Raw genomic sequence first — 527,072 nt, forward strand, 5'->3', positions numbered from 1 at the left:
AAAGATTTTACGGTGAGTACCCAAAATCTATTTTTATTTATCGCTTCATTGGGGGACACAGAAGACATGGGACGTCCTAAAGCAGTCCCATGGGTGGGTATATTATCACTCTCAGGGCTGACCTCGGGCCACTGCAGCCTGCAGAACCCATCCACCGAGGGCTTGCATCTGAGTAAGCATAGGTGTGAACCCTGTAGAACTTAGTGAAGGTGTGAAGTGAAGACCAGGTTGCTGCCTTGCAAAGCTGCAACGCTGAGGCCTGGTGGCAGACCGCCCAGGAGGCCCCCACCACCCTGGTGGAATGGGCCGTAATCCTGAGTGGGCGTGCTCTGCCCGTTACCCGGTAGACTTCCAAGACGGCAGAGCGGATCCATCAAGCAATGGAGGACTTGGAAGCGGGAAGACTTTCTCCGTGGACCAGATGGAAGCTCGAACAGAGAATCTGAGTTTCTGAAGCGAGACGTCCTTGAAATTTACAGGCGGAGGGCCCTAACAAAGTCCAGCTTGTGGAGAAGAATCTCACGAGGGTAAGAAGGGTTCGGGCAGAAAGAGGGAAGGACAATGTCTTCATTGAGGTGGAAAGAGGAGACCATCTTAGGAAGAAAGGATGGGACTGGCCGAAGAACTACCTTATCCTGGTGGAAGACGAGATAGGGAGAATGGCAGGAAAGTGCCGCAAGTTCAGAAACACGATTGACGTGATGGCTACTAAGAAGGCGACCTTCCAGGAGAGGAAAGATAGAGACACCTCTTGTAGGGGTTCAAAGGGGGAATGCTGGAGAACAGACAGGACCAAGGTAAGGTCCCAAGGCTTTACTGGAGGCTGGTAAATACGCATGCGTTTTCAGCGCTAAAGTTCAGAAAAAGGCAACTTTGGTCAAATCAATTAAGCCCAAAACGTGCGTTTAGAACTGCAAGTAGGGGAACGCAAAGTGCGGTCTCACCCTAAATCAAAAAAGTCGCACTAGATATATTACAGCAGGGTTGAAAAACAATAATCCTCCTTTTTTGCCAAGGAAGAGTATGTGGCTGTTTTGCTTCACACAGAATTAATGATTTGAATGAAACAGTGAAGTTGTACTAGAAAGGTCTGTAATAAAAATCAGAATGATGACAGCAAATCCGCAATCCCCGTACATTCGGCTGATAGCTCAGGTCCAGACAGACTCCTGCAACTCCCCCATAAGAACAGTAACGGCAGCCCACCCTTACATCCCCCATACTTTCTATAACAAAGACAGTTGCAGACTCCTGAAAACACCAGCTGCCCAATATGTTCATAATAGCAGTGAAAATTGTTCCCTGTATAAAGGCAGCAAAGGAAAGTTTTCCTCTTGCTGAAATAGACGCTAGATGGAATAACTCCCATTTCAAATTCCAGTCTGGCCGCTGTTTTGCAGGTTGGGTGGTAACCCACACCCCAGTTAGTTGCAGACGTCTTGTGTATAGTAATACACATGTGGTTTTACTTTTTTTTAAAAGGGGTTGTCCGATACATATGTCCTTTATAAACATCCATTTTAAGCCCTAACACTTTCATAATTTGCTGTATTATAAAATTCTCTTCTGTTCTCTCTATCCGTTTTTTTTTTTTTCTTTACTTCCTGTGATGTTCCATTTAAGGAGAATCTCAAAAGGACATCTCCTCCGAGGTCTCTGCTACCATTCCCACAAGATGCAGAAGTGAAGGAGGCAAAGTCTGAAGGTGGTGATGGGATATCAGGATTTTGAACACTAAACTGAAGATTCTTGGGAAATGTAGCCTTTTTAAGAGAAGATCCGAAATACATCCAAAACAATAGTGTAGAATAAGGAAAAAAAAAAAAGTTTCTAATTGTATGATTATGAGTGTTTTAGAATTACCCCTTTAGTCCTTGGAGAAGAGGTTTGCATACAGGCGAGACGGCTGGAATGCCTTTCTGCTCACTTTGTCTGACTTCTCTCTCCACTGTTTGAGCCCCTTTTTTCTTTGCAGGACTTAAAAATTATTAAGTATTAGGCTGGGTTCACATGTCCTGTAATCATCCGTTATCATGGATCCATTCGCAAAAAAGTTCTGCAAACACAACTTTTTTGTCTGTTAAATAACGGATGTGGCCGGATCAGTTTTTAACATGTGGAGTCTATGGGGGATGAATGCGTTAATAGATTACTATTTATCGTCCATTTGTAATGGATCCGTTAAGAAAACAAGAGACCCATTACAAATGCAAGTGCAACGGATGTCTAAATAGCAATCCATTATTGGATATTTTTTCCATAGACTCCAATGACAAAAAAAAACAAAAAACAGATCCGGCAGAAATCAGTTTACCAGCCGGATGACTACAGGATGCATGAACTTAGCCTTACAGAGATTAAGAGCCCAGGCACATCATGGCTCTGACAACACTAGAACTGCAATATGTCACCCATACCTCTGTATATCAATCATGTCTGCTCCATTCCACGCCATTTGATTGAGATTCTTCAATAAAAGTGTTGTTTCTCTTGCATACTAACTTAATAATGTGATTCTATACAGTGGCGCCACATGGCGGTACATCCATAGCCGGCTTTACCTATGTGCGAGTGGTGCGGTCGCACAGGGCGCCAGCAGGCTGACAGCAGAGAGGGTGCCCACGGAGCAGAGCTGTTTACTTTCACTTTGCTGCTCCTAATGCACAGGCTCCAGCAGGGAGGGCCCCCCACCTCCTTTCCGCTCTGCATACTGTAGGCTCCCTGCACAGGGTCCAGAAGGGAGCGCCACCCCTCTCCCTTCCGCTCTGCGTACCGTCAGCTCCCTCCACAGCATCCAGCAGGGGGCGCCCTCACCTGCTCTCGGCTCTGTGTCCTCTCTCCTCCCGTCTTTACCAGTTTGCTGGAAACTGGGTACAAAATCAGTAGAGGGGGCACCAAAGGGCAGTTTTGCACAGGGCACCGTTCAGGCTAAGGCCGGCCCTGGGTACATCTAACGCATAAATTAGGTGATTTAAACACTCACTAGTTTTTTTCTGTTGCCAAAACGCAACAGAATTTTTGTATAGTTTTTTTTACTGCTTTCTTGGCCGCAGCTGCAGAGTTCTGTAAAGACATAGACAACATCCCAAATGTGATTTTTTTCAAGCAAGTGAAAACTTCAAGTTTTTCATGCAGATACCACTTCTGGAATAAACAGATTTTTTTTGGTATTTAAATCCTGAAGAATTTGGTTTCCATTTTGTTAATGTTTCCTGAAGCAACTTTTTACATTTCTTGTTGCTACTTTATATAAATGTTTTTGCAAAAAAAAATGGTAAAAAAAAAAAACATCTCCAGGCATTTTCCAAACATTTTTAAAGGGAACCGGTCACCAGTTTTTCAGCCTATAAGCTGCGACCACCACCACCAGATGCCCATCTGACCCAAATCCACCATAGCGTGTCTGTTGGGTGAGTATTATAAAGTGTTTTTTTATGTTCTACACAGCGGCCTGGGCTCTTATATACAGCATGTTAGAATGCTGTATATAAGAGCCCGGTGTTGGTGGCCACAGTTTATAGGCCGAAAAACTGGTGACAAGTTCCCTTTAAGCCTTCTTATTGACTTTTATTGTAACGTTTGGAGCGTCTTCCTAGCGGAAAAAGCCAGAAGAGTGGTCTGCTCACTTCTTCTACCCTCTTGACAATTTTTTTGAAAAAGTTAAAAGACTCTCAAAAGCCTGAACTTATGAAAAGCAAGTCACTTTTACATCAAAAATAATAGGAAGATTGGAGTTTTTTTTAAAGGCAATTTTCTGAGATAATGCAATCAAAACACGGTTAAAAAAAAAAAAATCCATGCTAACATACCCTTATGTATACAGATTTACAAATACATATGTTTTACCTGCCTAAGAGGACTAAACCACCAAGGTTTGGTTAGTAAGTGTACTAATAGGGCCCAATTCATCAAAGTTTTAAAAAGTTGTCATGTTTTGGCAAAACATTTTGCAGCTTTTGGTGTTCTCATCTCACACCATTTTTCTTCAGCTAGAAACAAAGTGAATAGAGCCGGGGCATGACAACAAGCCGTGGAGTATGCTACACCACAAAACTAACGCTAGTAGGGACTGGGGTAGGATTTAGTGCAAGGTGTACATAAAGGTTCGCGCCACTTCTCTGACTGTCCTGATCCAGGAAGAGGCATGCCCCTCAACAAGACCAGGGTGAACAACGCTGGTCTAGTGGTCTTGAATCAGGCCTATAGTTCCTAATCAAAATACAATGCTGCAAGAATGAGTCTAGGAAAGCTGCAGAGCAAACAATAGGGTCTTATCTAAGGAGACAGGAAAGAATAAACAGGATTCGCTCTCCTTGTGAGGTTGTGAACACTCAACATTGAAGAGATCTGGATGATGTGGCAGCTGTTGGAAGGACCACTTGGTTACATGGTGAAATCCTGATGAAGAAGTTGGATTACTTTCAAAAGCGTCGAATAAACGGCCCATAATCTGCATCTGTGTACTTGGATCCCTTCCTGCAGGAGCGCAGCTTAAACTACTTTTTTTCCTCAATATCCCTTAATCACAGGTATGAATCTGTAGAATTTAAATGAATAAAACAGGGGCACGATACTCATCACTAACGCTTGGAAGATGGGAGATATGTATAGACGTGATGTCACCAACCTCACTCAGATCCCAATACAAAACCAAATTACCTCTTTAACCAATGACCCTGCAATCAATGGTATAAGCATATTATTATTTTTTTTTTTTACTCACATGGTTATTAAATTGGATAGATGCCATTTTTTGCTTTATCCTGCAGTTTATACGCAGAATCTTCCCATATTTTTTAAAGAAATCCTCCATGATGTTTTTTTTATTAAATTTATTAGGCAAATTCCTAATAAAAAAAGTGGTCATCTCACTGGGGGAGACTGGAACAGTGTGTTGAGCACCAGCAGAACGTTCTCCTTTGCTAGCCACAGAGCTTGAGGGGATAGCTGTTTAAAAAAAAAAAAAAGCAAAACTTTACAAAAGAAGGAGACAGATATATAAGGACACAGACAAATAAGTGTTTTCCCAATCTAAAATGGTGTGTGTATAGGTTTACTCTAGGAGAAAAATAAGATCAAAGTTAGTAACCCTCCGTAAGTGCAGCTTTCTGACGCTTTCCCCACTCTGCGGTAGTGACATCCCAGGGCTCAGTGGTGATGCTCATGAAGACACAAGACACTGAGCCGAAGGATTGACTGCAGCCATCAGGTCTGTTGTAATTGTGACGTCACCACTGCACCCCATCAACAAAGACTGGCTGGAAAAGTGGAGGGTCAGTAACAGATTTTTATCTGAGCACTGTGTAGCCTCCAAGACAATATCAGACAACGCTACAGTTCAGGATTTATTTATTTTATAATATAATTGGTTACGGACATAATATAACAGAAAATGTACTTTTGGAAAAAAAAATGCTCTCACCTTGAATTTCAGGCAGCAGCTCACCTTCTTCCAGTAAGGGTCGAATTCTTCCAGGTATCAACTCACTAGGCCCAGGTGAAGAATAGTCTCTGGGAGATCCTTGCTGGTTTGGCCCCAAAAAGGAAACCATTCTGGTAGATGTTGTATGACCTGTACCTTGCAAACGGGACTTATTAAAAGTCACTTGACTTGATAAACTCGCTGGGCTAGTTTTAACAGATTCAGTTTGATTGGGAGCAGAAATTGGTCTTACAATTGGTTGAGTTTTTGATGGAGAATCGGCATCGGTCACCTTGGCCTGAGGAGTAACGTGATCTGATTTTTTAATTTCTTTTCCCCGATGAGTTTTCATTTGACTTTTTACAACATCAAACAAGCTCTGAGTCCTGACATAGATGTTTGCTCCTCCTTTTAAATCCCGGTTCAATCGACCAGCCCTCTTAACAGGTGGATGTTCGCTATGGGGCTCTGAAGAAGCTTCACCTGAGATGGCGACATCATTTCTACGTGGTGAACGACCATACTCCGGTTTTCTTTTTACTCCTTTTTGTCCCTCCTCTCTTCTTGGCTCTTCAACAAAACTAGTAAAACTACTATTGGCACTTGCAAATGAAGGTCTGGGTGTTCCTGCTTCACCTTTGTTTTTCTTCTCTGAAGACATAGAGAAGAAGTTGACGTTCCCAGATGTTGATGACGTTGTAGGAGCTCCAAATAGGGGTGGATCTTTTGACTCGTTTTTACTTGGCATGCTAAAAGATGATGCCGATGTTTCATCTGATTTATTTGCTCCCGGTAGGATTGGTTTGAAAGTTGTATGAGCGGGAGGTTTGAAACTGTGCTCTGAATTGGAGGCTACCTGTGTAAAAGTGGAGTCCGCAGCACTAGAACTGGTACTTATTTGTGTCGTGGTACCAAATACACTTCCAGTCTGCACAGTGGAAATATTTGAGGACTGACCAAAAATTGACATTTTCTCAGTGGCTGCTGTCTTGCTAACTTGTGCAGATTGTGCAATTCCAAATGCAGAAGATGGTTGTGCACTGATAGAACCAGATTCTTGCTTACTAAATGGAGGTTGGAAGCCAGGAGACTGACCAAAAATATTACTTTGTCCACTGTTTACCTGTCCAAATGCAGACACTTGGCTACTACTATTTGGCCCAGATTGCGTAGAACCTGCCTGACTAAAACTTTGTCCAGTCACATTCTGCGCAAACATAGGTGTCTGGGTCGGGTTGGAGGGTGTCTGGCCAAACAAAAATCTATTACTAGGGGATTGTTGTCCAAATTGTGGACCTTGATTTGAGCCATCCTCAGACTGTCTAGATGCTGCTGATGACTCAGATGTTGCCTGGGAAAATATAGAAGTATTGCTTCCAAAGGGGGAGGCTGACTGGCTAGTTGTAGGCTGTGTAAAGAAAGATGCAGATTGGTTAGTAGTCGCTTGGGCAAAGAGAGATGTAGATTGACTAGATGGTACTTGGGCAAAAGGAGATGCAGATTTACTGGGAGTAATTTGTCCAAATATAGATGATTGATTGTTACTGCTTTGTCCAAACGATGGCGCAGGTGGCCCCGTAGAAGTCTGCCCAAATGCAGGTAGCGTTTGAGTATTGGTTGTATGTCCAAAGAGGGAAGAGGACTGTCCGGTAGTTGCCAGCCCAAACGCAGGACCAGTTTGTCCCAAAGACTGTTGTGCAAAAGTAGTAGAAGCCTGATTATTAGCAGTCTGTCCAAAGGTAAAGCCAGACTGTCCTGTTGTAACCTGTCCAAAGGCTGGAGCAGATGGAGCAGAAGAAACCTGGCCAAATGCAGGAGCAGTTAGACCAGATGTCTGTCCAAACACTGGTGGTGACTGACTAGGGGTGCTCTGCCCAAATATTGGCGTAAACTGTGCAGACGTGCCCTGCCCAAATGCAGGTGCCGACTGATTAGTGGACTGTCCAAATGAAGGAGCAGACTGCCCTGAGCTGGACTGTCCAAACAGCGGAGCTGTCTGTCCAGATGTTGCTAGTCCAAACACTGATGTATTAGCTGTGTGCCCAAAGGTAGGAGCAGACTGCCCAGCAGTGGCCTGCCCAAATATAGAATTAGACTGGCCAGAAGGAGCCTGACCAAACAGTGTCCCTGATGAAGAACCCTGGCCAAATGTAGGGGCCGACAGTCCACCACTTGCCTGGCCAAATGCTGGAGTAGTTTGGACAGAATTAGTCTGTCCAAAGATAGAAGAAGATTGGCTTAAAGTATTCTGACCAAAAACAGACTGGTTGTTACCGAGCTGTCCAAACATAGGGGCTGACTGGCCAGTAGATGGCTGTCCAAATGCAGGGGCAGGCTGTACAGTTGCATTTTGGCCAAATAATGTTGTCTGCCCAAACATAGCTGCATTCTGATTTTGTGTATTGGGGTTTGTGGTTTGTTGTCCACCGAACACATTGCTATTGTTCATGGTTTGTGAGGAAAGAAAACTTGCGCCTTGTACACCTAAGAAACATATAGAAATGTAAGATTAAAATCTCAAGAAAGGTTGATCCTATCTAGACAGTATTGTACTGTGACAGTTCCCAATTCAGCACCATTAAAGGGAACTTATTTCTTACAAAAATACAATTTACACCAGTGCATAGAGTGGTAATCAGCAGGTAAATAGCATTGAAATCCTATCTGCCAGGTTTAGTGGGAGTGATGAACTTCAAATGCTTTTTAGCTAAACATTCATGCATGTAAAATCATAAATTCCCATCTTCAAGATCCTATCCCAGTATGTAGATGTAATAAAAATAATAATAATAATATTAGCAGATACCTTCAATTAGAAATGTAATATAGTTCGCCTTCTATAGCCATGTCTCTTACCTCATGTGTGGGGGTGTGGGCGTCACGTTAAACTTAGGAAACAGTACTCCACTAACTACCTGGTAAATATTTCACTACCATGTGTATCTCTCTGTCGATTCTGACACTTTGACTGTTTTGTCGTTATAAAGAACTGGTTCTCTCTATGAATTTCACTTGTAATCTGACGTCTGGGTAAACTACTCTGGTTATAATGGCTGCTTTGGTGGCAACAGGCGCTGGACTTTTTGTGGCATGACCTCTGGCCACACTTCCTCTAGTGCTTGAAGTTCTTACATACAATTACATTTAAACAACCTTCCTTAACCGTTGCACTTTACCCATATCTTTGTATGTTTAAACATACATTTATCTTCGTGACGCCCTTTTCTTCCAGCTAATGGTTGTGTTTTTTAAAAAGTATATGCATAAAATGTTTAATTGTTTTTAAATGAATATTAATAAAGAAAATGTGTTTTTATGTTTTTATGACCATTTGTTCAGTTTCCTTTTTTGGGGATTTTATATATATATATATATATATATATATATATATATATATATTTAAATCCGAATGGTCCTATTGGTCCAATATACCCCCACACTGGTAATTATAATCTTATGATTGCTATACAATATTATTAGTGGTTTTCATATATTTATTGGTGTGGTATGGGTATTGTTCTCCAACAAGTGGTGTTTCTCTTACCTCATGTGCAGGGCATTGCAGCTTCGGCATTCATGGTTACATCTACTCATGTAGCGACAATTAGTAAGTTGCCATGAATACCTAAGTTGCAATGCCCTGCACATGAGGTAAGAAACATGGCTATATATCAGGAGAACTATACTACATTTGTAATTGTATGAAAAACAGGAGGAAAGGGAGTACAATGTGCAAATATTTTTATTATCAAAATAAGGGGGGGGGGGGAGAAGGGGCTCTGGTGAATACACATAAAAATTGGGTGCTTAATAACATAACAGAGAGAGGGAATTGAAATGGGCATACAATACATGATATACACATGATCAAACTCATAAATCTTTAAGGGGTACAGTCACATCAGAATTGCATATATACAGACAAGATCTTACATTAAAGTGACTAGTGCATATAAATCAACATGTCTCCAAAAAGAAGATTTCTGGGTACTAATCGTAAAATCTCTTTCTCAGAGTCTTCATTTGAGGACACAGGAAACCATAGGGTATATGCTGCTGCCACTAGGAGGTGACACTAGGCAAAAAAGTAGATTTTGGCTACTCACCTTAAAATCTCTTTCTTGGAGCCTTCATTGGGGGACACAAGACCATGGGTTGTATGCTGCTGCCACTAGGAGGCGACACTATGCAAAAAAGGTTAACTCCTCCTATGCGGTATACACCCACCAACTGGCAATTGTACCTCAGTTAGTGAGAAAGCAGAAGGAGAAAATAATAGGAAATAAACAATTTTACAGAAAGTCAACAGTAGAATCAACCGTTAACAGTAACAGGTAACCAACACAAGGGCGGGTGCTGTATCCCCCCAATGAAGGCTCCAAGAAAGATTTTACGGTGAGTACCCAAAATCTATTTTTATTTATCGCTTCATTGGGGGACACAGAAGACATGGGACGTCCTAAAGCAGTCCCATGGGTGGGTATATTATCACTCTCAGGGCTGACCTCGGGCCACTGCAGCCTGCAGAACCCATCCACCGAGGGCTTGCATCTGAGTAAGCATAGGTGTGAACCCTGTAGAACTTAGTGAAGGTGTGAAGTGAAGACCAGGTTGCTGCCTTGCAAAGCTGCAACGCTGAGGCCTGGTGGCAGACCGCCCAGGAGGCCCCCACCACCCTGGTGGAATGGGCCGTAATCCTGAGTGGGCGTGCTCTGCCCGTTACCCGGTAGACTTCCAAGACGGCAGAGCGGATCCATCAAGCAATGGAGGACTTGGAAGCGGGAAGACTTCTCCGTGGACCAGATGGAAGCTCGAACAGAGAATCTGAGTTTCTGAAGCGAGACGTCCTTGAAATTTACAGGCGGAGGGCCCTAACAAAGTCCAGCTTGTGGAGAAGAATCTCACGAGGGTAAGAAGGGTTCGGGCAGAAAGAGGGAAGGACAATGTCTTCATTGAGGTGGAAAGAGGAGACCATCTTAGGAAGAAAGGATGGGACTGGCCGAAGAACTACCTTATCCTGGTGGAAGACGAGATAGGGAGAATGGCAGGAAAGTGCCGCAAGTTCAGAAACACGATTGACGTGATGGCTACTAAGAAGGCGACCTTCCAGGAGAGGAAAGATAGAGACACCTCTTGTAGGGGTTCAAAGGGGGAATGCTGGAGAACAGACAGGACCAAGGTAAGGTCCCAAGGCTTTAATGGAGGCTGGTAAATACGCATGCGTTTTCAGCGCTAAAGTTCAGAAAAAGGCAACTTTGGTCAAATCAATTAAGCCCAAAACGTGCGTTTAGAACTGCAAGTAGGGGAACGCAAAGTGCGGTCTCACCCTAAATCAAAAAAGTCGCACTAGATATATTACAGCAGGGTTGAAAAACAATAATCCTCCTTTTTTGCCAAGGAAGAGTATGTGGCTGTTTTGCTTCACACAGAATTAATGATTTGAATGAAACAGTGAAGTTGTACTAGAAAGGTCTGTAATAAAAATCAGAATGATGACAGCAAATCCGCAATCCCCGTACATTCGGCTGATAGCTCAGGTCCAGACAGACTCCTGCAACTCCCCCATAAGAACAGTAACGGCAGCCCACCCTTACATCCCCCATACTTTCTATAACAAAGACAGTTGCAGACTCCTGAAAACACCAGCTGCCCAATATGTTCATAATAGCAGTGAAAATTGTTCCCTGTATAAAGGCAGCAAAGGAAAGTTTTCCTCTTGCTGAAATAGACGCTAGATGGAATAACTCCCATTTCAAATTCCAGTCCGGCCGCTGTTTTGCAGGTTGGGTGGTAACCCACACCCCAGTTAGTTGCAGACGTCTTGTGTATAGTAATACACATGTGGTTTTACTTTTTTTTAAAAGGGGTTGTCCGATACATATGTCCTTTATAAACATCCATTTTAAGCCCTAACACTTTCATAATTTGCTGTATTATAAAATTCTCTTCTGTTCTCTCTATCCGTTTTTTTTTTTTCTTTACTTCCTGTGATGTTCCATTTAAGGAGAATCTCAAAAGGACATCTCCTCCGAGGTCTCTGCTACCATTCCCACAAGATGCAGAAGTGAAGGAGGCAAAGTCTGAAGGTGGTGATGGGATATCAGGATTTTGAACACTAAACTGAAGATTCTTGGGAAATGTAGCCTTTTTAAGAGAAGATCCGAAATACATCCAAAACAATAGTGTAGAATAAGGAAAAAAAAAAAGTTTCTAATTGTATGATTATGAGTGTTTTAGAATTACCCCTTTAGTCCTTGGAGAAGAGGTTTGCATACAGGCGAGACGGCTGGAATGCCTTTCTGCTCACTTTGTCTGACTTCTCTCTCCACTGTTTGAGCCCCTTTTTTCTTTGCAGGACTTAAAAATTATTAAGTATTAGGCTGGGTTCACATGTCCTGTAATCATCCGTTATCATGGATCCATTCGCAAAAAAGTTCTGCAAACACAACTTTTTTGTCTGTTAAATAACGGATGTGGCCGGATCAGTTTTTAACATGTGGAGTCTATGGGGGATGAATGCGTTAATAGATTACTATTTATCGTCCATTTGTAATGGATCCGTTAAGAAAACAAGAGACCCATTACAAATGCAAGTGCAACGGATGTCTAAATAGCAATCCATTATTGGATATTTTTTCCATAGACTCCAATGACAAAAAAAAACAAAAAACAGATCCGGCAGAAATCAGTTTACCAGCCGGATGACTACAGGATGCATGAACTTAGCCTTACAGAGATTAAGAGCCCAGGCACATCATGGCTCTGACAACACTAGAACTGCAATATGTCACCCATACCTCTGTATATCAATCATGTCTGCTCCATTCCACGCCATTTGATTGAGATTCTTCAATAAAAGTGTTGTTTCTCTTGCATACTAACTTAATAATGTGATTCTATACAGTGGCGCCACATGGCGGTACATCCATAGCCGGCTTTACCTATGTGCGAGTGGTGCGGTCGCACAGGGCGCCAGCAGGCTGACAGCAGAGAGGGTGCCCACGGAGCAGAGCTGTTTACTTTCACTTTGCTGCTCCTAATGCACAGGCTCCAGCAGGGAGGGCAGCCCACCTCCTTTCCGCTCTGCATACTGTAGGCTCCCTGCACAGGGTCCAGAAGGGAGCGCCACCCCTCTCCCTTCCGCTCTGCGTACTGTCGGCTCCCTCCACAGCATCCAGCAGGGGGCGCCCTCACCTGCTCTCGGCTCTGTGTCCTCTCTCCTCCCGTCTTTACCAGTTTCCTGGAAACTGGGTACAAAATCTGTAGAGGGGGCACCAAAGGGCAGTTTTGCACAGGGCACCGTTCAGGCTAAGGCCGGCCCTGGGTACATCTAACGCATAAATTAGGTGATTTAAACACTCACTAGTTTTTTTCTGTTGCCAAAACGCAACAGAATTTTTGTATAGTTTTTTTCCTGCTTTCTTGGCCGCAGCTGCAGAGTTCTGTAAAGACATAGACAACATCCCAAATGTGATTTTTTTTCAAGCAAGTGAAAACTTCAAGTTTTTCATGCAGATACCACTTCTGGAATAAACAGATTTTTTTTGGTATTTAAATCCTGAAGAATTTGGTTTCCATTTTGTTAATGTTTCCTGAAGCAACTTTTTACATTTCTTGTTGCTACTTTATATAAATGTTTTTGCAAAAAAAAATGGTAAAAAAAAAAACATCTCCAGGCATTTTCCAAGCATTTTTAAAGGGAACCGGTCACCAGTTTTTCAGCCTATAAGCTGCGACCACCACCACCAGATGCCCATCTGACCCAAATCCACCATAGCGTGTCTGTTGGGTGAGTATTATAAAGTGTTTTTTTATGTTCTACACAGCGGCCTGGGCTCTTATATACAGCATGTTAGAATGCTGTATATAAGAGCCCGGTGTTGGTGGCCACAGTTTATAGGCCGAAAAACTGGTGACAAGTTCCCTTTAAGCCTTCTTATTGACTTTTATTGTAACGTTTGGAGCGTCTTCCTAGCGGAAAAAGCCCGAAGAGTGGTCTGCTCACTTCTTCTACCCTCTTGACAATTTTTTTGAAAAAGTTAAAAGACTCTCAAAAGCCTGAACTTATGAAAAGCAAGTCACTTTTACATCAAAAATAATAGGAAGATTGGAGTTTTTTTTAAAGGCAATTTTCTGAGATAATGCAATCAAAACACGGTTAAAAAAAAAAAAATCCATGCTAACATACCCTTATGTATACAGATTTACAAATACATATGTTTTACCTGCCTAAGAGGACTAAACCACCAAGGTTTGGTTAGTAAGTGTACTAATAGGGCCCAATTCATCAAAGTTTTAAAAAGTTGTCATGTTTTGGCAAAACATTTTGCAGCTTTTGGTGTTCTCATCTCACACCATTTTTCTTCAGCTAGAAACAAAGTGAATAGAGCCGGGGCATGACAACAAGCCGTGGAGTATGCTACACCACAAAACTAACGCTAGTAGGGACTGGGGTAGGATTTAGTGCAAGGTGTACATAAAGGTTCGCGCCACTTCTCTGACTGTCCTGATCCAGGAAGAGGCATGCCCCTCAACAAGACCAGGGTGAACAACGCTGGTCTAGTGGTCTTGAATCAGGCCTATAGTTCCTAATCAAAATACAATGCTGCAAGAATGAGTCTAGAGGTCCAGTCACACATAACGAGATCGTGAACGAGATCGCTACTACGTCACACTTTCTGGATCGTTTATGAGTCGTTGTTGAAATCGCATGTTGGGTGTCACACATAACGAGTTTATGAACGAGCATGCGTCCCGTATAACGATCTTTCAAATCGCTGGGACCCTGTCACACAGCAACTATGTTAACGATTCTAATCCCATTAGGGGCGTAGTAAAATGCAGTGAGTCACGTAGGCGTGCATTTGCGTCGCCTTTTCCATACCCCCCCTCCGCTTTCATTGGCGGCCAATACTGCGTTCTGATTGGGGGCGTATCTAGCGGTTAAATTTTGGATCGCGTCACCCTTTGTCACTTCTTTTGCGCTTTGCTTTGAGATAGAACCTGCGTCTCCACCCTGATTCCTTCGTCCATTGTACCCGGTCGCTTTGTTGGTGTGTTTTTCGGATCGAAGCCGCACCTGCACCTGGAGCTAACCAATCGGTGCAGAGAGGGGCGCGGAAACGGGGACGCAACAACACGCCTTCGTGCATCTCATCTAGGTCGTCAACGAAATCGTTAATAGGGTGTCAAACATACAGATTCATGCAGCCCAGCAGGACTCCAACGAGCCAGAAATGGCCCAAGCTGTTCGGCATCGATCAGCGATTTCGCAGCAGGGGGTGAATCGTTGGTACGTGTCAAACGTGACGAGATCGCAATTGAAGTCGTTCTTGCGTCACAGAAACTGTGACGTAGTAACGATCTCGTTTACGATCTCGTTATGTGTGAAGTGGCCTTAGGAAAGCTGCAGAGCAAACAATAGGGTCTTATCTAAGGAGACAGGAAAGAATAAACAGGATTCGCTCTCCTTGTGAGGTTGTGAACACTCAACATTGAAGAGATCTGGATGATGTGGCAGCTGTTGGAAGGACCACTTGGTTACATGGTGATATCCTGATGAAGAAGTTGGATTACTTTCAAAAGCGTCGAATAAACGGCCCATAATCTGCATCTGTGTACTTGGATCCCTTCCTGCAGGAGCGCAGCTTAAACTACTTTTTTTCCTCAATATCCCTTAATCACAGGTATGAATCTGTAGAATTTAAATGAATAAAACAGGGGCACGATACTCATCACTAACGCTTGGAAGATGGGAGATATGTATAGACGTGATGTCACCAACCTCACTCAGATCCCAATACAAAACCAAATTACCTCTTTAACCAATGACCCTGCAATCAATGGTATAAGCATATTATTATTTTTTTTTTTTACTCACATGGTTATTAAATTGGATAGATGCCATTTTTTGCTTTATCCTGCAGTTTATACGCAGAATCTTCCCATATTTTTTAAAGAAATCCTCCATGATGTTTTTTTTATTAAATTTATTAGGCAAATTCCTAATAAAAAAAGTGGTCATCTCACTGGGGGAGACTGGAACAGTGTGTTGAGCACCAGCAGAACGTTCTCCTTTGCTAGCCACAGAGCTTGAGGGGATAGCTGTTTAAAAAAAAAAAAAAGCAAAACTTTACAAAAGAAGGAGACAGATATATAAGGACACAGACAAATAAGTGTTTTCCCAATCTAAAATGGTGTGTGTATAGGTTTACTCTAGGAGAAAAATAAGATCAAAGTTAGTAACCCTCCGTAAGTGCAGCTTTCTGACGCTTTCCCCACTCTGCGGTAGTGACATCCCAGGGCTCAGTGGTGATGCTCATGAAGACACAAGACACTGAGCCGAAGGATTGACTGCAGCCATCAGGTCTGTTGTAATTGTGACGTCACCACTGCACCCCATCAACAAAGACTGGCTGGAAAAGTGGAGGGTCAGTAACAGATTTTTATCTGAGCACTGTGTAGCCTCCAAGACAATATCAGACAACGCTACAGTTCAGGATTTATTTATTTTATAATATAATTGGTTACGGACATAATATAACAGAAAATGTACTTTTGGAAAAAAAATGCTCTCACCTTGAATTTCAGGCAGCAGCTCACCTTCTTCCAGTAAGGGTCGAATTCTTCCAGGTATCAACTCACTAGGCCCAGGTGAAGAATAGTCTCTGGGAGATCCTTGCTGGTTTGGCCCCAAAAAGGAAACCATTCTGGTAGATGTTGTATGACCTGTACCTTGCAAACGGGACTTATTAAAAGTCACTTGACTTGATAAACTCGCTGGGCTAGTTTTAACAGATTCAGTTTGATTGGGAGCAGAAATTGGTCTTACAATTGGTTGAGTTTTTGATGGAGAATCGGCATCGGTCACCTTGGCCTGAGGAGTAACGTTATCTGATTTTTTAATTTCTTTTCCCCGATGAGTTTTCATTTGACTTTTTACAACATCAAACAAGCTCTGAGTCCTGACATAGATGTTTGCTCCTCCTTTTAAATCCCGGTTCAATCGACCAGCCCTCTTAACAGGTGGATGTTCGCTATGGGGATCTGAAGAAGCTTCACCTGAGATGGCGACATCATTTCTACGTGGTGAACGACCATACTCCGGTTTTCTTTTTACTCCTTTTTGTCCCTCCTCTCTTCTTGGCTCTTCAACAAAACTAGTAAAACTACTATTGGCACTTGCAAATGAAGGTCTGGGTGTTCCTGCTTCACCTTTGTTTTTCTTCTCTGAAGACATAGAGAAGAAGTTGACGTTCCCAGATGTTGATGACGTTGTAGGAGCTCCAAATAGGGGTGGATCTTTTGACTCGTTTTTACTTGGCATGCTAAAAGATGATGCCGATGTTTCATCTGATTTATTTGCTCCCGGTAGGATTGGTTTGAAAGTTGTATGAGCGGGAGGTTTGAAACTGTGCTCTGAATTGGAGGCTACCTGTGTAAAAGTGGAGTCCGCAGCACTAGAACTGGTACTTATTTGTGTCGTGGTACCAAATACACTTCCAGTCTGCACAGTGGAAATATTTGAGGACTGACCAAAAATTGACATTTTCTCAGTGGCTGCTGTCTTGCTAACTTGTGCAGATTGTGCAATTCCAAATGCAGAAGATGGTTGTGCACTGATAGAACCAGATTCTTGCTTACTAAATGGAGGTTGGAAGCCAGGAGACTGACCAAAAATATTACTTTGTCCACTGTTTACCTGTCCAAATGCAGACACTTGGCTACTACTATTTGGCCCAGATTGCGTAGAACCTGCCTGACTAAAACTTTGTCCAGTCACATTCTGCGCAAACATAGGTGTCTGGGTCGGGTTGGAGGGTGTCTGGCCAAACAAAAATCTATTACTAGGGGATTGTTGTCCAAATTGTGGACCTTGATTTGAGCCATCCTCAGACTGTCTAGATGCTGCTGATGACTCAGATGTTGCCTGGGAAAATATAGAAGTATTGCTTCCAAAGGGGGAGGCTGACTGGCTAGTTGTAGGCTGTGTAAAGAAAGATGCAGATTGGTTAGTAGTCGCTTGGGCAAAGAGAGATGTAGATTGACTAGATGGTACTTGGGCAAAAGGAGATGCAGATTTACTGGGAGTAATTTGTCCAAATATAGATGATTGATTGTTACTGCTTTGTCCAAACGATGGCGCAGGTGGCCCCGTAGAAGTCTGCCCAAATGCAGGTAGCGTTTGAGTATTGGTTGTATGTCCAAAGAGGGAAGAGGACTGTCCGGTAGTTGCCAGCCCAAACGCAGGACCAGTTTGTCCCAAAGACTGTTGTGCAAAAGTAGTAGAAGCCTGATTATTAGCAGTCTGTCCAAAGGTAAAGCCAGACTGTCCTGTTGTAACCTGTCCAAAGGCTGGAGCAGATGGAGCAGAAGAAACCTGGCCAAATGCAGGAGCAGTTAGACCAGATGTCTGTCCAAACACTGGTGGTGACTGACTAGGGGTGCTCTGCCCAAATATTGGCGTAAACTGTGCAGACGTGCCCTGCCCAAATGCAGGTGCCGACTGATTAGTGGACTGTCCAAATGAAGGAGCAGACTGCCCTGAGCTGGACTGTCCAAACAGCGGAGCTGTCTGTCCAGATGTTGCTAGTCCAAACACTGATGTATTAGCTGTGTGCCCAAAGGTAGGAGCAGACTGCCCAGCAGTGGCCTGCCCAAATATAGAATTAGACTGGCCAGAAGGAGCCTGACCAAACAGTGTCCCTGATGAAGAACCCTGGCCAAATGTAGGGGCCGACAGTCCACCACTTGCCTGGCCAAATGCTGGAGTAGTTTGGACAGAATTAGTCTGTCCAAAGATAGAAGAAGATTGGCTTAAAGTATTCTGACCAAAAACAGACTGGTTGTTACCGAGCTGTCCAAACATAGGGGCTGACTGGCCAGTAGATGGCTGTCCAAATGCAGGGGCAGGCTGTACAGTTGCATTTTGGCCAAATAATGTTGTCTGCCCAAACATAGCTGCATTCTGATTTTGTGTATTGGGGTTTGTGGTTTGTTGTCCACCGAACACATTGCTATTGTTCATGGTTTGTGAGGAAAGAAAACTTGCGCCTTGTACACCTAAGAAACATATAGAAAAGTAAGATTAAAATCTCAAGAAAGGTTGATCCTATCTAGACAGTATTGTACTGTGACAGTTCTCAATTCAGCACCATTAAAGGGAACTTATTTCTTACAAAAATACAATTTACACCAGTGCATAGAGTGGTAATCAGCAGGTAAATAGCATTGAAATCCTATCTGCCAGGTTTAGTGGGAGTGATGAACTTCAAATGGTTTTTAGCTAAAAATTCATGCATGTAAAATCATAAATTCCCATCTTCAAGATCCTATCCCAATATGTAGATGTAATAAAAATAATAATAATAATAATATTAGCAGATACCTTCAATTAGAAATGTAATATAGTTCGCCTACTATAGCCATGTCTCTTACCTCATGTGTGGGGGTGTGGGCGTCACGTTAAACTTAGGAAACAGTACTCCACTAACTACCTGGTAAATATTTCACTACCATGTGTATCTCTCTGTCGATTCTGACACTTTGACTGTTTTGTCGTTATAAAGAACTGGTTCTCTCTATGAATTTCACTTGTAATCTGACGTCTGGGTAAACTACTCTGGTTATAATGGCTGCTTTGGTGGCAACAGGCGCTGGACTTTTTGTGGCATGACCTCTGGCCACACTTCCTCTAGTGCTTGAAGTTCTTACATACAATTACATTTAAACAACCTTCCTTAACCCTTGCACTTTACCCATATCTTTGTATGTTTAAACATACATTTATCTTCGTGACGCCCTTTTCTTCCAGCTAATGGTTGTGTTTTTTAAAAAGTATATGCATAAAATGTTTAATTGTTTTTAAATGAATATTAATAAAGAAAATGTGTTTTTATGTTTTTATGACCATTTGTTCAGTTTCCTTTTTTGGGGATTTTATATATATATACATATATATATATATATATATATATATATATATATATATATATATATATTTAAATCCGAATGGTCCTATTGGTCCAATATACCCCCACACTGGTAATTATAATCTTATGATTGCTATACAATATTATTAGTGGTTTTCATATATTTATTGGTGTGGTATGGGTATTGTTCTCCAACAAGTGGTGTTTCTCTTACCTCATGTGCAGGGCATTGCAGCTTCGGCATTCATGGTTACATCTACTCATGTAGCGACAATTAGTAAGTTGCCATGAATACCTAAGTTGCAATGCCCTGCACATGAGGTAAGAAACATGGCTATATATCAGGAGAACTATACTACATTTGTAATTGTATGAAAAACAGGAGGAAAGGGAGTACAATGTGCAAATATTTTTATTATCAAAATAAGGGGGGGGGGGGAGAAGGGGCTCTGGTGAATACACATAAAAATTGGGTGCTTAATAACATAACAGAGGGAGGGACTTGAAATGGGCATACAATACATGATATACACATGATCAAACTCATAAATCTTTAAGGGGTACAGTCACATCAGAATTGCATATATACAGACAAGATCTTACATTAAAGTGACTAGTGCATATAAATCAACATGTCTCCAAAAAGAAGATTTCTGGGTACTAATCGTAAAATCTCTTTCTCAGAGTCTTCATTTGAGGACACAGGAAACCATAGGGTATATGCTGCTGCCACTAGGAGGTGACACTAGGCAAAAAAGTAGATTTTGGCTACTCACCTTAAAATCTCTTTCTTGGAGCCTTCATTGGGGGACACAAGACCATGGGTTGTATGCTGCTGCCACTAGGAGGCGACACTATGCAAAAAAGGTTAACTCCTCCTATGCAGTATACACCCACCAACTGGCAATTGTACCTCATTTAGTGAGAAAGCAGAAGGAGAAAATAATAGGAAATAAACAATTTTACAGAAAGTCAACAGTAGAATCAACCGTTAACAGTAACAGGTAACCAACACAAGTGCGGGTGCTGTATCCCCCCAATGAAGGCTCCAAGAAAGATTTTACGGTGAGTACCCAAAATCTATTTTTATTTATCGCTTCATTGGGGGACACAGAAGACATGGGACGTCCTAAAGCAGTCCCATGGGTGGGTATATTATCACTCTCAGGGCTGACCTCGGGCCACTGCAGCCTGCAGAACCCATCCACCGAGGGCTTGCATCTGAGTAAGCATAGGTATGAACCCTGTAGAACTTAGTGAAGGTGTGAAGTGAAGACCAGGTTGCTGCCTTGCAAAGCTGCAACGCTGAGGCCTGGTGGCAGACCGCCCAGGAGGCCCCCACCACCCTGGTGGAATGGGCCGTAATCCTGAGTGGGCGTGCTCTGCCCGTTACCCGGTAGACTTCCAAGACGGCAGAGCGGATCCATCAAGCAATGGAGGACTTGGAAGCGGGAAGACTTCTCCGTGGACCAGATGGAAGCTCGAACAGAGAATCTGAGTTTCTGAAGCGAGACGTCCTTGAAATTTACAGGCGGAGGGCCCTAACAAAGTCCAGCTTGTGGAGAAGAATCTCACGAGGGTAAGAAGGGTTCGGGCAGAAAGAGGGAAGGACAATGTCTTCATTGAGGTGGAAAGAGGAGACCATCTTAGGAAGAAAGGATGGGACTGGCCGAAGAACTACCTTATCCTGGTGGAAGACGAGATAGGGAGAATGGCAGGAAAGTGCCGCAAGTTCAGAAACACGATTGACGTGATGGCTACTAAGAAGGCGACCTTCCAGGAGAGGAAAGATAGAGACACCTCTTGTAGGGGTTCAAAGGGGGAATGCTGGAGAACAGACAGGACCAAGGTAAGGTCCCAAGGCTTTACTGGAGGCTGGTAAATACGCATGCGTTTTCAGCGCTAAAGTTCAGAAAAAGGCAACTTTGGTCAAATCAATTAAGCCCAAAACGTGCGTTTAGAACTGCAAGTAGGGGAACGCAAAGTGCGGTCTCACCCTAAATCAAAAAAGTCGCACTAGATATATTACAGCAGGGTTGAAAAACAATAATCCTCCTTTTTTGCCAAGGAAGAGTATGTGGCTGTTTTGCTTCACACAGAATTAATGATTTGAATGAAACAGTGAAGTTGTACTAGAAAGGTCTGTAATAAAAATCAGAATGATGACAGCAAATCCGCAATCCCCGTACATTCGGCTGATAGCTCAGGTCCAGACAGACTCCTGCAACTCCCCCATAAGAACAGTAACGGCAGCCCACCCTTACATCCCCCATACTTTCTATAACAAAGACAGTTGCAGACTCCTGAAAACACCAGCTGCCCAATATGTTCATAATAGCAGTGAAAATTGTTCCCTGTATAAAGGCAGCAAAGGAAAGTTTTCCTCTTGCTGAAATAGACGCTAGATGGAATAACTCCCATTTCAAATTCCAGTCCGGCCGCTGTTTTGCAGGTTGGGTGGTAACCCACACCCCAGTTAGTTGCAGACGTCTTGTGTATAGTAATACACATGTGGTTTTACTTTTTTTTAAAAGGGGTTGTCCGATACATATGTCCTTTATAAACATCCATTTTAAGCCCTAACACTTTCATAATTTGCTGTATTATAAAATTCTCTTCTGTTCTCTCTATCCGTTTTTTTTTTTTCTTTACTTCCTGTGATGTTCCATTTAAGGAGAATCTCAAAAGGACATCTCCTCCGAGGTCTCTGCTACCATTCCCACAAGATGCAGAAGTGAAGGAGGCAAAGTCTGAAGGTGGTGATGGGATATCAGGATTTTGAACACTAAACTGAAGATTCTTGGGAAATGTAGCCTTTTTAAGAGAAGATCCGAAATACATCCAAAACAATAGTGTAGAATAAGGAAAAAAAAAAAAGTTTCTAATTGTATGATTATGAGTGTTTTAGAATTACCCCTTTAGTCCTTGGAGAAGAGGTTTGCATACAGGCGAGACGGCTGGAATGCCTTTCTGCTCACTTTGTCTGACTTCTCTCTCCACTGTTTGAGCCCCTTTTTTCTTTGCAGGACTTAAAAATTATTAAGTATTAGGCTGGGTTCACATGTCCTGTAATCATCCGTTATCATGGATCCATTCGCAAAAAAGTTCTGCAAACACAACTTTTTTGTCTGTTAAATAACGGATGTGGCCGGATCAGTTTTTAACATGTGGAGTCTATGGGGGATGAATGCGTTAATAGATTACTATTTATCGTCCATTTGTAATGGATCCGTTAAGAAAACAAGAGACCCATTACAAATGCAAGTGCAACGGATGTCTAAATAGCAATCCATTATTGGATATTTTTTCCATAGACTCCAATGACAAAAAAAACCAAAAAACAGATCCGGCAGAAATCAGTTTACCAGCCGGATGACTACAGGATGCATGAACTTAGCCTTACAGAGATTAAGAGCCCAGGCACATCATGGCTCTGACAACACTAGAACTGCAATATGTCACCCATACCTCTGTATATCAATCATGTCTGCTCCATTCCACGCCATTTGATTGAGATTCTTCAATAAAAGTGTTGTTTCTCTTGCATACTAACTTAATAATGTGATTCTATACAGTGGCGCCACATGGCGGTACATCCATAGCCGGCTTTACCTATGTGCGAGTGGTGCGGTCGCACAGGGCGCCAGCAGGCTGACAGCAGAGAGGGTGCCCACGGAGCAGAGCTGTTTACTTTCACTTTGCTGCTCCTAATGCACAGGCTCCAGCAGGGAGGGCCCCCCACCTCCTTTCCGCTCTGCATACTGTAGGCTCCCTGCACAGGGTCCAGAAGGGAGCGCCACCCCTCTCCCTTCCGCTCTGCGTACCGTCGGCTCCCTCCACAGCATCCAGCAGGGGGCGCCCTCACCTGCTCTCGGCTCTGTGTCCTCTCTCCTCCCGTCTTTACCAGTTTGCTGGAAACTGGGTACAAAATCAGTAGAGGGGGCACCAAAGGGCAGTTTTGCACAGGGCACCGTTCAGGCTAAGGCCGGCCCTGGGTACATCTAACGCATAAATTAGGTGATTTAAACACTCACTAGTTTTTTTCTGTTGCCAAAACGCAACAGAATTTTTGTATAGTTTTTTTTACTGCTTTCTTGGCCGCAGCTGCAGAGTTCTGTAAAGACATAGACAACATCCCAAATGTGATTTTTTTCAAGCAAGTGAAAACTTCAAGTTTTTCATGCAGATACCACTTCTGGAATAAACAGATTTTTTTTGGTATTTAAATCCTGAAGAATTTGGTTTCCATTTTGTTAATGTTTCCTGAAGCAACTTTTTACATTTCTTGTTGCTACTTTATATAAATGTTTTTGCAAAAAAAAATGGTAAAAAAAAAAAACATCTCCAGGCATTTTCCAAACATTTTTAAAGGGAACCGGTCACCAGTTTTTCAGCCTATAAGCTGCGACCACCACCACCAGATGCCCATCTGACCCAAATCCACCATAGCGTGTCTGTTGGGTGAGTATTATAAAGTGTTTTTTTATGTTCTACACAGCGGCCTGGGCTCTTATATACAGCATGTTAGAATGCTCTATATAAGAGCCCGGTGTTGGTGGCCACAGTTTATAGGCCGAAAAACTGGTGACAAGTTCCCTTTAAGCCTTCTTATTGACTTTTATTGTAACGTTTGGAGCGTCTTCCTAGCGGAAAAAGCCCGAAGAGTGGTCTGCTCACTTCTTCTACCCTCTTGACAATTTTTTTGAAAAAGTTAAAAGACTCTCAAAAGCCTGAACTTATGAAAAGCAAGTCACTTTTACATCAAAAATAATAGGAAGATTGGAGTTTTTTTTAAAGGCAATTTTCTGAGATAATGCAATCAAAACACGGTTAAAAAAAAAAAAAATCCATGCTAACATACCCTTATGTATACAGATTTACAAATACATATGTTTTACCTGCCTAAGAGGACTAAACCACCAAGGTTTGGTTAGTAAGTGTACTAATAGGGCCCAATTCATCAAAGTTTTAAAAAGTTGTCATGTTTTGGCAAAACATTTTGCAGCTTTTGGTGTTCTCATCTCACACCATTTTTCTTCAGCTAGAAACAAAGTGAATAGAGCCGGGGCATGACAACAAGCCGTGGAGTATGCTACACCACAAAACTAACGCTAGTAGGGACTGGGGTAGGATTTAGTGCAAGGTGTACATAAAGGTTCGCGCCACTTCTCTGACTGTCCTGATCCAGGAAGAGGCATGCCCCTCAACAAGACCGGGGTGAACAACGCTGGTCTAGTGGTCTAGAATCAGGCCTATAGTTCCTAATCAAAATACAATGCTGCAAGAATGAGTCTAGGAAAGCTGCAGAGCAAACAATAGGGTCTTATCTAAGGAGACAGGAAAGAATAAACAGGATTCGCTCTCCTTGTGAGGTTGTGAACACTCAACATTGAAGAGATCTGGATGATGTGGCAGCTGTTGGAAGGACCACTTGGTTACATGGTGATATCCTGATGAAGAAGTTGGATTACTTTCAAAAGCGTCGAATAAACGGCCCATAATCTGCATCTGTGTACTTGGATCCCTTCCTGCAGGAGCGCAGCTTAAACTACTTTTTTTCCTCAATATCCCTTAATCACAGGTATGAATCTGTAGAATTTAAATGAATAAAACAGGGGCACGATACCCATCACTAACGCTTGGAAGATGGGAGATATGTATAGACGTGATGTCACCAACCTCACTCAGATCCCAATACAAAACCAAATTACCTCTTTAACCAATGACCCTGCAATCAATGGTATAAGCATATTATTATTTTTTTTTTTTTACTCACATGGTTATTAAATTGGATAGATGCCATTTTTTGCTTTATCCTGCAGTTTATACGCAGAATCTTCCCATATTTTTTAAAGAAATCCTCCATGATGTTTTTTTTATTAAATTTATTAGGCAAATTCCTAATAAAAAAAGTGGTCATCTCACTGGGGGAGACTGGAACAGTGTGTTGAGCACCAGCAGAACGTTCTCCTTTGCTAGCCACAGAGCTTGAGGGGATAGCTGTTTAAAAAAAAAAAAAAGCAAAACTTTACAAAAGAAGGAGACAGATATATAAGGACACAGACAAATAAGTGTTTTCCCAATCTAAAATGGTGTGTGTATAGGTTTACTCTAGGAGAAAAATAAGATCAAAGTTAGTAACCCTCCGTAAGTGCAGCTTTCTGACGCTTTCCCCACTCTGCGGTAGTGACATCCCAGGGCTCAGTGGTGATGCTCATGAAGACACAAGACACTGAGCCGAAGGATTGACTGCAGCCATCAGGTCTGTTGTAATTGTGACGTCACCACTGCACCCCATCAACAAAGACTGGCTGGAAAAGTGGAGGGTCAGTAACAGATTTTTATCTGAGCACTGTGTAGCCTCCAAGACAATATCAGACAACGCTACAGTTCAGGATTTATTTATTTTATAATATAATTGGTTACGGACATAATATAACAGAAAATGTACTTTTGGAAAAAAAATGCTCTCACCTTGAATTTCAGGCAGCAGCTCACCTTCTTCCAGTAAGGGTCGAATTCTTCCAGGTATCAACTCACTAGGCCCAGGTGAAGAATAGTCTCTGGGAGATCCTTGCTGGTTTGGCCCCAAAAAGGAAACCATTCTGGTAGATGTTGTATGACCTGTACCTTGCAAACGGGACTTATTAAAAGTCACTTGACTTGATAAACTCGCTGGGCTAGTTTTAACAGATTCAGTTTGATTGGGAGCAGAAATTGGTCTTACAATTGGTTGAGTTTTTGATGGAGAATCGGCATCGGTCACCTTGGCCTGAGGAGTAACGTTATCTGATTTTTTAATTTCTTTTCCCCGATGAGTTTTCATTTGACTTTTTACAACATCAAACAAGCTCCTGACATAGATGTTTGCTCCTCCTTTTAAATCCCGGTTCAATCGACCAGCCCTCTTAACAGGTGGATGTTCGCTATGGGGATCTGAAGAAGCTTCACCTGAGATGGCGACATCATTTCTACGTGGTGAACGACCATACTCCGGTTTTCTTTTTACTCCTTTTTGTCCCTCCTCTCTTCTTGGCTCTTCAACAAAACTAGTAAAACTACTATTGGCACTTGCAAATGAAGGTCTGGGTGTTCCTGCTTCACCTTTGTTTTTCTTCTCTGAAGACATAGAGAAGAAGTTGACGTTCCCAGATGTTGATGACGTTGTAGGAGCTCCAAATAGGGGTGGATCTTTTGACTCGTTTTTACTTGGCATGCTAAAAGATGATGCCGATGTTTCATCTGATTTATTTGCTCCCGGTAGGATTGGTTTGAAAGTTGTATGAGCGGGAGGTTTGAAACTGTGCTCTGAATTGGAGGCTACCTGTGTAAAAGTGGAGTCCGCAGCACTAGAACTGGTACTTATTTGTGTCGTGGTACCAAATACACTTCCAGTCTGCACAGTGGAAATATTTGAGGACTGACCAAAAATTGACATTTTCTCAGTGGCTGCTGTCTTGCTAACTTGTGCAGATTGTGCAATTCCAAATGCAGAAGATGGTTGTGCACTGATAGAACCAGATTCTTGCTTACTAAATGGAGGTTGGAAGCCAGGAGACTGACCAAAAATATTACTTTGTCCACTGTTTACCTGTCCAAATGCAGACACTTGGCTACTACTATTTGGCCCAGATTGCGTAGAACCTGCCTGACTAAAACTTTGTCCAGTCACATTCTGCGCAAACATAGGTGTCTGGGTCGGGTTGGAGGGTGTCTGGCCAAACAAAAATCTATTACTAGGGGATTGTTGTCCAAATTGTGGACCTTGATTTGAGCCATCCTCAGACTGTCTAGATGCTGCTGATGACTCAGATGTTGCCTGGGAAAATATAGAAGTATTGCTTCCAAAGGGGGATGCTGACTGGCTAGTTGTAGGCTGTGTAAAGAAAGATGCAGATTGGTTAGTAGTCGCTTGGGCAAAGAGAGATGTAGATTGACTAGATGGTACTTGGGCAAAAGGAGATGCAGATTTACTGGGAGTAATTTGTCCAAATATAGATGATTGATTGTTACTGCTTTGTCCAAACGATGGCGCAGGTGGCCCCGTAGAAGTCTGCCCAAATGCAGGTAGCGTTTGAGTATTGGTTGTATGTCCAAAGAGGGAAGAGGACTGTCCGGTAGTTGCCAGCCCAAACGCAGGACCAGTTTGTCCCAAAGACTGTTGTGCAAAAGTAGTAGAAGCCTGATTATTAGCAGTCTGTCCAAAGGTAAAGCCAGACTGTCCTGTTGTAACCTGTCCAAAGGCTGGAGCAGATGGAGCAGAAGAAACCTGGCCAAATGCAGGAGCAGTTAGACCAGATGTCTGTCCAAACACTGGTGGTGACTGACTAGGGGTGCTCTGCCCAAATATTGGCGTAAACTGTGCAGACGTGCCCTGCCCAAATGCAGGTGCTGACTGATTAGTGGACTGTCCAAATGAAAGAGCAGACTGCCCTGAGCTGGACTGTCCAAACAGCGGAGCTGTCTGTCCAGATGTTGCTAGTCCAAACACTGATGTATTAGCTGTGTGCCCAAAGGTAGGAGCAGACTGCCCAGCAGTGGCCTGCCCAAATATAGAATTAGACTGGCCAGAAGGAGCCTGACCAAACAGTGTCCCTGATGAAGAACCCTGGCCAAATGTAGGGGCCGACAGTCCACCACTTGCCTGGCCAAATGCTGGAGTAGTTTGGACAGAATTAGTCTGTCCAAAGATAGAAGAAGATTGGCTTAAAGTATTCTGACCAAAAACAGACTGGTTGTTACCGAGCTGTCCAAACATAGGGACTGACTGGCCAGTAGATGGCTGTCCAAATGCAGGGGCAGGCTGTACAGTTGCATTTTGGCCAAATAATGTTGTCTGCCCAAACATAGCTGCATTCTGATTTTGTGTATTGGGGTTTGTGGTTTGTTGTCCACCGAACACATTGCTATTGTTCATGGTTTGTGAGGAAAGAAAACTTGCGCCTTGTACACCTAAGAAACATATAGAAATGTAAGATTAAAATCTCAAGAAAGGTTGATCCTATCTAGACAGTATTGTACTGTGACAGTTCCCAATTCAGCACCATTAAAGGGAACTTATTTCTTACAAAAATACAATTTACACCAGTGCATAGAGTGGTAATCAGCAGGTAAATAGCATTGAAATCCTATCTGCCAGGTTTAGTGGGAGTGATGAACTTCAAATGCTTTTTAGCTAAAAATTCATGCATTTAAAATCATAAATTCCCATCTTCAAGATCCTATCCCAATATGTAGATGTAATAAAAATAATAATAATAATATTAGCAGATACCTTCAATTAGAAATGTAATATAGTTCGCCTACTATAGCCATGTCTCTTACCTCATGTGTGGGGGTGTGGGCGTCACGTTAAACTTAGGAAACAGTACTCCACTAACTACCTGGTAAATATATGTCACTACCATGTGTATCTCTCTGTCGATTCTGACACTTTGACTGTTTTGTCGTTATAAAGAACTGGTTCTCTCTATGAATTTCACTTGTAATCTGACGTCTGGGTAAACTACTCTGGTTATAATGGCTGCTTTGGTGGCAACAGACGCTGGACTTTTTGTGGCATGACCTCTGGCCACACTTTCTCTAGTGCTTGAAGTTCTTACATACAATTACATTTAAACAACCTTCCTTAACCCTTGCACTTTACCCATATCTTTGTATGTTTAAACATACATTTATCTTCGTGACGCCCTTTTCTTCCAGCTAATGGTTGTGTTTTTTAAAAAGTATATGCATAAAATGTTTAATTGTTTTTAAATGAATATTAATAAAGAAAATGTGTTTTTATGTTTTTATGACCATTTGTTCAGTTTCCTTTTTTGGGGATTTTATATATATATATTTATATATATATATATATATATATATATATATATATATATTTAAATCCGAATGGTCCTATTGGTCCAATATACCCCCACACTGGTAATTATAATCTTATGATTGCTATACAATATTATTAGTGGTTTTCATATATTTATTGGTGTGGTATGGGTATTGTTCTCCAACAAGTGGTGTTTCTCTTACCTCATGTGCAGGGCATTGCAGCTTCGGCATTCATGGTTACATCTACTCATGTAGCGACAATTAGTAAGTTGCCATGAATACCTAAGTTGCAATGCCCTGCACATGAGGTAAGAAACATGGCTATATATCAGGAGAACTATACTACATTTGTAATTGTATGAAAAACAGGAGGAAAGGGAGTACAATGTGCAAATATTTTTATTATCAAAATAAGGGGGGGGGGGAGAAGGGGCTCTGGTGAATACACATAAAAATTGGGTGCTTAATAACATAACAGAGGGAGGGAATTGAAATGGGCATACAATACATGATATACACATGATCAAACTCATAAATCTTTAAGGGGTACAGTCACATCAGAATTGCATATATACAGACAAGATCTTACATTAAAGTGACTAGTGCATATAAATCAACATGTCTCCAAAAAGAAGATTTCTGGGTACTAATCGTAAAATCTCTTTCTCAGAGTCTTCATTTGAGGACACAGGAAACCATAGGGTATATGCTGCTGCCACTAGGAGGTGACACTAGGCAAAAAAGTAGATTTTGGCTACTCACCTTAAAATCTCTTTCTTGGAGCCTTCATTGGGGGACACAAGACCATGGGTTGTATGCTGCTGCCACTAGGAGGCGACACTATGCAAAAAAGGTTAACTCCTCCTATGCAGTATACACCCACCAACTGGCAATTGTACCTCAGTTAGTGAGAAAGCAGAAGGAGAAAATAATAGGAAATAAACAATTTTACAGAAAGTCAACAGTAGAATCAACCGTTAACAGTAACAGGTAACCAACACAAGGGCGGGTGCTGTATCCCCCCAATGAAGGCTCCAAGAAAGATTTTACGGTGAGTACCCAAAATCTATTTTTATTTATCGCTTCATTGGGGGACACAGAAGACATGGGACGTCCTAAAGCAGTCCCATGGGTGGGTATATTATCACTCTCAGGGCTGACCTCGGGCCACTGCAGCCTGCAGAACCCATCCACCGAGGGCTTGCATCTGAGTAAGCATAGGTGTGAACCCTGTAGAACTTAGTGAAGGTGTGAAGTGAAGACCAGGTTGCTGCCTTGCAAAGCTGCAACGCTGAGGCCTGGTGGCAGACCGCCCAGGAGGCCCCCACCACCCTGGTGGAATGGGCCATAATCCTGAGTGGGCGTGCTCTGCCCGTTACCCGGTAGACTTCCAAGACGGCAGAGCGGATCCATCAAGCAATGGAGGACTTGGAAGCGGGAAGACTTCTCCGTGGACCAGATGGAAGCTCGAACAGAGAATCTGAGTTTCTGAAGCGAGACGTCCTTGAAATTTACAGGCGGAGGGCCCTAACAAAGTCCAGCTTGTGGAGAAGAATCTCACGAGGGTAAGAAGGGTTCGGGCAGAAAGAGGGAAGGACAATGTCTTCATTGAGGTGGAAAGAGGAGACCATCTTAGGAAGAAAGGATGGGACTGGCCGAAGAACTACCTTATCCTGGTGGAAGACGAGATAGGGAGAATGGCAGGAAAGTGCCGCAAGTTCAGAAACACGATTGACGTGATGGCTACTAAGAAGGCGACCTTCCAGGAGAGGAAAGATAGAGACACCTCTTGTAGGGGTTCAAAGGGGGAATGCTGGAGAACAGACAGGACCAAGGTAAGGTCCCAAGGCTTTACTGGAGGCTGGTAAATACGCATGCGTTTTCAGCGCTAAAGTTCAGAAAAAGGCAACTTTGGTCAAATCAATTAAGCCCAAAACGTGCGTTTAGAACTGCAAGTAGGGGAACGCAAAGTGCGGTCTCACCCTAAATCAAAAAAGTCGCACTAGATATATTACAGCAGGGTTGAAAAACAATAATCCTCCTTTTTTGCCAAGGAAGAGTATGTGGCTGTTTTGCTTCACACAGAATTAATGATTTGAATGAAACAGTGAAGTTGTACTAGAAAGGTCTGTAATAAAAATCAGAATGATGACAGCAAATCCGCAATCCCCGTACATTCGGCTGATAGCTCAGGTCCAGACAGACTCCTGCAACTCCCCCATAAGAACAGTAACGGCAGCCCACCCTTACATCCCCCATACTTTCTATAACAAAGACAGTTGCAGACTCCTGAAAACACCAGCTGCCCAATATGTTCATAATAGCAGTGAAAATTGTTCCCTGTATAAAGGCAGCAAAGGAAAGTTTTCCTCTTGCTGAAATAGACGCTAGATGGAATAACTCCCATTTCAAATTCCAGTCCGGCCGCTGTTTTGCAGGTTGGGTGGTAACCCACACCCCAGTTAGTTGCAGACGTCTTGTGTATAGTAATACACATGTGGTTTTACTTTTTTTTAAAAGGGGTTGTCCGATACATATGTCCTTTATAAACATCCATTTTAAGCCCTAACACTTTCATAATTTGCTGTATTATAAAATTCTCTTCTGTTCTCTCTATCCGTTTTTTTTTTTTTCTTTACTTCCTGTGATGTTCCATTTAAGGAGAATCTCAAAAGGACATCTCCTCCGAGGTCTCTGCTACCATTCCCACAAGATGCAGAAGTGAAGGAGGCAAAGTCTGAAGGTGGTGATGGGATATCAGGATTTTGAACACTAAACTGAAGATTCTTGGGAAATGTAGCCTTTTTAAGAGAAGATCCGAAATACATCCAAAACAATAGTGTAGAATAAGGAAAAAAAAAAAAGTTTCCAATTGTATGATTATGAGTGTTTTAGAATTACCCCTTTAGTCCTTGGAGAAGAGGTTTGCATACAGGCGAGACGGCTGGAATGCCTTTCTGCTCACTTTGTCTGACTTCTCTCTCCACTGTTTGAGCCCCTTTTTTCTTTGCAGGACTTAAAAATTATTAAGTATTAGGCTGGGTTCACATGTCCTGTAATCATCCGTTATCATGGATCCATTCGCAAAAAAGTTCTGCAAACACAACTTTTTTGTCTGTTAAATAACGGATGTGGCCGGATCAGTTTTTAACATGTGGAGTCTATGGGGGATGAATGCGTTAATAGATTACTGTTTATCGTCCATTTGTAATGGATCCGTTAAGAAAACAAGAGACCCATTACAAATGCAAGTGCAACGGATGTCTAAATAGCAATCCATTATTGGATATTTTTTCCATAGACTCCAATGACAAAAAAAAACAAAAAACAGATCCGGCAGAAATCAGTTTACCAGCCGGATGACTACAGGATGCATGAACTTAGCCTTACAGAGATTAAGAGCCCAGGCACATCATGGCTCTGACAACACTAGAACTGCAATATGTCACCCATACCTCTGTATATCAATCATGTCTGCTCCATTCCACGCCATTTGATTGAGATTCTTCAATAAAAGTGTTGTTTCTCTTGCATACTAACTTAATAATGTGATTCTATACAGTGGCGCCACATGGCGGTACATCCATAGCCGGCTTTACCTATGTGCGAGTGGTGCGGTCGCACAGGGCGCCAGCAGGCTGACAGCAGAGAGGGTGCCCACGGAGCAGAGCTGTTTACTTTCACTTTGCTGCTCCTAATGCACAGGCTCCAGCAGGGAGGGCCCCCCACCTCCTTTCCGCTCTGCATACTGTAGGCTCCCTGCACAGGGTCCAGAAGGGAGCGCCACCCCTCTCCCTTCCGCTCTGCGTACTGTCGGCTCCCTCCACAGCATCCAGCAGGGGGCGCCCTCACCTGCTCTCGGCTCTGTGTCCTCTCTCCTCCCGTCTTTACCAGTTTCCTGGAAACTGGGTACAAAATCAGTAGAGGGGGCACCAAAGGGCAGTTTTGCACAGGGCACCGTTCAGGCTAAGGCCGGCCCTGGGTACATCTAACGCATAAATTAGGTGATTTAAACACTCACTAGTTTTTTTCTGTTGCCAAAACGCAACAGAATTTTTGTATAGTTTTTTTCCTGCTTTCTTGGCCGCAGCTGCAGAGTTCTGTAAAGACATAGACAACATCCCAAATGTGATTTTTTTCAAGCAAGTGAAAACTTCAAGTTTTTCATGCAGATACCACTTCTGGAATAAACAGATTTTTTTTGGTATTTAAATCCTGAAGAATTTGGTTTCCATTTTGTTAATGTTTCCTGAAGCAACTTTTTACATTTCTTGTTGCTACTTTATATAAATGTTTTTGCAAAAAAAATGGTAAAAAAACCAAACATCTCCAGGCATTTTCCAAGCATTTTTAAAGGGAACCGGTCACCAGTTTTTCAGCCTATAAGCTGCGACCACCACCACCAGATGCCCATCTGACCCAAATCCACCATAGCGTGTCTGTTGGGTGAGTATTATAAAGTGTTTTTTTATGTTCTACACAGCGGCCTGGGCTCTTATATACAGCATGTTAGAATGCTGTATATAAGAGCCCGGTGTTGGTGGCCACAGTTTATAGGCCGAAAAACTGGTGACAAGTTCCCTTTAAGCCTTCTTATTGACTTTTATTGTAACGTTTGGAGCGTCTTCCTAGCGGAAAAAGCCCGAAGAGTGGTCTGCTCACTTCTTCTACCCTCTTGACAATTTTTTTGAAAAAGTTAAAAGACTCTCAAAAGCCTGAACTTATGAAAAGCAAGTCACTTTTACATCAAAAATAATAGGAAGATTGGAGTTTTTTTTAAAGGCAATTTTCTGAGATAATGCAATCAAAACACGGTTAAAAAAAAAAAAAATCCATGCTAACATACCCTTATGTATACAGATTTACAAATACATATGTTTTACCTGCCTAAGAGGACTAAACCACCAAGGTTTGGTTAGTAAGTGTACTAATAGGGCCCAATTCATCAAAGTTTTAAAAAGTTGTCATGTTTTGGCAAAACATTTTGCAGCTTTTGGTGTTCTCATCTCACACCATTTTTCTTCAGCTAGAAACAAAGTGAATAGAGCCGGGGCATGACAGCAAGCCGTGGAGTATGCTACACCACAAAACTAACGCTAGTAGGGACTGGGGTAGGATTTAGTGCAAGGTGTACATAAAGGTTCGCGCCACTTCTCTGACTGTCCTGATCCAGGAAGAGGCATGCCCCTCAACAAGACCAGGGTGAACAACGCTGGTCTAGTGGTCTAGAATCAGGCCTATAGTTCCTAATCAAAATACAATGCTGCAAGAATGAGTCTAGGAAAGCTGCAGAGCAAACAATAGGGTCTTATCTAAGGAGACAGGAAAGAATAAACAGGATTCGCTCTCCTTGTGAGGTTGTGAACACTCAACATTGAAGAGATCTGGATGATGTGGCAGCTGTTGGAAGGACCACTTGGTTACATGGTGATATCCTGATGAAGAAGTTGGATTACTTTCAAAAGCGTCGAATAAACGGCCCATAATCTGCATCTGTGTACTTGGATCCCTTCCTGCAGGAGCGCAGCTTAAACTACTTTTTTTCCTCAATATCCCTTAATCACAGGTATGAATCTGTAGAATTTAAATGAATAAAACAGGGGCACGATACTCATCACTAACGCTTGGAAGATGGGAGATATGTATAGACGTGATGTCACCAACCTCACTCAGATCCCAATACAAAACCAAATTACCTCTTTAACCAATGACCCTGCAATCAATGGTATAAGCATATTATTATTTTTTTTTTTTACTCACATGGTTATTAAATTGGATAGATGCCATTTTTTGCTTTATCCTGCAGTTTATACGCAGAATCTTCCCATATTTTTTAAAGAAATCCTCCATGATGTTTTTTTTATTAAATTTATTAGGCAAATTCCTAATAAAAAAAGTGGTCATCTCACTGGGGGAGACTGGAACAGTGTGTTGAGCACCAGCAGAACGTTCTCCTTTGCTAGCCACAGAGCTTGAGGGGATAGCTGTTTAAAAAAAAAAAAAAGCAAAACTTTACAAAAGAAGGAGACAGATATATAAGGACACAGACAAATAAGTGTTTTCCCAATCTAAAATGGTGTGTGTATAGGTTTACTCTAGGAGAAAAATAAGATCAAAGTTAGTAACCCTCCGTAAGTGCAGCTTTCTGACGCTTTCCCCACTCTGCGGTAGTGACATCCCAGGGCTCAGTGGTGATGCTCATGAAGACACAAGACACTGAGCCGAAGGATTGACTGCAGCCATCAGGTCTGTTGTAATTGTGACGTCACCACTGCACCCCATCAACAAAGACTGGCTGGAAAAGTGGAGGGTCAGTAACAGATTTTTATCTGAGCACTGTGTAGCCTCCAAGACAATATCAGACAACGCTACAGATCAGGATTTATTTATTTTATAATATAATTGGTTACGGACATAATATAACAGAAAATGTACTTTTGGAAAAAAAATGCTCTCACCTTGAATTTCAGGCAGCAGCTCACCTTCTTCCAGTAAGGGTCGAATTCTTCCAGGTATCAACTCACTAGGCCCAGGTGAAGAATAGTCTCTGGGAGATCCTTGCTGGTTTGGCCCCAAAAAGGAAACCATTCTGGTAGATGTTGTATGACCTGTACCTTGCAAACGGGACTTATTAAAAGTCACTTGACTTGATAAACTCGCTGGGCTAGTTTTAACAGATTCAGTTTGATTGGGAGCAGAAATTGGTCTTACAATTGGTTGAGTTTTTGATGGAGAATCGGCATCGGTCACCTTGGCCTGAGGAGTAACGTTATCTGATTTTTTAATTTCTTTTCCCCGATGAGTTTTCATTTGACTTTTTACAACATCAAACAAGCTCTGAGTCCTGACATAGATGTTTGCTCCTCCTTTTAAATCCCGGTTCAATCGACCAGCCCTCTTAACAGGTGGATGTTTGCTATGGGGATCTGAAGAAGCTTCACCTGAGATGGCGACATCATTTCTACGTGGTGAACGACCATACTCCGGTTTTCTTTTTACTCCTTTTTGTCCCTCCTCTCTTCTTGGCTCTTCAACAAAACTAGTAAAACTACTATTGGCACTTGCAAATGAAGGTCTGGGTGTTCCTGCTTCACCTTTGTTTTTCTTCTCTGAAGACATAGAGAAGAAGTTGACGTTCCCAGATGTTGATGACGTTGTAGGAGCTCCAAATAGGGGTGGATCTTTTGACTCGTTTTTACTTGGCATGCTAAAAGATGATGCCGATGTTTCATCTGATTTATTTGCTCCCGGTAGGATTGGTTTGAAAGTTGTATGAGCGGGAGGTTTGAAACTGTGCTCTGAATTGGAGGCTACCTGTGTAAAAGTGGAGTCCGCAGCACTAGAACTGGTACTTATTTGTGTCGTGGTACCAAATACACTTCCAGTCTGCACAGTGGAAATATTTGAGGACTGACCAAAAATTGACATTTTCTCAGTGGCTGCTGTCTTGCTAACTTGTGCAGATTGTGCAATTCCAAATGCAGAAGATGGTTGTGCACTGATAGAACCAGATTCTTGCTTACTAAATGGAGGTTGGAAGCCAGGAGACTGACCAAAAATATTACTTTGTCCACTGTTTACCTGTCCAAATGCAGACACTTGGCTACTACTATTTGGCCCAGATTGCGTAGAACCTGCCTGACTAAAACTTTGTCCAGTCACATTCTGCGCAAACATAGGTGTCTGGGTCGGGTTGGAGGGTGTCTGGCCAAACAAAAATCTATTACTAGGGGATTGTTGTCCAAATTGTGGACCTTGATTTGAGCCATCCTCAGACTGTCTAGATGCTGCTGATGACTCAGATGTTGCCTGGGAAAATATAGAAGTATTGCTTCCAAAGGGGGAGGCTGACTGGCTAGTTGTAGGCTGTGTAAAGAAAGATGCAGATTGGTTAGTAGTCGCTTGGGCAAAGAGAGATGTAGATTGACTAGATGGTACTTGGGCAAAAGGAGATGCAGATTTACTGGGAGTAATTTGTCCAAATATAGATGATTGATTGTTACTGCTTTGTCCAAACGATGGCGCAGGTGGCCCCGTAGAAGTCTGCCCAAATGCAGGTAGCGTTTGAGTATTGGTTGTATGTCCAAAGAGGGAAGAGGACTGTCCGGTAGTTGCCAGCCCAAACGCAGGACCAGTTTGTCCCAAAGACTGTTGTGCAAAAGTAGTAGAAGCCTGATTATTAGCAGTCTGTCCAAAGGTAAAGCCAGACTGTCCTGTTGTAACCTGTCCAAAGGCTGGAGCAGATGGAGCAGAAGAAACCTGGCCAAATGCAGGAGCAGTTAGACCAGATGTCTGTCCAAACACTGGTGGTGACTGACTAGGGGTGCTCTGCCCAAATATTGGCGTAAACTGTGCAGACGTGCCCTGCCCAAATGCAGGTGCCGACTGATTAGTGGACTGTCCAAATGAAGGAGCAGACTGCCCTGAGCTGGACTGTCCAAACAGCGGAGCTGTCTGTCCAGATGTTGCTAGTCCAAACACTGATGTATTAGCTGTGTGCCCAAAGGTAGGAGCAGACTGCCCAGCAGTGGCCTGCCCAAATATAGAATTAGACTGGCCAGAAGGAGCCTGACCAAACAGTGTCCCTGATGAAGAACCCTGGCCAAATGTAGGGGCCGACAGTCCACCACTTGCCTGGCCAAATGCTGGAGTAGTTTGGACAGAATTAGTCTGTCCAAAGATAGAAGAAGATTGGCTTAAAGTATTCTGACCAAAAACAGACTGGTTGTTACCGAGCTGTCCAAACATAGGGGCTGACTGGCCAGTAGATGGCTGTCCAAATGCAGGGGCAGGCTGTACAGTTGCATTTTGGCCAAATAATGTTGTCTGCCCAAACATAGCTGCATTCTGATTTTGTGTATTGGGGTTTGTGGTTTGTTGTCCACCGAACACATTGCTATTGTTCATGGTTTGTGAGGAAAGAAAACTTGCGCCTTGTACACCTAAGAAACATATAGAAAAGTAAGATTAAAATCTCAAGAAAGGTTGATCCTATCTAGACAGTATTGTACTGTGACAGTTCTCAATTCAGCACCATTAAAGGGAACTTATTTCTTACAAAAATACAATTTACACCAGTGCATAGAGTGGTAATCAGCAGGTAAATAGCATTGAAATCCTATCTGCCAGGTTTAGTGGGAGTGATGAACTTCAAATGCTTTTTAGCTAAAAATTCATGCATTTAAAATCATAAATTCCCATCTTCAAGATCCTATCCCAATATGTAGATGTAATAAAAATAATAATAATAATATTAGCAGATACCTTCAATTAGAAATGTAATATAGTTCGCCTACTATAGCCATGTCTCTTACCTCATGTGTGGGGGTGTGGGCGTCACGTTAAACTTAGGAAACAGTACTCCACTAACTACCTGGTAAATATTTCACTACCATGTGTATCTCTCTGTCGATTCTGACACTTTGACTGTTTTGTCGTTATAAAGAACTGGTTCTCTCTATGAATTTCACTTGTAATCTGACGTCTGGGTAAACTACTCTGGTTATAATGGCTGCTTTGGTGGCAACAGGCGCTGGACTTTTTGTGGCATGACCTCTGGCCACACTTCCTCTAGTGCTTGAAGTTCTTACATACAATTACATTTAAACAACCTTCCTTAACCCTTGCACTTTACCCATATCTTTGTATGTTTAAACATACATTTATCTTCGTGACGCCCTTTTCTTCCAGCTAATGGTTGTGTTTTTTAAAAAGTATATGCATAAAATGTTTAATTGTTTTTAAATGAATATTAATAAAGAAAATGTGTTTTTATGTTTTTATGACCATTTGTTCAGTTTCCTTTTTTGGGGATTTTATATATATATATATATATATATATATATATATATATATATATATATATATATATTTAAATCCGAATGGTCCTATTGGTCCAATATACCCCCACACTGGTAATTATAATCTTATGATTGCTATACAATATTATTAGTGGTTTTCATATATTTATTGGTGTGGTATGGGTATTGTTCTCCAACAAGTGGTGTTTCTCTTACCTCATGTGCAGGGCATTGCAGCTTCGGCATTCATGGTTACATCTACTCATGTAGCGACAATTAGTAAGTTGCCATGAATACCTAAGTTGCAATGCCCTGCACATGAGGTAAGAAACATGGCTATATATCAGGAGAACTATACTACATTTGTAATTGTATGAAAAACAGGAGGAAAGGGAGTACAATGTGCAAATATTTTTATTATCAAAATAAGGGGGGGGGGGAGAAGGGGCTCTGGTGAATACACATAAAAATTGGGTGCTTAATAACATAACAGAGGGAGGGACTTGAAATGGGCATACAATACATGATATACACATGATCAAACTCATAAATCTTTAAGGGGTACAGTCACATCAGAATTGCATATATACAGACAAGATCTTACATTAAAGTGACTAGTGCATATAAATCAACATGTCTCCAAAAAGAAGATTTCTGGGTACTAATCGTAAAATCTCTTTCTCAGAGTCTTCATTTGAGGACACAGGAAACCATAGGGTATATGCTGCTGCCACTAGGAGGTGACACTAGGCAAAAAAGTAGATTTTGGCTACTCACCTTAAAATCTCTTTCTTGGAGCCTTCATTGGGGGACACAAGACCATGGGTTGTATGCTGCTGCCACTAGGAGGCGACACTATGCAAAAAAGGTTAACTCCTCCTATGCAGTATACACCCACCAACTGGCAATTGTACCTCAGTTAGTGAGAAAGCAGAAGGAGAAAATAATAGGAAATAAACAATTTTACAGAAAGTCAACAGTAGAATCAACCGTTAACAGTAACAGGTAACCAACACAAGGGCGGGTGCTGTATCCCCCCAATGAAGGCTCCAAGAAAGATTTTACGGTGAGTACCCAAAATCTATTTTTATTTATCGCTTCATTGGGGGACACAGAAGACATGGGACGTCCTAAAGCAGTCCCATGGGTGGGTATATTATCACTCTCAGGGCTGACCTCGGGCCACTGCAGCCTGCAGAACCCATCCACCGAGGGCTTGCATCTGAGTAAGCATAGGTGTGAACCCTGTAGAACTTAGTGAAGGTGTGAAGTGAAGACCAGGTTGCTGCCTTGCAAAGCTGCAACGCTGAGGCCTGGTGGCAGACCGCCCAGGAGGCCCCCACCACCCTGGTGGAATGGGCCGTAATCCTGAGTGGGCGTGCTCTGCCCGTTACCCGGTAGACTTCCAAGACGGCAGAGCGGATCCATCAAGCAATGGAGGACTTGGAAGCGGGAAGACTTCTCCGTGGACCAGATGGAAGCTCGAACAGAGAATCTGAGTTTCTGAAGCGAGACGTCCTTGAAATTTACAGGCGGAGGGCCCTAACAAAGTCCAGCTTGTGGAGAAGAATCTCACGAGGGTAAGAAGGGTTCGGGCAGAAAGAGGGAAGGACAATGTCTTCATTGAGGTGGAAAGAGGAGACCATCTTAGGAAGAAAGGATGGGACTGGCCGAAGAACTACCTTATCCTGGTGGAAGACGAGATAGGGAGAATGGCAGGAAAGTGCCGCAAGTTCAGAAACACGATTGACGTGATGGCTACTAAGAAGGCGACCTTCCAGGAGAGGAAAGATAGAGACACCTCTTGTAGGGGTTCAAAGGGGGAATGCTGGAGAACAGACAGGACCAAGGTAAGGTCCCAAGGCTTTACTGGAGGCTGGTAAATACGCATGCGTTTTCAGCGCTAAAGTTCAGAAAAAGGCAACTTTGGTCAAATCAATTAAGCCCAAAACGTGCGTTTAGAACTGCAAGTAGGGGAACGCAAAGTGCGGTCTCACCCTAAATCAAAAAAGTCGCACTAGATATATTACAGCAGGGTTGAAAAACAATAATCCTCCTTTTTTGCCAAGGAAGAGTATGTGGCTGTTTTGCTTCACACAGAATTAATGATTTGAATGAAACAGTGAAGTTGTACTAGAAAGGTCTGTAATAAAAATCAGAATGATGACAGCAAATCCGCAATCCCCGTACATTCGGCTGATAGCTCAGGTCCAGACAGACTCCTGCAACTCCCCCATAAGAACAGTAACGGCAGCCCACCCTTACATCCCCCATACTTTCTATAACAAAGACAGTTGCAGACTCCTGAAAACACCAGCTGCCCAATATGTTCATAATAGCAGTGAAAATTGTTCCCTGTATAAAGGCAGCAAAGGAAAGTTTTCCTCTTGCTGAAATAGACGCTAGATGGAATAACTCCCATTTCAAATTCCAGTCCGGCCGCTGTTTTGCAGGTTGGGTGGTAACCCACACCCCAGTTAGTTGCAGACGTCTTGTGTATAGTAATACACATGTGGTTTTACTTTTTTTTAAAAGGGGTTGTCCGATACATATGTCCTTTATAAACATCCATTTTAAGCCCTAACACTTTCATAATTTGCTGTATTATAAAATTCTCTTCTGTTCTCTCTATCCGTTTTTTTTTTTTCTTTACTTCCTGTGATGTTCCATTTAAGGAGAATCTCAAAAGGACATCTCCTCCGAGGTCTCTGCTACCATTCCCACAAGATGCAGAAGTGAAGGAGGCAAAGTCTGAAGGTGGTGATGGGATATCAGGATTTTGAACACTAAACTGAAGATTCTTGGGAAATGTAGCCTTTTTAAGAGAAGATCCGAAATACATCCAAAACAATAGTGTAGAATAAGGAAAAAAAAAAAAGTTTCTAATTGTATGATTATGAGTGTTTTAGAATTACCCCTTTAGTCCTTGGAGAAGAGGTTTGCATACAGGCGAGACGGCTGGAATGCCTTTCTGCTCACTTTGTCTGACTTCTCTCTCCACTGTTTGAGCCCCTTTTTTCTTTGCAGGACTTAAAAATTATTAAGTATTAGGCTGGGTTCACATGTCCTGTAATCATCCGTTATCATGGATCCATTCGCAAAAAAGTTCTGCAAACACAACTTTTTTGTCTGTTAAATAACGGATGTGGCCGGATCAGTTTTTAACATGTGGAGTCTATGGGGGATGAATGCGTTAATAGATTACTGTTTATCGTCCATTTGTAATGGATCCGTTAAGAAAACAAGAGACCCATTACAAATGCAAGTGCAACGGATGTCTAAATAGCAATCCATTATTGGATATTTTTTCCATAGACTCCAATGACAAAAAAAACCAAAAAACAGATCCAGCAGAAATCAGTTTACCAGCCGGATGACTACAGGATGCATGAACTTAGCCTTACAGAGATTAAGAGCCCAGGCACATCATGGCTCTGACAACACTAGAACTGCAATATGTCACCCATACCTCTGTATATCAATCATGTCTGCTCCATTCCACGCCATTTGATTGAGATTCTTCAATAAAAGTGTTGTTTCTCTTGCATACTAACTTAATAATGTGATTCTATACAGTGGCGCCACATGGCGGTACATCCATAGCCGGCTTTACCTATGTGCGAGTGGTGCGGTCGCACAGGGCGCCAGCAGGCTGACAGCAGAGAGGGTGCCCACGGAGCAGAGCTGTTTACTTTCACTTTGCTGCTCCTAATGCACAGGCTCCAGCAGGGAGGGCCCCCCACCTCCTTTCCGCTCTGCATACTGTAGGCTCCCTGCACAGGGTCCAGAAGGGAGCGCCACCCCTCTCCCTTCCGCTCTGCGTACTGTCAGCTCCCTCCACAGCATCCAGCAGGGGGCGCCCTCACCTGCTCTCGGCTCTGTGTCCTCTCTCCTCCCGTCTTTACCAGTTTCCTGGAAACTGGGTACAAAATCAGTAGAGGGGGCACCAAAGGGCAGTTTTGCACAGGGCACCGTTCAGGCTAAGGCCGGCCCTGGGTACATCTAACGCATAAATTAGGTGATTTAAACACTCACTAGTTTTTTTCTGTTGCCAAAACGCAACAGAATTTTTGTATAGTTTTTTTTACTGCTTTCTTGGCCGCAGCTGCAGAGTTCTGTAAAGACATAGACAACATCCCAAATGTGATTTTTTTCAAGCAAGTAAAAACTTCAAGTTTTTCATGCAGATACCACTTCTGGAATAAACAGATTTTTTTTGGTATTTAAATCCTGAAGAATTTGGTTTCCATTTTGTTAATGTTTCCTGAAGCAACTTTTTACATTTCTTGTTGCTACTTTATATAAATGTTTTTGCAAAAAAAAATGGTAAAAAAAAAAAACATCTCCAGGCATTTTCCAAACATTTTTAAAGGGAACCGGTCACCAGTTTTTCAGCCTATAAGCTGCGACCACCACCACCAGATGCCCATCTGACCCAAATCCACCATAGCGTGTCTGTTGGGTGAGTATTATAAAGTGTTTTTTTATGTTCTACACAGCGGCCTGGGCTCTTATATACAGCATGTTAGAATGCTGTATATAAGAGCCCGGTGTTGGTGGCCACAGTTTATAGGCCGAAAAACTGGTGACAAGTTCCCTTTAAGCCTTCTTATTGACTTTTATTGTAACGTTTGGAGCGTCTTCCTAGCGGAAAAAGCCCGAAGAGTGGTCTGCTCACTTCTTCTACCCTCTTGACAATTTTTTTGAAAAAGTTAAAAGACTCTCAAAAGCCTGAACTTATGAAAAGCAAGTCACTTTTACATCAAAAATAATAGGAAGATTGGAGTTTTTTTTAAAGGCAATTTTCTGAGATAATGCAATCAAAACACGGTTAAAAAAAAAAAAAATCCATGCTAACATACCCTTATGTATACAGATTTACAAATACATATGTTTTACCTGCCTAAGAGGACTAAACCACCAAGGTTTGGTTAGTAAGTGTACTAATAGGGCCCAATTCATCAAAGTTTTAAAAAGTTGTCATGTTTTGGCAAAACATTTTGCAGCTTTTGGTGTTCTCATCTCACACCATTTTTCTTCAGCTAGAAACAAAGTGAATAGAGCCGGGGCATGACAACAAGCCGTGGAGTATGCTACACCACAAAACTAACGCTAGTAGGGACTGGGGTAGGATTTAGTGCAAGGTGTACATAAAGGTTCGCGCCACTTCTCTGACTGTCCTGATCCAGGAAGAGGCATGCCCCTCAACAAGACCAGGGTGAACAACGCTGGTCTAGTGGTCTTGAATCAGGCCTATAGTTCCTAATCAAAATACAATGCTGCAAGAATGAGTCTAGGAAAGCTGCAGAGCAAACAATAGGGTCTTATCTAAGGAGATAGGAAAGAATAAACAGGATTCGCTCTCCTTGTGAGGTTGTGAACACTCAACATTGAAGAGATCTGGATGATGTGGCAGCTGTTGGAAGGACCACTTGGTTACATGGTGATATCCTGATGAAGAAGTTGGATTACTTTCAAAAGCGTCGAATAAACGGCCCATAATCTGCATCTGTGTACTTGGATCCCTTCCTGCAGGAGCGCAGCTTAAACTACTTTTTTTCCTCAATATCCCTTAATCACAGGTATGAATCTGTAGAATTTAAATGAATAAAACAGGGGCACGATACCCATCACTAACGCTTGGAAGATGGGAGATATGTATAGACGTGATGTCACCAACCTCACTCAGATCCCAATACAAAACCAAATTACCTCTTTAACCAATGACCCTGCAATCAATGGTATAAGCATATTATTATTTTTTTTTTTTACTCACATGGTTATTAAATTGGATAGATGCCATTTTTTGCTTTCTCCTGCAGTTTATACGCAGAATCTTCCCATATTTTTTAAAGAAATCCTCCATGATGTTTTTTTTATTAAATTTATTAGGCAAATTCCTAATAAAAAAAGTGGTCATCTCACTGGGGGAGACTGGAACAGTGTGTTGAGCACCAGCAGAACGTTCTCCTTTGCTAGCCACAGAGCTTGAGGGGATAGCTGTTTAAAAAAAAAAAAAGCAAAACTTTACAAAAGAAGGAGACAGATATATAAGGACACAGACAAATAAGTGTTTTCCCAATCTAAAATGGTGTGTGTATAGGTTTACTCTAGGAGAAAAATAAGATCAAAGTTAGTAACCCTCCGTAAGTGCAGCTTTCTGACGCTTTCCCCACTCTGCGGTAGTGACATCCCAGGGCTCAGTGGTGATGCTCATGAAGACACAAGACACTGAGCCGAAGGATTGACTGCAGCCATCAGGTCTGTTGTAATTGTGACGTCACCACTGCACCCCATCAACAAAGACTGGCTGGAAAAGTGGAGGGTCAGTAACAGATTTTTATCTGAGCACTGTGTAGCCTCCAAGACAATATCAGACAACGCTACAGTTCAGGATTTATTTATTTTATAATATAATTGGTTACGGACATAATATAACAGAAAATGTACTTTTGGAAAAAAAATGCTCTCACCTTGAATTTCAGGCAGCAGCTCACCTTCTTCCAGTAAGGGTCGAATTCTTCCAGGTATCAACTCACTAGGCCCAGGTGAAGAATAGTCTCTGGGAGATCCTTGCTGGTTTGGCCCCAAAAAGGAAACCATTCTGGTAGATGTTGTATGACCTGTACCTTGCAAACGGGACTTATTAAAAGTCACTTGACTTGATAAACTCGCTGGGCTAGTTTTAACAGATTCAGTTTGATTGGGAGCAGAAATTGGTCTTACAATTGGTTGAGTTTTTGATGGAGAATCGGCATCGGTCACCTTGGCCTGTGGAGTAACGTTATCTGATTTTTTAATTTCTTTTCCCCGATGAGTTTTCATTTGACTTTTTACAACATCAAACAAGCTCCTGACATAGATGTTTGCTCCTCCTTTTAAATCCCGGTTCAATCGACCAGCCCTCTTAACAGGTGGATGTTCGCTATGGGGATCTGAAGAAGCTTCACCTGAGATGGCGACATCATTTCTACGTGGTGAACGACCATACTCCGGTTTTCTTTTTACTCCTTTTTGTCCCTCCTCTCTTCTTGGCTCTTCAACAAAACTAGTAAAACTACTATTGGCACTTGCAAATGAAGGTCTGGGTGTTCCTGCTTCACCTTTGTTTTTCTTCTCTGAAGACATAGAGAAGAAGTTGACGTTCCCAGATGTTGATGACGTTGTAGGAGCTCCAAATAGGGGTGGATCTTTTGACTCGTTTTTACTTGGCATGCTAAAAGATGATGCCGATGTTTCATCTGATTTATTTGCTCCCGGTAGGATTGGTTTGAAAGTTGTATGAGCGGGAGGTTTGAAACTGTGCTCTGAATTGGAGGCTACCTGTGTAAAAGTGGAGTCCGCAGCACTAGAACTGGTACTTATTTGTGTCGTGGTACCAAATACACTTCCAGTCTGCACAGTGGAAATATTTGAGGACTGACCAAAAATTGACATTTTCTCAGTGGCTGCTGTCTTGCTAACTTGTGCAGATTGTGCAATTCCAAATGCAGAAGATGGTTGTGCACTGATAGAACCAGATTCTTGCTTACTAAATGGAGGTTGGAAGCCAGGAGACTGACCAAAAATATTACTTTGTCCACTGTTTACCTGTCCAAATGCAGACACTTGGCTACTACTATTTGCGTAGAACCTGCCTGACTAAAACTTTGTCCAGTCACATTCTGCGCAAACATAGGTGTCTGGGTCGGGTTGGAGGGTGTCTGGCCAAACAAAAATCTATTACTAGGGGATTGTTGTCCAAATTGTGGACCTTGATTTGAGCCATCCTCAGACTGTCTAGATGCTGCTGATGACTCAGATGTTGCCTGGGAAAATATAGAAGTATTGCTTCCAAAGGGGGAGGCTGACTGGCTAGTTGTAGGCTGTGTAAAGAAAGATGCAGATTGGTTAGTAGTCGCTTGGGCAAAGAGAGATGTAGATTGACTAGATGGTACTTGGGCAAAAGGAGATGCAGATTTACTGGGAGTAATTTGTCCAAATATAGATGATTGATTGTTACTGCTTTGTCCAAACGATGGCGCAGGTGGCCCCGTAGAAGTCTGCCCAAATGCAGGTAGCGTTTGAGTATTGGTTGTATGTCCAAAGAGGGAAGAGGACTGTCCGGTAGTTGCCAGCCCAAACGCAGGACCAGTTTGTCCCAAAGACTGTTGTGCAAAAGTAGTAGAAGCCTGATTATTAGCAGTCTGTCCAAAGGTAAAGCCAGACTGTCCTGTTGTATGAAATCAGACAGAACCGGAGCGTTTATAAGCAAATTACAAAAGTTTATTAAAGTTAATTCCATAGCATTATTAAAAACATGAAACAGACAATTTTAAAGGTTTGTGCTGAAAGGGGGAAAGAACACCCATGAAAAGTGGGACTGCAAGGCGAGCTCATAAGTCTATCACAGGTATAGGGTATTTCGTGGCCAAACACGCTCAATTATAAGCTGGAAGTAAGAGGAAAATGTCCCAGGACCTTAGGCCATACACTCACCCATCGTACTTGAGCCTCGCACCTGCGTCTCACTGTCCAGAAGGACCCAACCGACGCACGTTTCGCATTGTATATCACAGCTTCCTCAGGGCGGGTTAGAAATCTCAAATCCGAAACCGGAACTTATATATATTTAAAAACCGCTCCCATTGGTCATCCCACATGTCCGTCAAAAGGGATCGCAATAGCGGCGCATGCGCATCACAGGCAAGACGTCCACTTCCGCCCTGCCCGGCAATATGAGAAGGCAAGACACCCGGAAATCCAGGTTGTCATGGACGCCATACGTCATTATTACCCTCGTCATAGATGCGCCGGGCAAGGCGGAGGGACGAATTGTACCCGCGACGGGCATGCGCACCACGATCCCCCAGGACATGAAAACCAAGTACTGCAGATCCATATATAATTCTACCGTTAACTCTGCATATACCAATGAGAACTTAATAGATATAATCAAGGACATATTCGTAACCACAGCATGGGACAGTGGAGATATTCAATTCATATAGAGTGTGAATATATATATAAAGATGGGAGAAAAGGGAACATTTATAATAGGAAAAAATACATCAATTTCTTGATCTCCTCAATGGATCGTAGTCAGATTTTTTATCTCTCCCATTCTTCCCTTTATTATTCATATTGTTTTCTCCACATTACATACTCAACACCATTCCATGTCTGAGCCACATCATAGATCCTATAAGTCGGAATTGAAAAAGATGGTTTTAGAAAACATATAGCACAATAATTAAAAAAGAAGACAAACATTTAAAAAAAATTTTTTAAAAAATCTTTTGATTTAACACGGGAAAATATACCAAGTATAAATCATAGGAATTCAAAGGAGGGGGATTATTTAACTAGTATTTTCATAGAAAAGATGCAAAATTAACTGCTTCATTCAGCCCTATGGGGGCGACAGTATCTAACATAATGATCCATCTCATTTCTTTTTGTGCCAGCAATTTTTTAACATTCCCACCCCTTATTCCTAGATGGATCACATCAATCCCTCTTGCCATAAATGTCTTGGGATCACATGAATGAAATTGCCTAAAGTGGCGAGGGATGGTTTTCAATGTTGTAATATCGGTCGCTGTCTTTGCCGCCATAATGTCCCTCACATGCTCTCTGATCCTAATTCTCAGTTCTCTCGATGTAAGACCAATATAGATCTTATTGCAGCCACAAGTGGCATAATATATCACATTGACGGTATCACATGAAATATGTTCCCTAATAGAATAGGTTTTCATACCATCACTGGTCATAAACTCCGAGCAGCGAGACACATTAGGGCAGGAAAGGCAACGGCCACACGGAAAACAGCCATGAACCGGACCAGGCAATCCAAAGATATATTCCTTCTGTGGGGCAACATAATGGCTTTTCACCAGTATGTCTCTCAGATTTCTGCAACGTCTTGCAGTCATCATAGGCACCTCTGGTAGAAATGATTTGATGGAGGGATCTGATTGAAGCACATGCCAATATTTTTTAAAAATTTGTTTCATGTCATTCCACTTCTCATTAAATGTTGAAATGAATCTAATGTTTTGAGATTCATTCTGTAATGCCCTTTTAGTACGTGCACCTCCTTCACGCAATAACTCATCACGGGGGGCCATATTTGCTCGCTGGTATGCCCTCTTAACACACCGATCACTATATCCCCTTGCCTTAAATCTCATCCTTAAATCATCTGCTTGATCATGAAAGGAGTTCTCTTGAGAGCAAATCCGCTTGATCCTAAGGTACTGCCCAACCGGGATAGCCGAAATAGTTGAGTTGGTATGTGCGGAAGTGGCATGGAGCAATGAGTTCACAGACGTCGGCTTCCTAAAAACATCCGTCTGCAAAGCCATCGCCCCATCCACTGAGATTCTAATATCTAAAAAGTCAATTTCCCTTGCACTATGACAAAAAGTCAATTTGATATTATATGTATTGTCATTAAGCCAGTCCCCGAACTCCCCAAGCTGGGATGGTGTACCATGCCATATTATGAAAAGGTCATCAATGTATCTGACCCACAGCTGTGTCATGGGGGCGGCCCATGCGCCTCCGCCTTCAAACAGGCCCCTCTCCCAGTACCCGAGAAAGAGGCCTGCATACGAAGGCGCACAGGCCGCGCCCATGGCAGTCCCCCGCCTCTGCAGATAATACCTGTCTTTAAAGACAAATAGGTTGTGGGTCAGTACATATTCGAGGAGTTCGAGGACCAACTCGCAGACCCGACTATCCCAGTTGCTGACACCCAGAAAGAATCGAACCGCCCTCAAGCCATCATCATGCCGAATACACGTATATAGTGATTCAACATCGGCTACCACCAAGAGGGTCTCAGAGTCCACATGGATCCCGTCAATTCTCTTCAATACCTCAGTAGTATCGCGTACGTAGGATGGAAGGGTCTCGACTAATGGTCTTAAATAGTACTCAATAAACTGGCAGATTGGACTGCATAACCCCTCCATCCCCGACACGATAGGTCTTCCAGGTGGATTAACGGGGTCCTTGTGGACCTTAGGCAACAAATATAATGTTGGGATCTTGGGATATTTGACGATCAATCCATCAAAGACCCTCTTGGTTATAACCCCTTGTTCATAGGCATCATTAAGGATGAGATATAGTTCTGCCGAAAATGAGACCAACGGGGAGGAGTCCAGTTTCGTATAAGTAGCTTTATCCCGTAACTGCCTGTGGGCCTCCCTCTCGTACATCTCAATAGGCCACACCACAACATTCCCGCCCTTATCGGCGGCCTTGAAGACAACATCCTTCATGCTTTGTAATTCAACAAGAGCCTTTCTTTGGACCACCGTAAGATTGTCATGTGTCCGGCACGTGGAGATCCCACGCAGCTCGTCAGTGACAAGCTTAGTGAATACCTCCACCGCCGGGCACAAAGATAAGGGGGGGAAAGTCATGGATTTAGGCATTATCTTAGGAGGGAACCCACCTGGCAGATCGGTAGATTGTTCATCTAATAGATCTTCAAGATCCTGGAGTGCCTGCCGCTCCGTCTCATCTCCGGCCGAAGAGGCAGAGGTTCTGGTATGTAATTTCTTGAGAATGAGCTTGCGTGAAAAAAGGTGGACATCTTTTAACGCTGAAAAAAAGTTAAATGCATTACTGGGAGAAAATGTTAAGCCCTTGTTCAAAACCTGAATCTGGGCAGCAGACAATTGATGTTTAGAAAGGTTGATTACCTGCAGCTCCCCACCAGTTTTATTCTTGGTTGGAGCCTGGTTCTTATTTTTAGGAGGCCGTAATCGATTATTCCAATTGGTTCTCCCTGTTTCATAATTACCCCTCATAGGCATAGATCCATTTCCACTAGTTAAAGTTTCCTCCCCCGAGGTACACGAAGTCATTGATCCGGATCTGGATCGATTAAATCCGGGTCTATTGTAGGGGTGTGGTCTCTCCTTCTTATTACGCCACCTATACATTTTATTACCCTGTTTATCTTCCAGATCTCTTTGTAATTTTTGTATCTTCCTCCCCTGTATTTCTTTGCCCCATGTATCAACCTCAATATCCAGATCCTCATTGCACTTTTTCAAAGCAGCTGGTGTCAGATTTTTTTCCATATCACTATAGAGTTCAGTAATTTCCACCTCCAAGATTTTAAGAGATTCCTTATCAAGGTCTATCAGGAGCTCAAGAAATTGTCTCGAGCACGTGGTAGCAGCATTCTCCCACCTATTTTTAAATGTTTCATTGTCTACCACAAAGGAAGGGAATACTTGAACTCTAAGTCCTCTGGGGATTAACCCCATTTCCACATAACGCTGAAGAAAAGTGCAATTCCACCATGTCTTCGTCTTTTTTCTCAGTAATTCCTTCATTTTATTAAAATATTCCTTGGTCCCCGTGCCAGAAGTATCTAAAACCAAAGTGGAATCCCCCTTCAGCATATCATTAATTTGACATAGCCACGCCTCCTCGCGGGCTTTGAAATTCATAGTATTATGAGAATGTGCTGTGGATAACACAAAAAACAACAGATATGTTAGGTATTTGAACAAAATGCACATCTCCATTTTTATAATCTCATCATATAAGGTTGCCACTCCCAATAGCATTTATGAAATCAGACAGAACCGGAGCGTTTATAAGCAAATTACAAAAGTTTATTAAAGTTAATTCCATAGCATTATTAAAAACATGAAACAGACAATTTTAAAGGTTTGTGCTGAAAGGGGGAAAGAACACCCATGAAAAGTGGGACTGCAAGGCGAGCTCATAAGTCTATCACAGGTATAGGGTATTTCGTGGCCAAACACGCTCAATTATAAGCTGGAAGTAAGAGGAAAATGTCCCAGGACCTTAGGCCATACACTCACCCATCGTACTTGAGCCTCGCACCTGCGTCTCACTGTCCAGAAGGACCCAACCGACGCACGTTTCGCATTGTATATCACAGCTTCCTCAGGGCGGGTTAGAAATCTCAAATCCGAAACCGGAACTTATATATATTTAAAAACCGCTCCCATTGGTCATCCCACATGTCCGTCAAAAGGGATCGCAATAGCGGCGCATGCGCATCACAGGCAAGACGTCCACTTCCGCCCTGCCCGGCAATATGAGAAGGCAAGACACCCGGAAATCCAGGTTGTCATGGACGCCATACGTCATTATTACCCTCGTCATAGATGCGCCGGGCAAGGCGGAGGGACGAATTGTACCCGCGACGGGCATGCGCACCACGATCCCCCAGGACATGAAAACCAAGTACTGCAGATCCATATATAATTCTACCGTTAACTCTGCATATACCAATGAGAACTTAATAGATATAATCAAGGACATATTCGTAACCACAGCATGGGACAGTGGAGATATTCAATTCATATAGAGTGTGAATATATATATAAAGATGGGAGAAAAGGGAACATTTATAATAGGAAAAAATACATCAATTTCTTGATCTCCTCAATGGATCGTAGTCAGATTTTTTATCTCTCCCATTCTTCCCTTTATTATTCATATTGTTTTCTCCACATTACATACTCAACACCATTCCATGTCTGAGCCACATCATAGATCCTATAAGTCGGAATTGAAAAAGATGGTTTTAGAAAACATATAGGGGATTATTTAACTAGTATTTTCATAGAAAAGATGCAAAATTAACTGCTTCATTCAGCCCTATGGGGGCGACAGTATCTAACATAATGATCCATCTCATTTCTTTTTGTGCCAGCAATTTTTTAACATTCCCACCCCTTATTCCTAGATGGATCACATCAATCCCTCTTGCCATAAATGTCTTGGGATCACATGAATGAAATTGCCTAAAGTGGCGAGGGATGGTTTTCAATGTTGTAATATCGGTCGCTGTCTTTGCCGCCATAATGTCCCTCACATGCTCTCTGATCCTAATTCTCAGTTCTCTCGATGTAAGACCAATATAGATCTTATTGCAGCCACAAGTGGCATAATATATCACATTGACGGTATCACATGAAATATGTTCCCTAATAGAATAGGTTTTCATACCATCACTGGTCATAAACTCCGAGCAGCGAGACACATTAGGGCAGGAAAGGCAACGGCCACACGGAAAACAGCCATGAACCGGACCAGGCAATCCAAAGATATATTCCTTCTGTGGGGCAACATAATGGCTTTTCACCAGTATGTCTCTCAGATTTCTGCAACGTCTTGCAGTCATCATAGGCACCTCTGGTAGAAATGATTTGATGGAGGGATCTGATTGAAGCACATGCCAATATTTTTTAAAAATTTGTTTCATGTCATTCCACTTCTCATTAAATGTTGAAATGAATCTAATGTTTTGAGATTCATTCTGTAATGCCCTTTTAGTACGTGCACCTCCTTCACGCAATAACTCATCACGGGGGGCCATATTTGCTCGCTGGTATGCCCTCTTAACACACCGATCACTATATCCCCTTGCCTTAAATCTCATCCTTAAATCATCTGCTTGATCATGAAAGGAGTTCTCTTGAGAGCAAATCCGCTTGATCCTAAGGTACTGCCCAACCGGGATAGCCGAAATAGTTGAGTTGGTATGTGCGGAAGTGGCATGGAGCAATGAGTTCACAGACGTCGGCTTCCTAAAAACATCCGTCTGCAAAGCCATCGCCCCATCCACTGAGATTCTAATATCTAAAAAGTCAATTTCCCTTGCACTATGACAAAAAGTCAATTTGATATTATATGTATTGTCATTAAGCCAGTCCCCGAACTCCCCAAGCTGGGATGGTGTACCATGCCATATTATGAAAAGGTCATCAATGTATCTGACCCACAGCTGTGTCATGGGGGCGGCCCATGCGCCTCCGCCTTCAAACAGGCCCCTCTCCCAGTACCCGAGAAAGAGGCCTGCATACGAAGGCGCACAGGCCGCGCCCATGGCAGTCCCCCGCCTCTGCAGATAATACCTGTCTTTAAAGACAAATAGGTTGTGGGTCAGTACATATTCGAGGAGTTCGAGGACCAACTCGCAGACCCGACTATCCCAGTTGCTGACACCCAGAAAGAATCGAACCGCCCTCAAGCCATCATCATGCCGAATACACGTATATAGTGATTCAACATCGGCTACCACCAAGAGGGTCTCAGAGTCCACATGGATCCCGTCAATTCTCTTCAATACCTCAGTAGTATCGCGTACGTAGGATGGAAGGGTCTCGACTAATGGTCTTAAATAGTACTCAATAAACTGGCAGATTGGACTGCATAACCCCTCCATCCCCGACACGATAGGTCTTCCAGGTGGATTAACGGGGTCCTTGTGGACCTTAGGCAACAAATATAATGTTGGGATCTTGGGATATTTGACGATCAATCCATCAAAGACCCTCTTGGTTATAACCCCTTGTTCATAGGCATCATTAAGGATGAGATATAGTTCTGCCGAAAATGAGACCAACGGGGAGGAGTCCAGTTTCGTATAAGTAGCTTTATCCCGTAACTGCCTGTGGGCCTCCCTCTCGTACATCTCAATAGGCCACACCACAACATTCCCGCCCTTATCGGCGGCCTTGAAGACAACATCCTTCATGCTTTGTAATTCAACAAGAGCCTTTCTTTGGACCACCGTAAGATTGTCATGTGTCCGGCACGTGGAGATCCCACGCAGCTCGTCAGTGACAAGCTTAGTGAATACCTCCACCGCCGGGCACAAAGATAAGGGGGGGAAAGTCATGGATTTAGGCATTATCTTAGGAGGGAACCCACCTGGCAGATCGGTAGATTGTTCATCTAATAGATCTTCAAGATCCTGGAGTGCCTGCCGCTCCGTCTCATCTCCGGCCGAAGAGGCAGAGGTTCTGGTATGTAATTTCTTGAGAATGAGCTTGCGTGAAAAAAGGTGGACATCTTTTAACGCTGAAAAAAAGTTAAATGCATTACTGGGAGAAAATGTTAAGCCCTTGTTCAAAACCTGAATCTGGGCAGCAGACAATTGATGTTTAGAAAGGTTGATTACCTGCAGCTCCCCACCAGTTTTATTCTTGGTTGGAGCCTGGTTCTTATTTTTAGGAGGCCGTAATCGATTATTCCAATTGGTTCTCCCTGTTTCATAATTACCCCTCATAGGCATAGATCCATTTCCACTAGTTAAAGTTTCCTCCCCCGAGGTACACGAAGTCATTGATCCGGATCTGGATCGATTAAATCCGGGTCTATTGTAGGGGTGTGGTCTCTCCTTCTTATTACGCCACCTATACATTTTATTACCCTGTTTATCTTCCAGATCTCTTTGTAATTTTTGTATCTTCCTCCCCTGTATTTCTTTGCCCCATGTATCAACCTCAATATCCAGATCCTCATTGCACTTTTTCAAAGCAGCTGGTGTCAGATTTTTTTCCATATCACTATAGAGTTCAGTAATTTCCACCTCCAAGATTTTAAGAGATTCCTTATCAAGGTCTATCAGGAGCTCAAGAAATTGTCTCGAGCACGTGGTAGCAGCATTCTCCCACCTATTTTTAAATGTTTCATTGTCTACCACAAAGGAAGGGAATACTTGAACTCTAAGTCCTCTGGGGATTAACCCCATTTCCACATAACGCTGAAGAAAAGTGCAATTCCACCATGTCTTCGTCTTTTTTCTCAGTAATTCCTTCATTTTATTAAAATATTCCTTGGTCCCCGTGCCAGAAGTATCTAAAACCAAAGTGGAATCCCCCTTCAGCATATCATTAATTTGACATAGCCACGCCTCCTCGCGGGCTTTGAAATTCATAGTATTATGAGAATGTGCTGTGGATAACACAAAAAACAACAGATATGTTAGGTATTTGAACAAAATGCACATCTCCATTTTTATAATCTCATCATATAAGGTTGCCACTCCCAATAGCATTTATGAAATCAGACAGAACCGGAGCGTTTATAAGCAAATTACAAAAGTTTATTAAAGTTAATTCCATAGCATTATTAAAAACATGAAACAGACAATTTTAAAGGTTTGTGCTGAAAGGGGGAAAGAACACCCATGAAAAGTGGGACTGCAAGGCGAGCTCATAAGTCTATCACAGGTATAGGGTATTTCGTGGCCAAACACACTCAATTATAAGCTGGAAGTAAGAGGAAAATGTCCCAGGACCTTAGGCCATACACTCACCCATCGTACTTGAGCCTCGCACCTGCGTCTCACTGTCCAGAAGGACCCAACCGACGCACGTTTCGCATTGTATATCACAGCTTCCTCAGAGCGGGTTAGAAATCTCAAATCCGAAACCGGAACTTATATATATTTAAAAACCGCTCCCATTGGTCATCCCACATGTCCGTCAAAAGGGATCGCAATAGCGGCGCATGCGCATCACAGGCAAGACGTCCACTTCCGCCCTGCCCGGCAATATGAGAAGGCAAGACACCCGGAAATCCAGGTTGTTATGGACGCCATACGTCATTATTACCCTCGTCATAGATGCGCCGGACAAGGCGGAGGGACGAATTGTACCCGCGACGGGCATGCGCACCACGATCCCCCAGGACATGAAAACCAAGTACTGCAGATCCATATATAATTCTACCGTTAACTCTGCATATACCAATGAGAACTTAATAGATATAATCAAGGACATATTCGTAACCACAGCATGGGACAGTGGAGATATTCAATTCATATAGAGTGTGAATATATATATAAAGATGGGAGAAAAGGGAACATTTATAATAGGAAAAAATACATCAATTTCTTGATCTCCTCAATGGATCGTAGTCAGATTTTTTATCTCTCCCATTCTTCCCTTTATTATTCATATTGTTTTCTCCACATTACATACTCAACACCATTCCATGTCTGAGCCACATCATAGATCCTATAAGTCGGAATTGAAAAAGATGGTTTTAGAAAACATATAGCACAATAATTAAAAAAGAAGACAAACATTTAAAAAAAAATTTTTAAAAAATCTTTTGATTTAACACGGGAAAATATACCAAGTATAAATCATAGGAATTCAAAGGAGGGGGATTATTTAACTAGTATTTTCATAGAAAAGATGCAAAATTAACTGCTTCATTCAGCCCTATGGGGGCGACAGTATCTAACATAATGATCCATCTCATTTCTTTTTGTGCCAGCAATTTTTTAACATTCCCACCCCTTATTCCTAGATGGATCACATCAATCCCTCTTGCCATAAATGTCTTGGGATCACATGAATGAAATTGCCTAAAGTGGCGAGGGATGGTTTTCAATGTTGTAATATCGGTCACTGTCTTTGCCGCCATAATGTCCCTCACATGCTCTCTGATCCTAATTCTCAGTTCTCTCGATGTAAGACCAATATAGATCTTATTGCAGCCACAAGTGGCATAATATATCACATTGACGGTATCACATGAAATATGTTCCCTAATAGAATAGGTTTTCATACCATCACTGGTCATAAACTCCGAGCAGCGAGACACATTAGGGCAGGAAAGGCAACGGCCACACGGAAAACAGCCATGAACCGGACCAGGCAATCCAAAGATATATTCCTTCTGTGGGGCAACATAATGGCTTTTCACCAGTATGTCTCTCAGATTTCTGCAACGTCTTGCAGTCATCATAGGCACCTCTGGTAGAAATGATTTGATGGAGGGATCTGATTGAAGCACATGCCAATATTTTTTAAAAATTTGTTTCATGTCATTCCACTTCTCATTAAATGTTGAAATGAATCTAATGTTTTGAGATTCATTCTGTAATGCCCTTTTAGTACGTGCACCTCCTTCACGCAATAACTCATCACGGGGGGCCATATTTGCTCGCTGGTATGCCCTCTTAACACACCGATCACTATATCCCCTTGCCTTAAATCTCATCCTTAAATCATCTGCTTGATCATGAAAGGAGTTCTCTTGAGAGCAAATCCGCTTGATCCTAAGGTACTGCCCAACCGGGATAGCCGAAATAGTTGAGTTGGTATGTGCGGAAGTGGCATGGAGCAATGAGTTCACAGACGTCGGCTTCCTAAAAACATCCGTCTGCAAAGCCATCGCCCCATCCACTGAGATTCTAATATCTAAAAAGTCAATTTCCCTTGCACTATGACAAAAAGTCAATTTGATATTATATGTATTGTCATTAAGCCAGTCCCCGAACTCCCCAAGCTGGGATGGTGTACCATGCCATATTATGAAAAGGTCATCAATGTATCTGACCCACAGCTGTGTCATGGGGGCGGCCCATGCGCCTCCGCCTTCAAACAGGCCCCTCTCCCAGTACCCGAGAAAGAGGCCTGCATACGAAGGCGCACAGGCCGCGCCCATGGCAGTCCCCCGCCTCTGCAGATAATACCTGTCTTTAAAGACAAATAGGTTGTGGGTCAGTACATATTCGAGGAGTTCGAGGACCAACTCGCAGACCCGACTATCCCAGTTGCTGACACCCAGAAAGAATCGAACCGCCCTCAAGCCATCATCATGCCGAATACACGTATATAGTGATTCAACATCGGCTACCACCAAGAGGGTCTCAGAGTCCACATGGATCCCGTCAATTCTCTTCAATACCTCAGTAGTATCGCGTACGTAGGATGGAAGGGTCTCGACTAATGGTCTTAAATAGTACTCAATAAACTGGCAGATTGGACTGCATAACCCCTCCATCCCCGACACGATAGGTCTTCCAGGTGGATTAACGGGGTCCTTGTGGACCTTAGGCAACAAATATAATGTTGGGATCTTGGGATATTTGACGATCAATCCATCAAAGACCCTCTTGGTTATAACCCCTTGTTCATAGGCATCATTAAGGATGAGATATAGTTCTGCCGAAAATGAGACCAACGGGGAGGAGTCCAGTTTCGTATAAGTAGCTTTATCCCGTAACTGCCTGTGGGCCTCCCTCTCGTACATCTCAATAGGCCACACCACAACATTCCCGCCCTTATCGGCGGCCTTGAAGACAACATCCTTCATGCTTTGTAATTCAACAAGAGCCTTTCTTTGGACCACCGTAAGATTGTCATGTGTCCGGCACGTGGAGATCCCACGCAGCTCGTCAGTGACAAGCTTAGTGAATACCTCCACCGCCGGGCACAAAGATAAGGGGGGGAAAGTCATGGATTTAGGCATTATCTTAGGAGGGAACCCACCTGGCAGATCGGTAGATTGTTCATCTAATAGATCTTCAAGATCCTGGAGTGCCTGCCGCTCCGTCTCATCTCCGGCCGAAGAGGCAGAGGTTCTGGTATGTAATTTCTTGAGAATGAGCTTGCGTGAAAAAAGGTGGACATCTTTTAACGCTGAAAAAAAGTTAAATGCATTACTGGGAGAAAATGTTAAGCCCTTGTTCAAAACCTGAATCTGGGCAGCAGACAATTGATGTTTAGAAAGGTTGATTACCTGCAGCTCCCCACCAGTTTTATTCTTGGTTGGAGCCTGGTTCTTATTTTTAGGAGGCCGTAATCGATTATTCCAATTGGTTCTCCCTGTTTCATAATTACCCCTCATAGGCATAGATCCATTTCCACTAGTTAAAGTTTCCTCCCCCGAGGTACACGAAGTCATTGATCCGGATCTGGATCGATTAAATCCGGGTCTATTGTAGGGGTGTGGTCTCTCCTTCTTATTACGCCACCTATACATTTTATTACCCTGTTTATCTTCCAGATCTCTTTGTAATTTTTGTATCTTCCTCCCCTGTATTTCTTTGCCCCATGTATCAACCTCAATATCCAGATCCTCATTGCACTTTTTCAAAGCAGCTGGTGTCAGATTTTTTTCCATATCACTATAGAGTTCAGTAATTTCCACCTCCAAGATTTTAAGAGATTCCTTATCAAGGTCTATCAGGAGCTCAAGAAATTGTCTCGAGCACGTGGTAGCAGCATTCTCCCACCTATTTTTAAATGTTTCATTGTCTACCACAAAGGAAGGGAATACTTGAACTCTAAGTCCTCTGGGGATTAACCCCATTTCCACATAACGCTGAAGAAAAGTGCAATTCCACCATGTCTTCGTCTTTTTTCTCAGTAATTCCTTCATTTTATTAAAATATTCCTTGGTCCCCGTGCCAGAAGTATCTAAAACCAAAGTGGAATCCCCCTTCAGCATATCATTAATTTGACATAGCCACGCCTCCTCGCGGGCTTTGAAATTCATAGTATTATGAGAATGTGCTGTGGATAACACAAAAAACAACAGATATGTTAGGTATTTGAACAAAATGCACATCTCCATTTTTATAATCTCATCATATAAGGTTGCCACTCCCAATAGCATTTATGAAATCAGACAGAACCGGAGCGTTTATAAGCAAATTACAAAAGTTTATTAAAGTTAATTCCATAGCATTATTAAAAACATGAAACAGACAATTTTAAAGGTTTGTGCTGAAAGGGGGAAAGAACACCCATGAAAAGTGGGACTGCAAGGCGAGCTCATAAGTCTATCACAGGTATAGGGTATTTCGTGGCCAAACACGCTCAATTATAAGCTGGAAGTAAGAGGAAAATGTCCCAGGACCTTAGGCCATACACTCACCCATCGTACTTGAGCCTCGCACCTGCGTCTCACTGTCCAGAAGGACCCAACCGACGCACGTTTCGCATTGTATATCACAGCTTCCTCAGGGCGGGTTAGAAATCTCAAATCCGAAACCGGAACTTATATATATTTAAAAACCGCTCCCATTGGTCATCCCACATGTCCGTCAAAAGGGATCGCAATAGCGGCGCATGCGCATCACAGGCAAGACGTCCACTTCCGCCCTGCCCGGCAATATGAGAAGGCAAGACACCCGGAAATCCAGGTTGTCATGGACGCCATACGTCATTATTACCCTCGTCATAGATGCGCCGGGCAAGGCGGAGGGACGAATTGTACCCGCGACGGGCATGCGCACCACGATCCCCCAGGACATGAAAACCAAGTACTGCAGATCCATATATAATTCTACCGTTAACTCTGCATATACCAATGAGAACTTAATAGATATAATCAAGGACATATTCGTAACCACAGCATGGGACAGTGGAGATATTCAATTCATATAGAGTGTGAATATATATATAAAGATGGGAGAAAAGGGAACATTTATAATAGGAAAAAATACATCAATTTCTTGATCTCCTCAATGGATCGTAGTCAGATTTTTTATCTCTCCCATTCTTCCCTTTATTATTCATATTGTTTTCTCCACATTACATACTCAACACCATTCCATGTCTGAGCCACATCATAGATCCTATAAGTCGGAATTGAAAAAGATGGTTTTAGAAAACATATAGCACAATAATTAAAAAAGAAGACAAACATTTAAAAAAATTTTTTTAAAAAATCTTTTGATTTAACACGGGAAAATATACCAAGTATAAATCATAGGAATTCAAAGGAGGGGGATTATTTAACTAGTATTTTCATAGAAAAGATGCAGGTAGCGTTTGAGTATTGGTTGTATGTCCAAAGAGGGAAGAGGACTGTCCGGTAGTTGCCAGCCCAAACGCAGGACCAGTTTGTCCCAAAGACTGTTGTGCAAAAGTAGTAGAAGCCTGATTATTAGCAGTCTGTCCAAAGGTAAAGCCAGACTGTCCTGTTGTAACCTGTCCAAAGGCTGGAGCAGATGGAGCAGAAGAAACCTGGCCAAATGCAGGAGCAGTTAGACCAGATGTCTGTCCAAACACTGGTGGTGACTGACTAGGGGTGCTCTGCCCAAATATTGGCGTAAACTGTGCAGACGTGCCCTGCCCAAATGCAGGTGCTGACTGATTAGTGGACTGTCCAAATGAAGGAGCAGACTGCCCTGAGCTGGACTGTCCGAACAGCGGAGCTGTCTGTCCAGATGTTGCTAGTCCAAACACTGATGTATTAGCTGTGTGCCCAAAGGTAGGAGCAGACTGCCCAGCAGTGGCCTGCCCAAATATAGAATTAGACTGGCCAGAAGGAGCCTGACCAAACAGTGTCCCTGATGAAGAACCCTGGCCAAATGTAGGGGCCGACAGTCCACCACTTGCCTGGCCAAATGCTGGAGTAGTTTGGACAGAATTAGTCTGTCCAAAGATAGAAGAAGATTGGCTTAAAGTATTCTGACCAAAAACAGACTGGTTGTTACCGAGCTGTCCAAACATAGGGGCTGACTGGCCAGTAGATGGCTGTCCAAATGCAGGGGCAGGCTGTACAGTTGCATTTTGGCCAAATAATGTTGTCTGCCCAAACATAGCTGCATTCTGATTTTGTGTATTGGGGTTTGTGGTTTGTTGTCCACCGAACACATTGCTATTGTTCATGGTTTGTGAGGAAAGAAAACTTGCGCCTTGTACACCTAAGAAACATATAGAAATGTAAGATTAAAATCTCAAGAAAGGTTGATCCTATCTAGACAGTATTGTACTGTGACAGTTCCCAATTCAGCACCCTTAAAGGGAACTTATTTCTTACAAAAATACAATTTACACCAGTGCATAGAGTGGTAATCAGCAGGTAAATAGCATTGAAATCCTATCTGCCAGGTTTAGTGGGAGTGATGAACTTCAAATGCTTTTTAGCTAAAAATTCATGCATTTAAAATCATAAATTCCCATCTTCAAGATCCTATCCCAGTATGTAGATGTAATAAAAATAATAATAATAATATTAGCAGATACCTTCAATTAGAAATGTAATATAGTTCGCCTACTATAGCCATGTCTCTTACCTCATGTGTGGGGGTGTGGGCGTCACGTTAAACTTAGGAAACAGTACTCCACTAACTACCTGGTAAATATTTCACTACCATGTGTATCTCTCTGTCGATTCTGACACTTTGACTGTTTTGTCGTTATAAAGAACTGGTTCTCTCTATGAATTTCACTTGTAATCTGACGTCTGGGTAAACTACTCTGGTTATAATGGCTGCTTTGGTGGCAACAGGCGCTGGACTTTTTGTGGCATGACCTCTGGCCACACTTCCTCTAGTGCTTGAAGTTCTTACATACAATTACATTTAAACAACCTTCCTTAACCCTTGCACTTTACCCATATCTTTGTATGTTTAAACATACATTTATCTTCGTGACGCCCTTTTCTTCCAGCTAATGGTTGTGTTTTTTAAAAAGTATATGCATAAAATGTTTAATTGTTTTTAAATGAATATTAATAAAGAAAATGTGTTTTTATGTTTTTATGACCATTTGTTCAGTTTCCTTTTTTGGGGATTTTATATATATATATATATATATATATATATATATATATATATATATATATATATATTTAAATCCGAATGGTCCTATTGGTCCAATATACCCCCACACTGGTAATTATAATCTTATGATTGCTATACAATATTATTAGTGGTTTTCATATATTTATTGGTGTGGTATGGGTATTGTTCTCCAACAAGTGGTGTTTCTCTTACCTCATGTGCAGGGCATTGCAGCTTCGGCATTCATGGTTACATCTACTCATGTAGCGACAATTAGTAAGTTGCCATGAATACCTAAGTTGCAATGCCCTGCACATGAGGTAAGAAACATGGCTATATATCAGGAGAACTATACTACATTTGTAATTGTATGAAAAACAGGAGGAAAGGGAGTACAATGTGCAAATATTTTTATTATCAAAATAAGGGGGGGGGGGAGAAGGGGCTCTGGTGAATACACATAAAAATTGGGTGCTTAATAACATAACAGAGAGAGGGAATTGAAATGGGCATACAATACATGATATACACATGATCAAACTCATAAATCTTTAAGGGGTACAGTCACATCAGAATTGCATATATACAGACAAGATCTTACATTAAAGTGACTAGTGCATATAAATCAACATGTCTCCAAAAAGAAGATTTCTGGGTACTAATCGTAAAATCTCTTTCTCAGAGTCTTCATTTGAGGACACAGGAAACCATAGGGTATATGCTGCTGCCACTAGGAGGTGACACTAGGCAAAAAAGTAGATTTTGGCTACTCACCTTAAAATCTCTTTCTTGGAGCCTTCATTGGGGGACACAAGACCATGGGTTGTATGCTGCTGCCACTAGGAGGCGACACTATGCAAAAAAGGTTAACTCCTCCTATGCGGTATACACCCACCAACTGGCAATTGTACCTCAGTTAGTGAGAAAGCAGAAGGAGAAAATAATAGGAAATAAACAATTTTACAGAAAGTCAACAGTAGAATCAACCGTTAACAGTAACAGGTAACCAACACAAGGGCGGGTGCTGTATCCCCCCAATGAAGGCTCCAAGAAAGATTTTACGGTGAGTACCCAAAATCTATTTTTATTTATCGCTTCATTGGGGGACACAGAAGACATGGGACGTCCTAAAGCAGTCCCATGGGTGGGTATATTATCACTCTCAGGGCTGACCTCGGGCCACTGCAGCCTGCAGAACCCATCCACCGAGGGCTTGCATCTGAGTAAGCATAGGTGTGAACCCTGTTGAACTTAGTGAAGGTGTGAAGTGAAGACCAGGTTGCTGCCTTGCAAAGCTGCAACGCTGAGGCCTGGTGGCAGACCGCCCAGGAGGCCCCCACCACCCTGGTGGAATGGGCCGTAATCCTGAGTGGGCGTGCTCTGCCCGTTACCCGGTAGACTTCCAAGACGGCAGAGCGGATCCATCAAGCAATGGAGGACTTGGAAGCGGGAAGACTTCTCCGTGGACCAGATGGAAGCTCGAACAGAGAATCTGAGTTTCTGAAGCGAGACGTCCTTGAAATTTACAGGCGGAGGGCCCTAACAAAGTCCAGCTTGTGGAGAAGAATCTCACGAGGGTAAGAAGGGTTCGGGCAGAAAGAGGGAAGGACAATGTCTTCATTGAGGTGGAAAGAGGAGACCATCTTAGGAAGAAAGGATGGGACTGGCCGAAGAACTACCTTATCCTGGTGGAAGACGAGATAGGGAGAATGGCAGGAAAGTGCCGCAAGTTCAGAAACACGATTGACGTGATGGCTACTAAGAAGGCGACCTTCCAGGAGAGGAAAGATAGAGACACCTCTTGTAGGGGTTCAAAGGGGGAATGCTGGAGAACAGACAGGACCAAGGTAAGGTCCCAAGGCTTTAATGGAGGCTGGTAAATACGCATGCGTTTTCAGCGCTAAAGTTCAGAAAAAGGCAACTTTGGTCAAATCAATTAAGCCCAAAACGTGCGTTTAGAACTGCAAGTAGGGGAACGCAAAGTGCGGTCTCACCCTAAATCAAAAAAGTCGCACTAGATATATTACAGCAGGGTTGAAAAACAATAATCCTCCTTTTTTGCCAAGGAAGAGTATGTGGCTGTTTTGCTTCACACAGAATTAATGATTTGAATGAAACAGTGAAGTTGTACTAGAAAGGTCTGTAATAAAAATCAGAATGATGACAGCAAATCCGCAATCCCCGTACATTCGGCTGATAGCTCAGGTCCAGACAGACTCCTGCAACTCCCCCATAAGAACAGTAACGGCAGCCCACCCTTACATCCCCCATACTTTCTATAACAAAGACAGTTGCAGACTCCTGAAAACACCAGCTGCCCAATATGTTCATAATAGCAGTGAAAATTGTTCCCTGTATAAAGGCAGCAAAGGAAAGTTTTCCTCTTGCTGAAATAGACGCTAGATGGAATAACTCCCATTTCAAATTCCAGTCCGGCCGCTGTTTTGCAGGTTGGGTGGTAACCCACACCCCAGTTAGTTGCAGACGTCTTGTGTATAGTAATACACATGTGGTTTTACTTTTTTTTAAAAGGGGTTGTCCGATACATATGTCCTTTATAAACATCCATTTTAAGCCCTAACACTTTCATAATTTGCTGTATTATAAAATTCTCTTCTGTTCTCTCTATCCGTTTTTTTTTTTTCTTTACTTCCTGTGATGTTCCATTTAAGGAGAATCTCAAAAGGACATCTCCTCCGAGGTCTCTGCTACCATTCCCACAAGATGCAGAAGTGAAGGAGGCAAAGTCTGAAGGTGGTGATGGGATATCAGGATTTTGAACACTAAACTGAAGATTCTTGGGAAATGTAGCCTTTTTAAGAGAAGATCCGAAATACATCCAAAACAATAGTGTAGAATAAGGAAAAAAAAAAAAGTTTCTAATTGTATGATTATGAGTGTTTTAGAATTACCCCTTTAGTCCTTGGAGAAGAGGTTTGCATACAGGCGAGACGGCTGGAATGCCTTTCTGCTCACTTTGTCTGACTTCTCTCTCCACTGTTTGAGCCCCTTTTTTCTTTGCAGGACTTAAAAATTATTAAGTATTAGGCTGGGTTCACATGTCCTGTAATCATCCGTTATCATGGATCCATTCGCAAAAAAGTTCTGCAAACACAACTTTTTTGTCTGTTAAATAACGGATGTGGCCGGATCAGTTTTTAACATGTGGAGTCTATGGGGGATGAATGCGTTAATAGATTACTGTTTATCGTCCATTTGTAATGGATCCGTTAAGAAAACAAGAGACCCATTACAAATGCAAGTGCAACGGATGTCTAAATAGCAATCCATTATTGGATATTTTTTCCATAGACTCCAATGACAAAAAAAAACAAAAAACAGATCCGGCAGAAATCAGTTTACCAGCCGGATGACTACAGGATGCATGAACTTAGCCTTACAGAGATTAAGAGCCCAGGCACATCATGGCTCTGACAACACTAGAACTGCAATATGTCACCCATACCTCTGTATATCAATCATGTCTGCTCCATTCCACGCCATTTGATTGAGATTCTTCAATAAAAGTGTTGTTTCTCTTGCATACTAACTTAATAATGTGATTCTATACAGTGGCGCCACATGGCGGTACATCCATAGCCGGCTTTACCTATGTGCGAGTGGTGCGGTCGCACAGGGCGCCAGCAGGCTGACAGCAGAGAGGGTGCCCACGGAGCAGAGCTGTTTACTTTCACTTTGCTGCTCCTAATGCACAGGCTCCAGCAGGGAGGGCCCCCCACCTCCTTTCCGCTCTGCATACTGTAGGCTCCCTGCACAGGGTCCAGAAGGGAGCGCCACCCCTCTCCCTTCCGCTCTGCGTACTGTCGGCTCCCTCCACAGCATCCAGCAGGGGGCGCCCTCACCTGCTCTCGGCTCTGTGTCCTCTCTCCTCCCGTCTTTACCAGTTTCCTGGAAACTGGGTACAAAATCAGTAGAGGGGGCACCAAAGGGCAGTTTTGCACAGGGCACCGTTCAGGCTAAGGCCGGCCCTGGGTACATCTAACGCATAAATTAGGTGATTTAAACACTCACTAGTTTTTTTCTGTTGCCAAAACGCAACAGAATTTTTGTATAGTTTTTTTTACTGCTTTCTTGGCCGCAGCTGCAGAGTTCTGTAAAGACATAGACAACATCCCAAATGTGATTTTTTTCAAGCAAGTGAAAACTTCAAGTTTTTCATGCAGATACCACTTCTGGAATAAACAGATTTTTTTTGGTATTTAAATCCTGAAGAATTTGGTTTCCATTTTGTTAATGTTTCCTGAAGCAACTTTTTACATTTCTTGTTGCTACTTTATATAAATGTTTTTGCAAAAAAAAATGGTAAAAAAAAAAAACATCTCCAGGCATTTTCCAAGCATTTTTAAAGGGAACCGGTCACCAGTTTTTCAGCCTATAAGCTGCGACCACCACCACCAGATGCCCATCTGACCCAAATCCACCATAGCGTGTCTGTTGGGTGAGTATTATAAAGTGTTTTTTTATGTTCTACACAGCGGCCTGGGCTCTTATATACAGCATGTTAGAATGCTGTATATAAGAGCCCGGTGTTGGTGGCCACAGTTTATAGGCCGAAAAACTGGTGACAAGTTCCCTTTAAGCCTTCTTATTGACTTTTATTGTAACGTTTGGAGCGTCTTCCTAGCGGAAAAAGCCCGAAGAGTGGTCTGCTCACTTCTTCTACCCTCTTGACAATTTTTTTGAAAAAGTTAAAAGACTCTCAAAAGCCTGAACTTATGAAAAGCAAGTCACTTTTACATCAAAAATAATAGGAAGATTGGAGTTTTTTTTAAAGGCAATTTTCTGAGATAATGCAATCAAAACACGGTTAAAAAAAAAAAAAATCCATGCTAACATACCCTTATGTATACAGATTTACAAATACATATGTTTTACCTGCCTAAGAGGACTAAACCACCAAGGTTTGGTTAGTAAGTGTACTAATAGGGCCCAATTCATCAAAGTTTTAAAAAGTTGTCATGTTTTGGCAAAACATTTTGCAGCTTTTGGTGTTCTCATCTCACACCATTTTTCTTCAGCTAGAAACAAAGTGAATAGAGCCGGGGCATGACAACAAGCCGTGGAGTATGCTACACCACAAAACTAACGCTAGTAGGGACTGGGGTAGGATTTAGTGCAAGGTGTACATAAAGGTTCGCGCCACTTCTCTGACTGTCCTGATCCAGGAAGAGGCATGCCCCTCAACAACACCAGGGTGAACAACGCTGGTCTAGTGGTCTTGAATCAGGCCTATAGTTCCTAATCAAAATACAATGCTGCAAGAATGAGTCTAGGAAAGCTGCAGAGCAAACAATAGGGTCTTATCTAAGGAGACAGGAAAGAATAAACAGGATTCGCTCTCCTTGTGAGGTTGTGAACACTCAACATTGAAGAGATCTGGATGATGTGGCAGCTGTTGGAAGGACCACTTGGTTACATGGTGATATCCTGATGAAGAAGTTGGATTACTTTCAAAAGCGTCGAATAAACGGCCCATAATCTGCATCTGTGTACTTGGATCCCTTCCTGCAGGAGCGCAGCTTAAACTACTTTTTTTCCTCAATATCCCTTAATCACAGGTATGAATCTGTAGAATTTAAATGAATAAAACAGGGGCACGATACCCATCACTAACGCTTGGAAGATGGGAGATATGTATAGACGTGATGTCACCAACCTCACTCAGATCCCAATACAAAACCAAATTACCTCTTTAACCAATGACCCTGCAATCAATGGTATAAGCATATTATTATTTTTTTTTTTTTACTCACATGGTTATTAAATTGGATAGATGCCATTTTTTGCTTTATCCTGCAGTTTATACGCAGAATCTTCCCATATTTTTTAAAGAAATCCTCCATGATGTTTTTTTTATTAAATTTATCAGGCAAATTCCTAATAAAAAAAGTGGTCATCTCACTGGGGGAGACTGGAACAGTGTGTTGAGCACCAGCAGAACGTTCTCCTTTGCTAGCCACAGAGCTTGAGGGGATAGCTGTTTAAAAAAAAAAAAAAGCAAAACTTTACAAAAGAAGGAGACAGATATATAAGGACACAGACAAATAAGTGTTTTCCCAATCTAAAATGGTGTGTGTATAGGTTTACTCTAGGAGAAAAATAAGATCAAAGTTAGTAACCCTCCGTAAGTGCAGCTTTCTGACGCTTTCCCCACTCTGCGGTAGTGACATCCCAGGGCTCAGTGGTGATGCTCATGAAGACACAAGACACTGAGCCGAAGGATTGACTGCAGCCATCAGGTCTGTTGTAATTGTGACGTCACCACTGCACCCCATCAACAAAGACTGGCTGGAAAAGTGGAGGGTCAGTAACAGATTTTTATCTGAGCACTGTGTAGCCTCCAAGACAATATCAGACAACGCTACAGTTCAGGATTTATTTATTTTATAATATAATTGGTTACGGACATAATATAACAGAAAATGTACTTTTGGAAAAAAAATGCTCTCACCTTGAATTTCAGGCAGCAGCTCACCTTCTTCCAGTAAGGGTCGAATTCTTCCAGGTATCAACTCACTAGGCCCAGGTGAAGAATAGTCTCTGGGAGATCCTTGCTGGTTTGGCCCCAAAAAGGAAACCATTCTGGTAGATGTTGTATGACCTGTACCTTGCAAACGGGACTTATTAAAAGTCACTTGACTTGATAAACTCGCTGGGCTAGTTTTAACAGATTCAGTTTGATTGGGCAAAAAAATCGCCAAATATTCCCAATATAAACATTTATTTATTATATTAAAAATTCCACACCACAGTGTAAGTAAACAAGTGATCTCTAGATCATGTACATATAAAATGTTCCAGAAGACAATAAAATGTAACAAGTTGACAAGGTTCACAGACCACTTAGAGCATAGGACTTAACTTAGGCTGGGAATATATCTTTGTTCAGCACCAGAAATTTATTGGAGCATATCAGTCCATAAGGTCCAGGCATATATATGCTGTTGCTCTTTCTGAAGTCCTTTTAAATGAACCGTCCACTTAGATGTCATACAGATATTCTTTCTCAATTCCTCCGCCTCGACGCGTTTCCCCACACGGCAAGTGTGGTTCATCAGGAGGCTATGAGTTTAAATACATTTGATCAGCATCAAAATATATAGGGATACACAGTTTTAAAGACATTATCACAATAGCATGAAGAAAATAGTAAATAGAGAACCAATAATACATTTAGTACTTGCCAAAAATGAAGGTTAGGTGTGCAGGTCCATGGCATCAGAAAGACAGGATCAGCAATGGTACAGGCAATGCTGTGTAGATGACCACCACTGTCCAAGTGATCGCCATGGAGCTGAACCACCATAAGGGTATATATATACCAAACATTATCCAAAACACCTGAGGGCACAACAGGGCGGACGCTACCGGATGTCCGGTGTACGCCCCCTACATGACGCGCGCTTAATGCACGTGCCGTACGGGGATCAAAACATTTGCCGTCCAGCTATACTGAGACCCGGCCGCGCATGCCCAGTATCGCGAGCACACTGCGCCCGCGCCAGGACGGATGCCTGCTTGGGTCACATTACATGGACGGGGAAACACACGCTACTGCGCATGCGCGCGGCCTCCGTCGATACAGCATAAGCGTCCCAGGAGACCGCGTCACATTATCCAATAAGAAGATCCTCGGCACGCATGCGCCGTGTCATGAAAACAAGACTTAGATAATTTTCACAGCCGCCGTTGAGAATCACTCAGATGGCGGTGTTAGAATTATTTTATTAAACACCGCATCCATCAAAGCTACTGCCCCAGGCCCTAAGGCGTAAACAGGACAATATAAATATTAAATTCAGTTACATTAAGCATGATTGCACAGGTTACACAAATATACATATGGCCAAGACCATATACATAGATAATTGCTATGTATTCCTAAGGCAAACACATACAGAGATAATTATGATGATAACCAATAATATAGAAACCCCTTATATTAAGTGGGCAGACTTCCAGAGTAAAGTAGAATAAGACCTTTAAACAGTATATACCCTGTCAATGCTATGTGGGGAGGAAGCAACTAAATAAAAGCTGCTCATTCAGCCCCCCTGGTGTAAGGGAGCCCAACTTAAAAATCCATACTGACTCCTTCTGTAGAAGGAGCCTATCAAAATCTCCACCTCTGGGGTTAGGTTTAACTAGCTCCAATACAGAAAAACGAATATGAGTTAAATCACCCCTATGAGTCGTATTCATGTGGCGGGAGATTGGTGTATCCCGTTTATTCCGAATATCGGATAAATGCTCCCCCACTCTCCTCCGGAGTTCTCTTCGGGTCTTGCCCACGTAGTCCAAAGGACACGTGCAGCATGCCCTATAGACAACTCCGGAGGTCCTACAATTACCAAAGTCACGCAGATAAAAGGTTTTGCCATTGGCCGAACTCTTTATTCCCTTGCATCGTTCCATTGATCCACAATATTTACAATTACCACAGCGGAACATGCCAACAATCTTTCTGTCCAGCCAAGTTCCTTCTGGTCTAGGTGCCTGGTACATGCTGTGGGTCAGCTTGTCACCCAAAGAACGCCCTCGCCTGTATGTAATAGATGGTAATTTTGAAATATGTTTGGAAAGGTCAGGGTCAGCCCTTAAAATACCCCAGTGTTTTTTTATGACTGAAAACACTCTATCAGATTGAGTGTCAAAGGTACCGATTATACGTGTGATGTTAGAATTGTCTTCACGTATCCTCGGGGTCATAAGTGAATGTCTATTAACACTTTGGGCATAGGCATAAGACTGCTGTAAAATACGCCTAGGGTAGCCCCGCTCCAAAAAGCGATCAAAAAGATCTGCAGCCTGTTTTTTAAAATCATCCTCTCTGGAACAAATCCTGCGTATACGCAGGAATTGCCCCTTTGGAATACCTTTTCTAAGGGCAGGAGGGTGATGACTGTCCCATTGACTTGATAAACTCGCTGGGCTAGTTTTAACAGATTCAGTTTGATTGGGAGCAGAAATTGGTCTTACAATTGGTTGAGTTTTTGATGGAGAATCGGCATCGGTCACCTTGGCCTGAGGAGTAACGTTATCTGATTTTTTAATTTCTTTTCCCCGATGAGTTTTCATTTGACTTTTTACAACATCAAACAAGCTCTGAGTCCTGACATAGATGTTTGCTCCTCCTTTTAAATCCCGGTTCAATCGACCAGCCCTCTTAACAGGTGGATGTTCGCTATGGGGATCTGAAGAAGCTTCACCTGAGATGGCGACATCATTTCTACGTGGTGAACGACCATACTCCGGTTTTCTTTTTACTCCTTTTTGTCCCTCCTCTCTTCTTGGCTCTTCAACAAAACTAGTAAAACTACTATTGGCACTTGCAAATGAAGGTCTGGGTGTTCCTGCTTCACCTTTGTTTTTCTTCTCTGAAGACATAGAGAAGAAGTTGACGTTCCCAGATGTTGATGACGTTGTAGGAGCTCCAAATAGGGGTGGATCTTTTGACTCGTTTTTACTTGGCATGCTAAAAGATGATGCCGATGTTTCATCTGATTTATTTGCTCCCGGTAGGATTGGTTTGAAAGTTGTATGAGCGGGAGGTTTGAAACTGTGCTCTGAATTGGAGGCTACCTGTGTAAAAGTGGAGTCCGCAGCACTAGAACTGGTACTTATTTGTGTCGTGGTACCAAATACACTTCCAGTCTGCACAGTGGAAATATTTGAGGACTGACCAAAAATTGACATTTTCTCAGTGGCTGCTGTCTTGCTAACTTGTGCAGATTGTGCAATTCCAAATGCAGAAGATGGTTGTGCACTGATAGAACCAGATTCTTGCTTACTAAATGGAGGTTGGAAGCCAGGAGACTGACCAAAAATATTACTTTGTCCACTGTTTACCTGTCCAAATGCAGACACTTGGCTACTACTATTTGGCCCAGATTGCGTAGAACCTGCCTGACTAAAACTTTGTCCAGTCACATTCTGCGCAAACATAGGTGTCTGGGTCGGGTTGGAGGGTGTCTGGCCAAACAAAAATCTATTACTAGGGGATTGTTGTCCAAATTGTGGACCTTGATTTGAGCCATCCTCAGACTGTCTAGATGCTGCTGATGACTCAGATGTTGCCTGGGAAAATATAGAAGTATTGCTTCCAAAGGGGGAGGCTGACTGGCTAGTTGTAGGCTGTGTAAAGAAAGATGCAGATTGGTTAGTAGTCGCTTGGGCAAAGAGAGATGTAGATTGACTAGATGGTACTTGGGCAAAAGGAGATGCAGATTTACTGGGAGTAATTTGTCCAAATATAGATGATTGATTGTTACTGCTTTGTCCAAACGATGGCGCAGGTGGCCCCGTAGAAGTCTGCCCAAATGCAGGTAGCGTTTGAGTATTGGTTGTATGTCCAAAGAGGGAAGAGGACTGTCCGGTAGTTGCCAGCCCAAACGCAGGACCAGTTTGTCCCAAAGACTGTTGTGCAAAAGTAGTAGAAGCCTGATTATTAGCAGTCTGTCCAAAGGTAAAGCCAGACTGTCCTGTTGTAACCTGTCCAAAGGCTGGAGCAGATGGAGCAGAAGAAACCTGGCCAAATGCAGGAGCAGTTAGACCAGATGTCTGTCCAAACACTGGTGGTGACTGACTAGGGGTGCTCTGCCCAAATATTGGCGTAAACTGTGCAGACGTGCCCTGCCCAAATGCAGGTGCTGACTGATTAGTGGACTGTCCAAATGAAGGAGCAGACTGCCCTGAGCTGGACTGTCCGAACAGCGGAGCTGTCTGTCCAGATGTTGCTAGTCCAAACACTGATGTATTAGCTGTGTGCCCAAAGGTAGGAGCAGACTGCCCAGCAGTGGCCTGCCCAAATATAGAATTAGACTGGCCAGAAGGAGCCTGACCAAACAGTGTCCCTGATGAAGAACCCTGGCCAAATGTAGGGGCCGACAGTCCACCACTTGCCTGGCCAAATGCTGGAGTAGTTTGGACAGAATTAGTCTGTCCAAAGATAGAAGAAGATTGGCTTAAAGTATTCTGACCAAAAACAGACTGGTTGTTACCGAGCTGTCCAAACATAGGGGCTGACTGGCCAGTAGATGGCTGTCCAAATGCAGGGGCAGGCTGTACAGTTGCATTTTGGCCAAATAATGTTGTCTGCCCAAACATAGCTGCATTCTGATTTTGTGTATTGGGGTTTGTGGTTTGTTGTCCACCGAACACATTGCTATTGTTCATGGTTTGTGAGGAAAGAAAACTTGCGCCTTGTACACCTAAGAAACATATAGAAAAGTAAGATTAAAATCTCAAGAAAGGTTGATCCTATCTAGACAGTATTGTACTGTGACAGTTCCCAATTCAGCACCATTAAAGGGAACTTATTTCTTACAAAAATACAATTTACACCAGTGCATAGAGTGGTAATCAGCAGGTAAATAGCATTGAAATCCTATCTGCCAGGTTTAGTGGGAGTGATGAACTTCAAATGCTTTTTAGCTAAAAATTCATGCATTTAAAAATCATAAATTCCCATCTTCAAGATCCTATCCCAATATGTAGATGTAATAAAAATAATAATATTAGCAGATACCTTCAATTAGAAATGTAATATAGTTCGCCTACTATAGCCATGTCTCTTACCTCATGTGTGGGGGTGTGGGCGTCACGTTAAACTTAGGAAACAGTACTCCACTAACTACCTGGTAAATATTTCACTACCATGTGTATCTCTCTGTCGATTCTGACACTTTGACTGTTTTGTCGTTATAAAGAACTGGTTCTCTCTATGAATTTCACTTGTAATCTGACGTCTGGGTAAACTACTCTGGTTATAATGGCTGCTTTGGTGGCAACAGGCGCTGGACTTTTTGTGGCATGACCTCTGGCCACACTTTCTCTAGTGCTTGAAGTTCTTACATACAATTACATTTAAACAACCTTCCTTAACCCTTGCACTTTACCCATATCTTTGTATGTTTAAACATACATTTATCTTCGTGACGCCCTTTTCTTCCAGCTAATGGTTGTGTTTTTTAAAAAGTATATGCATAAAATGTTTAATTGTTTTTAAATGAATATTAATAAAGAAAATGTGTTTTTATGTTTTTATGACCATTTGTTCAGTTTCCTTTTTTGGGGATTTTATATATATATATATATATATATATATATATATATATATATATATTTAAATCCGAATGGTCCTATTGGTCCAATATACCCCCACACTGGTAATTATAATCTTATGATTGCTATACAATATTATTAGTGGTTTTCATATATTTATTGGTGTGGTATGGGTATTGTTCTCCAACAAGTGGTGTTTCTCTTACCTCATGTGCAGGGCATTGCAGCTTCGGCATTCATGGTTACATCTACTCATGTAGCGACAATTAGTAAGTTGCCATGAATACCTAAGTTGCAATGCCCTGCACATGAGGTAAGAAACATGGCTATATATCAGGAGAACTATACTACATTTGTAATTGTATGAAAAACAGGAGGAAAGGGAGTACAATGTGCAAATATTTTTATTATCAAAATAAGGGGGGGGGGAGAAGGGGCTCTGGTGAATACACATAAAAATTGGGTGCTTAATAACATAACAGAGGGAGGGACTTGAAATGGGCATACAATACATGATATACACATGATCAAACTCATAAATCTTTAAGGGGTACAGTCACATCAGAATTGCATATATACAGACAAGATCTTACATTAAACTGACTAGTGCATATAAATCAACATGTATCCAAAAAGAAGATTTCTGGGTACTAATCGTAAAATCTCTTTCTCAGAGTCTTCATTTGAGGACACAGGAAACCATAGGGTATATGCTGCTGCCACTAGGAGGTGACACTAGGCAAAAAAGTAGATTTTGGCTACTCACCTTAAAATCTCTTTCTTGGAGCCTTCATTGGGGGACACAAGACCATGGGTTGTATGCTGCTGCCACTAGGAGGCGACACTATGCAAAAAAGGTTAACTCCTCCTATGCAGTATACACCCACCAACTGGCAATTGTACCTCAGTTAGTGAGAAAGCAGAAGGAGAAAATAATAGGAAATAAACAATTTTACAGAACGTCAACAGTAGAATCAACCGTTAACAGTAACAGGTAACCAACACAAGGGCGGGTGCTGTATCCCCCAATGAAGGCTCCAAGAAAGATTTTACGGTGAGTACCCAAAATCTATTTTTATTTATCGCTTCATTTGGGGACACAGAAGACATGGGACGTCCTAAAGCAGTCCCATGGGTGGGTATATTATCACTCTCAGGGCTGACCTCGGGCCACTGCAGCCTGCAGAACCCATCCACCGAGGGCTTGCATCTGAGTAAGCATAGGTGTGAACCCTGTAGAACTTAGTGAAGGTGTGAAGTGAAGACCAGGTTGCTGCCTTGCAAAGCTGCAACGCTGAGGCCTGGTGGCAGACCGCCCAGGAGGCCCCCACCACCCTGGTGGAATGGGCCGTAATCCTGAGTGGGCGTGCTCTGCCCGTTACCCGGTAGACTTCCAAGACGGCAGAGCGGATCCATCAAGCAATGGAGGACTTGGAAGCGGGAAGACTTCTCCGTGGACCAGATGGAAGCTCGAACAGAGAATCTGAGTTTCTGAAGCGAGACGTCCTTGAAATTTACAGGCGGAGGGCCCTAACAAAGTCCAGCTTGTGGAGAAGAATCTCACGAGGGTAAGAAGGGTTCGGGCAGAAAGAGGGAAGGACAATGTCTTCATTGAGGTGGAAAGAGGAGACCATCTTAGGAAGAAAGGATGGGACTGGCCGAAGAACTACCTTATCCTGGTGGAAGACGAGATAGGGAGAATGGCAGGAAAGTGCCGCAAGTTCAGAAACACGATTGACGTGATGGCTACTAAGAAGGCGACCTTCCAGGAGAGGAAAGATAGAGACACCTCTTGTAGGGGTTCAAAGGGGGAATGCTGGAGAACAGACAGGACCAAGGTAAGGTCCCAAGGCTTTAATGGAGGCTGGTAAATACGCATGCGTTTTCAGCGCTAAAGTTCAGAAAAAGGCAACTTTGGTCAAATCAATTAAGCCCAAAACGTGCGTTTAGAACTGCAAGTAGGGGAACGCAAAGTGTGGTCTCACCCTAAATCAAAAAAGTCGCACTAGATATATTACAGCAGGGTTGAAAAACAATAATCCTCCTTTTTTGCCAAGGAAGAGTATGTGGCTGTTTTGCTTCACACAGAATTAATGATTTGAATGAAACAGTGAAGTTGTACTAGAAAGGTCTGTAATAAAAATCAGAATGATGACAGCAAATCCGCAATCCCCGTACATTCGGCTGATAGCTCAGGTCCAGACAGACTCCTGCAACTCCCCCATAAGAACAGTAACGGCAGCCCACCCTTACATCCCCCATACTTTCTATAACAAAGACAGTTGCAGACTCCTGAAAACACCAGCTGCCCAATATGTTCATAATAGCAGTGAAAATTGTTCCCTGTATAAAGGCAGCAAAGGAAAGTTTTCCTCTTGCTGAAATAGACGCTAGATGGAATAACTCCCATTTCAAATTCCAGTCCGGCCGCTGTTTTGCAGGTTGGGTGGTAACCCACACCCCAGTTAGTTGCAGACGTCTTGTGTATAGTAATACACATGTGGTTTTACTTTTTTTTAAAAGGGGTTGTCCGATACATATGTCCTTTATAAACATCCATTTTAAGCCCTAACACTTTCATAATTTGCTGTATTATAAAATTCTCTTCTGTTCTCTCTATCCGTTTTTTTTTTTCTTTACTTCCTGTGATGTTCCATTTAAGGAGAATCTCAAAAGGACATCTCCTCCGAGGTCTCTGCTACCATTCCCACAAGATGCAGAAGTGAAGGAGGCAAAGTCTGAAGGTGGTGATGGGATATCAGGATTTTGAACACTAAACTGAAGATTCTTGGGAAATGTAGCCTTTTTAAGAGAAGATCCGAAATACATCCAAAACAATAGTGTAGAATAAGGAAAAAAAAAAAAGTTTCTAATTGTATGATTATGAGTGTTTTAGAATTACCCCTTTAGTCCTTGGAGAAGAGGTTTGCATACAGGCGAGACGGCTGGAATGCCTTTCTGCTCACTTTGTCTGACTTCTCTCTCCACTGTTTGAGCCCCTTTTTTCTTTGCAGGACTTAAAAATTATTAAGTATTAGGCTGGGTTCACATGTCCTGTAATCATCCGTTATCATGGATCCATTCGCAAAAAAGTTCTGCAAACACAACTTTTTTGTCTGTTAAATAACGGATGTGGCCGGATCAGTTTTTAACATGTGGAGTCTATGGGGGATGAATGCGTTAATAGATTACTATTTATCGTCCATTTGTAATGGATCCGTTAAGAAAACAAGAGACCCATTACAAATGCAAGTGCAACGGATGTCTAAATAGCAATCCATTATTGGATATTTTTTCCATAGACTCCAATGACAAAAAAAAACAAAAAACAGATCCGGCAGAAATCAGTTTACCAGCCGGATGACTACAGGATGCATGAACTTAGCCTTACAGAGATTAAGAGCCCAGGCACATCATGGCTCTGACAACACTAGAACTGCAATATGTCACCCATACCTCTGTATATCAATCATGTCTGCTCCATTCCACGCCATTTGATTGAGAATCTTCAATAAAAGTGTTGTTTCTCTTGCATACTAACTTAATAATGTGATTCTATACAGTGGCGCCACATGGCGGTACATCCATAGCCGGCTTTACCTATGTGCGAGTGGTGCGGTCGCACAGGGCGCCAGCAGGCTGACAGCAGAGAGGGTGCCCACGGAGCAGAGCTGTTTACTTTCACTTTGCTGCTCCTAATGCACAGGCTCCAGCAGGGAGGGCCCCCCACCTCCTTTCCGCTCTGCATACTGTAGGCTCCCTGCACAGGGTCCAGAAGGGAGCGCCACCCCTCTCCCTTCCGCTCTGCGTACTGTCGGCTCCCTCCACAGCATCCAGCAGGGGGCGCCCTCACCTGCTCTCCGCTCTGTGTCCTCTCTCCTCCCGTCTTTACCAGTTTCCTGGAAACTGGGTACAAAATCAGTAGAGGGGGCACCAAAGGGCAGTTTTGCACAGGGCACCGTTCAGGCTAAGGCCGGCCCTGGGTACATCTAACACATAAATTAGGTGATTTAAACACTCACTAGTTTTTTTCTGTTGCCAAAACGCAACAGAATTTTTGTATAGTTTTTTTTACTGCTTTCTTGGCCGCAGCTGCAGAGTTCTGTAAAGACATAGACAACATCCCAAATGTGATTTTTTTCAAGCAAGTGAAAACTTCAAGTTTTTCATGCAGATACCACTTCTGGAATAAACAGATTTTTTTTGGTATTTAAATCCTGAAGAATTTGGTTTCCATTTTGTTAATGTTTCCTGAAGCAACTTTTTACATTTCTTGTTGCTACTTTATATAAATGTTTTTGCAAAAAAAAATGGTAAAAAAAAAAACATCTCCAGGCATTTTCCAAGCATTTTTAAAGGGAACCGGTCACCAGTTTTTCAGCTTATAAGCTGCGACCACCACCACCAGATGCCCATCTGACCCAAATCCACCATAGCGTGTCTGTTGGGTGAGTATTATAAAGTGTTTTTTTATGTTCTACACAGCGGCCTGGGCTCTTATATACACATGTTATATACGGTGTTGGTGGCCACAGTTTATAGGCCGAAAAACTGGTGACAAGTTCCCTTTAAGCCTTCTTATTGACTTTTATTGTAACGTTTGGAGCGTCTTCCTAGCGGAAAAAGCCCGAAGAGTGGTCTGCTCACTTCTTCTACCCACTTGACAATTTTTTTGAAAAAGTTAAAAGACTCTCAAAAGCCTGAACTTATGAAAAGCAAGTCACTTTTACATCAAAAATAATAGGAAGATTGGAGTTTTTTTTAAAGGCAATTTTCTGAGATAATGCAATCAAAACACGGTTAAAAAAAAAAAAATCCATGCTAACATACCCTTATGTATACAGATTTACAAATACATATGTTTTACCTGCCTAAGAGGACTAAACCACCAAGGTTTGGTTAGTAAGTGTACTAATAGGGCCCAATTCATCAAAGTTTTAAAAAGTTGTCATGTTTTGGCAAAACATTTTGCAGCTTTTGGTGTTCTCATTTCACACCATTTTTCTTCAGCTAGAAACAAAGTGAATAGAGCCGGGGCATGACAACAAGCCGTGGAGTATGCTACACCACAAAACTAACGCTAGTAGGGACTGGGGTAGGATTTAGTGCAAGGTGTACATAAAGGTTCGCGCCACTTCTCTGACTGTCCTGATCCAGGAAGAGGCATGCCCCTCAACAAGACCAGGGTGAACAACGCTGGTCTAGTGGTCTTGAATCAGGCCTATAGTTCCTAATCAAAATACAATGCTGCAAGAATGAGTCTAGGAAAGCTGCAGAGCAAACAATAGGGTCTTATCTAAGGAGACAGGAAAGAATAAACAGGATTCCCTCTCCTTGTGAGGTTGTGAACACTCAACATTGAAGAGATCTGGATGATGTGGCAGCTGTTGGAAGGACCACTTGGTTACATGGTGATATCCTGATGAAGAAGTTGGATTACTTTCAAAAGCGTCGAATAAATGGCCCATAAACGGCATCTGTGTACTTTGATCCCTTCCTGCAGGAGCGCAGATTAAACTACTTTTTTCCTCAACATCCCTTAATTGCGTAGAACCTGCCTGACTAATGCGGGCATCACATGAGATGATCTATCGTGCAATATGTCGTTGTGGTCACGGTTTTCGTGACGCACATCCGGCATCGCTTGCGACGTCATCCCGTGTGACACCTATGAGCGTCTGTAAACGATCGCAAATCGGTTACGAATCGCGAATCATGTACAGGTCGCTCATTTTTAAAAAAACGTTTATTCTACTTTGCGCCGGTTGTTCATCATACCCGGGGTAGCACACATCGCTCCAACTAATTGCCCATGACGCCCAAACGACGGGGGTGGGAACGATCGCTCATGCAATCGCACGATAGATCGTACCGTGTGACGCCCACATAAAACTTTGTCCAGTCACATGGTAGCACAAGACCCACTCCCATCTATCTAAAAATAAAGGCACAAAGACGCAAAATAACATTGGAAGAAATAGGCCGTAGTGTTTATTAAGGGATTGCTAAAATTCCAATAAATATAAATAGATAAATAAATTAATAAATAGATTCATATAAAAAACAATGTCCATTACCATATACTGAATGTCCAAATCCACTCAGCAACTAGCTGGGCGATTATACCACTAATAAAAAACACGACAAAACCTAACAGTTCAGTCCAAAGGGTGGGAGGGCGGGTGCTTCTTTCTTCTTACTTTTGCGGCGACTAACAGCTGACGCTGCAATCCAGGTATTTAAATAGTGTCTTCTTTCCCGAACGTTTTACTGGCAACCAATGAAAATCACAGAAAAGCCCGCTCAAATACAAACTGTCCAAAACCGCAAAAAAACAGCTCGTGGCAGAAATACCACAGCTAACTAAGAATCATTAACCCTTTCATAACCAAACCAGGCCATTGAATAAAAATTACATATTAAAATAACATAAACCAAAGTAAATGAGGGGGTCTGTGCCACCATGTGACCCCCAAGCTATGTAGTTATGGGGGGCCCTGACATGGTAGCACAAGACCCACTCCCATCTATCTAAAAATAAAGGCACAAAGACACAAAATAACATTGGAAGAAATAGGCTGTGATGTTTATTAAGGGATTACTAAAATTCCCATAAATATAAATAAATAAATAAATTCATATAAAAAACAATGTCCATTACCATACACTGAATGTCCAAATCCACCCAGCAACTAGCTGGGCGATTAACCCACAAGCCATGGCGCAAAGAGTCATGGCCCCCCTCAAAAACACCACAGCCATTTCTCAATAATTGATTGAATCCCCACATTGAATATATCCAACCCAATATCAGATAAGTGGACTAAATCAGTCCTATAAATGCCGGGAACAAAACCCGCCAAATCCTTGTGCCTGAAAGAAAAACCTCCAACTTTTAACATAAATTTACACATTGACCTATTAACTAGAGTTGAGCGGATCGGTCATAATCCGGGTCCAGCGGATCCGGATCGGGTTGCCGCCGAAGTCCGGATCCGATCCGGAATCCGCGGCCATGTAAATCAATGAGGAGCCGGATCCGGGACGAGAGAGAGAGAGAGAGAGAGAGAGATATCAACTAAATATGACATCCTTAGTTATCAGCAGCTGGAACATTCAAGGATTGAATGCCTTAGCTTTTGGGTCCAAGACAAATGACCCAGACTTCAAACAAAGGCTAAAGAACATTGACATCCAGATCCTCCTGGAGACATGGGCCCGGGCAGAGGAGGAATCTCTCTATCACCCATGGGATACAAGGAATTTTCTGTCTCCGTCCAGAAAAACAAGAACACCAAACACGGCCGCTGCTCAGGGGGCATACTAATATGGTACAAGGAGGAGATCCAAGAACATATCAAGGCAATAAAAAGAGGAGAAAGCCATATCTGGATGAGGATAAGTAGCTCCATCCTCACCTCTCAGCAGGACATCTACCTCTGCGCAACCTACATCCCTCCATCAGAATCCCCATACTTTAAGTTGGACATCTACGAGGAACTTCAGAGGGTAACTGCCCAATTCCAGTCCAAAGGTAAGGTGCTCATCTGTGGAGACGCCAGGACAGGTACAGAGAAGGACTACCTGTCACCTGACGGAAACACATACGTCCTGGGAGATGAGCCCTTCTACAGAGACTCAGTACAGACAACAAGAAACAGCTATGACAGAGTGGTGAATAAAAGCGGCAGAAAACTGCTGAACCTGTGCCGGAGCTTGAGGCTGTATATACTGAACGGGCGCACCAGGGGTGACTCATTAGGGAGATTTACACTAAACTCCCACATGGGCAGCAGTGTAGTAGTGGATTATGCCATAACAGACATAGACCTAGCAAACATAAATGCCTTCATAGTCACCCCCGACATCCACATGTCAGACCACAACCAGACACTGCTGTACTTGAGATCCATGGACAAGTCACCCACACAAAAGCCCCACTTGAGCTGTCTCCACAACTTGCCACCATCCTTCAAGTGGCCCAAACAGTTAGCCATTGAATACACCAACATGACCAACAGAACAGAGATTAAAGAGCTGCTTGTAAACTTTCACACAAAATCCTATACATCAAACCAGCAAGGGGTCAACCTGGCAGTAAACGACTTTAAAAACATCCTATATACCATGGCAGAGCTAGCAGACCTCAGAAGGACCAACTCCAAGAGACCTACAAATAAACAAGGCCAAAAATGGTTTGACAAAGAATGCAAGGCACTGCGCAACTCCCTAAGGGTAGCCTCAAATCAAAAACACAGAGACCCCGACAACAAGGAGCTAAGAGTGGTCCATGACACCCTACAGAGGCAATACAAGCGAACCCTCAAGGAGAAAAAACAAAAGCACATCTCCCACAAACTGCAGCAGCTCGAAGACTCCCTCCAGGACAACTCATTCTGGGAGACATGGAGCCATATCGGTACAAATCCCAAGCAAAGCACCCTCCACATTCAAAATGGCAACATCTGGCACAGCTACTTCAAGGGCCTCTACAAGAATATCCCAGAAGACGACCTAACCCCAGAACAAGAGCATATAATGACTAAACTGAGGGACGTGGAGGAGACAATCAAGGACTTTCAAAATCCTCTGGACATACCAATCAGTGTGCTGGAAATAAAAGACAGAATCAAACTGCTAAAATGTAAGAAGGCCGCGGGCAGTGATGGCATCCTGCCAGAGATGATCAAATACAGTTCCCCAGACATTCGTGCAGCACTGGCAAAACTATTCACCCACGTCCTGAGTGCCGGCTACTTCCCTCAAAGCTGGAATCAAGGTCTCATAACGCACATCTACAAGAATGGAGACCGATATGACCCAGCAAACTACAGAGGGATCTGTGTCAACAGCATTCTGGGAAAACTGTTTAACAGCATCATTAATAAAAGGATTATCGCCTTCCTCACCCAGGGTGACATCCTCAGCAGAAGCCAAGCTGGGTTCATGCCAAACCACCGCACCACAGACCACATTTACACCCTGCAAAGCCTCATCAAGACCCACGTCCACGGCAAAAAAGAGGGGAAAATATTTGCATGTTTCGTGGACTTCAAAAAGGCATTTGACTCAGTTTGGCATCCAGGCCTGTTCCTGAAACTTCTGGAGAGCGGAATAGGTGGCAGAACCTACGACGTGATCAAGAGCTCATACACTGAGAACCGGTGCAGCGTGAAGGTGAACGGAAAGAGGACGGCTTTCTTCCGACAGAACCGTGGGGTCAGACAGGGCTGCAGCCTGAACCCAACTCTATTCAACATCTATATAAATGGACTACCAACAGCTCTAGAGTCCTCCCCCACTCCAGGCCTCTCTCTGCATCACCGAGAGGTGAAGTTCCTGCTGTACCCAGACGACCTCCTGCTACTCTCCCCAACCGAGAAAGGCCTCCAAGATAGCCTGGCAGTACTGGAAACATTCAGCACCACATGGGCGCTTCCCATCAACCAAAAGAAGACCAAAGTCATGGTGTTTCAGAAGAGGAACCAGAATAAAATAAACACTTCCTCCTTCACATTAAATGGCTCCACGCTGGAGAAAACCAGCAGCTATACCTACCTCGGTCTAGAGCTAAGCAATAACGGGAGCCTCAAGCAAGCAGCAGAAGCCCTGAAAGGAAAAGCGTGCAGAACCTTCTACGCCATCAGAAGACAACTGTACCACCTCAAACCACCTGTGGGAGTCTGGCTCAAGATATTTGACAGAGTCATCACCACTATACTGCTATATGGCAGCGAGGTATGGGGCCCAGTGACCTACCCAGACCACACAAAGTGGGATTCCAGCCCTACCGAAGTCTTCCACATGGAGTTCTGTAAATATCTCCTCCAAGTCCATCGCAGCACCTCAAACATAGCCTGTCGGGCAGAGCTGGGCCGATTCCCCTTATGGTTCAGCATACACAAGAGGGCGCTATCACACCAGGCGCACATACAGAACAGCAACCCCAGCTCCTACCATCATAAAGCCCTGCTGAGCCAGAGACCAGAGCAAGCCAGGAACCCCGACAGCCAGTCCAGCCAAAGTCAGCAACACACCCTGACAAGAGCCCTAATAAAAGAGATCTTAGAGAGCCGCAAGATGCAATACATAGAGGGCTGGAAGAGTGAATTAGAGAACTCCCAGAAACTCACCATCTACCGGTCACTGCGGAGGGACTACACTCTGGCCCCATATCTGGAAAGGCTACGCCACCCCAAAGACAGGCAGACCCTGAGCCTGTACAGACTGAGTGCCCACAGCCTAGAGGTAGAAACAGGGTGGCACCGACAGACATCCAAGCCGCGGGAGAACAGACTGTGCCAGCACTGCCAGCAGGGGGCTCTGGAGGACGAGGCGCACTTCCTGCTGCACTGTGACAAATACTCAGCAGTGAGGGCCTCCCACTTCCAGAAATTTACCACCCATACCCCGGACTTTCCATCCATGGACGAGGACATGAAACTCCGCTTCCTACTGGGGGAAGAGGAATCAATGGTGGAGATCGCCGCCCAAGATGTCACCACATGTCATAAGCTGAGGGGAACATAAGGCCCTTAAATGGACTTTCAGAGCCCAAATTGTGCCCCCAACTCCCCATAACCCTGATCCCCTCCCACCACACTTACTGTATTTCTCTTGCTTTGGCAACACTAATTGTATTTTGGTCCTGCCAATAAAGCATATTTGAATTTGAATTTGAATTGAATTTGAGAGAGAGAGAGAGAGAGAGAGAGAGTGAGAGAGAAAAAAAAAAACGGATCCGGATCGTGCACCCCGAATCCCGGGTACTGGTCGGACTCGGATCGGGTGCTCAAACCGTGCGGATCCGGGTCCGCTCAACACTACTATTAACCCTAACCCTCTCTAAAAAATTAATTCCTTGCTGGCCCAAGCTAAACGAGGGACGATTTCAGAAAAAATAAAAACCGTTTCCGGAAACCAGCTTTTAAATAAGGAAAAATCAGAGCGCATTTCTGACAAAAGAACAAGTGTCCTGATTTTACCTAGGTCATTACCCCCAGCATGGATAATAATTGCATTGGGGCTAGGCCGCTGAACCACTAAATTCCTTAACATATGTTTTACCTCCCTCCAAGATAACCCTCTGAAACCAAACCACCGAACATTTAGCTGCCGAGAATCAAAACAAAATTTCATAGAGTAGATTCTCTGCGATGCCCTCTTCTGGGCCCAGAAGATAAACGAATGTTCTAAAATCCATATAACTAAAGGACCTAAGAGAACAAAAATCAATTTATAATAAAGAAATTTGGTCTAACATACAATTTGTATCTGTTTGATTCCCATCTTCCCAATTTCATAATTTCTTTAGCCCCAAGACGTAATCTTTCTGCTTCAGAGTCGGCTCCAATCCTAAAGGAGTGTGAAGTAATCTTCATCTCTCCCAAAACCAAAATGAAAAGACATTTTTTCAAAACAGAATTAAATTGAAAAATTGTTGTTGGAGAAAAGTCTTTGTGTAAAAAAATACACCCTTTTGAGATGACCTTACTCCAAGCCAATTCCGAACATTCTGAACTGGTGAAATCCCATTACCAGGTATTTCATTTAATTTTATAAAACATCCTTTACCTACTTGGTCCGTCTTCGATCTCCTAAGAAAAATTAACAATGACGATTTTACAAAGCTTATATCTTCTAAAAGAATACCCGAATGAACCGATTTATTTGGGGAAACAAGTTCCCCAACACGAAAAGCTCCAAAAAAAGGCTAAAACAAAAGCAGTTGTGCCGCCCCCGTGCCAGCAGCCGGCGCTGCTCGGATCCGGGGCCTGCGGTATGGCTCAAGGGGTTCCCCGGACCCGGGAGTCGCGCGGACACTCCGAATGAAAGGGGGGACGTATTGGTACGGGATTGATTGTAGAATGTCTGTGATGCCACCCATGGTATGTGGTGAAGTGGGACACCACTGCTGCTGTTGTGGGATACCTGGGGGAGATGTAATGGAAGCCGGTTGTTAACCCCTCCGTGGGTAGGGATGGTTGCCCCGGGGCCCAGTGTCTCTGTGCAGGGTATGGCGATGGCAGGGGCTTGCACGCCCAGATGGACCAGGGGATGTTTGGTTATTCACAATTGAATGAATCACATGAGTCTTTTGGTAAACCAAGGTGCTGGTGGCCAGCCGCCGCGGCCAGTTGTATTCTGGTCCCCCACCCGGGCTGATGATCGCCGTCTTCTCCTCTGCACTAATTGTGGTTGTTTTTTAGACTTCCCGGAATGGAACACGGGAGTCTGCTCCCGGCTGTCTGTGTGCCTAAGGAGCCGTGCCCGCTGATGTTGACCCGTGGGATCTATGGGCCCTGGCGGTTGCCCTATCCCTCTCTGTGGGTGGTTGTCTGCTTTTGGGACTTTGGTTGGGACAGGACCTGTAATCCTGCCCTTAATCGGTTAATTAGCTAGGCCGCTGGTTTCGGTCCTGGCTTCAGGGTCCGAGTACCCCCTCTGTGCACGGTTTCCGGTCGGGTCTCTGGTGTCGGTACCGGTGGGCTCCAACCCTTCTCCGGTCCTCCTCGGATCTGCCGAGCCTTCTTCCTGTCTCCTGCTGATGGAGACCACTGTCTGCCACCTATCCAAGGTACCAGGGTTCCGACCCTGGCACCGTTCAACTTGAACTTCCTTCTCTGCTGGAGCTACACCTTGCCCCAGCCTCACTCCTCTCAACTTGAACTCCAACTCAATCTGGACTTGAACTCAGACTCAAACTGACTGTTTTCCCACCCCAGGCTGTCTAGGCCCCTAGGTGGGCGTTCCCTAACCGCCTGGTCCCACCCACTGGTGTACCTGTCTTGCTCTAAGGGGAGTGACTAGGGTTTAAGGTCGGCTGTGTGTTACCTAAGTGAGGGAAGGTGTTATGTGGGGGCCTATGTGTGACTACCTGGTTTTGCCAGGGCGTCACACAGTTCTAAATAGACATGTCTCATATTCATCCCTACAGACTGTGCGTAGAATTACCCACAGCTTTTGAAGCAAACTAAAAGAAATCGGATGTCTCTCATCCGGCTTACTCACCTCTTTCCTATAGCTCTTTAAAAACTGCTTAACAGGAAAATAACTAACTAGCGTGGGGTTACCTGCCAATTTCAGAAAAAAGAAAACACCAGCCAAGAGCTTTGAAATAGAGGAAAATGACCACCTCTTACCAACCAAGCTATTTACCAGCAACAACATTGTTAGCAAATTATCAACATAATAACCAATACCCAAAAAAATCACAAAACCCCATCCAAACTTTCCATGCAGCTGAATAATTAGCCCATGTTCTTGGAGCCACCGATCTCCTAATATACAAAGGCATCAACTCCAAATCGGATCCCACAGGTGCGGAGGACAAGCAATCCCTTCCAATTCCGTGTCCGAAATAAGTGCTCGGAAAGCATCTAACTGAAGATGAGAAAGAGCATTAGCTGCCTCATTGTTCACATGGCAAACATGACGAGCTTTCAACCAGATTTCATCATTAAGCAAAACAACACTAAGTACCTCAATAACCTAGCTGCCCAAATACACTTTGAGGACAAAGTATTAATTGCAAAAACAACACCTTGGTATTCCGAAAACAGTAAAATCTGTTTATTCTGCAACTACGATCCCCAAACCACAATAGCGACAACAATAGCAAATAGCTCTAAAACCACCCTATTAACCGTAACTGATCAGACGAAACAAATGCATGCTGAAGATAACTACACCCATTGAAAGACCTCAAAAATTCAAACCAAATAAACAAATCCTCTTTCAAAGCTTTAGTTAATTGAATATGGGCTCTAAGAGAATGCAGACCCTGTGTAGCCTCATATAAACTTCTAGAAAATACCCGACCCATTGGAATCATTCGCAAAGCAAAGTTCAAAAGTCCTAATAAAGACTGTAACTCCTTCAAAGAAGTCTTATTCTTAGCTAACAACAATTGCAAGGCCGACCTCAACTTAACCAACTTCTCCTCTGGTAATCTACACTCCATCCGCTCGGAATCCACAGTAATTCCTAAAAATTCCAAACAGCAGCAAGGACCCACTGTTTTTTCTTCCGCTAAAGGAATACCAAAATTACAACACAAATCCTTAAACCAATTCAAGAAATCCAAACAAACACTATCAGACGCACCACCTACAAACAAAAAATCATCTAAATAATGTAAAACCCATTCCTTAACCAAACCGAAACTCACACACCAATGAATAAAAGCAGAAAGAGCTTCAAAATAATAACAAGATAACGTAAAACCCACCATTAAACACATATCAAAATAATAACCATTCTCAAATTCAAAACCTTAGCAATAAAATCCTTCAGGATTAACCGGCAATAACCTAAAATCAGACTTTATGTCTGCTTTAGCTAATAAAGCATTAACCCCTTGACTCCTAATCAATCCACTGCCTGGTCAAAAGATGCGTACTTGACTGACGATTTCGATTTATCGACCTCATCATTCAAGGAAGCCCCTCTAGGAAATGAAAGTTGATGAATCAACCTGAAGTCTCCCAATTCCTTCTTAGGAACGATGCCCAAAGGGGACAATCTAAAATTTCAAAAGGGGGGAGGACTCAAAAGGGCCTGCTACCCTACCCTGCTTAATTTCTTTAAGAATTTTCTCCCGAACTACTTCTTTGTGATTATCAACTGAAGCTAAATTATTCACCCAAACACATCCTTTACCCAAAAATTCAGGTACTGCAAAACCTTTATCAAAACCCTGATAAATTAATTCAGCCATCTCCCGATCTGGGAACAGGTCGAGCCAAGGCTGCATGTTTGCTAGTATCACTGGCGTCGATGCTCTTGAAAAGCATTTTCTTTGCGCCATTCTGCTGCTGTGATTGAGCAATTTTTGTTAGAACTCTGCTGTACTGATGAGTAGAGTTGAGCGCGGTTCGCGGTTCGAGGTTCTCCAGTTCGCGGCTCGAGTGATTTTGGGGGCTGTTCTAGATCGAACTAGAACTCGAGCTTTTTGCTAAAGCTCGATAGTTCTAGATACGTTCGAGAACGGTTCTAGCAGCAAAAAGACAAGCTAATTACTAGCTGGCTTTCCGCTGTAATAGTGTAAGTCACTCTGTGACTCACACTATTATGAAATTTCAGCGTATAGTGTGCAGGAACAGCGCATTCAGATCACTGCTGTTTGGATAATGGCGATCGCCATTTTTTTTTTTTTTTTTCCTTCTCTTCCTTCCCTAAGCGCGCGCGTGTAGTGGGGCGGGCCAGCATGTCAGCCAATCCCAGACACACACACAGCTAAGTGGACTTTTAGCCAGAGAAGCAACAGCATGTGTGATAGGATGTCCATGTCACATGTCCATGCATTATAAAAACGGACATTTTCCTCCAGCACGCCATTATCTGCCTTCTGCGTCTTGGTGTCAGTCACCGCTGGCGTAGCTCCTGTCTCCGATACTGCTGTGTATGCTCTATACACAGCGCTATACAGAATAGGGATAGAAGTTTCTATTAGTCCTTGTAAGGGCTAATACCGGCAGGGTCAGAGCCATAGGTGACAGTCAGGTCCGTGAAAACAGATTTTAACAGCTACACAAGATGACAGCGTCTGTGTAGCTAAGGTCAGGGATTTCCTCGCTGCATTTCCCCATTAGGAGGGATAGAAAGGGAGGCTTCCTTTCTTCTACCCAAACCCACAACCCTGCCACTGTACCCTCCTGCCCTTTGCACACTCAAACTCATTGTTACTAAGCCATTATACTAGCAAACACTGAGTAAACTTAGTGGCATCCTAAAAGTGGCTGTTGGACTTCCATTAGTGTCCCACTGGTGCAAACCTATGTGCAGCACCTCTGCATTGCACACTCAAACTCATTGTTACTAAGCCATTATACTAGCAAACACTGAGTAAACTTAGTGGCATCCTAAAAGTGGCTGTTGGACTTCCATTAGTGTCCCACTGGTGCACAGCTATTTGCAGCACCTCTGCATTGCACACTCAAGCTCATTGTTACTAAGCCATTATACTAGCAAACTATGCTGCCAGTTTAAGGGCCGTAGTTGCATTGTCATGGATAATTATTGTTGTTTATTCTGCTGTTAATAAAGCTAGACCACCGCTGCAATCTACACCACCTGTCAATTTTTACTACCACATTTTAAGTGCACAATCTTGTCGCAATCAAAATGAGTGGCAAAATGACAGATGCTGGTGGAAAGGGGAAGAGGCGTGTTGGAAAAGGAAAAAAAGGGTTTGTCCGTGGGGAAGGTGGCAAAGCTCCATTAACATCTGCTGAAGATAGACCATCTTCCAGCAAAAGTAAGATGTCTACTACTTACCATGGACAATCCGATGTGCTCCCTTTTTTACGGACACGAACAACTGGAACAAAGGTAGATGATGGCCAAAAAAAGAAAATGCTTGAATGGATCTCAAGTGGTCCAACAAATGCCCTCTCCTCCACCTCAACTACCGCATCCAAAAAACACCAGTCCTCTGAGTTGTCATCCCAATCACACTTGATTTCTCCCAGCTCTGAAGTCTCCATCCGCCCTGCACAGTATGGTGGAACTGAGATGGCTGAGTCTGCAGAGCTGTTCAGTCACACTATAGCCTGGGAATCAGAGGTCTGCTCCCAAGCTACAGTGAGTACAGACCAGGAAATGGTCTGCAGTGATGCCCAGAACCTTTGTGACTCAGATTCAGGCCGTGATGACCAAGTTTCTGAGCATAATGTTGACCCTTATTCACAAACTGAAACACCTGTTGTAATAGACAATGAGGAACATACTGATGACGATGAGACGCAGATACCAGATTGGGATGACAACTTAAATATTCGGTCAGGGCAAGAAGAGGCTCGGTCTGAGGGTGAGGGGAGTGCAAACACAACAATTGATGCGGAAGTTCTAGATCCCACCTACTGTCAACCCACAGTCAGGCCCTCGAGGAGGTCAACAGAGACGGTGGAGGAGGATGCAACTGACGACGAAGTTACCTTGCGCCATCCTGGACAGAGTCGGAGTACTGGTAGCACGTCTACAACTGCATCCTCAGCCACCACTGTGCCTCTGAGCACTAGTCGGGGTGGATCAGCAGGTCGCATGCCCTCTAAGCCTTGCCTAGCCTGGTCCTTTTTTGACATAGCAAAAGATCGCCCAAATTATGTGATCTGTAAAATTTGTCGTGATTCTGTTAGTAGAGGGCAAAACCTCAGCAGTTTGACAACTTCTTCCATGAATCGTCACATGAATAAATATCATATGTCCCAGTGGGAAGCTCACCGTGCTGCAATGCGGCCTAGCGGAGCGAACCATCCACCGCCTGCCCCTTCCAGTGCATCCGCGCGCTCTTCATCTTCTAGGACTGTGGGGACAGCTGTCACACCTGGTTTTCCACGCACAACTTCCACCACTGTAACCGCAACAGGCAGTTTGCTTGGTAGGTCGTCAGTTGGTTTGGAAGGGGAAACAAGTGCGTGTGTACAGCTCTCTCAGACATCGATAGCACCAACGTTGGATGAAGGCAACATCATGTCTCCGCCTGCACTTTCCTCACAAACCTGCATTTTTCCAGGGACACCCTACTCAACACCGTCTACACACAGCAGCCAGATCTCTGTCCCTCAGATGTGGACAAATAAAAGGCCATTTCCTGCGACCCATGACAAAGCTAAGAGGTTGACTTTATCCCTCTGTAAGCTCTTGGCTACCGAAATGCTGCCTTTCCGCCTGGTGGACACACAGGATTTTAGAGACCTTATGTCTGTCGCTGTGCCCCAGTACCAGATGCCCAGTCGCCACTACTTCTCTAAGAAAGGTGTGCCCGCGCTACACCAGCATGTCGCACACAACATCACCGCTTCCTTGAGAAACTCTGTGTGTGAACGGGTGCATTTCACCACCGATACTTGGACCAGTAAGCATGGACAGGGACGTTACATGTCGCTGACTGGGCACTGGGTAACTATGGTGATAGATGGTGAAGGGTCTGCTGCACAAGTCTTGCCGTCCCCACGACTTGTGTGTCAATCCTCTGTCTGTCCAAGTTCCGCCACTGCTTCTGCCTCCTCCACCTCATCTGGGTCCTCCACCTCCGCCCCAAGCCTGCCTGGTCAGGCCACCAGCGTTCTCACTGCGCAGAAGGAATCACGCACCCCTCATTACTATGCTGGCAGCAGAGTGCAACGGCATCAGGCGGTCTTTAGCTTGACATGTCTTGGAAATAGGAGTCACACAGCGGATGAGTTGTGGGCAGCTCTGGAGACTGAGTTTAATAAATGGTTGTCTCCACTCAACCTGCAGCCTGGTAAGGCCGTGTGCGACAATGCTGCAAACCTGGGTGCGGCCCTTCGCCTGGGCAAGGTGACACACGTGCCTTGTATGGCTCACGTGTTGAACCTTGTTTTCCAGCAATTTTTAAACACACTATCCCCGCCTAGATGGCCTTCTGAACAGGGCACGAAAACTGTCTGCTCACTTCCGCCGTTCAACCACCGCTGCTGAGCGACTTGCATCGCTCCAGAAGTCTTTCGGCCTGCCAGTTCATCGCCTGAAATGCGATGTGGCGACACACTGGAATTCGACTCTCCACATGTTACAGCGACTGTGGCAGCACCGCCGAGACCTGGTGCAATACGTCATGACGTATAGCCTGGGCCAACGAGATGCAGAGGTGGGGCAGATCACCCTGATGGAGTGGTCTCAGATCAAGGACCTATGCACCCTTCTGCACAGTTTTGACATGGCGACGAATATGTTTAGCGCTGACAATGCCATTATCAGCATGACAATTCCAGTCATTTACATGCTGGAGCACACGCTAAACACTATTCGGAGTCAGGGGGTGGGACAACAGGAAGGGGAGGAACTACAGGAGGATTCATATGCGCAAGACACAACAACATCACCAAGGTCCAGATGTTCATCATCACCAACGCGGCAGGCATGGGACCATGGGGGACAGGGATCAACAAGGGCGCATGGTAGCAGGCGAAATGTTGAGGAAGGTGCAAGAGAACATGAAGAAATGGAGGACGAACTGTCCATGGACATGGAAGACTCAGCGGATGAGGGAGACCTTGGTCAAATTTCAGTTGAAAGAGGTTGGGGGGAGATGTCAGAGGAAGAAAGAACGGTTAGCACCTCTATGCCACAAACACAGCGTGGACTTGGTCCGCATGGCTGCGCAAGACACATGAGTGCCTTCTTGCTGCACTACCTCCAACATGACCCTCGTATTGTCAAAATTAGAAGTGATGATGACTACTGACTTGCCACACTATTAGATCCCCGGTACAAGTCCAAATTTTGTGACATAATTCCAGCCATAGAAAGGGACGCACGTATGCAGGAGTATCAGCAGAAGCTGTTACTCGATCTTAGCTCGGCTTTTCCACCAAACAACCGTGCAGGTGCAGGGAGTGAATCTCCCAGTTGTAACTTGACAAACATGGGACGGTCTCGTCATCTTCAACAGTCTACCCGTACCAGTAGCACCCTATCTGGTGCTGGTAACAGCAATTTTATTGAATCTTTTCATAATTTTTTTAGACCCTCCTTTGCAAGGCCACCAGAGACAACAAGTCTGACACATAGTCAACGGCTGGAGAGGATGATACAGGAGTATCTCCAAATGAACATCGATGCCATTACTTTGCAAATGGAGCCTTGCTCATTTTGGGCTTCAAATCTTCAAAAATGGCCAGAGCTCTCCACTTACGCCTTGGAGATTTTGTCGTGTCCAGCTGCCAGCGTTGTCTCTGAACGTGTCTTCAGTACTGCTGGGTGTGTGCTGACAGATAAGCGCACGCGTCTGTCCAGTGACAATGTGGACAGACTAACGTTCATCAAAATGAACAAGTCATGGATCCACAAGGAATTTACTACTCCTGTGTCATCCTGGGGAGAGTAAATGCTTGTGTATTTTGAATGTGCTTGATGCAAATCTAGCTGTGAAGTGTACAACTAGGGCACAAGTGCTGCCACTGATGGGGTGTCTGTGTGGCCCAATTTTTGGAAAAAAGGGAGACTCTTCTTGAAGTAACCTTTGCTGTGTTTTTAAAAATGATCCAAAATGCACAGTGCTGGGATCAGGAAAGACTTTGCTACCTACCCCGGTGTCATCCTGGGGACGGTTAAGTATGGCGTATTTTTGAATGTGCTTGATGCAAATCTAGCTGTGAAGTGTACAACTGGGGCACAAGTGCTGCCACTGAAGGGGTGGGTGTGTGTGTGGCCCAATTTTTAGAAAAAAAGGAGACTCCGCTTGGAGTAACCCTTGCTTACATTGTTTTTAAAAATGATCCAAGATGCACAGAGCTGGGATCAGGAAAGACTTTGCTACCTACCCCGGTGTCATTCTGGGGACGGTTAAGTATGGCGTATTTTTGAATGTGCTTGATGCAAATCTAGCTGTGAAGTGTACAACTGGGGCACAAGTGCTGCCACTGAAGGGGTGGGTGTGTGTGTGGCCCAATTTTTGGAAAAAAGGGAGACTCTGCTTGGAGTCACCTTGCGGTGTTTTACATGATTTTAGACGGGCGTGCCATGCCTATATATGTGTCTCCTTCTCTTTTTCCTTGTCCTGCTCTTTTGTTTTCGCATGAGTATATGTCCTTGTCACTTTCCCATGTGTTTGTGTTGTGAGTTGTTTGTCACCTTTTGGACACTTTTGAGGGTGTTTTCTAGGTGTTTTTATGTTTTTGTGATTGCCTGCCATTGTTTCCTATGTGGTTCGAGTTCGGTTCGTCGAACGTTCGCCGAACTGAACTCGAACGAGACGTCCGTTCGGCGAACCGAACTCGAGCCGAACCGCGACCGGTTCGCTCATCTCTACCGATGAGTAAGGTTGCCTTACCCTTTGATTCCTCAATGGAAGCATTACATTTATCCATAAACCAACATCCTGAACACCCCACTTCATTGAAGGATGTACGGATAATTTCTGTCTAAAAGACTCATTGTAGATGAGCCAGGCCATACCACCAAAATTGCGGTATGCCTCCAGAATACTATCAATATGTTGAAAAAAGCCACTACAGTAGCCCATGAACTTCTCACCCAGCACAGCAGAGTAAATGCAAAAAGCTTGCAACCAATTATGGAAGGACTTAGGAAAAGAACGTTTTCTATCGTCCCCATCACCTTTATCATATCTTTTCTCACTCCGAACCGGTTCCTTACCAGCTGGGAGCAAAGAAAAGACATCAACAAATTAATTATTCCAAATGCGCTCTTTCACAGCGCATTTAAATGAAAACCCAAAGGGGGCATTTCAAACATTAATGCTTCCTTTAAACATGATTCAGTAACACCTGCTGATCTGCTTGGAACAGAGGGATAACTGATCATGTTCAAAGCAACCCTATCCTCATTAACTTCCCCTAAAAGCTGTCTAACAATTTTCTTAAACTCACATAACATACTATCACTAAAAGGAAAACAAACAGATGAATTAGATATCTCACCATTCCTGGCGTTCAAATCAGGATTGGCAGCGGTGCAGGGGTCTTCAGTGCTCCCAGCCTCCGTCCGAGGCGAGCCCGGGGACTGCCAGGCCTCAGGGAACCCGCTTCAATCCTTTCTTCATCAGATGAACCCGGCCTCGAGTTCCAAGCTGCCGCTGCGGCCTCTTCTGGACATACACTCCGCTGCTGCGGATAGTCCGAAGCTCTTTTGCTGGCCGCAGCTGCTCCCTGGACCGCCGCCGCTGCACTTTTACGGCAGCGTCGGCTAGATGCATCTGCTGGTCGCCGCCATCTTGTCTTGGCGCACGTCTCCTGCTGATGACATGCCCTCTCGCGAGATCTCGACACACCTCTCACCGGGGGCAGAGACTTTCTCCTCAGCGATGACCGCTTCCATCCGGCTGAAGATGGCGGTGAGTAAACCTCGCAACCTCTCCTCTTCCTCTTTTCTGGAACTCCACTCGCGACACCAGGTGGATCCGGAATCTTCACCAGAGGGACCGCCGCATCAAGCAAGGTGGGATCCCCTCCACGGGTAAGGGAGTTGTAGTCCCGGGGCCAAGGGTAATGTGAGAGGTTGCAGGGAGCAGTCTTTAGGAGGCACGAAGTAGAGCACTTACAGTTGGTAGTCGTGGTGCTGGATGAGGCTGTATTGATGTGGAGGGTCAGTAAACACACAGTCTGTTTTGTCAACCAACTTTCCAAATGGCCGGTCACCTTTGGCGGGTGTTTTCGGGTCCCACACCCAGATGTACTGCCAGGGCCCTTCCTTCCACTCTCTTTGTCTGTCTCCCTCGTGTCTGGACTAGTCCGCTTGAACGGGCTCCGGAACGAGTCACCACTCTTGGCACCGGCGGGCTACAACCCTGTCCCGGTCGCCTCAGGATCCCCGCGACTGGATCTCTGTCGCCTGTGGCCCTCACTGCCATCTAGTCCGGTAGTCCAGGGCTCCAACCCCGACTACCACCTTCTCTCCTGTCAGCGCTTCACTCACTACTGCACAACTGAACTTAACTCCTCTCACCCCCCTCTCTTTTTCCTGGGGAGGGGGTGAGTAGGATCTGATTGGCTGGTGTACATCTGTGTAGGGATTGTGTAGCTGCCAAGGATAATTAACTCTCTCTGTGACTACCTGGTTTTGCCAGGGCGTCACACCTGCAATCAATGGTATAAGTATATTATTTTTTTCTTTTTATTCACATGGTTATTAAATTGGATAGATGCCATATTTTGCTTTATCCTGCAGTTTATACGCAGAATCTTCCGATATGTCTTAAAGAAATCCTCCATGATGTTTTTTTTATTAAATTTACTAGGCAAATTCTTAATAAAAAAAAAGTGGCCATCTCACTGGGGGAGCCTGGGACAGTGTGTTGAGCACCAGCAGAATGTTCTCCTTTGCTAGCCACAGAACTTGAGGGAGTAGCTGTTAAAAAAAAAAAAGCAAAACTTTAGAAAAGAAAGAGACAGACATATAAGAACACAGACAAATAAGGACACAGACAAATAAGGACACAGACATATAAGGACAGACATATAAAGACACAGACATATAAGGACACAGACATATAAGGGTTTTCCCATTTTAAAATGGTGTGTGTATAGATTTACTCTAGGAGAAAAATAAAATCAAAGTTAGTAACCCTCTGTAGGTGCAGCTTTCTGACGCTTTCCCCACCCTATGGCAGTGACATCACAGGGCTCAGCGGTGATGCTCATAAAGACACAAGATACTGAGCCGAAGGATTGACTGCAGCCATCATGTTTGTTGCAATTGTGACATAACCACTGCACCTAATCAACAAAGACTGGCTGGAAAAGTGGAGGGTCAGTAACAGATTTTTAGCTGAGCAGTGTGTAGCCTCCAAGACAATATCAGACAACGCTACAGTTCAGGATTTATTTATTTTTATAAAATATTTTGTTACGGACATAATATAACAGAAAATCTACTTTTGAAAAAAAATGCTCTCACCTTGAATTTCAGTTCTACTATTGGCATTTGCAAATGAAGGTCTGGGTGTTCCTGCTTCACCTTTGTTTTTCTTCTCTGAAGACATACAGAAGACGTTGACGTTCCCAGATGTCGATGACGTTGTAGGAGCTCCAAATAGGGGTGGATCTTTTGACTCGTTTTTACTTGACATGCAAAAAGATAATGCCGAAGTTTCATCTGATTTATTTGCTCCCGGTAGGATTGGCTTGAAAGTTGTATGAGCGGAAGGTTTGAAACTGTGCTCTGTGGCTGCCCCATCGAGAGGAAGAGCCAGTGGATACTGAACACCTCGTTACTTAACGAGCCTGTGACAATGCAGGAAGTGAGGGAGGCTTTGACTGAATACTTTGACTGCAATGGGAGGGAGGAGGTGTCTCCCAACATTGTGTGGGAAGCTCACAAATGTGTTGTGAGGGGACTGTTCATCAAACATGGGGCCCGGCTGAAAAGGGAACGGGAAGCGGCGGCTACATCTCTCCTGGCAGACATAAGAGAGCTGGAAGCGGTACACAAAGGGTCTCTGGGAGGGGAAGTGGGCGCCAACTTGGCTAGGAAGAGGGAGGAATTACGGTCCCTGTTATATCATAAGGCTAAGGGAGCACTAGGTAAGTGTAGGCGACACTTTTATGAATTTGGTAATAAAAGTGGCAGGACCCTGGCTAGAGCCTTGCGGACACAGAGAGCGAGGGGCTACGTCCCTAGAGTACACATTTCTGGGGACAGGTGGGCTACACTACCAAAGGATATAGCCTCCGCCTTTAAAGATTTCTACTCCTCTCTCTACTCAATAGACGTGGGGCGGTCTGAGAGGGCCAGGACGGAACTGCGCCAGCAAATCCGGAAGTAAATTTCGGACTCGGGCTTGAAACACCTCAAATCCGAGGATGCGGCCGCCTTGGAAAGACCCATCTGAGAGGAGGAATATTGGGCAGCGATTAAAAATTCTCCTGATACTTCCGGATCCGGCGCTGTGATGTGAGGACGCGGGAGACAGAGCTCCGCACGTTCCTCAGCCCCACAGACCGACTAAAAGTGCCCCACGGCCGCGGGGGGAGGCGGAGAGCGAGAGGCAGGGAGCTGGAGGTGACCATGCATGGAGCGGTACCTCCTCCGGAGCAGCAGCGGCAGACATCTGAAGCGAGGAGCTGCAGAGGGGGAGCACATGGAGCATAAAATGGCATCGGACGCGGGCCGCAGCGGTGTGCAGGGAGGTGAGCAGGGACAGATGGAGGAGGAGGGGGAGCAGCTGAGAGAGCAGCGGGCAGCCCAGAAGCACAATCAGCTCCCAGGCCTGCAGATAGATTACGATCCGATCGTCTGGTGGGAGCAGTTGCAGTGCACCTGGCAGACAGGATTAAAGACTCCCTGGAGGCCATGGTGGGGGCAGCGCTATCTCCCTTGAAAGAGCAGATAACACAGCAGGGAGCCAGGATGTCAGAGATGGAGCAAAGAATTTCTGACACAAAAGACGAGATGACAGCATTAAAGGGGCAGCTGCAGGAGATGATGGAGGGATCCCAAGCCATGAGAGACAAACTAGAAGATCTGGAAAATCGCTCCAGAAGAAGCAATTTAAGGCTGGTGGGACTGCCAGAATCCATAAGCATGCGGCAATTGGACGGCATATGTGAAGCTGAGCTCCCCAAGGCGTTGGGTCTGACGCATAAATGCAGGGTGGAAAGAGCGCACAGAGTGGGCCCTGTAAGAGAGCATCCAGGTGCAGGAAGAACAAATGGGAAGGAAGACAGCACGGGAGTGACGGGACCAGCCAGGCCGCGCCAAGTAATCATAAAATACTTGGAATACAAAGACAAAGAAGAGCTACTGCGAGCGTTTAGAGGAAGGAGGACTCCACTGTCTTTACAAGGACATAAAGTGCTGATCTTCGGGGACTACTCGGCGGAGGTTACACGCAAAAGGAAAGCCTTTAGTAAGATCTGCACCGCACTGTACCGTAAAGGCATAAAATTCCAACTGCTCTATCCTGCAATACTGAGAGTAACAAGACGTGATGGATCCCTTTTTGCGACGAAAGATTTGAGGGAGGCGGAAAGATGGATGGAGGAGATGGAGAACAGAAACCAGACGGAGGAATCACCGGAGAGGCAACAAGACCGGCAAGGAGGAGAGGAGAAGAGTCGGGCATCGGGCCAGAACGACTGGATGGAGGGGAGGGAGATACATGAAGGAAGCCCAAAGGCAAGGAGGTCGCCGTCACGTAGGCCTGGAAACCAGAAGAAGGGAGCGCCATGAGAGAGGCTACAAGGAGAAGAATTGATATTTTGAACTGAACTGAGGGGCCCAGGAGAGGACTGATGGAATGCAGGGGATGAGTAACATCTACTGTTTATTATTGCATTTTTACTTTCTGCTTCCTCTTCCACTTCCTATTTCCTCTTCCACTTCCTCTCCCACTTCCTACTCCCTCTTCCACTCCCTCTTCCTACTCCCTCTTCCACTCCCTCTTCCTACTCCCTCTTCCTACTTCCTCTTCCATTTCCACTTCCACTCCTACTTCCACTTCCTACTTCCTCTCCCACTTCTTCCACTTCCTCTTCCTACTTCCTCTTCCACTTCTTACTTCATCTTCCACTTCTTACTTCATCTTCCACTTCCTTTCCTACTTCCTCTTCTACTTCCACTTCCTCTTCTACTTCCTCTCCCACTTCCTACTTCCTCTTCCACTTCCTCTTCCACTTCCTACTTCCTCTTCCACTTCCTATTCCACTTCCTCTTCCTACTTCCACTTCCCATTTCCTCTTCCACTTCCTATTTCCTCTTCCACTTCCTCTCCCACTTCCTACTTCCTCTTCCACTCCCTCTTCCTACTCCCTCTTCCTACTTCCATTTCCTCTTCCACTTCCTATTTCCTCTTCCACTTCCTCTTCCACTCCCTCTTCCACTCCCTCTTCCTACTTCCTCTTCCACTTCCTCTTCCACTTCCTACTTCCTCTCCCACTTCCACTTCTTCTTCCACTTCCTCTTCCACTTCTTACTTCTTCTTCCACATCCTCTTCTACTTCCACTTCCTACTTCCTCTTCTACTTCCTCTCCCACTTCCTACTTCCTCTTCCACTTCCTCTTCAACTGCCACTTCCTCTTCCTACTTCCTCTTCCTACTTCCTCTTCCACTTCCTATTCCACTTCCTCTTCCTACTTCCACTTCCCACTTCCTCTCCCACTTCCTTTTATACTTCCCACTTCCTTTTCCATTTTCATTTCCCATCTCCCTTGTGCTTTCTTTTTCTTTTCCTCCTTTCTTCTCTCTTCTTGTAGGCTTTTCCTTTCTTTTCTCTTTCTCTTCAGTTCCCCTCGCCTCTTCAATCTATATGGACCAAGGGGCCCTGCCCCCGCGGGGGTGTAGGGGGTCCTAACATCTATGGGGGACCGGGTTTCTCTCTCTTTTAATATCTACTGATGAATCACTCCTCTGGTAGCCAGGCCACTTGTGCTGAGGGGAGGTGAGGTGAAATTGAGACCAGAGGCAACAAATAATATGTATGGGCAGTGAGGGAGGGGGTATGGTACGCGGGCACAGCTATTGACCAGGAAGGCCTTGCTCTGGTGTGTTAAATAACAGAACAATGGGGGACAGGCTATATGTAAATGTTAATTAGGGGGCTGAGCGGGGATTGCGGAGCCAGGAGCATCACAGAAAAAATGGAAGTGATGAGACGATTGATTGTAAAGGGGGGGACAGTTGAGGGGTTGTTAGTTGACAATGGATCTAGGTTGAATAGTTGGGTTCAGGGAAAGCAACGCTATAAGCACACCGAAAGACAACTGAGGATAGTTGGGGGAGTAGCCAACAGGTTTATAGTTAATGCCAAGATTGGGACACAAGGTTGCGCCCAGGCAATACACGGTTGTAAGCACACAGCGGAGTTAGAGGAAATGCAAAGCCACGCACACGGGGGGACACACAGCGACACAAAAAGCATGGACAACGGGGAATATGGTTAAAATAGTGACATGGAACGTGAAAGGTCTGAAATCACCCCACAAACGCATGATGGTTCTGAGACATCTTAAAAGATTGAAGGTAGATATCGCACTGCTGCAGGAAACGCATTTACCACGGGAAGATTTTTTCCGAATGCAGAAATTATGGGTAGGAAAAGTAGTTGGGTTGGGCTCCCCGGGAAGGAAAGCAGGGGTCATGAGTCTATTAAACAAACATTTCAACCATACAATAACTTCCCAAGATAGCGATGAGGAAGGTAGATATGTCCATATAAAATTAAACAGCCCGCAGGGAGAGTTTAGCATACACAATGTATATGCCCCCAACAATGAACAGAATTCGTTTTTCAAACTTATCACAAGTAAAGTGGGAATGGACACAGAACGGAACAAAATAGTGGGAGGAGATTTTAATGCGGTGGTCTTAGGGGAAGAGGATAGGCGACATAACAGGGGTCAAGGTGGGCAGACAAGAACGACAAAAGGCCTGATGGCTAGGCTGCTGGAAGACACAAATCTGAAAGACAGTTGGAGGCTACAGCACCCATATGATCGTGAATTCACTCACTATTCACATCCGCATGACGCATGGTCAAGAATTGATTATATTCTGGTTGACCAATCATTTTTGAGCAGGGTCAGGGATGTGGATATTGAGAACATGGTGATATCGGATCACAGCCCGGTGACCTTAGAAATAAACGACACAGTTCAGAGGGGATCGGACTATTTGTGGAGGTTCCCGTCCTTTTTACTTAGGGTTACGGACTTTGTTAAGGTACTGAAGGGTTGGTGGGAAGAGTATAGCAGCACTAATAGGGAACATGAGACGGATGTAATGTTATTTTGGGAAGCAGCAAAAGCAGTGCTGAGAGGGAAGCTAATGGGGTATGCTGCAACAATCAAGAAACATACACATGCACAATACCAAGAAGCTAGTGACACGCTTAGAGAAAAATATATGAAATATTTGGGAACTATGTCCCAAAAAGCAAAAGAGGAATGGAGGGGGGCGAAACAAGAGTTCGAGCTTTGGGCAGGAAAAAGGGAAGAGCTAGTACGGTCACAAATGGAGGTTGACCTGCACAGATACGGCAATAAAGCAGGGAAATTACTGGCCAATTTGGCTAAGGGAAGGCGACCAATGACTTCAATAACCAGCATGACTGGGCAGGAGGGGAACAAATCCACAAAACCCCAGGAAATTAACCAGATCTTAGGGGATTACTATGAGAAACTGTATAGTAAGGGGAATGAGGGTGGTGAAGGAGGGGCAGAATGGCTGAAACAAATAAACCTCACCCGACTCAGCACAGAGGAGCTGGCTAGTCTGAATGCAGAAGTCACAATAGAAGAAGTCCAAAAGGTGATAGGAGAGTTAAATGTACATAAAGCTCCGGGACCCGATGGGTTCAATGGGGAATTCTATAAAGTGATGAAGGAGCAGATCTCACCGATATTGACACGTATGTTTAACAAAATATTGGGAGGCACTGAAATATCGAGTCACCTCAACACGGCATATATAAAACTCATACCTAAGGGAGAGAAAACCTAGATAATCCAGCAAATTATAGACCGATCTCTTTGATCAACCAGGACTTAAAATTATTGGCTAAATTGATGGCCAACAGACTGGCGGAGATACTGCCGAGAGTAATCTCTTCGGCCCAATCAGGGTTTGTGAAGGGGAGATCGGCGGTGACCAATATAAGAAAAACCATGCTAGTAATGGATGCTAATAGGCACGGACAACTACAGAAGGGGGCATTTCCAGCCATGATCACACTAGATGCCGAAAAAGCATTTGATAATGTAAGGTGGTCATGGCTGGAAACAGTAATGGATGAGATAGGCATTCAAGGAGCATTTAGAACATTCATTAGAGTATTATATGCGAATCCTAAAGCCAGGGTGGCGACACCAGGATTTCTGTCGAGACCTTTCTCATTGACTAAAGGGACTAGACAGGGGTGCCCACTGTCCCCCCTCCTGTTCAACCTGGCGATCGAGCCCCTATCAAGATTGTTGAATGAGGGAAAGTGCTTTGAAGGTATCAGCATTGGAGGGGAGGTGCTACGGTCAGCCCTGTTCGCGGACGACATTATATTGTTTATGAATAAACCCCAGAAGGAACTCCCAATGACACTACAACGGATAGAGGAATTTGGAAACTTGGCAGGTTTTAAATTAAATAAGGCAAAATGTGAAATACTGTTTTTACACCAACAGAGCACAGCGGTGCTGGCAGCTGAGGGAATGGGAGACAATGTCTATGGGATACCAATAGCGAGAACCCATGTTAAATATCTGGGAATCCAAGTGGGACACCAACCTGCATCGATATACAGTTAGGTCCAGAAATATTTGGACAGTGACACAATTTTCGCGAGTTGGGCTCTGCATGCCACCACATTGGATTTGAAATGAAACCTCTACAACAGAATTCAAGTGCAGATTGTAACGTTTAATTTGAAGGTTTGAACAAAAATATCTGATAGAAATTGTAGGAATTGTACACATTTCTTTACAAACACTCAACATTTTAGGAGGTCAAAAGTAATTGGACAAATAAACCAAACCCAAACAAAATATTTTTATTTTCAATATTTTGTTGCGAATCTTTTGGAGGCAATCACTGCCTTAAGTCTGGAACCCATGGACATCACCAAACGCTGGGTTTCCTCCTTCTTAATGCTTTGCCAGGCCTTTACAGCCGCAGCCTTCAGGTCTTGCTTGTTTGTGGGTCTTTCCGTCTTAAGTCTGGATTTGAGCAAGTGAAATGCATGCTCAATTGGGTTAAGATCTGGTGATTGACTTGGCCATTGCAGAATGTTCCACTTTTTTGCACTCATGAACTCCTGGGTAGCTTTGGCTGTATGCTTGGGGTCATTGTCCATCTGTACTATGAAGCGCCGTCCGATCAACTTTGCGGCATTTGGCTGAATCTGGGCTGAAAGTATATCCCGGTACACTTCAGAATTCATCCGGCTACTCTTGTCTGCTGTTATGTCATCAATAAACACAAGTGACCCAGTGCCATTGAAAGCCATGCATGCCCATGCCATCACGTTGCCTCCACCATGTTTTACAGAGGATGTGGTGTGCCTTGGATCATGTGCCGTTCCCTTTCTTCTCCAAACTTTTTTCTTCCCATCATTCTGGTACAGGTTGATCTTTGTCTCATCTGTCCATAGAATACTTTTCCAGAACTGAGCTGGCTTCATGAGGTGTTTTTCAGCAAATTTAACTCTGGCCTGTCTATTTTTGGAATTGATGAATGGTTTGCATCTAGATGTGAACCCTTTGTATTTACTTTCATGGAGTCTTCTCTTTACTGTTGACTTAGAGACAGATACACCTACTTCACTGAGAGTGTTCTGGACTTCAGTTGATGTTGTGAACGGGTTCTTCTTCACCAAAGAAAGTATGCGGCGATCATCCACCACTGTTGTCATCCGTGGACGCCCAGGCCTTTTTGAGTTCCCAAGCTCACCAGTCAATTCCTTTTTTCTCAGAATGTACCCGACTGTTGATTTTGCTACTCCAAGCATGTCTGCTATCTCTCTGATGGATTTTTTCTTTTTTTTCAGCCTCAGGATGTTCTGCTTCACCTCAATTGAGAGTTCCTTAGACCGCATGTTGTCTGGTCACAGCAACAGCTTCCAAATGCAAAACCACACACCTGTAATCAACCCCAGACCTTTTAACTACTTCATTGATTACAGGTTAACGAGGGAGACGCCTTCAGAGTTAATTGCAGCCCTTAGAGTCCCTTGTCCAATTACTTTTGGTCCCTTGAAAAAGAGGAGGCTATGCATTACAGAGCTATGATTCCTAAACCCTTTCTCCGATTTGGATGTGAAAACTCTCATATTGCAGCTGGGAGTGTGCACTTTCAGCCCATATTATATATATAATTGTATTTCTGAACATGTTTTTGTAAACAGCTAAAATAACGAAACTTGTGTCACTGTCCAAATATTTCTGGCCCTGACTGTATGAGTTAAATTTTAAACCACTGATAACGAAAATAGAACGGGAATTGAAGATGTGAGAGGGGCTTCCATTGTCCCTACTGGGTAGGAACCATCTCCTAAAAATGATGAGTTTCTCAAAATTACTATATCCAATGCAGACTATCCCTATATTATTAAAGCACACTGACGTAAACAGGCTGAACAAGGCATTTTCGACCTTCTTGTGGAGGGGAAAAAGGCCGAGAATAAAGGCTGAGAAATTAATGCAGACGCTGGAGAAGGGGGGTATTAAAATGCCAAACATTAGAGGGTACAATCTGGCGTGCCTCATGAGACATGTAATAGACTGGTTAAGGAAGACAAACGGTTACTCGGACATAAGACTGGAAGGCGAGTTCTGTAAACCCTGGGATTTGGGGGCAATATTGCATACGTCACTTGCTAACATACCACGGCACATTAAAAACTCACTAATATGCAGGGATACAGTGATGGCGTGGAAGGCGGTGAGAAAAAAATTCAACTTACCCTGGAGAATATCAAAATACTTAAACATATGGAGTTTCCCGGAATTCCCAGCGGGTAGGGAAAACAAATTATTTTTAGAATGGAGGAGAAAAGGTATAAAAGGGGTGAAAGATTTGCTTCATGAGACGGAAAATAGATGGTTGTCCTGTCAAGAAATTGTGACAAAATATGGGCTATCTCCATTCCAAGTTATAAAATATAAACATATAGAGAAAGGTATAATGCAGCTACTGAGAGATGTCGGGAAGGAACAAGAGATGAATGATATGGACCAACTTATTATGCAGGAGCAGTGAGAGATTAATATAACTTCACTATACAAAGCTTTATGAGAGGTGTTGGTCCCCTTAAGCACGGATAAGACCCTGGGAACATGGGCGAGACAATTGGGAGATGAGACAGCAGGGGACAGGATACTAAGAGGATGGATGAGAATGAGGAAAGAGGTGGTTAATGAGGGCTGGAGGGACACACATTTTAGACTGATGCACAGGGCGATCTATGGCTTCAACATACCAAGCAAACAGAAGGTTAATAAGATAGCACATTGTCTTAAATGTAGGACGTCAAACACGGATCTGTTACATGGGATTTGGCAATGCCCAGAGAGTCAAAAATTCTGGAAAAAAATGCAGGCGCTAATAATTAGTATATGGGGGGTAGAGGTGGCAATGGACCCATTGATATGGATTTTTCATGATGACCATGTTGAACAAATGGCAAGAGTGAGTGAAAAAAGAGATAGAATACCAAAGCTGTTCCATAGTATAGCCATAATAGGAAAAAGGGCTCGACGAGGTAATGAAGCAGATTAAAATGCTACTTAGGGGGGGCGTGTCCTGGACATGGAGGAGTGAAGACGCTCATAGCCGGAGCTCCCGGGCCCAAAGCTCTACACAATCTTCTCCTCCGGCCGCGTGCAGATACGATGCCCCCAAAAAAACGGCCACCTGCAGTACATGATCCGGCATCTGACAGAGGACCCTCCGGAGGCCTGGCAAGATTCCTCTCCTCCCCGGCAGCGGCACCCCACAGCGCCGGCAGAAGCAAGATGGCGACGGCTGGAACAGAGAGCGTGGTGGAGGGGAAGCCCCCGCAGGCAGCGCGGCTGCAGCGCCAGCTAAGTGAAGGGGAGAGGGGGGAGGAGGCGGCTGGAGGCACTGCCGCTCATAGAGGGAGCCCAGCCAAACCAGCGGGGCCCCCACAGAGAAAAGATGGAGAGCAGACCCCGGGAGGTACCCTCATATGGGAGCCGCAGGCTGCTTCCAGGCCCTCTGGCGCCCCCGGCCTGAGGGACGGTGTCTCTGGGAACCTGGGTGCCCCCCTGGCCTCCCCCTCTGACATGCTGGATATCCAGGCCCTGAGGGAGCTTATCGTCGCCCTCCCCAGCAAAAAGGATCTGGATGAGGTGGCTTCCAGAATAGAACAGGCTCAGCTGTCAGCACTGTCCTCAGTGAGGGAGGAGATGGGGGTTCTGGAGGACAGGATCACGGCCTCTGAGCAGGCCCAGGGATCAATGGAGGGCAGACTGGAGCGCCTGGAGAAAGGCTGGGAAGCTTCCAACATACGTATTAGAGACATGTCTCTGCTTCTGGATGACCAAGAAAACAGAAGCAGGAGAAACAATGTCCGACTGAAAGGCATTCCGGAGGACTGGTCGCCTGAACTCCTGCGCTCCAATGCTCTGGCTATCTTTAATATTGTCACAGGCAGACCCCTGGACGCAACCTACCTCTTCGACAGGATCCACAGGGTGGCCCGCCCTAACACCAGGGCATCCTCCAACACCAGAGACGTCCTATGCCATCTCCATTATTATGGAGATAAGGAGCGGATCTTTCAAGGGGCATGGGCACATGGCCCAATAGAGATGGACGGTGCACTCGTGTCATTGTTCCCAGACGTCTCCAGTCGTACCCTATATATGAGGAGGCTACTTCACCCGCTATTACTCCGAATCAAAGAAGCCGGCGCCACCTACCGCTGGGGACACCCCTTCCATCTTATAGCCCGCAAAGGAACTGCTGTCTATCTGTTGAGGAGACCCTCAGATCCATCGGGACTGTTCACATTCCTGGGGATTGACGAGATGTCGGTTCCGGATTGGCTCGCCTGGGACCCCCCGACCCCTGTGAGGCGGAGGGAGAGGGGTGGGGGTGGTGGTCCTTCCTCCTCGTCGGAGCCCCTTGGTAGCTCTACAGCATTGAATGATGACATGTGCATAATGTTTACCTTCCAGGTGCTTTAGGGTTTAAAGTTTAAGGTCGTTTCTCTCATAAGTAATATTCGTTGTGTCGCGCGCGGCCGGTGGGGGGGGAACTTTTCCTAGTCCCGGCTGGAGCGCCGGGATGTAAAGTCCGGCTTCTTTACTGTTGGGCCCGGACTTTGGCCCCTCCGTGTTTCCATACTCGTACCCGCTTTCCTCTCTTCCCTGTGGACCCACGGCTGGTTCCTAGGTCTGCGAGCTTTGCGTGAGCTTCTATACCCTGTGTGCTCTCTTTCCCCTTTTTTCTCTCTTATTCCCTTGTCTCGGTTGTACCTCTGTTTGTAACTTCCCCCTGATTCCTAGTTAGGTCTCGTTTCTCCCGCTAGCAGGGCGGACACTCTCTCTCTCCTTCTATCCCCTCCCTTAACCCCTGCTCACTCTCCCTTTATCTAAAGCTACTCTTCATTTCCCCCCCTATCTCCCCTCTTTTCCTTTTTCTCTTTTCTTTCTTTCCCTTTCCTCCCTTCCTTCCTATCACCCCCTCTTGCTTCCACCCTCCCTTTTCTCTTTTCTCTCTTTTTTTTTTTTTTTTTTTTCTTTTTTTCTTTCTGTCCTTCCTCCCGGGGGCTAAGGTTGGCCAGTGATGAAGGAGACGTGTTCTGAGTTACGTATTGGTTCATTGAATGTGAGGGGATTGCATGATCCCGGGAAGCGCTCAATTCTCCTGAACCTCCTATGGAGGAGCCGCATACAGGTTGCTTGCTTGCAGGAGACCCATTACAGCCTGGAGAAACCATATAAGCTTTCGGACAAAAGGTACCCGGTTGTGTTTCACTCCCCCTCTCCCGACCCCAGATCCAGGGGAACCAGTATACTAATAGCAGGTTCACTACAATGGGAGACACTGGAGTCAAAGACTGAGGGGGAGGGGAGACTTCTATTGGTGAAGGGGCGTATCGCCTCTCAATTATACACATTTGCGGCCATATACTTGCCAAACACAGGTCAGTGCACAACGTTTTTACGCTTCCTGGACATAATAGACGACTTTTCCGAAGGCACTTTAGTGATAGGAGGGGACTTTAATTTCACCTTAGACCCTAATATTGACAATTCTGGGGGAACCTCTTGTTTACCACAAAGGGCAACACAGCGTATCAAACGGGGACTGCGCGAATTTCAGCTGATAGATACCTGGAGGCTTCTCCATCCTGCAGACAAGGACTATTCATTCTACTCTTCCGTTCATGATAGTTATTCCCGTCTCGACCACTTCTTCGTCCGTCATAGGGACCTCCATGCCCTGCGAGCAGCGACAATTGAAAGCATCTATTTCTCTGACCATGCGTTGATTACGATCTCGCTTGCCCTGGACCATCCCGTCGACAGGCAGTGCCAATGGATCTTGAACAACTCACTACTAAATGACCCGATAGTCATGAATGAGATCCAATCGACTTTGTCGGAATACTTTGGGCAAAATACAGCTGGGGAGGTGTCGCCCAATGTGGTCTGGGAAGCCCACAAATGCGTCGCGCGGGGGCTTTTTATCAAGCATGGCTCGCGTCTGAAAAAAGAACGGGCGGCGCAGGTGGCTGCTCTTCTTTCCAAAATTCATCAAGTAGAGGCCCTCCATAAGGGATCCTGTGACCCAGCGTCCAGATCTCGATTGATCCAAAAAAGGGAAGAGCTGCACACCCTATTGACTCATAAGGCAAAGGGTGCCATGGTTAAATTCAGGAGACATTTTTATGAGTTCGGAAATAGGAGCGGCAGAACCCTGGCCAGAGCGCTACGCTTACAAAGAACGCGGGGTTATGTCCAGCGGGTCCAGAACCCGGGTGGGAGGATGGCGACTCTGCCCAGGGATATCGCCACGGCCTTTGGTAACTTCTACGCCTCCCTTTACTCTATTGATGGTGATAAAACCAATCCAGCCCAAGCAGACTTACGCCTGCGGATCAGGAAATATATTAGCAATTCAGGAATGCAAGGGCTCCGTGCGGAGGATGCAGAAGGTTTGGAGAGACCTATCACAGAACTAGAATTACTCGAGGCTATCAAAAACTCCCCAACGGGAAAGGCCCCGGGCCCCGACGGCTTCCCCCTAGCCTATTACAAAAAGTTGGGATCAATGCTAAATACTTCTTTCCTTCAGGCCTTCAATAATGTTGCAATGAGTGGCTTGTCCCCCATCCCTAGAGACACTTTGTCGGCTACCATAGTCGTCATCCCTAAAGAGGGCAAGGACCCTTCTCAGTGCGCGAGTTACCGACCCATCTCCCTGTTGAACACTGACTTAAAGCTTTTTGCGAAGATCCTGGCGGACAGGCTTTCTCCTCTGATGGGAGGCCTCATTCATTCGGACCAGGTTGGGTTTCTGGGAGGGAGAGAGGCCAGGGACAACACGACCAAAGCGCTAAACCTGATTCACAAAGCCCGCATGGAGAAGTTGCCGTTGATGCTTCTTTCCACAGACGCCGAAAAGGCCTTCGATCGTGTTAATTGGGTTTTCATGACGGAGGCCTTGAGAGCGACTGGGCTAGGCAGGTCTATGTTGAACTGGATTGGCTCTCTCTACAGTGGTCCTACCGCAGCGGTCAGGGTGAATGGCCTTCTCTCCGACAGGTTCCCGATAACTAACGGGACCAGGCAGGGATGCCCCCTGTCTCCTTTGATATTTGTTTTGACCCTGGAGCCCCTACTGTGCCATATTAGAAGAAATCGCCACATCACGGGTCCTCACACTAAGGTTCACGAATTCAAAATTGCAGCCTACGCAGATGACCTCCTATTTTTCCTCACGAATCCCTTGGTCTCCCTGCCCAATCTGCTCCGGGAATTCGAGATTTATTCCTGCCTATCCAATTTAAAAATAAACATGACCAAGTCTGAAGCCCTGAACGTGAACCTGCCTCCGGGCACGGTTACCTCACTTCAATCATCTTTTAGCTTTAAATGGGCATCTAGATCTCTTGGTTACTTGGGGGTTCGGCTGGCGGCGGATACTAACTCGCTTTTCAAACTGAACTTTCTTCCCCTCCTTGGGACTATCAGAGAGGATTGCACGAGATGGGCGAAAGGCTGGTTCACTTGGTTCGGTAGATGTGATATCTTTAAAATGAATGTCCTCCCTCGCATCCTTTACCTTCTCCAGGCTCTTCCAATACGGATTCCCAGCTCCTTTTTTAAGGAACTGGCCGCCCTACAAACCAAGTTCATCTGGGACAATAAGCCAGCTCGAATCTCCCGCTCTTTACTGTGCAGACCTAAGAGGAGGGGGGGGATGGGAATCCCTGACTTGAAGGTATACAGCTGGGCCTCACACATGGTCAGGGTTATCGACTGGTGTCGCCACGCCAAGACGAAACCCTGGGTGGCACTGGAACAAAGTTTCTCTGCGATCAGTCTTACCGCAGCCCCTTGGATACCGAGCCCTCTTCCCGCTAACCTGAGGCATCACCCTACAATCGGTGCCACTCTGGAGTGCTGTTCCCTAGGACAGGTCCGCAGATTACTACTCCCAGTCCCCTCTCCTCTCTCACCCATAATTGGCTCCCCAGACTTCTATCCAAGTCTGACGGATCCCGTCTTTCGCCGCTGGATAGAGGAGGGGCGCTTCCGGGCGTGTCACCTAATAACTGACGGGGTCTGGCCCTCGCTCGGGGCACTCACAGTATGCGAGACACCGAGACAGTTGGGAACCTGAAGGTCCATGCAACTCAGACATTACATCAGCTCTCTCCCCGACCACTCGCTGTACACGGCTCGCCCCACGGAGTTTGAAGCGCTGTGTACCCGGGAGGGAGTGTTACGGCACTCTCTTTCCCTGGTGTACAGGATGTTGACAGACCCTGGCGACCTCCCCCCCCCACACATTTCTCGTACACTGGGAACATGACTTGGGTCTTTCCCTGACAGATACGCAAAGGAATAAAATTTTGGCGCTCACCCACAAGACCTCCATAAGCTCCAGACTTCAGGAATCCAATTATAAACTTCTGTCGAGGTGGTATAGGGTCCCAACCAGAGTACACAAGATGTTTCCAGGCGTAGACCCTTGCTGTTGGAGATGTGGGACGGCTGAGGGGGACTTTGTACACATATTTTGGTCGTGTCCGGCCCTCCGAGGGTTCTGGAGCAGAGTGGGGGAGGTGATTAAACACGTGACTGGAACATCGCAGACCTTGGGTCCGGAGTTGTTCCTTCTCCAATTGACTGAGATGTCTGTCTCTGCATACAAACAGTCGCTTCTGCACTTTCTGGTGATGGCGGCCAGGTCATGCATCCCCTTGAAGTGGAAGTCGGACGCCCCCCCTGCTCTGTCCCTATGGGCCTCCAGGGTCAATGAGCTTCTGCAGATGGAGGAACTGACCTCCTGCTTACATGATCGGTACGAACGCTTCCACGGGATCTGGCTTCCCTGGATGCAATTTAAGCTCTCCAATGAATACGACCTCCTTCTGCGTGATGCGTAGGTGGAGCGCATTCTCCTCTGTCGCTGGCCTTTCCCCCCTGGCAAACCTTCCCCCCACCCCCCCATTTTTTTTTTTTTTTTTGTCTCTCCTCTCTCTCCTCTTCATATTGTCTCCCCTTCTTCTCCTCTTCTCCCATCTTCTTCCCCCTTTCTCTCCCTCCTTTCCCTCTCCCATCCTTCTTTTTCACCTTCCCCCCACTCTGCCCTATCCCTTCCCCTTTCCACTATTCCTCTACATCCCTCCCCCTTTCTTTTCTCTCAGCTGGTGTGAACTCTCCCTTGTTGAGAGATGTCTGAATGATCTTTAGGCACTCTTGCCTCCTTTTTGGTACTTCTCTTTCTTGTCTACGATAAAAATTGAAAAAGAACGGACCTGTTCGACAATTTGTGGGGTTGGCTCAGATGCTAGTGATTTTGTATTGAGATGTATTCTCCCAAACTCTGTTCAACTGTTTTTGTCTATTTTGCCAAATGACTGCTTAATGGTTTGTAAGGGTCTGCTGTATAAATAAAGAATTTAAAAAAAAAAAAAAATGCTACTTAGAATTGAACAAAGGACAGCAGAAAAAAACAAAGACGGTTTGACCGATGCATTCTTTAAAAAATGGAGAAAATTCTGTAAAAAACAATGTGAAGCTACGGAAATACAAACAATAGTCACCCCCTTCACGTACACAGAGTGGTATCTACTAGAGGACATTAAGGGAACATTGGGGAAATTAAAGCAGCCATAATGTGAAGGTGATAAGAAGGCAAAGGATTCATCTAGAGGCATGTGGGGATGATAAACTGACAAAATGTGGCGTTGTTGGGTGTTCTTCGTGTGGGCTAGACAGGAGGAAAAGTGTGCTAAGTTGTTGGGGGGGTTATTTTAAAATAGAAGGGGGGGAAAACAAGGGAAACAGGAGGAATAGTTAATTGCCAAGAACCTGTTAATGGACATAGTGAATTCATACTTGCTATACTGTTTAATAAGATGTAATGTACATGAAAATTTGGAATAAAATTTGGTGTTTAAAAAAAATTCTCCTTCTGGTAAGGCCCCCGGCCCAGATGGGTTCCCCTTGCTTTATTACAAAAAGATGGACTCCTTACTGCTCTCCCCATTTCTCTCAGCCTTTAACAATATCCCACTTTCCGAAAAAGCTCCCCTGCCGAGGGACTCTCTTGCTGCTAATATAGTAGTTATCCCCAAAGAGGGTAAAGACCCTACCTCCTGTTCCAGTTACCGACCCATTTCCCTTCTTAACACAGACTTGAAGCTTTTTACTAAAATTCTATGAGATAGACTCTCTCCTCTGCTGGGGGGGATTGTTCACCCGGACCAGGCTGGGTTCATGATGGGAAGGGAAGCGAGGGACAACACCACTAAGGCGTTGAACTTAATCCACAAGGCTAAATCCGATGGGCTGCCTTTGATGCTCCTGTCGACCGACGCAGAAAAAGCGTTTGACAGAGTTAATTGGTTATTCATGGAAGAGGTTCTGCGGGCAGTGGGACTGGGGAGGATGATGCTCAAGTGGATATGTTCTTTGTACAGTAATCCCTCGGCCGCGGTCAGGGTGAACGGTCTTCTTTCAGATAGATTCCCCATTCTTAATGGTACCAGGCAGGGCTGCCCTCTCTCGCCCTTGATCTTTATTCTGACTCTGGAACCTCTGCTTAGCCAAATTAGAGGTAACATTAACATCTCCGGCCCTAAAGCCGCTGATTCCACTTACAAAATCGCAGCGTATGCTGATGACTTACTTTTCTTTATAACTAACCCTCGGGTCTCCCTCCCCAATCTTCTGAGAGAACTAGAAACATACTCCTTCCTCTCTAACTTCAGAATTAACATGTCAAAATCAGAGGCTCTAAATGTATCTCTCCCCCAGGATCAAGTTACCTCGTTACAATCTGCGTTCGGGTTTAGGTGGGCCAGTCAATCTTTGAGGTACCTAGGGGTTCAGCTGGCCGCGGACAACAGTCAACTATATAAGCTGAACTATCTCCCCATCCTGCAGTCCATTAGAACAGACTGCGCAAACTGGGGTAAGGGCCTCTTCACCTGGTTTGGGAGATGTGCAATATTGAAGATGAATATCTTACCACGTCTCCTATACCTTTTTCAGTCCCTACCGATCAAGATCCCGAGCTCCTTCTTCAAGGAACTGGCTTCACTGCATACCAAATTTATCTGGGCGAATAAGTCGGCGAGACTTTCCCGTTCCCTTTTCTGCAGACCTAAGAGCAGGGGAGGTCTGGGAATGCCAGATATGAAAAACTATTATTGGGCCACACACATGGTCAGGGTTCTGGATTGGTGTCGCCATGCTAGGATAAAGCCGTGGGTCACCCTGGAACAGAGTTTTTCGGACATACCTCTTCCGGCTGCTCACTGGCTCTTGAATTTGCCCCCGACTTCTCTGAGATCTCATCCAACTATTGGCGCTACCCTGGAATGTTGCTCGAGAGGTGAGGTTCGTCGCCTCTTCCTGCCGGTGCCTTCCCCCATGTCACCCATACTAGGCGATCCGGATTTCCGTCCTGGCCTCTCAGACCCTGTGTTCCGGAGCTGGGTTCAGGGGGGCAGATTCAGAGCCTGTCACTTGGGGGGGGAGGGTGATTGGCCATCTCTTTCAGCTATCAGTGGTCTCCTGCCCTCGAACCCGTTGGGGAGATGGAGGGCTATGCAGTTAAGGCACTTCATGTGTTCCCTTCCCTGCTTCACTCGATACGCCGGGCCTCCTACGAGATTCGAAAAGCTGTGTCTGGAAGAGGGTGTCCTGCGGCACTCACTTTCCCTGGCATACAACTTGTTATCGGATCCTGGGAATTTGCCCCCTCTGGCCTACTTACTGCAGTGGGAAAGGGATCTAGGGATCGCGCTATCTGACTCGCAAAGAAATAACATCTAACTGTTGGCACATAAAACTTCAATCAGTTCCAGACAGTTGGAGGCCAATTTCAAACTACTGACTAGATGGTACAGAGTCCCGACTAGACTCCATAGGATGTTCCCCTCAGTCGACCCCATCTGTTGGAGATGTGGCTCGGGGGAGGGTGATTACGTGCACATCTTCTGGTCCTGCCCTTCTCTACAGCGGTTCTAGTCAGAGGTGAGGGATGTCATTGGACTGGTGACCGGTACGAACGTGACACTGGGCCCGGAACTGTTTCTCTTACAGTTATCAGAACTACCGGCCCCTAAGTACAAGCGCTCCTTGCTTAGATTTCTGGTCATGGCTGCCAGGTCCTGCATCCCGCTTGGCTACCCCCCACACACTGACACAGTGGGTCTCAAGGATAAATGACCTCATGCATATGGAGGATCTGACATCCTCTATCAATGACCGACAGGACGAGTTCCATAGGACTTGGTTTCCTTGGTTGGAGTACACCTATTCGGCGGATTACGCTAGATTGTTTTCTGTTCCGCGGCAGTCGTGAGGCTCCGGAGAAACTCACCCCCCCCCCGCCTCTTTTCCCCCCATCTTCCCCTCTCCTCCTTCCCTTCTATCCCCTTTTTTTTTTTTTTTTTCTCTCTTCCCGCTTTAAACTTTTTTTCTGGCTTTGCTCTCTTCTCTCTGCTCTGTATTCTATCTTCTTTTTGTTGGGTTGGTTTATAAAAGGTTTAAACTGGGTCAGACTCGAGCAGTTGCGGGGACGAGAGTTGTGCTAGTGAGCAGATCGATACTATGCATGTCAATGTTAAATGTCAATTTTTTATAATAATTTTTGCTGCCCTGTGTGGAGCAGGAGATATCCTGAACTGATTCGAGTTTGTCTTTAAAATAAAGAATTTAAAAAAAAAGAAACTGTGCTCTGAATTGGAGGCCACCTGTGTAAAAGTGGAGTCCGCAGCACTAGAACTGGTACTTATTTGTGTCGTGGTACCAAAAATTGACTGACCAAAAAATGACATTTTCTCAGTGGCTGCTGACTTGCTAAAGCCTGCTTTACACGCTGCAATGTATCTTACAATGTGTCGGCGGGGTCACGTCGTAAGTGACGCACATCCGGCATTGTAAGTACATTGCAGTGTGTGACAGGTACGTGCGATTGCGATTGAACGGTAAAACGTTCATCGCAAACACATCGTACCTGTCTCTAGAATTGCACGTCAGATTGTTCATCGTACCCGGGGTAGCACACATCGCAGCGTGTGACACCCCGGGTACGATGAACAGATCTCACCTGCCTCCTGTGGCTCCCGGCCAGCTATGCGGAAGGAAGGAGGTGGGCGGGATGTTTACATCCCGCTCAGCTCCGCCCCTCCGCATCTATGGGCCGGCTGCCGCGTGACGTCGATGTGACGCCAAACGTCCCTCCCACTCCAGGAAGTGGACGTTCGCCGCCCACATCGAGGTCGTATGGAAGGTAAGTATGTGTGACGGGGGTTACTCGTATGTGCGGCATGTTCAACAAATTGAACGTGCCTCACATACGATGGGGGCGTTGCAAATCGCATACGAAATCGTATGCGAAATTGCAACGTGTAAAGCAGGCTTAACTTGTGCAGATTGTGCAATTCCAAATGCAGAAGATGGTTGTGCACTGATAGAACCAGATTCTTTCTTACTAAATGGAGGTTGGAAGGCAGGAGACTGACCAAAAATATTACTTTGTCAACTGTTTACCTGTCCAAATGCAGATATTTGGCTACTACTATTGCATAGAACTTGCCTGACTAAAACTTTGTCAGTCACATGATAACACATAACCCACTGATACATTCAAACCTATTGAATAAATAATGACACAAGAGAGAATCAAGTGGACATAAATGGCTGTGTTACTTTACTAGGAGTTAATCAAAAATTTTAATAAACATTTTATTAAAAACCATAAATAGATTTCACCACAAGTTAAAAAACTCCATATCCATAAGTGACCAAATCCACCCAAATACTTGGTCGATTCTTCCACCAGGGACACTAATAAACAATTAGTGCCCCCCCCCCCCCCCAATACAACACAGCCATTTTTCCACTATGTTTTGTAGCCCGAGATTAAAAATATCTCACCCAATATCGGAAAGGTGAACCCCATTGTTCCTATACAAACCTTCCACAAAACCTTCCAGCTCCGTGTGCCTATAAGAGAAATCGCCTAATGACAGTAAAAACTTCTCGATTAGCTTATTTATCCTTTTCCTGATTCTTTCCAGGAAAATCAAACCATTCCGTAACCAAACTATTCTTGGAATGCTTTCAGAGAAAACTATTGTAACACCTGGAAACATATTTTTTATTAACACCAAATCTCTTCTCATAAAATATAATAGATCCAAAGTTTTAATTTTACCCAGATCATTACCAGATAAATGAACAATCAACAGATCGGGAGGCGGAGCTGCTAAAATGTTGTTCTTTACTTCTGAAAGCAATTGTTCCCATTTCATGCCCCTCAAACTAAACCAGAAAACATTAATAAGGTGCAAAGGAAACAATAAATTCTCAGTATCATTATGGACTCCAGCCCTCTTCTGAGCCCAAAATATAAAGGAATGATCCATTATCCATACGATATAAGGATCTGTAAATAGAAAGAATCAGTTAACACAACATACCGAATCGAACATACTTCTTATAACACTCAGATTTCCACCTTCCAATCTTTTTAATCTTCCTGCTACTAAGATAAGAACAAGCAGCAGTAGTAGCTGCCCCTATACGAAATGAGTGAGATGAAACTTCATCTCACCTAAACCCAATTCCTGAAAAGAATGCTTGTGTACTGCTCCAAACTGAAATTTGGTTGCTTGATCCCCATTACTGTGAACAAATAAAGGACCAGAAAACAAAGGGCGAATTTGAAGCCGATACCTCAAGTTGCTAAATGGACAAACCCGAAATCCTTCAATCACTAATAATTTAATGGACCTACCCCTACCCAACTGATCAGTCTTAGACCACGATATAAAAATTACACAATAAGAAAAACCCAAATTCACATCCTGTAATAACAGACCACCTACTTGAGCCTTATTATGCGAGACCAATTCACTAACCCGAAGCGCAGCGAAAAAAGCAAAAACGAAAGCACAGCGAAATAGTGTAGCCTCAACTAAATCTTAGCAAACAACACCAAGGGCTTCCCATAATCTAAGTAAAAGATCGCCAGAAATAGGACGCCTGCTGTCCACCCGACAATTCCCCTTTTCAAAGCCTTTTAACATTTTCCGCACTGAAAAATTGTTTAAAATGGAACTCCCTCCCTGTAACTACAGGAGAAAAGATACTCCTGCTAAACATTTATGAAGTAAAGCATAATTCCAACCTCCCGAAATTGCTGCATTGATGAATCCAAACACAAGCTCTGCATCACAGCAATTGACGCTCTTATTACATGACTCACAAAATTCAATACATTTTGCACATGCGGCAGAATACGCTGCCCATGTTCTAGGAGCCAATGAATGTTTAATAAAACTCAGGAAAACCTTTAAATTATCTCCCATAATGCCTCTGGGTAAGATACCTTTCTCAAGTCTCCATTCATCTGATTGTGCTGCAAAAGAGACAGTGTTACCTTATCACTCGCCTTTGCAACCAGAGAACATTTTAACCAAATATTGTATTTCAAGCACTGTAACACTAAGCGTTTTAAGAGCTTGCTGGCCCAAAAACATTTAAAAGAAAGCGTATTTATACAGAAAACAACCCCAGCGTCAGCAGACCGTAAACTAATACGCCTGTTAACTAAAATCTGTCCCCAAACGGACATAGCAACCAAAACCGCAAATAATTCCAACACCAGGCTACTCTTTACTATACCCACCTCGTGCCATCTCTCAGGCCAGCCATCAGAAGCAAACTCAATCTCCAACAAAACAGAAAATCCCACGCTATCGTCCGAAAAAATAAAAAGTGACAAATAATCTGAAGAATAAAAAACTTGTTGTAAGCATGTCGCACCATTAAAATCCTGTGAAAATTGCTGCCATACTAGTAAATCTTCCTTCATTTCCCTATAGAGCCTGATATGTGCATTAGGAGACTTCAAACCCTTAACCCTAGAACGCGCAAGCATAACAATCTACCATAGAAAACAAATGACCTAGCAGGCCTGCGAGGCCCCAGGTATGCGTTCTAGTTTTAATGCTATCGTAGAGTCATTTGCAGAAAACTCTACCCATAGGAATAATCCTAAGGGAAAAGTTTAATGACTGCATCTCCTTCAATGTACACTTCTTTTTTAGTAAAAATCTGTCGGTAACATTTCTCAAAAACATTATTTTATCCGCCAGAAGGCTACATTCGATTTTGACAGAATCCCAGGTTATTCCTAAGAATTCCAAATGGTTGCAAGGAAAAAACATCTTTTCGTTCGCTATGGGCACCCCGAAATACTCCATCAGCACTAAAAATTCGTCCAATAAATTAGAGCACATATCGGAATCCCCATAGCCAACAAATAAGAAGTCGTCCAAATAATGAAGTACACCTCCTCCCGGAACCTTTCCTTGAATCACCCAGTGCAAAAAAGAAGAGAAGCATTCAAAATAAAAACAGGATAAAGAAAAACCCATTGGCAAGCAATGGTCATAATAAAATTCGTTATTAAAATAAAACCCCAACGAATTGAAACCCCCAGGATGAACCGGTAAAATCCAAAAAGCTGATTTTATGTCTGATTTAGCTAAAAATGCATTAAAGCCAAAACGTCTCAAAAGATCCACTGCCAAATCGAAAGAGGCATACTGCACCGACGCAAAAACTTTATCCACCTCATCATTTAAAGAAAAATCCTTAGGAAAAGAGAGGTGGTGAATAATCCTAAAACTATCCGGATCTTTTTTAGCCACAACACCCAACGGCGAAATCCTAAAATCCTTGAATGGAGGATAAACAAAAGGACCCTCTACTCTACCCAACTTCAGTTCTTTCTTTATATGTTTCGCTACAAACTGCTCATTCGTAGCCACTGACGATAAATTATTCACTATACTACAGCCTGGTCCTTTAAAAGTAGGGACTAAAAAAACAAAACAAAAACCATTAATTACTATATGGAACTTCTGCTTGTCTGGGAACCGCTCTAACCAAGGGAGCATTCTTTCCAGAATCACTGGCGTCTGAGCCCTTGAAAAGCTGGTCCCTTGGATTGACCGGTTGTTGCCCATTAGGAGTTTTGCTCTTAAAGCATCTAAACAAGGCATGTCCTCCTCCATAAAAGGAACACTCGTGCCAAAATTTGCAATTATTGTGCTATTTGCACAAAGATTCATTGAATGAGAAACAATCTCCCCTTTTTACTTGAAGATTATAATTCTGTCTGACAACCGTGCCCCGTTGAGGTACCATTAAATTTAGCCAAAGTCCCACATCCTTCTCTCCCCACTTCATTGACGGATGGACAGCCATTTTTTGACGGAACTACTCATCGTATACCAACCAAGCCGTACCGCCAAAACTCTGGTATGCCTCCAAAATAGCATCTAAATGCTGAAACAAACAGCTGCAATATCCCGAAAACTTTTCCCCCAGCACTGACGCAAAAATAAAAAAGGCATGAAGCCAATTATGAAATTATCTAAATATTCTCTTTTTATCCCCTTCGCCTTCACACTTAGCTTCATGCCCTACCGAACGCGTCTGCTCCTTGCTGGATGGTTATAATGAAAAATGTCAATATACTCCCTCTTTTTCTTTAGTAGTCGTACTTAAATGAAAACCCAAAGGTGATGCTTGGCACGTCAATGCTTCCTTAAACAAAATACCTGGGACCCCTTCTACTGTTGGCCTCTGTACCTGATCCACATTACTTGAAGAGGACAAAAATTCTTTACATTCACTAACCACCAAGTCCCTAATGGACTCAGCAGTATGCACTCTAACCCTGGAGGAGGTATTAAAAAGACTCTCACCATCCTGCAGCTGAAGGCTGGGCTGTCTGTTGGAACCCGATGGATGCTGTCCAGCTGGGGTCGTCAGGAGAGGTACTGCAAATCCAGCTGAGTCTTCCTCACCAGAAGACTCGGATGCCCAGGCCTGCAGAACCGCCGCCACTTCAGGTAAGCTCTTTTGCAAGGAAGCCGGCGGCAGGTTACTGCAGCCTGAGTTGAAGTCCCCACTGGCCGCAGGCACCACGCTGAACTCCTGCCGCCAACCGCTGGGCTCAGCAGGCTGCATTGAGACCAGGCCGGTCACCCTTGATGACACGGATGCCGAGAACTGCTCACATCTCATGATACTATGACCGTACCGCGAGACGCACTCGAGCGGCATCTCGTCCTGGCAGCCGGCCTTGCGATACTTCAGCCGCGTCGCTCCCGCCTCCTCTTGTCTCGCAGGATCTGGACTCCTTCCGACTTCTCACCATCTTCTTCCCAGCGGACGCCGGCGGTGACTAAGCCACTCTTCTTTTCTGTCTCCTAGGTTGCCGCAGCGCTTTTTCTTCTCCCGAGACAGTCGGTTGCATACCAGCGTCGGTCGGCACTTTGGGAACACCAGCTGGTCTCTCCGCAGATCCGTCCAGGCATCTCCGAATCCACGCCGCCCCAACCTTTTCGCCGGCTCTCCTCACGATCTCTTGGAGAAGTTACTCTGTCGCGGGCGGAGGAGGGGACGCTGCGCTCGCCCACTGCTCGGGTCCGGCTCTCCTGCGGCTTGCTTGCTCGCTGCTCTTGGTGGCTCGAGCGGCGGGCCGGATCCGGGGCCTCGAGCGGCGCTCCTCGCCCGTGAGTGAAAAGGGGGGGGGATTGGTTTTGGGGATTTGATATTGTCCGTGATGCCACCCACGGTTGTGGTGAGGTTGTGACACCACCGCTGCTCTGGACGGGGATCCCGGGAGCGATGACAGGGAGCAGCTTGGATGTTGGTTCTCCCCTCCGTGGGTAGGGGGTTGGTTGTCCCGGGGCCCGGAGAGGGTTAGGATGGATGGCAGGCGGGTTACGGGGCCTGGTGAGGTGCAGGGTCGCGGGGGCAGCGCTGTGCCGTACGGCACGGTGGTACTCACTCAGCCAATGATGAACACAAAGTCTCCGGTAAAACAAACGGCTGGATGGACGGGTCCCACAGACGGCTGCGGTGTTTCTCCTCCTGGCAGGTTGATGGTGACTGCCTTTCTCTGCACCTGTGTAGTGTGTACGGTTCCGATGGGTTCCCACCGGTAACCCGCTCCCCAGCTTGGATGGTTGCTGAAGGAGCCCCTTTTGCCCGCAGGCTCTGGCCCTGGGAACTTTAGCCTTGGCGGTGACTGTGTTTCCCTTCACGGTTGAGCTGTCGCCTTCTATCGGGACTTGACTGCTGGGAAACCCAGGAGGTTCCCTTCGCTAGCGGATTTGACAAATTCAGCGGTGACTCCTAGCCTTGTCGGGGTCCGTAAGCCCTGTTGGATGGTGCTGGCTTCTCTTTGCTCACCGGTCCGGTACCGCCAGGCCACCGCCCGTCCACGGTCCTTACGGCTCACTCCAATCGGCCTCTCCTGCAGACGGTCACCACCGTCTGCCAACCTTGCTGTACCGTCCGGGCCACACACCCGGACCGACTTCAGACTGCTCCTCTACCACTTTACTTCCTCCTCCACAGAACTCCAAAACTAGTCTCCTTTTTGTTTTCCCGCCTCCAGGACTGTGTACTCCTCGGTGGGCGGGACCAACCGCCTGGCCCACCCCCTGGTGTGGACATCAGCCCCTGGAGGGAGGCAACAAGGGTTTTGTGTTTGGCTTTGGTGTGCCTAACCGGGGTGTGGGGTGTGTTGGCGTTGTTCTGTGACGACCTGGCTTGCCCAGGGCGCCACATTCCCCCTTAGTAAAACGCAGACCGTCCACGGGCTGCCCGTCCATCACCGGTTTTATTTTAACTGCAAAAGAGTAAAATGGTAAAACATGTAAAAACATAAGCATATTTGTAAGGACACTTGAACGTTGCAACACAATATATATATACATTTTTATCAACGGTAACGGCTTCCGCTCTCTCCCACCCAAGCAACCTGGCCCTGATGCTGCCCCTAAGCAAATGGGCAGCACCCCTTGACCCCAGTCCAGCACCAGATTGCCCGAGTGGGTTCTGTCCCTTTCAGGGGGCCCACGTCCATGGGGACCCCTGAACCCCCCGGAGGATCGCCACCGGTTCCGGTGGTGGCTGGGCCCCAGCCTACTGCACTGCGGGCCCTTCCTCCAATCTGCCTCTCCAGAGGCGGTCACGGTTTCAAGCCAACCAATTTTTATTTACATACCACAAGTTCGTGGTTGCCCTGCTAGTTCTCGGGCTTGTCCGTAGAAGTTTCTACGCATCGGTGTAAGGGATCCCAACGGGGACCAGTTGCCGGCAACGACCGGTTCAATCAAGTTGCGAATCAGGTAACATCTTCATCAATCATTCTTATCATTGGTAACTTTCTTAACGGTACTAACATTGCTGGTGGTCCCAACGGGGACAACTTTTAAGCGGAGGACCGCCGACTTCACTCTTCATCTGCGGTGTCGGCTTGAGGAGGAGGTTGGGTCAAGGCTTGGGCCTCTTCACTGCCCCCCAGCCTTGCATCCAAGGCGAACCAACCCCGCTCCCCACAGTGCCTGGTTTAGCGGACCAGATCCCCCGGCATGAGGTTGCGGCCCGGATGGTCCTCCGGCAGATGGGCGTGGACGTCTCGTCGGGCAATAAAGATCTCGGCCTCCAGGCCCGGTTCATAGATAAATCCATAGCCCCGACGGACGTCAAACCTCCTCACCTGCCCTTCGTAGAACGGGCCCCGGACACGGAAGGTCGCTTGGCGGAGGTTTTCCTTTTCACAGATGGTGCGGGTCACCAGCTCCGCCTTCTTGCGCTCTCTCTCTCCGCGATCTCCTGGCCCAGCGGGGTCTGTTCCCGATCCCAGTAAGGGGCTGCTGCGGGCCCCTGCGCACGGGTCGGGCCCCGCGAGACCTTCACGCTGGCCACCGCCAGTACTCTGGGTGGAAGGCCCCGCGGTGTCACGGCATGGGGTGCTGCTCGGCAGCGGCAACCCGGCGCGGCCTAAGCCGAGGCTTGAGGGATGGGCATCGGGGTCGTCTCCCGCTGAGCCTCCGTCTCCTCCTGCATGAGACGGGCTGACGGAGCCGGCACGGGGTCAGGCATGGTCACCGGTACCTCCGGTACGACTTCGCCAACGGGCTCGGGCTTATGCTTTTTCCACGGCAGCAGTTTCGTGTGGTCATGGACCCCTGCTGCAGACCGGTCCGCCGGGGCGGATGGGCAGGGTACCGCTACCGGTGGTGATGGTAGCGGGCCTAGTGACGGGGCAGCTGCAGCCAATACGGGTGGCGGGGGAGGTAGCAGGGCGAGCGGGTGTAGGCCGGGCCCCACGGCCGCGATGACCGACCCGCTAGGTGTACAGGGGCGTGAGTCACTTACCCGCCTGTCCAAAATGCCCTCCTCCTCGTGTCTCCGTACGGCTTCCACTACCTCCGCCATGTCGGCCTCCCACTCCTCCAAGAGGAGCTGCATCCGGATCTGCAGCCGTAGTTGCAACTGAGCGGTCCGGACCTCCACGCACGCCGCGGTCCCGGGCGCGGGGGCTACGGTGCTGCGGGACGGCTGGTACATCGTGGCGGCCTCTTCCAGGAACAATAAGATGGCCGCAGGGTCCTGGCGTCCCCGCTTTTATAGCCGCGCTCACATGCGGCCAGTCGCCATTCCGTCCCCCTTAGTCTCCTTCCGGCTCCTCCTCTACAGGGGCAGGGTTTAGGCCTTCGCGCCTTCACTGCTCGAGGAGATGCTCGAGCGGGAATTTTTCGCGTCCAAAATGGCGGCTTCTCAAAATTTTCGGCCGGACACCTCCGGCGGTCACAAGGCGCACCTCTACCAGACGGCAGAGCGGTAAGATCCTGTTCATGACGCCAAGTTGTCGCGGGCGGAGGAGGGGACGCTGCGCTCGCCCACTGCTCGGGTCCGGCTCTCCTGCGGCTTGCTTGCTCGCTGCTCTTGGTGGCTCGAGCGGCGGGCCGGATCCGGGGCCTCGAGCGGCGCTCCTCGCCCGTGAGTGAAAAGGGGGGGGATTGGTTTTGGGGATTTGATATTGTCCGTGATGCCACCCACGGTTGTGGTGAGGTTGTGACACCACCGCTGCTCTGGACGGGGATCCCGGGAGCGATGACAGGGAGCAGCTTGGATGTTGGTTCTCCCCTCCGTGGGTAGGGGGTTGGTTGTCCCGGGGCCCGAAGAGGGTTAGGATGGATGGCAAGCGGGTTACGGGGCCTGGTGAGGTGCAGGGTCGCGGGGGCAGCGCTGTGCCGTACGGCACGGTGGTACTCACTCAGCCAATGATGAACACAAAGTCTCCGGTAAAACAAACGGCTGGATGGACGGGTCCCACAGACGGCTGCGGTGTTTCTCCTCCCGGCAGGTTGATGGTGACTGCCTTTCTCTGCACCTGTGTAGTGTGTACGGTTCCGATGGGTTCCCACCGGTAACCCGCTCCCCAGCTTGGATGGTTGCTGAAGGAGCCCCTTTTGCCCGCAGGCTCTGGCCCTGGGAACTTTAGCCTTGGCGGTGACTGTGTTTCCCTTCACGGTTGAGCTGTCGCCTTCTATCGGGACTTGACTGCTGGGAAACCCAGGAGGTTCCCTTCGCTAGCGGATTTGACAAATTCAGCGGTGACTCCTAGCCTTGTCGGGGTCCGTAAGCCCTGTTGGATGGTGCTGGCTTCTCTTTGCTCGCCGGTCCGGTACCGCCGGGCCACCGCCCGTCCACGGTCCTTACGGCTCACTCCAATCGGCCTCTCCTGCAGACGGTCACCACCGTCTGCCAACCTTGCTGTACCGTCCGGGCCACACACCCGGACCGACTTCAGACTGCTCCTCTACCACTTTACTTCCTCCTCCACAGAACTCCAAAACTAGTCTCCTTTTTGTTTTCCCGCCTCCAGGACTGTGTACTCCTTGGTGGGCGGGACCAACCGCCTGGCCCACCCCCTGGTGTGGACATCAGCCTCTGGAGGGAGGCAACAAGGGTTTTGTGTTTGGCTTTGGTGTGCCTAACCGGGGTGTGGGGTGTGTTGGCGTTGTTCTGTGACGACCTGGCTTGCCCAGGGCGCCACATTCCCCCTTAGTAAAACGCAGACCGTCCGCGGGCTGCCCGTCCATCACCGGTTTTATTTTAACTGCAAAAGAGTAAAATGGTAAAACATGTAAAAACATAAGCATATTTGTAAGGACACTTGAACGTTGCAACACAATATATATATACATTTTTATCAACGGTAACGGCTTCCGCTCTCTCCCACCCAAGCAACCTTGCCCTAATGCTGCCCCTAAGCAAATGGGCAGCACCCCTTGACCCCAGTCCAGCACCAGATTGCCCGAGTGGGTTCTGTCCCTTTCAGGGGGCCCACGTCCATGAGGACCCCTGAACCCCCCGGAGGATCGCCACCGGTTCCGGTGGTGGCTGGGCCCCAGCCTACTGCACTGCGGGCCCTTCCTCCAATCTGCCTCTCCGGAGGCGGTCACGGTTTCAAGCCAACAAATTTTTATTTACATACCACAAGTTCGTGGTTGCCCTGCTAGTTCTCGGGCTTGTCCGTAGCAGTTTCTACGCATCGGTGTAAGGGGTCCCAACGGGGACCAGTTGCCGGCAACGACCGGTTCAATCAAGTTGCGAATCAGGTAACATCTTCATCAATCATTCTTATCATTGGTAACTTTCTTAACGGTACTAACATTGCTGGTGGTCCCAACGGGGACAACTTTTAAGCGGAGGACCGCCGACTTCACTCTTCATCTGCGGTGTCGGCCTGAGGAGGAGGTTGGGTCAAGGCTTGGGCCTCTTCACTGCCCCCCAGCCTTGCATCCAAGGCGAACCAACCCCGCTCCCCACAGTGCCTGGTTTAGCGGACCAGATCCCCCGGCATGAGGTTGCGGCCCGGATGGTCCTCCGGCAGATGGGCGTGGACGTCTCGTCGGGCAATAAAGATCTCGGCCTGCAGGCCCGGTTCATAGATAAATCCATAGCCCCGACGGACGTCAAACCTCCTCACCTGCCCTTCGTAGAACGGGCCCCGGACACGGAAGGTCGCTTGGCGGAGGTTTTCCTTTTCACAGATGGTGCGGGTCACCAGCTCCGCCTTCTTGCGCTCTCTCTCCGCGATCTCCTGGCCCAGAGGGGTCTGTTCCCGATCCCAGTAAGGGGCTGCTGCGGGCCCCTGCGCACGGGTCGGGCCCCGCGAGACCTTCACGCTGGCCACTGCCAGTACTCTGGGTGGAAGGCCCCGCGGTGTCACGGCCTGGGGTGCTGCTCGGCAGCGGCAACCCGGCGCGGCCTCAGCCGAGGCTTGAGGGATGGGCATCGGGGTCGTCTCCCGCTGAGCCTCCGTCTCCTCCTGCATGAGACGGGCTGACGGAGCCGGCACGGGGTCAGGCATGGTCACCGGTACCTCCGGTACGACTTCGCCAACGGGCTCAGGCTTATGCTTTTTCCACGGCAGCAGTTTCGTGTGGTCATGGACCTCTGCTGCAGACCGGTCCGCCGGGGCGGATGGGCAGGGTACCGCTACCGGTGGTGATGGCAGCGGGCCTAGTGACGGGGCAGCTGCAGCCAATACGGGTGGCGGGGGAGGTAGCAGGGCGAGCGGGTGTAGGCCGGGCCCCACGGCCGCGATGACCGACCCGCTAGGTGTACAGGGGCGTGAGTCACTTACCCGCCTGTCCAAAACGCCCTCCTCCTCGTGTCTCCGTACGGCTTCCACTACCTCCGCCATGTCGGCCTCCCACTCCTCCAAGAGGAGCTGCATCCGGATCTGCAGCCGTAGTTGCAACTGAGCGGTCCGGACCTCCACGCACGCCGCGGTCCCGGGCGCGGGGGCTACAGTGCTGCGGGACGGCTGGTACATCGTGGCGGCCTCTTCCAGGAACAACAAGATGGCCGCAGGGTCCTGGCGTCCCCGCTTTTATAGCCGCGCTCACATGCGGCCAGTCGCCATTCCGTCCCCCTTAGTCTCCTTCCGGCTCCTCCTCTACAGGGGCGGGGTTTAGGCCTTCGCGCCTTCACTGCTCGAGGAGATGCTCGAGCGGGAATTTTTCGCGCCCAAAATGGCGGCTTCTCAAAATTTTCGGCCGGACACCTCCGGCGGTCACAAGGCGCACCTCTACCAGACGGCAGAGCGGTAAGATCCTGTTCATGACGCCAAGTTGTCGCGGGCGGAGGAGGGGACGCTGTGCTCGCCCACTGCTCGGGTCCGGCTCTTCTGCGGCCTGCTTGCTCGCTGCTCTTGATGGCTCGAGCGGCGGGCCGGATCCGGGGCCTCGAGCGGCGCTCCTCGCCCGTGAGTGAAAAGGGGGGGGGATTGGTTTTGGGGATTTGATATTGTCCGTGATGCCACCCACGGTTGTGGTGAGGTTGTGACACCACCGCTGCTCTGGACGGGGATCCCGGGAGCGATGACAGGGAGCAGCTTGGATGTTGGTTCTCCCCTCCGTGGGTAGGGGGTTGGTTGTCCCGGGGCCCGAAGAGGGTTAGGATGGATGGCAAGCGGGTTACGGGGCCTGGTGAGGTGCAGGGTCGCGGGGGCAGCGCTGTGCCGTACGGCACGGTGGTACTCACTCAGCCAATGATGAACACAAAGTCTCCGGTAAAACAAACGGCTGGATGGACGGGTCCCACAGACGGCTGCGGTGTTTCTCCTCCCGGCAGGTTGATGGTGACTGCCTTTCTCTGCACCTGTGTAGTGTGTACGGTTCCGATGGGTTCCCACCGGTAACCCGCTCCCCAGCTTGGATGGTTGCTGAAGGAGCCCCTTTTGCCCGCAGGCTCTGGCCCTGGGAACTTTAGCCTTGGCGGTGACTGTGTTTCCCTTCACGGTTGAGCTGTCGCCTTCTATCGGGACTTGACTGCTGGGAAACCCAGGAGGTTCCCTTCGCTAGCGGATTTGACAAATTCAGCGGTGACTCCTAGCCTTGTCGGGGTCCGTAAGCCCTGTTGGATGGTGCTGGCTTCTCTTTGCTCGCCGGTCCGGTACCGCCGGGCCACCGCCCGTCCACGGTCCTTACGGCTCACTCCAATCGGCCTCTCCTGCAGACGGTCACCACCGTCTGCCAACCTTGCTGTACCGTCCGGGCCACACACCCGGACCGACTTCAGACTGCTCCTCTACCACTTTACTTCCTCCTCCACAGAACTCCAAAACTAGTCTCCTTTTTGTTTTCCCGCCTCCAGGACTGTGTACTCCTTGGTGGGCGGGACCAACCGCCTGGCCCACCCCCTGGTGTGGACATCAGCCTCTGGAGGGAGGCAACAAGGGTTTTGTGTTTGGCTTTGGTGTGCCTAACCGGGGTGTGGGGTGTGTTGGCGTTGTTCTGTGACGACCTGGCTTGCCCAGGGCGCCACATTCCCCCTTAGTAAAACGCAGACCGTCCGCGGGCTGCCCGTCCATCACCGGTTTTATTTTAACTGCAAAAGAGTAAAATGGTAAAACATGTAAAAACATAAGCATATTTGTAAGGACACTTGAACGTTGCAACACAATATATATATACATTTTTATCAACGGTAACGGCTTCCGCTCTCTCCCACCCAAGCAACCTTGCCCTAATGCTGCCCCTAAGCAAATGGGCAGCACCCCTTGACCCCAGTCCAGCACCAGATTGCCCGAGTGGGTTCTGTCCCTTTCAGGGGGCCCACGTCCATGAGGACCCCTGAACCCCCCGGAGGATCGCCACCGGTTCCGGTGGTGGCTGGGCCCCAGCCTACTGCACTGCGGGCCCTTCCTCCAATCTGCCTCTCCGGAGGCGGTCACGGTTTCAAGCCAACAAATTTTTATTTACATACCACAAGTTCGTGGTTGCCCTGCTAGTTCTCGGGCTTGTCCGTAGCAGTTTCTACGCATCGGTGTAAGGGGTCCCAACGGGGACCAGTTGCCGGCAACGACCGGTTCAATCAAGTTGCGAATCAGGTAACATCTTCATCAATCATTCTTATCATTGGTAACTTTCTTAACGGTACTAACATTGCTGGTGGTCCCAACGGGGACAACTTTTAAGCGGAGGACCGCCGACTTCACTCTTCATCTGCGGTGTCGGCCTGAGGAGGAGGTTGGGTCAAGGCTTGGGCCTCTTCACTGCCCCCCAGCCTTGCATCCAAGGCGAACCAACCCCGCTCCCCACAGTGCCTGGTTTAGCGGACCAGATCCCCCGGCATGAGGTTGCGGCCCGGATGGTCCTCCGGCAGATGGGCGTGGACGTCTCGTCGGGCAATAAAGATCTCGGCCTGCAGGCCCGGTTCATAGATAAATCCATAGCCCCGACGGACGTCAAACCTCCTCACCTGCCCTTCGTAGAACGGGCCCCGGACACGGAAGGTCGCTTGGCGGAGGTTTTCCTTTTCACAGATGGTGCGGGTCACCAGCTCCGCCTTCTTGCGCTCTCTCTCCGCGATCTCCTGGCCCAGAGGGGTCTGTTCCCGATCCCAGTAAGGGGCTGCTGCGGGCCCCTGCGCACGGGTCGGGCCCCGCGAGACCTTCACGCTGGCCACTGCCAGTACTCTGGGTGGAAGGCCCCGCGGTGTCACGGCCTGGGGTGCTGCTCGGCAGCGGCAACCCGGCGCGGCCTCAGCCGAGGCTTGAGGGATGGGCATCGGGGTCGTCTCCCGCTGAGCCTCCGTCTCCTCCTGCATGAGACGGGCTGACGGAGCCGGCACGGGGTCAGGCATGGTCACCGGTACCTCCGGTACGACTTCGCCAACGGGCTCAGGCTTATGCTTTTTCCACGGCAGCAGTTTCGTGTGGTCATGGACCTCTGCTGCAGACCGGTCCGCCGGGGCGGATGGGCAGGGTACCGCTACCGGTGGTGATGGCAGCGGGCCTAGTGACGGGGCAGCTGCAGCCAATACGGGTGGCGGGGGAGGTAGCAGGGCGAGCGGGTGTAGGCCGGGCCCCACGGCCGCGATGACCGACCCGCTAGGTGTACAGGGGCGTGAGTCACTTACCCGCCTGTCCAAAACGCCCTCCTCCTCGTGTCTCCGTACGGCTTCCACTACCTCCGCCATGTCGGCCTCCCACTCCTCCAAGAGGAGCTGCATCCGGATCTGCAGCCGTAGTTGCAACTGAGCGGTCCGGACCTCCACGCACGCCGCGGTCCCGGGCGCGGGGGCTACAGTGCTGCGGGACGGCTGGTACATCGTGGCGGCCTCTTCCAGGAACAACAAGATGGCCGCAGGGTCCTGGCGTCCCCGCTTTTATAGCCGCGCTCACATGCGGCCAGTCGCCATTCCGTCCCCCTTAGTCTCCTTCCGGCTCCTCCTCTACAGGGGCGGGGTTTAGGCCTTCGCGCCTTCACTGCTCGAGGAGATGCTCGAGCGGGAATTTTTCGCGCCCAAAATGGCGGCTTCTCAAAATTTTCGGCCGGACACCTCCGGCGGTCACAAGGCGCACCTCTACCAGACGGCAGAGCGGTAAGATCCTGTTCATGACGCCAAGTTGTCGCGGGCGGAGGAGGGGACGCTGTGCTCGCCCACTGCTCGGGTCCGGCTCTTCTGCGGCCTGCTTGCTCGCTGCTCTTGATGGCTCGAGCGGCGGGCCGGATCCGGGGCCTCGAGCGGCGCTCCTCGCCCGTGAGTGAAAAGGGGGGGGGATTGGTTTTGGGGATTTGATATTGTCCGTGACGCCACCCACGGTTGTGGTGAGGTTGTGACACCACCGCTGCTCTGGACGGGGATCCCGGGAGCGATGACAGGGAGCAGCTTGGATGTTGGTTCTCCCCTCCGTGGGTAGGGGGTTGGTTGTCCCGGGGCCCGGAGAGGGCTAGGATGGATGTCAGGCGGGTTACGGGGCCTGGTGAGGTGCAGGGTCACGGGGGCAGCGCTGTGCCGCACGGCACGGTGGTACTCAGCCAATGATGAACACAAAGTCTCCGGTAAAACAAACGGCTGGATGGACAGGTCCCACAGACGGCTGCGGTGTTTCTCCTCCCGGCAGGCTGATGGTGACTGCCTTTCCCTGCACATGTGTAGTGTGTACGGTTCCGATGGGTTCCCACCGGTAACCCGCTCCCCAGCTTGGATGGTTGCTGAAGGAGCCTCTTTTGCCCGCAGGCTCTGGCCCTGGGAACTTTAGCCTTGGCGGTGACTGTGTTTCCCTTCACGGTTGAAAACTGGGAAACCCAGGAGGTTACCTTCGCTAACGGATTTGACAAATTCAACGGCGACTCCTAGCCTTGTCGTGGTCCGTAAGCCCTGCCGGATGGTGCTGGCTTCTCTTTGCTCGCCGGTCCGGTGCCGACGGACCACCGCCCGTCCACGGTCCTTACGGCTCACTCCAATCGGCCTCTCCTGCAGACGGTCACCACCGTCTGCCAACCTTGCTGTACCGTCCGGGCCACACACCTGGACCGACTTCAGACTGCTCCTCTACCACTTTACTTCCTCCTCCACAGAACTCCAAAACTAGTCTCCTTTTTGTTTTCCCGCCTCCAGGACTGTGCACTCCTCGGTGGGCGGGACCAACCGCCTGGCCCACCCCCTGGTGTGGACATCAGCCCCTGGAGGGAGGCAACAAGGGTTTTGTGTTTGGCTTTGGTGTGCCTAACCGGGGTGTGGGGTGTGTTGGTGTTGTTCTGTGACGACCTGGCTTGCCCAGGGCGCCACACCTCCATGACAAAAATCTGTCTTGTCAGCTGTGACTGGCACACAGCTGACAACCGCGTGTATTTTTATACACAAAAAAAACGCGCAGAAAAAAACAGCACCAATCCTAAGGCTATGTGCGCACTTTACGTTGAGTTACTTGCAGTTCTAAACGCATCCTCTGGCAGAAATTGTCTTTGTCAAATTTGATTTTGACCACAAAAACGCTATAAATACGCTTGATACGCGTTTTAGCCGTGTTTTTACCGCGATTTACATGATTTTTCATTGCTTAAAGTCAGATGCGTTTTGAAAACAAATACACTGCTAAATTAAGTTTAAACATTCAAACACTTTGAAAAAAACAAAAAAAAATGATAACATATCATGAGTAAAATCATACACAAAATAGCTAATTTTATTAAAATTATAACTGTGTTTTAATATTTATACATAAAATAACGTTAAATTGTGGATTTTCATTAATTTAATTGTCGGACTATGTGTGTGTGTAAAGACACAGACATATATATCATATACATATATATCATGCCCTTATTATAAAGACAAAAACACATGTGTGTATTTTGTCAAAAACGCAAGGAAAACGCTGGGATTTTGATTTAGGTTGCGTTTTGAAAGTTCTCATTGACTCTAATGTTAGCAAAACGCTGCCAAAATGGCAAAAGCAATTGACATGTTGCTTCTTTAAATGGTGAGTTTTTGCCAAATTGTCTGCAAATGAAATGCTGCGTTTTTAACGGCATCGTGCGAACAAGAAATCACAATTTCCCATAGACTTTGCTTGAAAATCAAAACGCATGCATTTTGGCATTAAAACGCTGCAGTTCAAAACGCTGCGGAAACGCATGAAAAAACGCAAAGTGCGCACTTAGCCTAACACTCAAAATTGGTGCGCAGCAAGCCCATTTGCCATCATGGGCTTGCTTGCGTTACTAGGCAGAAACACTATTAATCTTTTAATATCTCACCTATGTAAAAACAATTACGAAACATGTAAGAATAAGGGGAGGGGGGGTCAGTGTTATTATGCAGCCCCTGCGCTATGCTTTTACAGGGGCTGTTCATTCTGCGCAAACATAGGTGTCTGGGTCGGGTTGGAGGGTGTCTGGCCAAGCAAAAATCTATTACTAGGGGATTGTTGTCCAAATTGTGGACCCTGATTTGAGCCATCCTCAGACTGTCTAGATGCTGCTGATGACTCAGATGTTGCCTGGGAAAATATAGAAGTATTGCTTCCAAAGGGGGATGCTGACTGGCTAGTTGTAGGCTGTGTAAAGAAAGATGCAGATTGTTTATTAGTCGCTTGGGCAAAGAGAGATGTAGATTGACTAGATGGTACTTGGGCAAAAGGAGATGCAGAATTACTGGGATTAATTTGTCCAAATATAGACCTGAACTTATGAAAAGCAAGTCTCTTTTACATCAAAAAAGAATAGGAATATGGGAGTTTTTTTAAAGGCAATTTTCTGAGATAATCCAATCAAAACACGATTAAAAAAAAAAAAAGCCATGTTAACATACCCTTATGTATACAGATTTAGAAATACATTGTTTTACCTGGCTAAGAGGACTAAACCACCAAGGTTTGGTTAGTAAGTGTACTAATAGGGTCCGATTCATCAAAGTTTTAAAAAGTTATGTTTTGGCAAAAAATTTTGCAGCTTTTGGTGTTCTCATCTCACACCATTTTTCTTCAGCTAGGAACAAAATGAATTAGAGTCGGGGCATGACAAAAAGCCGTGGAGTTTGCTACACCACAAAACTAACGCTAGCAGAGACTGGGGTAGGATTTAGGTCAAGGCGTACACAAAGGTTCGCGCCACTTCTCTGACTGACCTGATCCAGGAAGAGGCATGCCCCTCAACAAGACCGTGGTGAACAACGCTGGTCTAGTGGTCTTGATAAATCAAAAGAGTCTGGGGTTATGTGCGCACGTGTGCGAATTGCATGCAGTTATGCTGCGTTCTGCACCGCAGCGTAACTGCATGCGTCCTGCGTCCCCTGCACAGTCTATGGAGATTGTGCAGGAGCCGTGCGCACGTGGCATATTAGAACGCAGCGATTCGGCTGCTGCCCGAATCGCTGCGTTCTAAGAAGTGACATGTCACTTCTTCCGTGCGGTTTGCATGCTGTCTATAGGGAGAGGCAGCATGCAGAGCGCACGAATCTGCCGGCACCATGCACTTCAGAACGGAGCTTTTCAGCTGCGCTCTGAAGCGCGCCTTTTAGGTGCGGTGCAGAGCGCACACGTGCGCACATAGCCTGACTCCAGCACAGCCCCTCATCAAGACCGGGTTGAAGAATGCTGGTCTATTGCTCTAGAATCAGGCCTATAGTTCCTAATCAAACTACAATTCTGCAAGAATGAGTCTAGGAAAGCTGCAGAGCAAACAATAGGGTCTTATCTGAGGAGACAGGGGAGAATAAACAGGATTCCCTCTCCTTGTGAGGTTGTGAACACTCAACTCTGATGAGATCTGGATGATGTGGCAGCTGTTGCAAGGACCACTTGGTTACATGGTGATATCCTGAGGAAGAAGATGGATTACTTTCAAAAGTGTCGAATAAACGGCCCATAAACTGCATCTGTGTACTTTGATCCCTTCCTGCAGGAGCGCAGCTTAAACTACTTTTTTGAATCTGTAGAATTTAAATGAATAAAACAGGTGCGCGATACCCATCACTAACGCTTGGAAGCTGGGAGATATGTATAGACGTGATGTCACCAACCTCACTCAGCTCCCAATACAAAACCAAATTACCTCTTTAACCAATGTCCCTGCAATCAATGGTATGAGCATATTATTATTTTTTTCTTTTTACTCACATGGTTATTAAATTGGATAGATGACATTTTTTTGCTTTATCCTGCAGTTTATACGCAGAATCTTCCCATATTTCTTAAAGAAATCCTCCATGATGTTTTTTTTAATTAAATTTACTAGGCAAATTCTTAATTAAAAAAAGTGTCCATCTCACTGGGGGAGCCTGGGACAGTGTGTTGAGCACCAGCAGAACGTTCTCCTTTGCTAGCCACAGAGCTTGAGGGGATAGCTGTTAAAAAAAAAAAGAAGCAAATCTTTAGAAAAGAAGGACACAGACAAATAAGGACACAGACAAATAAAGACACAGACATTTAAGGACACAGACATATAAGGACACAGACATATAAGGGTTTTCCCATTTTAAAATGGTGTGTGTATAGGTTTACTCTAGGAGAAAAATAAAATCAAAGTTATTAACCCTTTGTAGGTGCAGCTTTCTGATGCTTTCCCCACCCTATGGCAGTGACATCACAGGGCTCAGTGGTGATGCTCATGAAGACACAAGATACTGAGCCAAAGGATTGACTGCAGCCATCATGTTTGTTGCAATTGTGACGTCACCACTACACTCCATCAACAAAGACTGGCTGGAAAAGTGGAGGGTCAGTAACAGATTTTTAGCTGAGCAGTGTGTAGAGTCCAAGACAATATCAGACAACGCTACAGTTCAGGATTTATTTCTTTTTATAAAATATTTTGTTACGGACATAATATAACAGAAAATCTACTTTTGAAAAAAAATGCTCTCACCTTGATTTTCAGTTCTACTATTGGCACTTGCAAATGAAGGTCTGGGTGTTCCTGCTTCACCTTTGTTTTTCTTCTCTGAAGACAAAGAGAAGAAGTTGACGTTCCCAGATGTCGATGACGTTGTAGGAGCTCCAAATAGGGGTGGATCTTTTGACTCGTTTTTACTTGACATGCTAAAAGATGATGCCGAAGTTTCATCTGATTTATTTGCTCTCGGTAGGATTGGCTTGAAAGTTGTATGAGCGGGAGGTTTGAAACTGTGCTCTGAATTGGAGGCTACCTGTGTAAAAGTGCAGTCCGCAGCACTAGAACTGGTACTTATTTGTGTCGTGGTACCAAAAATTGACTGACCAAAAATTGACTAACCAAAAATTGACTGACCAAAAATTGACATTTTCTCAGTGGCTGCTGTCTTGCTAACTTGTGCAGATTGTGCAATTCCAAATGCAGAAGATGGTTGTGCACTGATACAACCAGATTCTTGCTTACTAAATGGAGGTTGGAAGCCAGGAGACTGACCAAAAATATTACTTTGTCCACTGTTTACCTGTCCAAATGCAGACATTTGGCTACTAAAATTTGGCCCAGATTGCGTAGAACCTGCCTGACTAAAACTTTGTCCAGTCACATGGTAGCACAAGACCCACTCCCATCTAGCTAAAAATAAAGGCACAAAGACACAAAATAACATTGGAAGAAATAAGCCGTGATGTTTATTAAGGGATTGCTAAAATTCCAATAAATATAAATAAATAAATTCATGTAAAAAACAATGTCCATTAGCATACACTGAATGTCCAAATCCACTGGGCGATTATCCCACAAGCCAAGAGTCATAGCCCCCCCCAAAAAACACCACAGCCATTTCTCAATAATTGATTGAATCCCCACATTGAACATATCCAACCCAATATCAGATAAGTGGACTAAATCAATTCTATAATGCCGGGAACAAAACCCTCCAAATCCTTGTGCTTGAAAGAAAAACCTCCAACTTTTAACATAAATTTACACATTGACCTATTAACCATTTTCCTAACCCTCTCTAAAAAAATGAATTCCTTGCTGGCCCAAGCTAAACGAGGGACGATTTCAGAAAAAATAAAAACCGTTCCCGGAAAACAGCTTTTAAATAAGGAAAAATCAGAGCGCATTTCCGACAAAAAAACAAGCGTCCTGATTTTACCTAGGTCATTACCTCCAGCATGGATAATAATTCCCAAGAGCTTTGAAATAGAGGCCGCTGTACCACTAAATTCCTTAACATATGTTTTACCTCCCTCCAAGATAACCCTCTGAAACCAAACCACCGAACATTTAACAAGTTCATAGAGTAGATTATCTGCGATGCCCTCTTCTGGGCCCAGAAGATAAACGAATGTCCTAAAATCCATATAACTAAAGGACCTAACAGAACAAAAATCAATTTATAATAAACAAATTTGGTCTAACATACAATTTGTATCTGTTTGATTCCCATCTTGCCAATTTCATAATTTCTTTAGCCCCAAGACGTAATCTAGCTTCTTCAGAGGCGGCTCCAATCCTAAAGGAGTGTGAAGTAATCTTCATCTCTCCCAAACCCAAAAATTTCTTCACAACAGAATTAAATTGAAAAATTGTTGTTGGAGAAAAGTCTTTGTGTAAAAAAAGTACACCCTTTTGAGATGACCTTACTCCAAGCCAATTCCGAATATTCTGAACTGGGCAAATCCCATTACCAGGTGTTTAATTTAATTTTATAAAACACCCTTTACCTGCTTGGTCCGTCTTCGATCTCCTAAGAAAAATTAACAATGACGATTTTACAAAGCTTATATCTTCTAAAAAATTACCCGAATGAACCGATTTATTTGGGAAAGCAAGTTCCCCAACACGAAAAGCTCCAAAAAATGCTAAAACAAAAGCAGTTCTAAATAGACATGTCTCATATTCATCCCTACAGATTATGCGTAGAATTACCCACAGCTTTTGAAGCAAACTAAAAGAAATCGGATGTCTCTCATCCGGCTTACTCACCTCTTTCCTATAGCCCTTTAAATACTGCTTAACAGGAAAATAACTAACAAGCGTGGGGTTACCTGCCAATTTCAGAAAAAAGGAAACACCAACCAAGAGCTTTGAAATAGAGGAAAATATCCACCTCTTACCAACCAAGCTATTTACCAGGAACAACACTGTACGCAACTTATCAACATAATAACCAATACCCAAAAAATCACAAAATCCCCGTCCAAACTTTCCATGCAGCTGAATAATCAGCCCATGTTCTTGGAGCCACCGATCTCCTAATATACAAAGACATCAACTCCAAATCAGATCCCACAGGTTCGGAGGACAAGCAATCTCTTCCAATTCCGCGTCCGGAATAAGTGCTCGGAAAGCATCTAACTGAAGATGAGAAAGAGCATTAGCTGCCTCATTGTTCACATGGCAAATGCCACATGGCAATTTCCTGCATGAGACGGGCTGACGGAGCCAGCACGGGGTCAGGCATGGTCACCGGTACCTCCGGTACGACTTCGCCAACGGGCTCGGGCTTATGCTTTTTCCACGGCAGCAGTTTCGTGTGGTCATGGACCTCTGCTGCAGACCGGTCCGCCGGGGCGGATGGGCAGGGTACCGCTACCGGTGGTGATGGTAGCGGGCCTAGTGACGGGGCAGCTGCAGCCAATACGGGTGGCGGGGGAGGTAGCAGGGCGAGCGGGTGTAGGCCGGGCCCCACGGCCGCGATGACCGACCCGCTAGGTGTACAGGGGCGTGAGTCACTTACCCGCCTGTCCAAAACGCCCTCCTCCTCGTGTCTCCGTACGGCTTCCACTACCTCCGCCATGTCAGCCTCCCACTCCTCCAAGAGGAGCTGCATCCGGATCTGCAGCCGTAGTTGCAACTGAGCGGTCCGGACCTCCACGCACGCCGCGGTCCCGGGCGCGGGGGCTACGGTGCTGCGGGACAGCTGGTACATCGTGGCGGCCTCTTCCAGGAACAACAAGATGGCCGCAGGGTCCTGGCGTCCCCGCTTTTATAGCCGCGCTCACATGCGGCCAGTCGCCATTCCGTCCCCCTTAGTCTCCTTCCGGCTCCTCCTCTACAGGGGCGGGGTTTAGGCCTTCGCGCCTTCACTGCTCGAGGAGATGCTCGAGCGGGAATTTTTCGCGCCCAAAATGGCGGCTTCTCAAAATTTTCGGCCGGACACCTCCGGCGGTCACAAGGCGCACCTCTACCAGACGGCAGAGCGGTAAGATCCTGTTCATGACGCCAAGTTGTCGCGGGCGGAGGAGGGGACGCTGTGCTCGCCCACTGCTCGGGTCCGGCTCTTCTGCGGCCTGCTTGCTCGCTGCTCTTGGTGGCTCGAGCGGCGGGCCGGATCCGGGGCCTCGAGCGGCGCTCCTCGCCCGTGAGTGAAAAGGGGGGGGGATTGGTTTTGGGGATTTGATATTGTCCGTGACGCCACCCACGGTTGTGGTGAGGTTGTGACACCACTGCTGCTCTGGACGGGGATCCCGGGAGCGATGACAGGGAGCAGCTTGGATGTTGGTTCTCCCCTCCGTGGGTAGGGGGTTGGTTGTCCCGGGGCCCGGAGAGGGCTAGGATGGATGTCAGGCGGGTTACGGGGCCTGGTGAGGTGCAGGGTCGTAGGGGCAGCGCTGTGCCGCACGGCACGGTGGTACTCACTCAGCCAATGATGAACACAAAGTCTCCGGTAAAACAAACGGCTGGATGGACAGGTCCCACAGACGGCTGCGGTGTTTCTCCTCCCGGCAGGCTGATGGTGACTGCCTTTCCCTGCACATTAGTAGTGTGTACGGTTCCGATGGGTTCCCACCGGTAACCCGCTCCCCAGCTTGGATGGTTGCTGAAGGAGCCTCTTTTGCCCGCAGGCTCTGGCCCTGGGAACTTTAGCCTTGGCGGTGACTGTGTTTCCCTTCACGGTTGAGCTGTCGCCTTCTATCGGGACTTGACTGCTGGGAAACCCAGGAGGTTACCTTCGCTAACGGATTTGACAAATTCAACGGCGACTCCTAGCCTTGTCGTGGTCCGTAAGCACTGCCGGATGGTGCTGGCTTCTCTTTGCTCGCCGGTCCGGTACCGACGGGCCACCGCCCGTCCACGGTCCTTACGGCTCACTCCAATCGGCCTCTCCTGCAGACGGTCACCACCGTCTGCCAACCTTGCTGTACCGTCCGGGCCACACACCTGGACCGACTTCAGACTGCTCCTCTACCACTTTACTTCCTCCTCCACAGAACTCCAAAACTAGTCTCCTTTTTGTTTTCCCGCCTCCAGGACTGTGCACTCCTCGGTGGGCGGGACCAACCGCCTGGCCCACCCCCTGGTGTGGACATCAGCCCCTGGAGGGAGGCAACAAGGGTTTTGTGTTTGGCTTTGGTGTGCCTAACCGGGGTGTGGGGTGTGTTGGTGTTGTTCTGTGACGACCTGGCTTGCCCAGGGCGCCACACCTCCATGACAAAAATCTGTCTTGTCAGCTGTGACTGGCACACAGCTGACAACCGCGTGTATTTTTATACACAAAAAAAACGCGCAGAAAAAAACAGCACCAATCCTAAGGCTATGTGCGCACTTTACGTTGAGTTACTTGCAGTTCTAAACGCATCCTCTGGCAGAAATTGTCTTTGTCAAATTTGATTTTGACCACAAAAACGCTATAAATACGCTTGCGTGTTTACCGCGTTTTAGCCGTGTTTTTACCGCGATTTACATGATTTTTCATTGCTTAAAGTCAGATGCGTTTTGAAAACAAATACACTACTAAATTAAGTTTAAACATTCAAACACTTTGAAAAAAACAAAAAAAAATGATAACATATCATGAGTAAAATCATACACAAAATAGCTAATTTTATTAAAATTATAACTGTGTTTTAATATTTATACATAAAATAACGTTAAATTGTGGATTTTCATTAATTTAATTGTCGGACTATGTGTGTGTGTAAAGACACAGACATATATATCATATACATATATATCATGCCCTTATTATAAAGACAAAAACACATGCGTGTATTTTGTCAAAAACGCAAGGAAAACGCTGGGATTTTGATTTAGGTTGCGTTTTGAAAGTTCTCATTGACTCTAATGTTAGCAAAACGCTGCCAAAATGGCAAAAGCAATTGACATGTTGCTTCTTTAAATGGTGAGTTTTTGCCAAATTGTCTGCAAATGAAATGCTGCGTTTTTAACGGCATCGTGCGAACAAGAAATCACAATTTCCCATAGACTTTGCTTGAAAATCAAAACGCATGCATTTTGGCATTAAAACGCTGCAGTTCAAAACGCTGCGGAAACGCATGAAAAAACGCAAAGTGCGCACTTAGCCTAACACTCAAAATTGGTGCGCAGCAAGCCCATTTGCCATCATGGGCTTGCTTGCGTTACTAGGCAGAAACACTATTAATCTTTTAATATCTCACCTATGTAAAAACAATTACGAAACATGTAAGAATAAGGGGAGGGGGGGTCAGTGTTATTATGCAGCCCCTGCGCTATGCTTTTACAGGGGCTGTTCATTCTGCGCAAACATAGGTGTCTGGGTCGGGTTGGAGGGTGTCTGGCCAAGCAAAAATCTATTAGGCTGGTTTCACACTACGTCTTTTTAACATCCGTTGAAAACGTTATTTTAGCGGAAGTACGGATCCAGTGCAAATGCGTTTTCATTTCAATGCATTTGCAATGGACTCGCGTTAACATCCGTTCACCTGCGTTTGCGTGCGTTATAGTGAGGATCCAGTGACTTGCAGTTTTTTAACATGTTTCAAAAACGCTACTTGTAGCGTTTTTGAGCTGCGTCCAAATACTGCAAATTGCTGGATCCTGACTAAACAGCACGCAAACGCAGGTGAACGCTGGCGTGCTGATAGACAGGATCCTGCTTTTGTACTGAGCATGCCCAGAAAGTACTGAGCATGCCCAGAACCAGTCTCGCGTGATCTGTCTGACTCTCCTCCTCCCTCCCTCACCCTCTCTCTCTATCTCTGTCTTTCCCCCTTCCTCCCCCTTCCTCTCTCTCCCACCTGAGAGCTGCGGACACTCGTAACCAAGGTAAATATCGCGTAACCACTTCTCTTAGTTACCCGATGTTTACGTTGGTTACGTGTGCAGGCAGCCCTGCTCCTAGCAGCTGCAGACACTCGTAACCAAGATAAATATCGGGTATCCAAGGCCGATGTTTACCTTGGTTACCAGCGTCTGCAGCTGTCAGAAGCCGGCTCCCAGTCTAGTTCCCCTCACTCCCGATCACATGACTCCAATGCCCGCCCCTAAACATCCAGTGCAGGATCCTGCAGAATAACAGATGCGTTTGCATACGTTATTTGCTGTAAAAGCAGGATCCGTATTTCCGCTAAAATAACGTTTTCAACGGATGTTAAAAAGACGTAGTGTGAAACCAGCCTTACTAGGGGATTGTTGTCCAAATTGTGGACCCTGATTTGAGCCATCCTCAGACTGTCTAGATGCTGCTGATGACTCAGATGTTGCCTGGGAAAATATAGAAGTATTGCTTCCAAAGGGGGAGGCTGACTGGCTAGTTGTAGGCTGTGTAAAGAAAGATGCAGATTGGTTATTAGTCGCTTGGGCAAAGAGAGATGTAGATTGACTAGATGGTACTTGGGCAAAAGTAGATGCAGATTTACTTGGATTAATTTGTCCAAATATAGACCTGAACTTATGAAAAGCAAGTCTCTTTTACATCAAAAAAGAATAGGAATATGGGAGTTTTTTTAAAGGCAATTTTCTGAGATAATCCAATCAAAACACGATTAAAAAAAAAAAAAAAGCCATGTTAACATACCCTTATGTATACAGATTTAGAAATACATTGTTTTACCTGGCTAAGAGGACTAAACCACCAAGGTTTGGTTAGTAAGTGTACTAATAGGGTCCGATTCATCAAAGTTTTAAAAAGTTATGTTTTGTCAAAAAATTTTGCAGCTTTTGGTGTTCTCATCTCACACCATTTTTCTTCAGCTAGGAACAAAATGAATTAGAGTCGGGGCATGACAAAAAGCCGTGGAGTTTGCTACACCACAAAACTAACGCTAGCAGAGACTGGGGTAGGATTTAGGTCAAGGCGTACACAAAGGTTCGCGCCACTTCTCTGACTGACCTGATCCAGGAAGAGGCATGCCCCTCAACAAGACCGTGGTGAACAACGCTGGTCTAGTGGTCTTGATAAATCAAAAGAGTCTGGGGTTATGTGCGCACGTGTGCGTATTGCATGCAGTTATGCTGCGTTCTGCACCGCAGCGTAACTGCATGCGTCCTGCGTCCCCTGCACAGTCTATGGAGATTGTGCAGGAGCCGTGCGCACGTGGCATATTAGAACGCAGCGATTCGGCTGCTGCCCGAATCGCTGCGTTCTAAGAAGTGACATGTCACTTCTTCCGTGCGGTTTGCATGCTGTCTATAGGGAGAGGCAGCATGCAGAGCGCACGAATCTGCCGGCACCATGCACTTCAGAACGGAGCTTTTCAGCTGCGCTCTGAAGCGCACCTTTTAGGTGCGGTGCAGAGCGCACACGTGCGCACATAGCCTGACTCCAGCACAGCCCCTCATCAAGACCGGGTTGAACAATGCTGGTCTATTGCTCTAGAATCAGGCCTATAGTTCCTAATCAAACTACAATTCTGCAAGAATGAGTCTAGGAAAGCTGCAGAGCAAACAATAGGGTCTTATCTGAGGAGACAGGGGAGAATAAACAGGATTCCCTCTCCTTGTGAGGTTGTGAACACTCAACTCTGATGAGATCTGGATGATGTGGCAGCTGTTGCAAGGACCACTTGGTTACATGGTGATATCCTGATGAAGAAGATGGATTACTTTCAAAAGTGTCGAATAAACGGCCCATAAACTGCATCTGTGTACTTTGATCCCTTCCTGCAGGAGCGCAGCTTAAACTACTTTTTTGAATCTGTAGAATTTAAATGGATAAAACAGGTGCGCGATACCCATCACTAACGCTTGGAAGCTGGGAGATATGTATAGACGTGATGTCACCAACCTCACTCAGCTCCCAATACAAAACCAAATTACCTCTTTAACCAATGTCCCTGCAATCAATGGTATAAGCATATTATTTTTTTCTTTTTACTCACATGGTTATTAAATTGGATAGATGACATTTTTTTGCTTTATCCTGCAGTTTATACGCAGAATCTTCCCATATTTCTTAAAGAAATCCTCCATGATGTTTTTTTTAATTAAATTTACTAGGCAAATTCTTAATTAAAAAAAGTGTCCATCTCACTGGGGGAGCCTGGGACAGTGTGTTGAGCACCAGCAGAACGTTCTCCTTTGCTAGCCACAGAGCTTGAGGGGATAGCGGTTAAAAAAAAAAAGAAGCAAATCTTTAGAAAAGAAGGACACAGACAAATAAGGACACAGACAAATAAAGACACAGACATTTAAGGACACAGACATATAAGGACACAGACATATAAGGACACAGACATATAAGGGTTTTCCCATTTTAAAATGGTGAGTGTATAGGTTTACTCTAGGAGAAAAATAAAATCAAAGTGATTAACCCTTTGTAGGTGCAGCTTTCTGATGCTTTCCCCACCCTATGGCAGTGACATCACAGGGCTCAGTGGTGATGCTCATGAAGACACAAGATACTGAGCCGAAGGATTGACTGCAGCCATCATGTTTGTTGCAATTGTGACGTCACCATGACCACTGAGGAAGGATTCTCCGGTCGTGATGGTTTACCATATCCCCCCAACTTAACCTAATAAATAACACACCGACTGCATGCGACTTTGGTTAAACAAATTGGCCACAGCAGCCTTTATTACCTATTATTAACATTCTAACACCAGGGGGCGCCGTCCAACGGGCGACCCCAAACAAATAATAATAGGTAACACATAAATAATACACTGTACAAGTACCCTATGTAGGCCCGGTCCAGAAACCCTTTCCTACACCAAATCCCTGGCCGCAACACTCCGACCCAGAGATGAGGTATTAATCACCCCACGGATTAATACCCCCCAAACTTTGCAGAACCCCGTGCCTGCAATTTACCGGAACCCGGAGACACCATACCAAGACAGTGCCTCTCGGTCCAGCCACCAATCCCTTACAACCGCCTCTGGACCAGACCTACCCCCGCTGCTGCGACAGAACATATGACCCCACCAACTTAGTCTTCCTTTTGTTTTCTGTTTTTCTTTTTTGTATTTTTTTTTTTTTTTTTTAACTTTCTTCAAACAGTTTATCCATTGAATTAATGTTTTATTGTTAAAACGACATAGCCGGAAAACACACACAAGACATAAGGGAGGGTGGGCGGGAATCCTTCGCCGTCCGGAATCACAAGGGAAGGTAAGACCCCTCCCCTATAGCTTATATACTCCCCCCCCTCCCCTATAGGGACCCTTTTCTACCAATCCCCTACGATGTCCCATAATCAGCTTATTTCACTTTATTAACCCCCTCACTCCCTCCCTTCCCTTTGGTCATGTTGCCCCTCCCCCCTATGGGGTCCATGGCTTTCTTGACCACTGAGGAAGGATTCTCCGGTCGTGATGGTTTACCATATCCCCCCAACTTAACCTAATAAATAACACACCGACTGCATGCGACTTTGGTTAAACAAATTGGCCACAGCAGCCTTTATTACCTATTATTAACATTCTAACACCAGGGGGCGCCGTCCAACGGGCGACCCCAAACAAATAATAATAGGTAACACATAAATAATACACTGTACAAGTACCCTATGTAGGCCCGGGCCAGAAACCCTTTCCTACACCAAATCCCTGGCCGCAACACTCCGACCCAGAGATGAGGTATTAATCACCCCACGGATTAATACCCCCCAAACTTTGCAGAACCCCGTGCCTGCAATTTACCGGAACCCGGAGACACCATACCAAGACAGTGCCTCTCGGTCCAGCCACCAATCCCTTACAACCGCCTCTGGACCAGACCTACCCCCGCCACAGGACAGGACACGTGACACCTTACGTGGCCTGGACCCGCCACACACCCAAGGCTTGCTCCACACCCTCACGCAAACCCAAGGCCCATAGATCTGAACCAATGTCATTAAGGTGAACCCCATCACCCCTCCTAAACTGCCACTTCGGCGACTCCAGATCTACATGCCGTACCACAACACCGCCGTTTCTTCTCACAAAACGAGCAATCACCCTGTTCACTTGAGCCCGGGCGCGATTCAGCTTCTCAACTGACCGCGCCCCCCTCCACACCAATCTGGCCACAATATCTGACCACACCACTATCAAACCCGGATACTTAGTCCATAAACGTAATAAATCAATCTTAATGTCCCTGATCAAGTCCCGGGACGCCCGCGCACCCAAGTCATTCCCCCCCATGTGTAAAACCAACACGTTCGGAGGTCTATCTACCCTACAATAATACTCAAACTCCGGCACGACCCGGCTCCATTCCATGCCCCGCACGCCGATCCACTTGACCGACGCCACCGATCTGTCCAGGCCCAGCTGCCGACCATTCGGGCGAGCGTCGGCCCGACGAGCCCCCCAGAACACGAAAGAGCGCCCCTAGAATCCATATCAGGCAACTTCCTACAATAAAGGAAACCATTTTTAATAAACAAAATATCACCACTCTCCAATACACGCAAAGGAACAATCAACCTATGGCAAACCAACCAACTCAAACACATCTCTCAACGAGACAACAACTGTGGGCGCACATAACCCGTAAAACGAGAGGACTCCCAACGACCAATCCGTCTCACCATGTCATCTCCCAGGCCCCAACGCGAAGCCTCCGTAGCCGCCCCGATCCTGAAGGAATGGGACCCAAGATCCTCCGGGCACTCCCCCGCCCAGCGCAAACAACTTCGCAACACTGCCACAAACTGGTAACGAGACAACCACCTACCATCCTCGTGCCGTAACAGCGGGCCCGGAAGACCGCCCCGCAAACTGCAAAACTTGCTCACCACCTACACCGGGCACAACTCCTCGCCCGGCACTGCATACAGCACAACCAACCTGCCTCGACCCATCTGGTCCGTTTTTGACCGCCGAAGCCGACACTCCACTCTCCGTCCCACTACTGCCACGTCCTCAGACAGCAAACCACCCCCTTTTACCCTGGACGGGCTTACCAATTCCCCGATTCTAAAAGCCCCAAAAAAAAAGGCTAACACAAAAGCAGTTCCAAAAAGCACCCTCTCATACCCTGAGACACAGATTACCCTCAAACCATCCACCAACCGCTGTAACAACTCAAATGAAATGGGCCGCCTAGTGTCCCGTTCCTTCACCCCTTTTCGAAAACCTTTCAAGGCCTGCCGCACCCGAAAATCGCGCGACACGTCTCGCTCGCCCCTGACCTTCAACCAAAAGGCAACAGCCGCCACCCTAAGGGCGACCGCCGATGCCGATCTCCCGGCCCTAAAATCCTCACTCACCAACGCCAGTAGTGCCAATAAATAATCCGCTCACCCATTACCAAACATCTCACCTAACACTACCTGCCACTCAACCCACACTTTAGCATAACGGCACCAAGTCACCTCAGTCACCGAATTCCGAATCAAACCCATAATCACTGCCTCACCAGGCTCCACAAGTCCTCTGAACACACCGCTCCGATCTCGTCCGCCGCCGGCATCAACTCCCAAAACCTGCGAAACTGAAAACGAGATAAAGCGTCAGCCACCCCGTTGTCAACCCCCGGTACATGGTTTGCCACCACATGAATGTTCCACAGTAAGCATTTGAGCACCAAATGCCGCAGATATGCCACCACAGGCCCAGACTTTGCTGACAAGCTGTTAATTGCATGCACGACCGCCTGATTGCCGCAGTGAAAACACACTTTCCGTCCAGAAAATTGTGACCCCCCACAACTCCACCGCCACCACGATTGGGAACAACTCCAGCAGAGCCAGATTTTTAACCAGGCCACCCTGCCGCCATTCCTCAGGCCACCTCCCGACACACCAGTGCCCTTGAAAAAATTGCGCCGAAACCCGCCGACCCGGCCGCATCCGTATACAGTTCCAGCGCACCGTTGGGCACCACCTTCTTCAACCACAAAGCTCGGCCGTTAAAACTCCGCAAGAAGACATCCCAAACCACCAAATCTTCCTTGATCTCCCGCGTGACCCGCCCAAAGTGCCCTGGGGAACGTACACCTGCTGTAACAGTAGCCAATCTCCTGGCGAACACACGCCCCATCGGCATAATCTTGCACGCAAAATTCAGCTTCCCAAGCAACGACTGCACCACCTTAAGCCGCACTTTTTCCGCTGCCAGCATTGCTGCTACTGCGCTCCGCAAATCCGCAATTTTCTTCCGGCAACCTACACTCCATCGCCAAAGAGTCAATTTCAATCCCCAGGAATCGCATAACCGGCGCCGGCCCCTCAGTTTTTTCCCGCGCCAAAGGTATCCCAAAACGATCCGCCACCTTCTGCAAGGTAAATAACAAACCAGCGCAAACCATGGAACCTGCCGGCCCAACACAAAGAAAGTCATCCAAGTAATGGATAATAGAGGACAAGCCGGACACGTCCCGCACCACCCACTCGACAAAGGAACTAAACGCCTCAAAATACGAACAAGAAATTGAACAACCCATAGGCAAACAACGATCAACATAAAAACTTCCCACCCCACCAGCAACCCAGAAGATGCTGGCTCTCCGGATCCACCGGCAACAAACGAAACGCCGATTCCACCATCCGCCTTTGCCATGAAACGCACCGCGCCCCGCCGCCCGCACCATGTCTAGCGCCTTGTCAAACGAGACGTAATACACTGCCGACAATGCTGGCTCAATGCCGTCATTCACAGACGACCCTTCCGGAAATGAAAGATGGTGAATGAGCCGAAATTTGTTCGGCTCCTTCTTCGGCACCACCCCCAATGGAGATACCACCAGATTACTGCATGGCGGGCTCACAAATGGGCCCCCCATCCTACCCAGCTCAACCTCTTTCCCCAATTTCTCACCCACCACCTCAGGGTGGTCCCTCGCCGACCGCAAATTACGACACACCGGAGGCAGTGCCTCAACCGCTGACGGAATCTGAAAACCATACAAAAAACCACCACGCAAAAGTGACGCCGCTGCCCCGTCCGGATACCTATTTAAAAACGGCGCCATCGTCTCTATTTTCACTGGCGTCCTCCCTTTTACCAGATCCGTCCCCGGCCTTGCCCCTCCCTTTTTTAAAACACTCGGACAAACCATGTCCCCCCCCACAGCCGGAGCACTCATGCTTAAACCTACACGCTGCACCAAATTTGCACTGGCCTTCACTAAATTGCCAGCACAATCCCTTGTTCTGTGTACCCGAGGGCCCGGTTCCCGTTCCCCGGACAGCTCCACGAAAGGGCTGACTCGGGGCCGCCATTAGACGCATCCACAAGGAAATATCCTTGTGGTCCCACCGCATATTGGGCCGCAACACCTTCCTCTGCCTAAACTGCTCGTCATACCGCAGCCACGCCAAACCCCCGTACGTGCGATATGCCTCCCCAATAGCATCCATATAGCCGAAAAGGGCCGAGCCGTGCTCCGACACCTTTTCCCCTATCACGCTAGCCAAAACTGCAAATGCCTGCAACCAATCAGAAAAGGAACGAGGAATGAGCCTATAACGGCGCTGTTCTTCCTCCTCCTTTTCTTTCTTGGAATCGCTCAGCCTGACCTTGTCCAGGTTAAATTTTTCCAGGGGTAGCAGGGAAAATATCTCCCCATACTCCCCTTTCCAAATTTTGTCCCTCACTTCTTTTTTGAGGTGGGCCCCCAGCGGCCCCTCAAAGCACACATACACCTCGCTCTTAGCCCTGTCATCCAGCCGCACCACCTCATCCTCCTTTTCCTTCTCTACCACTTTCTCACCTACAAACTCAACTACTCCGCTAACAGCCACTGCCCCCACCGGCACCGCCTCGCTGCCGACCGCCGCCGCGCTATCCGCCGCCGACCCCGTCCAGGCCGCCGCAGCCGCCGGTGCTCGCACTAATCCCTGCAGCAGCCCCAACAACTGACTAAGCAAAGCTGACCCCTCCGGCGCTGCCGTGCCCGTAGCCGCCTCCCCAACACCAGCGCCCCGCGCCGCAATCAATGCCGAATCCACGGCCAGCTCACCCGACCGTGACGTAGAGATGAAAACGGTTCCGCGACGTCAGCCGCCAGCTGCTCCTCTGATTCGTCACTCGACCGGATGGCTCCCTCTTCCTCCTCACTGTAGTCGTCCCCTACCGGTCCCGCTCCAGATGACGCAGCCGATGCGTCCCCTCCACCACGGCCACCCTCCTGGGCCGCCGCGTGGGCACTGGTGGTTGACATCCGTCGCTTGCTGTGCGGCGACAGCCCACGAGACCATCCTGTCCCCTGGGCCGCCGCTGACCGAGGCCTCTTCCTGGAGGAGCCGCTCCCTGGACTCAGGGGGCTCCCCACCGTTGCTCCTCGCCCTCCAGGGCCTCCGACCAGAACCTCCCGCTGGGTCCTCCCCCGCCCGGGGGAGACCGCGGCCGCCGGGCGCAGTGCAGCTGATCTGAGGGACCTGACAGTCACCGCCGGGCTCCCGCCGTCCCCCCTACTCTCTCCAGCCTCGCAGGTATCCGGGTGGCGCCTGCCCACACCGGTCCCCCTGCTGGCTGCCTGCGCCCGGCTCCCCCACGGTCCTTGGGGGGTACTGCCGGCCTCATTCCTCTGCCGGGCACACTCCTGTGAGGTTGCTGCCGCCGGGACGTGCCCCACCGCCGGGGGCCTGGCGTCCAGAGCGGGCCCCAGACTGGACACGCCCCCTCCCTGGGCCTCCGTCTCGCGCTGGGCACGCCCCCGATCCCGGGCTGCCGCCGGCCTGGAAAATTAAGCCTGAGGCCTAGGACCGGAAGTAGGCCCCAGGCCGGTCCCGCCTCCATCCAGGCCGCCGCTGGCCTCACATCGTCGCCGGGCTCGCTCCCGGCCGGGAGACGCCGCAGGGGTTCGGACTCCAGCCCGAGGCCGGAGACCGGAAGAAGGCCCCGGGCTGGCCACGCCCCCTTCTCGGCCGCCGCGGCCTCGCCGGAGATTCCTCCCGGCGGCCGGGGCAGAGGCAGGGAGCTGCCGCTGCCCGCCCCGCCGCGGAGGGTCCCGAGGGGGGGGGGCTCTCGCTGTGCCTCCTTGCCCCCCCTGCACCTGGGGAATATCGGATGGGGGGCCTAGAACGCCGCCCGCGTCTAGGGGGGGGAAGAGGGACAGATGCCGACGGGGAAGCCCAGGCAGCCCTGACATGGGACTGCACTGCCTGAGCCCCCGTGCACCGCCATCGCCGCTCTGAGGAGCCCATCGAGCTCCTGGAGGTCCGTCATTCTGGGTGCTGGGTCTGAATCCTTCGCCGTTCGGAATCACAAGGGAAGGTAAGACCCCTCCCCTATAGCTTATATACTCCCCCCCTCCCCTATAGGGACCCTTTTCTACCAATCCCCTACGATGTCCCATAATCAGCTTATTTCACTTTATTAACCCCCTCACTATGGGGTCCATGGCTTTCTCTACACTCCATCAACAAAGACTGGCTGGAAAAGTGGAGGATCAGTAACAGATTTTTAGCTGAGCAGTGTGTAGAGTCCAAGACAATATCAGACAACGCTACAGTTCAGGATTTATTTCTTTTTATAAAATATTTTGTTACGGACATAATATAACAGAAAATCTACTTTTGAAAAAAAATGCTCTCACCTTGAATTTCAGTTCTACTATTGGCACTTGCAAATGAAGGTCTGGGTGTTCCTGCTTCACCTTTGTTTTTCTTCTCTGAAGACAAAGAGAAGAAGTTGACGTTCCCAGATGTCGATGACGTTGTAGGAGCTCCAAATAGGGGTGGATCTTTTGACTCGTTTTTACTTGACATGCTAAAAGATGATGCCGAAGTTTCATCTGATTTATTTGCTCTCGGTAGGATTGGCTTGAAAGTTGTATGAGCGGGAGGTTTGAAACTGTGCTCTGAATTGGAGGCTACCTGTGTAAAAGTGCAGTCCGCAGCACTAGAACTGGTACTTATTTGTGTCGTGGTACCAAAAATTGACTGACCAAAAATTGACTGACCAAAAATTGACTGACCAAAAATTGACATTTTCTCAGTGGCTGCTGTCTTGCTAACTTGTGCAGATTGTGCAATTCCAAATGCAGAAGATGGTTGTGCACTGATAGAACCAGATTCTTGCTTACTAAATGGAGGTTGAAAGCCAGGAGACTGACCAAAAATATTACTTTGTCCACTGTTTACCTGTCCAAATGCAGACATTTGGCTACTAAAATTTGGCCCAGATTGCGTAGAACCTGCCTGACTAAAACTTTGTCCAGTCACATGGTAGCACAAGACCCACTCCCATCTAGCTAAAAATAAAGGCATAAAGACACAAAATAACATTGGAAGAAATAAGCCGTGATGTTTATTAAGGGATTGCTAAAATTCCAATAAATATAAATAAATAAATTCATGTAAAAAACAATGTCCATTAGCATACACTGAATGTCCAAATCCACTGGGCGATTATCCCACAAGCCAAGAGTCATGGCCCCCCCCAAAAAACACCACAGCCATTTCTCAATAATTGATTGAATCCCCACATTGAACATATCCAACCCAATATCAGATAAGTGGACTAAATCAATTCTATAATGCCGGGAACAAAACCCTCCAAATCCTTGTGCTTGAAAGAAAAACCTCCAACTTTTAACAGAAATTTACACATTGACCTATTAACCATTTTCCTAACCCTCTCTAAAAAAATGAATTCCTTGCTGGCCCAAGCTAAACGAGGGACGATTTCAGAAAAAATAAAAACCGTTCCCGGAAACCAGCTTTTAAATAAGGAAAAATCAGAGCGCATTTCCGACAAAAAAACAAGCGTCCTGATTTTACCTAGGTAATTACCTCCAGCATGGATAATAATTTCCAAGAGCTTTGAAATAGAGGCCGCTGTACCACTAAATTCCTTAACATATGTTTTACCTCCCTCCAAGATAACCCTCTGAAACCAAACCACCGAACATTTAACAAGTTCATAGAGTAGATTATCTGCGATGCTGTCACGGCCGGGCGGTCGGGCAGACCCAGGAGGTGGATCCACTGGACCGAACTCTAAGATGAAGGTAGGGAGTCCGGCAGCTGAAGCACTGAAGGGCAGCAGGATAGTCCGTGCAAGTGAAGACAGCGGAGGAGTCCCTGGGACCACGGAGTCACAGAAGGTAGTCTTGGTGACGTAGCTCAGGTTCGGAGGCCGAGATGATATCAGGCGGAGTCCGGAACCTCTGGAGCAAGATGACGGGTCACCGCAGGGATCCGAGATGGCAGGTGCTGTCGGATGGCAGACGGACAGCGTGCGGGGTTCGGGATACGGCAGACTGGATGGCGAGGCAGGTACGGCTCTACAAAGAGAGATAGGTGAGTACAGGCACATAAACACCAGGAGACCTGACTCCTAGCTCAGGGAACACGAAGATCAGGCCCCGCCCCCTTGGACAAGAACCCCCTTTATACCCTGAACCAGACTAACCTCATTTCCTGTTACTGGACGCTGGCCCTTTAAGAAAGGGTCAGTGACCACGCGCGTGCCCTAATGCGCATGCGCGCGGCCCGGGTGCCAGAAGCCAGGGAAGGAGGCTGCGAGGAGGACGCAGGAGAGCCGGCCAGGGCCTGGGAAGATGTCGGACGCCGGGATCGGCGACCAGAGGACCTATGGAGGACGGGCACCGGAGGCTGGGACGAGGGGAGCGTGGCAGGTGAGCCGGGGAGCGGGGCTGAGGACCCGGGGAGGGGAGCCGAGGACCCGGGGAGCGTGACAGTACCCCCCCCCCCCACGCCCCCCTCCCCGCAACCGGGACAAGAAGGCACGGATAAGAGGAGTGCCTACGTTCTCCCTGGGCTCCCAGGACCTATCCTCAGGACCATACCCTTCCCAGTCCACCAGGAAGAACTGCCGACCTCGTACGGTCTTCATGGCCACGATATCCCTTACCGCATAGATGTCATCATCGGCAATAGGTGGAGGAGCTGGACTGGCAGCAGCGGAGAAGGGACCAAGGACCACCGGCTTGAGCAGGGAGACGTGGAACGAGTTGGGCATCCTCATCGTGGCCGGGAGCTGCAGCCTGTAGGAGACCTCATTGATCCTGGTGAGGACTTTAAACGGCCCAATGTAGCGAGGACCCAGCTTGTATGAAGGTATCTTCAGGCGGACGTACTGGGAAGAAAGCCAGACGAGGTCTCCAGGAGAGAAACACGGAGGATCCAGGCGTTTCCTGTCTGCGTGTCTCTTCATCCGCAGGGAAGCACGTCCTAGAGACACCTTGACAGAGTCCCAAATGGTGGCAAAGTCACGGGCTACTGTATCTGCAGCAGGGACATCCGAAGAGGGGGATACAGGCAATGGGATGGAAGGCTGAAGTCCGTAAACAACATGGAAGGGAGAGCTGGAGGACGACTCACTGATGTGGTGGTTGTGGGAGAATTCAGCCCAAGGTAGAAGAGCGGACCAGTCGTCGTGATGGGCGTTAACATAGTGACGTAGAAATGAGGTCAAGATTTGATTGACCCTCTCTACTTGGCCATTAGACTGAGGATGGTATGCAGATGAAAAGTCCAGAGTCACTCCCAGATGGTTACAGAGAGCCCTCCAGAAGCGGGAGGTGAACTGAGTTCCTCTGTCTGATACGATGTGTAATGGAAAGCCATGCAAGCGGAAGATGTGTTGTATAAAAGCGTCCGCGAGCTCCTGAGCAGAGGGCAGTCCAGCCATAGGAACGAAATGGGCCATTTTTGAGAACCGGTCCACCACGACCCATATGACTGTGTGCCCGGATGACAATGGCAAGTCCGTAATAAAGTCCATTGCTATGTGTTGCCACGGAATCGAAGGTATCGGCAGAGGCAGAAGGCGGCCATGTGGGAGGTGTTTGGGCGTCTTGTTTCTGGCACAAGAGGAGCAGGCAGAGACAAAGGCGGCGACGTCCGTGCGAAGAGATGGCCACCAGTAATGGCGTACAATTGCACCCCATGTTCTCTTCTGGCCTGCATGGCCGGCTGTTTTTGAGGCATGACCCCAGTGTAAGACCGTTAGCCTGTCGGTCTCCGAGACATAGGTCTTCCCAGGTGGTATCTGGGCCAGAGTGACAGGAGCCACCGGAACAATCTTGCTAGGAGAGATGATAGGCTGGATAGTCTCTTCCTCCTGTTCCATGGGCATGAGCGACCTAGACAAGGCATCAGCGCGTACATTCTTGTCCGCTGGTCGGAAGTGGAGCTGGAAGTCAAACCTGGCAAAGAATAAGGACCACCTGGCTTGCCGTGGGTTCAGTCGCTGAGCGGACCGCAGGTATTCCAGGTTTTTGTGGTCCGTGTAGATAATCACGGGGTACACTGCTCCTTCCAGGAGGTAGCGCCACTCCTCCAGAGCCAGTTTGACCGCCAGTAGTTCTCGGTCACCGATGGTGTAATTACGTTCGGGTGCTGAGAAGCTCTTAGAGAAGAAACCGCAGGTCACCATCTTCCCGGAGGAGGATTTTTGCATGAGCACTGCTCCGGCTCCTGAGGAGGAGGCATCCACCTCCAAGGTGAACTGGCGGTTTAACTCCGGTCGGTGGAGTACAGGGGCGGAGGCGAATGCTCGCTTCAAAGAACAAAATGCGGCGTCTGCCGCAGGTGACCAGTCCTTAGGATTAGCCTCCTTTTTGGTCAAAGCGGAGAGAGGAGCGGTCAAGGCAGAGAAGTGCGGGATAAACTGGCGGTAGTAGTTGGCGAATCCCAGGAAGCGTTGGATTGCCTTCAGTCCAGAAGGCGGAGGCCAGTTGATGATGGCGGAGACCTTCTTGGGGTCCATCTGCAGTCCAGTATCAGAGATGATGTACCCCAGAAAGGGGAGGGAAGACTGCTCAAAGACACACTTCTCATACTTTGCGTACAGGCGATTCTCTCTCAGTCTTTGTAAGACCAGCTGTACGTTTTCTCTGTGGGTTTGGAGGTCCGGAGAGAAGACAAGGATGTCATCTAGATAAACAACCACACAGATGTAGAGAAGGTCCCGAAACACGTCATTCACCAGTTCTTGGAAGACGGCAGGAGCGTTACACAGACCGAAGGGCATCACGCAGTACTCATAATGTCCATCGCGCGTATTAAACGCGGTTTTCCATTCGTCACCAGAGCGGATGCGTACCAGATTGTAAGCACCCCGAAGATCCAGCTTGGTGAACACACGAGCTCCTCTAAGCCGGTCAAATAATTCGGGAATGAGCGGCAGGGGGTATTTGTTTTTCACGGTGATTTGGTTGAGACCCCGGTAGTCTATGCATGGGCGTAAGTCGCCCTCTTTCTTCTTGACAAAGAAGAAACCTGCTCCAGCAGGAGAGGAGGATCTCCGAATGAACCCTCTTGCTAGGCTCTCTGAGATGTAATCTGACATGGCCCTGGTTTCGGCTGGAGATAAAGGATATATCCGTCCTCTAGGTGGGGTTGTCCCTGGAAGCAGGTCAATGGCACAATCGTATGGACGATGTGGCGGCAGTACCTCGGATTCCTTTTTGTCAAAGACATCGGCAAAGGACCAATAGGCCGAAGGCAGCCCCGTTAGGGTCTCAGGAACCGGAGGTCGTCGGAGGGGTGGTATGGACTTTAGGCACCTCTCATGACACGAAGAGCCCCAACGGGTGACTTCGCCAGTACCCCAGCTAACCGATGGTTCATGTGTCCGCAGCCATGGGAGTCCCAACAGGATCTGGTGGGACATGTGTGGGAGAACATAGAGAGCGATGTTCTCGGTGTGAAGGGCACCGATGCGTAGTTCGACAGGCCTGGTGATCAAGGAGATGGTATCAGAGAGAGGCCTCCCATCCACCGAGGCAATCACTAGGGGTTTGTCGAGTGGCATGACAGGCACCCGGTACTTGTCCACCGTGGCCTGCTGGATGAAATTGCCTGCTGCCCCGGAATCGAGGTAGGCATCAGCCGTGAACCGCGTCTCTCCCGTGGTCACTTGCACTGTCCATGTAACTGGGTCAGAGAGGGTCCCAGCACCTAGGGTGGCCTCTCCTACCAACCCTAGGCTTTGGAGTTTCCCGGCCTCTCTGGACAGGAGCGTAGCAGGTGGGTGTCCTCACCACAGTAAAAGCAGAGGCCCTGGGCGAGCCGCTCTGCTCGACGTCGTTCAGACTGCCGCACTCGGTCGATCTGCATGGGCTCGTGGACGGGAATCCCAGCTGTTGATGACTGAGGAACGGAGGACTTCTGCGGCGGAGGAGAATGCCGTACCGGGCGTCTCTCCCGAGATAGCTCTTTGGAGCGCTCCTGAAAACGTATGTCCACACGAGTTGCTAGGGCGATCAGTGCATCTAGGGTGGAGGGCACGTCCCGACCCGCCAACTCATCCTTGATGCGACTCGAGAGTCCTTCCCAGAAGGCGGCTGTTAGGGCCTCATTATTCCACCCGAGTTCTGAAGCCAAAGTGCGGAAACGGATGGCGTATTGACCCACCGTCAGTGTCCCTTGACGTAGGCGGAGGAGTGATGAAGCAGAGGCAGAGGCGCGTCCTGGCTCGTCAAAGGTACTGCGGAAGGCCTGTAGGAACTGTTGAAGATCCTTGGTCATGGGGTCCTCCTTCTCCCACACGGGGTTCATCCACGCCAGCGCCTCGCCCTCTAGGTGGGACATTATAAAGGCGACCTTGGCTTGGTCGGAGGCGAACAGATGTGGCAGCTGCGTGAAGTGAAGGGAACATTGGTTTATGAAGCCCCTGCAGGTCTTGGGATCTCCAGCATACCGAGGAGGTGACGCCAAACGGAGTCGGGAAGCATCTGAAGAGGCTGCCACTGGTACGGGAGCCATGGCTTGCCTGGCGGGGGACCTGGGTGCCGCAGGCGTCATTGATGCTTGTAATGTGTACAGGCGGGTGTCCACGGAGGTCATGAATTGCAGCATGCGGGTCTGGACTTCACGCTGGCGTTGGAGTTCCTCTTGCAGGGCCATTAGTGCAGCAGCGGGATCCATGGCCTGATCTTACTGTCACGGCCGGGCGGTCGGGCAGACCCAGGAGGTGGATCCACTGGACCGAACTCTAAGATGAAGGTAGGGAGTCCGGCAGCTGAAGCACTGAAGGGCAGCAGGATAGTCCGTGCAAGTGAAGACAGCGGAGGAGTCCCTGGGACCACGGAGTCACAGAAGGTAGTCTTGGTGACGTAGCTCAGGTTCGGAGGCCGAGATGATATCAGGCGGAGTCCGGAACCTCTGGAGCAAGATGACGGGTCACCGCAGGGATCCGAGATGGCAGGTGCTGTCGGATGGCAGACGGACAGCGTGCGGGGTTCGGGATACGGCAGACTGGATGGCGAGGCAGGTACGGCTCTACAAAGAGAGATAGGTGAGTACAGGCACATAAACACCAGGAGACCTGACTCCTAGCTCAGGGAACACGAAGATCAGGCCCCGCCCCCTTGGACAAGAACCCCCTTTATACCCTGAACCAGACTAACCTCATTTCCTGTTACTGGACGCTGGCCCTTTAAGAAAGGGTCAGTGACCGCGCGCGTGCCCTAATGCGCATGCGCGCGGCCCGGGTGCCAGAAGCCAGGGAAGGAGGCTGCGAGGAGGACGCAGGAGAGCCGGCCAGGGCCTGGGAAGATGTCGGACGCCGGGATCGGCGACCAGAGGACCTATGGAGGACGGGCACCGGAGGCTGGGACGAGGGGAGCGTGGCAGGTGAGCCGGGGAGCGGGGCTGAGGACCCGGGGAGGGGAGCCGAGGACCCGGGGAGCGTGACAGATGCCCTCTTCTGGGCCCAGAAGATAAACGAATGTCCTAAAATCCATATAACTAAAGGACCTAACAGAACAAAAATCAATTTATAATAAACAAATTTGGTCTAACATACAATTTGTATCTGTTTGATTCCCATCTTGCCAATTTCATAATTTCTTTAGCCCCAAGACGTAATCTAGCTTCTTCAGAGGCGGCTCCAATCCTAAAGGAGTGTGAAGTAATCTTCATCTCTCCCAAACCCAAAAATTTCTTCACAACAGAATTAAATTGAAAAATTGTTGTTGGAGAAAAGTCTTTGTGTAAAAAAAGTACACCCTTTTGAGATGACCTTACTCCAAGCCAATTCCGAATATTCTGAACTGGGCAAATCCCATTACCAGGTGTTTAATTTAATTTTATAAAACACCCTTTACCTGCTTGGTCCGTCTTCGATCTCCTAAGAAAAATTAACAATGACGATTTTACAAAGCTTATATCTTCTAAAAAAATACCCGAATGAACCGATTTATTTGGGAAAGCAAGTTCCCCAACACGAAAAGCTCCAAAAAATGCTAAAACAAAAGCAGTTCTAAATAGACATGTCTCATATTCATCCCTACAGATTATGCGTAGAATTACCCACAGCTTTTGAAGCAAACTAAAAGAAATCGGATGTCTCTCATCCGGCTTACTCACCTCTTTCCTATAGCCCTTTAAATACTGCTTAACAGGAAAATAACTAACAAGCGTGGGGTTACCTGCCAATTTCAGAAAAAAGGAAACACCAACCAAGAGCTTTGAAATAGAGGAAAATATCCACCTCTTACCAACCAAGCTATTTACCAGGAACAACACTGTACGCAACTTATCAACATAATAACCAATACCCAAAAAATCACAAAATCCCCGTCCAAACTTTCCATGCAGCTGAATAATCAGCCCATGTTCTTGGAGCCACCGATCTCCTAATATACAAAGACATCAACTCCAAATCAGATCCCACAGGTTCGGAGGACAAGCAATCTCTTCCAATTCCGCGTCCGGAATAAGTGCTCGGAAAGCATCTAACTGAAGATGAGAAAGAGCATTAGCTGCCTCATTGTTCACATGGCAAATGCCACATGGCAATTTCCTGCATGAGACGGGCTGACGGAGCCGGCACGGGGTCAGGCATGGTCACCGGTACCTCCGGTACGACTTCGCCAACGGGCTCGGGCTTATGCTTTTTCCACGGCAGCAGTTTCGTGTGGTCATGGACCTCTGCTGCAGACCGGTCCGCCGGGGCGGATGGGCAGGGTACCGCTACCGGTGGTGATGGTAGCGGGCCTAGTGGTGGGGCAGCTGCAGCCAATACGGGTGGCGGGGGAGGTAGCAGGGCGAGCGGGTGTAGGCCGGGCCCCACGGCCGCGATGACCGACCCGCTAGGTGTACAGGGGCGTGAGTCACTTACCCGCCTGTCCAAAACGCCCTCCTCCTCGTGTCTCCGTACGGCTTCCACTACCTCCGCCATGTCGGCCTCCCACTCCTCCAAGAGGAGCTGCATCCGGATCTGCAGCCGTAGTTGCAACTGAGCGGTCCGGACCTCCACGCACGCCGCGGTCCCGGGCGCGGGGGGCTACGGTGCTGCGGGACGGCTGGTACATCGTGGCGGCCTCTTCCAGGAACAACAAGATGGCCGCAGGGTCCTGGCGTCCCCGCTTTTATAGCCGCGCTCACATGCGGCCAGTCGCCATTCCGTCCCCCTTAGTCTCCTTCCGGCTCCTCCTCTACAGGGGCGGGGTTTAGGCCTTCGCGCCTTCACTGCTCGAGGAGATGCTCGAGCGGGAATTTTTCGCGCCCAAAATGGCGGCTTCTCAAAATTTTCGGCCGGACACCTCCGGCGGTCACAAGGCGCACCTCTACCAGACGGCAGAGCGGTAAGATCCTGTTCATGACGCCAAGTTGTCGCGGGCGGAGGAGGGGACGCTGTGCTCGCCCACTGCTCGGGTCCAGCTCTTCTGCGGCCTGCTTGCTCGCTGCTCTTGGTGGCTCAAGCGGCGGGCCGGATCCGGGGCCTCGAGCGGCGCTCCTCGCCCGTGAGTGAAAAGGGGGGGGGGATTGGTTTTGGGGATTTGATATTGTCCGTGACGCCACCCACGGTTGTGGTGAGGTTGTGACACCACCGCTGCTCTGGACGGGGATCCTGGGAGCGATGACAGGGAGCAGCTTGGATGTTGGTTCTCCCCTCCGTGGGTAGGGGGTTGGTTGTCCCGGGGCCCGGAGAGGGCTAGGATGGATGTCAGGCGGGTTACGGGGCCTGGTGAGGTGCAGGGTCGCGGGGCCAGCGCTGTGCCGCACGGCACGGTGGTACTCACTCAGCCAATGATGAACACAAAGTCTCCGGTAAAACAAACGAGTTTTTTTAAAGGCAATTTTCTGAGATAATCCAATCAAAACACGATTAAAAAAAAAAAAAGCCAAGTTAACATACCCTTATGTATACAGATTTAGAAATACATTGTTTTACCTGGCTAAGAGGACTAAACCACCAAGGTTTGGTTAGTAAGTGTACTAATAGGGTCCGATTCATCAAAGTTTTAAAAAGTTATGTTTTGGCAAAAAATTTTGCAGCTTTTGGTGTTCTCATCTCACACCATTTTTCTTCAGCTAGGAACAAAATGAATTAGAGTCGGGGCATGACAAAAAGCCGTGGAGTTTGCTACACCACAAAACTAACGCTAGCAGAGACTGGGGTAGGATTTAGGTCAAGGCGTACACAAAGGTTCGCGCCACTTCTCTGACTGACCTGATCCAGGAAGAGGCATGCCCCTCAACAAGACCGCGGTGAACAACGCTGGTCTAGTGGTCTTGATAAATCAAAAGAGTCTGGGGTTATGTGCGCACGTGTGCGTATTGCATGCAGTTATGCTGCGTTCTGCACCGCAGCATAACTGCATGCGTCCTGCGTCCCCTGCACAGTCTATGGAGATTGTGCAGGAGCCGTGCGCACGTGGCATATTAGAACACAACGATTCGTCTGCTGCCCGAATCGCTGCATTCTAAGAAGTGACATGTCACTTCTTCCGTGCGGTTTGCATGCTGTCTATAGGGAGAGGCAGCATGCAGAGCGCACAAATCTGCCGGCACCATGCACTTCAGAACGGAGCTTTTCAGCTGCGCTCTGAAGCGCACCTTTTAGGTGCGGTGCAGAGCGCACACGTGCGCACATAGCCTGACTCCAGCACAGCCCCTCATCAAGACCGGGTTGAACAATGCTGGTCTATTGCTCTAGAATCAGGCCTATAGTTCCTAATCAAACTACAATTCTGCAAGAATGAGTCTAGGAAAGCTGCAGAGCAAACAATAACAATAGGGTCTTATCTGAGGAGACAGGGGAGAATAAACAGGATTCCCTCTCCTTGTGAGGTTGTGAACACTCAACTCTGATGAGATCTGGATGATGTGGCAGCTGTTGCAAGGACCACTTGGTTACATGGTGATATCCTGATGAAGAAGATGGATTACTTTCAAAAGTGTCGAATAAACGGCCCATAAACTGCATCTGTGTACTTTGATCCCTTCCTGCAGGAGCGCAGCTTAAACTACTTTTTTGAATCTGTAGAATTTAAATGGATAAAACAGGTGCGCGATACCCATCACTAACGCTTGGAAGCTGGGAGATATGTATAGACGTGATGTCACCAACCTCACTCAGCTCCCAATACAAAACCAAATTACCTCTTTAACCAATGTCCCTGCAATCAATGGTATAAGCATATTATTTTTTTCTTTTTACTCACATGGTTATTAAATTGGATAGATGACATTTTTTTGCTTTATCCTGCAGTTTATACGCAGAATCTTCCCATATTTCTTAAAGAAATCCTCCATGATGTTTTTTTTAATTAAATTTACTAGGCAAATTCTTAATTAAAAAAAGTGTCCATCTCACTGGGGGAGCCTGGGACAGTGTGTTGAGCACCAGCAGAACGTTCTCCTTTGCTAGCCACAGAGCTTGAGGGGATAGCTGTTAAAAAAAAAAGAAGCAAATCTTTAGAAAAGAAGGACACAGACAAATAAGGACACAGACAAATAAAGACACAGACATTTAAGGACACAGACATATAAGGACACAGACATATAAGGGTTTTCCCATTTTAAAATGGTGTGTGTATAGGTTTACTCTAGGAGAAAAATAAAATCAAAGTTATTAACCCTTTGTAGGTGCAGCTTTCTGATGCTTTCCCCACCCTATGGCAGTGACATCACAGGGCTCAGTGGTGATGCTCATGAAGACACAAGATACTGAGCCGAAGGATTGACTGCAGCCATCATGTTTGTTGCAATTGTGACGTCACCACTACACTCCATCAACAAAGACTGGCTGGAAAAGTGGAGGATCAGTAACAGATTTTTAGCTGAGCAGTGTGTAGAGTCCAAGACAATATCAGACAACGCTTCAGTTCAGGATTTATTTCTTTTTATAAAATATTTTGTTACGGACATAATATAACAGAAAATCTACTTTTGAAAAAAAATGCTCTCACCTTGAATTTCAGTTCTACTATTGGCACTTGCAAATGAAGGTCTGGGTGTTCCTGCTTCACCTTTGTTTTTCTTCTCTGAAGACAAAGAGAAGAAGTTGACGTTCCCAGATGTCGATGACGTTGTAGGAGCTCCAAATAGGGGTGGATCTTTTGACTCGTTTTTACTTGACATGCTAAAAGATGATGCCGAAGTTTCATCTGATTTATTTGCTCTCGGTAGGATTGGCTTGAAAGTTGTATGAGCGGGAGGTTTGAAACTGTGCTCTGAATTGGAGGCTACCTGTGTAAAAGTGCAGTCCGCAGCACTAGAACTGGTACTTATTTGTGTCGTGGTACCAAAAATTGACTGACCAAAAATTGACTGACCAAAAATTGACTGACCAAAAATTGACATTTTCTCAGTGGCTGCTGTCTTGCTAACTTGTGCAGATTGTGCAATTCCAAATGCAGAAGATGGTTGTGCACTGATACAACCAGATTCTTGCTTACTAAATGGAGGTTGGAAGCCAGGAGACTGACCAAAAATATTACTTTGTCCACTGTTTACCTGTCCAAATGCAGACATTTGGCTACTAAAATTTGGCCCAGATTGCGTAGAACCTGCCTGACTAAAACTTTGTCCAGTCACATGGTAGCACAAGACCCACTCCCATCTAGCTAAAAATAAAGGCACAAAGACACAAAATAACATTGGAAGAAATAAGCCGTGATGTTTATTAAGGGATTGCTAAAATTCCAATAAATATAAATAAATAAATTCATGTAAAAAACAATGTCCATTAGCATACACTGAATGTCCAAATCCACTGGGCGATTATCCCACAAGCCAAGAGTCCTGGCCCCCCCCAAAAAACACCACAGCCATTTCTCAATAATTGATTGAATCCCCACATTGAACATATCCAACCCAATATCAGATAAGTGGACTAAATCAATTCTATAATGCCGGGAACAAAACCCTCCAAATCCTTGTGCTTGAAAGAAAAACCTCCAACTTTTAACATAAATTTACACATTGACCTATTAACCATTTTCCTAACCCTCTCTAAAAAAATGAATTCCTTGCTGGCCCAAGCTAAACGAGGGACGATTTCAGAAAAAATAAAAACCGTTCCCGGAAACCAGCTTTTAAATAAGGAAAAATCAGAGCGCATTTCCGACAAAAAAACAAGCGTCCTGATTTTACCTAGGTCATTACCTCCAGCATGGATAATAATTCCCAAGAGCTTTGAAATAGAGGCCGCTGTACCACTAAATTCCTTAACATATGTTTTACCTCCCTCCAAGATAACCCTCTGAAACCAAACCACCGAACATTTAACAAGTTCATAGAGTAGATTATCTGCGATGCCCTCTTCTGGGCCCAGAAGATAAACGAATGTCCTAAAATCCATATAACTAAAAGACCTAACAGAACAAAAATCAATTTATAATAAACAAATTTGGTCTAACATACAATTTGTATCTGTTTGATTCCCATCTTGCCAATTTCATAATTTCTTTAGCCCCAAGACGTAATCTAGCTTCTTCAGAGGCGGCTCCAATCCTAAAGGAGTGTGAAGTAATCTTCATCTCTCCCAAACCCAAAAATTTCTTCACAACAGAATTAAATTGAAAAATTGTTGTTGGAGAAAAGTCTTTGTGTAAAAAAAGTACACCCTTTTGAGATGACCTTACTCCAAGCCAATTCCGAATATTCTGAACTGGGCAAATCCCATTACCAGGTGTTTAATTTAATTTTATAAAACACCCTTTACCTGCTTGGTCCGTCTTCGATCTCCTAAGAAAAATTAACAATGACGATTTTACAAAGCTTATATCTTCTAAAAAAAATACCCGAATGAACGGATTTATTTGGGAAAGCAAGTTCCCCAACACGAAAAGCTCCAAAAAATGCTAAAACAAAAGCAGTTCTAAATAGACATGTCTCATATTCATCCCTACAGATTATGCGTAGAATTACCCACAGCTTTTGAAGCAAACTAAAAGAAATCGGATGTCTCTCATCCGGCTTACTCACCTCTTTCCTATAGCCCTTTAAATACTGCTTAACAGGAAAATAACTAACAAGCGTGGGGTTACCTGCCAATTTCAGAAAAAAGGAAACACCAACCAAGAGCTTTGAAATAGAGGAAAATATCCACCTCTTACCAACCAAGCTATTTACCAGGAACAACACTGTACGCAACTTATCAACATAATAACCAATACCCAAAAAATCACAAAATCCCCGTCCAAACTTTCCATGCAGCTGAATAATCAGCCCATGTTCTTGGAGCCACCGATCTCCTAATATACAAAGACATCAACTCCAAATCAGATCCCACAGGTTCGGAGGACAAGCAATCTCTTCCAATTCCGCATCCGGAATAAGTGCTCGGAAAGCATCTAACTGAAGATGAGAAAGAGCATTAGCTGCCTCATTGTTCACATGGCAAATGCCACATGGCAATTTCCTGCATGAGACGGGCTGACGGAGCCGGCACGGGGTCAGGCATGGTCACCGGTACCTCCGGTACGACTTCGCCAACGGGCTCGGGCTTATGCTTTTTCCACGGCAGCAGTTTCGTGTGGTCATGGACCTCTGCTGCAGACCGGTCCGCCGGGGCGGATGGGCAGGGTACCGCTACCGGTGGTGATGGTAGCGGGCCTAGTGACGGGGCAGCTGCAGCCAATACGGGTGGCGGGGGAGGTAGCAGGGCGAGCGGGTGTAGGCCGGGCCCCACGGCCGCGATGACCGACCCGCTAGGTGTACAGGGGCGTGAGTCACTTACCCGCCTGTCCAAAACGCCCTCCTCCTCGTGTCTCCGTACGGCTTCCACTACCTCCGCCATGTCGGCCTCCCACTCCTCCAAGAGGAGCTGCATCCGGATCTGCAGCCGTAGTTGCAACTGAGCGGTCCGGACCTCCACGCACGCCGCGGTCCCGGGCGCGGGGGCTACGGTGCTGCGGGACGGCTGGTACATCGTGGCGGCCTCTTCCAGGAACAACAAGATGGCCGCAGGGTCCTGGCGTCCCCGCTTTTATAGCCGCGCTCACATGCGGCCAGTCGCCATTCCGTCCCCCTTAGTCTCCTTCCGGCTCCTCCTCTACAGGGGCGGGGTTTAGGCCTTCGCGCCTTCACTGCTCGAGGAGATGCTCGAGCGGGAATTTTTCGCGCCCAAAATGGCGGCTTCTCAAAATTTTCGGCCGGACACCTCCGGCGGTCACAAGGCGCACCTCTACCAGACGGCAGAGCGGTAAGATCCTGTTCATGACGCCAAGTTGTCGCGGGCGGAGGAGGGGACGCTGTGCTCGCCCACTGCTCGGGTCCGGCTCTTCTGCGGCCTGCTTGCTCGCTGCTCTTGGTGGCTCGAGCGGCGGGCCGGATCCGGGGCCTCGAGCGGCGCTCCTCGCCCGTGAGTGAAAAGGGGGGGGGGGGATTGGTTTTGGGGATTTGATATTGTCCGTGACGCCACCCACGGTTGTGGTGAGGTTGTGACACCACCGCTGCTCTGGACGGGGATCCCGGGAGCGATGACAGGGAGCAGCTTGGATGTTGGTTCTCCCCTCCGTGGGTAGGGGGTTGGTTGTCCCGGGGCCCGGAGAGGGCTAGGATGGATGTCAGGCGGGTTACGGGGCCTGGTGAGGTGCAGGGTCGCGGGGCCAGCGCTGTGCCGCACGGCACGGTGGTACTCACTCAGCCAATGATGAACACAAAGTCTCCGGTAAAACAAACGAGTTTTTTTAAAGGCAATTTTCTGAGATAATCCAATCAAAACACGATTAAAAAAAAAAAAAGCCAAGTTAACATACCCTTATGTATACAGATTTAGAAATACATTGTTTTACCTGGCTAAGAGGACTAAACCACCAAGGTTTGGTTAGTAAGTGTACTAATAGGGTCCGATTCATCAAAGTTTTAAAAAGTTATGTTTTGGCAAAAAATTTTGCAGCTTTTGGTGTTCTCATCTCACACCATTTTTCTTCAGCTAGGAACAAAATGAATTAGAGTCGGGGCATGACAAAAAGCCGTGGAGTTTGCTACACCACAAAACTAACGCTAGCAGAGACTGGGGTAGGATTTAGGTCAAGGCGTACACAAAGGTTCGCGCCACTTCTCTGACTGACCTGATCCAGGAAGAGGCATGCCCCTCAACAAGACCGTGGTGAACAACGCTGGTCTAGTGGTCTTGATAAATCAAAAGAGTCTGGGGTTATGTGCGCACGTGTGCGTATTGCATGCAGTTATGCTGCGTTCTGCACCGCAGCATAACTGCATGCGTCCTGCGTCCCCTGCACAGTCTATGGAGATTGTGCAGGAGCCGTGCGCACGTGGCATATTAGAACGCAACGATTCGTCTGCTGCCCGAATCGCTGCATTCTAAGAAGTGACATGTCACTTCTTCCGTGCGGTTTGCATGCTGTCTATAGGGAGAGGCAGCATGCAGAGCGCACAAATCTGCCGGCACCATGCACTTCAGAACGGAGCTTTTCAGCTGCGCTCTGAAGCGCACCTTTTAGGTGCGGTGCAGAGCGCACACGTGCGCACATAGCCTGACTCCAGCACAGCCCCTCATCAAGACCGGGTTGAACAATGCTGGTCTATTGCTCTAGAATCAGGCCTATAGTTCCTAATCAAACTACAATTCTGCAAGAATGAGTCTAGGAAAGCTGCAGAGCAAACAATAGGGTCTTATCTGAGGAGACAGGGGAGAATAAACAGGATTCCCTCTCCTTGTGAGGTTGTGAACACTCAACTCTGATGAGATCTGGATGATGTGGCAGCTGTTGCAAGGACCACTTGGTTACATGGTGATATCCTGATGAAGAAGATGGATTACTTTCAAAAGTGTTGAATAAACGGCCCATAAACTGCATCTGTGTACTTTGATCCCTTCCTGCAGGAGCGCAGCTTAAACTACTTTTTTGAATCTGTAGAATTTAAATGGATAAAACAGGTGCGCGATACCCATCACTAACGCTTGGAAGCTGGGAGATATGTATAGACGTGATGTCACCAACCTCACTCAGCTCCCAATACAAAACCAAATTACCTCTTTAACCAATGTCCCTGCAATCAATGGTATAAGCATATTATTTTTTTCTTTTTACTCACATGGTTATTAAATTGGATAGATGACATTTTTTTGCTTTATCCTGCAGTTTATACGCAGAATCTTCCCATATTTCTTAAAGAAATCCTCCATGATGTTTTTTTTAATTAAATTTACTAGGCAAATTCTTAATTAAAAAAAGTGTCCATCTCACTGGGGGAGCCTGGGACAGTGTGTTGAGCACCAGCAGAACGTTCTCCTTTGCTAGCCACAGAGCTTGAGGGGATAGCTGTTAAAAAAAAAAGAAGCAAATCTTTAGAAAAGAAGGACACAGACAAATAAGGACACAGACAAATAAAGACACAGACATTTAAGGACACAGACATATAAGGACACAGACATATAAGGGTTTTCCCATTTTAAAATGGTGTGTGTATAGGTTTACTCTAGGAGAAAAATAAAATCAAAGTTATTAACCCTTTGTAGGTGCAGCTTTCTGATGCTTTCCCCACCCTATGGCAGTGACATCACAGGGCTCAGTGGTGATGCTCATGAAGACACAAGATACTGAGCCGAAGGATTGACTGCAGCCATCATGTTTGTTGCAATTGTGACGTCACCACTACACTCCATCAACAAAGACTGGCTGGAAAAGTGGAGGATCAGTAACAGATTTTTAGCTGAGCAGTGTGTAGAGTCCAAGACAATATCAGACAACGCTTCAGTTCAGGATTTATTTCTTTTTATAAAATATTTTGTTACGGACATAATATAACAGAAAATCTACTTTTGAAAAAAAATGCTCTCACCTTGAATTTCAGTTCTACTATTGGCACTTGCAAATGAAGGTCTGGGTGTTCCTGCTTCACCTTTGTTTTTCTTCTCTGAAGACAAAGAGAAGAAGTTGACGTTCCCAGATGTCGATGACGTTGTAGGAGCTCCAAATAGGGGTGGATCTTTTGACTCGTTTTTACTTGACATGCTAAAAGATGATGCCGAAGTTTCATCTGATTTATTTGCTCTCGGTAGGATTGGCTTGAAAGTTGTATGAGCGGGAGGTTTGAAACTGTGCTCTGAATTGGAGGCTACCTGTGTAAAAGTGCAGTCCGCAGCACTAGAACTGGTACTTATTTGTGTCGTGGTACCAAAAATTGACTGACCAAAAATTGACTGACCAAAAATTGACATTTTCTCAGTGGCTGCTGTCTTGCTAACTTGTGCAGATTGTGCAATTCCAAATGCAGAAGATGGTTGTGCACTGATAGAACCAGATTCTTGCTTACTAAATGGAGGTTGGAAGCCAGGAGACTGACCAAAAATATTACTTTGTCCACTGTTTACCTGTCCAAATGCAGACATTTGGCTACTAAAATTTGGCCCAGATTGCGTAGAACCTGCCTGACTAAAACTTTGTCCAGTCACATGGTAGCACAAGACCCACTCCCATCTAGCTAAAAATAAAGGCACAAAGACACAAAATAACATTGGAAGAAATAAGCCGTGATGTTTATTAAGGGATTGCTAAAATTCCAATAAATATAAATAAATAAATAAATTCATGTAAAAAACAATGTCCATTAGCATACACTGAATGTCCAAATCCACTGGGCGATTATCCCACAAGCCAAGAGTCATGGCCCCCCCCAAAAAACACCACAGCCATTTCTCAATAATTGATTGAATCCCCACATTGAACATATCCAACCCAATATCAGATAAGTGGACTAAATCAATTCTATAATGCCGGGAACAAAACCCTCCAAATCCTTGTGCTTGAAAGAAAAACCTCCAACTTTTAACATAAATTTACACATTGACCTATTAACCATTTTCCTAACCCTCTCTAAAAAAATGAATTCCTTGCTGGCCCAAGCTAAACGAGGGACGATTTCAGAAAAAATAAAAACCGTTCCCGGAAACCAGCTTTTAAATAAGGAAAAATCAGAGCGCATTTCCGACAAAAAAACAAGCGTCCTGATTTTACCTAGGTCATTACCTCCAGCATGGATAATAATTCCCAAGAGCTTTGAAATAGAGGCCGCTGTACCACTAAATTCCTTAACATATGTTTTACCTCCCTCCAAGATAACCCTCTGAAACCAAACCACCGAACATTTAACAAGTTCATACAGTAGATTATCTGCGATGCCCTCTTCTGGGCCCAGAAGATAAACGAATGTCCTAAAATCCATATAACTAAAGGACCTAACAGAACAAAAATCAATTTATAATAAACAAATTTGGTCTAACATACAATTTGTATCTGTTTGATTCCCATCTTGCCAATTTCATAATTTCTTTAGCCCCAAGACGTAATCTAGCTTCTTCAGAGGCGGCTCCAATCCTAAAGGAGTGTGAAGTAATCTTCATCTCTCCCAAACCCAAAAATTTCTTCACAACAGAATTAAATTGAAAAACTTGTTGTTGGAGAAAAGTCTTTGTGTAAAAAAAGTACACCCTTTTGAGATGACTTTACTCCAAGCCAATTCCGAATATTCTGAACTGGGCAAATCCCATTACCAGGTGTTTAATTTAATTTTATAAAACACCCTTTACCTGCTTGGTCCGTCTTCGATCTCCTAAGAAAAATTAACAATGACGATTTTACAAAGCTTATATCTTCTAAAAAAATACCCGAATGAACCGATTTATTTGGGAAAGCAAGTTCCCCAACACGAAAAGCTCCAAAAAATGCTAAAACAAAAGCAGTTCTAAATAGACATGTCTCATATTCATCCCTACAGATTATGCGTAGAATTACCCACAGCTTTTGAAGCAAACTAAAAGAAATCGGATGTCTCTCATCCGGCTTACTCACCTCTTTCCTATAGCCCTTTAAATACTGCTTAACAGGAAAATAACTAACAAGCGTGGGGTTACCTGCCAATTTCAGAAAAAAGGAAACACCAACCAAGAGCTTTGAAATAGAGGAAAATATCCACCTCTTACCAACCAAGCTATTTACCAGGAACAACACTGTACGCAACTTATCAACATAATAACCAATACCCAAAAAATCACAAAATCCCCGTCCAAACTTTCCATGCAGCTGAATAATCAGCCCATGTTCTTGGAGCCACCGATCTCCTAATATACAAAGACATCAACTCCAAATCAGATCCCACAGGTTCGGAGGACAAGCAATCTCTTCCAATTCCGCGTCCGGAATAAGTGCTCGGAAAGCATCTAACTGAAGATGAGAAAGAGCATTAGCTGCCTCATTGTTCACATGGCAAATGCCACATGGCAATTTCCTGCATGAGACGGGCTGACGGAGCCGGCACGGGGTCAGGCATGGTCACCGGTACCTCCGGTACGACTTCGCCAACGGGCTCGGGCTTATGCTTTTTCCACGGCAGCAGTTTCGTGTGGTCATGGACCTCTGCTGCAGACCGGTCCGCCGGGGCGGATGGGCAGGGTACCGCTACCGGTGGTGATGGTAGCGGGCCTAGTGACGGGGCAGCTGCAGCCAATACGGGTGGCGGGGGAGGTAGCAGGGCGAGCGGGTGTAGGCTGGGCCCCACGGCCGCGATGACCGACCCGCTAGGTGTACAGGGGCGTGAGTCACTTACCCGCCTGTCCAAAACGCCCTCCTCCTCGTGTCTCCGTACGGCTTCCACTACCTCCGCCATGTCGGCCTCCCACTCCTCCAAGAGGAGCTGCATCCGGATCTGCAGCCGTAGTTGCAACTGAGCGGTCCGGACCTCCACGCACGCCGTGGTCCCGGGCGCGGGGGCTACGGTGCTGCGGGACGGCTGGTACATCGTGGCGGCCTCTTCCAGGAACAACAAGATGGCCGCAGGGTCCTGGCGTCCCCGCTTTTATAGCCGCGCTCACATGCGGCCAGTCGCCATTCCGTCCCCCTTAGTCTCCTTCCGGCTCCTCCTCTACAGGGGCGGGGTTTAGGCCTTTGCGCCTTCACTGCTCGAGGAGATGCTCGAGCGGGAATTTTTCGCGCCCAAAATGGCGGCTTCTCAAAATTTTCGGCCGGACACCTCCGGCGGTCACAAGGCGCACCTCTACCAGATGGCAGAGCGGTAAGATCCTGTTCATGACGCCAAGTTGTCGCGGGCGGAGGAGGGGACGCTGTGCTCGCCCACTGCTCGGGTCCGGCTCTTCTGCGGCCTGCTTGCTCGCTGCTCTTGGTGGCTCGAGCGGCGGGCCGGATCCGGGGCCTCGAGCGGCGCTCCTCGCCCGTGAGTGAAAAGGGGGGGGGGATTGGTTTTGGGGATTTGATATTGTCCGTGACGCCACCCACGGTTGTGGTGAGGTTGTGACACCACCGCTGCTCTGGACGGGGATCCCGGGAGCGATGACAGGGAGCAGCTTGGATGTTGGTTCTCCCCTCCGTGGGTAGGGGGTTGGTTGTCCCGGGGCCCGGAGAGGGCTAGGATGGATGTCAGGCGGGTTACGGGGCCTGGTGAGGTGCAGGGTCGCGGGGGCAGCGCTGTGCCGCACGGCACGGTGGTACTCACTCAGCCAATGATGAACACAAATTCTCCGGTAAAACAAACGAGTTTTTTTAAAGGCAATTTTCTGAGATAATCCAATCAAAACACGATTAAAAAAAAAAAAAAGCCAAGTTAACATACCCTTATGTATACAGATTTAGAAATACATTGTTTTACCTGGCTAAGAGGACTAAACCACCAAGGTTTGGTTAGTAAGTGTACTAATAGGGTCCGATTCATCAAAGTTTTAAAAAGTTATGTTTTGGCAAAAAATTTTGCAGCTTTTGGTGTTCTCATCTCACACCATTTTTCTTCAGCTAGGAACAAAATGAATTAGAGTCGGGGCATGACAAAAAGCCGTGGAGTTTGCTACACCACAAAACTAACGCTAGCAGAGACTGGGGTAGGATTTAGGTCAAGGCGTACACAAAGGTTCGCGCCACTTCTCTGACTGACCTGATCCAGGAAGAGGCATGCCCCTCAACAAGACCGTGGTGAACAACGCTGGTCTAGTGGTCTTGATAAATCAAAAGAGTCTGGGGTTATGTGCGCACGTGTGCGTATTGCATGCAGTTATGCTGCGTTCTGCACCGCAGCGTAACTGCATGCGTCCTGCGTCCCCTGCACAGTCTATGGAGATTGTGCAGGAGCCGTGCGCACGTGGCATATTAGAACGCAGCGATTCGTCTGCTGCCCGAATCGCTGCGTTCTAAGAAGTGACATGTCACTTCTTCCGTGCGGTTTGCATGCTGTCTATAGGGAGAGGCAGCATGCAGAGCGCACGAATCTGCCGGCACCATGCACTTCATGACCATTGAGGAAGGATTCTCCAGTCGTGCTGTATGTGTGTTACCCACCAATACCATCTGTAAATAATACACGAACTGCATGTGACTTGGTTTAAAATTGGCCACAGCAGCCTTTATTACCTATTATTTACATACTAACACAAGGGGGCGCCGTCCAACGGGCGACCCCAACAAATAACAATAGGTAACACAGTAACCAATACAGTAAATATACAACCCTGAGTAGGCCCAGTCCAGGAACCACTTCTCACCCCAGTATCCCTGGCCGCAACACACCGACCCAGAGATGAGGTATTAATCACCTACGGATTAACCCCCCAACTTTGCAGAACCCCGTGCCTGCAACATCCCGGAACCTGGAGCCACCATACCAAGATGGTGTCTCTCTGTCCAGTTACCATTGCCTTCAACCGCCTCTGGACCAGACCTACCCCCCGCCACAGGACAGGGCACGTGACTCCTTACGTGGCCTGGACCCGCCACACACCAAAAGCTTGTACCACACCTCCACGCAATCCCAGCGTCCACAAAACAGCACCAAGCACGCGAAGATGCACCCCCATCGCATCCCCAAAACCACCAGTTCAGCGCCACCAACTTTTGGCGCCGCCCCCCCAATAAGGCTCGATTGATACTGCCTATCGCACGAGCCACACGCCATTCCAACCTGGTCACACTATCAAAACTACCCCACGATTAAGCTCAGGTATGTCTTACACAATGCAACAACCAACTATTTTTTTTTTATTTTTTTTTAAACATTCATAAATAACTTCTCAAGATACCAAATCGCTGCCTCCAATTTACTGGACCAGTACCATCGACCCGTCCAGACCCAACTGGCAACATTCAGGCGAGCCTCAGACCGTCGAGGCCCCGAGAACCAACGAATGCCCAAATATCCAAATGAGGCACACCCTCACCACAAAAACCCAGGGGTTATAAACCCACAGATAACACCAACCTGTTACGCCAACCCATTCCACTCCCAAAAGACTCAAATGCCCCCATTGCCTTAACCCGATAACAACTGAGGCCAAACGTAACACCGAAACAAGAGGACTCCCACCTCCCAATACTTCTCACAACCCCTTTTCTGAGCCCACCGAGGGGCCTCCGTGGCAGCCCAATCCAGAAGGAATACGACCCATAGTATTCCGGGCGCCCACCCCCGCCACCTGCAATCAAGTCTGCAGCACTGCCACAAAATGGTACCTTAACAAACGCGACACAATAATGAGCCTGGGCGCCCTCACAACATAATTCCGCACCCGGGACCGCGTATAACAACACCAACCTTCACCACCCGCCTAATCTAATTCGGTGAGCGACAAAGCCGGCGCTCAACCCACTACACCACCTCGGACACATCCTCCAACATCCAACCTCCGCTCTTGACCGTAGATGGGCTGACCAACCCCACAATCTCAAAGCCCCCCAAAAGGCTAACACAAACCGTTTTGGACAAGGGAAACAAAAACCCGCTCGTGCTCAGATGAACATAGCCTCCACAAACCACTCACCAAACGCTGCCACAAAACAACGGAGACGGACCCTTGTATCCCGCTCCCTCACACCCTTACGACCAAACCCTTCAAGGCCTGCCGCGCCCTAAGATCCTGCGAAAACATCTCTCCACATCTAATCCTTAACAAGACAGCCACAGCCGCCACCCTCTGCTCCACTGCGGACGCCGGCCTAGCAGCCTGAAAACCGTTACTCACCACTGCCAACGCCACCATCAAATACTCCACCGGGCCTTCCTCACACATTGTCCCAAACGTTATCCGCGCCACCCATACTTCTGAATATCAGCCCCAAATAACCTCAGTCACTGGGCACCGAGCCGCTCCCCAACACAGCCACACCAGACTCCACAAGCCCTCCGGACACACCGTGCCCACCTCGTCTGCTACCCGGCCTCAACTCCCGAGACCTGCAGAACTGGAAGGAAACACAGCAGCTGCTATTCCCTTGGCGAACCCCAGTACTGGTTGCGCCACGCATAACATTTTTTTTTTTTTTAAAACACATCCAATTGAGAAACCAACTGTCGCAAGTACGCCACCCTTGGCCCCAGGATTAGCAAACCAACTATTAATCGAATTCTCCACCAACTGATAGCCAGAATGACAGCACACCTTCCTCTTGGAAAAAACTGCCAACCTCCACCACCCTACCACTACCACCGATTGGAAGCGCTACCCCACAATGCCCAACCAGAAAACAACTGGACCCGCTGCCTCCGAGTACCGCAGCTACGTTCCATCAGGTAGCACCTTACCCAGCCACAATCCGCGGCCACTAAATCGCCGTAAGAAAAAACCTCCTACACCATCAGATCATCATTGATCTCCCTCGTGACCACACACAAAGGATCCGATGGCTGCACCCTTGACGCAGCCATCGCCAGCCGTCCAGCAGACACGCACCCCAGCGGCGTAACTCTGCACCCGTGGTTCGACCGCCCCTGCAAAGACTGCACCGCCTGAAACCGCACCGTCTTAGCTGACCTAACTGCCTCTATCGCAGCCCATAGGACCACACCATTACCCACGAATCCTACCCCTCTGACCATAACATCAAACTTTATCCCCACAAACCGTATCACTGGCGTTGGACCCTCAGTCTTCGCCTGCGCCAACAGGCCCAAAAGAGTATCCACCACCATCTGTAATAAAACAATCAACCTCAACGAATCATCAACCCGCCAACCCGATGTAAAGAGAATCAACCTATAATGAATAAGAGGTGTAAGCTGGGACACACCACGCACAAACCACTCCACCAAGAAATAACCGCCTCCAAAGGAACATAAAATGGGACAACAACCCATTAGCACCCACCGATCAACATAATAATAACTCCCCTCCCCACCGCAGCACCAGAACTGCTAGCTAGCAGGGTGGACCAGTAACAACCTAAATGCCGCCTCCAAATTCGCCTTTGCCATCAATGCTCCCCGGCTCACCGCCTTTACCAAATCCCACCCTCTGTCAAACGACACATAATAAACCACCGACAATTCTGGAGCCAAGCAGGCATACACCGATGACTCCTCCAGATAAGATACGTTTTGAACAAGCCGAAATATATACATCTATATACGGCTCATTTCCGGCACTACCCCCCAACAGAGAAACCCAATCGTGACAAGGAGGGCCCCGAATGGCCCACCCATCCTGCCCAACACCACTTCCTGACCCCTCTTTCCACTGACAACCACCAGGTGTCCCCTAGCCCAGCGCAAACTTCCAATAAGGAGGCAAAGATCCACCAATATAAATAGAATGACGCAGAATTACTATGTTCCTTACCACAACCCAACACTTATGCTTAAGACAACCGTCCGCGCCAAATCTGCACCACCCATCCTTCTATTCCCCCCAAAAAACCCTCATCGTCCGTGTCGCCGGGGTTCCAAGCCCCGAACAGCCAACTACCCCCCAAAAAGGGGGGGGGGCTGACTAGGAGCCGCCATCCACTGCAGCCATAAGGATGTGCCCGTATGATCCTACCGCATACTGGCACGCAACACCTTCCCTTGCTGAAATTACTCGGCGTACTGAAGCCAGACTAAACCGCCATATGACCTAACAAGCCACCCCAAATGGATCCATATAACCGAACCATGCCGAACCAATTACCCAATTCCTTCCCCCGATACCCTTGCCAAAAAACGCAAATGCCCGCAGCCACGTTGCAAATGTACGAGGGTGAGCCTCCACCGGCGCTCCCCTCCCTCTACTTATCCTTCCTGGAATCACTTGGCTTAACCTAATCCAGGTGAAACTGTTCCCGGGGGAGCAGCGAAACTATTGCTACACGTTCCCCATTCAAATCTTATCCCTCACATCCTCCAGCAAGTGAGCCCCCCCAGCGGGCCTTTGAAGCACCCATACCTCTCACACTTGGCCACTGTCAGCCAGACGCACCACCTCATCCCCCTCTTCGTTCCTCACCACTCACTCTGTCACAGCCCTTGCCGCCTCTGCCCGAAAATGCTCCCCTGCCGCCTCATGCGCCCTCACTCTGCCTGCCGCACCTGCGCCTACTAACCACCGATCCCGTCCATGCCGCCGGCGGTGCATGCGCACTCTCCACAACCGTATACACCACTTCAGTAAACCCCATACCTGGTCAAAACACCAACCCACTCGGCGCTGCCGTGTCCGCAGCCGCCCCCCCCCAGCCCTGCCAAATCCACGGCCGTCTCACCCGACCGCGACCCGGCATATCCTGGAATAAAAATCACGCCATCCGGACGTCTGATTCATCCGTCGCTGCTTCCTCCTCCTCCTCGCTGGAGCTGACCGCCTCTGGCTCATGTAATGCAGACGCCGCCGAAGCGCTGCCACCACCACGGCCGTCCTCCTGGTACGCCGCGTGGGCACCATCCTCCAAGCTCCATCTTCTGTCCCGCGGCGACAACCCCAGAAACCGTCCCGTCCTACGGGCTGCCACCGCGGGCCTTATCTTCTGGCCTGACCCCCCCTTGCTACCTGCAAGGACAGGGGGTACCTGTGGCCCGACCCGCTGCCAGCAGACTCCCATCCAGAGCCGCCAGCCTCCTGCCCTCCTGGGCCCAGAAGGCATCCGTCCGCCGGGCCCTCCCCCCCTTGGGGGAGACCGCCGCTGCCGGGAGCTGCACGCCTGCTCTGGGTGACCAGGCGGGGACCGCAGGGCCCCCGCCGTCACCCCCACGTACCGACGCCTCCCGGGCATCCGTCGCACCATGCTCGCCTGCCCTGGTGCCGGACCCCTTGCTGGCTGCAGCCCCCCGCCCCCCCCCCCTCTCCACTCGCGGGGGGGGGGGTAACGCTGGCCTCCGTCCTCGCCGGGCGCTCTCCTGGCCAGGAGCCGCCGCATCCAGCCCTCCTGGGCCCCATGAAAGCCTCTGTCCGCTGGGCCCTCCCCCTCCTGGGGGAGACCGCCGCGGCCGGGAGCTGCAACCTGATCTGGGTGACCAAGCAGGAACTGCAGGGCCCCTGCCGTCACCCCCACTCACCGACGCTTCCTGGGCACCCGTCGCCCCAGGCCCGCCTGCCCTGGTGCCGGACCCACCACTGGCTGCAGCTCCGCGGCCCCCCCCCCGCCTTCCGCGAGGGGTAAAGCTGGCCTCTGTCACCGCCGGGCGCTCTCCCCGTCCGGGAGCCGCCGCATCCAGCAATCCAGGCCGCGGCTCGGACCGGAAGTAGGCCGCAGCCAAGCCACGCCCCCCTCCCGGCTGCCGCGGCCCGGACGGAGATTCCTCCCGCGGCCGGAGCAGCAGCTGAGTACTGCCCTGCCCACGTCCTACCGCGGAGGGTCCCCGAAGGGGCTCTCGCATCTCCTCCTCGCTCCCCCCGCACACGGCAAGTACCTGAGATATGAGGGAGGGGGGACGCCGCCCGCAGCTGACAGGGGAGCGAGGGGAAAGTGCCAACGGGTTAACCCCCAGCAGCCAAGACGTGGGACCGCGCTGCCAGGGGCCCGTGCACTGCCATGATGAATCCGCTGCTCCCGGGTAGCAGCCATCCTGTCGCACGTCCGGATCGTTCCATATCCGGAAGTCTGGTGATGTGAGGGGCTGGGGAACCTCCATCATGACGTCCTTGTACAGATCTTTGTGTCCTTCTAAATACTCCCACTCCTCCATGGAGAAATAGAAGGTGACGTCCTGACACCTTATAGGAACCTCTCCAGTCAGATCGTTCCATATCCGGAAGTCAAGAGAGAGGGGGTAAGTCAAAGTCCTTTACTTACACCCCTCAACTGTCCCACCTCTTCCTCTAGGGAACTCCTCCTACCCACCAATCCCTTTACTCTGCCTTATAAACAAACCATTCCTGTTTCCATTAACCCCATCACTCCTTACCTTCCCTCTAGTCATGTCGCCCCTCCACCCTATGGGTTCCATGGCTTTCTGAACGGAGCTTTTCAGCTGCGCTCTGAAGCGCACCTTTTAGGTGCGGTGCAGAGCGCACACGTGCGCACATAGCCTGACTCCAGCACAGCCCCTCATCAAGACCGGGTTGAACAATGCTGGTCTATTGCTCTAGAATCAGGCCTATAGTTCCTCCTAATCAAACTACAATTCTGCAAGAATGAGTCTAGGAAAGCTGCAGAGCAAACAATAGGGTCTTATCTGAGGAGACAGGGAAGAATAAACAGGATTCCCTCTCCTTGTGAGGTTGTGAACACTCAACTCTGATGAGATCTGGATGATGTGGCAGCTGTTGCAAGGACCACTTGGTTACATGGTGATATCCTGATGAAGAAGATGGATTACTTTCAAAAGTGTCGAATAAACGGCCCATAAACTGCATCTGTGTACTTTGATCCCTTCCTGCAGGAGCGCAGCTTAAACTACTTTTTTGAATCTGTAGAATTTAAATGGATAAAACAGGTGCGCGATACCCATCACTAACGCTTGGAAGCTGGGAGATATGTATAGACGTGATGTCACCAACCTCACTCAGCTCCCAATACAAAACCAAATTACCTCTTTAACCAATGTCCCTGCAATCAATGGTATAAGCATATTATTTTTTTCTTTTTACTCACATGGTTATTAAATTGGATAGATGACATTTTTTTGCTTTATCCTGCAGTTTATACGCAGAATCTTCCCATATTTCTTAAAGAAATCCTCCATGATGTTTTTTTTAATTAAATTTACTAGGCAAATTCTTAATTAAAAAAAAGTGTCCATCTCACTGGGGGAGACTGGGACAGTGTGTTGAGCACCAGCAGAATGTTCTCCTTTGCTAGCCACAGAGCTTGAGGGGATAGCTGTTAAAAAAAAAAAGAAGCAAATCTTTAGAAAAGAAGGACACAGACAAATAAGGACACAGACAAATAAAGACACAGACATTTAAGGACACAGACATATAAGGACACAGACATATAAGGGTTTTCCCATTTTAAAATGGTGTGTGTATAGGTTTACTCTAGGAGAAAAATAAAATCAAAGTTATTAACCCTTTGTAGGTGCAGCTTTCTGATGCTTTCCCCACCCTATGGCAGTGACATCACAGGGCTCAGTGGTGATGCTCATGAAGACACAAGATACTGAGCCGAAGGATTGACTGCAGCCATCATGTTTGTTGCAATTGTGACGTCACCACTACACTCCATCAACAAAGACTGACTGGAAAAGTGGAGGATCAGTAACAGATTTTTAGCTGAGCAGTGTGTAGAGTCCAAGACAATATCAGACAACGCTACAGTTCAGGATTTATTTCTTTTTATAAAATATTTTGTTACGGACATAATATAACAGAAAATCTACTTTTGAAAAAAAATGCTCTCACCTTGAATTTCAGTTCTACTATTGGCACTTGCAAATGAAGGTCTGGGTGTTCCTGCTTCACCTTTGTTTTTCTTCTCTGAAGACAAAGAGAAGAAGTTGACGTTCCCAGATGTCGATGACGTTGTAGGAGCTCCAAATAGGGGTGGATCTTTTGACTCGTTTTTACTTGACATGCTAAAAGATGATGCCGAAGTTTCATCTGATTTATTTGCTCTCGGTAGGATTGGCTTGAAAGTTGTATGAGCGGGAGGTTTGAAACTGTGCTCTGAATTGGAGGCTACCTGTGTAAAAGTGCAGTCCGCAGCACTAGAACTGGTACTTATTTGTGTCGTGGTACCAAAAATTGACTGACCAAAAATTGACTGACCAAAAATTGACATTTTCTCAGTGGCTGCTGTCTTGCTAACTTGTGCAGATTGTGCAATTCCAAATGCAGAAGATGGTTGTGCACTGATAGAACCAGATTCTTGCTTACTAAATGGAGGTTGGAAGCCAGGAGACTGACCAAAAATATTACTTTGTCCACTGTTTACCTGTCCAAATGCAGACATTTGGCTACTAAAATTTGGCCCAGATTGCGTAGAACCTGCCTGACTAAAACTTTGTCCAGTCACATGGTAGCACAAGACCCACTCCCATCTAGCTAAAAATAAAGGCACAAAGACACAAAATAACATTGGAAGAAATAAGCCGTGATGTTTATTAAGGGATTGCTAAAATTCCAATAAATATAAATAAATAAATAAATTCATGTAAAAAACAATGTCCATTAGCATACACTGAATGTCCAAATCCACTGGGCGATTATCCCACAAGCCAAGAGTCATGGCCCCCCCCAAAAAACACCACAGCCATTTCTCAATAATTGATTGAATCCCCACATTGAACATATCCAACCCAATATCAGATAAGTGGACTAAATCAATTCTATAATGCCGGGAACAAAACCCTCCAAATCCTTGTGCTTGAAAGAAAAACCTCCAACTTTTAACATAAATTTACACATTGACCTATTAACCATTTTCCTAACCCTCTCTAAAAAAATGAATTCCTTGCTGGCCCAAGCTAAACGAGGGACGATTTCAGAAAAAATAAAAACCGTTCCCGGAAACCAGCTTTTAAATAAGGAAAAATCAGAGCGCATTTCCGACAAAAAAACAAGCGTCCTGATTTTACCTAGGTCATTACCTCCAGCATGGATAATAATTCCCAAGAGCTTTGAAATAGAGGCCGCTGTACCACTAAATTCCTTAACATATGTTTTACCTCCCTCCAAGATAACCCTCTGAAACCAAACCACCGAACATTTAACAAGTTCATAGAGTAGATTATCTGCGATGCCCTCTTCTGGGCCCAGAAGATAAACGAATGTCCTAAAATCCATATAACTAAAGGACCTAACAGAACAAAAATCAATTTATAATAAACAAATTTGGTCTAACATACAATTTGTATCTGTTTGATTCCCATCTTGCCAATTTCATAATTTCTTTAGCCCCAAGACGTAATCTAGCTTCTTCAGAGGCGGCTCCAATCCTAAAGGAGTGTGAAGTAATCTTCATCTCTCCCAAACCCAAAAATTTCTTCACAACAGAATTAAATTGAAAAATTGTTGTTGGAGAAAAGTCTTTGTGTAAAAAAAGTACACCCTTTTGAGATGACCTTACTCCAAGCCAATTCCGAATATTCTGAACTGGGCAAATCCCATTACCAGGTGTTTAATTTAATTTTATAAAACACCCTTTACCTGCTTGGTCCGTCTTCGATCTCCTAAGAAAAATTAACAATGACGATTTTACAAAGCTTATATCTTCTAAAAAAATACCTGAATGAACCGATTTATTTGGGAAAGCAAGTTCCCCAACACGAAAAGCTCCAAAAAATGCTAAAACAAAAGCAGTTCTAAATAGACATGTCTCATATTCATCCCTACAGATTATGCGTAGAATTACCCACAGCTTTTGAAGCAAACTAAAAGAAATCGGATGTCTCTCATCCGGCTTACTCACCTCTTTCCTATAGCCCTTTAAATACTGCTTAACAGGAAAATAACTAACAAGCGTGGGGTTACCTGCCAATTTCAGAAAAAAGGAAACACCAACCAAGAGCTTTGAAATAGAGGAAAATATCCACCTCTTACCAACCAAGCTATTTACCAGGAACAACACTGTACGCAACTTATCAACATAATAACCAATACCCAAAAAAATCACAAAATCCCCGTCCAAACTTTCCATGCAGCTGAATAATCAGCCCATGTTCTTGGAGCCACCGATCTCCTAATATACAAAGACATCAACTCCAAATCAGATCCCACAGGTTCGGAGGACAAGCAATCTCTTCCAATTCCGCGTCCGGAATAAGTGCTCGGAAAGCATCTAACTGAAGATGAGAAAGAGCATTAGCTGCCTCATTGTTCACATGGCAAATGCCACATGGCAATTTCCTGCATGAGACGGGCTGACGGAGCCGGCACGGGGTCAGGCATGGTCACCGGTACCTCCGGTACGACTTCGCCAACGGGCTCGGGCTTATGCTTTTTCCACGGCAGCAGTTTCGTGTGGTCATGGACCTCTGCTGCAGACCGGTCCGCCGGGGCGGATGGGCAGGGTACCGCTACCGGTGGTGATGGTAGCGGGCCTAGTGACGGGGCAGCTGCAGCCAATACGGGTGGCGGGGGAGGTAGCAGGGCGAGCGGGTGTAGGCCGGGCCCCACGGCCGCGATGACCGACCCGCTAGGTGTACAGGGGCGTGAGTCACTTACCCGCCTGTCCAAAACGCCCTCCTCCTCGTGTCTCCGTACGGCTTCCACTACCTCCGCCATGTCGGCCTCCCACTCCTCCAAGAGGAGCTGCATCCGGATCTGCAGCCGTAGTTGCAACTGAGCGGTCCGGACCTCCACGCACGCCGCGGTCCCGGGCGCGGGGGCTACGGTGCTGCGGGACGGCTGGTACATCGTGGCGGCCTCTTCCAGGAACAACAAGATGGCCGCAGGGTCCTGGCGTCCCCGCTTTTATAGCCGCGCTCACATGCGGCCAGTCGCCATTCCGTCCCCCTTAGTCTCCTTCCGGCTCCTCCTCTACAGGGGCGGGGTTTAGGCCTTCGCGCCTTCACTGCTCGAGGAGATGCTCGAGCGGGAATTTTTCGCGCCCAAAATGGCGGCTTCTCAAAATTTTCGGCCGGACACCTCCGGCGGTCACAAGGCGCACCTCTACCAGACGGCAGAGCGGTAAGATCCTGTTCATGACGCCAAGTTGTCGCGGGCGGAGGAGGGGACGCTGTGCTCGCCCACTGCTCGGGTCCGGCTCTTCTGCGGCCTGCTTGCTCGCTGCTCTTGGTGGCTCGAGCGGCGGGCCGGATCCGGGGCCTCGAGCGGCGCTCCTCGCCCGTGAGTGAAAAGGGGGGGGATTGGTTTTGGGGATTTGATATTGTCCGTGACGCCACCCACGGTTGTGGTGAGGTTGTGACACCACCGCTGCTCTGGACGGGGATCCCGGGAGCGATGACAGGGAGCAGCTTGGATGTTGGTTCTCCCCTCCGTGGGTAGGGGGTTGGTTGTCCCGGGGCCCGGAGAGGGCTAGGATGGATGTCTGGCGGGTTACGGGGCCTGGTGAGGTGCAGGGTCGCGGGGGCAGCGCTGTGCCGCACGGCACGGTGGTACTCACTCAGCCAATGATGAACACAAAGTCTCCGGTAAAACAAACGGCTGGATGGACAGGTCCCACAGACAGCTGCGGTGTTTCTCCTCCCGGCAGGCTGATGGTGACTGCCTTTCCCTGCACATGTGTAGTGTGTACGGTTCCGATGGGTTCCCACCGGTAACCCGCTCCCCAGCTTGGATGGTTGCTGAAGGAGCCTCTTTTGCCCGCAGGCTCTGGCCCTGGGAACTTTAGCCTTGGCGGTGACTGTGTTTCCCTTCACGGTTGAGCTGTCGCCTTCTATCGGGACTTGACTGCTGGGAAACCCAGGAGGTTACCTTCGCTAACGGATTTGACAAATTCAACGGCGACTCCTAGCCTTGTCGTGGTCCGTAAGCCCTGCCGGATGGTGCTGGCTTCTCTTTGCTCGCCGGTCCGGTACCGACGGGCCACCGCCCGTCCACGGTCCTTACGGCTCACTCCAATCGGCCTCTCCTGCAGACGGTCACCACCGTCTGCCAACCTTGCTGTACTGTCCGGGCCACACACCTGGACCGACTTCAGACTGCTCCTCTACCACTTTACTTCCTCCTCCACAGAACTCCAAAACTAGTCTCCTTTTTGTTTTCCCGCCTCCAGGACTGTGCACTCCTCGGTGGGCGGGACCAACCGCCTGGCCCACCCCCTGGTGTGGACATCAGCCCCTGGAGGGAGGCAACAAGGGTTTTGTGTTTGGCTTTGGTGTGCCTAACCGGGGTGTGGGGTGTGTTGGTGTTGTTCTGTGACGACCTGGCTTGCCCAGGGCGCCACACCTCCATGACAAAAATCTGTCCTGTCAGCTGTGACTGGCACACAGCTGACAACCGCGTGTATTTTTATACACAAAAAAAACGCGCAGAAAAAAACAGCACCAATCCTAAGGCTATGTGCGCACTTTACGTTGAGTTACTTGCAGTTCTAAACGCATCCTCTGGCAGAAATTGTCTTTGTCAAATTTGATTTTGACCACAAAAACGCTATAAATACGCTTGCGTGTTTACCGCGTTTTAGCCGTGTTTTTACCGCGATTTACATGATTTTTCATTGCTTAAAGTCAGATGCGTTTTGAAAACAAATACACTACTAAATTAAGTTTAAACATTCAAACACTTTGAAAAAAACAAAAAAAAATGATAACATATCATGAGTAAAATCATACACAAAATAGCTAATTTTATTAAAATTATAACTGTGTTTTAATATTTATACATAAAATAACGTTAAATTGTGGATTTTCATTAATTTAATTGTCGGACTATGTGTGTGTGTAAAGACACAGACATATATATCATATACATATATATCATGCCCTTATTATAAAGACAAAAACACATGCGTGTATTTTGTCAAAAACGCAAGGAAAACGCTGGGATTTTGATATAGGTTGCGTTTTGAAAGTTCTCATTGACTCTAATGTTAGCAAAACGCTGCCAAAATGGCAAAAGCAATTGACATGTTGCTTCTTTAACCCTTTAGTGACGGAGCTAATTTTCACCTTAATGACCAGACCAAATTTTGCAATTCTGACCAGTGTCACTTCATGAGGTTATAACTCTAGAACGCTTCAACGGATCCCGGTGATTCTGAGTTTGTTTTTTCGTCACATATTGGACTTCATGTTAGTACCAAATTTAGGACAATATTTTTTGCGTTTATTTATGAAAAAAATTGAATATTGGCAAAAATTTTGAAAATTTAGCAATTTTCAACTTTTGAATTTTTATACCGTTAAACCAGAGATTTCTGTGACACAAAATAGTTAATAAATAACATTTCCCACATGTCTACTTTACATCAGCACAATTTTGGAAACAAAATTTTTTTTCGTTAGGAAGTTAGAGGGGTTCAAAGTTTATCAGCGATTTCTCATTTTTACATCAAAATTTACAGAACCATTTTTTTAGGGACCACATCACATTTGAAGTGACTTTGAGAGGCCTAGATGACAGAAAATACCCAAAAGTGACACCATTATAAAAACTGCACCCCCCAAAGTACTCAAAACCACATTCAAGAAGTTTATTGACCCTTCAGGTGCTTCACATGAACAAAAGCAATGTGGAATGAAAAAAAGCAAAAATTAAATTTTACCTAAAAATGTTGCTCTAACCCAAATTTATTCACTTTTAGAAGAAATAACACAACAAAATGGACCCCAAAACTTGTTCCCCACTTTCTTATGAGCGCGTCGATACCCCACATGTGGTCAGAAACCTCTGTTTGGACAAATGGGAGGGCTCGGAACAGAAGGAGCAATATTTGAATTTTGGAAAGCAAATTTGGCTGAAATAGATTGCGGGCACCATGTTGCATTTACAGGTCCGCTAAGGTACCTAAACAGAAGAAATCCCTCACAAGTGACACCATTTTGGAAACTAGACCCCTCAAGGCTTCTATCTAGGGGTATAGTGAGCATTTTAGATCCACAGGTACTTCACAGATTTTGTTAACGTTACGTTGTCATATTGAAAATTTTAATAATTTTCTCAAAAATGTTGCTTTAGCATCAATTTTCTCACTTTTTCAAGAGGTAATTCCAAAAGTTTGACCTCAAGGTTTGTTAACCACTTTTTTATGAGCGCGGTGATACCTCACATGTGGTCTGAAACCTTTGTTTGGACAAATGGGAGGGCTTGGAACGAAAGGAGCAATATTTGAATTTTGGAAAGGAAATTTGGCTGAAAAAGATTGCGGGCACCATGTCACATTTGGAGGACCCCTAAGGTACCTAAACAGCAGAAACCCCGCACAAGTGACCCCATTTTGGAAACTAGGCCCCTCAAGGAATTTATCTAGATGTTTGGTGAGTACCCTGAACCCCCAGGTGCTTCACAGAATTTTATAACGTTGAGCCATGAAAAAAAAAAATAAAATTTTACCACAAAATTGTTATTTCAACCAGGTAGCTTTTTTTTTAACAAGAGTAAAAGGAAAAAATTCAGCATAACATTTATTGTGCAGTGTCTCCTGAGTTTGTTGATATCTTGTATGTGGTGGAAATCAACTGTTTGGGCGCATGGCAGGGCTCGGAAGGGAAGGAGTGCCATTTGACTGCAAAATTGGCTGGAATCAATAGCGGACGCCAGGTTGCATTTGGAGAGCCCCTGAGGTGCCTAAACAGTGGCGGTCCCCCACAAGTGACCCCATTCTGGAAACAAGACACCTCAAGGCTTTTATCTAGGTGTATAGTGAGCAGTTTGAATCCACGAATACTTCACAGAATTTGATAAGCTTAGGTTGCCATATTGAAAATTTTCATTTTTTTCACAAAAATGTTGCTTCAGCATCAAATTTCTCACTTTTTCAAGAGACAACAACAAACCGTGGACCCAACAGGTTGTTATCCAATGTCTTATGAGCACAGGGATACCCCACATGTGGCCAAAAACCTCTGTTTGGATAAATGGGAGGGCTTGGAATGGAAGGAGTACCATTTGAATTCTGGAAAAGTTGAGATAAATTGCGGGCACCATGTCACATTTGCAGGGCCCCTTGGGTACCTATACAGCAGAAACCCCCCACAAGTGACCCCATTTTGGAAACTGGATTTTATTCAGGAGTATAGTAAGCATTTTGAATCCACAGGTACTTCACAAAAATGTTGCTGTAGCAACAAATGTCTCACTTTTAGGCTATGTGGCCATGATCCAGCGACACGGCGTCTAGTATACAGTGTCAGCCTTCCTGCAGAGATATGAGTGTTGTCCACGGGAGAACGCAGCTGCCCATGCCCACGATTTGGGTTCAGGCCGCTGTGGAGCTCTATGCTACCTGCAGAGAACACTCATCTCCGCAGCATAAATTGACATGCTGAGGCTCTGGAAGCTGCGCCACACGTCAGTGTATGCTGCGGAGAAAAGAAGCACAGTGGGCACGGGATTTCTAAAAATCCTTCCACTGTGCTTCTACTGCACAACGCAGCGCTATGGAAGCAGGGAAAACACTCTGCGCCCAAAACGCTGCAAATCTCGATTGTGGGCGCACAGCCTAAAATGCTACAATGGATGAATGGATAGATGTCAAACAAATATAACGTCCCACCCCCCTTCATATTCTAAGCTGGCGCCCTTTAGTGCCTTTCATGTGGCACTAAAGGGTGCCTAGCCTTGTATTTAGCCCCCCAAAAAATAAATAATTAAAATAAACGACGTGGGGTCCCCCCTATTTTTGATAGCCAGCTAGGGTAAAGCAGACAGCTGTAGCCTGCAAACCACAGCTGACAGCTTCACCTTGGCTGGTGATCAATTTGGAGGGCTCCCCAGGCGTTTTTTTAAAAAAAAAAAAACGTGGGGTCCCCCCCAAATTAGATCACCAGCCAAGGTGAAGCGGACAGCTGGGGTCTGGTATTCTCAGGGTGGGAAGAGCCATGGTTATTGGACTCTTCCCAGCCTAAAAATAGCAGGCCGCAGCCGCCCCAGAAGTGGCGCATCCATTAGATGCGCCAATCCTGGCGCTTCGCTCCAGCTCATCCCGCGCCCTGGTGCGGTGGCAGACGGGGTAATATATGGGGTTGATACCAGCTGTAATGTCACCTGGCATCAAGCCCTAGGGATAGTGATGTCACAGCATCTGAACAGATACCCGACATTACTAACCCAGTCAAGTAATAGAAAAAAATAAAGACAAAAAAAAATTTTATTTGAAAAAAAAACTCCCCGAAACATTCCTCTTTTACCAATTTATTGAAAATAAATAAATTTCGGTCGCTGTAATCCATTTTGGAGGTCCCACGCCGACTCTGGATCTTCTAGAATATGGGGGGCACGTTCAGGGAACGTATCCCCCATTTTCTGGAAGAGCAAGCTCTCCATGAGCAGTGTGGGTGCAGTAATCTGAGAATACTGCACTCACACTGCCCCGGTCCAACCTAGGGCAGAGTGACCTGCAGTAACCTTATTCTAGAATATGAGGGGCACGCTCACAGAACGTACCCCCCATTTTCTAGAACAGCAGTCTCTCCATGTGAGGAGTGTGGCTGCAGATTACCATACTCACCCTCCCCCGGTCCACAGTGCAGCAGCCTGTGTAGCAGCGACGTCAGAGTCCCTGCTTGCAGGGATCCAGCTGACAGCCGCTATCTGCGCATGCGCCACCAGCTTTCAAGAAGCAGGCGGCGTGATCGCAGGGACGGATCACCAGCAGACAAGTAACGTAAGACCGGGGGCTGGGGGGGGCTGGGTGACGGGGGGTGACGGCGGGACAACTTTCTACCGCATGTGACGTGTCACATGCGGCAGAAAGAGCAGGATGGATGCGGCCGCCATCTTCCACGCTCCGGAGGGGGGAGAGGGGAGGCGGCTCTGGAGACCGGAGGGGGCTCCGGGGACCAGAGATCTCCGGTGGCCCGGAGGAGGGGTCAGGGGGAGGACATTTCCCTCCGATCTGAAATGTTTGATCATTTCAGATCGGAGGGAAATGAATGCAGAGCCGGCGGCGGCTGCAGTTTTCAGCCCGCGTCGGCGCCATCTTGGATTTTCCGGATGGGGGGTAGGGGTGGTGGGGGGGACTCTCCGGTACCGGGGGCTTTGGGGGCACTAAGGGCTCATATTTATTTCTCATCTGACATGTTTGATCACGTCAGATGAGAAATAAATCAATTTTACCGGCCATTTTTTTTTTTTTAATGTTGTCGCCGGTATACGGTGTATACCGGCGATCGCATTAACGGGGTCCAAAAAAAACACCCCGATTCATAATCTTGGGGGTCTCAGCTACCTCCGGTAGCTGAAACCCCCGAGATTTTTCGTCACTGGGGGGCGCTACAGGGTTTTTCCGGCCTGACGTCTCAAGACGTCGGAACAGAATAAGTACCCTGTTTTTCCGACGTCTTGAGACGTTAGGCCGTCGCTATGGGGTTAAATGGTGAGTTTTTGCCAAATTGTCTGCAAATGAAATGCTGCGTTTTTAACGGCATCGTGCGAACAAGAAATCACAATTTCCCATAGACTTTGCTTGAAAATCAAAACGCATGCATTTTGGCATTAAAACGCTGCAGTTCAAAACGCTGCGGAAACACATGAAAAAACGCAAAGTGCGCACTTAGCCTAACACTCAAAATTGGTGCGCAGCAAGCCCATTTGCCATCATGGGCTTGCTTGCGTTACTAGGCAGAAACACTATTAATCTTTTAATATCTCACCTATGTAAAAACAATTACGAAACATGTAAGAATAAGGGGAGGGGGGGTCAGTGTTATTATGCAGCCCCTGCGCTATGCTTTTACAGGGGCTGTTCATTCTGCGCAAACATAGGTGTCTGGGTCGGGTTGGAGGGTGTCTGGCCAAGCAAAAATCTATTACTAGGGGATTGTTGTCCAAATTGTGGACCCTGATTTGAGCCATCCTCAGACTGTCTAGATGCTGCTGATGACTCAGATGTTGCCTGGGAAAATATAGAAGTATTGCTTCCAAAGGGGGAGGCTGACTGGCCAGTTGTAGGCTGTGTAAAGAAAGATGCAGATTGGTTATTAGTCGCTTGGGCAAAGAGAGATGTAGATTGACTAGATGGTACTTGGGCAAAAGGAGATGCAGATTTACTGGGATTAATTTGTCCAAATATAGACCTGAACTTATGAAAAGCAAGTCTCTTTTACATCAAAAAAGAATAGGAATATGGGAGTTTTTTTAAAGGCAATTTTCTGAGATAATCCAATCAAAACACGATTAAAAAAAAAAAAGCCATGTTAACATACCCTTATGTATACAGATTTAGAAATACATTGTTTTACCTGGCTAAGAGGACTAAACCACCAAGGTTTGGTTAGTAAGTGTACTAATAGGGTCCGATTCATCAAAGTTTTAAAAAGTTATGTTTTGGCAAAAAATTTTGCAGCTTTTGGTGTTCTCATCTCACACCATTTTTCTTCAGCTAGGAACAAAATGAATTAGAGTCGGGGCATGACAACAAGCCGTGGAGTTTGCTACACCACAAAACTAACGCTAGCAGAGACTGGGGTAGGATTTAGGTCAAGGCGTACACAAAGGTTCGCGCCACTTCTCTGACTGACCTGATCCAGGAAGAGGCATGCCCCTCAACAAGACCGTGGTGAACAACGCTGGTCTAGTGGTCTTGATAAATCAAAAGAGTCTGGGGTTATGTGCGCATGTGTGCGTATTGCATGCAGTTATGCTGCGTTCTGCACCGCAGCGTAACTGCATGCGTCCTGCGTCCCCTGCACAGTCTATGGAGATTGTGCAGGAGCCGTGCGCACGTGGCATATTAGAACGCAGCGATTCGGCTGCTGCCCGAATCGCTGCGTTCTAAGAAGTGACATGTCACTTCTTCCGTGCGGTTTGCATGCTGTCTATAGGGAGAGGCAGCATGCAGAGCGCACGAATCTGCCGGCACCATGCACTTCAGAACGGAGCTTTTCAGCTGCGCTCTGAAGCGCACCTTTTAGGTGCGGTGCAGAGCGCACACGTGCGCACATAGCCTGACTCCAGCACAGCCCCTCATCAAGACCGGGTTGAACAATGCTGGTCTATTGCTCTAGAATCAGGCCTATAGTTCCTAATCAAACTACAATTCTGCAAGAATGAGTCTAGGAAAGCTGCAGAGCAAACAATAGGGTCTTATCTGAGGAGACAGGGGAGAATAAACAGGATTCCCTCTCCTTGTGAGGTTGTGAACACTCAACTCTGATGAGATCTGGATGATGTGGCAGCTGTTGCAAGGACCACTTGGTTACATGGTGATATCCTGATGAAGAAGATGGATTACTTTCAAAAGTGTCGAATAAACGGCCCATAAACTGCATCTGTGTACTTTGATCCCTTCCTGCAGGAGCGCAGCTTAAACTACTTTTTTGAATCTGTAGAATTTAAATGGATAAAACAGGTGCGCGATACCCATCACTAACGCTTGGAAGCTGGGAGATATGTATAGACGTGATGTCACCAACCTCACTCAGCTCCCAATACAAAACCAAATTACCTCTTTAACCAATGTCCCTGCAATCAATGGTATAAGCATATTATTTTCTTCTTTTTACTCACATGGTTATTAAATTGGATAGATGACATTTTTTTGCTTTATCCTGCAGTTTATACGCAGAATCTTCCCATATTTCTTAAAGAAATCCTCCATGATGTTTTTTTTAATTAAATTTACTAGGCAAATTCTTAATTAAAAAAAGTGTCCATCTCACTGGGGGAGCCTGGGACAGTGTGTTGAGCACCAGCAGAACGTTCTCCTTTGCTAGCCACAGAGCTTGAGGGGATAGCTGTTAAAAAAAAAAAAGAAGCAAATCTTTAGAAAAGAAGGACACAGACAAATAAGGACACAGACAAATAAAGACACAGATATTTAAGGACACAGACATATAAGGACACATACATATAAGGGTTTTCCCATTTTAAAATGGTGTGTGTATAGGTTTACTCTAGGAGAAAAATAAAATCAAAGTTATTAACCCTTTGTAGGTGCAGCTTTCTGATGCTTTCCCCACCCTATGGCAGTGACATCACAGGGCTCAGTGGTGATGCTCATGAAGACACAAGATACTGAGCCGAAGGATTGACTGCAGCCATCATGTTTGTTGCAATTGTGACGTCACCACTACACTCCATCAACAAAGACTGGCTGGAAAAGTGGAGGATCAGTAACAGATTTTTAGCTGAGCAGTGTGTAGAGTCCAAGACAATATCAGACAACGCTACAGTTCAGGATTTATTTCTTTTTATAAAATATTTTGTTACGGACATAATATAACAGAAAATCTACTTTTGAAAAAAAATGCTCTCACCTTGATTTTCAGTTCTACTATTGGCACTTGCAAATGAAGGTCTGGGTGTTCCTGCTTCACCTTTGTTTTTCTTCTCTGAAGACAAAGAGAAGAAGTTGACGTTCCCAGATGTCGATGACGTTGTAGGAGCTCCAAATAGGGGTGGATCTTTTGACTCGTTTTTACTTGACATGCTAAAAGATGATGCCGAAGTTTCATCTGATTTATTTGCTCTCGGTAGGATTGGCTTGAAAGTTGTATGAGCGGGAGGTTTGAAACTGTGCTCTGAATTGGAGGCTACCTGTGTAAAAGTGGAGTCCGCAGCACTAGAACTGGTACTTATTTGTGTCGTGGTACCAAAAATTGACTGACCAAAAATTGACTGACCAAAAATTGACATTTTCTCAGTGGCTGCTGTCTTGCTAACTTGTGCAGATTGTGCAATTCCAAATGCAGAAGATGGTTGTGCACTGATAGAACCAGATTCTTGCTTACTAAATGGAGGTTGGAAGCCAGGAGACTGACCAAAAATATTACTTTGTCCACTGTTTACCTGTCCAAATGCAGACATTTGGCTACTAAAATTTGGCCCAGATTGCGTAGAACCTGCCTGACTAAAACTTTGTCCAGTCACATGGTAGCACAAGACCCACTCCCATCTAGCTAAAAATAAAGGCACAAAGACACAAAATAACATTGGAAGAAATAAGCCGTGATGTTTATTAAGGGATTGCTAAAATTCCAATAAATATAAATAAATAAATTCATGTAAAAAACAATGTCCATTAGCATACACTGAATGTCCAAATCCACTGGGCGATTATCCCACAAGCCAAGAGTCATGGCCCCCCCCAAAAAACACCACAGCCATTTCTCAATAATTGATTGAATCCCCACATTGAACATATCCAACCCAATATCAGATAAGTGGACTAAATCAATTCTATAATGCCGGGAACAAAACCCTCCAAATCCTTGTGCTTGAAAGAAAAACCTCCAACTTTTAACATAAATTTACACATTGACCTATTAACCATTTTCCTAACCCTCTCTAAAAAAATGAATTCCTTGCTGGCCCAAGCTAAACGAGGGACGATTTCAGAAAAAATAAAAACCGTTCCCGGAAACCAGCTTTTAAATAAGGAAAAATCAGAGCGCATTTCCGACAAAAAAACAAGCGTCCTGATTTTACCTAGGTCATTACCTCCAGCATGGATAATAATTCCCAAGAGCTTTGAAATAGAGGCCGCTGTACCACTAAATTCCTTAACATATGTTTTACCTCCCTCCAAGATAACCCTCTGAAACCAAACCACCGAACATTTAACAAGTTCATAGAGTAGATTATCTGCGATGCCCTCTTCTGGGCCCAGAAGATAAACGAATGTCCTAAAATCCATATAACTAAAGGACCTAACAGAACAAAAATCAATTTATAATAAACAAATTTGGTCTAACATACAATTTGTATCTGTTTGATTCCCATCTTGCCAATTTCATAATTTCTTTAGCCCCAAGACGTAATCTAGCTTCTTCAGAGGCGGCTCCAATCCTAAAGGAGTGTGAAGTAATCTTCATCTCTCCCAAACCCAAAAATTTCTTCACAACAGAATTAAATTGAAAAATTGTTGTTGGAGAAAAGTCTTTGTGTCAAAAAAGTACACCCTTTTGAGATGACCTTACTCCAAGCCAATTCCGAATATTCTGAACTGGGCAAATCCCATTACCAGGTGTTTAATTTAATTTTATAAAACACCCTTTACCTGCTTGGTCCGTCTTCGATCTCCTAAGAAAAATTAACAATGACGATTTTACAAAGCTTATATCTTCTAAAAAAATACCCGAATGAACCGATTTATTTGGGAAAGCAAGTTCCCCAACACGAAAAGCTCCAAAAAATGCTAAAACAAAAGCAGTTCTAAATAGACATGTCTCATATTCATCCCTACAGATTATGCGTAGAATTACCCACAGCTTTTGAAGCAAACTAAAAGAAATCGGATGTCTCTCATCCGGCTTACTCACCTCTTTCCTATAGCCCTTTAAATACTGCTTAACAGGAAAATAACTAACAAGCATGGGGTTACCTGCCAATTTCAGAAAAAAGGAAACACCAACCAAGAGCTTTGAAATAGAGGAAAATATCCACCTCTTACCAACCAAGCTATTTACCAGGAACAACACTGTACGCAACTTATCAACATAATAACCAATACCCAAAAAATCACAAAATCCCCGTCCAAACTTTCCATGCAGCTGAATAATCAGCCCATGTTCTTGGAGCCACCGATCTCCTAATATACAAAGACATCAACTCCAAATCAGATCCCACAGGTTCGGAGGACAAGCAATCTCTTCCAATTCCGCGTCCGGAATAAGTGCTCGGAAAGCATCTAACTGAAGATGAGAAAGAGCATTAGCTGCCTCATTGTTCACATGGCAAACATGACGAGCTTTCAACCAGATATTCATCCTTAAGCAAAACAACACTAAGTGCCTCAATAACCTAGCTGCCCAAATACACTTTGAGGACAAAGTATTAATTGCAAAAACAACACCTTGGTATTCCAAAAACAGTAAAATCCGTTTATTCCGCAACTCCGATCCCCAAACCACAATAGCGACAACAATAGCAAATAGCTCTTAAATCACCCTATTATCCAGTATACTCCATTAGAAACCTGAAAACTATTCCACTCCTCCGCTGACCATGAACCCTTTAAACAACAACCATACCCATGAACGACAGATACCCCAGTAAATAACCGTAACTGATCTGACGAAACAAATGTATGCTGACTATAACTACACCCATTAAAAGACCTCAAAAATTCAAACCAAATAAACAAATCCTCTTTCAACACTTTACTTAATCGAATATGGGCTCTAGGAGAATGCAGACCCTTTGTAGCCTCATATAAACTTCTAGAAAATACCCGACCCATTGGAATCACTCGCAAGACAAAGTTCAAAAGTCCTAATAAAGACTGTAACTCCTTCAAAGAACTCTAAAGCCTGCTTTACACACTACAAGATATGTTACGATGTGTCGGCGGGGTCACGTCGTAAGTGACGCACATCCGGCATCGTAAGGTATGTTGTAGCGTGTGACAGCGACATGCAATTGCGATTGAACGAAAAACCGTTCATCGCATGCACGACGTTCATTCCTGATGAATTGAATGTCAGGTTGTTCATCGTACCCGGGGTAGCACACATCGCAGTGTGTGACACCCCGGGAACGATGAACACATCTCACCTGCCTCCTGCGGCTCCCGGCCCACAATGTGGAAGGAAGGAGGTGGGCGGGATGTTTACATCCCGCTCAGCTCCGCCCCTCCGCTTCTATTGGCCGGCTGCCGCGTGACGTCGATGTGACACCAAACGTCCCTCCCACTCCAGGAAGTGGACGTTCGCCGCCCACATCGAGGTCGTATGGTAGGTAAGTATGTGTGATGGGGGTTAATCGTATGTGCGGTACGTTCAAGAAATTGAACGTGCCGCACATACGATGGGGGCGTTGCAAATCGCATACGATATCGTATGCGAAATTGCAACGTGTAAAGCAGGCTTTATTCTTAGCTAACAACAACTGCAAGGCTGACCTCAACTTAACCAACTTCTCCTCTGGTAATCTACACTCCATCCGCTCGGAATCCACAGTAATTCCTAAAAATTCCAAACAGCAGCAAGGACCCACTGTTTTTTCTTCTGCTAAAGGAATACCAAAATTACAACACAAATCCTTAAACCGATTCAAGAAATCCAAACAAACACTATCAGACGCACCACCTACAAACAAAAAATCATCTAAATAATGTAAAACCTCTCCTTTAATCAAACCAAAACTCACACACCAATGAATAAAAGTAGAAAAAGCTTCAAAATAATAGCAAGATAATGTAAAAACCATCGTTAAACACATATCAAAATAATAACCATTCTCAAATTCAAAACCTTAGGAATTAAATCCTTCAGGATTAACCGGCAATAACCTAAAAGCAGACATTAGCTAATAAAGCATTAACCCCTTGACTCCTATTCAAATCCACTGCCTGGTCAAAAGATGCGTACTTGACTGATGATTTCGATTTATCGACTTCATCATTCAAGGGAGCCCCTCTAGGAAATGAAAGGTGATGAATCAACCTGAAGTCTCCCAATTCCTTCTTAGGAACAATGCCCAAAGGGGACAATCTAAAATATCAAAAAGGGGGAGACTCAAAAGGGCCTGCTACCCTACCCTGCTTAATTTCTTTAAGAATTTTCTCCCGAACTACCTCTTTGTGATTATCAACTGAAGCTAAATTATTCACCCAAACACATCCTTTACCCAAAAATTCAGGTACTGCAAAACCTTTATTAAAACCCTGATAAATTAATTCAGCCATCTCCCGGTCTGGAAACAGGTCGAGCCAAGGCTGCATGTTTTCTAGTATCACTGGCGTCGATGCTCTTGAAAAGCATTTCCTTTGCGCCATTCTGCTGCTGTGATTGAGCAATTCGCTTGTAACACTTTGACATGGGATGAGTGCCCCCACAGAAGGAGCACTCATGCCGAAATCTACAATTACTAAGCCACTTGCACAATCCTTCATTGAAGGCGAAGCAAATGCCCTTTTTGTTAGAACTCTGCTGTACTGATGAGTAAGGTTGCCTCACCCCTTGATTCCTCAACGGAAGCATTAAATTTATCCATAAACCAACATCCTTAGCACCCCACTTCATCGAAGGATGTACGGATAATTTCTGTCTAAAAGACTCATTGTAGATGAGCCAGGCCATACCACCAAAATTGCGGTATGCCTCCAGAATACTATCAATATGTTGAAAAAAGCCACTACAGTAGCCCATGAACTTCTCACCCAGCACAGCAGAGTAAATGCAAAAAGCTTGCAACCAATTATGGAAGGACTTAGGAAAAGAACGTTTTCTATCGTCCCCATCACCTTTATCATATCTTTTCTCACTCCGAACCGGTTCCTTACCAGCTGGGAGCAAAGAAAAGACATCAACAAATTAATTATTCCAAATGCGCTCTTTCACAGCGCATTTAAATGAAAACCCAAAGGGGACATTTCAAACATTAATGCTTCCTTTAAACATGATTCAGTAACACCTGCTGATCTGCTTGGAACAGAGGGATAACTGATCATGTTCAAAGCAACCCTATCCTCATTAACTTCCCCTAAAAGCTGTCTAACAATTTTCTTAAACTCACATAACATACTATCACTAAAAGGAAAACAAACAGATGAATTAGATATCTCACCATTCCTGGCGTTCAAATCAGGATTGGCAGCGGTGCAGGGGTCTTCAGTGCTCCCAGCCTCCGTCCGAGGCGAGCCCGGGGACTGCCAGGCCTCAGGGAACCCGCTTCAATCCCCTTCTTCATCAGATGAACCCGGCCTCGAGTTCCAAGCTGCCGCTGCGGCCTCTTCTGGACATACACTCCGCTGCTGCGGATAGTCCCAAGCTCTTTTGCTGGCCGCAGCTGCTCCCTGGACCGCCGCCGCTGCACTTTTACGGCAGCGTCGGCTAGATGCATCTGCTGGTCGCCGCCATCTTGTCTTGGCGCACGTCTCCTGCTGATGACATGCCCTCTCGCGAGATCTCGACACACCTCTCACCGGGGGCAGAGACTTTCTCCTCAGCGATGACCGCTTCCATCCGGCTGAAGATGGCGGTGAGTAAACCTCGCAACCTCTCCTCTTCCTCTTTTCTGGAACTCCACTCGCGACACCAGGTGGATCCGGAATCTTCACCAGAGGGACCGCCGCATCAAGCAAGGTGGGATCCCCTCCACGGGTAAGGGAGTTGTAGTCCCGGGGCCAAGGGTAATGTGAGAGGTTGCAGGGAGCAGTCTTTAGGAGGCACGAAGTAGAGCACTTACAGTTGGTAGTCGTGGTGCTGGATGAGGCTGTATTGATGTGGAGGGTCAGTAAACACACAGTCTGTTTTGTCAACCAACTTTCCAAATGGCCGGTCACCTTTGGCGGGTGTTTTCGGGTCCCATGATGTTTTTTTTATTAAATTTACTAGGCAAATTCTTAATAAAAAAAAAGTGGCCATCTCACTGGGGGAGCCTGGGACAGTGTGTTGAGCACCAGCAGAATGTTCTCCTTTGCTAGCCACAGAACTTGAGGGAGTAGCTGTTAAAAAAAAAAAAGCAAAACTTTAGAAAAGAAAGAGACAGACATATAAGAACACAAATAAGGACACAGACAAATAAGGACACAGACATATAAGGACAGACATATAAAGACACAGACATATAAGGACACAGACATATAAGGGTTTTCCCATTTTAAAATGGTGTGTGTATAGATTTACTCTAGGAGAAAAATAAAATCAAAGTTAGTAACCCTCTGTAGGTACAGCTTTCTGACGCTTTCCCCACCCTATGGCAGTGACATCACAGGGATCAGCGGTGATGCTCATGAAGACACAAGATACTGAGCCAAAGGATTGACTGCAGCCATCATGTTTGTTGCAATTGTGACATAACCACTGCACCTAATCAACAAAGACTGGCTGGAAAAGTGGAGGGTCAGTAACAGATTTTTAGCTGAGCAGTGTGTAGCCTCCAAGACAATATCAGACAACGCTACAGTTCAGGATTTATTTATTTTTATAAAATATTTTGTTACGGACATAATATAACAGAAAATCTACTTTTGAAAAAAAATGCTCTCACCTTGAATTTCAGTTCTACTATTGGCATTTGCAAATGAAGGTCTGGGTGTTCCTGCTTCACCTTTGTTTTTCTTCTCTGAAGACATACAGAAGACGTTGACGTTCCCAGATGTCGATGACGTTGTAGGAGCTCCAAATAGGGGTGGATCTTTTGACTCGTTTTTACTTGACATGCAAAAAGATAATGCCGAAGTTTCATCTGATTTATTTGCTCCCGGTAGGATTGGCTTGAAAGTTGTATGAGCGGAAGGTTTGAAACTGTGCTCTGTGGCTGCCCCATCGAGAGGAAGAGCCAGTGGATACTGAACACCTCGTTACTTAACGAGCCTGTGACAATGCAGAAAGTGAGGGAGGCTTTGACTGAATACTTTGACTGCAATGGGAGGGAGGAGGTGTCTCCCAACATTGTGTGGGAAGCTCACAAATGTGTTGTGAGGGGACTGTTCATCAAACATGGGGCCCGGCTGAAAAGGGAACGGGAAGCGGCGGCTACATCTCTCCTGGCAGACATAAGAGAGCTGGAAGCGGTACACAAAGCGTCTCTGGGAGGGGAAGTGGGCGCCAACTTGGCTAGGAAGAGGGAGGAATTACGGTCCCTGTTATATCATAAGGCTAAGGGAGCACTAGGTAAGTGTAGGCGACACTTTTATGAATTTGGTAATAAAAGTGGCAGGACCCTGGCTAGAGCCTTGCGGACACAGAGAGCGAGGGGCTACGTCCCTAGAGTACACATTTCTGGGGACAGGTGGGCTACACTACCAAAGGATATAGCCTCCGCCTTTAAAGATTTCTACTCCTCTCTCTACTCAATAGACGTGGGGCGGTCTGAGAGGGCCAGGACGGAACTGCGCCAGCAAATCCGGAAGTAAATTTCGGACTCGGGCTTGAAACACCTCAAATCCAAGGATGCGGCCGCCTTGGAAAGACCCATCTCAGAGGAGGAATATTGGGCAGCGATTAAAAATTCTCCTGATACTTCCGGATCCGGCGCTGTGATGTGAGGACGCGGGAGACAGAGCTCCGCACGTTCCTCAGCCCCACAGACCGACTAAAAGTGCCCCACGGCCGCGGGGGGAGGCGGAGAGCGAGAGGCAGGGAGCTGGAGGTGACCATGCATGGAGCGGTACCTCCTCCGGAGCAGCAGCGGCAGACATCTGAAGCGAGGAGCTGCAGAGGGGGAGCACATGGAGCATAAAATGGCATCGGACGCGGGCCGCAGCGGTGTGCAGGGAGGTGAGCAGGGACAGATGGAGGAGGAGGGGGAGCAGCTGAGAGAGCAGCGGGCAGCCCAGAAGCACAATCAGCTCCCAGGCCTGCAGATAGATTACGATCGTCTGGCGGGAGCAGTTGCAGTGCACCTGGCAGACAGGATTAAAGACTCCCTGGAGGCCATGGTGGGGGCAGCGCTATCTCCCTTGAAAGAGCAGATAACACAGCAGGGAGCCAGGATGTCAGAGATGGAGCAAAGAATTTCTGACACAAAAGACGAGATGACAGCATTAAAGGGGCAGCTGCAGGAGATGGTGGAGGGATCCCAAGCCATGAGAGACAAACTAGAAGATCTGGAAAATCGCTCCAGAAGAAGCAATTTAAGGCTGGTGGGACTGCCAGAATCCATAAGCATGCGGCAATTGGACGGCATATATGAAGCTGAGCTCCCCAAGGCGTTGGGTCTGACGCATAAATGCAGGGTGGAAAGAGCGCACAGAGTGGGCCCTGTAAGAGAGCATCCAGGCGCAGGAAGAACAAATGGGAAGGAAGACAGCACGGGAGTGACGGGACCAGCCAGGCCGCGCCAAGTAATCATAAAATACTTGGAATACAAAGACAAAGAAGAGCTACTGCGAGCGTTTAGAGGAAGAAGGACTCCACTGTCTTTACAAGGACATAAAGTGCTGATCTTCGGGGACTACTCGGCGGAGGTTACACGCAAAAGGAAAGCCTTTAGTAAGATCTGCACCGCACTGTACCGTAAAGGCATAAAATTCCAACTGCTCTATCCTGCAATACTGAGAGTAACAAGACGTGATGGATCCCTTTTTGCGACGAAAGATTTGAGGGAGGCGGAAAGATGGATGGAGGAGATGGAGAACAGAAACCAGACGGAGGAATCACCGGAGAGGCAACAAGACCGGCAAGGAGGAGAGGAGAAGAGTCGGGCATCGGGCCGGAACGACTGGATGGAGGGGAGGGAGATACATGAAGGAAGCCCAAAGGCAAGGAGGTCGCCGTCACGTAGGCCTGGAAACCAGAAGAAGGGAGCGCCATGAGAGAGGCTACAAGGAGAAGAATTGATATTTTGAACTGAACTGAGGGGCCCAGGAGAGGACTGATGGAATGCAGGGGATGAGTAACATCTACTGTTTATTATTGCATTTTTACTTTCTGCTTCCTCTTCCACTTCCTATTTCCTCTTCCACTTCCTCTCCCACTTCCTACTCCCTCTTCCACTCCCTCTTCCTACTCCCTCTTCCACTCCCTCTTCCTACTCCCTCTTCCTACTTCCTCTTCCATTTCCACTTCCACTCCTACTTCCACTTCCTACTTCCTCTCCCACTTCTTCCACTTCCTCTTCCTACTTCCTCTTCCACTTCTTCATCTTCCACTTCTTACTTCATCTTCCACTTCCTTTCCTACTTCCTCTTCTACTTCCACTTCCTCTCCCACTTCCTACTTCCTCTTCCACTTCCTCTTCCACTTCCTACTTCCTCTTCCACTTCCTATTCCTCTTCCTACTTCCACTTCCCATTTCCTCTTCCACTTCCTATTTCCTCTTCCACTTCCTCTCCCACTTCCTACTTCCTCTTCCTACTCCCTCTTCCTACTTCCATTTCCTCTTCCACTTCCTATTTCCTCTTCCACTTCCTCTTCCACTCCCTCTTCCACTCCCTCTTCCTACTTCCTCTTCCACTTCCTCTTCCACTTCCTACTTCCTCTCCCACTTCCTCTTCCACTTCTTACTTCTTCTTCCACTTCCTCTTCTACTTCCATTTCCTACTTCCTCTTCTACTTCCTCTCCCACTTCCTACTTCCTCTTCCACTGCCTCTTCAACTGCCACTTCCTCTTCCTACTTCCTCTTCCACTTCCTATTCCACTTCCTCTTCCTACTTCCACTTCCCACTTCCTCTCCCACTTCCTTTTATACTTCCCACTTCCTTTTCCATTTTCATTTCCCATCTCCCTTGTGCTTTCTTTTTCTTTTCCTCCTTTCTTCTCTCTTCTTGTAGGCTTTTCCTTTCTTTTCTCTTTCTCTTCAGTTCCCCTCGCCTCTTCAATCTATATGGACCAAGGGGCCCTGCCCCCGCGGGGGTGTAGGGGGTCCTAACATCTATGGGGGACCGGGTTTCTCTCTCTTTTAATATCTACTGATGAATCACTCCTCTGGTAGCCAGGCCACTTGTGCTGAGGGGAGGTGAGGTGAAATTGAGACCAGAGGCAACAAATAATATGTATGGGCAGTGAGGGAGGGGGTATGGTATGCGGGCACAGCTATTGACCAGGAAGGCCTTGCTCTGGTGTGTTAAATAACAGAACAATGGGGGACAGGCTATATGTAAATGTTAATTAGGGGGCTGAGCGGGGATTGCGGAGCCAGGAGCATCACAGAAAAAATGGAAGTGATGAGACGATTGATTGTAAAGGGGGGGACAGTTGAGGGGTTGTTAGTTGACAATGGATCTAGGTTGAATAGTTGGGTTCAGGGAAAGCAACGCTATAAGCACACCGAAAGACAACTGAGGATAGTTGGGGGGGTAGCCAACAGGTTTATAGTTAATGCCAAGATTGGGACACAAGGTTGCGCCCAGGCAATACACGGTTGTAAGCACACAGCGTAGTTAGAGGAAATGCAAAGCCACGCACACGGGGGGACACACAGCGACACAAAAAGCATGGACAACGGGGAATATGGTTAAAATAGTGACCTGGAACGTGAAAGGTCTGAAATCACCCCACAAACGCATGATGGTTCTGAGACATCTTAAAAGATTGAAGGTAGATATCGCACTGCTGCAGGAAACGCATTTACCACGGGAAGATTTTTTCCGAATGCAGAAATTATGGGTAGGAAAAGTAGTTGGGTTGAGCTCCCCGGAAAGGAAAGCAGGGGTCATGATTCTATTAAACAAACATTTCAACCATACAATAACTTCCCAAGATAGCGATGAGGAAGGTAGATATGTCCATATAAAATTAAACAGCCCGCAGGGAGAGTTTAGCATACACAATGTATATGCCCCCAACAATGAACAGAATTCGTTTTTCAAACTTATCACAAGTAAAGTGGGAATGGACACAGAACGGAACAAAATAGTGGGAGGAGATTTTAATGCGGTGGTCTTAGGGGAAGAGGATAGGCGACATAACAGGGGTCAAGGTGGGCAGACAAGAACGACAAAAGGCCTGATGGCTAGGCTGCTGGAAGACACAAATCTGAAAGACAGTTGGAGGCTACAGCACCCATATGACCGTGAATTCACTCACTACTCACATCCGCATGACGCATGGTCAAGAATTGATTATATTCTGGTTGACCAATCATTTTTAAGCAGGGTCAGGGATGTGGATATTGAGAACATGGTGATATCGGATCACAGCCCGGTGACCTTAGAAATAAACGACACAGTTCAGAGGGGATCGGACTATTTGTGGAGGTTCCCGTCCTTTTTACTTAGGGTTACGGACTTTGTTAAGGTACTGAAGGGTTGGTGGGAAGAGTATAGCAGCACTAATAGGGAGCATGAGACGGATGTAATGTTATTTTGGGAAGCAGCAAAAGCAATGCTGAGAGGGAAGCTAATGGGGTATGCTGCAACAATCAAGAAACATACACATGCACAATACCAAGAAGCTAGTGACACGCTTAGAGAAAAATATATGAAATATTTGGGAACTATGTCCCAAAAAGCAAAAGAGGAATGGAGGGGGGCGAAACAAGAGTTCGAGCTTTGGGCAGGAAAAAGGGAAGAGCTAGTACGGTCACAAATGGGAGGTTGACCTGCACAGATACGGCAATAAAGCAGGGAAATTACTGGCCAATTTGGCTAAGGGAAGGCGACCAATGACTTCAATAACCAGCATGACTGGGCAGGAGGGGAACAAATCCACAAAACCCCAGGAAATTAACCAGATCTTAGGGGATTACTATGAGAAACTGTATAGTAAGGGGAATGAGGGTGGTGAAGGAGGGGCAGAATGGCTGAAACAAATAAACCTCACCCGACTCAGCACAGAGGAGCTGGCTAGTCTGAATGCAGAAGTCACAATAGAAGAAGTCCAAAAGGTGATAGGAGAGTTAAATGTACATAAAGCTCCGGGACCCGATGGATTCAATGGGGAATTCTATAAAGTGATGAAGGAGCAGATCTCACCGATATTGACACGTATGTTTAACAAAATATTGGGAGGCACTGAAATGGAGTCACCTCAACACGGCATATATAAAACTCATACCTAAGGGAGAGAAAACCTAGATAATCCAGCAAATTATAGACCGATCTCTTTGATCAACCAGGACTTAAAATTATTGGCTAAATTGATGGCCAAAAGACTGGCGGAGATACTGCCGAGAGTAATCTCTTCGGCCCAATCAGGGTTTGTGAAGGGGAGATCGGCGGTGACCAATATAAGAAAAACCATGCTAGTAATGGATGCTAATAGGCACGGACAACTACAGAAGGGGGCATTTCCAGCCATGATCACACTAGATGCCGAAAAAGCATTTGATAATGTAAGGTGGTCATGGCTGGAAACAGTAATGGATGAGATAGGCATTCAAGGAGCATTTAGAACATTCATTAGAGTATTATATGCGAATCCTAAAGCCAGGGTGGCGACACCAGGATTTCTGTCGAGACCTTTCTCATTGACTAAAGGGACTAGACAGGGGTGCCCACTGTCCCCCCTCCTGTTCAACCTGGCGATCGAGCCCCTATCAAGATTGTTGAATGAGGGAAAGTGCTTTGAAGGTATCAGCATTGGAGGGGAGGTGCTACGGTCAGCCCTGTTCGCGGACGACATTATATTGTTTATAAATAAACCCCAGAAGGAACTCCCAATGACACTACAACAGATAGAGGAATTTGGAAACTTGGCAGGTTTTAAATTAAATAAGGCAAAATGTGAAATACTGTTTTTACACCAACAGAGCACAGCGGTGCTGGCAGCTGAGGGAATGGGAGACAATGTCTATGGGATACCAATAGCGAGAACCCATGTTAAATATCTGGGAATCCAAGTGGGACACCAACCTGCATCGATATACAGTTAGGTCCAGAAATATTTGGACAGTGACACAATTTTCGCGAGTTGGGCTCTGCATGCCACCACATTGGATTTGAAATGAAACCTCTACAACAGAATTCAAGTGCAGATTGTAACGTTTAATTTGAAGGTTTGAACAAAAATATCTGATAGAAATTGTAGGAATTGTACACATTTCTTTACAAACACTCCACATTTTAGGAGGTCAAAAGTAATTGGACAAATAAACCAAACCCAAACAAAATATTTTTATTTCCAATATTTTGTTGCAAATCTTTTGGAGGCAATCACTGCCTTAAGTCTGGAACCCATGGACATCACCAAACGCTGGGTTTCCTCCTTCTTAATGCTTTGCCAGGCCTTTACAGCCGCAGCCTTCAGGTCTTGCTTGTTTGTGGGTCTTTCCGTCTTAAGTCTGGATTTGAGCAAGTGAAATGCATGCTCAATTGGGTTAAGATCTGGTGATTGACTTGGCCATTGCAGAATGTTCCACTTTTTTGCACTCATGAACTCCTGGGTAGCTTTGGCTGTATGCTTGGGGTCATTGTCCATCTGTACTATGAAGCGCCGTCCGATCAACTTTGCGGCATTTGGCTGAATCTGGGCTGAAAGTATATCCCGGTACACTTCAGAATTCATCCGGCTACTCTTGTCTGCTGTTATGTCATCAATAAACACAAGTGACCCAGTGCCATTGAAAGCCATGCATGCCCATGCCATCACGTTGCCTCCACCATGTTTTACAGAGGATGTGGTGTGCCTTGGATCATGTGCCGTTCCCTTTCTTCTCCAAACTTTTTTCTTCCCATCATTCTGGTACAGGTTGATCTTTGTCTCATCTGTCCATAGAATACTTTTCCAGAACTGAGCTGGCTTCATGAGGTGTTTTTCAGCAAATTTAACTCTGGCCTGTCTATTTTTGGAATTGATGAATGGTTTGCATCTAGATGTGAACCCTTTGTATTTACTTTCATGGAGTCTTCTCTTTACTGTTGACTTAGAGACAGATACACCTACTTCACTGAGAGTGTTCTGGACTTCAGTTGATGTTGTGAACAGGTTCTTCTTCACCAAAGAAAGTATGCGGCGATCATCCACCACTGTTGTCATCCGTGGACGCCCAGGCCTTTTTGAGTTCCCAAGCTCACCAGTCAATTCCTTTTTTCTCAGAATGTACCCGACTGTTGATTTTGCTACTCCAAGCATGTCTGCTATCTCTCTGATGGATTTTTTCTTTTTTTTCAGCCTCAGGATGTTCTGCTTCACCTCAATTGAGAGTTCCTTAGACCGCATGTTGTCTGGTCACAGCAACAGCTTCCAAATGCAAAACCACACACCTGTAATCAACCCCAGACCTTTTAACTACTTCATTGATTACAGGTTAACGAGGGAGACGCCTTCAGAGTTAATTGCAGCCCTTAGAGTCCCTTGTCCAATTACTTGTGGTCCCTTGAAAAAGAGGAGGCTATGCATTACAGAGCTATGATTCCTAAACCCTTTCTCCGATTTGGATGTGAAAACTCTCATATTGCAGCTGGGAGTGTGCACTTTCAGCCCATATTATATATATAATTGTATTTCTGAACATGTTTTTGTAAACAGCTAAAATAACGAAACTTGTGTCACTGTCCAAATATTTCTGGCCCGGACTGTATGAGTGTGAAGATGTAATTTACCCTCTCACTGTATATGCTGTGATACTATGTCATGATATGTATATTTCCCTGGTTGTATTAGTTGTAATTCATGTATTTTCTTGGGGGAGCTACTGATCTCAATGTGTCTCTCTCATACAATTGTAGTCTTGGCATCTAATGTGATTATGTAAATAGCCTGTCCTCTTCTTTCCAGAGTTGTGTATCTAATCTGTAATTGCATTGGCCAGTGAAGGAATAGTCATTGTTCTTTACAGCAGGGGATCCCTTCATCTACTGTGGCTGGCAGACATATCGGAGCCCTGTGATGGACCAAACCATTGATGATAGGATGTGTGACCCCCACCCCCTGAACAAACATGGTGGGCTGGTCAAGGAGCACAGACAATGCATTTCCCTTTTTGTAACTTCAGAGTGAGCTGGAACTAAGAGAGGAAGGAGCTCCAGCCTGGGTGGCTGTGGACACGAACGGAGCTAGGCCTGTGTGGCGGCCCGTGGGATTGTGTGGAACTCTTTGGACTACTGTAAGGACGATTGCTTTGTTATCCGGTCCGAGGATTGTCGGGAAGGGCCCCCGAATCTGTTTTACGTGGACTTATCGTGTGCTGTTCCAGTGTTCTTGTGAATAAACCTGTTGGATCGTCCCTCGGCCTCGTCCATCCTTTGCTCTGTTGTACACTCCCGTCACAAACTGGTTGGCAGCGCTGGGATCAGAGCAGAAGGAATGGAGGACAATGGCTCAACATCAGGAACCAGCACTGCAGAGTACAAGACCTGGACTTTGGGGAGCCTGCAATCAAAGGCCCGTGAAGTAGGAGTTCGTTTCAAAGGACTCTCCAAGGAGCAGCTGATTGAGGCGCTAGAAGGAGTCTGCTCGCAAAATGACGTGGAGGAAGGATCCTCACAGCAAACGGAAGAAAGACGGGAGCTGGAGGTAAATACCCAAAAAAGTCAATGGATTGTGTGGTATGAGGAGGAAATGGCACTGCTTGGAGATGAGGCCACCATAGAAGATAAGAGGGAGGCTATTCGCGGAGCTAAGGAGAGGGCATTGCTGGAGAGGAGGCTTGCTGTGGAAGCAGCTAGAGGCTCCAGACAGACTGTAACCCCAGCACCCACCATGAGGGAACTTCCCAGGGTGTCCCGCAAAGACTTTAAGCCGTTTAATGAGGCTGCAGGCGACATTGAGGGCTTCTTCCAGGACTTTGAGCATCAGTGTCGATTAATGGAAGTCCCGGACAGGGAGCGTGTCCGGCATCTGGTTGGGCTCCTAGAGGGGGGAGCTGCTGAAGCCTATAGAGCTATGGACCCTCGGTGGAACTGTGAGTATGCGGATATTAAACAGACTATTCTAGAACATTATGCTGTGACCCCAGACACTTACAGGACTCAGTTCCGTGCTTTAGCCTGTGATGGGGAAGTGTCTTTTAAGATATATGCTCATAGACTCAAACAAATATGTAATCGCTGGCTGGAGGCAGAGGAGGCCTTATCTTGGGGGACCTTCCTGCAGGTCATCCTAAAAGAACAATTCTTTGCCCAGTGCCCCGCTGAGATCCGGGAATGGGTGCGTGAGAGAAAACCAGTGACAGTGGAGGAAGCTGCTGCTCTCGCTGATGAGGTGCTCACTATCAAGCCTCAGTGGAGGGTTCTGTTGGAGGATGGAGAGACGCCTTACAGCTCCACAACACCGGATGCCCCCAGTTATTCTGTCCCCATTGTTCCCCGTTCCTCTAAGCCACCACATGTTGATACCCGTGTTAATGTGCCTCCAGTTGCTTCTACTGCACTTTCTGGAATACGCCGGGGTCCCGGGCATTTGCAGGCCTCATGCCCAGCCAGCCCATGGAGGAATCATCCTCAAACCCCTACAGCACCTTCAGGTGGGAGCCGGCCTCCAAGTTCCCCTACCCCTTACTCAAGAGGACGCCTTAGATGGAGGGAGACCCAGCGCAGATGCTATCAATGTGGACAGCCAGGGCATCGGCAAGTCTCCTGCCCAGCTGTTCAAATGAGGACTGATCCTGCACCCAATCGGATTGTTAATTATTTACAGCCCAGTGCCATGGAGGAAGATGTGGCACCGCTATGTGAGGACTGGGCTAGTGACTCAGCCCCCCATGTTGCACCACCAGGAGTTTACGGGGTGCGACCCGCAGTTATGACGACTTCTGCTCATCGAGGTAAGCACTTGCAGGAGGTTGTGCTGGATGGACAGAGACTTGTTGGATTTTGTGACTCGGGTGCTTTCCTCACACTGGCTGATCCCCGAGTGGTTCGGCCTGAGGCAATCCATAGAGGACCTGGGATTGTTATTGAACTGGCTGGTGGACAATGGAGGACTATTCCCACAGCCACTGTGGATCTGAACTTTGGTTTTGGGGTCAGGCGATGTGTGGTTGGGGTGATGGGTGGTCTGCCTGCAGCTGTTCTCCTGGGCAATGATGTGGGAGAGCTACGATGCCAATTCGTGGCTGCATGAAGCCACATGTAAGTAACGCTCTGCCTGTGTGTACTTAACCAGTGACCTGTAGAGGTCCCTAGTACGTACACAAGTTGGGAGGGGGAGGGATTGTGAAGATGTAATTTACCCTCTCACTGTATATGCTGTGATACTATGTCATGATATGTATATTTCCCTGGTTGTATTAGTTGTAATTCATGTATTTTCTTGGGGGAGCTACTGATCTCAATGTGTCTCTCTCATACAATTGTAGTCTTGGCATCTAATGTGATTATGTAAATAGCCTGTCCTCTTCTTTCCAGAGTTGTGTATCTAATCTGTAATTGCATTGGCCAGTGAAGGAATAGTCATTGTTCTTTACAGCAGGGGATCCCTTCATCTACTGTGGCTGGCAGACATATCGGAGCCCTGTGATGGACCAAACCATTGATGATAGGATGTGTGACCCCCACCCCCTGAACAAACATGGTGGGCTGGTCAAGGAGCACAGACAATGCATTTCCCTTTTTGTAACTTCAGAGTGAGCTGGAACTAAGAGAGGAAGGAGCTCCAGCCTGGGTGGCTGTGGACACGAACGGAGCTAGGCCTGTGTGGCGGCCCGTGGGATTGTGTGGAACTCTTTGGACTACTGTAAGGACGATTGCTTTGTTATCCGGTCCGAGGATTGTCGGGAAGGGCCCCCGAATCTGTTTTACGTGGACTTATCGTGTGCTGTTCCAGTGTTCTTGTGAATAAACCTGTTGGATCGTCCCTCGGCCTCGTCCATCCTTTGCTCTGTTGTACACTCCCGTCACAATGAGTTAAATTTTAAACCACTGATAACGAAAATAGAACGGGAATTGAAGATGTGGGAGGGGCTTCCATTGTCCCTACTGGGTAGGAACCATCTCCTAAAAATGATGAGTTTCTCAAAATTACTATATCCAATGCAGACTATCCCTATATTATTAAAGCACACTGACGTAAACAGGCTGAACAAGGCGTTTTCGACCTTCTTGTGGAGGGGAAAAAGGCCGAGAATAAAGGCTGAGAAATTAATGCAGACGCTGGAGAAGGGGGGTATTAAAATGCCAAACATTAGAGGGTACAATCTGGCGTGCCTCATGAGACATGTAATAGACTGGTTAAGGAAGACAAACGGTTACTCGGACATAAGACTGGAAGGCGAGTTCTGTAAACCCTGGGATTTGGGGGCAATATTGCATACGTCACTTGCTAACATACCACGGCACATTAAAAACTCACTAATATGCAGGGATACAGTGATGGCGTGGAAGGCGGTGAGAAAAAAATTCAACTTACCCTGGAGAATATCAAAATACTTAAACATATGGAGTTTCCCGGAATTCCCAGCGGGTAGGGAAAACAAATTATTTATAGAATGGAGGAGAAAAGGTATAAAAGGGGTGAAAGATCTACTTCATGAGACGGAAAATAGATGGTTGTCCTGTCAAGAAATTGTGACAAAATATGGGCTATCTCCATTCCAAGTTATAAAATATAAACATATAGAGAAAGGTATAATGCAGCTACTGAGAGATGTCGGGAAGGAACAAGAGATAAATGATATGGACCAACTTATTATGCAGGAGCAGTGAGAGATTAATATAACTTCACTATACAAAGCTTTATGAGAGGTGTTGGTCCCCTTAAGCACGGATAAGACCCTGGGAACATGGGCGAGACAATTGGGAGATGAGACAGCAGGGGACAGGATACTAAGAGGATGGATGAGAATGAGGAAAGAGGTGGTTAATGAGGGCTGGAGGGACACACATTTTAGACTGATGCACAGGGTGATCTATGGCTTCAACATACCAAGCAAACCGAAGGTTAATAAGATAGCACATTGTCTTAAATGTAGGACGTCAAACACGGATCTGTTACATGGGATTTGGCAATGCACAGAGAGTCAAAAATTCTGGAAAAAAATGCAGGCGCTAATAATTAGTATATGGGGGGTAGAGGTGGCAATGGACCCATTGATATGGATTTTTCATGATGACCATGTTGAACAAATGGCAAGAGTGAGTGAAAAAAGAGATAGAATACCAAAGCTGTTCCATAGTATAGCCATAATAGGAAAAAGGGCTTTGCTGGGCAAATGGCTCGAAGGGAACGTTCCGTCAGAAGACGAGGTAATGAAGCAGATTAAAATGCTACTTAGGGGGGGCGTGTCCTGGACATGGAGGAGTGAAGACGCTCATAGCCGGAGCTCCCGGGCCCAAAGCTCTACACAATCTTCTCCTCCGGCCGCGCGCAGATACGATGCCCCCAAAGAAACGGCCACCTGCAGTACATGATCCGGCATCTGACAGAGGACCCTCCGGAGGCCTGGCAAGATTCCTCTCCTCCCCGGCAGCGGCACCCCACAGCGCCGGCAGAAGCAAGATGGCGACGGCTGGAACAGAGAGCGTGGTGGAGGGGAAGCCCCCGCAGGCAGCGCGGCTGCAGCGCCAGCTAAGTGAAGGGGAGAGGGGGGAGGAGGCGGCTGGAGGCACTGCCGCTCATAGAGGGAGCCCAGCCACGTCCAAACCAGCGGGGCCCCCACAGAGAAAAGATGGAGAGCAGACCCCGGGAGGTACCCTCATATGGGAGCCGCAGGCTGCTTCCAGGCCCTCTGGCGCCCCCGGCCTGAGGGACGGTGTCTCTGGGAACCTGGGTGCCCCCCTGGCCTCCCCCTCTGACATGCTGGATATCCAGGCCCTGAGGGAGCTTATCGTCGCCCTCCCCAGCAAAAAGGATCTGGATGAGGTGGCTTCCAGAATAGAACAGGCTCAGCTGTCAGCACTGTCCTCAGTGAGGGAGGAGATGGGGGTTCTGGAGGACAGGATCACGGCCTCTGAGCAGGCCCAGGGATCAATGGAGGGCAGACTGGAGCGCCTGGAGAAAGGCTGGGAAGCTTCCAACATACGTATTAGAGACATGTCTCTGCTTCTGGATGACCAAGAAAACAGAAGCAGGAGAAACAATGTCCGACTGAAAGGCATTCCGGAGGACTGGTCGCCTGAACTCCTGCGCTCCAATGCTCTGGCTATCTTTAATATTGTCACAGGCAGACCCCCGGACGCAACCTACCTCTTCGACAGGATCCACAGGGTGGCCCGCCCTAACACCAGGGCATCCTCCAACACCAGAGACGTCCTATGCCATCTCCATTATTATGGAGATAAGGAGCGGATCCTTCAAGGGGCATGGGCACATGGCCCAATAGAGATGGACGGTGCACTCGTGTCATTGTTCCCAGACGTCTCCAGTCGTACCCTATATATGAGGAGGCTACTTCACCCGCTATTACTCCGAATCAAAAAAGCGGGCGCCACCTACCGCTGGGGACACCCCTTCCATCTTATAGCCCGCAAAGGAACTGCTGTCTATCTGTTGAGGAGACCCTCAGATCTATCGGGACTGTTCACATTCCTGGGGATTGACGAGATGTCGGTTCCGGATTGGCTCGCCTGGGACCCCCCGACCCCTGTGAGGCGGAGGGAGAGGGGTGGGGGTGGTGGTCCTTCCTCCTCGTCGGAGCCCCTTGGTAGCTCTACAGCATTGAATGATGACATGTGCATAATGTTTACCTTCCAGGTGCTTTAGGGTTTAAAGTTTAAGGTCGTTTCTCTCATAAGTAATATTCGTTGTGTCGCGCGCGGCCGGTGGGGGGGAACTTTTCCTAGTCCCGGCTGGAGCGCCGGGATGTAAAGTCCGGCTTCTTTACTGTTGGGCCCGGACTTTGGCCCCTCCGTGTTTCCATACTCGTACCCGCTTTCCTCTCTTCCCTGTGGACCCACGGCTGGTTCCTAGGTCTGCGAGCTTTGCGTGAGCTTCTATACCCTGTGTGCTCTCTTTCCCCTTTTTTCTCTCTTATTCCCTTGTCTCGGTTGTACCTCTGTTTGTAACTGCCCCCTGATTTCTAGTTAGGTCTCGTTTCTCCCGCTAGCAGGGCGGACACTCTCTCTCTCCTTCTATCCCCTCCCTTAACCCCTGCTCACTCTCCCTTTATCTAAAGCTACTCTTCATTCCCCCCCCTATCTCCCCTCTTTTCCTTTTTCTCTTTTCTTTCTTTCCCTTTCCTCCCTTCCTTCCTATCACCCCCTCTTGCTTCCACCCTCCCTTTTCTCTTTTCTCTCTTTTTTTTTTTCTTTTTTTCTTTCTGTCCTTCCTCCCGGGGGCTAAGGTTGGCCAGTGATGAAGGAGACGTGTTCTGAGTTACGTATTGGTTCATTGAATGTGAGGGGATTGCATGATCCCGGGAAGCGCTCAATTCTCCTGAACCTCCTATGGAGGAGCCGCATACAGGTTGCTTGCTTGCAGGAGACCCATTACAGCCTGGAGAAACCATATAAGCTTTCGGACAAAAGGTACCCGGTTGTGTTTCACTCCCCCTCTCCCGACCCCAGATCCAGGGGAACCAGTATACTAATAGCAGGTTCACTACAATGGGAGACACTGGAGTCAAAGACTGAGGGGGAGGGGAGACTTCTATTGGTGAAGGGGCGTATCGCCTCTCAATTATACACATTTGCGGCCATATACTTGCCAAACACAGGTCAGTGCACAACGTTTTAACGCTTCCTGGACATAATAGACGACTTTTCCGAAGGCACTTTAGTGATAGGAGGGGACTTTAATTTCACCTTAGACCCTAATATTGACAATTCTGGGGGAACCTCTTGTTTACCACAAAGGGCAACACAGCGTATCAAACGGGGACTGCGCAAATTTCAGCTGATAGATACCTGGAGGCTTCTCCATCCTGCAGACAAGGACTATTCATTATACTCTTCCGTTCATGATAGTTATTCCCGTCTCGACCACTTCTTCGTCCGTCATAGGGACCTCCATGCCCTGCGAGCAGCGACAATTGAAAGCATCTATTTCTCTGACCATGCGTTGATTACGATCTCGCTTGCCCTGGACCATCCCGTCGACAGGCAGTGCCAATGGATCTTGAACAACTCACTACTAAATGACCCGATAGTCATGAATGAGATCCAATCGGCTTTGTCGGAATACTTTGGGCAAAATACAGCTGGGGAGGTGTCGCCCAATGTGGTCTGGGAAGCCCACAAATGCGTCGCGCGGGGGCTTTTTATCAAGCATGGCTCGCGTCTGAAAAAAGAACGGGCGGCGCAGGTGGCTGCTCTTCTTTCCGAAATTCATCAAGTAGAGGCCCTCCATAAGGGATCCTGTGACCCAGCGTCCAGATCTCGATTGATCCAAAAAAGGGAAGAGCTGCGCACCCTATTGACTCATAAGGCAAAGGTTGCCATGGTTAAATGCAGGAGACATTTTTATGAGTTCGGAAATAGGAGCGGCAGAACCCTGGCCAGAGCGCTACGCTTACAAAGAACGCGGGGTTATGTCCAGCGGGTCCAGAACCCGGGTGGGAGGATGGCGACTCTGCCCAGGGATATCGCCACGGCCTTTGGTAACTTCTACGCCTCCCTTTACTCTATTGATGGTGATAAAACCAATCCAGCCCAAGCAGACTTACGCCTGCGGATCAGGAAATATATTAGCAATTCAGGAATGCAAGGGCTCCGTGCGGAGGATGCAGAAGGTTTGGAGAGACCTATCACAGAACTAGAATTACTCGAGGCTATCAAAAACTCCCCAACGGGAAAGGCCCCGGGCCCCGACGGCTTCCCCCTAGCCTATTACAAAAAGTTGGGATCAATGCTAAATACTCCTTTCCTTCAGGCCTTCAATAATGTTGCAATGAGTGGCTTGTCCCCCATCCCTAGAGACACTTTGTCGGCTACCATAGTCGTCATCCCTAAAGAGGGCAAGGACCCTTCTCAGTGCGCGAGTTACCGACCCATCTCCCTGTTGAACACTGACTTAAAGCTTTTTGTGAAGATCCTGGCGGACAGGCTTTCTCCTCTGATGGGAGGCCTCATTCATTCGGACCAGGTTGGGTTTCTGGGAGGGAGAGAGGCCAGGGACAACACGACCAAAGCGCTAAACCTGATTCACAAAGCCCGCATGGAGAAGTTGCCCTTGATGCTTCTTTCCACAGACGCCGAAAAGGCCTTCGATCGTGTTAATTGGGTTTTCATGACGGAGGCCTTGAGAGCGACTGGGCTAGGCAGGTCTATGTTGAACTGGATTGGCTCTCTCTACAGTGGTCCTACCGCAGCGGTCAGGGTGAATGGCCTTCTCTCCGACAGGTTCCCGATAACTAACGGGACCAGGCAGGGATGCCCCCTGTCTCCTTTGATATTTGTTTTGACCCTGGAGCCCCTACTGTGCCATATTAGAAGAAATCGCCACATCACGGGTCCTCGCACTAAGGTTCACGAATTCAAAATTGCAGCCTACGCAGATGACCTCCTATTTTTCCTCACGAATCCCTTGGTCTCCCTGCCCAATCTGCTCCGGGAATTCGAGATTTATTCCTGCCTATCCAATTTCAAAATAAACATGACCAAGTCTGAAGCCCTGAACGTGAACCTGCCTCCGGGCACGGTTACCTCACTTCAATCATCTTTTAGCTTTAAATGGGCATCTAGATCTCTTGGTTACTTGGGGGTTCGGCTGGCGGCGGATACTAACTCGCTTTTCAAACTGAACTTTCTTCCCCTCCTTGGGACTATCAGAGAGGATTGCACGAGATGGGCGAAAGGCTGGTTCACTTGGTTCGGTAGATGTGATATCTTTAAAATGAATGTCCTCCCTCGCATCCTTTACCTTCTCCAGGCTCTTCCAATACGGATTCCCAGCTCCTTTTTTAAGGAACTGGCCGCCCTACAAACCAAGTTCATCTGGGACAATAAGCCAGCTCGAATCTCCCGCTCTTTACTGTGCAGACCTAAGAGGAGGGGGGGGATGGGAATCCCTGACTTGAAGGTATACAGCTGGGCCTCACACATGGTCAGGGTTATCGACTGGTGTCGCCACGCCAAGACGAAACCCTTGGTGGCACTGGAACAAAGTTTCTCTGCGATCAGTCTTACCGCAGCCCCTTGGATTCCGAGCCCTCTTCCCGCTAACCTGAGGCATCACCCTACAATCGGTGCCACTCTGGAGTGCTGTTCCCTAGGACAGGTCCGCAGATTACTACTCCCAGTCCCCTCTCCTCTCTCACCCATAATTGGCTCCCCAGACTTCTATCCAAGTCTGACGGATCCCGTCTTTCGCCGCTGGATAGAGGAGGGGCGCTTCCGGGCGTGTCACCTAATAACTGACGGGGGCTGGCCCTCGCTCGGGGCACTCACAGTATGCGAGACACCGAGACAGTTGGGAACCTGGAGGTCCATGCAACTCAGACATTACATCAGCTCTCTCCCCGACCACTCGCTGTACACGGCTCGCCCCACGGAGTTTGAAGCGCTGTGTACCCGGGAGGGAGTGTTACGGCACTCTCTTTCCCTGGTGTACAGGATGTTGACGGACCCTGGCGACCTCCCCCCCCCCACATTTCTCGTACACTGGGAACATGACTTGGGTCTTTCCCTGACAGATACGCAAAGGAATAAAATTTTGGCGCTCGCCCACAAGACCTCCATAAGCTCCAGACTTCAGGAATCCAATTATAAACTTCTGTCGAGGTGGTATAGGGTCCCAACCAGAGTACACAAGATGTTTCCAGGCGTAGACCCTTGCTGTTGGAGATGTGGGACGGCTGAGGGGGACTTTGTACACATATTTTGGTCGTGTCCGGCCCTCCGAGGGTTCTGGAGCAGAGTGGGGGAGGTGATTAAACACGTGACTGGAACATCGCAGACCTTGGGTCCGGAGTTGTTCCTTCTCCAATTGACTGAGATGTCTGTCTCTGCATACAAACAGTCGCTTCTGCACTTTCTGGTGATGGCGGCCAGGTCATGCATCCCCTTGAAGTGGAAGTCGGACGCCACCCCTGCTCTGTCCCTATGGGCCTCCAGGGTCAATGAGCTTCTGCAGATGGAGGAACTGACCTCCTCCTTACATGATCGGTACGAGCGCTTCCACGGGATCTGGCTTCCCTGGATGCAATTTAAGCTCTCCAATGAATACGACCTCCTTCTGCGTGATGCGTAGGTGGAGCGCATTCTCCTCTGTCGCTGGCCTTTCCCCCCTGGCAAACCTTCCCCCCACCCCCCCCCTTTTTTTTTTGTCTCTCCTCTCTCTCCTCTTCATATTGTCTCCCCTTCTTCTCCTCTTCTCCCATCTTCTTCCCCCTTTCTCTCCCTCCTTTCCCTCTCCCTTCCTTCTTTTTCACCTTCCCCCCGCTCTGCCCTATCCCTTCCCCTTTCCACTATTCCTCTACATCCCTCCCCCTTTCTTTTCTCTCAGCTGGTGTGAACTCTCCCTTGTTGAGAGATGTCTGAATGATCTTTAGGCACTCTTGCCTCCTTTTTGGTACTTCTCTTTCTTGTCTACGATAAAAATTGAAAAAGAATGGACCTGTTCGACAATTAGTGGGGTTGGCTCAGATGCTAGTGATTTTGTATTGAGATGTATTCTCCCAAACTCTGTTCAACTGTTTTTGTCTATTTTGCCAAATGACTGCTTAATGGTTTGTAAGGGTCTGCTGTATAAATAAAGAATTTAAAAAAAAAAAAAAAATGCTACTTAGAATTGAACAAAGGACAGCAGAAAAAAACAAAGACGGTTTGACTGATGCATTCTTTAAAAAATGGAGAAAATTCTGTAAAAAACAATGTGAAGCTACGGAAATACAAACAATAGTCACCCCCTTCACGTACACAGAGTGGTATCTACTAGAGGACATTAAGGGAACATTGGGGAAATTAAAGCAGCCATAATGTGAAGGTGATAAGAAGGCAAAGGATTCATCTAGAGGCATGTGGGGATGATAAACTGACAAAATGTGGCGTTGTTGGGTGTTCTTCGTGTGGGCTAGACAGGAGGAAAAGTGTGCTAAGTTGTTGGGGGGGTTATTTTAAAATAGAAGGGGGGGGAAACAAGGGAAACAGGAGGAATAGTTAATTGCCAAGAACCTGTTAATGGACATAGTGAATTCATACTTGCTATACTGTTTAAAAAGATAAAATGAACATGAAAATTTGGAATAAAATTTGGTGTTTAAAAAAAATTCTCCTTCTGGTAAGGCCCCCGGCCCAGATGGGTTCCCCTTGCTTTATTACAAAAAGATGGACTCCTTACTGCTCTCCCCATTTCTCTCAGCCTTTAACAATATCCCACTTTCCGAAAAAGCTCCCCTGCCGAGGGACTCTCTTGCTGCTAATATAGTAGTTATCCCCAAAGAGGGTAAAGACCCTACCTCCTGTTCCAGTTACCGACCCATTTCCCTTCTTAACACAGACTTGAAGCTTTTTACTAAAATTCTATGAGATAGACTCTCTCCTCTGCTGGGGGGGATTGTTCACCCGGACCAGGCTGGGTTCATGATGGGAAGGGAAGCGAGGGACAACACCACTAAGGCGTTGAACTTAATCCACAAGGCTAAATCCGATGGGCTGCCTTTGATGCTCCTGTCGACCGACGCAGAAAAAGCGTTTGACAGAGTTAATTGGTTATTCATGAAAGAGGTTCTGCGGGCAGTGGGACTGGGGAGGATGATGCTCAAGTGGATATGTTCTTTGTACAGTAATCCCTCGGCCGCGGTCAGGGTGAACGGTCTTCTTTCAGATAGATTCCCCATTCTTAATGGTACCAGGCAGGGCTGCCCTCTCTCGCCCTTGATCTTTATTCTGACTCTGGAACCTCTGCTTAGCCGAATTAGAGGTAACATTAACATCTCCGGCCCTAAAGCCGCTGATTCCACTTACAAAATCGCAGCGTATGCTGATGACTTACTTTTCTTTATAACTAACCCTCGGGTCTCCCTCCCCAATCTTCTGAGAGAACTAGAAACATACTCCTTCCTCTCTAACTTCAGAATTAACATGTCAAAATCAGAGGCTCTAAATGTATCTCTCCCCCAGGATCAAGTTACCTCGTTACAATCTGCGTTCGGGTTTAGGTGGGCCAGTCAATCTTTGAGGTACCTAGGGGTTCAGCTGGCCGCGGACAACAGTCAACTATATAAGCTGAACTATCTCCCCATCCTGCAGTCCATTAGAACAGACTGCGCAAACTGGGGTAAGGGCCTCTTCACCTGGTTTGGGAGATGTGCAATATTGAAGATGAATATCTTACCACGTCTCCTATACCTTTTTCAGTCCCTACCGATCAAGATCCCGAGCTCCTTTGACTCGCCCACCCCAGGGCTATGGGACACCCGGTGCCGGGCCGGACTAGTCCGGTGGTAGTCAGTGGTGGCTGGGCCCGGCTCCGTGGCCCTGGTGGGTGTCAGTTGAATATGTGGCTGATGAGTTAAAGTTAATGTTCGTGACGCCACCTGTGGTATGCGGCTATTAAGCCGCCGCTGTTATGGGAGAACTCCGGGGTGATGTTATGGCAGCTATGATGGTACTGCTCCCCACAGGTGGAGCGATGCCCCGGGATACCGTTGGTGCCCGTGAAAGTCTATGGTGTTGTGTGGCTAACACGGTGCAGGGCCGACAGGCGAGGAAAGAACCAGGCACAAACAACAGTCTCTTTACCTTCTCCTCTTTTACTCTGGGAACAGTCCAGTCCTGGGAGACCGTTACAGGTGGTGATGGGGATCCGGTCGGCCTGGAAGTACTTGGGATGATCTTTCTGGCCAGCTGAGTATGAGGCCTACTCCTGTACTTTGCTTTGTGATGATAGGACCCTGCTTCTCTGAATCCAGCAATGGCCCTCTTTGCTGCTGGGACCGATGGCACGTCCCTTCTTTCTGTAGGTGGCTGCGCAGACCCTCTCTCTGGTGCTTCTCCGCTGGAGTCCACACCGGGCCCTGATGCTGCAGCTGTACCTTGGATGTTTCTGGGCCAGGGGCTTGCAGCTCTCCTGCCCTTCGGACTCGGCTACCAGGGACGGATTTTATACCCTGGCAACCACAGACTCCGATGTCTGAGTCTCTCTGCTGCCTCTCAGCTATTCCTGCTTCTCTGGGCCAAGCTGCTCCAGCTCTAGGCCCCAGATTCACAGGACAGCTCACTCTGCGTCTGTTCACTTCCACTACTCCCCTCAGACTGACTCCACTTCCTCCCTCTGGTCAGGTAGAGGAAGGCTCCCTGGAATTCCAGGTTCAGAGCTCCCCCTGCTGGCCGGAGGGAGAACTGTGTTGGGTGTTAAACCTGCTGGCCAATGGATCTCCCAATTACCTCCAGGCTCAGCATTAACCCTTTGGGAGGGCAATGCTGTTGTGGCGACCAGGTCCTAGGGCGCCACACTCCCCCTTAGTTAAATTCAGTACTCCCGGACTGTGGAAACAAAACATAACATGTCATACATTTCATCCCAATATGGGAGGCACATTCTCTTTAACGTTACAAATTCAAACAGTACTATAAGAGTCCCGTGTGGCTCCCTGCCGGGTGTCCATTACACTGCTCCATGGGGGACCCGCCGCGATAAAACCCCCAACGTAGGCTCTGGGCGTGCGTCAGAGCATTGATGACCCCACTCTATGCACGCCGGACGGGTTTTTCTTCAGGGGTGTCGAGCACACTGGTGCTAACTATGAACAATTTAGGTGTTGGCCACCCATAGTCCAGTGGCCCCATTGTCCATTTTCACAATCAAAGAAAAAGAAAAACATTTTGTACACAACATTACAGACATTTCGCATAACTATTTACATTCCAATAAATACTCTTTCTTTCTCCTTTATACATTTGATTCCCTATACCTTAGAGGGGGTTGTCCCCGAGTGCTGCGTTGGGACCTGCGTAGCTCTGGTGTTTGTCCCTGACTACTTAGTATGTCTCCTATCTCAGCACTACCGGTAGGCCTAACCCCAATAGGTATGCATGATGATCGCCCATGTGGTCTAAGAGTCGCCAAGGGTATGACAGGTTCACCACTGACAGGGGGTTGATCCTCCTGTTCCACTGCTGGCGTGTCACCTCGTGTCGGGGCGGACGGTTCTTTGGGTGGATCCGGAACCTGTTCTGTTTCTGGCTCGACCAACTGTGGGAACGTCAGGACCGGTACCACTACGGCACCATTTATGCGGGTCCAAGTCTTGGGGAATTTGCCGAGGATTGTTTGTATCATCTCTTCCCCCTCTTCTCGAACTTCCTCCACTTCCTTTTGAACTTTGCACCGCTCAGGGCACGTCTTCAGGCGGTCTCGGGAAATTGCTTGGCAGGTCTTGCCTTCATCTTTGCTTATGAGGCATACCTTACTATTGTCAAAGTTGGAGGGGATAATGGTGTAGGGCTCGTTTTCCCACTGATCATCCAACTTATGCGTCTTCCGCTTCTTCTTGAGGACTTGTTCTCCAGGTGCTAAGGGAGTTGCTGGGGCTGTTTGATTGTAATGCTGTTCTTGTCTCGTTCTTGCTTGAGACAGGCTCCTTTCCACGCACTCCTGGACCTTACGGTACCGCTGCTGCCGTTCTGCATCCCAATCCTCTATTTCTTGAACCGCCTCAGGCGACACAGTCCCCATCTCAAAGTCTACAGGCAACTTGCCTGGTCTGGCTCGCATCAGGTAAGCGGGGCTGCAGTTGGTCGAAGTCACTGGGATGTGGTTGTACAGGTCTACCAGATCTGGCAACTTTTCTGGCCATTGGTTCCTCTCTTCCAGCGGTAGGGTCTTCAGCATATCAATAACCACATGGTTCATTTTCTCGCACAGTCCATTGGTCTGGGGGTGGTACGGTGTGGTTCGAATTTTCTTACAACCGTACATGTTACAGAACTCTTGGAACACTTCAGCCTCGAATGCAGGACCCTGATCCGTCAGTACCCTTTCCGGATAGCCGTGCGGTCGACAAAAGGATGCCTGGAACGCTCTAGCTGCCGTCCTGGCTGTCTGGTCCTTCACAGGCACTACTACCAGGAAACGAGAGTAATGGTCCACAATGGTGAGGGCGTACACATAGCCTGACCGACTTGGTGTCAACTTCACGTGGTCCAGGGCCACCAACTCCAGGGGCTGCTTCGTGACAATTGGCTGTAGGGGAGACCTTTGGCTGGCATCATCCTTCCGCCTCAAGTTACACGGGCCACAGTCTCGGCACCATTTCTCGATCATCTTTCTCATGTGCACCCAGTAGAACCGATCACGGAGTAAGGCCTCCAACTTCTTCCACCCGAAGTGTCCTGCGTTATCATGATACGCTGCTAGGACCATTGGAGCATCCCTCTGCGGAACCACTATCTGCCAGACAAGTTCATTTGTTCGATAGTTGACATATCTCTTGCAGAGCTTGCCTTGGTAGGTGAACAGTCGTCCCCTCTCCTTCCACAGCTGCTGGGCTTCCTCTGGAGCGTCTGGGCCAAGATGGGTCTCAGCTTGCGCTAGCTTCTCTTTGACCAATCGCACGGCCGGGTCACCATTCTGTGTTTCTTCCCAATTATGGTGGAGTAATGGGTTAACCGAGACCTCGTGTTGGCTCGAGCGCTTCACTCCCACAGCATGCTCACACTGGGAAACACCCTGATGATGGAAAGCCGGTAACTCTATCTCTTCGAGTTCATCCAGGTCTTCTCCAGATTCGGGTAAGTGAGGCATTCTGGACAGCGCATCAGCATTGTTATTCTTCTTGCCAGCCCGATACTTGATGGTAAAGTCAAAGTTAGACAGCCGGGCCATCCACCGCTGTTCCAACGCACCTAACTTGGCTGTTGCCAGGTGTGTCAACGGATTGTTGTCCGTGAAGATGGTGAACTTGGCCGACGCCAGATAGTGCTTGAAGCGTTCAGTCACTGCCCAAACAATAGCGAGGAACTCCAGCTTGAAGGAACTGTAGTTTTCTGGATTCCTTTCTGTGGGCCGAAGCTTCCTACTGGCGTACGCTATCACCTTCTCTCTGCCTCCCTGCACCTGGGACAACACGGCTCCCAGGCCCACATTGCTGGCGTCTGTATACAGTACAAACGGCTGGCTGTAGTCAGGGTAGGCCAGAATTTCTTCTCCCGTGAGAGCCCCTTTCAGCTGGACAAAGGATGTTTCCAGTTGGCTGCTCCATTCAAAGGGAGGGCTCTGCTTCTTAGCCTGCTTTGGCTGGCCCACCAGGAGATCTTGAAGGGGCGCTGCTATCTTGGTGAAACCATCAATGAACCTTCGGTAGTAGCCCACCAGCCCAAGGAACTGCCGCACCTCCTTTACCGTGGTGGGTCTTGGCCAGTCCTTGATTACGGTGACTTTCTCCGGATCAGGTGCCACACCTTCTGCGCTGACCACATGACCCAGGTACTGTACCTTTGGCTTCAAGAGGTGACATTTGGACGGCTTGATCTTCAGGCCATATTTTGACAAAGACTCAAACACTTCTGCTAAGTGCTTCAGGTGGTCTTCATAAGTCTTGGAGTAGACTATGACGTCATCCAGGTACAACAGCACGGTTTCGAAGTTGTGGTGGCCCAAGCAGCACTCCATCAACCGTTGGAATGTCCCTGGGGCGTTGCAGAGCCCGAATGGCATACAGTTGAACTCGCAGAGGCCCATTGGCGTCGTGAATGCCGTCTTCTCCTTGTCCGCCTCTGCCACGGGAACCTGCCAATACCCACTGGTGAGATCCAAGGTGGAGAAATAGTTAGCTGACTTTAAGGCTGTTAGTGACTCCTCTATTCTGGGTAGTGGATAAGCATCTTTATGTGTAATGCGGTTAATTTGCCTGTAATCTACACACATTCTCATTGTACCATCTTTTTTCTTTACGAGCACTAGTGGAGCTGCCCAGGGGCTACAACTATCTCTGATAACCCCAGCCTCCTTCATTTCCCGTAACATTTCTTTGGCACGCTGATACTGTGCGGGGGGTACAGGGCGGTATCTCTCTTTAACGGGAGGATGATCACCCGTGGGGATTTGATGTTTAACCCCTTTCACCTGCCCAAAATCTAGGGGGTGTTTGCTGAAGACCCGCTCGTACTCCTGTACCACCCGGTAAACCCCATGCTTTTGGTGTGAGGGGGTGGAGTCGGTGCCCACATGTAAGTTTTGGCACCAGTCTTCCAGCTGCCCCTTGGAGCCATTGTCTTCCGCCTGGTCGGACGGGATCAAGGGTTCCACTGCTTTGATGGTGTTGTTGCTGACAGTGTACAGTTTTGCTACAGTGGCGTACCGGGGCAATTTGGCTTCCTCCTCCCCACAATTCAGGACACGGATGGGCACTCTCCCCTTGCGGACGTCTGCTACCCCTCTGGCTATCAGGACTCCAGGCCTGCTGTCTGAATACACCGGTTCTACCAAGGCATGGTAATCCTGACCCTTGAGGCCTATTGCTGCCCGACACCATATCAACATTTCACTCCTTGGGGGTATTGCAATGGGGAGGGGGTCACTTACCCTCACACTGCCAATTTCTCCTCCGGCCAGCTCTACCTGCTGCCTCCTCATCAGGGCTCTGATCTCCCTCTGTAGGGCACGCTGCTGCCCGGAGCTGGCAGTTTCAGACGCCTGTTGCAACAAAATTATCACTTCGGCAACACAATTTTCTATCACATTTGTACCAATGGTTACCAATGGGTCAGATTCTTTGCGATCAATATCTACAATTATCATCCCCTGACACGGCAATTCTACCCGCCCCACTTTAATGGTTACTTCTTTGTACCCAATTTGAGGTAAGGGCTGACCATTACTGGCCACAATTGTTAAATCATCATCTGGGCCATGGTCAATGTCTGAATCAGCCCAATATCTTTTGTACAGTTTGTAGGGGATGGTTGTTACCTGGGACCCCGTATCCAGGAGGGCATTCAAAGGGATCCCATCCAGCACAATAGGAAGGACCGGTCGTCCTCCCACATACTTGCTGCGGCTGGGTGTTGAGCCGGGCTTCCTTACACCTGGGGGTCGGCTCCTGGCCCCAGGCTCGGCCCATTTAAAGGACAGTATCGTGCAATGTGGCCCGCCTGGCTGCAGCGGCGGCAGATCGGTTGTCCCGTTGAATCATACCGGTCTGTGTCTCTGCCTCGGGTCGGCGGAACCCTCCTCTGTCGCATCCATGGGACGTCATCTGGGCTGGAGGCCAACTCGATTCTTGCAGGCGATGGGGTCACTTGTAGAGACTGCACGGTCTTGGCAAGGGCAGCCACAGTCTTGGTCAGCTCCTGGACCTGCTGTCTGAGCTCTGCAGTGGGATCCTTATCCAGGGACTGCGCCTCAGCCCCTGCAGTGGCTCGTGTTGCAGGCACCACCCCGGGGTACGTGATAGCAAGAGGCCGGAGGGGTACTGGGTCATTCGGTGTAGATTCTCTCAGTACCCGGATGGCCTGGTCCTTAAACTTTGTAAAGTCCAGAGCAGGGTTCTGCAGGACCAGGATACGCAGCTGGGTCCTGTGGGCATCTGACAGGAGCCCCTCTATGAACTGCTCAGTTAGGAGTTTGTGTTCCTCACGTACACTCTCTGGGTCCACTTGTTTAACCGCTTTCAGGGCCTCCTGCAGGTTTAAGGCATAGTCCCTTATGCTGTCTGTGGCCCGCTGCTTGCACCCAAAGAATCTCATCTTTATCTCTGCTGCGGTGCGGGTGTCAAAAGTACTCTTTAGCTTGGCCAGTATCTGGGTTACTGTCCCTTTATCTGTATCAGGCCAGGACTTCACTTCACGCTGGGCTGCGCCGGCTAGCTGTCCCATTAATATGCCCACCTTCTGGCTCTCAGTCAGCGGATACACCCGGAACAAGCTGTGCAGGCTTTCTCTGAAGTCGCTCAAGGTATGGGACTCCCCGGAGTACTGCGGCAGCCATTCTGCGCCCGGTATGTACGGCATGGTGATCGGCATTACCGGCGCTACAGCGGGGGATGGGGCGACGGCGACAGGGATCGCTTCGGCTGGTGCTGCGGCGTCTCGGGCTATGGCAGCCACCTGCCCTCCCTCTGCGTCGGACATCTTCCTCCCCCTTAGTGAACCTTACCAGGCTCCGTTCACTTTTCAAATTTCCTTCTGGGTCGCGCGGGGTTAACAGCGCTCTGCTCTGATGGCGCGCTCCCTTCGCGCTCTTTGTCAGGCACGCCCCCCTTCTTCCTGCGCTCAGTGAGGCTAATGGCGGCGGCAGTTTTCAAACAGTGAAACACGCAGTAATACAGTCTTTAAAGCGCAATTCTTCAGGCGCACAGTACCCGGTGTGACCGGGCACGAAATCCTGTTCGTGACGCCACCTGTGGTATGCGGCTATTAAGCCGCCGCTGTTATGGGAGAACTCCGGGGTGATGTTATGGCAGCTATGATGGTACTGCTCCCCACAGGTGGAGCGATGCCCCGGGATACCGTTGGTGCCCGTGAAAGTCTATGGTGTTGTGTGGCTAACACGGTGCAGGGCCGACAGGCGAGGAAAGAACCAGGCACAAACAACAGTCTCTTTACCTTCTCCTCTTTTACTCTGGGAACAGTCCAGTCCTGGGAGACCGTTACAGGTGGTGATGGGGATCCGGTCGGCCTGGAAGTACTTGGGATGATCTTTCTGGCCAGCTGAGTATGAGGCCTACTCCTGTACTTTGCTTTGTGATGATAGGACCCTGCTTCTCTGAATCCAGCAATGGCCCTCTTTGCTGCTGGGACCGATGGCACGTCCCTTCTTTCTGTAGGTGGCTGCGCAGACCCTCTCTCTGGTGCTTCTCCGCTGGAGTCCACACCGGGCCCTGATGCTGCAGCTGTACCTTGGATGTTTCTGGGCCAGGGGCTTGCAGCTCTCCTGCCCTTCGGACTCGGCTACCAGGGACGGATTTTATACCCTGGCAACCACAGACTCCGATGTCTGAGTCTCTCTGCTGCCTCTCAGCTATTCCTGCTTCTCTGGGCCAAGCTGCTCCAGCTCTAGGCCCCAGATTCACAGGACAGCTCACTCTGCGTCTGTTCACTTCCACTACTCCCCTCAGACTGACTCCACTTCCTCCCTCTGGTCAGGTAGAGGAAGGCTCCCTGGAATTCCAGGTTCAGAGCTCCCCCTGCTGGCCGGAGGGAGAACTGTGTTGGGTGTTAAACCTGCTGGCCAATGGATCTCCCAATTACCTCCAGGCTCAGCATTAACCCTTTGGGAGGGCAATGCTGTTGTGGCGACCAGGTCCTAGGGCGCCACACCTTCTTCAAGGAACTGGCTTCACTGCATACCAAATTTATCTGGGCGAATAAGTCGGCGAGACTTTCCCGTTCCCTTTTCTGCAGACCTAAGAGCAGGGGAGGTCTGGGAATGCCAGATATGAAAAACTATTATTGGGCCACACACATGGTCAGGGTTCTGGATTGGTGTCGCCATGCTAGGATAAAGCCGTGGGTCACCCTGGAACAGAGTTTTTCGGACATACCTCTTCCGGCTGCTCACTGGCTCTTGAATTTGCCCCCGACTTCTCTGAGCTCTCATCCAACTATTGGCGCTACCCTGGAATGTTGCTCGAGAGGTGAGGTTCGTCGCCTCCTCCTGCCGGTGCCTTCCCCCATGTCACCCATACTAGGCAATCCGGATTTCCGTCCTGGCCTCTCAGACCCTGTGTTCCGGAGCTGGGTTCAGGGGGGCAGATTCAGAGCCTGTCACTTGGGGGGGGAGGGTGATTGGCCATCTCTTTCAGCTATCAGTGGTCTCCTGCCCTCGAACCTGTTGGGGAGATGGAGGGCTATGCAGTTAAGGCACTTCATGTGTTCCCTTCCCTGCTTCACTCGATACACCGGGCCTCCTACGAGATTCGAAAAGCTGTGTCTGGAAGAGAGTGTCCTGCGGCACTCACTTTCCCTGGCATACAACTTGTTATCGGATCCGGGGAATTTGCCCCCTGCAAAAATGAGTTACATGATCTGAGTAGATTTAGACAACAAGTTCTAAAAGTCTGATCAGAAGAGAAAGAATAGTAAAAAAAGTAAAAAATACTGTCTGGAGAGTAAGAAGCCTGAGGCTGGGGTCACTCGAGGGTATGAATATTTGTCCGATTTTCATCCAGAGAACTTTCACTCATGTTTTCGTCTATGTGTCCATTTTTTATGTCCATGTGCGATCCCTTTTCAGACATCTACATTAAAAAATGTACAGGATCAAATAGAGTTTCCTTGGTTCATATTGGAAATCTAATATATAAAGCTGTATGTATGTATGTGTGTATGTGTTTGTGTATATGTGAATGTATGTGTGTGTGTGTGTGTGTGTGTGTGTGTCTGCTAAAGGAATCCCCACCGTCTCATTTACAAACACAAAAATTTTCACAGCACCTCATGTGACTCAGGGAATGTCATAGACTATGTTTTGAGGGAAAAATTTAACCCCGCGCTTTACAGTTCTTTGGCAGAAAACCTGCCTCCATTGAAGTCAATGGAGCTGGGAGCTACAGGTCATTAATAGGAGCTGTGATTGATTGCTATAGGCAACAAAGGACATTCTTAGTATAAGAAGCTTATGTGTGTGGTAATATGATATCGATGGAGAGATGGATAGAGAGAAAGAGACAGACAGAGACACACAGAGAGAGACAGACAGACAAAGAGAGAGACAGATAGAGACAGAGAGGCAGACAGACAGACAAAAAGAGCCAGACAGAGACAGAAAGAGAAAGACAGATAGAGACAGAGAGAGAGAGAGAGACAAACAGAAAGAGACAGTGAGACACAGACAAAGGCAGACAGAGAGGGAGACAGAAAGAGGCAGGGAGAGAGTGAGAGAAAAACAGAAAGACACTTAGTTACTAACACTGGGTACTACAGCTAGTGTATTCATGAAAATCAGAATAAATCCACATGTGTGTTAAATCAGGGTTTTTTATTTAGATCCATAGACTTCTATGGGAGAGTTTAATTCGGCATTTAGGAAAGCATAGTGCATGCTGCAATTACTGAGCATCCGTGGGAAAAATGTCATCTGAAAAGCCCTATTGAGTCACATTAATTTTACTCAGATGGCACGCATCCACATAATACTCTGGTCTGAACAGGCCTTTAGACTGAGTTCACACAGTACAGACGAGGGACGGCACAAACAGTGTCCATGACCAAATTATTTGTTAAGTTTTCCTCCACCAAAACCCTATTTACACGTAGTGGACTTTTCATGTAATGCATTTTAGGGCTGCACATTTCAAATCAGCAGTTTCCCTATTAGGTTAAGTTCAGTGGCTTAACTAGAGTTTGATGGGCCCTGGTGCAAAATTTGGACCGGGGCCCCCCCTCCACGTACACTGACACTTAGGGTACGGGATAATAACACTGACACTCGGGGTACAGGATAATGATGCTGACACTTGTCTCTTACCCTCAGCACCCAGGTTTCCCATGTTCTGATATCCATCTTGTCCTCGGCACCCAGCTTTCCCATGCTCTGCTATACATCATTCCCTCAGCACCCAGATTTCCCATATCAGAGCATGGGAAAGCTGGGTGCTGAGAGATGTATAGCAGAGCATGGGAAAGCTGTGTGCCGAGGGAAAGAGCCTTTTTCCCTCAGCACAAAACATTCCCATCCCATGCTTGTATCTTTGTCCCCCCCTCGTATATAGTTCTCCAAATACTATAATGGCCCCCACATAGCCTTCCATATAGTATAAAGGGTCCCACATAACCCTTCATATATTAGAATACACTTCCATAGTCCTCCATATATTATAATGCATTTCCAATAGTCCTCCATGTATTATAATTCACCCATAGTTCTCCATATATTATACTGCACCAGTCCTCCATGTTTTATAACGCACCCCCATAGTCCTCCATGTATAAAGTAGCCTCCATAGTCCTCCATATATTATAATGTAGCCCCCATAGTCCTATATGTATTACAATGCAGCCCCATAAACCTTCATATTGTATTATGCAGCCCCATACTCCTCCATGTATAATGCACCCATATAGTCCATGTATAAGGTGTCCTTCATGTTTATTATGCAGCCCCATAGACCTCCATGTATAATGCAGCCCCATAGACCTCCATGTTTCATGCAGCCAGCCCCCCCAGGGCCTCCATGTGTCATGCAGCCAGCCCCCCCCAGAGTCTCCATGTGTCATGCAGCAAGCCCCCCAGGGTCTCTATGTGTCATGCAGCCAGCCCCTTCCCAGGCCTCCATGTGTCCTGCAGCCAGGCCCCCCCTAAGGACTCCATGTGTCCTGCAGCCAGCCCGCCCCCAGGGCCTCCATGTGTCCTGCAGCCAGGGCCCCCCCAAAGGACTCCATGTGTCCTGCAGCCAGGGGCCTCCCAAGGACTCCATCTGTCCTGCAGCCAGCCCCCCCCCAAGGACTCCATGTGTCCTGCAGCCAGCCCCCCCCAGGGCCTCCATGTGTCTTGCAGCCAGGGCCCCCCCAAGGACTCCATGTGTCCTGCAGCCAGCCCCCCCAGGGCCTCCATGTGTCCTGCAGCTAGGCCCCCTCCAAGGACTCCATGTGTCCTGCAGCCAGTGCCCCCCCAAGGACTCCATGTGTTCCGCAGCCAGGGCGCCCCCAAGGACTCCATGTGTCCTGCAGCCAGGGCCCCCCCCAAGGACTCCATGTGTTCTGCAGCCAGGCCCCCCCCAAGGACTCCATGTGTCCTGCAAATAGCCCCCCCCCAAGGCCTCCATGTGTCCTGCAGCCAGGCCCCCCCAAGGACTCCATGTGTGCTGCAGCCAGGCCCCCTCCAAGGACTCCATGTGTCCTGCAGCCAGCCCCCCCCAGGGCCTCCATGTGTCTTGCAGCCAGGGCCCCCCCAAGGACTCCATGTGTCCTGCAGCCAGCCCCCCCAGGGCCTCCATGTGTCCTGCAGCCAGGCCCCCTCCAAGGACTCCATGTGTGCTGCAGCCAGGCCCCCTCCAAGGACTCCATGTGTCCTGCAGCCAGCCCCCCCAGGGCCTCCATGTGTCCTGCAGCTAGGCCCCCTCCAAGGACTCCATGTGTCCTGCAGCCAGTGCCCCCCCAAGGACTCCATGTGTCCTGCAGGAATGGGCCCCCCAAGGACTCCATGTGTCCTGCAGCCACGGCCCACCCAAGGACTCCATGTGTCCTGCAGCCAGGGCCCCCCCCAAGGACTCCATGTGTTCTGCAGTCAGGGTTCCCCCAAGGACTCCATGTGTCCTGCAGCCAGGCCCCCCCAAGGACTCCATGTGTGCTGCAGCCAGACCCCCTCCAAGGACTCCATGTGTCCTGCAGCCAGGTCCCCCCCAAGGACTCCATGTGTGCTGCAGCCAGGCCCCCTCCAAGGACTCCATATATGCTGCAGCCAGGCCCCCTCCAAGGACTCCATGTGTCCTGCAGCCAGCCTCTCCGTGTACTCACTGATTTATAAAAAAAAAAATAAAAAAACAAGTACTCACCTGTCTTCTCCTTCCACCGCAGTTCTGTCCTCACCTCTACTTATTTCACCGCTGCCCGTCCTCACTTCTGTCCTCGTTCCCCCGTGGCTCCGGTCGGCGTCCTCCTGTGCTCTGTGCTCTCTCCACACACAGCAGTCGCACAGGAGTGACGTCACCGCGCAGGCACGGGGGAAGACTGATGATGCATAGAACGGTGCCGGCCGCTCTATGCAATATCAAAGCAGTGCGCGGTGACGGTAGCGCGGTGAGTGACGGGAGCGCGGTGAGTGACAGGAGAGCGGTGACGGGAGCGCGGTGAGTGACGGGAGCGCGGTGATGGGAGCGCGCTGACGGAAGCGCGGTGAGTGACGGGAGCGCTGTGACGGGAGTGCGGTGAGTGACGGGAGCGCGGTGACGGGAGCGTGGTGACGGGAGCGCGGTGAGTGACGGGAGCGCGGTAACGCCACCGCTGACACCAGGCAGGGGGGCCCAGTGTCAGCGGCGGCGACCGGGTCATATAGCGGCAGCCGCGCCACGTGGTCTGCGGCAGAACAGCGCATCTCCTCTCACAGAAAGGAGCTGGCTGCTGATCTGCCGGGCGGCCGCGGGCCCCTAAACTCCCGGGCCCGGTCGCAATCGCGACCTCTGCGACTGCGGTAGTTACGCCCCTGGTTAAGTTGAAGGCATCTGAGCAGTATCTGCACGGCAGCTCCCCCAACCTTCTTGTGACAATGATATTCCTGCTCATATCTTATGTGATACAGAGGTCTGTGACGGCATAAAAGTAGTCTTTGTACCCTCCAGACTTGTTCTCCAAACAATATCTCACTACAGATGTATCCAAGTTTAAATTGATAAATATCGCCTCACCTTAATAACTCATTACAGAAAAAAAAATTTTTAAAGGGGATGTCCACCTCTGGGGACATTTTTTTTTTACTTAACTGCATGTATACAAAGCTAAAAATCACTTTTGTAGTTCAGTTCAATAAAAAAAAAATTAGTTTTGCTTATACAAGACAAATCATTCATCTAGATGTCCCAAAGAGTCAGGAGGGCTTCATCAGAGAAAATAACTTTGCAGGAAGTACAAGTACAGGGACTGGACGGGAGAGATCACAGACAGAAGAAGGCCCTTGTGCAAGAAGAATATATGGGCCCTTTGCAGCCCAAGAGCTCAAAAAAATGCAAAGTTGCACCTGCTTTTGGGGTATAAATGGGCCCCCAGACCTCTTGGGTCCCTGTACGGCCGCACAGGATACACCAATGGTATCTCTGCCCCCGTGTGCAGTGCGCCTTTCTGACGCAGGGACGCGTACACCCGACTTCAGAGGTTAAGTGATGTGAGGGAACAAAGCTGCGCATGTGCAAGATTTGTAGAGAGCTGGCAATGACACCGACTCTTGTAAATCATGTTATCAAGTCCACAGGGGCCTGATTACATGCTAAGTGGGCCGACTAGTCAGGGAAACTAATGCTCCGTCGACTAGTTGAAGGGGTCATGTGCATAAGATAAAGTGACTTTAAAAATATGACCGGAAGTGTCGGTGACTTCGGATCATGCGCACTGAGCCTAAATCCGGCGTCTGAGACGGTGACAACGGACACAGGTATGCGCGTCACCACTGCTGACGCCGGGCATTCAACAGCATGTTAGCATGTCCCTGGGAGCTAAGAGAGCAGAATGAGCGCAGGAGCTACAGCCCTTGCGACTAGTCGCTGACCTCATTAGCATATCATAAAGGATCTTTAGAAATACTTTTTCTAAAGATCTCTTTATCTACTGTATGCTAGTGTATACAGGGAGGGTTAGGCAGGGATTAGCAATATGCACCCAGAACTGCTCATGGTCTTGGATGCATATTGCACCTGGCAGGTTTAGTGAGCAGTAAGTAGAGTTTGAGCTGCAGGTGACATAATGGGGTTTTTATTTATTTGTGTCACAACAAAATGGAACGGGAGGGTCGTGAGAAATATAACATAAAACCAGTTTCCTTTTATTTCCAGTGTAATCAGGAGCTTATTCTCCGCTCCTCCGCCTCCCGGCAGCGCTGACCTCACACTGAAGCGACAGCTGCAGAGACTCGGGGACAGCACTTGACGGAACACGCTATTCTGTATTTGTCACCACCCATTGGCTGATAGCTGATGGTCCCGCCTACATGTATACAGCTATCCGCGCTGTGATTGGCTCCTGCTGTCTCTGCTCATGTCAGGATAGCGTGATGTAGGATCTGGCGGCGCGGTGTTGTCTGGGAAATGTAGTCCTTTACCGTATCTCCGGCTATGGATTGAGAGGTTTTAAGAACTACAACTCCTAGAATCCTTTGGGTCTTAATGCGTTACCACTTTGGGTTTTAAGGGATGGAGCGGTAGACAGTAACCAGGTGCAGACTGCATAACAGAGAAATGAGCGAGGGAACGTGAGTATTAGGGAACTGTCCCTGCAGTCACCGGAGAAGCAGCCTGGTGACGATGCAACATAACCTTGTGCAATGTCAGGTTTAGGTTCTTCATAGCCCTGAGCTGGTTTTATTGTATTCTAGTCTGATGTTAAATCTTCTGAGTATAAAGGGGAATTGCTATTTATGCAGTTGTCCAGTATTTCTGATACTATTATTTGCAGTGATTCTTAAAAGACTATCCCAAACTCCAAGATCTTATACCAATATGTTGTAGGTGTACTAATAATAATATTAGCAAATATCTCCAATTAGAAATGTAGTATAGTTCTCCTGATTAGCCATGTCTCTTACCTCATGTGCAGGGCATTGCAGCTTAGGTATCCATGGTTATGACCACTCATATAGTGCTAGTAAGTTGCAAGTGGTCATAACCATGGATACCTAAGCTGCAATGCCCTGCACATGAGGTAAAAGACATGGAAATATCAGGAGAACTACTACATTTCTAAGTGCTAATATTATTATTACTACATCTACTACATATTGGGACATGATCTTGGAGATGGGAATACCCCTTTAATGGTAATAATTAAAAATAAACTTAGAAAGTAATTTTGCAATTTTTTTCCCCCAGGTGTCTGCGCAGAAGGGGGGGTCCTTACAAGAGCGATCCCGCCACAGACCTCACCCGCTGGCGCCTGTCCTGTACGGAGGGCAGACAGTGCTGGCGCTATGTGGAGGGAGACGACCGTCCACAATCCGCCCTGGAGGCGCACTCGCTGGGGCTGGACACGGTACCTAACACTTATTCACATGCAGCCTGTATTATTTTTCTAAGGAGTTTATAGAAGAAAAGATCCAGTATTGAAAACCTTATAACTAATGATACTTTTCTATAAGAAAGTGAAACACTCCCTTTAACTGCAGGAGAGCAGCACTAGGGATTCTCCACATTTGAGGACACTTTTTTTTGTTTTATTTTTTGTGTACTTACATTTAGGACTAAAAATCATTTTTGCAATTTGAGTGCATAAAACATTTGCATCATTTGGCTTTTTACCCGGAGCTTTATACTTTGTTGTGGTTTATGGTTGTAAAATCCAAAAAGTGGACATATATTAGAAAAAAAATCATACATAAAAAATCACCAGATTTCAACATCAAAGTGAAGTCTTCCTAAGGCCATTAATGCATAATGCAGACACAATGGAGCAAATATAGAAAGGTAAAATTGCAGGAAATTAGGTTTTTCAGTGCTACTCTTAGAAAATCGCAGAAAATTAAAAAATAAATCTCAAGGAAGTTACCTTTCAAATTGTTCAATACATAGTATGATGTAAAACAAAGACTGTGCCCAGCCTTCATCCAATGCACATAACCTTTGCATTGTGGCTTAAAAATGAGTTAACTGAAAGATCCTTCAGTGAGCTCAGTATGACGGTCTGATGGGAGAGTTTGTAAAGCCGGCTTTGCACATTACGACATCGCAAGCCGATGCTGCGATGTCGAGTGCGATAGTCCCCGCCCCCGTCGCAGGTACGATTTCTTGTGATAGCTGGCGTAGCGAACATTATCGCTACGCCAGCTTCACATGCACTCACCTGCCCTGCGACCGTCACTCTGGCCGGCGACCCGCCTCCTTCCTAAGGGGGCGGGTTGTGCGTTGTCATAGCGACGTCACACGGCAGGTGGCCAATAGCGGCAGAGGGGCGGAGATGAGCAGGATGTAAACATCCCGCCCACCTCCTTCCTTCTGATTGCAGCCGGGACGCAAGTAGGAGATGTTCCTCGCTCCTGCGGCTTCATACACAGCGATGTGCGCTGCCGCAGGAACGAGGAACTACATCGTACCTGTCGCTGCACCGGCATTATGGAAATGTCGGAGAATACACCGATGATACGATAACGACTCTTTTGCGCTCGTTCATCGTATCAAAAAGGTTTTACACACTACGACACCGCAAGTGACGCCGGATGTGCGTCACTTTCGATTTGACCCCACCGACATCGCACCTGCGATGTCGTAGTGTGCAAAGCCGCTCTTAGTCTCTTACCTGTTTGTTTCTAAGCTCCTCTCAGCTGAACATCTCAAAGCTGAATGATCAGGAACACGAAAAGGCTGGAAAAGCTTAACAGTGCAACCCCTTATTAAAGGGGTTGTCCACTACTTTTACATTGATGGCCTGTCCGTAGGATAGGTCATCAATGTCTGATCGGCTGGGGTCTGACACCCTGCACCCCCACTGATCAGCTGTTTTTGGTCCCGGTAGCGGCAGCTGCTAGCCTGGAAATGCTCAGTTCCGGCGCTGCTCCCTCTTCTGATAGCGGCGATGGCCGGGTACTGCACATCCGCCTCCTATTGATTAGAATGGGAGATAGATGTACAGCACCCGGCCTTGGCCAATGTCAGAAGACGGAGCTAGGCCAGAACCGAGCATTTCCGGCTGCCTCTGCCGGGACCAAGAACAGCAGATCGGCGGGGGGGTGCGGTGTCGGACCCTGGCCAATCAGACATTGATATAAGCCATCAATGTAAAAGTAGTGGATAACCCCTTTAATGAAACCTGACTTCAAAAATTATTTCTAACCCCAAATAAATGCATTTAAGTAAAAACCAATTGTCCCAAAAAGTGGACAAACCCTTTAAGTAAATACTTTTGACATTACTTATTAGACATATATGCTTTAAGTATCAGACTAAAGGAGGCATTACACTCTACGATTTATCTGACGATATGTCGTCGGGGTCACGGTTTTCGTGATGCTCTTCCGTCATCGTTAGTGACGTTGTTGCTTGTGACACCTACGTGCGACTCAGAACGATCGCAAATAGGTTGAAAATCGTTGATCGTTAACACGTCGTTCAGTTTCAAAATATTGTTCACCGTTTGGAACGCAGCAGACATATTGCTACGTTTGACACCCTGCAAACGACGAACATCATCCACACGACCGCCTTGGTCTAACAATATATCGCTGAACGATGTTGCGTCGTTTGTGAGATGTGTACGTGTGACCGCTAATAAACGACCTATGTGCGATCTCGGCAATTCGTAACTACGATCTGGGCGTGTCACATCGCTAATGAGATCGTCAGATAAATCGTAGCGTGTAACTGGGCATTTTGGCTATATTCACACATCCGTTATCCCTCGGACAGCGCACTGATGCGTTTTATTGATCCATATACATCGGTATAAGCTGATCATCAATAACGCGGCTTTTACTTTCTCATGCAGAGTGAAATTTTAAAAGACTTACCCAAGGCGAATACGGCCCAGGATGGAGCAGAAAATGGATTAACATTTTATTCTGCCTTACAAGCGGAGGATGGCCATTGGGCTGGGGATTATGGCGGCCCACTGTTCTTGATGCCAGGTGAGACTTGTCAGCGATACATGACCACCATCACTACATCCGACTCCCATCTACTTGCTGTAAATCTGTGATACTCTTTAGGTCTGCTGATTGTATGCCACGTGACACAGACGCCCCTCCCTGACGCTACCAAGAAGGAGATGGTGCGGTACCTGCGATCTGTGCAGCTGCCTGATGGCGGATGGGGCCTGTGAGTATATGACTGACTGCACATACATAAGAGTGTGTGGACGTGCTGCGCACATTCAAGTCTTTGTACTCAGATTATGGCTGTGTAGCACCCAGGGATATGGGGTACTCTGTCCCGGGCGATGGCTCTCTTGGAGGATGTCACGGTGGTGGCTGTTGCCCGATTCCATGCCCTGGGCCCTATATGTAATGAGGATATTTTTACAAGGAATTAAATTAGTGTTCACACATGACCCCACTTGCGGTGTTGTGCCTATATGGATGGAGCCGCCGCTGCAAAATGTCACTACTGGTGCTTGTGTTATTTGCAGCTTGGATGGTAGACCCTCCGCAAGCAGGATCGGGCCCCAGAGGATGGGTGATGTGACAGGTGTTAGAAAAAGGGAGTCCACACTAAGGTTTAGTGCAACTGGTTTTTGTCCTTTGACAATACAGACTATCTGTGGTGGCCCTTGACAAAGGACACGAAACGCGCGTCGGGCCTAGACCGTGGACATTTTTTGATTGCGGCATTCTGTGCCTTGTATGTACTGATGCACCCTGCATATTATATTAGTGTTACTTTTACCTTTGATCCTTTGAGATATTGACTTATATATGGGTCTGATAGATCCTCGCAGGAACTCATGGTTGATAGTTTATATATGGTAGCATTGTAATTTTTGAACATAGCCAGAGTGGGGGTATATCCGATATCGTTACCCGTTTGGGATGTATATTGTGTCCCACTCTGACTGTTTTCAATTCATATACTGATGTCCCGATACCCACCCCTGTGGAGTTTTCCATCTCTTCTTGTAATTGTCTCCCATGCCCCACTGTGACCCAAATTTTGTGTCACAGATTTGGTGTATACCATTTTTTTTAATAGTTTGTATTTTGCACATCCTTAATAAAATTGTGTTGGGCAATATTTACTCTTTCGTGTGTTTTGGACACAGTTTTTTGGTTTTACTCACAGCAGGCTAGTAATAACTGGTTGCCCAAGGCCGGCTGGTTTCGCCTCCAGGTCCCCTTCGTTTCAGTGCCAGTCTGGTTCTCTGGTACCTTCTTCCCCTGCACCTGTCTCTGGTAAATGGGTCCCCGTGGCGTACGGGAACTGAGGGTCCCTGTTCGGTGGTTTGTCCACTTCTGTCCGCCTGACGGTAGCGTGAACCCTGTGGGGATGGAGTCTCTGCTCCTGTCCTCGGCTCTCCCTTTGCTACTGAGTCTTCGGATTCGTAGGGTTAGCAAGGTCCTTCATGGTCCCCTCGCTGTGCAAGTGTTAACAGGCCGCCTTGGAGCTATTTCCTGTCCTAGGGTCCTGTACCCCGTCAGTGCATAGTTCTGGGAGTACTCCACCGGCAACCACCTCTCCTGGGTACCAGGTCACCGTTAATCCGCGTCAGACCGTCACTTCACTTCCACCTTCACACACCACTGTGTACTGACTACAGACTCTCTCTGACTGCACTGTCTCACTGCAGTTTCCCTTCTGACTACTGTCTGCTGTGTCCTCAGTCTGCCCCTCCCACCTGGTTAACTAGTGGACTGGTTTGGCTCCACCTCTAGGTCGCCATCCATTGGTCCAACCCTAGCTTAGTACCATTGTATGGGGGATTGTTGGGGAAAACTGGGATTACCTGGGTATTTGGTGTTACCGGCACTGGATCTCCGGGTCCCTAATGAGGGGGTAGGCGCTACTTCCTTGTGGGGATGCAGAACCTTGAAGCACCCTGATGGCTTCAGGGGCCTGTGATACTCTTTAATTCTGCTGATTGTATGCCACGTGACACAGACGCCCCTCCCTGATGCTACCAAGAAGGAGATGGTGCGGTACCTGCGATCTGTGCAGCTGCCTGAAGGCGGATGGGGCCTGTGAGTATATGACTGACTGCACATACATAAGAGTGTGTGGACGTGCTGCGCTGATTCAGGTCTTTGTACTCAGGATATGGCTGTGTTCACACAAGCGTGTTAATTTCTAAAGACAAGAAAAACAGTCCGATTACGCTAATCACACTTTGAGCAGAGTTTGATTACAGTTTGATCAGACTGGGATCCATTTTTCTCATATGTGGAGAGAAAAAAAAAGTGAGTCCATAAAAATCGGACCGCACTCAAATGTCATCCGAGTGCTGTCCAATTTTTTTCATGGTCCCATAGACTTGAATGGAGGAGTACCGTCCAATTCTTGGAGGCAAATTGTGCGTGCCACAAGTATTTTCACTGGACTGCTCGGTGCAAGGAAAATATCGGAAATATGCACTGCCTCATTGAATAACATTGGTCCAAGTGCAATCAGATTTATTTTTTTTTGTTGACAAATCACACTCAGATCGAAAATACGGACTCCTGGATGAAATCTGTGTGTATGATTGCACGTAACATACCCTATAGGTTTATCTAGGTGGAGTATGAGAGCACAAGCTAAAATTCATTTGATAAACATGAAATGTATTTTTTCTGTTTACTTTGTAGTTACAATGAATTTATTAACCCCTGAAAGGGAACCTGTCACCAGATTTGTTCCCTATAAGCTGCGGCCACCACCACTGAGCTCTTATATACAGCATTCCAGAATACTGTATATAGGAGCCCAGGCCGCTCTGTAGACTGTAAAAAAGAGCTTTATTATAATCCCCTGCTGGGAGATTGGGTCCAATGGGAGTCACTGGTCTCGGGTCCATCGCTTCCTCTATCCTGTGCAGTCATCGTCCTTCTTCCTAGCTCCGTGTGGATGACACCGATGGATGTCGCTCGTAGAAAGTAAAAAACACTTTTATAGTACTCACCTGCAGGGCAGTCTGGTCCAATAGGTGTCGCTGCTCTCTGATCCGGCGCCTACTCTCTGCGGTGATCTACATCCTCCTTCTACCCAGCCCAGTATGGATGACGCGTGTAACGCCTGCCTGGATCCACAGACTCAGACGGGCTGTAATGGACAGGCAGAGGGAAGCCACTCACCAAGCAGGACCCCTAGAACCCTGAAACCCTTTAACCCCTATACAGGGATTTGGAATTACACAGAGCCCAAGGTGATCACTACATGTGAGAAGGCTGCAGTCCGAGAAAGTAGTACTCAGGCAGGGTCAAACCAGGAATTGCGGAACAGGGACAGAATCGACAGGCAAGGACGTAATCAGAAACAAGCAGAGGTCAAAACCGGATCGGGCAGCAAGGTACAAAAACAGCAGGAAGAAGGGTAGTCAGGAAACAAGCGGTAATCAGCACAGAAAATCACAGGACAGAACAGGAACCAGAATTTTCAGAACTATCTCTGGCAGTGGTCAGCAGGCAGGAGGGGCATTAAAAAGGGTGTGGTGTCTTCCCATAGGCTGTAGCTGAATGAAGGTACTTCAGCTGAGAGACACCCGCCACCTACAATCAGCCAGTGGCACTGCAGATCCCCAGGAAACCCAGACCAGTGTATGTGCAGAGCCTGCGCCCACCGGCGCCGCTGGCATCGACTCCTCTCCTATCACCAGCACTATCCACGGCAGGAATACGGCGTCGCCTGGCTATCGGAGTAGAAGTCGATGGAGTGGACTCCGGTGGTGACGTAACAACACGTCTTCGTCATCCACACAGGCCAACACTGCAGTCCTGCGCAGGCGCCCTTTATCTGCCCTACTGAGGGCAGATCACAGTACTGGAATGCGCAGGAGCGAGGAAAGGTTACAGACCGCCCATGCATGCGCACTACAATACTTTGATCTGCCTTGAGCAGGGCAGATCAAAGTGCGCATGCGCAGGACCACAATGCGAGGGACGAGTTAATATTTTGACTAACATCATTGACTTAACCATATGACTAAAAAGCGGGAGAAAAAAACCCCTCAATGTAGTGAAATGGCGGGGGGAAAAAAAGCCATTACTATTTGGGCTTTTCTTTTTACTGCATTCAGTGTGCAGTATAAACCTAGCAGCAGGATTCTTCTGAGTTGTTTTTATTGTTTGTTTATCGGATCAAAAATAACAACATAATTTGTTTTAAATATTTATATATTTGCTTTGCGTTGCTATCCTCTAACAACCATAACTTTATTTTTTCATCGGAAAAGCAGTGTGAGGGCTTGTTTTTGTTTTTTGTTTTTTTGTGGTGAGCCACAGTATTTATTGGGGTACATACAAATTTTGATTTCTTTTTATTACATTTTTGTGCTGACCCAAAAATGGAAATTATACAGCTATAGCGACATGTAGATATATCCCGTTGGGTGGCGATATTGGTGTGCAATGGCTACGGAACCGTTTGAATGCCATCAGCGATTGAAAACGATATATAAATTGTTAAACAGCTGCGATTGGAGAAAGTGCTGGCTGTATAACACAGCCGCCATCTTCCCTGTAAGGAGGGAGCTCATACACGTTCATCTATGCTGACGTGCATTCTAGTACTTAGATACTTTTCTGTTGAGAAAAAGGTGATGGACACATTGATAAGTAACATAAAGTGCAGACTCTGGGTGTGCACTGCAACAGATCACCGGTGGTGAAGGGTTTTATATAAATACTTATCAGCTATATCATTATAACTACCCTGCTAATATTGTGTAGATCCCCTGACACCTACTGACCAGGCGACCTTCCTTACACTACTTTTTGTGGTTAGTAAACATTATTCAGGGAACACCCCACGTGTGACCCAGACATATCACATTCACAATTTTGCTCTTATCAAAATTGCTCAGATCCCTACCCCTGGCCATGATTACTACTTCCCAAACATCAGTGTCAGGTCTGTGTCATGCTTTGGGGAGACCTCTGGCTAGTCAGGGACTAGAAGGTCACAACACCTTATGGTCAGGTCTACAACTTTTGATTGAATATACCGTAATTTCTTTTAGTGCTGGAGGGGTTAAGGATTTTTCCCTATCTGGCTGTCCTTTGTAGCCTTAATCTCTGGTGCAGCTCTTTTGTGACCACTTCCATTCGCTATAAAAATTCCACAGTCTTACCCTCTAATGCTGGTTATAGATTCTGATTCTATACTGACCACTTTGGATGGAGCCTGTCTCTGGAAGAAAGAGAGGAGTCATGACTATTGCAGCTGTGGTGTTAGCTGCATTGGAGGAGCTTGGAGTGTTTTCATTTTGTGCCTATTTTCTCTCTGTCTATTCGTTGTGTTGTATTATTGCAGTGATGAGACTAGTGTTCTTGCCGGCCTTCTCACTAGCCAGGGTGAGTTCAGGGCAATCGAGTGACGAGGCATGTAACGGCGACAAGGCGAAGGACCCGTGTAGGGACATTAAGGAGCGTAGGGTACAAACTCAAGTGACTTGCAGTGTGTGGCTTCTATCCCTGTCACCAGGGCCTTCCTTCTATACTATGTTACCTTTGTGTTGCACAGCACACTGTTCATCTGTACACTGTTGTGACATTCAGTTTTAAAAGCTGACTGTCCATGTGCCAGGTAACATCTCCCCCGCTTACCAGGTGCCATGTTATTGAAATATTAAGTGTTATTCACTTTAACTTTAATTTTAAAAGTGATCTGTGTATTGTCTATGCTTTGGAATATAACAATTAAGAAGTGGTTATTCCAAATTGTGAATAGCCCCTTTAAGGAGTCCTTTTACATTTGAATTTGGTCGTTAATTATTTGTTTATTTTTTTTTTACGAAATCAGAAAATAAAATTTGTACTGATTCTATATCTATGTTCCTCATAATAAATAACTATCTTATACATAGGCATATTGAAGATAAGAGCACTGTGTTTGGCACGGCGCTCAGTTACACCTCTTTGCGGCTTCTCGGAGTGTCACAGGATGACCCAGATATGACCCGCGCCCGCAACAATCTTCATAGTAAGGGTAAGTTCACATGAGATTTTAGCATCAATCCAGCGCATCTCACAACTGACAATCGTTTGCAGATAAGATGTCAGTATATTTTTCCCATGCTTGATCCGATGTAACCAACTTTCGTTGCAGGAGGTGCCATTGGTATTCCTTCTTGGGGGAAATTTTGGCTATCTGTGCTGAATGTGTACAGTTGGGAGGGAATGAACACTCTATTCCCAGAGATGTGGTGAGTTTCTTATTGGATTATTCAGACTTGATATGACTTTATTGGTGGCTGTGACCGTGAGATAATTATCTGTATCAATATTAGTAGCATTTACTAAAAATCAATTGTCTGTGGACACAGTCCCCTGACACCGCGCTTAGAAAAATTGGATTTCTACCCTTCAAATGCTCTTTTTACTCTAGATCCTCTCTTCTAAAAATGCTACTAAGTGTGGAAGTCAGGAACATCGCATCCTGCGTGGACAGTGAGCGTCTGAAGCCGGCTACACATACACCCAGCGTCAAAGAAGCTCAATGCTAATGGGTACAAAGCAGTGCGCATGCGCCCACTGGGGTGTGATATCATGCTGAGTCAGCCGACTAGCCAGGGAACTAACGTCCCTGCAACTAGTCACTGACCTTATTAGCATATCATAAACGATCTTAAGAAATACTTTTTCTAAAGATGTGTTTATGTATGCTACAGTGTTTTTCCTAAAATAAGACCTCCCCCAAAAATAAGCCCTAGCAGGGATTTTAAGCATTTTCATAGCAAGGCTTAAATATAAGCCCTCCCCCGAAAATAAGCCTTAGTCGCGGTTCAATAATGAAGTGTCAGTGCAAAAAGATACTACAGGACACTTCATTATAGAAAGCGGACACCCTGCAATTATACTGACCAGACGCTGAGCGGCAGAACCTGTAGTGATCGCACCCCCGCACACATCACACACACAATCACACACCATACACACAATCTCCCTTCAGATCGCTCACACACACTCACCACATCCAGCGATACCGATCCTGAGAAGCCGTACGGTGGAGCGCAAGGACCTGGGACACATGACTTACTCCCATCCCTTAGGCTGGGGTAGAGGCTAGAATGTACGGGCTTCTGACAGGTATAACCTGACGGACGCACTCTGTACCACTGGATGGAGTGTGTGTGTGTGTATGAGTGTTTGGGTTATGAGTATGTGTGTGTGTGTGTGTCCGTCCAGCAGCAGGAGGCAGTGTGCAGCATACTTGCTGGCAGCGGCTGCCGGAGATCACAGGGAAGATTTCGGAATTACTTAGCCATCCAGGGTCTGGTAAGTATGAGTCTCCTGGAAAGTGGGGGGGTCTGTTTTTTTGGAAACCGTGTTTCTCCAAAAATAAGACTGCCCCCAAAAGTAAGCCCTAGCGCTTTTTGGGGGGGCAAAAAAAAGTATAAGACAGTGTCTTATTTTTGGAAAAACAAGGTACTACATGAAGGGACTGTTAGTGAGGGATTCTAGATAAGCACCAGAACTACTAGTGGTTCTGGGGGCACTGGAAATCTGACAGAGCAAGGGAACCACTCAGCAGATTTGTCCCCTAAAAGCTGCGGCCACCACCAATGAGCTCTTATATACAGAATTCTACAATACTGTATATAAAAGCCCAGACCAATCTGAATAACGTAAAAAACAGCTTTTATTGTACTCACCTGCAGGGTGGTCTGGTCGGATGGGCATTGCTGGCCTTGATCCAGTGTCTCCTGTCTTCTTGCGATCGCCGTCTTCCTTCTTGCTTAGTGTGGATGACGTGTCTGACATCATCCACAAAGAGTCCTCAATTGCGTTTCTGTGCACGTGCACTGCTCTCTGAGGGCAGATCAAAGTATAGTGGGTGCATGCGTGGGCGGTCTTAATATTTCCTTGCGCACTACAATACTTTGCTGTGCCTGCAGCAGGGCAGAGAGAATTGCGAAGGAGCACAATGGAGGACTCTTTGTGGATGATGTAGGATGTGTCATCCACACAAAGCAAGAAGGAGGACGGCGATCACAAGAGGAGAGGAGGCATTGGCTCAAGGTCAAAGCAGACTACAATACTTTGCCCTGCCCTCAGCATGGTATAGAGAAGTGCGCCTGTGCAGGAACACAGTGGAGGACTCTGTGTGCATGATTTAGGATGCGTCATCCACATGGAGCAGATAAGGAGGAAGGTGATGGAGAGAGGAGGCGCTAGACTAAGAGCAGCGACGCCCATCGGACCATACCGCCCCCCAGACGAGTGTAATAAAAGCTGTTTTTTTACTTTATGCAGTGCGGCCTGGGGTCTTATATATAGTATTCTGGAATGCTGTATGTAAGGGCTCACTGTTCATTGCTGAAGTTTATAGGGGACAAATCTAGTGACAGGTTCCCTTTAATCAGCACCGCTCTGCGTTACATATAGTCTCCGCATATCTTCAGGTATTTTTCTAATAATCTTGCAGGGAAAGTAATGTGAATTATCCTTTCCCACTCTTCTCTAAAGCGGGCTTTACACGCTACGATATTTCTAGCAATTGCTATCAATATCGTACGCAAAAGCACCCGCCCCCATCACACATGTGATATCGTGTGATCGCTGCCGCAGCGAACATTATCGCTACGGCATCATCACACGCACTTACCTGGTCGGCGGCGGTGCTATGACTGCCGAACAATCCCTCCTTCAAGGGGGAGGTGCTTTCGGCGTCACGGCGACATCACCGCGACGTCACTAAGCGGCCAGCCAATCAAAGTGGAGGGGCGGAGATGAGCGGAACGAACATCCTGCCCACCTCCTTCCTTCCTCATTGCTGGTGGACGCAGGTAAGGAGACGTTCCTCGCTCCTGCGGTGTCACACACAGCGATGTCTGCTGCCGCAGGAACGAGGAACAACATCTACTAACAACCATTAACAATTTTTGGTTTTAGGACGACCCCTCCATGGTGAACGATTTTCACCACTTTGGAGGATGTTTAAGGTCGCTGGTAAGTGTCACACGCTGCGATACTGTTAATGACGCTGGATGTGCGGCACTAACGACGTGACCCTGACGATAAAACATTAACGATATCGTAGCGTGTAAAGCCCCCTTAACATCTAGTGTTGTCTTGTAGGCTTCTTCCCCAGTGGTTCCCTGCTCACCCCAGCACCATATGGTGTCACTGCCGTCAGGTTTACTTACCCATGAGTTACTGCTATGCTACACGTCTGAGTGCCCGTGAGGATAACTTGATCCGCAGCTTGAGACAAGTAAGGGGCAGAAGACGTATTTTATCACTTGTATTTTATCAAGTAGGACATGTATTTACACATTTGCTTCTCATGCAGGAGCTGTACGTGCAGGAATATAGCAGTATAAATTGGCCGGCGCAGAGGAACTGTGTTGCTGCTTGTGACCTGTATACACCGCACAGTATCTTACTGGACTTTGCCTATGGTAGGAGGCATTGATTATCGTCAGTGCAGCATTTGTACCTATACAATTATGCAGATTTTTATGTGTGTTGTTTATCTTAGAATTCAAAATTTAAATAAATTAAATTTAATGAGATTTTCACTTTTTATGATTTTAAAGGGAATCTGTCAGCAGGTTTTTGCTCCCCCATCTGAGAGCAGCATAATGTAAAGACAAAGACCCTGATTCCAGCGATGTGTCACTTACTGAGCTGTTTGCTGTCATTTTGATAAAATCAATGCTTTCTCTGCTGCAGATCTAGCAGTTATACAGAGTTCAGGAATATGCTGGACTACCTGCAGCATGCCAAGTAGTCCTGTAATGATAACCTACTGATGATTAATCAGTGATTTAATCAAAACTACACTGAGCAGCTCAGTAATTGACACATCGCTGGAATCAGGATCTCTGCCCCTACATTAGATTAGGTGGCAAAAACCTGGTGACAGATTCCCTTTAACTTTTCAGTTGAAGTATTTTATTCCCATAAGTCATTTTGTACTTTTCTTCTCAGTCTTGTTGAATGCATACGAGGCGTACCACATTCCTGCTCTTCGCCGGCGTGCTGTGCATGAATTATATGACCATGTAACAGCAGATGACCTCTTTTCCAAGTGTATCAGCATTGGTTCAGTAAGTCTCCTGGAAACATGAATTATTTATTGATTTTTTTCTTTATCGTTCCTATGGGAGACCCAGACCATGGGTGTATAGCTTCTGCCTCCGGAGGACACACAAAGTACTACACTCAAACGTGTAGCTCCTCCCTCCTAGCATATACACCCCCTGCTAGCCAGTTCAATGCTTTGTGTTTCAGGAGGTCACACACACATGCATTCTCTGATTTTTGATTTTTTTTTTGGATCAAAGATTTGGAAGAAAAGCGGGTCCAGTCTGGACTCCTGGCATGTCCCTTCTCACCCCACTGTGTCGGCGGTGCGGTTAAGGTTGATATTACAAGGCTGGAGCCTTCACATGCCGCGCTCCTTCACATCCTCTGAGAGGCTCTGGGTTGAAGTGGGAGCCAACACGGTTCTCACTGCTTTGCAGGAGACCGGTCTCCATCCGCAGCCCTGTTCAGGATTCTGCTGGACGGAGCGATCACCCCCCAGGGACCTGGCAACCTGCGTCTCACAAGCTAAGTACATGAGACGTTATTACCACAAAAGTGGTCTTTCCAGGGGTCCTTTATACTTTATTTTCTGGGGAGAGTGTGTTTTATGTTTGTGTTCACATTTCCGGCCGGTTCTCCAGTTTTCACTGGAGAACCGCGCCGATGGTGCCTGCACGCCGGCCGCATGTTTAAATCTAGGCCCCGGCTTCGCCTGAGGCCTAGTTTCGGTTTCCACTGCCCCTGCATGTCAGTCATGCAGAGGGACAGCGTGGCTCCGCCCAGCGGCTGTGCAGTACAGGGAAGGGACACTCCTCACTGAGGAAGGATTCCCTCCCCTGTCTACCTCATTTGCCGCTCTCAGAGTAGGCCCCGCCCCCTCTCCTCGCTCCGGTCGCCATTTTCTCAGCGTTCTCTGTGCCTGCATAGGCACAGAGATTCCACATTGTGACAAGTGGGGGCCTGGGCTGAGGGACTGGAGGGCACAGAAATGTATGTTAAACAGTTTGGCAGCCACAACCTCCGGTTTGTGCAGCTGCTTATTTGGTCTGTTTATATACTCTGCTGGGGGCCATTCCTATTAGAGCCCCCACCTCTGCAGCATGTCTCACATCAGAGCAAGGCTGCAGGGTTGTTTTTAATTTACACTGTATGAAGACTCGTACGGCCTGTACCGAGCACATATACACAGTGGTCACTCAGCCTGGAGGCTCATCAGTGGTCCCTCCAGCTGCTCCGGCTTCGGCGGCTGAACCCCCGGTTTGGGCAGAATCCGCTCTTTCCATGGGACGTCTGTCCCGAACTCTGCTGAGCAGGCATTAGCCCCCTTCTCAGGGTGTTTCTGCTGCTACTCGCTCAGCAAAGCTCACAGAGGACTCTCCTCTGGTCTCACACCCCGTCCTCCTTAAATGGAGACGCAGGGTCCCCTGTCCTTCCCCGTCCCGCAGCTCTGATTCACGAGCTGACTCACTGGACGAGGAGGATGTCTCTACCAGGGGCTCGGACGCTACTTTATGTACCATGATCTGTCCGAAGGTGACGCAGATGCTAATGATTGGATTGCGTCCATTATACTTGTACTGGACCTCCATCCGCCTGTATCAGGGGAGCATTCCCCGCTGGCAGAAAGGCATCAGTATACCTTAAACAGAACAAGGAGTGTGTTCCTTAACCACTCTAGTTTTCAGCCCACTGTGTCCAGGCCCACAGCCTGTCCTGTCAGACCCCAAAGCGGAGTTCTGATGACTGTTTCTCCCTCCCACCAGAGGTGGTCAAGGAGTGGGCTAATTCGCCAAGGGTGGTCCCTCCGGTGTCTAGCCTTTCAGCCCGGATAGTTGTATCAGTGGCTGACGGCACCTCTATAAGGATCCCACTGTACATTAATTTTGTACTGGACCTTAATCCGCCGGAGTTACCTTGCCTAAGAGAACACGGAGTGCGTTCCTTAACCACTCCAGTTTTCAGGCCTCTGTGACCAAGCCCAGAGTCTGCTCTGACAGACGCTTCCCGTGAAGCGTGGTTCTGATGACTGTTTTCCCTTTCCACCAGTGGTGGTCAAGGAGTGGGCTCATTCACCAAGGGTGGCTCAGCCTGGACCGTTATATCAGTGGCTGATGGCTCCTCACTTATAGTTTTGCTGTCCACCAGGTTGTCCTTCTGGCCAAATCTGTATAAGGGCGGCAGGAGCTTCGTTCTCCTCAGCTTTCCAGCAGTGCGGGCTTTCGTAGCCTTCTCTGCTTCTCTAGAGGAGATGCATTCCCTCACAGGGACTCTATGCCCGAGATGGTTGTCTGAACTTCCAGACTTCAGTCTTTTCATGCTATGCCATGTCTGCCATGCTGGAGACTCTCACCGCACCGCGGTGGCCTCGGCTAATTTCCTCGCTATCCGCAGGCTCCTGTGGCTTCGGAAGTGGAAGGCAGATGCTTCTATAGAAGTTCCTTGCTGGGCTCCCTCTTGGGACCAGTCTTTCGAAAACAACTGGATGAAATTGTTAAGGAAGCTTTTGGCGGGAAGAGTTCTTCCATGCCACAATCCTAAACCAGGAAACCTGTCCAGGGCAGGAATCAGTGGAGGTTTTCGTTCTTGCGTTCCTCCATCTGATCGTTCTCTACGCCCTCGGCCTCGTCCACTAGTTCGGCCAAGGATCGTAAACCCAAATGGCGCTCGAAGCCGCGTCTTCAGAAACCGCAGGAGATGCTGCCACTAAGTCAGCTTTCTCCGGACTATTTGGCCACGCCAGCAACGTCCTTGGTCGGTGGCAGGCTCTCCCACTTTGGCGACGTATCATTTTAACACGTCTCCGATCAGTGGGTGCGGGATTACATCTCCATGGCTACAGGATAGAATTCTATCCACCCGCCAAACAGATTTTTTCTGTCAACTCCCCCCTGTTCCAAGGCCGCCGCCTTCTCTCAGGCCGTAGCATTCCTGTAGGCCAATGGAGTAATTGTACCGGTCCCTAACTGGGAACGGTTCTGAGATTTCTGCTTAAATCTTCTCCTAGTCCCCGTAGAGGGCGGGTACTTCCGACCTGGATCTCAAGCTTTTCAAGCATGTTCAGGTGCGGCGTTTTCACATGGAGTCTCGGTCTTGTTCCGTGTGTTTTTTCACCGGATCAATTGATAACCCAAGGACATTCCCTAGCATCCATCATCGCCATCTGAGATGTCTATCTGCATGTGCCAATCGCAGTTTCTCCAGCGTTGCCTACGTTTTTGCAATCGGAGTGGTCCAATTCGTGGCTCTTCCCTTGGGGTTAGCCACGGCCCCTCGAGTATTCTCAAGGTTGGGGCAGCTGTGATTAGGGTCCTGCACCTCTAGGGGTTGGCAGTGATCTTTTGCCCTGAACGGCCTTCTTGTCGGGGCTTCATCCAGTGCAGACTCTTAGCAGAGTGCCTCGCTCACTCTCGCCACGCTAACCAATTCGGGTGGCTTGTCATTCTGTCCAAGACCACTCTGACTTCGAACCAGAAGTTCACGTACCCAGGGACGCAACTCGAGACTCTGGCGGCACTTGTGAAGCTGCTCTTAGTCAAACAGTAGTCCCTCTGCGGGTGGTCGACGTCGTTCCATCAGGCACCGAATACAGGTACTGGATCATATGGTGGCGTCAATGGAAGCGATTCCCTTGCCCAGTTTCTAATGCGTCTCGGAGGCTGGATATTTTCCGCTGTTGGAACAAGCGAACTTCCTCCTTCCACGGGGTGGTGGCTTCGCCACAGAACAGGGGCTCGTTTCAGTGGTGGCTTCGGCCACTCTGTCTCCGGGACGCTCCTTCCTGGCCCCGTCCCGGGTGATCCTCACCAGGATGCTAGTCTATCCGACTGGGGAGCAGTATTTCTCCACCATGGAGCGCAGGGCGCTTGGACTCTGTCCGAATCAGCCCTCTGGATCAATGTGCTGGAAATCAGAGCTGTGTTTCTAGCTCTCTTATCCTTTCACCATCTGTTGGCGGCTAGGCACATTCGAGTCCAGTCAGACGACGTGACAGCGTTTATCTACATCAACTTCCAGGGCGGCACATTCAGCCGCCTGGCAATGTTGGAGGCTCAACGCATTCTTCAGTGGACGAAGGACTCCTAGTCCACCATATCCGCAGCCCACATCCCAGACGTGAAGACTGCGAGGCAGATTATCTCAGCTGTCCATCCGCGGTCCACGATCCTCAGGTTTTTGCGGCAGACGCACTGGTGCATGTTGGTCCCAGCTTCGTCTGTCTTACGTGTTTCACCCTCTAGCTCTTGCCCAGAATCCTGCGCAAGATCAGTAAGGAGGGCCGTCGGGTCATTCTCATACTCTAGACTGACCCAGGCAAGCTTGGTACCCTGACCTGCTCCATCTGTCCGTAGTGTTGCCATGGCATCTTTCGGACCGTCCAGACCTTCTCTCAAAAGGTCCGTTTTTTCCGCCAGAATTCTGGATTCTCAGATTGACGGCGTGGCTCTTGAGTCCTCGGTCTTGACGACTTCTGGTATCCCTCCTGAAGTCATCCCCACTATGACTCGAGCTCCGAAGTGTCCTTTGGCCGTTTGGCCTTGCCGACCCTCCTGTCCCTTCTACAGTCCGGTCTACAGCTTAGGACTATTCCTCTTTAAGGGACAGGTCTTGGCTCTGTCAGTGTGTGCCAGCGCGTGTCATCCGGCTGGCTCAGGTGCGCTCCTTCAAGGGCGCATCTCACATTATTCCGCCTTACCGGCGGCCTATGGAGCCCTGGGACCTTAATCCGGTCCTCACGGTTTCCGGAAACCCCCCTTTGAACCTCTTAGGGAGGTTTCTTTGTTTCGTTTTTCACAGAAAGTGGTCTTTCTTGTGGCCATAATTTCCCTCAAGAGAGTCTCTGTTTTGGCTGCACTCTCTTCGGAGTCACCCCCTTTTTTGGTTTTTCATCCAGACAAGGTGGTTTCCGTCCGACTCCGGACTTTCTCCCTAAGGTGGTTGCTGCTTCCACCTTAACCGGGGCATTTTACCTGCCTGCCTTTTGTCCGGCTCCTGTTCATCGCTTTGAAAAAGCGTTGCATATCCTGGATCTGGTGCGGGCGCTCCGGATCTATGTGTCTCGCACCGCTGTTATTAGACGGTGCGCCTCTCTCTCTGGTGCTGACCACTAGTCAGCGTAGCGGTCTCTCGGCATCTAAGCCGACCCTGGTTCGTTGGCTTAGGTTGGCCATTTCCGATGCCTACCAGTGTACTCAAGTGCCTTCCCCGCCGGGGATCAGGGCACACTTGACCAGAGCTGTCGGTGTCTCTTGGGCTTTCAGGCACCAGGCTATGGCTCACCAGGTCTGTCAGACTGCCACTTGGATTAGTCTGCATACCTTGTCGAAGCACTACTCAATGCAGGCTCATGCTTCGGCAGACGCGGGCTTGGGCAGACGCATCTTTCAGGCGGCTGTCGCCCATTTGTGAAGTTAGGTTTCGCCTACTTCTCAGTTTGTCTGTTTATTCCCACCCATGGACTGCTTTAGAACGTCCCATGGTCTGGGTCTCCCATAGGAACGATAAAGAAAAAGAGAATTTTGTTACTTACCGTAAATTCTTTTTCTTATAGTTCCGTCATGGGAGACCCAGCACCCTCCCTATTGCCTGTTGGCAGGTTTCTTGTTCCGTGTGTCTCCACCGGCTGTTGTTGTTGCAGACAGAGGTTCCGGTGGTTCCGGGTTTTACTCTGTCTCTACTTGTGGGTGGATGTCCTCCTTCAGCTTTTGCACTAAACTGGCTAGGACTGGCTAGCAGGGGGTGTATATGCTAGGAGGGAGGAGCTACACGTTTGAGTGTAGTACTTTGTGTGTCCTCCGGAGGCAGAAGCTATACACCCATGGTCTGGGTCTCCCATGACGGAACTATAAGAAAAAGAATTTACGGTAAGTAACAAAATTCTCTTTTTTTTTTTTAAAGAAAAGAAGGGAATTTTGTTTACTTACCGTAAATTCCTTTTCTTCTAGCTCCTATTGGGAGACCCAGACAATTGCGTGTATAGCTTCTGCCTCCGGAGGCCACACAAAGTATTACACTTTAAAAAGTGTAACCCCTCCCCTCTGCCTATACACCCTCCCGTGCATCACGGGCCCATCAGTTTTGGTGCCAAAGCAGGAAGGAGGAAACTTATAAATTGGTCTAAGGTAAAATCAATCCGAAGGATGTTCGGAGAACTGAAACCATGAACCAAAAGAACAATTCAACATGAACAACATGTGTACACAAAAGAACAACAGCCCGAAGGGAACAGGGGCGGGTGCTGGGTCTCCCAATAGGAGCTAGAAGAAAAGAAATTTACGGTAAGTACACAAAATTCCCTTCTTTGTCGCTCCATTGGGAGACCCAGACAATTGGGATGTCCAAAAGCAATCCCTGGGTGGGTAACAGAATACCTCGATAAAAAGAGCCGAAAACCGGCTCCCTCTTACAGGTGGGCAATTGCCGCCTGAAGGACTCGCCTACCTAAGCTAGTCTCTGCCGAAGCATAGGCATGTACCTGATAGTGTTTCGTGAAGGTGTGCAGACTCGACCAGGTAGCCGCCTGACACACCTGCTGAGCCGTAGCCTGGTGCCGCAAAGCCCAGGACGCGCCTATGGCCCTGGTAGAATGGGCTTTTAGCCCTGAAGGAATCTGAAGCCCCGATGAACGGTAGGCTTCAAGAATCGGTTCCTTGATCCACCTAGCCAAGGTTGACTTGGAAGCCTGAGACCCCTTACGCTGGCCAGCGACAAGGACAAAGAGCGCATCCGAACGGCGCAGGGGCGCCGTGCGAGAAATGTAGATTCTGAGTGCTCTCACGAGGTCTAACAAGTGCAAATCCTTTTCACATTGGTGAACTGGATGAGGGCAAAAAGAAGGCAAGGAGATATCCTGATTAAGATGAAAAGGGGATACCACCTTGGGGAGAAATTCCGGGACCGGACGCAGGACCACCTTATCCTGGTGAAAGACCAGGAAGGGGGCTTTGCATGACAGCGCTGCTAGCTCAGACACTCTCCTAAGTGAAGTGACTGCCACTAGGAAGGCCACTTTCTGTGAAAGGCGAGATAGAGAGATCTCCCGCATCGGCTCGAAAGGTGGCTTCTGGAGAGCCGTCAGCACCTTGTTAAGATCCCAGGGTTCTAGCGGACGCTTGTAAGGTGGGGCTATGTGGCAAACTCCCTGCAGGAACGTGCGGACCTGCGAGAGTCTGGCTAGACGCTTTTGAAAAAACACTGAAAGCGCCGACACTTGTCCCTTGAGAGAGGCGAGAGACAAACCCTTGTCCAATCCTGATTGAAGAAAGGAAAGAAAAGTGGGTAATGCAAACGGCCAGGGAGCAAAACCCCGATCCGAGCACCAGGCTAAGAAGATCTTCCAAGTCCTGTGGTAGATCTTGGCGGATGTTGATTTCCTGGCCTGTCTCATGGTGGCAATGACATCTTGAGATAACCCTGATGACGCTAGGAGCCAAGACTCAATGGCCACACAGTCAGGTTGAGGGCCGCAGAATTCAGATGGAAAAATGGCCCTTGAGACAGCAAGTCTGGTCTGTCTGGGAGTACCCACGGTTGCCCCACCGTGAGGTGCCACAGATCCGGGTACCACGACCTCCTCGGCCAGTCTGGAGCGACGAGGATGGCGCGGCTGCAGTCGGACCTGATCTTGCGTAACACTCTGGGCAGTAGTGACAGAGGGGGAAATACATAGGGTAGTCGAAACTGCGACCAGTCCTGATCTAACGCATCTGCCGCCAGCGCCCTGTGATCCTGAGACCGTGCCATGAATGCCGGGACTTTGTTGTTGTGCCGGGACGCCATTAGATCGACGTCCGGCGTTCCCCAGCGGCAACAGATCTCTTGAAACACGTCCGGGTGAAGAGACCATTCCCCTGCGTCCATGCCCTGGCGACTGAGAAAGTCTGCTTCCCAGTTTTCTACGCCCGGGATGTGAACTGCGGAGATGGTGGAGGCTGTGGCTTCCGCCCATAGCAGAATCCGCCGAACTTCTTGGAATGCTTGACGACTGCGTGTGCCGCCCTGGTGGTTGATGTATGCGACCGCCGTGGCGTTGTCTGATTGTATTCGGATCTGTCTGCCCTCCAGCCACCGCTGGAACGCCTGTAGGGCTAGATACACTGCCCTTATCTCCAGAACATTGATCTGCAGGGAGGACTCCGTCGGAGTCCAGGTTCCCTGAGCCCTGTGGTGGAGGAAGACCGCTCCCCACCCCGACAGGCTCGCGTCTGTCGTGACCACAGCCCAGGAAGGGGGCAGGAAGGATTTTCCCTTCGACAAAGAAGTGGGAAGAAGCCACCACTGAAGGGAGGTTTTGGCTGCTCTTGACAGGGAAATGTTCCTGTCGAGGGACGTCGACCTCTTGTCCCATTTGCGGAGAATGTCCCACTGAAGTGGACGCAGATGAAACTGCGCAAGGGGAACTGCTTCCATTGCTGCCACCATCTTCCCTAGGAAGTGCATAAGGCGTCTCAAAGAGTGTGACTGACCCCGAAGAAGAGATTGGACCCCTATCTGTAGTGAACGCTGTTTGTCCAGCGGAAGCTTCACTATCGCTGACAGAGTATGAAACTCCATCCCGAGGTAAGTCAGGGATTGGGTCGGTGTCAATTTTGACTTTGGGAAATTGATGATCCACCCGAACCTCTGGAGAGTCTCCAGGGCAATGGTCAGGCTGTGCTGGCAAGCCACCCAGGAGGGTGCCTTGACTAGGAGATCGTCTAAGTAAGGGATCACCGAGTGGCCCTGAGAGTGTAGGACCGCCACCACTGTTGCCATGATCTTGGTGAAGACCCGTGGGGCTGTCGCCAAGCCGAAAGGCAGTGCCACGAACTGAAGGTGTTCGTCCCCAATGGCGAAACGCAAGAAGCGTTGATGTTCGGGTGCGATCGGCACATGGAGATAAGCATCCTTGATGTCTATTGATGCTAGGAAGTCTCCTTGTGACATCGAGGCGATGACCGAGCGGAAAGATTCCATCCGAAACCTTCTGGTGCTGACATGCTTGTTGAGCAGTTTGAGGTCTAGAACGGGACGGAAAGACCCGTCCTTTTTTGGCACCACGAACAAGTTGGAGTAGAAGCCGTGACCATGTTCCTGAGGGGGAACGGGAATCACCACTCCTTCTGCCTTCAGAGCATTCACCGCCTGAAAAAGTGCAGCGGCTCGCTCTGGGGGCGGAGATGTTGTGAAGAAACGAGTTGGAGGACGAGAGCTGAACTCTATCCTGTAACCGTGAGACAGAATGTCTCTCACCCATCGGTCTTGGACATGTGGCCACCAGGCGTCGCAAAAGCGGGAGAGCCTGCCACCGACCGAGGATGCGGTTTGGGGAGGCCGAGAGTCATGAAGAGACCGCCTTGGTGGCGGTGCCTCCGGCGGTCTTTTTAGGCCGTGACTTAGACCGCCATGCAGGAGGGTTCCTCTGGCCCTTCTCCGACCTGTTTGACGTGGAGGAATGTGACTTGGCCGAGGGCCGAAAGGACTGAAACCTCGATTGAAACTTTCGCTGTTGAGGTTTGTTTTGTTTAGACTGGGGTAAGGACGAGTCCTTTCCCTTGGATTGTTTAATAATTTCGTCCAATTGCTCGCCAAACAAACGGTCGCCAGAAAATGGCAAACCGGTTAAGAATTTCTTGGAGGCAGAGTCTGCCTTCCATTCCCGTAGCCACATGGCTCTGCGGACTGCCACCGAATTGGCGGATGCTACCGCTGAACGGCTCACCGAGTCCAGGACGGCGTTCATGGCGTAGGACGAAAAAGCCGACGCCTGAGAAGTCAGAGACACAACCTGCGGAGTAGCGGTGCGTGTGACCTCAGTAATCTCAGACAGACCAGCTGAGATAGCTTGGAGCGCCCACACTGCCGCGAATGCCGGAGCAAAAGATGCTCCTATGGCTTCATAGATGGATTTCATCAGGAGCTCTATCTGCCTGTCAGTGGCATCCTTGAGCGATGAGCCATCTGCCACTGAAACCACAGATCTGGCCGCCAGCCTAGAGACTGGAGGATCCACTTTTGGACACTGAGCCCAACCCTTCACTGCTTCCGGGGGGAAGGGATAACGTGTGTCATTAAGGCGCTTAGTAAAACGCTTGTCCGGGTATGCTCTGTGCTTCTGGACAGCATCCCTGAAATTAGAGTGATCGACAAAGGCACTCCGTTTACGTTTGGGAAACCGAAACTGGTGTTTCTCCTGCTGTGAAGCCGCCTCCTCTACAGTTGGAGTTGGAGGAGAAATGTCTAGCACCTGGTTGATGGATGCTATAAGGTCATTTACTATGGCGTCCCCATCAGGTGTATCTAGATTGAGAGCACCGTCAGGGTCTGAGCCCTGAGCTGCGCCTTCCTCTTCATTCTCTAGAGAGTTCTCATGCTGAGACCCTGAGCAGCGTGATGAAGTGGAGGAAGGTCCCCAGCGAGCCCGCTTCACCGGTCTGGGACTGCGGTCCGAGTCGGAGTCCTCACCGTGGGACCTATGTGTCACCTCAGGAGCAGATTGCTGCGCCAACTGAGGGGGACCTGGGGACGAAGAACGCACAGTGCCCTGCATCTGTGTTCTTGGTCTGGACTGCAAGGCTTCTAGTATCTTAGCAGACCATTTGTCCATAGACTGAGCCATGGACTGTGAAAGCGACTCAGACAGTTTGTCAGCCAAAACTGCAAACTCTGTCCCTGTCACCTGGACAGTGGGAACCGGTGTCTCTACCTGAGCCGGGGGTCCCACCAGTGCCTGAGGCTCCGGCTGAGTGAGTGTCACAGGGGCCGAGCATTGCACACAATGAGGGTAGGTGGAACCTGCAGGTAGCATAGCCGCACATGAGGTACAGGTTGCAAAATAAGCCTGTGCCTTGGTACCCTTGCTCTTTGCGGACGACATGTTGTTGTCCTCCCAGAGATAATTAAGGGATCACCGTGATCACTGAGGGATATATATAGCCCAAAGTTAACAGTACAGCCGAACCAGCAATGTATACACAAAAGATATATATATATATATATATACAGTTCGGCAGTCTGGGGGGTCCAGCACCGGCAGACCGGTGTGGCTTACCAACCGCTCTGTGTGGCCACCAGATTCCCTGCCCCGGGTCTCCCTCAGCTGCAGCCAGAAGTTCTCCCCGCAGAATGTGCTGAAAAAATGGCTGACGGCGTTCTCAGAGGAGGAGGGAGGCGTGGGCGTAGTCACAAAAGTGCGGGAATCTGGTGCCCCAGCGTGAGTAGTGAGGGGGGCGGAGGACAGCTCAGTGTACTCCAGCCCTCACTGTCGGCGTCATACCGACCGTCCCGCCCTTTTCCCTGACTGGCAGGCCTGGGGGGCGGGAGAATACTATACTAGGCCGCAAAAGCCGGGGACTAAAGTTAAAACCGCGGCCGGCCGGCAGTGCACGGTCGGCGCGGTAGTCCCGGACCCATACCCACGCCGCAGTCGCTGCAGCGTCTGGGCCCAAGGTGCTTTATGCGCCGTCCCAACGGGGACACAGAGTACCTGTGGATGCAGGGCCATGTCCCTGACGATACTCCGTCTCCTGTCCGGCAGATTCCCCCAGTGGCTGCGGAGGGAGACCGGTCCCAGTGTCTGGATGACCGGATAGGATCCCACTTCCCCAGAGCCCCTAAGGGATGGGGAAGGAAAGCGGCATGTGGCTCCAGCCTGTGTACCCGCAATGGGTACCTAAACCTTAACAACACCGCCGACCTGAGTGGGGTGAGAAGGGAGCATGCCGGGGGCCCCGTGGGGGCCCTCTTTTCTTCCATCCGATAAAGTCAGCAGCTGCTGCTGACTAAAACGTGGAGCTTGCGTGAATGTGTGCCTCCTTCAACACAAAGCAAAAAACTGAGGAGCCCGTGATGCACGGGAGGGTGTATAGCAGAGGGGAGGGGTTACACTTTTTAAAGTGTAATTACTTTGTGTGGCCTCCAGAGGCAGAAGCTATACACCCAATTGTCTGGGTCTCCCAATGGAGCGACAAAGAAAGGCATGCGTTTTGATTTTCCAGCAATGCCTATGGGAAAAAGGGATTTCATGTGCACACTATACAGTTCAAAACGCTGCGTTTAATTTGCATATTTTTGGGCAAAAACTCAGCGTTTAACGAAGCAGCATGTCAATTGTTTTTTGCCATTTGGGCAGCGTTTCGCTATCACTGGAGGCAATGGGAAATGTCAAAACGCATTCTACATCAAAATTCCAGCGTTTTACATGCTTTTTAGCTGCAGAAAACATGCTTTTTGGACAAAATAAACGCATGCGTTTTTTACTTTATAATATTGGAATAATATGTCCCTTTATGCACACACAGAGTCCGACAATTACATTAATTAAATACCATAATTTAATATTATTTTATGCATATATATGAAAAAAATAGTTATCTATTTAATACAAATATTTATTGTGTATGATTTTAATCAATATATTTATTATCATTTTTTCCCGTTTTTTTCATAATGTTTGAATGTTTAAACTTTATTTAGTAGTGTCTTTGTATTGAAAACGCATTTGACTTTAAGCAATGAAAAAGTATGTAAATCGCACTAAAAACGCGGTAAAAACGCACGCATACTTATCACGTTTTTTCAAAACCAACTTTGGCAAAAACCATTTCTGCCAGAGGATGCGTTTAGAACTGCAACTACCTCGACGCAAAGTGCGCACATAGCCTAAATGTTCCAACATTAAAAAGACGTCATATTTACCTGCATTTTCATCCCATCTAATCCCAGCCTGCAAGAAGGTAATTGTGTAAGAAAAAATGTAGATAGAAAGTAAACTTCAATTACATGCGACAGCATAAAAAAAATAATGCAATTTTATATTAAATTGTACATTAACATGTACCTCTAATGAAAAATTAAACATTTGCAATGGTTTTGTGACCTTGTATAGTACCTGCAAAGACTTTCCCTTCAAAGCTCAGCTTTACGCTAAATGCACACACTGAAGTTTTTGTTACATTTTTGATGCTTTTTTTGGTGCAGTTTTGTTGTCAGAAACTTCTAACTTTTGACTTCCCAGCAGTCTATGAGAATTCAGATTTGCTGTGCGCGCGTTACAGTTTTTTTGTCTGCAGTTTATCTGTCACAAACTTGTGACAAAAAAATTGCAGCATGTTCTATCTTTTTGCGTTTTTTTTGCTTACTTCTACTGAAAAAAACGCATCAAAAATCGCATGGTCAAAAAACATCAAAAATGCACTTAGGCCTTGTGCGCACATTGCGTTTTTTGCTTCGGATTTGCTGCGGGTTTTGCTGCAGAAAAAGAGCGGTTTTTGTTCATAAAGTTCATGCAGTCCTTCCCCAGCAAAATCTATGAGAAATCCAAAATGCTGTGCGCACATTTCCCCGACAGGTTTTGCTGCAGAATTTCTGCAGCAAAAATAAGCAGCATGTCACTTCTTTTCCACAGGTACCTGCGGATTTCCCCTGTGTTTGGACATTGATAATGGTTAAAAACCGCAGGGAGAAAACCATGGCAAAACCGTAACAAACCGCAGAATGGTAAAACCGCATGCAGATTTTGGGTGCGTTTTTTTTGCCGCAGGTGCGGAATTCTGCCAGAGGGAGCATATTTTGCTGAAAAAACACATCTACCCAGTTTGCACAGACCCTAAAAACGCAGCATCATAAGGGCTTGTTCGCACGTACATGCTGAATATTCTGCAGCGATTTGGCAGTGCATGTGAGCTTTAAATCGCTGCAGAAACACTGCGTAATGGATGCAGTGTTTCAGCAGAATAAATGCCGATTTCATGCGCTCGGGATGCTGCCGCCACCATAGACAGAGCGGGAGCTACATCCAAAGCGCACAAAATAATTGACAAGCTGCTTTTTTGAACGCACGGATTTGGGTCAAAATTCTGACACTCAAATTGATGTGTTCTAAAAAGCAACGTGCGCACGGATTATGCATAACCTTCATAGATTGTGCTGGGAACGCAAGACACATGCAGTTACGCTGCAGTTCTATATGCAGCGTAAATGCATGAAATTACGCAATGTGCGCACAAGCCCTTACAAGCATATTTTTTACAAATCTGGGGCAAGGTGCAGTTTTGTTGCGGCAACAAAACTGCAGTGGGCGCATGTAGCCTTAGGGTATGTCTGCACGCTGCAGTGTGCGCATGTAGCCTTAGGGTATGTCTGCACACTGCAGTTTTGTCATAACTACAAAAATGCACCTTGTGGCCAAAAAAAAGCATGCGCTTTGGTGCGTTTTTCACCATGCGTGTTTTAGCACCAATGGGTGAAAAACACAGGTAAAAACGCAAAAAGAACTGACATGCTGCAGTTTTGTGGTCACCACAAAACTGTAGGCAAAAAATAAAAAGCAATGTACGCACAGCAAATCTGAAATCTCAAACTTTAGTGGGGAAGGAAAAGTATGCAGCTTGTGGTGACTTAGGCTGCAGTTGTATTGTAACTGCAGTTGTATTGTAACCACACCACAAACTGCACCAAAAAACACGTCAAAAACTGCAGCATGTGCATGGAGCATTGGATGTTGCACTTTCCCTTCTTCCCAATTCACATCTTAGTAAAGTATGTGATTGTAAAGTTACAATACAGCTGCAGCCTAAGGCTATGTGCCCACGGGGAAAGTGTCCTGCGGTTATATCCGCAGGAGCTCCCAGAAAACCGCACCACAACTTTTGTCTGTTTCCATGCTGCGGAATGTCCTGCAGATATGGTGCGGGCATTCTGCATTGAGGATACAGTACCATGGCTTCGGCACTGCATCCTCTATGAAGAACAAGTGCTGCAGTGATCGGGGTGTTCATACTTGCCTCCATCACACAGCACTTCTCTCCGGCTGTGTCACGCTGTCAGCGTCTGGACTGTGCAGGAGAAGGTGGGCGGCCTGAACTAGCTCTGGCTGTCACATGACCGGAGCTCGTGCAGGCCCCGCCCACCTCCTCCTTCCTGCTCCTAGCTCCACTGCCGTCCTGACTCGGGTGTCTGTTATCAAGGCAGGTAAGTATGGGACCAAGGCAGGTAAGCCTCTACCTCCATAGTGGAGCGCCAGGATTTCCGCAGGTAAATCCACAGGAATAATTGACATGCAGTTACGTGCGGCTGCGGGACATCCGCAGCAAATCCCGCAACCGCACATACCGCAGCGTGGATTTTCCAGATAAATCCGCAGGTTTCAGCATGTACAGACACTCCCCATGTTATCCTATGGGACATGGCGAGTGTCTGTGTCCACGTTGCGGAATGTGCAGTTGCGGAATATACTGCGGATGTCCCGCAGCCGCACATAACTGCATGTCAATTATTCCTGCGGATTTACCTGCGGAAATCTGCCTTGGTCCCATACTTACCTGCCTTGATAGCAGACGCCCGTCACTTTCTTCCGGAGCACAGGAGCGCGGTGGAGCTAGGAACAGGAAGGAGGAGGTGGGCGAGGCCTGCACAATCTCCGGTCATGTGACAGCCAGAGAGCTAGTTCAGGCCCGCCCACCTTCTCCTGCACAGTGCAGACACTGACAGATGCCTGAAAGTGAAGTGCTGCGTGATGGAGGTAAATATAAACTCCCCGATCACTCAGCACTTGTTCTGCATTGAGGATGCAGTGCCAAAGCCATAGTACTGTATCCTCAATGCAGAATGCCCGCAGCATATCCGCAGGACGTTCCGCAGTACATCCACAGCATGTAAACAGACAAAAGTTGTGCTGCGGATTTCTGGGAGCTCCTGCGGATATATCCGCAGTACATTGTCCCCGTGGGCACATAGCCTTACATTACACTTCTCCTTCCTGGCGTCTGACATAATGCAGAGGCTGCTGTAATCACAGGATTCTATTATCTCGCAGGGTTCTTCTAGAGACATAAGGTCCAGTCACACTAAGCAACTTACCAGCGATCCCAACAACGATAGGGATCGCTGGTAAGTTGCTAGGAGGTTGCTGGTGAGATGTCACACTTTGACACTCCAGCGATCCCACCAGCAACCTGACCTGGCAGGGATCGCTGGAGCGTCACTACACGAGTTGCTGGTGAGCTCACCAGCAACCAGTGACCAGCCATACGTGCAGAGAGCAGGGAGCAGGGAGCAGCGCACACTGTGCGCTGCTCCCTGCTCTCCTAGTACAGCACACATCGGGTTAATTACCCGATGTGTGCTGCAGCTACATGTGCACAGAGCAGGGAGCAGCGCACAATGCTTAGCGCTGGCTCCCTGCTCTCCTGGCTACAGCACACATCGGGTTAATTAACCCGATGTGTCCTGCAGCTACACGTGCACAGAGCAGGAGCCGGCACTGACAGTGAGAGCGGCTGAGGCTGGTATCAAAGGTAAATATCGGGTAACCAAGGACAGGGCTTCTTGGTTACCCGATGTTTACATTGGTTACCAGCCTCCGCAGAAGCCGGCTCCTGCTGCCTGCACATTTAGTTGTTGCTGTCTCGCTGTCACACACAGCAATCTGTGCTTCACAGCAGGACAGCAACAACTAAAAAATGGCCCAGGACATTCAGCAACAACCAACGACCTCACAGCAGGGGCCAGGTTGTTGCTGGATGTCACACACAGCAACATCGCTAGCAACTTCACAAAAGTTGTTCATTACCAGCGATGTTGCTAGCGATGTTGCTAGCGATGTTGCTTAGTGTGACGGGGCCTATAGAAAAAGCTTGTAATCCCATGTTTGGGTAAATATTTTCTACTTCATTATATTGGGCAAGTATTTATAATCTACCTATCTCTCATCTTTATCAATTCTTGGAGTATTCTTTTGCAGGGAGAAAGTACAGAGCTCCTTCTACTATGCCCGATATTGGAAAGAATAGAATGGGCATATAGTAAGGGAATGAAGCCAATAAACAGCATTGATCGCCCACTTTCTTTTTAGAACATAAACTTTAATTAACACCTTTGGACGAATATCATCAGATTTTTTAAAGTGGCTCATTAGTGGTACATTTTAAAACTTAAGTTGCAACAAATCAGATAAGAAAACTAATCATACGAACTGTATTTCTGCACAGGATGTGATCACTACTTACCAAAGGTAATCAGGGATGCGATCTACATGTTCCCGGAATGATGGAGATTCTGGTCCATCTACATGCCAACGGACCAGCATATTAATCACTTTAGAGACCTGTTACACAAGAAGATTTATTTCAAAATTAGAATTTCTTTGTCGCTCCATTGGGAGACCCAGACAATTGGGTGTATAGCTTCTGCCTCCGGAGGCCACACAAAGTATTACACTTTAAAAAGTGTAACCCCTCCCCTCTGCCTATACACCCTCCCGTGCATCACGGGCCCATCAGTTTTATGCTTTGTGTTGAAGGAGGCACACATTCACGCAAGCTCCACATTTTAGTCAGCAGCAGCTGCTGATTATATCGGATGGAAGAAAAGAGGGCCCCCCACGGGGCCCCCGGCATGCTCCCTTCTCACCCCACTAAGTCGGCGGTGTGGTTAAGGTTGAGGTACCCATTGCGGGTACAAAGGCTGGAGCCACATGCCGTTTTCCTTCCCCATCCCTTAGAGGCTCTGGGAGAAGTGGGATCCTAACCGGTCACCATTCACCGGGACCGGGCTCCCTCCGCAGCCCCTGGGGGAATCTGACGGACAGGAGACTGGGTATCATCAGGGACAGGGCCCTGCATCAAAAAGGTACTCTGTGTCCCCTTGGGGATGGTGCATGGAGCGCCTGTGTTACAGACGCTGCAGCGGCTGCTGTTTTTTTTGTGACGCCGGGACTACCGCGCCTGTTTGCCGGCCGCGTTATTAAATTTAGTCCCCGGCTTCTGCGGCCTAGTACAATAACTCCCGCCCCCGGGCCTGCCAGTCAGGGGTAAGGGCGGGACGGTCGACTGGACGTCGGCAGTGAGGGCTGGAGCATACTTAGGTGTCCTCCTCCCCCCTCACTGAGCACTGTGGGGCACCAGATTCCCGCACTTTCTAAGTCACCGCCCACGGCTCCCTCCTCCCCTGAGAACTCCGGCAGCCATTGTTACAATCACTTCTGCCAGTGGAGGATTTCAGAACGAGCTCTGCAGCTCTGGGAGGCCCAGGCAGGGAATCTGGTGGACACACAACCGCTTTGGGCGGTCGGTATAGCCAAAAGCAAAATAATGCGGCCGAACAGAGAAAATGTGTATTATATATATATATATATATATATATATATATATATATATATATATATATATATATATATATATATATATATATATATATATATATATATATATATATATATATATATATATATATATATATGTATGTATATATATATATATATTATACATATATATATAGTATACATTTTCTCTGTTCGGCCGCATTATTTTGCTTTTGGCTATATACCCTCACTGATCACTCTCAGAGGAGACAACAGCATGTCGTCCGCAAAGAGCAAGGGTGCCAAGGCACAGGCTTATTTTGCAACCTGTACCTCTTGTGCGGCTATGTTACCTGCAGGTTCCACCTACCCTCACTGTGTGCAATGCTCGGCCCCTGTGGCACTCACTCAGCCGGAGCCTCGGGCACTGGTGGGACCCTCGGCTCAGGTAGAACCGCCGGCTTCCACTGTCCAGGTGGCAGGGACAGAGTTTGCAGTTTTGGCTGAGAAACTCTCTGAGTCGCTTTCACAATCCATGGATCAGTCTATGGACAGATGGTCTGCTAAGATACTAGAAGCCTTGCAGTCCAGATCGGTAACACAGGCCCAGGGCACTGTGAGTTCATCGCCCCCAGGCCCCTCTCGGTCGGCGCAGCAAAGTGCTCCTGGGGTGACACCTAGGTCCCACGGTGAGGACTCCGACACGGACCGCAGTCCCAGACCGGCTAAGCGGGCTCGCTGGGAACCTTCCCCGACTTCATCACGCTGTTCGGGGGTCTCAGCATGAGGACTCTCTGGAGGATGAAGCGGAGGTCGCAGCTCAGGGCTCTGATCCTGACGTTGCTCTCAATCTTGATACACCTGAAGGGGACGCCATAGTAAATGACCTTATAGCGTCCATCAACCAGGTGCTAGATCTTTCTCCCCCAACTCCACCTATAGAGGAGTCGGCTTCGCAGCAGGAGAAGCACCAGTTTAGGTTTCCTAAACGTACACAGAGTGCGTTTTTCGATCACTCTAACTTCAGAGATGCTGTCCAGAAGCACAGAGCATTTCCGGACAAGCGCTTTACTAAGCGCCTTAATGACACACGTTACCCCTTCCCCCCTGACGTAGTTAAGGGTTGGGCTCAGTGTCCCAAGGTGGATCCTCCAGTCTCTAGACTGGCGGCTAGATCCGTAGTATCAGTGGCAGATGGTTCATCGCTCAAGGATGCCACTGACAGGCAAATAGAGCTCCTGATGAAATCCATCTATGAAGCCATAGGCGCGTCCTTTGCTCCGGCCTTTGCAGCCGTGTGGGCACTCCAAGCTATCTCAGCTTGTCTGTCTGAGATTAATGCGGTCACACGTACCTCTGCTCCGCAAGTTGTGTCTTTGACTTCTCAGGCGTCGGCCTTTTCGTCCTACGCCATGAACGCTGTCCTGGACTCTGCGAGCCGTACAGCGGTAGCGTCCGCCAATTCGGTGGCAGTCCGCAGGGCCATGTGGCTACGCGAATGGAAGGCAGACTCTGCTTCCAAGAAGTTCTTAACCGGTTTGCCATTTTCTGGCGACCGTTTGTTTGGTGAGCAATTGGACGAAATTATTAAACAATCCAAGGGAAAGGACTCGTCCTTACCCCAGTCCAAACCAAACAGACCTCAGCAACGAAAAATAAAACCGAGGTTTCGGTCCTTTCGGCCCTCAGCCAGGTCCCATTCCTCCACGTCCAACAGGTCAGAGAAGGGCCAGAGGAACTCTTCTGCATGGCGGTCTAAGTCACGTCCTACAAAGACCGCCGGAGGAACCGCCTCCAAGGCGGCCTCCTCATGACTTTCGGCCTCCCCAAACCGCATCCTCGGTCGAGGCGCTCTATTCCTCTATCCCGCATCACATGGGGCTGAAGGCGGCCCAACACTATCTCTCTATGAGAGGCTGCCAATATCATCTCCATAATGAATTCGTGTTACAAGCTCTAGAATTCTGTCTGAGAAACAATGTCTTTACCTTTAACGGTAGGTTCTTTCACCAGCTCAGGGGCACTGCGATGGGGAGCCCTTGTGCTCCCTCGTACGCAAACTTGCTCCTGGGCTGGTGGGAGGAGACTATTGTCTTCTCCGAGGAGGGTGGTGACGGACATCTGCCTGACCAGATCGACTTATGGGCCTGCTATATTGACGATATATTCGTCATATGGCGGGGCACCAGGGTCGATCTGGACAGGTTTGTTATGGGCCTAAATGACAACGAGATAGGTCTTCGCTTTACCTACGAGGCAGATTCCACCACTTTGCCATTTCTTGATGTTCTCATCAGTAAAACCAAGGAAGGTAATTTGAGTACCTCCACATACAGGAAACCAACCTCCACGAATTCCCTCCTGAGGTGGGACAGCAGTCATCCGGCCCCACTCAGAAAGGGTATCCCTAAGGGGCAATACTATAGAATTCGCCGTAATTGTTCCGATGATTTGTCATTCTTGACACAAGCGGATGACCTGAGACAACGGTTTCTTGATCGCGGCTACCCCCGTAGAGTTCTGAGCCAGGCTTTCAAAGAGGCCAAGTCCACAAGTAGAGCTGACCTCTTAAAACCTTCTAAGAAGGAATCTGATGAATCCATTTCTAGATTCATCACCACCTTCTCTAATGGGGCCAACCTGGTTAAAAACACTCTGAACAAATATTGGTCGATCCTTACAATGGACAATGACTTGAGAACATCGGTGGGAGCCTATCCCCAGGTAACCTTCCGAAGAGGTAAATCCCTGGGGGATAGGTTGGTCCACAGTCATTTCATAGCACCAATACAAGAAACCTGGCTTTGATCTAACCTGAAAGGATGCCACAGATGCGGGGATTGTGTGTCGTGCTCTTCTATCTCTCCCGGCAGGTCCTTTGTGGCAAACGTCACTCAAGAATCTTTTGTCATTCATGATTTCATCAACTGTCGCACAAAAGGCGTTGTTTATAAGGCAACCTGTGTTTGCGGGCTCGAATATGTCGGTAAGACAAGAAGAGAGTTTCGAAGGCGGATTGGGGACCACATGGGGGACATTGACATGACGCGCCAAGGAGGTGTCTCTGTCATGCTCAATGTCTCCCATGGTGGGAGAAAGGATGCCGTTAAATTTATTGGCATCGAGAAAATAGCCAAACCCATCAGAGGGGGAGACTGGGACCGGCTCATCTTGCAGAAAGAGGCAAGGTGGATTTTCCGGTTAAATACGGTCTCCCCCTCCGGCCTTAACGAACAACTGAACTATGGATGTTTTATCTAACAGCAGTCTTCTTGTAAGGTCTCTACCTATTCCCTTCCGCTGGACTGTCGTTTTTGTTTTATAGATAGTTAATCTGGTACATGTCACTTGAACTCATATATCTGGATATTTTGTCCGGATATTTGAATGGGATCTATTTTGATCATGCGTGATATACTATATATATCCATTGTCCTCTCCTCAGGAGGTCTATGATCCCTGATCCTTCCTTCTCCCCCCCCCGCTACCTTTCATTTCCCCTCACCCAATTGGTGATGCATTATTAGCACTTTACTGTACTTCTAATTCCTATTCTCTCAGATATGCACCGCTCCAATGCCTCTATATGATGAACAGGTATTGATGGAGCGACCCAATATACTATTGGTTTGGAGTTGATATAGTATAAATATATGTTACAACTGTGTTTCCTAACTGAAATGCGATTCTACTCTATTAATTGTTCTCATTTGAACCAAAATGGTTTGTTATCAGTATACATGTCTCCTAATAATATGGGATGAACATCCTGATGATCTGTGAACATGCGTGGAACAGGCAATTCTCATGCCCTCTTAATGTCATTATTAGACCATATGTCCAGTTATTATCTCTGCATGACCTTTTTGTATTTCATTGCGACCTATAATTGGTGATTTGCATTATGTTCGTTTTTATTGAACTACTATTCGTCCACATGAGTCTCGTGCCTGATCGTTTATAGGCCACCTGACCGGTCGATCATGCTCTCCACCTGGCCGTTTTTGTTGGAGGGTGTGCACGTCACGTTCTGTGACGTAGCACGCCCCTCCCACTATCATGACACGTCGCGCACCTCGTGATCTGTCATGTGACCCCGGAAGTAGGAGGTATTTCCTCCCTCATCGGGTGGTGTGCGCGTCGCTTTCTATGACGTGGCACATTCAGCTATTCTCATGTGACGCGCCGTGAACCACGTGATGCGTCATGTGATCCCGGAACTGGGAAATGTATGTTTGCATCTGTGGTTTTATGAACTAAATATGCAGTCTGACTATCCGGTAATCACCTTATGTACTAAGCTAAGGGGGCGCACCCTCATACAGTGCCTTTTGAGACATGTATCTTTAAATTGTATAATACTATATGTTATAACTCCGGCTGAAACCCTGAATATCCGGGTTTTCTTTATCACCGCCGTACCATCTGAATAATTGACAGAGGCGGATCACACAACAGGGGGTGGGTTGAAGGCTCCTTTTTATAGCCCCATTAATCTGTACATCCTCAATGATACCAGGCCGCGCAGGTTTGAGCTCTACATTGAGCCATCACCATTATTCTTGAGTGCCATACGTCTCCCCTGATGAGCATATGATGTGAAACGCGTCGGGAGGCACTTGGTCTGGACTTTAGGGCTAGCCACAACAGGGCCAGCTGTGGACTGCCCTTGTCAGGGCGGGAGTTTCATGTGGAAAAAGGGTCAGTTTAATCCCTGACAGGGTCAGTGACCAAGCCACTTCTCCCGTCGTCCTGACATATGGATTTCAGCAACACAGGAGAACCTTGACCCTTATCGGGATACAAGATCTGGGTGAGATTGTTCCAATTATTTATTATCAATATCATTACATAATCCATAGTTTTGGTTGATGAATTGATCTAGTGGTTACTGCATGTTTTATATTCATCATAAGCTACCACTTATTGGATATCGCAACTTTATTGTTATATGTCTATTAAGGTGTCCCCCGGTTTGGGGATTCACAGTGTATGATCTTTAAGCTGTGCAGGTTTTTATACAACCATCTATGATAGACCCTGATTGGGGTGTTCGATATAGATCCCCTACATTGTTACAGGCTATTTGTATTTAATATCCACCCAACTATTAACCTTAGAGGGGATACATACAGTGGACATCTCACTCTCTGTTTCACCTGTGTTATAAGGTATGGGTGAATTTGAACTTCACCCTTTGTGAATGAAGGTGATGGCGCTATAATCCTAGATTGGCCTCATAATTTTCAGGTTTTTTAAATTGGTGTTTGGATCACGATTTTTCACTTTTGTAACTGATATTATTGATCCCTATTAAAAGTTAAGTTTTAATGTCACATGTTGCTATATTTACAGAAACTATACATGTTTGAGTTCTCTTTCATTACCTATTGGTATTGATATCCTTGCTACTAGTCTTACAAATCTTATATTATTTTTAAAGCTTGGCCCTAATTATTCAGATTGTGTACCGCCCCGCGCTCTGTTGCAGCCGAGCCGCTCGGATCCGGGCTTGTTGGTGGGTGGCTCGAGCGCCTACGGACCCAGGGTCCCTTCGCTCTGAAAGGGGTGCTGGCGCTTTTGGATGGGGGTAGGTAGGTGCATTGCCGGAGCCGCGTTTGAGTTTGTGCCACCCACGGGTTGTGGTGAAGTTTGACACCACCGCTGCGATCACTGGGCACCCCGGGGGAGATGGTAGTGCAGCAAGATGTTAACCCCTCCGTGGGTAGGGATGATGGCCCCCAGGACCCGTTGGGGATAGCTGGGCGGTGCGCGGTCGGATGGCACTGTTGTACTGACGGTTATTGACACACACAAGTCTCTAGTAAACCAAGTTGATTGTGGTCTGTGCCCGCAGCCGGCTGCATCTGGTCCCCCAACTGGTTCGGTGGTCTTGGCCTTTCTCCTGCACAGTGTTGTCTACTTGGGCTGCCTGCGCTTCAGCGTCAGGAGTCCGCTCCCAGGCTTGGTAGAGGTCAGGAGAGCCCTTTTGCCCGCAGACGATGGCCCGTGGGATCTCTCTGCCTGTGCGGTGGCTTTCTATCCCCCTCGGTGGGCTGTTGTCTTCAGTCGGGTACTTTTGTGGGAAAGGACCTATAGTCCAGACCACAATCAGTTAATTAACTCAGTCCAGTGTATTCTGGACCTCGTTTCAGGGTCTGAGTACCCCCCTTTGTGCTCCGGTTTCCGAGTCGGTTCCCCGGGTCAGTACCGGCGGGCCACTACCCTGTCCCGGTCCACCACGGTTCCACCGAGCCGTCTTCCCGGCTCCTGCAGACTAAGGCCACCGTTTGCATCCTAGCCAAGGTACCAGGGCTCCAACCCTGGCACTTGTCAGACTGCTGCAGACCTGGGCACAGGCCTGCTTCCACTACTGACCACACACTCTCTGATCTGCAACTGAACTTTCTCCCGCCTCAGGCCCTCTGAACTCCTTGGTGGGCGTGGCCAACCGCCTGGCTTCGCCCCCTGGTGTGTCTATCAAGCACTGAGAGGGGCGATTAGGGTTTAATGGTTGGCTGATGACACCTTATTGGGGGACAGGTGAAGTGCAGGGGTCTGTGACTGCCTGGCTAGTCCAGGGCGTCACACTTGCAAACAATTTACAATCTAGAAGACGTCCATTAGATTTAATTACGCTTTACGGCATCAGAACCATTTCTACTCACCTGACCTTTCCCACGGCCTCCTTCTCTAATGTTAAGCGCTATACGATGAGCAAATTCCTTAGTAGTTAATAGATTTATATTGTAAGCTATGAGAAATTTCCGGGCTCCCGTCACAGTTGCCCCCCAACTTGGAACAAAAACTGGCTCCACATATTCTGGTTTCCATTCTGGGTTTTGCAGCTAGAGGAAAAAGAACAAAATATTAGTTTAAGTAAACTTGAATTCAGATGGATTTATAGAGGAGATATACAGTTCTAGATTTTTAAAACAAAGGGCCTATTCTTAGGAAAGGCGATCAAGACTTGTTGTAGGTGCAGGGAATCCGACTCCCATCAATCTATCAGCTGGTTGAAAGGGTCTGTGATACTTGGATAAGTGCCGCTGTCTATTGAGGAAACTCATCATTTATACCATTACCTACTGCACAATGACAATTTTTTGCAGGAGCACTGCTTACAATTGCATCTTAGTGTCATTCAAGTGGAGGACAAAGTGTTAATACCAGAATCAAACTAAAAAGTTTGCATAAAGGTGATGTTACCAACTCTGTATGCCAAAGTTATGTATAGCTATGAATACTGCACAGCGTTTCCCAGAAAATAAGACACTGTCACATTTTTTGCACAAACACCCCCCTCCCCGAATCTCATACTAACCAGACTCCGGACATCTGCATCGCTCCCAGGTCCTCAGCGGGTAATCCACAGCAGTCCTGACACCCCGATGGGGACCTGAGACACTGAATGTGAAGACCTTTGGTGCAACGCAACGATGTGTTCCATCGCAGGTCCTCAATGCTTCCCAGGTCACCAAAGCAGTACGGTATCGGTGTGCGAGACCCACTACAAATCTATGATTGTGGGCACGTGCAGCTGCAGACAAGTCTCGTGGACACGCTGGAGAATACACACTGTGTCCTGATTGTGTGCACATACCCTTATAAATCAGGCATATCTGGCGCATACATTATATATACACATATATCCTGAGGCTTCAGTCGCCAAAGGGTACTGCATCTCCCTTAAGATATAGTACTCATCCCGGGTAAGGAGATCGCTGGTGATTCTCACATTCACAACCACACACAGGTGCCTTTCCACTGGGAGGGGGAGTGGCCTAGGGTAGGCAGGGGGTTGGCCATCACGAAGCATGGGACTTTCCCAGTCACTAGGACAGCCACCTGGGGGCAGGCGCATCTTCACACAGTCAGTTAGCCCCGGGCACAGCTTGGTGTGAGACGCACCTAGGACCTCGGTCCAATTTCTCCTCATACTTCTGAGAGCGCCAAAAGGACCCGTGGCTTGGAGCATCCAGCTCAGCCCGGGTTCTCTACAGCTACATGGGATTCCAGGGTCTGCGGCAAGTGCAGGAAACACCCGCAACCCGCTCCATATTCCACCTAAACTGGGATAGGAGGGACCCCGACCAGAAAGGGCTCACAGTGGGAACACCGGAGATTACCTCGAATTGCTCGGGATTGGCTGGGACCCATCACAGCGGTGGCCAGTGCTTCGGAAGCAGCAACTGGGTTACATAAAGAACTGTGAGTAAGACACCTGGAACCCGCAGAGACTGTGTCCGCCCGCCATTACTACTCCCCTCATCATCCTCCTCGTAGCCCGCTCAACCTGTGGGGAGCAGAAACACCTTAGCTGCTACTACCACCCACCCCGGAGGACAGCAACAGAAGCGGCGGCTATTCCTTGGCAGCATACTACAGGTGGCATCATGAAAACAACCTCCACCATCATCCCCTCTTTTATTGTACAACTCTGGGTCACGAAACCGGGCAGAAAGGGCCACCCCATGACATCCCCAGACCAGACTTCATCAGGCCCGGCGACGATTATATGTAACCCCTTGTGAACCGCCCTGAGAGGGGCCCGGCCGCTCTCCGCTGCACGGGCCGAGCCGCTCGAGGTCCGGGCTCGGGTTGTCGGTGGCACGAGCGCCTCCGGACCGGGGGCCACGTCGCTCTGTTAAGGGGAGGCAGTGGGGTGGTGGTGTGGGATGAGGTTCGCAGCCGGGGGCCGCGTTGTCGGCGTACGGGTCGTGACGCCACCCACGGGTCGTGGTGAAGTGAAGGGGGGCTCCCGGGATTGGTGTGGCCGCAGCCTAAATGTCAGCCCCTCCGTGGGTAGGGGCAGTGTGTCCCGGGTCCCGGTGGGGACTAGAGACGGTGTCGTTGTCGGGGTGCAGGGTGCCGTGCTGCGGTGCAGTGTCGTGCCCGGATGGCACTGGTGTACTCACGATTAATTCACACTCAGTCACTGGTAAACCAAAGTTCGGGTCTGGTCGGGTCCCGCAGCCGGCTGCTTGTGTCCCTTGTGAGGCTGATGGTGGCCCCTTTCCCTTGCACCTCTTGTTTGACTGTTGGCTCCCCTGCCTGGACAGTGGTAGCCCGCTGTGGAGCTGCCGGAGGAGCCCTCGGTTGCCCGCAAGCGCTGGTCCGTCGGATGTTTGGCCCTTGGCGGTGGCTCTCACCCGGTATCGGTGGGCTTTTGCCTTCTTTTGGGACTTTGGGTGAGAATGAACCCGTGAGGTCCAGACTGCAATCAGTTAATTTGCCTATTCTCAGTGGCTTCTAAGCTAGGACGGGGTCTGAGTACCTGGTTTCTGGTGCTCCGGTAAACGGTTGACTCCCCGGTTCGGGGCCAGCGGGCTCCAACCCTGGCCCGGTCTCTATGGTTCTGCCGGTTGCTGTACCGGTACTCCTGCAGACGGCCACCACCGTCTGCCTGCCTGACGTTACGGGGATCCCAGGCTCCAACCCGGGTCCCTGACAGCTCTGCTCCACTACACCTCCTGTCACTGTCACTCTCTACACAGTTCTTCTGTATTTCCTGCCTCAGGACAGTAGTTTCCTCGGTGGGCATGTCTTTCCACCTGACTCCACCCACCTGGTGTGCCCCACTGGCCCTGAGGAAGGCATCAGGTCTCCCTTTCGGGTGACGGGTGTGTCCTCACAAGGGATGGGGGCTGTGTGTGTAATGTGGTAGAAGTTGTTACCTGTGACCCCTGGGGTCCAGTGCGTCACACTTGCCCCGTGGGTGCTACACATCCAATCAGGGTTCGGACTGCTGGGAACTTTAGCTCTATTCTGACTGTGGAGAACACTCACGTATCCACAGCATGAATTGAAATGCTACAGCTCTGAAAGCCACACTGTAGGTTAGTTTAATCTGTGGGAAAATCAAGAAATCCCATCCACTGTGTTTGTACTGTACAATGCAGCGTTTTGGGCCCAGCGAAAAGAAAAAAAAAAAAAAACAAACAAACAAACAAACAAACTAAACCACTACAAACCTTGACCGTGGGCACGCATCCTAATAGTTTTATTCCATATGTAGAGACATCTGCTTATTTTATAGTTGCCTAAACCAAAAGTTAAAGATTAAGTGGTTCTTAGGGTCCATTTATACCGCTTTGTTAAGCATTCCAATGAACGCTTGTTTCATGATAATCATACAGGCCAGCAGACTGCTGAACACCTGACGACTTAATAAAAAAAACTCAGTGAAGTTATCTTTTGGTTTGCGCAAAATATAGTTGTTCTTGGCAGCCCATCAGTCTATGCTCCAGAAACCGATGGCAGGCCATGCACACAGAATCATCTGAAGTCAGGTTCATCTAAGTGGCTATTATTCCCAACCCAAACATGCTGCTCCTTAGCGGTAGTTTAAAGGGCCACATTAAAATTGACCTACAAATGATTAAAAGCAGCTGGTCATGACTATATTTTCCTACTGAACATGCACAGCTAGATAAATGAATTACAAATATGCTACATTTGATATTACAGGATTATATGGTGAACGTTTAGAAAATTCTCAATAAGATTATACCATAGAATCTAGTTTACCTTGGTGGGAAGAGCTTCATACTCTCACAGCTCTCACAGCGGGGAGAGTCCTGCGATTTTCAGTGCGGGCAGCCTCTGCATAAAGATATACTAGAATAAAGGGAAACATGGTTTGATCATTTAGAATGCAAATACACTGAAATGAACCATTAATACATACCTCCCAACCGTCCCGGATTCAGCGGGACTGTCCCGAGTTGAGGGCTCATTCCCGCTGTTACCAGCCCTTGTCCCAGCTCCTCCCTCAGTGCAGTGAAAAAAGTTAACTCAAGAAGAGAGGTGCATAAATTAAAATTCTCATCTGCTCTGGTTTTCAGGATGGGGCTAGAACTCACGAGTTTGTCACTTCTTTGTGCCATAGGCAGCAGCTCTACCATTGAGTTACTGCCAGTACTGAAAGGCATAGGAGGATTTGGTAACTGTGACTTGCATTGCAAAGAGAGAAGCCAGAAGCAAAATTATTCAGCTACATAGAGCTATAGTTAGGCTGGAGTCACACATGCGTATGAGAAATCGGTCCAATTCTCATGCCGGAGAGTAGGACGATTTTTTCTCACTTGTCATCCGTGTGCTGTCAGCATACAATCCGTTTTTTTTTTTTGTCAGCAGCCATTAGTCATTTACAGGACCATTTACAGTGTTCTCTGTAACATGCTAGAATGGTGTCCATAAAAACGGATGTCACTAGGATGGTCTGTGTGCAAAATTTCTGTATCAAACATTCACATCTGCACCAAAAACGCAATAAAAATTGGGGAAAAGGCATAAAACAAAAAAAGCAGCAAAGATGCAATAATTATAGACTATTGTTATTGTATTTGGTGCGGACGGTGGCAGAAAAACAAAAAAAAAAATAAAAAACAAAAAAAACAGGATTTATGCAACATGTGCACATGGCCTTATAGACACAAAAACGTAATGTATATAAATATGAGAAATTTCTGGCCGCTATGCATGAATGAACATCCCTCACTGCCAAATGGGTGTGGTTGGGGGGTGTGTCCAAAATTTGCCGAATAGAAAGCTATAGATGTACAGTATACAGTTTTTCTTTTCCGATATGTCGTACTACTGTTATCCTGCAGTTAGCGTCACGAGGTATGGATGACTTTCCTGGATTTTGGGTAAATGGCTACACCAAAATGAGATATTCTCCTAGTTTCATTTCAAACTAAATATTTTCCCACCACTTGTACCTTTCAAGTTTATATATAAACAAAGTCTCTGTCCTTATGTAATTAGGCATTACTAAAGCCACTGTAATATGAGTCTGTATCAAATTTCAACAGGCTACAAATTTATATTTCTTACCTGGGACATGAAGCTCATTCGCAAGTCTTTCAGCAAAGTTGTTTGCGCAGGAAACACATTCATCCATGGTCACATTTCGAACAGGAATAAATGGGCACACGTCCAGAGCGCCCATACGAGGATGTTCACCTGAAGAGCAGGGACATAACATATCTGACTGTTAGGAGTAGGACCCATGCATTCTATCTATACAAACACACATAGACAATCAGATTTGTAGGATGTTTATAGAGTCTCCATCTCTAATTCATTATGATATCTGACGTCCTCCAAAAACGACTTAACGATCCTAGAGCAGTTTGGTCATAAATAGAGATGGGTGAACCCACAGATATTCAAATGGTCCGACCAGATTAAACAAAAACAAATACACTACACGCAACCATGCTTGAACCCAAATATCTGCTGATCTCCATATAAATCAATGAGGACCCCTAGATTGCACTTTAAATTGGTCGTAGAAAGGTCTGCAGTCAGACAGAACCTTCCCCGCGTGACAACGTCTGATTGCTTGGAATCACACAGACGCTGTCTGAGTCTCTATAGTGGTGTAACAATAAATTAAAATAGCAAGAATCAAATGTCCAGCATCAAGGAGGATAAAAATAAAGCTTGTATTTATTTGTATGATTATAAAAACATACAGACTGTGCAGTGGACACAGAGGCACAAGTGCAAAAAGTGTATCTAACCGACGCGTTTCGACCAGAGAGTCTTATTCATGGCATGTGTTGTAACCAAACTGGTTCAGATTTAAAAGTTACACATAACACGTAGAAGGGTGGGATTAGTGATCAATTTGAACTAAAAACGTGCAGGTGTGAGATTCCCAAACCACACTATCATCAGTCACGTAAAAAGTAAAAACATGCATGTGGGCATCCACAATATGAAATCCAAAAAATATTTATCCTATCAAAGATGAATAACAAGACACTGGATACAATTTTCACCAAAAAATAGTAAATTAAGTCAATGAGACCAAATATAGGAGAGAATTTTAAAAAAATTCTTTTTATACGTGTAACTTTCTTCCTCTGAACAATCATACAAAAAGCATGAGGAAATACATAAATAGCTATGAAAACTACACATAGCTTACAAGACAAATTTATTCCTTATTTCCTGTGTGATCATTTTGAATTAAAATCAAACCAAAAAGAATACACAAGATTCCCTTAAGTTTTAATAGTATATATAGTTCTGAACAAAATAGAGAACTATTTATCTTGTTTCCCCATGTTTATTTAAACCACAGAAGAAGCAAGCAGGGAACTAATTGTATATACTGAATAATTAAGTCCTGTTGGGTATTGTGACTGTGCGGCATCTAGTGCCGGGTCTTGATATTTATAGAGTAGTGCCGAGACTGAATATCCAAAGTAATTCTGAATAGAATAAAAAACTATTTGTCTTGCTTTCCTATGCTTGTTAGAACCACAGAGGAGAAGCACAAAAGGGACTGTTCGTAAGTACTGAATAATTAAATCCTGTCGGGTATTCAGACTGTGCGGCACCTAGTGCTGAGCCTGTAAAGTCAGAGGGATTCTCTGTTTGAAAGTTTTCCTTTTACTAAACAAGCTAATTCTTTATTTTTTGTAAATGTGTTAAATTTTTATTCAGAATAAACCGAAAAAGATGTAGGGGAATTTTCTAAGTTTATAATGGGAAATTCCCATCTAAATAGAATAAAAACTATTTAATTTAGCTTCTCAATATTAATTTAGATCCCAGAAGGGAAGCTAGAGAGAGGGGCTGTTTTTGTGTACTGAAGAATTAAATGTTGTCAGTTATTCAGACCGTACGGCACTCTGGTGTCGAGCCTAAATAAATGAACCACAGAAAATGCAGAAGTTTTTTCACCATACAATTCTGAATAGAATGGAAAATATTAGTTTTACTACTTTATGTTTATTTGAGCCACAAAAGAGGAGAAAAAAGAAAACTGATTATGTGTATTGAAGAATTAAATCCTGTCTGGTATTCAGACCGTGCGGCACCCTGGTGCCGAGCCTGAATATCCAGAGGGATTCTCTGTTTAAGAGTTTTCTTCTATGATCGCCCCCCCCTGTGAGGCTTGTTAACTCTTTCAATGCCCATGAATGTGAAGCAGTCAGTATCTCTACCGTGTATAGTGGCAAAATGCCGTGAAACCGCAGAGATGTTGAGTGCATTCACATTCAGGGCATCTGACAGGTGGCGTCTAATTCTTTTCTTCAAAGAATTTCCAGTGCAGCCAACATATTGAATCCTGCACGCTGTGCATTCAATCAGATACACAACATATGATGTATTGCAATTAATATAATTTTTTACATCATAAGAAAGACCCGTGTGGGTGGAAATAAACTGCTTGCTGATTTTTGCAAAGTTACATGCTGTGCATTGATTGTGTCCACAGCGGTAAAAGCCTGAACAAGAAAGCCAGTTTTTGTTTGTAACTGGAGCCGAAATCGCACTTGGGGCAAGTATATTAGCTAGATTTAATGCACGTTTAGCTGCAAAATTGATTTGGTATTGATTAAGAACCTTGGAAAGGTTTTTATCTTGATATAATAATGGAATGTGTTTTTTAATGATATTAATGATGCGACCATATTGTGGTGAAAAGGCCGTGCTAAATGTAATTTTCCTTAGATATTGATTCCTTTGCTTGTTTTTATTTTTTAAAAGATCTGCTCTGTTCATGTTATATACAATTTTTTGGGCTCTATGCAAGCTCCAAGTAGGATAACCCCGATCTCTTAATTTCTCAATAACTTTATTGGATTCCTGTGGGAAGAGATCTGATCTGGAGCAATTTCTTTTGGTCCTGATCAGTTCTCCCACAGGAATGTTTTTAATAGTGTGTGTCGGATGACATGAGGTAGCCAATAGAATTGAGTTACAGTCTGTTTCTTTGCTATATGGTATAGCATCTATACGGTTCGCATTCCCCATCAATGTTACATCTAAATAGTTAATTTTATCTGAATTGAAGAAAAATGTAAATTTAAGGTTAAAGGGGTTGTTATTAATGTAATTTATGAATTCTGGAATAATCTGGGGATCCCCCTTCCATATGATCAATAAGTCATCTATATATCTGGTATAAAAAATAAGATGATCTGAAAAAATATTGTAGATGGGATCAAAAATATACATTTCTTCAAAAACTGCGACTACAATGTTTGCTAAAGAAGGTGAAAATTTGCCTCCCATGCTGACTCCACATTTCTGTAAATAAAATTCTTTATTGAATGAAAAATAATTATGTGTGAGAAGGAAATTAACTGCTGTCACAATGTAAGTTCGAATGTCAGATGGATAGGGGCTGTGCTTGAAAAGGAATGATTCCAAACACTCCAAAGCAATGTGATGGGGAATCGAAGGGTACAGACTTACTATATCACAAGTAATCCAAGCATAATCTGGTTGCCAATCAAGAGAATCAAGATTAAATAAGAGAGCCTTGGTGTCTCTCAGGAATCCGGGGAGTTCCTTAACTAATGGTTGTAAAAAGTGGTCGACCCAGGACCCCAATTTTTCTCCCAATGAACCTATCCCCGAAATGATAGGTCTAAAAGGGGGGGGGGGGGAAATCCCCTTATGTATTTTAGGGAGAGCGTGATATATTGGAGTCACTGGGAAGTCCACTTTTAAGAAATCAAGCATTTGTTGTGTTCGTATACCTTGTGTGAAACCATTTTCCAACAATTTATCCATTTTTTTCTTAAAAAGAAAAGTAGGATTTATAATCATACAAATAAATACAAGTTTTATTTTTATCCTCCTTGATGCTGGACATTTGATTCTTGCTGCCTTCATCCCCGCCCAGGCCAGGGTGTTCCGCGCATCGGTGCAGAGTCCAGGAGTGAAGAGGGGTGAGCTGACATATTTCTCCTTTCACAATAAATTAAAATAGGCGTAGGGTCTCCCATATTATGGTACCCAGCACAAATGAAGTATACAGGTGGCGGTCCCCAGCCATGTGCTTATCTTGGCTGTGGTTCAAACCACCACCACCGGTTATTGGGCCCCACAGCCTAAAAATAGCCTGCAGCCACCCAGAATTGTCATATCTATTAGATGCAACAATCTAATGTTTCCTCCCTCTCATAACCTTCCAAAACCCAATATTACCATTTCTGTGTGTGGCTCTACCATTATGCCCCAGCAACACGCCCACTGTCTTGGGGTTATATTTGACGCAGATATCGCCTTCACTCCCCATATTCGTTCAATCGCTTGTTCAGGTCAATCCCACCTCAAAAAACATCTCTAGAATTCGTCCTTTTCTTACAGTTGACGCTGCAAAAACTCTGTTCTCATTCATTCTTGCCTGGATCATTGTAATTCTTTACTAATTGGTCTCCATGTTACTAAACTCTCCCCTCTCCAATCCAATCTGAATGCCACAGCCAGGATCATTTTCCTCTCCAACCGCTTCACTGATGCCTATGCTCTTTGCCAGTCATTGCACTGGTTGCCTATCCGCTACAGAATCCAACATAAACTTATCACTCTCACTCACAAAGCTCTCCATGGTTCCATACCACCCTACATCTCCTCCCTCATCTCTGTCCATCACCCCACCTGTGCCCTTCTCACTGCTAATGACCTAAGACTGACATCCTTAACAATTCAAACCTCCTATTCCCATCTTCAAGATTTCTCACGAGCTGCGCCTATGCTCTGGAACACACTACCAAGAGAAATCCGATTAATTCCCAACATCCACACCTTTAAGTGGGCCCTAAAAATGCATTTCTTTAGACTAGTCTATCACCCAACCACCCTGATCTAATCTAGTCCCTTTCTGCCCTACATAAAATTTACTTCCAATTCTTGTCCCCTGTATCTTCTAAATCCACCCCTCTCCATGTACTTTTTTTTTTTTTTTTTTTTTACACTCTACCTGTATAAATTCTGACTGGCGACCAGTCCACGCAGCTGGTTTTGAATCCCCTATTAAAATCAATGGCTGGACTATATATGACAAGCGTTTCTCCCCCCCATTCACCTTTTGTGCCTCCCCATTTCCTCATAGACTGTAAGCTTACGAGCAGGGCCCTCACTCCACTTGGCATCTGAATTTTGTTATTTTGTAATGTCTCATATTGTCTGTACATGTCCCCTCTGAATTGTAAAGCGCTGCGGAATATGTTGGCACTATAGAAATAAAACATATATTATTAATATCATCATCCCGACACATCCTGATTGCCCTGGTGCGGTGGCAATCAGGGTTATATAAAGGGGTTAATGACAGCTCACAGCTGTCACCAAGCCCTAGATTAATAATGGAAGGCATCCCTATAGAGACGCAGATGTGGCTCCCCTGCGACTTCAGGCGCAACAGGGTACTGCACCTCATCCGAGGTGCAGTATTCATCTTGGATACGGAGGAAGTCGTCACCGGTAATCACCACAAACACACTCATTCAACACATAACACGGGAGCTCTTCCACTGGGACTGGGCTAGGGTGGGTGCTGGGGTGGCTATCATGAGGTATGGGACCTCTTACCCACTAGTTCAGCAACCCGGGAGGCGAGGCACCAACAGGGGAAGTTAGGAACCATCTCACACACAAAAGTCAGTCAGAAGTTAGTTCCGGGCGCAGCAAGCGCCAAGTTGCACTCAGGAGGAGATAAACAAATACACGGACAGTGTACCCATGGCACCAATGACCCGTTCCACGGCCCAGGAGCTGGGGTGGAAGGAAACCGTCGAAAGGTGATGCACAGAAGGAAACACCGGCCTTGATCTTCGAAGTATCCGGGATCGGCTGAAGTCCATCACAGCGCAGCCTGGTACTCCAATGGGGGTGTGCTTCCAGTGAGTAAAGAACTTCAACTGCACCCTCCGTGTTGTCCCATTACTGCCGGCGCTCTCAACATCATGCCCCTGCGCCATAGACGACTACTACTCCCAACATCCTCCCTGGAGCCTAGCTCTACCTGTGGAGAGCTGCAACACCGGAGCTGCATCACCATCCGCCCCAGAAGAGAGACTTTCCGCAGCGGTGGCTGATAACTGGCTGCATTCCACAGGTGGCGTCACAAACAACTACCCCCATCGTCCCCATCCCCAGCTTTGGCACCGCTGGGGTCACGGAACCGGGCAAGGTAACCGCGGCAACCTAGGAGAAAAACCGCGGCCTGGTGATGGGTAACTCCAGACCCTGTGGGCGCATCACACACAGCTTGTGGGGGGGGGGGGAGGGATGATCTGACTAACCAATTACAGACGCAGAGACTGCCAGTGGAAGCAGTGAATATGTACGAAGATTAATGAGCGTGCCTGGAAGTATTGTTCTAACTCGCAAGAGACCCAGTAAGTATTATGGTCCTACTCTAATCCCCCCAGCCCTTTCCAAGACCATTTTAAAGCACATTGTTCGGGTCCACATAGACTTTTATGGGGATCGGCATCCGGGTAGATGTTCATGTTCACGTCCGATTCTGAACCAGGTTTTTGTTTTATTTTGTAACTCGTAACTTGTAATATTTGGGGGGAAACAAATTATACATTTCTTATTTTTTTAAAAGAGAGCATTGTGGGCCCCACTGCGACGTGGGGCCCATTACACAGTGTGGAGGGTCGTGTGGCAGCTATTATAATTATACTCTATGGAGGGCTGTGTGGAGGTCATGGTTAGGCATCATACTGTGTTGGGGGGTGGGGGTTCATTATAATTTGCCAGGTTGGTATTTTCCTGCTGTATGGCAAGCTGCGCATAGATGGATATACTGTTCAAACTTGACAGGTTCCCTTTGTGCTGTAGAAATAAAAGGTTAACAAGAGAAGGAAACATCTACCTTTGTGTTTGCTCATATCAATCATTCCAAAAGCAACTCGTGCCGCGTTCAGAGCCCCTTCAACGACTGCCTCTGGTGAACCCACAAAGGTGAACACTGTTCTGTTGGTGGATAATCCAGGGTCCACATCCAACAGGCGACATCAATCAGTCTGAAAAATAGCTGCTGCCAGCGCATCAATAATCTGGGAAACAGGGATATAATAAGAGCGGATTAGATCACCGCAAACAAATACCAACAAAATTATCATTTTATTAATTTATACATAACCTCTCAGGTTTCTAACAGCAGGAGCATTATTAGTACAAGCTGTGAAATTCTTGCCCGACGGAACGCAAGCAACTCAGACGTGAGCAGTCTTATATTTTAAGGCCGTGTTCACATGCTTTTTTTAATGCAGCAGGTTTGATTATGCAAATTAGGAGCTGCTCTAAAGTAGCAGCAAAAGCTCTGAGATTTCAGCCCACACACAATTATTTTTTCGTCTATGACTGAATTAGCATTCCCCCCACCTCTTTTTTTTTGTTTGTTTCCATCTCAACTTTGTTTTCTGTGGATGGAATAAAAAAAAAACAAAAAACAACACACACCCACCCACCAAGTGTGTAAAAATAGCTTTGGGTCACGTGCACACATTGACTTTTGTTAACTCAGTATTTGTAGCCAAAACCATGAGTGGTAATAAAAGCAGAAGTGGTGCCCGTGTTTCTATTATACTTTTCCCTCTGATTGTTCCACTCCTGGTTTTGGCTACAAATACTGAGGTAAAAAACTCACCAAATATTCATTGTGTGCACGAGGCCTAAGAGGCCGGTGACCGCTGTATACAGGAACATGCGCACATTGAGTATCTGGAGAGTTTTTACCTCAGTATTTGTAGCTAAAAGCTGGGGTGGGTGACGAATTCAGGAGTGGTGCCCGTTTTTTTCTATTATACTTTTCCTCTGATTGTAGCCAAAACCAGGAGTGGAACAAACACTGATGTTAAAATCTCACCAAATACTCAATGTGTGCACATGGCCTTAGGCCTTGTCCGCACCTTTTTTTTTTTTTGGACTGCAGGAGGTCCCTACTGTCTTGGCAGTAAAGAAGCTGCTAACAAAAAGCAGGTTTTCCTGCATATTATGGGACATTTGTCTGCAACATGTTCAATAAAAATTGGGATTTAGTCACCAAAACCGTTGGGGGGGTTGCATTTCACCAATGCTTTCCACAGTGGGAAAAAAAAAAGCTGAATGAAGGGTTATACTGCAAATATATATATATATATATATATATATATATATATATATATATATATATATATATATATATATAAATAAAATATTTCAGTCTCAAGGGGAAGAAGAAAAAAAAAAAAAAGTGTAAAACATTTTTCTGTCTACTTTATAAAAGGGCATGACGTCTGGTGAAACAAGAAAAGAAAGCCCTAATCAGACCGAGAAAACAATCGCAGCGTGCTGCGGGTCCAATGTAATCCTGTTTCACTCGCACCCATTCAAGTCTATGAAACATGGCACTGCACTCACGTTACAGCGGTGTAATGCGAGTGCAGGGCGAGAATGGCAATAGCCGCCAACGGAGGAGATAGAGATATAAATCCCTCCCTACCCTCCACAGCGCCGGTCCTCCCCCCCGCAGCTGTGGTCTGATCGGACGACAGTCGCATGACACTCGGCTCCCGCTGTGCTGCGAGCATGTGCTGAGTGTGATACGAGGACTCACACTAATCCCCGTGTGGCCTCAGCCGAACCGTTCACATATCACAGCACATGCATTCATAAACATTGCTGCAGCGCTAACACAATTACCTCTTTGTTTCTTCCTTCTGAGAAATTCGGGACACATTCCACAAGTTTGGACATCTTCTCACTAGCAGTCACCTGCTCCTTCACTGAAAGCTCGCTGTCCGGCTGTCTGTGAAGCTATTTGGTTTCTTGCTTGTTGTCCTACTTGCAGGAGTTACAAATTAACTAATCAGCTGGAGCCATGTGATGAGAAAGAAAACTTTACACTCAGAGGTCTGTGCCATTTCTTACTAAATACTTTATAATCGATAAAATGGAATACAGATGATTATGCCAATAAATCTATTTTTGCATCATTTAAGTTTTTGCCAAAATTCAACTTTCTTAAGCATGGTAATTTCGTAAGTTAACCCCTTCACCCCAGCCTCTTTTCACATTCCTGACTAGACCAAATGTTACAATTCTGACCAACGTCACTTTATGAGGTTTTAACATTGGAACACTTCAATATTTCTGAGACTGTTTTTTGTGCCACATTGTACTTCATATTAGTGGTAAATTTTGGTCGATATAATTTGCATTTCTATCTCAAAATAACAAAAATCTTACAAAAAAGGGAAATATTTTTCAATTTTTGAACTCTGAATTTTTATGCCCTTAAACCAGATAATTGTATCGCACAAAATCATTAACAATTAACATTTGTCTCATGTCTACTTTACACAAGCACCATTTTTTAAAACTTTTTTTTTTTTTTGTTAAAAAGTTAGAAGGGTTAAAAGTTTATAAGTAATTTTCTAATTTTTCCAACCAAAATGTAAAAAAAAATGTAGGGACCACATCACATTTGTAGTGACTTTGAGGGACCTATGTGACAGAAAATACCCAAAAACTGACACCATTTTAAAAACTTCACCCCTCAAAGTGCTCAAAACCACTTTCAAGAAGATTATTAATGTGACGCCCCTGGACTATCAGGTCATCACAGGGTATTGCACAATCTACCCTCCCGTGCAATATCCACCTCCTTCTTGGTTATGGGTCCTCAACTACATGGTGTTGCCTACATCAGTTAAAATTAAATCATAGGTACACTTTGCACCACACCCACCAAGCAAACCAGTGGACGGCCTGAGTGGAATAGGGTCGCCCATTTGGGGAGTTGGTTAGGGGAGGTCAGGAGTGTCAGGAGTGAGGGAGAAGTGTGTTGGAAATGAAGGAGAGAGGAGTTCAGGAGCAGGGCTCCTAGGAAGCTATCTAGGTGGCAGACGGTGGTCTGGGCCTAGAAGAGCTGGACCCCCAGTCGCAAGGGATCGTGGCAAGTGGCACGAATCTGTCGAGGAGGACAGCCGGCGGCCTTGCACCATCACCGGGCTGGGACCAGGGCATGACGGGGTACGTAGACCCTAGGTCAGGGAGTAGCTTCAGGCAACCTGACAATTTACCCGACGAGAACGGAGCCTTCAAGATCCGTTCTCCACCCACTCCAAAATCAGGGTACTAGCGCAACAAGGGGGATAGGACTTTCCACTCAAACGGTCCAGAAAATCCCAAGTGTGAACCCTGAGAGCAAGCTCCCACACTTAGCCATAGTGGGGAGCGGGATCCAACAAGTTCCATACTACCGGGACCAAAAGAGAAGTAAACGTAGCGCCAGGAGGCAGGTCACGAATCACCAGGCAGCACCATTGGGGACGGGACCCGAACTAGCTCCCCTCAGCGGCAGCGGTATCCAGAACTTTTGGTTTATCCAGTTGTCGGTGTCAGCTTAATGGACTGAGTGAGTACACAAGTGACTCCTTCATTCCCCACGGCACTCCCCAAACACCATCACCGAGTCCCGGGGCATCCCCTCTAACCGTGGAGGGTTCTAACACCTGGCTGCCCCATTCCATCACCCCCGGGTACTCCCAACTGCAGCGGTGGTACTCCAAATTACCACATACCACGGGTGGCGTCACGAACTCTAACACAATCCCCTGCAAATACCCCCTTCATTTGAGTGGCCGCACGACCCCTGGGTCTGGAGACCCCTCGAGCCACCGCGGATCCAGATCCGAGCTGCCCGGCTGCTGACATGGGGGCGGCACATTAACCCTTTAGATGTTTCATAGGTGCTAAAGCAATGTGGAAGGAAAAAGTTAAAATTTCACTTTTTCCAACAAAAAATTGCTTTATGCCCACATTTTTTTGAAACAGTAGGAGAAGATGGACTATGCAATTTGCCCTTAGTTTTCTGATACCTCATATATGGAGAAAAACTACTGTTTTGGCGCACGGCAGGGCTTGCAATGGAAATAGTGTAATTTGGATTTTGGAGGGCAAAATTGGCTGGAATAAATAGCGGATATCATGTTGTGTTTGCACAGCTCCTGGGGTGCTTAAACAGTGGGAAAAAAAACACAAGTCACAATATTTGGAAAACTACACCCCTCAAGGAATTAATCCTAGATGTGTGGTGAGCACCTTGAACCTCCAGGTGCTTCATAGAATTTTGAGCCGTGAAGATGAAAAAATACATTTTTATCTAAAAAATGTTGCATTAACCCCAAATTTTTAATTTTTACAAGGGTAAGACAAGAAAATTGACTATACAATTTGTTGTGCAATTTCTCCTGGGTACACAGATAACCCAAGTTTGGTGGAAAACTACTTTTTGGGCGCACAGGAGGGCTCAGAAGGGAAGGAGTGCCATTTGAATTTTGGAGCGCATTTTGGCTGGAATAGATTGCAGATGCCATGTCACATTTGAAGATCCCCTGATATGCCAAAACAGCAACAACCCCTTACAAGTGAACCCATTCTGAAAACTACACCTTTCAAGGATTTCATGTAAGGGTGTTTTTGAGGTACAGTGCAAACTGAGATGGGATCTAGTGCCATACTGGATTTCAGAATTTGCTGAAATGGTTTGCGGGTGCCATGTCATATTAGCAGAGATCCTGAGGTGCAAGAACAGCGGAAATCCCCCTCAAGTGACCCCATTTTACTAACTGCACCCCTCAATGAATTCATCCAGGGGTGCAGTAAGCATGTTGTCACCACAGGTGTGTCATAAATGTTTACACTATTGGGCGGTGAAGAAAAAATAATTACATTTTTACCACTAAAATGTTGTTTGAGCTCCAGATTTCCAATTTTCACAAGGGAAATATATTTAAAGAGGCACCATAATGTGTTACACAACTTCTTCTGAATGTGGCAATACCCCATATGTGACTGTACAGTACTGTTTGGCTATACCGCAGGGCTCGGGAGGGAAGGAGCACCATTTGACTTTTGAGGAATAGATTTTCCTAGGATAGTTTGCGGAATCCATTTGTACAGTCCCGACCCTAATAATTAGAAAAGCAGCAACCCCCTAAAGTGACCACATTTTGGAAATAACACACCTTTGGGAAGTTATTTACGGGTCTAGTGACAATTTTGTATCTAGAAAACTCCCATTGAATCAAATGCAGTGAATGGTGCAGAATTAAAAATAGCATATAAGCCCATGTAATGCACAGTACATTGTAGTGCCCGTACATTGTGCTCAGCTAGTGCTTCTGGAGACACACAACACGTAAATTAAGCGGGCTCTCCTCACTACAACAATGCCAAACATGTGTATGTCAACTTTAGGCACCCTGTGTTTTTCAGAAGGGGCATTTGAATTTGGGATCGTAGATTTTGCTGGATTTCTCTTTTGGGTGGTTGAGCCATAGCGGATTTCCAGAACCTTTGTGTTACCAGTAACTTGGAAGCCCCCTATATTTCCATTGTCAAATGACGCCCTTGAATGGGGACTTGTGTTTTTGTGAGGTTTTAATGTTATTGATTGCAATTTGAGTTATAACACATTTTTAATCAATTCACATGTAGCCTGTGCTCTATGCTGAGCATTTGCATCAGGGTTCCCATCTACATCTCCAAAATATGTTATTTAGGTGAAACCCCCAATGGATCAATTCACTAATGAGCCAGCAGAGTTACTTCGGACACATCAGGTCCATTTTTTTCACAGGTACACAAAACTGTTGTTGACCGCACTTTTGTCCACACCTAAAAAGACACGTAAGGTTGGACACTGCCGGATTATAGGCCAGACGGGAGTTCACAGTGACTCCATCCGCCTCATTACAGTGAATTTTTCATTAGCAATTTTGTCTGAATCATATTTTTTAAAGATTTACACGTAGTCCCTGGTGTAAGTGCTCAGCATAGAGCACAAGAGAAATGTGAGCTAATCCTTAAGGCTGCTTTAAACACAGCGACATCGCTAGCGATGTCGCTTGTGAAAACACCCGCCCCCGTCGTTTGTGCGTCACGGGAAAATCGCTGCCCGTGGCGCACAATATCGTTAGTCCCCGTCACACATACTTACCTGCCTAGCGACGTCGCTGTGGCTGTCGAACTGCCTCTTTTCTAAGGGGGCAGTTAGTGGGGCGTCACAGCGACGTCACATGGCAGGCGGCCAATAGAAGCAGAGGGGCAGAGAGCATCCGAAGGAAAGACACGCCCACCTCGTTGCCGGAGGATGCAGGTACGGTGTTGTTCGTCATTCCTGGTGTGTCACACGTAGCGATGTGTGCTGCCTCAGGAACGACGAACAACCTGCGTCCTGCACCAGCAACGATATTTGGGATTTGAACGACGTGTCAACGATCAACGAATAGGTGAGTATTTTTGATCATTAGCGGTCATTCGTACGTTTCACACGCAACGACGTCGCTAACGAGGCCAGATGTGCGTCACGAATTCCGTGACCCCAACGGCATCTCGTTAGCGATGTTGTTGCGTGTAAAGCCCCCTTTACTGCAATGATTGGAAAGAAGAATGAACAACTCAACAGCAGTTGAAGAATTGGCTTTATTTATTTATTTTTTATGCCTTTCAACTTGCGGAATAAGTGATAAGACGGCTTTATTCCTCATGTCAGTACGATTACAGTGATACCAGGTTTATGTAGTTTTTTTTTAGTTTTGGCTGCTATCATACTAAAAAATACTTTTTACAAAATAAAGGGGTTTTTTCACTGAATATTGAAAACTGTATGTTTTTTTTCTGCCGAAAGAGTCATGTAAGTGTCATGGCCGGGGAGGACGCCGCCGCTGCTGCGCGCTCGCTAACGCTCGGGTCCGGCGCTGCTGCGGCTGCTGCTGCTCGGTGGCTCGAGCGGTGGGCCGGATCCGGGGACTCGAGCGGCGCTCCTAGCCCGTGAGTGAAAGGGGTGGTTGGTTTGGGGGAGTTAGTCCGTGACGTCACCCACGGGTCGTGGTGAAGATGGGCACCACCGCTGCTGGTGACGGGGATCCCGGGAGCAATGGTAGGGAGCAGCTGGGATGTTGTTTTCCCCCTCCGTGGGTAGGGGTCGGTGGTCCCGGGGCCCGATGATGTGACGGGGAGGCAGGGTTGGTGAGGTGCAGGGTTGCAGGGATAGCGCGGCGCGGTGCCGGATGGCACGGGTGTACTCACTCAGTAAGAGATGCACAAAGTCCTCGGTAAAGCAAACGGCTGAATGGACGGGTCCCGCAGCCGGCTGCATTGTCTCTCTCCGGACAGGTGATGTCTTTCCCTGCACCTTGATGTTCTTGTTTGACTACTATGGATCCCCAACGGTAGTCCGCTCCCCGGTGTATGGATGCCGGAGGAGCCCGTTTGCCTGCAGGCGCTGGCCTTTGGGTCTCTAGCCTTAGGCGGTAGCTGTATACCCTCACGGTGTGGGCAGTTGCCTTCTATCGGGTCTTTGGTTGTTAGGAAACCCCTGGGGTTCCGGTCACATTCGGATTTGACTATTGTCGGCGGCTCCAAGCCTGGTCGGGGTCCGATGGCCCTGCCTGTGTGTGCTGGCTTCACTTCGCTCCCCGGTCGGTACCAGCGGGCCAACGCCCGACCCCGGTCCTACGGTTCCGCGTTGCTTCACCACTCCTGCAGACGGCCACCACCGTCTGCCAACCTTGCTGTCAGTGCCTGGGCCACAAACCCAGACACTCAAGTGTTTACTCCTCTCACTTCCACCTCCTGGACTAAACGGTCACTTTTCCCACCTCCAGGCCTGTGAACTCCTCGGTGGGTGGGGCCAACCGCTTGGCTCCGCCCCACCTGGTGTGGACATCAGATACTGGAGGGAGGCAACAAGGGTTTTTGTTTGGGTAATGGTACTGTCTAATAGGGGTGGGGGTGTTTGTGTGTTATCTGTGACGACCTGGCTAGTCCAGGGCGCCACATTAGGGCTTTTTTTTTGTGGGATGAGTTAAGCGGGCTTTACACACTGCGATATCGGTCCCGATATCGCTAGTGTGGGTACCCGCCCCCATCTGTTGCGCGACACGGGCAAATCGCTGCCCGTGCTGCACAACATCGCCCAGACCCGTCACACATACTTACCTGCCCGGCGACGTCGCTGTGACCGGCGAACTGCCTCCTTTCTAAGGGGGCGGTCCGTGTGGCGTCACAGCGACGTCACTGAGCGGCCGCCCAATAGCAGCGGAGGGGCGGAGCTGAGCTGGACGTAACATCCCGCCCACCTTTTTCCTTCCGCATAGCGGCCGGGAGGCAGGTAAGGAGAGCTTCCTCGTTCCTGCAGTGTCACATGGAGCGATGTGTGCTGCCGCAGGAATGATGAACAACCTCGTTACTGCTGCAGTAACGATTTTTGATTTTTGAGAATGTCACCGATGAGCGATTTTGCACGTTTTTGCAACGATGCAAAATCGCTCATCGGTGTCACACGCAACGGCATCGCTAATGCGGCCGGATGTGCGTCACCAATTCCGTGACCCCAACGAGTTCGCATTAGCGATGTCGTAGCGTGTAAAGCCCCCTTTAGAGTTTTTATTGGTACAATTTTGGTTCACAGAATATTTTTTATCGCTTTCTATTCTGCTTTTTGTGAAGCAAAATTAATAAGAAACAGCAATTCAAAAATTGTTTTTTTGTACGCATTTCACAATGTCTTAACATTAATAAAATAGCGTTATTCTTTGGGTCAGTACGAATACAGTGATACCACATTTATATTTTTTATATTTTGCCACTTTTACACAATAAAAAATTTTATAGAAAAAAATGACATTTTCAGCAATGCTATTTTTATTTACATATGATTTTTTTATTGCATTTTATTCCACTTTTTTGTCTTCTCTATGATGAAAAGACATAGTTTTCATTATGTTTTCAATTTGTTTATTTATTTTTTACTCTGTTCTCTGAAGTGGTTAACTAGTGTGACACTTTTATAGATCAGGTTGTGCCGGACACGGTGATACCAAATATGTGATCTTTTTTGTTTATTTTTGGTTTTACAAAAATATATTTATTGGTATACTTTTATTTTTTATAGGTATTGTTTATAGGTCTTTATTTTTACATTTTTTTTTCACTTTTTTACTTAGTCTCTCTATGGGACATTATTAACCTGTGACCGCATGATTGCCATGACGTAATTTTGTGGGAACCCCTTCTCTACCATGATGTAAACCTATGTTAAATGTTGTGAAGGGGTTAAAGAGGTTATCCAGTCTACACAAGTCTACAGTCCCTCTGTGTCACTGTATGTGACTGCAGACTTATGAATCCTCACAACATGCACACTGTGCACTGTGAGGTGTTGGGAATACGTTTTCCAGTTTGGAATTCCCTCTTGTGGTCATTGCTGGCAGTGCAGTTGATGTGTGGAATGGAAACGACACACCTGCAGAGGACTGGCAATCACGGTCAGATTGGGCTATTTAACTTAGTAACTTTCTCTTGTTACTTGCCGGTGGTCAATTGCTCCTGTGTGTTAGGCCCCCTTCACACGCACGTACCTTCGGTACGTGTTTGGCAGTTTTCTCACGTACCGGAGACATGTACACACGTAAACCTAGGTATTCCTATGGTGTCAGACACACGTAAGTATTTGCGAACGGAACGTGTGTCCTTTCCGTACTTACGTGTGTCCGTGTGTTTCTCACGCCGACATGTCCATTTTCTCTCCGGCATCACGGGTGTCACACGGAACACACATGGACCACACTGATGTGTTCCGTGTGACACGCACCAGAGAGAAGACATGTGTCTGTGAGAAAACAAAACATAAGATTACTCACCTTCTCCTGCCCTCCTGTCTCTGCCGCTGCTGTCACTTGCTGCCGACCGCTCATTATGCTAATTGAATATTCACTTCACTGTGGCCGGAAGCAGCAGCAGCGGCGAGTCTGCAGGGCTGGAAACTGAAGATCAGGACCACGGACAGCAACGCCAGTGACAGGTGAGTAGAAAGTTCCCGTTCTCCGTGTGTTATCATGGATAACACATGGAGAACACACGTAGCCCATAAATGTCACGGGCGGAGTGGTGGGGAACGCTGCTTGTCTGGGATCGCTGGCGCTCGGGTCCGGTGCTTCTGCTCCTCGGTGGCTCGAGCACGGGGCCGGACCCGGGGCTCAAGCAGTGCCTCCTCGCCTACGAGTGAAAAGGGGAGGTTTTTGGTGGATGTTTGGGATGTCGGTCGTGATGCCACCCACGGGTTGTGGTGATGGTGGGCACCACCGCTGCTGGTGACGGGGGATCCCGGGAGCGATGGCGGAGAGCAGCTGAGGTGTTGACCCCTCCGTGGGTAGGGGCTGTTGGTCCCAGGGCTCCGGTTGGGGAGTAGGGAGGAGGTATAGGTGCAGGTGCCGAGGCGGGGAGGCAGCGTGGGCACGGGTGCAACGTTGCGGTGCAGCGCGGTGCCGGATGGCACTGTTGTACTCACTCAGACACAGAAGGACAGAGTCTCTGGTAAACCAAACGGCTGGATGGACAGGGCCCACAGCCGGCTGTGGTGTTCTCACTCTCCCCGGACGGGTTGATGGTGGCTGTTGTTTTCCTGCACCTGTGTAAGTGTATTTGACTCCTATGGCTTCCCACAGGTAGTCCGCTCCCCGGTGTGTACTTGTCGGGAGAGCTCGTTTGCCCACAGGGGCTGGCCCTTGGATCTCTGGCCCTTGGCAGTGGCACTTATCCAGACGGGTTGGGCTGTTGCCTTCTGACGGGACTTAGGTGGGAATGAACCCCTGAGGTCCAGACCGCAATCAGATCATTTGACCTTTTCGGCGGCTCCTAGCCTGGTCGGGGTCTGAGTACCCTGCCTTGGTGCTTGGCTTCAATCTGCTCCCCGGTTCGGTACCGGCTGGCCACCGCCCGACCCCGGTCCTACGGTTGCGCTGACCTACACCAACTCCTGCAGACGGCCACCACCGTCTGCCGACCTTGCTGAACGTGCCTGGGCTCCAACCCAGACACCAACAGTTTTCACTCCTCTCACTTTCACTGTCTACCACCTAACTACTGTCTTTTCCCGCCTCCAGGCCTGTGAACTCCTCGGTGGGTGGGGTCAACCGCCTGGCTCCGCTCCACCTGGTGTGGACATCAAGCCTGGAGGGTGGCAACAAGGGTTTGATTGACTGATGTCACCTACCCAGGGGAGGGGGTGTGTGTGTGAGGTTAGTGTACTGTGACCCCTGGGGGTCCAGGGCGTCACACTCCCCCTTGGTAAAACGCAGACCGTCCGCGGGCTGCCCGTCCATCACCGGCTTTATTTTCTGAAAAATATAAATAACAGAGAAAAACAACCAAACAGTATGCATATATTTGAATCTTCCCTGACGGGAGGCATGTTACTTCAAACGTTGCTAACAATCATAATAAAACATTTTGAATAACAACGGACGGGTCCCAGTTCTTCCGCTTTCCCTCCCAAACAACCTAAACCTTGATGCTGCCCCTAAGAAGCGGGCAGCACCCCTTTTCCCCAGTCCGGAAAACAGGAACCTGGTTCAGGTCGCCCAAGCGGGAATGGGTACGGTGTCTCACACCCGGTTGTCATTCAGGGGGCCCCACGTCCAGGGGGACCCCTGACCCCGGAGGATGGTCACCGGTCCTGGTGGTGACCGGACCCCAGCCTGCTCTGCTGCGGGTCCTTCCTCCAACCTGCCTCTCCGGAGGCGGTTAACGGAACTCCAGCCCGGAATTATTTACAAGCCCACCAGTTTGTGGGTAGCCTGCAAGTTCTCGGCCATGTTCATGATTTCTCATGTGGGCAGGGCTTTTAGGGGGTTAAGAAAACATAACTTAGGGTCCCAACGGGGGACAACAGCTCTGCTGCAACGGGGATCCGCTGCCTTTACTTGAGGTCGCCTTCCTTATACTCCTCCAGCTCCACATCCGGACGGTACGGTGGGGGAGGGGACTGGGGACGCCTAGGGACACTGCGGCTTTCTCTCTCCTTCACATCAAGGGCGAACCAGCCCCTCTCCCCGCAGTGTCGGGTGTACGTCACCAGGTCACCCGGTTGCAGGTCATGGCCAGGGTGGCCCGTTGGGAGATGGGAGTTCACGTCTCTGCGAGCCACAAAGATTTTGGCCTCCAGGCCCGGCTCGTAAATGAACCCATATCTTCGTTGGGGATTGAACCGCCTGACTTGGCCCTCGTAGATCTGGCCCCGCACCCGGTAGGTGGCGTTCCGGAGATTGTCTTTTTCCCGGATTGTGCGGGCCAGCACCTCAGATCTCTGCTGCTCCCTGGCGGCAATCTCGCGGCCCAGCTGGCTCGGCTGCCGATCCCAAAAGGGAACACCTGCGTACCCCTGCTGTGCGCGGATCGGGCCCCGCCGGATCTCCCCCGTACAGGCTATGACCGATACCCTCGCTGGGAAGTCCTGCGGTGACGCAGCCTGAGATGCTGCCTTAAAGCGGCGACCCGGCGCTCCCTCAGCTGAGGCGTGGGGTTCAGGGATGACAGGGCTCACCTGCTGGGCCCTCCTGCTGGCGGCTTCCATTACTTCCGTGGCCGGGCGGACTGCCGGGGCCGGGACTCCCTTGTGCGCGGTCACTTCCGGGACCGGCGGTTTCACCTCACGGACGGACACCTCCCCAGGAACCTTCCACGGTAACAGGATCGGTGCGGGTTGTTCATAGGGTCGTCCGCGGGCAGCGCCTACAGGCTTGTCCTCTGGGGCGCGCGAGTTAGACTCCGCTGGAGGTGTTTGGGGCAGCGGACCGATTGGTGGGGCAGCGACAACCGATACGAGTGGCTGGGGAGGCAGCAGGGTGAACGGGCACAGACCGGGCCCCTCAGCCGCAGCGACCGGTCCCTCCAGGACACAGGGGCGTTGGTCGCTTACCCGCTCCTCCAGCACTGCCTCCGCCTCGCGTTTCCACATGGCCGCCGCCACCTCCTCCATTTCAGCCACCCATCGCTCCATCAGGAACCGGACTTGGGCCTGCAGGCGGCAGCACATCTGCGCTGTCCGGGCCTCCACCCACGCCGCCGTTCCTGGCGCGGGCTCCGGGATCTCAGGGTTCCCGGACGGAACGAACATCTTGCGCGTGTGCTTCCAGGAACCGAATGGATGGCAGAGTCCTGGTGTCCCTGCCCGTTATCCCTTCAGTTACATGAGGCAGGCCTTCACCCGCCCCCCCCTTCCTTGGTTCTCTCTGGCACCTCCTTTTTCTGGGGGCGGGGCTTCACCTTCGCGCCTTCCCTGCTCGGGGAAGACGACTCGAGCGGGAACTTTCGCGCCCAAGATGGCAGATTTTCACATTTTTCGGCCTGACACCGCCAGCGGGGACTGCAAGGTGCACTTCTACTGGTAAGTAGACGGGTAGGATCCTGTTCGTGGCGCCAAGTTGTCGCGGGCGAAGGGGTGGGGAACGCCGCTCGTCTGGGATCACTGGCGCTCGGGTTCGGTGCTTCTGCTCCTCGGTGGCTCGAGCACGGGGCCGGACTCGGGGCTCGAGTAGCGCCTCCTTGTCCACGAGTGAAAAGGGGAGGTTTTTGGTGGATGTTTGGGATGTCGGTCGTGACGCCACCCACGGGTTGTGGTGACTGGGGATCCCGGGAGCGATGGCGGAGAGCAGCTGAGGTGTTGGGGCCCTGGTTGGGGAGTAGGGAGGAGATATAGGTGCAGGTGCCGAGACGGGGAGGCAGCGTGGGCACGGGTGCAACGTTGCGGTGCAGCGCGGTGCCGGATGGCACTGTTGTACTCACTCAGACACAGAAGGACAGAGTCTCTGGTAAACCAAATGGCTGGATGGACGGGGCCCACAGCCGGCTGCGGTGTTCTCACTCTCCCCGGATGGGTTGATGTGGCTGTCGTTTCCCTGCACCTGTGTAAGTGTATTTGACTTTTATGGCTTCCCACAGGTAGTCCGCTCCCCGGCGTGTACGTGTCGGGAGAGCCCGTTTGCCCGCAGGCGCTGGCCCTTGGATCTCTGGCCCTTGGCTGTGGCACTTATCCGGACGGGTTAGGCTGTTGCCTTCTGACGGGACTTAGGTGGGAATGAACCCCTGAGGTCCAGACCGCAATCAGATAATTTGACCTTTTCGGCGGCTACTAGCCTGGTTGAGGTCTGAGTACCCTGCCTTGGTGCTTGCCTTCAATCTGCTCCCCAGTTCGGTACCGGCGGGCCACCGCCCGAAGTCGGGCCTACGGTTCCGCTGACCTACACCAACTCCTGCAACCGGCCACCACCGTCTGCCGACCTTGCTGAACATGCCTGGGCTCCAACCTAGACACCAACAGTTTTCACTTCTCTCACTTTCACTGTCTACCACCTAACTACTGTCTTTTCCCGCCTCCAGGCTTGTGAACTCCTCGGTGGGTGGGGTCAACCGCCTGGCTCCGCCCCACCTGGTGTGGACATCAAGCCTGGAGGGTGGCAACAAGGGTTTGATTGACTGATGTCACCTACCCAGGGGAGGGTGTGTGTGTGTGTGGGGTTAGTGTACTGTGACCCCTGGGGGTCCAGGGCGTCACACATAAACACGGGTCACAGAGGGCAAAACGCACCTCTGACACGTCTGTGAAAAATGTGCGTGGTTTTTCACGGATGTGTGAAGGGGGCTATAAGGACATTCCGCTACCAGCTCTGCTAACTTCCAGAACTTCCCTCAGATAAGTGGTCTTGTACCTCTGCTGTTTGTTTACCACTGGGGTCTCAAACTCGGCTGGCTGTATGGGCCGCACACAGAAAAAAAATAATTTGAGGGGCCACATTCTTTTCAGGACAAAGTGACATTAGTAGTGATACCATTTTTTCTTTCTATACACCCTTTGATCATTGTTTTTGAACATTTTTCATTTGTCTATTATAACAAATGTGTACTTCTTTTGTGTGTGTGTGTGTGTACAGTTAGGTCCAGAAATATTTGGACAGTGACACAATTTTCGCGAGTTGGGCTCTGCATGCCACCACATTGGATTTGAAATGAAACCTCTACAACAGAATTCAAGTGCAGATTGTAACGTTTAATTTGAAGGTTTGAACAAAAATATCTGATAGAAATTGTAGGAATTGTACACATTTCTTTACAAACACTCCACATTTTAGGAGGTCAAAAGTAATTGGACAAACAAACCAAACCCAAACAAAATATTTTTATTTTTAATATTTTGTTGCGAATCCTTTGGACGCAATCACTGCCTTAAGTCTGGAACCCATGGACATCACCAAACGCTGGGTTTCCTCCTTATTAATGCTTTGCCAGGCCTTTACAGCCGCAGCCTTCAGGTCTTGCTTGTTTGTGGGTCTTTCCGTCTTAAGTCTGGATTTGAGCAAGTGAAATGCATGCTCAATTGGGTTAAGATCTGGTGATTGACTTGGCCATTGCAGAATGTTCCACTTTTTTGCACTCATGAACTCCTGGGTAGCTTTGGCTGTATGCTTGGGGTCATTGTCCATCTGTACTATGAAGCGCCGTCCGATCAACTTTGTGGCATTTTTCTGAATCTGGGCTGAAAGTATATCCCGGTACACTTCAGAATTCATCCGGCTACTCTTGTCTGCTGTTATGTCATCAATAAACACAAGTGACCCAGTGCCATTGAAAGCCATGCATGCCCATGCCATCACATTGCCTCCACCATGTTTTACAGAGGATGTGGTGTGCCTTGGATCATGTGCCGTTCCCTTTCTTCTCCAAACTTTTTTCTTCCCATCATTCTGGTACAGGTTGATCTTGGTCTCATCTGTCCATAGAATACTTTTCCAGAACTGAGCTGGCTTCATGAGGTGTTTTTCAGCAAATTTAACTCTGGCCTGTCTATTTTTGGAATTGATGAATGGTTTGCATCTAGATGTGAACCCTTTGTATTTACTTTCATGGAGTCTTCTCTTTACTGTTGACTTAGAGACAGATACCCCTACTTCACTGAGAGTGTTCTGGACTTCAGTTGATGTTGTGAATGGGTTCTTCTTCACCAAAGAAAGTATGCGGCGATCATCCACCACTGTTGTCATCCGTGGACGCCCAGGCCTTTTTGAGTTCCCAAGCTCACCAATCAATTCCTTTTTTCTCAGAATGTACCCGACTGTTGATTTTGCTACTCCAAGCATGTCTGCTATCTCTCTGATGGATTTTTTCTTTTTTTCAGCCTCAGGATGTTCTGCTTCACCTCAATTGAGAGTTCCTTAGACCGCATGTTGTCTGGTCACAGCAACAGCTTCCAAATGCAAAACCAGACACCTGTAATCAACCCCAGACCTTTTAACTACTTCATTGATTACAGGTTACGGAGGGAGATGCCTTCAGAGTTAATTGCAGCCCTTAGAGTCCCTTGTCCAATTACTTTTGGTCCCTTGAAAAAGAGGAGGCTATGCATTACAGAGCTATGATTCCTAAACCCTTTCTCCGAGTTAGATGTGAAAACTCTCATATTGCAGCTGGGAGTGTGCACTTTCAGCCCATATTATATATATAATTGTATTTCTGAACATGTTTTTGTAAACAGCTAAAATAACAAAACTTGTGTTACAGTCCAAATATTTCTGGACCTAACTGTATATATGTATATATATATATTTTACATTTTTTTCCCCTTTTTGTAAGTAATACAGTTTTACAATAAGCACCGCATAGTAATTTTGGCTAACATCTTGTAGTAATGTGCCCCATGCTGTTCCCCATTCTGTAAAAATGTGCGCATTCTTGTCCCCTTGTAGCAATGTGCCCCATGCAGGTCCTCTTCTTGTATTAATGTTCTCCCATTCAGCTCCTCTTCTTGTATTAATGTTCCCCCATTCAGCTCCCCTTCTTGTATTATTATGCCTCCATGCAGCTCCCCTTCTTGTATTATTATGCCTCCATGCAGCTCCCCTTCTTGTATTATTATGCCTCCATGCAGCTCCCCTTCTTGTAGTAATGTGCCCCATGCAGGACTCCTGTTTGTAGTAATGTGCCCTCATTCAGGTCCCCTTCTTATAATAATGTGCCCCATGCAGGTCCCCTTCTTGTAGTAATGTGCCCATCCTGGTCCCACCTTGTAGCAATGTGCCCCATGCAGGACCCCTTCTTGTAGTAATGTCCCCTCATTCAGGTCCCCTTCTTATAATAATGTGCCCCATGCAGGTCCCCTTCTTGTGGTAATGTGCCCCATATGCAGGTCCCCTTCTTGTGGTAATGTGCTTCATGCAGGTCCCCTTCTTGTAGTAATGTGCCCCATGCATGTCTTGTAGTAAACACACACACACACACACACTCTCTCTATTGAGCCTCAGCTAGCAGCACACACACACTCCATTGAGCCTCAGCTAGCAACACACAAACTCTATTGAGCCTCAGCTAGCAACCCACACACACACACACACACACACACTGTGCAGCCTCAGCTAGCAAAACACACAAACACACACACACTCTTTTCAGCCTCAGCTAGCAACACACACACCCTGTGCAGCCTCAGCTAGCAACACACACACATTTACACACACCCTGTGCAGCCTCAGCTAGCAACACACACACACCCTGTGCAGCCTCAGCTAACACACACACTCTGTTCAGCCTCAGCTAGCAACACACACACCATTTGCAGCCTCAGCTAACATACATACCCTGTTCAGCTTCTCACACACACACACACACACACACACCCTGTGCAGCCTCAGCTAACACACACACACACACACACACACCCCCTGTGCAGCCTCAGCTAGCAAGAAACACACACACCCTGTGCAGCCTCAGCTAACACACACACACACACACCCTGTGCAGCCTCAGCCAGCAACAGAAACACACACACCACACACACGAAAACATTCTGCTCACCTATCCTCCATCGGCAGCATGGAGGATCCATCTATCCTCCATCGGCAGCATGCAGGCACGTGGACCCGGTAATGATCACAGCTAATCACCGCTGAACTTTCTGCCGGCGCGTGCAGAGCAGTTCTCACTGCACAACAGCCACTGACCAATCACAGGCAAGCATCTAAGGTCATATGCAGCAGGTGCTTGCCTCTGATTGGCAGGCGGCTGTTATTGCGTTCTGCAGCGAGAACTTCACCGTGCGTGGCAAAGGCAAAACTGTAAGTTGAAATAAATAGCTGGTGGCTGCGGCCCCTGCACCGGTCGCCATCTTTACCGGGTCCACGGGCCTGCGGGCTGCAAGAACCCGCCTGAAGGGCCGTATGCGGCCCGCGAGCCGCGTGTTTGAGACCCCTGGTTTACCACCTTTTGTTGTTGTTCTGCTTTGATACTATGCATGATTCCTAATTTGTCTGTGAGGAGTTCATGGTGGAATGGGATCATTCCCTCCTGGGAGTGTCTCTATACTTAGCTCCATGATTCTCCAAGATTTGTGTTTTGTCATGCTCGGTATTATTCAGTCCCTCATCTGTATTAGTGTTTTTTGGATCCCAGTAACATCTGAGTGCTGGTACAGTGGGGGAGAGATTGTGTGACCTCAGGATTTTTCCATATCAGTAGTGCTGGTATTTATTAGGGTTTTTACGGCTGCAGACAGTTGCGCTTTCCTATCCTTTTCTATAAAGATAGTTTGGGCCTCATCTTTGCTGAAATCTGTCCTTTCTGGCTTTGTATTGTGTTTTTCTATATCACTGTAGGCTTTACATGTGGGGGGCTATCTATCTATCTTTGGGGACTACTCCGAGGCAGATTAGCTTTCTTATATTTCTATCTGTAAGATTACTAAGTTCTCCGGCTTTGTGGAGGCGTCCAGGTCATCGTAGGCATGCCCCACGGCTACTGTTAGTTGTGTGTCAGGATTAGGTCTGCAGTCCACTAAGTTTCCAACCACTCTGTTACCTTTTTGGGTTTCTGCATTATTTGATCCTCCCCAGTCCCTGAATCATACAGTGAGGATTCGCTGGTGTCAGAGCCGGTAATGGCAGTCAGTTGGCCATGAGTATGCGATATACATACTCCAGGCTAGAATCCGACTATAGGGGTCCAACCTTGCTCAATACACCTATGTTGAGTGGGGTTGCTCTCATTTAGTCAGATTATGGCCAGGAGTCTGTACATCGCATAATTGCGGCCACGTGACTGCTGTTCCCAGCTCTGACACCAGCGAATCCTCACAGTGCACAGTGTGTATGATTTGAGGATTCACAAGTCTGCAGTCACATTATTGCAATAATTTGATTGCAACAAAATTGCCAAAAGAATAGGAACCTGCAGTTAAACATTACGTGGAGCTGATGTTTGCAGTTCCATGTGTTTCTATCTGGCCACTGCTAGAGTAATTGATAGCTGATCACGAGGGTGCCAGGGTGCTCGGACCCCCACTATTCTGATATTGATGACCTATGTTACAGGAAGCTCATCATTTTTTTCGTACCTCGACAAACATATTGGTATTACAATTCTTAATATGGCCTGACAAAATGTTGTAGTTTCAGAACGTTGCATAATGCAGATCACTGCAGTCTAATTCTTTTGCCAGAAAACCATTTTCTACAAAACAATAATATTTGTAAGTAAGCGTCATGTACAGACAGACAAAGGTATCTGGTACTATATAATAATTAACTAGTTGTTGCGCAAACACTCAAAGCAAACAAGACTAAAGGAATGATACTTATATTTAGGCTTATATTGTGAGAAAAGACAAAAACCTCAGAGGAAGACTTCCAAGGATAACCTAATATAAGGGATAGCACTTAACAATTCACCTGACCATATTAGCAGATCTGTGCTTACTACTTGCCTAAATCAGTCAGAAATCCTCTTTATGTTTAATCGCTTTTTTATTGAAAAATTAATGTTGGTTACAAAAAGCAGGGCTGCAGACCAAGGCAAACCCCCAAATAGAGACAAAACAAAAAAAAAACAAGAATGCAATGAAACATGAAAGGCTTTGCATGGTTGTAGCCATATACAGTTTGTTACAATAAAGAACATTTAAGAACATTTATATCATTCTGTCTTGAACCATTATAAAAGTATAAAATCCATAAACTATACCATAACAGCAAAGATTTACCATTCATACCATAGAGGCACATAATGGTCAGTCGAAGGAAAAGAAATAAAGAAAGAAAGAAAGAAAGAGGGAGGTAGACAAAGTGAATGATGACGGGGAGAAGGATCATGGGGAAGAGCAAGAAAGGGCCGGGAATAACTAGTAGGGAAGATCTAGGTAGAGCCTCAACTCGCCCCAAAGAGGGACCTGAAGTCCGGAGAATCCAAAAAAATGACCCAGGGACTCCAGATCTTAATAAATTTTTCAGTAGCGTCCTGAATTTCAGCAGTGAGACTCTCCATTCTGTAAAGGGAGGCCATCTCCTCAAGCCACTCATACAAGGCGGGGGCACGGGTGGACCTCCAGTGTCTGGGGATTACAGCTCGGGCAGCCGCTAGGCAAAACCGCAATAGTCCCATTTTCTGAGATTTAACAGACCCCGGTAGGATAGATAAGAGCGATTTGTGGAGAACCAGAGAGGGCCTCCCCACTAATGCTATTGTATGCCAAGAAGACCCCACTCCAAAAAGGCTTAATGAGGCTACAGCTCCACCAAATATGCAACATATCCCAGAAATCCTCTTTATTCAATTTTCAGTCATGATATGTGGCAAAATGTCTTTACCCAAATGGATAAAAGAGACCATTCAGGAATATTACAACCTCAATTCTCCCCTTCACCTTAGAGAACATTCCACGTAGTCCACTGCTTCCCCATGGGCAGAAATAAGGCAAGCACCTTTCAAACAAATGTGAAGAGCTGCGATCTGCGACTTCCCATCTACATTTATTAAACAATTCAGACAAAATATAATCTCAGCAGAAGGTTAAAGGGAAGCTATCATCAGAAATTTGCCTTATTGTTTAAGGCTGGAAACACATCTATGCGAGTAAAATCGGTCCGACTGGGCTGAAAAAAACTCGGCTGATTTTAGTTCACGTTAGGTCCGAGTGCAACGCAAGTGCGATGCTTTTTCTGAATAAATTAATGATTTTACTAGCGTGTGTAATGCGTGTGTAATGCGTATTTTTTACTATGTCATCTGCCATTCAGCTCTGCTACATGGCCGCTGACAGCAGACACAGACAGCCATGTAGCAGAGCTGAATGGCAGATGACAGCAGACATAGACAGAGCCGCACGATCAGAATGAATTCGGGTGAACTTCACCCGACTTCATTGTCATGCTGCGGCTCTTTCTGTGCCGCGTCCTGATTAGCGGTCACCTGTGAAGGACTCACCGGTGACCGCTAATCCCCTGAGTGACTGAAGTTAGCAGCCCTCTCTCTGTCGGTCCGTCACTATCTCTGTCCCTCTCTCACAGTCTGTCGGTCATTTTCCCCTCCTCTCTCGTACTCACCGATCCCCGATCTCCGGCGCGGCGCTGCACGGCGTTCACACTGCTCCGGCGGCTTTTACTATTTTGAAAAAGCCGGCCGCTCATTAAACAATCTCGTATTCCCTGCTTTCCCCGCCCACAGGCGCCTATGATTGGTTGCAGTGACACACGCCCCCACGCTGAGTGACAGGTGTCTCACTGCACCCAACCACAGCAGCCGGTGGGCGTGTCTATACTGGGGAGTGAAATAAATAATTAAACATTTTAAAAAAACGGCGTGCGGTCCCCCCAATTTTAATACCAGCCAGATAAAGCCATACGGCTGAAGGCTGGTATTCTCAGGATGGGGAGCTCCACGTTATGGGGAGCCCTCCAGCCTAACCATATCAGTCAGCAGCCGCCCAGAATTGCCACATACATTAGATGCGACAGTTCTGGGACTGTACCCGGCTCTTCCCGATTTGCCCTGGTGCGTTGGCAAATCGGGGTAATAAGGAGTTAATGGAAGCCCATAGCTGCCACTAAATCCTAGATTAATCATGTCAGGCGTCTCCACGAGATACCTTCCATGATTAATCTGTAAGTTACAGTAACTAAACACACACACACCTGAAAAAATCATTTATTAGAAATAAAAAACACTAACAAATTCCCTGGTTCACCAATTTAATAAGCCCCAAAAAGCCCTCCATGTCCGGCGTAATCCAAGATGGTCCAGCGTCGCTTCCAGCTCTGCTGCATGAAGGTGACCGGAAAAGACACCGCCGCTCCTGTCACCTCCACGCAGCTAATAAAGGGAATAGCGCGATCAGCTGAGCTGTCACTGAGGTTACCCGCTGTCACTGTATCCAGCGGTGGCCGCGGGTAACCTCAGTGACAGCTCAGCTGATCGCGCGGCTGTCTTCAGTTGCCACGTGGAGGTGACAGGAGCGGCAGTGTCTTCTGCAGCTCCGGTCACCTCCATGCAGCAGAGCTGGAAGCGACGCTGGACCATCCTGGATTATGCCGGACATGGAGGGCTTTTTCGGGCTTATTAAAGTGGTGAACGAGGGTATATGTTTGTGTTTTTTATTTCTAATAAAGGATTTTTTCTGGTGTGTGTGTGTTTATTTACTGTCACTTACAGATTAATCATGGAAAGTATCTCGGGGAGACGCCTGACATGATTAATCTAGGATTTAGTGGCAGCTATGGGCTTCCATTAACTCTTTATTACCCCGATTTGCCAACACACCAGGGCAAATCGGGAAGAGCCGGGTACAGTCCCAGAACTGTCGCATCTAATGTATGCGGCAATTCTGGGCGGCTGCTGACTGATATTGTTAGGCTGGGGGGCTCCCCATAACGTGGAGCTCCCCATCCTGAGAATACCAGCCTTCAGCCGTATGGCTTTATCTGGCTGGTATTAAAATTGGGGGGACCGCACGCCGTTTTTTTAATTATTTAATTATTTATTTCACTGCACAGTATAGACACGCCCACCGGCTGCTGTGATTGGGTGCAGTGAGACACCTGTCACTCAGCGTGGGGGCGTGTGTCACTGCAACCAATCCGAGGCGCCTGTGGGCGGGGAAAGCAGGGAATACGAGATTGTTTAATGAGCGGCCGGCTTTTTCAAAATAGTAAAAGCCGCCGCAGCAGTGTGAATGACGTGCAGCGCCGCGCCGGGGATCGGGGAACGGTGAGTATGAGAGAGGAGGGGAAAATGACCGACAGACTGTGAGAGAGGGACAGAGATAGTGACGGACCGACAGATAGAGAATAGAGAGCGAGAGGGAGAGACTGACTGACAGAGAATAGTGATTGACAGACATTGTGAGACATCACTTGTTTCCAGTGTTTTAGGAAACATGCGAGAAATGTATTTAGAAAATCGCATGTCACTAGGGTGGTGTGAGTGCCGTCCCGTGACATCCGATTTTTTACACGCTCCCATAGACTTGCATTGGAGAGACTCGCAGTAGAAACTCGCAAAAAAGCAGCATGCTGCGATTTTTTTCTCAGTCCGATTTGCACTGAGAATAAATCGCAAATGCGAGCTGAATCATTGACTAACGTGTCCGATTCCAATGTGAGTTTTTCTCGCATTGCTCTACTGCGAGAAACTAGCAAGTGAGAAGCAGCCCTAACCCGTTCAACCCCGGGCGATTTTCCATCTTTCCGGGGGGGGGGGTTTCCTCCCCTTCTTCCGAGAGCTGTAACTTTTTTTTTTCCGTCAATCTTGCCATATAAGGGATTATTTTTTTGCGGGACAAGTTGTACTTTTGAATAAAATCATGAGTTTTACCATATAGTGTACTGGAAAATGGCAAAAATAAATCCAAGTGAGAAAAAAATAGCAAAAAAAGTGTGACTGCCTGATTGTTTTTGGGATATTTTATTCACCAAGTTCACTATATAGTAAAACTGATGTGTCGGTGTGATGCCTCAGGTCGGTACGAGTTCGTTGACACCAAAAATGTATAGGTTTACTTTGATCTAAGGGGTTAAAAAAAATGCACAAGTTTGTCCAGAAAAATTGCGCATTTTTTGTACCATTTTCTGCGATACGTAGCAAGAGAAATTTGTCAGCTCACCCCTCTTCACTCCTGGACTCTGCACCGATGCAAGGAACGCCCTGGCCCGGGCGGAGACGAAGGCAGCAAGAATCAAATATCCAGCATCAAGGAGGATAAAAATAAAACTTGTATTTATTTGTATAAGTATAAAAACATGCAGACTGTGCAGTGGACACAGAGGCACAAGTGCAAAAAGTGGATCTATCCGACGCGTTTCGACCAGAGAGTCTTATTCATGGCATGTGTTGTAACCAAACTGGTTCAGTATTTAAAAGTTACACATAACACGTAGTGGGGTGGGATTAGTGATCAAATTAGACTAAAAACGTGCAGGTGTGAGATTCCCAAACCACACTATCCTCAGTCACGTAAAAAGTAAAAACATACATGTGGGTATCCACAATATGAAGTTTTAGAAAATAATTGTCCTATCAAAAATGAATAAAAAAACACTGGAAATAATTTTCATCAAAGATTAGTATATTAAGTCAATGAGACTAAGTATAGGAGAGATTTTATGAAATTTTTATATGTGTAACTTTCTCCAGCTGAACATTCATTCAAAAAGCATAAGGAAATACATGAATAGCTATGAGAATTACATATAGCTTACAAAACAATTTTATTCTTTATTTCTTGTGTGATTACTTTGAATTATTATTTAAATTAAACCAAAAAGAATACACAAGATTCCCTTAAGTTTTAATAGAATATATAGTTCTGGAAAAAAAAAAAAAACCTATTTGTCTTGCTTTCCCATGCTTGTCAGAACCTCAGAGGAGAAGCGCAAAAGGGACTGTTTGTGAGTACTGAATAATTAAATCCTGTCGGGTATTCAGACTGTGCGGCACCTAGTGCCGAGCTTGAATATTCAGAGGGATTTTCTGTTTAAAAGTTCTCTTCTTACAAAACAAGCTTATGCTTTATTTTTTATAGGTATTATGAATTATTATTCAAAATAAACAGAAAAAAATGTGAGTGATTTTTTAGGCTTTTAATGGGATATTCTATTTTAAATAGAGTAAGAACCATTTAATTTAGCTTCCCTATACTTGTTTGAATCCCAGAAGGGAAGAAAAAAAAAAAAAAAGGAAAACTATTTGTCTTGTTTCCCTATGCTTGTTTTAACCACAGAGGAGAAGCAAACAGGGGACTGTTTGTATGTACTGAATAATCAAGTGCTGTCGGGTATTCAGACTGTGCGGCATCTAGTGCTGAGTTTTAATATTCAGAAGATCTCTTTTCTGTTTGAAAGTTTTCTTCCTACAAAACAGGCTTGTTTTTTATTTTTTGTGAGTATTTTAAGTTATTGTTCAGAATGAATCGTAAAAGATACAGAGAATTTTCTGAGTTTTTAATAGAGTACACAATTCTGAATGAGATAAGAACTAGTTTATCTAGCTTCCCTATACTTGTTCAAATCACAAAAGAGAAACAAAAAAGGGACAATTTTTGTATGTTCAAAAATTGGACATTGTCTGATATTCAAGCCGTGCGGCACACTGGTGCCGAGTCTGAATATTCAGAGTGATTCTGAATAGAGAGAAAAAAAAAAAAAACAAAAAAAACCTCTTTGTCTTACTTTCACATGCTTGTCAGAACCTTAAGGTCCAGTCACACTAAGCAACTTACCAGCGATCCCAACAACGATAGGGATCGCTGGTAAGTTGCTAGGAGGTTGCTGGTGAGCTGTCACACTGCGACGCTCCAGCGATCCCACCAGCAACCTGACCTGGCAGGGATCGCTGGAGCGTGGCTACACGAGTTGCTGGTGAGCTCACCAGCAACCAGTGACCAGCCCCCAGTCTCCTAGTTACAGCACACATCAGGTTAATTAACCCGATGTGTGCTGCAGCTAAATGTGCACAGAGCAGGGAGCAGCGCACAATGCTTAGCGTTGGCTCCTTGCTCTCCTAGTTACAGCACACATCGGGTTAATTACCTGATGTGTGCTGCAGCTACATGTGCACAGAGCAGGAGCCGGCAGCACAGGCAGTGAGAGCTGCGGAGGCTGGTATCAAAGGTAAATATCGGGTAACCAAGGACAGGGCTTCTTGGTTACCCGATGTTTACATTGGTTACCAGCGTCCGCAGAAGCCGGCTCCTGCTGCCTGCACATTTAGTTGTTGCTGTCTCGCTGTCACACACAGCGATCTGTGCTTCACAGCAGGACAGCAACAACTAAAAAATGGCCCAGGACATTCAGCAACAACCAACGACCTCACAGCAGGGGCCAGGTTGTTGCTGGATGTCACACACAGCAACATCGCTAGCAACGTCACAAAAGTTGTTCGTTACCAGCGATGTTGCTAGCGATGTTGCTTAGTGTGACGGGGCCTTTAGAGGAGAAGCACAAAAGAGACTGTTTGTGAGTACTGAATAATTAAATCCTGTCGGGTATTCAGACTGTGCGGCACCTAGTGCCGAGCCTGAATATTCAGAGGGATTTTCTGTTTAAAAGTTCTCTTCTTACAAAACAAGCTTATTCTTTATTTTTTGTAGGTATTATAAATTATAATTCAAAATAAACAGAAAAGATGTGAGGGATTTTTTAGGATTTTAATGGGATATTCTATTTTAAATAAAGTAAGAACCATTTAATTTAGCTTCCCTGTACTTGTTTGAATCCCAGAAGGGAAGCGAAAAAAAAAAATAAAAAATTTTTGTATTTTATTTTTTATTATTTGTCAATATTTTAAATTGTTATTCAGATTGAACTATAGAAAATGCAGAAGTTTTTTCACAATACAATTCTGAATAGAATGGAAAATATTAGTCTTACTATCTTGTGCTTGTTTAAGCCACAAAAGAGGAGCAAAAAGAAAAAAAAAAAATTTTTGTATTTTATTTTTTATTATTTGTCAATATTTGACATTGTTATTCAGATTGAACTATAGAAAATGCAGAAGTTTTTTCACAATACAATTCTGAATAGAATGGAAAATATTAGTCTTATTATCTTGTGCTTGTTTAAGCCACAAAAGAGGAGCAAAAAGAAAAAAAAAAAAAAAAAAAAAGAGAACTATTTATGTGTATTGAAGGATTAAATCTTGTCTGGTATTCAGACCGTGCGGTACAAATGTATAGGTTTACTTTGATCTAAGGGGTTAAAAAAAATGCACAAGTTTGTCCAGAAAAATTGCGCATTTTTTGTACCATTTTCTGCGATACGTAGCATTCTCATTTTATGGCTCAGTGACTGCTTATTTTTGCGTCTTGAGCTGACATTTTTAATGGTACCATTTTTGCTTTGATGCAACGTTTTGATTCTCTGTTATTGCATCTTACACTGACAGTCAACACCTTTATAATGCGATGATAACACAGGATCCACCAATCACAATAAGTGATGTAACAGCAGAACCCTGGTCCCCCTCCCTTCAAAATGACCTTTGCACAGGCGTATTAGACCAACCAGTAAGTTAGGAATCTGACCATTGAGGCTATGTACATGTGTTGTTTCTCGCCAAAAAATAAAGTTAGTCTAAAAAAGCCGGTGTCCCAATACAGATTGTAAAAAGAAAAAAAAAATGGCAAGAAAGTTACAAAAAAATATATTTAACACAAAAAACCTGATTTAAGTAAACACATCATTTTCTGACCATAGTTTCCTTTTATAGGAGTTGTCCAGGCTTGGGGCACAAGTCTGCAGTCACTGTGTGTCACATCTCACACACTACAGGAGTGTCCGGTTCCTGCGTCAGGAGTGTGTAGTCACATGACCACAAGTATGTGATCTGCATACTTCCGGCCGGTGACCAGAAAAATGCCCACAGGAAAAATGCCCACAGGAAAATTGCCCACACAGAAAATTGCCCACATGGAAAATTGTCCACACAGAAAATTGCCCACATGGAAAATTGTCCACACAGAAAATTGCCAATTGCAGCATCAGAAAGTTTCAGATCTATGATATTTGAGGTGCAAGGTGAGGATGTTCACATGATATGTGAAAAATGTCCACAGAAAATTGCCAACAGACATGAATGCCCACTAGGATTGGGGACCATTTAACCCAGGATGGGAACATATATACCAGCATTGGGACATATATACCAGTATGAGGACAAATTCACCAGGATGATAGGCATATATACCAGGACGGGGGACATTACTACATAATTAAGGGGGAGGGGAGGCAGTTCATAAGTCTTGATAGAAGTTAGAATGCTACAAGGGCCCATACATGTGAAAAACATGTGTGAGTGGTGGGGGCAGGTCCAAATTTCACACTGGGGCGCATTGGACTCTAGTTACACCACTGCAAAATCACAGGGCCGCCACTAGTAATTTCAGGGCCCCATACAGGCAAAATCTCTGGGCCCCCTTGAGACTCCGCATAGGCTTCATCCCAGCTCTGCCTCTACCCCTCAAACTTTCCCCACTCTCGACGCCATGCTTGGAAAAACGTGTGTGTGCATATATACAGTATATATATATATATATATATATATATATATATATATATTTATATCTCTAATACATAAAGTTGTATATATGTATGTGTGTATGTCCGCTAGGAATGCATACCGTCACATTTACAATCACGAAATTTTGCACAGATGCCTCATGTGAATCAGGGAACGTCAGACTATGTTTTGAGGAGAAAATTTAACCCCACGCTTTAGTTTTTCACCAAAAATCCTGCCTCCATTAAAGTCAACGGAGCTGGGAGCTACAGGTCATTAATAGGAACTGTGATTGGTTGTTATAGGAACAAAGGACATTCTTAGTATAAGAAGCTTATGTGTGAGATAATATGATATCGGTGGGGAGACAGAGAGAGACAGAGAGAGAAAGATAGAGACAGAGGGAGACAGAGAGAGACAGACAGTGAAAGAGACAAACGGAGAGAGGCAGACAGGGAGAGAGACAGACAGGGAGAGATACAGACAGGGAGTGAGACAGACAGGGACAGGGAAAGAGGCAGACAGGGAAAGAGCCAGACACACAGACAGAGACAGACAAAGAGACAGACAGAGACAGACAGACAGGGAAAGAGACAGACAGAGAGGGAGACAGAGTGAGGCTGGGAGAGAGGGACAGTGGGAGAGACAGCTACCATCCCAGGCAACTCTGGATATTACAGCTAGTGTGTGTGTGTGTGCGTGTGTGTGTGTGTGTATGTGTATATATATATATATATATATATATATATACACACACACATATATATATACATACACACAAACACACACGGCCAAAAGTGTTAGCACCCTTCAAGTTGTTCCAGAAAAAGAAGTATTTCTCTCAAACAATTACATTACAGACATCACTAGGGGGGGCGCACAGACATCACTAGGGGAGTGCACAGACATCAGTAGTGGGTACACAGACATCACTAGGGGGGAGTTCAGACATCACTAGGGGGGTACACAGACATCTAGTGAAGGTACACAGACATCACAAGGTGGGGCACACAGACATCACCAGGGGGCACATAGACATCACTAGGGGGGTACACAGACATCACTAGGGGGCCACAGACATCCCTAGGGAGGCACATACATCCTTAGGTGGGCACAGACATCCCTAGGTGGGAACGAACACCCCTAGGGGGGCACAGACATCACTAGGGGGGCACGGACATCACTGGGTGGCATGGTCAGCAATTGCAGAGTACAGACATCACTAGGGGGACAAACAGCACTGGGGGTGGTACACAGCATTTGAGGGAACACAACACTGGTGGTAATAAACAACACTGGGGGGGCAGCACAGAGCACTGGGGTGGGCGGCACAGAGCACTGGAGGAGGCGGCACAGAACACTGGGGGGGGCGGCACACAGCACGGGTGGGGCTGCACACAGCACTGGGGGGGGCTGCACACAGCATTGGGGAGTTGCACACAGCACTAAGGGGCTGCACACAGCATTGGGGGCTGCACACAGCACTGGGGGGCTGCACACAGGACTGGAGGCTGCACACAGCATTGGGGGGCTGCACACAGCACTAAGGGGCTGCACAAGCATTGGGGTGGGTGACCTCACTGGAGAGCAGGCACACAACAGAGGGGGGACTCCAGGCATACAGCTAAACCCGCTCACACAGTAAGTCCCGACCACATTTGTATGTAAGCACCGCAGCACTGCGGCCCCCGGGAATCTGGCCAGGGGGCGCAGAAAAAGTCATTTCAGGCCCTCGGTTCCAACCCCGCAGCTAAAGCAAGACAGGGGCGCCCCCGCCCCCCGGCGGTGTTCAGCTCACAGAGCGCCAACCTTTCCCCGCCAGATGCCATGTCCTCGCCACCTCCGCGTTGCCTGCAGCACTGTGATAAGGTGCAGAGTGATGACCTCATCACATTGGGCTGCGGGATGACACGCCGTCTCCCTGCTCTGCTCCATGTGCCTTGTTTCCGGACACATGGCTAATTTGCATGCGATGCCCTGGAAGGGCTTCGCCTGCAATTTAGGTGTGTGTGTGTGTGTGTGTGTGTGTGTGTGTGTGTTGGCTGAAACGGCCGGGCCCCTTTGCTGCGGCTGTGACTGGGGCCCGGTGAAGAGGGGAGGCCTGGCCTGCCTGGGGCTTATCAAAGCTAAGTTATTACCCCAGGCCTATCCGGGCCCCCTCTCTTCACCGGGCCCCCTACACCAGTCACAGTAGTAATGCCCTGATGGCGGACCTGCAAAAACATATCATACATTCCCAGCACGAACACAAGGCTCCCACTGAGATGATAATGTATTAGATGTGATTAACCCGATGTGTACTGCAGCTACATGTGCAGAGAGCCGGAACCAGCAGCACAGGCAGCGTGAGAGCTGCGGAGGTTGGTAACTAAGGTAAATATCGGGTAACCACCTTGGTTACCCGATGTTTACCCTGGTTACAGCTTACCGCAGCTGCCAGATGCCGGCTCATTTCCCTGCTCGCTTCATTTCGTCGCTCTCTCGCTGTCACACACAGCGATCTGTACGTCACAGCGGGAGAGCGCCTTTGAAGAAAACGAACCAGGGCTGTGTGTAACGAGCAGCGATCTCGCAGCAGGGGCCAGATCGCTGCTCAGTGTCACACACAGCGAGATTGCTAATGAGGTCACTGTTGCGTCACCAAAACCGTACCGTAGCAGCGATTTCGGTAGTGATCTCGCTATGTGTGAAGCACCCCTAACTCAACAGATAATCAGTGATACTTTTGTGAGTACAGATAGTAGTGATTGCTCCTCTGGATCACACTGCTGCTGGTTCTGCATGTGCTGCTGTTCTGGGCTGGTGGGAGGAGTAAGGCAGAATATGTGAGAGATGAGAGCAGACTGTATCTATCTATTGCTGATAATGACAGACTGCTACAAACCACAGATCTTCAGCATTTTTGCAGTTTTGCACTAGGTCAACTGTAAATCACAAGTTGATCATCTATCATGTGAAAATCCTCACCTTGCACCTCAAATATCATAGATCTGAAACTTTGTGATGCTGCAATTGGCAATTTTTCCATGTGGGCAATTTTCCGTGTGGGCATTTTTCCTGTGGGCAATTTCCCTGTGGGCATTTTTCAGGGAACCTGTTACGAACCGGCGCCGCCATAGCCGCAAGCAGCCTGCTGCGGTTCCTGTTGCGCCCAGGCGCCGGCTTCCGTTCTTGGCTGTGCCTCGGGTCGTCCAGTTGGCTGTTCCTTCCACCACGCCTAAGTGTGGAGAGGCGGCTAATGCGCATGCGTGTACCGATTTACCCCGGCCAGCGTCTAACTCTGGTGTTTTGCCTACTGAGCATGCTCAGCCTGATTGTGTCATTTCTGAGACTAAGTCCTCAGTTCAGGCTACTGAGCATGCTCCCACAATTAATCCTAACAGCCTGTTGCACAGGTACTCGGACTTCGTGCTGTGTCTAAGTTCTGGGATGTTCCTAATGAGCATGCTCAGGCAGATAGTCTGATTTCTGAGTCTGTTGTTCAGGCTACTGAACATGCTCAGGCACTTAGTGCATCAGAGGCTAGGTCCGGTAAGGACCTCACTGAGCATGTCCGTGAGGTGGCAGGCCCTGATAGGGCAGAGGGTGTCTGGTGTCCTGATGACGTGGCCATTCCGGACTGGCTCGCAGAGGCCCGCCCCTATGATCTGGCACCTCACCATTGGTCGTCAGACGATAACTGGTGAAGTGTTTGGGGCGTGGCTGCCATGAGGTTATCAATGACGTGGCGGTGTCGGATAGGCCGCTGGTGACGTCGCTGCTGACATGGCACTCTGCTATTGGACCTTGGTGGTTCCACCCTAGGTTTGGGGTGGACCCAGGTTATAAAAGGGGCTGGAAACAACATGGAGGTGCACAGTCTTCATTTAGAGTTCATGGTGGCATAAGCTTTGTTGGAAGCGGTAGGTAGGGCTAGGCAAACGGTGCCTGTCACGCCAAGATTAGTGGCTCGGCACATCAGGGTCAGGCGCCGTGCTTCCTTGCTGCCGTTCCAGTTGTGCTATAACAGTCCAGTGGCGTTAACTGGACTGCGGCTGCTGTGTCACCTGTCCGTTTGTGCCTCCTACGCACACGGACAGCATACCTGTTGCGTTACCTGTCCGGTTGTGTTCTCTACGCACACGGAAAGCATACCTGCTGCGTCACCTGTCCGGTTGTGCCCTCTACGCGCACGGACAGCGTATTCCAGAACCCCTGTGGAGTTAACAGGGTGTTCCTGGATTGGGAGTGTGAACCCTATTTCTCTCCTCGGCTTCCCAGTCAAATGCTACTGGTGTGACTACTTGGTCTGACGTGTCCTTCACACACGTGGCCAGTCGAGTGGTGACCAGAAACGCTAATCGAAGGACCGCTCGGCCTGACGTGTCTTACACACGTGGCCAACAGGGCGCTGTCAGTGGTCTTCTCGGTCAACACTAACTGGTTACCATCCGGCCTGACGTGTTCCCTACACACGTGGTCGGAGTAGCGCCAGCTCCACCGAAACGCTAACTGGGTTGTCATCCGGTTTGACGTGTCCCTACACACGTGACCGGTTCCCAGGTCTCCTGGGTTATCTCTGAGTCATCAGCTCTATAGTCTCCGCCTAACCCACAGGGTGCCAGCAGCTCCATTGCCATCTGGAGCATGGTGGGCCCCGACTGGCGATTGAGATATATACCCCCTGGTCCTAATCTGCCGGTCCCCCCGTAACAGAACCCTTCCGGCGACATTCCGACTAGATGTGTCAGGTCTTGCTCAATGCATTTGAATTAAGTGAGGCCATACACATCTAGTTGACATGTGACTGCATGCAGAGTCCGTTTTAGACAAAGCGGGGCCCTAAATGCTCACATATTACACCATCACACTCAAACATTTATTTTGCATTTACATTTGATGAGATTAGACTGGTAAATGATTGATAATATTCAAGTCCTTCTGTGCTTGTTGCCTGGCCTCTTTGCACAGGCTTAGGAAGACTGGTGTGCACAGAAAAATCACTAATACATCAATCTGTCTGAATCCTATGGTGCCTTGCTCTGAGAATGAGGCTCCATAAAGTCCCTCCCAGTCAGTGGCAGGCATGGAATTTCTTACTCTCGTGAGAAATTCCGTATCTGCCGTTGACCACGAGTGACCTATGGAGCCTCGTTCTCAAACTGTTCTCAGAATGAGGCTCCATAGGATTTATTGGCATTTGTGGGACATTACTCCATTGGATTACCTCAGAATTTCGAGGATTTCTTCATATTTAATAATAAATTGGTGAATGAGGTAGTGTGGGGTAGTATTAATTCACCATTGGATTATGTCGGAACGTCTAGGATTTTTTTAAATTAATAAATTGGTGAACGAGGGTGTGTGGAGGAAACTTTATTTAAATAAACTAATTTTTTCATGTGTGTGTGTGTGTTTTTGTAACTCTATACCTGCCGGCATAGCAATTGCCAGTTCCCCAGAGTAATTGGGAAGAGCCAGGCAAAGTGCCAGAATTGGCACATCTAATGGATGTGACACTTCTGGGGCAGCAGCAGGCTGCTATTTTCAGTCTGGGAAGGGCCAAATAATCATGGGCCTTCCCAGCCTGATAATACCATCCAGCAGCTGTCTGCTTTACCTCGACTGGTTATCAAAAATAGGGGGGACTCAATGTATTTTTTTATATTTTGTTCATAGCAGTTTACAGGTATCTTACTGTTAAAAATAACCTTTCTTATTTATGAAAAAAGGGTCTGCAGTGAGGTACAGGAAGGAAAAAACTTGAGAATAAAATAAATGGGTTTATAAATATATAAATAATGAAATAGTTCTTTGCACAGGAAAATAATATTTGTTAGTGAAAAACAAATAAAAAGTCAAAGTATTTTTGCAATCTTACAAAGCAGTTGCTCTCATGGAAGTTGTGAGTTTCTCCACTTTTCTAGGAGGATCCTTTAGGCTGTTCCTCTGAGATGTTCTTCTAGGAGAATCCTCGGAAATTCTACTCCCACCTACTTTTAGCTGCCTTATATACTACATTTTCTGTTGACTAACATGAAAGTTACATCTTGCTTGTACCCATACATAGTTATCACTGTAGTCTAAAAATGTTATGCTTAGCTTGTGTAACTGGACATATTATTGGAAACCAATGCATATTAAGGGTTGCCATAAAAATGTAGTTTTTAGCCTAACCTTCAATTCTTCCTTTGATCCCTTAAGCTATTTTAATCTCGAAGCTAACATTTGAGTCACTAACATGTCAGTTTGAGTCATTTGAAGACAGGTGTCCCAGCCTAGATTCCCAAAATACTTCCTTTGTACACTGAGTTTGTAGACTGTTTCTTAAAACCCATTGTAACTTAGGCCCCTTTCACATTTCATTTTCACCTACGTTCACTGGTCTCGTCAGAGCTTCTGTCTGAACACCCCTCTCTGCAAAACGTGTTTCGGACGCATGCACCGACGGGGCCATTGACTGTAATGGAGCAGACGGAGTCAGCGTGTGCTCTGTCTTGCAGTATTTTCGGGCGTATACACTTTGGACACCCAGACGTAGTAGACTATATCTGGGTATCTGCCTGCAGAAAGCGTATACGCCTGAAAATTTTGCAAGTCAGAGCACATGCTGACTCCATCTGCTCCATTAAAGTCAATGGCCCCATTGGTGCATGGATCCGAAACACGTTTTGGGGGTGTTCAGACAGAAGCTCCGACAGGACCACTGAACGTAGGTAAAAACTCAATGTGAAAGTAGCCTTACGTTACTGTGAGGCTTTCATATGAATAAAATTATTCATAAAAAAAAATCAAAATCACTATTTAACACTGATCCATGCTGAAAAGCTTGTTGATTGGTTGCGCTGCAGCCTTTCAACAAGCTTTATTCAGCATCCAAACAGCACCCAAACTCAGACTTCCATGAAAAGTCCATGTTGGAGCCCCGGATACTCGGTGTCTGGTACGAACCCCGAACTTTACAGTTCAGGTTCGCTCACAATTGAATAGTCTTTGGTTCAAGTTACCACTGTGTCTACCTTCTCTGCACCGTTGCATCTGCGTACCTGTTTACACTAACGACCTACAGATTGACCCTATATCTGCAGGTTAATGGCATATGGAGTTATGAGAGGTTCTCTTTTCCACTCCGATGTTATTTTTTTATTTCACCCCTGGCGTGGTATCACTAATATCTTTTCTATACTCATAATAAAATACTCATCAGCCGCTGTCGTCTGCTCGTCCCGTTCCGCCATCTTGTTATTTGAAATTCTGTAACAAGTATTGTGACTTTTCATGAGGACATCTTTGGACCATATGTGTATAATACTTTGCATTTGTGTAAGTATTGTGACAATTTTTATACAATGCCTATGCATCATTCTGTGGGGTCAGTTTTATTCACTTTCTCACCACACTGGAGATCAAAATTAGAGAACACACAATTTCCTAAATGTTAAGGTCATTGTGTCGTCCCATGTGATTATATCCTAACATGAGTAAACTAGCAATATTTTAAACTTATTTCATAAATTGAATTTATTCCATATCACATAATAAAAATGTAAATGAGATAAATGAAAAAGACAATGGATCAAAATTAGAGAACACTTTCAGATACCTGCAAGTTATTGGTGTTAATCTGGTACCTGGTGCTAATTTCCTTAATTATTTGACAAACCCTATGTAACTGGCAGCCTAACTTTCCAGTTTACTAACTTTGCAAATATGGTGTGCCGTTCCAAAGGGACTGAAACCCTCCGGCAGCAGGTTGTCCAGATGAAGTCCAAAGTGGTGACCCTATCAGCCATAGCAGAAGTTGGTCGTCCCAAGTCTGTGATTTCGAGAAGATTGCATCTTTACAACATCACAAACTCTTTCAAGTCCCCCAAGAAGGCTGGTCACCCTTGAAAAACAAATACAAGAGAGGACAGGATAATACGGAAAAACTCCATGGGTAATCGTTTCTACACTGCAGCTGCAATTGCTCGCCAGTTCAGTACTGAACAGGGTAAGGATCTGTCTCATCATACAGTTAAGACCATTTCAACTGAAAGCCCACTCTGAAGTGACCAAACCTCTCATTAGCAGAAAGAATCAAAAGGCTGGACTCTGCTTTGGTGAGGAGTATGTTGTGTGGACAGAGGAAAAGTGCTCCAAAGTTAAATTTTAGTGATGAAAGCAAGTTTAATTTATTTGGGTCTGATGGGAAACATTATGTTCGTTGACAAACTGGGGAAAGACTGACCTAAAGTGTGTTAAGAAGTGAATGGTGGTGGAGGAAGTGTCATGGTTTGGGGAATGCTTTCTGCAGCAGGAGTTGGACCTCTCATACAGCTATATGACAGAGTTATGTATATCAGAACCTACTTCAACAACACGTGGCTCCTTACTTGCGTTCAGCACTCAATCAGCCAGTAATTTTCATACAGAACAATGCCTCCTTGTCACACAGCAAATGGGTAAAGCAGTTCCTTGAGACAGAAAACATTGAAACAATGAAATGGCCAGCCCAGAGTTCTGATCTAAACCCAATAGAAAACCTCTGGAAAATCCTTGGTGAAAGTTATGGTCAAGAAACCGACAACAGTCAAGGAACTGTAAAGAGCGTAAAGGCTGTATCCGATTTTTATCCTGCCTTGCAGACAACTTAATCTCCCAGCTGGTAGAAGAAAATACAAGGGGAACAGCTATCTTGGACCTAGTCCTAACAAACAACGAGGATATGGTTAAGAAACTAAGGGTAGCAGGGACACTGGGACTCAGCGATCATGCTTTCTTTGAATTTGGGGTTGCGAAAGGAGGAACACCTGAGGAGACACAGACTTCAAGGCTTGACTTTAGCAGAGTGGACTTCAAGGGCCTAAAGGTAAAGATTGGTAGAATTCCATGGCACCCAATTCTTAGGCACAAAACTGCAGACAAAGGATGGGAAACCTCCATAAGGAAATCCTTAATGCACAAGAACTAACAATACCAAAAAGGAAGAAAAATGGGAATGTCCTAAAGAAACCGGGTGGATGACCAAAAAATTACATCACCAGCTTAAAAATAAAAAAGGAAACATACATCAAGTGAAATATGGGGGTTATACCTAGGGATGAATACATGGCAGTTTGCAGACTGAAAAGTACTTGGGCATAATAGTATATCCCAAATTCAACATGAGCCAACAATGCAGAGTTGCAGCTAAAAAGGCCAACAAAATTCTGGGATGTATCAAGACAAGCATTCAATCTATATCAAGAGAGGTAATTATTCCCCTATGCTCTGCTCTGGTCAGTCCCCACCTGGAATACTGTGTACAGTTCTGGGCGTCCCAATTCAAAAAAGACCGATATATTGGAGCAAGTCCAGAGAAGAGCAACCAAGATGGTAGAAAGTTTGCAAACCATGTTATATGAAGAACGGCTAAAAGAACTAGGAATGTTTAGTTTGAACAAGAGAGGGCTGAGAGGAGACTTAATAGCGGCCTACAAATATCTGAAAGGTAGTCACAGTGCAGAGGGAACTACCCTATTCTCATTAGCACAAGGAAGTACAAGAAGCAATGGGATGAAACTTAAAGGAAGGAGATTCAGATTAGACATTAGGAAAAACTTTCTGACAGTGAGAGCAGTCAGGGAGTGGAACAAGCTACCACAGGAGGTGGTGAGCTTTTCCTCAATGGAAATCTTCAACTGGAATCTGGATAAATAGCTGGGATGATTTAGGAAAACCTGCACTCGCAGGGGGTTGGACCCGAATGCCCTTGAGGTCCCTTCCAACTCTACCATTCTATGATTCTATGAACTGTGGAAAAAACTGGAAGAAGAGAGTGGACCAAAATCACACCAGAGCAGTGTGAGAGACTAGTGATGTCCTGTGGCCGCAGATGTGCTGAAGTCATTCAAAGCAAAGGCCTGTACACGTCCTACTGATTGTTGACTGTTGTTACCTTCAGAAAATGTACTTATAATCTTTTAATGTGCTACAGTCATTGCTGTTCTCTAATTATGATCATCACGTTTTGGGCAAAATAAAGGTTTTATGCTGGTAAGCTTTGGAACTTTTGTAAAACCCTGTTCTAGTTGCATGGTGCACCCCGTACAAAAAAACCTTCAAATGTTGATCAATGTAGATTACATTAGTTCTGAAAAAAGTAAGTGATCATACATTGTTCTCTAAGTTTGATCTCCAGTGTATATCTGCAACTATGAGCTGCTTTTATTTGACATTAGAAGAACTTTGAACTTGTCAGAACGGGGAGGGAATATCTCTGGCAAGAAAACGTCTGAACCTAAAATGTGTGAAATATACCAGGTGCTCAGGTATCTAATATTTGCTTTTCTTTTTGGTCAAACAAGTTTCCACAGAAATTGTTTTTGTAAGCAAGTAGTACAAAAACCAAGAGCGTACATACAGAGATGGGGAAGGGGGTTATTTGGGCAGGCTGCTCATTTTGTATAAGGACTCAGCCAGACATTTGTTTTTTACATAGGTTTTACCTGTGTTTCTCACAGATAAGTCTTGCTGAGTATAAGCGATGAGGTTGGTCACATGTGGCTGACTTTATTGCGCATAATCACGAAGACATGGCCGATGTTGATCTGAGTTGTATCAGATCAAAGTTGATTTACCTGGTAAAGACACAAAACCTCTTTAACCCCTTCACAACCGGCTGTTTTTGCGCTTTCCGTTTTGTTTTTTTTTTGCCATTCTTCTTCCGAGAGACGTAATTTTTTTATTTTTCAGTCAATTTCGTCATGTGAGAGCTCATTTTTGGTGGAATGAGCTGTACTTTTCAATGAAACCATGAGTTTTACCATATAGTGTACTGGAAAATGGCGAAAAAATTCGAAATGCAGAAAAATTGCAACTGCACTATTGTTTTTGAAATATTTTATTCACTGTGTTCCCTATATGAGAAGTATAAAAGAAGTGAAGGCACTCACCGATCTTTGCTGTGCAGTGAAAGCTTTTAATCACGGGTGGAGGTGCCACAGCATGTAACTTCCACCTGTGATTAAAAGCTTTCACTGCACAGCAAAGATCGGTGAGTGCCTTCACTTCTTTTATACTTATTTCTTGGACTGTTGTGGATCTCTGAATGAGCACCATGATGCTGTTGCAGTAACTTTTCTGCCATATCACTCTGATTGCTGCAGATAAAAGCGCAATCATAACGCAGAGTGTGAATATTTGCCTTTGCAAAATATTTCTTATGTTGAGCAGTGCCCTGATTTTCCTTCTCAATTTTTTGGTTCCTTATATGATAAAACTGATGCGTGGGTGTGATGCAAGAGGTTGGTGCGAGTTCGTAGACACCAAACATGAATAGGTTTACTTATATCTAAGGGGTTTTAAAAAAAAATAAATCAGAAGTTTGTCCGAAATAAGTGGCATACGTATGGTTCAGTGGCGGCTTATTTTTTGCGTCTCGAGCTATCGTTTTTAACGGTACAATTTTTGCTTAGATGCTACGCTTTGATCGCTTGTTTTTGCATTTAGCGCAAAATTTGTGGCGACCAAAAAAACATAATTTTGGCGTTTGGATTGTTTTTGCTGCTATGCTGCTTACCGATCAGATTAATTGATTTTATATTTTTATAGATCGTGAATTTCTACACACGGCGATGCCAAATGTGCGTGCATTTTTTTTAACCCTTTCATTTTCAATCGGGCGAAAGGGGGATGATTTGAAGTTTTAGGGTATTTTTTATTTGTTTTTAAAGTTTTACTTTTTTTTTTTTTTTTTTTTTAATTCCTCCAGGTCCCCTAGGGGACTATAACGATCAGCAGTCTGCTCGCTCATTCTATTCTCCCGATCAGAGCAGCACCGCTCAGGCCAGGAGAAATGGATCATCTCTTGTAACAAGCAGGTTGTTTCTTACAGGACCTGAGTCCTGTGAGCACAGGAGTAATCACATGACTCTGTGCTACCATGACAACCACCGGATCCACGTGATCGCGTCACGTGACTTCCGGTATCGGCCTGTGAATATGGCTCTACCGCTATTGCCGTTAATATGGCGCTGTCACATCTTGACAGCGCCATTTAAGGGGTTAAAAGGCACAGGCGGATAGCGATTCCACTCGTGCTTAGCAGGCACACTTCAGCTGTATAAATCAGCTGAGATGTGCGCTGATCGCTGCTTGCAGCAGCCCGCATGGGCTTACACAATCACCGCTAGGACGTAATATTACTGTCCGCGGTCATTAAGGGGTTAATATGCAATTCTATAATAAAGTATTTTATTCCCATAATTTCATCCCTATTTGTGACCATACGACAAAAGCTTATAGGGAATATTTTTTCTCTAATTGGTTTTAATTTTTATGATAGAAAAAAAAAATACAATCTTCCTTACGATTATGGGGTGTCATCTTGCCTGAGCGGCTAACTGCATTTACATTTAGAGTAGTCACTTGGACCATCAGACAACACCAGACAGGCTCAGACTCACTGACTCCTATAGGGGAGCTATCTAAGCATACTCTCATCTGGACAAAAGTCGTATCTGTCACCTACTATGAATAGAGTGATCCTTATGAATATACCTACAGTCAATACACATTGAGACAAGGTATTCCTGGCAGAATTGTCTGTAAGACTCTCTAAGACATCTCTATTGTTATACGCTGCCCTGTTACTTTATTTCCTTTCCTTCACAGAGTTTAACCCCTTCAGCCTATTTTGACCCTAAAAGACCAGGCCACTTTTTGCAATTTTGTCACTTTTTGTGTCACTTTATGAGGTTATAACTCTGGAACGCTTCAACGAATCCCGGTAATTCTGAGATTGTTTTTTCGTGACATATTGGGCTTCTTGTTAGTGGTAAATTTAGGCCGATATTTTTTGCGTTTGTGAAAAAAATGGAAATTTCGCGAAAATGTTTCAATTTTCAAACTTTGAATTGTTATGCTCTAAAACCAACGAGACATATGACACAAAATAATTAATAAATAACATTTTCCACATGTCTACTTTACATCAGCACAATTTTGGGGAAAAAACGGATTTTTGTGTACTCACCGTAAAATCGTTTTCTCTTAGCCATCATTGGGGGACACAGGACCATGGGTGTTATGCTGCCTATCCATAGGAGGACACTAAGTAGATGCAAAAGCATAGCTCCTCCTCTGCAGTCTACACCCCCTGGCCGGGCCAGGCAAGCTCAGTTTTAGTACACAAGCAGTAGGAGAAAAAACAGTAAAAACTTACCTCAACAGAGGAACATGAGAAAAAAAAGAGTCATAACCAAATAAGGTACTGAGAGAACCAAGGCCCAACAGGGCAACAGGGTGGATGCTGTGTCCCCCAATGATGGCTGACAAAACGATTTTACGGTGAGTACACAAAAATCCGTTTTTCTCTGATGCCTCATTGGGGGACACAGGACCATGGGACGTCCTAAAGCAGTCCATGGGTGGGAAACATAAAAGAAGACAACACAACCCAAGGACTAGGAACCAGTCCCAGACAGCCTGGAGCGCCTACTGAGAGAGGTGCTCTACTGCCGTTTGCAGAATTTTCCTACCCAGATTTGCCTCAGTTGAAACCTGGGTATGGACTCTGTAATGCTTTGAAAACGTATGTAGGCAAGACCAGGTCGCAGCCTTACACACCTGGTCCACTGAAGCCTGATGCCGAATGGCCCACGAAGCTCCAACTGCTCGCGTGGAATGAGCCCGCAGCCCACTAGGAATGGGCTTGAGTTGCAAGCGGTAGACTTCCTGGATCGCAGAGCGAATCCAGCGAGCCAGCGTCGCCTTTGAAGCTGCCTGTCCCTTCTTTGGCCCCTCAAAAATGACGAACAAAGAGTCTGTTTTCCTAAAGGGGGCTGTCCTGGATAAGTAATATCTGAGAGCTCTGACAAGGTCTAACGAATGCAGAGACCTTTCCACCCTATGAACTGGGTGTGGACAAAATGAAGGCAGAACAATGTCCTCGTTCAAATGAAACGGGGTAAGAACCTTTGGAAGGAAATCCGGAAGGGGGCGCAGAACCACCTTGTCCTGGTGAAAGATCAGAAAGGGCTCGCGGCAAGAGTGCTGCCAGCTCCGAAAACCGTCTGATGGACGTAATTGCCACTAAGAATGTTACCTTCCAGGACAGAAGAGCAAGGGAGGATTCCTTGAGGGGTTCAAAGGGAGACCTCTGGAGACCGTCCAGAACGAGGTTGAGGTCCCATGGTTCCAGCGGCCGTTTGTACGGGGGAACTATATGGGAAACGCCCTGGAGGAAGGTCTTGACTTGCGGTTTTTGAGCCAGGCGGCATTGGTAGAAGATTGAGAGCGCTGAGACCTGCCCTTTAAGGGAACTGAGAGCCAACCCCGCTTACAAGCCAGACTGTAGAAAGTCAAGAATTCTGGGGATGGCCAGAGGCTTTGGCTGGACGTTAGTTTCCCTGCACTATGAAAGGAAGATTTTCCACGTACGGTGGTAAATGCGGGATGAAGCAGGCTTTTGGGTGCTGATCATGGTGGAAATAACCGCGGGGGAGAATCCCGCTCTTGTTAATACCCAGGTCTCAATGGACATACCGTCAGCTTCAGGGCTCTGGAGTTGTGATGGGAAATGGGCCCTTGAGTCAGCAAGTCTGGGATGTCTGGAAGGCGCCACGGTGCGTCTGTGAGCATTTGTACTAATTCAGCGTACCAGGCGCGCCTGGGCCAGTCCGGTGCTATCAGTATCACTGGGACTCCCTTTGCCTTGATCTTCCTGATTACCCGCGGCAGCAGGGGTAGAGGTGGAAATATGTAAGGCAGGCGGAAGTGGTGCCAGGAGCAGACTAGAGCATCCGCGCCGATGGACTGCGGGTCGCATGACCTGGCTATGAATGCGGGTACCTTTGCATTCAACCTTGAGGCCATTAGGTCCACGTCTGGTGTGCCCCCAGCGAGTGCAGATGTGTAGAAACACATCTGGGTGGAGAGACCATTCTCCGGCAGCCAGGCCTTGGCGACTCAGAAAGTCTGCTGCCCAGTTCTCTACCCCCGGTATGTGTACCGCTGATATCACTGATCCCGTCGATTCGGCCCAGCTGAGGATCTTGTGGGCCTCGAGATAAGCCGCTTTGCTGCAGGTGCCCCCCTGCCGATTGATATAGGCTACAGCTGTCGCATTGTCCGCTTGGACTCGAATCTGACGACCCGCTAGCAGAGGGCAGAATGCTCTGAGCGCGAGGAAGATCGCGCGGAGTTCCAGGATGTTGATGGGAAGGAAAGACTCCTGGGGCGTCCAACGTCCTTGAGCAGTGTGGTGCCGGTACACTACTCCCCAGCCTAGGAGGCTGGCGTCCGTGGTCAGGACCAGCCAGTTAACTGGAAGAAAAGATCTCCCCTTCGATAGGGATGAGGACCGAAGCCACCAGCGGAGTGCGTACCTGACTGAAGGCGTCAGGTGAAGATGTCTGTCCAGGGAGAAGGGGCTCTTGTCCCAGGCCGCTAGAAGGGCTAGCTGCAATGGGCGGAGGTGCAGTAGAGCAAAGGGTACTGCTTCCATAGCTGCCACCATCCTGCCGAGCACTTTCATGCTGAATCGAATGGAGCGAGACGGAGGACGTCGAAGGCAGCGTACCGCTCGTTGAAGAGCGAACGCCTTGTCCTGAGGGAGAAGGATCAAGCCCCGACGGGTGTCCAGGGACATGCCCAGGAAGGTGATGGATCGTTATGGGATCGGGGATGATTTGTCCAGATTCACTAGCCACCCTAAGCGGGATAGGGTGTCCACAGTGATCTGTACGCTGGTTGAGCAGTCGCGGAAGGAGGGGGCCTTGATGAGGAGGTCGTCCAAGTAAGGGAGAACGACTACTCCCCTGGCGTGAAGGACGCTCATGGCGGCCGCCATGACTTTGGTGAAGACTCTTGGTGCGGTGGCAAGGCCGAAGGGTAGAGCTACGAATTGAAAGTGGGAGTCCTGAATTGCGAAGCGGAGGAACTTTTGGTGATCTGGGGCGATGGGTATGTGCAGGTACGCGTCCTTAATGTCTATGGAGGCGAGGAATTCCCCTTCGACCATGGATGCAATAATGGACCTTAGGGACTCCATTCTGAATCTCCGTACGTGCACATGTTTGTTTAGGTGTTTGAGGTCCACAAAGAGGTTGGAATAAAAACCCCCGAACTTCTCGTCGTCTAGGACAGGTATTATCACTCCTGCTGTTTGGAGCGAGTGGATTGCTGAGAAAATAGCTTTGCGTCGTTTGAGTCTTTGGGGGGTTTGAGAGAAAGAACCAACTCGGGGGTCGGGTCCGAAATTCTATGTGGTAACCGGAAGACACAAGGTCTCGCACCCATTTGTCGTCTGAGGCGGCAGCCCAGATGTGTTGAAAGAGCCGCAGTCGACCTCCTACAACGAGTGTGTCTTCCGGGGCACCGAAGAAGTCATGAGGGGGGAAAACGTCGTGGCCGAGTCTCCCTAGTCCTGGACTGTTTCGGTCTAGGCTGCCATGACGAAGTGGGTTTCGGGGAGAACTGAGGTCGGTCCCTGCGTAGTCCGCGGCTGGTGGCGGGGACAGCACGGGATGTCGACCAACCAAATGAGTTCCGAAAGGAGCGGAACGAGGACTGTGGACGTCTGGTGAAGGACGTCCTGGACTTCAGCTGGGGGAGGGAGGTACTCTTTCCTCCCTTGGTGTCAGAAATGAGCTTGTCCAGACGTTCAGACGAGTCCGCTCGCCATTGTCGGAGCCAGAGAGCTCTACGGATGGCTATGGTATTTGAGGCGGCAAACGCTGCGCAGGTAGCAGCGTCCATGGAGGCCTGCATGAGGTACTCCGCCGTAGCGGCAATTTGAGTTGTTACCTCTGTGAAGGTATGAGTGAACTGGGATTCCTCAAGCGAAGTGTTAAGGGAGTCTGCCCAGACAGAGATCGCCTTTGCGACCCACACAGAGGCAAAGGAGGGTGTGAGATAGGAACCCGCAACCTCAAAACTAGAGCGGGTGAGGTGCTCCACCTGTCTGTCGGGTCCTTGGTGGAAGAACCATCGGATAAAGACAGGTGCGTCTTTGTGGTAAGGCGGGAGACCGGGTGGTCGACAGAGGGCAGATCGGCCCAGCCCTTAGGGGCAGGTGAGGCAAAAGGGTACCGGGACTCCATGAGTTTTCGGTTACCGAAGCGCCTGTCAGGCTTCTCCCTTTGCTTTGTGAGGATATCCTGAAACTCGGTGATCAGCGAAAACCTTTTGGGGTTTCCTTGCCCTCTTAAAGGAGACCGCATGATCGGTGGTAGTGGATGGGGGATTCTCCACATGCAGAGTTTGGTTGATTGCTGCTATAAGGGAGTCTATTGCAGTTTGATCATCTGGGGGTGATGAAACCAAGGAATCCTCCTGGTACAAACAGCATTCTCCCTCCTCCAGCTCTTCAGAAGCCGTGGAGCGTGTGGGAGAGCCTACCCTGTGTGCTCCCGAGGGAGAGCCCGCTGGAGACACCCGGCCGTGTGCTACCTCAGAAGGATCCTCCATAGGGGTATCCTCAGGCTGCGTTCCGTCCAAGGACCCAGAAGGGTGTGGAGGACGACATTGCATAGCCAGAACCAGGTTCTGTGACAGTTTTTCCATGGATTGGGACAGAAACTGTGCCCATTCCGGTGGGCTGGGGGCCCTAGGCTCTGGGCTGCCGGTTGCGGCGGTGGTGGCAGGGGGGTCTTGGGGGGCTATAGGGGCACAGGACTCACAGAGAGAAGAGGTGTGTTTACGTGGTACCTCAGCGTGGCAGGCAGTGCAAGCTGAATAATAGACTATGTGGGCCTTAGTACTCTTAGTGCCCTTAGATTTCTGCATGTTCCTAATAGGAGTATGCCAGGAGGGGGAGCAATGCTCAGCAGAGCTACAATTGAAGCAAGCACCTCACTAGAATCAGCCGATGGCCCTGTCCTCAGGAAGGATTAAGCTCTATGAAGATCTTCGCACGCTTTTCTGGGGGGGGGGGCTTATCGTGGCCGCGGGGCTTAGCGCTAAAAGAGTGGGAAGATGAGTCAGCGTGCCCCCCCCTGCTGTGGGTAGTAAAAAAAAACGGCGGGAAAGGAGCTTCTGAGTTTTCCTCCCTCTCCCTACAGTCAGCACACAGCTTGTCACCGGTGGTTATCAGCCGGCTTTTCTGCTAGAGCAAATAAACAGAGCAGATAATAAACAGCGTGAGTCCCTGAGCCCTGGGCCCTCCCCCTGCCACCCGGAAATGATCTGCAAGACTTTATGCAAACAGCAAGCTAGAGAAAGTTAACACTGTGTGTGCAGGATCCTTGCTCCTTGCACATAATAAATACTGTAAATGTCCTGGGAGCCTTCCCTGCAGCGTCTTTTCTCCCTTTGTCTGGGAAACCAGTCAGGGGGATCTCACCTTAAAACACGGCTTTCCAGGCAGTAAAAATAGCAGAGTCAGCTTGCTGTGTCGGTGTCATATTCAACTCAGAGCCTGCAGAGAGGGGCTGAGGAATTGGTGCCATCTTCAATTCAGAGCCTGCAGAGAGGGGCTGAGGAATTGGGCTATAGGGCACAGGCCTCTACCCTGGGCTTTGGAAAATCGGTGTCTGTGGAACCCGTCGTCCATACCAGGATTCAGCGTTGCGGGAGGGGGTACGTGTAGGCAACACTTCACGTTCCCGCCCGTTGATGGTAGTGGGAGATCGGTCCCAAAAGGAAACAGTCGCCCTCAAAAAATAACAAACCTTGAAAGGAAGTGCCTCCTACAGACACTAAGCTAAAACTGGGCTTGCCTGGCCCGGCCAGGGGGTGTATACTGCAGAGGAGAAGCTATGCTTTTGCATCTACTTAGTGTCCTCCTATGGATAGGCAGCATAACACCCATGGTCCTGTGTCCCCCAATGAGGCGTCAGAGAAAAAAAATTTTTAAAGGAAGTTATAGGGGTTCAAAGTTTATGAGCAATTTCTCATTTATACAACAAAATTTACAAAGCCACTTTTTTTAGGCACCACATCACATTTGAAGCGCTTTTGAAAGGTCTACATGACACAACACCCAAAAGTGACACCATTCCAAAAACGGCACACCTCAGCCTACTCAAAACCACTTTTAAGAAGGTTATTAATCCTTCAGGTGCTTCACAGTAACTAAAGCAATGTGGAAAGAAAAAAATTAACATTTTAGTTTTTTGCAACAAAAATGTTAATTTAGCCTCAAATATTGCATTTTCACAAGGGTAGCATGATTAACTGAACCCTCAAAATTTGTTGGGCAATTTCCTCTGAGCACGCAGATACCTCATATGTGGTGCACAGCAGGGCTCTGAAGGTAAGATGCGCCATTTGACTTTTTGAACAGAAAATTAGCTGGAATAGTTAGCCGCACCATGTTGCGTTTGGAGAGCCCTGAGGTGCCGAAACAGTGGAGCTCCCCCACATGTGACCCCATTTTGGAAACGACCCCTCATGGAATTTATCTAGATATTTATTGAGCACTTTGAACCTCTGGGGTCTTCACAAAAGTTAATAAAGTTGAGCCGTGAAAATAAAAAAAAAAAACAAATTTACCACGAAATTGTTACTTCAACCAGGTAGCTTTTTTTTCACAAGGGTATCAGGAAAAATTGCACTATAAAATGTTTTGTGCAATTTCTCCTGAGTACACAGATACTTCATATGTGGTGGAAATCAAATGTTTGGGCACACAGCAGGGCTCAGAAGTCAAGGAGCGTCATTTGACTTTTCAAACGCAAAAATTGTCTGGAATAATTAGCGTATTCCATGTTGTGTTTGGAGACCCCCCTAAGGTGCCGAAACAGTGGAGCTCCACCGCATGTGACCCCATTTTGGAAACTAGACCCCCATGGCATAAAAAAAAAAAATCAGGGCGCACGCACGGATGTGCTGAAAAAGGGGGGGGGTACTAGGTGGGATGGAAAAAAGAAGTCCTGTCCAAAGTAGAGTACGGCTGCAGGACGCTTGCTGATCAGGTACCTAATTGTTCAAGTTTTGGCTTTTTTTTTTATTTGGGGTGCACAAAAAAAAAGCAAAAACTCGAGCAACAATTACGTACCTGATCAGCCAATCACTAAGCTGATCATCACTTGGCGGCAAGCGGGGATTGGGGGGGGGGGGGTTGGGTGGAGAGGGAGTGGGAGATGTGATTGGAGATAGTTAGAAAAGAGCTATGAACAATACTTACAGGATGGATCCGAACAGCAGCGGCACAATCACAGGAGAGATTGAGGCAGATTGGGGGGGCATCGGTGGCTGTAAGACGGCGGCAGCTGGGAGAGGGCGCAGGAGCAGCGGAGGATGGGTGGGGAAGGGGGGGAACAGGGGGGAAGGGGAGGTGAGATTGGAGATAGTTACCTTACAGGATGGATCTAGGCAGCAGGATCACAGGAGATGAAGGAGGCAGCAGATCGGGGAGGGTGGAAGAGGAGGCAGCAGATCACGGGGGTGAGAGGTGGGGGGAGATCACGGGGTTGAGAGGTGAGGGAGCACAGATCACGGGGGTGAGAGGTGGGGGGAGAGGGGACAACAGATCACGGGGATGAGAGGTGGGGGGGAGCGGGCAGCAGATCACGGAGGTGAGGTGGAGGGGGCAGGCAGCAGATCACGGGGGTGAGAGGTGGGGGTGCGGGCAGCAGATCACGGAGGTGAGGGGGCGGGCAGCAGATCACGGAAGTGAGGGGGGCGGGCAGCAGATCACGGAGGTGAGGGGGGCGGGCAGCAGATCACGGAGGTGAGGGGGAGGGGGCGGGCAGCTGATCACGAAGGTGAGAGGTGGGGGTGCGGGGAGCCGATCACGGGGGTGAGGGCAGCAGGTCGTGGAGAGTGGTGGCAGATGGAGGAAGGCGGCGACAGATCGGGAGGCTTTTCCCCGGTTTGATACAGTACAATGGCAGCACGGCAACTTCCGGGTCCCATGCTCTGGTTTCATGACAGCATAGGAGCGGAGCTTGTCGCCCTGCCATTGTACTGTATAAACTGTACTGGCGTGCTCCAGGACCGACAAGTGAAGCTGAGGGGGGCGGTCACCGGCCCTAGGTCCACCGTGATTGAAGAGATCGGTCACAAGGCCGGTCTTTCCAATCAGAGCTGCTGGAGCTGGGGGAGGGTGATCCAGCTGAGGTCACCCAACTCCAGCCAATGATCAGAGCTATAGCTGCACTGATCATGGCTGGATTTCAATGTTTTAGCCATTTTCAATGGTTGAAACATTACAGTGGCTGTGATTGGCTGAGCAGCATTAGTCAGCTAATCACAGCCTCTGTAGTTCCAGGAAGGAGGCACCACCCCTCCTGAGGTCAGGCAGAGGTCCCCTCCTTCCCGAATCTGCGGTTTGTGTGAACCGATCGCAGTCACTGGGGCTCCAATGTCGCGATTTCGCCATGACGGATATATCAGTCATGGGTCTTTAAGTACCAGGGCACCATGACGGATGTATCCGTCAAAGGTCATGAAGGGATTAACAACCAAAACACAGGCCTATGTGATGTGCTATTATAAATGCTCTAAAGCCTCATACACAAAATGTCAGTTCCATAGAGAAAAAAAAAAAGTTGAAACAATGGATCTAGGTTTCAGATACTGTAATCTCAAAAATTGTACAGACTTAAAATTTATTGTATTTCACAATTTAAAAAAAATAAAGATACCACATTAAGTGCATAAATTCACGAAATGCTGAAAATTATACATTTTGTATTGCCTTTTATATGTACACACTGCTAGATAAATAATATGGCATTCATATTCAATTCCCAAATCTAACAGTTCTGCAAATAGAAAAATATTCACGGTTATGTTTTAATAGAAGAAAAAAAATATTTATTTTTATCGGATCTTGTATTATACTCAAAGAAGGAAATGAACGTCTTATAAACCTCTAATAAAGTAATGCTACTCCAAATAGATTACAGCAGCTTATTACAACAGATGTGAATCATTTTCTCAGGCTTCTAGATAGTAATCTGCATAGTCCAGCACCAATGGCTGTAAATGGGGTCTTATTTCATTGGGGAACTGCTCTCTTCTTCAATTTTGCCCATATCGAGCAGGGTACAAAGGTGTAAGTTAAAAGCTCTGTCCTCTTGTTGATTCCTTCTCAAATTCACAAATAACTGATTTATTCTGTCTTTCACAGATGGCTGTAGCGAGGAGGAGCGCACAATATGTTCTGGCTTGGTTAGAGAATACTTAGTGCCTCGTGTGGATGACTTCTGCAAGGCTGGAACGATAACTGAATTTTCTAAAGAATCCGACAGAGAAGGGATGGGTAGGTATAAAGGCAGGGAAAGAGATGCGTCTAAAGGTTCTTCCACAAGGAGCTGCTGCAGTTTTTCACTGAATCTGTAATTATAAATTTACATAAATAATTAAAATGATAATTAGGGTAAGGACACATGGCGATTAAAACGGACTGAGTGGAATGCAATAAAAAAAAAAAAAAAAAATTGCATTCCACCCAGACCCATGTTACTCTATGGGGCCATTCCCATCTGCGGTTATTTTCTCAGCCCTAATCGGACCGAGGAAACAGTCACAGCATCTGATCCATATTCACTCGCACCCATATAAGTCTATGGGTGTGAGTGAAACATTGCACTGCACACAGATGACACCGGAGTGCAGTGCGATATATGCATCAGCTGGTAATGGAGGAGATGGAGAAACTAATCTCCCTCTTTCCTTCGCAGCTGTGATCCGATCAAAGAATCAGATCACAGTGGCATGACATTCTGCTTACACTTGCAGCACAGCGGGAGCTAGCTATTCCATCCGATGCACTCTCATCGGATGGTATACGGTTGTGTGGCCTTAGCCTTATTCTACAACTATTTAGATAGTATAGTAAAAGAAAGCTGCTGACTGTTGTGTCGCTAGAATGAAGTGGCCATGGCACAAAAAAAGCACCATGCTGAGTTATCTGAGCGAAGCTGACAGATTTCTCCGAAGGTCTTACTTGGTGTTGAGGATACAGCCACTAATGTGCCAACAAATGTCAGTATTTTGATTAGAGTTTAGGTCATCCTAAATTTCTTCTTAGAGATAATATTGATGTTCCCTATTTTTGTATATGGTCTAGTTTTATAATTAATCGTGTGATCCATGCAGACTTGGTGATTCTTCTCCACTACACTTCCAAGGGTGAGCTGGCTCTCAACTTTGTTTGGTTAGTCTTATAATTACTCCAATTGAGGGTTACGTCACGTGGATGTATTGTTATCATTGTCCGTGTCCCTATATAACAATGTGATCAATAGAAGTTTTTGCTGTATTTTATATTTTTTAATACGTATTAAAAAAATAATAATTTTAAATATTTATTGACTCTGTCACTTCGTAATCTTCAGCCTTCATATTGGCTGATGGATGTGATATTTGTTCAGCTTTGAAGTGCGGTCTTTATGACCAGATAACTGTAAGGACTCTTAGTGGAATAGCCATTTTGACAAGTGGAAAAACGAAAAAAGTTAAGGCTTTTGGAAGAAGTGTAGGAATAAATGAGAAAGCAGAAACGAAACGTGGCCATGGAGGGAAAGTTCTTTTTCAGAAAGAACACTAAAATCAGAATGATGTACAATAAAGGAGAGCTCCGAAGAATGCTCAAAGCAACCTTGTGTGGTCACAGAAATGCAGGCAAAGTACAAATAAAACTACATGGTGATTGCGAGAATTACATTTTTTTTTCTTTCGTTCACTTTGGCAATAAATAATGAAGAGTACATTTGTCTAACAATTTACAAGTTTTTACACGTTAACTCTAACCCTTCACGTTTTACACGTTAAGTCTAACCCTTCGAGCACATTATATTATACCTGTGACATGTTTTTCCAAAAGGGATTTTTTTGTGTGTGTATAAAAATTCAGAGGTGGTGTATAATCTAAGTGTAATAAATCACCTTCTATCCTCCTCTTTCTCAGCTAAGATTGAGCGGTCTAGCAGTGACGGAAGAGACTTCAGATCAGAAAGCTCGGGATTTCTAAAGACCATCTCCGTATCGTTTTCACTGCATACAAAGACTTTGTGTGGAGTCTGAGACGTCTGTAAGGAAGGCTTCCTTTTTTTGTAAACATAAATTTTATTTCAGTTTTCATTATCATAACATTAAACCCAATACATTACAAATAATAATATAGCTTTCCAATATACATTCACGTAAATGATTTTTGTCTTAACTCTACCCTGTTCTCCTTAGTTCTCAGGACTTCCCCCTTGGCAACTTAATACATCTAACTTCGCACCCATACACACTCTTTGAATCACGAGAGATTTACTTGACTTCTCCACATTCTTTCCCTAGATGATTAGCATATACTTCTAAGACAATTGTCCTGTCCCGCCACCAATCTCAACTTCCCCAATGTCCCTTGTATATCCTCCAGTAGATACCATTCCGTGTATTTAAAGGGGTTTACTATGTTTTGTATTTCTATCTCCCCACATTGTTTTACTATAAACTTGCTCCACTTTTTAAAAAATTGGCCTGCCCGTTCATCTTTGTTTCTTTCTGCTTCCAGCTGCTCTATTCTGAGCAATGATTTGATCCGGTTTATTACCTCATCTTCCGACGGGGCGTTCCCCTCCAACCATTTACCCAGTATAGCCTTCTTGACCACCATTGCCATACTGTGAAACAGTTTTGGTACTATGGCCCCCTGCTCCCTCTCCTCTTTCCCACTCCCCTCTCCCACATAATGAAAAATCCATAACATTGGGTCCATTTCCAACTCCACTCCCCAGATGTCGTTTATGAGTTTCTGTATCCTTTTCCAAAGTTTCTGGCTCTCTGGGCACTGCCAGATCCCATGAAACAGGTCTGTTTTTGGCAATTTACATTTGGGGCAATGGTCTAATTTATTTATCCCTTGCTTGCTTGGGATGTTAAAGCCATATATCGATCTATGCATCAGCCTAAATTGTGTATCCCTCCAGCCTTCATTGATCACCTCCCTCCTCATTTTCACCCATCCCTGCAGTATCTTTTCTCCTGCCCCTGTGTCCTTCAGTTGCCTTGCCCATGTTCCCAAGACTTGGTCAGAACTTAGTGGAACCAACGTTTCCCTCAAATCCTTGTATAATGAGGATATATTAATTTCATGACTATCTTTCATGATCAGTCGGTCCATGTCATTCATCATCTGTTCCTTTCTAACATCTCTCAGCAGTCCCATTATTCCCCTTTCTATCTGTTTATATTGTATGATCTGAAATGGGGATAGCCCATATTTTACTACCATTTCCTGGTATGTCATCCATCTATGTTCTGATTCGTGCAGCAGATCTTTCACCCCCCTTATCCCTTTATTCCTCCATTCTGAAAATAGTTTGTTATCCCTGCCCATAGGGAACTCCGGGGAGTTCCAGATATCTAAATACTTGGAAATTCGCCAGGACAGATTAAATTTTTTTCTCACTGCTTTCCATGCCATCACCGTATCTCTGCACACTAGGGAGTGTTTAATTTTCCGTGGAATGTTGACTAGTGACGTATGTAGCAATGCTCCTAGATCCCAGGGCTTGCAGAACTCACTCTCCAACTTTATGTCAGAATATCTATTAGTCTTCCTCAGCCAGTCTATTATATGTCTCATCAGGCATGCAAGATTGTACCCTCTAATGTTTGGCAATTTGATTCCTCCCTTCTCCAGTGGAAGCATTAGTTTCTCTGCCTTAATTCTTGGTCTTTTTCCTCTCCACAAAAAGGCAGAGAAAGCTTTATTCAGTCTATTGACGTCAGTGTGCTTTAATAGCAGAGGGATGGTCTGCATCGGATATAATAACTTTGGGAAACTCATCATTTTCAGAAGATGAATTCTGCCTAGTAGGGACAGAGGCAGCCCCTCCCACATCTTTAGTTCCCGTTCTATTTTCCTTATCAAAGGTTTATAGTTTAACTCATAAATCGATGTAGTCTGGCGTCCCATCTGAATTCCCAAATATTTGATATGGGTTCTTGCCACCGGTATACCACATACATTGTCCCCTATCCCATAAACCTTCAACATCGGCATACACTGTTTGTTTAGAAACAATAGTTCACATTTTGTCTTATTTAGCTTAAATCCCGCCATACTCCCGAACTCTTCTATCTGGTGTAGTGTTTTTGTGAGTTCATTCTGAGGGTTATTCATAAATAATATGATATCATCTGCAAATAAGGCCGAATGTAATTTTTCCTTTCCAATATTAATGCCCTCAAAACATTCTCCTCCGTTAAGTAGTCTCGATAAAGGCTCGATAGCTAAATTAAACAGGAGTGGTGACAATGGGCATCCCTGCCGAGTCCCCTTTTTCAGTGGGAAAGAACGTGACAAAAACCCGGGTGTCGCCACCCTAGCCTGAGGGTTCGCATATAATACCCCTATAAATGTTTTAAATGCTCCTTCGAAGCCTATGTTGTCCATCACTGCTTCCAACCATGACCACCGGACATTATCAAACGCCTTTTCCGCGTCTAATGTAATCATGGCCGGAAGCTCTCCTTTTTGAATATTCCCATGTCCAGTGGCATCCATCACTAACATGGCCTTTCTTACATTTGTTACCGCTGCCCTCCCCTTTACAAACCCCGCCTGGGCTGGAGAGATTAGTTTTGGTAGTATCTCTGCCAATCTATTGGCCATCAGCTTGGCCATAAGTTTAAGATCTTGGTTAATTAATGAGATTGGTCTATAATTTACTGGGCTGTCCAAATTTTTATCTCCTTTGGGTAAAAGTTTAATATAAGCGGTGTTAAGATGATTGGAGATGCCGGTACCTCCCAGAGTTTTATTATATATTTGTGTCAGGATCGGCGCTACTTGTTCTTTCAACGCCTTATAAAACTCCCCATTAAACCCGTCCGGTCCCGGTGCCTTATGTATATTTAGTTCTCCTATTGCCCTCTTTACTTCCTCCACTGTAATATCCGCATTCAGTCTATTTAAGTCCTCTGTAGTTATTCGTGGAAGTTTTACTTTTTTCAGCCAGTCCTTCTCTCCTCCTTCCGTCCCCTCTCCTGTGTCGTATAGTTTAGCATAATATTCCCCCAGGATCTGGTTGATCTCCTGTGGGTCTGTAGATTTGCTCCCATCCTGTCTAGTCATATTAGCTATCAATGTCATTGGTCGTCTTCCCTTTGCTAGGTTGGCTAGAAGCTTCCCCGCCTTATTACCAAATCTGTGTAATTCTACTTCCTGTTGTGACCGAACTAACTCTTCTCTCTTCCCCGCCCAGCTTTCAAATTCTTGTTTTGCTTTTTTCCATTCTTCTTTTGCTTTTTGTGATTTGTTTTCTAGATAGCTTGTATACTTCTCTCTGAGGGTATTGCTCGTTTCTTGGTATTGTTTATGTGTGTGTTTCCTGAGCTTGGCTACATGTCCCATCAATCTCCCCCTTAACACTGCTTTTGCCGTCTCCCAAAATAACATTACTTCTTCCTTGTGCTCGCTATTAGTTCCATTGTACTCCTCCCACCATTCCCTTAGTATTTTGATAAAAGCCTTGTCTCTGAGTAGAAATGACGGGAATCTCCACAGATACTCTGTCCCCCTCTGAATTGTGTCGTTTATGTCTATTGCCACTGGGCTATGGTCTGATATTACCATATTCTCAATATCCACTCCTTTTACCCTATGCCAAATATTTTGGTCTACCAGTAAATAATCGATTCTTGACCACGCTTCATGTGGATGCGAGTAGTGTGTAAATTCACGGTCGTGTGGATGTTGTATTCTCCAGCTATCTTGTAAGTTTGTGTCTTCCAGTAGTTTAGCCATCAAGCCCTTAACCTTTCCCTTTTTCCTATCTGAAACTGTGCTATACTTCCTATCCTCTTCCTGTGAGACTACTGCATTAAAGTCGCCTCCTACTATCTTATTTAATTCTGCATCTCTTCCTAATTTGCTCGTGATCAAGTCGAAAAATGAATTCTGCTCATTATTAGGGGCATATATGTTATGTATACTAAACTCTCCCTGTGGACTAGTTATTCTGATGTGTACATATCTTCCGTCCTCATCTCTATCCTGGGACATTATTGTATGATTAAACTGTTTGTTTAATAAGATCATCACCCCTGCTTTCCTTCCCTGGGATCCCGATCCAACCACCGCCCCCACCCATAGTTTCTGCATACGAAAGAAGTCTTCATCCTGTAGGTGTGTCTCCTGCAGTAGTGCGATGTCTACCTTCAGTCTCTTTAGGTGTCTTAGTATCATCATGCGTTTATGTGGTGATTTCAGACCTTTTACGTTCCAAGTGACAATTTTAACCATGGTCCCATGCTCTCATGTATTTTACGTCGTCATGTGATCTCTCGTGTGTGTATCTTTGTGCCTTGTCCATGTCCTTTGTACGTTTGTAACGATGTCTTGTCTGGACCCTCCCTTTTTCCCTAAACCAATTAACAACTATAAACCCTTTAACATTCCCCCCAACTTCATTCAGTTTCCATATCACTTCCATTTTTTCTGTAATGCTCCCGTCTCCGCAGATCTTTCCCAACCAACTGCATGTTCGTATCACGTTCCCCGTTCAACTTTTAACAAGTATTTCAATATAATACCTTCTTACTTATCACTCTAATCTACATTTGGTACCTCCTCCTTCGATATCTGTACATATATCAATTATGACGATCGATCTACATTAGAGGTGTAGAGGTCAGCCACAAGGATGAGAAAATAGCAGGCGAAAAGGTAAAGAAGGATCAAGATCAGATCGTCCCGGATCATAGATGCCTCCCCTCATCCGTGTGAATTGAGAGAGTTAGGAGTAAGATAAGAGAATGGAAAGGCGAGAAGAAGAGAGCGCAAAAGAGTGAGAGAATAGGAAAGAGGAAGAGAAAGGAGGGAAAGAGGAAAAAGAGAGAAGAAACAAAAAAAAACAAAACCCAACAACATGTGAAAGTGGGTTCACAGTGGGAGGGAGTTAGCAAGACTTCCCATCCCCAATACTGGGCCGCAGTAGATACAAGTACTCCGCCATCTCCCCCGTCCTTCAAGGTGGTGATTGAACCAATCTTCTCATCTTCTTATTCATGAATCCCCCTTCCTCTGATGTCCAGACTTGTATGCCGAAAGTCTTTGAGCCTTGGGGCTCTCCATATGTCCCTCTCTCCGTTCCTCCCCCCCCTCCATCCGGTCGGTCTGCCTCCTTGCCCGGTTCTCCTCCTCCCTCCCTCCGTGATTCCCATTCTGTCGTTCAGGTGTTCTCCCTGCGCACACTCCATCCATCAAGCCCTCCACCCATCTCTCTGCCTCCCTCACATCTTTTGTCACAAAAAGGGATCCATCTTGTTTTGTTACTCTCAGCATAGCTGGGTATGATAATTGAAATTTTATATGTTTGCGGTATAATTCGGTGCAGATTTTGCTGAAAGCCTTCCTTTTGCGGGTGACTTCTACTGAATAATCCCCGAAAATTAGCACTTTATGTCCTTGTATAAATAATGGGGCTCTCCTTCCTCTGAATACTCGTAATAACTCCTCTTTATCTTTATACTCCAGGTACTTTATTATGACCTGGCGTGGTCTGACTAGTCCAGGTGCCCCTGCACCATCTTCCTTTCTTGTTTTTTGTTGTGGGTCCTGTTGGTCTCTTGCAGGGCCCACCCTATGTGCTCTCTCTACCCTGCATTTATGTGTTAGGCCCAGTGCTTTAGGCACCTCTGTTTCACATATGCTGTCCAGCTGCCTCATGTTTATTGCTTCTGGCAAACCTACTAATCTTAGATTACTTCTTCTTGAGCGATTTTCCAGATCTTCCAATTTATCTTTCTTTCATGATCTGGGACTCTGCCATCGCCTCCTTAAGTTGCCCTTTTAACACTGCCACTTCATCCTCAGCGTCTGAAATTCTCTGCTCATATCCTGTCATTCTGGCTGCCTGTTGTGTGATTTGTTCCTGCATGGGGGACAGCGCTGCCCGCACCATGGCCTCCAGGGATGGTTTGGTTTTAGCTCGTCTGTCAGGTGAGCTGCGACTTCACCAGCAAGGCGTGCATAATCTATTTGCAGGCTTGCTGTCTGTCCTGGCTTCTGGGCTGCCGGCTCCTCGCTCTGCACCACCCCCACCTCCTCCATCAGATCCCGCTCTCCACGCTGCAAACCACCCTGGCCTGCAGCCGCCGCCATTTTATGATTACTCTCTGCACCTTCTCCCTCTGCCGCTCCGTGTCCTGTCTGTCTGCCGCCGCTCCTGAGAAGGTACCGCTCCATAAACCTGCGCCCCCCGCTCACCAGCACTCTTTCACCGCTGATTCTCGTCTCTTCAGGGGCTTTTTGAGTCGTTCTGTGCCTGGGAAAGTTGCGGAGCTCTTTCCCCTGCGTCTTCACATTACAGCGCCGGATCCGGAAGTCTCAGGAAGGCTTCCTTTTACAGGGAGAGCTGCAATGTAAGAAAACACAATGGAATAATGAAATGTCAAACATTTCTGCCAGTATCATCAGGCTATTATAGATAATGAAAAAATTTTTTTTAAAAAAAAAATCCATTACATGTTAGACTTTACTAGTACGTTCTGATGTGTGGAGAGACGGGCGCTTTCCCATGTGTCCGGATACGTAAAGTCTCTTAAGTCCTCCTCAAAAAAAATAGACATAAAAATCCTCTTGGAAAACTGTAAAGAGATAAATAGTAATGGTCTACTTACTAAAGATGATAAAATTACAAGGCTACAATAACATTATATACACAATTGGAGTTAACAGCTCCTCAACATCTACATTTTGTAGCCAGCAGGTGTTAAAATGTAGAAGATTGATAAAATGCCTTTATTTTAAGTTTCCACTTTAGTTCATGGACATACTGCCTCCTACTGACAGATCCAAAAAGATTATTGAGAGCACAATTACATCCTGCTATACAGTATATGGACTGCAAAAATGTAATAGGACATTGATGACTTACCAACCCTTGTAACCAGTCATATCAAATATATTAGCTAAAGGGGGGTTTCCAAGAATGTAATAAAATGGTCCCCTGTCACATAATTCAAACAGCAGCCCATCATAGTCATATGTCAGGATGGGTTGTAGTTCGATGAAACACTGCTTCTGAGACCTGCATCTCAACTGACAGAAAATAATTATCGTGTATACATATCGGGCTTAGAAAGCCTGTTACGTCGACAGAAATACATCTTCTTGGGTGAATGAGCAGCCTCAGTCCTCTGGGCACAGCCAGCAGAAGAGATTTATTTCTTGTCCTGTCACAGCCCTTCTCTGGCAGCTAACAGAGGTTATGTGTGCTTACAATACAGCTCCTCTGTCAGTTGAGACACCGGCATCGGGAGCTGTGTTTCTTCAGACTGCTTCCCGTCCTGATACAAGACTCGGACAGGCTGCCATTTGTAATAAAACTGCCCTAATCATGTAATTCTTGCTTGGAGAACCTTGTTGATTAGCTATTCAAAGCTCAGTAACCACATTATCATCTTATCGAATGATTCCCAATGCATTACAGAAAAATGTCCAATCTCTGGAAACACCTATACACACACTTCTATTTTCGAGCAGATCCGTTTCCAGATTTCACAATTCAGACTACATAAATTATTAAGTAGAGCTCTTACGCCTAATGAGGCTGCTATACAATCATTAAAAATCCATCTCAGAGTTAATTGTATAATCCTAAAATTAAAATAAGAAAGTATCCAGCTAAAAAATGAGAGAGTTCATGAGTCCAAGTGTATTTATTTATTTTTTTAAACATCTTTTTTTATTTATATTTTTTAAACATAACATAAAGGGAAGCAATAACTTGTCCAAAGAATTAAACAGTGTACATGAGATGGATATGCTCAACCTTCGTAGTTACAGCCAGGGGTGGGATTCAGCCGGTTCTGTCCGGTTCGGGCAAACCGGTTGTTAAAATAGCAGCCGATTCCCCAAATCGGCAAGAAACGGCTCCTGCGATCCGGTTCCCTGTTATTCACTTGTGTTAGTGTCTTTAAGACACTAGCACAAATGAACCCACGTACCTCCGCGCCACACTTCCGGGTCCAGTGAAGCCTGTCTGCTCTCTGACCTGGCGTGCAACGACATGCTGACACTACAGAGTGGGGATGTAGCTCCTCCTATTGCCGTCTGTCAGCGTGCAGAGTACCACGGAGGACGGAAGACAGAGGAGAGGCTGCCGGTGCTTGGAGCAGGTAAGCGCTCAGTGAGCCGAAGATGAAGGGAGAGTGGCCGCATAAAGATGAGATCTATATGGGGAGAAGAGCCGCATAAAGATCTGGAGGGGAAAGGAGCCATATGGGACAGGATCTGCAGGGGAAAAGGAGCACATGGAATGAAATCTGCTGGGTAAAGAGGCCATAATGGCATGGGATCTGCAGGGGAAAGAGGCCATAATGGGATGGGATCTGCAGGGGAAAGAGGCCATAATGGGATGGGATCTGCAGGGAAAAAAGGCCATAATAGGATGGGATCTGCAGGGGAAAGAGGCCACATGGGATGGGATCTGCCGGGGAAAGAGGCCATAATGGGATGGGATCTGCAGGGGAAAGAGACCATAATTGGATGGGAACTGCATAGGAAAGAGGCCATAACGGGATGGGAACTGCATGGGAAAGAGGCCATAATGGGATGGGATCTGCAGGGGAAGGAGGCCATAATTGGATGGGAACTGCATGGGAAAGAGGTCATAACGGGATGGGATCTGCAGGGGAAAGAGGCCATAATGGGATGGGATCTGCAGGGGAAAGAGGCCATAATGGGATGGGATCTGCAGGGGAAAAAGGCCATAATAGGATGGGATATGCAGGGGAAAGAGGCCATAATGGGATGGGATCTGCAGGGGAAAGAGGCCATAATGGGATGGGATCTGCAGGGAAAAGAGGCTATAATGGGATGGCATCTGCAAGGGAAAAAGGTCATGATGGGATGGGATCTGCAGGGGAAAGAGACCACATGGGATGGGATCTGCAGGGGAAAGAGACCACATGGGTTCAGATATGTAGGGGAAAAGGAGCCACATGGGGTGGGATCTGCACTGGAAAAGCAGCCACATGGATGAGATCTGTATGGGGAAGGTCATCTGTTCCAATTTTAGCAGGGCTCCTTTAGTAATAATTTTTAAAAATTGTAAAAGAAAAAAGAAAACGTTTAATAAAATATGACTGACAGTGACTGGAACAACTGGTGCTGGACAGGAGTGACGGTATAGGAGGGGAAGAAGGGGAAAGAGATTTTACTTTAAATTACTTGTATTTTTTGGTTGAGGAATGTGTGTGAAAATGGGTGTGGCTAACAGAATGGGTGTGATTTTCAAATGGGCGGGGTCATAGAGAACCTGTTAGTAATTTGAATCCCACTCCTGGTTACAGCCTTTTTAATTTAAGCTATTTAAAAAAAAAAAAAAAAAAGTTAACACAAGAGAAAAAAAAAAAAGGGAAAGACATGTACACCAAGAAACAATGATCAATGAGTGAGAATGTGAATCCTTCCACAATTATGCCTCTGTGATGGTATCAGCCATAGATTCCATATAATGCACATTAAGTAATTGTTGATGTTCCTAATGCCCCAATGTTCCCCCCAGGTCTTCCAGACAGAACCATTCCGTATGGCGAAAAGGACTGACTATTTTCAGAATTTCCTGAGGACTATAGTGGAACCCTATAAACTGTTTCCACAGCAGAAAAAACTTTCCCTGCTGATTTTTCTTTGCTCCTTTCAGCTTCAATCAATTCTAGTACTAATAATTGTTTCATTTGAGATATTATTGACCCATTGATGGAATATTTGGTTTAAGCCACTCGCTATCCAAGTGAATTTTAAGAGTTATTGTCTTATCTCCTTAGACAAATATTATTGTATGGTGCTTGTAAAAACAAGCTCTTTTGCAATTCACTATTAAAATCTCAAGGATAGCGACAAATTTTCACACTTTTTCTCTGTTTACACCTTGTTCTAGGAGACCAACCAGCAATGTTACCTAGCTTGCTTGTAAACTGGCAATGAATCTGGCCTGGATTAGGAAGTAATGGCACCAGCAATCCTGGACAGCTTCAAAAAGATTTTGTGTACTCATTGTAAAATGTCTCTCTGAGCCTTCATTGGGGGGGGACACAGGAAAACTATGGGTGTATGCTACTGCCACTAGGATGCTAACACTACAAAAAGGTGGGCTCCTCCTCGGTACGATACACCCACCAACTGGCACAAAGCTATTCAGTTAGTGGTCAAGGAGTAGGAGAAGTCAAAGACTTAACACCAGCTGTCAATAACACAAACTTGAAAGAAAGGGAGTGTACTGTGTCACCCGGAGATGGCTCCCAGAAAGATTTTACAGCGAGTACCCAAAATCCTCTATTCTCTATCGTTTCATTAGGGAACACAGGGAGACCATTGGACATACCAAAGCAGTCCTAAGGGTAGGAAGACGATAATGAAACAAAGGCACATGAATACCGATGAACTTAAGGACAGCAGTCGAACAACTGCCGCTTGCAACACCCTCCTACCTAAACTGGTATAAAATGAGGCATAGGTATGAACCTAGTAAAACTTGGAGAATGTATGTACAAAAGACCAGGTAGCTGCCTTGCAAATGTGCAACGCATTGGACTGATGCCGATCTGCCCAGGAGGCCCCCACTGCCAAAGTGGAATAAGCCAACACCACAGAGGGAAGAGTCCTGTTCTTGGTCTGATACGCCTCCGACATTGGGAAGCAAATCCAAAAGGACAATGGTAGCCTTGGAGGCCAGGATTCTATTCTGGGAGCCCTCAGGAATAGTAAATAAGAAATCCATGCACGTAAAGTGAGTGGCCCTGGAAAGGCATATGCGATTGGCTCTATCCAACTTGTTTAGCGATTGTTCCAGAGGACCCAAAGGAGAGGGACAAAATGAAGGAAAATATCTTCCTTAAGGTGGAAGGCACTAGCTGTAAGATTACCTTATTTTGGTGAAGAATGAGGAAGGGGGAGCAGCCCGAAAGGGCTTCCAGCTCAGAAACTTGTCGAAAAGACGTAACGGCTACTAGGAAAGTAATCTTCCAAGATGGAAAGGACAAGGAGACCTGCCAGAGAGGTTCAAAGGGAGGACATAACAGAGCATCCTAAACCAGACTCTGGTCCCATGGCATCGCTGGAGACTGGTAGAAAGGAACCAATTGAACCATGCCCTGAACAAAAGTCCAAATTTGAGGACGAGAGCCCAGACTTTTTTGCAACAAAATGGACAGAGCAAAGCTTTAACCCTTGCGGGAACTGAGGGCAAGACGAGACTCCAGACCTGACTGAAAGAAGGCAAGAAAGACATGGCAGCGATGTGATTAGACTCACACCAACGAAAGAAACAACGAGCTGTAAACAAAAATGTTAAAAACACAACAATAGCTGAAAAATGTAATAAACAGAGAATTGCAAAATGACTGGTTTACAAGCACAATCCCAACAATATTCATCTATGAAGATGGTAATAATGCTTTAAGCTCTGCCCCCAAAACCTGCCCGACAGCTGTAGCTTGTACTTAGCACTGGGACACCTCAGCAGTGGCAGGGAGGAAGTACACTGAGGAGCTGTCAGGTGGGTGGGCGGAGAGTCATTTTAAACTTTTGAAAAGGATTCAGCAATAATTCTGATGTCATTCAGTTAAAGTATACTGGTCTCATCAGTTCTTAGAGATCTACCTAATAACGCATGTAGTTTGCATTGTGAAATCTGTTGACAGATCTGCTTTAACCCCTTTGCGACGTCGGCTGTACAGCAAAGTTGGAAGTGGGTGACATCAACGCCATACGCCACAGGTAATCAGTGTATTACAGCCTGAACCTGCAGCTAACAATCGCTCTCCCTGTGATTGCTAAACTGTTAAATCCCACTGTCAAACTGTGACAGTGGGATTTAACACACGTTGGCATGAGAACGCACCAATTTAAGCACCGCGATCGTGGGTCGACGAGTTGCTATTGCAGCAGCTGGTCTGCTGAAGACCTCTGTGTGCTTGTAATAGCAGAGCTCTGTTGAAACCCTGGCTGTGGAAGGACTTCAAGAAAATGGCCGTGGAGGCATATCTGCACATGTGCAGCCTCTGCGGCCATTTTCTTGAACTTCATTACATCAACCGCCGGCAGATCAATTTAGTCTGCAGCACACCGACAGATCAATGCCGCCTGCCGCGATACCCCTGAGCCCACAGTATCACTGACCTTTTTGACCTGCGACACTCCCTCCAAGCCCGCAGCATCACCGACCCTCTGTCCACTGACCCTCTTGAGCTACGACACACCCCTCCTCCAAGTCCGCAACATTGCTGACCCTCCATCCACTGACTCTCCTGAGCCACGACACCCTCTCCTCCAAGTCTGCAGCATTGCCGACCCTCTGTCCAATGACTCTCCGGAGCCACGACACCCTTTCCTCCGAGTATGCAGAATCGCCGACTCTCTGTCCACTGACCCTCCTGAGCCGCAACACCCTCTCCTCCGAGCTCGCAACATCGCCGACCCTCCGTCAACTGACCCTACTGAGACGCGACACCCCCTCCTCTGAGCCCGCAGCATTACCTACCATGCCTCCTGTGATCCTCCTAAGCTGCTGCTCCACCACCGCCACTCCCCCCCTGGCAAGCTATTATAAGACACACTAGGATTATAAGGCGGACCCCAATTTTAAAATTTACATTTTTTTTCCTCTTTTCCTCTTCTAAATTTGGGGTGTGTCTTATAATCCAGTGAGTCTTATAAAACGAAAAGTATGGTAATTAAAGATCTTGAAGATTATTAAATATTTTGTATAACGCAAAGTATTACTCTTATGTAGAACATGGTGAGATTACCTTTAGATTCGGATATTAAGGGTGGGTCCCAGGCTCTCAGTTTGTGGTTGATGCAGAGAGAAATTAGCTCATCCCATGGAACATCTTGCACAGATGCGTCGCCGGTAATGCATTCCTTTGCAAACCAGTGTTTCTTTATGTTTCCAAGGAGAAATTGAACTTCAGAGATCAACACCGGAAGTCCAGTTGGTGAGCGAGTGATCTGTGACACGTAGTCCATAATCATAGAGCAAACTGGAACCCAAGGAGCTGTCAGTAAGATATTAGTGTCATTTTTCATGGATAAAATTAAATTGCACAAATTATTACACAAGTAAAAACAAGCTACAACTGTTATATTAAAATCAGATCTATATGTCAACCCTTTTCTGCTTTAAACAACAGTCACCCCATTTCTTTCTCTTTGCTAACTATGTATACACTTGCTCACCTCCTTGTGGCGGCTTGTCCATTTGTGGAAGCTGAAAAGAAAGTACAGCCTTCTTTAGCCAGGCAAGATGGCTGGGACTGTTCCAATCTGTAGGCGGCATTAATGAGCTGCTGCTTGAAGATGTGAACTCTGTTACAGGCCAGGACAGATCGGTGAGTTTCTCTGAAGAAACAGTCTCTGCTAGAAATGCAATGGCACCATTGTACAAGTCAATGATGGCAGCAGGATCTTGTGAAGGGAGTCCACATTTCTTCCTTTCCATCTGATCGAGATAAAAGGTATTGCTGAACGCACTGCAAACGCCGTCGTCTATGTATTGTCGGAAAGGGAGGCTGCGGAGTTTCAAGGGGCATGGGCAACAGGACAGCGAAAACTGTACAGCAGAGGAGACCTGAGAAAAGGGAAAAATGAAACAATAAAGTATTGTGACATCTACAAAGGCATGAGCGTTGAAGCCAATGATTTGGAGAAGGTGGAGACAGACTTGCCGTAGGGCCTTGCTGCAACGATAGCCCAATGGCATCATACGATTCAGTTGCAATATATGTCTGATATGCTATAGATGAAATTTGTTGAAACACTACTACTAATCTTACCATGTTTGTTCCTTTCAAGTCATTTACACCATCAGGTATGGAGAAAGCTTTATAATCTGATATTAGTCCGCATGACACAAAGTCTGAAATATGAAGTTCTGAAATGAAAGACAAAGATTTTACTGTAATAAAAGAGAAAAAAAAAGTTCTAAAAATTTCTGTTTATTTATGTGTGTACATTGCTAATAACACTATTTGAGGCCACTATATGACTTGCACTTTTTGCCAGTGTTTGCTTTATGTGCAGTTTCTCTCTATATTTCAGTTGCCTCTTAGCTAGTGAGGAGAGACTAGCTGCCATGCTGTGTTGCATACACAGTATATAGAGGCATGATAGGTTCCTGCTTTCCTTTTTCTCTGTAGCATGCAAAGTATCATCATCATGGAAGAGTGTGTAATCCTAGCTATGGGTGCAATAAACACTTATATAAGATTATTAGATCAGTTTTTCAGACTGTATGATGAGTCCAGGAGGTGCGGAGGAGCACTGTCTCAAAAATGGAGAGAGAAGCATAATTTTCTGCAAAGGTATATTAAGAAAAAACAAATATTTGCATGACCCTAGTCCAATGATCCTATTAGTGGTCCGTTGTCCTTGCACCAAATAACTTGGAAATGGAATAAAAAATGTATAAGAATTGGATGTGAATGCCGATCTCTCTATATTGATTCATTGTTGATCCATCCTTGGATTCGAGCATGATGGACGGAACAGAGAAGTGTGCCCACCTGTTTATCCTATTACATTTGCACCAAATAACTAATCTTACAACGACTTGGTGCCTCTTCTGATTAGTATGTTGCCCCAAGGTCATGTGTGCGGCAGTATAATGATGTTGCATAGGCCTGCAAATGAAAAAGGGTGACAGGGATGTTGCAGGAAAAAGGAGACTGTAATGGTCTGGTTTAAAAGGCCTTAAATTATACATGTGGCCACTATAGCATAATCCTGCAAATCTGTTTGCTCAACACTAAGGCTGCTTTCACACTACGTTTTTTTAGCATGCGTCATGAACGTTTTTTTTTTTTTTGCTGCAAAAGCGGATCCTGTTTTTGCAAAGAAAAATGCATGTGTTATTTTGCAGGATCCTGTCACTTTAAGTTTATGGGCGGGCATTGGAGTCATGTGATCGGGAGTGAGGGGAACTGAACGTGAAAGACTGGGAGCCGGCATCTGACAGCTGTGGAGGCTCGTAACCAAGGTAAACATCGGGTAACTTACTTGGATACCCGATATTTACATTGTTTACGAGCGTCTCTGCAGCTGCTAGCAGCAGGGCTGCCTGCTCCCTGCATACGTAACCAAGATAAACATCGGGTAACTAAGCCCGCGGTTACCCGATGTTTACCTTGGTTACGAGCGTCCTCCGCTCTCAGGCGGGGGGGAGAGTGGAGAGAGAGAGGGAGAGAGGGAGGGGGAGGGAGAAACTGATCACGCGAGGCTGTTTCTGGGCATGCTTAGTAGAGCAAGCAGGATCCTGTCTATCAGCATGCCAGCGTTCACATGTGTTTGCGTGCAGTATAGTCAGGATCCAGCAATTTGCAGTATTTGGACGTAGCTCAAAAACGCTACAAGTAGCGTTTTTGAAAAAAGTTAAAAACTGCAACTCGCTGGATCTTCACTATAACGCACGCAAACGCAGGTGAACGCATGTTGACGCGAGTCCATTGCAAATGCATTGAAATGAAAACGTATTTGCACTGGATCCGTTTTTGCGTTAAAAAAAAAAAACGTTAATGACGCATGTTAAAAAAACGTAGTGTGAAAGCAGCCTAACTGCAACGTTTCTTAAATCCACCTGCAATAGAGATAGAAGCAAAATTTGTTGAAAGTGACTATTCAAACTCCAGACTCACCTCTCTCTAGAACGGTCTCTGGATCTGTGTAAGTTGAAGGAACCAGGACAGCAAGAGTCGGGGGTGGTTTAAAAGGTTTAGCTTGAAGTAGCTGCTTCAGCTGCAGTAGTGCTGCGATCCAATACACATCTGTATCTGACTGCACAGGTAACAGGAGGAAAATACCACTCGTTCCCAGAAACTGCTTTTGTAGTTCAGCTTGCTCCAAATCATAATCAGTCAGAGGGCCATGTACCACCTTCAGAAGAAAAATAGATCAAAAGATGCACAGATTAAAAAAAGCCAAGAAAAAATATTTGGGAAACTATGGTGAAGATATTAGTCAATAAAAAAAAAAGAATGAAAAAAAAATGCAAAAAAAAAAGTTGAAAAAAATGAGAAAGGAAGGAAGAGGATGAGATTAAGAATACATTCCTAAATACTGTACATTTAATTAGCAAATCACACACTTGTTGTCTATGGAGCATCTATCATGCATTAAAATAACTTAGCTGGTTATACTGACAGAAACCTGTTCTACAAGATCAATAGGACAGATGCCTGTCAGGATATGGAGTAAGAAGCTCTGTCTTGCTTCATGTGCAAGAAGATGCGCTCACAGTGGATATTCGATACCAGGACTGCTGAAGTAAGATGCTGATCACACTGCTGTACACCCTATCTGATCAAATACTGGAGATGCTAAGAGTGCTTAGGTAAGAAGACGCTGCTCACACTGCTGTCCACCATGTCTATCTGATCTAATATTGAAGATATCGGGAGTGCTGAGGAAAAAGAAGCTATGCTGTTATGATTCAGGGACCGAGGAAGATCAAAAAATGCGGAATCCTAAATGATAATAGAGTGGCTGGAACCTTAACGGATTGCAGACTTAATCCTGACACACAACTAGAAGTAGCCGTGGGATGAACCTACGATGACCTAGTCGCCTCGACACAGCCGGAGAACTAAATATTCTCACAGATAGAGATATAAGAAAGCTAATCTGCGTTGGAGCAGTCCCCAAAGATACATAGATAGCCCCCCCACATGTAAAGGCTACAGTGATATAGAAAAACACAATACAAAGCTAGAAAAGACCGATTCATCAAAGGTGAGGGGCAAACTAACATTATAGGAAAGGATAGGAAGGAGCAACTGTCTGCAACCATAAAAGAAGGGAATTTTGTTTACTTACCGTAAATTCCTTTTCTTCTAGCTCCTATTGGGAGACCCAGACAATTGGGTGTAAAGCTTCTGCCTCCGGAGACCACACAAAGTATTACACTGAAAAAGTGTAACCCCTCCCCTCTGCCTATACACCCTCCCGTGGATCACGGGCTCCTCAGTTTTGGTGCAAAAGCAGGAAGGAGGAAACTTATAAATTGGTCTGGGGTAAATTCAATCCGAAGGATGTTCGGAGAACTGAAACCATAACCAAAAGAACAATTCAACATGAACAACATGTGTACACAAAAGAACAACCAGCCCGAAGGGGACAGGGGCGGGTGCTGGGTCTCCCAATAGGAGCTAGAAGAAAAGGAATTTACGGTAAGTAAACAAAATTCCCTTCTTTGTCGCTCCATTGGGAGACCCAGACAATTGGGACGTCCAAAAGCAGTCCCTGGGTGGGTAAAAGTATACCTCAATAAAAAGAGCCGAAAACGGCCCCTTCCTACAGGTGGGCAATCGCCGCCTGAAGGACTCGCCTACCTAGACTGGCATCTGCCGAAGCATAGGTATGCACTTGATAGTGTTTTGTGAAGGTGTGCAGACTAGACCAGGTAGCTGCCTGACACACCTGCTGAGCCGCAGCCCGGTGTCGCAATGCCCAGGACGCACCCACGGCTCTGGTAGAATGGGCTTTCAGCCCCGCAGGAAGCGGAAGCCCCGAAGAACGGTAGGCTTCAAGAATCGGTTCCTTGATCCACCGAGCCAAGGTTGACTTGGAAGCCTGCGAACCCTTACGCTGGCCAGCGACAAGGACAAAGAGCGCATCCGAACGGCGCAGGGGCGCCGTGCGCGACACGTAGAGCCGGAGTGCTCTCACTAGATCTAATAAATGCAAATCCTTTTCACACTGGTGAACTGGATGAGGGCAAAATGACGGTAAGGAGATATCCTGATTGAGATGAAAAGGAGATACCACCTTAGGGAGAAATTCTGGGACAGGACGCAGAACCACCTTATCCTGGTGAAAAACCAGGAAGGGGGATTTGCATGACAGCGCTGCAAGCTCAGACACTCTTCGGAGTGAGGTAATTGCTACAAGAGAAGCCACCTTCTGCGAAAGACGTGATAAAGAGACATCCCTCAGCGGCTCGAAAGGTGGTTTTTGAAGAGCCATTAGCACCCTGTTAAGGTCCCAGGGTTGCAGCGGACGCTTGTAGGGTGGAACTATGTGGCAGACTCCCTGCAGGAACGTGCGGACCTGCGGAAGCCTTGCCAGGCGCTTTTGAAAAAATACTGAGAGCGCCGATACTTGTCCCTTGAGAGAGCCGAGTGACAAACCCTTGTCCATTCCGGATTGAAGGAATAAAAGAAAAATGGGTAAGGCAAAAGGCCAGGGAGTAAAACCCTTATCAGAGCACCAGGACAAGAAGATCCGCCACGACCTGTAATAGATCTTGGCGGACGTTGGTTTCCTGGCCTGTCTCATAGTGGCAATGACATCTTGAGATAACCCCGACGACGCTAGGAGCCAGGACTCAATGGCCACACAGTCAGGTTGAGGGCCGCAGAATTCAGATGGAAAAACGGCCCTTGTGACAGCAGGTCTGTGCGGTCTTGAAGCGCCCACGGCTGACCCACCGTGAGATGCCACAGATCCGGGTACCACGACCGCCTCGGCCAATCTGGAGCGACGAGAATGGCGCGACGACAGTCGGATCTGATCTTGCGTAACACTCTGGGCAACATCGCCAGCGGAGGAAACACATAAGGGAGTCGAAACTGCGACCAATCCTGAACTAACGCGTCCGCCGCCAAAGCTCTGTGATCTTGAGACCGTGCCATGAAGGCCGGGACCTTGTTGTTGTGCCGTGACGCCATGAGATCGACGTCCGGCGTTCCCCAGCGGCGACAGATCTCTCGAAACACGTCTGGGTGAAGAGACCATTCCCCCGCATCCATGCCCTGACGACTGAGAAAATCTGCTTCCCAGTTTTCTACGCCCGGGATGTGAACTGCGGAGATGGTGGAGGCTGTGGCTTCCGCCCACAGCAGAATCCGCCGGACTTCCTGGAAGGCTTGACGGCTGCGCGTGCCGCCCTGGTGGTTGATGTATGTGACCGCCGTGGCGTTGTCCGACTGTATGCGGATCTGCCTGCCCTCCAGCCACCGATGGAATGCCTTTAGGGCTAGATACACTGCCCTTATCTCCAGAACATTGATCTGAAGGGAAGACTCTATCGGAGTCCAGGTTCCCTGAGCCCTGTGGTGGAGAAAAACTGCTCCCCACCCTGACAGGCTCGCGTCCGTCGTGACCACAGCCCAGGATGGGGGCAGGAAGGATTTTCCCTGCGATAGAGAAGTGGGAAGAAGCCACCACTGAAGAGAGGTTTTGGCTGCAAAGGAAAGAGAGACGTTCCTGTCGAGGGACGTCGACCTCCTGTCCCATTTGCGGAGAATGTCCCATTGGAGTGGGCGCAGATGGAACTGCGCGAAGGGCACTGCCTCCATTGCTGCCACCATCTTCCCCAGGAAGTGCATGAGGCGCCTCAAGGGGTGTGACTGACCCCGAAGAAGAGATTGCACCCCTGTCTGCAGCGAAAGCTGTTTGTCCAGCGGTAGCTTGACTACCGCTGGCTGAGTATGAAACTCCATCCCGAGGTAAGTGAGTGATTGGGTCGGTGTCAACTTGGACTTTGGGAAGTTGATGAGCCACCCGAACTGCTGGAGAGTCGCCAGAGCGACGGTCAGGCTGTGTTGACATGCCACCCGGGAGGGTGCCCTGACTAGGAGATCGTCTAAGTAAGGGATCACCGAGTGGCCCTGAGAATGTAGGACCGCCACAACGGATGCCATGACCTTGGTGAAGACCCGTGGGGCTGTCGCCAGGCCGAAAGGCAGTGCCACGAACTGAAGGTGTTCGTCCCCGATGGCGAAACGCAGGAAGCGTTGATGTTCGGGTGCGATCGGCACATGGAGATAAGCATCCTTGATGTCGATTGATGCTAGGAAGTCTCCTTGTGACATCGAAGCGATGACCGAGCGGAGAGATTCCATCCGAAACCTTCTGGTGCTCACGCGCCTGTTGAGCAGTTTGAGGTCCAGAACGGGACGGAATGATCCGTCCTTCTTTGGCACCACGAACAAGTTGGAGTAGAAGCCGTGACCATGTTCCTGAGGGGGAACGGGAATCACTACTCCTGGGGGCGTGACTTAGACCGCCACGCATAGGAGTTCCTCTGGCCTTTCTCTGGCCTGTTGGACGAAGAGGATTGGGACTTGGCTGAGGGCCGAAAGGACCGAAACCTCGGTTGTATTTTCCGTTGCTGAGGTCTCTTCGGCTTGGACTGGGGTAAGGACGAGTCCTTTCCCTTGGATTCCTTAATAATTTCATCCAATCGTTCGCCAAACAATCGGTCGCCAGAAAACGGCAAACCGGTTAAGAACTTCTTGGAAGCAGAGTCTGCCTTCCATTCGCGTAGCCCCATGGCCCTGCGGACTGCCACCGAATTAGCGGATGCCACCGCTGTACGGCTAGCTGAGTCCAGGACGGCGTTCATGGCGTAAGACGAAAAAGCCGACGCCTGAGAAGTCAAAGACGCAACTTGCGGAGCAGAGGTACGTGTGACCGCATTAATCTCAGACAGACAAGCTGAGATAGCTTGGAGTGCCCACACGGCTGCAAAGGCCGGGGCAAAAGACGCGCCTGTGGCTTCATAGATGGATTTCACCAGGAGCTCTATCTGCCTGTCAGTGGCATCCTTGAGCGATGAGCCATCTGCAACTGATACTACAGATCTAGCCGCCAGTCTAGAGACTGGAGGATCCACCTTGGGACATTGAGCCCAACCCTTAACTACGTCAGAGGGGAAGGGGTAACGTGTGTCATTAAGGCGCTTAGTAAAGCGCTTGTCCGGAAATGCTCTGTGCTTCTGGACAGCATCTCTGAAGTTAGAGTGATCGAATAACGCACTTCGTGTACGTTTGGGAAACCTAAACTGGTGTTTCTCCTGCTGCGAAGCCGACTCCTCTATAGGTGGAGGTGGGGGAGAAAGATCTAGCACCTGGTTGATGGACGATATAAGATCATTTACTAAAGCGTCCCCCTCAGGTGTATCAAGATTGAGGGCAACGTCAGGGTCAGAGCCCTGAGCTGCGACGTCCGCCTCGTCCTCTAGGGAGTCCTCAAGCTGAGACCCCGAGCAGCGTGAGGAGGTCGGGGAAGATTCCCAGCGAGCCCGCTTAGCCGGTCTGGGACTGTGGTCCGTGCAGGAGTCCTCCACGTGAGGCCTAGGGGCCACCCCGGGAGCGCCCGAGGCCTGTGTAAGGACCGGTCTGGACTGCAAGGCTTCTAGTATCTTGGCAGACCATTTGTCCATAGACTGAGCCATGGATTGTGAAAGTGACTCAGAGAGTTTCTCAGCAAAAACTGCAAACTCTGTCCCTGCCGCCTGGACAGTGGAAGCAGGAGGGTCTGCCTGAGCCGAGGGGCCCACTAGTGACCGAGGCTCCGGCTGAGCAAGTGCAACAGGGGTCGAGCATTGCTCACAGTGAGGGTAGGTGGAACCCGCAGGTAACATAGCCCCACAAGAGGTACAGGTTGCAAAAAAACCCTTTGCCTTAGCGCCCTTGCTCCTTGTGGACGACATGCTGTTGTCTCCTAGGAGAGTGATCACTGAGGGTATATAGCCAAGAGTAAACAACCCGGCCGAACAGAGAAAATATATACATATACATATACATATACATACATACATACATACATACATACATACATACATACATACATATATATATATATATATATATACATACATACTCCGGCACCCTAGGGGGACCAGCACCGGGTGACCGGTGTGGCTTACCGACCGCCCAAAGCGGAGTGTGTGTCCACCAGATTCCCTGCCTTAGGTCTCCCAGAGCTGCAGAGCTCGTTCCTTGAAATCCTCCACCGGCAGAATGTGTAAAAATGGCTGCCGGAGCTCTCAGGGGAGGAGGGAGCCGTGGGCGGCGACTAAAAAAGTGCGGGAATCTGGGGCCCCACAGTGATCAGTGAGGGGGGGAGGAAACAAAGTATGCTCCAGCCCTCACTGCCGACGTCAGGTCGACCATCCCGCCCTTACCCCTGACTGGCAGGCCCGGGGGCGGGAGTTATGGTACTAGGCCGCAATGAAGCCGGGGACTAGATTTAATACCGCGGCCGACAAACAGGCTCGGTCGGCGCGGAAGTCCCGGTCTTCACAAACCAGCAGCTGCTGCAGCGTCTGTGAAACAAGCGCTCCATGCACAGTCCCCATGGGGACACAGAGTACCTTTAGATGCAGGGCCTTGTCCCTGAGGATACATAGACTCCTGTCCGGCAGATTCCCACAGGGGCTGCGGAGGGAGCCCGGTCCCAGTAAATGGATGACCGGTCAGGATCCCACTTCTCCCAGAGCCTCTAAGGGATGGTGAAGGACAACGGCATGTGGCTCCAGCCTCTGTACCCGCAATGGGTACCTCAACCTTAACAGCACCGCCGACGTAGTGGGGTGAGAAGGGAGCATGCCGGGGGCCCTGTGGGGGCCCTCTTTTCTTCCAACCGATAAAATCAGCAGCTGCTGCTGACTAAAATGGGAATGCATGAGTGGATGTGTGCCTCCTTCCACACAAAGCATAAAACTGAGGAGCCCGTGATCCACGGGAGGGTGTATAGGCAGAGGGGAGGGGTTACACTTTTTCAGTGTAATACTTTGTGTGGCCTCCGGAGGCAGAAGCTATACACCCAATTGTCTGGGTCTCCCAATGGAGCGACAAAGAAACCCTAATATATACCAGCACTTCTGATATGGAAAAATCCTGAGGTCACACAACCTCTCCCCCACTGTATCAGCACTCTGATGTTACTGGGATCCAAAAACACTAATACAGATGAGGTACTGAATTAATACCAAGCATGACAAACACAATACCTTGCAGAATCATGGAGCTAAGTATACAGACACTTCTTGGCATCATTCCCTGCTGGAACTCCACACAGACAAAATAGGAATCAAGCGTTAGTATCAAAGGAGAAAAAAACAACAAGAAAATGGAAACCTGACCCCGATTGCCAGTCTTTCACAGGTGTGTGGCTTTCATTCCACAAATCAACTGCTCCGCCAGCACGGACCACAAGAGGGAGCCCGAAACTGGAAAATGTATTTACAACACTATGCACACTGCTGACTACCAGGTCTTTCTGATCGAATAGTGGTGGTACCAGGGGTACACAGGTTTAAAAAATAATAAAAAAAAAGGCTGCTCACACCGCTGTCCAACATGTCTATCTGATCTAATACTGGTGGTACCAAGGGTACGGAGGTAGAAAAAGAGAATTTTGTTTACTTACCGTAAATTCTTTTTCTTATAAGTTCCGTATTGGGAGACCCAGACCATGGGTGTTTAGCTTCTGCCTCCGGAGGACACACAAAGTACTACACTAAAAAGTGTAGCTCCTCCCTCTGAGCTTATACACCCCCTGGTGAGCCAGTCCCAGCCAGTTTAGTGCAAAAGCTAAAGGAGAATAGCCACCCACAAGTAGAACAGAGCAAGAGCCGGAACAACCGGAGACTGTCTTGACAACAGCCGGTGATAACACACGGAACAAGAAAATTGCCAACGGGCAACAGGGAGGGAGCTGGGTCTCCCAATACAGAACTATAAGAAAAAGAATTTACGGTAAGTAAACAAAATTCTCTTTTTCTTTATCGTTCCTTTGGGAGACCCAGACCATGGGACGTTCCAAAGCAGTCCCTGGGTGGGAAATAAACAGAAAAACTAAGAAGTAGGCAGAACCTAACTTCACAAGTGGGCGACAGCCGCCTGAAGGATGCGTCTGCCCAAGCTCGCATCTGCCGAAGCATGAGCATGCACTTGGTAGTGCTTCGAGAAGGTATGCAGGCTAGTCCAAGTGGCAGCCTGACAGACGTGTTGAGCCGTAGCCTGGTGCCTAAAAGCCCAAGAGGCACCGACAGCTCTGGTCGAGTGTGCTTTGATCCCCGGTGGGGGAGGCACCTGAGTACTCTGGTAGGCGTCCGAAACGGTCGATCTAATCCAACGGGACAAGGTCGGCTTAAAAGCAGGGAGACCCTTGCGCCGCCCTGTGGTTAGAACAAAAAGAGAGGTGCACCGCCTAAGCGCAGCGGTGCGAGACACATAAATCCGGAGAGCACGCACCAGATCTAGAGTATGCAGCGCTTTTTCAAAGCGATGAACAGGGGCCGGACAGAAGGACGGTAAGGAAATGTCCTGGTTACTGTGGAAGGGAGAGACCACCTTAGGAAAAAAGTCCGGAGTCGGACGGAGAACCACCTTGTCTTGGTGAAAAACCAAAAAAGGTGACTCCGAGGAGAGCGCAGCCAAATCGGAGACTCTCCTGAGAGAAGTTATGGCAACTAGAAAGGCCACTTTCTGAGAAAGCCGATACAAAGAAACCTCCCTAAGAGGCTCAAAAGGGGGTTTCTGCAATACAGTGAGGACCAAGTTAAGGTCCCAGGGATCCAAGGGCCGCCGATAAGGCGGAATGATGTGAGACGCGCCTTGCATGAAGGTGCGGACCTGAGCCAGCCGGGCGAGACGCCGCTGGAACAGTACTGACAGAGCTGAGACTTGTCCCTTGAGAGAGTTGAGGGACAGTCCTAGCTGCAGACCGGACTGTAGAAAAGACAGAAGGGTCGGCAAAGAGAATGGCCAAGGAGGATGGCAGGAAGAGCGACACCAGGACAGGAAAATTTTCCAAGTCCTGTGATAGATCTTGGCGGAGGAAGACTTACGGGCCCGAGTCATAGTGGAGATGACCTCAGGGGGAATACCAGAAGTCGTCAAAATCCAGGACTCAAGAGCCACGCCGTCAATTTGAGGGCCGCAGAATTCGGGCAGAAAAACGGACCTTGCGAGAGTAGGTCTGGACGGTCCGGAAGATGCCACGGCATCTCTACGGACAGTTGGAGCAGGTCCGGATACCAAGCTCGCCTGGGCCAGTCCGGTGCAATGAGGATGACTCGACGGCCCTCCATTCTGATCTTCCGCAGGACTCTGGGCAAGAGAGCTAGAGGGAAAAACACGTAGGTCAGACGAAACTGGGACCAGTCTTGAACCAGAGCGTCCGCGGCGAAGGCCTGAGGATCGTGGGAGCGAGCCACGTAAACCGGAACCTTGTTGTTGTGACGGGATGCCATTAGGTCCACGTCCGGAGTGCCCCATTTGCGGCAGATTGACTGAAACACTGCCGGGTGCAGGGACCACTCGCCACCGTCCACGCATTGACGGCTGAGATAATCTGCCTCCAAGTTTTCCACGCCTGGGATGTGGACTGCGGATATGGTGGACTTGGAGTCCTCCGCCCATTGAAGGATGCGTTATACCTCCATCATTGCCAGGCGGCTGCGTGTCCCGCCTTGGTGGTTGATGTAGGCAACTGCTGTTGCGTTGTCTGACTGGACTCGAATGTGCCTGCCCGCCAACAGGTGGTGAAAAGCTAGGAGAGCTAGAAACACGGCTCTGGTTTCCAGCACATTGATTGAAAGGGCTGACTCGGATGGAGTCCAAGTGCCCTGTGCTCTGTGGTGGAGATATACCGCTCCCCAGCCGGATAGACTGGCATCCGTGCTGAGAATCACCCAGGACGGGGCCAGGAAGGAGCGCCCTTGGGACAGGGAGAGGGGCCGAAGCCACCACTGAAGAGAGCTCCTGGTCCGTGGCGACAGAGCCACTAACCTCTGTAAGGAGGAAGGCCGCTTGTCCCAACAGCGGAGAATGTCCAGCTGCAGAGGGCGCAGATGGAACTGGGCAAAGGGAACAGCCTCCATGGACGCCACCATTTGACCCAGCACCTGCATCAGGCGCCTGAGGGTATAACGGCGGGGCCGCAGCAGAGAGCGCACCGCTAGCTGGAGAGACTGCTGTTTGATTAAGGGCAACTTCACAAGTGCCGGCAAAGTCTCGAACTGCATCCCTAGGTACATGAGACTCTGGGTCGGAGTCAGAGTGGATTTGGGAAGATTGACAAGCCACCCGAATTGGGCTAGAGTGGCGAGAGTGAGCGAGACACTCCGCTGACAGTCTGCGCTGGATGGAGCCTTGACCAGAAGGTCGTCCAGGTAAGGAATCACTGCCAACCCCTGGAGGTGCAGGACTGCAATCACTGCCGCCATGACCTTGGTGAATACCCGAGGGGCCGTGGCTAACCCGAAGGGGAGAGCCACGAATTGGAAATGATCTTCTCCTATGGCAAAACGTAACCAACGCTGGTGTGAAACTGCGATTGGCACATGTAGATAGGCATCTCTGATGTCGATGGACGCCAGGAAATCCCCTTGGGTCATAGAGGCAATGACTGACCGCAGAGACTCCATGCGAAAATGCCGCACCCGAACATGCTTGTTGAGAAGCTTGAGATCCAGGATGGGCCGGAAGGTACCGTCCTTTTTGGGAACTAGGAAGAGGTTTGAGTAAAAACCTCTGAACCGTTCCCGAGTGGGAACTGGTACAATCACTCCGTTTGCCTGCAGGGATGCCACGGCCTGTGAGAAGGCGGCGGCCTTGGAGCAGGGGGGAGTTGAGAGAAAAAAATCTGTTTGGCAGGCTGGAAGAGAATTCTATCCTGTAGCCGTGAGATATGATATCTCTCATCCACTGATCGGAGACTTGTTTTAACCAAGCGTCGCCAAAGTGGGAGAGCGTGCCACCGACTAAGGACGTGGCTGGAGCGGGCAGAGAGTCATGAGGAGGCTGCCTTAGTGGCAGAACCTCCTGCGGTCTTCTGCGGACGCGCTTTTGGGCGCCAGTTGGATTTCTGATCCTTAGCTGAGTTAGCGGACGAGGCGGAGGGCTTAGAGGACGACTAGTTGGAGGAACGAAAGGAATGAAACCTCGATTGATTCCTACCCTGGGCGGGTTTCCTGGTCTTGGGTTGTGGCATGGAAGTACTCTTCCCGTCAGTAGCCTCCTTAATAATTTTATCCAGCTGTTCACCGAACAGCCGGGAACCAGCAAAAGGGAGCCCAGCAAGAAACTTCTTGGAAGAAGAATCTGCCTTCCACTCTCGAAGCTACAAGATCCTGCGGATAACAAGAGAATTAGCTGAAGCCACCGCAGTGCGGTGAGAAGCCTCTAGCATGGCAGACATGGCATAAGATGAAAAAGCTGAAGCCTGAGAAGTTAAGGCAACCATCTCAGGCATAGATTCCTTGGTGAGGGAATGCATCTCCTCTAGAGAAGCAGAGATGGCCTTGAGAGCCCACACTGCTTCAAAAGTCGGGGAAAACGCGGCCCCCGCAGCTTCACATAGATTTGGCCAGAAGGTCAATCTGACGGTCAGTGGAATCCTTAAGTGAGGTGCCGTCAGCCACCGACACAACGGTCCGGGCTGAGAGCCTAGACATCGGAGGGTCTACCTTTGGGGAGTGCGACCACTCCTTGACCACCTCAGGTGGAAAGGGAAAACGGTCATCAGAACCACGCTTTGGAAAGCGTTTGTCAGGACAGGCCCTGGGTTTGGTCACAGCGGTCTGAAAACTGGAGTGGTTAAAGAACACACTCTTTACTCTCTTAGGCGAGGTAAACTAATGCTTTTCTGCCAGAGAGGGTTGCTCCTCTGAGACTGGCGGATTGAGATCCAGTACAGAGATAATAGAAGCAATCAAGTCACTAAAATCTGAGTCACCCTCGGAGAGATCGATGGGGTACATAGCCCCGTGAGGGCATCCCCCTCATCTTGAGAGTCAGCTCTTGAGTCAGAGCCGCGGGATGAGGAGGGGGAGGAAACCCTGCGCCTTCTCTTAGAAGGACGGGGTCTGGGACCTGATGATGAATCCTCTGTGAGCTCTGATGGACGGAGGTCAGAGGATAGGGATCCTCTGGCAAGAGTATTAGAGGCACCCTGTGAGGAGGGCTGATGCATATTCATCAAAGTCCTGGACAAAAGTCCCATGGACTCAGCAAATGACTGGGATATGGACCTAGAAAAGGACTCTACCCAGGCCGGGGGTTCAGCCACAGGTGCAGAAGCAGCCTGAGAGACCACTGGGGGTGAGACTCCAGGCTGTGGCACCGCCAAGTTAGAGCAAACATCACAATGTGGACAGGTGCTCGGCTCAGGCAGCAGGAGCTTACATGCAGTGCATACAGAATAAAGCTTTGGAGCCTTGCTCCTTGTGTGAGACATGCTGCTGGAGCGGGGGCTTTGCAAGAGAATGAACCCCAGGGAGAATATACAGAGGTGCACAACCGGAGACCGGCTGTGGCTTACCAGACCGCTGGAAGCGGTGTTGTGTGCCCTCCAGATCCCGAAGCCCGGACCCCCAATGCACAGCACCTCAGCAGGGATGCAGAGTGCAGACAGGCCCAGCGCAGAGTGAACTCTGCCTGAGAAATGGCCGCCGGAGCAAAGAGAGGGGGCGGGACTAGGGGGCATTCCTGTAGGGAAGCGGGAACTGGAGGGCCATAGACCTGCAGGAGAGGAGACACGCCCCAGCAGTGGGGAGTGTCCCTCCCCTGTGCAGAATGGCCGCTGGGAGGAGCCGTGCCTGTCCCTCTTGCATGAGTGACATGCGAGGGAATGTTAACAGAAACTAGGCCTCCGGCAAAGCCGGGGCCTAAATTTAAGTGGCGAGGCCGACGCGCAGGCACCATCGGTGCGGTTCTCAGGTGAAAGCTAGAGAACACGCCAGAAATGTAAAAATAAACACATTCAGCATACTCTCCCCATACAATAAAGAACAGGGACCCCCCCCAACACATAAACGTCTCAGGTACTTAGCTGTTGAGACGCAGGGCCAGGTCCCTGGGGATGAGTGCTCCGGTCCAACAGAATCTTCAAGGGGCTGTGGATGGAGACCGGTCTCCTGCCAGGCATGGAGACCGTGCTGGCTCCCACTTCAAGCCAGAGCCCAGGAGGGATGGTGAAGGAGCGCGGCATGTAAGGCTCCAGCCCTGAAATCAACCTTAACAACACTGCCGACACAGTGGGGTGAGAAGGGACATGCCGGGAGTCCAGACGTGGACCCGCTTTTCTTCAAACTCTTTCCAAAAAGCAAAAAATCATATGAGAATGCATGTGTGGATGTATGCCTCCTGAACACAAAGCAATAAACTGGCTGGGACCGGCTCACCAGGGGGTGTATAAGCTAAGAGGGAGGAGCTACACTTTTAAGTGTAGTACTTTGTGTGTCCTCCGGAGGCAGAAGCTAAACACCCATGGTCTGGGTCTCCCAAAGGAACGATAAAGAAAAAAGGCTACTCACACTGCTCTCCACCCTGTCTGTACTGATATTGGAGATATCAGGAGTGCTGAGGAAAAAGAGACTGATCACACTGCTGTCCACCAGGTCTATCTGCTCTATTATTGTTGGTACCATGGGTGCTGAAGTAAGAAGATGCTGCTCACACTACTGTCCAACATGTATATCTGATATAATACTGGTGGTAGCAGAAGCACTGAGATAAGAAGAAGCTGCTCACACGGCTGTCCACCAGGTTTATCCGATCGAATACTGGTGATACTAAGGATACTGAGGTAAGAAGAAGCTTCTCACACTGCTGTACACCATCTTTCCCTCCTATCTCCAGTATTCGGTAAGAATATCCAAGGTAAGCACCTCCTCCTACATATGAAGGGATGGGCAGAGCTTCCTACTGCACATGCTCAGACACCAGTACTATTACGATTTTAGCACTGGTTTAACTGACTATAACATTATGGCAGATATTTTAATGTACTGTAGAGATTGCCTCAACGACAGACAACAAAAGTGAGAATTGCTATATGAGGGTTTAAGAATAGCTACATAACATTTTTTATTTTTTTAATTCACAGAGAACCTTTGTAAGTAATTCCATTTATAGTCATCATTTTTCTTCTTTCAGTTTCCTCGACACAAGTACCTTTTAAATATACAGCGGATATCCATCTGACGGCCTTACCTTTACACAAACATTCACTCGAACTGGGCGTCCTCCTTGAGACTCGAAGTTGCTGTACTGGGCAAGTGTCTGAACTTGCTGATTGGGTTCACCCTCCGGCCTGACACCAGCCCAACTGAACTTGGCCTTTAACCACTTAGAAAGAGAACTGCAAAACAGAGCAAAAACTGTGTTAAAGGGTGTTCTGTCAGTTGTGTTATACATCAAACAACAGCCATTTACTTACTTTGTGGGATCATCAGGATCATTAATTTCAGGGAGGGCAAGAACTACTTTCCAAAAGATGCATTGCTTCCATGAGGGAAGGTGCTTGACAATCAGAGATGGAAGGTCCAGGGGTGTCCACGCAGCATCACTGTATGGCGAGAACATTTAAAAATGTAAAAAACTGATAAATTCCCTTAAAATAAATTCTGTCACCAGGTTTTTGCTACCTCATCTGAAAGCAGCATAAGGTAGGAAAAGACACCCAGAATACAGGGATGTATCACTTAGTTTACTGGGTGCAATGGTAAGTAAAAAAAGTAAACAGTAGTAGTACATGGAAATAATAACAGGGTACTTGGTTAACATTATTTGATCAAAAAGCATAAAAGCCATCCCACTGAGACAAAGTATACCCAGAGTACTCTGAGTTTTGTCTGTGAAATGGCTAGTGTAAACATGCTAGTCTATGTGCTGACTCATTTTTGGGGGAGGGTTTATTTTAGGTGCAGCAGTAGTGATACAATCAGAATTTTTAGACATAGCATGTAGCAGTTGGACCAGGAGACCTAGTCCAGGCGGTGATAATCTCCTGTTGATAAAACACTTTTTTTTCCTTGCTTTTTACAATAATTTATTTTTCAATTAGTTCACACACCATGGTTACCATAAGGTCTTAACCCCTTAATGCTTGATAATGTACTATTACATCATGGAGCATGTCATGGTGTTTGGAAAGGGCTCCTGAGCTGAGCTCACTTCACACAATGCAGATTACGGCTATATTCCAGAGCTGGCATCTGTCTTTAATTACAGTAATCAGCATTAATGCAGATCACTGCCATTAACCTCTTAAAATGCCCAGCCATTTGTTTGGGGTGCTCATCAGTTCCCCTTTGAGGTCTAAAGGTCTGTTTAGATGGAACGGTTATGAAAAAAAAGAGAATTTTGTTTACTTACCGTAAATTCTTTTTCTTATAGTTCCGTATTGGGAGACCCAGACCATGGGTGTTTAGCTTCTGCCTCCGGAGGACACACAAAGTACTACACTAAAAAGTGTAGCTCCTCCCTCTGAGCTTATACACCCCCTGGAGAACCAGATCTAGCCAGTTTAGTGCAAAAGCTGAAGGAGAATAGCCTCCCACAAGTAAAACAGAGTAAGAACCGGAACAACCGGAGACTCTGTCCACGACAACAGCCGGTGATAACACGCGGAACAAGAAATTGCCAACAGGCAACAGGGAGGGAGCTGGGTCTCCCAATACGGAACTATAAGAAAAAGAATTTACGGTAAGTAAACAAAATTCTCTTTTTCTTTATCGTTCCTATGGGAGACCCAGACCATGGGACGTCTCAAAGCAGTCCATGGGTGGGAAATAAACAGAAAAACTAAGAAGTAGGCGGAGCCTAACTTCACAAATGGGCGACAGCCGCCTGAAGGATGCGTCTGCCCAAGCTCGCATCTGCCGAAGCATGAGCATGCACTTGGTAGTGCTTCGAAAAGGTATGCAGGCTAGTCCAAGTGGCAGCCTGACAGACTTGCTGAGCCGTAGCCTGGTGCCTGAAAGCCCAAGTGGCACCGACAGCTCTGGTCTAATGTGCCTTGATCCCCGGTGGGGGAGGCACCTGAGTGTACTGGTAGGCATCCGAAATGGTCGACCTAATCCAACGGGCTAAGGTCGGCTTAGAAGCAGAGAGGCCCTTGCGCCGACCTGTGGTTAGCAAAAAAAGAGAAGTGCACCACCTAAGAGCAGCGGTGCGAGACACATAGATCCGGAGAGCACACACCAGATCCAGAGTATGCAACGCTTTTTCAAAGCGATGAACAGGAGCCGGACAAAAGGAAGGTAGGGTAATGTCCTGGTTAAGGTGGAAAGGAGAGACCACCTTAGGAAGAAAGTCCGGAGTTGGACGGAGAACCACCTTGTCTTGATGAAAAACCAAAAAAGGTGACTCCGAAGAGAGCGCAGCCAAATCGGAGACTCTCCTGAGGGAAGTTATGGCCACCAGAAAGGCCACTTTCTGTGAAAGACGAAACAAAGAAACGTCCCTAAGGGGCTCAAAGGGGGGTTTCTGCAAAACCGTGAGAACCAAATTAAGGTCCCAGGGATCTAAGGGCCGCCGGTAAGGCGGAATGATGTGAGACGCGCCCTGCATGAAGGTGCGGACCTGAGCCAGCCGAGCGAGACGCCGCTGGAACAGCACTGACAGAGCTGAGACTTGTCCCTTGAGAGAGTTGACGGACAGTCCTAGCTGCAGACCGGACTGTAGAAAGGACAGAAGGGTTGGCAAGGAGAATGGCCAAGGAGGAAGGCTGGAAGAGCGACACCAGGACAGGAACATTTTCCAAGTCCTGTGATAGATCTTGGCGGAGGAAGACTTACGGGCCCGAGTCATAGTGGAGATGACTTCAGGAGGAATACCAGAAGCCGTCAAGATCCAGGACTCAAGAGCCACGCCGCTAATTTGAGAGCCGCAGAATTCAGGTGGAAAAATGGACCTTGCGAGAGAAGGTCTGGACGGTCCGGGAGATGCCACGGCACCTCTACGGACAGATGGAGCAGATCTGGGTACCAAGCTCGCCTGGGCCAGTCCGGTGCAATGAGGATGACTCGACGACCCTCCATTCTGATCTTGCGCAGGACTCTGGGCAAGAGAGCTAGAGGGGGAAACACGTAGGACAGACGAAACTGGGACCAGTCTAGAACCAGAGCGTCCGCGGCGAAGGCCTGAGGATCGTGGGAGCGAGCCACGTAAACCGGAACTTTGTTGTTGTGACGGGATGCCATTAGATCCACGTCCGGAGTGCCCCACTTGCGGCAGATTGACTGAAACACTGCCGGGTGCAGGGACCACTCGCCACCGTCCACGGATTGACGGCTGAGATAATCTGCCTCCCAGTTTTCTACGCCTGGGATGTGGACTGCGGATATGGTGGACTTGGAGTCCTCCGCCCATTGAAGAATGCGTTGGACTTCCAACATTGCCAGGCGGCTGCGTGTCCCGCCTTGGTGATTGATGTAGGCAACCGCTGTCGCGTTGTCTGACTGGACTCGAATGTGCCTGCCCGCCAACAGGTGGTGAAAGGCTAGGAGAGCTAGAAGCACAGCTCTGGTTTCCAGCACATTGATCGAAAGGGCTGACTCGGACGGAGTCCAAGTGCCCTGTGCTCTGTGGTGGAGATATGCCGCTCCCCAGCCGGAAAGGCTGGCATCCGTGGTGAGAATCACCAAGGACGGGGCCAGGAAGGAGCGCCCCTGGGACAGAGAGAGGGGCCGAAGCCACCACTGAAGAGAGCTCCTGGTCTGTGGCGACAGAGCCACCAACCTGTGCAAGGAGGAAGGCCGCTTGTCCCAACAGCGGAGAATGTCCAGCTGCAGGGGACGCAGATGGAACTGGGCAAAGGGAACAGCCTCCATGGACGCCACCATTTGACCCAGCACCTGCATCAAGCGCCTGAGGGAATAACGGCGGGGTCTCAGCAGAGAGCACACCGCCAGTAGGAGGGACTGCTGTTTGAATAATGGCAACTTCACAAGTGCCGGCAAAGTCTCGAACTGCATCCCTAGGTACGTGAGACTCTGGGTCGGAGTCAGAGTGGATTTGGGAAGATTGACAAGCCACCCGAACTGGGCTAGAGTGGCGAGAGTGAACGAGACACTCCGCTGACAGTCCACGCTGGATGACGCCTTGACTAGAAGGTCGGCCAGGTAAGGAATCACTGCCAACCCCTGTAGGTGCAGGACCGCAATCACTGCTGCCATGACCTTGGTGAATACCGAGGAGCTGTGGCCAACCCGAAAGGAAGAGCCACAAATTGGAAATGATCTTCTCCGATTGCAAAACGTAGCCAACGCTGGTGAGAAACTGCAATTGGCACATGCAGAAAGGCATCTCTGATGTCGATGGACGCCAGGAAATCTCCTTGGGTCATTGAGGCAATGACTGATCGCAGAGACTCCATGCGAAAGTGCCGCACCTGAACATGCTTGTTGAGAAGCTTGAGATCCAGGATGGGCCGGAAGGAACCGTCCTTTTTGGGAACCAGGAAGAGATTTGAGTAGATTTCCCGAGTGGGAACTGGTACAATCACTCCGCTTGCCTGCAGGGATGCCACGGCCTGTGAGAAGGCGGCGGCCTTGGAGCAGGGGGGAGTTGAGAGAAAAAAATCTGTTTGGCGGGCTGGAAGAGAATTCTATCCTGTAGCCGTGGGAGATGATATCCCTTACCCACTGATCGGAGACGTGTTGAAACCGCGCGTCGCCAAAGTGGGAGAGCCTGCCACCGACTAAGAACGTTGCTGGCGCGGACAGATAGTCACGAGGAGGCTGCCTTAGCGGAAGCACCTCCTGCGGTCTTCTGTGGACGCGCTTTTGGGCGCCAGTTGGATTTCTGGTCCTTGGCTGAGCTAGGGGACGAGGCCGAGGGCTTAGAGGACGACCAGTTTGAGGAACGAAAGGAACGAAACCTCGAGTGATTCCTACCCTGGACAGGTTTCCTGGTTTTGGTTTGTGGCATGGAAGTACTCTTCCCGCCAGTAGCTTCCTTAATAATTTCATCCAGCTGTTCTCCGAACAGCCGGGACCCAGCAAAAGGGAACCCCGCAAGGTACTTCTTTGAAGAAGCATCTGCCTTCCACTCTCGAAGCCACAAGATCCTGCGGATAGCGAGGGAATTAGCCGAAGCCACCGCAGTGCGGTGAGAAGCCTCCAGCATGGCAGACATGGCATAGGATGAAAAAGCTGAAGCTTGGGAAGTTAAGGGAACCAATTCGGGCATAGATTCCCTGGCGAGGGAATGCATCTCCTCTAGAGAAGCAGAGATGGCTTTGAGAGCCCACACTGCTGCAAAAGTCGGGGAAAACGAGGCCCCCGCCGCTTCATATACGGATTTGGCCAGAAAGTCAATCTGGCGGTCAGTGGAATCCTTAAGGGAGGTGCCATCAGCCACCGACACAACGGTTTGGGCTGAGAGCCTAGACACCGGAGGGTCTACCTTTGGGGAATAAGCCCACTCCTTGACCACCTCAGGTGGAAAGGGGAAGCGGTTATCAGAACCACGCTTTGGGAAGCGTTTGTCAGGACAGGCCCTGGGCTCGGTCACAGCGGCCTGAAAACTGGAGTGGTTAAAGAACACACTCTTTGCTCTCTTAGGCGAGGTAAACTGGTGCTTTTCTGCCAGAGAGGGTTGCTCCTCTGATACTGGCGGATTGAGATCCAGTACAGAATTAATGGAGGCAATCAAGTCACTAACATCTGAGTCACTTTCGGACAGATCAATGGGGTACATGGAGGTAGCCTCCGAGCCCCCTGTAAAGGCATCCTCCTCATCCTGCGAGTCAGCTCCTGAATCAGAGCCGCGGGACGAGGAAGGAGAGGGAACCCTGCGTCTCTTCTTAGGAGGACGGGGTCTGGGACCAGAGGAGTCCTCTGTGAGCTCCGGTCCTGAGAGACCCCTAGCAGCAGAGGCACCCTGTGAAGGGGGCTGATGCATGTTCAGCAAAGTCCTGGACAGAAGTCCCATGGAGTCAGCAAAAGACTAGGAGATAGACCTAGAAAAGGATTCTACCCAAGCCGGAGGTTCAGCCACAGGAGCAGGAGCAGCCTGAGAGACCACTGGGGGTGAGACTCCAGGCTGAGGCACCGCCAGGTTAGAGCAGGCATCACAATATGGGAATATGTTCGGTTCAGGCAGCAGGAGCTTACATGCAGTGCATACTGAATACAGCTTTGGAGCCTTGCTCCTCGTGTGAGACATGCTGCTGGAGTGGGGGCTCTGCCAGAGAATGAACCCCAGAGAGTATAAACTGAGGTCCACAACCGGAGACCGGTTGTGGCTTACCGGACCGCTGGAGCGGTGTTGTGTGCCCTCCAGATCCCGAAGCCCGGACCCCCAAGCACAGCACCTCAGCAGAGATGCTGCAGACCAGCGCTGCAATGCAGAGAGAACGCTGATAAAATGGCCGCCGGAGCGAAGGGAGGGGGCGGGACCTGCTTGAGGAGCGGGATCTGGAGGGCCATAGAGACCTACAGGGGAGGGGACACACACTGCAGTGGGGAGTGTCCCTCCCCTGTGCCGAACGGCCGCCGGGCGGAGCCGAGCCTGTCCCTCTGCATGAGTGACATGCAAGGGCAGTGAAACCGAAACTAGGCCTCCGGCGGAGCCGGGGCCTAAATTTGAGCGGCGCGGCCGGCGCGCAGGCACCATCGGCGCGGTTCTCAGGCGACAGCTAGAGAACCCGCCGGAAATGTCAGAAGAAGGGAATTTTGTTACTTACCGTAAATTCCTTTTCTTCTAGCTCTTATTGGGAGACCCAGACGATTGGGGTATAGCTACTGCCCTCTGGAGGCCACACAAAGCACTACACTAAAAGTGCAAGGCCCCTCCCTCTCTGGCTATACCCCCCCGTGGTATCACGGGTACTCCAGTTTTAGTGCCAAAGCAAGAAGGAGGAAGCCAACAACTGGTTTAAACAAATTAACTCCGAGTAACATCGGAGAACTGAAAAACCGTTCAACATGAACAACATGTGTACCCGCAAACAGCAAAAACAATCCCGAAGGACAACAGGGCGGGTGCTGGGTCTCCCAATAAGAGCTAGAAGAAAAGGAATTTACGGTAAGTAACAAAATTCCCTTCTTCTTCAGCGCTCTATTGGGAGACCCAGACGATTGGGACGTCCAAAAGCTGTCCCTGGGTGGGTAAAGAAATACCTCATGTTAGAGCTGCAAAACAGCCCCCCCCTACGGGGATGTCACTGCCGCCTGCAGGACTCTTCTACCTAAGCTGGCATCCGCCGAAGCATAGGTATGCACCTGATAATGCTTGGTGAACGTGTGCAGACTCGACCAGGTAGCCGCCTGACACACCTGTTGAGCCGAAGCCTGGTGCCGTAATGCCCAGGACGCACCTACGGCTCTGGTTGAGTGGGCTTTTAGCCCTGAAGGAACCGGAAGCCCAGCAGAACGGTAGGCCTCTATAATTGGTTCTTTGATCCATCGAGCCAAGGTGGCTTTAGAAGCCTGCAACCCCTTGCGCGGACCGGCGACAAGGACAAAAAGTGCATCGGAACGGCGCATGGGCGCCGTGCGGGAAATGTAGATCCTGAGTGCTCTCACCAGATCTAGCAAACGCAAGTCCCTTTCATACCGGTGAACCGGATGAGGATAAAAGGAAGGCAATGATATATCCTGATTAAGATGAAACGAGGATACGACCTTAGGGAGAAACTCCGGAATGGGGCGCAGCACAACCTTGTCCTGGTGGAACACCAAGAAGGGAGCCTTGGATGACAGAGCAGCCAGCTCAGACACTCGCCGAAGCGATGTGATCGCAACAAGAAACGCCACTTTCTGTGACAGGCGAGAAAAAGAAACTTCTTTGAGAGGCTCGAAGGGCGGCTTCTGGAGAGCCACTAGTACCCTGTTCAGATCCCATGGATCCAACGGCCGCTTGTACGGGGGCACAATATGACAGACCCCCTGCAGGAACGTGCGCACCTTAGGAAGACGTGCTAGACGCTTCTGAAAAAACACGGATAGTGCCGAGACTTGCCCTTTAAGGGAGCCGAGCGACAAGCCCTTTTCCAACCCTGATTGCAGGAAAGATAGAAAAGTGGGCAATGCAAATGGCCAGGGAGACACTCCCTGAGCAGAGCACCAGGTTAAGAAAATCTTCCACGTTCTGTGGTAGATCTTAGCAGAAGTTGACTTCCTAGCTTGTCTCATTGTGGCTACCACTCCCTGGGATAATCCTGTTGACGATAGGATCCAGGACTCAATGGCCACACAGTCAGGTTCAGGGCCGCAGAATTCTGATGGAAAAACGGCCCTTGAGACAGCAGGTCTGGACGGTCTGGAAGCGACCACGGTCGGCCGACCGTGAGATGCCACAGATCCGGATACCACGATCTCCTCGGCCAGTCTGGGGCGACGAGTATGATGCGGCTGCAATCGGATCTGATCTTGCGTAGTACTCTGGGCAAGAGTGCCAGAGGCGGGAATACATATGGGAGGCGGAAGTGCGACCAATCTTGCACCAAGGCGTCTGCCGCCAGCGCTCTTTGATCTCGCGACCGCGCCATGAATGCCGGGACCTTGTTGTTGTGCCGAGACGCCATTAGGTCGACGTCCGGCACTCCCCATCGGCGACAGATTTCCTGAAACACGTCCGGGTGAAGGGACCATTCCCCCGCGTCCATGCCCTGGCGACTGAGAAAGTCTGCTTCCCAGTTTTCTACGCCCGGGATGTGAACTGCGGATATGGTGGATGCTCTTTCCTCCACCCACATCAGAATGCGCCGGACTTCCTGAAAGGCTTGCCGGCTGCGCGTCCCTCCTTGGTGGTTGATGTATGCCACCGCTGTGGAGTTGTCCGATTGGATTCGGATCTGCTTTCCTTCCAGCCACTGTTGGAAGGCCAGTAGGGCAAGATACACTGCCCTGATTTCCAGAACATTGATCTGAAGGGTGGACTCCTGCTGAGTCCACGTCCCCTGAGCCCTGTGGTGTAGAAACACTGCTCCCCACCCCGACAGACTCGCATCTGTCGTGACTACTGCCCAGGATGGGGGCAGGAAGGATCTTCCCTGAGACAATGAGGTGGGAAGGAGCCACCATTGCAGAGAGTCCTTGGCCGTCTGGGAAAGAGAGACTTTCCTGTCTAGGGAAGTCGTCTTCCCGTCCCATTGGCGGAGAATGTCCCATTGAAGTGGACGCAGATGAAACTGCGCAAAGGGAACTGCTTCCATGGCTGCCACCATCTTCCCTAGGAAGTGCATGAGGCGCCGTAAGGGGTGCGACTGGCCCTGAAGGAGCGATTGCACCCCTGTCTGTAGGGACCGCTGCTTGTTTAGCGGAAGCTTCACTCTCGCTGCTCGAGTATGAAACTCCATGCCAAGATACGTTAGTGACTGTGTCGGTGACAGATTTGACTTTGGAAAGTTGATGATCCATCCAAAAGTCTGGAGAGTCTCCAGCGTAGCCTGTAGACTGAGTTGGCATGCCTCTTGAGAGGGTGCCTTGACAAGTAGATCGTCTAGGTAAGGGATCACCGAGTGTCCCTGAGAGTGCAAGACTGCTACCACCGCCGCCATGACCTTGGTGAAGACCCGTGGGGCTGTCGCCAGACCAAATGGCAGAGCTACGAACTGAAAATGGTCGTCTCCTATCACAAAACGTAGAAAACGTTGATGTTCTGTAGCAATTGGCACGTGGAGATAAGCATCCTTGATGTCTATTGAGGCAAGGAAGTCTCCTTGAGACATTGAGGCAATGACAGAACGGAGGGTTTCCATCCGGAACCTCCTGGCGTGCACATGTTTGTTGAGCAGTTTTAGGTCCAGAACAGGACGGAATGAGCCGTCCTTTTTTGGCACCACAAAGAGATTGGAGTAAAACCCTCTCCCTTGTTCCTGAAACGGTACAGGAACCACTACTCCCTCCGCTCTTAGGGAGTCCACCGCCTGCCGCAGGACATCTACACGGTCTGGGTGTGGGGAGGTTCTGAAGAACCGAGCTGGAGGACGAGAACTGAACTCGATTCTGTACCCGCGCGACAAAATGTCCGTCACCCACCGGTCTTTGACCTGTGACATCCAAGTGTCGTAAAAGCGGGAGAGCCTGCCCCCGACCGGAGATGCGGAGGGAGGGGACTGGAAGTCATGAGGTAGCCGCTTTGGAAGCGGTTCCTCCATTTGCTTTCTTGGGGCGTGAATGAGCCCTCCAGGAATCTGAGTTTCTTTGCGTCCTCTGAGTCCCTTTGGACGAGGAGAATTGTGTTTTGCCCGAACCTCGAAAGGACTGAAACTTCTGCTGCCACTTTCTCTGCTGAGGTTTGCTTGATCTGGGCTGGGGTAAAGAGGAGTCTTTACCCTTGGACTGTTTAATGATGTCAGCCAGTGGCTCGCCAAACAGTCTTTCTCTAGACAAAGGCAAGCTGGTTAAACATTTTTTGGAACCAGCATCTGCTTTCCAGTCCTTTAACCACAATGCCCTGCGCAAAACTACCGAATTGGCAGACGCCATTGAGGTGCGGCTGGTAGATTCTAGGACCGCATTGATAGCGTAAGACGCAAACGCGGACATCTGCGAGGTAAGGGACGCCACTTGCGGCACCGCTGGATGTAAGATAGCATCCACTTTCGCTAAACCAGCTGAAATAGCTTGTAGCGCCCATACGGCTGCGAATGCTGGAGCAAACGACGCGCCGATAGCTTCATAGACAGATTTTAACCAAAGGTCCATCTGTCTGTCATTGGCATCTTTAAGTGAAGCGCCATCTTCCACTGCAACTATGGATCTAGCTGCAAGTTTGGAAATCGGGGGATCCACCTTTGGACACTGGGTCCAGCGCTTGACCACCTCAGGGGGGAAAGGATAACGTGTATCCTTAGAACGTTTAGAGAAACGCTTTTCTGGATGAGCATCGTGTTTCTGGATTGATTCTCTGAAGTCAGAGTGATCCAACAGAGCACTTAATTTACGCTTGGGATAGAGGAAACGAAATTTCTCCTGCTCTGCCGCTGCCTCTTCTGCTGAAGGGGTTGGGGGAGAAATATCTAACAGCCTATTGATGGCTGAGATAAGATCGTTTACCATGGCGTCCCCATCCGGGGTATCCAGATTGAGAGGGGTTCCAGGATTAGACTCCTGATCACTCTCTTCAGACACATCACAGGGAGACTGATTGCGCTGAGACCCTGAACAGTGTGATGACGTTGAGGGTCTTTCCCAGCGAGCCCGCTTGGGGTGGCTGGGGCAATCATCTGAGTCATCATACTCATCCTGAGAGGCCGGGGACCCCCTTGCAGTCTGGATTAAATCCAACTGCGGAGGGTTAGAGGACATAGACCTCGCCGTGTCCATAGACTGAGCCCCAGGCATGGATTGCAAAGTTTCCAGGATTTTTGCCATAGTCACCGACATATTAACCGCAAAAAACTGCAAAGTCTGACCCTGACACCGGGGCAGGACTTACAGGCGTCTCAGCCTGGGTCACTATCTCTCCTGACTCCGGCTGGCGAAGCAGCACCGGATCTGAGCATTGCACACAATGGGGGTCTTTGGAACCTGCTGGTAGAGCAGTCCCACAAGCAGCACACACAGTGCACACAGCCCTAGCCTTGGCAGCTTTGCGTCTTGTGGATGACATGCTGCTGCTTCCTCAGAGCGATCTGGGGTATTCAGCCAGGAAGCGACCTCACAGTGCAAGAAATCAATAAATCTCTATGTCCAGTGACACAATACACTAACATACACTGAGGCACTAGAGGGGCCAGCTGAAAAGCCGCTTACCGCCCGCTAAAGAGCGGGTGTGTGGTCTTCCAAAGCCCCTCAGTCTAGGTCTCCCAGAGCCTTGCGTCCTTCTTCCAGCCAGCCATGCATGTAATGGCTGCCGGCGTCCTGAGGGAAGAAGGGGGGCGGGCCCTGGGCGTTCCTGACCAAGAGCGGGAAGCCTGCTCCCTCTGTGCCTAGTGTGAGGGCTGGAGCATGTAAATCAGGCTCCAGCCCTCCTCGCTGCCGTGAAACAGCGTCTCTCCCCTACCCTGATTGACAGGGTGGGGGCGGGAACGATCGGAGCTGCCGGCGTCCTAGGCCCAAAAGCCGGGGACTAGAGTTATAAACGCCGCCGCCGTAAAAGCGCGGTCGGCGTATCCCCGGCGCACCACAAGTCACAGCAGCGCCGCCCGGTCCAGTGAGGGTCGGCGCTGCGTTCCCAGAACACAAAGTCCCCCAGATGACTGTAGGAACACCAGCTCAGTGTACGGTCCCCGGCGCACTACAACACCCAGCCAGCCCGGAGTGTGTCTGTGCCTGCCGGGGACACAGAGTACCTGTATGATGCAGGGCCCGGTCCCTGATGGTACTCCTGCTCCGTATCCATCAGGTTCTGATGGGTCTGTGGATGGAGCCCGGCGACAGAGCTTTGAGGCCGGCAGGATCCCACTTCCACAGAACCCCCAAGGGGATGTGGAAGGAAAAACAGCATGTCAGGCTCCAGCCCTGTACCAGCAATAGGTACCTCAACCTTACAACACCATCCAGGGGTGAGAAGGGAGCATGCTGGGAACACTATATGTGTCCTCTTTTCTTCCATCCGAACTAGTCAGCAGCTACTGCTGACTAAAATCTGTGGAGCTATGCATGGAATGTCTGACCTCCTTCGCACACAAAGCTAAAACTGGAGTACCCGTGATACCACGGGGGGGTATAGCCAGAGAGGGAGGGGCCTTGCACTTTTAGTGTAGTGCTTTGTGTGGCCTCCAGAGGGCAGTAGCTATACCCCAATCGTCTGGGTCTCCCAATAGAGCGCTGAAGAAAACACAATAAGCACACTCTCCCACAACAATAATGTACAGGGACCCCGAAAAGTAAACGTCTCAGGTACTTAGCTTGCTGAGACGCAGGGCCAAGTCCCTGGGGATGAGTGCTCCAGTCCAGCAGGGTCCTGAAGCGCTGCGGATGGAGACCGGTCTCCTGCCAAGCATGGAGACCGTGCTGGCTCCCACTTCAAGCCAGAGCCCAGGAGGGATGGTGAAGGAGCACGGCTTGTAAGGCTCCAGCCTAGGAATCAACCTTACAACACCGCCGACACAGTGGGGTGAGAAGGGACATGCCGGGAGTCCAGACATGGACCCACTTTTCTTCAAACTCTTTCCAAAAATCAAAGAAATCAGATGAGAATGCATGTGTGGATGTATGCCTCCTGAACACATAGCGATAAACTGGCTAGATCTGGTTCTCCAGGGGGTGTATAAGCTCAGAGGGAGGAGCTACACTTTTAAGTGTAGTACTTTGTGTGTCCTCCGGAGGCAGAAGCTAAACACCCATGGTCTGGGTCTCCCATAGGAACGATAAAGAAATGACCACGGCACTTTTGTTTGTGGTGCCCAAGTAGGATACAATTCCTTGGTATATACTATATATCAAGGGTATATGGTTCACTTTGTAAGGATTTCAAATATAAAATCACAGCTTTTCTTCAGCAATCTGAGTGCCAAGTCTCTCTTTCATACCATGTTTACATGGAACAATTGTTGGCACTAAACAACCGCTATTTAGTAACCATTTACCAATGGGCGGCGCGTAATAGCTTATTCACACAGGTAAACAGCGGTTAACAGTGAGCATTAAACAAATCGGTAATAGATCAAATTGCTTCATTTTTTTATGGGAACTTTTTTCTAACTAAAAAGAACTGGGTTAATCAATCTAAGGCTAAGTTCACACTTCCGTTGTTTTCAATCCGTCAGCAACGGATCAGTTGTTTTTTAGATGTCAACTGATGCAACTGATGTATTTTTCACAGGATTCCTTTCACAGGAATCCTGTGAAAAAACGGATCCGTTGCGTCTGTTACATCCGCTGTGCATCCGTTTTTTGACGGATTTTAAACTAAGCGTCTGCCTTTTAATGGCAGCAGATATTCCTAAGGCCCTCATCAGTCTCCCACAATGACAAGAGGAGCGCTACCTAGAAGCATCAGCAGTGTCTGACTGACGGCCTCTCTGCCTCAGCAGCGGCCCTTTTCCCAGTCTACAGGCTTATTTCTAAATCCTCCGTCACATTTAACGACTTACCAGCGATCCCGAAAACGATGCGACCCGATAAGGATCGTTGGTAAGACCGCTGGGAAATCGCTGGTGAGATGTCACACAGTCAGATCTTACCAGCGATGCATTAACGATCAGCGATCTGTTGCTGCGTCACAGAAACGGTGACGGAACAACGATTTCATTAGCGATCTCGTTGTGTGTGACGGGGCCTTAAGGGATCAGATAATCTGTCACATCTGTCTTTTCTCAAGACTAATTTTATCAGTTATTTCACAGTCAGTGATCAGCGCTGGAGGTAGGGGTAACAATGAGAAGGATCTGATAAGTGGACAAAAAAAAATAAATTTATTTTTCTGTTAATCAGATGCCTTACAAAGATTATCACATGGTGTACAATTCTGTTAATTCATACTACAGCTACTCAGTCAACTTAATATACAAACCATAGTAGCTCTTGGAAATAGTGCTGAACCTTCATCTGATGAAATAGCTGTTCCCTGACTTGCTGACACCTGGAGAAAAGGGGACAAAGTCAGTAATTATATCAAGATATACTGATCATCTATGAGCTATCTGTATATACTGTGGTTAAAGAGAATCTGTCACCAGGTTTTTGCTCTCGCATCTGAGAGCAGCATAACGTAGAGAGAGAGACCCTGATTCCAGCGATGTGTCACTTACTGAGCTGTTTGTTATCATTATGATATAATCAATGTTTTCTCTGCTGCAGATCTAGCAGTTATACAGACCTCATGAATGTGCTGGACTACCTTTAGCCCGCCAAGTAGACCTCTAATGATAAAGAAGGGAATTTTGTTTACTTACCGTAAATTCCTTTTCTTCTAGCTCCTATTGGGAGACCCAGACAATTGGGTGTATAGCTTCTGCCTCCAGAGGCCACACAAAGTATTACACTGAAAAAGTGTAACCCCTCCCCTCTGCCTATACACCCTCCCGTGGATCACGGGCTCCTCAGTTTTGGTGCAAAAGCAGGAAGGAGGAAACTTATAAATTGGTCTGGGGTAAATTCAATCCGAAGGATGTTCGGAGAACTGAAACCATAACCAAAAGAACAATTCATCATGAACAACATGTGTACACAAAAGAACAACCAGCCCGAAGGGGACAGGGGCGGGTGCTGGGTCTCCCAATAGGAGCTAGAAGAAAAGAAATTTACGGTAAGTAAACAAAATTCCCTTCTTCTTTGTCGCTCCATTGGGAGACCCAGACAATTGGGACGTCCAAAAGCAGTCCCTGGGTGGGTAAAAGAATACCTCGATAAAAAGAGCCGAAAACGGCCCCTTCCTACAGGTGGGCAATCGCCGCCTGAAGGACTCGCCTACCTAGACTGGCATCTGCCGAAGCATAGGTATGCACTTGATAGTGTTTTGTGAAGGTGTGCAGACTAGACCAGGTAGCTGCCTGACACACCTGCTGAGCCGTAGCCCGGTGTCGCAATGCCCAGGACGCACCCACGGCTCTGGTAGAATGGGCTTTCAGCCCCGAAGGAAGAGGAAGCCCCGAAGAAAGGTAGGCTTCAAGAATCGGTTCCTTGATCCACCGAGCCAAAGTTGACTTGGAAGCCTGCGAACCCTTACGCTGGCCAGCGACCAGGACAAAGAGCGCATCCGAACGGCGCAGGGGCGCCGTGCGAGACACGTAGAGCCGGAGTGCTCTCACTAGATCTAATAAATGCAAATCCTTTTCACACTGGTGAACTGGATGAGGGCAAAATGACGGTAAGGAGATATCCTGATTGAGATGAAAAGGAGATACCACCTTAGGGAGAAATTCCGGGACAGGACGCAGAACCACCTTATCCTGGTGAAAAACCAGGAAAGGGGATTTGCATGACAGCGCTGCAAGCTCCGACACTCTTCGGAGTGAGGTAATTGCCACAAGAAATGCCACCTTCTGCGAAAGACGTGATAAAGAGACATCCCTCAGCGGCTCGAAAGGTGGTTTTTGAAGAGCCATTAGCACCCTGTTAAGGTCCCAGGGTTCCAGCGGACGCTTGTAGGGTGGAACTATGTGGCAGACTCCCTGCAGGAACGTGCGGATCTGCGGAAGCCTTGCCAGGCGCTTTTGAAAAAATACTGAGAGCGCCGATACTTGTCCCTTGAGAGAGCCGAGTGACAAACCCTTGTCCATTCCGGATTGAAGGAATGAAAGAAAAATGGGTAAGGCAAAAAGGCCAGGGAGTAAAACCCTTATCAGAGCACCAGGACAAGAAGATCCGCCACGACCTGTAATAGATCTTGGCGGACGTTGGTTTCCTGGCCTGTCTCATAGTGGCAATGACATCTTGAGATAACCCCGACGACGCTAGGAGCCAGGACTCAATGGCCACACAGTCAGGTTGAGGGCCGCAGAATTCAGATGGAAAAACGGCCCTTGTGACAGCAGGTCTGTGCGGTCTGGAAGCGCCCACGGCTGACCCACCGTGAGATGCCACAGATCCGGGTACCACGACCGCCTCGGCCAATCTGGAGCGACAAGAATGGCGCGACGACAGTCGGATCTGATCTTGCGTAACACTCTGGGCAACATCGCCAGCGGAGGAAACACATAAGGGAGTCGAAACTGCGACCAATCCTGCACTAACGCGTCCGCCGCCAAAGCTCTGTGATCTTGAGACCGTGCCATGAAGGCCGGGACCTTGTTGTTGTGCCGTGACGCCATGAGATCGACGTCCGGCGTTCCCCAGCGGCGACAGATCTCTCGAAACACGTCTGGGTGAAGAGACCATTCCCCCGCATCCATGCCCTGGCGACTGAGAAAATCTGCTTCCCAGTTTTCTACGCCCGGGATGTGAACTGCGGAGATGGTGGAGGCTGTGGCGTCCGCCCACAGCAGAATCCGCCGGACTTCCTGGAAGGCTTGACGGCTGAGCGTGCCGCCCTAGTGGTTGATGTACGCGACCGCCGTGGCGTTGTCCGACTGTATGCGGATCTGCCTGCCCTCCAGCCACCGATGGAACGCCTTTAGGGCTAGATACACTGCCCTCATCTCCAGAACATTGATCTGAAGGGAAGACTCTATCGGAGTCCAGGTTCCCTGAGCCCTGTGGTGGAGAAAAACCGCTCCCCACCCTGACAGGCTCGCGTCCGTCGTGACCACAGCCCAGGATGGGGGCAGGAAGGATTTTCCCTGCGATAGAGAAGTGGGAAGAAGCCACCACTGAAGGGAGGTTTTGGCTGCAAGGGAAAGAGAGACGTTTCTGTCGATGGACGTCGACCTCCTGTCCCATTTGCGGAGAATGTCCCATTGGAGTGGGCGCAGATGGAACTGCGCGAAGGGCACTGCCTCCATTGCTGCCACCATCTTCCCCAGGAAGTGCATGAGGCGCCTCAAGGGGTGTGACTGACCCCGAAGAAGAGATTGCACCCCTGTCTGCAGCGAAAGCTGTTTGTCCAGCGGTAGCTTGACTACCGCTGGCTGAGTATGAAACTCCATCCCGAGGTAAGTGAGTGATTGGGTCGGTGTCAACTTGGACTTTGGGAAGTTGATGAGCCACCCGAGCTGCTGGAGATTCGCCAGAGCGACGGTCAGGCTGTGTTGACACGCCACCCGGGAGGGTGCCCTGACTAGGAGATCGTCTAAGTAAGGGATCACCGAGTGGCCCTGAGAATGTAGGACCGCCACAACGGATGCCATGACCTTGGTGAAGACCCGTGGGGCTGTCGCCAGGCCGAAAGGCAGTGCCACGAACTGAAGGTGTTCGTCCCCGATGGCGAAACGCAGGAAGCGTTGATGTTCGGGTGCGATCGGCACATGGAGATAAGCATCCTTGATGTCGATTGATGCTAGGAAGTCTCCTTGTGACATCGAAGCGATGACCGAGCGGAGAGATTCCATCCGAAACCTTCTGGTGCTCACGCGCCTGTTGAGCAGCTTGAGGTGCAGAACGGGACGGAATGATCCGTCCTTCTTTGGCACCACGAACAAGTTGGAGTAGAAGCCGTGACCATGTTCCTGAGGGGGAACGGGAATCACCACTCCTTCTGTCTTCAGAACACCCACCGCCTGAAAAAGTGCGCCGGTCCGAGAGGGAGGCGGAGAGGTTCTGAAGAAACAAGTCGGAGGACGAGAGCTGAACTCTATCCTGTAACCGTGAGACAGAATGTCTCTCACCCATCGGTCTTGGACATGTGGCCACCAGGCGTCGCAAAAGCGGGAGAGCCTGTCACCGACCGAGGATGCGGTTCGGGGAGGCCGAAAGTCATGAGGAAGCCGCCTTGGAGGCAGTGCCTCCGGCGGTTTTTTGGGGGCGTGACTTAGACCGCCACGCATAGGAGTTCCTCTGGCCTTTCTCTGGCCTGTTGGACGAAGAGGATTGGGACTTGGCTGAGGGCCGAAAGGACCGAAACCTCGGTTGTATTTTCCGTTGCTGAGGTCTCTTCGGCTTGGACTGGGGTAAGGACGAGTCCTTTCCCTTGAAATCATTAATAATTTCATCCAATCGTTCGCCAAACAATCGGTCGCCAGAAAACGGCAAACCGGTTAAGAACTTCTTGGAAGCAGAGTCTGCCTTCCATTCGCGTAGCCACATGGCCCTGCGGACTGCCACCGAATTAGCGGATGCCACCGCTGTACGGCTAGCAGAGTCCAGGACGGCGTTCATGGCGTAGGACGAAAAAGCCGACGCCTGCGAAGTCAAAGACGCAACTTGCGGAGCAGAGGTACGTGTGACCGCATTAATCTCAGACAGACAAGCTGAGATAGCTTGGAGTGCCCACACGGCTGCAAAGGCCGGGGCAAAAGACGCACCTGTGGCTTCATAGATGGATTTCACCAGGAGCTCTATCTGCCTGTCAGTGGCATCCTTGAGCGATGAGCCATCTGCAACTGATACTACAGATCTAGCCGCCAGTCTAGAGACTGGAGGATCCACCTTGGGACATTGAGCCCAACCCTTAACTACGTCAGAGGGGAAGGGGTAACGTGTGTCATTAAGGCGCTTAGTAAAGCGCTTGTCCGGAAATGCTCTGTGCTTCTGGACAGCATCTCTGAAGTTAGAGTGATCGAATAACGCACTTCGTGTACGTTTGGGAAACCTAAACTGGTGTTTCTCCTGCTGCGAAGCCGACTCCTCTATAGGTGGAGTTGGGGGAGAAAGATCTAGCACCTGGTTGATGGACGATATAAGATCATTTACTAAGGCGTCCCCCTCAGGTGTATCAAGATTGAGGGCAACGTCAGGGTCAGATCCCTGAGCTGCGATGTCCGCCTCGTCCTCTAGAGAGTCCTCAAGCTGAGACCCCGAGCAGCGTGAGGAGGTCGGGGAAGATTCCCAGCGAGCCCGCTTAGCCGGTCTGGGACTGTGGTCCGTGCAGGAGTCCTCCACGTGAGACCTAGGGGCCACCCCGGGAGCACGCTGCGGCGCAGGACCGAGAGGGGCCTGGAGGCGATCATCCCACAGTGCCCGGGGCCTGTGTAAGGACCGGTCTGGACTGCAAGGCTTCTAGTATCTTGGCAGACCATTTGTCCATAGACTGAGCCATGGATTGTGAAAGTGACTCAGAGAGTTTCTCAGCAAAAACTGCAAACTCTGTCCCTGCCGCCTGGACAGTGGAAGCAGGAGGGTCTGCCTGAGCCGAGGGGCCCACTAGTGACCGAGGCTCCGGCTGAGCAAATGAATCAGGGGTCGAGCATTGCTCACAGTGAGGGTAGGTGGAACCCGCAGGTAACATAGCCCCACAAGAGGTACAGGTTGCAAAAAAACCCTTTGCCTTAGCGCCCTTGCTCCTTGTGGACGACATGCTGTTGTCTCCTAGGAGAGTGATCACTGAGGGTATATAGCCAAAAGTAAACAACCCGGCCGAACAGAGAAAATATATACATATATATATATATATACTCCGGCACCCTAGGGGGACCAGCACCGGGTGACCGGTGTGGCTTACCGACCGCCCAAAGCGGAGTGTGTGTCCACCAGATTCCCTGCCTTAGGTCTCCCAGAGCTGCAGAGCTCGTTCCTGAAATCCTCCACCGGCAGAATGTGTGTAAAAATGGCTGCCGGAGCTCTCAGGGAAGGAGGGAGCCATGGGCGGCGACTAAAAAAGTGCGGGAATCTGGGGCCCCACAGTGATCAGTGAGGGGGGGGGGAGGAAACATAAAGTATGCTCCAGCCCTCACTGCCGACGTCAGGTCGACCGTCCCGCCCTTACCCCTGACTGGCAGGCCCGGGGGCGGGAGTTATGGTACTAGGCCGCAATGAAGCCAGGGACTAGATTTAATACCGCGGCCGACAAACAGGCTCGGTCGGCGCGGAAGTCCCGGTCTTCACAAACCAGCAGCTGCTGCAGCGTCCGTGAAACAAGCGCTCCATGCACAGTCCCCATGGGGACACAGAGTACCTTTAGATGCAGGGCCCTGTCCCTGAGGATACATAGACTCCTGTCCGGCAGATTCCCACAGGGGCTGCGGAGGGAGCCCGGTCCCAGTAAATGGATGACCGGTCAGGATCCCACTTCTCCCAGAGCCTCTAAGGGATGGTGAAGGACAACGGCATGTGGCTCCAGCATCTGTACCTGCAATGGGTACCTCAACCTTAACAGCACCGCCGACGTAGTGGGGTGAGAAGGGAGCATGCCGGGGGCCCTGTGGGGGCCCTCTTTTCTTCCAACCGATAAAATCAGCAGCTGCTGCTGACTAAAATGGGAATGCATGAGTGGATGTGTGCCTCCTTCCACACAAAGCATAAAACTGAGGAGCCCGTGATCCACGGGAGGGTGTATAGGCAGAGGGGAGGGGTTACACTTTTTCAGTGTAATACTTTGTGTGGCCTCCGGAGGCAGAAGCTATACACCCAATTGTCTGGGTCTCCCAATGGAGCGACAAAGAAATCACTGTTTAATCAGCAGTAGATTATCAAAACTGCACTAAACAGCCCAGTAAGTGACATCGCTGGAATCAGGATCTCTGTCTCTACATTATGCTGCTCTCAGATTAGGTGGCAAAAACCTGGTGACAGATTCCCATAAGTTAAATCTATAATAAGATGGGAGTTTTCTACTATTTCTCTAATCAGTAATATTCTATTAGTTATGTCAAAATCTTTTGGGTTTTTTTTTGCATTAAAGGATCAATGAGCCTACCTGGTAAAGGAAACGCTTAATTTTCCAGCATGACCCAGGTTAACAATTCCTTTAGACAAGTTCTGTATATCGTGGGTATCAGCACTGGGAAGCAAAGCTTTTAGTGTACCACCCCGTCCTACAGAACCGGGTGCTGCTGGAAACGCACGCATTTGTCGTCTTAATTTCTTACGTACAGCTAAATCTTCCGGCCATCTGAAAACAAAAGATAACATTAGTAGTGAGATATTACAGGAAAAATATGCAAATTACGTTTGCAAATGAAAAAGACCCAACGAACCTCTGGATATATTTGCTGCAACATTGCATCTCATAAAGAGTTTCTCTAGCTATATGGAATATCTCCTCATCCACGAATCGCTTAACATGCTCATTACAGACAATCTGAGAGCAGCGTAATATGCGGTCATTGTGGTCAAGCTGCACGGCTTTTCTGAAACAAAAAAATCATGAAATAAAAAGAGGGAAGAAGTATTAGATTGTTCTGTTCCGCCGATAAAGGGGAATCCGCTAACTATAATGCACATGGAGCCTAATTATTTGCACTCATTTAGTCTAGGCATCTATAAATAGGGAATAATAGAGAACACATTTTGCCTTGGGGGGAAGGGGGTCACACATAGTTCTTAGGGTAAGTTCACACAGTGCGTTTTTCGCAGCGTTTTTGAGCGTTTTTTGGGTGTGTTTTTGGCCTCAAAACTGCATGACTTTGCTTCCCCAGCAAAGTCTATGAGTTTTCATTTTTGCTGTTCGCACACAACTTTTTTTTTAAGCTGCGTTTGAGCTTTAAAAAAAAATAAAAAAATAAAAAAAAAAAAAAAATGGACATGTCAATTCTTTCCTGCATTTTTCTGCGTTTTCCCCCCATGCAATGCATTGAAAAAACGCAGGGATCAAAAATGCAGCAAAACGCAGCCAAAAACCGCGGGTTTTTGCCGCGGGTGCGTTTTTAGCGGCCAAAAACGCACAAAAACACAGCGTCAAAAAAAAAAAACAGCGTGTGCACATAGCCTAAAAAAGGCTGCTGGCACACATATCTGAAAACACTCACTGGAGCTCTTTCTTGCATATTTTCTGGATATTCTCTTGAACAACATCATTTATGAGGTTAACACATTGAGATTGGGCCTCCAGAGAAAGAAGTCGCTCTCTTTCTTGAATCCTCCTGTTGTAAAATTCAAGAAATAATAATAATAATAATAATAATAAAGGATATTGTCATAACTAACATGCTAAAATAAAGTACAAAGAATGTGAAAATGCCGCATCTTACCTTTCTTCTTCTGCCTTCCTTCGTTTTTCCTCTTTCACTCTTTCAATCTCTGCCTTTATTTCTTCTTCTGCGACATTTCTTGAAAGATTCAGTACGAGATCTGCAAGCAGCTGATCAGCAACTATAGATGACTCACTTAAAGGAATACAAGAAAAAGATGAGAATTATTTGAGTATGACAAATATTCAATTAATTAGAACTAACTTTGAATACATTCACTGTAATACGATCTGACGTTAAATAGGACCGAAATAGTTGCCATAAATATTTTTTTTTAACCTGGTGTAAATGCCGCTGTTCTCCTTAATATGGCGATGTTTATATTTTGCAACTGCATCTGACCTGCCCAGATATATAGTCCCTTCTTCCCTGTATGTAAATCAATTCTAGTTAGCCAAAAGGGAGTGGTCATCTCTTCTGTATGGCAATCTTAAGATGACCATGCCCAGTTGGCTAAGCGGGCAAGCAGAGACCAAATATCAGGAACAGAAAGGCGCATGAGCGAAAATTAAACAATGCCAGACTCAGGAGAGCAACAGCATTTACAACAGGTGTTAAAAAAAAAAAAAAAAAAAAAATCTAGATCTATTTATATTTTTTTTTTACCTGGTGTAAATGCCGTTGATCTCCTGAATCTGGCACTGTTTAATGTTTGCTCATGTGCCTCTCTGTTCCTGATATTTGGTCCTGAGATGTGTGTGTAATAATATATACATACATACATACATACATAGCTCTGTCAAAATTTAAGAGACCACTGCAAAATTGTCAGTTTTTCTGATATTTCTCTTTATAGGTATATTTTTGAGTAAAATGTAAATTGCTCTTTTAATCTATAAACTACTAACGTCTCCGAATTTCCAAGCAATAAATTTTATATTTATTTTCTGGAAATGAGAAGTGGTCAAAATAATAAAATAATGCACATTGCTTTCAGAACTCAAATAATGCAAAGAAGAAGGGAATTTTGTTTACTTACCGTAAATTCCTTTTCTTCTAGCTCTAATTGGGAGACCCAGACAATTGGGTGTATAGGCTATGCCTCCGGAGGCCGCACAAAGTATTACACTTAAAAGTGTTAAGCCCCTCCCCTTCTGCCTATACACCCCCCGTGCTCCCACGGGCTCCTCAGTTTTGGTGCAAAAGCAAGAAGGAGGAAAAGATTATAAACTGGTGTAAAGTAGATTCAATCCGAAGGAATATCGGAGAACTGAAACCAAACAACATGAACAACATGTGTACACAAAAAAAAACAACAGGGGCGGGTGCTGGGTCTCCCAATTAGAGCTAGAAGAAAAGGAATTTACGGTAAGTAAACAAAATTCCCTTCTTCTTTGTCGCTCTATTGGGAGACCCAGACAATTGGGATGTCCAAAAGCAATCCCTGGGTGGGTAAAATAATACCTCGTAATAGAGCCGTAAAACGGCCTCTTCCTACAGGTGGGCAACCGCCGCCTGAAGGACTCGTCTACCTAGGCTGGCATCCGCCGAAGCATAGGTATGCACCTGATAGTGTTTCGTGAAAGTGTGCAGGCTCGACCAGGTAGCCGCCTGACACACCTGCTGACCCGTAGCCTGGTGCCTCAAACCCCAGGACGCGCCCCCGGCTCTGGTAGAATGGGCCTAGAGCCCTGAGGGAACCGGCAGCCCGGTAAGCTTCGAGAATTGGTTCCTTGATCCACCGGGCCAGGGTTGATTTGGAAGCCTGTGACCCTTTACGCTGGCCAGCGACAAGGACAAAGAGTGCATCCGAGCGGCGCAGGGGCGCCGTACGAGAAATGTAGAGCCTGAGTGCTCTCACCAGATCTAACCAGTGCAAATCCTTTTCACATTGGTGAACTGGATGATGACAAAAAGAGGGTAAGGAGATATCCTGATTGAGATGAAAGGGGGGTACCACCCTTGGGAGAAATTCCAGAACCGGACGCAGAACCACCTTGTCCTGGTGAACACCAGGAAAGGGGCTTTGCACGACAACATTGCTAGCTCAGACACTCTCCGAAGTGAAGTGACTGCTACTAGGAAAATCACTTTCTGCGAAAGGCGTGAGAAAGAAATATCCCTTATTGGATCGAATGGTGGTTTCTGAAGAACCATCAGCACCCCGTTCAGATCCCAGGGTTCTAACGGCCGCTTGTAAGGATGAACGATGTGACAACCCCCTGCAGGAACGTGCATACCTGTGGAAGTCTGGCTAGGCGCTTCTGGAAAAACACAGAGAGCGCTGAGACTTGTCCCTTAAGGGAGCCGAGCGACAAACCCTTTTCCAGTCCAGATTGAAGGAAGGACAGAAAAATGGGCAAGGCAAAAGGCCAGGGAGAAAAACCCCGAGCAGAGCACCACGACAGGAAATTTTTCCACGTCCTGTGGTAGATCTTGGCGGACGTTGGTTTCCTAACCTGTCTCATAGTGGCAATGACCTCTTGAGATAATCCTGAAGACGCTAGATCTAGGACTCAATGGCCACAGTGTCAGGTTGAGGGCCGCAGAATTCAAATGGAAAAACGGCCCTTGAGACAGCAAGTCTGGTCGGACTGGTAGTGCCCACGTTTGGCCTACCGTGAGATGCCACAGATCCGGGTACCACGACCTCCTCGGCCAGTCTGGAGTGACGAGGATGGCGCGGCGGCAGTCGGCCCTGATCGTGCGTAACACTCTGGGCAACAGTGCCAGCGGAGGAAACACATAAGGGAGTTGAAACTGCGACCAATTCCGAACTAAGGCGTCTGCCGCCATAGCTCTGTGATCGTGAGAGCGTGCCATGAATGCCATGACCTTGTTGTTGTGCCGGGACGCCATTAGGTCGACGTCCGGCCTCCCTCAGCGGCAACAGATCTCCTGAAACACGCCCGGGTGAAGAGACCATTCCCCTGCGTCCATGCCCTGGCGACTGAGAAAGTCTGCTTCCCAGTTTTCGACGCCCGGGATGTGAACTGCGGAGATGGTGGAGGCCGTGGCTTCCACCCACATCAAAATCCGCCGGACTTCCTGGAAGGCTTGCCGACTGCGTGTTCCGCCTTGGTGGTTGATGTAAGCCACCACTGTGGAGTTGTCCGACTGAATTCGGATCTGCTTGCCTTCCAGCCACTGCTGGAACACTTTTTAGGGCAAGATACACTGCCCTGATCTTCAGAACATTGATCTGAAGCGAGGACTCTTGCTGAGTCCACGTACCCTGAGCCCTGTGGTGGAGAAAGACTGCTCCCCACCCTGACAGACTCGCGTCCGTCGTGACCACCTCCCAGGATGGGGGTAGGAAGGATTTCCCATGCGATAATGAAGTGGGAAGAAAGCCACCCCCTAAGGGAAGCTTTGGTTGCCTGAGAGAGGGAGACGTTCCTGTCGAGGGACGTCGGTTTCCTGTCCTATTTGCGTAGGATGTCCCAATGAAGAGGACGCAGGTGAAACTGCGCGAAAGGAACTGCCTCCATTGCTGCCACCATCTTCCCCAGGAAGTGCATGAGGACCTTCAAGGGGTGTGCTTGACCTTGAAGGAGAGATTGCACCCCTTTCTGTAGTGAACGCTTGTTGATCAGCGGAAGCTTCACTATCGCCGATAGGGTATGAAACTCCATGCCAAGATATGTCAGCGATTGGGCTGGTGTCAGATTTGACTTTGGAAAATTGATGATCCACCCGAAACTCTGGAGAGCCCCCAGAGAAGCGTCGGGGCTGTGTTGGCATGCCTCTTGAGAGGGTGCCTTGATCAGCAGATCGTCCAAGTAAGGGATCACCGAGTGACCCTGAGAGTGGAGGACCGCAACTACTGTAGCCCTGACCTTGGTGAAAACCCGTGGGGCTGTAGCCAGGCCGAACTGCAGTGCCACGAACTGCAGGTGTTCGTCTCCTATGGTGAAGCGCAAGAAGCGTTGGTGCTCTGGAGCCACCGGTACGTGGAGAAAAGCATCTTTGATATCGATCGATGCAAGGAAATCTTCTGGGGACATTGAGTCGATGACGGAGCGGAGGGTTTCCATCCGGAACCGTCTGGTCTATACGTGTTTGTTGAGCAGTTACGGGTCCAGGACAGGACGGAAAGACCCGTCCTTCTTTGTAACCACAAACAGGTTGGAGAAAAACCCGTGACCCTGTTGCTGAAGAGGAACAGGGACCACCACTCCTTCTGCCCTCAGGGTGCCCAGCGCCTGCAGAAGAGCCTCGGCTCGCTCGGGAGGCGGGGATAACCTGAAGAATCGAGTCGGGGGACGAGAGGCGAACTCTAACTTGTAACCGTGAGACAGAATGTCTCTCGCCCAACGGTCTTTTACCCTTGGCAGCCAGGAGTCGCAAAGGCGGGAAAGCCTGCCACCAACCGAGGATGCGGATTGAGGAGACCGAAAGCCATCAAGAAGCCGCTTTGGTAGCGGCACCTCCGGTGGTCTTTTTGACTTAGACCGCCATGAATCGGAGAGCCCTTGATCTATTCAGAGGCCTTTTGGACGAGGAGAATTGGGACCTGCCCGCGCCCCGAAAGAACCGAAACCTCGACTGCCCCATCCTCTGTTGGGGTATGTTCGGTTTGGGCTGGGGTAAAGATGTATCCTTTCCCTTGTATTGTTTGATGATTTCATCCAAACGTTCGCCAAACAGTCGGTCGCCAGAAATTGGCAAACTGGTTAAACGCTTTTTTGGAAGCAGAATCTGCCTTCCAGTTCCGTAGCCACAAGGCCCTGCAGAGTACCACCGAATTGGCGGAAGCAACCGCCATACGGCTCGCAGAGTCCAGGACAGCATAAATAGCGTAAGACGCAAATGCCGACGTCTGTGTGGCTGCGTCAATTTGCGCTTGACCTGCTGAGATAGCTTGTAGCACCCATACGGCTGCAAATGCTGGTGTAAAAGAAGCGCTGATAGCTTCATAGATGGATTTCAACCAGAGCTCCATCTGCCTGTGAGTGGCATCTTTGATTGATAGACGCTATAAGATCGTTCACTATGGCGTCCCCGTCAGGCGTATCAAGATTGAGAGCGGCCTCAGGATCAGAATCCTGATCAGCTGTCTCCGCTTCATCATCCAGGGATTCCCCCCGCTGAGACCCTGACCAATATGAAGATGTCGAGGGAATTTCCCAGCGAGCTCGCTTAGACGGTCAGGGGCTGGGGTCTGTATCAGAGACCTCACTCTGGGATCTATGAGACACCCCGGGGAGACCTCTGGTCCAACTGAGGTGGGCCAGGGAGCAATGATTCAACAGTGCCCCTGTGCTGAGATACCGGTCTGGATTGCTCAGTGGATCCTGCCGGCAGAGAGGTCGTACATGCGGCGCAGGCAGCATAGTAAGCCTGTGGTTTGGCGCTCCTGCCTTTTATGGGCGCCATGCTGTTGACTTCCCTGAGCAACACAATATATATACAGAATCAACTGTGCACCATACAGTGTAAAGCATATCTTATAAACATATGATTTAAAATTACACTCCTGCACAAATGTGGCTAGCACCACAGATGCTGCATACCCCCCGCATAAAGCGGTTGTGAGGCCACCAGGGTCCCTGCCTGGGTCTGTCAGAATTTGTCCCCCTCTGCAGCATTCAAGGAGCTGACAGGAATGGCTGCCGGCTTCTGAGGAGAGGACAGTGAGGGGGGTGGAGTATGCAAAGCATGCTCCAGCCCTCAGTGCTGCTCATCCTGTGCAGCGTCCCGCCCTTCCCCTGCTTGTCAGGGCTGTGGGCGGGAGGAAGAAAGACTAGGCCGCAAAAGCCGGGGACTCGAGTAATAAACGCGGCCGCCGTAAAAGCGCGGCCGCGCGGAAGTCCCCGGCGCACTACAAGTCCCAGCCGCGCCTCAGTGTCAAAACATGGCGGCGGCGGTCAGCGCGGTAGTCTCCCTACATAAACACACTCAGCGATGCTGAGTGTGTAATGGCACGGCTGCCGGCGTCCTGAGAGAGGAGGAAGCCGTGGGCGTGACCCTTAGAAAGTGCGGGAACTGGTGCCTCACAGTGCAGTGAGGGGAGTGGAGTATGCAAAGCATGCTCCAGCCCTCACTGCAGCTCGTCTGTAAAGCGTCCCGCCCTTCCCCTGCCTGTCAGGGCTGTGGGCGGGAGGAGGAAACACTAGGCCGTACAAGCCGGGGACTCAAGTAATGAGCGCGGCTGCCATAAAAGCGCGGCCGCGCGGAAGTCCCCGGCGCACTACAAGTCCCAGCCGCGCCTCAGTGTTAAAAACATGGCGGCGGCGGTAGTACGGTAGTCCCCCTACATAAACACACTCAGCGACGCTGAGTGTGTAATGGCACATTAACCCGGTCAGCGCCGCGGTCCCCGGTGCACTAGCACACCCAGCAATGCTGGAGTGTTGCTGTGCGCGGTCCCCACAGGGACACAGAGTACCTTCAAGTAGCAGGGCCATGTCCCTGAACGATACCCGGCTCCTATCCAGCAGAGTCTTAGGAGCTGTGGATGGAGCACTGTCTCAGTGCCTGGAGACCGATAGGATCCCACTTCACCCAGAGCCCTGAGGGGGATGGGGAAGGAAAGCAGCATGTGGGCTCCAGCCTCCGTACCCGCAATGGATACCTCAACCTTAACAACACCGCCGACAAGAGTGGGGTGAGAAGGGAGCATGCTGGGGGCCCTATATGGGCCCACTTTTCTTCCATCCAACATGGTCAGCAGCTGCTGCTGACCCATCTATGGAGCTGTGCGTGCGTTTCTGACCTCCTTCGCACAAAGCAAAAAACTGAGGAGCCCGTGGGAGCACGGGGGGTGTATAGGCAGAAGGGGAGGGGCTTAACACTTTTAAGTGTAATACTTTGTGCGGCCTCCGGAGGCATAGCCTATACACCCAATTGTCTGGGTCTCCCAATAGAGCGACAAAGAAAACAAGTTCATAATCATTTAGAAACAACAATACTAATGTTTTAACTCAGGAAGAGTTTAGAAATCAATATTTTGTGGAATAACTGATTTTTTAATCACAGCTTTCATGCGTCTTGGCTGCTTTCTACCAGTCTTTCACAATGCTTTTGGGTGACCTTATGCCACTCCTGGTGAAAAATGTATGCAGTTTTTCTTTGTTTAAAGGATTGTGACTATCCATCTTCCTCTTGATTACATTCCAGAGGTTTTCAATGGGGTTCCGGTCTGGAGATTTAGCTGGCCATGACAGGGTTTTGATGTGGTGTTCCTTCATCCCCACATTGACTGACCTAGCTGTGTGGCATGGCGCATTGTCCTGCTAGAAAAAACAGTCCTCAGTGTTGGGGAACATTACCTGAGCAGAAAGAAGCAACTGGTTTTCCAGGATAATCTTGTTGCGGCTTGATTCACACGTCCTTCGCAAAGTTTATGCTGCCCAATCCCAGCCTTGCTGAAGCATCCCCAGATCATCTCTGATCCTCCACTAAACTTCACAGTGAGTGCAAGACACTGTGGCTTTTACGCCTCTCCAGGGCTCCGTCTAACCATTAGACTACCAGGTGTTGGGCAAAGCTGAAAACTAGACTCCTCAAAGAAGATTACCTTACTCCAGGACACTATGCTCCAATTGGTCAGAATAAACCTTGCGAAGGACGTATGAATCAAGCCGCATACAAGGTTACCCTCTAAAAAGAGTTGCTTCCTTCTGCTCAGCCGATGTTCCCCAACTCTGAGGACTGTTTTTTTCAGCAGGACAATGTGCCATGCCACACAGCTAGGACAATCAATGTGTGGATGAAGGAGCACCACATTAAAACCCTGTCATGGCCAGCCCAATCCCCAGACCTGAACCCCATTGAAAACCTCTGGAATATAATCAAGAGGAAGATGGATAGTCACAAGCCATCAAACAAAGAAGAACTGCTTACATTTTTGCACCAGGAGTGGCATGAGGTCACCCACAAACAGTGTGGAAGACAGGTGGAAAGCATGCCAAGACGCATGGAAGCTGTGATTAAAAATCATGGTTAGTCCACAAAATATTAATTTCTGAACTCTTCCTGAGTTAAAACATTAGTATTGTTGTTTCTAAATGATTATAAACTTGTTTTCTTTGCATTATTTGATGTCTGAAAAGCAATGCATTTTTTGTTATTTTGATTATTTCTCATTTTCAGAAAATAAATATAAAAGTTATTGCTTGGAAATTCGGAGACATGTTGTCAGTAGCTTATAGAAAAAAATCAATTTACATTTTACTCAAAAATATACCTATAATGAGAAAAATCTGAAAAAAGAGGAATTTTGTTTACTTACCGTAAATTCCTTTTCTTCTAGCGCCTATTGGGAGACCCAGACAATTGACAATTGGGTGTATAGCTTCTGCCTCTGGAGGCCACACAAAGTATTACACTTTAAAAAAGTGTAACCCCTCCCCTCTGCCTATACACCCTCCCGTGGACCACGGGCTCCTCAGTTTTGGTGCAAAAGCAGGAAGGAGATAACTTATAAATTGGTCTAGGTAAATTCAATCCGAAGGATGTTCGGAGAACTGAAGACCATGAACTAAAAGAACAATTCAGCATCAACAACATGTGAACACAAAAGAACAACCAGCCCGAAGGGCACAGGGGCGGGTGCTGGGTCTCCCAATAGGAGCTAGAAGAAAAGGAATTTACGGTAAGTAAACAAAATTCCTCTTTTCTTTGTCGCTCTATTGGGAGACCCAGACAATTGGGACGTCCAAGAGCAGTCCCTGGGTGGGTAAAAGAATACCTCAATAAAGAGAGCCGAAAACGGCCCCCTCTTACAGGTGGGCAACCGCCGCCTGGAGGACTCGCCTACCTAAACTGGCGTCTGCCGAAGCATAAGTATGCACTTGATAGTGCTTCGTGAAAGTGTGCAGACTAGACCACGTAGCTGCCTGACACAACTGCTGAGCCATCGCCCGGTGCCGCAATGCCCAGGACGCACCTACGGCTCTGGTAGAATGGGCTTTCAACCCTGAAGGGAGCGGAAGCCCAGAAGTACGGTAGGCCTCGAGAATCGGTTCCTTGATCCACCGAGCCAGGGTTGACTTGGAGGCCTGAGAGCCCTTACGCTGGCCAGCGACAAGGACAAAGAGCGCGTCTGAACGGCGCAGGGGCGCCGTACGAGACACAGAGCCGGAGTGCTCTCACAAGATCCAAAGAGTGCAAATCCTTTTCACACTGGTGAATTGGATTAGGACAAAAGGAAGGCAAGGAGATATCCTGATTTAGATGAAAAGAGGATACCACCTTAGGGAGAAATTCTGGGACAGGGCGCAGAACCACCTTATCCTGGTGGAAAACCAGGAAGGGAGCTTTGCATGACAGCGCTGCAAGCTCAGACACTCTCCGAAGTGATGTGACTGCCACCAGGAAGGCCACCTTCTGAGAGAGACGGGAGAGAGAGACCTCCATCAGCGGGCGGCTTTTGAAGAGCCGTCAGGACCCTGTTAAGATCCCAAGGTTCCAACGGACGTTGGTAAGGTGGGACCATGTGGCAAACCCCCTGCAGGAACGTACGGACCTTCGGAAGCCTGGCTAGACGCCTTTGAAAAAACACGGAGAGCGCCGATACTTGGCCCTTGAGAGAGCCTAGGGACAAACCCTTGTCCATTCCAGATTGAAGGAATGAAAGGAAAGTGGGTAAGGCAAACGGCCATGGAGGAAGGCCGTTATCCGAGCACCAGGATAAGAAAATTTGCCAAGACCTGTAATAGATCTTGGCGGACGTTGGCTTCCTGGCTTGTCTCATGGTGGCAATAACATCCTGAGACAACCCTGAAGACGTTAGGAGCCAGGACTCAATGGCCACACAGTCAGGTTGAGGGCCGCGGAATTATGATGGAAAAACGGACCTTGTGACAGCAGGTCTGGGCGGTCTGGAAGTGCCCACGGTTGACCCACCGTGAGATGCCACAGATCCGGATACCACGACCGCCTCGGCCAGTCTGGAGCGACGAGAATGGCGCGACGGCAGTCGGACCTGATCTTGCGAAGTACCCTGGGTAGCATCGCCAGAGGGGGAAACACATAAGGCAGTCGAAACTGCGACCAATCCTGTACTAAAGCGTCCACTGCCAGGGCTCTGTGATCCTGAGACCGTGCCATGAAGGCCGGGACCTTGTTGTTGTGCCGTGACGCCATGAGATCGACGTCCGGCGTTCCCCAGCGGCGACAGATCTCTCGAAACACGTCTGATGGAAGAGACCATTCCCCCGCGTCCATGCCCTGACGACTGAGAAAATCTGCTTCCCAGTTTTCTACGCCCGGGATGTGAACTGCGGAGATGGTGGAGCCTGTGGCTTCCACCCACTGCAGAATCCGCCGGACTTCCTGGAAGGCTTGACGACTGCGAGTGCCGCCTTGGTGGTTGATGTAGGCGACGGCAGTGGCGTTGTCCGACTGGATTCGGATCTGCCTGCCCTCCAGCCACCGATGGAAAGCCAATAGGGCTAGATATACTGCCCTTATCTCCAGGATATTGATCTGAAGGGACGATTCTATTGGAGTCCAGGTTCCTTGAGCCCTGTGGTGGAGAAAAACCGCTCCCCAACCTGACAGACTCGCGTCCGTGGTGACCACGGCCCAGGTTGGAGGTAGGAAGGATTTTCCCCGAGACAGAGATGTGGGTAGGAGCCACCACTGAAGTGATGTTTTGGTTGCCAGGGAAAGAGAGACATTCTTCTCGAGGGAAGCCGAACTCTTGTCCCATTTGCGGAGAATGTCCCATTGGAGTGGCCGTAGATGGAATTGCGCGAACGGCACTGCTTCCATAGCTGCAACCATCTTCCCCAGGAAGTGCATGAGGCGCCTTAAGGGGTGTGACTGACTCCGAAGAAGTGATTGCACCCCCGCCTGCAGAGAAAGCTGCTTGTCCCGCGGTAGCTTGACTAACGCTGGCTGGGTCTGAAACTCCATCCCGAGGTAAGTCAGTGATTGGGACGGCGTCAACTTGGATTTCAGGAAATTGATGATCCACCCGAACCGCTGGAGAGTCGCCAAAGTGACGGTAAGACTTTGTTGACACGCCACCCGAGAAGGGGCTCTGACTAGGAGATCGTCCAAGTAGGGGATCACCGAGTGGCCCTGAGAGTGCAGGACCGCCACGACGGATCGACGGATGCCATGACCTTGAAGAAAACCCGTGGTGCTGTCGTCAGGCCGAAGGGCAATGCGACGAACTGGAGGTGTTCGTCCCCGATGGCGAAGCGCAGGAAACGTTGATGTTCGGGTGCGATCGGCACAGGAGTGAAAGATCCAACACCTGGTTGATGGATGAGATAAGATCATTTACCAAGGCGTCCCCCTCAGGGACATTAAGGTTAAGGGCGAAGTCAGGGTCAGAGCCCTGAGCTCCCACGTCCGCCTCGTCTTCCTGAGAGTCCTCCAGCTGGGATCCAGAGCAGCGTGAGGAAGCCGGGGAAGAGTCCCAGTGAGACCGCTTAGCCGGCCTGGGGCTGCGATCCGGGCAGGAGTCCTCCGCCTGGGACCTAGGGGCTATCCTGGGAGCGCGCTGCGGCGCGGACTGAGAAGGACCTGGAGGAGACAAACTAACAGAGGCCGGGGCCTGTGAAGGGCCCGGCCTGGACTGCAATGCTTCCAGGAGCTTAGATGACCATTTGTCCATAGACTGCAATGGATTGAGACAGTGACTGGGAGAGTGTCTCAGCAAAAGAGGCCAACGACGGTGACCCTGTCACTGCAGAGTGTTCAGGGGGAGCCGGGGGATCTACATGGGCCGAGGGTCCCACAAGTGCCCGAGGCTCCGGCTGAGCAAGCGAGGCAGGAGTCGAGCATTGCTCACAGTGAGGGTAGGTGGATCCCGCAGGCAACATAGCCCCACAAGAGGTACAGGCCGCGAAAAAAATCTGCGCCTTAGTAGCTTTGCTCCTTGTGGACGACATGCTGCTGTCTCTTAGGAGAGTGACCACTGAGGGTATATGGGAAAAGGGTATCAGCCTTTCCAAACAGATATATATATATCTATTATATATATATATGTATCTATTCCGGCACCCTAGGGGGACCAGCACCGTGACCGGTGTGGCTTACCAACTGCTAACGAGCGGTGTGTGACCTCCAGATTCCCTGTTGTTGATCCCCTGGGTCTGCAGAGCTGTGTCTGAGTAGCATCCACCGGCAGAATGCTAAAAATGGCTGCCGGAGCTCTCAGTGGAGGAGTGGAGCCGAGGGCGGCGCCAACAAAGAGCGGGAATCTGGAGTCCCCAAGTGGTCAATGAGGGTGGCGGGAGACATGTAAAGATGCTCCAGCCCTCAGAGCCGACATCATGTTGGTAAACCCGCCCTTACCCCTGACAGGCAGGCCCGGGGGCGGGCTTTTCTCGACTAGGCCGCGGCGAAGCCGGGGACTAAATTTAAGGCCGTGCCCGACAAGCAGGCACAGTCGGCGCGGAAGTCCGCCGAAAAAAACAAGGGACGGAACTACCGCGGTTTCCGGGGAGAAGGAGCGACCTCCCTCCCTGTACAGTCCCCGCATGGGGACACAGAGTACCTCTAAGTTGCAGGGCCCGGTCCCTGGGGGTGAAGAAGCTCCGGTCCGGCAGGTTCCACCAGGGGCTGCGGATGGAGCCCGGTCCCAGCACGTGGATGACCGGTTAGGATCCCACTTCTCCCAGAGCCGCATAAGGGATGGTGAAGAAGACGGCATGTGGCTCCAGCCTCCGTACCCGCAATGGGTACCTCAACCTTAACAACACCGCCGACATAGTGGGGTGAGAAGGGAACATGCCGGGGACCCCTTCGGGGTCCGCTTTTCTTCCATCCGTCATAACTATGTATGAGAATGCATGAGTGGATGTGTGCCTCCTTCCACACAAAGCATAAAACTGAGGAGCCCGTGGTCCACGGGAGGGTGTATAGGCAGAGGGGAGGGGTTACACTTTTTTAAAGTGTAATACTTTGTGTGGCCTCCAGAGGCAGAAGCTATACACCCAATTGTCAATTGTCTGGGTCTCCCAATGGAGCGACAAAGAAACTGAAATTTTGCAGTGGTCTCTTAATTTTTTTGCTAGAGCTGTATATTTACATACACATATACACACACTGACACAAATTGTCAGCCTTAATTAGAGACACTACTTGCAAAGCTAAGCCAATAAGGGTACTTACAACTAGAGGTACCCTTAATCAAACTATTAAAACTTAACGTTTAATCTATTCTTAATTATAATAGTGACTAGGTATTTTAAAACATTGCTGGAAGAGGGATCTTACTGACATTCCTATCTCATGTGAGGTAACAGGCCGCGGACCTGTGACTCCTATTTGCTTACTGGTGACTCCCTAAATTGGTTGTTAAGCAGGTTGTTAAAGGTTTCAGCTACTAGCTTCCCCAAAATGTTTCACCATGTCTGGCTTTATCAGGGGGGCTAAACCGAAAGAAACGCGCCACCCTTTTTAAAGGTTTGGTAGTGATGTCATATCAGAATCGTCCAATCATTACATAGTACTCGGGGCGAATAGTAAGCAAGCTCATTATTATAATTAAGTTTAGATTAAACATTAAGTTTTAATGGTTTGATTTAGGGTACCTCTAGTTGCTTTGGCAAATTGTGTTTATTGTAATTTAACCCTTTACTACCTTGGTAACAGTGGGGGTTTTTGTGTTTTAATAAGGGTACTTACACACACACATACACACACCAATTATTTGCATTGCTGGATACTGCTGGAGTATAACTCATTGCTTACATACACTATTGGAATAAGAATTTCAGAAAATATTCTATGAAAAATAACGCTTTTAAACTGCAGAATGCCCTTAAGCTGCGTGTCTACGATCAGTGTTCACAGCGTTTTGGATGAAGCATGTTTCAGCTGCGACCAAAACACTGCAACGTACAGCACAAGTACAGTGTATGGGATTTCTAGGAATCTCATGCCCACGGTGTGTACAGCCCATAGCGTAACCTGACCTGCAGTGTAGCTCTCCAAGCCGCAAGCATGTTACTTCTTTGCTGTGGAGTCGCAAGCGTTCTCCACAGAGAAAACAGAAGAGAGAGACCGCAGCGCCCCAAACCCTGATCGTGAGCACAACCAGCTACAGTCTCCTGCGGAGGAAACTCGCAGCCCCGCAGGTCAGGACCTGTCACGTCCAGGATGCAGCAGGTCCCGATCGTGTTCACATACCCTAATAGTCATTTGTCAAAAATTTTCCTTAAAGACTCGAATGTGGCAAAACAGTAACATTGTTTAGGAAGAATAAATAAATACAAAAAAGGAATACTAGGAAGAATTTGCTAAAACTATTTCTATAAAAAAAAAGCTTGCAGACTCAGAAAATGCTTCCATATTATCTCCCTGTTTGACAGTGATCTATCTGATAAGTGCAGGTCAGCTGAACCTCACCACCACTAAAGTTAAATGGGACCTTCACTGTCCTGCAGGTTACATAAATAAACAGTACAAAAATTCACACTGGAGGTGAAGGATCTTACAAGGATATCAGTCACGTGGTAAGTCTCGCGGAAACAGGAAAGTATGGGGAATAAAAAGACTTTATATCTTGCAATAAATTACTTATTAGAAAAATCAGTTTAAGATGCATGTAGTAGAGGTGTGTATGCAGCAGAGGTGTGTGTGTGTGTGTATATGCATCAGAGGTGTGTGTGTGAATATGCATCAGAGGTGTGTGTGTGTATATGCATCAGAGGTATGTGTGTGTGTCTGTATGCAGCAGAGGTGTGTGTGTCTGTGTGTGTGTCTGTATGCAGCAGAGGTGTGTGTGTGTGTCTGTGTGTGTGTGTGTCTGTATGCAGCAGAGGTGTGTGTGTGTGTGTCTGTATGCAGCAGAGGTGTGTGTGTGTGTGTGTGTCTGTATGCAGCAGAGGTGTGTATGTATGCAGCAGAGGTGTGTGTGTATGCAGCAGAGGTGTGTGTGTATGCAGCAGAGGTGTGTATGTGTGCGTATGCAGCAGAGGTGTGTATGTGTGTGTGTATGCAGCAGAGGTGTGTGTGTGTGTATATGCAGCAGAGGTGTGTGTATGCAGAGGTGTGTGTGTGTGTTTATGCAGCAGAGGTGTGTGTGTGTGTGTGTGTGTGTGTTTATGCAGCAGAGGTGTGTGTGTATGCAGCAGAGGTGTGTGTGTATTACTGGAGTGCTATATATAGTAAGGTGCTTCCTATAAACTGAAAAGTAAGATTTTTGTGTACTCACTGTAAAATCTTTTTCTCTGAGACTTCATTGGGGGACACAGCACCATGAGTGTATATGCTACTGTTGCCAGGAGGTTGACACTAGGCAAACTAAAGAAAAAAAGTTAGCTCCTCCTCAGTGTACAACCTGTGACTGACCTAGAACTAAGCCAGTTTAGTGTAAAAGTAGTAGTAGGAGCTGTAGCTGTAGATTACGCAAGGAATGAGAAAAATTCTAATCCAAAACAGAACGGGTGCTGTGTCCCCAAATGAAGGCTCAGAGAAAAAGATTTTACGGTGAGAACACAAAAATCTTCCTTTCTCTCTCGCCTTATTGGGGGACACAGGACCATAGGACGTCCCAAAGCAGTCCCTGGGTGGGAACAAAACCATTAACAACAGGTAAGGTCAGATAAACCAACTGACCATTAACTATAAAGGTAGTAACTGAAAACAGGGGTCCCTCTGAGTCAGAGGTGAGTCACGGCCGCCTGCAAAACCTGTCTCACGCAGGGCAGCATCCGTACACGCCTGCGTATGTACTCTGTAGAGCCTGTTGAACGTGTGGACGCTGGACCAGATAGCGGCTTGGCAAAGTTGAACCGCCGAAGCTTGATGGCGAACAGCCCAAGAAGCTCCCAGCGCTCGGGTGGAATGAGCCTTCACCCTTACCGGGAGGCTGACGCCTTTGACCCTGTACGCCTCTCGAATAGCTGATTTAATCCAACGTCCAATCGAGGGTTTTGAGGCTGAAGCACCCTTCTTGTGCCCCTCTGGAAGTACAAAGAGAGTCTGATTTACGAAACGGCATGGTCCGAGAGATATACTCGGAGCTCTGACAAGATCCAGATTATGCAGGGACTTCTCAAATGAATGAACCGGAGCAGGGTAGAATGAAGGCAGGACGAATTAGATGAAAGGGAGAAACAACCTTTGGGAGGAAGGACTGTGAGGGCCGGAGAACAACCTTGTCCTGGTGAAAAACCAGGTAGGGAGCCCGGCAGGAGAGGGCCGCCAATTCCGAAACTCGCCTCACTGATGTGATAGCCACTAAAAACGCAACTTTCCATGAAAGTCAAGAGAGCGAGATTTCTCGCAGTGGTTTAAAAGGCAATTGCTGGAGGACCAGCGGTTGACGATAGGGGGGGGAAAAGATGGGATACCCCCTGAAGAAAGGTACGAATATGCAATCGAGCAGATAGCTGCTTCTGGGGAAAAAACTAAAGGGCGGAGACCTGTCCCTTGAGGGTACTGAGGGCTAGGCCCGAATCAAGTCACACCTGCAAAAAGGTCAGGATATTGGACAATATTTCCATGCTGTTCGCACCACGAAAGAAACGATCTCCAGGTTCTATGATAAATGCGAGCCGAGGAGGGCTTTCTAGGATTTATCATAGTGGAAATGACCTGGTGGGGTAGACCTGTTCTGGCTAGAATCCAGGATTCAAGAGCCACGCTGTCAAACGCAGCCGTGCGGAATTCTGGTGGAAAATTAGCCCCTGCGACAGAAGATCTGGGCGGTCGGGAAGCTGCCAGGGAGTGTCGCCTAGTTAATGTACACATTCCGAGTACCAGGCCCTCCTGGGCCAATCTGGAGCTACTAGTATCACCGAGACTCCCTCCGCCTTGACCTTCTTCATCACTCTCGGAATGAGGGGGAGCGGAGGGAATACGTAAGGGAGACACAACAGCGACCACAGCAGGACCAGGGCGTCGGAGCCTATTGCGTGTGGTTCGCGGGATCGGGCCATGAAGGGGAAGACCTTGGCGTTCTCGCGAGATGCCATGTGGTCCACGTCCAGAGGACCCCACCTGTGACAGGTCTGATGGAACACTTTGTCGTGCAGGGACCATTCTCCAGCAGCCAGACCTTGTCGGCTTAGGAAGTCCGCTACTTATGGGATGTGAACCTCGGAGATAGCAGAGGCGTGATTCTCTGCCCAACGAAGGATCTTGGTGACTTCCTTCATTGCTGCTAAGCTGCTGGTCCCTCCTTCATGATTTATGTATGCCACTGCAGTGGCGTTGTTGGATTGAATCGGAACAGGGAAACCCGACCCGAGAGAAGCGGAAGGAACCTTTGCAGGGCCAGAAAAATGGCTCTTAACTCCAGAACATTGATCGGGAAAGTGCATTCCACGAAAGACCAGCGACCCTGAACCATGTGTTGATGGAACACGGCTCCCCAATCTATCAGGCTGGCATCTGTCGTGACTAGTTGAAGTGCCAGTGAATTGGAAGGATCTCCCTTGGGAGAGCGAAGAGTGATGGGTCCACCAGAGTAGGGAGTGAATCACCCTCTGGGAAAGAAGAACTGGGCGATCCAGGGATGCCAGTTTCCTGTCCCACGCCGAAAGGAGAGCCAGCTGAAGAGGACGAAGACGAAGAAACTGAGCAAATGGGACGCCGCCACCATCTTCCCTAAAATTTTCAGCCCGAACCGCAGAGGTAGGCGGCACTTGCGCTGAAGGGCCCGAATGCCCTGTCTCAGGGAAGTCCATTTCTCTACTAATAGAAACATCCGGGCTCGAGAAGTGTCTAGGACCATGCCCAAAAAGACAAGACGTTGAGATGGAACTGGAGAGGACTTTTGGTCTTTGAAGAGCCAGCCCAACCTCGAGAGAGTGTCCAAGCAGATTTAAACACTCTCTGAGCAGGCAAGAAATGACTGTCCCTTTATGAAGAGGTCGTCCAGATAAGGGATGACTACAATACCTCTGGGACGAAGCACGGTCATGACGGACACCATGACTTTGGTAAAGACTTGAGGCGCCGTGGCTAGGCCAAAGGGGAGAGCCGTAAATTGGAAGTGCTCCTCCCCATTTGCGAACCAAAGGAACCTCTGGTGAGCTTTGCAGATTGGAATGTGCAAGTAGGCATCTTGTATATCGATGGAGGCCAGGAATTCTCCCGGTTCCATGGACGCAGCCACAGATCTTAGCGATTCCATGTAAAAGGGGCGAGTCCGCACTGCCCTTTTTAGCCTCTTGAGGTCTAAAATAGGACAGGCCGAGCTGTCCTTTTTTGGAACCACGAAAAGGTTTGAGTAAAAACCTGTGTAACGTTGTTTGGTGGGAACTGGTACGATGATGCCTGCGTCGCCAAGTACCGCGATAGCCTGAGACAAGGCCCAATTCTAGACTGCGGATTTGGGAATGCGTGATTTCAGGAAACGTCTCGTAGAGAGAAAGGTGAACTCGATTTTGCCCGGGTGGATACGAGTTCTCGCACCCAAGCGTCGTCTATGTAGGAAAGCCAGACGTCCTGGAAGAGGAGCAGTCGCCCTCCTACGGTGGTCGGGGGATGCCTGACGTCATGCTGAGAAGAAATGGTAAGACCGGACCTAGACTGCCTAGGACGAGAGAGCCAGGTCATGTTAGTCTTGGAGGGTCCAGGCTTTTGCTCGCTGCGCCGGAAGGATCGTTCAGATTTTGCAAGTGGCTGAGAGGTAAAGTTCCGAAATAGCCAAAAACACCAGGGGAATCTCTTGCGAGGTGCGCGCTTTGGGCGCTGTTGTGGTAGAGAGGTGCTCTTACCCACTGTTGCATCAGCAATGATTCTCTCAAGTGTTTTGCCGAAAAGGTGAAACCCCTGAAAGGGTAACCCAGTTAGGGATTTCTTAGATGCATTATCTGCACACCAGGCTTCAAGCCAGAGAATCCGACAGATTACCACCGAATTGCTGGCCACAATAGCGGCATAATTTGCAGAGTCTAGTGAAGCGTATATAAAGTATTTGGCAGCCATGGATATTTGGTTGGTCAGCTCAATCAATTCGGAAGGCAGACCTTCTGAACGGAGGACTCTCCGTAAACTCTTACTCCAGACAGCAAGAGCCTTGGCAACCCACACTGCGGCAAATGAGGGGCAGAGGGAGGAACCCGCCGTCTCAAACATAGATCGCGCCAGAGGCTCAATGGTGCGGTCGGTGAGTTCTTTGAGAGAGGCACTGTCAGGCAGTTAGGACATTCCACAGTCTGACTGCTCTACCACAAGAGGTAGTAATGGCAGATACTATGACAGCTTTTAAAAAAGGGCTGGATGATCTCCTCAGTACACACAACATTGTTGGTTATAAGTGACTTAGGGGCAAAATGTAGAATAGGTGGAGGAAGGTTGAACTAGATGGACCTAGGTCTTTTTTCAATCTACGTAACTATGAAACTCTAACAAGGAATGGAGAGTACCGTGTGCTTGGCCAGTCGAGACACAGGAGGATCGACAGCAGGGGACTCTGCCCAATCCTTCACTATTTCCGGACATAACCGATAGAAAAGGGAGAGACGTCACTTTCTTGAAAATCGTTTTTTCTGGGTGAGCTCTCTGCTTGACCAGAATATCGGTAAAGTTGTGATTATTAGAAAAATATCTTGGGGCTCACTTAGGTTTTTTTTTTTTTTAAGGAAACCGTTTTTGAAACCGCCGCAGGCGTATCTTCTTCTACCGATAGAGTCTGGTGAACATCCGAGACTAAACTGTCGACCATCTCCCGGATATTGGACGCCTCCGACTCTGGAGACGTATCATCGTAGGCAGACTCTGGCGCAGAATCGTACTCGGAGTCATCGTGTGATGTGGATGGGCTGCATGTGTAGACCCGCTTAGAGGATTTCTTCTGGATCCTAGTGGGGACCCTATCCTGAGCCTGGGGTTCAGGGTCGTTCTGGTCCTCCAAGGTAGACTGCGGAGCAGGGTCGTCCTGGTTCCCCAAGGGAGGTTGGAGAGCTGGTAGGTGCTGTAAGACCGAAACCAGAGACTGGGAGACTTTGGTTGGGTCAGCTACCGATTGTGAGAGAAAGGCAGCTCACTCGTGGGGGACGCAAGAGTCGTCCTCAGCAGTGGAGTCCTGGGATGCCACCACGACTGGGGCATCGCAGTCCTGACATGGAGGGGGGTGACTGGCCTGAGGAGAAATTCTGATTGCAGGACATGCAAGCTGAGTAATGCACTATAAGAGGAGCCTGGGTCTTCTGGGCTTTTGAATTAGACATAATGCAAAGCGATGCAGTAATCTGCTAGTTCCCTTTAACTTCTATGGAAGTTAGAGAGTCTCCTAGTGCGGAGAGGGGCTGCCCTTCAGTATTATTTCAGTAAATAGCTGGAGCCCGCAGGACCAAGCCTCCTGAGCAAGGAGAGCTTACCCCGTCCAGACCCTGGAGCAGAAAGCTGCTGGCTGTGTCCCCCGTGCAGAATGGTGATTTCCCTAGGATGGTGCTGCTGTCGTGGGCGTATCCGCAGCATGAGTGTTTCAGAGCCGGAAAACAGGTATATCCTCCTGCAGAGCTGTGGGGGCAGATAGAGACTGGATATCTGCCTGTATGCACGAGGCTCCCAGTGTTATGAAAAGAGAGCGGCCCCCACCATGCGGCGGCGGGGCTTCATACAGAGCAGCTGAAGCAGAGAGACCTTCTCCCCCGCCGCTCCAACGCTGAACAGGACCTGCCTGGAGAGGATGATGCTCCCTGCCTTTGTCCAGAGCGTCCGTTGGAAGCCGCGCCGGCTGGGTAAGAACCTGGAGGGACGCAGACTTCAGCTCAGCTGCATCATGCAGCAAATAGGCAGACAGCAGGCTTAATCCGGGTCCTGGAACTGCCGAATGTCGCCACTCTCGGTGCCACTTGTCTAGAATCGTGACGAGGGGGAGCCTGGGCGGACGTAAATATGGGGGGCTCTGAGCACCAGGGTGACGCAGAGAGTCATCGTCCGGTCATTTAGGAAGAGGGGAGACCTGGCGGCGGAGCCACCCTGTGACCCTCTTCCAGCATAGGGGAGAGCAGGAGTGTGGCACACCCTGTCGCCCATTTTTGAGAATAGAACAGAAGAGAGATTAGTGGGCTAAAAAACGCGCCCGAACTGGGAAAAAAAACAGAAAAATCAAAAGGGCCCGAAAACAGGCCAATGTCCACCTCCTAGGACACTAAGCAAAAAACTGGCTTACTTCCTGGTCACTCACAGGGTATATACTGCGGAGGAGGAGCTAACTTTTTTTCTTAAGTTTGCCTAGTGTCAACCTCCTGGCATCAGCAGCATATACCCATGGTCATGTGTCCCCCAATAAGGTGAGAGAGAAATAAGCGTTACATCCTGATTGTAAAAGACAACCAATCAGACTTTTAAGGCATTTTTGTACTCTACTTAGAATGTATTTGACAATTTCATCTAGTAAACAAAATTTGCTAATGTTCCTTTGCGTGCTCCTGAGAGATACCCTATAAAGCATTAAGGACAAGAAATAGATATACCCAAGTGCAGCTGAGATGTATTCTGACACACTTTGGATGACAGGAGCACTCAATTCTTTCATGGCATCCTCCAAAACATCGTCCAGGACATAAGCCACATCCTGCATAAAACAAAAGATATTGTTTCAAAAGTCTGTTTAGGTGTATAAGCACATAGTCAAAATGAATATTTATTGGTTCCAAGCGAATGGACCTGCACACGGATGCAGTAATGTCGGTAATTGGTGGTTGCGAAAGGCCCAAGAAATCTCAGGTTTGTGTGAATGTGGTTTTAAATAAATGTTTGGAGCCATCAAATTTCTTTTGAAAGTAGGGTTGCCTAAACAAGACCACATTTTTCTGACATCCTAATCCGCCATGTTACAAATGTGAAATTATCCACCAGTATATGATGGTATTTTTTAGTACCTCTTCACTGAATTTTGGCTTGGGAGGAGATGGTGGTGGCTCAGGGGGCAGGATGGGCTGAAACACAGCTTGAGCAGGCACAGAACTGGACTCCTTGGCATCAGGCATTGGAAGTACAGCAGGACGTTTCGTTTCTTCAAGAGCAGGTTTTTCTGTTGATATACAAGCAAGTTAATGAAGATCGAAACTAAAATCAGGAGTCACGAAAAATCTAGATCTAATAACATACAAATAATTGGATTTTTTATGTGCTATGGCCCTTTCTAGAGGAGACTGCACCAATAGGCACTACCACTAGGAGGTCAACACTAGGTAGAAAAAAGCTTTGGCCTTTGCCTGGAGGGCTATACCCCCTCCTCAGGCACAAGGCAGCCAAAAGCAATAAGAAATGAAAGAATAAAAAAAAAAAATCTAACAACCAGGAACCAGAACTCAGGAAAGAGAACAATGCCCATAGGCAAATAGAACGGACAATGGAAAAGTGGAAAAAAAAAATAGTGTGGGATCTGTGTCCTGCAATGTAAGTAACAAGAAAAAGATTTTACATTCATTTACAAAAAACGGATTTTTGTGTACTCACCGTAAAATCGTTTTCTCTTAGCCATCATTGGGGGACACAGGACCATGGGTGTTATGCTGCCTATCCATAGGAGGACACTAAGTAGATGCAAAAGCATAGCTCCTCCTCTGCAGTATACACCCCCTGGCCGGGCCAGGCAAGCTCAGTTTTAGTACACAAGCAGTAGGAGAAAAAGCCAGTAAAAACTTACCTCAACAGAGGAACATGAGAGAAAAAAAAAAGAGTCATAACCAAATAAGGTACTGAGAGAACCAAGGCCCAACAGGGCAACAGGGTGGGTGCTGTGTCCCCCAATGATGGCTAAGAGAAAACGATTTTACGGTGAGTACACAAAAATCCATTTTTCTCTGACGCCTCATTGAGGGACACAGGACCATGGGACATCCTAAAGCAGTCCATGGGTGGGAAAAATAAAAACAAGACAACGCAACCCAAGGACTAGGAACCAGTCCCAGACAGCCTGCAGCACCTACTGAGAGAAGGTGCTCTACTGCCGTTTGCAGAATTGTCCTACCCAGATTTGCCTCAGCTGAAACTTGGGCATGGACTCTGTAATGCTTTGAAAACGTATGTAGGCTAGACCAGGTCGCAGCCTTACACACCTGTTCCACTGAAGCCTGATGCCGAATGGCTCACGAAGCGCCAACTGCTCGCGTGGAATGAGCCCGTAGCCCACTAGGAATGGGCTTGAGTTGCAAGCGGTAGACTTCCTGGATCGCAGAGCGAATCCAGCGAGCCAGAGTCGCCTTTGAAGTTGCCTGTCCCTTTTTAGGCCCCTCAGGTATGACGAACAAAGAGTCCGTTTTCCTAAAAGGGGCTATGGATATGTAATATCTGAGAGGTCTAACGAATGCAGAGACCTTTCCACCCTATGAACTGGGTGTGGACAAAAGGAAGGCAGAACAATGTCCTCGTTCAAATGAAACGGGGTAGGAACCTTTGGAAGAAAATCCGGAAGGGGGTGCAGAACCACCTTGTCCTGGTGAAAAATCAGAAAAGGCTCGCGGCAAAAGAGTGCTGCTAGCTCCAAAACCCGTCTGATGGACGTAATTGCCACCAGGGACGTTACCTTCCAGGACAGAAAAGCAAGGGAGGATTCCTTGAGAGGTTCAAAGGGGGACCTCTGGAGACCGTCCAGAACGAGATTGAGGTCCCATGGTTCCAGCGGCCATTTGTACGGGGGAACTAGATGGGAAACGCCCTGGAGGAAGGTCTTGACCTGCGTTTGTTGAGCCAGGCGGCATTGGTAGAAGATTGAGAGCGCTGAAACCTGCCCTTTAAGGGAACTAAGAGCCAACCTGCAGAAAATCGAGAATTCTGGGGATGGCCAGAGGCAGACGCTGGACGTCAGTTTCCCTGCACCATGAAAGGAAGATTTTCCACGTACGGTGGTAAATGCAGGATGAAACAGGCTTTCGGACGCTGATCAAGGTGGAGATAACCGCGGGGGAGAATCCTGCTCTTGTTAATACCCAGGTCTCAATGGCAATGCAGTCAGCTTCAGGGTTCTGGAGTTCTGATGGGAAATGGGCCCTTGGGTCAGCAAGTCTGGGATGTCTGGAAGGCGCCACGGTATGTCTACGAGCATTTGTACTAATTCGGCGTACCAGGTGCGCCTGGGCCAGTCCGGTGCTATCAGTATCACCGGGACTCCCTCTGCTTTGATTTTCCTGATTACCCGCGGCAGCAGAAGTAGGGGTGGAAGAATGTAAGGCAGGCGGAAGTGGAGCCAGGAGCAGACTAGAGCATCCACGCCGATGGACTGCGGATCGCGTGACCTGGCTATGAACGCGGGTACCTTTGTGTTCAACCTTGAGGCCATTAGATCCACGTCTGGTGTACCCCAGCGAGTGCAGATGTGTAGGAACACTTCTGGGTGGAGAGAGCACACTCCGGCGGCCAGGCCTTGGCGACTTAGAAGTCTGCTGCCCAGTTCTCTACTCCCGGGTATGTGTACCGCTGATATCACTGACCCTGTCGATTCGGCCCAGCTGAGGATCCTGTGGGCCTCGAGATAAGATGACTTGCTGCAGGTATACCCCTTGGCGATTGATGTAGGTTACAGCTGTCGCATTGTCCGATTGGACTCGAATCTGATGACCCGCTAGCAGAGGGTAGGATGCCCTGAGCGCGAGGAAGATCGCGCAGAGTTCCAGGATGTCTATGGGTAGGAAAGACTCCTGGGGCGTCCAATGTCCTTGAGCAGTGTGGCGCCGGTACACTGCTCCCCAGCCTAGGAGGCTGGCGTCCATGGTCAGGACCAGTCAGTTCACTGGGAGAAAAGATCTCCCCTTCGATAGGGATGAGGACCGAAGCCACCAGCGGAGTGCGTACCTGACTGAAGGCGTCAGGTTAAGATGTCTGTCCAGGGAGAAGGGGCTCTTGTCCCAGGCCGCTAGAAGGGCTAGCTGCAGTGGGCGGAGGTGCAGTTGAGCAAAGGGTACTGCTGCCATAGCCGCCACCATCCTGCCGAGCACTTTCATGCTGAATCGAATGGAGCAAGACAGAGGACGTAGAAGGCAGCGTACCGCTCGTTGAAGAGCGGACGCCTTGTCCTGAGGGAGAAGGATCAAGCCCCGACGGGTGTCCAGGGACATGCCCAGGAAGGTGATGGATCGTGATGGGATCGGGGATGATTTGTCCAGATTCACTAGCCACCCTAAGCGGGATAGGGTGTCCACAGTGATCTGTACGCTGGTTGAGCAGTCGCGGAAGGAGGGGGCCTTGATGAGGAGGTCGTCCAAGTAAGGGAGAACGACTACTCCCCTGGCGTGAAGGATGCTCATGGCGGCCGCCATGACTTTGGTGAAGACCCTTGGTGGCAAGGCCGAAGGGTAGAGCTACGAATTGAAAGTGGGAGTCCTGAATTGCGAAGCGGAGGAACTTTTGGTGATCTGGGGCGATGGGTATGTGCAGGTACGCGTCCTTGATGTCTATGGAGGCGAGGAATTCCCATTCGACCATGGATGCAATAATGGACCTTAGGGACTCCATTCTGAATCTCCGTACGTGCACATGTTTGTTTAGGTGTTTGAGGTCCAGGATGGGTCGAACTGACCCATCCTTTTTGGGGACCACAAAGAGGTTGGAATAAAAACCCCTGAACTTCTCGTCGTCTGGGACAGGTATTATCACTCCTGCTGTTTGGAGCGAGTGGATTGCTGAGAAAAAAGCTTTGCATTGTTTTCGAGTCTTTGGGGGGTTTGAGAAAAAGAACCGACTCGGGGGTCGGGTCCGAAATTCTATGTGGTAACCGGAAGACACATGGTCTCGCACCCATTTGTCGTCTGAGGCGGCAGCCCAGATGTGATGAAAGAGCCGCAGTCGACCTCCTACAATGAGTGTGTCTTCCGGGGCGCCGAAGGAGTCATGAGGGGGCAAAACGTCGTGGCAGAGTCTCCCTAGTCCTGGACTGTTTCGGTCTAGGCTGCCATGACGAAGTGGGTTTCGGGGAGAACTGAGAAGGTCGGTCCCTGCGTAGTCCGCGGCTGGTGGCGGGGACAGCACGGGATGTCGACCAACCAAATGAGTTCCGAAAGGAGCGGAACGAGGACTGTGGACGTCTGGTGAAGGACATCCTGGACTTCAGCTGGGGGAGGGAGGTACTCTTTCCTACCGTGGCGTCAGAAATGAGCTTGTCTAGACGTTCGCTAAACAATCGATCTGGAAAAAAAGGGGAAGGCCCGTGAGAGACTTCTTGGAGGCAGAGTCCGCTCGCCATTGTCGGAGCCATAGAGCTCTACGGATGGCTATGGTATTTATGGTATTTGAGGTGGCAAACGCTGCGCAGGTAGTAGCGTCCATGGAGGCCTGCATGAGGTACTCCGCCACAGCGGCAATTTGAGCTGTTACCTCTGTGAAGGTATGAGTGAACTGGGATTCCTCAAGCAAAGTGTTAAGGGATTCTGCCCAGACCGAGATCGCCTTTGCGACCCACACAGCGGCAAAGGAGGGCGAGAGGGAGGATCCCGCAGCCTCAAAAGCAGAGCGGGCGAGGTGCTTCACCTGTCTGTCGGGTCCTTGATGGAGGAACCATCAGGTAAAGACAGGAGCGTCTTTGTGGTAAGGCGGGAGACGGGGGGTCGACCGAGGGCGGATCGGCCCAGCCCTTAGGGGCAGGTGAGGCAAAAGGGTACCGGGACTACATGAGTTTTCGGTTACCGAAGCGCCCGTCAGGCTTCTCCCTTTGCTTTGTGAGGATATCGTGAAACTCTGGGTGATCAGCGAAAACCTTTTGGGGTTTCCTTGCCTACTTAAGGGAGACCGCATGGTCAGTGGTAGTGGATGGGGGATCCTCCACATGCAGAGTTTGGTTGATTGCTGCTATAAGGGAGTCTATTGTAGTTTGATCATCTGGGGAGGCTGAAACCAAGGAATCCTCTTGGTATAAACAGCATTCTCCCTCCTCCAGCTCTTCAGAAGCCGTGGAGCGTGTGGGAGAGCCTGCCCTGTGTGCTCCCGAGGGAGAGCCCGCTGGAGACACCCGGCCGTGTGCTTTTTTCCTGATCCCTGCAACCGGTGAAGCATGTGCCCGGATTACCTCAGAAGGATCCTCCATAGGGGTATCTTCAGGCTGCGTTCCGTCCAGGGACCCAGAAGGGAGTGGAGGATGACATTGCATAGCCAGCACCAGGTTCTGTGACAGTCTTTCCATGGATTGGGACAGAAACTGTGCCCATTCCGGTGGGCTGGGAGCCCAAGGCTCTGGGCTGACTGTTGCGGTGGTGGTGGCAGGAGGGTCTTGGGGGCTATAGGGGCACAGGACTCACAGAGAGAAGAGGTGTGTTTACGTGGTAGCTCAGCGTGGCAGGCAGTGCAGGCTGAATAATAGACTATGTGGGCCTTAGCACTCTTAGTGCCCTTAGAATTCTGCATGTTCCTAATAGGAGTATGCCAGGAGGGGGAGTAATGCTCAGCAGAGCTACAAGTGAAGCAAGCACCTCACCAGAATCAGCCAATGGCCCTGTCCTCAGGAAGGATTAAGCTCTATGGAGATCTTCGCACGCTTTCCTGGGGGGGTGCGGGGCTTATTGCAGCCGCGGGGGGGGGGGGGCTTAGCGCTAAAAGAGCGCGAAGATGAAGTCAGTGTGCCCCCCTCTGCTGTGGGTAGTAAAAAAACGGCGGGAAGGGAGCTTCTGATAGTTTTCCTCCCTCTCCCTCCAGTCAGCACACAGCTTGTCACTGGTGGTTATCAGCCGCCTTTTCTGCTAAAGCAAATAAACAGCGTGAGTCCCTGAGCCCTGGGCCCTCCCCCTACCACCGAGAAATTATCTGCAGGACTTTCTGCAAACAGGAGTGACTTCCCCCCCCCTCCTCCAGCCAGCAAGCTAGAGAAAAGTTAACACTGTGTGTGCAGGATCCTTGGGGCTTTCCTCCTTGCACTCAGTAAGGGACTTTCTCATAATAAATACTGTAAATTGTCCTGGGAGCCTTCCCTGCAGCGTCTTTTCTCCCTTTTTCTAGGAAACCAGTCAGGGGGGATCTCACCTTAAAACACTGCTTCAGTCCAGGCAGTGAAAATAGAGTCAGCTTGCTGTGCCTGGTCACACCGATGCCATATTCAACTCAGAGCCTGCAAAGAGGGGCTGAGGAACTGGTGCCATATCCAACTCAGAGCCTGCAAAGAGGGGCTGAGGAATTGGGCTATAGGGGCACAGGCCTCTACCCTGGGCTTTGGAAAATCGGTGTCTGTGGAACCCGTCGTCCAGCCCAGGATCCAGCGTCGCAGGAGGGGGTACGTGGAGGCGACACTCCACGTTCCCGCCCGTTGATGGTAGTGGGAGATCGGTCCCAAAAGGAAACCGTCGCCCTCAAAAAATAACAAACCTTGAAAGGAAGTGCCTCCTACAGACACTAAGCTAAAACTGAGCTTGCCTGGCCCGGCCAGGGGGTGTATACTGCAGAGGAGGAGATATGCTTTTGCATCTACTTAGTGTCCTCCTATGGATAGGCAGCATAACACCCAAGGTCCTGTGTCCCCCAACGAGGCGTCAGAGAAAACTGGATTTTCTCGCTAATAGCACTGGAGGATACCGCACCATGGGGCATCATAGATCAAATGTCCCAGAAAGCGAGTAATACCAAAAAACTTGACCGTGCAGATCACCAAGGGCATGGTGGCTCTCAACACTTGGTGATCATTAACACTTAAGCAATAGAATAAACAAGTGTGAGAGCAAAAAAATAAATAAAAATAAAAGGGAGCTCCCAGTTCCGGGAGACTGAGAGGTGTGATGGGAGAACAATGCTCCACAAACGGAGAGACTGTTTTTGGAGCTTAGCCCCTATCAATGATAAAAAAGACTAGCCTTGAAGCAAAGTTGGGTAAAATCAACAATGGAGATCTCTGGAAAATAGGACAAGTCTAACATCCAGATTAATTCACAAAGGTGGATTGATGGGAGCAAAGATCATGAGGGTTCACCAAGAGAAGAGAAAAAAGTCTCCTAGTCATTCTCTGAAAAGAGAGGAGTATTGCCAAGAGCCAAGTTAGAGTTTGCATTAGAGGTGGTCATTTGAAAAAAGCAGTTCCCATAAAAGAGACACGATGTAGAGTCTCACCTACTGGCTTAAATGAGATGGTGAGCTTCAAGCCCCATTTATAAATATGCAAAAAAATTGTAATCCTTTTTAATCTACTTTTTAATTTATATAATTTAATCCTGTGTGCACCACAATATGTTTATTTTTGCAACATAGTAGTCTAATTTTTGTTCCATCTAATTCTAGCTCCTATGATTTGCATGAAGCAGCACTTTAAAATCTTCATTTGCTGATATACCTGATCATCAGTATGGCTGAATATTTTATCCATTATTACATCTAAAGGCCCCGTTACATGCAACGACATCGCTAACGAGAGGTCGTTGGGGTCACGGAATTCGTGACGCAAATCTGGCCTTGTTAGCGACGTTGTTTCGTGTGACACGTATAAGCGACCACCAACGATGCAAAATACTAACCAAATAGTTGATTATTGACACGTCGTCCATTTCCCAAATATCGTTGCTGGGCGCAGGTTGTTTGTCGTTCCTGAGGCAGCACACATCGCTACACGTGACACCCCGGGAACAACGAACAACAGCGTTCCTGCGTCCTCCGGCAAAGAGGTGGGCGTGACTTTCATGCGGCTGCTCTACGCCCCTTCGATTGAACGCCTGCCGTGTGACGTCGCTGTGACGCCGCATGAACCGCCCCCTTAGAAAAGAGGCTGTTCGCCGGCCACAGCGACGTCACTAGGAAGGTAAGTATGTATGATGGGTACTAGCGATTTTGTACGCCACGGGCAGAGATTTGCCAGTGACGCACAAACGACGGGGGCGGGTGCTTTCAAGAGCGACATCGCTAGTGAGGCCGCTGCATGTAAAGCCCCCTTAAGGCATTGAGATATAATACAAGAAAAGAAGATGAGGGAAAAGAACCCACTGATTTACTACATCATAATGTCTTTTATACTCTAGCGAGTGATGTATTTATATATTTCCTTGTGTCTTCATTATATCTATACATTCTATTTACTATTGTGATTTTTACTGTTTCCCTACAGTCATTTGGATATGCTGTATATATTTTGGACAGGTGGTGGCACATATTGGGCATGCGCTGTAGTGCCGTAATTGAAAAGTGCCCCTAAGCTCGTCTTGGCTGGATACATGTGACCGTGTGGTCATATGAGTGGAGACACACACATGCTCCTTCGTTGCCCAGGTCCCGGATGATGCCGGGATGCGGGTCTTCCATCATGTCGTGTCATCATAACGATGTTGTGCCCACACACCACCTGACCTATCGCGACTGACACTCCGCATTTTATGCTAACATGCCCCTTTCGGCCATCTTTTTCTAATACATCTCTAGTTGCTCTATACTCAATAGAACCTGTATTGTGTACCATGTGTAATGCTCATATGCCACTTAGTAATTATTTTAATGGAGATTATATATATATTTATTTATTATATGGGACACTTACTCTATATACTTCTCTCCTGATGAAACTAGTATAGCGGTGAACCGCACATTGGGTTCATCTGTGCCCATCTGCATGTCACAAGGTATTTATAGGAGGCTGTACATATGGATCCTTACAACACATCATAAAATACTAACCATGTATACTCTATGCGGTATTTTTTTGACAAAAATCCTATACCTATTAAGCAGAGCTGTCATTCCATGTCTTATTCTCTGTGCATGTTGTTTTCCTAACACACTAATTGTTATTGTAGCTCTTTTACAATCATATGCGCACTGATCATTCTCCGCTAATTCATATATTACGGACATTGGCAGATAGACCTTTGTTTACCGTGTCATTGTTGCTGCACCTATTTTGGGTACTGTGCTCCTCCTCACCTATAATATTTGATAGTATTACAATCATGATCTGTACTTAACTATATAGTTCCTATTTTTCTAATCTAATTAGCAACTACAGAAAAAATAAAATCTACTGTGGTTCTCGGTTATATCGATAAGTTTGCACATTTGTGGTTTTGAGAGAATAGTAATTTAAATATTTCAGTAATTAGTTTTTATTTTAGGTTTTTAACTTGGTTATAAGGAGAAAAAAAAAAGAAAACACTTTCCCGGTGGTATCCTTTTTACTTACCTGTTGGTATTGCAGGTTCATAACTGCTGATACTTCCAGTATATTTATTCTGGGCATCAAAGCTGCAAACCGGCATATGCAAAAAAAACTGTGGGAGTGGAGCTCCATTTACAATTTCCCCTATAGACATTTGTCTCTTAGAACTGATATGGGAGCTCCTCTTTGGCTGCAAAGGAACCAAAGGCTCAACAAATGCAGCACGATTCAGCTCTACAAAACTTTCAAGAAAAAAAGAAAACAAACATTAATTATCAAAGACAATTAAGACTGTATATTCCAGAGATTTCCAATCTTAAGACACACTTACCCTTCACTAACACTTAAGCCATAGGATGCAAGAAAATCTATAGCTTCCTCAGTATCATGGAAAGAGAGGAGACAAACCATGTTTTCTAGAGGAAATAGTGTGGGTCTCTGATAACTGGCTGTGTACGCTACATTCAAGGCAAGCAATGCATCTCTTCGTATCTGGGAGAGACACAGATAAAGCATTAAATTGCACCCAGAAACAAATTAAAAAAGTTTAAGCTTTGACCAGAGTAATCTATTACCTGAGGGAAATAATGTAATATGCAGCTGTTAAGGTAAGATGCAGAACGGACAAGCTTGAAGAATCGGACAAAGTTAGTGCTATTTAGCGCAGCGAACACTTGGACGGCATACTTCACTTCTTCTGCGTTGCGAACAGACTCTGGAAACTGTTGCACTTCTCTGAAGAAAAAAGAAAAAATGTATACAATTTAGGCAATTTCAAAAGGAAGATTTTTGTGTACTCACCGTAAAATATTTTTCTCTGGGGAACACAGGACCATGGGTGTATGCTGCTGTTGCCAGGAGGTTGACACTATGCAAACTATTAAGAAAAACAGTTAGCTCCTCCTCTGCATTGTACACCCTGTGACTGACCAGGAACCAAGCCAGTTTAGTGCACAAGCAGTAGGAGAAGGTGAACCTATAGTTATTCAAGAAATAAGAAATTACCATTCCAAACAGGGCGGGTGCTGTGTTCCCCAATGAAGGCTCAGAGAAAAAGATTTTACGGTGAGTAAAAAAAAGTCTTCCTTCCTTTCTCTCTTGCCTTATTGAGGGACACAGGACCATGGGACTTCACAAAGCAGTCCCTGGGAGAGAACAAACCCTTAACAACTGGTAAAGTCAGAACAACAGACTGACCGTTAACTATAAAAGGTAGTAAAGAACTGAGACGATTCCTTGATTCCTTCAGAGTCAGAGGTGAGCCTCCGCCGCTTGCAGAATCTGTCTTCCCCAGGGCAGCATCCGCAGAGGCCTGCATATGCACCCTGTAGAACCTGGTGAACGTGTGGATGCTGGACAGGGAGCGGCTTTGGAAAGTTGAACAGCTGAGGCTTGATGGCGAAAAACAAGGAAGCTCCCACCACTCGGGTGGAATAAGCCTTCACCCTTCCGGGGAGGCTGGTACCCCTGACCCTGTAGGCCTCTTGGATAGCTGATCTAATCCAACGGCCAATTGTGGATTTCGAGGCTGAGGCACCTTTCCTCTGCCCCTCCACTGAGGACAAAGAGTGTCTGATTTGCAAAACGGCGCGGTCCGAGAAACAAATCCTCAGAGCCCTGACAAGATCCAAGTTATGCAGAGCCTTTTCAAATGAATGGACCGGAGCCGGACAGAATGAGGGCAGGGTGATTTCATCATTAAGGTGAAAGGGAGAAACTACCTTTGAGAGGAAGACAGTGAAGGTGGGAGAACTACCTTGTCCTGGTGGGAAACCAGGTAGGGAGCCTGACGTGAAAGGGCTGCCAATTCCGAAACTCACCTGACAGACGTGATAGCCATTAGAAACGCAACTTTCCAGGAGAGTAATGAGAGAGAGATTTCGAGCAGAGGTTCAAAAGGCGATTGCTGGAGGATCCCTAAAACTAAATTAAGGTCCCACGGATGCAGAGGCTGATGATCATGAGGAACTAGATGGGCTACACCCCCTGAAGAGGTAAGCGGCGACTTTCCACGTTGTTCACACCATGAAAGAAAAGATCTTCAGGTTCTATGATAAATGCAACCCGAGGAGAGCTTTCTGAGATTTATCATAGTGGAAAAGACCTGGGGGGGGGGGGGTAGGGAGTAGACCAGCTCTGGCTAGAATCCAGGATTCAAGAGCCACGTCATCAAACACAGCCTTGCGGAGTTCTGGTGGCAAATCGGCTCCTGTGACAGAAGATCTGGGCAGTCGGGAAGCCGTCAGAGAGTGTCGCCTGGTAATTGGACGAGCTCCGAGTACCAGGCCCTCCTGGGCCAATCTGGTGCCACCAATATCACCGAGAGTCCCTCCGCCTTGACCTTCTTGATCACCCTCGGAATGAGGGGAAGCGGAGGGAATATGTAAGGGAGACGAAACTGCGACCATGGCAGGGCCAGGGCGTCGGAGTGCATTGCGTGTGGGTTGCGAGATCGGGCTAGGAAGGGGAGGAACTTGGTGTTTTGGCGAGATGCCATGAGGTCCACGTCTGAAGGACCCCACCTGTGACAGATCTGTTGGAACACCTCGTCGTGGAGGGACCACTCTTCCGCTGCCAGACCTTGTCGGCTTAGGAAGGCCGCGGCCCAGTTCTCTACTCCTGGGATGTGAACCGTGGAGATGACAGAAGCATGAGTCTCTGCCCAATGAAGAATCTTTTGAATTCTTCATCGCTGCTAAGCTGCGGGTCCCTCCTTGATAACTTATGTATGCTACAGCAGTGGCATTGTCGGATTGAATCCGAACAGGGAGACCAGAGAGGAACCCTGATGGGCTAGAAGGATGGTCCTCGACTGTAAAATGTTGATCAGTAGGGTGCGTTCCAGGAGAGACCAGCGACCCTGAACCGTGTGATGATGGAATATAGCTCCCCAATCTATCAGGCTGGCCTCTGTTGTGACTACTTGCCAGTGAATCGGGAGGCAGTATCTCCCTTGGGAGAGCGAAGAGTGATGGTCCCACCAGAGTAGGGGGTGAATCAGCCTCTGTGAAAGAATAACAGGTCAGTCTAGGGAAGCCAGTTTCCTGTCCCACGCCGAAGGGAGAACCAGCTGAAGAGGACGAAGGTGAAACTGAGCGAACGGGATGGCTTCCATCGCCGCCACCATCTTCTCCAAAGTTCTCATCCCGAACTGCAGAGGTAGCCTGCTATTGCGCCGGAGGAACTGAATGCCCTGCCTCAGAGAGGTCCGTTTCTCTACTGGTAGAAACACCCAAGCTCGAGAAGTGTCTAGGACCATGTCCAAAAAGACGAGACGTTGAGATGGGACTAAAGACTACTTTTGGCGGTTGACGAGCCAGCCCAACCTCGAGAGAGTGTCCAAGCAGATTTGCACACTCTCTGAGAAGGCAGGAAATGACTGTTCGTTTCTTAGGTCATCCAGATACGGGATGACTACAATACCTCTGGGACAAAGCACGGTCATGACAGCGTACAAGTAGGCGTCTTGTATATCAATGGAGGCCAGGAATTCTCCCGGTTCCATAGACACAATCACAGACCTTAGTGACTCCATGTGAAAGAGTCAAGTCCACAATGCCCTGTTTACCCTCTTGAGAATTAAAATAGGACTGGCTGAGCCGTTCTATTTGGGGAACCACGAAAAGATTCGAGTAAAAGCCTGTGTAAAGTTGTTTGGTGGGAACTGGTATGATGACGCCTGCATCGCGAAGTTCTGCGATAGCCTGAGAAAAGGCCCGATTTTGGGCCGTGAATTTGAGAATGCGTCTCATAGAGAAGGTGAACTCGATTTTGTAACTGGTGGATACCAGTTCTTGCACCCAGGAGTCGTCTATGTAGGAAAGCCAGGCATCCTGAAACAGGGAAATCTCTTGCGAGGTGTGCGCTTTGGGCGCTTTTGTGGAAGAGAGGTGCTCTTACCCCCTGTAGCAGCATCATGATCCTATCAAGTGTTTCGCGAAAAGGCGAAAACCATGAAAGGGTAATCCCATCATGCACTCCACCCTTTTAGCCAGGGAGTCCGACGAATCACCACCGAGTTGCTGGCCACCGTGGCGGCATAATTTGCAGAGTCTAGGGAAGCGTATATAAGGTATTTGGCGGCCATGGATATTTGGTCAATTAGCTCAATCAACTCGGAAGGCAAACCTTCTGCATGGAGGCCTCTCTGTAAACTCTTGCTCCAGACCGCAAGAGCTTTAGAAGCCCACACTGTGGCAAATGAGGGACAGAGGGAGGAACCCGCCGCCTTAATAGACCGAGCCAGAGCCGCAACGGTGCGGTCGGTGGGTTCTTTGAGAGAGGCACTGTCTAGAATAGAGAGTACTGTGTGCTTGGCCAGTCGAGACACAGGAAGGTCAACAGGGAACTCTGCCCAATCCTTCACTAGCTCCGGTGAGAACGGATAGAGAAGGGAGAGGCACCGTTGCAAGGAAACGTTTTTTCTGGGTGAGCTCTCTGCTTGACCAGAATGGCGGTAAAATCGGGATTATTAGAAAAATATCTCAGGGCTTGCTTAGGTTTTTTCAAAGAAACCGTTTTTGAAGCCGCAGGCGGATCTTCCTCCACCGACAGAGTTTGGTTAACAGCCGAGATTAAACTGTCGATCGTCTGCCGGATATTGGACGCCTGCTCCGCGTCCAATTCCAGGTCGGAGTCCAACTCTGGAGACATATCGTAGGCCGACCCTGACGCAGAGACTCGGAGACATCCTGGGATGAGGTTGGGTAGTGTGGAACCGTTTGGAGGATTTCTTCTAGATCCTAGTGGGGACCCTATCCTGAGCCTGGGATGCAGGGTTGTTCTGGTTATCTGCGGTGGAGGGGGGATCCTGGGATGACACCGCAACTGGGGAATCGCGGTCCAGACACAGGGGGGAATGACTGGCCTGAGAATTTCTGATTTCAGGACTTGCAAGCTGAGTAACGCACTATAAGGGGAGTCTGTGTCTTCCGCACTTTTGGATTAGATATAAAGTAAAGCAATGTAGTAATCTGCTCGCTTCCCTTAACTTCTATGAAAGTTATAGGGTCCCCTAGTACAGAGAAAGTCTAAATTTTTCAGTAAATAGCTGAAGCCCTGCAGCACCGAGCCTCCTGAGCAAGGAGAGCTTACCCCGTTCAGGCCCTGGCGTAGAAGCCGCTGGCTGTGTCCCCCCGAGAGAATAGCCGATTTCCCAAGATGGCGCTGCTGTCGTGGGCGTATCTGCAGCCTGTGTTGTGGGAGAAAGGCAGCGGCCCCCACCTTTGTTGAGGTGGAATTATCGCCCTTTATTATCGGCCTGTATACCCAGCGTTGTGGGAGAGAGGCAGCGGCCCCCACCTTTGCGGGGACGGGGCTTTCTGCCGCGCAAGAACAACAGAGGAAGGGGGCATGGCCCACGACCGAGCAGGCCGTAGCCGGGAGCTAAATTAGCGCCTGGTCTGCAATACGCCAGGGATAGCACAACACTGCAGCACAGCGGGCGCTGAAGCAGGGAGACCTTATCCCCTGCCGCTCCAACGCTGATCTGGACCAGCCTGGAGTCGATAACTCTCCCTACCTGAGTCCAGGAGGTCCGTTGGAAGCCGCGCCGGCTGGGTAAGAACCTGGAGGGAAGCAGACTTTGGGTCAGCTGCCCCATGCAACAGGTAGGCGGACGGCAGACTTGCATCCCAAGTCCTGGAACTGCCGAACGTTACCACTCTCGGCGCTGCTTGCCTAGAAGCGCGTTGAGGGGGAGCCTGGTCAGGAAATAGAAACGGGGGGCTCTGAGCACCAGGGTGACGCAGAGCATAGATCGTCCGGCCACTTAGGAAGAGGGGAGACCTGGCGGTGAAGCCACCCTGTGTCCCTCTTCCCCCATACGGGGAGAGCAGGAGTGTAGAACACCCTGTCGCCCATCTGAGAATAGAACAGAAGAAAGGTTAGTGGGCTAAAAAATGAGCCCGAATAGGGAAAAAAAAAACGGAAGAGAACGGCATCAAAAGAGGCCCATGTCCACCTCCTAGGAGATTAAGCAAAAAACTGGCTTGGTTCCTGGTCAGTCACAGGGTGTACACTGTGGAGGAGGAGATGGATGAGTGAAGGAAATGAGGGACCGCACTCCGTACCGCTGTGCAGGAATCTTTAGTTTATTAGACGGTGCAGGGTAAAAAGCAGGAGATGAGCTGTGAGCTGGCTCCCAGGTAGAGGACGACAGCTGTTTCGCCTAACTAATTAGGCTTCCACAGGTCCATATGTGGAGCTACAACGGCGCCCCCTATATAGGAGTGCTCACAGGTGCGTCGCATGCCACATAAAAACATACATAGGAGAATGTAATGTGCATATAAAACATGGAACACACCATGCCACAATACAAAACAATAAAAACAAGGTTATTACAAAACGATTATACCAAAAAAGAAGAAAGAAAGGACACCGAAGGAATACATATGCAAAATATGTCAAAGCACACACATATGGAGGACCTACAGAAAAACTGACAGATCCACGCGATCATTTAACCCCAATGCCCCCTGAGCTCCATAATTAATGATTAGTTTGGCCTCAACTTGTAGTAAAAGTTGCTGAAGGTTGCCCCCCCTCGATGGGAGGACAACCTTCTGCAGGCCAGTAAAACGGAGGACATCAGGGTTACCATTATGATGCTCGCGGATGTGAGAAATCAGTCTAGGAGAACCTTTGCCTGACGTTACCGAATTGTAGTGCTCCCTGAACCTGACGTATAAACATCTGATTGTTTTGCCTATGTAAAATCTGCCACAAGGGCAGAAAATCACATAGACAACGAATTTAGTTTTACAAGAAATAAACTGGAGGACCGAATGTGAGTGCGAACCCACCTGTAGGGATCGGCCAGTGAGATGCAGGTTACAAAATCTGCAGTTGCCACACCGGTAGTTACCCGGCGGGCAGCATCTATCGAGCCACACAGAGGGGCTGGTAAGTCTATTTCTGACTAGTTTATCCCGTAGGTTAACGCAACGTCTGAACGAGACCAAAGGATTAGCCTTGGTCATTTCAACCAAAGTAGGATCTCTTTCCAGAATGTGCCAATGCCTATACAAAGTTCTCCTAATGACATGCTCCAAGGGACCGAACCGAAAGCTAAACACAAATCTATTCAGATCATCAATCTTTCTGTCAGGGCGGCCCATGCGATTAGAACAATGGACACCAGATCTAGCCCTCTCAAAAGCAGAATCAATCAACTCCTCAGGGTAACCCCTTTGCTGAAGCCTTTCCTTTAATTCCATTGACTGCTAGAGAAAAGTCTCCTCAGAACTATTAGCCCTGCGTACCCGCAAAAATTGACTGTACGGTAAAGCCGTCTTAGTATGAAGGGGGTGTGCGCTCTAGAAATGTAAGAGTGAGTTGGATGCCGTCGGTTTCCTAAACAATTGAGTGTGAATATTACCATACCTGATGGAAACCTCAACGTCCAAAAAATTGAGGGTATCGCCACCAAAAGAGGAAGTGAAGGACATATTCATTGTATTCGAGTTGTTAAGATGCGACACAAAATCAGAGAATAAATCCTCCGTGCCATCCCATACAATGAATATGTCATCCACATACCTCAAATAGTGGCGAATATACCTCAAAAAGGGGTTGGTATCGGAAAACACATACTTGCTCTCGAAAGATCCCAAAAATATATTGGCCATGGCACAAGAGACAGGGGTACCCATAGCGGTACCCCCGCACTGCAAGTACCAACGGTCCAAAAAAGTAAATGCGTTCCTAGAAAGAACAAAATCAAGGGACTCCTCCACAAAATTGCAATAACGAGCATCCTTCCCACTCTGTGCCACCATTTCCTTCACAGCTTGAACCCCCAAACGCTGGGGAATGCGGGTATAAAGGCTCTCCACGTCAATTGATGTTAGTTGGAAGCCTTGCTGCCATGTTATACCTTTAAGTAGTGCCAGAAAGTCACCAGTGTCCTGGACATAAGAGGGGATTTGACTAAGAATGGGTCTTAGCAGCCAGTCCAAATAGTGTGATAAAGGCTCCGTTAAAGAGCCGATACCAGCCACTATAGGACGGCCTGGGGGATTGTCTCTACTCTTATGGACTTTGGGTATACAATACCAGCAAGGCTTCGTAGGGTAAGGAGGGATCAATTTGTCCGCCTGCGTCTGCGAGAGAACACCTAGACCAACGAACTTGTTCAAGAGCCACACCAAAGACTTCTTGAATTCCTGAATGGGGTTGCTAGGCAACGGGGTATAGGTGGCTTTGTCAGATAACTGTCGGAGGCACTCTTGGACATACTGTTGCCGTGTCAGGAGGACAATGTTGCCCCCCTTATCCGCCTCGCGGAACACAGTGTCCTCCCAACCCCGCATAATGCGAATGGCAGTCAATTCGCCCTGACTCAGATTCTGAGTGGGGTTAGTATAGATCAATGCCTCAATGTCTTTAAGGACAGTATCCTGATACAAGTCCACCAAATTACCCGGTACCGTGGGGGGATAAAAATCGGATTTAATCCCTTTAGTGAACCTATTCACTGGTAACGCAGAAGTAGCCACACCGGGGCTAGACCCATGATGGGGTTCATTCAGACTGAGGAGTACCTCAGCGTCCCGAACCACATCTGCGTCAAAAGCACTCGTGACATCGAAGTGGTTACTATCAACAGTGCACGGGATATGCCCCTCCGGAGTAGATCCCGGACTGCCCGGTGCAGACTGAAAATGTTTGTATAAATGGATCCTACGGATAGCTTTAAACAAATCCACCCTAAACTCAGCAAAATCAAAAGGTTCAGGAATACAAAATTTCAGACCCTTGGAAAGTACGGAAATCATGTCAGGAGATCGAGAATGAGAGGAAAGGTTGATGATTGTGTTCACACTAGACTGAGTGACAGAGGGACTATTCAATTCCGCCAGGACACAAATTTCCTCTTGCGCCCTCTGCCCCGTGCGTTTCTTCCTGCCCCCCCGTCGAGTGCGTTTTCTAAAGGGGCAGTAGCTCTAAACGCACCTGAGTTACCCCCAGAGGGGCCTGCGACCACCTCCTCGGAGCCACTGGACTCCGAGTCGGTGGTTCAGTATCCCCTGTTGGCACCAAAAGTACTCTTCTTCTTAATATGGGGTCTATGCCTATAATTTTTGGGGCTGTCTTTAGCCCAACAGAAAACCTGCTTCCTCTCATAGTCCCTCTTGTCCCTGAGAAATTTTTTTCTTTTTTTATTTCTAATTTCAGTCTGCACGTTCACCAACCTTTTATCAAGTTTTAAACAAAATGCATTCCAATCATCATTTGACATTCTTAATCGTGTATCTTGTTTTAGAGCATCCAGTTCAGAGTTCAGAACAGCATAGTCCTCCTTGTTTTTATCCAATACAAGATGTAACAGTTTTTTAGAGCACTCCAATTGTATATTTTCCCATTGCTGGGTAAACGCAGTGTCCTCTTGGAAGTGTGAAAGGGTTTTGATAACCCGTAGTCCACATGGGACCCGATCACATTCAACATACGATTGCAAAGACTGAATAGTCCAAAATAATCTCACTTCCTTTTCTGCCAGTGTCTGTATCCGAAATTCCAAGGTTTTAACTCCTAAAACCTCCGTGTCCTTCTTAAAATTACATTCTCCAAAAAAGGAGCCGGCGTCAGCCCGTCCAGCCTGCAAGCCTGTAGCACCAGGTGGTAATTCGTTACAATCATCAGACACCTCCATAACAGCGCCGTACCAGCGCACAGAGTGACACCAAAATAATATAGTGACAGCAAGCAGTGTGCAAGCAAACCAAAGAAAGTCAGTAATCCAGCAAGATAGGAAGGGTGCTGCACCACTGTATGTCACTCAGCGATAACGCATGTGTGCTCGTCGAGGGCTGGGAATTACCGTATCCTGAGCAGGGGTGCTCGTCCAGAAGAAAAGTCCAGGTACCGATGGATGAGTGAAGGAAATGAGGGACCACACTCCGTACCGCTGTGCAGGAATCTTTAGTTTATTAGACGGTGCAGGGTAAAAAGCAGGAGACGAGCTGTGAGCTGGCTCCCAGGTAGAGGACGACAGCTGTTTCGCCTAACTAATTAGGCTTCCACAGGTCCATATGTGGAGCTACAACGGCGCCCCCTATATAGGAGTGCTCACAGGTGCGTCGCATGCCACATAAAAACATACATAGGAGAATGTAATGTGCATATAAAACATGGAACACACCATGCCACAATACAAAACAATAAAAATAAGGTTATTACAAAACGATTATACCAAAAAAGAAGAAAGAAAGGACACCGAAGGAATACATATGCAAAATATGTCAAAGCACACACATATGGAGGACCTACAGAAAAACTGACAGATCCACACGATCATTTAACCCCAATGCCCCCTGAGCTCCATAATTAATGATTAGTTTGGCCTCAACTTGTAGTAAAAGTTGCTGAAGGTTGCCCCCCCTCGATGGGAGGACAACCTTCTGCAGGTCAGTAAAACGGAGGACATCAGGGTTACCATAATGATTCTCGCGGATGTGAGAAATCAGTCTAGGAGAACCTTTGCCTGACGTTACCGAAATGTAGTGCTCCCTGAACCTGACGTATAAACATCTGATTGTTTTGCCTATGTAAAATCTGCCACAAGGGCAGAAAATCACATAGACAACAAATTTAGTTTTACAAGAAATAAACTGGAGGACCGAATGTGAGTGCGAACCCACCTGTAGGGATTGGCCAGTGAGATGCAGGTTACAAAATCTGCAGTTGCCACACCGGTAGTTACCCGGCGGGCAGCATCTATCGAGCCACACAGAGGGGCTGGTAAGTCTATTTCTCACTAGTTTATCCCGTAGGTTAACGCAACGTCTGAAAGAGACAAAAGGATTAGCCTTGGTCATTTCAACCAAAGTAGGATCTCTTTCCAGAATGTGCCAATGCCTATACAAAGTTCTCCTAATGACATGCTCCAAGGGACCGAACCGAAAGCTAAACACAAATCTATTCAGATCATCAATCTTTCTGTCAGGGCGGCCCATGCGGTTCGTTGTCTATGTGATTTTCTGCCCTTGTGGCAGATTTTACATAGGCAAAACAATCAGATGTTTATACGTCAGGTTCAGGGAGCACTACAATTCGGTAACGTCAGGCAAAGGTTCTCCTAGACTGATTTCTCACATCCGCGAGCATCATAATGGTAACCCTGATGTCCTCCGTTTTGCTGGCCTGCAGAAGGTTGTCCTCCCATCGAGGGGGGGCAACCTTCAGCAACTTTTACTACAAGTTGAGGCCAAACTAATCATTAATTATGGAGCTCAGGGGGCATTGGGGTTAAATGATCGCGTGGATCTGTCAGTTTTTCTGTCGGTCCTCCATATGTGTGTGCTTTGACATATTTTGCATATGTATTCCTTCGGTGCCCTTTCTTTTTCTTCTTTTTTGGTATAATCGTTTTGTAATAACCTTGTTTTTATTGTTTTGTATTGTGGCATGGTGTGTTCCATGTTTTATATGCACATTACATTCTCCTATGTATGTTTTTATGTGGCATGCGACGCACCTGTGAGCACTCCTATATAGGGGGCGCCGTTGTAGCTCCACATATGGACCTGTGGAAGCCTAATTAGTTAGGCGAAACAACTGTTGTCCTCTACCTGGGAGCCAGCTCACAGCTCGTCTCCTGCTTTTTACCCTGCACCGTCTAATAAACTAAAGATTCCTGCACAGCGGTACGGAGTGCGGTCCCTCATTTCCTTCACTCATCCATCGGTACCTGGACTTTTCTTCTGGACGAGCACCCCCGCTCAGGATACGGTAATTCCCAGCCCTCGACGAGCACACATGCGTTATCGCTGAGTGACATACAGTGGTGCAGCACCCTTCCTATCTTGCTGGATTACTGTGGAGGAGGAGCTAACTTTCTTTCTTAATAGTTTGCATAGTGTGAACCTCCTGGCAACAGCAGCATACACCCATGGTCCTGTGTACCCCAATAAGGCAAGAGAGAAATATTTCTAAACAAGATGTGTAGCACAAGGAAGAAAAAAAAAAAAATCCTAGATAAAGTTAGGTAATCATTTATGGAACACTCACAATACAGCAATCAGAGGCAGTTTTACCTCTACACCAGTGAAGTGCAAGGGAACCAAAGACGACTGGGTCCAGCAATCCAGGTAACGTCAAACCAGTGATTACAAGCTTTATGGAAAGAGCTTATAAGCACCATATTCTTTGCGTAGGAAACCGTCCATCTGACAGGCTGCATCGGTGGTCGGTAATCTAGGCAACAAGCTTACACAACAGAATTAAAAATCTCTCTTTGTTCTTGGGAATGGATGGGATTTTTAATAAGAAGCAAAATAGTAAAGGTTGTGGTTTTTACAAGCACTTTCCAAGTATAACCATTGAAGATGTTGAGAGAAGCCTTTGTGTGGACTCTAATTGGATCTTTACACTAAATCAAAAAAGTTGCACTAGATATATTACAGCAGGGTTGAAAAACAATAATCCTCCTTTTTAGCCAAGAAAGAGTATGTGGCTGTTTTGCTTCACACAGAATTAATGATTTGAATGAAACAGTGAAGTTGTACTAGAAAGGTCTGTAATAAAAATTACATTTATCGATCCGCTCTGTGCGTTCCAGTGGGCTTCAACTTTTCTGCAGACCCAGTTACAGCTCCACCATCCAGTACATTTTAATGTAAACGATATTGTTCAGTGTTGCACATCACAATGAGCCTTCACACCAGACTGAGTGGCCCTAAGGGCTATGCTCTACCTACTGCATTCCTATGGCTTACAGCAACCAGAATGATGATAGCAAATCCGCAATCCCCGTACATTCGGCTGATAGATCAGGTCCAGAGACCTGGCAGTTGTGCCGCTATTGTGATCCATGGTGCGTGTTTGATAGATGTGTGCAATCCTACTAATAGTGACCGCTGAAACCCTTTGGAAATTCCCCAAATCCATCAATAACAGCGGCAGACTCCTGCAACTACCCCATGAGAACAGTACTGGCAGCCCACCCTTATACCACCTATATTTCTATAACAAAGACAGTTGCAGACTCCTGATACACCCCCTGCCCAATATTTTCATAATAGCAGTGAAACACCACGGTTACTTACCGGTAGCCGATTTTTCGAGAACCCATGACAGCACCACGTGAGAGAGGGATCCGCCCAGCGAGGACAGGAAACCATTCTGAATAAAAGGGCGGTACCTCTTCCCTTCGTCAGTTGATTACCGAGAATGAGAGGACCTCCAACAATCATTAGAACTTACTCCATCACCACTTAACACACAGAAGCACCCCCAGAAGTGCACACCAAGGATGAGAAAGGGAGGGATTATATGGGTGCTGTCATGGGTTCTGGAAAAACCGGCTACCGGTAAGTAACCGTGGTGTTTTCCCCTCACCCATGACAGCACCACGTGAGAGATTTCCAGAGAAAACCTAATTAGGGAGGGACCACCGCCTTAAGCACCCGTCTACCAAACGAAAGAGCAGCCAAGGAAGATAGGTCCAACCGATAGTGCCGGAAAAAAGTAGACTGTAAGGACCAGGTAGTGGCCCTACAAATTTGTTCAATAGATAACTGCGCACGTTCAGCCCAGGCCGCCGGTTTTCAGAACGGGGGTCCCCCATCAAGGACAGGAAACCAACTGACGAAGGGGAGAGGTACTGCCCTTTTATTCAGAATGGTTTCCTGTCCTCGCTGGGCGGATCCCTCTCTCGCGTGGTGCTGTCATGGGTGAAGGGAAAAATTGTTCTCTGTATAAAGGCAGCAAAGGAAAGTTTTCCTCTTGCTGAAATAGACGGCAGATGAAATAACTCCTATTTCAAATTTCAGCCCGGCCGCTGTTTTGCAGGTTGGGTGGTAACCCACACCCCAGTCAGTTGCACACGTCTTGTGTATAGTAATACGCATGTGGCTTTTTTTTTTTTTTTTAAGGGTTTGTCCATATAATATATATATATTATATATATTATATATTATATATTATATATTATATATATCATATGGCCTTTATAAACATCCATTTTAAGCCCTAACACTTTCATAATTTGCTGTATTATAAAATTCTCTTCCGTTCTCTTTATCCGGTCTTTTTTTTCTTCTTTACTTCCTGTGATGTTCCATTTAAGGAGAATCTTAAAAGGACGTCACAGAAGGATGGCCCTGCGGTAACGTTCCCACAGCTTCTCTCCCACCCAAGATAGGACATCATAAGGAGGAGGTGGTGCTGCCATCAGTTACCATTACTTCTGTCAGTCTTCCCCTGATGATGTCCAAGTCTGATGATGCAGAAGTGACAACAGTTTCAGTAGCCACCACACTTCTATCTCGGTCACCCTCATCTTCATTCATCGGAACCATAATCCCTGCTTCTAACACTGCAGTTTCTTTCCATAAACTAAGACGCCATCATAGGGCAGTGATAGAAGAAAGATCAGTGACAGCAGTGCCGTCCCACAGCTTTTATTACTGCCCTAAAACGAATAGTCATCATGAGGGATTTGCTTATGTCACTCACCCTGCTTCTATCAACACCCCTTCATGCCTCATTTCAGGAAGAAAGATGGTTGTGTCAGAAGCAGGGTGTCACGATGTGACTCTAGGAAAACGAGTCACACTAGGCCATCCCTAACTTTAGGATTACCCCTAATGGTGAAGCTGACCAAGTGTCGTGCCTGGCTATGCTCCTGACCCGAACTAATCTGATTTCCCCCCTCCCACCAGGGAAGGAAGGGGCAAGAGGCAGATAAAACACATAAAAGGCAGACAGGGGAAAACCAAAAAACTCTGACATACTGAAAATTCAAGGAACAAACAAACAATGAGAGACTCAGGAGAAAAGCAAGCGCAGGAAGGTAGCAACAAAAAGACGACAAGGGATACCTTCACAACTGCACTCAGAAACAAATACTACAGCCACCAGTTAGTCTGGATCACAAAACCTCCCCAGACCAGCTTAGAGAAACTACAGTGGGCATAAATGGTAGGATCTAGCCAGCATATATAGGAGGGGAGCAGATGTGATTGGCTCCCACACATGTGATCAAAGGAGACTAACAAACAGACCAGCTGAGATTAAGTCTTGCTAGCCTGACTATGAACTACCAATCTGTTGGTCGAAGCCAGAGTCACCCTGCACTCAAAGACATCAGAGAAGTTACCAGGCGGAGTGTCAGAATCTGTAGTCTGAACAGATCCCGCCGCCATGATGGTTGGTGATGTATGTAAAAACCTCCATATCACACAGGGCCTGAGGTGGTGGTGAGCAAAGATGGCGGGGGCAGAAGTGTGGTGTTGGCCACTGAAAATGTGGGAAGCAGAGGTTAAAAACTAAGGTCACGTTTTCCATCACCCCTCCTAAAACAGACCATCGTCAGGAAACGGCGATGATAGTAGCAGTAGTAAGAGACCTATTCATTATGCAACTCATTTGATAAATAAAAGTATGATTTTTCATGAGAAAAGACAAAATTGTCTGGGTGACCCCAAACTTTTGAACTGTAGTGTGTACATATATAGTACAGGCACCATTGACACTTCTATGGGCATTATTGTGACTTGTATGTACTTTCTCTATCGCTTTGGGAAACACAGGAGACCACGTGTGTATGCTGCTGACACTCGGAAAAAAAAGTTAACTCCTTTTCAGCATAGTTACCCACCAATCGGAGCCAAGGTGGTCAGTTTTGGCTTCCTGATAGTAGGAGGTGGACATGGCGTCTGGGTTCCGACCCGTCTCTACCTTCAATCTTTCCAATTTTTCTTTCAGATTCTGCTTGTGAGGCAAACAGTGTAATCACTCACGTATCCCACCTAAAGTCTAAGAGAACAGGGTGAAACCTGTCACACAGTACCCTTTCTGGTTTACAGGGCAAGACTCCAACCTCTAACACATGAAGAGGTGACCACTCAGACAGTCCTTGCCCCTTCCTCTCCAGCGCGATTGTCACCACAGCTAGATGGTGCCTGGAGCAGACGGTCCACACTCCCAGGACCTCTATCCAGTCACTCAATGCATGAAAAGAAAGCAATATTTTACCTGAGAATATCTCCCTTGTTGAGGTTGAGAAAAACACTGTAGCCCCTAAACTCAGGTTCACAAGGACAGGTCTCGCCATGATTTTGTAGGTCCTGGTACATTTCCTTTAGGCTCTGCAAACACTTCGTCAAATTCTCATTATTTATTTTGGGATCAAATGAGGACATCGGCTCCTCACAAAGCTCATATGCACAGTGAATGTGAAACCGCATACACTTCTCCATCAAAGACACAGTAAATTTATCACACAAGTGCTGCTGTGTAATATCCTAAAAAGAAAAGAAAAATAAGAAAAAATTCTACACACCTATTATAAAACATAAGTCATTGCTAACCCTCGTTGCCCTGCTTTACCGTCCCATATCCTCCCCTTTAAGACTGGAGGGGAAAGAAGGGAATTTTGTTTACTTACCGTAAATTCCTTTTCTTCTAGCTCCTATTGGGAGACCCAGACAATTGGGTGTATAGCTACTGCCTCCGGAGGCCACACAAAGTATTACACTTTAAAAAGTGTAACCCCTCCCCTCTGCTATACACCCTCCCGTGCATCACGGGTTCATCAGTTTTGGTGCCAAAGCAGGAAGGAGGAAACTTATAAATTGGTCTAAGGTAAATTCAATCCGAAGGATGTTCGGAGAACTGAAACCATAACCAAAAGAACAATTCAACATGAACAACATGTGTACAGAAAAGAACAACAGCCCGAAGGGAACAGGGGCGGGAGCTGGGTCTCCCAATAGGAGCTAGAAGAAAAGGAATTTACGGTAAGTTAAAAAAATTCCCTTCTTCTTTGTCGCTCCATTGGGAGACCCAGACAATTGGGATGTCCAAAAGCAATCCCTGGGTGGGTAAAAGAATACCTCGATAAAAAGAGCCGAAAACGGCCCCCTCTTACAGGTGGGCAACTGCCGCCTGAAGGAGTCGTCTACCTAGGCTGGCATCTGCCGAAGCAGAGGCATGCACCTAATAGTTTTTCGTGAAAGTGTGCAGACTCGACCAGGTAGCCGCCTGACACACCTGCTGAGCCGTAGCCTGGTGTCGCAATGCCCAGGAAGCCCCTACGGCTCTGGTAGAATGGGCTTTCAGCCCTGCAGGAATCGGAAGCCCACAAAAACGGTAGGCTTCCAGAATCGGTTCCTTGATCCACCGAGCCAAGGTTGAGTTGAAAACCTGAAATCCCTTACTCTGGCCCGCGACAAGGACAAACAGCGCATCAGACCGGCGCCGGGGCGCCGTGCGAGAAATGTAGAGCCGGAGTGCTCTCACCAGATCTAATAAATGCAAATCCTTTTCACATTGGTGAACTGGATGAGGACCCAAAGAGGGTAAGAAGATATCCTGATTGAGATGAAACGGGGATACCTTAGAGAGAAAGTCCGGGACCGGACGCAGAACCACCTTATCCTGGTGAAACACCAGGAAGGGGGCTTTGCATGATAGCGCTGCCAGCTCAGACACTCTCCTGAGTGATGTGACTGCCACTAGGAAGGCCACCTTCTGCGAAGGGCGAGATAGAGAGACATCCCGCATCGGCTCGAAAGATGGCTTCTGAAGAGTCGTCAGCACCCTGTTAAGATCCCAGGGTGCGAACGGACGCTTGTAAGATGGGACTATGTGGCCAGCCCCCCTGCAGGAACGTGCGGACCTGCGGAAGCCTGGCTAGACGCTTTTGAAAAAACACGGAAAGCGCCGATACTTGTCCCTTGAGAGAGCCGAGAGACAAGCCCTTGTCCATTCCGGATTGAAGGAAAGAAAGAAAAGTGGGCAAGGCAAACGGCCAGGGAGTAGAACCCTGATCAGAGCACCCGGATAAGAAGATCCTCCAAGTCCTGTGATAGATCTTGGCGGACGTTGGTTTCCTGGCCTGTCTCATGGTGGCAATGACATCTTGAGATAACCCTGAGGACGCTAGTAGCCAGGACTCAATGGCCACACAGTCAGGTTGAGGGCCGCAGAATTCAGATGGAAAAAAGGCCCTTGAGACAGCAAGTCTGGTCGGTCTGGGAGTGCCCACGGTTGACCCACCGTGAGGTGCCACAGATCCGGGTACCACGATCTCCTCGGCCAGTCTGGAGCGACGAGGATGGCGCGGCGGCAGTCGGACCTGATCTTGCGTAACACTCTGGGCAGCAGTGCCAGAGGAGGAAATACATAAGGCAGTCGAACTGCGACCAGTCCTGAACTAACGCGTCTGCCGCCAGAGCTCTGTGATCCTTGGACCGAGCTATGAATGCCGGGACTTTGTTGTTGTGCCGAGACGCCATTAGATCGACGTCCGGCGTTCCCCAGCGGCAACAGATCTCTAGAAACACGTCCGGGTGAAGAGACCATTCCCCTGCGTCCATGCCCTGGCGACTGAGAAAGTCCGCTTCCCAGTTTTCTATGCCCGGGATGTGAACTGCAGAGATGGTGGAGGCTGTGGCTTCCGCCCACAGCAGAATCTGCCGAACTTCTCGGAAGGCTTGACGAGTGCGTGTGCCGCCCTGGTGGTTGATGTATGCAACCCCCGTGGCGTTGTCCGACTGTATACGGATCTGCCTGCCCTCCAGCCACCGCTGGAACGCCTTTAGGGCTAGATACACTGCCCTTATCTCCAGAACATTGATCTGAAGGGAGGACTCTGTCGGAGCCCAGGTTCCCTGAGCCCTGTGGTGGAGGAAGACCGCTCCCCACCCAGACTCGCGTCCGTCGTGACCACAGCCCAGGATGGGGGCAGGAAAGATTTTCCTTTCGACAAAGAAGTGGGAAGAAGCCACCACTGAAGAGAGGTTTTGGTTGTCCGTGACAGGGAAACGTTCCTGTCTAGGGACGTCGACCTCCTGTCCCATTTGCGGAGGATGTCCCATTGAAGTGGACGCAGATGAAACTGCGCAAAAGGAACTGCCTCCATTGCTGCCACCATCTTTCCTAGGAAGTGCATAAGGCGTCTCAAGGAGTGTGACTGACCCCGAAGAAGAGATTGCACCCCTGTCTGTAGTGAACGCTGTTTCCAGCGGAAGCTTCATTATCGCTGAACGGGTATGAAACTCCCTCCCGAGGTAAGTCAGCGATTGGGTCGGCGTCAAATTTGACTTTGGGAAATTGATGATCCACCCGAACCTCTGGAGAGTCTCCAGAGCAAATGTCAGGCTGTGTTGGCATGCCGCCCTGGAGGGTGCCTTGACTAGAAGATCGTCTAAGTAAGGGATCACCGAGTGGCCCTGAGAGTGTAGGACCGCCACCACTGCTGCCATGACCTTGGTGAAGACCCGTGGGGCTGTCGCCAGGCCGAATGGCAGTGCCATGAACTGAAGGTGTTCATCCCTGATGGCGAAACGCAGAAGCGTTGATGCTCGGGTGCGATCGGCACATGGAGATAAGCATCCTTGATGTCGATTGATGCTAGAAAGTCTCCTTGTGACATCGAGGCGATGACCGAGCGGAGAGATTCCATCCGAAACCTTCTGGTGCTCACATGCTTGTTGAGCAGATTGAGGTCTAGAACGGGACGGAAAGATCCGTCCCTTTTTGGCACCACGAACAAGTTGGAGTAGAAGCCGTGACCATGCTCCTGAGGGGGAACGGGAATCACCACTCCTTCTGCCTCGCAAAAGCGGGGGAGCCTGCCACCGACCGAGGACGCGGTCTTGGTGAGGCCGAAGTCATGAGGAAGCCGCCTTAGATGCGTTTCCTCCAGCGGTCTTATGTGACTTAGACCGCCATGCAGAAGAGTTCCTCTGGCCCTCCTCTGACCTGTTGGACGTGGAGGAACGGAACTTTGGTGAGGACCGAAAGGACCGAAAACTTTGGACTGGGGCAAGGACGAGTCCTTTCCCTTGGACTGTTTAATAATTTCATCCAATTGCTCGCCAAACAAACGGTCGCCAGAAAACGGCAAACCGGTTAAGAACTTCTTGGAAGCGGAGTCTGCCTTCCATTCTCGTAGCCACATGGCCCTGCAGACTGCCACCGAATTGGTGGATGCTACTGCTGTACGGCTCGCAGAGTCCAGGAACGGCGTTCATGGCGTAGGACGAAAAAACCTACGCCTGAGAAGTGAAGGACACAACCTGCGGGGCAGAGGTATCTGCGACTGCATTAATCTCAGCCAGAGAAGCTGAGATAGCTTGGAGTGCCCTCACGGCTGCGAAGGCTGGAGCAAAAGATGCGACTATGGCTTCATAGATGGATTTCATCATAAGCTTTATTTGCCTGTCAGTGGCATTCATGAAAGATGGGCCTCTGCCACTAATACTACGGATCTAGCCGCCAGTCTGGAGACTGGAGGATCCACCCTGTGACACTGAGCCCAACCCTTAACAACGTCAGGGGGGGAAAGGGTAACGCGTGTCATTAAGGTGCTTAGTAAGCGCTTGTCCGTAAAGTTCTGTGCTTCTGGACAGCCCCTCTGGAGTTAGAGTGATCGAAACACGCACTCCTGATGAAGTCGGGGAAGGTTCCCAGCGGGCCCGCTTAGCCTATCGGAGGCCGCGGTCCGTGGCGGAGTTCTCACCGTGGGATCTGGGTGTTACCCCAGGAGCCCCTTGTTGTACCGACCCAGAGGGACCCGGGAGCGATGAACTCACAGCTCCCTGGCCCTGTTTACCGGTCTGGACTGCAAAGCTTCCAGTCTCTTAGCAGACCCTCTGGCCATAGACTGAGTCCTGGAATGTGAAAGCTACTCAGAGAGTTGCTGATTCCAACGTGCAAACTCTGTCCCTGCCATCTGTGCAGTGGAAACCGGCGGTACCACCTGAGCCGAGGGTCCCACCAATGCCGGAGGCTCCGGCTGAGTGAGTGCCCCAAGGGCCAAGCATTGTACACAATGAGGGTAGGTGGAACCTGCCTGTAATATAGCCGCACAAGAGGGACAGGTTGTAAAATAAGCCAGTGCCTTGGCACCCTTACTCTTTGCGGACGACATGCTGTTGTCTCCTCTTAGAGTAATCAGTGAGGGTATACAGCCAAAAGCAAATACTGCTGCCGAACAGTGAGATCATATACCATATAAATAAATACATATATATACACACTTCGGCACCCAAGGGGGGTCAGCACCCGAAAACTGGTGCCCCACAGTGCTCAGTGAGGGAGGAGGAGGATACCAACGTATGCTCCAGCCCTCCATGCCGACGTCCAGTCGGCCGTCCCGTCGTTACCCCTGACTGGCAGGCCCGGGAACGGGAGTATATGGTACTAGGCCGCAAGAGCCGGGGACTAAATTTAAAAACGCGGCCGGCAAACAGGCGCGGTCGGCGCGGTAGTCCCAGTCTCACAAACCACACAGCAACCGCTGCGGCGTTTGTAACACAGATGCTGCATGCACCGTCCCTAAGGGGACACAGAGTACCTTATGGATGCAGTGCTCTGTCCTTGATGATGTCCAGTCTCCTGTCCGTCAGAATCCCCCAGGGACTGCGGATGGAGCCCGGTCCCAGTGCATGGCGACCGGTTAGGATCCCCCTCTCCCAGAGCTGTAGAACAGATTCTGAGATCCTCCACCGGCAGAATTATAACAATGGCTGCCGGCGTTCCGAGGGGAGGAGAGAGCCGTGGGCGGAACCGCAAAAGTGCGGGAACCTGGTGGCCCATAGTGATCAGTGAGGGGGGCGGAGGACAGCGAAGTGTGCTCCAGCCCTCACTGTCGGCATCATACCGACCGTCCCACCTTTCTCCCTGACTGGCAGGCTCAGGGGCGGGAGTTTAACACACTAGGCCGCAAAAGCCGGGGACTAAAGTAAAAACCGCGGCCGGCAAACAGGCACGGTCGGCGCGGTAGTCCCAGACAAAAAATCCACACCGCAGTCGCAGCTGCGTCTGAGGCCAAGGTGCTTCATGCACCGTCCCAAAGGGGACACAGAGTACCTGTAGATGCAGGGCCATGTCCCTGACGATACTCCGTCTCCTGTCCGGCAGATTCCCCCAGGGGCTGCGGAGGGAGCCCGGTCACAGTGGCTGGATGACCGGTTAGGATCCCACTTCCCCAGAGCCCCTAAGGAATGGGAAAGGAAAACGGCATGTGGCTCCTGCCTGTGTACCCGCAATGGGTACCTCAACCTTAACAGCACCGCCGACTCAGTGGGGTGAGAAGGGAGCATGCCGGGGGCCCTGTTAGGGGCCCTCTTTTCTTCCATTCGATATAATCAGCAGCTGCTGCTGACTAAAATGTGGAGGATTGTGTGAATGTGTGCCTCCTTCAACACAAAGCATAAAACTGATGAACCCGTGATGCACGGGAGGGTGTATAGCAGAGGGGAGGGGTTACACTTTTTAAAGTGTAATACTTTGTGTGGCCTCCGGAGGCAGAAGCTATACACCCAATTGTCTGGGTCTCAAAATGGAGCGACAAAGAAATAACATTTTTCACCTTTTTGCCTCAATCGGTCAGTCCTTGTACAATTTCTCTGTATTTATATACTTCTCTATATTTTTACTTTCTTAAGGTCATTAATTAATTCATCTGCTTCTGGCACTTCACTGACTACCCACTTCTTAAAGGGATTGTCCAGATTTGAGATGAAAGTCTGCAGTCACTCTGGAGTTCTGAATCTTAACAGAGCATGAACCGTAAATCGGTCAGGATTCCCCGATGCCAATAGCAAAAGTGGGTGGTCACATGACCACAAATATAAGATTTACATACTTACGGCCACACTCAGACTAGACATGAGCGGCCTTGCTCAATACAAGTGAATTGAGTGAGGTCGAGCAAGTCTAGTCGGCACGTGAATGCATGTATGCAAACTGAATACTAGTGGTGGTATAAATACTCGCGCTCATCACCGGAGAATCTGGAGCGTGCATGCACTGTAAGGACTCAGAAGTTTAGTCACTAAAAGTGACTGCAGGCTTTAATCTAAAACCTAGACAAACCCTTTAACAAACTGAAGCCTAGCTTAAATAAGGGATCTATTAACACCATTTCTATTTCTCTTTGTTTTCTCTAATCCAGTTATCACAAAAAATTAACAATTCTAGCAGCAAAGGGATCAGATTATGCTGATTTTTTTTTTCATTTCTAAACTACAGTAATATCTCTAAAAATTAAACTTAGTTAACAAATTGACATTAGTCTGGTTAAAAAGTCATCCGGATTAGCCAAGAAAAACGATTTGATAAATACATAGCTTTCAGTAAAGGTTCTCACCTTCCGTATTCCACGTGTTCGGTTCCAAACAAAATCATACCAATCTCGGTAATTATCCTCTCCCTGATCCATGATATTGGTCACCATATAATCCATAGTCATACACAGCACTGGTAACGGGCGCAATTCATGTGCTAGCGGCTCCTCTTGATCTGCAGAAGATCGACTGTATTCTTTAATGGCAGCCGCATGATCCAACTTTGAAAGGAAGGAATTATGCAAGTTATTTTCCATCCATAATGTAGACAATTAATAGTAAACAGAACATTAAAAATTATACAAATGACTGACCTTTTTTGAGTGATAAACATGACATGCTCAAAACATTTGGAGGAAGGAAGAGGAAGGATACAATTGTAAGAGTGCTGTAGGTTATGTTGGCGCTACTGAAGTAAAAGTTTTTTGTTTTTTTTAAACATATTTTATTTGATGAGTTGTCAACAAAATATTTACAGAAATAACATTCTTTGTTAGCTTTTTAACAATTCTCATCCATTTTAAATCTTTTTTCTGTCGCAACACTAAACATGTTGGCGTTTTCAAGTTGTACATCGAAAACAATAATAAATTAACATAGAAATAACCATAACATAAGGGTTCCTTGTTTTACCTCTCTATCCTCAATCTGCACAACGAGCCATCTAGCTCTCCCATTATACCAGGCTGTATCTTTGAAACGTTGCATTAAATTAGAAATCTATCTTTGAGGAAGGGAATTTTGTTTACTTACCGTAAATTCCTTTTCTTCTAGCTCCTATTGGGAGACCCAGACAATTGGGTGTATAGCTTCTGCCTCCGGAGGCCACACAAAGTATTACACTGAAAAAGTGTAACCCCTCCCCTCTGCCTATACACCTTCCCGTGGATCACGGGCTCCTCAGTTTTGGTGCAAAAGCAGGAAGGAGGAAACTTATAAATTGGTCTAGGGTAAAATCAATCCGAAGGATGTTCGGAGAACTGAAACCATGAACCAAAAGAACAATTCAACATGAACAACATGTGTACACAAAAGAACAACCAGCCCGAAGGGCACAGGGGCGGGTGCTGGGTCTCCCAATAGGAGCTAGAAGAAAAGTAATTTACGGTAAGTAAACAAAATTCCCTTCTTCTTTGTCGCTCCATTGGGAGACCCAGACAATTGGGACGTCCAAAAGCAGTCCCTGGGTGGGTAAAAGAAATACCTCAATAAAAGAGAGCCGAAAACGGCCCCTTCCTACAGGTGGGCAACCGCCGCCTGAAGGACTCGCCTACCTAGACTGGCGTCTGCCGAAGCATAGGTATGCACTTGATAGTGTTTTGTGAAAGTGTGCCGACTAGACCAGGTAGCTGCCTGACACACCTGCCGAGCCGTAGCCCGGTGCCGCAATGCCCAGGACGCACCCACGACTCTGGTAGAATGGGCTTTCAGCCCCGAAGGAAGCGGAAGCCCCGAAGAACGGTAGGCTTCAAGAATCGGTTCCTTGATCCACCGAGCCAAGGTTGACTTGGAAGCCTGCGAACCCTTACGCTGGCCAGCGACAAGGACAAAGAGCGCATCTGAACGGCGCAGGGGCGCCGTGCAAGACACGTAGAGCCGGAGTGCTCTCACTAGATCTAATGAATGCAAATCCTTTTCACATTGGTGAACTGGATGAGGGCAAAATGACGGTAAGGAGATATCCTGATAGGGAGAAATTCCGGGACAGGACGCAGAACCACCTTATCCTGGTGAAAAACTAGGAAGGGGGATTTGCATGACAGCGCTGCAAGCTCCGACACTCTTCGGAGTGAGGTAACTGCCACTAGAAATGCCACCTTCTTCGAAAGACGTGATAAAGAGACATCCCTCAGCGGCTCGAAAGGTGGTTTCTGAAGAGCCATTAGCACCCTGTTAAGGTCCCAGGGTTCCAGCGGACGCTTGTAGGGTGGAACTATGTGGCAAACTCCCTGCAGGAACGTGCGGACCTGCGGAAGCCTTGCCAGGCGCTTTTGAAAAAATACTGAGAGCGCCGATACTTGTCCCTTGAGAGAGCCCAGTGACAAACCCTTGTCCATTCCGGATTGAAGGAATGAAAGAAAAATGGGTAAGGCAAAAGGCCAGGGAGTAAAACCCTTATCAGAGCACCAGGACAAGAAGATCCGCCACGACCTGTAATAGATCTTGGCGGACGTTGGTTTCCTGGCCTGTCTCATAGTGGCAATGACATCCTGAGATAACCCCGACGATGCTAGGAGCCAGGACTCAATGGCCACACAGTCAGGTTGAGGGCCGCAGAATTCATATGGAAAAACGGCCCTTGTGACAGCAGGTCTGTGCGGTCTGGAAGTGCCCACGGCTGACCCACCGTGAGATGCAACAGATCCGGGTACCACGACCGCCTCGGCCAATCTGGAGCGACGAGAATGGTGCGACGACAGTCGGATCTGATCTTGCGTAACACTCTGGGCAACATCGCCAGAGGAGGAAACACATAAGGGAGTCGAAACTGCGACCAATCCTGAACTAACGCGTCCGCCGCCAGAGCTCTGTGATCTTGAGACCGTGCCATGAAGGCCGGGACCTTGTTGTTGTGCCGTGACGCCATGAGATCGACGTCCGGCGTTCCCCAGCGGCGACAGATCTCTCGAAACACGTCTGGGTGAAGAGACCATTCTCCCGCGTCCATGCCCTGACGACTGAGAAAATCTGCTTCCCAGTTTTCTACGCCCGGAATGTGAACTGCAGAGATCGTGGAAGCTGTTGCTTCCACCCACAGCAGAATCCGCCGGACTTCCTGGAAGGCTTGACGACTGCGCGTGCCGCCCTGGTGGTTGATGTACGCGACCGCCGTGGCGTTGTCCGACTGTATACGGATCTGCCTGCCCTCCAGCCACCGATGGAAAGCCAATAGGGCTAGATACACTGCCCTTATCTCCAGAACGTTGATCTGAAGGGAAGACTCTATCGGAGTCCAGGTTCCCTGAGCCCTGTGGTGGAGAAAAACTGCTCCCCACCCTGACAGGCTCGCGTCCGTCGTGACCACAGCCCAGGTTGGGGGCAGGAAGGATTTTCCCTGCGATAGAGAAGTGGGAAGAAGCCACCACGGAAGAGAGGTTTTGGCTGCAAGGGAAAGAGAGACGTTCCTGTCGAGGGACGTCGACCTCCTGTCCAATTTGCGGAGAACGTCCCATTGGAGTGGGCGCAGATGGAACTGCGCGAAGGGCACTGCCTCCATTGCTGCCACCATCTTCCCCAGGAAGTGCATGAGGCGCCTCAAGGGGTGTGACTGACCCCGAAGAAGAGATTGCACCCCTGTCTGCAGAGAAAGCTGTTTGTCCAGCGGTAGCTTGACTACCGCTGACTGTGTATGAAACTCCATCCCGAGGTAAGTCAGCGATTGGGTCGGTGTCAACTTGGACTTTGGGAAGTTGATGATCCACCCGAACTGCTGGAGAGTCGCCAGAGCGAAGGTCAGGCTGTGTTGACACGCCACCCGGGAGGGTGCCCTGACTAGGAGATTGTCTAAGTAAGGGATCACCGAGTGGCCCTGAGAGTGTAGGACCGCCACAACGGATGCCATGACTTTGGTGAAGACCCGTGGGGCTGTCGCCAGGCCGAAAAGCAGTGCCACGAACTGAAGGTGTTTGTCCCCGATGGCGAAACGCAGGAAGCGTTGATGTTCGGGTGCGATCGGCACATGGAGATAAGCATCCTTGATGTCGATCGATGCTAGGAAGTCTCCTTGTGACATCGAAGCGATGACCGAGCGGAGAGATTCCATCCGAAACCTTCTGGTGCTCACATGCCTGTTGAGCAGTTTGAGGTCCAGAACGGGGCAGAATGATCCGTCCTTCTTTGGCACCACAAACAAGTTGGAGTAGAAGCCGTGACCATGTTCCTGAGGGGGAACGGGAATCACAACTCCTTCTGTCTTCAGAACGCCCACTGCCTGAAAAAGTGCGTCGGCCCGAGAGGGGGGGCGGAGATGTTCTGAAGAAACGAGTCGGAGGACGAGAGCTGAACTCTATTCTGTAACCGTGAGACAGAATGTCTCTCACCCATCGGTCTTGAACATGTGGCCACCAGGCGTCGCAAAAGCGGGAGAGCCTGCCACCGACCGAGGATGCGGTTCGGGGATGCCGAAAGTCATGAGGAGGCCGCCTTGGAGGCAGTGCCTCCTGCGGCCTTTTGGGGGCGTGACTTGGACCGCCACGCATAGGAGTTCCTCTGGCCTTTCTCTGGCCTGTTGGACGAAGAGGATTGGGACTTGGCTGAGGGCCGAAAGGACCGAAACCTCGGTTGTATTTTCCGTTGCTGAGGTCTCTTCGGCTTGGACTGGGGTAAGGACGAGTCCTTTCCCTTGGATTCCTTAATAATTTCATCCAATCGTTCACCAATCGGTCGCCAGAAAACGGCAAACCGGTTAAGAACTTCTTGGAAGCAGAGTCTGCCTTCCATTCGCGTAGCCACATGGCCCTGCGGACTGCCACCGAATTAGCGGATGCCACCGCTGTACGGCTAGCAGAGTCCAGGACGGCGTTCATGGCGTAGGACGAAAAAGCCGACGCCTGAGAAGTCAAAGACGCAACCTGCGGAGCAGAGGTACGTGTGACCGCATTAATCTCAGACAGACAAGCTGAGATAGCTTGGAGTGCCCACACGGCTGCAAAAGCCGGGGCAAAAGACGCACCTGTGGCTTCATAGATGGATTTCACCAGGAGCTCTATCTGCCTGTCAGTAGCATCCTTGAGCGATGAGCCATCTGCCACTGATACTACAGATCTAGCCGCCAGTCTAGAGACTGGAGGATCCACCTTGGGACATTGAGCCCAACCCTTAACTACGTCAGAGGGGAAGGGGTAACGTGTGTCATTAAGGCGCTTAGTAAAGCGCTTGTCCGGAAATGCTCTGTGCTTCTGGACAGCATCTCTGAAGTTAGAGTGATCGAATAACGCACTCCGTGTACGTTTGGGAAACCTAAACTGGTGTTTCTCTTGCTGCGAAGCCGACTCCTCTATAGGTGGAGGCGGGGGAGATAGATCTAGCACCTGGTTGATGGACGATATAAGATCATTTACTAAGGCGTCCCCCTCAGGTGTATCAAGATTGAGGGCAACGTCAGGGTCAGAGCCCTGAGCTGCGACGTCTGCCTCGTCCTCCAGAGAGTCCTCAAGCTGGGAACCCGAACAGCGTGAGGAAGTCGGGGAAGATTCCCAGCGAGCCCGCTTAGCCGGTCTGGGACTGTGGTCCGTGCAGGAGTCCTCCACCTGAGACCTAGGGGCCACCCCGGGAGCGCGCTGCGGCGCGGACCGAGAGGGACCTGGAGGCGATGATCCAACAGGGCTCGGGGCCTGTGTAAGGACCGGTCTGGATTGCAAGGCTTCTAGTAGCTTGGCAGACCATTTGTCCATAGACTGAGCCATGGATTGTGAAAGTGACTCAGAGAGTTTCTCAGCAAAAACTGCAAACTCTGTCCCTGCCGCCTGGACAGTGGAAGCAGGAGGGTCTGCCTGAGCCGAGGGGCCCACTAGTGACCGAGGCTCCGGCTGAGCAAGTGAAACAGGGGTCGAGCATTGCTCACAGTGAGGGTAGGTGGAACCCGCAGGCAACATAGCCCCACAAGAGGTACAGGTTGCAAAAAAAAACCCTTTGCCTTAGCGCCCTTGCTCTTTGTGGACGACATGCTGTTGTCTCCTAGGAGCGTGATCACTGAGGGTATATGGGAAAAAGTAAACAACCCAGCCGAACAGAAAAAATAAAATATAATATATATATATATACATACATACTCCGGCACCCTAGGGGGACCAACACTGGGTGTGGCTTACCGACCGCCCAAAGCGGAGAGTGTGTCCTCCAGATTCCCTGCCTTAGGTCTCCCAGAGCTGCAGAGCTCGTTCCTGAAAATCCTCCACCGGCAGAATGTGTAAAAATGGCTGCCGGAGCTCTCAGGGGAGGAGGGAGCCGTGGGCGGCGCTATGAAAGTGCGGGAATCTGGGGCCCCACAGTGATCAGTGAGGGGGGGGAGGAAACATATAGGATGCTCCAGCCCTCACTGCCGACGTCAGGTCGGCCGTCCCGCCCTTACCCCTGACTGGCAGGCCCGGGGGCGGGAGTTATGGTACTAGGCCGCAATGAAGCCGGGGACTAAATTTAAGACCGCGGCCGACAAACAGGCTCGGTCGGCGCGGAAGTCCCGGTCTTCACAAACCAGCAGCTGCTGCAGCGTCCGGAAAACAAGCGCTCCATGCACAATCCCCATGGGGACACAGAGTACCTTATAGATGCAGGGCCCTGTCCCTGAGGATACATAGACTCCTGTCCGGCAGATTCCCACAGGGGCTGCGGAGGGAGCCCCGGTCCCAGTAAATGGATGACCGGTCCGGATCCCACTTCACCCAGAGCCTCTAAGGGATGGTGAAGGAAAAACGGCATGTGGCTCCAGCCTCTGTACCCGCAATGGGTACCTCAACCTTAACAGCACCGCCGACGTAGTGGGGTGAGAAGGGAGCATGCCGGGGGCCCCGTGGGGGCCCTCTTTTCTTCCAACCGATAAAATCAGCAGCTGCTGCTGACTAAAATGGGAACGCATGAGTGGATGTGTGCCTCCTTCCACACAAAGCATAAAACTGAGGAGCCCGTGATCCACGGGAGGGTGTATAGGCAGAGGGGAGGGGTTACACTTTTTCAGTGTAATACTTTGTGTGGCCTCCGGAGGCAGAAGCTATACACCCCAATTGTCTGGGTCTCCCAATGGAGCGACAAAGAAAGTAGTTTTTTTCTATACATGTTTTCCATTTTCTAAAAAAATGAGATGTGCGTTTCTCTTTGCCATCTTCTGCTTCTAATTGATCCATCAGTATCAACATTTTCATGGTATCTAACACTTCTGTAATATCTGGTGCTTGTTTTGTAAGCAAGTGTTGCAAAATGCATTTTTTAACCGATAGTATTAACGCGTGTACTGCTTTTGGAATGAATAACTGTTCTTCCCTCTCTCTCGCCTCTCGACTTGTGGCATGGAATAAACAGAGAATCAGATCTTTTGGGATTTTGATTCCCCAAGTCTTGTCTATCTGTTTGCTTGTATCCCCCCAAAGTATTGCTATCACCGGGCATTCTCATAGGCAATGTATCAGGTTTTCTTTGTGGAGGTGGCATTTGGGGCAGCTACTTAGATATTGTGCTGGGGAGTTTGTGTACGGAAGGTCAAAGGCATATGCAGCATTGTGCATTAGTTTGAATTGCATCTCTCGCCATTGTACGTTAACCACCACTTTTCTCACAGTTAACCATCCCTTGAGTATTTTTTCGTGTAGACCATTAACTTCAAATTTCTTGTTACACTTTCCACCCGCTTCATTCTCTTTACTTTGATCATAATGACTCTGTATTTGGGCATAAAGTGTCGCCAATGAGATCTGGTCCTTTCTTCCACCCAACAAGGTAACAAATCTGTTTCTAATTCCCAGTGTCCCCCAGCATTTCATTATGGACGAGTAATGGCTCACCAGTTGTCTGTACTGAAAGTGCTGTTTGTTAGATAGCGAGTATACTTCCAACATTTCTTGCCAGTTGAAGGCCCTGCCCTCTTCTAGATTTAGTACATCTTCTAATTTTTGAATTCCCTTTTGTTTCCATTTTCCAAAAAGCTTGTTTTGTTGTCCCTGTTCAAAATTGATATCTTCCCAGAGAGGCATGTGTTTTGAAAGATTAAATGGTAATCTATATAATTTCCTTAGTGCTTTCCAGGCTCCTCTAGTGTCAGCTAATAGGCAGCTGAGTTTAATATGTGACGGGAGTTTCTTCGTTTTCAAATGTAATATCGTAATTAAATCTAGGGGTTTTGCCAGCTCTTTTTCCAACTGAGTATTGGAAAAGTACTGAGCGTTGTATATCCAATCTTTGATGTGTCTTGTCAAGGCAGCTAAATTATAGGCTCTCGTCATAGGCATTTGCATCCCTCCTTCCTGTTTCAATCGGGTCAATTTATATGAAATTCTAGGTCTTTTGCCCTGTCAAATAAATTTGGTGAATGCTTTCTGAATTGTGTTTACATCCGTGTGTTTTAAAAGGACTGGAATGGTTTGCATTGGGTAAAGTAGTCTCGCAAAACTGATCCTTTTGATCAAGTGCATTCGTCCAATAGAGAAAGCGGCAGGGTTTTCCATCTCTCTAGTTCCCTTATTTATTTTTCTATCAACGGGGAGTAATTAAGTCTATACATGGCCATATTTAATTCCTAAGTATGTGATAAACTGGAAGTAAAAGTTGTTTTAATTTTAATAATTACCTTGTCTGTTCCTGGAAGGAACTCATAAATGCTAAGTTGATTGCGAGTATCCCGCATGTATCTCTCCTTTTCAGGGCACATGTCAGGACAGGTTCCCACAAAAACTTTGGCTTGATCTAACCCAGTTCGTTTAACTCGAGCTACAAAAATAGGAGAAACGTGATTAGAAAATGTGCATTTCTTTTATGGTTAAAAAACTTCTTTAGTTACTCAAATAATTGCAATACTTTCATAGATCATTTCAATACCTTGTCTCAATATCTTGTCCCTCTGGTCTCGGAGACGATATTTCTCCTCGGAGGTCTCTGCTGACATTCCCACAAGATGCAGAAGTGAAGGAGGCAAAGACACCGCAGTGTCAGAAGGTGGTGATGGGATATCAGTATTTTGAACACTAAACTGAAGATTCTTGGGAAATATAGCCTTTTTAAGAGAAGATCTGAAATACAGCCAAAAATAGTTTAGAATAAGGTTGAAAAAAAAAGGTTGTAATTGTATGATTATGAGTGTTTTAGAATTACCCCTTTAGTCCTTGGAGAAGAGGTTTGCATACAGGCGAAACGGCTGGAATGCCTTTCTGCTCACTTTGTCTGACTTCTCTCTCCACTGTTTGAGCCCCTTTTTTGTTTGCAGGACCTAAAAAATATGAAGTATTAGGCTGGGTTCACATGTCCTGTAATCATCCGTTATCATGGATCCATTCGCAAAAAAAGTTCTGCAAACACAACTTTTTGTCTGTTAAATAACGGATGTCGGCTATATCAGTTTTTAACATTTGGAGTCTATGGGGGATGGATCCGTTAACGGATTACTATTTTTCGTCCATTTGTAATGGATCCGTTAAAAAAACAACAGACCCGTTACAAATGCAAGTACAACGGATGTCTAAATAGCAATCCATTAATGGATATGTTGTTCATAAACTCCCATGGAAAAAAAAAACAAAAAAAAAAAAAACCAGAAACGGATACGGCAGAAATCCGTTTCCCAACCAGATGACTACAGGACACATGAACTTAGCCTTACAGAGATGAAGAGCCCAGGCACATCATGGCTCTGTTACCACTAGAACTGCAATATGTCACCCATACGTCTGTATATCAATCATGTCTGCTCCATTCCACGCCATTTGATTGAGATTCTGCAATAAAAGTGTTGTTTCTCTTGCATACTAACTTAATAATGTGATTCTATACAGTGGCGCCACATGGCGGTACATACATCTAACACATAAATGAGGCGATTTAAACACTCACTAGTTTTTTTCCGTTGCCAAAAACCAACAGCATCTTTGTATAGGTTTTTTACTGATTTCTTGGCCGCAGCTGCAGTCCTCTCTGGTCCTCTCTGACATGGGCTTGACCACCATAGCATGGACTTTTTAACGATAAGAAAATAAAGGAAGTTTTATTTTAAAGAACAAAATGCCTGGAGTTTTGTGCTGGTGAAATCCTTTAACCAATTTCAATGCACATGGACTGGCTCTCCAAACCTCTTCTCCGTGCACAGCCCAGGATCACTGGCTTCCATCACACAGGTGAGCTGGGCAAAAAACCTCTTTCTACCTTCACCTTGAGCTGCTATACCCGTGCTCCCTGTGATTCATGAATAGGAACTGTCAGTAAGTCAATTATCATTGTTTTGGATCTTTTCAATAAGAGACATTTTATACTATATATGATGAAATTGCATGACTCATAGCTCCTTATATAAAAAATTGTGTCATAAAATGGAAGACCAGAGGAATGAAGCTAATAGCAATCAGATTTTTGTTACTTCAGACAGACTACGTATGGAGAGAGCAGCAAAAATGTTTTCATTGAATAAGCAAAATACCCCCTTGGAAACGCACACAGAAATGAATCAAATTATGTGGGAATTAGAAAAAGTGATGTCAGCGAGAATTCGTACCTGGTGGGACAGTGAGACCTTGCAAGCATATCTTGACAAAAATATGGTTCCCAGGGGACTTCGGCTGAACAAAAGACCCACAGTTGAATTTAATCAAGAATTTGTTGCAAAATGGGACACTATCTTATCTGAATGCTCCAAAAAACTTATTCAATTAATTATAGAACAAGAACGAAATAAAATAGGTGTGTTGGAGAATAAGATTAAAGAAATTGAAGTTTCCCTTGCACAATATTCAGGTCTGGATGCTTATAAGACCACGAAAGACCAGATCAACACTAAAATCATTGCCCTTGAGGACACAATCACTGCATTCAAAGAAAAAAAGTTTGTTCGTGATTTAAGGGACTATGAGGATAATAAAATCTACAATTGGCATAATTCCAGGAGATTTTTCCAAGCTGGTCCCAGATCCATATTGAAAAATCATAAAAGACGCAACAATTCTACCCGTGTCAATTTTTCTTCTACGGACTTTGAAACGACTGATGTGGACTCTACAGACTATAATACTGACACGTCCGATAATAATTTTGACACCCCATCCACTTCTTCAAGTGTGTCAAAAAACTTGAAAAACCAGCCGTTTTTTCAAAAAAATCGAAAAAAACAAGGAGGAGCGGCCGCAAAAATAGAAAGTCATGTGTACCAACACAATCATTTCACGAGGGGGAAAAGGAAATGAATATTGATAATAATAATTTTTCTGTTATAAATATGTCAGCATGCATTTTAAACAGCAGTGAAATTAGTGTTTTGAAAAGGGGTTTAAATTTTGTTCCCAACAAGAGGTTTGATCTTTTTAAAACAATACTAGATGTTAATAAGTTTATCCGAAAATTAACAGTAAAAAAACACTTCTTTCACGATGAAAATGAGGTTAATGTTCCTAATGTTTCAAATGCATCAGCTGACATTTTTTTCTCTCCTATGTCATTTAAAGAACAAATGGCTTTACAAGATTTGCATGATTTGTCAAGTGATAGTGGTGCCGGACCCAATCCACACTGTGCGGTTTCCCACTTTAATGTTCCTAATCCCAGTTTTTATCCCATACCTTCGAGGTGTGATCAGATGACTGATTTCCAGAACATAGTAGAAAAGGAATTAACTGCTCTTTCTCATTTACAAGAACCTATGGTTCAAAATTTGTCTAAGACTGAGAAGGATGCGATTATTTCCTTGCAAAAAAACTCTAACATCATAATAAAAAATTCTGACAAGGGGGGGGCAGTCGTAGTTTTGGATACTGGACTTTATGAAAGGGAGGTAGTGACTATGTTACAGGATTGTGATACCTACAGGAGAGTCGATCATGACCCCTCTGCAGATATAAAAAAATCCTTGGAAAAAAATTCTAGAAGAAGGCTTACATTTGGGTTTAATTGATGAAAAATTGAGAGATTATCTTAATCCCACTTATTGTTTAATACCATTATTGCATGCCTTACCCAAGTCACATAAAAATCAATTTCCCCCAAAAATGAGACCGATTGTCTCAGGTATAGATTCTTATACTGAACATCTAGCAGAGTGGTTGGATAACCACCTTCAATTTCTTCCTAAAATGTCTCCTGGCTATGTCCTGGATAGCAAACATGTGTTGAATATTATTTCTCAGATGAAATGGCAAGATAATTTTAGTTGGTTAACTTGTGATGTGCAATCATTGTATACATCCATTCCACATTCTCTTGCCATTTTAGCGTTGAAAGATTTGCTAAAAAAATATTCTGACTACTCACTTGAATTACAGGACTATTTGATTGACGTAACTGAGTTTTTACTCAAAAACAACTATTTTACCTTTTTAAATAAAGGATATATTCAGTTACAGGGATGTTCAATGGGCGCACGGTTTTCCCCCTCTCTAGCGGGCATATTTATGTTTTGGTGGGAAGAACAATATATTTTTAATCAGTGCAATCCTTTTTTCTCGGATATAGCATTATATCTGAGATTTATAGATGATGTACTTATTGTATGGCAAAATCCAAACAAAAAAATTGAGGATTTCATATCATACATTAATAATAATGCCCATAATCTTTTTTCACTTTTTTTCATGATGTATCAAAAATTAATTTTTTGGATATACAATTCCATGGGAAGGGTGACAATGGAGAAATTAATTGTAGTCTTTACAGAAAACCCATATCAGGCAACTCACTATTACATGCGGGAAGTTGCCATCCAAAGCATGTTATAAATAACATCCCTACAGGTGAATATATCCGTGCTAGGAGATGTTGCAACACCCAAAATGGTTTTGAGGTAGAATGCAGCACTATTGAAAAAAGGTTTTTGGCAAGAGGGTATAAAATGACAAATCTCCAGAAAGCCAAAACCAAGGCAATCAAAGTGAGTAGGTCACAATATTTGGACATGAATAAAACCAGAGATAATCCCCAGAAAGAATTGTCAGTTGTTTTTTCAACAACATACAGTAAAAATTATTATGATGTAATCAAAATTATTAAAAAATATTTACCCATTTTATCTACAGATGACACATTACACAAAATCTTAAAAAATGGAGTTAAATTTGTTTCAAAAAGGAACATTACATTGGGATCCATGTTATCACCTAGTGATCATATGAATAGGTGCGGTTCCACTAAAAAAGAAAAAAACACTGGCAATTGGTTACCCAGCACAGGCTCTTTCAAATGTGGCCACAGATCGTGTGGACTATGCGGTTATATGTCAAATGTGAAGGAATTCTCTTCATTTACAGATAAAAAAACGTATAAAATAATGTCACTCATAAACTGCAGTTCAGACCATGTGGTTTATTTAATATCGTGTACTATTTGCCAGTTACAATATATAGGCAGCACTTGTCGTTCTCTCAGAAAGAGGATATCTGAACACATTTATGATGTTAATAATGCCACCACCAGAAAATTATCAGGAGCGTCTCAACATTTTCGCGACGCACATGCAGGTAATTTAACAGGCATGAAAGTCAATGCCATTGAAAAAATTCAACTACCTAGAAGGGGTGGAAATTTGAAAGATATCCTCTTTCAGAGAGAAATAAAATGGATGTTTTTAATGGGCACAAGATTTCCGAAAGGTTTAAATAAAAGAAATGAATTGATGTTTGCATATTAATCTGGCTAAAAAAAAACTTTGTATATATATAAGTGTTATAAGCATTATATGGAGTGATATAACTCAAGGGGTTAATGTTTTTGTAATTGTCTTGCTCTCTCCTTGCATTTGATCACATGTTTGGGTTCAGCACTTTTTAAACAGTTCTGTGACTAGATGGTTTAGAGACTGAATAAGAACTGGATGTTCGAAACGCGTCCTCTCTGACATGGGCTTGACCACCATAGCATGGACTTTTTAATGATAAGAAAATAAAGGAAGTTTTATTTTAAAGAACAAAATGCCTGGAGTTTTGTGCTGGTGAAATCCTTTAACCAATTTCCATCTACTAGTGTATGCAGGAAAGCAGATAGCAGCTGGAGAACTACAAGGCTCAGCATGCTCCATCCACTAGTGTATGCAGGAGAGCAGACAGCAGCTGCAAAACTACAAGGTTCAGCATCCTCCATCCAATACTGTATGCAGGAGTTTTTTGCCTTAAAAAAAATGACGTGTGCTTCGCCATATTTTTGTATGCTAGCCAAGTACAGCAGGCAGGTACGGGCTGCCCCCAACCGCCTATTTGTACCCGGTAGGGAACCAAAAATATAGGGAAGCCTTTTTTTTCTTTTCTTTCAATTATTTCATGAAATTAAAAAAAAAAAATGATGTGGCCTTCGCCCAATTTTTGAGTCCAGCCGGGTACAACTAGGCAGCTGGGGATTGGAATCCGTAGTACAGGGTGCCCAAGTTTTCTGGGCACCCCCGCTGCGAATTACAGTCCGCAGCCGCCCCAGAAAATGGCGCTTTCATAGAAGCGCCATCTTCTGGCACTGTATCCAACTCTTCCAGCTGCCCTGATGCCGGGTGGCTCGCTGGGTAATAATGGGGTTAGGGCTAGCTGTATATTATCAACTGGCCCTAAGCCATAAATTCATGGTGTCACGCCAATATTAGACATGGCCACCATGAATTTCTAGTAAAGATAAAAAAAACACGACAGAAAAATATTTTTAATAGAAATAAAACACAATTAGTGACTCCCATCTTTATTGAAATAAAGAAGACCCCCCCTCCGCAGTAATCCTGGGTCAGGGTCCCGCGATGTCCAATCCAGATCCAATATCATCTGATCGGTTTGCTGGAAGGCAAAGCGATCAGATGATGTGTCAGGTTCAAGGATGTGAATCACATCACACATCAGCTGATTGTATAAACGCCATTTAAAACAATCAGCTGATGCATCAGTAGGAAAAAAAAAACAAAAAACTACACACCTCTGTGCTGACTCCCGTCCGATCACTGCAGGACCCGGCGGTTATCAGCTGATGAAGTCTCCTGACCGCATCAGCTGTTTGTTTGAAAGCCGGCCGGGTGGTAAAAAGCCGGCCTCACCGCGAGACTTATACTTATACTCAGGTGACCGCATCAGCTGATCACCGCCAGGTCCTGCAGCTATCAGACGTGCCCGGGAGTCTGCACACAGCCGGAGCAAGGGTGGCAGTACCAGGAGAGGATCTGGGAGCAGACATGTCGGGAGTCTGCAGACAGGTGAATCTGCCATTTTTTTTTCTATCGTTCACTTTTGATTTCGCAGTTCCTTCCACCTCCGGTGGCGGTACCGGGAGGATTCACGCTTCTGTGTTTACCAACAGAAGGAATCCTCTTCCTGTACATGTCACTGTACTACCCACCCCTTGCATTTATAGCTGCGTTTTTAGTCATAGAAACGCACTAAAACGCAGCTATATTTGCATTTTTCATTGCGTTTTTAAACATCTCATTGAATTCAATGGGAGGAAAACGCAGTGAAAAGCGCAAACAAAATTGACATGCTGCATTTTTGTGGGCACCACAAAAACGCAGCTAAAAAAAACTTAGACTTTGCTGGTGAAGCAAAGTCATGCAGTGTTCTGAACAAAAACGCACTCGAAAAACGGACAAAAACGCCGCGAAAAACGCACTGTGTGCACTTAGCCTTACATGGTGAAATCCTGATGAAGAAGTTAGATTACTTTCAAAAGCGTCGAATAAACGGCCCATAAACTGCATCTGTGTACTTGGATCCCTTCCTGCAGGAGCGCAGATTAAACTACTTTTTTTCCTCAATATCCCTTAATTGTGAAAGAATCACAGGTATGAATCTGTAGAATTTAATTGAATAAAACATGTGCACGATACCCATCACTAACGCTTGGAAGCTGGGAGATATGTATAGACGTGATGTCACCAACCTCACTCAGATCCCAATACAAAACCAAATTACCTCTTTAACCAATGACCCTGCAATCAATGGTATAAGCATATTATTATTTTTTTTTTACTCACATGGTTATTAAATTGGATAGATGACATTTCTTTCTTTATCCTGCAGTTTATACGCAGAATCTTGCCATATTTCTTAAAGAAATCCTCCATGATGTTTTTTTTATTACATTTATTAGGCAAATTCCTAATAAAAAAAGTGGTCATCTCAGTGGGGGAGACTGGAACAGTGTGTTGAGCACCAGCAGAACGTTCTCCTTTGCTAGCCACAGAGCTTGAGGGGATAGCTGTTTAAAAAAAAAAAAAAAAAAAGCAAAAACTTTACAAAAGAAGGAGACAGATATATAAGGACACAGACAAATCAGGGTTTTCCCATTCTAAAATGGTGTGTGTATAGGTTTACTCTAGGAGAAAAATAAGATCAAAGTTAGTAACCCTCCGTAGGTGCAGCTTTCTGACGCTTTCCCCACTCTGCGGTAGTGACATCACAGGGCTCAGTGGTGATGCTCATGAAGACAAGATACTGAGCCGAAGGATTGACGCAGCCATCAGGTCTGTTGTAATTGTGACGTCACCACTGCACCCCATCAACAAAGACTGGCTGGAAAAGTGGAGGGTCAGTAACAGATTTTTATCTGAGCACTGTGTAGCCTCCAAGACAATATCAGACAACGCTACAGATCAGGATTTATTTATTTTATAATATAATTGGTTACGGACATAATATAACAGAAAATCTACTTTTGGAAAAAAATGCTCTCACCTTGAATTTCAGGCAGCAGCTCACCTTCTTCCAGTAAGGGTCGAATTCTTCCAGGTATCAACTCACTAGGCCCAGGTGAAGAATAGTCTCTGGGAGATCCTTGCTGGTTTGGCCCCAAAAAGGAAACCATTCTGGTAGATGTTGTATGACCTTGCAAATGGGATTTATTAACCCCTTAACGACCTTGGACATACTGAGTACGTCATGGTGACATGGTGCTAAAGGACCCATGACGTACTCAGTACGTCCTGGCGAAATCGCGGTCCCGGAGCCCCGGGGAGTGACATTTATTTACTTAAACGGTGGATTCGGGAAGGAGGGGACCTCTGCCTGACCTCAGGAGGGGTGGTGCCTCCTCCCCGAACCTACAGAGGCTGTGATTGGCTGACGAACGCCGCTCAGCCAATTACAGCCACTGTAATGTTCCAGCCATTGAAAATGGCTGGAACATTGAAATTCAGCCCTGATCAGTGCTGCTGTAGCACTGGCCATTGGCTGGAGCTGGGTGATCGATGCTTCACCCGCCCCCAGCTCTGATTGGAGAGACCGGTCTTGTGACCGCTCTCTCCAATCAATGTGGATCTGCGGCCTGTGACCGTCCCTGGAAGCCGAGGAGAGCGGTAAGTTGTTGTCCCTGCCGCCCGCCCCTGTCCCCGATCGCCCCGCCGCCCGCCCCTGTCCCCGATCGCCCCGCGGCTGCTCCCGCTTCACCGCTGTCCCCGCCGCTGCTCCCGCTTCACCGCCGCTGTCTCCGATCGCCCCGCCGCTGCTCCCGCTTCACCGCCGCTGTCTCCGATCGCCCCGCCGCTGCTCCCGCTTCACCGCCGCTGTCTCCGATCGCCCCGCCGCTGCTCCCGCTTCACCGCTGTCCCCGCCGCTGTCTCCGATCGCCCCGCCGCTGCTGCCGCTGTCTCCGATCGCCCCGCCGCTGCTGCCGCTTCACCGCTGTCCCCGCCGCCATGCTCCCGATGCACCGCTGTCTCCGCCGCCATGCTCCTGCTCCACCGCTGTCTCCGCCGCCATGCTCCCGCTGCACCGCTGTCTCCGCCGCAGCTCCTGATCCACCGCCGTCCCCGCCGCCATGCTCCCGCTGCACCGCTGTCTCCGCCGCCGCTCCCGATCCACCGCCGTCCCCGCCGCCATGCTCCCGCTGCACCGCCGTCCCCGCCGCCATGCTCCCGCTGCACCGCCGTCCCCGCCGCCATGCTCCCGCTGCACCGCTGTCTCCGCCGCCGCTCCCGATCCACCGCCGTCCCCGCCGCCATGCTCCCGCTGCACCGCTGTCTCTGCCGCCGCTCCCGATCCACCGCCGTCCCCGCCGCCATGCTCCCGCTGCACCGCTGTCTCCGCCGCCGCTCCCGATCCACCGCCGTCCCCGCCGCCATGCTCCCGCTGCACCGCTGTCTCCGCCGCCGCTCCCGATCCACCGCCGTCCCCGCCGCCATGCTCCCGATCCACCGCCGTCCCCGCCGCCGCTCCCGATCCACCGCCGTCCCCGCCGCCATGCTTGCCACTGTCCCCGCCGCCGTCGCACCCACCTTTTTCAGCCGCTGCTGCCCCCGATCGGCGGCGGCCGCCGCCTCCTTCATCGGCTGCCCCTTCTCCATCGCCACACCACCTATCCCTCCATGTGCTGCAAGCCACCCTCCCCCCACGTGGGGGGAGGGTGGCTGGCTTGCAGCACATGTGGGGGGAGGGTGGCTGGCTTGCAGCACATGTGGGGGGAGGGTGGCTGGCTTGCAGCACATGTGGGGGGAGGGTGGCTGGCTGGCTTGCAGCACATGTGGGGGGAGGGTGGCTGGCTGGCTTGCAGCACATGTGCTGCAAGCCACCCTCCCCCTACATGTGCTGCAAGCCAGCCACCCTCCCCCTACATGTGCTGCAAGCCCCCCTCCCTCCCCCTACATGTGCTGCAAGCCCCCCTCCCTCCCCCTACATATGCTGCAAGCCCCCCTCCCTCCCCTCTCCATGTGCTGCAAGCCCCCCTCCCTCCCCCTAAATGTGCTGCAAGCCTCCCTCCCTCCCCCTACATGTGCTGCAAGCCCCCCTCCCTCCCCCTACATGTGCTGCAAGCCCCCCTCCCTCCACCTACATGTGCTGCAAGCCCCCCTCCCTCCCCCTACATGTGCTGCAAGCCCCCCTCCCTTCCCCTACATGTGCTGCAAGCCCCCCTCCCTCCCCCTACATGTGCTGCAAGCCCCCCTCCCTCCCCCTACATGTGCTGCAAGCCCCCCTCCCTCCCCCTACATGTGCTGCAAGCCCCCCTCCCTCCCCCTACATGTGCTGCAAGCCCCCCTCCCTTCCCCTACATGTGCTGCAAGCCCCCCTCCCTTCCCCTACATGTGCTGCAAGCCCCCCTCCCTCCCCCTACATGTGCTGCAAGCCCCCCTCCCTTCCCCTACATGTGCCATCTCTCTCTCCCATCAGACTCTGCCCCCCTCCCCGATCTGCTGCCTGCTCTCTCCCATTTTCCATCTACTGCCCCCTCTCACCCTCCTCGATCTGTTGCCTCCTTCATCTGCTGCCTCTTCTGTCTGCTGTGATCCTGCTGCCTAGATCCATCCTGTAAGGTAGGTATCCCCATCTCACCCCCCCCCATCCTCTGCCGCTCCTCCATCCGCTGCGCCATTTCCCATCATCCATACGCTGCGCCCTTTCCCATCCTCTGCCGCTCCTCCATCCGCTGCGCCCTTTCCCATCTTCCATCCGCTGCGCCCTTTCTCATCTGCCGCCCCGCCCTCTCGCATCGCATTATCCAGCGCAGTTGCTCGCTTCCAGACCGCAGTGGATGATGCGATGCGAGACTCGTGCATTGCTCTCACGTTTGGCACTGGTCTTGGCAGGCGCTCATTTTTTTTTTTTTTTCTACTGATGTCTGTATTTTTTATTTCGCCAAACTAATTTTTTTTGTATGGGGGGGGGTCTAGTTTCCAAAATGGGATCACATGTGGGGGAGCTCCATTGTTTAGGCACCTCAGGGGGTCTCCAAATGAAACATGGCGTCTGCTAATAATTCCAATCAATTTTACTGTGAAATGGCGCTCCTTCTCTTCTGAGCCCCGCCGTACGCCCAAACAATTGATTTCCACCACATATGAGGTATCGTCGTACTCAGGAGAAATTGCACAATACATTTTATGGTGCATTTTTTCCTGATACCCTTGTGGAAAAAAAGCTACCTGTTTGAAAAAACAATTTTGTGGTAAAAAAAATAAAATATTTTCACGGCTCAACATTACAAACGTTTGTGAAGCCTCCAGGGGTTCAAAGTGCTCCCTAAACAGCTAGATAAATTCCATGAGGGGTCTAGTTTCCAAAATGGGGTCAATTGTGGGGGAGCTCCATTGTTTAGGCACTTCAGGGGGTCTCCAAACGCAACATAGCGTCCGCTAATAATTCCAACCAATTTTGCTGTGAAATGGCGCTCCTTGCCTTCCGAGTCCTGCCGTGCGCCCAAACATTTGATTTCCACCACATATGGGGTATCTGCGTACTCAGGAGAAAATGCACAATACATTTTATGGTGCATTTTTTCCTGATACCCTTGTGATAAAAAAAGCTACCTGGTTGAAGCAACAGTTTTGTGGTAAAAAAAAAATTTTTTCTTTTCACGGCTCAACGTTATAAACTTCTGTGAAGCCCCCAGGGGTTCAAAGTGCACATAAAACATCTAAAAAAAATATTTGAGGGCTCTAGTTTCCAAAATGGGGTCACTTATGGGGGAGCTCCATTGTTTAGGCACCTCGGGGAGTCTTCAAACCCGACATGGCGTCCGCTAATGAGTGCAGCTAATTTTGCACTCAAAAATTCAAATGGCGCTCCTTGCCTTCCGAGTCCTGCTGTGTGCCCAAACATTTGATTTCCACCACATATGGGGTATCTGCGTACTCAGGAGAAAATGCACGATACATTTTATGATGCATTTTTCCTGATACCCTTGTGAAAATACTAATTTTTATGGCTAAAGTAACATTTTTGTGTTAAAAAAGTAAAATTTCCATTTTTTCGTCTACATTGCTTTGGTTGCTGTGAAGCTCCTAAAGGGTTAATAAACTTCTTGGATGTGGTTTTGAGCAGAGTGAGGGGTGCAGATTTTAGAATTGGGTCACTTTTGGGTATTTTCTGTCGCCTAGGTTTCTCAAATCACTCCAAATGTGATGTGGTACCTAAAAAATTTTTTTTTGTAAATTTTGTTGGAAAAATGAGAAATTGGTGATGAACTTTGAACCCTTCTAACTTCCTAACGGAATTTTTTTTTTTTTTCAAAAATTGCGCTGGTGTAAAGTAGACATGTGGGAAATGTTATTTAGTAACTTTTTTGTGTGACATATCTCTCAGATTTATGGGCATAAAATTTCAAATTTTGAAAATTGCAAAATTTTCAAAATTTTCGCCAAATTTCCGAAATTTTCACAAATAAACGCAAAACATATCTGCCTAAATTTACCACTGACATGAAGTATAATATGTCACGAAAAAACAATCTCAGAATCGCCAGGATCCGTTTAAGTGTTCCAGAGTTATAACCTGTCAAAGTGACACTGGTCAAAATTGCAAAAAATGGCCGGGTCTTTAAGGTGAAAACAGGCTGGGGGCTGAAGGGGTTAAAAGTCACTTGACTTGATAAACTCGCTGGGCTAGTTTTAACAGGTTCAGTTTGATTGGGAGCAGAAGTTGGTCTTACAATTGATTGAGTTTTTGCTGGAGAATCGGCATCTGTCACCTTGGCCTGTGGAGTAACGTTATCTGATTTTTTAATTTCTTTTCCCCGATGAGTTTTCATTTGACTTTTTACAACATCAAACAAGCTCCTGACATAGATGTTAGCGCCTCCTTTTAAATCCCGGTTCAATCGACCAGCCCTCTTAACAGGTGGATGTTCGCTATGGGGATCTGAAGAAGCTTCACCTGAGATGGCGACATCATTTCTACGTGGTGAACGTTCATACTCCGGTTTTCTTTTTACTCCTTTTTGTCCCTCCTCTCTTCTTGGCTCTTCAACAAAACTAGTAAAACTACTATTGGCACTTGCAAATGAAGGTCTGGGTGTTCCTGCTTCACCTTTGTTTTTCTTCTCTGAAGACATAGAGAAGAAGAAGTTGACGTTCCCAGATGTTGATGACGTTGTAGGAGCTCCAAATAGGGGTGGATCTTTTGACTCGTTTTTACTTGACATGCTAAAAGATGATGCCGATGTTTCATCTGATTTATTTGCTCCCGGTAGGATTGGTTTGAAAGTTGTATGAGCGGGAGGTTTGAAACTGTGCTCTGAATTGGAGGCTACCTGTGTAAAAGTGGAGTCCGCAGCACTAGAACTGGTACTTATTTGTGTCGTGGTACCAAATACACTTCCAGTCTGCACAGTGGAAATATTTGAGGACTGACCAAAAATTGACATTTTCTCAGTGGCTGCTGTCTTGCTAACTTGTGCAGATTGTGCAATACCAAATGCAGAAGATGGTTGTGCACTGATAGAACCAGATTCTTGCTTACTAAATGGAGGTTGGAAGCCAGGAGACTGACCAAAAATATTACTTTGTCCACTGTTTACCTGTCCAAATGCAGACACTTGGCTACTACTATTTGGCCCAGATTGCGTAGAACCTGCCTGACTAAAACTTTGTCCAGTCACATTCTGCGCAAACATAGGTGTCTGGGTCGGGTTAGAGGGTGTCTGGCCAAACAAAAATCTATTACTAGGGGATTGTTGTCCAAATTGTGGACCCTGATTTGAGCCATTCTCAGACTGTCTAGATGCTGCTGATGACTCAGATGTTGCCTGGGAAAATATAGAAGTATTGCTTCCAAAGGGGGAGGCTGACTGGCTAGTTGTAGGCTGTGTAAAGAAAGATGCAGATTGGTTAGTAGTCGCTTGGGCAAAGAGAGATGTAGATTGACTAGATGGTACTTGGGCAAAAGGAGATGCAGATTTACTGGGAGTAATTTGTCCAAATATAGATGATTGATTGTTACTGCTTTGTCCAAACGATGGCGCAGGTGGCCCCGTAGAAGTCTGCCCAAATGCAGGTAGTGTTTGAGTATTGGTTGTATGTCCAAAGAGGGAAGAGGACTGTCCGGTAGTTGCCAGCCCAAACGCTGGACCAGTTTGTCCCAAAGACTGTTGTGCAAAAGTAGTAGAAGCCTGATTATTTGCAGTCTGTCCAAAGGTAAAGCCAGACTGTCCTGTTGTAACCTGTCCAAAGGCTGGAGCAGATGGAGCAGAAGAAACCTGGCCAAATGCAGGAGCGGTTAGAGCAGATGTTGTCTGTCCAAACACTGGTGGTGACTGACTAGGGGTGCTCTGCCCAAATATTGGCGTAAACTGTGCGGACGTGCCCTGCCCAAACGCAGGTGCCGACTGATTAGTGGACTGTCCAAATGAAGGAGCAGACTGCCCTGAGCTGGACTGTCCAAACAGCGGAGCTGTCTGTCCAGATGTTGCTAGTCCAAACACTGATGTATTAGCTGTGTGCCCAAAGGTAGGAGCAGACTGCCTAGCGGTGGCCTGCCCAAATATAGAATTAGACTGGCCAGAAGGAGCCTGACCAAACAGTGTCCCTGATGAAGAACCCTGGCCAAATGTAGGGGCCGACAGTCCACCACTTGCCTGGCCAAATGCTGGAGTAGTTTGGACAGAATTAGTCTGTCCAAAGATAGAAGAAGATTGGCTTAAAGTATTCTGACCAAAAACAGACTGGTTGTTACCGAGCTGTCCAAACATAGGGGCTGACTGGCCAGTAGATGGCTGTCCAAATGCAGGGGCAGGCTGTACAGTTGCATTTTGGCCAAATAATGTTGTCTGCCCAAACATAGCTGCATTCTGATTTTGTGTATTGGGGTTTGTGGTTTGTTGTCCACCGAACACATTGCTATTGTTCATGGTTTGTGAGGAAGGAAAACTTGCGCCTTGTACACCTAAGAAACATATAGAAAAGTAAGATTAAAATCTCAAGAAAGGTTGATCCTATCTAGACAGTATTGTACTGTGACAGTTCTCAATTCAGCAACATTAAAGGGAACTTGTTTCTCACAAAAATACAATTTACACCAGTGCATAGAGTGGTAATCAGCAGGTAAACAGCATTGAAATCCTATCTGCCAGGTTTAGTGGGAGTGATGAACTTCAAATGCTTTTTAGCTAAAAATTCATGCATTTAAAATCATAAATTCCCATCTTCAAGCTCCTATCCCAATATGTAGATGTAATAAAAATAATAATATTAGCAGATACCTTCAATTAGAAATGTAATATAGTTCGCCTACTATAGCCATGTCTCTTACCTCATGTGTGGGGGTGTGGGCGTCACGTTAAACCTAGGAAACAGTACTCCACTAACTACCTGGTAAATATATGTCACTACCATATGTATCTCTGTGTCGATTCTGACACTTTGACTGTTTTGTCGTTATAAAGAACTGGTTCCCTCTATGAATTTCACTTGTAGTAAACTGACGTCTGGGTAAACTACTCTGGTTATAATGGCTGCTTTGGTGGCAACAGGCGCTGGACTTTTTGTGGCATGACCTCTGGCCACACTTTCTCTAGTGCTTGATGTTCTTACATACAATTACATTTAAACAACCTTCCTTAACCCTTGCACTTTACCCATATCTTTGTATGTTTAAACATACATTTATCTTCGTGACGCCCTTTTCTTCCAGCTAATGGTTGTGTTTTTTAAAAAGTATATGCATAAAATGTTTAATTGTTTTTAAATGAATATTAATAAAGACTACGTGTTTTTATGACCTTTTGTTCGGTTTCCTTTTTTGGTGATTATAATAATATTATATATATATATATTTAAATCCGGATGGTCCTATTGGTCCAGTATACCCCCACACTGATTATTATAATCTGATGATTGCTATACAATATTATTAGTAGTTTTCATATATTTATTGGTGTGGTATGGGTATTGTTCTCTAACAATTGGTGTTTCTCTTACCTCATGTGCAAGGCATTGCAGCTTCGGCATTCATGGTTACATCCACTCATGTAGCGACAATTAGTAAGTTGCCATGAATACCTAAGCTGCAATGCCCTGCACATGAGGTAAGAAACATGGCTATATATCAGGAGAACTATACTACATTTGTAATTGTATGAAAAACAGGAGGAAAGGGAGTACAATGTGCAAATATTTTTATTATCAAAATAAGGGGGGGTGAGGGGGAGAAGGGGCTCTGGTGAATACACATAAAAATTGGGTGCTTAATAACATAACAGAGGGAGGGACTTGAAATGGGCATACAATACTGTGATATACACATAAACTCATAAATCTATAAGGGGTACAGTCACATCAGAATTGCGTATATACAGACAAGATCTTAAATTAAAGTGACTAGTGCATATAAAATCAACATTTCTCCAAAAAGAAGATTTCTGGGTACTCATCGTAAAATCTTTCTCCGAGTCTTCATTTAAGGACACAGGAAACCATAGGGTATATGCTGCTGCTACTAGGAGGTGACACTAGGCAAAAAAGTAGATTTTGGCTACTCGCCTTAAAATCTCTTTCTTGGAGCCTTCATTGGGGGACACAGAAGACCATGGGTTGTATGCTGCTGCCACTAGCAGGCGACACTATGCAAAAAAGGTTAACTCCTCCTATGCAGTATACACCCACCAACTGGCAATTGTACCTCAGTTAGTGAGAAATCAGTAGGAGAAAATAATAGGAAATAACGAACAATTTTACAGAAAGTCAACAGTAGAATCAACCGTCAACAGTAACACGTAACCAACACAAGGGCGGGTGCTGTGTCCCCCCAATGAAGGCTCCAAGAAAGATTTTACGGTGAGTACCCAAAATCTATTTTTATTTATCGCTTCATTGGGAGACACAGAAGACCATGGGACGTCCTAAAGCAGTCCCATGGGTGGGTATATTATCACTCTCAGGGCTGACCTCGGGCCACTGCAGCCTGCAGAACCCGTCTACTGATGCTCGCATCTGAGTAGGCATAGGTGTGAACCCTGTAGAACTTAGTGAAGGTGTGAAGTGAAGACCAGGTTGCTGCCTTGCAAAGCTGCAACGCTGGGGCCTGGTGGAATGGGCCATAATCCTGAGTGGGCATGCTCTGCCTGTTACCCGGTAGACTTCCAAGACGACAGAGCGGATCCATCAAGCAATGGAGGACTTAGAAGCGGGAAGACTTCTGCGTGGACCAGATGGAAGCACGAACAGAGAATCTGAGTTTCTGAAGTGAGACGTCCTGGAAATATACAGGCGGAGAGCCCTAACCAAGTCCAGCTTGTGGGGAAGAATCTCACGAGGGTGAGAAGGGTTCGGGCAGAAAGAGGGAAGGACAATGTCTTCATTGAGATGGAAAGAGGAGACCACCTTAGGAAGAAAGGACGGGACTGGCCGAAGAACTACCTTATCCTGGTGGAAGATGAGATAGGGAGAATGGCAGGAAAGTGCCGTAAGTTCAGATACACAATTGACGTGATGGCTACTAAGAAGGCGACCTTCCAGGAGAGGATAGATAGAGACACCTCTTGTAGGGGTTCAAAGGGGGAATGCTGGAGAACAGACAGGACCAAGGTAAGGTCCCAAGGCTTTACTGGAGGCTGGTAGGGGAGGAACAGAATGGGCGGCCCCCTAAAAGGAAAGTGCGAACCTGTGAGTAAAAGGCCATCTTCTTCTGGAAGAGGATGGAAAGCGCTGACACTTGACCCTTAAGGGAGCTGAGAGCCAGACCCGCATCAAGACTGGACTACAGAAAAGACAGCAGAACAGGTAAGGAGAAGGTCATGGTCGCAATCTGATTAGATTTGCACCAGCGGAAATAGGACTTCCACGTACGGTGGTAGATGCGGGAGGAAGAGAGTTTCCGTGCTCTGATCATTGTCTGGACAACTCGTTCAGAGTGTCCCGAGGAAGTTAGTACTGCGGCTTCAACGGCCATGCCGTTAAATTGAGCGACTGTGAATTCTGGTGGAAGATTAGTCCTTGAGCGAGAAGGGCCTAAATGTCTAGGAGTCTCCACGGAACGTCGGCGAGAATGTGCACAAGTTCTGAATACTAAGGATGATGGGGCCAATCCGAGGCCACGAGAATTACCGGAACTCCTTCTGACTTGATCTTCTTGATTAGTCTGGGGATGAGCGGAAGCGGGGGAAAGAGATACGGAAGGGAGAATTGTGACCAAGGGATCGCTAGGGCATCCGTTGCGAACGTGAGTGGATCTCTTGCCCTGGAAACAAACCGGGGAACCTTGTGGTTCCACCTGGAGGCCAAGTGGTCCCCATCGAGGGTCCCCCACTGGAGGCAAATTTGCTCGAAGATGGTGGGATTGAGGGGCCATTCTCCCACAGCGAGACCCTCTCGGCTGAGAAAGTCGGCGGCCCTATTGTTCACTCCTGGAATGTAGACAGCTGAAATCGCTGGGACGTGTTGCTCGGCCGAGCTGAAAATGAGGCACCTCCTCCATCGCTGCTCGGCTTCGGGTTCCTCCTTGGTGGTTCATGCAGACCACAGTCGTCGCGTTGTCGGACTGAACTCGAATTGGATGTCCGAAGAGCAGGGTCTCCCAGTGTGAGAGGGTCAGTCGGACCGCCTTGAGCTCCAGAATGTTTATAGGAAGAGTCGATTCCGGCGCAGTCCAGCAACCCTGGATTGTGAGGTTCTGAAATGAGGCTCCCCAGCCTAGGAGGCTGGCATCTGTAATAATGACTTTCCATCGACGGGGAAGAAATGATCTCCCGTGCAAGATGAGGGGGGGGAACATTTCCACCACGCCAACGACTCCCTGACTCGTAGAGGGAGCACGACTGGGCGATCAGCGAGTGAAGAGATCTGTCCCACCTTGATAGGAGGAAACCCTGGAGAGGAAGAGAATGGAAGTGGGCGAAAGACACCGCTTCTATTGACGCCACCATCTTCCCGAGAATGCTCATGCAATACCGGAGAGAGCAAGGAGGAGGGCGTTGGCGGTTCCGAATTCCCTTGAGAATAGCCGAGTGTTTGTCTTCGGGTAGGAGAACCTTTGCCTGTGCAGTGTCGAACATCATCCCGAGAAAGTAGATGCGTTGTGCCGGGATAAGAGATGAATTTGGTTTGTTGAGCAATTAATATAGCCACTGGTATAGTATTAATAGATCAACAAGTCTGTATACAGCAAAAAATACACATAAAATATAACCTTTAATGAGTCTCTTTAAAAAGAGGATTCATATTACCTCTATAAAAACAATATCTGTCACAGAAAATGCCGTGCTCTATTGCCCACTACTATCACAGGGATCAAAGCACTCTGCCACAGAATATGTATAAAAAAACAGCTGACCACCAGGCCGAAGATTAGGTACAAACTCATTCACTGACAACACACCAGGGAACAGAATTAACTACCCCCACTCATGTGTTGTCCAAACAAATGTGCAGTAGTCCTAAAATAGGGGACCAAATGCAGACTAACACCTAACCTGTTGGTCAAGTAACATATATCGCATTTCTGACCAACATGCATCAGTGGTTCAGAGTTAACATGGCAATGCTCCTAGATACCAGAATTCACCGGAACAATGTACATGTAGAAAAGATGGAACAATCTCACCAATTCTGGTGCATTCAGTTTCCACACTCATCCGACGGACAATTTCCCATCATTATAGGAGTCTCCACAGTTCCTTTCAAACTGGACCTGGGATCCCTCTAGATTAAAGGTCACTGTCCTTCCCAAATTCTCCTTCTCCCGACGCGTTTCATATGTCCCATAATCATCAGGGGAGCTTGAATGAGGAGATATAGGTTCCTGCTGTGAAACCTTTCATGGGTTTACAGACGGTGACAGCACACATCATCCAGGCTGCACCTGGATGTTGAGCAACCAGCCAAGACGGGCTAGAGTATCTAGGGTGATCCTGAGGCTTTCGCGACACTCCGCGGCCGAGGGAGCCTTGACAAAAATGTAGTCCAGATAAGGGATGGCTAGGATTCCCCGGGTCCGAAGAATAGCCATGACGGTTGCCATTATCTTGGTGAAAACTCTGGGCGCTGTTGAGAGCCCGAACATGAGAGCTGTGAATTGAAAATGGTGATCCTGAACCGCGAAGCGTAAGAATCTCTGATGAGCTGGGAAAATCAGAATGTGAAGGTAGGCATCTTGGATGTCTACCGAACAGAGGAACTCCCCGGGTTCCATGGAGGCTATAACTGAGCGAAGAGACTCCAGGCGGAGACGGACACGCCTGTTGAGCCGCTTCAGATCCAGAATGGGGCGGACGATGCCGTTCTTTTTTGGAACTACAAAAAAGTTTGAATAAAAACCCTGAAACCGGTCTTGCGTGGGGACGAGGGTGATAACCCCGGAAACTCGCATGGACTGGTTGGCCGCAAAGAATCCCCTGGTGAGGGAGGGATTCTTGGAAGGATGAGACTCGAGAAAGCGTGGACGTGGGAGTGAAGAAAATTCTATCTTGGAGCCATAAGAGACGACATCTCAGACCCAAGCGTCATCTATCACAGAAAGCCACACGCTTCTGAACATCCGGAGGCGACCGCCGACCCTGGCGGAGAATCCGGGAATGGGAGCCCAGTCATGCGGAGGAGAATCTATCGGATCTGGAGTTGGAAGGCTTGGACTGCTGACCGCGGGAACGCCAAGAACACCAAGAGGGTGTTGCCTTAAATGAGGGCTTCCGTCTTTCCTGACGTACTGGCGACCGCTCCCGACGGGTGCTGTTGTTGGCAAAAAATTTGGGAAAGGGAAGAGGCCGCCTTTTAGGAGGGGCTCGAGGGACCTTTCGCTGAGGAAGGAATGTACTCTTACCCCGTCGCATCAGATGATTTTGTCTAGCTTTTTTCCAAATAGTCTGGCCCCCAGAAAGGGGAGACTGGTGAGGGACTTCTTGGAGGCTGAATCTGCGTTCAATGCCTTAAGCCACAAAGCCCTGCGAATTGTAGCAATGTTACCAGCTGCTAGGGCCGCGGAGGCAGCGGAGGGAAGCGGTAATCGGGTGCTTTCCGGCATGGGCGATCTGATTTGCCAAATCTGCTAACTCAGGCCCGGGAGCGTCAGACAGTATACCACGTCAAAGTAGTTTTGCCCAGGCGGAGATAGCCTTGGAGACCCAGGTGGATGCAAAGGCTCAGCAGATGGCCGATCCAGAGGCTTCAAAGGCCGACTTTGCTAGGGATTCTATGGTTATGTCAGAAGGGTCCTTAAAGGAGGCACCGTCAGAGGGGTAAGGTGGTACTAGAATAAAGTCGGGAGACTGGAGGGTCCACTAAGGGAAACACTGAACACTTACGAAGAAGTTCAGGCGCAAAGGGATAGAGGATTTGTGCTTGCTTGCATTTCTGAAAACGTTTGTCAGGATGTTCCCACGGTTTAGAAAAAATGTCATCAAATTCCTTGTGATTTTCAAAGACCTTTGGAGGCTTTCTGGTCTTATTAAAGGGAACCGACTGACTGGTGGGGGTCGGTTCTACGACCTTCACCTCTAGGGTCTCATTAATGGCAATAATCAGACTGTCCATCATGCTGCTCAGCTTGGACATGTGTTCAGAGTCCAGATTGGAGTCAGAATCGGGGTCCTGGTCCGAATACGGTGCTACTTCAGAGATCTGTGCAGAGGCATGTGATGTAGGAGAGGGAGAGTGCACCACTCTGGAGGCCGTGAAGGGTTTAGGAGAGCTGGAGGACGAGCTTGAAAATGACCGGTTCCTAGACCTCCTGTGTGACCTACCCTGCTGAGATGGCGGCGCTGCGGGATCAGACTCGCTCTGGGCCACAAGGGGGGCTCCAGAGGTGGAGGCGGGCAGACGCTCTAGAGCTGAAACCAGGGTTTGAGATACCGTGGTTAGATTATCCACGGACTGGGAGAGAACGGCAGCCCACTCAGGTGTGGGGGCCGTTTCCTCGTTACGGGCGGTGGGGGGCTCTATAGTAGTCATGGTGGGGGCGCTGCAGGCTTGGCAGAGGGGTGAGGACTGCCCTGAGGGAAACTTTTATTTTAGTCAGTGTGACTATAGAATGATAGCATGCATCTATCTAGCTAAAGTAGATCCTGAGGTGGCTAGGCCATAGCAATGTCCGTTAGGCATGATTAAAAAGTAGTCTGGTCATCGAAAGTCCTTGTTTGAATTAAGATATGTGCGTATTGTTCTAACCAGGTCTAGTTTGTTTAGTGTTGTTTCTATGGTATGAGGTAGTGTTGAACAAAACGAGGAAAGAATGATTTTCTCGCTTATGTGAAATGACGAACTACCTTGGGGAGGAAGGTAATTACCGGTCATAGTACGACTACATCTTAATGTATATATAATTAGAAACGTGGCATGACCTGAGCAATGGTGAATTTCCGACCTAGACCTTTAATATAATGGCTACTAGGATCATGACTTTCTTTGTAGTGTTAGGTGTTGAATTGGCTCACAAGTTGGCTTTGTAGTTCATTGAAGACTAATTTTGATGCCAGATTTCTATTATTGGTTGGTCAGGGGACTATAATAAGCTAATTCCTTTAGGAATGTTAGGACTTGAGATAGATAGGCTATGTTTTCTAATCAAAGTATAGACAGGGCATAAATTAGATTTGTCCTAGGAGGAAACTGAGAACTAACCCGGAGTCTAGCTCAGACTGAACGAAAACTAGAAGACTGGATAGTGTGAATGATAAAAGGAGCAACGTTGTTTGATTGACACCAACTAAAATAAGAATTATTCTTACCGATAATTCGCTTTCTAGGACCTTCCACGACAGCATAGGAGGTTGTCTCTCCACGCCCTAATTGGGACAGGAAGTTCAAGAGGTTTAAAAGGACCCTCCCACCTCCCATAGCCAGTGTCTTACAAAGAATCCATAGCATATGAGAAGTACTACACATTCAGGAATACATGAATACATAGGGGAGGGAATTACCTGCTGTCGTGGAAGGTCCTAGAAAGCGAATTATCGGTAAGAATAATTCTTATTTCTCTAGTCCCTTCCACGACAGCATAGGAGGAATACCAAAGAATTGATACCTAGGGGGGGACCACAGCCTGCAGGACTTTCCTGCCAAAGGCCAAATCCCTGTTGGAATCCAGATCCAGACGATAATGCTTCGTGAAGGTATGGAGCGAAGACCACGTAGCCGCCTTGCAGATCTGCTCAGGGGAGGCCCCTGCCCGTTCGGCCCAGGAGGCAGAGGTAGCCCTGGTGGAGTGCGCCGTGAATCCAGTAGGCGGAGAGAGATGCTGAGCGAGGTATGCATCTCTAATTGCTCGCACAATCCAGTTGGCGACTGTACTCTTAGCCACCTTCTTGCCCTTATTGCGGCCAAAGGGCTGGATGAACAGGTTAGAATCAAGGCGCCAAGAAGCAGTAACCTCTAGGTAGTGCAACACTATCCGACGGACATCCAAAGAATGAAACACTTCCTCACCCGGAGTCCGAGGATTCTGACAGAATGAAGGCAGGACGATGGACTGCGAACGGTGAAAATCCGAAACCACCTTGGGAAGGAAGGAAGGGTCCAGCTGAAAAACAATGCTGTCATCTCTGATGGTCAGATAAGGTTCCCTAACAGACAAAGCCTGAAGTTCGCCGACTCTGCGAGCAGATGTAATAGCCACAAGAAAAGCAGTCTTGTGAGAAAGGGAACGAATGTTACAAGAGCACAGAGGTTCAAACGGAGATTGAGATAGTCCTGTAAGGACCACATTGAGATCCCAGCGAGGCGTCAGGACCCTCCGACGTGGACAGAGTCTACTAGCGGACACAAAGAACCGACGGATCCAACGATGATCTGCCAGAGCCGTGTCAAAGACTGCACTGAGTGCTGACACCTGAACTTTCAGGGAGCTGGGCCTAAGACCTAAGTCTAAACCACTTTGGAGAAAGTCCAGAATCTGCGCAATATTAGGCCGAAAAGGGTCAGGAGGCCGAGAACCACACCAGGAGGAAAATCTCTTCCAGAGTTTGTTGTATATACTATTAGTCACAGGTTTACGGTTCTTCTGCAGCGTAGCCACAACTTTGTCAGAAAGCCCTTGAGCCTTCAGTGCCCGGGCCTCAGAAGCCAGGCAGCCAAGTTGAGTTTCTGAGGAGCCGGATGGAAAATCGGACCCTGTGACAGTAAGCTGGGGTCCGAACCTAAGAGGACTGGGCCGTCGATTCCTAGCGTCATGACCAAGCTGTACCAACTCCTCCGGGGCCACAGAGGGGCTACCAGTATAGTTGGGACCCCCTCGTCTCTGATCTTCCTCAGGGCCCGTGCGAGAAGAGGAAGAGGGGGGAACGCGTAAGCGAGGCGAAAGGACCAACTGTGGCAGAAAGCGTCTACCCCTAAAGCCTCGTCCCTTGGGTTCAGGGAGAAATATGTTGCGACCTTGCGATTCTCTGCTGAGGCAAAGAGGTCCACCTCTGGTGCACCCCACCTTGCCACTAGAGAGCAGAACACTGCCTGATCCAGGCTCCATTCCCCTGGATGAACATCCCGACGACTCAGGAAATCCGCCTGAAGATTGAGGGAGCCCTTCAGATGGACCGCAGAAAGGGAGAGCAGAGATTGTTCTGCCCATTGAAAGATTCGGGAGGATACCGACTTCAGGGCGCCTGAGCGTGTACTGCCCTGATGGCGGAGATGTGCCACTGTTGTGACATTGTCTGAATATACCAGGACGTGAGAGTCCCGGACGAGGTCCTGAGCCGCAAGGAGGGCTTCCCTGACTGCCCTGAGCTCCCGGTAGTTGGAGGATTGGGAGCTGACGTAAGGACTCCAGACCCCTTGAAATGGGGAATTTGCCACCATTGCCCCCCATCCACGTAGGCTGGCATCTGTGGTCAGTGTAACCAGGGGTTTCTGAGTCCAGGCAACCCCCACCTGCAGGTTGGCGGGACTCAGCCACCAGAGAAGGGATGAGGAGACGGACTCCGAGAGGCGAAACCTTCTGTTTAGGGATGACGGGAGTCTGTCCCAGTGTGTCAGGATATGATCCTGGAGACACCGAGAATGGGCCTGAGCCCACCTGACCGAGGGGATGCAGGATGTCATGGAACCCAGGGCCGACATAGCCGCTCGAAGCGTTGGGCGAGCCTGCCTGCGGAGCTTCGAGATTTTGGATAACAGAGCTATCCTGTGGCCCTCTGGGAGAAAAGATGCCTGTCTGTCGGAGTCCAGCAGCACTCCGAGAAACTGCCGTGTGGAGGAGGGGGTTAACTGTGATTTTTTGAGATTGGGAATCCATCCCAGAGACCGAAGGATTCCCAAAGACCTCTCCACATGGCTCCGGAGGGTTGGAGCAGACGGAGCCATGAGAAGAAAGTCGTCCAGATACGGAACTAGACAGATACCCTGCAATCTTATGAAGGCGACCACCTCTGCCATGATCTTGGAAAGATCCTTGGAGCTGAGGAGAACCCGAAGGGAAGTACATTGAATTGAAAATGAAGTACTTCTTCCCCGTGAAGCACCGCAAACCTGAGGTATTGTCTGTGTCCCGGATGGACGGGTACATGGAAGTAGGCATCTTTCAGATCGATAGAGGCCATCTGGTGGTGTAGACCTATCAGGGGAATAGCTGATCTCACCGACTCCATCTTGAACCGCCGGTACCTGACCTGACGGTTTAGACTTTTTAAATTGATAATTATACGGACGTCGCCGGATGGCTTCTTGACCAGGAAGAGACGGGAGTAGTGTCCTATCCCTTCTTCCCGACTCGGGACTGGGGAAACGACCCCCGAGTGCACTAACTCTAAAATCTTTGTGTACAACAGAGTCTGTGAACCCGGCGATGCCAGCGCAGTGACTCGGAGACCCGGAAGAGGGGGGGAAAGGAATTCTATGAGAAGACCGTCCGAGATGATCTTCAGAACCCATTGGCAAGAGGTTATGGACTGCCACTGGGTAAGAAACGCTGAGAGTCTTCCCCCCACCCGGGCCGAGTCACTGCTTGTCCTGCTGAGGACGTTGCTGATGTGGAGGGATGAGGATGTTTCTCCCTCTACCTTTGGGATAGCTCCACCTGCCTGCCTTCCCTTTCCCTCTGGGCTGGGAGGCCTGAGGCATCGAGGGACGAAAGGACCGCTTCCTGGTAGGTCTAGGATCGGGCAAGGCCTTACGATCAGTCGCCTTGTCCAGGATATCATCCAGGGCAGGTCCAAACACCAAATCCCCTTTAAAAGGAAGGGAACAAAGCCTCATTTTAGAGGTGGAGTCTCCGCTCCAGGCCTTAAGCCAGAGGGCACGTCGGGCAGAGTTAGAAAGCACCGAGGTCCTGGCTGCCAGGCGGACAGATTCCACCGAGGCATCTGCCAGAAAACAGGTAGCCTTCCTAAGCAAGGGAAGGGATTCCAGTAATTCCTCCCTAGGGGTCCCTTGGGAAATATGAGCCTCCAACTGGTCCAACCACCTAATTAGGGACCTGGATACGCAGGTGGAGGCAATGTTGGCTTGAATAGAGGAAGACGATGCCTCCCAGGACCGCTTCATCAGGCCCTCTACCTTCCTATCCATTTGATCCTTCAGTTGGGAAGTATCCTCAAAGGGAAGAGCCGTTTGCTTAGCTACCCTAGCCACCTGAACGTCTACTCTTGGGATCTCCCAATGTAGTCCCGAAGGTTCCAGAGGAAACCGGCGTCTAAGGTCACTCCGTACCCGCCTCTCAGGACATTCCCATTCCTGAGAAACAATATCCAATATATTGGCATGAACTGGGAATCCCAACTGTTTGACTGACTTCAGGCCAGCAAACATTTCGTCCTGGATTGAAGGAAGAGACTGCACTTCCTCTAAACCCATAGTGCTCCGAACTGCCTCAATAAGATCCCCCAACTCTTCTGAGTGAAAAAGAAAGGACTGGTCAGACCCCCCAGATGGAAATCCTTCATCAGGACCCTCAGAGGTGGAATCAGCGTCCTCCTGATCAGAAGGGGTCGACTGGAGTCTCCTCTTTTTTGGAGGAGAGGGTCCAGTAGCAGGGCCAGGAGCAGGGCCAGGAGCAGGGCCAGGAACAGGGCCAGGCACAGGGCCAGGAACAGGGCCAGGCACAGGGCCAGGAACAGGGCGAGAAGCCAGTGAGGCCCTAATCTCCTGTTTCATCATGGACCGCAACTCATCTATCAGAGATGGTTGTTCGGCCCTAATAACCTGGTCCGTACATTGCTGGCAAAGCTTTTTATCCCATACTGCAGGGAGCTTCTTTATACAGATGGGACATTTTTTAATTTTGTCCACTCTGTCAGGTCTATCAGGCTTATCGGACTTGTCAGTTTTTTCTGACTTCTCAGGCTTCTCTTGATTTCTCATTTCTGTCAGTTTTCTTGGTGGCCTTGTCCTCCTAGAAAACACAGAGCAGAGAGCCATAATCACTGATGAGACCTATGTCCGAGGGACCAGACCCCTCCATACTCACAGTAGCAGGGGGCACACTGGGTTCTGCAGAGGCAGCTGCAGCGGAAGACATGACAGGGAGCACGGTCTTACCATGATCTGATGTCTTCGTGGCAGCCCTTATGGACAAGGGCCTGCCTCCCCAGTGACGGTGCACGTTTCCCCGCCTCCCGCATCCGGTCCTGGGCAGGTCGAGTCGCAGTCGGCGTGCCTCCACGCTGCCTCCGCAAACCGGAAGCGCTCGACCGGAAGTCCGCAAGACCAGAAGTCCCGCCTCCGGGAGCACTTCCGGATCGCTCCGGCAGCGTGCATGCGGGAGGCGGCCGGCGGCTCAGGGAGGACGCCGGCCGGGGAGCTCAACAGCCTGCATCACCCCTCAGGAGGATCCGGAAGGCTGGAGCAGCGGTCCCCCACAGCGTGAGGGAACAGCAAGGGAGGAGCGGTGAAGGCCCGACCGATGCCGTCCGGCTGAAGGTAATAGGGGGGAAAAAAAAAAAAATATACTGCAGTTCGCCGGCCACCACAGCATAGGAGAAAAAACAAAACCTCTCCATGCCCCATGGGGACAGGAAAGACACTGGCTATGGGAGGTGGGAGGGTCCTTTTAAACCTCTTGAACTTCCTGTCCCAATTAGGGCGTGGAGAGACAACCTCCTATGCTGTCGTGGAAGGGACTAGAGAAAAGTGCTTTACAGCTACGGTGGTACATTTTTTTATGTTACTGGTGTTCTGACCTTGATCATGGTCTGTATGACTGAGTCGGATAAACCTAATTCCTTTAGAACGGTGGCCCCAACAGCTATGCCGTTGTTTAACCTCATAACGACGGCCGTACGACTTAAAGCGGCGGCAAAACAGGGTACTTATTCTGTTCCGCCGCTTTAAAGCGGCGGCCCGAAAAAACCCTGTAGCGCCCCCCAGCGACCGAAAATCTCGGGGTTTCAGTTACAGGGGGTAGCTGAGACCCCCCAGATTATGAATCGGGGTGGTTTTTTTTGGACCCCGATCATGTGATCAGCGGTATACACCGTATACCGACAAACACATGAAAAAAAAATAAATGGCCGGTAAAACTGATTTCTTTTCCATCTGACATGATCAAACATGTCAGATGAGAAATATAAACCCCTAGTGCCCCCAAAGCCCCCGGTACCGAAGAGTCCCCCCCCACCCCCCCTCCGGAGCAGTCAAAATGGCGCCGAAGCGCACAGAAAACTGCCGCCGGCGCTGCATTCATTTCCCTCCGATCTGAAATGATCAAACATTTCAGATCGGAGGGAAATGTCCTCCCCCTGACCCCTCCTCCGGTCCACCGGAGCCTTCTGGTCCACCGGAGCCCCTCCGGTTCTCCAGAGCCGCCCCCTTCCCCCCTCCGGAGCATGCAAGATTGCGGCGCGCAGCGCACAGCGCGCGGCCGCATTCATTCTGCTCTTTCTGCCGCATGTGACACGTCACATGCGGCAGAAAAGTCGTCCCCAGGTCCCCCGGTCAGCCCTCGGTCAGCCCCCGGTCAGCCCCGTTACCTAGCTGCTGCTCCGTCCCCGCGATCACTCCGCCTCCTAGAAAGCTGGCGGCGCATGCGCAGACAGCGGCTGTCAGCTGGATCCTTGCAAGCAGGGACGCTGACCTCGCCGCTGCGCTGTGGACCGGGGGAGAGTGAGTGCAGTAGTCTGCAGCCACACTCCTCACATGGAGAGCCTGCTGTTCTAGAATATGGGGGGTACGTTCTGTGAGCGTGCCCCTCATATTCTGGAATGAGGTTACTGTAGGTCACTCTGCCCTAGGTTGGACCGGGGCAGTGTGAGTGCAGTATTCTCAGATTACTGCACCCACACTGCTCATGGAGAGCTTGCTCTTCCAGAAAATGGGGGATACGTTCCCTGAACGTGCTCCTCATATTCTAAAAGGTCCAGAGTGGCCGAGGGACCTCCAAAATGGATTACAGCGACCGAAATTTATTTATTTTCAATAAATTGGTGAAAAAGGAATGTTTCGGGGAGGTTTTTTTTTTTTGTCTTTATTTTTTTCTATTACTGACTGGGTTAGTAATGTCGGGTATCTGTTTAGATGCCGTGACATCACTAACCCCAGGGCTTGATGCCAGGTGACATTACAGCTGGTATCAACCCCGTATATTACCCCGTTTGCCACCGCACCAGGGCGCGGGATAGGCTGGAGCGAAGCGCCAGAATTGGCGCATCCAATGGATGCGCCACTTCTGGGGCGGCTGCGGCCTGCTATTTTTAGGCTGGGAAGAGTCCAATAACCATGGCTCTTCCCACCCTGAGAATACCAGACCCCAGCTGTCTACTTCACCTTGGCTGGTGATCTAATTTGGGGGGAACCCCACGTTTGTTTTTTTTTTTTGTTTTTTTTTAAAAAAACGCCTGGGGAGCCCTCCAAATTGATCACCAGCCAAGGTGAAGCTGTCAGCTGTGGTTTGCAGGCTACAGCTGTCTGCTTTACCCTAGCTGGCGATCAAAAATAGGGGGGACCCCACGTCGTTTATTTTCATTATTAATTTTTTGGGGGGCTAAATACAAGGCTAGGCACCCTTTAGTGCCACATGAAAGGCACTAAAGGGCGCCAGCTTAGAATATGCAGGGGGGTGGGACGTTATATATGTTTGGCATCTATCCATTCATCCATTGTAGCATTTTAGGCTGTGTGCCCACAATCAGGGTTTGCAGCGTTTTGGGCGCAGAGTGTTTTCCCTGCATCCATAGCGCTGCATTGTGCAGTAGAAGCACAGTGGAAGGATTTTTAGAAATTCTATGCCCACTGTGCTTCTTTTCTCCGCAGCATAAACCGACCTGTGGTGCAGTTTCCCGAGCCTCAGCATGTCAATTTATGCTGCGGAGACAAGAGTGATCTCTACAGGTAGCATAGAGCTCCACAGCAGCCTGAACCCAAATCGTGGGCATGGGCAGCTGCGTTCTCCCGTGGACAACACTCACATCTCTGCAGGAAGGCTGGCACTGTGTACTAGACGCCGTGTCGCTGGATCATGGCCACATAGCCTAAAAGTGAGAAATTTGTTGCTACAGCAACATTTTTGTGAAGTACCTGTGGATTCAAAATGCTTACTATACTCCTGAATAAAATCCAGTTTCCAAAATGGGGTCACTTGTGGGGGGTTTCTGCTGTATAGGTACCCAAGGGGCCCTGCTAATGTGACATGGTGCCCGCAATTTATTTCAACTTTTCCAGAATTCAAATGGTGCTCCTTCCATTCCAAGCCCTCCCATTTATCCAAACAGAGGTTTTTGGCCACATGTGGGGTATCCCTGTGCTCATAAGACATTGGATAACAACCTGTGGGGTCCACGGTTTGTTGTTGCCTCTTGAAAAAGTAAGAAATATGATGCTAAAGCAACATTTTTGTGAAAAAAATGAACATTTTCAATATGGCAACCTAAGCTTATCAAATTCTGTGAAGTACTCTTGGATTCAAACTGCTCAATATACACCTAGATAAAAGCCTTGAGGTGTCTTGTTTCCAGAATGGGGTCACTTGTGGGAAACCCTCACTGTTTAGGCACCTTAGGGGCTTTCCAAATGCAACCTAGCGTCCGCTAATGATTCCAGCCAATTGTGCAGTCAAATGGCGCTCCTTCCCTTCCGAGCCCTGCTGTGCACCCAAACAGTTGATTTTCACCACACATAAGGTATCAGCATACTCAGGAGAAATTGCACAATAAATTTTATGCTGAATTTTTTCCTTTTACACTTGTAAAAAAAAAAAAAAGCTACCTGGTTGAAGTAACAATTTTGTGGTAAAAATGTATTTTTTTATTTTCACGGCTCAACATTATAAAACTTCTGTGAAGCACCGGAGGGTTCAGGGTACTCACCAAACATCTAGATAAATTCCTTCAGGGGTCTATTTTCCAAAATGGGGCCACATGTTGGGGAGCTTCACTGTATAGACACCTCAGGGGCTCTCCTAATGCAACATAGCGTCCGCTATTGATTCCAGCCAATTTTGCACTCAAATGGCGCTCCTTCCCTTCCGAGCCCTGTCATGCGCCCAAACAGTTGATTTCCACCACATATAAGGTATCGCCAAACTCAGGAGAAATTGCACAATAAATTTCATGGTGACTTTTTTCCTGTTACCCTTGTGAAAAAAAAAGCTACCTGGTTGAAATAACAATTTTGTGGTAAAATTTTATTTTTTATTTTCATGGCTCAACGTTATAAAATTCTGTGAAGCACCTGGGGGTTCAGGGTACTCACCAAACATCTAGATAAATTCCTTGAGGGGCCTAGTTTCCAAAATGGGGTCACTTGTGCGGGGTTTCTGCTGTTTAGGTACCTTAGGGGACCTCCAAATGCGACATGGTGCCCGCAATCTTTTTCAGCCAAATTTCCTTTCCAAAATTCAAATATTGCTCCTTTCGTTCCAAGCCCTCCCATTTGTCCAAACAGAGGTTTCTGACCACATGTGGGGTATCGGCGCGCTCATAAGAAAGTGGGGAACAAGTTTTGGGGTCCATTTTGTTGTGTTATTTCTTCTAAAAGTGAATAAATTTGGGTTAGAGCAACATTTTTAGGTAAAATTTAATTTTTGCTTTTTTTCATTCCACATTGCTTTTGTTCATGTGAAGCACCTGAAGGGTTAATAAACTTCTTGAATGTGGTTTTGAGTACTTTGGGGGGGGTGCAGTTTTTAGAATGGTGTCACTTTTGGGTTTTTTCTGTCATCTAGGCCTATCTAAGTCACTTCAAATGTGATGTGGTCCCTAAAAAAATGGTTTTGTAAATTTTGATGTAAAAATGAGAAATTGCTGATAAACTTTGAACCCCTCTAACTTCCTAACAAAAAAAAATTTTGTTTCCAAAATTGTGCTAATGTAAAGTAGACAAGTGGGAAATGTTATTTATTAACTATTTTGTGTCACAGAAATCTCTAGTTTAACGGTATAAAAATTCAAAAGTTGAAAATTGCTAAATTTTCAAAATTTGCCAAAATTCAATTTTTTTCATAAATAAACGCAAAAAAAAATTGTCCTAAATTTGGTACTAACATGAAGTCCAATATGTGACGAAAAAACAATCTCAAAATCACCAGGATCCGTTGAAGCGTTCCAGAGTTATAACCTCATGAAGTGACACTGGTCAGAATTGCAAAATTTGGTCTGGTCATTAAAGGCCCAGTCACACTAAACAACTTACCAGCGATCCCAACAACGATCCAACCTGATAGGGATCGCTGGTAAGTTGCTAGGAGGTTGTTGGTGAGATGTCACACTGCGACGCTCCAGCGATCCCACCAGCAACCTGACCTGGCAGGGATCGCTGGAGCGGGGTTAAACGAGTTGCTGGTGAGCTCACCAGCAACCAGTCTCCCAGCCCCCAGCCAGCAGCGCCGCGTGGAAGATGCTGCGCTTGGTAACTAAGGTAAATATCGGGTAACCAACCCGATATTTACCTTGGTTACCAGCGCACGCAGCTACACGTGCAGAGAGCAGGGAGCAGCGCACACCGCTTAGCGCTGGCTCCCTGCTCTCCTAGTTACAGCACACATCGGGTTAATTACCCGATGTGTACTGCAGCTAAATGTGCACAGAGCAGGGAGCAGCGCACAATGCTTAGCGCTGGCTCCCTGCTCTCCTAGTTACAGCACACATCGGGTTAATTACCCGATGTGTACTGCAGCTAAATGTGCACAGAGCAGGGAGCAGCGCACAATGCTTAGCGCTGGCTCCCTGCTCTCCTAGTTACAGCACACATTGGGTTAATTACCCAATGTGTGCTGTAGCTACATGTGCACAGAGCAGGGAGCCGTGCACACTGCTTAGCGCTGGCTCCCTGCTCTCCTAGCTACAGTACACATGGGGTTAATTACCCGATGTGTACTCTGCTACACGTGCAAGGAGAAGGAGCCGGCACTGACAGTGAGAGCGGAGGAGGCTGGTAACGAAGGTAAATATCGGGTAACCAAGGACAGGGCTTCTTGGTTACCCGATGTTTACCGTGGTTACCAGCGTCCGCAGAAGCCGGCTCCTGCTGCCTGCACATTTAGTTGTTGCTGTCTCGCTGTCACACACAGCGATCTATGCTTCACAGCGGGAAAGCAACAACTAAAAAATGGTCCAGGACATTCAGCAACAACCAACGACCTCACAGCAGGGGCCAGGTTGTTGCTGGATGTCACACACAGCAACATCACTAGCAACATCGCTGTTACGTCACAAAAGTTGTTAGTTAGCAGCGATGTTGCTAGCGATGTTGCTTAGTGTGACGGGGCCTTAAGGTGAAAATTAGCTCCGTCACTAAGGGGTTAAGAAACTATGAATTCTGATGACAGAGCGGGCCTTGGACGAGAAGGACTTAACAATCTGAGCGTTTTAATGGCGCATCTTCTATCATATTGATGATTTGCGTGTACCCTCCTAGTCAGTCTGGTCTTATTAGTATAACTGGTACCTCCTCGGTCTTAATTTTCTTTACTATTCTGGGGATTAGTGAAAAAAGGAAGAAAATAGGTACGGCAGTGTGAACTGTTCCTAGTGCATTAGATGCCAATGTGAGGGAGTTGTGTGTACCTGATACCAAAAAGAGACTTTATTGTTGTTTCTGGATATGATTAGGTCAATATCTGGCTTGTTCCAATATTGGCTTATCTGATTAAAAACTGTGGAGTGTAGTGACTATTTTCCTGATGTCAGGCCTTCATGGCTTAGGTAATCTGCCACCCAAATCTCTACTCCTGGGCTGTGACCTGCTGAACTTTGTTACGTGGTTCTCTGCCCTGGTTAGTATCCTTGATATTTTTACCATGACTCTCAGGCTTCTGGTGTCCTTGGTGAATTACATACTGTACAGCTTATGGCTTTGTCCCATAGTATACAGATTGTTCAATTTGATAGTGACCGCAAACGATAATGATCCCGAGCGAGGCTTCGTAAATCTCCCGACATTGAAGGATGAAGTTTTCAGGAAAACTGCTTCCCAACCTGCGAAGCTGGCGTGATCACTACCTAGTGAACAGGAAGGAATGAATGACTGTGTAGAAAAAAGTGGTGACTGTAGCCACCACCTTAGGGACTGATGAACCTGTGACTACGTTGACTTGTTTCACATAAATAAATGCTAATTGTAAAGGCCCCGTCACACACAGAGATACATCTTTGGCAGATCTGTGGTTGCAGTGAAATCATGGACATATTGTTCCATTTGTACACAGCCACAAACCTGGCACTGATTGTCCACAATTTCACTGCAACCACAGATCTGCCGCAAATTTATCTCTTTAAGGTTCTGCTGTTAAATTGGCTGAACTAAAGCGTGTAGGAGTCAGCCACCATCTTCCTAGAAATTTACATGAGATCTGTACTGTATGGGTAGTCGACTATCTTGTAGTAATCCTTATGTCTTCTCTTCTGTAAGGAACAGTGTAGCTTGAACCCTGTAGATAGCACACTCAGCAATATTAGACGCTGTTTGGGAATCATGGACGATTTTGTTGTGTTGATTATCCACACGTCTAAACTAGGCTTTCTGTGGTGATATCCAGACTTTGAAGACCTGATTGGTGAGATGGACCTTTGATGAGTATGTCGTCTAGATAGGTATGACTATGATTCTTCTGGCTCTGAGGATAGTCTATGTTGCTGATACTTGTGTGACGACTCCGAGAGCACTTGTTAGACCGAAGATTAGTGCAATAAATTTAAATGTGTCTGGTCTTCAGCAAAGCGCAAGAATCTTTGATGTCTGTGGTAGATGGTATGTGTAAGCACTCATCTCAGATCTCTATTGAGCCCATAAATTCTTAAGGATCCATCTGTGATATCACTGCTTGAAGAGGCTCCATCTTGAAGTGGAGTATGCGATAAATTGAATTTACGCAGTGGGATCCAGAATAGGGCGTACTGTTCTCTTTCTTTGGCACAACTAAATCTTAAAAGGATTGTCCCACCTGGAAGGTGGAACAATATGAATAACAGATACCAGATTGACAGGATGACCAACAGGACCAAGGCGAGGGGGTTTTGTTTAGGCAAAAGATATTAATAACCCTGGTAGGGGGCTACAATGCATGCGAGTGCAAATGATGTGCAAATACTGGAAAGACAATCGTATAATATGCACTGATGGGCAATAGGGGACAATACTGGGAATAGTTTAGGCAGAAGTAATCCAGAAAAAGCCTTATTGAGGCGCTACAATAAAAGCAAGTGCAAGTGGTATACAGACACTGGAATGACAGACCTATAATATGCACTAATAGGCATTAATGAGAATAGTTAAGGCAAAAGTACTGCTAAGGAGCTACAATGCCTGCAGGTGCAGGATGTGTAGTGACACTGAAATAACAGTCGTCTGATATACACTGAGTAGCAATGGGGGACAATGCTGGGAATGATTGGAGCAAAGATTATCCAGAAACATATTGTAACCACATGTTAGAACGAAATCAAAATGTCAGCGGAGGAGCTGGGCAAGGTTGCCCATGTGGGGAACATAATTACCTGAGTCCGGTGGTGAAGAAAGGCCCGACGTACGTTTCGTGGTTAGCAGCACGTTGCTTACCGCTTCATCATGGGGGGGGGGAGAGAGTAGTAGGTGATGCACGTGTCCGGTTTTGCAACTCCTAAATACCTCCGCGGTAAGTGAAACCCCGAATAGGATTCACAGTTCCTGGAGGCAGTCGGCGCATGCGCGGGCCAGCCACAACGCCCCCCGTTGCGCAACCCCGGCAGTCAAGCAGTCAGGCGCATGTGCGGGGGTCCGAGCATTAAATGCCCGAGCCACCGCGCACGTGCGGACTCCATAGAGACGCCGGAGCGCGGCCAGGGGACGGAGAGAAGTGTCCATTTAATATGCCCGCCCTACACTACTTCCGCCGGCGTCATACTCTGTAGTGACGCATGCGCAGTTGCTTGCCACAACACCGCGGGCGGGAAAAGCCGTCAGACAGACATGGCGCATGCGCAGGAACAGAGACTCGTCATTCTGTTCCCACGTACGTGCCGCCGCCACATAGACGGCAATCCGCCAGCGGTGAGGCGGAGACCAACAGCGCATGTGAGCAAGAGGTGATTTTCACAGTGAATATAGATAATATCAGATAGACAGGTGTTGCCATTCCATATATCATATCATAAGTTAGAACAACAATACAGTAGTGTTAATGTAGCGCCCCACTGGGCCTTAAGCGGGCGTCACACAAGCGATCGTACCCGCCCCCGGCATTTGTGCATCACGGGCAAATCGCTGCCCGTGTCACACAAAGTCGTTAAACCGCCGTCACACGTACTTACCTGCTGAGCGACCTCGCTGTGGGCGGCGAACATAGTCTTCCTGAAGGGGGAGGGACGTTCGGCATCACAGCAACGTCACACAGCCGCCGGCCAATAGAAGCGGAGGGGCGGAGTTGAGCGGGACGAAAACATCCCGCCCACCTCCTTCCTTCCGCATTGCCGGCGGGTGCCGCGGGACGCAGGTAAGCTGTGTTCATCGTTCCCGGGGTGTCACACACTGCGATGTGTGCTGCCCCGGGTACTATGAACAACCGGCGCAAAGAAAAATAAACGATTTTTTTAAAAATAAGAGACGAGTACACGACTCATGATTCAGCGTCGCTCGGAGGTGTCACAAGAAAAGACGTCGCAAACTATGCCGGATGAGCGCATATACATATACACACACACACACACAGTACAGACCAAACGTTTGGACACACCTTCTCATCTATGCAAAAACTATTAAGAGGAGACTTTGTACAGCAGACCTTCATGGTAAAATAGCTGCTAGGAAACCACTGCTAAGGACAGGCAACAAGCAGAAGAGACTTGCTTGGGCTAAAGAACACAAGGAATGGACATTAGACCAGTGGAAATCTGTGCTTTGGTCTGATGAGTCCAAATTTGAGATCTTTGGATCCAACCACCGTGTCTTTGTAGAAAAGGTGAACGGATGGACTCTACATGCCTGGTTCCCACCGTGAAGCATGGAGGAGGAGGTGTAACCTTGTCCCTCAGCCCGGCGATAGACATCTTTACCAGACTTGTCGTGAACGACTTCAGGAAGATCTCCACAAGAAGGAAGTCGGATAACCTTACTTATAGACAACGGCAAGCTCTGGAAGAATTAAAATCATATAAAGTTGTCGTCATCAAGGCGACGGACAAGGTGGGCTACATGGTGATCTGGGCTATTGAAAAATATGAGGAAGAGGCCTTGAAACAGCTGAGGGACAGGGACACTTATACTAAAGGCCCCGTCACACTAAGCAACATCGCTAGCAACATCGCTGCTAACGAACAACTTTTGTGACGTTGCTAGCGATGTTGCTGTGTGTGACATCCAGCAACAACCTGGCCCCTGCTGTGAGGTCGTTGGTTGTTGCTGAATGTCCTGGGCCATTTTTTAGTTGTTGCTGTCCCGCTGTGAAGCACAGATCGCTGTGTGTGACAGCGAGACAGCAACAACTAAATGTGCAGACAGCAGGAGCCGGCTTCTGCGGAGGCTGGTAACCAATGTAAACATCGGGTAACCAAGAAGCCCTGTCCTTGGTTACCCGATATTTACCTTTGTTACCAGCCTCCGCCGCTCTCACTGTCAGTGCCGGCTCCTGCTCTGTGCACATGTAGCTGCAGGACACATCGGGTTAATTAACCCGATGTGTGCTGTAACTAGGAGAGCAAGGAGCCAGCGCTAAGCATTGTGCGCTGCTCCCTGCTCTGTGCACATTTAGCTGCAGCACACATCTGGTTAATTAACCCGATGTGTGCTGTAACTAGGAGAGCAAGGAGCCAGCGCTAAGCATTGTGCGCTGCTCCCTGCTCTGTGCACATTTAGCTGCAGCACACATCGGGTTAATTAACCCGATGTGTGCTGTAACTAGGAGAGCAAGGAGCCAGCGCTAAGCATTGTGCGCTGCTCCCTGCTCTGTGCACATTTAGCTGCAGCACACATCGGGTTAATTAACCCGATGTGTGCTGTAACTAGGAGAGCAGGGAGCCAGCGCTAAGCATTGTGCGCTGCTCCCTGCTCTGTGCACATTTAGCTGCAGCACACCGGGTAATTAACCCGATGTGTGCTGTAACTAGGAGAGCAGGGAGCCAGCGCTCAGTGTGCGCTGCTCCCTGCTCTCTGCACGTGTAGCTCCGTGCGGTGGTAACCAAGGTAAATATCGGGTTGGTTACCCGATATTTACCTTAGTTACCAAGCGCAGCATCTTCCACGCGGCGCTGGGGGCTGGTCACTGGTTGCTGGTGAGCTCACCAGCAACTTGTGTAGCGACGCTCCAGCGATCCCTGCCAGGTCAGGTTGCTGGTCGGATCGCTGGAGCGTCGCAGTGTGACATCTCACCAGCAACCTCCTAGCAACTTACCAGCGATCCCTATCGTTGTTGGGATCGCTGGTAAGTTGCTTAGTGTGACTGGACCTTAAGCTTTCACATAGTCCTTTGTCTACTTTCACCAAAGAGCTGGCACAAATACTGGAGGCGGCGCTTGAGAAAGGTATTATTACCAAAAAGATGATGGAGGGCCTCCTTAATACATCCTTAAAACTACCTACAGTATATTTTCTACCCAAAATCCACAAAGATGGTGTCAATCCTCCGGGGCGGCCGATTGTGTCTGGCATAGAGGGGTTATGAGAACCAATTTGTAAATAATTAATCATTATTTAAAACCTATTGTTGAGACACTGCCCTCTTTTATCAAGGACACCACGGACGTCCTGAAAAGGATTGATGGCATTTTTGTGGAGGAGGATGTCCTCATAGTCACAGCAGATATCGAGAGTTTATACGCCAGTACTGAACATGAGGATGGTCTGGCACCAGTCCGCTTTTTTCTCGGAATGGACAGTCGGTGTGGCAGGATGGGGGATTTAATTCCCGAGTTGCTCCACTTTGCCCTTACTCAAAATTGATCTTTGAACAGAAATAAATTATCTTTAGAGGCGGGGTACTGCGATAGGCGCAACCTGTGCGCCTTCGTACGCCAACCTGTTCCTGGGTTTCTTGGAGAGGTTGGTATTTGGTGACGGGGGCTCCAGGGCTAGCGCCCATGTGCAGTGCTGGCTAAGATATATTGATGACGTTTTAATTTTTTGGCAGGGCACTGTGGAGCAACTTGAGTCTTTTATGGGGCAGCTTAACTGTAATGACCTTAATATCAAGCTCACTTACAAGCATAGCAGCAGTTGCATTGACTTTTTAGATATCAGGATTGAGGTGGGCCTGGATCACCTTATTCAAACTGATGTTTTCCGTAAGGACACCTCTGTCAACGCTCTACTGCATCCATCATCTGGCCATACTCCCTCTACTATCCAACCCATATCGACTGAACAATTTCTGAGGCTGAAGCGGATTTGCTCGTCAGACCAAAAGTTTGAGGCTCAATCTCATGATCTCAGACGTCGCTTCCATGATCTTGGCTACAGCACTAGAGACATTAAAAGGGGCTATGTGAGAGCTAAGAGGACACCTAGACCTCAGCTCCTCTCTTATACCTCCAAAAAGGAACCCCTGGAGCCTGAACCTAGGTTCATCGGGACATTTAATCATGAGTGGGGTGCCATGAGGGACGTCTTGAAGAAACATTGGCCTATATTATTATCTGATCCTATTTTGTCAGGCGTTCTGACTAACACCCCACTCATGATGGCACGACGTTCCTGGAACCTGAAAGACATTCTGGTGAACAGTCACTACGTCCCTCCTGTCCAGAATCCATTTAATACTGGTGCCCCTTTGACAGGTTATTACAAATGCGGACATTGTTTAGCCTGTAAAAATATAATCCGGACCAAGACCTTCTCTTCTTCGGGTGGAATGAGACGCTTTGGAATAAGGAGGTATATCACGTGTGCTACTACACATGTGGTATATTATGCCCCGTGTCCGTGCTTCTTGATCTATATCTATGTTAGGCTCACTTCCCGTGCATGATATCGAGGCAGCTAGGTCTGCAGAAGATAACACCTTTTTAAAGACCATTCCTCAACATTTCAAGCGTCTCATTCCTGCGATTCCTCTAAATTGGAGATAAGGGGCATCGATGTGATAAGTGGTGGATCCAGAGGCGGTGACCTCAAGAAGAAGTTGGCTCAATGCGAGGCCCGATGGATCCTACGATACATTGGCCCCTAGGGACTGAAGGAAACTATTAGTTTTGTACCGTTTTTGTGAGAGCTGCCTATCATGACCAATATTCCATTATATATATTATATATATATATAATCATTTTTAATGTTATTTTTACTTATATATATATGTAAAAATAACATTAAAAACGATATATATATATATATATATATATAATTTTTAATGTTAATTTAACTTTCCCTCTTTGTGTTTCTCTTCGTTGACATATGCGTATTCTTGCTGACTGCACTAAAATTGATATATCTTCTTTGTACCCCTGTTTCATCATATTTAGACTTGGATTGTATACCATTCCTTCTGCCACAAGGCTCCGTGTTCTGGAAATAATCCACTGGATGACCACATTATTTATATCAAGATGAAAAAATATCCATCTTATGCTTGCGTTTTTGTTGAGTGATAATGAATTATTTCTGTATAAATCTTGCTGTATTTCTTAAAATATATATTGAGTGGTATGTTTCCATTAGACTGCAAGTTAACACTATTGTTGTTCCACGTATGATATATGATATACGGAATGGCAACACCTGTCTATCTGATGTTATTATCTATATTCACTGTGAATATCATCTCTTGCACACATGCGCTGTTGGTCCCCGCTTCACTGCTGGTGGATTGCCGTCTATGTTGCGGCAGCGCGTGCACAGAATGACGCGTATCTGTTCCTGCGCATGCGCCGTGTCTGTCTGACGGCTTCTACCGCCCGTGGTGTTGTGGCAAGCACCTGCGCATGCGTCACTACAGAAAATGACGCAGGCGGAAGTAGTGTGGGGCGGGCATATTAAATGGACGCTTTCTATGAGGAGCACACATGTTCTCTCCCTCCCTGAGGAAGCTGCATATGGGACGCAGTTGTCTCCCGATGGCGAAACATGTGTTGACGGGCTGGGGGGGGGGAAGCTTCTTCTCTGGGACGGGGCTTTTTGGGTCTTTTATGCTGGCATCTGCACTTTATGGTGGGTACATATTCTCATCTGTACTAATAATGTTCTACTTTGTGTGTTATTTATGCACTTAGCACTTTTGAGACAGACTAGGAAATGGGATATAGGCAGCCCATTGTCTGCGTTTTGGAGACATGTTGATTTATATGCAGTAGCCACTATAATGTAAGATCTTTTCTGCCCTTTTTTTGAACTTGTGTGTATATACGCAATTCTGATGTGACTGTACCCATTATACATTTATATGAGTTTGATCACATATCATATGCCCATTTCAAGTCCCTCCCTCTGTTACGTGTTTTTAAACACCCAATTTTTATATGTTTATTCCCCAGAGCCCCTTGTTTCCCCCTTATTTTGATAATAAAAATATTTGCACATTGTACTCCCTTTCCTCCTGTTTTTCATGCATTGATATAGAGTTTGTGCGTGCGGTAATGTGACCTTGGGGTGGCACTGTAACTGCAATTATGGTCATAAAGGTTATATGGTTAATTGGACGGATTTGATGATATTATTACACCTATTACCTATTGGGATGGGATCTTGGAATAAACCTTTAAGTAAAAATGAAATAAATTGGCCTTAATGATAGATAACCTTTAATTCTTGGACAAACCCTTGAACTGGGTCCCTATGTCACTGGCTTCAAAAGTGACATCAGTAAATATCAGGAAAATCAATACACTGCTCCTCCTGAGACTGCGCCATACAGCTCTCCATAATCAAAACATCCCAACCAGAAAGGGACATCCAACCAGAACTCCATACAACAGCCGCTTATATTATACCACAGAAAAGGATCAGTCATGTGACCAGGGGAACCACAAGCTTCAGCATTCTCCGAGAGCGAAAAACAAAAGACTCGTGGAGACACAACACGAGGTAACTACGAGCCAGAGGTGACACGTCACACAGCGGGAGGAGGGGGACGGGCAGCTAACACCGCTACTCACACATTCGCTTGCAGTGCCGGCCGCTGCACCTCTTCTAAGAGAAAAATAACCGAAATTAAAAAAAACCCATCAACTTCCGGACTAAACAGCCTTACTTCCGGTGTGTTCTCGGTCCATCAGAAGTATGGTTCCCCCCTGTCTCACAGTGAAAGTTCCGCTTTCGTGCAGAGTCCAGGAGCACAAGCCCGTACATAACGTAAGTGATTGCACGCGGTGCGCTCGGCTCTCGTCACGTGATTTATTTTTTTTTTTAACTCCATACAGTCCGTGGCTGGCAGGATATGGTGTGTTTGCCAGTCCAGTGTGGCTGAGGCCGTGTCTCGTGTGCATTGTCCAGCCTGACTTCATATCGCACAGCGGTTACTTTAAAGGGAACCTGTCAGGTGCAATATGCACCCAGAAACACGAGCAGTTCTGGGTGTATATTGCTAATCCTTGCCTAACCGTCCCTGTATACACTAGCATAGATAAAGGGATCATTAGAAAAAGTATTTCTAAAGATCCTTTATGATATGCTAATGAGTGCAGGGACTAGTCCCAAAAGGGCGTTAGTTCCCTAACCAGTCGGCTCCATTGGCATGTTAGTATGTCCCTATGGGTGTGCTAACATGCTAATGAATGTGCAGCGTCAGAGGATTATCTGTCACCTCTCCTCCACCATCTCGTCCGACGGGGGATTTTGGCTCTTTGCGCATGACACCGGAGTTTGGGTCATGCACACTACTTCAGTTTGAAGCCGGGACGCGTACACCCGGTTTCATAGTGCGCATGACTGAAAGTCCGGGGTCATGCACACTGAGTCGAAATCCCCCAGAGGACGCGATGGCGGCAGAGAGGTGAGTGAGATCATCCTCTGACGCTGCGTATTCATTAGCATGTTAGAACGTCCACAGGGACACACTAACATGCTAATGAGGGGCGACTGGCCGGGGAACTAACGCCCAGGGGACTAGTCCCTGCGCTCATTAGAATATGGTAATAGAATACTTTTTCTAAAGATCTCTTTATCTATGCTAGTGTATACAGGGACAGTTAGGCAGGGATTAGCAATATACACCCAGAACTGCTTGTGGTCCTGGGTACATATTGCACCAGACAGGTTCACTTTAAGGCCCTGTGCGCACTTGCCGTTTTTTGCCACGTATTTCCTGCGGATTTGCTGCATGTTTCGCTGCAGAAAATGTTCATAACATCTCTGCAGTGATTCACCAGCAAAACCTATGGGAAAAAAAAATGCTGTGCGCACTATGCGGATTTTGACAGCTGCATGTTTTGCTGCGGGATTCCCGCAGCAAAAACAATTGCATGTCACTTCTTTTCCGCACGTCGCTGTGGGATTTCACTCCATTCATTGCAATGTAATCGTGAACGCAAGCAGCAAACTCTGCGCGGTTCATTGCGTTTTCTTGCGTTATTCCCTGTGGTATTTTGCGGTTTACCTGCGATAATGTACATCGCTGCCTGCGATTTGCAGGGAAGTGATGTCATTATGACAGGAAGAGGAACCGGAGCAGAGTAAACACACAGATCACAGACATAGGATACACACACATCACACACACACACAGACATATAGAATACACATAGAAATCAAACGGAAATATAGAAAAAAAAAACATGTGGGCACTGCCATATTTTTACCTTCCAGCCGAGGTAAGCACACAGCGGCGACCCAGTATTCTCAGGCTGGGGAGGACAGGGGGCAGGGTTAATGTCCCCCTCCTTCCCGCAGCCGAGAATATCAGCCCGCAGCTGCCCCGGGACTGTCGCATCCATTACGCGGCAGTACCGGAGTGCCCCCAGCTTTTCCTGTTGCCGTGATGCGGTGGCAGACAGGGTAATAAGGAGTTAATGGCGGCGGATCGCCGCCACTAAGTCCAGGCTTGGTCATGGCAGCGTCTATGTGACAGCTGATATGATCAACCCGTAAGTAAAGTGAAAAAACACACACACCGAAAAATCCTTTATTTTAAATAAAACACAAATAAGCCTCCTCGTTCACCCTTTTATTAACCCCACCAAAACACACAGCTTCGGCGTAATCCAAGTCCTGCGATGCTTGCATCCAGCCGCGACTGACACTACTGAATGCAGCCTCGCAGCGAGACAGCAGAGGTAACCACAGGGCATTTCCCACGGCCGGTAATGTGAACTCACTACCGCTCGGGAGAAATGCAGCGATCTGTCCTCTATCTATCTATCCCTCTATCTATCCCTCTATCTAACCCTCTATCTATTCTTCTATCTATTTGTCTATTTATCTATCTACTATCTATCTCATTAGGAAATATTTTTTTTTTTTCTTCAATGTGCTTTATTGCATTGAATGCAATAAAACACATGTACTAACCCGCACTCAGCAAAACTGCGGCATAACCGTGAATAATACCGCGGTAAAACCGTAGCAAACCGCATGCGGTCTTTGGGTGCGGTTTGCCGCGGTTTCTTACCGCCGGTGCGGTAATCTTTCAGACCCTGCGGAATTTTCTTAAGAAAATTCCGTTTCCCAGTGCGCACAGGGCCTAAAGGGGATTTCCTACTAACAAAGATCATTATAATCAGTAGATCTTGGAATAATAATAATCTCCACAGTTGGATGTGTTTAAAAAATTGTCCCTATGCTGTGACAATAAATATTTTATATATATATATATATATTTATATATATATATATATATATATATATATATATATATATACACATACACATATACACACATATATATATATATATATATATATATATATATATATATATATACATATATAGATAGAGAGATATATATATATATTATATATATATATATGTCCCTGCTATGTACTGTGTAATGGCTGTGTCTGACCGTACAGGGACATAGTCTGATCATACCATATCTCCTGAACAGGGGAGGGCGCAAAAGAGTTTAAAGACATTACGTCACAGGATCACAGATGATTCATTCTGTGAGGTAAATAATTTTCTTTTTCGCTCCTAATTGGGAGACCCAGACAATTGGGTGTATAGCTATTGCCTCTGGAGGCCACACAAAGTATTACACTTAAAAGTGTAAGGCCCCTCCCCTTCTGGCTATACACCCCCAGTGGGATCACTGGCTCACCAGTTTTGTGCTTTGTGCGAAGGAGGCAACACATCCACGCATAGCTCCACTTTTTAGTCAGCAGCAGCTGCTGACTATGTCGGATGGAAGAAAAGAGGGCCCATACTAAGGGTCCCCAGCATGCTCCCTTCTCACCCCACTGTATGTCGGAGGTGTTTGTAAGGTTGAGGTACCCATTGCGGGTACGGCGGCAGGAGCCCACATGCTGATTCCTTCCCCATCCCTTTTTACAGGGCTCTGGGTGAAGTGGGATTTACCGGTCTCCAGGCACTGAGACCGTGCTCCATCTACAGCCCCTGGAGAAGATGCTGGATGGAGCGGAGTACATCAGGGACATGGCCCTGCTTCCTCAAGGTACTCTGTGTCCCCGTGCATTTGGCGCTCACACCGCAGCATGCTGGGTGTTGTAGTGCGCCGGGGGACATCAGCGCTGCGGCGCCTGTGCCATGGCCTCATTCAGCTTCGCTGAAGCAGGCTCACTTATGGGAATTGGTCGCGCCGGCCGCTGGGACTGCGGCGCGGCTGGCACTTGTAGTGCGCCGGGGACTTCAGCGCGGCCTGCGCTTTTACGGCGGCCGCGCTGATAACTAGAGTCCCCGGCTTTTGCGGCCTGCTTCCGTTCGTTCCCGCCCCCAGACCTGCCAGTCAGGAGAGGGGCGGGACGCTGTCCACTTCTAGGAATCGGTCGCGCCGGCCGCTGGGACTGCGGCGCGGCTGGCACTTGTGGTGCGCCGGGGACTTCAGCGCGGCCCGCGCTTTTACGGCGGCCGCGCTGATAACTAGAGTCCCCGGCTTTTGCGGCCTGCTTCCGTTCGTTCCCGCCCCCAGACCTGCCAGTCAGGAGAGGGGCGGGACGCTGGCCACTTCTAGAATCGGTCGCGCCGGCCGCTAGGACTGCGGCGCGGCTGGCACTTGTGGTGCGCCGGGGACTTCAGCGCGGCCCGCGCTTTTACGGCGGCCGCGCTGTTAACTCGAGTCCCCGGCTTCTGGGCCTAGTCTCCCTTCGTTACCGCCCACAGCCCTGACAGTCAGGGTAGGGGCGTGACGCTGCATAGCACTGCAGCGCTGAGAGCTGGAGTATGTTTTGCATACTCCACCCCTCTCACTGTGTGCACTGTGAATCCGGATTCCCGCACTTTCTCAGGCACGCCCACGGCTTCCTTCTCTACAAGGACGCCGGCAGCCATTAGTGTCAGTTTCTGTACGATACAGAGACAAGTGTGGAAGACCCTGGCATTCTGATAGTCACACAATCGCTGCAACAGGCGTTAAGCAGCACCTGTGGTGCTAACCCCACTAGTGCAGAAGTGCACTTATAGATATGCTTGTACTATATACATTGCACTGTTTGGTCGCACGTTGTATATACCCTCCTGGATTATGCGGAGGAGTTATCAGCATATTCTCTGTGTAAAACAAAGGTGCAGAACCACATGTTTTTTCTATACAGCTGGTACAGCATGTACGGCTATACGGCCGGCAGGTTACATAGACTCCCATTGTATGCACTAATGGCCAGGGGATGAGGACGGTGTCTGCAGTATTTACTGACAGTTTTTCTGAGACTATGGCTATGATACTAGAAGCCTAGCAGTCCGGACATGTCTCTCACAATATGGGCACTGTTGAATCATTGATCCATGGCCCCCCTCAGTGTGAACAACTAACAGCTCCGGGAATGTCACACGCATCCCAGAGTCACGGCTCTGCACGGACGTCAGTCCCAGACAGCCTAAGCGGGCTCACTATGAGCGGCCTCGGTTTCATCAGGGTCCTAGCAGAAGGACTCGCTGTGTAATGAGGCGGAAGTAGCGGCTCAGGATTCTGATCCTGAGACCGCTCTCAATCTGGATACACCTGATCGTGACGCCATAGTAAATAATCTTATAGCGTCCATCTATAGAATGTGGGTTATTTCTCACAGCTCCTCCAGTGGAGGAGTCAGCTTCACGTATTTTTCTGGACCACTCTGCCTTCAGAGAGGCAGTCCAGGAACACCACGCTTATCCAGATATGCGCTTCTCCAAACGGCTTAGGATACACGTTATCCCTGTCCCCTGACTTGGTCAAGGACTGGACCCAGTGTCCCAAGCGGCATCCTCCAATCTCCAGGCTGGTAGCTAGATCCATAGTTGCAATGGGAGATGGAACTGCACTCAAAGATGCCACTGACAGACAGATGGATCTCTGGTCGAAAGCCATCTATGAGGCTGTCGGCGCACCGTTGGCTCCGGCATTCTCTCCCTTTTGGCACTCCAAGCTATTTCAGCTTGTCTTACACAGATTGACACGGTTACACGTACATCTGTGCCGCAGGTGGCATCCTTAACCTCTCAAATGTCTGCATTTGTTTCTTACGCGATTCAGGTTGTCCTGGACTCTGCGAACCGTGCGGCGGTAGCCTCCGCTACTCCGTGTTTTTAAGCAGAGCCTGGTCTGCTCGTTAAGTGAATGGAAGGCAGATTCTGCTTCCAAAAAAGGTTGCCTAACCAGTTGCCTTTTTCTGCTGACCGACTGTTTGGTGAGCGTTGGATGTAACCATTAAACAGTCCAGGGGTAAGGATTCATCCTTTCCTCAGCCCGGACACAACAAACCCCAACAGAGCAAGAGGCAGTCGGGGTTTTCGGCCTTTTCGAGGCTCGGGCAGGTCCCATTTTTCCTCGTCCAATGTGGACTCAAAAGGATCAGAGGAGCTCAGATTCTTAGCGGGCTCAGTCACGCCCAAAAAAGCGACAGTCTGAAAACCCGCTTCCAAGGCGGCTTCCTCATGACTTGCGGCCTCGGTCGGTAGCAGGCTCTCCCGCCTTGGCGATATTTAGCTGCCATAGGTCAATGACCATTGAGTGTGAGACATTCTGTCTCACGGGTACAGGATAGAGCTCACTTCTCGTCCTCCAACTCGATTCTTCAGAATTTCTCCACCTCCCGGCCGAGCCGCTGCTCTTCTGCAAACAGGGTGCACTCTATAGGCAGAAAGAGTGATGACCCCCGTTCCTCTTCAGGAACAAGGTCACGGTTTTTACCCCAAATTCTTTGCGGTACCTATAACAACGGGCCGTTCCGTCCCGTTCTGGATCTAAAAATGCTCAGCAAGCTCGTGGACACCAGGCGGTTCCGGATGGAATCCCTCCGCCATGTCATCGCCTCAAGGTCCCAAGGATATTTCCTAGCATCATTAGGCATCAAGGATGCTTATCCACACGTGCCGATTGATCCAGAGCACTAGCGTTTCTACGCTTCGTTATAGGAGACGAACACCTTCTGTTCGTAGCTCTACCTTCCGGCTAGCGACAGTCCCACTGGTCTTCGCCAAGGTCAGGGCAGCAGTAGTCACAGTCCTGCACTCTCAGGGTCACTCTGTGATCCCGTATTAGACGATCTACTTGTCAAGGCACTCTCTTAGGAAACATGCCAACTCTGCCCGAACGTTGCGCTGGAGACTCTCTAGAGTTTTGGGTGGATCATCAACTTTTTAAAGTCAGATCCGACCCCGACCCTATCGATAACATATCTAGGCATAGAGTTTCTTACTCTCTCAGCGATAGTGAAGCTTCCGCTAGACAAACAGCATTCACTACGGGCTGCAAGCTCTTCTTTAAGAACCAGTCGCACACATTGAGACGCCTCATGCACTTCCTACGTAAGATGGTAGCAATGGAGGCAGTTCCTTTCGCGCAGTTTTACTGCGTCCACTACAATAGGACATTCTCCGCCAATGGGACGAGGAGTCGACGTCCCTCAACAGAGTCGTCGTTCTTTCTCAGGCGGCCAAGGAATCTCTACGGTGGTGGCTTCTTCCCACCTCTTGGTCAAAAAGAAGGTCCTTCCTATCCCCATCCTGGGCGATAGTTACGACAGACGCGAGTCTATCAGGGTGGGGAGCAGTTTTTCTCCACTACAGCGCTCAGGGTACGTGGACTCAGCAAGAGTCCACCCTTCAGATCAATGTTCTTGAACACAGAGCAGTGTATCTTGCCCTACAAACCTTCCAACAGCGGCTGGAAAGCAAGCATATCCGACTTCAGTCGGACAGCTCCACAGCGGTGGCATACATCAACCACCAAGGAAGAACGCGCAACCGGCAAGCCTTCCAGGAAGTCCGGCAGGTTCTGATGTGGGTGGAAGACACGGCATCCACCATATCCACAATTCACATCCCAAGTGTGGAAACTAGGAAGCTGACTTCCTAAGTCGCTGAGGTGTGGCCGAAAGAGTATGGTCTCCTCACCCGGACGGGTTTCAGGAGATCTGGCGCCGCTGACAGAGGCCGGACGTCGATCTAATGGCGTCACGGCACAACAACAATGTGCCAGCTTCATGGCACGGTTTCACAATCATCGAGCTCTGGCGGCAAACGCCTTAGTTCAGCATTGGTCGCAGTTCCAGCTACCTTAGGTGCCACCTCTGGCATTGTTGCCCAGAGTACTGCGCTAGATCAAGACCGACTGCGGCCGCGCCATCCTCGTCGCTACAAATTGGCCGAGGATGTTGTGGTATGAGTCCTGGAACCTAGTGTCGTCAGGATTACCTCAGGACGTGGTTGCCACCATGAGACAGGCTAGCATACCAACGTCCGCCGAGATTGACCACAGGACGTGGAAGATATTCTTATCTCGGTGCTCGGCGCAGGGTGTTTCTCCCTGGCCGGTTGCATCGTCTATGTTTCCTTCCTTCCTGCAATCTAGGTAGGAAAATGGGTTGTCGCTCAGTTCCCTTTAGGGACAAGTCTCAGCGCTATCTGTATTTTTTCAGAAACGACAACTTCCTCAGGTACGCACGTTCCTACGGGGAGTTTGTCTTCTCAGCACTCCGTACAAGCGGCCGTTAGAGCCCTGAGATCTGAACAAGGTTCTAATTGCTCTCCAGATGCCGCCTTTCGAGCCTTTGAAGGATGTCTCCCTTCCCGCTTTTCACGGGAAGTGGCCTTCTAGTAATGGTCTCGTCTCTTAGGAGAGTTTCCGAGCTAGCAACGCTCTCATACAAACTCCCTTCCTGGTCCTTCACCAGGACAGGGTAGTTCTGCGTCCGGTTCCGGAATTTCTCCCTAAGGTGGTATCCCACTTTCATATCAATCAGGATATCACCTCACCTTCTTTGTGTCCTCGTCCAGTCCATCAATTTCAGAAAGATTTGCATCTGTTGGTTCTGGTGAGAGCACTCAGGTTCTACTTCCCGCATGGCGCTCCTGCGCCACCCGGATGCACTCTTTGTCCTTGTCGCTGGTCGGCGTAAACAGTCGCAAGCTTCCAAATCCACCCTTGCTCGGGGGATCGAGGAACCAATTCTTGAAACCTACAGTTCTACTGGGCTTCTGGTTCTCTCAAGGCCGAAGGCCCATTCTACCAGAGCCGTGGGTGCATCCTGGACATTACGGCACCAGGCTACGGCTCAGCAGGTGTGTCAGGCACCTACCTGATTGGGTCTGCATACTTTTACCAAGCATTTTCAGGTGCATACCTACGCTTCGGCAGACGCCAGCCTAGGTAGATAAGTCCTTCAGGCGGCAATTGCCCACCTGTAGGAAAGGGCTGTTTGACGGCCCTATCACGAGGTATTCTTTTACCCACCCAGGGACTGCTTTTGGACGTCCCAATTGTCTGGGTCTCCCAATTAGGAGCGAAAAAGAAGAAGGGAATTTTGTTTACTTACCGTAAATTCCTTTTCTTCTAGCTCCAATTGGGAGACCCAGCACCCGCCCTGTTTTCTCTGGGTTTTTTCTGTTTTTTCGGGTACACATGTTGTTCATGTGGTATGGTTCAGTTCTCCGATGTTTCCTCGGATTGAATTGGTCTTTAAACCAGTTATTGGCTTTCCTCCTTCTTGCTTTGGCACTAAAACTGGTGAGCCAGTGATCCCACTGGGGGTGTATAGCCAGAAGGGGAGGGGCCTTACACTTTTAAGTGTAATACTTTGTGTGGCCTCCAGAGGCAATAGCTATACACCCAATTGTCTGGGTCTCCCAATTGGAGCTAGAAGAAAAGGAATTTACGGTAAGTAAACAAAATTCCCTTCTTTCTGCCTGTTTTAAAAAAATGTTCCTTTGCTGAGATATTCTTATATATATGTCCTTGCTATGTACTGTGTCTGACCGTACAGGGACGTGGTCTGATCACACCACAATTCCTGGGCCAGGGAGGAAGTAATAAAGTATACAAACATTATAGCATGGTATCACAAATTATTCCTTCTTTGAGGTAAACCATTTTTTTAAAAAACAGGCAGGAAAATGTTTTACCTCACAGAAAGAATCAGCTGTGATCAGTGCTGTAATGTCTGTATACTCACATCCTCCTCTGCCCAGGAGATGTGGTATGATCAAACCATGTATCTGTACCGTCAGTCACGGCCATTACACAGTATATAGCAGGGACACATACAGTATATAAGGTTATCTCCGCACAGGAACATTTTTTTTGTTTATTTATACACATACAATGGTGAAATGTATTATTATTCCATGATCTATTCATAAAAATAAACTTCCAAATGACCTTTGTTCATGGGGAAAAAAAACCTTTAAGGCCATGTGCACACATTGAGTATTTGGAGAGGCTTTTACCTCAGTATTTGTAGCCAAATCCAGGAGTGGTACAATCAGAGGAAAAGTATAATAGAAACACGGGCACCACTGTATTTATCACCCACCCCTGGTTTTAGCTACAAATACTGAAGTAAAAAAATCACCAAAAACTCAACCTGGCCTGACGCTGTGTGCCCACGATGAGTTTTCGATGTTGCAAAATTTCGGCAGCTATTATGTATATTAGGTTACTTATTTTCTTTAACATGCGTTCTTAACACTTTTTTATGCTGTTTTTTGCCTTTTGTTGGCATGTCATAGTTTAAATAAAGCTGCTTTGTATTTGATACATCCTGGTATTTGGCTCTGACAAAACTTTATTGATTTACTTATGTACGGATTTTTTTTTTTTTTTTTAAAACTGGCAAAGAAGTTGTGTTTGCAGAACTTTTTTGCCAATAAATTGCTGCAGGATCTGTTCTGATGAATGATTACTGGACATGTGAACTCAGCCAGTAACCGTTTGTGGCAGGTTTCAGCTGAATGGTTGGCGAGCTGTGTGTCGGACCACCACCAATCTCATAATGAGGACCTATCCATCAGACACAGGAGGTCCGCGGCTATTTAGTCCCGCTCAACGCATTTCATTTTCCTTTTAGTAAAGATGAAAGGAAATGTCATGTTTTCTGTCTGTTTATCCCCCTGAATAGAGTTGATTGTTGACTGGAAAAGGAAAACTTCATGTTCATTTTATTGTCCAAGCATAGTGATGGGCGGATCAGGACTTTAAAAGTCTATATCCATGCAGCTTAAAAAGTATCCGGTGCCTGACCCGGCAACTTTGGAAATAAAAAAAAATAAAACAATCGCGCTATACTTACGGCGTCCCCAGCGCGGCTGTAACTGCTTCCGGGTTGCTCACTCTTCTTCCAGGGCTGCTCATTAGCCTCATACATATTCACTGCTTCCCCCGCCCACTGGCAGTTCTGGTGTCTGTGATTGGTTGCAGTCAGACGCGCCCCCAGCCTGTGGGGCAGTGTAGTTTTTGGCTGCTTGCAATCACAGAACCTATCTGTGGGTCACTGTAGATTGGTGTAAAACTAAATAAATAAAGAAAAAAAGCACCAAATTCTGGTCCCCATAGACTTATATGGTGACCAGCGTCCAGCCAGATATCCGGGATCAATTCCGGGCTGGAACCGGTTTTTTTTTTTTTAAAAGTCCGGCTAAACGCGCTGATCTCATAAATCTGAGAGTCCGCCCATTACTATTTAAAAACTCTTCTAACAAAAAGGGGAGAACACCAAAGCGCCAGGTCTCAGTATTACTTGTCTCAACAGGGTAATGTCTCTTCTTATCCGGAACCTGCAGCATGTGATCCCTCTCCGCAGAGCCCATTTACGCAAGAATCTAGAAATTGCCAGAAAGTGTCTCCGCGTGGAGAGGTTTGATGTCGGGGTAATATGTATAAATGATACAAAGATCCGACACCTGAACAGACTTTACAGACAGCAAGACAAAGCTACGGACGTGCTGTCATTTCCATTCCATGAGGTACAGAAACAGCAGAGCAGGTGATCTGTAAGGGAACCTGTCACCATCTCAACAGTGGGCTGTTTTTGCTCCTATTTTATGGTGGCTTCTCCCCTGAGTATTCATTTAAGAAAACAAAATCCGCCATACGGTTCCAGAGATATGGACCTTTTTATTTAGTGCTTTTTATTCTCTTTACCAAGGGGGCATGGCTCAGTTTTATAATGCAGAAGTCTAAAGATAAGCCCCAACAAAACCTTTCAGCCTCACCCCCTTGGTAAATATGGCAAAAATTAGCACTAAAAAAACAGATCTAGGCCTCTAGAACCATATGGTGGATTTTAAAAAAAAAACCAACAAAACATCTTAATACTCAATGGGAGCAATGGGAATAAAATAAACACTTTTGACCTGGTGAAAGGCTGACTTTAAAGCACCACTCCAGAGGTTTTTTTCGGTATTTCACCGCTGGAGTGCTTCTTTAAGGCTGGAGTGACTCGCGCGAGAATTGAGGTCGCATCACCCGTCATGGCCTGCCGCTCTCCGTACAGGAGTGTGCAGCTACATGTATTTTTATACTGCTGCACACTCATGCCCAAAGAGCAGCAGGCCGTGACGGGTGATGCGACTCAATTTTTGCGCAAGTCCCTTGCAATTATGACACCGGCCTACATCTAAGTCTTATACTTACCCTCCGACGTCTTTAACCTTTTTTTTTGTTTTCGCTGTACCATCTTGTGATGACAAATTCTGACTGGGCAGAAGTTACTTCACAAGCTCCAAAGGCAAGTCATTGTGAGCCAGAAAGAGGCTCTCATAGACTTGTATTGAGTTGTGACCACTGGCGCGCTCCATGAAACACTGCCCAAGACCGACCGGAACGGTGGCGATAGAAGGTGAAGATGGCAGAGAATGAAGCCCGCTTTACACGCTACAAGATATCTTACGATGTGTCGGCGGGGTCACGTCGTAAGTGACGCACATCCGGCATCGTAAGGTATGTTGTAGCGTGTGACAGCGATGTGCAATTGCGATTGAACGAAAAACCATTCATCGCACGCACGTCGTTCATTCCTGACGAATTGAACGTCAGATTGTTCATCGTACCCGGGGTAGCGCACATCGCAGCGTGTGACACCCCGGGAATGATGAACAGATCTTACCTACGTCCTGCGGCTCCCAGCCCAGAATGTGGAAGGAAGGAGGTGGGTGGGATGTTTACGTCCCGCTCAGCTCCGTCCCTCCGCTTCTATTGGCTGGCTGCTTCGTGATGTCGATGTGACGCCAAATGTCCCTCCCACTCCAGGAAGTGGAAATTCGCCGCCCACAGCGAGGTCTTATGGAAGGTAAGTATGTGTGACGGGGGTTAATCGTTTGTGCGGAACGTTCAACAAATTGAACGTGCTGCACATACGATGGGGGCGTTGCAAATCGCATACGATATCGTATGCGAAATTGCAACGTGTAAAGCAGGCTTGAGTATAAGACCGGGGGCAGAGGATTTAGATTTAAAAGCATTCCAACGCTGAAAAAAAAAAAAACTAAAAAATGCTGGAGTGGTGCTTTAAGTAATTGCAATGATATACAATATGTGTTAGCTACATCTGACTGTGTGTGCTCCTTGTATACTTCCAGAATGTGTGCCCCGGATTGTCACCTAATCCACCATTCCCAGATGAATACAATTTAGGAGACATTTACCTTGGAGTAGAGTTTATATATCACCAATGTCAAGAAAAGAAGGAGGATTTTAACAATGTCTTGACTGTAAGTTATGGAGAATGCAAATCTTATGGTGTTATCGAGCTGTCAGTAACAATTCTCTGTAGCTCATAGGTTGGTTGTTGTGAGGTATGACATAGAAATAGGATCTGAGATGAGTTGGATAAGAACTTGGAGATGAGCAGATCATTGTAGGCAGTAGTCAGAGGATTTACTGCCTGGACCATTATACTTCTACTTGGGTTACAAAAGGGGTTAAGAATGGTTTCCCCTATTCCGATTCCCCTATCCCCTTTCCGGAATTTCGCGATTACATTACAGTGAATGGAGTGAAATTCCGGGGGTATTCTGCAGCTACCTGCGAAAAAGAAGTGACATGCACATTTTCTCAAGAAATTTTCTCAAGAAAATCTTCACAAAGAATTTTCCTGAGAAAATAACGCAGCGTGCGCACAGCTATTTTTTTTCCCATAGGTTTTGCTGGGAAATGTCTGCAGAAAGATTTCAAACATTTCTCAAGAAATTTCCGCAGCAAAACCGCTTGTAAATCCGCGGGTAAAAACGCCTAGTGCGCACAGGGCCTAAGAGCAGTACTGAAGATTGAAGGGAAAAGCTCTGACAAATCTGCTGGTGAAACATTTAGGCCGGCTTCACACTTGTAAGTGACTCGCACTAGTCTCGCATCGGCATCACCTGGCACGGCCACACACTCTCCTGACTGGAGCGGGTCGGCTACATGTATTTCTATGCAGCTGAGACGCTCCTGTCCAGAGAGTGTGCGGCCATGCCAGGTGATGCCGATGCGAGACTTGCCGAGTCACTCACAAGTGTGACTCCAGCCTTAAGGGAATCTGTCACCAGGTTTTGTAACCTAATCTGAGAGCAGCATAATGTAGAGATAAAGACCCTGATTCCAGCGATGTGTCAACTACTGAGCTGCTTAGTGTAGTTTTGATAAATCACTGATTAATCAGCAGTAGATTATCATTACAGGACTAGTTGGCGTGCTGCAGGTAGTCCAGCATATTCATGAGCCCTGTGCAACTGCTAGATCTGCAGCAGAGAAAACAGTGATTTTATTAAAATGACAGTAAACAGCTCAGTAAGTGACACATCGCTTTAATCGGGGTCTCTGCCCCTACATTATACTGCTCTCAGATTAGATGGCAAAAACCTGGTGACAGATTCCCTTTAATTCCACTGTCCAGTGTCTGCGCCTCCACCAGTAAGTATAGTCAGCGAATCTGTCACATATAAAGATTACATTTGAGTGCGTTGTTCCTTCTAGTGAATATTTGTATTTCTATTTCTAGAAGATTCACATATAAATAATTATTTTTCTCCCAGGTGACAGCAGTACACGGCTTATGTCACCTGCTTGGTTATACACATCATAGTCCAGAAGACTGGAAAAAGGTTAGTTGTTTCTTTTCTTATTAAAGAGAACCTATCACCAGGTTTTTCCCCTAAAAGCTGCGACCACCACCAGTGAGCCCTTATATACAGCATTCTAGAATATTGTATCTAAGGCTGGTTTCACACTACGTCTTTTTAACATCCGTTGAAAACGTTATTTTAGCGGAAGTACGGATCCAGTGCAAATGCGTTTTCATTTCAATGCATTTGCAATGGACTCGCGTCCACCTGCGTTCACCTGCGTTTGCGTGCGTTATAGTGCGGATCCGGTGACTTGCAGTTTTTTAACATGTTTCAAAAACGCTACTTGTAGCGTTTTTGAGCTGCGTCAAAATACTGCAAGTCACCGGATCCGCACTATAACGCACGCGAACGCAGGTGAACGCTGGCGTGCTGATAGACAGGATCCTGCTTTTGTACTGAGCATGCCCAGAAAGTACTGAGCATGCCCAGAACCAGTCTCGCGTGATCTGTCTCTCTCTCCTCCTCCCTCCCTCACCCTCTCTCTCTCTATCTCTGTCTTTCCCCCTTCCTCCCCTCCCTCCCTCTCCCCCACCTGAGAGCTGCGGACACTCGTAACCAAGGTAAATATTGCGTAACCACTTCTCTTAGTTACCCGATGTTTACGTTGGTTACGCGTGCAGGCAGCCCTGCTCCTAGCAGCTGCAGACACTCGTAACCAAGATAAATATCGGGTATCCAAGGCCGATGTTTACCTTGGTTACCAGCGTCTGCAGCTGTCAGAAGCCGGCTCCCAGTCTAGCTCCCCTCACTCCCGATCACATGACTCCAATGCCCGCCCCTAAACATCCAGTGCAGGATCCTGCAAAATAACATGTGCGTTTGCATACGTTATTTGCTGTAAAAGCAGGATCCGTACTTCCGCTAAAAAAACGTTTTCAACGGATGTTAAAAAGACGTAGTGTGAAACCAGCCTAAGGCTGGTTTCACACTACATCTTTTTAACATCCGTTGAAAACGTTATTTTAGCGGAAGTACGGATCCAGTGCAAATGCGTTTTCATTTCAATGCATTTGCAATGGACTCGCGTTAACATCCGTTCACCTGCGTTTGCCTGCGTTATAGTGCGGATCCGGTGACTTGCAGTTTTTTAACATGTTTCAAAAACGCTACTTGTAGCGTTTTTGAGCTGCGTCAAAATACTGCAAGTCACCGGATCCTGACTAAACAGCACGCGAACGCAGGTGAACGCTGGCGTGCTGATAGACAGGATCCTGCTTTTGTACTGAGCATGCCCAGAAAGTACTGAGCATGCCCAGAACCAGTCTCGCGTGATCTGTCTCTCTACTCCCTCCCTCACCCTCTCTCTCTCTATCTATGTCTTTCCCCCTTCCTCTCCTCCCTCTCTCTCCCACCTGAGAGCTGCGGACACTCGTAACCAAGGTAAATATCGGGTAACCACTTCTCTTAGTTACCCGATGTTTACATGGGTTACGCGTGCAGGCAGCCCTGCTCCTAGCAGCTGCAGACACTCGTAACCAAGATAAATATCGGGTATCCAAGGCCGATGTTTACCTTGGTTACCAGCGTCTGCAGCTGTCAGAAGCCTCCTCCCAGTCTAGTTCCCCTCACTCCCGATCACATGACTCCAATGCCCGCCCCTAAACATCCAGTGCAGGATCCTGCAAAATAACAGATGCGTTTGCATACGTTATTTGCTGTAAAAGCAGGATCCGTACTTCCGCTAAAAAAACGTTATGGACGGATGTTAAAAAGACGTAGTGTGAAACCAGCCTAAGAGCCCAGACCACTCTGTATAACATAAAAAAAATCTTCATTATACTCACCTGAGGGGCGGTCTGGTCCGATGGGAATCTCTGGCCTCGGTCCGGCACCTCCTGTCTTCTTTCTATCACCAACGTCATTCCCAGCTCCGTGTGGATGACTCGTCCTACATAGTTACATAGTTACTAAGGTTGAAAAAAGACCTAGGTCCATCTAGTTCAACCTTCCTCCACCAGTTCTACATTTGGTCACAAAGTCATTTATAACCAACAATGTTGTGTGTACTGAGGAAATCATCCAGCCCTTTTTTGAAAGCTGTTATAGTATCTGCCATTACTACCTCTTGTGGTAGGGCATTCCAGAGTCTGACTGCTCTAACTGTAAAGAACCCTTTCCTATTTAGCTGTCGGAATCGCTTTTCTTCCACTCGCAGTGAGTGCCCCCTGGTCCTTAGTACTGTCTTTGGAAGAAATAAGTCATGTGCCAGTCCTTTATATTGACCACACATATATTTATACATATAAATGAGATCTCCTCTGAGATGTCTTTTTTCTAAGCTAAACATATCTAACTTTTTCAACCTGTCATCATATGGGAGGCCTTCCATTCCTTGTAGTAGTCTAGTTACCGCCTTTGAACTGACTCTAACTTCTGAATGTCCTTTTTAAAATGTGGAGCCCAAAACTGGATCCCATATCCCAGATGTGGCCTTACAAGTGATTTGTAGAGGGGTAACAATACGTTGGGATCACGGGATCTAATCTCTCTTTTTATACACCCTAGAATCTTGTTTGCTTTAGCAGCTGCTGCCTGACATTGAATGCTGCTGCTCAGCTTATTTGTAATGAGAATACCCAAGTCCTTCTCCTGTTCTGTAGTCCCGAGTTTACTTCCATTTAATGTATACGCAGCTATAGGATTACTCCGTCCTAGGTGCATTACTTTACATTTATCAACATTAAATCTCATTTGCCAAGTATCTACCCATTCTGACATCTTATCCAGATCTTTTTGTAATATTGTACTATCAAGGTCAGTTTTTAATATCCTACATAGTTTGGTGTCATCAGCAAAGACTGACACTTTACTATCAATCCCATCCACAAGGTCATTAATAAAGAGATTAAAAAGAATTGGTCCTAGCACAGATCCCTGCGGCACCCCACTGCTGACTATGGCCCATTTAGAGAATGTTCCATTTATGACTACTCTTTGTTTCCTATCATTTAGCCAATTCCTTACCCAGTTGCATATAGTTTCCCCTAGTCCTTGCTTCTGGAGCTTTAGTATAAGGCTATTATGTGGTACAGTATCAAATACCTTTGCAAAGTCCAAATAAATCACATCAGCTGCATTACCAATATCCAGGTTTGCACTTACCCCCTCATAGAACCCCAACAGGTTGGTTAGACACGATTTATCTTTCATGAATCCATGCTGTAAGTTATTATATTATTTTCTGCAACATATTTTTGCATGTCATCCCTTAAAATGCCCTCAAAAACTTTGCATACTACTGATGTCAGACTTACTGGACGGTAGTTGCCTGGATCTACCCTCTTACCTTTCTTAAATATCGGTACCACATCAGCAATCCTCCAATCCTGAGGCACCAACCCTGTTACAAGCGAGTCTAAAAAGATAAGAAACAGCGGTCTGTCAATTACGGAGCTCAATTCCCTCAATATTCGTGGATGAATGCCATCTGGCCCTGGGGATTTGTCAATGTTTAATTTACTCAGACGTAGGTGTACTTCATCTTGTGTTAAATTAATTATATCGGGTGGTGAACTTTGATTTTTCACTTGTTGAATGATGCCTGGTACAGTCAGTTCCTTGGTGAACACAGAAGAGAAATGCCTATTTAATATCTCAGTCTTTTGTTTGTCCTCTATAACTAACTTGTTATTATATTTTAAGGGGCCAATACTATCCTTTGTTTTCCTTTTGGCATTAATGTATTTATAAAAGATTCATCCACACAGAGGCCTTCGCTGCCCTCCTGCACTTCTCTCTGCCCTGCTGAGGACAGCAAAGTATTGTTGTGCGCATGCGCCAGTGGTCTTTGACCATTCCCTGCACATTACAGTAGTTTGCACTGCCCTCAGCAGTACAGAGAGAAGCGTTTGTGCAGGAGTGCAATGGAGGCCTCTGTGTAGATGATGTAGTAGGACATGTCATCCACACGGAGTAGGAGAAGAGGAAGGTGATGGAATAGAGGAGGTGACGGACCAGGACCATCGACGCCTATTGAGCCCAGCCACCCCACAGGTGAGTATTATAAAGGTGTTTTTATGTTCTACACAGCAGCCTGGGCTCTTATAAACAGCATTACAGAATACTGTATATAAGAGCTTACTGGTGGTGACAGCAGCTTATAGGGGAAAAACCTGGTGACCGGTTCCCTTTAAGATTTTGCTGATATTACAAGCTTTTAGCTTGACATAAGTATATAATAATGGTTTATATTTGCATTTTTAATTATTATAGGGAACCTGTTAATAGATTAATGCTGCCTCAGTAACGGGCAGCATGAATCAGATGTTGGCTGCACAAAGTCAGGTAAGTTTTACTTTGAAATGGTCGGCATTTCAGAGAAAACATAAACTGAAAGGGAGAACCTGACTCCCCCAGTGAGCTCCTCAGATAGCTTTTCCCCGGACTTTTCCCACTTTATTGACAGGTGTGTCCCATGTATGCCAGACAAGAACAGTGTAAGATAAGTCAAATCTCTCCCTATAGTCACCAGACAGATTTCCAAACTATGTTTTTTCTGAAACGCCGTAATGTTTAGACCTGGCTGCAATCGCTCATCCAGCGTCTGCGTCATGCTGCCCATGATTCAATTAAATTAATCTAGTCACTGCTTTTATCGCAAAGGAAACCAATGCTTTGTGCCCTGTTACAAATCTCCAGTGCCTCCAGATAAAATGGATTGTTTCATGTTCAGTCTTCAGGAGCGCGCCTCTCCCTGTCTCCCGACTTCCTACAAACTGGAGGCAGAGCACTAATGCTTGATTCACAGTGCAGACTAGCGGCATAGTCGTGCCCAAACTGTAAGCAGAAGCAGCTTTGCCTTCACAGCAGTCGAGGACCTTCGTTACACTGAAGCTGGTCGGATTGGGAGACAGCAGTGCAGTGTCGCGAGCGGGGAGTGCAAACTATTGAGAGTGGTTGTAAGCACTGCCACATTTAAGCATCCTTTAAACTACGAAACAAGCTGTAAATAATAAGGGTAAAACTCTCTTCACTTCCATATAAAAGTAATTTGCAATATTACTTGTTTTACAATTTTACTCATTAATAAAGAGAATATCCCTTTAAACAAGTTTTCTCATGTTCATTAAACGTTAAAAATGCTTGTAAAAAAACAGGCAACTTTGCAATGTACTTGTCATTAAAAATCCTGTCCTCAAAAATTGATATATTTTTAGTTGTAAAGTTGATTGCTTGTTGCCTTGGTTACCGACCACTTTAGTGGCTTTTTCCTAAGCAAGAAGCAGGTGATTAAAGGCTTTTTACTATACAGTTTGTAAATGCCCCTCTGAAGTTGTCTGGGTCCGGCCAGCTTCAGTGTCCTTGCTCTTCTTCCATGCTGCAGAGGCAGAAGTGACCCTACTAGCCAGAAGGGAAAGAAGACGGTTTAGACCAGTAGTGCAACCATACTGGAGGTGTTAACTGTCATTGTACATTCCATCTGGCAAGCAGAAATCCTGGAGTCAGAGGCGCGGTGCGCATCAGAAGACAGAAGATGTGCATACACATTTAAAGGGGTTGTCCACTACTAGGACAACCCCTTCTGTTTCACATTTCCCCCAGGTAAAATAATAAAGACTATACTTGTAACCCTTACTGGCGCCCTTCTAACAGTGCCGTGGTTCGCGTTCCCATTGCTCATGTGGGGTTTTGACATCATGAGAGCCCCGCATCCAATCTGTGCCAGCTTCCTTCTCCCCACCTTCGGACCAAACGAATAATCAACAGGAAGTGAGCTCACTTCCTGTTGATTAACTCATTTGGTCCTAAGGCGTTGAGAAGGAAGCTGGCGCTGATTGGATGCGGGGCTCGCATGACGTCACAACTCCATGTGGTCTCCAGCACCTTGAGCCCGTACATAGCTAGAAGGGCGCCGGTATGGGAGGTAATTATAGTCTTTAATATTTTACTTGGAAGAAACATGTGGAATCAATAGAGGTTGTCCTAGTAGTGGATAACCCATTTAAGTACAGCCACAAATGGGATGTCTATAAGAAATACCCCACCTTATTTCCTACGAATGGGTGACCAAGCCATATTATATGTATTCCAGGAGACTGTGGTCCACAGAGAACCCCATTTACATGTTGATTATGTTTCTGCTCTGGATTTGAGGGCATATAATCAGCAACCTGTTATGTTGTGTATTTCTCATTTCATCCCTGGCGATCAGGCAAAATTTGTGCTGCTGCTCCCCAATACTACTTTTATTTTGTCATCTGTTGTAGAAAGGTCTTCTGGCCTCTGAGGACAGCTCTAGTCTCTATGCTCCATAGAGTATACGTTTTTTTTGGGTTGTTTTTTTTTTTACTTCGTTTTATTAACAATTTCAAACATGGTACAACTGACATTTGCCATATAAAAATAGCTCAGTATATAGATAGTAATATTTAAATATAACAATGAACAGTTATATAAAGTCCATAATATCTTTAGCACTTAAGATAGAACAATGTTATTATCCATACTTCTGATCATTTGCATATATATCTAATTTTATATTGAGCATAAGAACAGCTCTATCCATCAGCATGACCATATTTTTAAAACAAGATAGAAAGAGGAAGAGAAAAAGGAAGAAAGAACAACAACAACAATAACCACATTGCATTATTATATCTCAATATACAGTGTTTCATATCCCAACATCTAACGGGAACCACCATTATCCACATAATCTCCCCTAAGCCTCTGTAAGTGTGTCTGGAGAAGAATTCCACAAACCCCAGATTTTGTTAAATTTTCCCGGGCACCCCCTATTATAATATATCACCCGCTCATAGACTATGGTTGCATTTACTAGTTTAACCAGTTGGATTTGAATCTCCCATCCACCTCAGAGCTATTAATTTCTTTATAAAGGAACACTAATATAAAAGTTAACCCAAGATTTTACATATTTAGTATTAATGAATATTAATAAATTCTAGTTATTTTCATATCGTTTGTTCTTTCTCACAGATGTTTGAGAAGGAAAGTGACGTTCTAATGGAGATAAACCGAGCGACTGGATCTGCACTTACCCCACTGACGTCAGAGCATTACGACCAAGAATAATATCACTTCCATGTCATGAGCTGCACCGAGAACAGAGAAAGCGGCGTCTGAGAAACTGGAATTATATACATACGTCATGCATCAATTATAGGACATGATGGTTAGGGATAATTGTATGATTTTGCACTTTATACTATCCCAGATGATTCCCTAATCCATCATTGCCATCTGAATGCAATTTTGGAATCACTATCCTGGGGATGAGTTCCTTTATTAGGAGAGCCAAGAAACAAGGGAGGATTCTGATATTGCCGTGACTGTACATTATCCAGTTTGCAAATCTAATGGTGAATTATTTTTTACATTGGATGACAATTTTGCTTAGCCCAATTATACGTTGTCGTGAAGAATGACATCGGCAAAAATGAGTTACATGATCTCAGTAGATTTAGACAAAAAGTTCTAAAAGTCTGATCAGAAGAGAAAGAAGACTGAGGCCGGGTCACTCGAGCGTATGAATATTCATCCGATTTTCATCCAGAAAGCTTTAACTCATGTTGTCGTCTATGTGTCCGTTTTTTATGTCCATGTGCAATCCCTTTTCAGACATCTACATTAAAAAATGTACAGGATCAAATAGAGTTTCATTAGTTCATATTGGAAATTTAATATATTAAACTGAATGTATGTATGAATGTGTACATGTATTGGAGTGTGTGTGTGTGTGTGTGTGTGTGTGTGTGTGTGTGTGTGTGTCCGCTAAAGGAATCTGTACCGTCTCATTTACAATCATGACATTTTTCACAGCCACCTCATGTGACTTAGGGAACGTCATAGACTATGTTTTGAGGGGAAAATTTAACCTCGCGCTTACAGTTCTTTGCCAAAAGACCTGCCTCCATTGAAGTCAATGGAACTGGGAGCTACAAGTCATTAATAGGAGCTGTGATTGGTTGCTATGGGCAACAAAGGACATTCTTAGTAGAAGAAGCTGATATGTGTGGTAATATGATATCGGTGGTGATACGGATAGAGAGAAAGAGAAAGACCGAGACAAACAGACAGAGACAAACAGATAGAGACAGACAGAGAGGCAGACAGACAGAGACAAAGAGACAGACAGACAAACAGATAGACAAAGAGACAGAAATAGATGGACAGAGACAGAGAGAAAGACAGACACAGAGAGACAGACAGACAGACAGAGACAGCCAGACAAGGAAAGAGGCAGGGAGAGAGAGAGAGAGAGAGAGAGAGAGAGAAACAGAAAGACAGTTACTAACACTGGGTACTACAGCTAGTGTATTCATAAAAATCAGATTAAATCAACATGTGTGTGGAATCAAGGTTTTTTCCTTTAGATCCATAGACTTCTATGGGTGAGTTTCAGTCGGCATTCAGAAAAGCATAGTGCATGCTGCAATTACTGAGCGTCTGTGTAAAAAAATGTCATCTGAAAAGCCCTATTGAGTCACACTGATTTTACTCAGACGGCACGCATCTGCATAATCTGCATTCTGGTCTGAACAGGCTTTTAAAGCTGGTGTCACACTAAGCGACAGCGACGACGACGTCGCTGTTACGTCACCATTTTCGGTGACGTAACAGCGACCTTGTAAGTCGCTGTTATGATCGCTGCTTAGCTGTCAAACACAGCAGAAGCAGCGATCATAACGTCGCTGTGCTACATGTGCAGAGAGCAGGGAGCCGCGCTTAGCGCTGGCTCCTTGCTCTCCTAGGTGCAGTACACATCGGGTTAATTAACCCGATGTGTGCTGCAGCTACATGTCACAGTGCAGAGAGCAGGGAGCCGCGCACACTGCTTAGCGCTGGCTCCTTGCTCTCCTTGCTACAGTATACATCGGGTTAATTACCCGATGCATACTGCAGCCACATGTCACAGTGCAGGAGCCGGCGCTGGCAGCAAGAGCGGAGGCTGGTAACCAGCGTAAACATCGGGTAACCAGGGAAAGGTCTTCCCTTGGTTACCCGATGTTTACGCTGGTTACAGCTTACCGCAGCTGCCAGTGCCGGCTCCTGATCGCTTCATTTCGTCGCTCTCTCGCTGTCACACACAGCGATGTGTGTGTCACAGCGGGAGAGTGACGACCAAAAAATGAAGCTGGACATTCAGCAACGACCGGCGACCTCACAGCAGGGGCCAGGTCGTTGCTGGATGTCACACACAGCGACAGCGACGGGACGTCGCTGCAACGTCACAGAAAATGGTGACGTAGCAGCGACGTCGTTGTCGTCGTCGTTATGTGTGACACCAGCTTTAGACTGAGTTCACACAGTACAGACAAGGGGCGGCACAAACAGTTTCCATGAACAAATTATTTGATACGTTTTCCTCCACCAAAACCCTATGTACATGTAGTGGACTTTTTATGTAATGCATTTTAGGGCTGCACATTTCTAATCAGCAGTTTCACTGTTAGGTTAAGTTGAAGGCATCTGAGCAGTATCTGCACGGCAGCTCCCCCAACCTTCTTGTGACAATGATATTCCTGCTCATATCTTATGTGATACAGAGGTCTGTGACGGCATAAAAGTAGTCTTTGTACCCTCCAGACTTGTTCTCCAAACAATATCTCACTACAGATGTATCCAAGTTTAACTTGATAAATATCGCCTCACCTTAATAACTCAGAATTTAAAGGGGATGTCCACCTCTGGGGACATTTTTATTTTTACTTAACTGCATGTATGCAAAGCTAAAAATCACTTTTGTAGTTCAGTTTAATTAAAAAAAAAAAAAAAAATAGTTTTGCTTATACAAGACAATCATTCATCTAGATGTCCCAGAGTCAGAAGGGCTTCATCAGAGAAATAACTTTGCAGGAAGTACAAGTCCAGGGACTGGACGGGAGAGATCACAGACAGAAGAGGGCCCTTGTGCAAGAAGAATATATGGGCCCTTTGCAGTCCAAGAGCTCATAAAAATGCAAAGTTGCACCTGCTTTTGGGGTATAAATGGGCCCCCTGACCTCCTGGGTCCCTGTACGGCCGCACAGGATACACCAATGGTATCTCTGCCCCCATGTGCAGTGCGCCTTTCTGACGCAGGGACGCGTACACCCGGCTTCAGAGGTTAAGTGATGTGAGGGAACAAAGCTGCGCATGTGCAAGATTTGTAGAGAGCTGGCAATGACACCGACTCTTGTAAATCATGTTTAGTCCACAGGGGCCTGATTACACGCTAAGTGGGCTGACTAGTCAGGGAAACTAACGCCCCCGCCCCTGTGACTAGTTGAAGGGGTCATGTTCATAAGATAAACTGACTTTAGAAATATGACCAAAAGTGTCGGTGACTTTGGATCATGTGTACTGAGCCTAAACCCGGCGTCTGAGTCGGTGACAACGAACACAGGTATGCGCGTCACCACTGATGACGCTGGGCATTCAACAGCATGTTAGCATGTCCCTGGGAGCTAAGAGAGCAGAATGAGCGCAGGAGCTACAGCCCTTGCGACTAGTGTTGAGCGAGTATGCTTGTCACTACTCGGTACTCGCACGAGTATCACTGTACTCGGACTACTCGGCGGAGACCGAGTAATCTCGCGATACTCGTGCTGTACTCGTGGTCTTCATCCCTGCATGTTGGCGCTCTTTTGAGAGCCAGCCCTCATGCAGGGATTGGCTGGCAGACCACTGCAATGCCACAGCCCTGTTAGTTGTGGAATTGCAGTGATTGGCCGGCCTGCACAGCGTGACCGAGCCTTTATACCGGCCGGCGCGCTGTGCTCTGCACACAGCCATCCAGACAGTCAGTGCAGGGAGAGTGTTGCTGCTTCAGGGAAAGGTTTGCGGCCCTTTATAGTTATTTCCGTAGCAGGGCTGCAAACAGTGTGACCAGAAGTCCTTCTCAGGACTATTGTAGTTGTATACAGGCAGGCAGGATATAGCCAGGTCGGAGTACAGTAGCAGAGTCCTTCTCAGGACTATTGTTGCTGTATACAGGCAGGGCAGGCAGGGTATAGCCAGGTCGGAATACAGGCTAGTGACCAGAAGAGTCCTTGTCAGGACTATTGTAGCAGTATACAGGCAGGCAGGCAGGGTATATAGCCATTCCTAGTGGTGACCATATACCAGCCTTCATCATATCTGGGGCTGGTGTACACAGTCTAAAACAGTCCTGATAGTGTCAGACTTCACAGTAATTGTCGCTCCTAAAAACCTGTTAGGTTCTTAGTGCGTCCGTGCTTGCATTTAAAAACCGCACGTGTGTGCTTGTCGGTGGCAGCGTACAGGTGCACGTTTTGCACAAACTATTATATAACGCACAAGTCTAGTGAATAATACACGTCAGTCAGCAGTGTCTGATAGTGTCAAACTTCTCAGTAATTGTCGCTCCTAAAAACCTGTTAGGTTGTTATTGCGTCCGTGCTTGCATTTAAAAACCGCACGTGTGTGGCAGTCGGTGGCAGCGTCAGGCTCCACATTGTCCCTGCATAGAGACATGCATGATGGCCTGTAAACCTGAAGTGCCCATTGTAAGGAAGTGGGTCTATTGTAGTATAGCCCTTTGGCAGGGCAGCCAAAAATTGGGAGGCTCCACATTGTCCCTGGATACAGACGTGCATGAGGGCCTCAAAACATTGTTCCCATTGCAAAGGAGCTGGTCTCCTGTCGTTGTAATGCCCATTCTGAAAGAATGGGCGAAAAAATTTGCCACTGGGGGTATACCTGAAACAACGGCCTAACTATTGTAACGGTCATCATGGTGGCGCATGAGGAGAAGGAGGAGCAGTCCAGCGATTAGCCAAAGTCCAGAAGTGTGTACCCATGGGTGAGTGGAGGTACATGACAAATTCCCGTTACAAACTTTAAATTCCGCTGTCATTTGCTGGTGGTGTGGTGAAGTCTGGCCCAATCCAACCCTTGTTCATCTTGATCAGAGTCAGCCTGTCAGCATTTTCAGTTGACAGGCGGGTGCGTTTATCTGTAATGATTCCACCTGCGGCACTAAAAACACGCTCTGACAAAACGCTAGCGGCAAGGCAGGCCAGGACTTCCAAGGCGTAGAGAGCCAATTCATGCCACGTGTCCAGCTTGGATACCCAATAATTGTAAGGCACAGAGGAATGTCGGAGTACAGTTCGATCTGCAAGGTACTCCTTGAGCATCTGGGCAAACTTAGAATTTATTGTGGCACTACCCCACACCTCAGGGGCTGTGGTATGTGAGGGGCTGAGAAAACTGTCCCACATCTTAAAGACTGTTCCCCTACCTCTGGCGGATTGGACTTGTGCCCCTCTTGGCTGTACGCCTTGGTTGTCCACTGATTCCTGACCTATGCTTCTGGAACTGCTGCATTTTGCCTGACCTCTCCGCCTCGGGAATAAGAGACATAAAGTTCTCCTTTTAGCGTGGGTCTAACAGTGTTACCAACCACTAATGATTGTCGGCCAAGATGTTCTTAACGCGAGGGTCACGAGACAGGCAGCTTACCATAAAGTCAGCCATGTGCGCCAGACTCTTAACAGCCATCACTTCAGTATCCTGACCAACACGATGACTGAACATGCTGTCCTCCTCCTCCTCCTCCTCATCTACCCTGTCCTCTGGCCAGCCACGCTGAACCGAGGATATGACTGCATGTCATATCCTCAATTTGGCCGGAGAGTTGCTCCATGTCTTCATCCTCCTCCTCGTCATAGTCCTCCACTGCACGTTGTGATGAGACGAGGCTGGGCTGTGTGTTATCACCCACACCCACTACTGTTTCTTGCTCCAACTCATCGCGCTCCGCCTGCAATGCATCATGTTTGTTTTTGAGCAGAGACCATTTTAGAAGGCAGAGAAGCGATATGGTGACGCTAATAATGGCGTCATCACCACTCACCATCTTGGTGGAGTCCTCAAAGTTTTGGAGGATGGTAGATAGGTCGGACATCCATCTCCACTCCTCAGGTGTTATGTGTGGAGTTTGACCCATTTCCCGACGGCTTAAGTGATGCAGGTACTCAACAACTGCCCTCTTCTGCTCACATATCCTGACCAACATGTGCAGAGTTGAATTCCAATGCGTGGGGACATCACACACCAGTCTGTGAGCCGGAAGATGCAAATGGCGCTGAAAGCCGGCAAGGCCGGCTGAAGCAGTAGGTGACTTTCAAAAATGTGCAGACAGGTGGCGAACTTTTACCAGCAGATCAGACAGCTCTGGGTATGACTTTAGAAACCGCTGAACCACGAGGTTGAGCACATGGGCCACGCATGGAACATGTGTCAGCTGGCCTCGCCTCAAAGCCGCCACCAGGTTCCGGCCATTGTCACACACGACCTTTTCTGGCTTTAGGTTCAGAGGTGTGAGCCAGTGATCTGCCTGCTGTTTCAGAGCTGTCCACACCTCTTCTGCATTGTGGGGTTTGTCACCTACGCAGATTAGCTTCAGCACAGCCTGTTGCCGCTTCGCCGAGGCAGTGCTGCAGTGCTTCCAGCTTGGGACTGGTGTGGAGGGTAAAGTGGATGAGGATACGCAGGAGGAGGAGGCTGAAGAGCATGACATTCCGGAGCTGTAGAGTGTAGGTGAAACCCTGACTGAGATAGGGCCTGCAAACTTGGTGTGGGAAGGACGTGTTCCGTCCCTTGCTCAGACTGGGTCCCAGCTTCAACAATATTAACCCAGTGTGCCGTCAACGAGATGTAGCGGCCTTGCCCACAAGCACTTGTCCACGTGTCTGTGGTTAGGTGGACTTTGGCTGAAACAGCATTGTTCAGGGCACGTGTGATGTTTTGTGACACGTGGTTATGCAATGCGGGGACGGCACACCTGGAGAAATAGTGGCGGCTGGGGACAGAGTAACATGGGACAGCTGCTGCCATCAGGTCGCGGAATGCTTCTGTCTCCACCAGCCTAAAAGGCAACATTTCCAGCGCAAGCAGTCGCGAAATGTTAGCATTTAGAAGTGTGGCATGTGGGGCGTTGGCAGTGTATTTGCGCCTGCGTTCAAAGGTTTGCTGAATGGATAACTGAACGCTGCGCTGGGACAAGGACGTGCTTGATTATGGTGTTATATCTGCGTGGGCAACTGCAGGTGCAGGGCCGGAGGAGGCTTGTTCGCGGGCAGCATGGACAGGGGATTGGCTTGCATGCACAACAAGCGAAGACGCAGCAGTGACATCACCAAGCACTGCTCCTCGACTCTGTTGAACATCCCACAAAGTCGGGTGCTTGGCTGACATGTGCCTGCTGGTGGTGGTCAGGCTGCTAGTTTTGGTACCCCTGCTGATGCTGGCACGGCAGGTGTTGCAAATGGCCTTTTTAGAATCAACTGGAGCCAACTTAAAAAACTGCCAGACTCGGGAAGACCTAACATTTGTACAGGCACCTTGTGTCGTGTTGTTGTTCCGGGGAACGGTTGCCTGACTTCTGCCTGGGGCCACCACCCTGCTTCTTACTGCCTGTTGGGATGCTACGCCTCCCTCCCCCTGTGCACTGCTGTCCTCGCTCTGCATATCCTCCTGCCAGGTTGGGTCAGTTACTGGATCATCCACCACGTCGTCTTCCTCTTCCGCACCCTGCTCCTCCTCCTGACTTCCTGACAATTGTGTCTCATCATCGTCCACCCCTTGTTGAGACACATTGCCAACTTCGTGAGAACGTGTCTGCTCAAATATTTGGGCATCTGTACATACGATCTCCTCATGACCCACTTCAACAGGAGCTGGCGAGAGGCCAGAATGTGCGAATGGAAACGTGAACAGCTCTTCCGAGTGTCCGTGGACGTGTACTCGGCCTGGTGGTAGGAAGGAGGATTAGGTTCTGAAATGTGCGGTGCAGTATCACGGCTACTGACACTTGACCGTGTGGAAGACAGAGTGTTTGTGGTGGTGCCAATATGACTGGAAGCATTATCCGCTATCCAACTAACAACCTGTTGACACTGGTCTTGGTTCAAGAGCGGTGTACTGCTGCGGTCCCCAAGAATTTGGGACAGGATGTGCGAGCGAGTAGATGTGGCCCTTTGTTGTGGCGAAATTAGAGCTTGCCCACGACCTCGGTCTCTGCCTGCACCACCATCACGTCCACTTCCTTGTTCGTTGCCAACACCCTTGCGCATTTTGCAATGCTGTGCTGATGTGTATTCACTAGACTTGTGCGTTATATCCAAGTTTGTGCAAAACGCACACAAGTGCACCTGAACGCTGCCACCAACAGGCACACACGTGCGGTTTTTAAATGCAAGCACGGAGGCACTAAGAACCTAACAGGTCTCTATCCAGGGACAATGTGGAGCCTCCCAATTTTTGGCTGCCCTGCCAAAGGGCTATACTACAATAGTCCCACTTCCTGACAATGGGCACTTCAGGTTTACAGGCCCTCATGCACGTCTCTATCCAGGGACAACGTGGAGCCTCCCAATTTTTGGCTGCCCTGCCAAAGGGCTATACTACAATAGACCCACTTCCTTACAATGGGCACTTCAGGTTTACAGGCCATCATGCACGTCTCTATCCAGGGACAATGTGGAGTCTCCCAATTTTTGGCTGCCCTGCCTAAGGGCTATACTACAATACACCCACTTCCTTACAATGGGCACTTCAGGTTTACAGGCCCTCATGCACGTCTGTATGCAGGGGCATTGGTAAACCTCACAATTTTGGACTGCCCTGGCAAAGGAAAATACTACAAAGACTCACTTCCTCAAAATGGGCACATTAGACTCAAGAGGCCTTCATGTACGTCTCTTCTCAGGGACATCGGAGTGCCACACAATGTTTTCACGTAAAATCTTTCATGTAATCTCCAAAAGTAACATACACCAGCTCTATCTCACTATTGGGTATGTGCCCTTAACATTTCCGCCATGAAAATTCATTTTGGTGTCATTTTGGAAGGTTTTCTGGTGAGTCCGTAAAAATGGCGTAAAACGCGGACAAAATTGTTCACAGCTGTGACTTTTGAGTGATAAATGCTTCAAGGGGTCTTCCCCATGCTGTTGCCATGTCATTTGAGCACTCTTCTGAGACTTTTGTGCCATTTTTAGGGTTTCTACATGCTGCCGGGGGGTCATTTGATAAAAAAATACTCGGGTCTCCCATAGGATAACATTGGGCTCGGTGCTCGGGCCGAGTATACGAGTATCTTGGGATGCTCGGCCCGAGCCTCGAGCACCCGAGCTTTTTAGTACTCGCTCATCACTACTTGCGACTAGTGGCTGGCCTCATTAGCATATCATATTATTATTATTATTATTATTGTTTATTTATAGAGCACCATTGATTCCATGGTGCTGTACATGAGGGGGTTACATACAGAATACATGTACACGTTACAATAGACAGACTAGCACAGGGGGAAGAGGGCCCTGCCCTTGCGGGCTTACATCCTAAAGGATTTTGGGGAGGAGACAGTAGGTGGGGTGTAGGTGGGGCGGCAGCTCCGCACGGTGGTGGGGCGGCAGCTCCGCACGGTGGTGGGGCGGCAGCTCCGCACGGTGGTGGGGCGGCAGCTCCGCACGGTGGTGGGGCGGCAGCTCCGCACGGTGGTGGGGCGGCAGCTCCGCACGGTGGTGGGGCGGCAGCTCCGCACGGTGGTGAAGCAGTGAGGTCATTGAAGGTTATAGGCATAAAGGATCTTTATAAATACTTTTCCTAAAGATCTCTTTATGCTAGTGTATACAGGGACGGTTAGGCAGGGATTAGAAATATGGACACTCCAGGGTCATGCACACTGAGCCGAAATCCAGTGTCGGACGCGATGGCAGCGGAGAGGTGAGTGAGATCATCCTGTGACGCTGCACATTCATTAGCATGTTACTACACCCACAGGAATGTACTAACATGCTAATGGGGCCGACTAGTCAGGGGAACTAACGCCAGGGGACTAGTCCCCTCACTCATTAGCATATCATAAAGGATCTTTAGACATACTTTTTCTAAGGCTCCCTTTATCTACTGTATGCTAGTGTATACAGGGACGGTTAGGCAGGGATTAGCAATATGGACCCAGAACTGCTCATGGTCTTGGATGCATATTGCACCTGGCAGGTTTAGTGAGCAGTAAGTAGAGTTTGAGCTGCAGGTGACATAATGGGGTTTTTATTTGTGTCACAACAAAATTGAATGGGAGGGTCGTGAGAAATAATACATAAAACCAGTTTCCTTTTATTTGTCAATGTAAGGACTGGAGCTTATTCTCCTCCGCCTCCCGGCAGCGCTGACCTCACACTGAAGCGACAGCTGCAGAGACTCGGGGACAGCACTTGACGGAACACGCTATTCTGTATTTGTCACCACCCA

General features: G+C 47.7%; 2 protein-coding genes and 1 pseudogene across 3 annotated transcripts; 2 read left to right on the forward strand and 1 right to left on the reverse strand.

Moving 5' to 3' along the window:
- The first annotated feature begins 236,717 nt into the window (after positions 1-236,717).
- LOC142245104 (lanosterol synthase-like) lies at positions 236,718-337,213 on the forward strand. Its single transcript, XM_075317434.1, has 5 exons — positions 236,718-236,791; positions 237,408-237,567; positions 240,013-240,151; positions 240,233-240,341; positions 337,168-337,213. Exons 1-5 carry the CDS (start codon positions 236,778-236,780, stop codon positions 337,175-337,177), a joined length of 432 nt encoding a protein of 143 aa, XP_075173549.1. The 5' UTR covers positions 236,718-236,777; the 3' UTR covers positions 337,178-337,213.
- Positions 336,607-468,039, reverse strand: LOC142245105 (germinal-center associated nuclear protein-like; annotated as a pseudogene).
- A 27,585-nt stretch (positions 468,040-495,624) lies between these two features.
- On the forward strand, positions 495,625-517,449 carry LOC142245913 (endoribonuclease YbeY-like). Of its 2 annotated transcripts, XR_012724812.1 has the most exons (6): positions 495,625-495,728; positions 506,492-506,705; positions 508,320-508,451; positions 509,754-509,822; positions 514,059-514,130; positions 516,786-516,863. XR_012724812.1 is itself a non-coding variant. In XM_075318920.1 (5 exons), the coding sequence occupies exons 2-5, from the start codon at positions 506,496-506,498 to the stop codon at positions 516,879-516,881; spliced, it is 507 nt and encodes a 168-aa protein (XP_075175035.1). In that variant the 5' UTR covers positions 495,625-495,728; positions 506,492-506,495; the 3' UTR covers positions 516,882-517,449. The 2 variants fall into 2 exon arrangements, 1 of the variants encoding a protein (XP_075175035.1); XM_075318920.1 differs by lacking the exon at positions 514,059-514,130 and having other exon boundaries at positions 516,786-517,449.
- Positions 517,450-527,072: the final 9,623 nt, after the last annotated feature.

Source organism: Anomaloglossus baeobatrachus, chromosome 7, assembly GCF_048569485.1.
Source record: "Anomaloglossus baeobatrachus isolate aAnoBae1 chromosome 7, aAnoBae1.hap1, whole genome shotgun sequence".
Classification (NCBI taxonomy): Eukaryota; Metazoa; Chordata; class Amphibia; order Anura; family Aromobatidae; genus Anomaloglossus; species Anomaloglossus baeobatrachus.

Excerpts from the sequence above, each read along its gene's own strand:
- LOC142245104 (XM_075317434.1), top strand. Across the intron at positions 237,568-240,012 it reads ACTCGCTGGGGCTGGACACG|AGTGAAATTTTAAAAGACTT; the intron begins GTACCTAACACT and ends TTTCTCATGCAG. Across the intron at positions 240,152-240,232 it reads CCCACTGTTCTTGATGCCAG|GTCTGCTGATTGTATGCCAC; the intron begins GTGAGACTTGTC and ends GATACTCTTTAG.
- LOC142245913 (XM_075318920.1), top strand. The coding sequence starts at position 506,496 with ATGTCTCTTCTTATCCGGAACCTGCAGCATGTGATCCCTCTCCGCAGA. Across the intron at positions 506,706-508,319 it reads TGTCATTTCCATTCCATGAG|AATGTGTGCCCCGGATTGTC; the intron begins GTACAGAAACAG and ends GTATACTTCCAG. Across the intron at positions 509,823-516,785 it reads GTCCAGAAGACTGGAAAAAG|ATGTTTGAGAAGGAAAGTGA; the intron begins GTTAGTTGTTTC and ends TCTTTCTCACAG.